Source organism: Ochotona princeps, chromosome 14, assembly GCF_030435755.1.
Source record: "Ochotona princeps isolate mOchPri1 chromosome 14, mOchPri1.hap1, whole genome shotgun sequence".
In the NCBI taxonomy this organism is placed as follows: domain Eukaryota; kingdom Metazoa; phylum Chordata; class Mammalia; order Lagomorpha; family Ochotonidae; genus Ochotona; species Ochotona princeps.
In genome coordinates, this window is record NC_080845.1 from 57,670,990 (window position 1) to 58,191,699 (window position 520,710).

Consider the following 520,710-nt stretch of genomic DNA (forward strand, 5'->3'; position numbering starts at 1 on the left):
CTTATTTGGGTCACTGTGGACTGAGACGGTTTACATTTGTGCAATACTGATAACACATGGACCTCTGTTGCAGATCAGTTTTAAACCCACACAGTGACATGGTTTCAAACGCTGGGAGTCTCGGAGGGACGGCAATTAACTTTCTGCTTGCTTGTATGCACGGTCTTCACTCTCCTTGGAGTCCTCTAGATCATGGGATGAAGCAATACCTTCACCTGACAGGGTGTAAAATGAACACTGGGTGGACGCTCCCCAGGTCCACTGCTACTCCCACATTCCGGGGACGCCATTCAGAGGGGCAGGGGGTACCAAACAGCGGGGGCCAACTGAGCAAAACTGGTGCACTAGCGGGCAGGAAGCTCCACCGCCTGCGGATCGCGCAGACATTCGCTCCACTTTTTACCCTCCTTTCGCTTTCCTCTAACTCCTGCACATGGAGCAGTCAAAACACGCACTTCAAGTGTTCCAAAACGATGAAAGCCAAGCATTACTAAAGCAGCAAACTACCTCACTGCTAACTCATCACCCGAGCTGCCCTCGCCGCCCTCTGCGAGCGCCCAGAAGAGGCGGCGATCCCCGCCCACAGCTCAGGCCGGACCATCAGGCAGCAGGGCAATGACGCAAAAGGGTGGGGAGACGCCCGGGATCACCAGCGCGCAGGCGCAGACGCGGTCCTGGCCCTCAGTGGTCGAGCCCCTTTCTAGTAATTTCGCTGGCCGTGACGGCATCGCAGCGCGCCGCCAAGGCGCCGCCTACACCCCACGTTTTCTTTTTTGGTGAATTGGGGCGTGGGGGGATGTAAAAGAAAGTGAAAGGCCTCATCCTACCCGAGTTGGTTATTTTGTTATCCCATCAATGCAGACACGCCGACACTCTGGACCAGGGGCCGGGAGCCGCGCAAGGAACGCCCTCGCAGCCCGGGCATGACTCGGCGCCGCGGCTGGCCGCGCTACCCGGCGTGCCCCGCGCGCGGCCGGCGCAGCGCGGGGGGAGGGGCGGCGAGGAGGAAGCGGCGGCGGCTGCGGATGTCGCTGCGAGCGAGCGGCGCCTGATCCCGCGTCGTCGACCTGCCAGGCGCCACCCCGAGCAGCGCGCCGTGCCCTCGCCGCCGCCCGGGCCGCTCTCCGGGCTCGCTCTTGGTGTGTCTGCGGCGTCCCGCTCGCCTGAGTCACCGCCGGCGCGGCCGCCATGGCCGAGAGTGGTGAGAGCGGCGGCCCTCCGGGCTCTCAGGACGGCGCGGCCGAAGGGGCTGCGGGCGCTTCCGCCGCCGCCGCCGGCTCCGCGGAGCCCAAGATCATGAAAGTCACCGTGAAGACCCCGAAGGAGAAGGAGGAGTTCGCTGTGCCCGAGAACAGCTCGGTGCAGCAGGTGAGGCCGCTCGGGGGGTGATGGCGGCAGGACCTCGCCGTCCACCCCGCCGGGCTCGTCCCGCGGCTCCCCGCCCTCCGCCGCCTCGCCCGCAGCCCCTCACAAAGCGCGGGGACCCCGCGCCCGGCTCCGGTTTTGTTCGGTGGGATCGAGTGTGTGCGCGCTTTGTTTGAGCGGCCCTCGGGTTCGGGTGGGATTTGGGGTGAGGAGAGCATACGTTGAATTCTTCAGACTTTTTTTTCGTTAATAGTAACTATGACGTCGAAATTGCTTTTAGCCGCATCTTAGGTAACAATATAAGGCTTAAGCAGAAAAGTGAGTGACTTTCATTCATTGATGACTTCCTATTTCTTCTTCTTTTTTTTTTTAAATCGTGTTTGTCATCTTCACATCCCCTTCGAGGAGGTTTTTGTTTGTCTTTTAGAGGGCCGGCCACGACATTACCAGATACAAGCTATTCTAACTGAATAAAGTGGACTTCGTGGAGAAGTGACCAACTAATACAGCACTTGACGTCTGCCCAGTAATACAGACTGTGCAGTTTAATTAAGAGTCTCGGTCACGTTAAGCACGTTGTCTCGCTTTGTTGTGGAGTACATCCTGAGTATGAGTACTTTGCGTCCTTTCCCGGTTGATCTTTGACAACCTCAGTGTGAACACTTCGTGTGAGGAAGCCATGAACAGTCGTGGAAGTGTGTTGGATGGTTTTGGGGGTGGGGATGGTGTGTTGTGGAAGGCTTTCCTTCCCGACCGAGGCACTTTGCTTTCCCAGAGCACTTTACACGAGTTTTTCTTAACCTTCTTCTGGTCCTCACAATGTAGAAAGGCTGGAAGCAGACAGCTGTGTGACCATCACCTACGTTAGTGTTTTCCTGTATTTGCTCAGTTATGTAATCTGTTTTAATGGGTTACTTTTGGATGTATTTCAAAATTGCTGAATTGCTGATGTCACTGTGTCACACTGAAAGGCAAGGCAGTTTTCTGTCGTTCACCGAGTCCAACTATGTTTTATAGGTAAATGGGAGGTGCCGGGAAATGCACCATGCTTGGCCATTCTGTTTTCACAGATGTGTTAGGTCTTTGTTAACATGCTGCAGGAGAGCCTCCTCTTGACTGGCCCCAGCTAGCTCCTCTCCTCTGGCCTTTTCCTGGTCTGTTCAGTCACCTCCCCCCACTCCCAACTGTTGTTTCTTTTCACCTTATTAGGATGGTTTTAGGATGTCACCTAAGTGGCATCATGTAGTATATAATGTGCTTTTATGGGTAAGGCTTCCCCTCCCCCCCCAGCATATTTTTGAGATTATTCCTTGAATGTGTCACTATTTCCTTCCTGTTCAAACAGTGTGATTTCCAGCGTGTTGAATACCATGGTTTATTCGGTTGGGTTCCGGTGTGCTACTCTGAACAGTCTTGGGCCCATCCTTTGGAGGGTTGGGGTACACCTTTCTCTCAGGTCAATCTTTAGAAGGGGAGTGAGTGGGTCAGAGGGCAGTTGATCCAGTGACGTCTGGGACTTCCTGTTTCTCCAGATCTGCTGACAGTGGACATCAGCACTTTCAGTTTTAGAAGTTTTAATACGTGGTGTAGCCATATTACATATATGAAGCCCATTGTGTGTGTGTGTGTGTATGTGTGTGTGGCCTTCATCATTATTTTACTGCAAAAGATTGAGAATAATAAAGTTTCTATAAGTAGAAAACTCTTATTTAAGATCAGCATCTGTAAAGGATGATTTTTGGTTTTGGCTGGTGAAATTTAAATTCTAAAGTCTGTGTGTGTTTTTTTTTTCCCCCTGAGTCTTTCTGTCTTTCAGATAAATAAGTATTTTACAATCAGATTGTTGGGAGGGCGGCAGTTGGCCTGGTAGGTAAGACACCAACAAAGATGCTTGCATCCTGTATTGGAGCTTCCAGATTGGATACCAGGTGGCACATCCTGTCACCAGCTTCTTGCTAACACAGATCCTGGCTCAAGTCACTAGGTTCTTTTTTTTTTTCTTTGTTTATTTTGTTTCACTTTTTTATTGCAAAGTCATATATATATAGAGAGAGAGAGAGAGAAAGAGAGAGCGAGCAAGGGAGAAGGAGAAGAGACAGAGAGGAAGATCTTCCATCCGATGATTCACTCCCCAAGTGACCGCAACGGCCGGTGCTGCGCCAATCCGAAGCCGGGAACCAGGAACCTCTTCCAGGTCTCCCACGTGGGTGCAGGGTCCCAAGGCCATCCTCGACTGCTTTCCAGGCCACAAGCAGGGAGCTGGATGGGAAGTGGAGCTACTGGGGTTAGAACCGGCGCCCATAAGGGATCTGGGTGCATTCAAGGCGAGGACTTAAGCTGCTAGGTCATGCTGCCAGGCTCTTGTGTACGTTTTTTAAAAAATAATGCTATAAGTTATATTGTTTGAAAAGTACATTTGAGAGAGAGAGAGAGCAAGCACACACTTGACTTCTTTGCAGATGCTTGGCAGTGACTGTGCCAGGGTTGGGCAGAGGTCTGAATACAGGAGTGCAATTCAGGTTTCCGCACTGGTGCAGGCATCCAGTGACTTGAGCAGTCACTACTGCCTTCCACGGTTTGCATTTGCAGGAAGATGGAAGCAGACATGGAGCAAGGCACCCCTATATAGGATGCAGGTTTTCTTAACTCCTAGACTGTGCCTAACCTCCCAAACTGATTTTTTTTTTCCAGATTAAAAGTTAATACTTTGCTAATGTAACCTTGAATGACAGTTCATTGTAAAACTTTTGATCACTGTTTTCTGTTGAAGCAGAAAACTTTAAAAATTGAAACTCATTACTGCATCAAGAATCTGAAGATGAATCAACTATCTGTGGCTTTTGTTAAAGGACACATATACAGGAAAATGCGCCCCAGCAACAAAAGGTTTTTAGGTCTTCTATTTGTAAAATTCTACTTGGAGCATAAAAACAGTGCTGCCTAAGTTTTTCTTAAAGGCATCTATGTTTTGAAACATATGCTAATGATTGGAGTTTGTCATCAAAAAAATTTTGTGATGTTAAGGTTTCAGTAAAGTGTTGAATGAGCAATTGGGAACAGCTTGGTCCTGAAAATTCTCATCTGATCCTGTAGGGTAAGAGGATGCGAGAAGACTCCCTGGAGAATGTTACTGAAGCCTTATGCTTTCTGTCAAGCAGATCTCATATTCTGGCCATTTAAAATCTCTTTCAGTAAATATTCCTGTCTAATTTAGATTCCTTCACACATCATATTGAGATTGCATTTACATAAATATGTCATAATTGGTTGAAATTATATGAATTTTTATGTGTAAATTTTAAGTTAACACTGTTTCCCATGGTTTCTGCTTGGGTGACCAAAGGGTAGGGATAGAATACCTTAATGGTACATAGTGCCGGTTCTGGTTGGTATTTGTTAAGTGTTGCATGTTAGAGGTTGGTACTAAAGGTTAAGTTTTTTTCATAATTAAAGTTTATTTTTTGTAGATTACCTGGAATCAACTGAGCAATTGAGTGTAAGTTTGTGCTTCAGGGTAGCTAGATTATAAACTGCACTATAATGTTTGTTCTGAGTTGGTATCATTAATAGAGGGTTTTATAGTAAAAGTAATAGCCTTAAAGAAACAGGTAAATACGTGGTGGTGCAAAGTCACTGCGTATGAAATTACTGTGTTATTGCCTATTATTGGAAACAACCTTCACATTTTTCGGATATCAGTGGGCAAAATAACATGCGGCAGGAAGGAGAGATGTGTGTAGTTCGTGCAGAGACTGAGAGGATCTTCTGTACAGCTTTTACTTAGCTTATTTTGGACCTTTGAAAAGATTACTTGTTTTTAAAGCATCAGGAGGGATTCCCAAACACAATTTTTTTTTTCAAAGATTTTGTTTTATTTTTATTGGAAAGTCAGATATACAGAGAGGAGTAGAGACAGAGAGAAAGATCTTCCATGCAATGATTCACTCCCCAAGCGGCTACAAAGGCCAGAGCTGAACCAATCAGAAGCCAGGAGCCTCCTCCAGGTCTCTCATGTGGGTGCAGGGTCCCAAGGCTTTGGGCCGTCCTTACTTCCTTCCCGTGCCACAAGCAGGAAGCTGGATATGGAGAGTGGGAAACGCGCCCAGCACATGCAAGATGAGCACTTCGGCCACTAGGCTACTAGGCAGGGCCCATACTTTGATTTATTTTCAATAGTTTCATCACTTGGAAACTGTGGAACACAGTGTATTTAGACATAAATATTGTTGAATCAAATCATGCTTTTGATAAGCAATATTGCAATGCGTTAGAGTCATTTCCCATGGCTTACATCACATTGTGTAACGTAGCTCTAGAAGGCTCCCATCACACGGGGTTGTGGAGCACTTACCATGTCATTGGACTGAATTGAGAGGTATAAAATTGAGATGTTCTGAAAATTTGATTCAAACAGAATAACAAATATCTTAACAGCTTTTGGACATATCACATGTTGAATTTGTAAAGAGTGAAATAAAATGTTTTTAAGATGATTTGACTGTTTATACTTTTGCAGTAGGGCTGCTTGAAGTTTCAAGATTATCCATGGTTAAGGTTAGCATTTTGTTCAGAAGTTGTGGTTGAATCAATTTTGTAAGATGTATTCTAAAGAAAAATTCTGTGATCAGTGTTTTCTTAACTTGTCTTATTCTGATATGGGACTTCTGAAAAACGTGTGATTTAATAATTCTAGCAGACTGCTTAGCTTTTTTTTTTTTTTAAAGATTTATTTTTTTTTATTACAAAGATATACAGAGAAGAGGAGAGACAGAGAGGAAGATCTTCCATCCGATGATTCACTCCCCAAGTGAGCCGCAGTGGTCCAGTGCGCGCCAATCCAATGCTGGGAACCAGGAACCTCTTCCGGGTCTCCCACGCGGGTGCAGGGTCCCAAAGCTTTGGGCCGTCCTCGACTGCTTTCCCAGGCCACAAGCAGGGAGCTGGATGGGAAGTGGAGCTGCTGGGATTAGAACTGGCGCCCATATGGGATCCCGGGGCTTTCAAGGCGAGGACTTTAGCTGCTAGGTCACGCCTCCGGGCCCTAGCTTTTTTATTTTTAAAGAATCTATTAACTATAAGTTACATACTTAACAGTAGTCGATACGTTTTTTAAATCATGTTGTACAAATGTTACCGCAATCAACTTTAGAACATTTTCATTGAGCCTGAAGAAACAATACTGGTTAGCAGTTGCCCCTAAGCCTATTTCTCCCTGTATGCCCAAACCCTAGACAAATACTAAGGGATTTTTTTTTTTTTTAAGATTTATTTATTTTTGTTGGAGAAGCAGATTTACAGTAAGAAGAAGAGACAGATCTCCCATCTGTTGATTCACTCCCTAAATGGCTGCAGCCACTGGAGCTGAGCCGAGCTGAGCTGAACTGAAGGCAGGAGTGTCTTCCTAGTCTCCCACATGGGTTCAGGGTCCCAAGGCTTTGGCCTGTCCTCTGCTTTCCTAGCCACAGAGGGAGCTGGGTGGAAGTGGAGCAGCTGGGATGTGACCAGCTACCAAATGGGATGCTAGCACTTGCAGGTAGAGGATTAATCTACCGAATTGCCTGATTTGAATGTTTATTATAAATGCAATTAAGTAGGCTTGTGACTGCTTTCAGCGTGTTTTCATAGTTCATCCACATTGTAATTTGTATCAATGCTTTTTATTGTCAAGCAGTTTTATTGTAAGGGTAAATGCACATTTAATTTCTCTGTGCCTCTTGATAGACACTTGGATGATTTCTACTTTCCAGCTATTGCTTAATGCAATGTATATGAACACTCACATGTAAGTTGTGTGGGTGTGTATTTTCATTTTCTCATAAGTGTAAGCCTAGGTGTGGAATTACTGGGTCACATTGTAGCTCTGTGCTTAACTTGCTGAAATGTTGCCAAAGTTATTTTCCAAAGTGGCTCAGTCATTGTAGTGCCTCAGGCGTGCCTGATTCCAGTTACTGCAGTCTCCAGTCTCCGTGACATTGGTCACTGCTCTGGTGTCTGAAGTGGCATCTTCCTGCATGTCTCCTTCCTACGTGAACAGTAGTTATCGCTGTGGTTTCGAACAGTCCCTGATACCTTTTTAGAGAGGCCATGGGATGAAACTTCATAATAATTGTGAGATGTTTGTGTTTCTCAGTCGAATTCTCAGATGAGCAGTGCACTCTTGTTGGAGGCTTGTAATGGACAGAAAATGAAAGGATTTTCTGTTACTAGCGTGATGTAATTTGCAGACATTTTAAACAGCATTATTTTTCTCACTAATAAAATACCTTTTTAATTGTTAGAGAATTTAAACATTGAAAAGGTGAAATGATGAGGGAGTGGGAAGAGAGAGAAAAGATGAGTTTCATTTGCTCATTTGCTCTCCAAATGGGCTCAAATAGCCAGGGGTGGGCCAGGCTAAAGCCAGGATGCAGGAACCCTATGTGGGTCTTCCATAACTTATTAGAGTCCCAGGCACTGGGACATCTTCCATTGCCTTCCCAGGGACATTAGCAGGCAGCTGGGTTGGTAGGTACAATAGGAAGTCACATGGGATGAATACTAGCAAGCTGAGTTGTGGTGCTATATTGCCAGTCCTATAGTTATTTTCTGAAGAATATTATTTATAGTTACATAATGGTTTTCTTTTTTTCTAAGATTTCTTTCTTTCTTTATTTGGAAAGTCAGAAAGGCAAGACAGAAAGATTTTCCATCTGCTGGTTCACTCCCCAAGTGGCTGCAACAGCCAGAGTTAAGTTGACTCAAAACCAGGAGCCAGGTGCTTCGAGCTTCTTCCAAATCTCCCATGTGGGTGCAGGGTCTCAATGCTTTGGGCCGTTCTCGACTGCTTTCCCAGGCCGCAGTGAGCTGGATGGGAAGTGGGACTGCTGAATTACCAACCGGCACCCATATGGGATCCTGGCACATGCAAGGCTAGGTTATTGTGCTGGGTCCCTGCTTCATTTTTTTCTTTTTTTAATTGAAAAAGAAACAACAGAGACAGAGAAATCTACTTGTTGGTTTACACCCCTGATAGTCTTCAGTAGCCAGGGCTGGGCCAGACCAAAGACAGCAGGTGGGAATTTCAGCTGGTCTACCTTTGATTGATAGGTGCTTAAGTACCTGACCCATCATCCGCTGCTTCTGAGGGTGTGCATTAGGTAGCCGAGGGCCCAGTAGCCTGGTGGCTAAAGTCTTCACCTAGCAAGTGCCAGGATCCTGGCTGCTCCACTTCCCATCCAGCTCCCTGCTTGTGGCCTGGGAAAGCAGTCGAGGATGGCTCAAAGCCTTAGGACCCTGCACCCACGCGGGAGAACCGGGAAGAAGCTCCTGGCTCCTGGCTTTGTATTGGCTCAGTCCCGACTGTTGTGGCAACATGGGGAGTGGACCAGTGGATGGAAGATCTTCCTCTCTGTCTCTCCTTCTCTGTAAATCTGCTTTTCCAAAGAAAATAAATAAATCTCTTAAAAAACAAAGGAGGAAGCTGGAATGGAGAGCTGAACTGGAACGTGAAACTACACTCCAACATGGGATATTGCCATCCCAAGAGGAGGTCTAACTACTGCACCAAATTCCCACCTCATTTTATTATTTTAAAATGAATTCGTATTTTAAAGGACTGTTCAGTAAGCAGGCTTCTCATGATTAGAGTGCCTGGGTTCATTCTCAGCTCCAACTCCTGACTGCTTCTTGCCAGTGTGGATCATTGAAGGTAGTCATGATGGTGTAAGTAATTGGGTTTCTGCCACCTGTGTAGGAGAGTCGGTCCAGCCTGGCTATTGCAAGGCATTTGAGGGAGTTAACCAACAGATGAGAACAGTCTGTGTTGTTGATTGTCAATTTTAACGTCCAATATAGTAAATATCAAAAGATTCATATGTAAAAAAAAGTCTTTTGAGGTTCTGAATTTGTACAATGATGTGCTAAAATGAAAAATGGCCATAGTGGATTGATTTGTAATGGATTAGATGCTTGAAAGGTCATAGACAATCTGGGCCTTCTCTTCCACATTCCTGGCCTGGGCTCTTGACTGCAGCTTGCTGCTGGTACAGACCCTGGCAGACAGCAGTGATGGCTGCTGCCCGTGGGAGAGACCTGGCTTGAGTCCCAGGCTCTTGGCCCCTGCCCTGCCCTGCCCTGCCCAGTTATTTGGGAAGCAAGTTAGTGGATGAGAGCGTGTGCATGCACATGCTTGCTTTTTCTATCTCAAATTTTAAAAGATTGAGGGTTGATTCATTAAATCATCACTGCCTCTCATCAGTCTCTCCACTTTTCTCTACCTCTCTCCATTCTTTGAGTATTTTCTGAAAAAGAAAATGTTAGGCCATGTTAGACTGCCTCAATCTGGCGGCACCCCATTCATCTCAGGATGTGACTTGGCAGCGGCTTGTGTTCCTTGCTTCTCTGATCCCTGCTCCTGCCCTTCCTGCCTGCTTCATTCACTTGAACTTTTCTTTCCCTGCCTCTGGACTTGTGTAGTTCTTGCTGCTGGGAATGTCTCCCACTGCTTGCCCGTCCCTGCGCAACCTTTAAGTCTTACCATAAAGCTTAGTCTCTAATTGCATAGACTAGAATGGGATCCCCTGTTTTTTCTCATAGCACTTTTTAAATTTTTTTTTTTTGTCATTCATTGCAACAAAAAAAAAGTCATGCGTTCGTGGTGACCTACGATTGGTCATTCATTGTTGCCAGAGCCTAACTTGTAGGCTCCCGAAACACTTGTTTACAAATGAATTTACAAGTGAATCCATGGTGCATAGCAACACTGGTATGTATTTAATAATACTTACCAATTGTTGAACCTTATTGAGTGCCTTGTGTATAAAATCGAGCTTCTAGTCTTCTGGAATTTCCAGCTTAAATTGCTCTGTTTCAACTTCCTCAGGATCGTCATTCTTGGATGTTCTTTGCTTGCCGGATTATTCCTCTAGGACAGCCTCTTAGCTATAATCCTCATCTTCACTACAAAACACAGAAAATAATTCGAATACTAATAATCCATTTTTCTCGAAGATGATTTCTGACTGATGTTAGATGCATAGGTCAGAAGTTACTTTTTCTTTTTTTTAAGATTTATTTATTTTTATTGGAAAGGCAGATATACAGAGAGGAGGAGAGACAGAGAGGAAGATCTTCCGTCCGATGATTCACTCCCCAAGTGAGCGCAACGGCCGGTGCTGTGCCGATCTGAAGCTGGGAACCAGGAACCTCTTCCAGGTCTCCCATGCGGGCGCAGGGTCCCAAAGCATTGGGCCGTCTTCGACTGCTTTCCCAGGCCACAAGCAGGGAGCTGGATGGGAAATGGAGCTGCGGAGGTGAGGACTTAGCCACTAGGCCACGCCGCCGGGCCCTCAGAAGTTACTTCTTTACAAAAAAGTGATATGCTGGTATTTGTTAACTAGTAGTGGTTCTCACTGTGGTAGATTCAAATGGCATTCAGTTGCTTACAGAATTCCTGAAAATGCAGGAGCCATTGCTTGGGGCAGCGGTCAACAGGCTGTGGTGGGACACACGTGCCACACCAGTGTGTTCATGTATTGTCTATGTCCTTTCAGAACAGCACTGCCAATAATATTTAGCATCTAGCCCTTGACCTCAGCATTGGGCTTTACTGTTAGAGATCTTGTCACACAGCTCACCGAAACTCTCCTCATTGAGAAGTTTCACCATTGCTTTTGTAACAGTATAGTTCAGTAGAAACATATTGTGAGCCACATATGTGGCTTTTCTATTAGCCACTTAAAATAAAAGAATTGAAGGTAGTTTTAAAGTAGTGGTAAATACTGAAACTGTAAGGAATATCATTTTTTGAAAGATTTATTTTCGTTAGAAATTCAGATATACAGAAAGCATGAGAGACAAAGAGGAAGAGTTTTTGTTAAGTGATTCACTCACCAAGCATCTGCAACAGCTGGTGCTGTACCGATCCGAAGCCAGGAGCCTTGAGCTTCTTCCTGGTTTCTGACGACGGTGCAGGGTCCTAATGCTTTGGGCCAGCCTTGACTGCTTTCCCAGGCCATAAACAGGGAACTGGAGGGGAAGTGGAGCCATCATTACTAGAACTGATCCCAGCACATCGAGACAAAGGACTTTAACTGCTAGGCTACTGCACTGCGCCCAAGGCATAGCGTTTTAACTGCTTTTAGACATACAGTTTAGTGGCCTTAAGTATATTCACATTGTTGAACAGCGATCACCATTGTCCCTCACCAGAGCTCATGTTGCAGAGCTAAAATCTATATCCATTAAACAATTTCCTGTCTCTCCTCCTTCCATTCTCTGCTAATTACCATTTTTATTTTGTATCTGCACTGAACTGCTGCAGGTACCTCGTGTAAGTGGAGCCATACAGTTTTTGTCGTTTTGTATACTGTCTTAAAGGTTGATTCATGTTGCATGTATCAGATTTTTTTTTCAGTAGCAGATAGAGAAGTTTTATTAGGGAAGTGAACAGATAAGGAAAGGAAAAGCCCGCCAGGAGGCTACCGGGCCAAATTAATTAATTAATTAATTTTTTATTGCAGTCAGATATGCAGAGAGGAGGAAAGAGAGGAATATCATTCGTCCGTTGATTCACTCCCCGAGTGGCCGGAGCTGAGCCAGTATGAAACCAGGAGTAGGAATACCTTCTGGGTACCCATATGTGATCCCAGTGCGTGCAAAGCGAGGACTTTAGCCACTAGGCCATTGTGCCAGGCCCAATATATTCTTATATCTTTCTTTGTTTTGTTTTATTTTTTTTAAAGGTGTTGTTAGCCCTAAGGCACATAGTAAAGTAATTTCTTTTTTTATTACTAATTTATTTTATTTTTGATGTTTATATAATGGAGAAGGATGTATGCCCGTGTGGACCACTGATTAGGTGGATGAAATAGTTGCTTTCAAAATTTTTTTTCTTGTTTATGGGAGACGGAGGGAGGGAAGAGAAGAGAAGGCTGCTCTCAGCTGCCTAACCACATCATTCCAGGGATTGGGGGAAGGCCGCTTGATGTCATGCTAGGATCCAAAGATGTGGAGCATGTTCCAAGGGTACTGCTGAAGTGGTTTTGATAGTTCGGAGATACTATTGATTTTGTTGCTCCGAGTTGAGGAACTCTTTCCAAGGTTCACCGGCTGACGTAGTCCACCTTACAGTATCTGCTTGCTGTGATACTTGCTGTCAGATTTGCTCTGCCCGTCATCCTCTGCCATGCTAATAGATGTCCTCTGCAGGCCTCAGTGGACTGACTGTCAGGTCCCCCACATGCATCAGGCATGCTGTCTGGCACACAGGCATTAGCAGCTGAGGAGGCCCAGTCCATATACATGCACTCCATGGTCAGACCAAAGATCCTGTAATCTTCTCCCTGGTCTTGCACTTTCCAGGTGGTTCTGCAGTCTAGCTTAACAGGATTTGACCCCAGTCCTGGCATTTGCCAGCTGATGCTGCAGCAAAGCCATACCAGCTTGCACTTACTCTGGCTCATGCATGCACCAGCTGATAGTGGTGGCCTAGCCCAGCCTGACTCTACCCCAAATCCAGCTCACTTCAGGCCGACAGACATTGTAAACCTCTGCACCCCGGGGTCTCACAAGCGCTGGAGTGTGCTGTGCCCAGTCTGGCATGGCTCGCTTCACTTTGGTGTTTGCTGGCGGATGCTGCAGCCTGGCTCAGCCTAGCCTGTCCCCTGTTTCAGCTGATGCTGGCAGTGCTGCAGCCCAGCCAGCCCCAGTCCTGGCACTAATGTGAAATGGCTGATGTTGCTTGCCAACCTGGCCTGTCCCGCATCCTGTCTTGGCTCTTCACACCTGCCGCTGGGTGCTGTGAAGTGGCCCAGCCTGGCCTGCCCTGAGACTTGACCCACATGTATGGCTTTGGGTACTGTAACCCAGCCTGGTCTGGGCTGCTCCCACCCTCAACTCTCGTGCTTACCAGTGAGGACTAAGTCCTGATAGAGGAGTTGCCTAAGCTCCCCTATCAGGCCATCTCCAAGTTGCAGATCTCACACACACCAGTGGGTGATTGGCCTAGTCTGAGTTGGCTCGTTTCCCATCCCAGCATTCACTGGCAGGTATAGTGGCTTTGCCCAAGCAGCCCACATGCATTTTGGCTCTTATGTGGTTCAGCGGGTGCCGAGGCCTAGCCCAGCCTGCCCTACATATAACTACTCTGGCTTTCGCAAGCGCCAGTGCATGCTGGAGCCTAGCGCAGTCTGTCACACCTGCAGACCCAGCCCACACACATACAGAGGGATGTTGTAGCCCTGTCCAACCCAGTTCATGGTGCTCATTTTGACTTTTGGGCTCACCAGTGGGAACTACAACCCTGCAAGGGTGTCTCCTCAGCTCCCTAAGGCCTTTCTCAGCCACAAATCTTGAGTGTGCTGGTGTTACTTGACCCAGCCTCACATGGCCTGTGTGGGCTTTTGCCATTGGATGCTGAAGCCTGGCTTGGCCTAGCCCATCCCAGTCCCAGCTCTCATTGGTGGGCATTGGCAGCCTGCTTAACGCCCAGTCTGCTCTCCTCCCCAGCTCTCATGTGAACAGGCAGATACAGAAGAATAGCCCTGCATGGCTGGCACCCTGTCCTGGTTCTCCTGCATACTGGCATGTGCTGCTTTGGCTTGAATTGGTTTTACCCTGTCATCTCCTTGAGCCAGCCCACACACCTGCTGACAAGTGGAGCAGCCCTGCCTGTTCTGGCCCACACCTAGCCTAGTAGTTTCCCACGTCCCTCACCACGTCCTCTTTCATTTCCTATCTCACTTGTCAGCGGGTGCTAGGACCCTGCTGAACATAGGCCACTCTTCCCCCACCTCCACTCTGCATTGTGACTACTGGTGGATGCTGTGTCTCTGACTGCTCCCACCTGCTCCCACACCCAGTTCTTGGGTGTGCCTGGGGCACTGGTGCTTGAATCAAACTGGCCTGCTTGGAACCTCAGTTCCTGTGAATGTTGGTGAGTTCTGTAGTCATGCCTAGTTTGACCTGTCACCAACCCAGCTTTAGACAGACCAGTGGGTATTGCAGTCCCACAGAGATGAGTCCACAAACTCCCACAGAATTTGCTCCTAGACCCAGTTCCCTCACATGCCAGTTACTGTCATGGCCCAACCTATCATGGCTAACCTCTTTCTGGCCCTGACACTGACGGGTACTGTGGCCTAGTTCTGCCATGCAGACCCCCAGCCGGCCCCCCATCCCTAGCTTCTGTGTGTACAATTGGGCTGTGAATGATGCCAACTAGCCCAGCCCAGGTCTCCCACATGGGCAGGTGTCCTGTTCTGACCCAGACATGTTCTCCAGCTTCTCCCACTTCAAACTACCTGGTCTCAGTCCCCTTGTTTACCTGCGATTGCAGTGGCCCAGTCTGTGAAGTCCTCCCACCCACACATCCCCAAACCCCCTTCCTGGTGCAATTCACCACCATTACATCCCTGATCAGGTGGGTGTGAACTCCAGGTACGGTCTTCCGGAGGTGTGGCCTGAATTGATTTTTAAAAAGTATATTTATTTATTTATCGCAAAGTCACATATACAGAGAGGAGAGACAGAGAGAAATATCGTCCATCCGTTGATTCACTCCCCAAGTGGCTGCAACGGCTGGTGCTGCACTGATTTGGAGCCAGGAGCCAGGAGCTTCTTCCAGGATGCCAAAGCTTTGGGCAGTCTTTGCCTGCCTGCCCAGGCTACAAGCAGGGAGCTGGATGGGATGCGGGGCTGCTTGGATTAGAACCAGCGCCCATGTGGGATCCCAGCACATGCAAAGCAAGGACTTTAGCTGCTAGGCCACTGCGCCAGGCCCCTGAAGTGATTCTTAAACCTTAATGTGCACCAGAATTTCCTTGCAGGCTTGTTAAACATTGCTGGATCCCATCCCCATAGTTTCTGGTTTGATTGATCTGGGGTGGACCTCAGTTTTTACATTTTTAGCAAGTTACCTAATTATAGCTTATGTTAACCATCTGGGGAGCACTAGGACCATTCTTAAACTTTGGCGCAATTGATGTTTTTACTTGGCTAATTCTTCGTTGTTGGGGCAGTCCGTGCATGGTGCTGTATTTAACAGCATTCCTGGTCTCTTCATCAGCTGCCAGTGGTATACTTTCCTGTAATAAAAACAAGAAATATCTCTAGGTATTGCCAGCAGTCCCCGGACAAAAGAAAAAAATCCTTCCCATCTCCATTTAAAACTCCAGTGCTCCAGATTGCAGGGGGACTAGGGAAAATTCTTAGCTTCACATCTTTAAGCTCTTTCCTTTTAGGCTAGTAATAACCTCCTTGGAAGCACTTTATGGAATCTTCCTGCTTGAGTAATAAAAGTCTGTCAGTAATCTGTTTACCTGGTAAAGTTGTTGAAGTGATGAGAATTGTTCAGTCGTGTGTGTGTGTGTGTTTTAGTCTTATTTTTAATATTGTATTTGTTTCAGTGTTGTAGCTGTCTCTTTTAGCCCTACATACCTTTTTTTTTCCTTTTCAAGAGGGAAAGGAAACTCTTCCAGTCTTTTTTCTTGAATTTAAGAAAGGGAAGTTGATTCCTTAGTGTTCAGTATCTGCTGTTAGATCTGCAGTAGTCCTCCTGTAGTCCTCACTCTTCCTGCTGAGCTGCAGCTGGTTCCAATGCTGAGTTTTCTGCAGAACAGCTTGAATTAGCTTTAGCTTTGTGTATGCTAGCTTAGGACTCAGTTCTAGGGTGCACTGCACTGATTGATCATACGTCCATCTGATTTCCAGCTTCAAAGTTTTGTTCCAAGTAACACCTTAATATTTAGTGGGAAGTTGAATGTAAGAATTAGATTTGTATGTTCAATCCGGCATCTTATTCAAAATCTAAAATAAGATTTAAGTGTCACATAATTATATGCTAAAAACTAGGTCATTTGTTTCAGAATTATTAGAAAATCAAACATGAAAAGAATGTGAGTTTAAGATTAAGCTGCATAAATGTAGATAAGGTCTGTTTTATATGTGAAATAGATTTCTGGATATATTTGTCCTTGTGATCAAATCTGTATTTGAATCCTAACTTAGTATTCTATTAACTATGACTTCAGGGCTGAAGGGACACAATCTTTAACCATTTTGTGCTTACAAAAAAGGATTAGAAACCTTTTTTTTCAAGGAGTTGTAGGTTAGGATAGCTGGAATAGAGTAGTAGCTACCACTTATTGATGTTTACTAGGATGTGTGATTTTTATTTGTGTTGGAGGTATATTTTCATTTAATCCTCACAGAAATGTATTCTAGCACTTATTACATACTTTCTGATAGCTACTTAAAGGAAGAGACTTGGCGGTCTAATAACAGGGCGGCAGAATTACATCTCTCTAGACTGCTGTGGGAATAGTGCTTCCCAAAGTCCTGATCAATTCATTGGAAATTGCTTTTTTAGGTAAGACAGTTATATGTCATGTGATCTCAAGTAGAACAAAGGAAACTCAGTTGGGCTAGTTCCTAAGTACATACTACAATGTAATTTTATGTTATGCATTTTTTAGTTTGCAAAATCTTTATGCATGCATATTGATAAAAATGACAGATTTTCTTTAAGATTTATTTATTTATTTTTGCAAAATCAGATATATACAGAGAGGAGAAGAGACAGAGAAATATCTTCCGTGCGATAATTCACTCCCCAAGGAACTGTAATGGTCGGTGCTGCACCAGTCCGAAGCCAGAAGCCCAGATCTCTTTCGGGTCTCCCACGTGGGTGCAGGGTGCCAAGACTGGGCCGTCCTTCACTGCTTTCCCAAGCACATACAGGGAGCTGGATGGGAAGCGGGGCTGCTGGAATTGGAACCGGTGCCCCTATGGGATCCCAACACATTCAAGGCGAGGACTTACAGCCGCTTAGCCATGACACCCGGCCCTAAATGACAGGTTTTTTTTTTTTTTTTTTAAATCAGTTTACGTTGACTTGTAACTTGAAAAGATTAAAAAAAAGTGTGTAAAGTGTTGCAAACCTTAAACAAACTCCCTCAGTTTTAACGAATGACTGATCCATGGTTTGCCTTGGGGCTGACCTTGTGGCCCTGGTGGGTAAGCTGCAGTCAGCATCTGTTCATGTACTGCTATCCACTTTCGTTCTGGCTCTCTGCTGATGGCCTGGGCAAAGCAGACGATAGCCGAGGACTTGGGCCCCTGCCCTTGCATGTGGAGGACCCAGACAATGCTCTTAGCTCTTGGCTTTGGCCTGGCTCAGCCTCGGCTGTTGTGACCACTTTGGAAGTGAACCAGTGGATAGAAGATCTCTCTGTTTCTGTGTCTCCCTCTCTGTTACTCTGTCAAGTAAATAAATTTTTTTGAAGATTTATGTATTTTTGTCACAAAGTCATATACAGAGAGGAGGAGAGACGGAGAGAAAGATCTTCTGTCCAATGATTCACTTCCCAAGTGAGCGCAACGGCCGGTGCTGCGCTGATCTGAAGCTGGGAACCAAGAACTTCTTCCAGGTCTCCCATGCGGGTGCAGGGTCCCAAAGCTTTGGGCCATCCTCGACTGCATTCCCAGGCCACAAGCAGAGGGCTGGTTGGGAAGTGGAGCTGCTAGGACTAGAACCAGCACCCATATGACATCCCAGCATGTGCAAGGCAAGGACTTTAGCCACTAGGCCACGCCGCCGGGCCCCAAGTAAATAAAACTTAAAAAAAAAAATGCCCATCAGTACCCCCTCTACACCTCTGTTCCCCCACCCCTTTTCCTTTTAGACATTTACTTCTGTACTTATTTATTTATTTATTTGAAAGGCAGGGTTAGAATTCTTGAAGTCACTGGTTCATTTTCTTGGTAGCCACAGTGGCCAGGACTGGGCCAGGCAGGTCCTCACACAGAGGTGCCAGTTTCCTAGGTGCGTCAGAGAGCTGGATGAGAGTTGGAAAAGCTAGGACTCAGTGGCGCCCAAGTGGGATGCCAGCTTGTTGGGTAGTGGTCTAACCTATAATGACCTTGCCTTCATAAGTTTTAAAATCCCAGACGTTACAGCTTGAGTATCACTGATTACTCTGAAAGTCCAAATGCTCTGGGATCTGAAATTTTTTGATATTAAGAAAGTTGGATTTTGTGTAATTTTGAATTTGGGATGTTGAGCTGATGAAGTCTATAAACACTCCTATGTCCAGAATTCTCCAAAATCTCAAGTACTTGCTGGTCTGTAACATTTCTGATACGGGAACCTCAACTTGTGTCTTTAGTGTCTCTCTGTTTAATTGTAATATAAAGTTCCTGTGTATTTCTGGAATACCCCCTTGTGGTAGCTCATCATTTCTTAAGAACCACTGCTGAAAGGTGTTGGGGGTTTAGTATTTTCAAGAAGATGTGGTTCTTTTCTGAGTTTGTACTGGGGATCCTGAGGCAGTCAGTTGATTGAGATGCCTGTACAACTCTGAGCTTTTCTACTTTGGACAGTTGAATGAACCTGAGCATACTGATGATTCTGATAAAAATTTGAGAAACGGAGATCTGATCTATTGTTAGTATGTTCTGTAGTATTCCCTTATTTTTTCTCATCTGATTTTGTAGGTTATTGTGGTCCCTGGAAAGCCTTTACAGAAATTTTCCTGGCTATTTCCAAATGTTTCTTTAGTCTTTGCTTCTGGAAATCTGTCTGTGACTGAATGTGCTGCTTCAGTGCTTGGGGGCTTAGTTTGTGACTCTTACATTTGCTTGCTCACCTTCAAAGACAGGTCTTTGCTTTTCATCTTTGCTTCTATTGTATTGCTTATTGATGACTGATGAGTGAAAGAGGGAAAAATAGGATGATAGGTGAGAGTATGAGGTTGGTTGTATATACAAATTAGCCAACTACAATGAAAATGGGCCTGAAGATGAAAATCTGAGGACTAGGTTTTTTGTGAACTTGGTAATTTATGACTTGACTGGATTTGGACCAGTTGACAGAATAAGAATAAGGATATTGCAAAACAGCAAATTGTTCTTAGCAAAGAATCAAATATAGAACTTGTACCTTAATAAGACTTTCTGTAAGAGGTGAAGTGGTAGTCATGTCTTTTTAACCAAGATAGCATATATAAATTATACACATTTATTCACTTAAATTGTTGTAAAATGTAATGGTGCATTTTTGAAGTGCTTGTAGAAATCAAACTGGATCACACTGTGGAAGCATTTGCAATAGATACTTATTTTTTTTTTTTCTTAGTTCAAGGAAGAAATCTCCAAACGTTTCAAGTCACATACTGACCAACTTGTATTGATATTTGCTGGAAAAATTTTAAAAGATCAAGATACTTTGAGTCAACATGGAATTCATGATGGACTTACTGTTCACCTTGTAATCAAAACGCAAAACAGGTAAGATTTTAGAAGAGGTTAGCTTTAAAGCACAGAGATGATAGTACTTCGTTTAAAAATAGCTGTTGCTTGTAATGCTGGCATCCCATGTGAATGCCAGGTCAGAACCTAGTTGCTTTGCTTCTGATCCAGCTAATGTTCCAGGGAAAGCAACAGGCAGTGGCCCAAGTGCTTGGGTCCCTGTGTCCATGTGGGAGACCTATAGCGGCCCCCACTTTGGGGAGGGGACTGACGGATGGGGAATCTGTCACTCCCTCGCTGTGTCTTTCAAATAAATAAATGACTTTTTTTTAATAACCAGTTTTGACTGTTATCAGTTTTCCCTATTTTGAGTATGTGTTATATTTATAGGTATATATTTAGTGTTTTTCAGGTGACCATTTAACGTTTTAGAATGTTCATCAATAGTCATTGTATTTCATTATTTCACTTAGAGCATGAACAGATTTGGCAAGCCATGCTTTGTGCCATAGGGTGTTTTTGTTGTTTCCTTAAGAGGTCTATGACCCTTGTCCAGTTTTTCCATATAGCATGAAATTCTGATCTGTCAAAGAGCATTGGTTGTTTATTTCTTAAAAGAATGCTGTCATTTCTCCACTTTTTTCTTCCAGCCATGAGAACTCACTCTGAATGTTTTTATGCTAATGTTCTCCTAGCAGCAAATTTCTCCTATTCTTGATTGTGTGGATTTTTTGAACAAATAACTTTTTCAGTTTGAATTAATGATGTGATTATTCTGAAGACGCTTTGTGTTTTAATTCAGCTCTGTTGAAGTCCTAAAGAGCAAATGTCCTAAGTTGTTGCATTGATGCTTGACTGTCAGCAACAGTAATGGTTTCAGAGATGTTAATGTGAAACACTGAGTTTCTTAGCAGCACTGAAAATAACAGTGCGGTTCAGAAATCGTTAGTATCACATAGAAGGGTTTCCTCATTTCTTTCTTCCATTTAAAGTTCAGTAGTGATCAATTATTGTACTGATTTTCTTAAGACTCCATTTGAAGAAGAGTGTTTTTAATTTGAAAGTCAAGAGGGAGGGAGAGGGAGAGACACAGTTCTTCCATCACTGGATTCACTCCCCAGGTGGCTGCAACAGTGAACACTGGGCTAGGCTGATGCCGGGAGCTTCCTCCTGGTCTTCCCACGGGTGGTAGGGGCCAAACATCTGGGCCTTTTTGTGTTTTTCCTAGGCCCTCAGCAAGGAGCTCGGCCACATTGGAGCATCTGCAATAAAGACAGGCACCAGTGTTCCAATGATACTAGTTCCTAACTCCAAGAACTGGAAAAGGAATATTTTTTTTTAATACTCAAGATAGTAGATGTGATTCATCGTTGGTTCTGTAATGTTTGGTGACCTGTCTTACATAATTAGCGAGAGTGAGAGCAATGAAATGTTTATATACATAATCAGAGGAGAGACAGTTGTATATTTTAGAGTTTGTAAGATGTTAACTGCGCTTGTTTCTGATGCTTAATTATCTCCTGGTATTTCAGATAATTTGAGTTAATCTGAGAGCTTAGTCATTATATCTGAGTATTGGGATTTCAGAAGTTCTTTTAAAGTAATTAGTTCTATTACACTGTGATGTAATTGTTTCCTCTAGGCCTCAAGATCATTCAGCTCAACAGACGAACACCACTGGAAACAATGTCACCACGTCCTCGGCCCCTAATACCAACTCCACCTCTGGTTCTGCTACTAGCAGCCCTTTTGGTTTAGGTGAGTGCCTTCACTTCATTTTTATAGGAACGATTAAAAACCATCATTTCCCTCCCAGGATAGTTTAGATAAAGTAACCTAATAAAACAATCAGCCATACTAACAATAGTACATAAAATCTTTTGTAGTTGACTGCTACCATTACCACTAATTAGGAAGTGCTTGAATATTGTTGTGCTTGGATTTAATAAGTGATCAGATATAACAGCTCTTTTTAAAATTTAATTTTTGCTATTTCAGATTAAATACATTTCTTTTTTTTTTTAAGATTTATTTATTTTTATTGGAAAGGCACATTTGCTGAGAGGAGAGCCAGAGAGAAAGAGATTTTGTCTGTTGATTCACTCCCCAAATGGGCACAGTGGCCAGAGCTGAGCTAATTCGAAACCAGGAGCCAGCAACTTCTTCTGGGTCTTCTATGTGGGTGCAGGGTCCCAAGGCCTTGGGCCATCCTCCACTGTTTTCCCAGGCCACAAGCAGGGAGCTGGATGGGAAGTGGAATAGCCAAGACATGAGCTGGCACGCATATGGGATCCTGGCACTCTTGCAGGTAGAGGATTTGCCTGTTGAACTGGCCCCACATGCATTTCTAAGACTACAGTGCCATTCTTCTCCTTTCCATGTTTCCTTCTTATCCCCCCACTTTGACTTACACCAAAGTAAAAAGCTTAATACTTCACCGAATAAGGAATTTAAGAAGTAAAAAGCAAAAGGATCTTAGTTTAGTGAGAAAATGTACCCCTTTCAGTTGAGGTAGGAAATTTCAGATGACAGTTAACGTAAAATCTGCAGAGAGCAGGATGAAATTGTTTAGAGTTCAAGCCGATGAAGGGTATTAGTGAGGTTAGTCTCTTCCCCTTTCCTCATTTCGTAGGTGACAGCACTGAAGGCTGAAGAAGTGTTTAGTTAATCTGAGGCCATACAGTCCCCTCTAGTCTCTGTGTCATCCCTGTTTCTGTCTTGCTGGTTTTTTCCATCAGCTAGTCCATTTGTCATTTATATTCAGGTTTCCTTTTTGACAGCTATTTTGATTAAGGTCTATCCCGTCTGTAAAAGCCAGAGAGTCTCCTTCTCACTTGTTCTTTTGCCTCCCTTCTTTAATAATACCTTTATAAAAGGCATTTTTTGTTTTGTGTTTCCCTTTCATTGAGTTCACCGCATTCTATTTTTTGTCCTCATTTCACTAGAAATTTCCTTGATAAGATTGCCATTGACTTTTAAAGATTTATTTAGAAAGATATAGATAGGGAGAGAGTTTGGAGAGGAAGAGAGAGAGAGAGATCTTCCAAGTGCTGATTCACTCACTAAATGGCCACCACTGCCAGAACTAGTGGTCTGAAGCCAAGGAGCCCAGAGCCTCTTCTGGGTCTCCCATGTAGGTACAAGGGCCTAAGGTCTTGGGCCGTCATCCACTGCTTTCACAGGGATCTGGATTGGAAGTGAAGTGACCGAGATTTGATCTGGCACTCATGGATGCTGGCACTGCAGGCAGAAGATTAGTATGCTACTCAGTGGCGTTGGCCCCTCCAGTGACTTCTTAGTTTGCAGAATTTAGTGGACACTATTATAATTTTTTTAAAGAATTATTCATTTATCTTAGAATCATATAGAGAGATGAAGAGATAGAAAGATCGTCTATCTGTTGGTATACTCTATAGATGGCTGCAATGGTCATTGCTGGGTCAGGTGAAATCAGCAGGTGCTAGGAGCTTTATCTGGGTCTCCCAGGTGGGTGGCAGAACCCTGAACACATGGGCCATCTTCTGTTGCTTTCCCCAGGCCGTTAGAAGGGAGCTGGGTTAGAAATGGAGTAGCTTCGGATTTGAACCCTGGTGCCTGCATGGGATGCTGATATCACTGCTAGTGACCTTATCCATCAAGCTACAACTCTGGGCCCTGTTTGTTTTTTAAACACTAAGTTTACTAGCAGTCATTATTCTTCATCCATTCCCTTAAGTAAACTAGTGAGTCACTAATTTTGCTTTCTGTCTATAGATTTGCCAATACAGCCTATTTTGTAATGATTTCTTTCATTATTAGCCACTTTCACTTAGCATAATAATTTGAAAGCTTGTTCTTGTTGTATCTTGAATCAGTATTTTGTTCTGTTTTATTATCATGATTTTATTACTTTCTATGACTATCAGTTGATAGACATTTGGGATGTTTCCGTTTGGCTACTTTGAACAATATTGTTGTGTACATTTTGTGTGAATTTGTTTTTTGCTCCTTTAGCTGTGTGCCTAAATGAAATTGCTGAGTTAAGTGTGAATGCTGTTTATCGTTCACGTTTATTTATACTCATAATTTAAAAATCTTAATATTTTAGCACCTAAAATTATATGTATTTATAGGTTATGATTGCAAGTATACATTGTACAGTGTTCATTTAAGTAAATTTTTCATCCGGAATTCTGTTTTGTAATTTTCTTGATAAATATGAAAGTACATTAGCATTATAGTTACCCTAATGTGCACTCTTTAGATTTTTGTCATGATGTTTATACATTTCTTCAAGTTCTCTTCATGTAACTCTGATACTCCTTTCTTGCCTTGCTTTTCTCACTAGTTTTTCCTGTCTCACATGGAAGTTTCCTATTGTTTCTTGTATTACTATTCCTCAAAGTTCTGCTTGACCAGTCTTTATTTTCCACTATTCTTGGGTGATGTTATCCTATTATTTTTGGTGACTTAAATCTGTGCTTCGGGCGTGGTACAGTGGTCTTAGTGGTTACAGTCCGAGCTCACCTTGAATGTGTCAGAATCCTGTATGGGTGCCAATTCTAGTCCCAGCAGCTCCACTTCCCATCCAGCTCCCTGCTTGTGGCCTGGGAAAGCAGTCGAGGATGGCCCAATGCGTTGGGACCCTGCACCCGCGTGGGAGACCTGGAGGAAGCTCCTGGCTCCTGGCTTCGGATCAGTGTTGCACTGGCCGTTGCAGTTACTTGGGTAGTGAATCATTGGATGGAAGATCTTCCTCTCCGTCTCTTTTCCTCTCTGTTTATCTGACTTTGTAATAAAAATAAATAAATCTTTTTAAAAAAAATCTATGCTTCAACCCATATCACTTGTGAAAATCATACCTTGTAGTCTTTGCTATTATCTCATGTCCTCTAATTACTTTAGCTTGTTAATCCTCAGAGACAAAACCAAAAAGCCAAAAAAAAAAAGTATAAGAACTTAACATCTCACTTCCCAGGTCACCACTTTCTGTCTCAAAGTCTCTCTTCCTTGTTCTATCCCATGTAGTTATTCTATGTTGTTACCTCTTTGATACAAATCTTCAGCAACTTTCATGTAAAGCATTTGCTCTGGTTCTTTCCCATTGTGCTATTGTTAAAATAAAAACATCTTCCGCGACTGTTTTATGATTTGGTTCTTGTCAACCTCTGTATCAATCTTTGTTTTAACGTATTTATTTGGAAGACTGGTATGCACTGGTTCACAGGAGTTGGGAACTCAACCTTAGTTTTCTGTGTGGGCTGGGACCACTTGAACTATCACCTTGGTTATGCATTTGGAGCAAACTGGAATGGGGATTGCAGCTGGAACTCACCTCCTCATCGCACCTCTCCTGGACACTAATTCAGAGTGTGAACATTACCATGAAGCTTTTTTTTTTTTAATTTGTTTATTTTGAAAGTCAGAGATAACAGAGCGGGAAAGAGAGACAAAATTGTAGTTGTCAGACCTGCAACACTTTGGTGAGAAGTGACACTCACTTACCTATCAATCAGTTCAGTGGAGAGAGCGCAACCCACTCAGCAGTTATCCACAACGAATAGGCAAGGGGCCAAATCCAGGAGCTGGGAACATAATCTTACAGATTGGCAAGAGCTCAGTTACTTAAGCTCTTACCTCTGTCTCCCTAAATCTGCAGTGGCAGGAAGCTGGAGTCAGGATCTGAATGAAGGCAGGGATTGAATCAAGGCATTTTGATATAGGGTGTGAACATCTTAACCACTGAACTAAATGTAAACTCCCTAAATTGACTAGCAGTGTTATTCTCCACCCATCCACCCAGGTAATGTAGTAAACCAGTGATTCACGTCCTTTCTATGAATTTGCCCATCCAGGTGATTTCTGTCCTTGGATGCTGTCCTTTTGAGAAGCAAGGCAGCAGAGACAGAGTTTGTATTTGCTTTTCAAGAACTAAGCTGGACCTGGGCTGCACTGAAGCTAGAAGCTAGCATCTTGATCTAGGTATCTCATGTGAGTGGCAGGAGCCCAATCACTCTGAGTCATTACTGCTGCCCACTGGGGTGTCAGTAACAAAGGAATCGGAAGCTATAGCCTGTTACTGAACCCAATGTCCAGACATGCAGCATGGGTATCTCTTAACTGGTATCTTAACCTTTAAACCAAATGTATGCCCGCACACATGGACATGGAAACAATCCAGATGTGCATCCAAAGAAGAGTGGTGAAAGAAACTGTGGTACATCTACTCCATGGAATGTTATTTAGCTATTAAGAAAAATGAAATTATGCTATTTACAACTAGGTGATCCCAACTAAGGACCATTATGCTCAGTGAAATGAGTCAATCACAAAGGAGTAAGTACCATCTGTTCTGTCTTATATAAGGAAACCAGCATGGAAAGTGTAACTTCAGTAATCCGATCCATACTGTTGTCTGTGTGTTGTTTTTTTTGTTTGTTTGTTTAAACTATCTTCTGCTCTGGCCCTCATGCATTGTTTCTTTTCTTCTTTTTTTTTTTTTAAGATTTATTTATTTTCATTACAAAGTCAGATATACAGAGAGGAGGAGAGACAGAAAGGAAGATCTTCCGTCCGATGATTCACTCCCCAAGCGAGCCACAACGGGCCGGTGCGCGCCGATCCAGTGCCAGGAACCAGGAACCTCCTCCGGGTCTCCCATGCGGGTGCAGGGTCCCAATGCACTGGGTCGTCCTCGACTGCTTTCCAAGGCCACAAGCAGGGAGCTGGATGGGAAGTGGAGCTGCCAGGATTAGAACCAGCATCCCAGCGCGTTCAAGGCGAGGACTTTAGCCACTAGGCCACGCCGCCGGGCCCATGCATTGTTTCTTGCAGTCGCTTGGCCATAATTGATTGCATAGACCTATCCATGTTCCAAAGTCTGCATGTAAAATATTTAAGAATGACTGTTCTCTGCTAGTTATACTGAACTTTGTGATTTCACCAATGTGCCACTATGTTTACTTTTGTGGTAGTGTTCATCATGTATAATTTTAAGCCTCTACGTTCCCCTGCTTTTTTCTTCATCAATTTGCTGATGTTGCTCTAAACTCATCTTTGGAAGTAGCCATTCTATCCCGGTCCTGTATTATAATGTCCTGTGAATGTCTCTGATGAATACTTAATCTGTGTAGGGTTTTTCCCCCTTGTTTGTCTTTTCCCCACTAGATTGAACATTGTTAAGTGTGTGAGTCGTATTTCTAACCTGTTGCACAAGTCCTGGATATAAATAGAAAGTGACCAGGCCCAGTGTGGTAGCCTTGGCCAAAGTCCTCACCTTGAACCCACCGGGATCCCATATGGGCGCTGGTTCTAATCCCGGCATCCCTGCTTCCCATTCAGCTCCCTGCTTGTGGCCTGGGAAAGCAGTCGAGGACGGCCCAAACCCTTGGGCTCCTGGCTTTGGATTGGCTCTTGGCTTCAGCCATTGTAGCCACTTGGATAGTAAATCAGTGGATGGAAGATCATTTCTGTCTCTCCTCTCTGTGTATCTCATTTTCCAACAAAAAATTTAAAAAGGACTGCTATTTAAAAAAAGAAGAAGAAGAAAGTAAGTGACCAGTATGTGAGGAAAGTTACCAGTATGTGAGGAGTGAAAATATTTGGCTAGCTTTATAAATTTTTTTCCTTTTAATTTTGTTTTAATGGATATCAAAATTCTGTGACAGATTTTTGGTCAAGTTTTTTGCTTTAAAAAGTCTTTATTTTAACAACTAAAACTTACAATTGCCCCTCCCTCTGTTTCCACAAAATGTTTTCCTTTCTGCTTCTGAACATTTTATGATGCGTTGATATATTTAACCATTGTTTTACTATTAGATTTACATGAAAATTGAGGAAGTTGTAGGAATAGTACTGATTTGGCCTTCTGAGCTTTCTTGGCAGACATGGTGAGCTTGCCAGCTCCAGCAGCCTTTTTGTCCAAACCTTTGGTCACCCACACCAGCTATCTGTCTAAATATTTGCAAAGTTACCTAGAGGAAGATCGTTCAGCTTTTATCACACATGGATTTTCTGAGAACTATGTTAATGATGGTAATTTTATCAGTTTTAGGGATACAGGGCCATCTCTAGCTTCTTACCAAAATGATCATTAATCTTTTCCTTCAACTCAGTAAGGTTACAGCAGTGTGAGCTGTGTGACAGTCCAATACAGGATGTAACCAGCAAATGATTTGATCTGGGTGGTTTAGGATAATTATCCGAACAGTGAAGCCAACTGCTTTTGTTGGTGTGTTCTCTGTTAATTGCAACATTACCACTGTGTTTTGCTAGACATTTTCTTGACATTGAAGCCAAATTGTCCCCAGGGAGAGCTTCGCTCAAAACTTCAAGGTCCATTTCAGCAGATTGAAGTTGTGACATGGAATGGAAAAGGGTTACCACCACACCAGATTTGAGGACAACTGTGTCCACTCCGCCAAGTGTGTAAGTCAGAAGGACATGCTCAGAGATCTCCCCATTCTTGGAGAAATAGCTTCAAATTCAGCACCAGCAGCAGGATTTAGGACAGCATAATCAGCCTCAGATGTGCCCAAATGATTGGGTTCCTGCAGCACATGAGGAAAATCTGGACTGAGTGCCAACTCCAGGCTTTGCCCTTCCCTCTTCCCTCTTTGGACATCTGAAGAATGAGCCAGTGGGTGGGAACTTTCTCAAATTTAATGAACAACTTTGTTATCATAGTAGTTTACAAAGCTCAGAACACATTTAAGTTTATCTGTTTATTGGAAAGGATGCAATTGAGAAACAGACAAATGCTTTGCAGGCATGAATAGAGCAAGATGTGTGGAAGCTAGTGAGTGGGTGCATAACTTCCAAGTTCTCCTAACCACAGGATGTGTTCCTCCTAGAAGCTCTCTGTATGGTATCTTTTCAGGAGTTTGCAGCCTCCTCCTTTGCCATTCCTGGAGTTCCCTGGGTGGAGCTGAAGATTCCAGCCGTTTTGTCTGTAGTGTTTCTATCCTGAGGCCTGTAACAAGACACTTCTCATTCAGGAAATTTCAGGGGCTTTAGGAACTCTCTCAGGAACCAAGGAAAAAGACTGTATTTTTTTTGTTGGACCACACAGGAACATCTGTTTAATTGGTTTCATTATCAAAGGATACATTTTTTACTAATTTTAATTACAGAAATTTATGTATTCGTAAGAATTCTGTTTGCAATTTAAAATGGTTTCTTGTATTATTAAGCAGACAATAGTTTTGCATCTTTTACTTTTCATAGCAGTTGAAAATTTTTGACTTTGATTTATGTGTTTTTTCCCCCTGCCTTTTCTTAGGTGGCCTCGGAGGACTTGCAGGTCTGAGTAGTTTAGGTTTGAATACTACCAACTTCTCTGAACTCCAGAGTCAGATGCAACGACAACTTTTGTCCAACCCAGAAATGATGGTCCAGATCATGGAGAATCCCTTCGTCCAGAGCATGCTTTCTAATCCTGACCTGATGAGGCAGTTAATTATGGCCAATCCACAGATGCAGCAATTGATACAGAGAAATCCAGAAATTAGTCATATGCTGAATAATCCAGATATCATGAGACAAGTATGTGAGAAGTTATTTTAGTTCATTTAGCTAAGAACTTGCTGATTTGCTTCGTAGTGTTGACCTGTATCGCGGTTAGGTTATATCTTTATCAGCGTTAAAGAAAATAGAACAAAACAGTGATGTGGACTATAGAACTTTAAATTTTCTGCTTCATTTTTGTGAGTAGTTTATTTTGACTGTTTAGAAAACAAAAAGTCCAGTTCTGGAAATGGATGATTCTCTTACAACAAGATGCTTTTGTTGCTGTGGGTTGTTTGCTACTGGACAGTCATATACCAGAGATGACAGCTGATGCAAGTTGACAAGTTTATTTCAAGAAGCTAGCATTCTTGGGAGAAGGCAGACTTTTTCAGTCCCAGATAGGTTCTTTCCAGATTGCAAAGTATCAGGAAGACTTTAGAGGAGCAAGGCTATTCGGGGGAGGATAATGGAAGGTAATGATACTAGTTAGTTGAGGTTTCTATGGCATGAAGCTTGGCTGTTTGTGGGTGGTAGCTGACATTTCTTTTTTTTTTTTTTAAAGATTTATTCATTTTTATTACAGCCAGATATACACAGAGGAGGAGAGACAGAGAGGAAGATCTTCCATCCGATGTTTCACTCCCCCAGTGAGCCGCAACGGGCCGCTGCGCGCCGATCCGAAGCCGGGAACCAGGAACCTCTTCCGGGTCTCCCACACGGGTGCAGGGTCCCAATGCATTGGGCCGTCCTCGACTGCTTTCCCAGGCCACAAGCAGGGAGCTGGATGGGAAGTGGAGCTGCCGGGATTAGAACCAGCGCCCATATGGGATCCCGGGGCTTTCAAGGCGAGGACTTTAGCCGCTAGGCCATGCCGCCGGGCCCGGTAGTTGACATTTCTGCCCTATCTGAGGTCTACCATTGTGATCATTTTCTTGTAGTTAGCTAGCTCCTGAAATTCTCAGGTAAGAATAATTCATTTGTTGAACAGATGTTCTGATTACGGGATTAGTAGTTAATTTTTGCCAGTCAAAATGTGAAAAGGAAAGCGGAATATGTGTTTTATGATTATACTGTCTACTTAAAAAAATTATTACTATTATTAAAGATTTGTTTACTTGAAAGAACATCATGGAGAGATCTTCCATCTGCTGATTCACTCTAAATGGCCACAACAGCCAGTGCTAGGCCAGTCTGAAACCAGGATCTGGGAGGTCCGTCAAGATGCTCTGCATGGTGGTGACAAGGGCCGAAGTGCAAGTTACGCTGCTTTTTGGTGCATTAGCAAAAAACTGTGGTAGAAGCATCAAGTTAGGACTGTAACCAACACTCTATAATTGGGATGTTGATATTGGAAGAGGCCAGTGTGTGATAGAGCCAGCTTCTCTGCCTCACCCCTTTTTTATTTGTTCTGTTTATTTTCAACTGCTTGAAAGGCAGAATGATGGAGAGAAATCTTGCATGCTTGTCTGCAATAAGTAGGACTGAGCCAGCTGAAGCCAGAAGCCTAGAACTCTTAGCCAGATCCCCCATACAGGTAGGAGGGCTTCATACAGTTAACCCAGCATCTTTTGCTTCCCAGGAAACATGATGAGGAAGTGGGTTTGGAAATGGAGAGGCTGGGGTTGGAACTGGCCATCTGATAATTGGTGACTTAATCCACTGAGTTACAAAGGCTAACCCTGCTACTTCATTTCTTTTTAATTAAAAAAATGTTTTTTAATATCTATTTGTAACAGAGTGAGAGAGAGAGAGAAAAAAAAAAAGGAGTGAGAGGGTGTGCTGGTTCGCTTTCCAAATAACTACAACGGTGGCTGGGACAAGGCCAAATCCAGGAGTGTTGTACTCCATCCGGCTTTTTCACTGGGGTGGCAGGGACCAGAATATATACTCGGCCCATCATCCCCTGCGTTTCATGGTGAATTAGGAGATTGCCGGATCAGAGGTGGAGTGGCCTGAACTCCAACATTGCTCTAATACAGGTGTAGAGATCGTAAGTGAAACTTACTGCTGTGCTAGAAAGTTCACCTCTTGGTGATATTACCTGAATGCTAATTTGCTTTTTGAGGTGAAATCCACCAGGAATTATTTTAAGTGATTTTCTGATTATGTTTTAAAGATAAGATTATAAGAAATTTGGCAGAAATAATTGGCTTTTCTTTGTGATTCGAAACTTAGATGAAACATTTCCTTATGAGCTAAGCAAAAGAGGTTAGCCTTACAGGTAGCAAAAGGCTGAAGAAACAAGTCGTTTTGTTACAGAAAACTGGATTGGTTATTCCTGTGTTAGCCTCTTAGTGGGATTGAAGTGGCTTTGTTATTGTGCTCAGGTTGGTTAGAACCTTGGATTTTCTGTTTCTGCTGAACCTTTTCCATACACCATTTTGATTATATGGTATTTAACAACGGGACGCCTTTCTGCTTTGATTAGGTTCGCTGGGACTGTGTATAAGAAACAAGAGCAGGGCCCGGCGGCATGGCCTAGCGGCTAAAGTCCTTGCCATGAATGCGCCGGGATCCCATATGGGCGCCGGTTCTAATCCCGGCAGCTCCACTTCCCATCCAGCTCCCTGCTTGTGGCCTGGGAATGCAGTAGAGGACGGCCCAAAGCTTTGGGACCCTGCACCCGCATGGGAGACCCGGAAGAAGTTCTTGGTTCCCAGCTTCAGATCAGCGCAGCACCGGCCGTTGCGCTCACTTGGGGAGTGAATCATTGGATGGAAGATCTTCCTCTCTGTCTCTCTTCCTCTCTGTATATCTGACTTTGTAATAAAAATAAAAAAAATCTTTAAAAGAAACTAGAGCAAAACAGTGGCCTCCCATAAACTTCATTTAACATTAATCAGCAGTTGAATAACTTAGAGGTGTATTTTAACATCCTCTTTCCCTTGTTTTTATGGAAATATTTTTCATAGACACTGGAACTTGCCAGGAATCCAGCAATGATGCAGGAAATGATGAGAAACCAAGATCGAGCCTTGAGCAACTTAGAAAGTATCCCAGGGGGCTACAATGCCTTACGTCGCATGTACACAGATATTCAGGAACCCATGCTGAGCGCTGCACAGGAACAGGTGAACCACTGGCTTCAAGCCTCAGGAGGAGCTCTTATTGCAACAGATATGTGTGTGACTGAGGAGTGTGTTTGTATATGGGATGGGATTTTCACTGAACAAAAAGGAATTGTGTATGTGTTTTTAAAACATTCTTTTAAAATAATTTTTGTATCTTTTACAGTTTGGTGGTAATCCCTTTGCCTCTTTAGTGAGCAATACATCTTCAAGTGAAGGTAGTCAGCCTTCTCGTACAGAAAATAGAGATCCATTACCGAATCCCTGGGCTCCACAGACTTCCCAGAATTCATCAACTTCGAGTGGCACCACCAGCACTGTGGGTGGCACTGCCAGTAGTGCTGCCAGTGGCACTGCTGGGCAGAATACTTCTGTACCTGGAGTAGGAGGTATGCTCACAGCAACTCATTATTGTCTTTGTTGTGCAAATACTTTGTTATGCGAATACTGTTTTTTTTATGTTTGGTGAATAGTCTTTGTAGACTTACCTTTTCATGTTAGAAGTTTTGTTTTTCACTTTTGGTTGTTTTGCCTTAATGAAAGGATTGTTAAAAATTGCATATATGTGTAGGGCAAAACATGCTTGGATGCATGTGTAAATCAGGAATGATTAAATTACTATTATTAACATCTCTGTTGCCTCATATACTTAGCCAATTTTTTTGTGATGAGAAACTTAAAATCTGCTTTCTGGTAGTTTTCAAGTATATAGCACTACATTCCCCAGAATGCATTCATGGAGGTTTTTCTGTTTGAAAGTCAGAGATAGAGCCTGCTGTCATCTGGTGGTTCACTCCCCAGATGCCTACAGTGGCTGGGTCTGGACTGGATTGGTATGAAGTTAGGAGTTGGAAATAAATCCAGGACTTCCATGTGGGTGACTGGGACCCAACTACTTTAGCAGTCATTTGCCTACTGCCTCCTAGGGTTCTGTGCTGTTGAGAAGATGGAATTGGGCCGAGCACGGTAGCCTAGCAGCTAAAGTCCTCACCTTGCACATGCTGGGATGTCATAAGGGCGCCAGTTCGTATCCCGGTGGCCCCGCATCCCATCCAGCTCCCTGCTTGTGGCTTGGGAGGGCAGTCAAGGACGGCCCAAAGCGTTGGGATCCTGCACTCACGTGGGAGACCTAGAAGAAGCTCCTGGCTCCTGGCTTTGGATCGGCGTAGCTCCAGCCGTTGTGGTCACTTGGATAGTGAATCATTGGACAGAAGATCTTGCTCTCTACTTCTCCTCCCTGTATATCTGAGTTTCCAATACAAATAAATCTTGAAAGAAAGAAAACGAAAGAAAGGGAGAAGAGAAGAGAAGAGCAGAGCAGAGAAGAGAGAAGGAATTGGGAGTCAGAGCTTGGAATTGAACCCACGTTACAGTGTGGGATGTGGGCGTCTTAATTGACCTTTTCCTGGCTAGACCAAGGGCCTGTTTTGTGGGAAGACGCACAAAGAAATGATGAAAATTTCTAAAGTAATACAGGGATTTTTCTGGTTACCACTTAAAGAAAATATTGGAAAAGATGAATAAAGAAACCTTAGGAGATCTTTCAAGCGACCTGAGGTGTCTAAAAGTTATAGTTGAGGATGTGGCCAAGAAATATGAAGTAGGAAAACAAGCCAGCCATCCATTTGACAAGGAAGTAGGAAAAAATGAGTGGTAATTGTCCTTACTAGACCACCCCCTATGTATCTACTTTATGTAAAGTAAGGTGCAGATTTTAGATGGACATTTCTGTGCTGGTGTTGTGGCATAACTGGGTAATTCTCCACCTGTGGCATTGGCATTCCATATGGGTCCCTGCTTGTTTGCCGGCTACTCCGCTTCTGATCCAGCTCAATGCTAATGGCCTGGGAAAACAGTGGCGTCCTTGTTTTCCTAGACCCGTGTGGAAGACCCAGCAGTTCCTGGCTCCCAGCTTGTACTGGCCTAGCTCTGAGTGTAATGGCCATTTGGGGAATTAACCAACGGATAGAAGATTTTTGTCTCTCTCTCTCCTCTGAAACTCTTTGAAGAAAATAAATCTTTTTTTTTTAATTTTGATGAATTTAAATCTGTTTGCCACTGTAATTAATACATGAAACATTTCCAACATTCAGCAAATTGTTCTGTGCTTCTTTCTAATTCTTTTGCCACATGGGCAACCATGAATCTTGACCAGTGTACGTTAGGTTTTCCTATTTGAAATTCATATAATTGGTTTATACAGTCTGTCTTTTTATATTTTACTCCGTGTTTTTGAAACTCATCTATGTTGTGTATGGCTGTAGTTTCTGTATTAGAACTGAAAAGTTATCATTTCTATGGGAATCATTACAAATCATCACAGTATGTGTGGCGTTTTGTGTCTAGCATTTCACTATTTGGTAGAGATAAAGAACCATCAGATTTGTTGCGGAACAAACTTGAGATTCCAAGATGGAATAGAGCTAGTATGTGGTAGAATTTTGACAGTTGTCAAAGTAAGTTATTTTGTGGCTTACACAATTGCCTTTCCAAACATAAATATATTGCGGCGTGTGGTTGAGTAAGAATGAGGGTGTCATGTAGTAAACAAGGCTATAGGATGGCCACCATTAAGGGTCTAGGTTGATGTCCATACTTATCTGGGAAGCACTGCTTTTCTTGACACCACTATCAGTTAATGGTGGTTGTTCTTGTTTTTAATAAATACGTTTGCATTGTGCTTTCTTGAGTTTTGCTCTCTGATTTTTGAATCGGTTTGATTGTCTGTCTCTCTCTTTTAAGATCTATTGATTTGAAGGAGTGAGAGAGGGAGTTGGAGAAAGAGCAGAAGTGTGTGCACTTTTATCTGCTGATTAACTCCCCAATGACCACGATGGCTGGAACTGGGCCAGGCCAAAGCCAGGAGGCAGGAGCTTTCTCTGGCTCTCCCGCATGAGTACAGAGCCTAGGCACTTGGGCCATCTTTCTTTGCTTTGCTCAGGCCATTAGCATGGGTCTGAATCAGAACTAAAGCACCCAGGGCTCTAATCAGCACCCGTATGGGATGGTGGTATCACAGGTGGCAGCTTTATTTGCTGTGCCACAAAACCAGCCCCAATTATGTCCATTTTTGAAGCCATTTGTTTCTCAGGGCTGAATTTGAGTCTGATTTTTAGTGAGAAATATGTTTATACCTCCATGTGTTTCTGAATAAACACAGTTCCCTTGTTGAATACTTCTGGGTTTGTCTTTTGGGAGGGCCTTTGGAGCCTGGGTTTTTCTAATGTAAGTTATTGCTGTGTTTAGGTCTAATGAGAAACTCATTTATATCCATTTTGTTAGTGGGACTTCATTCTACTAATTCATTCTTCTAACTCAGGTGACGCTGGGTCACACTGGGGACCAAACTCAGGAGAAGGGAGCTCAATCCAAGAGTCTTCTTGTTAAGTGGCAGAAACCCAATCATTGGAGCTGGGACGCATAGCTGGGTACCAAGCTCACGTCCTCCAGTATGGGCTGTAGGCATATTATTATATTTGTTTGATTGCTAAATTGAAAGATATACAGAAAAGAGGAGAGACAGGGAGAAAGATCTTCTGTCTGGTGATTCCCAGGTGGATGCAATGGCCAGTGCTGAGGTGATCTGAAGCCAGGAGCTTCTTCCAGGTCTCCCACGCACGTGCAGCGTCCCAAGCCTTTGGGCCGTTCTTGACTGCTTTCCCAGGCCACAAACGGAGCTGGATGGGAAGCAGGGCCTCCAGGATTAGAACTGGCAGCCATATAGCACCCCATTGCATGTAAAATGAGGACTTTAGCTATTAGGCTATTGCACTGGACCCTGAAATAAATTTTTTTTACTTGTATTATGTATGAATTAGTTGTAGTCACCCTATGGGTAATTTTCTCCATTTTGTAATTTGGAAACTTAAAGTATGAAGAAAGTGAATCACTTACCCATAGTTGGATTGTTCAATGGATGGACTCCAGTAACCTGGCTGCAGACACATAACTATACTTTGAGGTTTTACAGATGTTTCATTGTGACTCCATTGAACTCAGTGAGAGTCAGCAGTTAATGAAATTGGGACTGAGACTTTATTCTGTTGTTGTAAGGGAAGAAGGTTTTCTCTTTTGTGGTTAATGCTTTGTTTTGTTTTTCAAGATTTATTAATTTAAAACTTGGGTAAGGACAAACAGGGCTTCAGTCTGTCAGTTCACAGCCCAGATGGCTGCAGTGACTGACTTGCGGCTCTGCCTGTCTGAAGCAGGAGTCAAGAGCTTCTTCCAGGGCTCTGTGTAGGTGCTAAGGGCCCTAGCACTAGAGCTGTCTTCCGATGCATCTTCAGGTGCATTTGCAGGGTATTGGATTTGAAGTGGAACTGTTGAGCTCAGGCAAGTGCTTTACCCACTATGCAGGAATGCCAGTCCAAGTTTCTGAGGTTTTTGTTTGTTTGTTTGTTTTTAAGATTTTTTTTTTTTTGGAAAAGCAGATATACAGAGAGGAGGAGAGATAGAGAGGAAGATCTTGCGTCCGATGGTTCACTCTCCAAGTGGCCACAATGGCCAGAGCTGAGCCAATCCGAAGCCCGGAGCCAGGAGCTTCTTCCAGGTCTCACACGCGGGTGCAGGGTCCCAAGGCTTTGGGCCGTGCTTGACTGCTTTCCCAGGCCACAAGCAGGGAGCTGGATGGGAAGTGGAGTTGCCGGGATTAGAACTGGCACCCATATGGGATTCCGGTGCGTTCAAGGTGAAGACCTCAACCGCTACACTATTGCGCCGGGCCCCCATGTTTCTGGTTTTAATTGAACTGTCTTTTTTTTTTTTTTTTTTAAGATTTATTCATTTTATTACAGCCAGATATACACAGAGGAGGAGAGACAGAGAGGAAGATCTTCCGTCCAATGATTCACTCCCTAAATGAGCCGCAACGGGCCGCTGCGCGCCGATCCGAAGCCGGGAACCAGGAACCTCTTCCGGGTCTCCCACGCGGTTGCAGTGTCCCAATGCATTGGGCCGTCCTTAACTGCTTTCCCAGGCCACAAGCAGGGAGCTGGATGGGAAGTGGAGCTGCCGGGATTAGAACCAGCGCCCATATGGGATCCTGGGGCTTTCAAGGCAAGGACTTTAGCCGCTAGGCCATGCCGCCGGGCCCTGAACTGTCTTTTGTAAGCTGAGGGAAAAATTGGTTCAGTCCTTCTTCACTTACAGCTTTTTCAGCAGTTAATGAACCTAGCCTTTCCATTGGATTGTTAGATGTAGCTAGAATGTTTAAAATTATTACAGTGTGTATGATATATGATGGCTTTATTCTCTTTACATGCACATATTAATATCTTGACTTAGCAAACACTTACGCACTGTGGTTGTACCTTTTGCAGTTTGAGGGATGATGGTGAAATTGGCACTGAATTTTTTTTTCACAATTTCATAGCTACAGTATTCTTTCTTACTAAAGATCTTAGTAACTTCAACATAGACGCTTTTTTCTTTCCTCATTGAGACCTTTCATTTCTTCACTGAAAGGAACTGCTTTACAACTTTTCTTTTATATATTTCAATTGTCATCATCACCACTCCTGTACTTTGGGGCTCAGATTTTAGGTAAAGTTACTTAAACACCAGTATTGTTACACTGCAGTAATCAGTCTGATAACCAAAATGGGTACAATGTTATTATTTGTCAGGTAGTATGGGGATGCCGGGCAGGGCACAGAGGATGGCATGAGATTTTAGGGAAGGGTGGAAGGGTTTTTTTTTTTTTTTCCTGTGTTTTGGGGCAGCGGGTCTAAAGACAGGGAGAGAGAGGTAGCTTTCTGCTGTTAGTTGACATCTCGAATGAGCACAACAGCCAGGGCTGTACCAGGATGGTCTTCTACATGGGTGCAGAGATTCAGATACATGGGCCATATTCTACTGCCTTGCTGCATGTATTAGCAGAGAGTTGCATAGGAAGCAGAGTAGCAGGATTCTAATTGGTACCCCATTGTGGGATGCCAGGGTTGGAAGAGACGGCTTAACTCTGTGCACCATAGCACCAGGTTCTAGCATAAAATTTCGTCGAACTACTCAGGATGGTATGCAGTTTAAACTTGAGAAATGTTGATTTCCATGGAGTATTTTAAGGCTTTTGTTGACCATTAAAGCGAATCTGGTGGTAATGAGGGGCTGATGTATTCATCTGTAGTTTTAAGTCCAACATATATTTTAAAGTGTAACTATTTGTTTTGTATTTTTCAATAATATAGTCTTTTATTTTTTGTTTTTAAAACAAACTTTCAGCTAGTATGTTCAACACACCAGGAATGCAGAGCTTATTGCAACAAATAACTGAAAACCCACAACTTATGCAAAACATGCTGTCTGCTCCCTACATGAGAAGCATGATGCAGTCTCTAAGCCAGAATCCTGACCTTGCAGCCCAGGTGAGTTAGACTGGTATTGAAAAGGACTGTGCAGTGTGAACTGAAGTAACAGTCTAGTAATTGTGATTTTAGATATCCATTTATCTTTTGAGCATTGTTATTTAATTATTTGCGCAAATTAGTAATTCATATATAAGTAATATGTACATAATTAAAACCTTGATCCTTGTTAAAAGTCATTTACTATAGAAGCCTACCATTCATTGACAAAAAGGAGTGCAAGTTTGCTTTACATATGTGTGTATTGAATTAAACTATTTGCTCAAGATTTTGGATCACTTTCTTTTGAGGATGCACTCTTTACTCAAATGTAGGTCTTGAGAACACAGAAAACACAGTATTAATTCTTCAGGATACTTTTTTTTTTTTTTTTAAAGTCAGATATACAGAGAGGAGGAGAGACAGAGAGGAAGAACTTCCATCCAATGATTCACTCCCCAAGTGAGCGCAATGGCCGGTGCTGTGCTGATCCGAAGCCGGGACCCAGGAACCTCTTCCAGGTCTCCCACACGGGTGCAGGGTCCCAAAGCTCTGGGCCGTCCTCGACTGCTTTCCCAGGCCACAAGCAGGGAGCTGGATGGGAAGTGGAGCTGCCGGGATTAGAACCGGCGCTTTCAAGGCGAGGACTTTAGCCGCTAGGCCACGGCCGCCGGGCCCCGTTCAGGATACTTTTGTTTATAGGTTGCTCAGATTGAAGCATTTTCTTCAAAACGATAATTGTAAGATAGCATGAACATCTTTTTAATTTTAACATTGAAAGTCATCTACTTAGTCACTCCCAAACACCCTAGAATTGAGGGTGGACCTGGGTGGGTCTGAAAGCAGGAACTCAGTCTGAGTCTACAACCTGAAAGGCAGGGACCTAAGTACTTGAACCATCGCTGTCTTCCCACAGTGCTTTAGCAGGAACCTGGATTGGGAACTGGACTTGCATAAGGAACGTAGCTTTTCTGATACAAGATAGAGGTGTCTTTAGCCAGACTAAGCTCTTCCTTCCGGAGCGGGATTTGTGGGAACAATGCTGTTTTTGTCCATTGCAGACTCCCCTCTCTCCCATTCTCTGAAGTTCCTGTATGTCTTAAAGAGGACATAATTAAGAAAATGAGTGAATTTCAATACTGCTTCAACATTGAGTATCAACTGGGGAGCTTACAGTGCTAGTGTTTAAAGTCTAGCTCCATTTTTTAGAGATTTTTATATAATTTTGTTGGCTTCTTCCCCTTCTTTCTAGTTTAAATGATTTCTGATGTACTCCCCAAGTTCAACACTGTTGGGCTTAAAAATTATGGAAAATGTGAATTAAACCTTGAGTATCTGTAATTTACATTTGTTATCTATGAAAAATGGCCTCTCAAGTATTAAGAATTTGCAGTATTTTCATTTGTAGTTAATACTATTTCTTAAATCATTTTGTTTTCTTCAGTGCAGTGGTTTTTATTTTCTAAACTTTAGAGCCATATATCAGCTATATTTCAGATGTTTTTGAGGTATAATCTTCAGTTTACCTTTGTGAAATTAGAAGTAGTTAACAAGTTTTTTAGCATCATCTACATATTTGAAATTTTGTTCATAGTTTTATGTGAATTTGTTTTATTCATTGAAAATTATCATACTGAGTCACAATTATATTTGGTGCCTGAACTTACCTTAATCAGAGCCAGTTTGGACAACATATTGAGCCAGAATGTTCACATTTGTTTAAAATAAATGAGAAAATATGCATGTATAGTAATCCTGTTTTTCTTTATGGATATGATCAATAAAATCAGATGTATGTGTTTTGAAATTTGATTTGAAACCCATTTTATTCCATAATTCTGTATAAGGCACCTGTAAAAATTGAGCAAGAAGTACCTGACTTACAGTTTTGGAATTAATATGCCATTGAAATATTTACATAATTGAAAACTTGAAACTCAGTAAAGCACATTTCTAGCCATTTAAAATATTGGTTTGTTAATGTTTACAAAGTGCCTTGAATAATTTCACGTAGTGTTTTTGACTCTAATGCGAAGTATAGACAAAGAATGTTTAGAAACTTGCTGATTATCAGAAGGTTAAAGTTTGGTGTTTCTCTAGTTTGCTTTTAATATTTAAATTTCAAAGAAGCATAAATTCTGTGTTTTGACATAAACAGGTAAGTTAGGAGACAGCTTAATTAAATTAGATGATTCAGAAAGAATGAGTAAACTGAAAATTATATACTTTTTCCCAAATGGCTTAAATGACATAAATCTAGAGATAAATGTGATATTCTCATTAAAATGTTCATAATAAAGTATTTTACTGTAACTGTTTAAGAAGCAGGAATGTTGGCCTCATATATATTACTTAGTATGAAGTTACTGATTATTTTTGAAATAAATATTATATATTCATCTAATATTGTCTGGCTTTTCTTCCTTTCTAATTATTGTGTTGATTAAATTGGCCGGTGTGCTTGCCTGTAGGAGATGGTCAGAATTGGGAAGGGGGCGGTTTCTCTCTGATTCCAACATTCATATGTAATTGATCTTAGAAGTGTGACTGACTGCTTGAGGGCTAGAATCCGTGTCCTGTCCAGTCTTTGGACAGGTAAATAGGTTGTCAGTTAATCATTATTAATGTGGAATTTTCACTCTGCCTGGATAAAATTAGGTAAAATCTGTCTCTTTTGAAACTAGGATAATTTGTTTCTGGTTATGTTGATTGTGTGTTATAATTTTATTTTTGAGTATTCAAAATCATATTAATGTTGGCCCTGACTTTTAAATTGTAATGCCTGTTTCAGATTCAGGGAATATGCCACTTTTCTCATCTCTCATGGTAGTGAGGTGAAATCCAGATGCTAATCTTGGTGTTCTCAAGTGGATTTCCATCTTTGTGGTCTTCACACCTTTTAGCACTTTCCCCAGAGGACTGTTGGTGGTAGTTCTGGCTGATTCTCACCTAGCAGCTCCATTCCTCTGTTCAGTGGTGGTGCTTTTCTGGGCCTAAAACTAGTTGCTTTGTAGTAGGAGGATAGATATGGTGGTTCCAGATCTGGGTTTTTCTCTGTACTGGCCACTTCTGTGTTGAGGTTTCTAAAAGCAAGCCATGAATGTAGTTTCATTTATTGATGTTTATTCTGTCAGTGTAGCAGAAAATAAATTCTCATGAATGCCAATTACCTGTTTTTTTTAATGGCAAAAATTTACCTTTGCTCAAAGAAAAGTCTAAAAAAAGTGATTACTTTAATTTTTAACATTTATTGCATGTCATTATCATAATTGCCATTCTCATTGAGAGAAGATACCTTGTTATTTTATTTTATTTTATTTTATTTTTCCTGGAGATGTCTTGTGGACAGTATTTTCCCTTTTTAATTTATGTTCTAACTTCCTCCCTTTTAAGTGCCAACCTGAGCACTTGTTGGAAGATAGAATATTAAACAAGGCACATTACTTGTTTCAGATATTTCCAGTTAAAATTGTTTGAACACTTGCCCCATAGATGATGCTGAATAATCCCCTATTTGCTGGAAATCCTCAGCTTCAAGAACAAATGAGACAACAGCTCCCAACTTTCCTACAACAAGTGAGTAAGAAAAGATGCTAGCTCTCTTCAGTGATAATTTGCTTGAAAGAGTTTCATGATCATTTTCCTTGCTCTTTGGCTGATGGAATACAGAATAGTGTATGATAATGCTGTCAGTTCGCAGAGATTTCAGCTTGATTTTTCATTAAACCCCATTTCACTGCTGACATTTTACTCTTATTTCTTAAACATAAGTTGTGAGGGAAGGACCATTTATTTTTTCTTGAAGAACTTGGGATTTGAATGCTTTGCTAATATGATACCATTTTCTTTCACTTTATTACCATTGAAGTGCTTCCTTGAGGAATGTTATGCTTTATGATTTAACTAATTTCAAGTGTCAGGGAAAAGCTGCCCCTTCCTGCTTTTCAAGGTTTGACTTCTTTGTAATATTTGAAAAAATTGTTTTTCAAATTAGTATAATGCCTGTTTTTCAAGGGAGTAGACCTTTATTCCTCAAACTTGAATTAGTTAAAAAAGAAAATCAGTTTTGTCAAAAAATAAAGGTTTTATTTTTTTCATAAAGAATTTGAGATTGTCATGATATTTTTTTTAATTTTTAAACTTTTTTTCTTTATTCATTTATTACATTGTATTATGTGACACAGTTTCATAGGTACTGGGATTCTCCCCCCCTCCCCAAACCCTCCCACCATGGTGGATTCCTCCACCTTGTTGCATAACCACAGTTCAAGTTCCATTGAGAGATTGTCATGATATTATGTAAAAAATAAAAGAGGAATCGGTGTTGGTGTTTGGAAGCTGGTGGTTCTAGGGCTTATATAGTATGCAAACAATTCTCAGACTTCTGAACCGTTGTCCAAGGTTAGTTAGTGTCCTTGATCTAGTGAAATGATGTAAGCCTATCTTTTTTTGGTCAGTCAGGTGGTGACTATTTGGATACAGTGAGCTAAACTCATGACACATGTATTAACTTCACATTTGGAACTATTGTTGCAGGGTATATGTTAGTTGTACAGTTGTTACAGGTAACACTTGGTTAAGAGGAATATGTGTCTTTTACCATTGTTATGAATTGTGTCTTTCAAATAATACTTTTTACATCTTCTGCTGGAGAATGGGAGGAATTTTCACTTCCAGAATGTCCACTGTACTGAGTTGGCTTTGATGATGGGCTTGGGAGGTCAGGCAATGATTTGCACATAAAGTTTGTTGTCAAAAGAGTGTGTTTGTGGTTTTTTGGGAAAGAAATTACTGGATCACCTGTGTGCAGGAGTGAGGTTTTAGATTTTCTCTGGAAGCACAATAAAGATTAAACAACTTACATTCACTGGTTTGAACTCCCTTGTAAGTACAGGTTTTCTGTTTCTTTTAGATGCAGAATCCTGATACCCTGTCTGCGATGTCAAATCCTAGAGCCATGCAGGCCTTGCTGCAGATTCAGCAGGGCTTACAGACGCTGGCAACAGAAGCTCCTGGTCTCATTCCGGGGTAAGTTTGTTGGAGGAAGATTATGAAAATGCGGAATGGTTAACTTTCTCTGAAAATGTCAGATTTAATGTCATTCTCCTTGTTGCTTTTTAAAATCATGTTTTCTTTTTTGGGTGTGTTTGTGTGTGTGTGTGTTGGTTGGTTGGTTTTCTTTAGGATATATTAATTTTTGAAAGAATTAGAGGCATATTATCTGATTATCTGCTGATTGACTTCCCAAATGGACACACAAGCCAGGGCTGGGCCAGGCCAGAGGCGGGTCAGGCAAAAACTGGGCCAAAGCCATGAGCCAGGAGTTTTCTTGCAAGTCTGAAATCGTGGGTAGAGGGGACCCAAGCACCTGGGCCATCTTCTCTTCCTAGACATTAACAGAGAGCTGGATTGAAAATGGAACATCCAGGATTTGAACAACCTTTCAGAATTAGGTGCATTTTAAGAAGATATTCAATTAATATTAGGTTAAAAGTATGATTGGTCACCTGGCATATAATTTTTCAGGACTTAAGGTGTTTTACCTGTTCTTTGCTTTCTGTAGGTTTACTCCTGGCCTGGGAGCATTAGGAAACACAGGGGGCTCTTCAGGAACCAATGGATCTAACACTACCCCCAATGAGAACACAAGCCCCACAACAGGGACCACTGAACCTGGACACCAGCAGTTTATTCAACAAATGCTGCAGGCTCTTGCTGGAGTAAATCCTCAGGTAATAATTCTTTTCTGTTAAGATATGATAATTCTTAATTTTATGAATTTCCATATAGAAGAAAAAAGGGGTAGAAATGGCAGTCTTTCAGTGTTTAGAGACTAATGAAAAGCATAAACTTAGAAGATACTGAGAGTAGGGGGGGTCAGCATCGTGTGCAGCTGCCACCCAAGAAGCTGACATGTCATTTGGGTGCCTCTTGAAGTCCCAGCTGTTCCACTTCCAGTGAACTTTGTAGGAGACCCAGAGGAAATTCTAGGCCACTGGGCAGTAAGCCAGTGTGTCATAGTTGTCTTTTTCTGTCTCTCCTCCTGTTCTCTGTCTCTAACTTTTTTTTCTAAGATTTACTCAATTTTATTGGAAAGTCAGATATACAGAGAGGAGGAGAGACAGAGGAAGATCTTCCATCCTTTGATTCACTCCCCAAGTGATAGCAACGGCCAGAGCTGAGCCAGTCCAGAGCCAGGAGCTTCTTCCATGTCTCCCATGTGGGTGCAGAGTTCCAATGCTTTGAGCCATCATTGACAGCTTTCCCAGGCTACAGGCAGGGAGCTGGATGGGAAGTGGGGCTGCCAGGATTAGAACCGGCGCCCGTATTGGATCCCAGTGCATTCAAGGCAAGGACTTTAGCCGCTAGGTTACTGTTCCGGGCCTTGTCTCTAACTTTTTAAAGAGATTAAAAAAAATACCTGGGGGCTGTCATTGTGGCATAGCAAATTAAGCTGACATTTGTGATGCCAACATCCCATATGGCGTCAGTTGGGAGTCCTGGCTGGTTTATCTGCAATCCAGCTCCCTCTGGTGTATCTGGGAGGGCAGCAGAGGATAATTCTGCCACCACATGGGAGACCTGGATGAAAGTCCTGTAGCTTGGCCCAGCCCCAGCCGTTAACAGTCTTCTGGGAAGTGATCCAGTAGATAGATGATTGATATTCTCAGTACATAGACTGGCCTCTCTTTTCTCTTAAACTTTGCCTTTTAAATAAAAAATCTTAAATATGGAGGCTGAAAAATACATGTTGTATAACTTGAGTTTGGTGCTCTTATCAGACACTAACATATTTAAATATTTTTAAATTTTATGGTTTTCAGGTTGTACTTTGGATTCTAAGAGCATTACTGAAACATTTAATTTTTATGGATTAGCATAGTTTACATTTGAAAAATAATTATTGTTTTGAAACAGAGCCCTGGCATCCACTGGTTCTCCCCCCAGTTGCTCACAGTGAGCTAGCAGCTGGCTAGGAGCACAAGCCAGCAACTCCTAGGTAGCAGGGACACAGTGACGTATCAGTGCTGCTTGCCATGTATGCATTGACAGGAAGGAAGGGATCAGACCCAGTTCATGCAGTGTAGAAATGGACCTGTTAACTTTTAGGCTAAATGTCTGCCTAGCTTAAAGGTAATGGTCAGTGGGAATTGCAAATATAAATATAAATTCTAAATATAAGCTTAAGTTTTTCTGCATGTTCGTAAACCTATAAAATAATGGCTGATGTTTATTAAGTTTCTTATAATCAGTTGTGTGATCTATCTGATATTACTGTTTAGGTATAAAATAGAGAATTGAAAACAACAAAGTAAGTGTTGACACTGAGCTGTAAGGGAAAGTCGCTTACTACAGTGCTGGCATTCCGTATGGGCACCACCAGTTCAAATCCTGGCTGCTCCACTTCAGTTCAGTTCCCTGCTAGTGTGCCTAGAAGACGGGCCAAATGTTTGGGCCCCTGCACCCATGCTGGAGAGCTGAAGAAGCTCTTGGCTGCTGGCTTTGGACTGTCTCAGCTCTGGGTTTTGAAGACATTTGGGAAGTGACTCAGCAGATGAAAAATCTCTTTATCTCTCTCTTTCAGAATAAATAAATTTTAGAAAAATTGGTAAAATTACAAAATATGGGAGGCATTTGGCATAGTAAATAATGCGAAGCTTTGTATACCTGTATCATATCCAGAGTGCCTGGGTTCAGATCCTGGCTCCAGTCTCTGCTGACACACACCCTGGGAAGGCAGCAGTTGACAAGTTATGGGGACCCTGCCATCCATGTGAGAAATACTGAATCAGTTCCTGACTTTGGTCCATTTATGGGAATTTTAGGAGTGAATGAGTTAATGGAAGATATTTTCTCTGCCTGTTTTTCAAATAAACACATCTTTTTAAGCGACAAAATAAAGTGCGAATGGACTTTGGCATATGTTGTGTATTTTTACTAGAAAAGCCTGGCTTTTTTGTTAATTTTTAAATTTTACTTTGATGATGTTTGCATAGTTGATCAGCGTGGGAAGGGTAGAGGATCTGAGGAAAGTGGATGAAACCATTGTTTGCACCGTTTCTTACTCCTGTGTTTGGAGAGGAGGTGACACTAGGGGAGAAACCACGCCCAGTCTCCAGAAAAGCATAGCTTTGAAAGCTCAATAGACCGATGTACCTTAAGAAAGAGCAGGTGTGTTTTTAAGAAAATATTCCGATCTGGCAGGGACTGATTTTCCTTAGAATTTTCTTCTCTTTCTTTAACAGCTACAGAACCCGGAAGTCAGATTTCAACAACAACTGGAACAGCTGAGTGCAATGGGATTTTTGAACCGTGAAGCAAACTTGCAAGCGTTAATAGCAACAGGAGGTGATATCAATGCAGCTATCGAAAGGTTACTGGGCTCCCAGCCATCATAGCAGCATTTCTGTATCTTGGAAAAATGTAATTTATTTTTGATAACGGCTCTTAAATCTTTAAAAATACCTGCTTTATTTCATTTTGACTCTTGGAATTCTGTGCTGTTATAAACAAACCCAATATGATTGATTCTAAGGTGGAGTGCAGTAAGATGTGTGGATTTTCTGGGGTTTTTTTTGGAACAGTGGGAATCAATGCTTTTTCATTAAGGCTACTACATGCATGAAACACTTCCGCATTTATTGTAATTTTTTAAAAACATCACCTTTTATAGTTGGGTGAACTGATTTTGGTCCTGCATCTGTCCAATTTATTTGCTTTTTAAACATTAGCCTATGGTAGTAATTTATGTAGAATAAAAGTATTAAAAAGAAGCAAATTATTTGCGCTCTATAATTTGTGGTACAATATTGCTTCTTGTGACTTTGGCATGTATTTTTGCAAACAAAATGCTGTAAGGTTTATACTCAATGAATTTTGCTTTATTTGTATACAAAACAGTATGCACATTTGGGACAGCATTTCTAGAAACAAACTGTGGTAGTTTATTTGACCAAAGTATCTGTAATCAGAAAAATAAAAATAAGGAAATACTCTTAAAGCTGAGCATTTCCTCATTGTATTGAATCTTACAGCATCTTTGGTAAACATCTCTCAGCAAAAGTGCCGGTAATTCGGGTTTATGGAAAATATAATAGAAACGCTGATTTTGGCTCTCCAAGGATGTTCAGTTGTACAGACAACATCATGTAAAATTGTCTTGGCATTTACAGAGTGATTGTAAATTATCCTAATCTTTGTGCAGACTGAAGGAGCACTGTAGTATACCCAAAAATGCATTGCCTAGGACTTCTCATCTTCTCCCATAGGTAGTTTAGCAGGCATTACAGTTTGTAATTGAAATGTTGCTTTCACTGAAAGTGTCTTAATGTTTTAGTTATTGTAATTGCCATATGCAAATAGAACTCTTTTGGTTCATCGGTTTTTCTCATGCACAGGCAATACATGAATTTAAAATGATTTGTGAGCCACTTGTTTCTGAAGTGTTTGGGTAGTTCTATTAAGACATAGTTAAATATTGTGCTTTTCGGAGCCTCAGAGAAAGGGGTGGGGGTGGGGTGGCGGACTCTATCCTGGATTGGGCCAGCCTAAGTAATACTGGCAACCAAGATTCTGTTAGGATTTCTGTGCATATAGTGTAGTAATGAAGTATCATTCAGGGGTGAAAAACAAAGAGCCGTTTTAACAATGTTGAGTACCTTTTGGCTATTCTACAGCCTTGTTCTCCCTCCCCACAGAAGTTCTGTTTGCCTAACTCTGAAACTGTTGGGGTGGTACATTCCTTTAGGACCAATTAAAACATAACTTTAGGGTCAGTAATATATTTGGCTGACTCTGGTTCAGTATTCTCTTAGGTCATTATATTCTCTCATGTACAGTTACAGAAAATTAAAATGTTAAACGAGTCAGACCAATAAAATCAAGGAAAATGTAAGTTGAATTCCATCACTTCAGTAAATTGCTTGCTCTTCAAAAAGGTTAAGATGCGAAGTTGCCCACCAGTCCATGCGTTGTTCTGATGCTTTTCCTAGGAGGAAAACCCACAAAGATGAAGGCGAGGCATGATTACAGGAGGTTGTTAGGGAAGGTATTCATGTACTCTCTGCCTTATGCCTCAGTCTGGTTTAAAAACTTGTGTATGGTGAATGGTGGTACAGTGTGGGACAGTGTCATGACCAATTTGATGATTTATTAATCACCAAATAACAATAAATCTCTAGCTTTTACACTTGGTTTGTCTTGCTTCTTTTGTAGAAGGAAAAAGATACCTTCAGTTTATTGTGTCTAACCACATCTTTGAAGGCTGTTGGAATTGATTACCTTAGTTTTGATTATGCTTTAGATTGTCCTTTAGCAATTTCTTAGGCTTTCCTAAATAAAATGTCAGGTACACTATTATAAGGTGTGTTAAAATTTATCCTGCTGGAACGGAGCTTACTTTATTGGCATCTGACTAGCTATTTATTTGACTTTGACTAAGGCATCATGATTTCTTACTGTAAAAGGGATAGTAAGGCTTAAGGATGCATTGGACCGGGGGTTGCTTTGAGCTGCTGTAATGTCTTGTTATCTGAAATAATTTCATCTTTGATTATTTGTTAAGGGATTCTAAATACAGATGATTGCTGACTTTTGCCTTGGTTTATGATTTTCAAATTCCTGGTGTCTGTATGTATTCGGTAGCAGATCATACGTTCAATTTTGAACTTTGGTGTTTTCCTGGGCTAGTTGTGTATGGTATAATCATGTCTCAGTGCAGGTCTCACTCAGCAGTACAAGCAGAAAGGCAGTAATAGATGCTTGACAGTGTGCTGTGTTGATGAGCTGTTTCCAGCTTATAATAGGCTTAACAGTACCTAACTGCATTGTGTCTTGAGGAACATCTGTGCTTGAAAGTGCTGTAAAGGCGCTTCAAACCTGTAGACTTAAATTGTTCTTACATTAAGTTAGTACAAATCAAACGGAGTAGAAGGATGAAAATGACATTTCATTGTCTAGTTGGAATTTTGTAGTTGGAGTATTTGTGATAACCTAAATCAAGTGTAGCAAATACTGAGCAGATAAATGGCAGGTGTCTTCTGTGTTCACAATACCGAATTTAAGACTGCATTTAAACATAGTAATGAAATAAGGTCTTCTGATTAACAGGTGTTGTTATTCTCATTTAATAGGCAAATCACGAAAACATATAGAAAAATGAATAAGAATTTGTTAGTGACACGTATGAAGCCAGCCAGTATATACACACAGTTTCATGCACATGCATAATGAAGGTTTTGTGGTTAAGGCAGGAGAAGACTACATATAGTGCTTCTCTCAGAGGTTAGCATCTTATTCGGTATTGTCACTATATTGTCTCATGTATGGTTATAGAAAATTAAAATGTTAATGTAAACTATAATGAGTCAGACTAGTAAATTGAAAGGAAATAACAGTTAACTGAATTGTTAACTTCAGTAAGTTGCTTGTTTCTGAAAAATGCTTAATTCCAGGCTACTTGCCAGTCCATTCACTGGTCAGATGCTTTCCTCTGGTGAAAAACATGTACAAAGGTCAGGGTTGAATGCAGGAAGAACAGCATTGAAGAAAACCTGTTTAAAGTTTAACCTTTTTAGTTTTCTCGACCATTCCATGTACTTAGCTGTATCCAGTGAACAAGCTTTGAGAGAAGCCGTACTTAGAAAATCTTTCTTAACTCTGGGGTTGCACAGGGTCTTCCTTTTGTTTTTTGTTTGTTTGTTTTGTTTTTTAAAGATTTATTTATTTTTTTTACAAAGATATACAGAGAGGAGAGACAGAGAGGAAGATCTTCTGTCCGATGATTCACTCCCCAAGTGAGCGCAATGGCCGGTGCTGCACCAATCCGAAGCTGGGAACCAGGAACCTCTTCCGGGTCTCCCATGCGGGCGCAGGGTCCCAAAGCTTTGGGCCGTCTTCGACTGCTTTCCCAGGCCACAAGCAGGAAGCGGGATGGGAAGTGGAGCTGCCGGAACTAGAACTGGTGCCCATATGGGATTTGGGTGCATTCAAGGCGAGGACTTTAGCCACTAGGTCACGCCGCCAGGCCCAGGGTCTTCCCTTTGGCATATATGGAACTCATCATTCTTTTTTGGTTCAGTTCTGAATCTTTATAAACGTTGCTTACCCACATTGATGTACTCTGAATGATTCCACCTTTCTTATCAACTGCTGAATTATTTTTCTCCATTCATCTTAAAATATTTTACTTCAACTTTATTTTATTATTCTGTTCTGAAATTGCCTTAGCAGGTAAATCATACATGACTCTTCGGTTTCTGTATGTATGTTATGTATCAACAATAATTTTCTTATAAACATTACTGTTCAGGGCTAGTGCTGTGGCACAACAGGTTTAAATCACCACTGTCTGCAGAGTCAGCATCCCATATGTGGACACCAGTTCAAATCTGATTGCTTCACTTTCTGTCCGGTGGCCTGAGAATGCACCTGGGAAAGCAGGAAAAGATGGTGTAAGTGCTTAACCCCGTGTACCGTGTGGGAGACCTGGATAAAACTCCTGGCAGCCCAGGTCATTGCAGCCTTTTGGAGAGTGAACTACTGGTTGGAAGATCTCTTTCTTCCTCCCTTCCCATCTCTCCTTTGCTGCCATACTGTTTCCAGTAAGTACTAAATCTTTAAAAGTTACTGTGTATTGAACATCAGTTGAATACCAGAATCTTACCACATCACTCAAAGAATGGTAATAACGAAAACAGCGCTCTGGCCCCATTGCGCTAACAGTAGGATGTGGGGAGACAGGACAGTGCCTGGTGCCTGTCAGCAAGTAAAGTATTTAGGTGAAAACTTCAGCATAATAAAGAGATGAAGTAAGGAAGCAGAAAAATTTTTATAGTATATTTAAAGACTGTTTCATCGAGGTGATAATTTTTTAAAAGATTTTTATTGGAGAGGCAGATATACAGAGAAGAGGAGAGGAAGATCTTCCATCCGTTGATTCACTCCCCAAGCAGTTGCAACAGTTGGAGCTGAGCCGATCTGAAGCCAGGAGCCGCCTCTGGGTTTCCCATGTGGGTACAGGGTCCCAAGGCCTTGGGCTGTCCTCGATTGTTTTCCCAGGGCACAAGGAGGGAGCTGGATGGGAAGCAGGGCCACCGGGATTAGAACCAGCACCCATATGGAATCCCAGGAGATATAAGCTGAGGACTTTAGTCACTAGGCTACCACACTGGGCCCAATCAAGGTGATACTTGAAGGGACTTTAAAATTGTGGTGTGGAAAGCAGGGACGACTTCCAAGAAGAGGGCAGCTAATTAAAAGATGCTGGAAATGAGCATTCTGAGTATGAGTAGCCTGGTGTGGCTCAGTGCAAGGTGAGCAAGGGGGAAGAACAGTATGGCAAATGAGAGGAGACATGGGGAGAGGTGATGCCTGTGTGTGAGAACTACTGTACTGGGGGAGTAGGGTGTAAGCAAGGACACGGGAAGTAATAATCTAGTTGAGCTGCGAGAGGCTCTTGGACTGGTTGATGGCGATAGTCGTATTGAAATCCGTAGAGAGAAGGTAGAGCCAGTAGGGTTCACTGATGTTGGAGATAGAAGTGAAGAGCAAGAGAGGAATTAGGTGAGGCAGTAAGGTGCTTGATTGAACATGCAGAGGTGTTGAGAAGGCCGTAAGAGGAACCGCTACTGCGGAGACGAACAGGTAGGGAGCAAGAAATTAGGTCCTGGAAACTAATGAAGAAATTTTCAAGAACAGTGTTACAGACTGTTGAACGCTGTTGCTTCAGGTCCTTAGCCTGGATTGAGTATTCATCTTCAGATTGAGTTGCAAGCAGGATCCACGTGCGTGGCACCTGGAGGCAGGGGTGGGTAGAATTGTTGCTGGCATTCGGTCAGGAGATAGCAGTACTGATCAGCTAGTGCTCTGAGCCCCTTTTCTCTGGGACACACTTTTTGACAATCTTTACATAGTTTATTAGGTCACAAAGGGTCAAGGGCTACAGGAAAGTGGGTAAGACTATTGTTTCTACATTATTGCTTTTTTTGGTATCTGGGGTAAAGGTGGGGTGGGAGGGAGAAGCCCCACCCAGCCTCCCACCCATTCCAGGTCCCGAAATGTAGGGCATGCTCTGAGGGTCCTGCTCAAGTGGTTTTGATAGTTCAACAGCTCTGAATTGCTGCCAGTCTCGCCATTCCAGCATGATAAAATCGCTGCCGAATCCACTGGTTGACATAGTCCACCTTAGAGTCTCCGTTTGCCCAGATTTTTCACTGTCGACACATGATTGATTTGCTCTGTCCTCTGTCCTCCATTGTGCTGCAGGTTCCTATGGACTGCTGCATCCTCCGTGTGCACCTGGGTATGCTGTTCACTGTTCCATCTGAGCCTCTGAGGAGGCTGAGCTTTGACACATGCAATCCATGGTCAGACCATGGAATCTGCACTTCTCTTCATGGTTGGGGTTCTGAGATCAGCAGTTCAGTTGGAGGGATCCCCGAAGAAACTTCATCTGAGGTGATCGCAGACCCGATTCTTTGTGTGTGTTTGCGAAATACAGGGCCTGTCATAGTTTGTTGCCCCAATCAGCTGGTGGTTGCAATTGCTGGGTTAGTTCTGTTTCCAGCCCTGTCTTTCACACGAACAGTGGGTGGTGCAGTCCAGTCTGATTCTGCCCAGCACACACTTGACCATCACACAAACCAGTGGGAGTTGCAGCCTAGTCAGAGCGACCCGCAATAACCCTGCTTGCCAGTATGTACAGCAGACTTGTTCAGTTTATCCCACATCCTATTCAGCTCTTCTGCATGTCAATGGGCGTTGAAGCTTAGTTTAACCCAACCAGGCCCACTATCCAGCCCATGCACATGCTGGTGGGTGCCATTCTGTCCAGACAGGTCTGCCCCAGTCCTGGTTTTCATGCTTTCCAGTAGCAGTGATAACCCAAGAGGGAGGTGCCCACTATTTCTCTCCTGTGCCCACTCCCGGATCATGCGCTCTCCAGGTGGTTCTGCAGTTTAACTTAACATAATTAGCCCCTAATGCCAGCCTCTGCCATCTGATGCTGTGGCAAAGCCCAACCAACCCTCACCCACTCTGATTTATTCTTGCACCAGTAGGGACAGTGAGCCAAGCCTTGCTCTTCCCTGATCTAGCTCACATGAGGCCCACAGGTGTTGTAGCCCTGCCCGGTTTGGTCTGTCCCCATCCCAACTCACACTCTCCAATGGGAGTGGCTGTACAGCAAGAGGGCCTTCCACATTCTCTCTACCAGTTTTACCCCTCCCTCGCTGGTTCCTACATGTGCTGGTTGGGTGCTGCGGCCCAGTCTGGCATGGCCCTGCTTGCCTCGGCTTTTGGTAGTGGGTGCTATAGCCTGGCCCGGCCCAACCCACCCAAAATTCCAGCTGAAGCTGGTGAGGGTTACAGTCTAGTCCAGCCCAGCAGGTACCCAATTCCAGCTGTAATGTGTACTGATATGTGTTGTGACTGAACCTGTCTCGAGCCACTGTTCTGGTGCTCAGATTTGCCAGTGGGTAATAGGAACTGGTTCATCCTGATTCGCCCCCAACCTGCGCCAAATATATGTTGGTGGGTACCTTTCACTGGCCTGTTCTGGGTTGCTCCCTAGTATGGTTCTTTTTTTTTTTTTTTTTAAAGATTTATTCATTTTATTACAGCCAGATATACACAGAGGAGGAGAGACAGAGAGGAAGATCTTCCATCCGATGATTCACTCCCCAAGTGAGCCGCAACGGGCCGATGCGCGCCGATCCGATGCCAGGAACCTGGAACCTCTTCCGGGTCTCCCACGCGGGTGCAGTGTCCCAAAGCATTGGGCCGTCCTCAACTGCTTTCCCAGGCCACAAGCAGGGAGCTGGATGGGAAGTGGAGCTGCCGGGATTAGAACCGGCGCCCATATGGGATCCCGGGGCTTTCAAGGCGAGGACTTTAGCCGCTAGACCACGCCGCCGGGCCCCTAGTATGGTTCTTGACTCACCTGCAGGGACTGTGTCCTGCAAGAGGAGTTGCCCAAGCTCCTCCATCAGAACCTCTCCATGTGCCACATCTCGCGCATACCAGTGGGTCCATGAGCCAGCCCTACTCAGCTCACCTCCTGTCCTGGCAGGAACAGTGGCCTTTCCTGATTGACTTTCAACCCATTCTGTTTCAGCCCAGCCACGGCGCATCCATACCCAGACACAGCTCACACATGGCTCAGTAGGGAGAGACCTAGCCTAGTCCATCCTACATCTACCGTGGTCCTCCAGAGCACTAGATGGTGCTGGAGTTTAGCTCAGCTTGGTGCGTCCAGTCCCAGTCCACACTAGTGTCAAGGGAAACTGCAGCCATGTCCAGACCAGAACACAGCTCCCACTCTGGCCTGTGCACTCACCAGTGGGAGCCAAAACCCAGCCAGGGTGTCCTCTTAGCTCCCCAACTGGGCCTGTTCCCAACCATAGATCTTGTGCATGCCAGTAGTTGCTCTGACCCACTTAGTATAGCCCCTCACCTATCTTGGCCTTTGCCTTAGATGCTATGGCCTAGCATTCCTGGCTCATGCACACGAGTAGGTATAACAGCCTAGCTCGGCATGACCTGTAGTCCATCCTGATTTGTATTCTTACTTGTGAGCTAAGATCTGCTCTGCCCTGACAGGTCTGCCGCCTTCCATAACCAGCCCACACATTAGTCAGCCGTTGGAGCTACTTTGCCCAGCTTGTCCAACCCCTAAGCCCGGACCATGTGATCATCAGTGAGAGTTGTAATCCACCAGGGGAGTTTCCCACTCTCCAGTTGACCCACTCCCAAACACAGTTCTCATACATGCCAGTGGGTGTTAGACCAGTGCCCGGAATAGTTTTGGCCTTCCATTTTGGGCTTGTATGAGCTGGTGAACATTGCAGCCCGACCCATCCCACACCCTATTTAGGATGCACATTCGAGTGCCTTCTGCCTTGACCTGCCTAGACTGTTGTCGGTTCCTTTACCCATAAGTGATGGCAGGTTCCATGGTCACCCTTAACTCAGCCCACCACCCGAACTCTTAAGCTAACCAGTGGGACTAGTATTTCCACAGGGTTTGGCCCACACATCCCCCACAGAATCCACCTCCGGACCTGGTTCTCTCGCATGCTGGTTAGTGTCATGGCCCTGCCTAATGTGACCCCTTCCCTGATCCAACATTCTGTCAGGTAATAGAATCTGGCCCTGCTAGACAAGCCCCCAGCCTTAGCTTTTGCATGGACTGGTATGTGGTGGTCAGCATTGTTTGGTGATAACAAGTTCTACCCAGGACTCTCATAAGTAGGCTGATATATCAGTCTGACCTATACAGACATCTGGTCTCTCCCCTCCAAACCACCAGGTCTCAGTACCCTAGCTTACCTTCAAGGAAAAGTTACTGTGTCGTTGGGAGTACTTCAGGATTGATTTACAACCCACATGCACAGTGGTCTCAACATGGACATGCCTAGGCATCAATTCCGTACCCCCAAAATCCCAGAGCTCACTGCCTGGTGGGCAGCAGGCGGAGCCTGGTGCCAAATGGCACACTGGTCACTGGCCCAGTTCACTGTGTGGTCGCAGTGTCTGGAGCCTGGGCCCCAAGCATGGAGTCCGACCTGAACCAGGACCTCCTAGCAGCCTGTTCTCCTACCCAGACCCTAAGGTTGCACCTTCCTGGTCCCACCCACTGTACCATGTTTGTGGTGGGTGCAGCCTGGGCCCACCCTATTCCCCATAATTCCCTTCTAAGCATACTCACCAGGAAGGGAAAAGCCTCTGGAGCCCAGGCCCAGCTCAACACGTGGTCGCAGTGGCTGGAACCAGGGCCCAAGCTGGGACACGGTCTTTAAAAAGAATGGGGTGTATGAAATGGAACAACCTGTAGAAGTCAGTATGGCAATTTCTTTGAAGACTCGAATGCAGAGTTCACCTTTGACCCAGCAGTTCTGTTGGCTACATAATAGTCTTCATAGAAAAGGAGGATTAATATTTGGGAGATTTTGGTTATTTGATAAAAGAAGCTACTTCAAGTATATTCAGAACTTTTGGAGAAAGATTATTTTCTTTGAAAGGCAGAGGGATTGAGGAAGAAGTAGAGCTTCATCCTAGGGTTCACTCTCCAAATGGTAACTAGTATTGACTCAGGCTGAGCCAGGCCAAGCCACGGGCCAGGTGCTGCTTCCTGACATGGATGCAAGGACCCGAGCATTTGGGGCTTCTTATGTTGCTCTCTCACACACATTAACGGAGTTGGATGGAAAGTGGAGCAGTTTTAATCTGGTGTCCATTTCGAATTTTTTAAAAAAGATTTATTTTTATTGGAAAGTAGATATACTCTGAGGGGAAGAGACAAGGAGAAAGATCTTCCGTCCATTAATTCACTCCCCAAGCGATTGCAACAGCCAGAGCTGAGCTGACCTGAAACCAGGAACCAGGTGCCTCCTCTGAATCTCCCACTCTGGTGCAGGGTCCCAAGGCCTTGAGCCATCCTCAACTGGTTTTCCAGGCCACAAGCAGGGAGCTGGATGGGAAGCAGCGCTGCCAGGACACAAACCGGCACCCATATGGGATCCTGGCATGCTCAGGGCAAGGACTTTAGCCAGTAGGCTACCAGGCTGGGTCCTTGGGTTTTTTGTTTTGTTTTTTTAAGATTATGTTTAAATTCTATTTGAAAGTGAGAATAGTAGGAAAAACCAGATCTTCTCATCTGCTGGTTCCCTTTGCAAATGGCTGCTATGACCAGAACTGGTCTGGTCCAAAGCTGGGAACCAGCAGCAGCTTTTGGGTCCCCCATGTGGGCTTGGGGCTCAAGGCCATTAGCAGGGAGCTGGATCAGAAGTAGAGCAGCTGGGAATCAAATCTGCCTCGTTTTTGCAGTCTTGAAGGAAAAGTTGGCTTGGACTTACTGAGATTTTCTGAGTGATCATTATGATTCTGTCTTGTTTCAGCCTTCAGTTGACTTTAGAACCTAGCCCTTCTGTTTGATATGTACTTAGGTGAAAGCATGAATTCTCATCTCTTCAGGGATGCTTAGGTTAGACCTTTTGAACTCTTTGCTGGTTGTTCTAAAGATGGATGATGTATCCCCAAGTGTATCAACCTGAAGTCTAAGAGAGCTTAATGGCAAAGTCTTTGTAGTAAGAAGAAAATCAGTGCCTAACAGCCAAGAGCTATTCTGGTATGAAAAACCAAGCCACTCACATCCCTGGAAGAGTTACTTGTAACTGTTATGGCTCAAGAAAAAGGACCATTCTGTGGTCTTTTCTGAACAGCCACATCGTATGTGTAAGCATCTCCTCACCCTAGCCAAGATGCTGGGTTAGCAGTTACAGTTTTTGTGCCATAAGATTCCCTGTGATCCCTTGCCTTGTGGCTTTTTTTTACAGCCCCTGATGCGATGTGCAGTAGAGCTGGCCTTCAAGTCACGATGCATCGCTCTCCAGCCTTCTCCCACTAAGTTTAGTTACAACTCTACAGCATCTGAGAGGGTATCCTGGGGGTGGAGGTGAGGCTCTATGGGGGCAGTAGCAGGGGTGAGCCCTGCAGGAGGGAGATGTGTGGCAGTCTAGTCTTCACACTTGAGGTTCCGTGAAGCAGGACTCCAACAGCCCCCATACTGGTGCTCAACAGCCTAAGGCTGGAGGAGGTCTAACCGATTTCTCCTTCGCTGTGCATTGCTGGTTCTTCCTAATGCTCATAATACCGCTACTTGCTACCCTGATCTGTAGGTTTGGGTCAGCACACTTGCTGTTCAGTGGAGAGAGAACAGGCTCAGACACTGTGGGCTAAGAAGACGAAGTTGCTGGTGAGTGCTCTTGGGGTACAGTCACCCTGTGCTTTTGCTGCCATATGAAGTGTTCTCTGCAGAGACGCAGGGTGCCAGCAAGATCTCAGAGGTGCCTGGCGACACCGCATTTGAGTGTTGTGTTCATGGTCATGCTCAGGATTGTTTTTGTGGATCCTATTCCAGAACCAGGCTGCTCGGCAGGTTGCTGGGTTATCTCCCTGCCCTCAGAAACCTTTTCCAGCCCCACCTGATGTGGCCTTAGCCAAGGGTGGGGACAAGGTGGAAAAAGACCTACCTGGTAGAGGTAAAAGAGAAACAGCCAACAGAAAGCTAAGATTCATGCTGATGGCCTGGCACGGTAGCCTAGTGGCTCAAGTCTTCACCTTGCATGCACCGGTATCCCATATGGGCACTGGTTTTATGTCTTTCTCAACTTTCCAATAAAAATAAATACATCTTTAAAGAAGATGGGAAAGAGGCAATAGACAATTATGGCTGGGGGAGGGGAAGGCATTAATCACATTCTGGTAGTTGAGACCTCTGGGAGGCCGAGTGTGAGCCAGTACTGCCCTCTGGTAGCCCAACAAAACAGGTGGCAGAGGACAGCCCCGAGAACCTGTCCAGCAGCTGGCGGCCCAAGTCTGTCTGCGGTTTGGGGAGGTGGGATGTTGTTTCCTACCAAGGAGGTCCAATAGAGAATGGTTTGCAGGGACTCAAAATAGGGTACCAGGCAATCCTGTCACTCTAGCTAACTGGACTCTCCCCACCACTCCCTAGAGAACCCTTCCCACAAAGAATTGTGAGTTGAATGTTATCCTCTCCTTGCCCCAGAAAGCTGTGAGAGCTGAGTCAGTACAAAGTGCTGGGACCAAGACTTGAAATACCTTCACCTGGCTGTCCTTGTCATGCCCCAGAATGGAGGCAGATGGCCACTTACACTGCTTTTCACAGTGGAGGAGCACAGGAGCCAGCTCTCAGCCAGTTCTGAGATTTGTTTTTATTGGACAGTCAGATATCAGAGAGAGGAGGAGAGAGAGAGAGGAAGGTATTCTGTCTGCTGATTCACTCTGCAAGTGGCTGCAATGGCTGGAGCGGTGCTGATCCGAAGCCAAGAACCAGGAGCCTCTTTCGGGTCTCCTACACTGGTACAGAGTTGCAAGGCTTTGGCCCATCCTCAATAGCTTTCCCGGGCCACAAGCAGGGAGCTGGATGGGAAGCAGGCCCACTGGGATACGACCCGGCACCCATATGGGATCCCAACACATGCAGGATGAGGGCTTTAGCCACTAAGCTATCTCGCTGGGCCCCCTTTCACATTTTTAAATGAAATTACTTGGGAATAAAATCTAAACAGGTAATAAATATGATGCTCATCTCCTTGACATTGGGGAAGGAATTGCTAATGCATTTGAGTTTCAGTGCAGCACTGTTTGGACATGACCATGCCAAATGAGGAGTGGAGAAGTTAGGTGCCATACCCATCCGAGCCACCGTAAGAGGTGCAGGTGCACACAGGCTGAGCGCTGGTGGCATACAGCTACACGGTGCTCATGTGGAACGGTGAGTAGGTTGGTAAACTTCAAAGGGAGGGTAATTTTATTGATGAGGTTCTTGCATTCCTGGAAGTTGTGTTGTTTATTAATTAACACATGAAAATTTATAGAGTATACATTCTGCTCCTGTAAGGGTCAGCTGTTCTTTGGTCCTTCGGAAAGGTCCAGCAGGATATTTGAAGATCCGTTCTCTTGCGGAGAGACCTTGTCTTCTGGTTAGCCATATAAGAGTTCCCACCCCAAAGTGGTGGTTGAGCAAAGATGAAGTAGCTCATTGGCACTCCTCAGGTATTGTGGTGAGAAGAAAATTTTGCTATAAACTGGAATCTTGCTTGGGTGTGTGAAGGATGTGGAGCTGGCCTCTCAGCTTCATTCTGAGACATGCCCCAGATGGAATGACAGTGGGCACCTGCTATGGGTTGTGCCCTGTTCCACCTGCTCGAGTAATTCACACGCCACAAAACTGACCATTTTAACATACTCTATAGTGGTTTGTAAATACATTTCATCACGTGGTGTGTTGTGATTTGAGTATTTGTTCCCACCAACACCCATGTTGAATTTCGGCCCTATTGTGAAAAATTACGAGGGCAGAAACAATCTGTTGATTGTCACTTGAAGGTGAGACCTTTGGAAAGCCATCACTAGTTGCACCCAGCTGACCCAGAACCTTCCGAGCTTCAGGACTAGGAGTCGAGTACATCTGTGTTGATCAGTTACTCACCTGTGCTGTTTGGTTATAGTGCAGACATCACAATGCTATTAGCTAGCAGTCTCCGTTCTCCCTTCCCCACTGCCTGGCAGCTCCTTGGTCTGCTTCCTGACTCTCTGGATATTCCTGATCCTGGTGTTTCGTGTTGTTGAATTGTGTAACATGCTGCTTAGTGTCAGATCCCTGGGGCTCATCCATGTTGAGTCTTTCTTGGGCCCAGCACGGTAACCAGCTGAGTGGAATCCTCGCCTTTGCCACACCAGGCTCCCATATGGGTGCTGGTTCGTGTCCTGGTGGCTCCACTTCCCATCCAGCTCCCTGCCTGTGGCCTGGGAAAGCAGTCTAGGACGGCCCAAAGCCTTGGCATCCTGCACTCATGTGGGAGACCCAGAAGATGCTCCAGGTTCCTGGATTCTGATTGGTGCAGCCCTGGCCATTGTAGCCACTTGGGGAGTGAATCAGCAGACTAAAGATCTTTCTCTGTGTCTCTCCTCCCCCTCTCTGTATATTTGCCTTTCCAATAAAAATGTCATTCTTTTTTGTTGTTGTAAGTCTTTTCCCTTCTGGAAGGACTGGCTGGGCAGATCCAGCTTCCCCTTTGGTCTGTTGTGCTGGGCCATGTAAGCCAATGTTCTTATTCAGAAAAGGAACTCGCACACCTTCGTTGAATATTTTCCACCTATGAACTCTAAGTAAATCAGCCACTCTTACTTGGTGAGGGTCCCTTGCTGGTCACCTTGTTAGCCTGCAGGTGACTGCCTATCATCTGTGGCTTTTGGTGAGCTGTGCAGTGGGTCTTTGCCAGACTGGATCCAGCATAGCCCTGTACTCCAGTATTCTTAAAAGTCTAACTGCTCTGGAAGGGGCTCAGAGGGGCTTATCACAAATAGGCATCCAAACAGGATCCTGCTTTGCCCCACAGTCACGCACTGACCTGCCTGCTCAGCTGGGTTGGCTAGGGGCTTTATTTATGCCTCAATATTTATCTGTTTTCTTGGAAGAGCAAGGAATCAGAGATCTTTCACCCAGTGGTTTATTTCACTAATGCTCCCAATAGCCAGACCTGGGCCAAGCCCTGGCTAGGAGCCAGGAACCCAATGTGTCTCCCCTGTGGGTTTCAGGGACTAACACCATCGCTGCCTCCCAGGGCACATATGAGTAGAAAGTTAAGAATCTGGACTGGAACTCAGGTGCCCCTCATGTGGAAAGTGGGCATCCTAAGGGGCATCCTGACTGCAGTGCCAGATGCCCGCTTCGTTCCCTGAGACTTGACTCTCTCGCTGCCAGTGCCGGCTTAGCACACTGAGAAGACATCTGTCTGAAGTCCTCAGGTGATTGGAGAACCACTGCCTTCCTCCATTTGTTTTTCCTGACACTGTAACAGACAGGAGCCCCAAGGCCCTGGGCCCCCATGGCCACATCAGTGAATCCAGGGAAAGGCCAAGCAGCCAGGGCTAGGAGGAGTGAAGACACTTGCACAAGACACGGTCTTCCTGGCACAGCTGGGCCAAGCGGCAGGGCACCGTGAGGGGTGGGCAGGGCTCGTCCAGCACCTGCATCGCACTCCTACGCTGTGCCCTCAGTTCAGAGTCACCTGAAACCTGAAGTCACATGCTTGTGTATTCCCAGCAGCCCCCCACCCTGAGGCGTGGCTGCAGCCCTGCTGACTGCAGGGGCAGACATTCCGGAGTGGGCAGCTCCTCAACTGAACTGTCTGTACCTCTTGCCCACTTGAAAAGGCGTAGCAATTCCTTTAAAAGAATCGTTTCTTGTCTTTGTTCTTCCAAAACGACCTTTTTTATTATCCTGAAATATTAATGTCGAAGCCCTACCTTTTAAGTAGCAATTCACTTTTTAAAAAAGATTTAGACATTATTTATTTGAAAGGCACTAAGTGAGAGAAGAGGATCTTCCAGCTGCTGCTTCTCTCCCCAAATGGCCATAATAGCCAGCGCTGGGCTGGTCCAAAGCTAGGAGCCAGGAGCTTCTTTTGAGTCTCTCACGTGGGTGCAAGGGCCGAAGGAGCTGGGTCATCCTTTGTTATTTTCCCAGGCACATTGGAAGGGAGCTGGATTGGAAATGGAGCAGCCAGTCCTCCAACTGCCCATGTGGAGTGCTAGCGCTACACATAGTGGCTTGACATGCTATGCCACAGCAGTTCACTTCTTACATTTAAATTATACAAATAGGACACTTCACAACATTTTTGGGCAAATGGAATTAAAAGATGTTTACTTTGGTGCAAAAATATTGAAATCCATTGGAATTTGTTAATCATATGTGAATTTTCCAAAGAATGAAAGATTACCTTTTGCTACCAGTGGATGCAACTGGAAATGTTATGCTTAACCAAAGAAGCCAGTCCTAAGGATAAATATCGTGTTTTCTGTGATATGTAGAAGTTAATTTGGAATCTCAAGGACTGTACAGGAACGGAACGGACAGCTCGTGAGCTGGTTGCTTTTAGTCCATGTTTGAACTCCTATGGGACTGTGGTCTTGTGACTTGTCGAATCTTGTGGTTAGTGGTTCAGGAAGCCTGTAATTAAGGAGTGGATGGACTTGTTTTTACAAAAATTAAAAAGGAAAAGAGAAGGTTTGACAAAGAGAAGGAGAGAGGTATGATTAGCTTGGAATTGTGCCTTTGAAACATGTTCTCTTCATATTAACCAAAATTAAATAGGTTGAGAAATGAATTTTCCTTGACCTTTTTGAAGACCTCTCATATGCACAAGTTTTCATCTTTTGGTACCAGACATCTTTTAAATTAACTTACCATGGCCTTTGTTGAGTCCCACCTCTTCCTCATTTTAAAGATTTATTTACTTATTTGATAGATAGGCAGAGATTTCTCATTCACTGGATTACTCCCACAGTGACTGCAACAGCCAGGAGCCAGGGACTGCATCTGGGTCTCCTACGTGAGTGCCAGAAACCCATGAACTCGAGCCATCCCTGCTGGGTCAGAAGCAGAGTGGCTGGGACTCGAACCAGTTACTCCATTATGTGGTGTGGGTGTCCAAAAAGGTGAATCAGTAGCTGTGCCAAATGCCCATTCCTGAGCTGACATAATTTTAGCCAAAAGGCAAGAAAATTGTTGCTGCTGACAAACATATTTGTATTCATGGCCGAGTTCAAGTTTGTTCTCCTTTACTTGCCACTGGGATCTACTCTTACAAGCCGCTGCTGCGGACCACAGGTTAAGGACGGAGGATTGGAAGGCATGCCGTGAGAGGTCATGCTGATGAGTGGCTAGTTTTTCACTTTCCCGCTGTAGAGCCAGTGTCCAGGCTCCAGGGAGAGCCAAGTTGCCTTTATTCCTACAGATTAAGGCACCCGTGTTGGAACCCAGTGAGGATATTGATTACAAAGCTTCCTCTGATCACATGACTGAGTTTGTTGACTTTCAAGTTCAAGTTAAGCCTGATTCCTTTTTTCTACTCCTGTGTCATGTGGATCCCCAACCCCTGAAAACACCCCACCCTAGGGATTCCGGACACCATTTGGTATGTTCCTCCCGGGAAGAACCGAGACTGCAGCATGAACGGGGTGACGGCACGAGACTGGGCCAGACACGGGTGCCGGTTGTCATCTGGTCCAGAGCCTGGAGTGGTTTCACGGTCCTTTCAGAGTTTCCAGGACTGTCACTGTGATCTCGGGGGGACTCTTGTCCACGCTGATCTCGATGAAGTTTTCTGGAGGACATGGGGGCTCGAGGGTATCAAACTGGGACTGCAGTAACTCAGGGGGCATAAAGTGGCCCTTCCTTCTGAGCAGGCGTCCAGAGATGACCTCAAATGACCCACTCAGGTGCACCACCAGGAGCTGGACCCCCGCCTGCTTCTCTTCCTTCCCCAGCTCCTCACTCGTGCAAAGGAGGTCATCTTTTCCTCTTCTTAAGATGTCTCTGTACATTTTCTTCAGGGCTGAACAGGCTAGAACCACATGCTGTCCAGAGGCTACATCTCTATGGAAAAACAAAGAAGAGCCACTGAATGAAGCTATTCAGAATGGCCCGTGTTATTTTCATTTTAGTGTATGTGCTGTCAAAGCAAGCACTAAAATGACCCCTTTCAGTTCTAGGTGGAGGACTCCAGTCCTACCTCCTGACCAGCGGAAGGCGTTAGGAAATGGTGGGTAGGCATCAGGCAGTCAGGGCGCAGATGAAACCCCCTTCCCTAGTGAGCTGACCACATTGGGGCACAGGCATAGAACTCTGAGTCTCAGCACCTTGTCTGTCCCACTGAATTCCTGGGGCTAAAATCCTCGCCTTGCATGTACCGGCATCCCATATGGGTGCTGGTTTGTGTCCCAGCAACCCTGCTTCCCATTCAGCTCCCTGCTTGTGGCCTGGGAAAGCAGCCAAGGATGGCCCAAAGCCTTCGGACCCTGCACCCACATCGGAGACCTGGAAGAAGCTTCTGGCTCCTAGCTTTGGATCAGCTGAGCTCTGGCTGTTATGGTCACTTGGGGAGTGAATCATCGGACGGAATATCTTCCTCTGTCTCCTCCTCGATTCTGTATATCTGACTTTGCAATAAACAAATAATAATATCTTAAAAAAAAAACAAGTTACAGAAAGAGAGCTGGGAAGAGAGAGCTCTTCCATCTACTGAGTCACTCCCCACATGGCCCCAACAAGCAAGACTGGGCCTCACCAAGCCAGAAACCCCATCCTGGGGCTAAAGTGTGGAAGACAGGGACTCGGGAGCCATTAAAATAAATACATCTTTAAGGAAAAAAGGACTTCATTTTAGAAAGCAAGATTTATAACCCATTTTCTGACCTTTGTTTATTCTTCCCATGTCTTAACTGAGATTTCCAGTGAGGTCAGGCTCACCACATTGGGAGCAGTGTTTGCTCAGGGCAGGCAATAAAACTGGATAGTGCGGAACTGTAATTCTGGTGGCCAAGTGTTTGCTGACTTACAGAAGACACCAGGTCCTCCTGGGTGGCACAGCTTCAGGAGGGGGAAGGTGATGGCTGAGCCCGTCTGTAACAAGGATGGCATTTTAGCCCATTTTTGGCATTTATTGTATAGAAGACATGGTTCTAAGTGTTGGCTCTCACTCTGCCTACTGATCTGTGAGCAGGAGCTGTAGCCATTTCCGCTTTAGACAGCAAGAAGCAGGATGTGGAGTCCCAATGGCAGGTGGAGAGTTCCTGCCAGGATTCGTGGACAGAGCCTGAATGAGCTTCATGCTGTCCATGGCTGCCAGAGGTCATTCTGGCAGAAGCGCACTCTGTCTCTGAGGTCCCTGATTGCCTGTCGGTTGTGGTTTGAAGGATGTAGTTTCCTTCCTGCACTCTCTGATGGGTTTCCCTTATCCCCCGGCTTCAGTCGAGAGAACTCTTACCTTAGTAAAATGTCATGCAAAGTACACAGCCACGGGATTCTGTCCTGAAATTAAAGCAGAGACCAAGTGATTTTTTTCCAGGAGCAGTGTGTGCGTGGACGTTGCAATGTCATGTCCACAAATGTTAAGGGCCAGGGAGACGGTAGTGGTTTGAGCCATGTGGGCCGTGTTGTTGGGCAGTTAATCATAGATATGTGTTCATTTGGGTCTTAATGGCTCCTTTCGTAGCCATCTCGACTTATCTCACTCTCCCCAACGTTATGTTTTCCCTGGCTCTTGCTGGCTCCCGAAGCGTTTCTTGCATTGCCTGCCTTTCTTAAACACCTCTGATCTCCAGAGGGGTGTTCTCCTAGACCCTTAGAGCAGTTTCCTGACGCCCTCTCCAAACCCTGTTGTGTGGTACCATGACAGGTATTTTTGGTTTTTAATGGTTCCTGGCTCATAACCGCCTATACCAAGGCAGGCTATAGAAACAGGTCTGCAGACCCCTGTCACATGAGAGAGGTCCTGACCATATCTTCATGGGGGGGGGATGCTGACAAGATGGGCTTTGTTGGGGTTCCCACTCAACTTGTGATTGGGTCAAGTGTCCAGGGACCCAGTGGGTAGGGTGTGGCAGGGCCTCAGGTGGCTGGAATGGGGAAAGCAACCATGGTTATGCTAGCTTCATGAAATGAGTAGGATAATTCAGCCACTCTTGGTCTTTGCAAGAGCTTATATGTAACATGAGGCACTTCACAAAGTTCAGGGAAGTTGGAATCAAATGGTGGTGGGATGCTGGGGAGGGTCTGCTGCTCACACTTCCTCATCCGCATCCCTCCTGACATCCTCTGCATCCAACCAGCCAACGGAAACGAGGGTTCACCTGACCTCTGTAACTCAAGGTGGATCAATCAAATCCCATGCCAGAGCTGTGGGTGGCCTGGAACCTGAGGCTCTCTGCAGGTGCACAGGGTCAGAGGTGAGGTGAGCTGCAGCAGTCACCTGCATGGCCGCTGCAGAGGTGACAGCTGGCATGGCAGGTAGGGACCAGGTTTCAATACAAAACCCCAATTATGCTTCATACACACCTTGGATGCATAGCCTCATGATGGTGATATTTGTACATTTTTAAGATCTATCCACTTTTTGAAAAAGAGTTACAAAGAGGGAAGGAGAGAGAGAGAGAGAGAGAGAGAGCTTCCACCTGCTGGTCTACTCTCCAAATAGCTGCAATTGCTGGGCGTGGGCCAGACTGAAGCCAGGAGGCTCTTCAGGGTCTCCCACATGGGCGCAGATGCCCAAAGACTTGGGCCACCTCTGTTGCTTTCTTTGGTACATGAGCAGAGGGCTGGATCAGAAGTGGAGTAGCCAGAACTCAAACCGACATATGGGATGTTGGCACCAAAGGTGGAAGCCTCGCCTACCGTACCATAGGGTTACAGTCTGTGAAGAAATGCTTCAGCACTTTTCAGATTGGCAGTGCAGGGAGACTACATTTATAATCAAGGAAAACAGAGAGAGAGAGAGAGGCTAGCAGATAAAGCAAGAGTAGGGAAAAATAAGTTCTAATTTTAAAGTTACTACTTATAAAACTGTTATGAAATGATTATTTTTATAAAAGTGGATTTGGACATATTGCAGGTCAGATACTCTTTTCTGAAGCTAACAACAATGGACTTGAAAGCTCGACTTACTCCCCAACAGCAGCATGATAAAATAATTGTGTAGAAATACAGAACTCTAGGACTAACTAGCTGGCAACTTAGAAATCATTTAGTCTAATGTCCTCATTGTGTAAGTGAAAAGTGAACTCAAAGATGAAGTAGCTCACCCATGCTCACACATCTAATAGGAACAAACTAGAAGTCAAACTGAATTTTTCCTAAAACTAAAACTCCGTCAGTGACTTTACAACTGACTATCAACTACCTGTAGAAGGCTTCTCTCGAAAGTTCCATGGTGTTGAGATGGGGAAATCACAGCTGTGGAGCTCAGGCCTGGGAAGGGCCTGGCAGATCACAGAGCAGCCCTCTAACATGGGGATACCTGTGTGGGGACCCTCCAAGGCCAGAGAGCAGGCATACCTGCCTGGAAGTCCAAGCAGATACAAGCTGGCCCTCCTGTCCCCTGCCCCGCTTCCTGGTCCACCTCATCATGCACTCCTTTTAAATCACCAAATCCTCTGACACATGGAGAGAAAACCAAGCTTTGTGTCAGTATTTTTCCACGTTTTGAGGAGCTCATTCCCATCTTGAGTACACGAATGCCTCCGTCCCCCATCACCTGTTCAGATCTGTGAAGATCCCACATGTCCCCAAAGCCTTCCCCAGCCTAAGGCCCGCGCAAGGGGAGGATGCAGGCAGAAGCCAAGTCACACATGGACTGCTTTGTGTTCTGGGCTTTGGAGATCTCGGATGTCAGACAGCCTTCTTGCCCCTGGCAGATGGTTAACATCGAAGCAACAAGAACCAGCAAAAAAGCCTGGGAAGGCAGGATGTTCACTGCTAACAACTCCAAATGCTGGCCCTGATCTGCAGGTGGGGGTCCCCACGCATCTGCCCCCAGGAGAAAGCCTCCTGGGTCACTCGCCAAGGTCGCTGCGCCCCAGCCCACCCTGCCCCCATGTCGTCATCTGCTTCATAGCACCCCCTGATGCATTAAGTCCTTGCTTGTCCCCTGCTCTAGGAGAGCAGGCCCCTGGCTGTCCCCAGACCCCAGCACAGTGCCAGGCACCCAGGAGGGTGCAGAGAAAGCAAAGGGTGGTGGAGTAGTGACAGATCTCCATGCCCAAGAAGGGACTAGCATGTGAGCTTGGCAAGGGGGTACAGGGAGTTCCTGAGATCACAGACCCTGCCCTCACCCTACTTTGCTCTGCTTTGCTTCCTCTGTCCTAGCTACCTTCAGCTATTTGGAAACAATTCAAGTCACAACTCTTGCAGTGCAGCCACTGGGAAACAGCCTGAATGACACCAAGATGTGCAGTTTTAACTTGATTTTTCTCCCCAACACAGCTGAACTAGCAGAACACATAAAAACCAAAGCAAAGCTCCTAGCATGGCCAGCAATTTCCGGCAGGCCAAGGGCAAGGGTTAGTAGTCACCTGTTATCAAGACCTGTGACAATTATGGGGAACTTTGGCGCCTACTTCCTACCACCCTGTAGGACATGGGTCTTTCCACCCTCCCCACTTCCCAGGAGGAACAGGGCCTGCAGAGCGCCCCCGGAGCAGCACCCTCCTGCCCCCCCACCTGTATCTGCCTAAGACACACACCCTGGGAGGTGGCCCGGTGACCCTATGGACCAGACAATACTCTACATGCACCCACAGACCTGTCACAGGTATTTTCTGATGTATGTACTGGTGATGCAACAGTTAGCCAAAGTCCCTGCTCTTTTGAGGGGTAAAGTCTAACTGCTGAAACAGATTACTAATGAAATCTTTACACCATCAGCTGTCAGGCTGCAGCTGAAAAAGGAAGACAGGTGTACACAGTGTCATGAGAGGTCACAACATATACATGAAGCCAGTCAGGATGGGCTTCCCGGAGGAGGTGGCATGGAGCCTGGGTCAGCGGCTTGAGCAAGGCTATCTGGAGGGAGGGGGAAAGCAGCACATTGGAGGCAAAAGTGGAGAAAGGTGGCGACACAGGCCCAGTGGGGGCGGGGGGAGGAGCAGCAGGAGGCGCCCAGGGGCTCCCATGTTGGCTGCAATGGTCAGATTGGAGCTTGCAGAGGTTACTGTGGCTTCCGGCAGGAGGCCAACGGGACTGGGAGGAGAGGACCGGCTTCCATAAAACGCTCCCTCCTGGGGACTGCCTTCTGCCCTTTAGAACCCACAACATGGTGCCATGGCAGGCCCTACCTCTCTAGGGACAGGAGGCGCTGCCCCAGCAGGCAAGTAAGACTCACCTGGTCATTCAGTGGTATCCCCTGTCCCATCTTCTGACGACTTGCCTCTGGGTGGTAGTCATCTGCGTCATAGAATTTCCACCCCAGCTTTGAGAAGGAAAGGAAAGGAGAGTGGCGTGACATGACAGTCACTACAGGTCAAGGTCACTACCAAGCAGGTGGAGAAACAACAGCACCACTGGCCCTGGGGGGGCACTGCATGCGCCCCTCCCCCGCAGCTCCCTTTCTCATCACGATCATTTGTAATGGCCAAGGGAACAAGCGCTCTAGTGCATTTCAAGGCCATGCTGGGCTGGGGGTGGGGGTGCGGTGGTGCCAGGACAAACCAGCACAGGCCAGAGGGCAGGCAGGGAAGCAGTGTGGCCAGAGCACAGTGGGACATTCAACCCTGAGAGAGCGGTCATCAGTGGTTACCTCGGCTGCCAGCAGGGCGCCCACGGTCGACCTGTGGGAAAGACACCAAGGTTCCTGTTAGTACTGCCACGCTCACGGTGCACAAAGCTTCCTCTTTGCCGGGAGGTCCAGGAGACAGTGCTGTCTGTGGGCTCTAAAGCAGGCATGGCCTTGACCCTGGGGGCCAGAGCCGGGCTTTGTCTTCTGCAACACAGAGGAGACCTAACGAGCCACTGCCCATCATTTATTTTTCCAAGAGCCACAAATCCAATCTCATGAACTCCCTGAAGTATTTTTCCTCAGTAACCAGTTTATTCAGATGCTTACTTTGTATAATTTTAAACCTGTTGTTTGGCATTGCCTGGTTCTCACACTGTTCCAAATAATCTTTCTGTTTTGAGACTGGTGTTCCCTTAAGCCATTTAGGCCAGGGCAAGTATTTTCTCAAATGCTATGCAGTGCAATTAAAACTCTCTGGGTTCCTACAGGTACTTAACAAAAGCTACAAAGAACTCACTGTTGCTACACGTAAAGATCCCTCCCTCACAGTGTTAACTCGTTGGGCTTCCTCACCTGCTCCGAGGCACAGCCAGGGTGCTGGAACGGGACCCACCACCTAGGACTTCACTCTTGCTGCCTCACATCACGGCAGAAAGTGCACACTCTCCAATCCTACAACTGTTACACGGTGAGGTTTTCTGTCTCCTTTTCAGTTAGAAACTCCCTGTTTTTGACGTGTATGTGTGTGTGTGTGTGTGAGTGATTTCCTCAGCGAGGAGATAATGCAAGACTGAGCATTTAGCCTCGTGGGTAAGACGCACACGTCCCACGTTAAGAGCCGGAGAGTTCAGTTTCAGCTCAAGCTTGGTGTCTCTGCAAACCCAGGAAAGTAGCAGGTGGCGGCTCCACCAACTGAGTCCCGGCCTCCCACGTGACCCAGGCTCCACGGAGCCAGAGGAACCCCGGTAGCGCCGGAGTGCTTCCTTTTCTTCTTTCCCAGGCCTTCGGGAGACCCCACCCCGTCAACGTGGGCTTCTGCCACTTGATCAGGACCTCTGCCCGACTAAGGGCCGTGCGGGCTAGGGCGCGGTGGTGCCCCCCGCCCCGGCCTTCCAGTCGGGAGGCGCTCCAGGTGGAGACGCTGGCGCCACAATCGTCTTCTTGCTCCCACCTTCCGTCCCTCTTCCGGTGCCAAGGCTTTTCCGCATTAGGATCACCCGCTTATGGAGCAGAGCCCGGGTCGCGGATGAGGTCCTAGGCCAGGCGCTGCGGCGCACGGCCCGCAGGGCTGCCGGCCTCGATTTCCGCAGCGTTTGCGCCCGCCGTGCACGCCCCCTCCTCCCGGGCGCCCCCGTGCCCGCGCCGGGCTGGACCTACTTCCCTGAGCCGCTCACACCCATCACCAGCAGCGCGCCGGGGGTCGCCATGGTCCGGATCACGCTCCTGGCTGTCGCCTTCCGTCCCCGCCTTCTCAGCGCCCAGAGGGCGGTGCCACCCAGGCGGGCAAAGGGCCGCTGGCCGGGCTCTCCCGCGCCCACCTCGGCGCCCCGCCCCTCGCCTTCCCTTAAGAGGCTGCTTAACCACCTCCCCAAACCCTCAACGTCTTCCTATCATTCCGTGATAGGTGCAGGTGCGTGATCTGAAATGAAGCGGCCCCGCGGCTCATTGCTCGGCTCTGTTTCCTTGATCCTTCTCGGCCCTGCTTGTACATTCCTAGCTACCCTCACATGTGGGGAGAGGAGTTCAGGCTTAACCCAGCTTCCCCGCTGGCTGAGGGTCCCCCTCAGTGTCACACATGGGGACACTGCACACAGCTTATCCTCCGCGGCTCTCGCTGAAGATTCGCGAACATAACGGGATGTTGCAGTGCCCTGGGTGATTATAACCACGGGTATCGGGCCCCTGTTACTACCTCCCAGATGGCTTCAAACACAGCAGCTTGTGGTCAACCCTTGGTCATGTGACAGAGTGAAACATTCGCAGTACAATCAGTGACAATCCGTATGTAGCTATTCCCCTGTACTCACTGCTCTGGTCAAGATAGAGAACATTTCTAGAATTCCAGTGGATTCCTTGTGCTCCTTCTCCAAGTTGAACTTTTTCAAAGACAGCTGGTATTCTAACGTATGTCAGGTGATTTTTTTTTTTTTTTGCCTGTTTTGAGAAAAAACAATCATTGACTTGTTTTGATTGGCATTATGCTGTCCGTCTTGTGCATGGCAGTGAATTATTTTTCATTGCTGTGCTGTATTCCATTGTATGACTAGACCACAACTCAGCCACTTATTTCACTCCTTCTAAATTTTAATTTTTATATGTGTTTTTGAGAATGTTGACATGTTGATCAGGGTGGGAAGGAAGGAGGAGTAGGGAAACGTGGATGTGATCATTGTTTCCAAATTTCCCATTTCTTCTTCCTATATCTGGGGGAAGGGAGTAGATAAGATAGAAGCCTTCCTCAGCATCCCAGCCACCCCAGTACCCAGGGATGGGGAGCAGCCACCCAGTATCAACCCAGGGTCCCTGATATGGCGCATGCTCAGAGGGTTCTGCCCAAGTGATTTCAATAGTTCTGAAATGCTGTTGATCTTGCCAATCCAAGAATGAAGAAACCATTTCAATATCCATTGGCTGACAGAGTCGAACTTAGAGTCTCCATTCGCCCAGATATTTGCTGTCATCCTATGGCTGGAGTAGTTGCCCAATTTGTTCTGTCCTTCTTCCTCTGCTATGATACCAGATGTCCTCTGCAGGCTCCACTGGGCTGCCAGATCATTTAGGCCAGCTGCCCACTGCACCACCTTTTCCACTTAGAAGGCCCAGTTCTGACACATGAACTCCATGGTCAGACCACCAGTCGTGGACAAGAGACCCCAGGTCCCCGCATGCGCCCACCTGTGCCATCGCCAGACCCCTCCAAGCCCACACAACAAGTCTTCACAAGTGTGCCCCTGGGAGGCCAGTGAGCTTCTCCTGGTGCCACTGGCGGTTTGGGGTGCCTGCCCGTCCAGGGTCCTACAGGGTCCCCCACCCCTAAAATGTTTTTTAAAACATTTTTATGTATTCATTTGAGATGGAGAGGGGAACAGAAGACAGGGACAGGCAGAGAGAGTGTAAGTTTGAGATAAAGAGAGAGACAGATCCCTTCCACTGGGTCACTCCCCCAAGTGTGGATTAAGGTTGGGCAGGAGCCAATACTGGGAGCCAGGAGTAGGTCCATGTGGGTAGCAGGACCCACCTGCTTGAGTCACACCACTGCCTCCCGAGTTCTACATGAGCAGGAGGCATGACCCAGGGGCCACAGCCGAGTGTTGGGCCCAGTTACTGAGACAGGAGACATAGGCTTCCTCAGGGTTGTCTTAATTGTTATGCCCAATACCTCCTCCTCCTCCTCCTCTTTCTTCTTCTTTTATCCAAAGACATTTATTTTTATTGGAGAGGCAGGTTTACAGAGAGAAGGAGACACAGAATGATCTTCCATTTACTGGTCATTCCCCAAATGGCTACAACAGCTGGAGCTGAATTAATCTAAATCCAGGAGCCAAGGGCCTCTTCTGGGTGTTTCACGTGGGTGCAGGATCCCAAGGCTTCCTCAAGCCGTAAGCAGGAACCTGGATGGGAAGTGGAGCAGCCAGGCCATGAACCGGAGCCCATGTGGGATTCACCATGGTGGCAATCCCCAGTTTTGGATTTCAATGAAAAAAAAAATACCATATATATTCTTGTATGTGTTTTGTGCATATAATTGTAACAGTCCAACTTGTCATCTACCTTAGGGTTAGTGTTGTATGTCTTATACAATGGCCATGACAAAGGGTCTGATTTGTGGTCTTGCAAGTTCATAAAATTGGTTTCCGAAGAAGTGATTTGGAACCAAACTCATAATGGGGAACACAACGGGAGGTCTTTTGTTATCTATACATATTTACCAGAAAGCGTTCTTTTTCAAAACAATGTAATCCTGATAAAGTGTAAGACATAGAGTTACTTTCTGCATTGCAGCCCCACCTATTTCAGCTTCTACAAATCTGAGAAAACAAATCATGCACCCTCCGGTGGATTTGGCAGCCGTGGATTCAGAGGGAAAAGGACCCAGGGGCCTCATCAGGTGTTTCTCTGAGCCAGGCCAGGGTCCTGTGGGTCATTCTTGTCACCCTAGCACTCCCCAGTCTTCATCACCATGACCACTGAGATGTATGTGTGAGGCTGGGCCACTCCTGTCCTTGTCCTTCTCCATCTTTATGGTATTGTTGGTTTGGTTCCTTTTCCTGAGTTACAAAAACTTCTTTGCATATGTGTTTATAAACATCTTCCCTCCAGTTTGTCATTTATTATTTCACTTTTTCTCTTTGCTCAGAAGTTTAAGATTTTTAGTTACTATGTTCACTTAAATTCTTTTTACCAAAACCAGAAATCATAGCACCTTTTACAGAATGTAATATGAATGTATTGACATACTTTTCTGTTGTTGTCAACTAGGAATAATTTTGCTAGAGAAAAATGTTTTATATATAACTTAAAATAGATTATGTAAAAACTCCTTAAGTATTTTTTACTAGATTTTTAAAGATTTATTTATTTCAGACCTGATGCAGTAGCCTAGTGGCTTAAGTGCTCCCCTTGCATGTGCTGGAATCCCATGTGGGCACCGGTTCATATCCCAGCAGCCCTGTTTCCCATCCAGCTCCCTGCTTGCAGCCTGGGAAAGCAGTGGAGGATGGCCCAAAGCCTTGGGACCCTGCACCTGTGTAGGAAACCTGGAAGAGGCTCCAGGCTCCTGCTTTGGATCAGTTTAGCTCTGGCCATTGTGGAAACTTGGGGAGTGAACCAGCAGATGGAAGATCTTCCTCCATGTCTCTCTGTACATCTAATCTGCCATTCCAATTAAAAGAAAGAAATCTTAAAAACAACAAAAAAAAGTTGGCCATAAAAATGAGATTGGTTTCACATGGGGTAGGAGGGAGGACTCTGTTAGAAGTGTTTCATGGGATTGCTATGTGCAACTTGTATACACTTGATGGAAAGCTTGAGTGACAGGTGAAGTAATCCAGCAAACGCCTGTTCCCTGTCATTGGATGCTGCTTCCACTAATCTGCATCCAACGGCCCTGCTGGTCTGTTTGATTTGACCAGGAGCAGACGCAGAGTGGCAGGTCCCAGATGGACAGTAAGGGAACAGGGTGGATTTCAAAGCCCAGTCTGCCTCCTGGAGCCAAATTGGGCACCATTTTGTTTAGGGAGGCAAAGACTATGGGACAAGACTGCACTTGAGCTGAGCTGGGAAGTGAACTCATTTCTGGTTCAGTGAATTGCAACAATGTGGCATTCTATAGGTTTCACCCAAGGTAAGTTCAGGTAGCCCTCAAACCTGACAGCCAGCAGATCAAGAAGCCTAGCAGTGGCACATCAGGTTCTATTTTGTATGGTGTGGAAAAGTTTTAAAACTGCAGGGGCAACAGTAAGCTGTGCATGCACTGAGCTCAGTGCACTGTACTGGTCCCACAGGGAAAATAACACCGACTTTGGCCTTGTACAGGTCAAAATAGGTCCATGTGGCCCTCAGACCTAACAGCCAACAGGTTCCTGCAAGATCAGCACCAGCAACAATCTAGCTATTTAGGATACCTGGCGTCTCCCTAATCCTGGGTACTGCTCTAACAGGAAGTGGGAGAAAGGTTGTACAGACAATGGTGCAGCTTCAGCACAGGATCACAGGAAGTGGAGAGTGAATCAGGAACTGGGGCTACGGAGATCATAGTGGAAGTCTAATATAAGAACCAAGACCTGAAACTCGCTGGAGGGAGTGGCACAAGTGACTGCAAACAATGAGCTGTGTACCAACCACAATAAGTAAAATTGAATTGTAGATCTGTGGATGACAGAGCTTAGAAACCTGCCCCAAGGAGAAGAATCTGCTAACCAGAAGTACAATCATGAAGAACAGAAGAAGAGACAGAGGCGTAATAAATGTTACTGAAGACTCCCCTGCAAAGGAGCAAAAGTCTTTGCCAAGCTCAGAGTTCACTGAGGAATCCATCGAGAAAATGGGGGATACAGAATTCAAAACACTTGTTATATACCTTCTTATCAACAACAAGAAGCAGGTAAAGCAGGAGTTCAAGGGATTCAAGGAATGTAAGGAATATGTCACAGAAGAAATGAATCAAGTGAAAGCTGACATATCAGAAATAAAGAATATAGTGGAGCAAATGAAAAATGCAGTGGAGAATCTCCAAAAGAGAATGAAGGAGGCAGAAGAAAGAATCTCAAAATTGGAAGACATTTGCTGTCACCAAGGGGAAACAAACAAAAAATTGGAAGCAGAGCTAGGGCAAGCTAAAAAAAAGTGTTCAAGAACTGAAAGACACTGTTAAGAGGCCAAATATAAGAGTTATGGGATCCCAGAAGGTACAGAAAGAGAACCTGGGATTAAAGTGTTATTCAATGAAATAATAAGGGAAAATTTCCCTACTCTGGAGAAAGATTTGGGAAACAACATTCAGGAAGACACAGAACTCCCAACAGGGTTGACCAAAAGTGACCTTTACAAAGACACATGGTAATCAAGCTCTCATCAATAGAACATAAGGAAAAGATCCTTAAATGTGTACATGAAAAAAATCAATTGATATATAAAGGAATGCCAGTTCAGTTCACAGGAGACCTCTCACAGGAAATTCTATAAGTCAGAAGAGAACGGAGCGACATATTCCATATTCTAAAAGCAAAACATTGTCAACCCAGGTTAACATACCCAGCAAAGCTTTCCTTTGTCTTTGAAAATGAAGTAAAATTTCTTCCACAGTAAAGAAAAGTTAAAAGAATATGCCTCTTCCAAACTTGCCCTGCAATGGATACTTGAAGATATTCTCTTGACAGAGAAGAGAAGTATTACCCAACAAAACCAAAGGCAAATGTGAAGAACATCCCAGTAAAATAACAACAGAAGACTAAATCAATGAACAACCTATTGCTAAAAGGACAGGACCAAATTACATTCATATCAACCCTGAGTATAAATGGCTTAAACTCATCAAACATCATAGGTTATTAGACTGGATTAAAAAACAAAATCTATGTATTTGTTGCCTACGGGAGGCACATTTCACCAACAAAGATCAGTGGAAACTATATCTAATGGATTTTAATTTTTTTTTGTTTCATCTCTTCAGAACTCTTTGTCATTAAATTCTTCACTGACTCAGATCATACAGTAGCATCATTTTCTTCAAGAAGGTTCTTCATTTTCTTTTTCATTTCTTCAGTTACATATTAATCATTCAGTAGCATGTTATTTAACTACATGACATTGTGAATTTCTGTTTTGCTTCCTGTTGTTGATTTTGTATTGTGGCTTTTCATTTTTAAGGGGATGTACAGTAACTGTGTAATTGAGACTATTATATCCAGATATGAGGATATAATGCAGTGTGCATCTCTACTTCCAGATCAAAGATGGATTCCCAATAAAACTGTTCTCTGTATCTTGACACTAGGATGCTGGACTCTCTGTCATTGTCTGTGCCTGCAATGATGGACTTACGACTTTTTATGAAGAACTATGCTGTAGTGGTAATGTGGGGTAACTCCGTAGGGAAAGGAGAGGATAAGAAGGGATAAGGGAAGGGAAAGAGGAAAGCACAGGATCTATTGAATTGTATCATGGAATGATAATAATTTAAAAAGAAAAAAATGCTTATATAAAAATGTAATTAAAAGATGATCTTATTTTGGTGCAAAAAAAGGAAATCCACGCATTTCATAGTATGTTCTCTCTATTTTCTTGAACGCCTCTGATATATTGGATAGAACAATCCATATGGATTGAACAATCTCTCTCTGACTTTCAGAGAGAGAGAGAGAGAGAGAGAAATCTTTTGTCTGTTGATTTATTCTCCCAAAAGCCTGCAGGAACAAGGGCTGGGACAGACCAAAGCCAGGGGCTGAGCACACTCTCTGGGTTGCCAACATGGGCTGTAAGAAGTCAAGTGTTTGTGCCATGCCCTTACTGCCTCTGGGCGTGTGTGCCAGCAGGAATCTGGAATTGGGAACAGAGGCAGGACACAAATCCGGGTGCTGCAGTACAAACAGTGGGCCTCTCACACATTGTGTCCACCTCTGTGCCATGTGTCTGTGCTCACAGAGAGTTTGTCTTTAAAAAACAAGATTTATTTTAATTGAAAAGGCATAATTACGGAGACAAGAAGAGACAAAGATCTTCCATCCACTGGTTCACTACCAAAGTGGCCACAACAGCCAGAGCCAGCATCCAAGAGCCAGGAGTTTCTTCTGGATCTATCAGAACATGAACCAGCATCTATATGGGACCCCACCATTTGCAAGAGAGGGAGAATTTAGTCCATTGAGCTGTTGCACCAGGCCCTGAAAGCTTGCTTTACTTTATAATTTTTTACTTGATTTTGTTTCTTGATTTAACTCCATCTTTTATCACATGACATTAAAATCGGACATCTGAATTACAAGGTTCCATGGAATGCAGTTCTCCATGAGTGCAGGCTTCAGGCTGGGAGGGAAAGGAAGAGTGGCTGTGACTGAATGAAAATGAGTGAAGCATGAGTCATCTGCCTGGAGCGCTCAGCCTGCCACGGGCTGGGAGAGCCCTGACTCACTGACCCACATTCCTCTGGCCTCCATTACTAACTGGCTGCAGGGACACACTGTGATTAGGATCCTGGCCTCAACAGCAAACAGTGGATTTGAAGTGACGGCCTCTTGGCTGCCTGTGGGAGGTATGTTGTCATAAGCAGATATGAACAAGGGGAGAGATGCCGAAGGAGAAGTAAAAAAAAAAAAAGTGGGGGAAGTGGTGCGATGCTATGGCCGGCTAGTCCTTTACCTGTATACCAGCATCCATATGAGCACTCGTTCGAGTCCTGGCTGCTCTACTTCCAATGCAGCTCCCTGATAATGCACCTGGGAATGAAGCAGAGGATGGCCCAATATTTGGGCCCATGCCATCCATGAGGGAGACTAAAAGGAAGCTCCTGGCTCCTGTCTTCAGAATGGCCCAGCTGCAGTCATTGAGTCTATTTGAAGAGTGAACCAGCGAATGGAGGACCTCTGTCTCTTCTTGTTTCTATAACTCTGCCTTTCAAGCTCAGCTTTGACATATGCACTCCACAATCAGCCCATGGAACCTGCACTTCTCTTCATGGTTGGAGTTCGGAGTTCAGCAGTTCAGTTGGAGGGATCCCCAAAGAAACTTCATCTGAGGTGATCCCAGACCTGAATCTTGTGTGTGTTTGCCAAATACAGGGTCTGGCACAGTCCGTTGTCCCAATCAGCTTATGGACATGCTGGTGGTTGCAATTGCTGGGTCAGTTCTGTTTCCAGCTCCATCATCCACATGATCCCATGAGTGTTGCAGTCCAGCCTGATTCTGCCCAGCACACACTCGGCCCTCATGTAAACCAGTGGGAGCTGCAGCCTAGTTAGAGTGACCCGCAATAACCTGCAGCAGGCCCGCCCCCCGCCCTCGTTCCCATGCTTGCCAGTATGTACAGCGGGCTTGTCCAGTCCCGCCTCCCTTTCAGCTCTCCTACATGTCAATGGGCATGGAAGCCTAGTTCAACCCAACCAACCCAAACACGTGGGTGCCACTCTCTGTCTAGCCATGCCTGCCCCAGTCCTGGTTCTTATGCTCTGCAGAGGCAGGTGCACATTGCTTGCCTCCTAGGCCCACTCCTACTCCCAGATCATGCACTGTCCAGGTGGTTCTGCAGTTTAACTTGACAGAATTTGCCCCTAGTGCCAGCATCTGCCAGCTGATGCTGTCGCAAAGTCCAAGCATCCCACACCCACTCTGACTTATGCATGTATCAGTAGGAGCAATCAATCCAGCCTGGCTTTCCCCTGATCTGGCTCACATGAGCCCAATAGGTATTGTAGCCCTGCCTGGCCTGGTCTGCCCCTATCCCAACTCATGCTCTCCACTGGTAGTGGTGGTCCAGTAGCAGAGCCCCCTGAGTCCCCCCTACCAATTTTGCCCCCTCCCCTCTCTGGTTCTCATTTGTGCTGGGTGCTGTGGCCCAGTCTGGCATGGCCTGCCTCTTCTTGACATTTGCCAGTGTATGCTGTAGCCTAGCTGGGCCTGGCCCATCCCCAATTCCAGCTCCTGCTGGGGGGAGCTAGAGCCTAGCCCAGTCCAGCCAGCACCCAGCCCCAGCCCCAATGTGTACTGGCATGTGTTGTGACACAACCTGGCTCAACCCCACTCTTCTGGTGTTCAGATTCGCCAGCAGGTCGTATGAACTAGCTCAGCCGGGTCTGCCTCAGACCTGTGCCAAAGGTATACCATTGGGTACTGTTCCCTGGCCTGGTCTGGGTTGCTCCTTGTCTTGGTTCTCGTGCTCACCTGCAGAGACTGTGTCCTGCAAGAGGAGTTGCCCAAACTCCTTCATCAGAACCTCTCCCTGTGCCACATCTTGCACATACCAGTGGGTCCATAGGCTAGTCCTACTTAGTTCACCTCCTTTCCTAGCAGGAACAGTGGCCTTTCCTGATTGGCCTTCAACCCATTCTGGTTCTTATTGTTGGATGTTTCAGCCGAGTGAAGACTTGTCCATACTCAGACACAGCTCACACATGGCTCAGTAGGGGCAGAGACCTAGTCTAGTCCATCCCACATCTACCCTGGTCCTCCAGAGCACTAGATGGTGCTGGAGTTTAGCCTGACTTGATGCTCCCAGCTCCTGTCCACACTTGTACCAAGGGAGATTGCAGCCATATCCAGATCAGAACACAGCGCCCACTCCAGCCCCTGCACTCACTAGTGGGAAACACAACACAGCCAGAGTGTCCCCTTTGCTCCCCAACAGGGCCTGTTCCCAGTCATAGATTTTGTGGTTGCTCTGACCCATCTTGGCATAATTCCTCACCTGTTATGACCATTGCCTTTGGATGCTGTAGTCTGGCCTGACCCAGCCTGCCCCCAGTCCCAATTCTCACTGGTGATTGCTGGCATCTGGTCTTGCTCAGTCTGCTCCTATCCCTGGCTCATGCAAACCAGTTTTTGCAACAACCTAGCCTAGTACGACTTCAGCCTGGCTTCAGTCTGGCTTCTGCTCTTGCTGGTGAGCTAAGGTTTGCTCAGCCCTGCCTGGTCCTCCCCTTCCAAAATCAACCCACACATTAGCCAACAGTTGGAGCTACTTTGCCCAGCTTGTTCGACCCCTAAGCCTGGACCATGTGATCATCAGTGAGAGTTGTAATCCACCAGGAGAGTTTCCCACTTTCCAGTTGACCCACTCCCAAACACCATTCTCATACATGCCAGTGGGTGTTAGGTCCATGCCCTGCATAGTCTGCCCCTCCATCTTGGGCTTATATGAGCTGATGAACGTTGTGGTTTAGCCTGCCCCCACACCCTGTTTTAGGATGCACACATGGGTGCTGCAGCCTTGACCTGCCTGGACTGTTTTTGGTCCCTGTACCCATAAGTGATGGCAGGTTCCATGGTCACACCTAACTCAGCACATCACCACTCCAGTTCTTAAGCTAACCAGTGGGACTAGTATTTCCACAGGGTTTGGCCCACATATCCCCCACAGAAGCCACCCCCGGACTTGGTTCTCTCGCATGCTGGTTAGTGTCATGGCCCTGCCTAATGTGACCCGTTCCCTTGTCTGACATTCAGTCAGGTACTAGCATCTGGCCCTGCTAGACAGGCCCCCAGCTCTAGCTATAACATGAACTGGCATGTGGTGGTCAGCAATGCTCTATGATAACAAGTCCTACCCAGGACTCACATGTAGGCTTGTCTGACCCATACAGACATTTGGTCTCTCCCCTCCAAACCACCAGGTCTAAGTCCGCTCGCTAACCTTCAAGTACAGTGACCCTGTCGTTGGGATTCTCTCAGGATTTAGTCTTAACCAACAGGCATAGTTGCCTTATGTATGGATGTCCCTAGGCAGCAGTTCCACACCCACAAGGCCCTAAAGCTCTCCACTGGGTGGCTAGCAGGCAGAGCCCAGAGCCATTTGGCACCCTGCCCGTCCAAATCCAGGACTCTCTTACTATGTGGCAGCAGTGGTTGTGGCTAGGGCTCCAAGCATTGTGTCCAACCTGGCACAGGTAGTCCCAGCAGCCACCAGGCTGCTGGAGGCTCCCACCACCTGAGCCCTGAGGTCGAACCCAAAATAAATATTTTTAATCCCATCTCATATAAGTGCTTCTAATCATGCATTGAAAGAGAATAATTTCATTCTTTTTTCAATTTCGTTTAGGAAAAAAGGAGGCAAAGAAGAATTAACATCCAAGTGAAAAGATTTTTTATTCTGATCTTGACTATTTCTTGGCCTTTGTGCTACATGGTTGAATATCTTCTGTCCTCAATAGTTGAATGTAAAATATTTGCCACCCCTTCGGGATGGTCGGGTTGGAGGTGGTACAGATTCCAACGAAACAACCAGCTCCTTTCCACTTCAGATCTCAGGATGAGCATTGGGAAAAACTGTGGGAAGGTAAGCTTGTCTCCTTGCCTTTGATGTGTCTTCCTTGCTGAGATGTGGTAACATGCGAACAATGTGGAGTTTGTCATTTTGGGCGCTTCCAGCACTAACCCTAACACCCCCTCCTGAGGCGAGTTGTTGTGCACTCGGTGGTCAGCCCACTCAGGACTGCCTTCACCTGCTGCTCTGTAGTCCTGTACCCATTACCTCCTCACTTGGCGGTTCTCTTTCCCCACAGCCCCCGGTCACTGCGCTACTCTCTTGTTTCTGCGTCTTTGACTACTGCAGATATTTTCTCTAGTGATGTCACCATCACATGGCTCTGCCTTTTTGCATCTGGTCTGTTTCACTTTAGCATAACGGTCTGAAGTTTCACCTGTGCGGCAGCGTGTGCTGGCATTCCTGTCTTGTGATGGCTGGACAGTCTTTCATTGTGTGTGTGCTCATTCCTCGCTCGCAGAAGATGGTTTCAGAACCTGAAGCTCACAGGGGTTGTGGGAGATTGCTCTGGATCTCTGCCTGCTAGCAGGTGGCAGTGACCCACAGCCTGCCAGCCACACATGGTGAATGTGGCCTGTGATATGATTGGAGGCTCTAAAAGGATAGATGTGCCTTCTATCCAGTTACAGTGCCGCTGTTGGGTGGGAGGTCGTTGGGGATCACACTTCTGCCCTCCCCTTTCCTAGTCTATGTAAGCTCTCTGGGGCCTGCCAGTAGGAGAAAAATCCTGAGAAGAGGTGCTGAAAGCTGGCATGCTTCAGACCACGTATTCCTGGCTTAGAATCTGCACACACCCCATTCTCTACTCCACATCCCGTTTATATTGCTTGTGCTACCTAAGGCAATGCAAATGCTATGTAAATGCTATGCTGCCTTGTTTAGGGACAAATGACAGAACAAAGCCAGTCGGATGTGGATCCTTCCCAAGGGCCTGCTGTGTTTGCCACACTCTGTGCATCCACAAGGACATGCGCCTATCTCTTGAAGACACTGTTCTCGGTTATTTTGAGTTGATACCTGCATGTGGAATTGCTGGCTGATTTGGTAATTTTGGTTTTTTGAAGAGCAACCTTATTGTTTTCCATAGCATGTGCACCATTTTACATCCCCACCAGTGCGTCACAAAGGTTGCAGTTTCTCTGCACGCTGGCCAACATTTATTGTGCTGTGTTTTTGTGTTGTCATCTCAGTGGGCGTGGGTGACGGTTGTTTATGCTTTTGATGTGCACTCCCTACTGACTAACGCTGTCATACACTGAGTGGCCATTTGCATATCATCGTGGGATCACCTCTAGATGTCCGTGACTTCTTGGTGTTTTTTCTCCATCCCAGTGAAATTTATTCCACTCAGAATCTCAATACCCATCCCCCAGCTCTGGTGGTAACCTCATGTGGGTGGACATGTGGAAGGCAGAGAGAGACCACAGAGCAGGGAGCCGGGGGAATGCTGGCCAACGATGACTCCACCCTAGGCCCTACCCCTTCCAGTTCCCACGCTCTGAGGACCACAGTCCCCACAGGAACCTGTGGAAATGCACTTCAACCATACTAAAATGAAAGATTTTATTTATTTACATGCTGCTTAGATCCTGCATGAGGACCTGTGGCAACTTCCAAGGATGGGCACACGATGGGTTAGCTGAGAGAGGGGAGTAACAGCAAGCACCATGGAGGGATGTGGTGAAGCCAGGCATAAGGGGAGGGCACACATGCATTTCAGAGTCTCTCTTCTTAGGTTTATTCATTTGAAGGACAGATTTACAGAGAGAGGAGGAAGAACAGAGAGAAAGAGAGATCTTCCATTCACTGGTTCACTCCCTAGATGACTACAGTGGCCACGGCTGGTCCAAGCTTAAATCAGGAGCCAGGAGCTTCCTCCAGGTTTCTCATGTGAGTGGCACTAGCCCAAGGACTTGGGTCATTCACTGCTTTCCCCAGCACAGTAGCAGGAGCTAAATCAGAAGTGGAGCAGTCAAGACTTGAACTGGTAACCAAATAGGATGACATTGTTAGACTGTAAAAGAAAAATTATTCTGATGAAACAACTCCTTTATGATAATGGGAGTTTCCTCTTCTTCACTCATGGTTCATTTCTATGGACCAATGTCCAGCATCTAATTCCCCAGATCACATTCTATTCTCATGAACTTAGAAAATCTTATCAGGAGTTGGCACTATAGCTAACAGGTTAAGTGGCTTGCTGTAATCCTGGCATCCTGGTTCCTCAACTGTGCCTGTTATCACTGGCGCTCCCTCAGAAGATTCCTTGTGGGAAGGAAGAAAAGGTATGGAACAGTTTCACAGGCAGAGTGAAACATGCTTGAAGTTTCCCAAGACATTGGGTTCAAGAAGGACAACTTTCTGAGTGGGTCATTTAGCCTAGCTGACACATCAGTCAGATGCCTGTATCCGCTCTCAGTCCTAGCTCCAGCTCCTGACTGCAGCTTCCTGCTAATGCATACCCGGAGAAGTAGCAGGTGCAGGCTCAACCAGCTGGGTTCCTGTCACCTACATGGGAGACCTGGATTGCCTTTCTGACTTAGGCTCTGTTCTGGCCCTGCCCTGACTGTTGTGGGCATTTGGGGGAATGGGAACACTGTCTCTTTCTTTCTCTCTAACTATGTAATTTAAAAGACATGTCCTCCCGCCTCCTACCCCATGTCACTCTTTCATTTCCTTTGGGTTTAGAGCTAGGAAGGGCAACCCAGGGCTCCAGCTGCTGTCTCCTCACTTCGCTCAGTCCCTCCTGCCTCCTTGGAGGACCATGCCCTGGGTGACCCACTGCCCCGCAAGGGCATCTGGTAGTGACTGTCCAGGCATGGCCAAGGCCTGAGGTGACTGGGTAGACAGCCCCTTCTGAAGGCCTTACCAGGTCCAAGTTGATCTTTCTGCTTTAACTTCTCTTTTTCTCTGATTCTAAAAATGTCCTGAGGCCAGCACTGTGACATAGAGGCACAGCAATGAAGTAACTGTCTGTGGTGCTGATATCCCACCTGAGTTCGAGACCCGGCTATTCCACTACCAATCCAGGTATCTTCTTGCGGCCTAGAAAAACAGTGGAACATGGCTCAAGTCCTTGGGCTCCTGCACCCATGTGAGAGATCCAGAAAAAGCTCCTGGCTCCTGCTTTGTCCTCACCCAGCCCTGGCCATTCCTGCTATCTGGGGAGTGAACCAGCATATGGACGATCTCTCTGGCTCTCCTTCTAGCCCCCCCCACCCCGCCTTTTTAAAGGAAGCCACATAGAAGAAGCATCACTGGGCCTGGCGTGGTAGCCTAACAGCTAAAGTCCTGGTCTTGCACGGGCCGGGATTCCATATGGGCTCCAGTTTTTATCCCAGCTGCTCCACTTCCCATCCAGCTCCCTGCTTGTGGCCTGGGAAAGCAGTCGAGGATGGCCCAATGCATTGGGACCCTGCACCTGTGTATGGGAGACCCGGAAGAGATTCCTGGCTCCTGGCTTCGGATTGGCTCAGCTCTGGCTGTGGTAGCCACTTGGGGAGTGAATCATCTGACGGAAGATCTTCCTCTCTGTATTTCCTCCTCTCTGTATATCTGACTTTCCAATAAAGATAAATCATTAAAAAAAAACCCAAAGCAGCAAAACTTTAAAAAAGAAAAGAAGCATCACTGTGAACAGTGGCTGGGGGAGTGTAGGAAGGAGAAAATCCAAGGTCTGTGAGTTTAGGGAAGGTGGAGGAAGGAAACTTCCACAAGGCAACCATCAACTATCTACTGCTAGTGGGAGCAAGAGTACTTGCCTTTAGTAACATGATTTAAGCAATACTTTAACAAAATGTTAAAGGTGTGCATCCATTTTTGGAAAAAAATGCAAAAGAAATGTGCTTGGTATCGCGGGGAAACAGAATAAAGAACAAAAGCTTTTTCATTTAAGATTAATGTAATTGCTAGAAAATATCTCTTCTCTGCCATCTAGTGGTTAGCATAGGCCATGGCTGGTTCAAGTGTGAGTGGAAGGTTCTTCTCAATACTGAGCATTGAAGTTTTCTGGAGTGAAATTGAACAAGCATGTTGTTGTCTATGTTTTTGGAGAAGCATAATTTGAAGAAATTACCAAGATACATCTGTATGCATAAAAGGCAACAGAAATAGAAAAGATTGGGTTCAAGCAAATTTTACAAAAATCATGGAATTATTAAGATGAAAAACAATGACTCTAGACCTCAGAAAAAACTCCTAGGTGATTATGTGTGAGGACTTTAAGTAATGCCTCAGAAAGAATGTGGTGTTTTGTGATATCAGCTTAATTTAAAAAAATAATGGTCACTGGGTGGGGAGGGGGTCTGGCGTGATGGCTCAGGTGTCTGATTCTCCACCCACAAATGCTGGCATCCCATATGGATGCTAGTTCATGTCCTGGCTGCTTCACTTCCCTTCTATCTCCCTGCTTTTGGCCTGGGGAAGCAGTTGAAAACGGTCTAAAGCCTTGGGACCTTGCACCCGGAAGAAGCTCTTGGCTCCTGACTTTGGATCGGCACAGCTCCAGCCATTGTGGCCATTTTGAGGAATGAACCAGCAGATGGAAGGTCTTTTTATATCTCCTTCTTTCTGAAACCTGTCTTTCCAGTAAGAATAAATGAATCCTAAAAAAAACATTAATAGCATGCAGTTAGGTGATTGGCCCAGACACCTGAGTCTCCTGCCTGACACAGCACTGGGGTTTGACCCTTGCCTCTGCTCCTGACTGCAGCTTCTTGTGATTGCCGACCCTGGGAGGCAGCCATGACGACTCACATAATCGAGCTCTGTCTGGCCTTTCACTCAGGAGACTTTGACTGAATTCCCAGATTCGTGCTCTGGAGGGTGGCCATTGTGGAACCAGTGGATGGGAATTCTTTCTCTCTCAACAATTATTCTCAAAAAAAAATTTGCTTCATTATAAGTGAGATAAATTCATGTTCACTGTAAGGCAATAACAGGACTCTGTTGGGATGCTTTAACAGCAGGGCCTTAGCCAGTGTAACAAGCTGCCAATATTTTATTCTACTTCTTAATTCACAATAAGTTCCTTATCAAGGGCAAGCAACAATACCTCCAAACGTCTGCAGAAAAACGGAGTGAAAAGGTCAGTGCAGATGCCAGGACTTAGCTTGGCAGCCGAGATGCTTGTGTTCCACAACCCACGTGCTGCTGTTTGATTCCCACCTAGTTCCTGGTTCTGGCACCCTGCTCACCACAGTGAGGCCACAGGAGGCCACAGTGATGGCTCAAACAATGGAGTGTCTGTCACCTAGACAGGATTGTGCTTCTGGCTCCCAGTTTTGAGAGCTTGCACATTAAAAAAAATTTGTAATAGCACTTTTTCATGAACCTTAAAAAGATAGTAATTCATTTTACTTTTGATGATGTTTATATACTTGAGAGGGATGCATGCCCACGTGGACCATCAAATAGGGTAGGGAGTGTTGAGGAATGGGGAAAAGTGGATGAGAAAACTGCCTCCAATCTCCTTTTTTTCATTCTCTATCTGGGAAAAGAAAGAAGAGAAGGGGAAAGAGCCACTTCCAGCAGCCCAACCGCATCAGTACCAGGGAACTGGGGACAGCCACCCATTGTCTTCCCAGGGTCACCGATGTGGAGCATGTTCTGAGGGTACTGCCTTAGTGGTTTGGGTAGTTCTGAGATGCTGTTGATTTCATTGCTCCAAGGCTGAGGAAATCCTTCTAAAGTCTATTTGCTCCCATAGTCCACCTTAGAGTCTTGATTCGTCCAGATACTCGCTGTCAAAGCTTGGCTGAGAGAGCTATCCAATTGGTTCTGTCCTCCATGGTACTAGCTGTCTTCTGCAGGCTTCAATGGTCTGGTCATCACGTCCGCCTTGAGCAAATGCTTCAGCAAACAAAGAGACCCAGTTCTAACACATGTACTCCATGTGTGTGCCAGACAGTGCAGGGTCCAGCTCAGTCCATCACCCACATCAGCCTTCACACACAATGGTGGCTAGAGTCACCTGGCCATTTCTGTCCCCAGCCCCATCTATGCAAATCAGTGGATGCTGTGGCCCAGCCTGTCCACCACACACTTGACCCTCACATACATCAGAGAGAACTGCAGCCTAGTCGGATCGACCCTGAGTGATCCCTATCAGGGCCACCCCAGCTCTGGTTCTTGCACATACCAGAATGCGTAGTAGACTGGTCCTGTCTGTCCCACATCCCATTTACTCTTGTACACATCAATGGGCTTTGGAACCTAGCTCAACCCAACCGACAGCCCACACTCATACTGGTGCGTGCCACTGCCTGTCCAGCAAGGCCTGCCTCCAGCCCTGGTTCTCATGCTTACCACTGGGAGTTACAGCCCATTAGACAGGTGCCCACAATTTCCCTACTAGACCCACTCCCAGTCTGATCTTGCACTTTCCAGATGGTTCTGTAGTTTAGCTTGACAGGACTTGCCCTCAGTCCCAGCACTTGCCAGCTGATGTGGTGGCAAAGTACAATCAGTCTGCACTTATTCTGGCACATGCGTGCACCAGTGGATATGGTTGCTTAGCCCAGTCTGACTCTCCCTAAACCAGCTCACATTCAGGCCATGGGGTGTTGTAGTGCTGCCCATCCTCTTCTGTTCCCAGCCCCAAGCCTCAAGCTCAGCAGCAGGAACAGTGACCCAGCAGAACTCCCGTAGCTACCCTACTGCCTTGCCCCTCATCCTGGGTCTTACGTGCGTTGGTGGGAGCTGCAGCCCAGACTGGCATGACTTGCCTCACCTTGGTATTCACCAGTGGGTGCTGCAGCTTGGCTTGACATGGCCTGTCCCCAGTTCCAGATCATGCTGGCAAGTGCTGCAACCTAACCCAGCCCAGCTAGCCCCCTGTCCTGGCCCCAATATGAACTGGCCGGTGTTGTGGCCCAACCAGGCCTGTCCTGCACTCCTTCCTGATGTCACATCTGTTATGAACTGACCCAGCCTGGCCTACCCCCAGACCTGAACCACACATATGCCAGTGGGTACTGTAACCTGGCCTGGTCTGGGCTGCTCCCAGCCTTGATTCCTGCATTAACTTGCAAGGATTGCATCCTGACAGAGGAGTTTCCTAAGCAGTCTGGCTTGGTCCACCAGCCCACCAGCAGAACCAGCCCACACCCATTCCAGCTCTTACTGTTGTGTGTTACAACCCAGCCCCGCCCAGTCCCAGACCCAGCTCTTTAATGGTACAGTGGGTACCGGGGCCTATCCCAGCTTGTTCTATATCCACGCTGGCTCTTGAGAGCACCAGTGGGTCCTGGGGGCTTAGCCCAGTTTGGCACACCCCAGACCCAGTCCATACCGAGGGATGGTGAAGCCGTGTCCAATCCAGTTCACTGCCCCCATTTTGACTCTTGCTCTCACTGGTGGAAACTACAACCCAGCAGGGACATCCCCTTGGCTCCCCATCCAGGCTTACTCCCAGATGCACATTTTGCACATGCTGTGGTTGCTCTGACACAGCCTGGCATAACCTATCACCTGACTTACCCTTTGCCATCGGGTGCTGCAGCCTGACCTGGCCTGGCCGTCCCCAGTGCCAGCTCTAGCTGGTAGGCGCTGCAGCCTAGCCCTGCCCAGTCTGTCTCCATTTCTGGCCTTCATGCAGACCTATAAGTGTGATAGCCTCATCTAGCCTGGCTGGCCTGCACCCCATTCTGGTTCCTGTGCATGCCAGTGTGCTATGGCTTGGCCTGGCTCTGAACAATCTGTCCCCACAGAACCTGCTCACACACTGCTGATGAGTGAATTCGCTCTGTCCAGCCTGACCAACACCCAGCCTGACCCACGTGCTTACCAGCGTGAGTGACGGCCTACAAGGGGAGTCCCCCAAGTTCCCCCAGCAGGCCCACTTCCAGACCCAGATCTCACATATGCCAGTAGGTGCCAGGTCCTTGCCTGGCACAGTATTCTCCCCCTGCCAACCTTGTGTTGTCCTTTTTTTAAAAAAAGATTTTATTTATTTTTATTGCAAAGTAAGATATACAGAGAGGAAGATCTTCCATCTGATGATTCACTCTCCAAATGACTGCAACAGTTGGTACTGCGCTGATCTGAAGCCGGGAAGCAGGAACTTCCTCCAGGTCTCCCACAGGGGTACAGGGTCCCAATGCTTTGGGCCGTCCTTGACTGCTTTCCCAGGCCACAAGCAGGAAGCTGGATGGGAAGTGAAGTTGTCGGGATTAGAACCAGCGCCCATATGGGATCCCGGCGCGTTCAAGGCAAGGACTTTAGCCACTAGGCTACTGCACCGGGCCCTCGTGTTGTCCTTTGTGTGTGCTAATGGATTTTGTGGTCCTGTCCGCCCCATATCCAGTCCAGCATGTTCCCAACCCCAGTGCCCATGAATGTTGGTGAGTTCCACGGTCATGCCTAGCTCAGCCCATCACCGCGCCCAGCCCTCGGGCAAATCAACTGGTATGGTAGTCTCACGGGGGTAAGCTCACAATCCCCCACAGAATCTGCTTTTAGACCCAGTTCTCTCATGAGCTGGTCAGTGTCATAGCCCAGCCTAACATGGTCCACACTCTGCCCTGACACTCACTGGTGGATACAGTGGTTGAGCCCTGTCAGGCATCTCCCAGCCTGCCGGAGTCCAGCTCCAGCCTGGGTTTCGGAACTCGGGAAGGGTGCGTGGATGAGGCGCAGAAAGAAAGAGACGGATCACTAGGATTCCATGATGATAGTGGACCATGCAATAAAGCCGTCCGCTTTATTTATACAGAATCAGTCAAACTCTGGCTCAGACTTTTTACGTCATGATCAAATGGGTGTTGCTAAAGATAATTCTGCCATCTGTTTCACCTAAGGCAAGCTCAATCAGTAACACATACCTCTTGAATCAGCTAAGGGAGGAATGTGTCCGGAGGCAGGACCCAAAAGATCAAAGAGAGAGAGAGAAGAATAGATTCCCCCGGCACCTGGAGGGTTAGCACCCTTGATTAGCATATGGTGAATGGGGGCAGCTGTAGCAGCAGTAGGTAAAAACCTTTATGCTAAAAAGCGAATATCAGTAACATCAACTTCCAAGCTCGCACAGATACCATACGTCAACTGTTAACTCCGCAGGGGCAGACAATGCCTAAATAAATTACAGAAATCTCAGTGGGATAGTCCGGTGTCCATGCAAAGGGAGGCGGAGCTGCATTCAGGTGATCAAAGCAACATCCCCGCTGAAGCTTCGGCGGCCTTGCCTGCAGTGGAAGCAATGCTCCTCACACCTTCCTGTTTTCCACATCCATCACACGGACCCCGGCACCAGCCATGGCTTTTGTATGTGCCAGTAAGTAGTGGTTGATACCAACTAACCCGGCTCAGCTCTCCTATGTGGGTGGGTGTAATGATTTGGCCTCAAAAGTTCCTCCAGTTTCCTTCCTCTAAACCACCTGATATCAATGCCTTCATTTACCTGCAAGTGTAATAGCCTGGCTGTGGAAGTCCCCCAAAAGTCCCTCCTCACCTGTCACATTCTCCCTCAGCAGTTCTCCCTCCTACACACCCCCTGACCTGCTTCCCGAGCAATCCACAGCCTCCCATGCCCACAAGCGTGCAGATCCCCAAGCCCCAGCCCTCTAGTGGTGTGCGTGTCATCCCGGGCCCTGTTAACCTACATATGTGTGTGAGTCCCCAGATCCTGCTGGTGTGCTGGCGTCTGCCCCTGCATATATCTTTAAAGTTGTTTTTAAAAATTGAATAGGCAGCTATACTGGCATGCTGGTGTAGTTAACACAAATTTTGGATTAACCAGACCCAGGATGCCCGTTGACTATTAGCTGTTTTTCTCCCAGCAGCGTTACACTTGCCTAAGTACAATGCATCCCAGGCGGTTGCCTACAGGTAGGGTATGAACGTTTGGAAAACTCCTCAAATGCTTGTATTTTTTGGCACCAATAAGAAGTTTATCTTTCAAAATAGATTTATTTTTTATTGGGAAGGCAGATTTGCAGAGGAGAGGGACAGAGAGAAAGATCTTCCATCTGCTGGTTCACTCCCCAAACAGCTGCAATGACTGGAGTTGAGTTGATCTGGAGCCACGAGCCAGGAGACTTCTTAGGGTCTCCCACATGGATGCAGGGTCCCAAGGATATTTTCCGTTGCGTTCTCAGGCTACAGGCATGGTTTATTTAGCTTTTATTGTGGGTGTTCCTCCCCCTGCTCCTCACTGGTTGAGTGGCTGCAAGGTTACAGCGTCTCCTGCATTTCCTCTATCTGCTTTGACCACTAATGTTCCGTGCCTGTGAACTTCCAGGTGCATGTAACTTAGCTGTGACGCTAGCTAGTTGCCTACTCAGAATTAACCAGCTTTGAAAAGTGAACTGGGCCCAGCGCCATGGTGCAGTAGGCCAGCCTTCTGCCTGTGGCACCAGCATCCCATACGGGTACTGGTTGATACTCTGACTGCTCCACTTCCGGTCCATCTCTCTGCTGATGTGTCTGGGAAAGCAGTGGAGGATGGTGGGTCAAATCCTTGGGTTCTCCCACCCATGTGGGAAAGGCAGAAAAAGCTCCTGACTCCCAGCTTCAGCCCAGGCCTGCCCTGGTCATGTGGCCATTTGGGGAATGAACCAGCGGATGGAAGATTCTCTCTCTCAAATAAAAAAATTAAATCTCTGAAAAAAAAATAAAAAGAAAGTGTTGATACTGGAAGCATTCCAGGTTTAGCGAAAAGACAGCCAGGAGATTTACAAGACAGTCCTCAATGCTTCAATTCAGTGAATTACAGTGGTAGAAGTTGATTAAGGTGATAATACGATTGATTTGATTTGCTAGAAACCTAAATGCTTTTTTTTTGGGCAACATTATTTAGCAAAGAGCTGTGTTTTATTTTAAATGTTCAGGGTGGGAAGCGGCGATAACTCCTCCCCTTGTGGCATATCTCTGGAGTCTCAGACATCCCACATGAACCTGTGTGCTGTCACCTGAATAAGACCCAAAATTTTCTTGATTAAAATTTACGTCGTATGAGGTTAACGTTTAAAGTTTGTAGAAGTGAAATGCTAAGTTTATCTTGACAATAGAATGTTGGACTTTCTGCCGCTGCCTATCTGCACTGAAGGACTCTTCTACTGTAATAATGTAGGAGGAATCAGTGGGGAGGAGGGGGAATTGGGGATGGGGGTGGGGAGAGACCCTGAGCCTATGGAGCTGTATCATAAAGAAAAGCCTGTAGAAATGGAGTTATAAGATAATCTTATTGGGGACGGTGAGATGGTTTAACCTGCCAATCCTCTACCTTTAAGTACTAGCGTTCCATGTGGGCACCTGTTCACGTCCTGGCTCTTCCGCATCCCGACCAGTTCCCTCGGGCGGGAGGTTGCTGAAGACGTCTTGCTTTCACTGCACATCCTGCCCATCGTCGAGGGGACTGCGGAGGCTGTGTCTCACAATCTGGGGGCTCATTTGGGATGTCTGTGCCTGCGTGGAATGGGGAAGACATGTCCCACCTGATTTCGGTCCTGCTTTGACCCCATGTCACCAGAGAAGCCACAGAAAAGCCATACAGCAAAGGAAACAGCTACAGTGCACGGGCCAAGGTAGGGAACATTAGACTGCAGGACTGTCTTGACGGCCAGGTGTTTGTGGAGGTTGAGTATGCCTGACGGAGACAGGGCCTAGATATGAAGCTAGTGTGAAGTCACTATTTTTGGTTTTGTTCTCCCGCAAGGGAAATGCAGATGGACGATGTGCGAGAAACCTCCACTAGGGGGCGGGAGGATGCACGGTGAGCTCCTAGGAAAAGTCCAGGTGGTGGACAATGGATCTCCATTACAGGTGATTGAGCTCATGTGTGCAAGAGACTTCTGTGCCAGGAGACTGAAAACACAGGTGCAAGAAATCCCTACTTGAGAACCCAGCGCGATAGCTTAATGGTTAAGGTCCTCGCCTTGAACGCGCGGGAATCCCATATGGATGCCGGTTCTAATCCCAGCAGCTCCACTTCCCATCCCGCTCCCTGCTTGTGGCCTGGGAAGGCAGTCGAGAACAGTCCAAAGACTTGGGACCCTGCACCTGTGTGGGAGACCCAGAAGAGGTCCCTGGCTTCGGATTGGCTCAGCTCTGGCTGTTGTGATCACTTGGGCAGTGAGTCATTGGACAGAAGATCTTGCTCTCTGTCTCTCCTCCCTTTAGGACATAAATGGGTTATTGTGGTGGCTTTAAAGGATGCATTTGGAGTTTGTCCCTTAAGCCAGGGAAGTGGTACTCATTGTGCTCTTGAGTGTGAATAATCCTGAAAGTAGTAGGAAACGGGTCCCATGGACCACAGGCCTTCCCGGCTTCTGTTATGAAGTACTCGATTGTTTCTGCTTTTGCACATACGTTTAGTGAGACAGAAGGCTTCCATTTTATTCCTACTTGGCTATGCAATTCTTCTTAACATGAAAATGTGTTTGTCAATTATTTTTGTCAATGTGATTTTTCTGTATCCTCTGGGAGGGTTTTGTGATTTTGCTCCACTCTTTTGAAACCACAGATTATATTCACTTGACTTTTGGCTGGGAGGTTAATTTTGCATTGGTCGATGGATCCTACTGACTGTGGTTGCTAAGTCTTCGTATGTGTTAGTGGATTTGGTTTGGTCTTATTTTGATTAGGATCTCTATGTCTACCCATAAGAGATGTTGTCTATAGTTTTCTTCCTTTTTGTTGTCTTAGTTTAACTTTGATGTCAAGGTAGTGCCGGCCCTAGACAGTGAGAGGGAGAGGTCCTCCTCTTGTGGTTTGGAAGAGTTTGTAAAGAATTGGCATGTGTTCTTTCCTGAACACTTGGAAGGCTTCAGCAGGGAAGCCATCTGGGCCTGCACTTTGTAAGAAATTATAAAATTACAAATTCTACTTCTTGTTAGAGATTTTTCAGATGCTGTATTTCTTTTTGAGGGAACGTTGGCAGTTTGTGTCTTTCTATGAATTTGCTTCATCTGAGGCATCTGAATTGGCTGCCTTCCAGTTCCGTGTGTCAGACTTGACCAAGCATGTCCCTTTTCTAGCAGAGCTATACTGCGTCCATTCTCTGAGGTTATGCTGGTGCGGTTTCCTGCTAGCCTTTTTTTTTTTTTAATTTTTATTTTTGTTGGAAAGGCAGAACAGATTTATGGCGAGAAGAGGCAGAGAGAAAGATCTTCCATCTGCTGGTTCACTTCCCAAATGGCCACAACAGCTGGAGCTGAGTGGATCTGAAACCAGAAGCTGGAAACTTCTAGTTCTCGGACACAGGTGCACGGTCCCAAGACTTTGGACCATCCTTTATGGCTTGCTCAGGGCATCCCAGCACTTGCAAGGGGGAAGATTTAGCTAATTGAGCTGTCGTGCAGGAGGTCCCTGATCACCTTTAGAAGAGCTTCCTTGAGTGTGTCTTGATCAGTGAAGGACGGGGTTAGGAAAAAACTGCTTTTCCTCTGGGTGTGTGGACTGGAACACAGGGACTGTGAAGCCCCTGAAACTCTGTTGGCCATCATGCTGCTCACTAAATGGAAAACCCCTTCTGTAGCAACAGGGTTCCTGGGGCTCTCTGGGGACCCAGCAGGCACTCGGGCTCCTTGATGAACCTTGGTTGTCTTGGCTCCTCTAGAGGATGTCTTTCCACTGTGACCAAGGGGCTCCTGACCAGGAGACCGCTTGGCTCAGGGCAGTGGGCAGCGTGAGCGACAGAACTCGGGATGGTGTCTGTCAGAGGTGGCCAGCTGGCCTTGTGTTTGCTCTGGTGTTCTAGTTGGTGGTGAATTTTGGTCCCAGGTGTGGGTGAAGGCAGATTGGGATGACCGGACAGGCTATAAGGGGGCTGCCTCCTAGGATCTGCATTAGCAGGAAGCCAAATTCAAACCCAGACATACTGATCAGAACATGGGCTCCTTCACCTCTAGGTTAAGGACCCATTCTCCTAATGGTCTTATCTAGATTTAATCACTCACATCACTCACTGTAGTCTTCTTTCTTTCTTTTTTTTCTTTTTTTAAAGATTTATTTATTTTTTCTTATAAAGTCAGACATACAGAGAGGAGGAGAGGCAGAAAGATCTTCGCTCCGATGATTCACTCCCCAAGTGACCACAATGGCTGGAGTTGAGCCCATCTGAAGCCAGGAGCCAGGAACCTCCTCTGGTCTCCCACGCAGGTGCAGGGTCCCAAGGCGTTGGGCCATCCTCGACTGCTTTCCCAGGCCACAAGCAGGGAGCTGGATGGGAAGTGGAGTTGCCGGGATTAGAACCGGCACCCATATGGGATCCCGGGGCTTTCAAGGTGAGGACTTTAGCCACTAGGCCACGCCGCCGGGCCCCTGTAGTCTTATTTCTAAACAGCACAGTCAGATTAAGTTTTCACTTTTTTTTTTTGTATATTTATCTGAAGTCAGGGAGAGAAAGGAGATACTCTATTTGCTGATTCACTCCACAGGTGGCTGCCGCAGTCAAGGCTGAGCCAGGCAGAAGCCACGAGATTCATCCAGATATTTCACATGGTGCTGAGGCCAAGCACTTGGGCCACCTTCCACTGCTTTTCCTAGGCCATCAGCAGGGAGCTGCCTGGGAGTGGAGCAGTTGGGACATAAACCAGTGCTCTTATGGGATCCTGGCATTGCAGGCAGTAGTTTTATCTTCTGTGCCACAATGCCAGCTTCTGCTGCCACTCTCAATACCATTCACACATGACTTTGAGGGTTAAACTCCCTGATGTGTTCAAGTGGACAAATCATGTAAAATCATAGCAACTGCTGAGCTGAAAACGGAGTTTACCTTTGACTTTTTTCTCATTTTCTCTCACCTCACATCCAGTCCAGCTGCAAAACTTCTCAGCTCTGCCTGCAAAATGTACCCAGAATCCACTCATTCCCTACCACCTTCTGGATCCAAACCCTGTCACTTCTGACTTAGAGACCTGGATGCCTAATACACCCCGATGCCTTGCTTCTGCCCTTGAAGCCATCACGGTGCTTTCAACACACCAGTAAGGCATCCCGTTATGTGTAAGGCAGAGCATGTCAAAACCTGCTCAGGACCACCTACATGGTCTCCATTTCAAAGTCCTTCCAGTTGCCTATTGGCGCCTGCATGACCTATGCACCCTGCGGTGCCTTCTGACTTGGGATCTCGCTACTTTCTCTCCTCAGTCCAGCTACCAGACCTCATGGCTGCTCCTTAGACAACTCAAGCACATGACTCTCAGGATCTTTGTGTTCAGTGCCTTTTGTTTTGGGAATGCTAATTACGTAGAAGATTGCTAGGAAGCAATGGGATTGAATTATAGGAAGTTGCCAGCAACTCTAAAGTAATGGTTGCTCTCCAAAATAGCAATTTCTTCTCTTTTCCAATACATTGCAATACTCACCCTAACTACAGCACCTCCCTTGGTTGTTTTCTCCCCAAGAGTACGTCATCAACCAACCTACTCATTTTTGTTTAAATCTTTAAAAAAAATGTGAAGATTTTTAATTGGAAATGCAGAGCAGATTTACGGAGAGAAGGAGAGACAAAGAGAAGAGAGAAAGATTTTTCATCTGCTGATTCACTCTCCAAATGGCTGCAATAGCCAGAGCTCAGCTGATCTGAAGTCAGGGGCCAGGAGCCTCCTTTGGTTCGCCCATGTGGGTACAGGGTCCCAAGGCCTTGGGCCATCCTCCATTGTTTTGCTAGACCACAAGCAGGGAGCTGGATGGGAAGTGAGCAGCTGGGACATGAACCAGCACCCATATTGGATTCCAGCGCTTGCAAGGTGGGGATTTAACCATTGTGCCATTGTGCCAGGCCCCCAACCTACTCTTATAAATTATTTCTTTCCATTTAAAGATAAGCATATCCCTTTAGCTGCTTTGTCCATGTCACTTTGTATTCCCAGTACCAAGAGGAATTCCTGGGAAATAGATGTTTGGTTAATGTTTGTCAAATGGTAGAGAAATGAACAAAGGCAGTTGGAGGAGCTGAGAATTAGAGCAGTATAAAGCACTCTTTTGGATTAAAAACTCAAGCTAAAAATATCTGGTGGAAACATGAAAAAATCCAGAGCATGTCCTTAAACTTTGTAGTTTGTAGTTGCCTTGATTTCAACATGCTCTCCGAAGTTCATGTGCCAAAAACCTGGCCCCCAGTGAAATGGTAACATACCACAATGCTGTCCCTACCCCCCAACATGGCATCTTAACCATTGTACCAAATACCCATCCTTAGATACTGATTTTATTCCTCCTTCACTATTTCTATTTCTAGGCAATAGAACCCCTGTCATTGGTAAAATGGGCTTAAACTCCCAATGCGTGGATGGGGATTTTGTTTGAAGGAATGGTTGTTGATTTCATCATCGCCCATTACTTGCCCACCACTGATTGATGTATCAGGTTGGCTTGTTTATCCTTAGGTGGATGTTAAATGGATGGGCCTGGAACACTTGCAGTTTTGCCCTGGGTCTCTGGGCATTGCCACCACAAAGACAAACGTGTCTTACGCCAGGAGTTGAGGAGGTGGGGTCCATTCAAAAGCCCAGGATGCTTGGCTGGAAGTGAGGCTCTGAGAAGAAAAGAAAATTCCTGTTTTGAGAGGGGGTGGGCCCCCTATCTGGAGCCAGCTTCCTTACACATCAGCTGTTGGTGCATGACCTTTGCCAGGTGCCCATGGCTCATGGTCCTTTTGTGGGATGGCAGTATAGGCTTCCAGGGCATGACTTCAGCAGAAAACCTTTGACCTTGAGCACTGATGCACCTGTGTGGGATACCCTGCTGGGCACAGGGAATCCCTAGAGGGACAAGTCCAGGCTGCCTGAGTGACCCCATGGGCTCTGCCCTCCTGCTCTCCTGTCAAAAATAACCTTGGTGGTGCCTGGAAAAGTTCAGCAGGATAATGAAGAAAGGAAGGCAGCTAGAGTAATCATGTACCCAATAAAATCTCATTATTCTTCTTCCTAGGAAATGAGCTTTCTGGATTAACGCATCCAAACGGTGTTTACTTAGAAAAAGAATTAAATTAAATACCATTGGCGTTAAGAACCTGACTGCTGGCTGGCTCTAACTGGGTAGCCAAGCAGAATTTAATAGAATTTGTTTCCATCATCTGCTCTCTGTGTCTTTTGGGGATGATTTTGAACTTGAACTTGCACAGTGACCCCAGCTTGACCAGACTGCTCTATCTTAATGCTTCTTGGAATTAAAAAAACCAATGATTGGCTCCAGGTCTATCGCCTGCTGCCACTGCAAGCTAATCACAGACTCTTTCAGAGACACCTGTGTTTTGTGCCAGCACTCGGAGGTATTTGCTGTTGAAGTTATGGTGCTTGACCATGGCCAGTGGGCGCACTCACAAGCCACCCTCTGGCAGGTTAACATGGGTGCGTTGCATGAGGATTTGGGTAACTGAGGCAGACCAGAGCTGCGTGTTCCCTGAAACGTCAGGGAAATGGCCCCTATTTCTTCTTAGCTTTATTTAGAACCAGATTGGTTAAGCTTTCCATATTAAATCACCCACTCTGAGACAGTCTGGTGTAGTAAGAGAATTAATATTCAGATGGGTATGCAAGCAAGGAGCGATGTCACCTGCCAGCCCTGACATCAGTGATGTGTGTGGCAGAGTTCAGGGCTTGGGGAACACTGGGACTGAGAAACCACCCTCTCCTCTCTTTCCCTCTCTTTTCTGCTTATGTGGAGCGGAATCAGGAATATTTATTTATTTATTTTTATTTATTTATTTGATAATCTTGCTTAGTTGATTAGGATACAAAGGATCAAGGGCTACAGGAAAGTGGGTAAGACCATTGTTCCCACACTAATATCATCATTTCCCCCCGCCCCTGTATCTGGGGTCAGGGGAGAAACAAAGGGAGAAGCCCCACCCAGCCTCCCACCCATCCCAGGTCCCCGATGTGAGGCACGCTCCGAGGGTCCTGCTCAAGCAGTTTTGATAGTTCAACAGGTCTGAATTGCTGCCAATCTCGCCATTCCAAGCACAACGAAATCCCTTCAGAATCCACTGGCTGACATTGTCTCTTCATGATTGGGGTTCTGAGACCAGCAGTTCAGTTGGAGGGATCTCCAAAGAAACTTCGTCTGAGGTGATCCCAGACCTGGGAGTCAGGAATATTTAGTCAGTCACCGGGATATCTGGAGGTCTATGCAACAGAGGGAATTTTTTTTCCTGTTGAAGTGTGGCAGATATGTGGCCTAATGGTTGAGTTGATGATTAATACTGTATCCTATGGGGGAATGTCTGGGTTTGATTCAAATTTAGCTCTTGACTTTTGGCTTCTTAGGAGACAGCAGGTGAAGGCCCGAGTGGTTGGATTCCAGCCACCCACCATTTTTCAACTGTGTATTTGTTTCCTTGCTGTTGATTTTTTTGAGGTCTTGTGTATTTTGAATATTAAGCTTTTATCCATTGTATTGTGGTAAATCTTTTCTCCCACTCTGTAGGTGATCTCTGTTCATTTCTTCTTTTTAGTTTGGCACAATCCCATGTGTCTGTTTTTGCTTTTGTTGCCTGTGTTTTCAGGGTCATATGCAAAAAATCTTGTCAAACTCAAACCTGTGGAGTTTTTCCCTGTTTCCTTGTTCCTCTTTAAGAATTCTTTTTAAAGATTTATTTATTTATTTTGGGAAGCCAGATATACAGAAAGGAGAAGAGACAGAGAGGAAGATCTTCTGTTCACTGATTCACTCCCCAAGCAACTGCAATGGCTGGAGCTGAGCTGATCTGAAGTCACGAGCCAGGAGCTTCTTCTGGGTCTCTCACATGGGTGCAGGGTCCCAAGACTTTGGGCCATCCTCTACCACTTTTCCAGAACACAAGCAGGAATCTGGATGGGAAGCAGGGCTGCCAGGACTAGAACCAGCACCCGTATGGAATTCTGGCATGTGCAAGCTGAGTTCTTTAGGCACTAGGCTACTGCACTTGGCCCAAGAAGTTTTTCGAAAACAAAAATTGCTTGCTTTGATTGGAAAGGCAGATTTTCAGAAAGGAAAAACAGAAAGATCTTCTATCTGCTGGTTTACTCTCCAAATGACTGCAATGGCTAAAGGTGAACCAATCCGAAGCCAGGATCCAGGAACTTCTTCTGGGTCTCCCAAACAGGTGCAGAGTCCCAAGGCTTTGGGCCAGACAGTTAGCAGGAAGCTAGATTGGAAGTGGAGCAGCTGGGACATGAACTGGCACCCATATAGTAAGCTGGTGCTTGCAGGTGGAGAATAGCCAATCGGGCTATTGGGATAGCCTTTCTTTTGGAAATATTATTTAAAATATTTATTTCTCTGAAAGGGAGAGTTACAGAGAAGAGAGATATCAACTGATCTTTCATCCACTGGTTCTCTCTCCAAATGGCCAAAAGGCCCAGGGATATGAAGCCAGGAGCTTAATCCAGGTCTCACTGGAGCAGAGGCCTAAGTACTTGGTCCATTTTCTGCTGCTTTCTCAAGTGGATTAACAAGGAGCTGGTTTGGAAGCAGAGCAGCTGGAACTTGAATCATTGTCATATGGGGCTCTGGCATCTCAGGTGGTGGCTTAGCCTGGCATGTCACAATGTTAGCCCCTTATATTTTCTTTTGGTGGTTTTATGGTTTGGAGTCTCATGGGTAAGTCTTTCATCCATCTGGAGTTGACTTTTTTTTTTTTAAGATTTTTTTAAGATTTTTTAAAGATTTTTAAGATTCATTTTTATTACAGCCAGATATACACAGAGGAGGAGAGACAGAGAGGAAGATCCTCCGTCCGATGATTCACTCCCCAAGTGAACCGCAACGGGCCGGTGCACGCCAATCCGATGCCGGGAACCTGGAACCTCTTCCGGGTCTCCCACACGGGTGCAGGATCTCAAAGCTTTGGGCTGTCCTTAACTGCTTTCCCAGGCCACAAGCAGGGAGCTGGATGGGAAGTGGAGCTGCCGAGATTAGAACCGGCGCCCATATGGGATCCCAGGGCGTTCAAGTCGAGGACTTTAGCCGCTAGGCCACGCCGACGGGCCCTGGAGTTGAATTTTGTATGTTCTGAGAGATAAGGATCTAATTTCTTGCTCCTGTATGAGGATAATGCTTTTTTTCCAGAACCTCTTATTGACCAGATTGTCCTTTCTCCAGTGAGTTCTTGATCTTCACCTACATAAAATTTTTGTTTGTTGTTTTTAGAGGTAGAGAGAGAGCATGCTCCATCTGCTCCCCAAATACCTGCCATGGTTGGGTCAGGGAAGAGACCAGAGCCAGGGGAATTCAGTCCAGTTCTCCCAAATGGGATGCAGTGATCTGATGATCGGAGCCATCCCTGCTGCCTCCCAGAATCTGCACTGACAGGAATGGAACCCAGGTGTTCACACATGGGATGTGGAACTCTTAGCCACTAGGCCAGACACTGCTCCTTGGACGCTTATCTTTTTTTTTTTTTTTAAGATTTACTTATTTATTTTTTTTAATTGGAATGTCAGATATACAGAGAGGAGAGACAAAGAAGAAGATTTTTGTAGCCCGGTTCATTCCTAAGTAACCACAATGGCCAGAGTTGAGCCGATCTGAAGGCAGGAACCTCCTCTGGGTCTCTTGCATGGGTACAGGGTTTCAAGGCATTGGACCGTCCTTGGCTGCTTTCCCAGGCCACAAGCAGGGGACTGGATGCAAAGCGGGACTGCCGGGACACAAACCGGCGCCCATATGGGATCCCAGTGCGTGCAAGGTGAGGACCCTTTATTTTTTAGAATATATATATGTGTGTATATATATATATATATAAAAGAAGCAGAGAATCTTCCATCTGCTGTTTCCTAATGGCCGCAAAGACCTTGGCTAGGCTGGGCCAAAGCAGGAGCTGGGAACTTCTTCAGTTCTCCCACGTGGGTGCCGGGAGGAGCCCAATCACTTGGGCCATCTTTCGCTGATTCTCAGGCACATTAGCAGCACCCTGGGTGAGAAGTGGAGCAGCTGGGACACTAATCAGCACCTATATGCCAGCTTCATCTGCTATACCACAATGTTGACCTTGACTTTGATGAGGCTACTGTGCTTACCAGACACTCAGGGATAAATTCAAACAAACTCAGCCTCTAGCATTTCTGGAAGGGCAGGGGTGGTACTCGGACATTATTTTCCCATTGTCCAGAAATCTGGACAGTGAATTTTCTGCAAGTAAACCCTAAGAAAGAGCCCACAGTGGTGAGGTGGACACACAGAATTGGCACTTCAAGGTAGGAATCTCCTCTGGAGATGAATTGCAAATGAATGTGTCAGAAGTTAGACTCATGGGCCTGGTGGAGTAGCCTAGCAGCTGAAGTCTTCGCTTTGCATGCACCAGGATCCCATGTGGGCGCCGGTTCATGTCCTGGCGGCCCCACTTCCTATCCAGCTCCCTGCTTGCAGCCTGGGAAAGCAGTTAAGGACGGCCCAAAGTCTTGGGACCTTGCACCCATATGGGAGACCAGGATGAAGCTCCTGGCTCCTGGCTTCAGACTGGCGCAGCTCCAGCCATTGTTGCTGCTTGGGGAGTGAATCATCAGACAGGAGATCTTCCTCTGTGTCTCTCCTCCTCTCTATCTGCCTTTCAAATAAAACAAATCTTAAAAAAAAATGTTAGACCCACAAGCAAATCATCATCTGCAGGTTAATAGTTGCAAGGTTCAGTCATGTTGCAGCAAGATACTTCCAGGAGTACCATGAAATCCCCAAGCACCTTGGGACAGGGTAGTGTTGGGTGATATTTGCCAGCCCCTTCCCCTATATTCCATTCATTTTTTTCCTCTTTAACAGAAAAAAGACAAAAACCCAAGGCCCTGTGTGAGCTACAGGGAACTGCAGAAGTAGCTACAGCATTGGAGAGATAAGCCTGAATTCTTGCTCCCAGGCTAGCTACCTGAAGCGGGAGCAGGAGGGGAAGTCCAGAGAAAAGTAATGTGGGGGGTGGTGCTGAAAGCAGCTCTTGTTGGACCTTAAAAGTCCCTGGCCAAGCACTAAGCTTTTACGGAGTAGTTCTTAGGACATTTTGTTTATTTGAGAGACAGAAGGAAATCTCTCCCATCTGCTGGTTCATCTGGCACATGTATTAAAAATAGTTGGGGATAGGGAAGGACAAGAGATGGCAAAGCTAGGAGTCAGACTTCCATAGGAATGAAGATCCAACTATTTACCCCAGCAGCAGGCAGCTGCCTAGGTTACTTTGTACCCAGGCAAGTGTTACATTGCTGGGAGAAAATCGGTCAATAGCTGGTGGGCTCTCTGACCCAGTTAATACCAAATTTGTGTTAATTATACCACTGTGACAGCATAGTTGCCTAGTTTATTTTTTTTAAAGATATATGGGAAGGCTGGGAACAAGAAGACACCCCAGCCCCTAGGCTGAGGGACAGCAGGTTTCCCAGGGGAAAGGGTATGGGGACATATTGGAATGGGAACGGCTGAGGGCATGTTTGATAGGGGGAGGAATGACATTTGCAGGCTTCTACCAACCAGCCCACTGCAGGTAGGGGAAGAAGTTGAGATGGAGTGGTTTAGAGAGGAAAAATTGGAGGGCATCTCTGGATCAGGCTAAGGTGCCCTCCCATGTGCGAGACCTGGGTTGGGCTAAGTAGTATTGCCTGCCACCCACTGGAGCACACAAAGGCTGAGGCTGGGCTAGGACACAGTACTGGCCTGCGAGTGTGTCAGAACAGCAGTTGGGCCACATTAAGCTGGGCTGCAGCACCTTCCAGAATGTGAGAGAACTGGATCTAGGGGGGGATTCTGTAGGCACTGAAGCACCTGCTGGTTTGCAGTGAGAGCTGGGGGTGGTGAGGGCTGAGCCAAGCTGGGTCACAGTACTCACCTGACACATGCGGGAGCCAGGGCTGGGAGTGGGCTGGGCCAGCCTGAGGCACCTGCCAGCATGCAGGAGATTCAGCATGTTCCTGGGCCTGTGGATGCACTAAGGTGGACTTGGTCAGCCACTACACCTTGGAAAGATTTTCTCTACTCTGGTGAGATGAACGCAGTGATGTGTCAGGACTATTGAAACCACTCACCCAACACCTTTGGAACACTCTTCTCCACCTTTGGACCTCTAAGGCGTCATCAAACGAGCACTCCCTATCTCCTGGTGCTGATGTAGTTTGACAGCAAGGAGTGGCCTGCTCTTTTTCCCCCTTTGCAGAAACAAGAGGAAGAAAAATGGAAACATTTCAAAGACCCACATGGGCAAGCATCTCTCTTAACTATGTAAATAATATTAAAAATAAAAAAGCAGAAAAAAAAAGACTCAGTCACTTATGTCATGGCTGCTGCATCCCAGGAGTCAGGAACAGGTGTTGGGTAGCAGCCCAGGCAGTCTGATGCCGTGTGGGACATAGCCTCACCTGTCGATTCAAGAAAGTGGGTATGCTGGATCGACATGCAAGGCGATAGAGGTAGAGTGTAGGGCTAAAGACAAACTGTGAGAAAGAGCTGGACTATTGGACCAAGCAGGTGCAGTGAGAGCCAGACTTTGGGAGAGGTCTTAGAAACTCAGGTGCCTGATGAGAGACACCCCACTGGGAGCAGTTACAGCAATGATTTATATCCTAGCAGCAGATTCCTGCCTCATCCCTCATTGGCTGAGTGCTGTGGGGTGTACTAGTGTCCCTGACATCATCCAAATGACTAAATGACCTTTCTCCTCCCTTCGCTGTGTTTTAATTTCCGTTTGGGAGTTGGCTGTTCCCCAACATCCTGTTTGCCTAGAGTTTGCTCCAATTGCAAGTCAGCTAACAGTAATTTTCTGTTCTGTTCTACGTTGAAAATGGACCGCTGGATACTTCCCCACCTGTGCGATGCCAGCGTCACAGTTGGTAGCTTAACGTGGAATGTCTTTAACTTACAGCTCTGCTTCGAAGTCACCACATAATCTTGGGCATAATCCTGCATTTCTTTAGGTCACAGTCATTCATTTACTTTTCATGTAACATCCATCTACTTACTCTTCAGTTCTTATTTAAGCATTAATTGAGTTCTGTTTATGGGGGAAAAGGCCTCTTGGTTGCAGGACATAGAAACTCATAGCCCAGAATGGCATGGGGGAAGCAGTGGTTGGTCTCAAAGTTTTTGCTGATTCTGTCATTGTGTAGCTCTACTATTGTTCTAGGTTTAGCATTGATATCTTTTCCTCCATGATCAGAAGAGAAAAGCCTCTTTCACAGGGCCTGTGGTTCCAGGACAACGAATTTTTGTCTTGAGAGATTGGTTTCCATGTCTGGAAATGGCTAAAGATCATTTGAGCTCCCTGCTTGTGGCCTGGGAAGGCGGTTGAGGACGGCCCAAGGCTTTGGGACCCTGCACCCATGTGAGATACCCGGAAAGAAGTTCCTGGTTCCCGGCATCGGTTTGGCGCGCACCGGCCGTTGCGGCCCACTTGGGGGGGTGAGACATCGGATGGAAGATCTTCCTCTCTGTCTCTCCTCCTCTCTGTATATCCAGCTTTCCAATAATAATAAAATCTTAAAAAAAAAGAAGATCATTTGAGATGGGGTCAAGCAAAGAGGAAAGATTGAGCTGGAAGATTTCTCACTTTGTCTTTAGCCTACACTCTAACTCCATCACCTTGTATATCAATCCAGCATACCCACTTTCTTTTCTTTTTGAAAGTTTTTTGTTTTTATTGGAAAGGCAGATTTACAAAGAGAAGGAGATAGAGAAAGAAAGATCTTTTATCTGCTGGTTCACTCTGCAAGAAGCTGCAAAAGTTGGAGATGAGCTGATCAGAAGCCAGGAGCCAGGAGCTTCTCCTGGATCTCCCATGTGGGTGCAGGTTCTGGCTTCAGTCTGGTCTAGACCCAGCTTTGGAGTTATTTGAAGGGTGAACTACTAGTTAGAAGATCTCTGTCTCCTCTCTCTGGCATTCTAGATATCTAATAAAATTATTGCTTAAAGCTATTGAGTCTGGTGTGGTGGCCAGAGGCTAAAGTCCTCACTTGCACACCTGGTTCCTATATGAGTGCCAGTTTGTGTCTTGGCTGCTCCGTTTCCCATCCAGCTCCCTACTTGTGGCCTTGGAATGCAGGAGAGGATGGTCCAAGGCTTTGAGACCCTGTACCTGTGTGGGAGACCCAAAGGAAGTTCCTGGCTCCTGGGTTCAGATCGGCTCAGCTCCAGCCATTGTAGCCACTTGGGGAGTGAACCAGCAGATGGAAGATCTTTCTCTCTGTCTCTCCTTCTTTCTGTAAATCTGCCTTTCCAATAAAAATAAATAACTCTTTAAAAAAAAGCTATTTTGATTTTAGGGCCATTTGTAACTGTGGCATGATATGGAAAATTCTGGCCAAATAATTTTTATTTGTCCTTAAACACCAGTGTCTGGTGCAGCACAGCTGCTCTGTAAAGTCTGTTGAATGAAAGAATGAAGGGATTAAATAGATTAAAAAATTATTTTTATTGGAAAGGCAGATTTAGAGAGAGGAGAGACAGAGAGAAAGGATTTTCGTTTGCTGGTTTCACTCTCTAAGAGGTCTGATCGGAAGCTAGGAGGCAGGAGTTTCTTCTGGGTCTCCCACATGGTGCATGGCTCCAAGACCTTGGGCCATCCTCTTCTGCTTTCCCAGGCCACAGGCAGGGAGCTGGAAGGGAAGCGGGGCCACCGGGATTAGAACTGGCGTCCATATGGGATCCTGGTACATGCAAGGCAAGGATTTAGCCACTAGGTTATCATGCCAGCCCAGATTAAATAGATTTCAGTGAGAGCGAGTGAGAGACGCAGTGGAGCCTGGAAGACCTCCTGGAAAGATCAGCAAGAGTGTTTCTCATGAATGGGACAGGAAAGACTTACAGCATTTCTGGCTCTTCTGTGTCCTCTCTCTGCTTGCCATGTCACCAGCAAGCTTTTGGGAGCTAGTTGTAACGAAGAACAAGTGAAATCAAAAAGAGATTGAATAGCTCACAATATTATTGAGCAAAGGACACTCGTTGGTACAGAAGCTTGGGGCTGAGTTTCCAGGAAAGATGCCTCATGGGTGAAGTTCTCTTTCTTCCATCACTTCCAAAGGGAGCAGTCTAGGCCAGCAGACTTCTAGGGACCCCAAACTCTTCCCAAGTCATGTTCCCATCATTCCTGAGGGTATTTCTCATTGTGTGAACTATCAAGGCTGCGTGGCTTCCATGTCTAGGTCCTCACCACTGACAAGAGAGAAGAGGAAGCGTAATCACGGCCTTGCTCATATCTGAAAGTGGTGTATGGTGCTGTGTATATATCGCACTAACAGGATTTGCCATATGCCCGCACCTGTATTCACTGACAACTCTATTAGTACATGTGCCTTCACCTGTATTCACCGACAGCTCTATTAGTGCATATGTTAGCTCAGCAGAGCAATGTTCTGCAACAAACCCAGTAGCTATTTTCTTGTTGTGTTTAAAGGTTGGGGAAAAAGAGATCAACCTATCATTCTGCTGCTTCATTCCTCAAGTACATATAGTGGATGGAACCGGGCCAGTGCCACAGCCATGAGCCGGGGACTCAATGCGTGTCTCCATGAGGCTGGAAGGAACCCCACTGCTTGAACCAGCATCAGGTTTTAGCAGGAAGTCAGGAGCCAGACTTTGGATTTGCACCCAAAAGTTTTTTTAAAGATTTATTTATTTTTATTGCAAGTCAGATACACAGAGAGGAAGAGAGGCAGAGAGAAAGATCTTCCGTCCAATGATTCACTCCCCAAGTGAACACAACGGCCGGTGCTGCGCGAATCGGAAACCAGGAGCCAGGAACTTCCTTCAGGTCTCCCACTTTGGTGCAGGGTCGCAAGGCTTTGGGCCGTCCTCGGCTGCTTTCCCAGGCCACAAGTAGGAAGCTGGATGGGAAGTGGAGCTGCTGGGATTAGAACCAACGCCCATATGGGAACCTGGTGTGTTCGAGGTGAGGACCAGCTGCTAGGCCACCGTGCCGGGCCCATTGCACCCAAGAATTTTGATGTGGGATGTAGGTATCTCCACTAGTGTCTAATCTTGGTAGTTTCTCTCCATTTTGTAAGCTTAGATTATTTATATAAGGTGACAACTGTGTATTTCATATATACAGATTTAGGAGTATGGTGGTACTTCCCACCCATGCTCCCACACTCCAACAGGCACTTGTTCTCATTCTTACGAATGTGCACCATGGCTTAGTTCCGTGTGGATTGGAAAGCTGTGGTGAAGCCTGCAGGTTTTCTGAGCCTAGGGCCAGACGGTGCTCTGGGTTCAGGTCTGTTCCCTGTAAGTGTTCTCTGTGTCCAAGGCTGAAGGGAGTGAGTCTCTTTGGCACATGTTTCTCTTAAAATAGATGGGCCCAGGAGTGAGCAGAGTGACTTGATGTCCCTGGAGACTCAGGCCAGAAATTGTGTTTCAGCCACATTCCATTGACCAGAGCCAGTCACATGACTAAAGCCGACCTCAACAGAGCAGAGAACCCGCTCTAAGGAGATGCTGTCGCTCACCTGACAAAAGTATAATGTGTAATTCTAGCACAGGGAGAACATGAATAGTCAAGAATAATGGCTCAATTGACAGCCCATGAATGAAGGAGAGAAAGCAGATGAACAGCTGGAAATCTCTACCACATCTAACTGTTTTTGTTTCCTGGCATTCTTAGCACACTGAGGTGAACTGGAAGGAATTTGAAACCATCTGTGTGGAACTTGGTGAAAAGTTCAGTAGATATTTATGGTAAGAGTATAATAAAATATAAAATGTTAGGTAAGATAATAATAATTGAACAAGTAAAAGAAAATTACTGATCGTTTAATAAGGAGCTTAGTTTGCTTTTTGTGACTATTTTACTGGGGTATAGTTTACATACAAAATACCCTCATTTAAAGTGAACAATTTATTTTCTGGTAAATGTATAACTTTTAAATATTAAACCTTATACTTTAAAAAGTTACCTTCAAATTCTGGAAATTCCTTGTGCTAATAAAGATAGAGTCAAGGCTATCATCTTGCGGCAGGAAGAGTTTGGGCAGTGTTTGACTGTGGGGTTTGGCAAAAGCAGCTCCCTGCAGTGTGGTGACTGTGGGGGGTGCCCCAGCCAGGCTGGACCCAAAGCTGGGGACTCAGGCCAAAGTCCCTGCCGATAGCCGGTGACCAAGTCTTAGGCTTTGGGCCTATTTGGCACCAGGCTGTGCTTGCTGGCCGCCTGCTTGTGAGCTCTGGTGTTTTTAGGATATGTAATTGCTGCCTAGGGACATTCATGGATAAGGCCAGTGTGAGTGTAGGTGAGGGATGAATTCTGGATGATTCCCAGCAACGAGATCACAGAACTTTCTGGCAAGCATAGGGACTGAGTCCTTGTGGTTTGGAGGGGAGAGTCCATAAAGATCTATTTGAGCCAGACTGATTCACCAGTCCAAATGGGAATCCTGAGATGGGCTGTTAGTGTAGAGCATCACTGACTGCCACATACCAGTCCACACAAAAACTACGGCTGGGGGCCTGTCTGGCAGGGCTAGGTACCAGTACCTGACTGAGTGGTGGAACAGTGGACAGGTCACACTTGACAGGGTCAAGACACTAAGCAGCACATGAGAGAACCAGGTCCGGGGGTAGATTCTCTGGGGGAAGTGTGGGCCAGACCCTGTGGAAATGCAAGTCCTGCTGGTTAGCTCGCAAGCTGGGGTGGTGATGGGCTGAGCTAAATGTGACCATGGAACCTGCTATCACTTACAGGTAAAGGAACTGACAACAGTCTAGGCAGGTCAAGGCAGCAGCACCTGAATGTGCATCCTAAAATGGGATGTGGGCTGAGCTGCAACTGGAAGGGGGCAGACTGGGCAGGGCCAAGCAAACCTCAACTCACAAGGAAGAACAGAAATCAGGATGGAGCACAGGTCATGCCGAGCTAGGCTCTTACACTGACTGGTCTGCATGAGCCAGTGATACAAGGCCACATCAGCAAATGCAAAGGCTGAGACAGGTAAGGTTGATGGGCTAAGCCAACTGGGTCAGAGTAACCACTGGCATGCATGTAATCTAAGGCTGGGAATAGGCTTGGTTGGGGAGCTGTGAAAGTACACCCTTGCTGGGTTTGGGGTTTCCATGGGAGAGTGCGGGGGCTGGAGTGGGAGCTGTGTTTTGGTCTGGATATGGCTGTAATCTCCATTGGCACAAGTGTGAACTGGGGCTGGGTACACGTAGCCAGGCTAGATGCCAGCACCATCTGGCTCTCTGGAGAACCTGGGTAGATGTAGGACAGACTAGGTTAGGTCTTTGCCTCTTCTGAGCCATGTATGAGCAATGTCTGGGTATGGCTGGGCTGAAACATCCAACAGCAAGAACTGGAATGGATTGAAGTCCAGCAAGGAGAGGCCACTGTTCCTGCCAGGACAGGAGGTGGGCTAGGTAGGGCTGGCCCATGGACTCAAGCAAGATCTGGCATAAGAAAGAGGCTCTGATGGTGGAGCTTGGGAAACTCCTCTGTTGGGACATAGTCCCTGCAGCTGAGTGCAAGAACCATGATAGGGAGCAGCCCAGACTAGGCCAGAGAAAGATACCCACTGGCATATATTTGGCATAGGTTAGGGGCAGATCAGGCTGAACCAGTTCACATTACCCGCTGGCGAATCTGAGCACCAGAACAGAGTGTGGGAAGCTCGAGTACTCAAATGCTTGATTCCCTCACCCACATCAGAGACTCGGGTGGAGCTCCTAGCTTCAACTTGGCCTAGCCCAGACTGCTGTGGGCATCCAGCAGATGAAAGCAATCTCTACCTCTGTAAACATGTAAGTCTTTAAAAATAAAAACTACGTTGGCTGACTGCTGGACTAGGCTATATGAAGAGGAGAAGAATGAGCAGGCATTCGGTGAAATGGTGGAGATGTTTGAGATGGCCATACCCCATTCTGAGCAAGTGGATGGAGTCCTGGCTCTGCTTCTGATTTCAGCTTCAAGGTAATGCAGACCCTAGGAATTCTACAGGTGATGGCTCAAGTGCTTGGGTCCCTGTGACCAAGGAGTAGAACTAGGCTGCTGGCGTTGGCATGGGCCAGAATTAGCATTTGAGAGGCAAACCAGTTAGTGGAAGAACTTTCCTCTGCCCATTTCTGTCTGCTTTAAAACTAAAACAAAATAGAATAAACACATTATGAAAAAAAAGAAGAAATTTCCTGTCATATATCCAACAAAGAATCTGAAAAGAATCAAGGTGGAGGAAAGGTCATGAATTTTCAACAGAGCCAACTTACCTCTCTTCTAACTCTTTCCCTGAGGGAGAGTCACAGATGAAGGAAGCACCAATGTCTTGGTCAGGGAATCTGTGGAAAGTACATTTGAAAGGAGCTCCCTGATTTAAATAGAAATGATGGGAGGCTGGGTTGGCAAAGTCATGACAACCAAGTTTTAGTGCCAAGGAGGGCATAGATGGTCAGAGTGGCACCAGCTCTCTAGGCTGCAGCCCCCACATGGTCCACGGGGAGTTTGCTGGTGACTGAGAATCCAGCAGAGGCCCCATTTGGTCTGTGGGACACACAACACTTCTGGGTCTGGTGAGCAAAAACCTCCCACACCTCCCCCCAAACTCTCAGCTCTGAGCCCGTTCCCATGGGTGATCTGAGATATTTAACTAACAGCAGGTAAGTCCACTTGAGGCATAAGATCATCAGCCACATGGTGGCTGCAGGTCCAGGAACTGGCCACAGAAGAGATTTTAGTGCCTCATGCTGTTTCTCATCAAAAACTTTCCAAACAATGGGTCACAGTCCTTTTTTTTATGATGAAAGAGTTTCTAACTCTATGCACATTTTTTATTGGACACTTATATGATGAGTAGAACTCCGATATGCATGGATTTCAAAAATATTTTGCATGAAAATACACTGCAAATTTTATTTTCTATTGACTTTTTCTGCACATGCATTTTATTTTATTTTTGTAGCTAAGTTGTTTATATATATATATATACATATATATATATATATATATAGTCTTACATAGTTGATTAGGATACAAAGGGTCAAGGGTCAGGGCTACAGGAAAGTGGGTAAGACCATTGTTCCCACACTAATATCATCATTTCCCCCTGCCACCCAGCCTCCCACCCATCACAGGTCCCCGATATGGGGCACTCTCCGAGGGTCCTGCTCAAGCAGTTTTGATAGTTCAACAGGTCTGAATTGCTGCCAATCTCGCCTTCCAAGCACGATGAAATCCCTTCAGAATCCACTGGCTGACATAGTCTCTTCCTGGTTGGGGTTCTGAGATCAGCAGTTCAGTTGGAGGGATCTCCAAAGAAACTTTGAGGTGATCCCAGACCTGATTCTTGTGTGTGCTTGCCAGTACAGGGTCCGGCACCACGTGTTGCCCCAAGCAGCTTATGCACATGCTGGTTGTTGCAATTGCTGGGCCAGTTCTATTTCCAGCCCTATCTTCCACACGAACCAATCAATGTGTGTTGCAATCCAGCCCGATCCTGCCCACTTCATACTCAGCCCTCATGCAAACCAGTGGGAGTTGCAGCCTAGTTGGGGCGACTCCCCATAACCTCCACCAGGCCTGCCCCCTACCCTGGTTCCATGCATTGCCAGTATGTACCGCACACTTCTTCAGTCTGTATCATCCCATTTAACTCTCCTACATGTCAATGCGCATCGAAGCCTAGTTCAACCCAACCAATCCTACTATCCAGCCCACACACATACTGGCAGGTGCCTTTCTGTCTAGCCACCCCTGCCCCTGTCCTGGTTTTCATGCTCTCCAGTGGGAGTAGTAACTCAAGAAGGAGGTGCTCACTATTTCCCTACTAGGCCACTCCCACTCCTGGATTATGCACTCTCCAGGTGGTTCTGCAGTTTAACTTGACGGATTTAGTCCCCAGTGCCAGCCTCTGCCAGCTGGTGCTGCGGCAAAGCCCAACCAACCCTCACCCACTCTAATTTTTGCTTGCATCAGTCAGAACAGTCAGCCCAACCTGGCTTTTCCCTGATCTAGCTCACATGAGCCACACAGGTATTGTAGCCCTGCCTGGTCTGGTCTGCCCCCATCCCAACTCACGCTTTCCAGTGGGAGTGGTTGTTCAGCAGGGAAGCCCACGTTTCCCCTGCCTGCTTTGCCCCATCCTTCCTTGGTTCTCACGTGTGTTGTTTGGGCGCAGCATCCACATCTGGTACGACTCATCTCACCTTTGGCATTCCATAATGTGCACCGGTTTGTGTTAGTGGGGAGCTGAACTGGAAGTGTAGAGGCCAGGACTCACACAAGCACTGTTATAGGGGATGTGGGCACCCCAAGTAGTGCGTTAATCCACTGCAGCACAGCACTCACCTCAGAGTCACAACAAAGCATACTCAAGAAACTTAGCATTATGCATTATGCCCTTCAACTTAAATTAGCAACAACTGGGTATTCTTTCTCTTGCCTATGTAATAGACCTTTCAGCATGTGCTTAGATCTGATTCAAGTATTGAAACTGGGAATGGGGGTTAGCATGATGGCTCAAGTGGCTAATCCTCCACTTGCAAGAGCTGGCATCCCATATGAGCACCAGTTCATGTTCTGGATGCTCCACTTCCCCTCCAGCTCCCTTCTAATGGCCCGGGAAAGCAGCAGAGCACAGCCCTTACACCCACATGGGAGACCCAGAAGAAGCTCCTGGCTTTACATCGACTGAGCTCCTGTTGTTGTAGTCATTTGATGAGTGAACCAGTAGATGGAAGATCTTTGTCTCTCTCTCGGTAAAACTGCCTTTCCAATAAAAACAAATACATGATAGGAAAAGTGGGAATTGTTGGAGGAGGGTACAGATGGGAGATTGGCTTCCCTTTCCAAGAAGTTACCTTAGGTAAGGTTGGAATGGGCCTTCAGACATGGTAGGGAGAGACTGCCAAGGGGCGGGACAGGGGGTTGAGCTACCAAGAATCACCCAATCACCCTGTATAGTCCCCTTTCTATTCCCAGATTCTCATTTTTCCTGATAAGTATCTTTCACACACACAATCTGGTGAGGCTGATCATTCAGCTCGAGTCTGTAATTTGAGGACATGGAGCTGAGATGTTGAGTTTGGTTTTCAGTGATTTAAGCCATGTAGTTCTATTAATAGATTCTTTTTAATCCTACCATAGAAAGAATAGTTAAAAAAAATTCTTGAGCTGAGCATTTAGGACTGTGTGTCATTGTTTTTCTTTAAATGGTCCAGTTTAAATGAATGCTTTTAGGAAAGACTCATTCATTTTAAAGACACAGCAGTAATGACTGACTCACACAGAGCGAGAGCTCCCATCTGCTGGCTCACTGCTCAAATGTCTGCAGTAGCTGGGCTGGGCAAGAGGAAGAGGCCAGCTGGAACTCCACCCAGGTCTCCCAGATCGGGGCCAGGGGCCTAAGCACTTGAAGTTTGACCTGTTGTTCTCCTAACAGTCTTCACAGGAAGCAGAATGAGCAGTGGAGGCAGAACTTGATCCAAGCACTCCAACATAGGATGTGGGCATCCTCATCAATAGCTTAACCTGCCCTACCTCAATACTTGGCTCTAACATTGTTGGCTTTGGGTAAGAGTCTGCATGGAGGCCTGTGTACTATTGTCTGAAAGTAAGCGAGAACCCACCTATGGAAAGTGATAGACTGTTCCATCCCCACAACCTAACCAGTGATTGTAGGTGGGAGCTTGCGGAAACAGCAGGTAGAAGTTCAACGGGCAGCGGAGGTCCACCTCCTCTAGGCCTATCCCAGCCCACCAGGTGGCCTGCAGGCTGTCCCAAGGTTGGGGAGAATTTCCTGCAACCTTAAAAGAGCTGATAGCTGGGCATAAAGCCTCCGCTCTAATTTCCTCCTCCATCACGACTTGTTTTGGTTAGGAAAGGCAGCCCCGGGGAGAGCGCTCAGCCCCTCCCATGGCTGGGCATGGCAGCTCTCAGCACCTGCTTCTCCACGGCCGCCCCAGAGCGCATCACACAGGCGCTGGGGCCTCCCTGCGGGATGGCAGGGAGGTCGGGGATGCCTCCTCTCTACAGCCCGGAGGCGAGCAGGGAATTCTAGCCTACCCGGAAACTGGGTTAACCAGCTCCATTTCTAGACAACTGCGAGGAGGTTGTCTAAACGGGGAGGAGCAACACAGGGTCCGGATCAGCCGGCCCCACCCCTGCCCCTCGCTCGGAGCTAAGAAGCTGCCATCAATGATCGTGCTGGGATGGATGTCGGGAAATACAAATGAGAATGAAGCTACTGCATTTCTTAGAGAAGATGACCGACTCACACTTAATATTAACGACCTCAAAAATACCCACAAACACAAAATTGTTACTACAGGCGTGTCCCCGGCGTAGGAAGCCGTGCCAAAGGGCCTCCATGCACTCTTGCGGGGTTCTCCTGGGCTCAGCAGTCCTCTCCCGTGGCGGATTCCCCCTTGCAGCTGTGGCTCAGGCTCGCTCTCCGTCCCTGCCCCGGGCAGGTCCCGGCAGCCGCACTGAGCTGTACAGGCAGGGCGCTGTCGGGCGCGCGGGGGAGCCGGGGCAGGGGCGAGCTCCGGTAGGAGGCAGCGCGACCAAGGCCGCGCAGGGGAGGCGGCTGCGGGGCCGAGGGAGGCGAGCGGGGCCCAGCCTGACGCAGCGGCAGCGGCGGGGCAGGCCACCGGCGGCGCAGCCCGCCACGGCCCTCCTCTGCCTCCTCTCCAAGCAGCTCCGTGAACCTGGCCGCGAGTGCGTCTCGCTCCCGCCGGGGGTCGCCAGCTCCAGGCTGCCACAGCCGGCCAGGGCAGAGGGAGGCGCCCGAGCACGCCACCCCTGAAGAAGGCGGAGAAAGGAGCCCGCGAGGCGGAGGCGAGGCAGGGCCCCGCCCGCCGCGCCCGGGCTGCCAGGCATGTGTGGCCGCAGGCACCGGTGGACTAGGGGCTGAGCCGCGCCCGGTGTCCAGGGACAGCCGAGTGTGTGTGTCCTCGCAGGCGAGCGCCGCCGGCCCTCGGCCTCCCGCTCGCTGTTTCCTCGGGCCGCGGTGCATGTTCGCTTCCTGCCACTGTGTGCCGGGAGGTAGGAGGACCATGAAAATGATCCACTTTCGGAGCTCCAGCGTCAAATCGCTCAGCCAGGAGATGAAATGCACCATCCGGCTGCTGGACGATTCCGAAATCTCCTGCCACATCCAGGTGCGGCCGGCGCCGAGCAAGGATGTGTGGGGCGCTGGGTGCGCGGAGCGGGAGGCTGGGTGGGTTTTGCAAGTGGGCTTGTGCGGGTGGGGAACCCAGGGAGGAGCCGGCTATTAAGGCTGGATTGGGTTTCTTCCGCCCTCTGAGGACTGAGGGTCCTAGCCAGGTGGGTGGGTGGGGGGTGTCCCTCACAGGTGCCAGGCATGCGTTATCCCCGTCCGGCCCTTTCCCCTGGCACGACCCTGTGTACACGTCTCGTGGTGCCCGGGCTGGTGACTCCGGGCAGGTGCTTCCAGTTATTCCCTGGCTCCTACTCTGCCAGGAAGTGGGAATCCTGAGAGCTAAGAGGGGCCACTTGCTTGTCGCCCGCTGCCTTCCTTTCCGCCCTTCCTACACGTGGAGAAGGCAGCACCAGCCAGGCTCACTCATTTCTTTCGCCCAGGGTACCGTGAGTGCAGGACCCTGCTTCTGGCCCTGCCACTAACCTGCCGCTGGCCTTCACCTCTTAAAGTTTGCCCCAGAGTGAGCAAGGCCCGAAGCTCTGGGCTCCAGGCTTTTAAGGAACAGGCACGCTCTGCTTGAATTGTAGCTCTCTCCAAAGGAAGGGTGAAGTGTGTTTCACGGAAGCCAAAAGGCTTGTTAGTGCAGCAAGTGGCAAGCTTGTGGGAAATAGGGGCCTGGGAAAAGGCGCTCCTTAGACTCTTGGTGAACATTCAGATGTTGCCCCGGTTGGAGGAGAAGGCAGATTGCAGGCAGCTCCTTTGGGTCGTACACACCTTTGTGTATGCAGGAATCCTCTGTGTGTGTGTGTGTGTGCGCACACACAAACACCTGAACTGTGTGTATGTGCATGTAGACAGGTGTGCCCATCTGTCCCATGACCCCAGGGGTGCCCCACTCAGAGTGCCATGCCTGAAGAGGTGGTGTCAGGGCAAAGCACCAGTAACTTGTGACATTCACATCTGTTTAATTGATCTTGGGGACTTCCACTTCACACCTATCCCAGTCTTGAGGCTCCGGGACTAACCTGCTTTTCAAATGCAGGGCATCACAGCCTCCAGGTCGAAGATGAAAGGGACAGCATCTCCCAGTGGCAGCAAACTGCCTCTAGACTTGGTTAACCAGGAATAAACTGAAGGGCTTTCCTTGGTTGTTTTTCTTCTGTCTTTTTGGTGTGTGTTGTTTGTAATCTATGTTTTTTGCTAGTGGGAGTTTGTGGCACAGGGATAGTGGCAATTAATGAGTAGGTGGACAGCTGGGCAAGTTTCAAGGTGGACTTGTCCAGCCCTGTGGTCTCCCAGCAGAGCAGGCTTCTGCTGAATTTTCTGGATCATCTTGAATTTCATTCTGAGCTAAGTGTCCCTGATAGACTTAATTGGAGAATTAGCAGAAGAGGCAGGGTCTGTGGTGCCAGGAGGGTTGCCTAGAAGGGCTGGGCACGGAGTGCCTAGCAGGTCCAAAGAGGGTGGTGTGTGTAGTTTACTGTTAGTCCTGGTGGGTGTCTGGGTTCTTAGATCCCTGATGAACATGTCAATAATGGAGAGACCCAGAGCTGGCATTGAGGACACCGAGGTGGGTCTGGCAGCCTCTGCCCGCCTGGTCCTCCTTGGAATTGACAGTTTGTTCTTTCCTCTCCTGGGGCTAAGTCTTCCTTAGAATAGATATGTAGTCCCTTTCAAAGAACATGGATTGGTTGTCTGGTGTTCTGGGAAACAATAAATTATAGCCAGCCTAATAACACACAGTTTGGAAAGTTTGAACTTTTATGGCTCAGTGGATGCCAGAGGTTGAAATGTTATGTTCAAAATGTTGATTTTGGCATCGATTAAAACAAGCCAATAAAATAAAACCCCAAATGTTTCATTTTGTGGCACACCCTTCTCTGTCCTTGCTAAATCCAAATGGTGATTATCATCTAATGACTTAAAATGAATGGAAAGATTGTATTTGGATAATTTTGTGCCTCATTTCTTCTTAGAGTTTTATAAATCAGGAATTGAATTGGCATGTCCAGGTGTTCGGCTACACACACACACACACACACACACACACAATTTCTCATTTGTATGGAGAACAAAAGGATTTAAAGAACGAAAAAGAACGGTTGGGAGTCACCCACATGCTTTCTGGGAGAATTCACTCCCGATTTCTTCCCCTCCCAGGGAATCCTACACTTAAGGGATTGTGTGGATTGTTGCAGGGAGCCGCACATGCTTCTGCTTCTGCAGCCCATGTCTACTGGCCTGAGTTGGGAGTCCTCAGCTGGGTGCCTGCCCCACTCTGGAACCTCTAGGGAGGCCCAGGGGCTCTTGAAGATGTGTGCTCCTAGGTTGGATGAGTGCTCTCTGCAGAGTCCAGAGGAAGTGGGGAGGCCCAGGCCAACTTGCCCTCAGGATGCTTACTGGTGTACAAGCCCTGCAGGTGAACATCGCAGGTTGAAAGAGCCCTGAGGTGCTTGTGTGGCTTCCGTTGGCAGCACGCTGGAGGGTGGCTGCAAGTGGTCACTGCCAGGGATGAGAGAAAACTTTACAAGTGTTATGGGGGACCATGTGAACATCTCCAGGTGCCATTTTGCTAGCATTTCTCACATGCCAGCCCTTGACACCTATTGCATATAATCTTTGCCATACTCTTTTAAGGTAGAAGATATTGTCATTTTATAAATAAATAACCTTGAGACCCATAGAGTTTAGGTGATTTGGCCAAGGTCACATACAGAAAAGAGTTTGAGCAGCTGGAATTAAAACGCAGAGCTGTGGGCCCGGCGGCGTGGCCTAGCAGCTAAGGTCCTTGCCTGGAACAGGCCGGGACACCATATGGGCACCGGTTCTAATCCCGGCAGCTCCACTTCCCATCCAGCTCCCTGCTTGTGGCCTGGGAAAGCAGTTGAGGACAGTCCAGGGCCTTGGGACCCTGCACCCATGTGGGAGACCCGGAAGAGACTCCTGGCTCCTGGCTTCGGTTCGGCGCAGCACCGGCTGTTGCGCTCACTTGTGGAGTGAATCATCAGATGGAAGATCTTCCTGTCTCTCCTCCTCTCTGTATATCTATCTGACTTTGTAATAATAATAAATAAATCTTTAAAAAAAATAAGACGCACAGCTGTTAAGATGCATAGCTCACGCCTGTCTGTCTTGACATGCTACTCCGTTGTTAAAGTAGCTTTCATGGGATTTCCAGACACCAAAGGAGAAAAAAATCTAAGGTGTGGAGTCTGAACCATGGCTGGGGGCCAGCTGGGATTCCCTGCCTCGGCCAGAGTCTGGCAGGAAAACTGGTGTCACAAAGCTGATTAAAATGCCACACTTCGAAGGCCGCTGGAGACCATTTCCACCCTCAGGACACCCTGTGTTGCTTTAAGGGAGATGATACTGTAAATGCTCAGCTAGATTTTGCACATCATACTCTTGCATTTGAAATGGTACATCCCAGATTATCCCTGAGTATTAGGAGATGAGGTCTGAACCAGGCTAGAGGTGGATGAGGATTGCCTGCTGCGATTCTGGGGTGTCATGATGAGGGTTGTACGAGGAGGTTGCGTTTATCTTCAGTGTACCTTGACAAGGCAGGGAAGGCAGGTTATTGTTGCTTTTTTTTTGGTTGTTTTTTGACTGGGATCTTGGCATCTACCATAGCACTGGTTATAGGAAGCCGCTTTTGTAAACTAAAAGCTTTCGCATCTGTTTCTTTTCTAATTTATATACATGGTGTCTTGTTTTTTGCAAATAAAACTTTCAAACACAGAATTCAAGGGCCTTCCTTTAGGCAGCTACACGGCCAGTTACAGTAGGCAACGGGGAAGTTGCTGGCTGCCTCTTTTCACACGGTTTAGCATGCTGTCTGTCATAGCATTTATGTGTGGGTGTTTAGGCTGGGTGGAAGAGGAACTCCAAATGGATGAGGGGAATAAAAAGGAGTCTAGGTTACCAGACAGAGGCCTGAGGAAGCAATGCAGTTGCTCGGCGCTCCACCTTGGCCTGTTGCAGTTGAATCATTCTCAAAGTGTGGTATTGTAGGTGACTGTGGCTGAGGGAATCAATCACTCTTATTTTTTTTTAAAGATTTATTTTATTTTATTACAAAGTCAGATATACAGAGAGGAGGAGAGACAGAGAGGAAGATCTTCTGTCCGATGTTTCACTCCCAAGTGACCGCAACGGCCGGTGCTGCGCCGAACCGAAGCCAGGAGCCAGGAGTCTCTTCCGGGTCTCCCACATGGGTGCAGGGTCCCAAAGCTTTGGGCTGTCCTCGACTGCTTTCCCAGGCCGCAAGCAGGGAGCTGGATGGGAAGTGGAGCTGCCGGGATTAGAACCGGTGCCCATATGGGATCCCGGGACATTCAAGACGAGGATTTTAGCGGCTAGGCCACGCCGCCGGACCCATCAATCACTCTTGATTGAGACTTACTGCTTCAGTTACAGTGGAGACCAGCCATCTTTCCTTCCAGTGTTCAGAGTTAGCCTGAGTATTTGCAAGTCTTTCTAATGAACTTGCCATGTCTAACACTAACTTTTATTGAGTAGAATAGAACAGACTTTTTTTTTTTTAAGATTTATTTGTTTTTGTTGAAAGGCAGATATACAGAGAGGAGGAGAGACAGAGAGGAAGATCATCCATCCATTGATTCACTACCCAAGCAGCCACAATGGCTGGTGCTGAGCTGATCTGAAGCCAGGAGCCTGGAGCTTCATTCGGGTCTCCCATGTGTGTGCAGGAACCCAAGACTTTGATCTGTCCTGGATTGCCTTCTCAGGCTGCAAGCAAGGACCTGGATGGAAAGTAGGGCTGCCGGGATCAGAACCAGCGGCCACATGGGTTCCCGGCGCATGCAAGGCAAGGACTTTAGCCACTAGGCTACTGCACAGGGCATACCTTATTCATTTTTAAAAAATTTTTGTTTTATATTTTATTTTTTTTATTCATTGATTACATTGTATTATGTGATACAGTTTCGTTGGAACTGGGAATCACCCCACCCCTCCCCCCGCCCTCCCCCCATGTGGAATATTCCACCTTGTTGCATATCCACTGATCAAGTACAGACCTTATTCATTTTTTAGCAAAGCCTAGTAAACATTTAGAATAGGCTGAAAGTTTGTATTTGTACTTGAATAGACATATTATAGCATATCGTAGGCACTCAGTAAATATAAGAATGCTTTGTAGGAAATGGAATTATGGTGAGTCCATTTTGGTGCAATGCATTCTTTGAAATCCTTGCATGGTTTTTCATAATGTGAATTTTCCATGTACTTCTTCAAGGTTCCACAGGCTAGGATTTTATGTATTTTTTAATACTCATATGAACATATCTCTTGATTTTATTTTTCCATAAACTTTTGGAAATTCATTTGGTAGATATAGGTTAGATGATTTAGTTTCTAAACTATTAAACGCATGAGCTTAGGAGCATTTTGTCATTACTGATGTTGCAAATTGGTGAATCCCTAATACTTATAATAGTATCTGGCATCTAGTACGTGTTGATGAAACACTGAATGAATGAGTGCTGATCTGCCCTGTATTTAATTTCGTTTGTTAACTATCAGCATCAGGGTGGCGTGACAGCATTGGATTGGGAATCAGATATGTGGTTTAATTATGTTGCCAAAGGATTGTCTGACATTGAATGAGTCATTTGATATTTGTAGTTAATTTTCTTTATTTGTAAAGTAAAGGCTTTGGCTTAGAATGATGGCCACCCTTTCAAAAGTCTATGGTTTAATGATTGCCTAGGCACATTGCATTTAGGCAGAACATTACTATTGACAGAGTAGTTGTATACACATGTGATTTTCATAATGATCCCACATTATCTGCATTTCATTGCTGTTGCTGTGTTATCAAGGGTTATCTCAGCCCTGCACACATGGAAAACAAGACTCAAAAGGATTAAATGATTTGGGTTACTTGACAAATAAATGGATTAGAACCCAACTGGTTTGTCTCAAAATGCAGATGTCTTTCTAGTCCGTAGAGAATTTAGGTTTAGAATGTCTGGGCTGTAAGTAGGGACCACATTAAAATGGCTCAAATGATAACACTTAAATCTCACCTAGCGAGAAGCCTAAAGATGGGGCAAGTTTGGTGTTGCTTCTCAACTTGCCATGGATCCAGGGCTTTCTGTGTACCCACTCTGCCAAGCTTCATGCATCAGCTCTGACGCTGTAACCATCCTTTACACAGCAGCAGCAGTGTTGGATATTGGACACCCCCTTCCCCTCCAAACAAAGCAAAAAAGCCCACCAGGACATTTCCAGAGGCTGCATCTCTCTTCCCATCAAGTTGTGCCGGCTAGAATTGGATCATGTGCTCCCACTCTGGCTGAGAAAGCATCCAGGTGTGTGTGCCTCTGGTGTCTTCCCTCTCTACCATGGGTGGTGGGCTTTGCCATAGGGAATTAACAGGTGTGTATTTATGTGTCTGTGTGTAGGGGAGGGACATCTGTTGGCTAATTAAACAGTATTATTTTTTAGGGTATGTCAGAGTGGGTTGTGATTAATGTTAGAATAAACTTTTCAGGTGGGTTTTATAAAACATTATGTAAGTGTAGTCTATTTTAAGTGAGCTATAGGACAGGGAAGATTAGGAGATCATCTCCGTAGTTTGTGTTGTTAAATATCAGTCCAGTCCTAATGGATCCGGGGGGGAGGTGTGGGCAGCAAAAATTCATCCTGCTTGGAGCAAGAGTGAGCTGGGGGTCTGGGCAGTGACAGGGTGGCAGAGGGGCCTAGGTGTGTTCAGGAGCACTACTAGCTGGCATTGGAGCCCTGATGAATGAGGTACCTGAGTGTATTCACCAGTGTAGTGGAGACAATATTGACACAGACTTCCTGGAGTTGTTGAGAGGACTGGATAAAGAATGTGTGTTCAATGCTTAGCTTAATGCATCACCCATGGTTGAAGTTGAGACAGTAGTGACTGCTCTAATATTAGGTGAGGATATGTTAGGAGTAGCCCTAAACAAGTTCAAAAGTTTGATTTAAGATCTAATGACTTCTCAATCATTTTCTGTTCATGCAAGACCTTAAGCAACTCACTAGGCCTCTTGTATTTCAACTGGAAAGTGGACATGTTCTTCAGTGGTCAACCTCCACTGAGTTGCTAAGATGAACGTTGAGAAAGCATTTGTGAATACTAGAACGCAATCCAAATGCTTTGTGTGGGTTTAATCAATTTAGTAAAAGAAAAAAAAGGGGGAGTTGATGTTGGTTGTATGGAAACATATATAAGCCATTTACCAAGATTCAAGGCTGTCCTGCTGATGAAATTCACTCTTGGCCCAGCTGACAGCCATGTCTTCACTGCTCGTAAGGGTAATCCAACAACTTTCTCAAAAGTCATCTAGAATGTCATTCAAGGGGTGGGGAGAATCCAAGTACCTATGAAACTGTGTCACATAATACAATGTAATTAATGTAATACAATGTAATTAATGAATTAAAAATAATAAATAAAAAAAATAAGAAAAAAAAAGAATGTCATTCAGACCTCACTGAAAACCCAGATACAAAAGCATAGAGGGAGAGAGATAGCTCTGACGTTTGAAGGCCTGGGTCATGTGGACAAGCTCTTTATAGTCAGTGTATTCTGAAAACAAAGGCATTGTGATTCCAACAGTCTGCAAAGATTGTATCTGTGGATGTCTTCAATGCTCAGGCAAAGGGTATAGACTGTGGGGAGAACGCGATATTATTATTACCCTGTCTTTTGGATGCTGTATCAGCTGGGATGCTTAGGAAGCCATGCAACATGTTCTAATTCAGACTGGCCTGCAGGACATTTGCTGGTTTATGCACTCAGAAGCCCTGAGTTAAGGACTCGGCTTCAGCACTGTGGTATAGTCTCTCCGGGGGCTCCCTTCCTTTTGCTTTGAAAGACTTTGCGAATGGCTTCATCTCCTGGTAGGTAGTGAAATGGCAGTACATGTTTTCATAGGAACTTCCTTCTTTAAAAAAAAAAGATTTATTTATTTTTATTGCAAAGTCAGATATACAGAGAGGAGGACAGAGAGGAAGATCTTCCATCCAATGACTCACTCCCCAAGTGGCCGCAATGGTCAGAGCTGTGCTGATCCGAAGCCAGGAGCCAGGATCTCTTCCAGGTCTCTCACATAGGTGCAGGGTCCCAAGGCTTTGGGCTGTTCTTGGCTGCTTTCCCAGACCACAAGCAGGGAGCTGGATGGGAAGTGGGACTGCCAAGATTAGAACCGGTGCCAATATGGGATCCCGGAGCATTCAAGGTGAGGACTTTAGCCGCTAGGCTACTGCGCCGGGTCCAGGAACTCCCTTTTGAGGAAGGGAGAAGTTGCTTCCAAACTCGGTGTCCCACACAGAAACCCGGAAGTCATTCTGATCAGACCCCTACATCATCTGTGTAGCCAGTGACTGTGAACATGGCAAGGAAATGACTGGGTTACCTAAGATCGCCACAACCTGACCCTGGAACTCAGAGTGGAATATTGGTTTCCATCGCAGTGATGGGCTCTACAGAAGTCCATGTGTCAAAACTGGGGGGCTGTGTTTTATAAGAAGGAGGGAAAAAGGGCTCTTGGGCAGAGAACTCACAATATAATGGTAGGTGCTTTATCTGGGTGAGTGGAATTGTTCTCAAAGTGTGGTCCAAGGACCCCTTGAGGTTCCTGAGATCCTGTCATGTGGTCTGAGGTTCAACCTCTTTTCCGAATAGTACTAAGGTAGTGTTTGTTGCTGCTGTTTCTTTGGGGTGGAGCAGGGAAGGGGTGGGGGATAGCGATCTTGCTGAGCTATAATTCACATTCACTTGAGGCTTTCACTTGGTGTACTTAGTTTCCTCACAGTCGCCACAATCAGTTTTAGAATACTTTCATCATCTCCCCAAAGTTGTGTGCCTTTGAGAAGTCCTCCTTCATATCCCTGTAAACCTCCTGGCCCTAGGCTGTCACTGATCTACTTCCTGTCTTTATAGATTTTTCTGTTCTGGACAGTTGACAAAAGTGGACTTATTCAATGTGTAGCTTTCTGTTATTTTTCTAAATAAAAGATATATTTTATTTGAAAAACATAAGTGACACAGAAGGACAGAGAAGGAAAGTTCTTCTCTCTGCTGGTTCACTCCCCAAATGGTTGCAATGTCAGAAGCAGGAGCCTGGAACTCCACCTGGATCTCTCTAGTGGGGACAGGGAGACAAGCACTTGAGCCATCATCCCTTGCTTTCTCAGGTGCATCAGCAGAGAGCTGGATTAGAAGTGGGGTAGCCAGGGCTCAAACTGGTGCTCCATTATGGGATACTTGCATCATAGGTGCTAACCTAACCTGCTCCACCAGGATGCTGGCCTGTATAGGGAATTTTGTGTCTGACTTCTAAGTACAGTGTTTTCAAATGCATTATCTTATAAGATGGATCAGTGCTTTTTTCCTTTTTCTTGTTTAGTAATAACTCATTGTGTACGTATGTTAATTTTTGTTTATTTACTTGTCATTTTGTGAGCAACCGGGCTTTTGCTCCCTTTTGATTGTTCTGAGTAACGTAGCTGTGGACTTGCCTATATGTTGTTGTGTGGCACGTTTCGCTTTTTCGGGTATATACCTCCAGTGGAATTACGGGGTTACATATGTTTGGGGTCACATACTGGGTAGCTATGTTTGATTTTGTTGAGTGACTGTCAGCCTGTTTTTCTAAGAGGCTTATATTCTTATTGGAAGTATATATATAAGAGCTTCAATTTCTCTGTGTCCTCTCCTACACTTGATATTTGCTTGATTATAACCATCCAAGTGGCTGGGAGTAGTTTTTCATTGTAGTTTTATTTTTTTGCATTTATTTTATGATTAATTGTGTTAGCACCTTTTCATATTTCTGGGGGCCAATTGTATATTTTCTCTGGATAATTATTCAAATACATTGCCTATTTTTATATAGGGTTGTCTTTTATTACTCAGTTGTAGAAGTTCCTTTGATAATCTGGTTACTAACCCATTGAATAGTAAATGTTTTGGAAAATATTTCCTGTGCTGTTGGTTTCAAAACAGTTTTGCATTTTGATTAAGTCCTATTTGATTAAGTCCTATGTGTGTGTGTGTGTGTGTATGTTTGTATACTGGGAGGGTTGTCCAAGAGCCTCATGGGTTTTGACATCTGTGGATCTTTCGCTTGCTCCTGTTCAAGGGTAGGTGCTGATTCCGAGGTTCTGGAAAGGTCCCTGAAATTGAGCTGCTCAAACACCCTTCCAGGTGACTGACTGTGGACCACATCTGCACTGGATACACACATGCACACACTATAAACATACACTCATATGTAAACACTTGTGTATTTGGTGTCAGAGCTAAGAAATGATTGCTTAGTAAACTCACGGAGATTTATGCCTATATTTACACCTAACAGTTGTCTAGTTTTACCCCCTTTTAAAAAATTTTATTTATTTGAAAGGAAGAGTAACAGATAAACACAGAAATGGAAAGACAGAAAAAAGAGATCTTCTATCTGCTGGTTCACTCCCTAAAAGGCCCCAGTGGCCAGGTTTGGGCCAGGCCAAAGCTGGGAGCTTCATCCAATTCTTCCATACGAGTGGCAGGAGCCCAAGCACTTGGAACATCTTCCACTGTTTTCGCTGGCCACTAGCAGGGTATTGGACTGGAAGTGAAGCAGCCGTGATCGGAACCAGCATTCAGAAGGTGGCTTAACTGGCTCTGCCACCATGCTGGCCTCTTACACTTAGTACTTTGATTCTTTTCTCACGGATATGCAGGTTACATACCATGCAATTCACCATTTCGATGTGTACAATTCATGCAGTGTAGAATATTCTCAAGGATGCACAGTTGTCACCTCTCCCAAAATTCAGAATATCTTCATCATCCCGTGCCTATTAACAGCTGCATTCTACCTTTGATCTATTTTGAGTTAATTTTTGTTTATGGTATGAGGTAGGGATCCAAATTTATTCTGCTTGTGGCTATCTAGTTATCCTGTGGCCATTTGTTGATGAAATGATGCTTTCCCCAAGAATTTTGTATGTTATCACCCTTTGTTAAAACGTTTGCTTTTCTCCAATCTCAAAACTCCACGACATACAGTGGCGTTTTCTTGAGGCTATTATATGTGATGCCACAGCATATTCAATAACAAAGTTGCATTAAAAACTCACCTTTCTATTCAGTCAGGCACTAAGGGTATTTGCAAAAGCATAAAACAGTGATACTTTTTTCACTATTATTATCATGTTCAAAGATTTGTTTATTTATTTGAAAGGTAGAGTTATGGAGAGAAAGGGAGAATCCTCCATCTGCTGGCTCGCTCTCTAAATGTCCAGGACTGGTCCAGGCTGGAGCCAGGAGACTTCTAACTGGGTATAGGAGCCCAAGCACTTGGGGCATCCTTGATTGCTTTCCCAGGCACATTAGCAGGGAGCTGAATTGAAAGTGGAGAAGCTGGGAGTCAAATCAGTACCCCATGGGAAATTGATGTCAGCTTAACATGTTGTACCACAGCACTGGCTCTACTAATGTGTTTGTTAGGTTGTTAAGTGTAGTTATTTTTCATAGAAATTTATTGTTTATGTTAACATGCAGCGGGTTTATTGTTATTTTTAAATGAATCAATAATGGGATATTTTAAAAAATTCTCAGTAAATATTGATCTATACAACCCACAAAATCCACAGTCCCAGAAGTGCTACAGATCCACACTGGTGCAAAGGGGCTTTGGCCATAAGAGTTGTTGGCTTAGGTGACTCAACTTTTTGAACTCCCTGAAAAATTTCTAAAAAAAAAAAAAAAAAAAACTAGGTAAAATATAATTCCCACACATCTTGAAATTTCTACATTACAAATGACAAGTGCTAGAATTATATCAATTAAACAGAAAACCCCATATGTACATGGAAGATATATTTATATGTTACTGTAATTCTTAGTCATATCAGTGTATGCATGTGTTGTGTGTATGTTTATATGTGTATGTTCACAATGTTCAGAGTGGGGCAAGGCCAGGCTCTTCGGAAGTAAGAATTTTCCAGTTGTAAAATCATGACTTATTTTGAGGTCCCTCTTTAGATGATGGAACATTATGGCAACTAAATGCTTAAACTATAAAACTGTTGGAATCAGTTCTGTTACTCTTTTGAATCATTATCTTGTTATTTCCTGTTCTGAGCACACATTTTTTGGGAAAACCGAAATATCACAGGAACGGAAATACCAAAATTAATCTCATGGAACATTTCCTGTGAGATTCACATGGTGTAAGTGAGAGACATTGGGTATAGGAGTAACATGGCCCTTTCCTAGCTCCCACCTTGTGTGATGGACATGTTCAAGTTGCTGCTTGCCAGAGATGAGAAATGGCTGGGTTATGTTTGGGAGCTGTGAGGGTCAGTTTCCACTGAGGAATGAATGTGAGCCAGTCCACACTGAGCTCTGAGAGGGTTGTCCAAGAGCCTCATGGGTTTTGACATCTGTGGATCTTTCGCTTGCTCCTGTTCAAGGGTAGGTGCTGATTCCGAGGTTCTGGAAATGTCCCTGAAATTGAGCTGCTCAAACACCCTTCCAGTTGGCTGACTGTGGACCGCATCTGCACTGGTGGGCATTAGTGACAATTGTATCTCTCATAATCATTTCTTTTACATTTTTAAAAAGTTATTTGTTTTCAATGTATTTGAAAGGAAGGAAGAGAGAGAGAGAGAGAGAGTGAGCAAGTAGCACTCTCTCCACTGGTCCACCCCCTAATCTCCCACAGCACCTGGGTCTGGGTCTGTATGAATAAAGAGCCAGGAGTTCAGTCCGAGTTTTCCCTGAGAGAGGCAGGAATCCAAACCCTTGTGTGATCATCACCTGCCAACTCCCGGGGTACACATCAGCAGGAAGCTGGAATCAGGAGTGGATCTGAGAGCCAAACCCAGAACTCTGAAATGAGATGTAGGCCCCCCATGTGGTGGCTGAACTTCTCAGCCTGTCTGTTGTCTCATAATAGTTTTAACTTCCCTCATTGTGTGGTCTGCTACTGTTGGACCTCCCCCTGACCCTCAGTGTTTCATTTGACACACTGCATTTAGTAGATCTGCAGTGGATGTTTGGATGAGGGAGTAAATGAATGAATGAAGAACTCTATTCTAGTGTGGCTATCACGGATAGACCAAGTGCTGCTCCTGAGGACAGAATGATTGGTTTTGACTCCCTGGCCTAGTCCAATCAAGGGATAGGTTTTCAAACAGGATTTCCAATGATGGCACATCTGACGCAGGGCTGAAAGCCCATGGAAGTTCCAGGGGGGTCTGGATTCGGTGGTGGCCTTTCACCCCTTTAGGACTCTTGCCTTTCGTGTCCAGGATCTTGGTGGCACTGATGAGGAGCTCTGGAAGCACCTCTGCACAAACAAGTCTTTGTGCAGCAGCCAGCAGTGCTTGGAATCCCCTAGAGAAATAGGGGCCTCAGCTGTTCTTACAGAAGTGAACCCAAGGGACACGGACCCCAGAGGACAGTGCAAAGTGCACTGTAGCTGAGACATATGCTTTGGAGCTGTTGGCTTTGGTAACTTTGCTGGAAGGCTCGGGACAAAAGCAGAGGCTCACAGTAAGGGTAAAGGAAGAATGACAAGGAAGAATGTATACATCATGTAATTTCTGTTTTTCAAAAGTGAATTAAAGTTTGTGAAATCACATCAGTTTTATTCAGTGGACATGTGTGAAATAGCATTTATATGCCAAGCAGAGAGTGGGGAACTGGAGCTGGAAAGAAAATCCTAGCTCTCAGTCAGTTGCGCTGAGGCAGACCAGACAGATGCAGTTGTGAGCAGGTGGCAGGCCGGAGCATCAGTAAGGATCTGTGGTGCAGATGAATCTTGATGAATAATGAAAGCATGAGAAGAAGTCAACTCCAGTGAGAGAAAAGTGCATTCCCAAGCAGAGTGATCCCCTGTTTGATATACAACTTTAGGCATGAAAAAGCATGACTGGCATTAGGAATGAAGGGATGAGTCCCAGGTGGTTGACTGCAGTGACAGGGGTAACGACAGTGCTACTCTTGGAGAGACATGACTGATCTCGATTTCTGTGGCTCAGTGCACAAGAAAAATGTAAGGCTCCTTGGTTCAGGATGACCCAGTGATAGAGGCCATTGAAGCAGTTACAGAATCCCCCTAAGCACGGGGCCGTGAGCCGACGTGAAGGTCTCAACCCATGAAATCGGTTCTGCAAAAACGGACTGAAGGAGAAGCAGGGAATGAAGAAGTGGATGTGTTTCGTTTAGGTATGTTGATGTGGAGGTGCCTGAACAGCGTCCGAGTGGAGACAGGTAGGTAAATGGAATGACAGTTACCAGAGACAGACCTGTCAGGGAGGCACGGGTCCTCCAAAATGTCCCTCCAAAATGTGGACAAAACCCCATGGACTGGTCTTCATTTTTCGTTTGTTTGTTTTTGTTTAGAGTATGAGCTCTGAAATTCTTCAAGAACAAGTGATCGTTTTCCTGAACAGAGTGACTCCCCATTTTCTCCTCCAGATATGCAGCCAAACCAGGGCTACTAGGGGAAACACGTTTTCCTGCTCCTCATCTTCATGTCCTAGCTTGGACTAGCCAAGGGAACAGCCTGAGAGTTCTGAGTTTCAAAGCACAGAGGATTCCCTCTGAGATGGTTTCATGAACAATACACAGATAATACGTTTATAAAGTCTTTTCAAAATGATACAGAATTGTATGTGCCATGTGAGGAACAGCTCTGTGAACTGAAACACAATAATTTATCCTTTATTTGTTATATTTCAGATACCTCCTATGGAAAATGTTGCTCTCTACTGTTTTTCAAAGGGTTCTTATAAATGTTAATTAAAATAGTTTAAGATGTAAAAAAATCAAAGAAATAATGTTACTGATGATTAAATCTTTAGTGTATAATTGATCTTTTTGTCTGAATAAATTTATGTATTACGCTAAGGTTGAACTATGATTATGCTGTAGCAGGGAAAAACAATGAGTATGTTAATAGATCAGGGTTCGGTTTATTGTCTCTCCTCTCAGAGGTATGATTTGTTGCTTTAAGCCTTGATGGTAAATGTTTGATCGGAAGAGAGAAAGACTGTGTCTTTCTCTCACAACCTGGAAATTCAAACCTATCATTTACTAGTGGATGCCAAGATGTAATTAAACTGCCTTGAAAGAGATCAGTAACTCATTAGCCTTATTAATAAAAGGGAGGATGGAAACCCAATTAATGTGTTGACTAATAATTCTTCCTGGATGTCTCCTGGATGTTTCTAGCCGACATTAGGTTTTGCAGGGTCTTTACGTGTATTGTTGCTTGTTTTTAAAAAGATTTATCTTATTTTTATTTAAAAGTCAAGAGACAGACAGAGGTCTTCCATTCACTTGTTTGCTCTGCAAATGTCCACAATAATCAGCGCTGAGCTGATCTGAAGCCAGGAGCCAGGAGCTACCACGGGTCTCCCACGTGGGTTCAGGAGCCCAAACCATGCCATTAGCATGAAGTTAGATCAGAAGTGGAGCAGCTGGGACATGAACCAGTGCCTATATTGGATGCTAGTGCCACAGGCAGAGTCTAAGCTAATTACAGCATTGTGCTATTGTTTTGGTAACCATGCTAGCCCTCATGAACTGGGGTTACAGAGGTCATGGCTACTATGTTTTGGTGGTGTTGAGTATTAATGATCAACAAGGGATCATTAGCAGCTGTCCTCTTTCTTTGTGTTTCTTCTGATGTCCTTTTGTGGAGTGGCAGGAATGTGTATTAGGTAAGTTGGGATTCTGAGAAATGATATGATTTGTCTGAGCTCTCATAGTTAGCAAGACTGGGTAGAGTATTGCCTTGGGTTCTAGGTTCATTCTTACTATATGAGATACCACGACTGGCTTTTGAATCCTGTTTGGTGGTTTTAAATGGTGTGTTTCTTTGCTGCAGTTGGCCTTTCGAATAGTGCCTGAGAAAAACCTTACATAGATCATATTTCTGGGTAGAAAAAACATGCTGATATCTTAGGACCGTCGCCCAACCTCACAGCTGAAACTTGTCTCCTGTCTACCTTCTTTAGTAGCCCATGCTACTTTGATTCTTAGGAATATCTTCCCATTTAATCTAACCAGGTAATCGAAAGGTATCTAGCCCCTTTGTCTATTCTGTTAACTGTTTAGAATGGTACAGATGCAACTTTCGGTTTGCAATTTCAGCTTAATTCCCCAGAAATTGCTAAGAGAGAAGAAAAGTAAGGATGCTGTTGATAGAATTTTCCATCATGTTATATATGTTACATTATTGTTTTGAGATTGACTCTGGGATTTGAAATCTTAACAGATGATGCAGAGCATGCTTTTTAGAGACTTTCTAGAAAAAAAGTGGAAAGGTAAGTGTGTTTCGGTTAGGCATGAGCTGTAGCCTTGTCAGCCTTTCTTTGTTTTGAAGGCACATGCAGGAGAGTAATGAAGTCCCTGGGGTCAGATGCGGGAAGCACATTCCCAGTTTTTTCCCAGCACCTGGACTCGTCAAGGACAGCACCTCTCCTGTGTCCCCCAACCACCTGGGGGATGCGTTTCTGCTGAGGGGGGCATCCCGGAGCCAAAGGGCACCTTGAATGACACCCGCTGCCACTGCATCTCCACCAGGTGTCAATGGCATCTTTGTGGTTTAGTGCTGATGAGAAGAAAAAGGAGGAGACAAGTTGCACATCGGTCCAAGGGCGGCCGAGGAGCCTGAGTTTGCAGCGCCAGCAGCCGGGTGGTAATTTGAGGATGGAGTTAGAAGAACAAAGCAGATTTTAATCATCTGCCACAGTCAGGAAGGTGGTTTGGGTTTACCTCCAAATTGCCCCTCCATTAGAGAAGGGGAGGGCCATTATCTAATATATATTGTGAAAGAGTTCTTCCTTTCTTCCCCCAGGCCTTCTTCAGTGTACTTAACTGGCTAGCAAGTGCCAGCTTTTTTTTTTTTCTCCCTCAGTGTACAGAGCAATTATTACACTTTAAATGTTTTTTTCTTGGAGTTGGTGCAAATGGAGGAAGAAGGAAAGATTGATTTTTTTTTAAAAGAATCAAGGTCTTACCCTTTATTAGATTTCAGTTTGAAGATGTAAGATAGTGTCTCTTCTCATCCATCCTCCCAGCCAGCCAGTATTTATTGAGCGTTGCTATTAAGGACTGTTCTGGACAACAGAGACACACAGCAGTGGCTAAGAATATGGTCCTTGCCAGCCTCCTGTAGCAGCTGATGAAGGGACTTCAGGTGGGCCTGTCACTGGGCCACCAGGATGTTCTTGGAGCCCCTAAGGGCCAGGAGTGTGGCCAGAGGGATGGCTTGGGGAAGATGTTGCGTTCCTTTGGTCCCAAGTTGCTCTCCCCCACAAGGGACTTCTTCTTAAAAGGACATCTTTGCAATGGATCACAGACATTTAAAAGTATGAATTAGAATATCTTTGAAAACTTTGCTGTTTTTTTTTTTTTTGCAAAAATTTCAGCAAAATTACCGCTTGCTGCAAAAATGTGATTTCAAGACAAATCACTCAGCACCTTCCCTGCTTCCTGCCCGATTGTCACTCTTGTAGGTATCTCTGATCTGAGGCATTCTGGGACAGCCATTGCGGGTGCTCCTTATCCAGCCTGGGAAGACCCCAGAAACTTTCTGGAGGAGCTAATGTGTGAGAAATGCTGCTTTTTTTTTTTTTTTTTTAAGATTTGTTTATTTGTTTGAAAGGCAGAATTACAGAAAGGGAGGGAGAGATGAGAGACAGATCTTCCATGCAGTGGTTCACTCTCCAGATCCTGAATGGTTGCAGTATATACAGGAGCTGGCCACTTCTGGGTCTTCCATGCAAGGGCAGCACCCTAGGTACTTGTGTCTTCAGCTGTTGCTTTCCAGGTTCATTAGCAGGGAGCTGGATTGGAAGCCGAGCGTTAACTGTTGTCTGTGATGATTTTACTAGCTAGATCAAAATGCTAGCCACATAAAATGAGTTTTAAATAAAAAGATGTTGTTTGGCCCATAAGTTGAGAGAACACCGGGAAGGTGTTTAATTAGGGACAGAATTAGTATAAGGAAAGGCTTGGTAATTGTGGGTAACCAAACAGGACTTTCTTATATGTTAATAGGGAGGTCTGGGAAATGCAGTGAAAAGTTGGCAGTTACCTTCACAGACTGCCTGGTGGGGTGGACAGCTGTAGTGTAGGAAACAGGATTTGGGAAGGGGAGGGTGGTGTTTGGCCCAGCAGTTTTGCGTGGGTTTGCTTCTTGGCTGCAGTTCCTGACTGTAGCTTCCTGCTAATGTAGACCCTGGGAAACAGCAGTGTTGATTCAAGTACCTGGGATAGCTGGATTGAGTTCCTGGCTCCCGACCCTGGCTTGCCTCAACCTACATCTTTGGCCATTGATGACACTTGGGGAGTGACCCAGTGATAAGTAAATGAGAACTTTCACTGTGTATCTGCCTTTATAGGCCTCTGTCTCTTTGCCTGTCAATGAACTAAGAAGGTAACTAAGCCCACCCCTCTGAGGCATGTTGTGTAGAAGTCAAAAGTACTTGCTGAATTGATTTGCCACAGTTGCTTAGCTTGCACTTTGAGAACCGAAGTGAGACATGCTAGTGTTTTGTCTCAAGCTTGCTTAAATGCCTTAATACTTTGACAAAGCACCATCTCAAGGGATGCTGGAATTTGAGAATTCTGTAAGTCTTGAAGTTCTGTGCGCTGTTGGGAGTGGTGATGCGTCTGTGACCTGTGACCTCCCTCCCGCAGAAAGCCCTGGGATGCAGCAAGTCTTCATCAGTTACGGATGAGGAAACTTGGAGACTTTTGCATGGCACCATAGCCCTGCAGGGGAGACCTGAACCGAGTCAGAGAGGAAATGTAAAGTTCCAGGAAGTAAGTGTAGGCAGAGATAAGAGCAGTTGGAAAAGGGTCATGCCAGTGCTGTCGGGCAGAACTTTCACAGTGGTGGAACAATTCTCTCTCTAGGCTGTGGGGCTGGGGAGCTGGATTTTCACTGGTTTTATTTTTAACTCATTAGAATTTAAATTCAAAGTTTGCACTGCATTGGACTGTACTGTGCTCACCTCCTACTGGTATTGAGCTCTGGAGTGACAGATTGAGATGGAGCGAGCAGTGGAGGGCTGGGAGCGAAGTGCTGCAGGAGAGTTTGGCAGTACGCATGCCTTGGGGTAGTATGTGTTGCTTTTATAATTTTAAAACCATAACAAATATTGAGGAAAACATATATACCTTGATCGTGGGTGATGACTTTAGGTGTTGGAAGATATTATCTGAATGTATTTAAAGGTTGGTTTATTTATTCGAAAGGCAAAAATAGGAGAGGGGGAAAAAAGAGAAGGATCTCCCATCTGCTGGTTTCTTTTCCCAGGTGCATTAGCAGGGAGCTGGTTTGGAAGAGGAGCAGCTGCTACTTGAGCTGGTGCTCATACGAGATGCTGACACTGCAGGGGGCAGTTTAACGTACTGCATCTCCATGCTGGCCTCAAGATTTTAGATTAAAAAATATATTTATTTATTTTTATTGGAAAGACAGATATATGGAGAGGAGGAGAGACAGAGAGGAAGATCTTCTGTCCAGTGGTTCACTCCCCAAGTGGCTGCAATGGCTGGTGCTATGGCCGATCCGAAGCCGGGAGCCAGGAACCTCTTTTGGATCTCCCACGTGGGTGCAGGGTCTCAAGGCTTTGGGCTGTCCTCTACTGCTTCCCCAGGCCACAAGCAGGGAGCTGGATGGGAAGCAGGGTCCCTGGGATTAGAACTGGCACTCATATGGGATCCTGGGGTCTGCAAGGTGAGGGCTTTAACTGCTAGGCTACCACGCCAGGCCCACGATTTTAGAGTTTTAAATCTGAAATGTGAATTTTTCTCAGAGAGCACCCAACGTCCAGAGGGGGAAGGGCATCAGCTAACTTGGGAAGTGATGGAGAGGGTTGGATACAATCTCAGGTGTGTATTTCTGTTCACTTCCTGATTAGTGCTGCTTGCTTGAAGTGTTTCTGTGTTTTGTCGTTGTTTTTCAGTAGAATTGACTTACAATGATTCAGAAAAAGGCTTTTAGAAATCTCAACATTTCTAAATAAACAAAACTTCTCAAAACAGCTGTCCCCACCCCCATCATTTATTTTGGAGATAATAAACTCTAATAAAAATTTCAAGTGCACATAGTAAAAATTGAAATGATATGAAAAAAATCTAAATGTATTCCTCAGAGGCGACTACTTCCACACGAGTGTTGAGAATAAATTCCCAGAATTTTCTTTTGCCTTCCAGAAAACAATGTGGACCTCGTTGCTTTGTGCAGGTGGTGTGTGATTGGGCCACAATGACCTAGTGTGGCTGACACATATGGGTTTGTTTCTCCGTCTCTGAAATCTCGCAGGAGAGTTGAAGCTCCTATAGTATCTTTGTTTTGCACACTCCTTCGCCATCTGTGGTGGGCTTGCGTTTGTGCTGGATGCTCGAGTCACATTCTGGGTGGGTGTTTTTACTTTCCTCCCCTGTGTGCTTTATTTCCCACCCTGATGAGTTGCTGGATTGCATCCATGCTCTGCCTCGTCTCTCCTTGCCTCTGAGTCATACAAACTCTGAACGTCTTCAGGGAGGAGGAGTCTGTCCTGCCAGGGATTCTGTTGAAAGTTCCACTCTTTCAGTGATGTGTCAAGCACAGTCAGAGATGTTGAGAGCTGATGCTAATGTGTAAGATTCCTCCCAAGGCACTTTCTTAGACATGAGAGGACTCTAGAGAGCGAGGGCTGTGAGAGATGAGGGGAGGAGGCTTGGCCTGGGCAGGAGGAGACCAGCGAGGGAGGTGGTTTGCTCAGGTGGATGTGAGCCTGATGTGCGATGAGGGTGTTGTGTACATACAACTGCAGAAACACCTGTGCCCATTTCTGCAGGAAGGCTCGTAGGACAGGTGTTAGATGTAATGGTCTAGTCCCTGCTTGGATTGCCTGCATCTTTTCCTGGAGTGCCTGGTTCAAGTCCTGGCTCTTCTGCTTTCAAATCCAGATTCCTGCTAACATGCATCCTGAGACACAGCAGGTAATGGTTGAAGCGTGGGTCCCTACAGCCCTTATGGGAGTCCTGGATTAGGTTCCCACTTCCTGCCTTTGGCATGGCCCAGCCTTGGCTGTTTTGGGCATTTGGGGAATGAACCAGCAGATAAAAGCTTCCTTTTCCTCTCTGTCTTTCAAATAAAATGAGAAGAAATGATGAACACAAGAAATATCTGGCAGTCTGTGAGTTTGCTTCCTGGAGGACAGGTGCAAGGTAAGTTTATCACTTTATGGCCTGTTTATCACTTTATGATTGTTCATTAACTTGTTCATCTTTTTGTGTGCTTGCTTTTATGTTTTTTAAGGATTTATTTATTTCTATTGGAAAGGCAGATATACAGAGGGAGGAGAGACAGATGAAGATCTTCTACTTAGGATGCAGGAAGAAAGACCGGTAGCCCCAAAAGTTTCATTTCCCTGCAACATGAGTTTATAGTCTAAGAGAATGAAGGTTCTCCACATTCCACACATCATGACTAGGGAAGAACTAGCGGGAGCTACACAGGCCTCTCCACCCAGCGGCTCCCATCTGGAATAAACAAATATTGGTCAGGGGAAGATGGAGTCCCCAACAATGACACAAGAAACTGCACCAACTTGTGCTAAATGTTCCTACACAGCTAGGCCTATGGGTAACAGTGATCTTGAGCTAAAGCAGAGAGACTCATTAAAGCCCATGCCCAAGCCCATGAGCGGTACAGACCCATCTTGTTCTCAGGCATTTACAACTTTTTTCAAATATTCCACAGTTTTTTTTTCAAGATTTATTTTATTTTTATTGGAAAGACAGATATACAGAGAGGAGGAGAGACAGAGAGGAAGATCTTCCATCTGATGATTCACTCCCCAAGTGGCCTCAATGGCTGGAGCTGAGCCAATCCGAAGCAAGGAGCCAGGAACCTCTTCCAGGTCTCCCACAAGAGTGCAGGGTCCCAAAGCTTTGGGCTGTCCTCCTCTGCTTTCCCAGGCCACAAGCAGGGAGCTGGATGGGAAGTGGGGCTGCCGGGACTAGAACTGGCACCCATATGGGATCCTGGGGTGTGCATTTAAAGAGAGGACTTTAGCCATTATGCTATTGCACTGGACCCTGTGCTTGCTTTTGAGCTGTCTGCCCTATGGACTGGCAGTTCCATGAACATGCAGTGCTTTGCAGGTCCCCAGTACCTGGGGATCCCTAAACATTTTGCTTAGCCAGAAGAATACTTGAAGGAACATGCTTTACCCAGAAGTAGAGTTAGTGACAGTGACCAGTTGTTGAGCACTGAGTGTGCCAGCCTCAGTGCTGAACCCTGTTCATTCCCACTGAGTCTGCAAAAGCATCCCTAAGCAGTGGGCATTCCTATCCCTATTGCACAGGTAAGGTAAAGGAGCAAGAGAAATGCCAGGTGTCCTTTCCTACAACCCATGACCTGTGAGTGTGAGATCTGAACCTGGCTCTAAAACCAGGCAGTTGAATACATTAAGTTGTCATGCCTATTGATGCCAGCCTGGCGTGGAGACTTCAGAAAGGGGCAGATTTCTGTCCTCCAGGTGCATGGTCAGTTGACCTTAGTCATGCAGCTAGAGACCCCACATGGGCTTTTCCACATGGCAGTTTGGAGTGAATTTATCCCAGACCTGGGTTCCTGGTAGACAATTTGAGCAGTTGTGAATGTATTTATTTATGAATGGGGGAGGTAAACCAACTCTGAGGCTGTCAGCCCTTGCTGGGCTCTTCCCTGGCTCTCCCAATGGACCCTCGGTGCTTGTGAGTGTTTTTGTTTTCATGATATTGTATTTTGCAAAATACCTGAGAGCCACTTTCACTCTCCAGGGTTCCCAGGGAGCAATCAGTTTGATCCATTTTCCTATCATGAGGCTGGAAGTTGGGAGAAATAAGAGGCCTAATGGGGCAGCCTGCTCTCAGCAAGCCCTCTCCTTTCCTGGGCCCATAGCATGCCTTACTGCCTTCCCTCCTCCTGGGCTCTGTGTACACAGTAATGCTTTGTAGAGTGCCATCGCTTCTATGTATTGTTCCTTTCCTAATATATCACTACGTAGGGAGGGAGGAGAACCCGGTAAAATCTGGGTCCAGTATCTGGATCTGGGTTAGCTAGTTGGCCCTGGCTGGGGCTCACACTTCCATGTTAGATCAAGTGAAGGTTACTGCCTTTGTAGTGAAGGTCACTGCTATTCAAAGGACTACCTATAGCCTTGTTTTATTTTCAAAGTTTTGTGTTTGTTTATTTAGTGTTTTCAGGTACTTTCAGATTGTAGCATGCCAGAGATTTTTTTTAGTTGCCATATAATGTTCTGTGTGGGTCTACCATCATTTGTTGGTCCTTTCATTGCTTGATGAATGCTTCACTTGTCTCCACTCTGTCTGTTATGAAGAATACCTTTGCAAGTGTTTGTGTGCAGGCTTTGTGTGGATGTGTGTTACCTAAGAGCAGGGTCATTGGGTCAGGTGGTAACTCTGCTTATCTTCTTGAAGCACTACGAGGCCATTTTCCAAAGCAGCTGCACCATGTTACATTCCCAGTGGTGACATCTGAGGATTCAGATGGTTCTACATCCCTGTCAATAACATTTGCTTTTCTCTGTATGAGTGAGCTTTTGGTTGCTCCCACTAAAACACTTAAGAGGAGCTACTTGGGAGGGAAAAAGGTTATTTCAACTGTATTTGAGCCCAAACTCAATTCAGGGACCTCAGAAAGCCTGTACATGGTAGAGGAATGATCAGATGGTAAGGCAGAAGGCAGAGAATCAGGGAAACAGGGGTTAGGGGAGAGGAGAGAGAGAGAGAGAGAGAGAGAGAAAGCATGCTCTGTCTAGGCCCACCTCCTCTCAGCTGCTACTGTTAGATCAAGTTTCTACCCTTAATTCGTCAACCATTATCCTTAATACATTGACCATTAGCAAAGACTTTTGGGTTTGAATGTCTGCAGCAATTTGGGGAGCCAAATCCTGTTCAAGCCACAGCACTTGCTATCCTAGTGGTTTTAAAGTGGTGGAGTGAATTGGCATTGCCATTTGGATTTCTATTTCCCTGGTGGCTTCTACCTGCATCTTGACTATATATTTTAAAAATACTTATTTGAGAGAGAGAGATAGAGAGAGGCAGACAGACAGGGCTCCCATCTGCTGATTTGTTCACCAAATGCTTGCTATGGCCAGGACTGGGCTGGGGCTGAAGCTGAGACCCAGAAACTACATTCAGGACTCTCATGTGGTTGGCAGGGGCCTTGCTGTTTGAACTTTCATCCCTGCCTCCCAAGGGGAACATTAGCAGAAAGTGGGAGTCAATTGCAGGGGCCAGGACTTGAACCAAGATACTGTGTTATGAGACGCAGGTGTCTCATCCAGCATCTTGCTTGCTGTGCCAAATGGTTGCTCCTTGGTTCTGTTTTCCCTTTGCTATGGCTTGCTTTTCTGCTGGTGGCTAAAATCTGGCAGATGATCAGAGCAAGGCTGTCTCTGGAACCCTCCTGTCTTCAGGTAACCTTATGTCTCTGGTGCATCAATCCTTCAAGCCCGAGCCCTTTGTGTTTGTAGGATCACAAGATGGTGGCTGGTTGGGAGTGGGAGGGACCCTGCTCAGTCACCTGCCCAGTCACCTGCCCAAACTCCACGCTGCTGGTCACCTTCAGAGCTGGTCTTCTGCTTTAGTCAGGGTGGTTATTTCTTTTAAATATTTATTTATTTGACTTGAAAACTGAGTTGAAGTTACGGAGAGAGAGTGGCAGAAGGAGAGAGAGAGAGAGAAAGAGAGAGAGAGAGAGAGAGAGAGAGAGAGAGAGAGAGAGAGATTCCATTGACTGGTTCACTCGTTCGCTCCCCAAATGTGCACAATGGCTAGAGCTGAGCTAATCTGAAACTGGGAACCAGGAGCTTCTTCCAGGTCTTCAGGTGGTACAAGGGTCCAAGGACTTGAGCCATCTTCTACTGCCTTCCCAGGCCACAAGCAGGGAGCTGGATAGGAAATAGAGCAGCTAGAACACAAACTGATACCCTTATGGGATGCTGGCATCATAGGTGGAGGATTGGCCTTCTTTACCATCATGCCAGCCCCTAGACAGAGTGATAATTTTTTACTTGTCACAGATTTCCCAAGAAAAATGAAGATTTGAAACAGCTTGCTTTGATAAGTCAGTTACAGATGCCGTCCTGTTACATCCACGACTCATGCCATGAATGTGACTAAAAATCACAGTGCTTTTGTGATGACACTTGGGTGTTAGTTCCACAGCACAGAGAATGTATTTGTGCCTTCTGGCATTTAGTAGGTCTCCAAAGGATGAGTCCTATCCTTGGAGAGTGAGACAGATTAATTAAATCCTTTATTTTGAGATCATTGTAGATTCACATGAGGTTGTAAAAAGCTGTACTGAGCGATCCCGTACTTGGAACTGTTTTGCTGTCGGAGAAAATGAAGATTTACTGAGGGACTGGAAAATAACTCTGGAAATATGCCAAGAATCCAAACTATTTCTGCTGCTATCAGCTCCCAGCTTTTCCCAGGATGAGGCCTGCCTGACCTGGCCATCCAAGGAGCTGCCCCTGGGGAACGGTTACTGAGCGACAGCGGCTCTTCAGCTCAGTGGCTCCTTGCAGCTTCAAGTAGACAAGTAGAAAGTCCAAGCCCTTTCCTTTCTTCCCATCCTTGTTCATAATGGTTCAGTTGCTAATGTTGAATGCTTTTGACCATGGTTGCTGCTGCTGCCCCTAATCTGGTTGATTTGCACAAGATGTTGCACCTGACAAAGATCCTATTTCAATGTAAACCGCCCCATACTGGAGGGGAAAAAATCCTCAAGGTGAAGAGTGTGACTGGGATAAAGATTATAAATTTGATCTGCAATGTAACAAGCACATCCTTTGAGTGTCTGCTCTGGGCTGGTTGCTGCTTGAGGTTCAGGAGAATGGAACCCACAGAACCTATTCTCTCAGAAAGGTTAGGTCCTCTTTGGGGGAGACAACAGAGAAAAACTTAAAAATGTAAGCTATGGAATGTGTCTACTGTTGGTAAATGCTTTACATGAATAGTGAGAGAGGGAACAAGATGGGGAATAAGAGAGAAAATGGAAGGGGACTGATTTCAGTTTAGAATGATGGATCAGGGAAGGCATGCTTGGGAAGAGGGTGGGAGAGCAGAATTTGGCTCACTCTTCCCATAAAGGGTACAGATTGGTGAGTTTGCCACCAGCTATGCAACAACTCCTCTAGTGCAACAGTGGTCCCAGACAGTACCTGAAGGTGTAAGCATGGCTGTGTTACCATAGGTTTTCTTTGCAGAAATAGGCAGTAGGCCAGGTTTGAACATCATCTGAAGTTTGCCAAGTCCTGTATTAGAACTGAATTATGAGGGGATTTGAGAAGCCAGTCCTGGCTGTATCTGAAGGGAGCAGCAACAACAGCCTTTGCAGAGACCCTGAGGTTTGTTTGTGGTTCGTGTGAGAAGAAACAAGAAAGAAGCAAGTGGAAGGACAAGAGAGATGAGGGCCGGGAAATGGCGGGAGTCAATCATGCAAACGTCTGCAAGAGAATGCAAACGCAACACATGCAAGAGGCAAAAAAACCAAGCCAAGTAGTGCTCTTTTTAACAACTGAGTGTGAAATATGCAAAGTTATGAGTGTGCAAGCATGACACAGTTCTGTGAAGTGGACGCTGTTGGGTGACAGTACACAGACTCAGTGACACACCCATGGGGTGCCTCAGCGCCAACAGCACTGCCTCCTGGCTGCTGATGCCACAGGTAGGGTTTTCTCTGTTGTGGGCAATGGAGAGCAGCATCCTCTTTTGTCATTTGGTGATCAACATTGTCTTTATGAGACTCATCCTTGTGGTGGCCTGTGACAGTAATTCTTGAGTTCTCACTGGTGCATGGGCACCTGTGCTGTCGATATTCATTCATTGTTTAATTTTTTGAAACTGCTGATAGCTATGTAGGTTATTTCCAAGGCTGGGCCATTATAAACAGCTTTGTTCACTTTAACTTAAAAAAATTAATACTCTGGGGCCCAGCACAGTAGCCTAGCAGCTAAAGTCCTTGCTTTGCACACCCCAGGATCCCATATGGGTGCCAGTTCTAGTCCCGGCAGCCCCACTTCCCATCCAGCTCCCTGCTTGTGGCCTGGGAAAGCAGAGGAGGACAGCCCAAAGCTTTGGGACCCTGCACTCTTGTGGAGACCCAAAAGAGGCTCCTGGCTCTTAGCTTCAGATTGGCTCAGCTCCAGCCATTGAGGCCACTTAGGGAGTGAATCATCAGATGGAAGATCTTCCTCTCTGTCTCTCCTTCTCTCTGTATATCTGTCTTTCCAATAAAAATGAAACAAATCTTGAAAAAAGTTGTGGAATATTTGAAAAAAGTTGTAAATGCCTGAGAACAAGATGGGTCTGTACCACTCATGGGCTTGGGCATGGGCTTTAATGAGTCTCTCTGCTTTAGCTCAAGATCACTGTTACCCATAGGCCTAGCTGTGTAGGAACATTTAGCACAAGTTGGTGCAGTTTCTTGTGTCATTGTTGGGGACTCCATCTTCCCCTGACCAATATTTGTTTATTCCAGATGGGAGCCGCTGGGTGGAGAGGCCTGTGTATCTCCCGCTAGTTCTTCCCTAGTCATGATGTGTGGAATGTGGAGAACCTTCATTCTCTTAGACTATAAACTCATGTTGCAGGGAAATGAAACTTTTGGGGCTACCGGTCTTTCTTCCTGCATCCTAAGTAGAAGTATAAGCATTTTTTAGGTAGCTCAAGATAGGATCTTCCTATGAAAGTGTGCACTGGGTTGGAGACCGTTCTTTATGCAGTGCTTAGGAGGTGTAGTGAGCAGATCACCTTCGATGGTTCTGGATCTGACCTTGTTTGAAAACATGGTTCTTGTGCTGATAAAGCAGAGCAGGTGCACCTGGCAGATGCAGTCATGAGGTAGAAATATGATCACTTTGTCAGGAGGACCTTGGTGGCTCTCCTTTTTCTGCTGGGTCTCTCAAGCCACTAGACCTAAGATCCCTGTCCCCATACTGCTATCTGTAAGCCTCTGAGTCAACAACAGGGCGCCAGCTGCCAGTTTGGTGGTCTCAGCAGTTGGAAGGTCAGCCTTCAATGTATGTGTGCCGTACTTTTTGATTTGACTTGAAGGGGAAGTTCCTTCTTGTGGACTTATTCCAGATGGAGGTGCCCTAAGAAGACAAGCCAATAAATTGAGAAAATTAGCAGGAAAAAGCAAGAGAAAAATTGCCTTTCAAGTTAGCTTTTCTGAGTTTTCCCACCTGTTTACAAGTCTATGCTGAATTTCATAGAATTTCCCAATAACATGGTATTTCTCTTGCTTCTGTATGCCTTTTTCATAAAACATCTCTTCCATGGTATGTTACTGTAAGTGTGGAGCTTTCCTTTTCATATGTGGAGGAAATTCTTGTGATAGGTATAGACCCATGACACAGAATAGATGTATGGAATTTATTTGCTGAAAGAATGAATGGAGTATGAGGTCACCTAAATTTCATTTTTGTGAAAGAACAGAATTAGAAGGTAGGGATTTTTTTGGGGGGGAAGTGTGCAAAAATGATTTTTAAAATACATGCATATTTTTAATACCCATTTTAATGAACTTTTGAAGACATCTTATATGCATGTATTATGGTTTGAATAGGATTTGGCTCCTTGGCTCATGCAAATGCTTGAATCTCAATGATTACTGCAATAATGTTGGTGGTGGATGGGTTAAAGATAGAGAATTGATCCAGTCATGATGGTTGGGAGATGGGCCTAGCTGGAAGATACTTGGGTGATTGGAGACACTTCCCCGGAAGGTAGTTTTCATTGAGAGGGTTGGGTTTGTAAGCTGTTTGGCCTTGCTGCTCTCTCTAGCTGCAAACTTCTTAGTTTGCAATGTGATCACTCTCCTGTCTCCATCAGATGCCCAAACCAATGGGACCACTGAGCTATAGACCTTCAAAACTGTGAGTTGGAAGAAACCTTCTTCCTTCATAAGTAACACCTTTGAGACATCTTATTTAAAATAATGAAAATTAGGTTAATACAATGTCAATTTCCAAGATTTTTGAAACTATAGTAAACTTACCCCTTGGTATGTCCATGAACTTGGCAACTGTGATGTCCTGTTATTAGGGCTCCTTGAATGTGATAGTTCTTGTTTTTTGACCATGGTTGATAGAATATGACTGCCCAACATCTCTCAGAAGATTGCCTGTCATTCATTGACTCATCAAATATATACTGGGCTAGATGCTTTGAGAGGGTCTTGGGGTATAGCCATGAGCAAAGCAAACTCATAGAATGTTAAGTATTCTGGCAGGAAAAGGGCTGACCTAAGTAAACACCCATACCAATAAAAATCATGACAGGCAGTGATGGATTCTATATGGAAATGCGAAGTTTGGTAGAGGGGGTTACAGAGCAATTAGATAGGCAGAGGCAGTCTCTCTGATAGTATGGCATTTGAACAGAGGAAGGAGGTGAGGGAGAGAACTGAAAGAGTATCTGGGAGATGAGCATCTTAGAACAGAGAACGAGTAGAAGGTGTTGAGGGTAGAGGGGAGCTTGGTGTGTTTGGAGAACCTGAAGGAGGAGGAGAGGCTGGGAGTGCGTGCTTGTTTTGGTGATTTCCACAGAGTGTTTCTATTTCCAGAACCCAGTGCCTCCCTTCTCCCAACCAGAGGCAGTTGGTATTTTGAAGCCACTTATTGCCCCAGAACCCAGCACAGTGATCACAAATCAGTGTCTGACTGACTCTGGATGGCAGGAGACCAAGGCAATGATGGTCTATTATATCGTTATGTGATCATTAGTACTTCCTGTTAGAGCTTCAGTTAGGAGGGCTGTGATGTTCAAGGTGTTTTTGTGGTTTGATTTGAAGCCTCCTTGAACATAAAATTGGCAGCCTCTACTTTCCCTGTGTGTCTGTCAAGCCCACATGGCCAACCTCCTGGTGATGCATGGAGTGTGTCCCCACCTCTTCTGGGACTCCTCCCATGGTCTTTGGCATTCTTAGACCTGTTCATTAAAAAAAGTTCTTCCTTCTGTTCTGGTCCCCTGTCAGTTTCCTTCTGACTTTCCCCAATGTACCCATTTATAGCCAACAGCCACACCAAATGTCTCCTTTTCTGTTCTTAAAGGTTTGTTTATTTGAACGGCAAAGCTAGAGAGACAAAATACCAGAGATCTGTTTGCTGGTTCATTCCCCAGATGGCTACAGTGGCCTTGTTGAAGCCAGGAGGTTTATTCCACTTCCCATGTGGGTGCAGAGAGCCAAATACTTGGCCCATTTTGTGCTGCTTTTCCCAGGCTATTAGCAGGGAGCTGGACGGGAAGTGGATGGAGCTGGATGGAGCATGAACCAGCACCCATATGGTATGTCAGCACTGTAGACAGCAGCTTTACCTCCTATGCTCCAGTGTTGACACCATCTTTTTTATATAAAATATGGTTATTCTAATATCTAGAGCAGATATTACATCCTAGAACTTCTCTTCTTGAACTATAGTCCAGCTTGGCCAGGCAATCGGTATGTGACTTTCAACTGCTGGTCCTGGGACTCTGCCCTTTCACCATCCATGTTGGGGACCCTCTGTCTTGGATTCAGTGCTGCATCCTCAGTGCCTAGCATGTCATCAAGTACTTAGCAGCAGCAAGAAATATTAAGCAACTGGAGTGCAGACTCACTTTGGGATGAAAGTCTATACAACCCATTTTAGGCTTGAAAACGTTTTGCCTGTTATTCCCAATGATCATTACTCCATCTTGTGATCTCTCCCAGGACTCTACCTACAAATAGTTAAGGTTTTTCTGACTTAAATCCTTTCCAGAATAAGGCCTATACACAGAAAAGCAAAACAAGCCAATGATTCAGGCACTTGAGAGAAGTTGAAATGGTAAGCAACAGATTTAGTTTCTTGGTTTAAATGCAGCCCTCTTTGCAGTTGTCCTGGGAAGGAGGAGGTAGGTCCAGCACAGAGGAAGGGAAGGATTTTACATTTTTCCTGCCTACTTTGGGTGCACTGAGTCCTCTCATCAGGCATCTCGTGGCCTCTGGCTGCAGGAGTGGTAGTGAAACCCCACTGATGGTATGAGCAGATAGGAGATTTGGTTGTTCTGTTGCTTGTTATGAAGCAATCAAATCCCCTTGCTTCCCAGAGGTAGCACAGAGGGGCTTTTCTGGTGGGTTTCAGAGGTGAAATTACAACATTACTGCTTGGTTTAAAACACAAACTTTTGCATAATGTAATCATTGATGTTTGTATCACTTTTTCTAAAGGAAAAAAAAAGTAGATAACTTGGACTGGTAAGAAATAACCAACCCTATCCACTGACTTGGTGGCTCACTTCTGCAACCTGCATGTATTGAATACTCCTGTGAAAGAACATTCTGTGCAAATAAAAGTTTCAGGATGCAGCTCTGCTATGTAAAAATTTCATGAGGTACCTTATATGTATAAGGGATCTTACCTTATCTTCAAGGCATTGATCTTCCTTCCCTCTAACAGAACTTCACTGATTCCTGTGACATATAAGGAACTGCAGTTGTGAGCAGAATTCCCAAAGAAAAATTGCTAATGGTATCCTATAAGATCCATGAGAAAGCAATCAAGGAAGATAATTCAGTTTTTAATTAATTGCTTATACTTTGATGATTTTTACATATTTATTAGGGTGATAAAGGTCAAGGGCTACAGGAAAGTGAGTGAGATCACCATTTCCACATTCTCTTTTTTTCCTTCCTGTATCTGGGGAAAGAGGGGAGACAAGGAGAGAAGCAACACCCAGCCTCCCAAACACCTTTGTGGCCTGAGATGGGAGACAGCCACCTGACACCACTCCACGGTCCCTGATGTGGGGCATGCTCTGAGGGTCCTGCTCAAGTGGTTTGGATAGTTCAACAGTTCTGAAATACTGCTGATCTCACCACTTCAAGCATGATGAAATCTCTCCAGAATCCACTGGTTGACATAGTCTACCTTATTGTCTCTGTTTGCCCAGTTATTTACTACCAATACTTGGCTGGGGTAGTTGATAAATTTATTCTGTCCTCCATCCTTTGTTGTGGTACCAGGTGTCCTCTGTAGACTCCAATGTACTGCCATGTCCTTCATGTGCACCTGGATATGCTGTCCACTGCTCCATCTAAGCCACTGAAGAGGCCCAGCTCTGACACATGCACTCCATGATCAGACCATGGAACCTGCAATTCTCTTCACGGTTGGGGTTCTGAGTCCAGAAATTCAGTTGAGCTCCCCCCCCCCCAAGAAACTTCATCTGAGGTGATCCCAGACCTGATTCTTGTGTGTGTGATTGCCAGTACAGCATCTAGCACAGCCCTTCATCCCAATCAGCTTATGCACATGCTAGTGGTTGCAATCGCTGGGTCAGTTCTGCCTCCAGCCTTGTCTTGTACACAATGGATGTTGGAGTCCACCAAACACTTGGCCTTTACATACACCAGTGGGAGCTGCAGCCTAGTTAGAGCAACCCGCAATAACCTGCAGCAGGCCCACCCCCTGACCTGGTTTCCGTGGCTGCCGCTGTGTACAGACTGGTCCAGTCTGTCCCATATCCCATTCAGCTTGCATGCATGTCGCTGGGCCTTGAAGCCTAGTTCAACCCAATCAGTCCTAGTATCCAGTCCACACACATGCTGGAGGGTGCCACTCTCTGTCTAGCCACGCCTGTCCCAGTCCTGGTTTTCATGCTCACCAATGACAACCCAGGAGGGAGGTACCCGTTGTTTTCCTACTGGGCCCACTCCCACTCTCCAGGTGGTTCTGCAGTTTAGCTTGACAGAATTTGTCCCCCAAGCCAGCCTCTGCCAGCTGATGCTGCAGCAAAGCCTGACCAACCCACACCCGCTCTGACTTATGCATGCACCAGTAAGAACAATCATCCGGCCTGGCTCTCCCCAGTCCAGCTCACATGAGGCCAACAGGTGTTGTAACCCTGCCCGGCCTGGTCTGCCCCCATTTCAACTCATGCTCTCCAGTGGGAGTGGTGGTCCAGTAGGACAGCCCCCTGCAGCCCCGCTGCCAGCTTCGCCTCCTACTCCCAGGGTCTCACATGTGCTGGATGGATGCTGCAGCCCAGTCTGGCATGGCCTGCCTCTCCTTGACATTTGCCGGTGGATGCTGTGCCTAGCCTGGCCCGGCCCATCCCCAATTCCAGCTCACGTTGGTTGGGTCTACAGCCTAACCCAGCCCAGCCAGCACCCAGTCCTGGCCCTCGTGTGAACTGGCATGTGTTGCGACCCAACCTGGCTCCATTCTGGTGCCTGGATTTGCCAGGAGTGAAGGAACTAGCTCAGCCTGGTTTAACCATGAGCTGTGCCAAATGTATGCTGGTGGGTACCATTGCCTGGCCTGGTCTGGGCTGCTCCCAATCTTGGTTTTTGTGCTCACCTGCAGGTACTGTGTCCAGACAGAGGAGTTGTCCAAGCTCCTCCATCAGGACCTTTCCCAACGCCAGATCTTGCCCATCAGTGGGTCCAAGGGGCAGCCCAACTTGGTCTACTTCCTGTCCCACAGGAACAGTGGCCTTTCCTGACTGGCCTTCATCCATTCCAGTTTTTACTGTTGTGTGTTACAGCCCAGTCAAGCCTAGTCCACATGCCGACACAGCTCACACATGGCTCAGCAGGGGCAGAGACCTAGTTAGACTGTCCTATACCCACACTGAGTCTCACAAGCACCAGTGGATGCTGTAGTCTAGTCTAGTCTGGTGTACCCCAGATTCAGTTCACACCCATGCTGAGGGAGATGGCATCCATGCCAAGCCCAGACCACAACCCCAACTCTGGCCTTCATATTGACCGGTGTGATCCACATCCCAGCCAGGGCATTCCCTCTGCTCCTCAACCAGGCCTGTTCCCAGCCATAGATCTTGAGTATGCCAGTGGCTGCTCTGACCCAGCTTGGCATAGTCCCTCTTCTGTCTTGGCCTTTGCCTTTGGATGCTGTAGCCTGGCCTGATCCAGGCTTCCCCCAGTCTTAACTGGGGGGTGCTGGAACCTGGCCCTGCTCAGTCTGTTCCCATCCCTGGCTCATGCAAACCGGTAGATGTGACAGCCTAGCCTGGCATGACCTTTGCTCCAGCCTGTTTTTTGCACTTGTTGGTGAACTAAGGTTTGCTCAGCTGTGCCTGGTCCACCCCCTTCCAGTGCCAACCCACACATTTGCCAACAGTTGGAGCTATTTTGCCCAGCTTGTCTGACTCTCAGGCCTGGACCATGTGCTCACCAGCAGGAGCTATGACCTACTAGGGGAATTTCCCATGTTCCTCTTCTTGGCCCACTCCTAGCCCCAGATCTCATGCATGCCAGCAGTGCTAGGTCTTTGCCCGGCAGAGCCTGCCCCTCCATGTTGGCCTTGTATGAGCTGGTGAATGCTGCAGCCTGGCACGCTCCACACCCTGTTTTAGGATGCACATGCAGGTGCTGTAGCCTGGACCTGCCCAGACTGTTATTGGTCCCTGTACTTGTGAATGTTGGCAGATTCCATGGTCATACCTAGCTCAGCCCATCATAGCCCCAACTCTTGAGCTAACCAGCAGAAGTTGTATTTCCAAAGATTTGGCCCACATATCCCCCACAGAATATGCCCCTGGACCTGGTTTCTGATGTGCTGGTTAGTGACATAGCTCTGCCTAATGTGACCCATCCCTGTTCTGGTATTCAATCAGGTAGTGAAATCTGGCCCTGCAAGACAGGCCCCCATCCCTGGCTTTCGCGTGGACTAGTGTGTGGTGGTCAGCATGTTCCATGCTAATAAGCCTTACTCAGGACTCCAGTGTGGTCTTGTGTTTTAGTCTGACCCATACAGATCTTCCAATCTATCTCCTCCAAACTACCAGGTCTCAGTCCCCTTGCTTACCTGCAAGTACAGTGGCCCTGTCATTGAGAGTCCCTCAGGATTCATTCCTCACCTACACATACAGTGGCCTTATCCATGGATGTCCCTAGGTAGTAATTCCACATCCCCAAGACCCCAAAGCTTGCCACTGGGTGGCCTCTGATTGCCAGTGGCTCACTGGCTTCCTGAAAGCTCAGGATTTGCCCACTGCTTGGCAGCAGTGGCTGGGGTTTGGACTGCAAGGTTTGAGTCCGACCTGGCTCAGATCCTCACAGCAGCTGCCATGCTGTTGGGATGTCTATCCACCAAAGCCCTGATTATTCATTGTTTTATAATGTTATAAACATCAGAATAATTATTTATGACAGAATACATTTCACATACGTTATGGAAAATTTTTAAATTTTTACTTCTTATTATCATTTTATGAGACAGTTCTAATTATGGAAATTTTTAAGGTAGGACCAACCCTTCTATGTGGGGGATTTCCTTCTTTATATAATGTGCCTAATAATTAACCAACACATGATACTTAATTGACAGATGATTAAAAAGTGTTGAATGGGGAGTTAGAAAGTGCTAGAGAGAAGGTAGCCTTCATTTTTAAATCTTCTCCTCTCCTCCAGATTAATATTTTGCTGCCTGTGGAGGTTTGCTTGCTGTCTACAGAATTCATTAATTCTGTAACCTTTTTAGCCAACTCCATAGGCTGATTAATTGACTGTCATTCAATGGACATGAATTAGGCCTCCCCTGTGTTTAGATCACTATACTAGAGATGGAGAGAGGAGAACTGCAGGTGGGTAGAGGAGAATCCTAACTTGAATGACTTTGTACACTGAATATCACTCAAGTGTGGCTGCACCCTTACGCCAACTTTGGGGTGTGTGTGTGTGTGTGTGTGTGTGTGTGTGTGTATACTCATGTGCTGTAGGCAGGCTGGCTGGACCAGGCTGAACCTGGATCTTCATCTGGGTCTTTCCAGTGGGTGGTACAGGCTCAAATACTGGGGCCATCGTGTGCTGCCTTTCCAGGTACATTTGCAGGGTTCTAGGTAGGAAATGGAGCAGCTGGGAATGAAACAGGTATTTCTGTGGGATGCTGGCATTGCAGTAGCTTAACCCACTGCACCAAAATGCTGGTCCCAGGCTTCTTTTATTTATTTTTGAGCAGTTTTTAAGTATGTGGAAAAATTGTGCAAATGGATTGTTGTCTATTCAGTGTTTCATCAATCCCACTCTCCCCTGTGACTAATGCCTCCATGAGTTGGTACATTTGTTGGGATGGATGTTACAATGTAATGTGGGTACATTATTATTAACTAAAGCTTATAGCTTACATTAAGGTTCAGTCTTGGTGTGTGTGCTTTTGTGGACTTTGACAAATGTGTCTTGGGTCAAAGATTCATCATCACAGTGTCTATAAAATAGTTTCTCTGCCTGAAAAATCCCCTGTGCTATGTCTGCCCCTCCCTCTGGGAACCATTTGTCTTTTTACTGCCTCCATACTGTTGCCTTTTCCAGAATATCATGTGGCATGTAGCCCTTTCAAATTGGCTGCTTTTGTGTAGCAATATGCATTTCAAGTTCCTCCAAGTCTTCATCTTTTTAAAAAGATCTTATTTATTTAATTGGAAAGTCAGACATACAAAGAGAAGGAGACAGAGAGAAAGATCTTCTGTCTACTGATTCATTCTCCAAGTGGCCACAATGGCTGGAGCTGAGCTGAGCTGATGCCAGGAGCCAAGAGTTTCTTCTGAGTCTCCCATGGGTGCAGGGTCCAAACGCTTTGAGGCTATCCTCTACTGCTTTTCCAGGTCACTCGCAGGGAGCTAGATTGGAAGTGGAGCAGCCAGGATACGAACTGGTGCCCATATGGGGTCCCAGTGTAGCTCTCCGTCCTGCCGCCACTGCTCCAACTCCTCCTCCTTTTCCTCCTCCACCTCCTCTTCTAACAAATAAAGATTTATTTATTTGAAAGTTACACACACACACACAGCTCTTCCACCTATGCTTCATTCTCAGATGGCTGCGAAGACCAGGGCTGGACCAGTGCCAAACCTAGAGCTAAGAGCTTCATCCCGCTCTCCCATGTGGGTGACAGGGGCCAGATACTTAACCCTCTTCCTCTTCCCTTCCCAGGCCATCAGAAGAGAGCTGGATTGGAAATGGGGCAACTGGGACACAGAGCAGTGTCCAAATGGGATGCTGGCATTACAGGAGGCAGTTCTACCCACTATGCCACAATGCTAGTTTCCCCTCCATGTCTTTTCATGGCTTGAAACCTCATAACTTTTCATTACTGACTAATATTCTGTTACTTAGGTTTACTGCAGTTTGTGTTTCCATCCCGCCTCTGGAAGGACATCTTTGTCACTTTTGGGTTGGACAATTATGATCAAAGTTTTGTATAAACATTCATGTGCAAGTCTTCAATGCTTTATTGTGGACATAAGTTTTCCATTTCTTCTGTGATGTCTGGATCCTATGTTTAATTTTGTAGGAAACTGCCAAGTCGTTTTATATTCCCAGCAGCAATGTATTTATGGCTCCATTTGCTCACATTCTCATCAACATTTTGGATTTTAGCCAAAATGGAATGTAGTGGCATCTCATTGTAGGACAATTTTCTAAGACGACCTAGACGCTTTTGCAACATAAATCCACTGCACAGAGAGGCAGGAGCTACGACATTGTCATGCATTCTCTACATGTTTCAGAAAATATTTTTTTCATCAGCATCATCACCATCACCACTACCGTTGTCACTGCTACAATCACCACCATCACCACCATCATCATCACGATCGTTACCATCAGTTGAGTTGGAAACGACGACAGTTCTTCGGGGATTGTGCTCAGCTCTTCTGTTGAGACTGAGTTCTTCTCTCCAGCATCCCTTTCTTACGTAACTTGGTTTTAACGAGCTCACCCTGTAGGAATTTTCTTCTTATTGTCAGTGCCATGAGTTTGCAGTTGATGTGTCCCCAGGGGAATACCAGCTTGCTGTCAGGTGTACTCTGGGGTTCTTTTTGACAGATTCTCATGCAGAAATTCTGTTTGCATAGACAGTCCCCTGGCATTTTCCAAGTTGAGTTTGCTTTGCTGCCTCGCGAGGTCAATGTCAGTGATGGCCCCGATCATTGGCTTCACTGACTTGCTCTGTGGCAGGAAGATTTTTGCATCCTGTTGATAGAAGTAGTTTGAACAGGACCTGGCCCCTGAACTTGCACGCATGTTTAACCACCACCCAAAGTCATAAACTGATGGTATTAAGAAGGAGGAAGCTAAATCCAACTGTGCTATTTAGCTGGGGAGGGGACAGGTGAGAGGGTCTGTGGTTACTGAGGGAGGTGTCCTTGGAGGAGGGCGCTCGTGAGAGGATGAGTCTAGCCCATCCGCTCTCACCAGGTGAGTCTTCCTCCTCACATGTTGTTACCTTCATGGGGACTTGCCGAAAGACTACTCTGGATTTTGACAACTGTATCATGGCCAGGTCAAATAGAATTGTTTCATTGTTCTCAACATCTCTCTATCTACTCATCCCTCACTCCTGATTTTTTTCTTTATTGTCTCAGTAGGGTCGCCTTTTCCAATTGTTATAGAAGTTAGAACCATGCAGTATGCATGGCGTCCACACTAGTTTCTCCCACTTAGCAATGCACTCATGAGGCTCCTTCACTTCTTTTTTCTTTTTTTATCTATTTTATTGTATTGTTGTTGACAATCTTTACATAGTTAATTACAGTTAAAGAAAGAAAAAGAAAAAAAACGGTTCAGGGGGATAGGGAAGTGGGTAATACTATTATGTCCATATTGTTTCCATCATGTATCTGAGGTAAAGGGGGATATTGAGGGAGAAGCCCCACCCGGTTTCCCGCCCACCCTGAGTCCTGGATGTGGGGCATGCTCTGAGATATGTGCTCGAGTGGTGTTAATAGTTCTCCGGTTATGAATCGCTGCCAGGTTCGCTCGATGAGGTCGTCCACTGATTGATATGGTCCAATATAAAGTCTCCGTTTGCCCCATATTTCGCTGCCAACATATAGCTGAGATGAATGATTGATCTGCTCTGTCTTCTGTCTTTTCTTGATTAGAGTTCTGAGTCCAGCAGTTCGATTGGGGAGATCTCCAAAGAAACTTTGAGGTATTCCCAGACTAGTTTCTTGTATGTTCTAGCAAGCACAGGGCCCGGCACAGTCCATCACCCCAATCAGCTGGTGGTTTCAGTTGCTGGGTTGGTTCTGTTTTCAGTCCCGAGTTGCACTGGAACCAATGGGTGTTGCAGTCCAGTCTGGTTCGGCCCTTGCATCAACCAGTGGGAGCTGCAGCCTAGTTGGGGCAACCCACAATAACCCCCACCAGGCCCGCCCCCTACCCTGGTTTGCCAGAAGACCAGTCTGTCCCCCATCCCATTTGGCTCTTGTACTTGTCAATGGGTATTAAAGCTTTGTTCCACCTAACCAACTCAACCATCCAGCCCTCACGGATGTTGTTGAGTGTCTCTCTGTCTAGCCATCCCAGCTCCCATCCTAGTTTTCATGCCCTCCCATGGGAATAGTGATCCAAGAAGGGGGAACCCACTTTTTCCCTCCCAGGTCTCTCTGTCCTGGTTTATGCACTCTTTATGTGGTTCTGTGATTTGACTTGACAGAATTAGCCCCCAGTGCCAGCTTCTGCGGCTATGCCCATACATCCCTCACCCACTCTAATTTATGCTTGCACCAGTAGGAATAATCAGCCCAGCCTGGCTTTTCCCTGGTCTAATCCACATGCAGCGCACAGGTGATGTAGCCTTGCTTAGTCTGGTCTGTCTCCATCCCATCCCACGCTCTCCAGTGGGAGTAGCTGTCCAGCGAGGGAGGGGACCAGCCCCTTAATCTCCCTGCCGGTTCTGCCCCTCCCTTCCTTCCTGGATCTCACGTGTGCTGGTTGGGTGCTGCAGTCAAATCCAGTACAGGCAACCACGCCCTGGCATTCCATAATGTGTACTGGTTTTGTCGCAACCAAACCCGGCTCATCCCACACTCTGTTCTGGTGATCGGATTTGCCAGTAGGTGACATGAACTGATTCAGCCTGGTCTGCTCCTGACCCATGCTGAATGTGTGCCAGTGGGAAACTTTCCATGGCCTATTCTGGGCTGTTTCCTATCATGCTTCTTGCACTAACCTGCAGGGACTGTGTCCTGCCAGAGGAGTTGCCCAGGCTCCTCCATCAGAACCCCTCCCAATGGCAGATTTTGCGCATGCCAGGGGGTCCTTGGAGGCTCCTTCACTTCTTCATGATTTCATGGCTTATTACTTTTTGCTATATAAAATTTCACTGATTGGATTTATCAGTCTTTGCAGCTTTTTAGCTACGGAAAACCATTTGAATTTCAAACATCTACACCATGGGCCCAGCGTGGTAGCCTAGTGGCTAAAGTCCTTGCCTTGCATGTGGCAGGATCTCCAATGGGTGCCGGTTTATGTCCCAGTTGCTCCACTTCCCATCCAGCTCCATGCTTGTGGCTGGGAAAGCAATGATGACCCAAAACCTTGGACTCTGTACCCACATGGGAGACCCAGAAGAAGCTCCTGGCTCCTGGCTTCAGATCGGCTGAACTCTGGCTGTTGAGGCCATTTGGGGAGTGAATCAGCAGATGGAAAATCTTTCTCTTTGTCCCTCCTTCTCTGTGCAAATCTGACTTTCCAATATAAATAAAACTTTCAAAAAAACAACAAACAACCCCTCTACATCTTTGAAGTAAGTCTCTTCATAAAGCATATTTCCTCAGGTTTTTGTGAAAACCTGACCCAGTTTTCTCTCATTGATGTGAATGGTAATTTCAGTTGGGAGAGGGCATTGGGCACCTTGTCTAGGAGCTGTTTCGCACAGCAAGCCACTGTTGTGGTTTTGAGCATGTTATGTGGGACAGGATGGCTTTGAGGACAGATGCTGTCTGATAGAATGTCTTGTGATGATAGCAATGTTCCACATCATGTGTCATGGTATCCACTAGCCACATGCGTCTACAGGACTGTGAAATATGGCTAGTTCAATCAAGGAACTACGACCTTCATTGTATTCAGTTTTGCTCTCGACATGCATGGAAAAATAGCCACAGGGGCTCATGGCTGAGAAAGGTAGGGAAGTGACTACTGTTTACTTTGGCAGACTGATGGAGGTTTCATGAGAGATAGAAATAAGTTGAATCTATAAAACATTTTGGCCTACTGGCTGCTGTTATGGAATTTGAGATGATGACTTCGAAATGTCCCTCAGCTGGATTCTCTGTGTCAGGCTTGGCCCTATTGTTGTCTCCAGATTACAGAGCATAGGACTTGAGTCTTAGCATCGGTGTGCAGTGTCACCCAGGACGTAGAGCACAGCAGTTGTGAACTTGTTATCCAAGTACAGTAAGGACCAGGGAGAATGCCCTGTCATAATATCTAAGGTTTCTGGGTCTTATGCTTGGCCAGGTAACTAATAACGATGGCTCTTGGGATAGCCATACCCCATGCTGGAGTTCTGGCTCTGACTCCCAATTCCAGCTTCCTGCTAATGTGCACCTTGAGAGCTTCGCTGAACTGAACTCATGCCAGCCATAATGGGAATCCTGGATTGAGGTCTTGGCTCCAGGCTTAGGCTGTCCCAGTCCCAGCTGTTAGGGGATTGAACTAGTTGAAGGGAAATCTCTCTCTCTGCATCCAATGAACAAAAACTAAAAAGCTTCTGTTTCCCCAGTATAGGTGATGTAGCAATAAAAAAATCCATGATGTCCACTTTTAGGGGAGGATATGATCTGGACGAAGCCACTGTATGATTCCTCTCTGTGCTGGAGAATTTTGACTTGGACACCAGAGAAGTATATTACTCAGGACTAAGTTCCATTGTGACAAGGTATTCATCCTGACAGCTCAGTCTGAACACCCAGGAGGCTTGCTCCTGTTCCTTCAGAATCCGACACAGGGACCAGCCCTAGAGGACAGTTGTCCTCCATGCAGCCACTCAATCATCCTGGCTGCTTCTTCAGCTGTCATTGTTGAAGCCACCAGAATGCCTACAGAAGAGAAACAAGGAAGCAGTAGCCAGAACAAGGGAGAGCTAGAGTGAGAGCAAGCAAGCTGAGGGTTGCACACTAGCTTTTAGATGTGTAGATCCAGAAATGACACATATGCTTCTGCACGTACCCCTGTGGCTGTGCTTGCCACATGGCCTTGTCAGCTGTGAGGGAACTGGGGAAGGTGGAGGAGCCCATGAGTGTTTAAGTTCTCAGTGTCATGCATTGGTCCTTAAATTTGTAATTATTTCCCTTAAATCTCTTAGATAATAACTTTGGAGGTTGCATAAAATCTTTTCTTTCTATGTTTTAGTTTCTCTTTGGAATCTAATTTAATGATGCCCTATTGCTCAGTGAATTTAACGCCTTTTCCATTTTTAACATTTGTTTTTCCAGTGCTAACTTTCCTTAAGGACCTTTGGGCACAGGTGCACATCAATAAAATGCAGCAGTAACAATTTTTTTTTCACCCAAATGAACAACTTGAAGCTCAGGTCTTTTAGGATGTGAACTAAAACACAAATGGAAAAGGATACTACTGTACGTGACTCCCTCAAGCTTGCAAGGAACTTGGGCATTTATGAGGCATTTGATTGGCACACTGAGATTCGTGTTACTTATTTTTAACTTTGTAAAATCCTGTGCATATTGATGCCAGTGGAAACTTGGTCCTCATTCACAATGGAGTATGGAGAAGCCATGTAATTTTCCCTGAATCTCCCCTGTCTTCAATGATCCTTTTCTTCTGCTCTAAAGGGAGAATGTAAATGTGCTTTTGTCATTGCAGCTCCAATGTTTCCACTTATACATACCAGCAGGGCACTTGACAAAAATTCAGATTTCCTGTTTTTAGTGGTTCTGAGATGAACTCTAGAAACAGAAGTTTTATTTGCTTTAAAATCTTCATTTCTAAGGGGGGCAAGTAGGGGGAAGAGAGAAGAGGAGAGAGAAGAGGGCAGGGAGATTTCCCATCTACTGATTTACTCCCCAAAGAGCTGGGCCAGACCGAAGCCAGGATCTCAGAACATAACCCAGGTCTCCCATGGGAGTAGCAGCACCCAAGTGCTTGAGACACCACTGCCGCCTCACAGGGTATGCATGAGCAGGAAGCTGGTGTTGGGAGTGGAGCTGGGACTTGGACCTAGTATGTTGATACAGGATGTCAGTGTCCCAAATGACTTTTGAAGTACTGTACCAAATGCCACACATTCTTCTTTTACATTTTTCTGTTAAGAATATGTGTTTTAATAAATGATCCTTGATGTTCGTGAACGTTGGGTTGGTTTGAGAACTTGATCTTATTTTCCGGGTAACTAAGTCAGTTTAGCAGGTGCGGAGTAGGATTCTTATCATCACCTGAAAAAGGTAATGCCAGCCAATAGGCTGCTTCCTTACTCAGCGAAAGTTGGTGAGCTGAGATTGTATTTCATCATGAATCTTGATCTTACTATTAAAAATGCTGTGTGTTGGAGCTGGGGTTGTGGCACAGTCAGTTGAGCAGCTGCCTCTGATGTCAGCATGTTACAGAAACACTGGTTCAAGTCCTACCTTTCTACTTCCAGTCCAGCTCCCTGCTAATGTGCCTGGGAAAGCATCAGAAGATGGTCCGAGTGATGGGTCCCGGCTGTTCATGTAGGAGTCCCTGGCTCCTGGCTTTGGTCAGACCCAGTCCTGGATGTTGCCAGCATTTGGGGAGTGCTTTGCCGTAAGTGGTTTCCTCAGGGTTGAGGCACATGCTCTTAATTTTCTGCTCTTCCAGGTAGTGCTTCTCCATCAGCTGGGCATAGGTTTTGTGCTTAACATTCCCAGTTCTGTCAGTTTTAGGTTCTAGGGGGAGGAGACTTCCTTCAAATCCTCCTCTAATTCAGGCTGAGTTATCCAGTAGTGGTCTGCAAGGATGATGAGTCCTGGTTTGCCCTGTGGACCCATGGGCTTTGTTCCTTTTGGGTGCAGGGTGTGGTGTGTTTGTGTGTGTATGTTTTTAAAGATTTATTTTATTTTTATTGGAAAGGCAGATATACAGAGAGGAGGAGACACAGAGAGGAAGATCTTCCGTCCACTGATTCACTCCCCAAGCAGCCGCAATGGCCAGAGCTGAGTCAATATGAAGCCAGGAGCCAGGAGCTTCTTCTGGGTCTTGCACGCGGATGCAGCGTCCCAAGGCTTTGGGCCGTGCTTGACTGCTTTCCCAGGCCACAAGCAGGGAGCTGGATGAAAAGCAGGGCTGCCAGGATTAAAACCAGCGCACATATGGGATCCTGGTGCATGCAAGTGGAGGACTTTAGCCTCTAGGCTACTGCGTCGGGTCCTGCATGTTTGTGTTTTTAAAGATCAGATCTTAGAGGAAATGGGTTGTGGCACAGCAGATTGAGCTGGTGCTTGGGACACCTGGAGTCCATTTTGCAGTGCCTGATTTGAGTCCCAGTTGCTCTGTTTCAGATCTAAGTTTCTGATAGTATGATCCTGGGAAATAGCTGGTGCTGGGCTCTGGTGGCTGCGTCCTTGCCACCCACATGGGGGACCTGAGTGAAGTTCCAGGTTCCTGGCTTCAGCCAGCCCAGCAACAGGTGCATTCAGTATTTGGGGAATGAACCAGTAAATCTAACATTCTTTTCTCTTTTTCTTCTCCTCTCCTCTCCTCTCCTCTCATCTCTCCCTTCCCTTCCCTTCCATTCCCTTCCCTTCCCTTCCCTTCCCTTCCCTTCCCCCTCCCCTCCCCTCCCTCCTCCCCTCCCCCTCCCCTCCCCTCCCCTCCCCTCCCTCCTCCCCTCCCCCCCTCCTCCCCTCCTCCCTCCCCTCCCCTCCCTTCCCTTTGCTTCCCTTCCCTTCTCTTGATGACTTTTATTTTTTTTTTTTCCCATGAACCTCAAGATATGTTACTTGTAAGATAGAAAGAAAGAGAGAGAGACCTATCTTTAAAATGCTGGTTCACTTTCTAAATACCCATAGCAGCCAGGGCTAGGCTAAACTAAGGCCAGGAGCCTGGAACTCCACTCAGGTCTCCCACATGGGTGGCAAGCACTGAAGCACTTGAACCATCACTGGTTGCCTCCCAGGATGCACATGAATAGAATGCTGGGATCAGAAGCAGAGGCAGTACTTGAACCAGGCACTCCAGTATGAGATGAGGGCATCCCAAGCAATGCTGGCCACTGGACCAAACACCTGCATCCTGTCTCTGTGTACTTTTTGAGGTCCCCTCTTTCATACAATAGAAGATAACAAATGCTTGTGAACATAGCTGGGAAGGGAGCTTCACAAGCACTGTCGGCTGACAGCTACCTCAGGTCCTCTCGAATGCTGGACTGCTTCCATCCCTCTCACTCTCCGGAGAATTACCTGCCATCTCAGAGCTGGTGCTGCAGAGGCATATATGGCAGTTTAGCTGTGAGTAGGCTGATTTTTCTAGTCTCTGTTTTCAGCTTAACAGACCAGTGCTCTGCAAACCTGCCTGACTGGGTGTTGGGGTTGGGGGCATCCCAACTCTGCCAGAGGCTTGTGTGGTGGTTTTCCCAGCTGGCCTCCCCTTTCCCGTCATGTCCATCCTACATGGATCTCTGTAGAAGGACCAGAACTGAGTGATGTGTGTGGACTTGCGACAGAATCTTTTAGACGAGTGATTTCTGACGGCTTGTCACTAATTGAAGGATCCCCAGCTAGCCCCTGGGCTGTATGTGGCATCTCCCAGACTGGGGACAGGAGGCTTGCGAGCTGCTGTCCCCATGTTGCCCCCTGAAAATCAGTTACTCAGATGGGGTAAAAGGATTTGCTGGGGTGGCTGTGCCAGGTGCTTGTCCCCTGAGGCTTCTGAGAGTGCAGGAAGTGTCCTGTCTAGGGAGTGAGAACACCCAGCAGGTATCATGTCTATGTCATGTTGAGTCACAGGGTGTTCTTTCTTTCTTTCTTTCATTCTTTCTTAGATATATTTATTTTTATTGGGAAGGCATAGTTAAAGAGAAAAGGAGAGAGAAAGATTTTTCATCTGCTTGTTCATTCCTCATGGCCACATAGCCAGAGATGAGTCAATCCAAACCAGGAGCCAGGAGCTTCTTCCAGGTCCCCCCCATGGGTACAGGGTCCCAAACACTGAGTTATCCTGCTCTGCTTTTCAAGGCCATAGGCAGAGAGCTGAATTGCAAGTGAAACACCTGGGACAGGAAACGGTGCCCCTATTGAATGCCTGTGTTTCAGGCAGAGGATTAGCCCGTTGAACCCCAGGATTTTTTTTGATCAGGGTTCCTTTTGTCATGCAACCTTTCTGTCTTACCCATAGTGGGAAAAGGGATAATGAAAAAAATGACAGCATTTCTCTTTCATCTCAGGATCCTATTTTGTCATTGAGGCAGCTAAGGGCATGGGACTGTACTTCTTAAAGAGCCACACATATTGCATGAAAATAGGAACAATGGGAGACTCAGGGTGAAGTAAAGTTACTTAAAAAAAAAAAAAGCAGCTAAACCTAGGCAGGAATTGTTTGGCTATGTCCGAATGCCTGGGTGCATGTCCTGGCCCTTCCCCCTTTATTCCAGCTTCCTGTTAATGTTGCAGGGAATCTGATGCAAAAGAGACTCATTGGTGGGGCCCGGCGTGATAGCATAGTGTTAAAGTCCTCGCCTTGCACATGCTGGGATCCCATATGGGTGCCGGTTCTAATCCCGGCGGCCCTGCTTCCCATCCAGCTCCCTGCCTGTGGCCTGGGAAAGCAGTTGAAGACGGCCCAAAGCCTTGGGACCCTGCACCCACGTGGGAGACCCGGAAGAGCTGCTGGCTGCTTGCTTCGGATTGGCTCAGCTCCAGCCATTGCGGCCACTTGGGGAGTGAACATTGGACAGAAGATCTTCCTCTGTGTATCTCCTCCTCTCTGTGTATCTGCCTTTCCACTAAAAATAAATCTTAAAAAAAAAAGAGTCTCATTGGTGTGAATCCAAATCACACTGACGTTATCTCAGTCATGTTGGTGTTAATCTGAGTTTCATTGGTAATTTGAGAGTCACATTGGCAATATCCGAGTCATGGCACTAAAACTGTTGCAGGCATTTTGAAGCAAAAGACAGCAACCTTGTTTCTTGTCTCTTCTCATGACGAATTTTCATGCGGACAATTCTGGTTTGCAAGGCGAGACTTATTCAGGAAAGAGGGCTCCTCTTGTAGTGATGGGAGGGGGTTCCAAGGGAGAAAAGACACGAAGAAATGAAGAAGCTATGGAAATGGTATCAGGGAGGAGGTCCAAATAAGTCACTCAAAAGGCAGAAAGAAGAAAAAAAATTCATTCACAATGGGCAGCAAGGTCTATCACCTTGTCCAGAGCTAAAGGAGACTGATGGCTTCCTCCTGCAATCTGATGATGAGCTGAAAAGTCAGGCAGCTCTTAAGAGCTGGGAATTGACATGTTGATTCTGGTCCTGTGTTCTCCCTCGAGGGGGAGAATGTGCTCTTAGAAAGGTAAGAAATGGGGAGAAACAAGATTTAAATTTTACAGAAGTGACTTCACCAGAGACCAGAGAACGTACCTGCCTCTTAGCCCGTCCAGCTCCTCACTCTAATGCACAGAATAAGAGGAAGTAGGTGGCAAGTCAGGTACTTCAGTTCCTGCTACTCACATGGGGTTCCTGGACAGTGAAGTAGTGGGTGAATGATCTCCCTCTTTAACCCTTTCAAATAAATACACTTTCCAAAACTGTGCAGGACTTCACAGAACCTTTGTGAACTAATAACTGATTGCCATTCTCTGAGAGTGAAATATACATGTGATGGTTTTGAAAGTCATTTGGACTGTGAAATTTCTCTAAAAAAAATGGAGCATTTCATGAAACCGTAAGTTCAGGAATAAACGTTTCCACTGGAATAAAATATTTGACTTTTCCCTTAATTTTTCTTTGTTTTTCTTGCTTTATAACTGGTTGTTCTTGGCAACAGCAAGGAAAAGTGTGTTGTCAGGGGTGGGGAGGAAATGAGCAACCTGGGTTTTCATAAACTGTTTTATTAAAATCTGTCAGTCTGCAAGTTGTAGACATTTGTTTCATTTAAGACAGTTTTTTCCCTGAAAGGATTTGCTTTTGTAGTGCCCAAGTTGTACCCAAGTTTTCCAACTCTTTTTTTTTTTCCTTTTGGTGCCACATAGATTAGAAGTTAGCTCTACTTGAACACATGGGGCCACAGCAGCGTTACAAAGATGCTTGTTCGTTTTTCTGTTGCAACTCTTTCCAGTGTTGTTTGGATGGTCCCTGTCTGGTCTCTTCTGATGTGTGGGGGGTATATTTGCTGTTCTCTTGTGCTTCTGGGATGACCCTATCAGCAGACAAAAGCCAAATGACAGAATGCAGAAAAGGGGTGGGTGTCAGTGTATTTTAGAGTTTTGGGGATCCATGTTGTCTGTGCCAGGATATAGCTGGCTGAGCATGTCTGACCCAGTGAGGCAGCCCTTGCTTCTCTGGGAGAATCTTGCTTGGTGCTGTGTTGATTGAGATTCTGGTGCGAGAATGATCTACCCTGGAGAGCAATGCAGGTGACAACAGCTGTTGAAAATCTCTTCTGTGGCTCTTTGAAGTTGAATCAACAGTAACTCTGAAAGGGATAAGTTCAGTCTGCCAGGGAAAGACCAGAGAAGCCATGGGAAAAGGGTCTTTAACTGTTGAGGGCAGCCACACCAGCCTCCTGCCCCCTCTCTGCCCTACTCTCTACCAGTTTTTTTTTTTTTTTAATTTACCACATTTCATGATGAGCTTGAATTGGCTTATTATTTTCAATGTCCATCTCTCAGGTAGTCCCCAGATCTGGTGCCCAAGTGCCATACTGTAGCAATTAAAGTACTTCTTCCCTTCGATCCCTGCTTACCTAATACAGAGTCTTGTGGGCTTCTGCCATTGGGGGCACTTGAGAAATTGTTGAGCTGGCTGGATACGTGAGCAGAATTCTCTCATTTTCTTTCTGTCATTCTGTATTTATTTTTATTGGAAAGGCAGATTTTACAGTGACAAATGGCTGCAGTGGCCCGAGCTGAGCTGATCCAAAGCCAGGAATTAGGATCCCCTTCCAGATCTTCCACAAGGGTGCAGTGGCCCACAGACTTGGGCCATCTGCCGCTTTCCCAGGTGATAAGCAGAGAGGTGGATCAAAGTAGAGCAGCCAGGACATGGACTAGTGTCCATGTGGGGGGTCAGCACTGCAGATGGAGGATTGGGTCGCATCGTTTCCGTCACTGTAAACACACACATACGCACATACAAACAGAACTAGAGTAACATATACAGGCACACTAATAGACACTGAGACACAATCAGAGACACACGCCACCAGACATACACCCCATCTGTGTGGTTCCACTGCGGCTTGAGGCACTGGAACATCTAATGATGATGGACCATCCACTTAACCTTAACTTCTTTTTCTTGTACTGTTTTTCCCTTAGGCAAAGTGAACAGTATCTAAAGTAACTTTCTGTTCTTGAACAGTTTAGTTGGATGTTCAATGGCAATGTTGCTGATGGCTGTCTGGGGGCTGCCAGTGACTGAGTGCCTGCCCTGAGAACCTCGCCATGCTGGCCTTGTGACCAGCGGGGGAGTGCTGTGTGTGAAAGGAGGTGGGCAGATCTTTCAAATGTCAGCAAAGTTAAACCATTGCATATTGCTTTTTTTTTTTTTTTAGGGCAGGAGGTCATGCTCTTCAAATTGTAGACATTCTGATTATATAACTATGGATGCTTTGATTTTTTTTTTCTTGTACTTTTGCATGTTTCACTGTCCTAATCCGTAGTTTTAAGCAGTTGAGGGTTTCGTTTATTGTTGCTCAATTTCCACTTGGTGTTAGTGGCATCTGAGTCAGAGCTGACTTTAAAGAAGGCAAAGTTGGGGCTATGGGAAACAAAGTTAGCTCAGTACATAATGTAGTTAGGTGTTGCGAACACCTGCATCCAAAATACTATTTCTGTTGTGTTTTATGCATGTTTTCCCTTTGCAGGTGATGGAAAGGGAGTGTTTCCCGAAATGTGTGTCTATCATTCATGTCATTGTTTCATTGCATGTAAATTGCATAGCTGTAATAGAATTATAGGAAGGGCTTGCTGGTTAATTATATACCCTTTAAATGGAGGCCAAGGGCTGTATTTTTTCTTCATATTTATTTATTCATTTGAAAGGCAGAGTTACAGAGAAGGAGAGATTTTCCATTCTGTGGTCTACTTCCCAAATAAACTTAGCCCTGGCTGAAGCCAGGAGCCAGAAACTTCTTCTGGGTCTTCCATGTTGGTGCAGTGGCCAAACACTTGGGTCATATTCTGTAACTTTTTCCAGATCATTAACAGGGAGCTGGGGTAGAAGTGGAGAAGCTGGGACTTAAATTGGAGTCTGTGGGATGCCAGTGGGTGACTTTACCCATCCAACTATGGTGTTGGCCCCAGGATTGCATGTCTTGATGTATGTAGATGGAATACCTCCTAGTGATGCAAATAGGACAGGTTATAAGACTTAATACCTTAAGGTCCATTTCTCTTCTGGTTGAAACCACAAGTATGTGACATTTCAGCTTATTGTTTTTTTTTAAAATTAGGAATTGAATAAAAACAAATTTATTTTTATTTGAGAGGAGCGAGACAAAGATATTTTTTTGCCCGCTGGTTCCTTACCCAAATCCCCACAATGGCTGGAGCTACACTGGAGTGAAACCCAAGAGCTAGGAACTCAATCTGGGTCTCCCCTGTGAGTGGCAGGGAGACAGCTCCTTGAACCATCACTTGCTCCTCCCGGGACGTGGATTAGCAGCAAGTTGGAATTGAGAGCAGTGCTGAGATTTGAACCCAGGCACTCTGATATGGATGTAGGCTTTTCAACTTGCCTCTTCACCACTAAAATCAGGTACCCACCTCTGAAAACTTATTTTGGGTAAATGTTACCTGCCTGCGATGGGCAGTTCAAATCTATGAAGGTTCTGAGTAAAGACATTTGGGTGACATTTGGCATTCTTATGGTGCTGGCTCCTCGAGTCGATCCTGAATTTTCCAAACTTCAGTGCTGTTCATCTCCAAAGCCTCTTGCTGGTTGAGCATCCCCAGGATGTCTCAGGTTCTCTTGAGGCACTCAGCTGCTCCCTCCTGTGCTAGATCTCATTTTCCTTGTTGCCTAAGAGTGTTTGGTTGCATCTCTGTCTCCGCCACTGGGCTGGTGCACGACTCTCCCAGGGTGGCTGCACTCCCAGGGACTGTCTATGGTTGGGAAGTAGCTGGTGCTTAGTGTTTGCTGCATCCAACCTAGCCATGGAGGCCCGCTGCAAGCCTGCTGGGTCCAGTAGCATTGTGGAAACCTGGGACTGCCTCTCACCTGCACTTTCAGATTGGTGGATTTTTGAGAGCAGAGAAGAGCGCTGGGATGAAAATGTAATGTCTGACATGCAGAGAGAAATAACACTGAGAGTCTTCAACTCTCTCCTGGGCTTTTTAGGGGGGCTGGAAGGAAGAGGTGAGGAAATCCTTGCTTTTCAGAATGAGAGGGAAATGAAAAGTCCCTTGAACAAGCCTGCTTAATCAGGCAGCTTTGGAAGTAGCTTTTCAGTGGTCTCTGGAAACCCATTGTGAATGGGCTCCCCCTCACGGCCTTCTGCACTTTACTTCCTGATGTTGCTAACTTGGGTGACATCATAGATACTTTTTTCCTTGCTCTACTGAGAGCAAGCTGCATGTTAAAGGAGATGGGTTGGGTGGGAAATGAGACTGTGTACTACGCAGGCAATGTTAGATGGGGCCCTGCCAACCAGGTGCTGAGACAATCATGTTGCCGTGACTCTTGGGAGGATACTTGGAGTTGGTGGATGACTTCGCATGAACTCCAGGTTTCCCTGTTGATGCAGGATTTACTTCCATTCCTTGTGTTTTTACACTCAGACACAGAACTGTATCGTCACTTACTGTATGTAGCCAGGTATTGGTATAGCCAGTTACGTCATCAGGAATGCACACTGCGTGTGTGAAGCAGGTACTTGTGTGTGTGCATCTGTGTATGTGTGCATGTATATGGGCTGAAATACATCCCTTTTTACACAGGCACAGAATAGGCGCCAGGTTATTTTGAAGTAAAAGTCATGAGCCGGTGCAACTCAGTAGACTTAGCTGGAAGAACACAGAAACCGAAGAGATGGGATGAGCAGAATGTGGCCCCCGGTGCGCAGGGCGGTGCATCAGCTTCCTAGGGGCTCTGGAGGTGCTGCTTGGTGAAGGCCAAGTGTACAGCTGGAGAGATGCTTGCCTAAGGGCGGGGCTGGAGTACTCTCAATATCAGGAGCAGACAGAGTAGGTTTTCTTGGTGTCGTTGGATTCAAATTTCAAAATGTGAATGGGTTTGAGTTAGTGAGCACTTGCTTTTCATCAGGTATTAGTCATTGTTGAATAGGTGTGTGCTCAGGCAAAAGGTGTTGATTTCTTACCGTAGGATTATACACTAATTATGTATATTATGTATGATTCTGCGAGTACATTGTCTGCATTATATTTACTATGCAGGGATCTTCAAAAAGTTCATATCAGATGTATATTATGCAGCAACTGTGGATGGACTTTGGTTTTTTGCATCAAAATAAACTTTTCATTCCAATTTCCTATGAACTTTTATCAGAGTATGCTCAATAATACGTATGTTAATATATTTGAATCTGCTAAAAGAGCTCCCACATTTTTGAAGGCATTTAAGGATCACTGGACTAGAAAAAAATTCTGACTTGGGTGAATTCACCTTATTCTGATAGCTGGACCAGTTTTTTTTAAAAAGATGCATTTAATGTTGAAAGAATTTCAGAGACGGGAGAGAGATCTTCCATCGATTCACTTCCCAGATGGTTGCAAGTCTGGGTGTGTCATGCGAGTGACAAGGCCCCAAGGATTTAGGACATCTTCTACTGCTTTTCCTGTGAGCGTTAGCAGGGAGCCGGGTTGGCTGAGACGCAAACTAGTGCCCACCTGGAATGCTGGATCACAGGCAGCAGTTTTACCTGTTGAGGTGCAATGCCCCTATGGCTCAAAGCTAAACTATCTTTATGTATGTACACGCAGGTGAGACATGGCACGTGGATTCCTGAATGGAAGCTGGAAATGCAGTCTTCATTTTAAGGAACAAGAAGTGAATAAGAAGTGGTTTTTTTTTTTTTTTAGATTTATTTATTTTTATATAAAAAAGTCAGATATACAGAGAGGAGGAGAAACAGAGAGGAAGATCTTCCGTCCGATGATTCACTCTCCAAGTGAGCGCAATGGCCAGTGCTGTGCCGATCCGAAGCCGGGAACCAGGAACCTCTTCCGGGTCTCCCACGCGGGTGCAGGGTCCCAAAGCTTTGGGCCGTCCTCGACTGCTTTCCCAGGCCACAAGCAGGGAACTGGATGGGAAGTGGAGCTGCCGGGATTAGAACCGGCGCCCATATGGGATCCCGACTCTTTCAAGGTGGGGACTTTAGCCACTAGGCTATGCCGCTGGGCCCCAAGAAGTGTTTTTTAACACCCTGCCTGGCTCACTTTGGAGGGCAGCTTTCCTGGAGCCTCTTGGAGCCCGCTGCTTTATGGCACTTTCCACACACTGCACTGTGACGGCTGGCATCAGTTTTCTTTCCTGGCGATGCCGATGCCTCGTGCAACGTTCTTGGTACTACTTCTTGCTAACTTGTTCTGTCTTTGTTCTTCTCTGCTTCACATTTTGGCCCCTGGAATCCCCAAAATGATTGTTTTGTGATTAGAGATGGCATTTCCCGTCTGTTCCAAGAGGAGGGTAGGGCGTCGGCATGGGTAGTTTGGAAAGCCTGCATTACAAGTGTCACAATGCATCTCTTGTGCAGAGTTTAATAATAACCCAGAGAACGTAAATGCTTCCAAGTTACTTTCCTTGATTCAAGTGAAATTGCTTAATGTAATTAGATACCGTGTAGCAGCAGAAGGTGATGCACTATTTACTGATCTCCCATCTCCTAATGATCAAACAGGAACTGGAAAATCAGTCATGTGCTTGCTAAATTATTTATAAATCACCCTGAGGTCTAACTAGATGGATGTCAGAGCTGAAGGCAGACCAGCTGATTTTCCATGGCCAATTATGGAAGGGGGTTTTGGCTTTAGAATTACATACGGTGGTGTGCTCTGGGGGCGAGCAACAGAAGCGTAACTCTGGTTTGTTTTCTGTGCAAAGTCTTTCCCAGCCTGCGATTTGGGCTTCTCTGTGAGTTTATCAGAGAAAGACGCGAACAGAAAAAGACCCAGTCATTGATATTTGTTCCTCTGACTGAGGCCCTAGGCATAGGATGACAGCCGCTTTCCTGGCTAAACCATTGATCTATACACTGTCCGTAACAGCAGACTTCAGTCATATAAATGTTCAGACTGTGTGGCTGAAACATGGGAAGGATAAAGTGTTTCTCTGTATGTTTTTTCCTGTTGCAACTGCTATGCTATCACTAGGATGCAGACAGCTATTTGCCAAGCCAACATCATGATCCTTTCTGCATATTGGAAACAGTAGCTTGTCTAATCACTGATATTTCATACCTTTCTCAATCTTTGTAAAGCGTCATGTCAACAAAGATCATAGTCTGGTTTTTTTCCTGTACTGTGCCTCATTTCTCCATAATTGATTGGGAGATCTTTTTTTAAAATTGATTAATCAATTTTTATTTGTTTAAATATGTATTTATTTATTTATTTGGAAGGCAGAGACCCTCCAGGCCTGCTGAGGTCTTGGCCACACCTTCAGGTGGGCGGCACCAGCATTGCCCACCCATTTCCTAACTGATTAAGAGACCACTGATGCGGAACATCTTACTTGTAGTTCCTGCCCAACAAGGAGGCATTAGGGAATGCTTAAAATCCCAAGACCCTTGCTCAAACCTTTGGTGTCTCTCTCTCCTTCCCCTTTCGAGAGGCACCTCACCTCCCGGCTTTCTCTCTGGAGGTGATTTCCCCTTCCCTCTTCCTTCCCTGGTCACCTGGTCGCTTCGCAAATAAACTTTTTTGTGTGCAACAGATTCCTGGCTTTTTATTTCCATACTAAGCTGAGGAAAGAACCCACTGGACATTTCTGGTAACACAGAGTGACAGAGAAAAATGCATGGGCAGATGTGCATAGATCTTCTGTGTGCTGGTTTAGTCCCCAAATGCTACAATGGCTAGGCCCGAGTCAGTATTCAGGGCACCCACCATGTGGGTAGCAGAGGCCTTAGTACTTAGGCCATCTTCTGCTGCTTTCCCAGGCACTGGATCAGGGAGCTGGATTTAAAGCAGAGCAGATAGAACTTGAACTGGCATTATGATACAGAATCTTGGCATTGTGGGCAGTGACTTAGCCAGCTGTACCATGACACTGATCCTTAATTTTATTCATTTAAAAGACACAAGAGAGAAAGGAGAGAGGGGGAGATTGATTTCCCATCTGCTAGCTGACTTGTGAAATGCCTACAACAGCAAGGAATGGGCAGGACCAAAATTGGGTGCCTAGAACTCATTTTGGTCTTCCACATGGTTGACAGGCAGGAACTCTGTGGCTTGAATTGTCACCATTGTCCCCCAGGGCATGTATTGGCAGGAAGCTGGACTCAGAAGCAGAGTCAGGACTTGAACCTAGGTGTCCCTAGGGGCACTTCAACAGCCTTGTGCATCCCTGGAGGGATCCTATGACTGGAAAATTCAGTCCATGTGTATTTTACAAAGTATTTTAACATTATTGTGGAAAATCCACACTTCATAAAACATGTTCTCATGAAATTTTTGAAGATTTCATCTTGGTCTTCAAAAATTTTTGTTTCCAAATAAAATTATTCTACCTTCCATAAGTGTTTTGAAGCTATAGATGGCAATGAGTATTATTTCAAAACACAGTCATGACTTCCATTTAGATCTCTTCCTGTAGCTAGTGTGGAAACATGATGGGTACTCACTTGATGCAAGAAAGACTTCAAAGAGATTGTTCGAGGCTTTAGGGTAATGATTAAGTTGGTTTTTCAAAGTATTCTCTTAAGGAATGAACACTTATTTTTAGCTCTGAAATTTTCATCAGAGATGTTTACTTCCAGTAAGAGAACTCATCACTTTTTGCTTTACAGGCTACATTTGTATGGAACAAGATTTTAGTTACAGACAGTAGAATCCACAGCCACTCAAACACACAAAGATTTGTTAAGTGGTGTAGATGGCCCGCAGAGTTACTGCCTGGTGCAAAAGACAGGTTCTGGGCTAAGTTCCCAGGAATTGACTTCAAAACCACGTAGCAGAACCAGACCACCGTGGTGCTGCAGCCTGTGTTACAGCCTGATGCCTCTGCCACAGCTTCTGGCCTAGAGCCTTGTCTTTGCTTCCGTCTTCTGCACCTTCGAAAGCCTTGCTCATGGGTGTTTAACTTAGCAGTTAGGACACCCAGGCCCCACACTGGAGTGCCTAGGTTCAATTCCCTTCACTGCCTTCTGACTTCATCTTATCCCAGGTGGGAGATTGCATTTCCAGCTGCTGGCTTTGGCCCCTGGTCAACTCCAGTTGTTAGAATACTTAGGAAATGAACCCAGTCAGTGAGAGGTCACGGTCTGCCCTTGTGTTTGGCTCTTGAATACATTTTCAGAATCTTTTTTTTTTTTTAAAGATTTATTCTTTTTTTTATTACAAAATCAGATATACAGAGAGGAGGAGAGACAGAGAGGAAGATCTTCCGTCCGATGATTCACTCCCCAAGTGAGCGCAACGGGCCGCTGCGCGCCGATCCAAAGCCGGGAACCAAGAACCTCTTCCGGGTCTCCCACGCGGGTGCAGGGTCCCAATGCATTGGGCCGTCCTCAACTGCTTTCCCAGGCCACAAGCAAGGAACTGGATGGGAAGTGGAGCTGCCGGGATTAGAACCGGCGCCCATATGGGATCGCGGGGCTTTCAAGGCGAGGACTTTAGCCGCTAGGCCACGCTGCCGGGCCCCATTTTCAGAATCTTTAGTCCTGTCTCTCATGACTCAGGAGAGTGTGTGGGCTCAGTCCTGATTCCTAAATTCTGATCCAGTTAGGCCTCAGGCTCCACCTGTGTAGCTTGCTGTCCCTGTGCTTGCAGGTGCCCTTGACCTAACTAGAGGATCCCTATTTCTTCCCCTTTGGTTGAATCAACACATCCTTCCATTGGCACACAATCCAGGAAATCTTCCTTCTTTTAGGAGTCCATCCTCAGCAGCTTCTTTTTCTTCTTCTTCTTTTTTTTTTTGAAATTTTATTTTTGTCGATGTTTACATAGTTGAGAAGCATGCATGCCCATGTGGACCACTGATTAGGGTGGGAAGGGTTGAGGAAAAGAAGAGAGTGGGTGAGACCATTGCTTCCCATTTTTTTCTTCTTCCTATATCTGTAGGAAGTGGGGAGGGAAGGGGAGAAGCCATGCTTAGCATCCTAACCGCATCAATACCAGGGGATGGGGAATGGCCACCTGATGTCATTCCAGGGTCCCCAGTGTGGAGCATGCTCCAAGGGTTCTGCTCAAGTGGCTTTTCATAGTTCTGAAATGCTGTTGATCTTGATGATCCAAGGATGAGGAAATCTTTACAAGGTCCATTGGCTGACATTCTTAGAGTTTCCATTCACCCAGATACCTGCTGTCAGCGGTTGAGTGGGAGAGTTGTTCAATTTGTTCCTCCCTCCAACCTTTACTATGATACTAGATGTCCTCTGTAGGCCCCAGTGAACTGACATATCCCATGTCATCTGGGCATGCTGGATGTACTACACCACCTTCAGCAACTGAGGAGGCCAACTTTTGACACATGCACACCATGGTAAGACCACAGATCTGCGATTCTCCCCATGACTAGAATTCTCGGTCCAGAGGTTCAGTTGGGGGGTTGTCCCCAAAGAAATATCATCTGAGGTGAACCCAGACCTGACTCCTGTGTGTGTTAGCCAGTATGGTGTCTGGTTTAGTCTGTTTCCCACACCAACCTAAGCATACAGGGGTGGTTGCAGTTGCTGCATCAGTTTTGTCTGCAGCCCCACCTCTTATGCAAACCAATGGGTGACCTCAGCAGCTTCTGATTTTAGGAACTTTCTCATCTATGACTTTTTAAAAACTTACCAGTAGATAGCCTACCTTTTATACTGGTCTCCTAAACTACTGCCAGCGTCAGTTTGTTTGGATTGAATACCCAAACCCATGGATGCACAAGTCTTTGATATGAAGTTGGGGGAGTGCTATTTGCCTTGAATGTATGTACATCCTTCTGTGTACTAGGATATATCTCTAAGTTCTCCAATAATGTCAACGTCGTATAAATCGGTGCCATTTTGAATTGGAATAATGACAAGGAGAATAGTCTGTACTTGTTTAGTACAGGTGCAATTCATTTTGGAATATTTTCAGTTTGAGGTTGACTGAATGAATCAGTGTATGCAGAACCTACAGTGTACAAGGCTGCTGTCAGTATTTGTTGCCATGAAAGTGTGGAGGGGTCTGACTCTTCTGGGGCTGTCCTCCCAGGCCTTTCTCAGCCATCCTGAATCCCGAGTGCTCAAGAGGTGTTGTAGGCCACCCCTCAGATTATAAAACTAATCGGTGTCTTTTTTTTTTTTTAAAGGAATTCTCTGTGTATTATTATTTGATGAGTCACACACATTTGTAGAATGCTTCCCAGTTTTTGGTGAAATCATCTGGAAGGGAATCCAGCAAATAAATATTCTTCGAAGTTTTCAAACAGATGGGGTGCTATTTCCAAAAATGTAGCCAGCAGGAGCTCCCTGGAAATGAATGCCTGTCTAGTGCACAAGCCTAGTTGGAGATGGCTGAGGCCCAGCAGACACCGTGCAGGCAGCGAAGAGCGTGGAGGAAGATTGCCTGGCAAGGTACAAAGGACTGGCTGCCTCCACTTCTGCTTTCTTGGCTTACTACCTGATCTGTTAGGCTATTCCTCATTGTTTTGGTAAACCCACTTGCTTCTTTTCAGTGAAATGTCATCCCTGTATGAGAGGTCATCAACAAATTCATTAAAATGCATCTTAGGAGAAAATGAAACTGGGTTTCAAATTTGGTTTGCATCATAGTCAACTTCTTGTGGGGTGCCACAGAGCTCATGCCAGACAAGTCTAGGCTGTATCAAGGAGTTTTTATTAACCAGGTTTGATGATAACAGAGCCCACTAGAAATTAGAAATGAAAAATCAATCCAGTCTGAATAGAAACCTGAGAGAAACAAATTACCACAAAATCTGTCAAACTGAAGACCTATGCTCCAGCTTCCCCAGCAATATAAATTATCCTAAGAGACATGGCAGCAAACAACCTGGACACACTTACAAAGCTGCAAGCATTCATCTTTTCTAGGCTTCTCTGTCCACATTCCAGTACTACTAGGACTCACCTTTCCTGGAACTTTTGAAAGTACACAAATTAAAAATGCAAAGCATCTTAGCATTTTCATCTTCACTGACTCGCCCAAGCAGTGAGCAGAGGGTGGGGAAACAGACATACAAGGGCCGTGTTCAGGGGCTACCTGTCCTCAGAGTCTGTCTGCAGGAAGCAGAGAGCAAGCAGGTACTGTGAACTCAGGAGTGTGAGAGCGATGGAAGCACGTGACCAAGAAAGTGAGCTCCTCCCTGCTATGGGCCATAACTGGGGGTTTGAGAGAATAGTGGTTACACAACAATGCAATACCGTCTCCAATCAGGTGATGATGTGTGAGCACCACAGGTGGGCAGAAAGGACCACATGGGTCGGGGGAAGTGTGGCTTCCAAGCTTAAACCGACAGCAGACTTATCTTGTAATTCTAGTTTTCCACAAAGTCATTGCAATCCCCATGTGCATTCTGTAGACAGGATGTTGATTCTTAGATGCTCATTGATAAGAGGGTTCTGTCATCCAGTTCCTTTGGGAAACATTGCACTTCCTCTTCTGGTGGTCACAGTGCATGTTAACCAGCAGAGAGCTCCGAAGGGGTTCTGCTGGGATGAAGCACCTGAGGGGTTCGGCCTGCAGAGTTTTCCTTTCTTACTAGACTGGAATCCCTCGTTTCCTGGTTATTTTTGAATGTGCTATGCAGTTATTCTTAACTTGAATACTCTGGAAAACTCAGGTATCGTTTTAAACATGGAGTATTGGAAGCCTTTCTAATGTATTTAGTCCCTTTTCCCATATATTTTAATAGGAATACCTCAGTTCACAGAAAATAGAATTAAAAGGTATATTTATTTTGGTGCAAAATTAAAAAAATAGTTTTTCTGTAATATGGACTTCCATGGGACTTCTGAAGACCCTTTTTATGATCTCATGTTGAGAGAGAGAGAGAGGAAAAGAGACAGAGAAAGGGAGAGTGAGAGAGGTTCCATCTGCTGGCCAACTCCCTGGGTTTCTGCAGTAATTAGGATTGGGCCAGGCTGAAGCCAGGAGGCGGGAACTCTGTTCAGGAGTCTAAGTGCTTTGGCATCCCAATGCGTGGCTCAGTAGGAAGCTAGATTTAAAAAATATATATATATATATATATATATATGTATTATTTTATTATTCCATGATACAGTTCCATAGGCTCCGGGATTTCCCTTCCCCTCCCCCCAGATCCTAATCCCCCCACCGATTTCCCTTGTGTCATATAGTAGTATAGTCCTTCACAATCAATCATAAATCTATCATTCTGCTATTGAAGTGTTTCCTGACATTGTAGGCATGGACAATGACAGACAGCCCAGGATCCTATTGTCAAAATATGTTCAACAGTTTCACTGGGAGTCCATCTTTGATTTGTAAGGAGAGATGCATATTGCGTTTAATCTCTACTACACAGTTACTATACATCCCCTTAAATGAAAAGTCATAAAACAAACTTAACAACAGAGAGAAAAATAGAAATTTTAACATGCTATTGAATTACCAATATGGCACTGAAGAAATGATAAAGAAAATCAAAGACCTTCCTGAGGCAAACCATACTACTATGTGACTTATGAGAAAATGAATAAGAAAAACAAAAACTTTTCTATTGAATGGATGAAAATAAAAACAAAACTATCAACCCCCCTGAGATGTAGAAAAACAGTATGAAATCCTACCATTTGCAGCCAAATGGCTCCAACTAGAGACCATTATGCTCAGTGAAATAAGTCAATCCCCGAAGGACAAATATCATGTGTTCTCTCTGATATAAGCCAGCCTTCCTGCCAAATACAGGAAGCTGGATTAGAAGTAGAGCTGGGACTTAACTCAAGGGGCTCTGATATAGGATACTTGCTTGCCGAGCCGTGTTCCCAGTGCTGTGCCACATGCCTGCTCTGTGTAGGCACCCCGTTTTCATCATTTAGTAATCACTTTCAATATCAGGAAGCAGAATTTTCCTTAAGAAAGGAATTGTCCTTTTTAAATCAATATACGTAGAAAAGTCATTTTCTTTTTGGCCTTTGGTATTGTTTTTCCTTAAAATGGCTTTAGTGCATAGAATTGGATTAGGTAGAATTCAGAGCTCATGGTGTGCTTATTATCAGAACATGTAAGGCCTCCCTCTTATTTGTTGGTTTGCTTACCACAGTGTAGTCAGCATTTGTGTACTTGCACCTAACACATAGCTGGGGACTTAAAAGTGACATCTGACTGTCTGCATCCCGCTCCAGTTCCATCTGACTGTATCTGCACCCCTCAGTTCCATCTGACTATCTGCAACACCTATTATCCTCCTAAATTCTGAACTTCCCAGGTGAGTTGCTCCAACTTAGAGGCAGGCAGTTACTTAACTACATTTATTAACTGTCTTTGGGAAAAAAGCCTAGTTCTTCAATGACTTTTATTGAAACCAGGATTCTGGGTCAAAGCCATCTTTTTCCATCTCCTCCTACTCATACGGGGAAAAGTTTCTTGGCTCTGCTGTCACAACTGTTGCTTTCAAACTTTCATGTGCATACAAGTCAGCTGTGAGGAGCAGGTCTGTGCCTGAGAATTAGCGTACATTAAAGCATTCAGAGGATGCAGATGCTTCTGGGCAATGAAACGGAGCAGGATTTTACGCTGATGACCACTGATCTGATTTTTACTCTTCTATCCGTCATGTTATGGAAGAGCACTTACTACCTGTAAGATCCCTGACGAGTCACGTACTGGGAGTATGGTTTTGAACACAAGACACAGCCTTTACCCTCCAGGATCCTAAAATGTAGAAGTAAAGACAGTGGACTTCTCATTTTACTGGAGGAGTTGTGTAAATACAGTTATGATAGAGGCTGAAAGGAAAAGTACTGGCTTGATGAAACTGTGTGATGGGGAGCCTAGACCTAGTTAGCAGAACAGGATTATGACTCACTTGTAAAGTGAGCCCCAGAGACCCATGTTGTGGACTGATGCTTTCTCTGGCTATGGAAACCCGCTGATGTCTTCCTCTGGCTTGCAAAGGCTATATTTGGTGTATTGACCCTCTTTGCCCGCTGTGCCTTTTTCTTCTATGGTGGCCTCAGCCATTCCTTTTGCTTTTCTTAGCAATCCAATCTCAACTTCATCTCTCTTCTGAGCTCCAGGTTCAGCTTTCTAACTACTGATGTTCAACCAGGAGGCATGTTAGGTGGTAGAGAGAGAGAGTGTTGGGTGGTTTTGTAATTTTTTTGGAAATTTGGCTTTTGCAGTTTTGGTTGTTTTTATAACTCTGAGATGCCTCCCAAGATATTAAAAAATGGTACAGATTTTTTGGTATGTTTGTATAACATTGCTGGAAAGGGGTATGTATTTGACACTTCAGTACAAGGGGCTTGGTTTTGGTTTGTCAGATTGCCCCACGAACAGATAGCATCCAGGTGTTCAACAGAGAGATCAGTGTTGGAGCTGCAGATGATGCTGCTACCTGCTGCTCCCACAAGAACTTTTGGCTTTGTCCTTGCCTTAACCTTCTGCTTTCCATTCTGAGATACCAACTTGGAAATGAGTTAATTGACTATTTCGTGCTTAGTCAGATGTGGGATGGTAACTGAGCCAGGAGCAGGTTTCAATCAATGCCAGCCAGAGACAAAGTAATTCAAGAGGCTCAGATGCACAGCACGGTCTTCTAGCAGGGAACTATGATAATTCTTCTGGGAAGGAAGTGATGACCCTGATAGTTTCTGGTGGTCTTGTCATACTGATGTTTTTGCTGTACTTTGTGTTTTGGAAGTTTGTAATTTTGAAGGGAGTGATAGGGATGTTTTGCAACATTTTTGATGCTTTATTTCCCCCATGTTCATAATGTCTATAGGCCAAGTATGTGCATGTAAACACACACACACATGGTCCACAGCCCATTTTTAAAAATCCTCCTTTCTCTGGGACTGGTATAATGGCTCAGTTGGCTAATCCTCCATCTTCAAGTGCTAGCATTCCATATGGGTGCCGGTTCGTGTCCTGACTGTTCCTTGCTTATGATCTGGGAAAGCAGCAGAGGCCTTGGAACCCTGCACCCATGTGGGAGACCTGGAAGAAGCTCCTGGCTCCTTGCTTTGCATCAGCTCAGCTCTGGCCATTGCAGCTATTTGGGGAGTGAAACAGTGGATGAAAGATTTTTCTCTGTTTCTGCTTCCTTCAGTAAAACCTGCCTTTCCAGGCATCTCTTCTGTCACAATGCTGTTTGAACAAATGCCAGTCAGGAAATGCCATATCCTGGGGGAGACCTGGGTAAGCCCCCTTTTCCCATGTGTGAGTGACTTCCAGTTTTGATGAGCCCGGGAATACTGTTCGGGGCCTGTTCATGTGTATCTTCAGCAGGAGTTCCTTGCAGAGCTGGCACTGAGCAGTGCAAACTATTTCCCTGCCCTGTCCTTCTCTAAAGATCGTAGAAGAAACAAGTTTCTCATTTTTCCTGGACTTGGATGACCACAATTATTTACATATTATAGTTTCTAACGTTTGGGTGCTGAGTTCTGCAGAAAGCCAGGCTGGGCAGTACAGCTCTTCCTGTTGAGTCTTGGATAGCAGCAGGGTCCTTTAACAGGATGGGTGGTGCATGTCACACGTTCCCTGCTTGGAGCTGCCACCGCACCAGGCGACTCACGTGTGTTCTCACATCCAAACCGTGAATCAGCCCTCGAGGGGGATCTGAGGAGATGGAGGTTTGGGTGAGCGATCCTTGAACTAAGTAAGTCAGGAAGGACAGGCCCAGAACTGGAGTCTGAGTCAACTTGTAACAGTGTTGGCTTCATTCAGTCAAACAGCAGCTGGGTCATCACACAGATTTCCTACTTCACCATTTCCCTACATACGATGGCCTCTGTGTGTGAAGTCAACATTCCAGGCCTCTTTAGAGGCCATCGAATTCACTGTGGTCAGAAAAGTAGCTTTGGGCAAAGGGAGTCTGTAATGACTGCTCTTGAGTCCTCTTGAAGGGAGGAGCTCCGGCATTCTCTGATGCCTCCTGGTCCATTCAGTCAGCCCTTGCCTTCCTTCCTTCCATTTTCCTGGAAATGTCCGACATCTCCTGTCGCCACAACCTGCCAGTCACATCTTCACTCCCTCCCCCTGTGAATGATGGTGCAAGGTGATGCACGAAGATCCCTTGAGCACCCTTACGTGAAGCTGAATGCTGCCATGACTAAGATGGGGCAGATGGTGCCAGTTGGTACCTGCCTTTCCAGCTGTGGGATGGCTTGCCTGAGACCTTCTGATAGGACTAGGAATTTCCAAGGTGCCCGGAAGGTTTTGGTTTCTTTCTCAGTGCAGTGTCTTTCTAAGTACGCGTGCCGTCCTGGCTTGCAGACAAAGGCCATAGCAACTCTTTTCAGTTAAGTCTGTTCTGTGCGTCCCATACTGAGGGGGTGCTTGTGTGCTCATCTTTCCTCCTCGATTTCCTCTCATGTGTCTCTTGACAGAGGACAGGAAGATTGAGTTGGGTGTGTGCCGTTCCCTCCTGCTATTCCCGTGCTGTCTGCTTTGGTGCTGTTGGTGATGTTTCTTGAGTTTTAAACATTTAGAAGCTGAATAGATGTGAGGAAATGCTTCAGCTTATTGAAGATGATGTCTCTGTCACTTTTATTGATTAGGAAGAGGAAAGAGAGTGACCTATAATGAGATTCATAGGTTATAGGCAAGCCTACTGTGAGTAATTTGGCCCTCACACATTCACTTATTTATCTGCAGTGGGCAAGGCACTATGAGAAAGATCGTGAGTGCCAATAACGGTCATACTGCATCCTACCAGATTAGCCTGTGCATATTTATTTAATTTTATTTGAAAGGCAGTTACAGAAAGGGACACACACACACACACACACACAGAGCATGCTCTTCCATCTGCTGCTTCACTTCCCAATAGTCTCAGTGGTTGGGGCTGAGCCAGGCTGAAGCCAGGAGCCTAGAACTCAGTCCAGGTCTTTCATGGGAGTGGCAAGAGTGCAAGTTCTTGGGCCATCTCCCAGTGTTTTCTTGGGCCCATCAAGAAGAAATTGGATTGGTAGTGGAGTAGCTGGGACTCGAACCAGCACTCATTTGGGATATCTGCCTTGCTGCTGGCAGCTTATCCCACTGTGCCTACATGCCAGCTACAGGTTGTTTGTTTTTATTCTCAAATCCATACTTCTGATTGGCAGTTTCCTGGGGCACCCAAAGGTCAGCACTGAGTCACCCTAAGTGTTAGGTACCCACTTTGGGTCTGGAAGCTTCTCTGGGCTTTTCTGCTTGTGCTGGAAGAAGATCTGTGAGTGGAACTGGAATCTGGGATGTATTGCTTCTGCGTGCTCCATGGTAGAAGTGCCCTTCCTCCACCTCTTAAGCCTTAAGTTCGCTGCATCCATTTTCCCCTGGAAGATTGGAGATGGTTATGAGCTCAGAGCTCTGCTCAGCCAGATTTAGTGGTTTCAACATCCTGGACCAGCTGGATGTTAAAAATCCCAGATATCCCCTGAGATTCCAGGCCTGAGAATTTGTGCTTGTACAAAGATGCAGAGCATCCCAGGGAGGATTTGAGTTTGAGAACTAACGCACCAGCAGTGGAGAGCTTCCCAAGTTTCCAGTTCCCATCTCAGCTTGGCTCAGTTGTGTCTCCCCAAAATCATGTTTTGTTTTTCTTTGCATGAGTTTAAAATTTTTTTGTAATGAATGACGCACTACTCTCATTTGATTCCATGTTTTCCGCGAGGCGCTTTATGCATGCTTGTCTTTGTCAGTGACTTGGCGAAGTTATTTGGTTTTCACCTTGTCCTGGCAGCACAGTGATAATTTTATGAAAAGATACGACTCCACTTTCTCATTGGAAATGCTCTCGTGGCCCTTCACATTTGCCTGTGACGCTTTGGCTTGTGCAAGCTCAAGTTCTTTTTGTCCAATGGGACATGCGTCAGTTCTTGGATCTGCAGATGCAGCATCTAGTGACTGTCCAAGTAGCAGGCTACCTGTCTCAGGAAGTGGCTTGTGGTGGGGTGGTTTTGAGTGAATCACCACTGGATTGGAGATAGCATCACTGAGCTTTTGAGAGAACCACTCCAGCAGTGGTGACTCAATAGCAGTGAACCCCTGCTTGCCACATAGGAAGAGCGAATTTTTGCCTGTCTCCGCTTGTGGTGGCTTGCCCTGATCGTCTCCAGTGGGTGTAATTCCTTGTCCCTGCTGGCACCCAAACCTTGTCATGTTTTAATTTAGCTACCATTGAGTGCTTTGCTGTGCAGTTAGATGTTTGTAGAACATATGGGGGTGGCATGCCTGAATTAGCATCAGTGATCGTGGCTGCCTCTCAGCTCTGGGCTGATGTGTTAGATCGGCCTGGGATGTTTATGTGCCAACCTGCTGCCAGGGATTTATGGTGGAGCTAGAAGTCATAAGCCATGATCCTTATCTGGATGCCTAGCTATTGCTGTGGCCTTGATCCCGGAGGACAAACATTGCTGTCTCTTTTCACTCTCCTATCCTAGGCCCCACATTGCCAGGGATGTCTGGTTTCCCCACCTTAGCTGGAGCAAAGGGCCTTTGGTGGTGCATTGCTGTATTGTTCCTTTGTGTTCATTGCTCAGAAGTTTGTCAGACCAGGTCCTGCTGGTGGAGTAGGTGAGAACAGCTGATTGAGCCTTTTCTGAGGAATCTGGGAGTTTGGGAATGTGTGGAGCTGGGGACTAAATCCAGCAGGATTTGACTTGTCTGGAGCCTAAATTTCTCCTGGTGGGAAGGGAAGAAAAGAAACCTCCAAACTTCAAGTTTGGTCCCATTCTGTTGGCCTCATTGTGCTCCTCTGTGTGGTCAGGTGCTTTTAGAATTGTTTCCTCTGAAACCTGCTCACCCAACGTCTGGTGACTGTGCTTCACACCCAGGGCTTCAGGCACTGTGACCTGAGAGTGCAGTTTCAGATGCTTGGTATGATTTTGGGAGGTGGCTTTCCTGGAAAAGATGCACACATAGAAATGACTTTGGTCAAATATACTTCTTAACAGAAATCAGGTTTAGATGGAGGACTGGATTCTGACCTTGGGTTTGTCTTCCAATATCTTATGGAAGTGATTTGATTGGGTTACAAAACCTGTATGTCAGCTTCTCATGGAAATGATGACAAAACTTGATCTGATGAACTAGTCTTGGTTCTGTGCAATGCCTGCAGGTGTGAAATGCAGGAAGGTCTCTCTGAGAGTGTCTTACAGGAATCTTTTAGTTTCACTTAATGGTCGTTTGGGAAACCCAGCCAGAGCTCTCTGTTTCTTGATCTTTTGCTCAGAGTAAAACATCTCCATATCTCAGTGGTAATACTGCCTCGGTGGAATTGTCTCTTTCTTGACCAAGCACAGACAATTTAGAGTCACAACCTCTGGGCTTCCTGCTGAGCTCAGAGTTGAAATATAGCAGCCAGTACTGTGGTGCAGTGAGTTGAGCCACCTCTTGCAAAAGTCGGAGAAGCAGTTTGAGTCCTGGCTGCTCCATTTCCAATCTGGTTCCCTGGTAATGCACGGTAGTGGAAGATGGTCTTGTATTTGGGCCCCTGCCCACCCACACGGGAGATCTGGAGATAGTTCCAGATTCCTGGTTCCTGGCTTCACCCTGGCCCAGCACTTCCTGTTGTGGAAATTTGGGGAGCAAACCAGTAGAGGGAATATCTGTCTTGTTGTCTCCTGTCTGATGTCACTCTGCCTTTCCAACAAATAAATTAAGAAAAAAAAATGGAGGCATAATTCCTTAAAATTGAAAAATTGGCCAAGCTGTCTGTCTGTCTGTCTATCTATCTATCTATCTATCTATCTATCTATCTATCTATCATCTATCATCTATCTCTTCTGCTAAAACACTTGCTGTCCTTCTATCAGACCTGCCTGGCTGTTTGTTACTGAGGGAAGAGGTAGGCAGGACTTTGCGTGTCTACAACTGGAATGTGATTTTGTCAGTCCCTCTTGTTTATTTTAGCCATACCACATTTCTCAGGGTGTCCCAGATTTCTCACAACTCATTTACGTTTTTCAAATTTTATTCATTTATTTTTAGATATTTTTGTTTATTTGTTTGAGAGGCAGAGAGATGGAATGAGTGACTTCCCATCTGCTGGTCCATTCCCCAGATGCCTGCAACAGCTGGAGCTGAGGCTAGGAGCCAGGAAGTCGAGCCAGGGCTTCTAAGGGGGAACCAAGTCACCTGGGTCCCACCACTGCTGCCCAGAGGCTGGAACCTGGAGCAGAGCTGGGTATTGAACCCTGATACTCTGATACAGGTTGTGTACATAATCTTAACACATGCCTACTCTTTGACCTTGTTTTTAATCAGCACATAATTAGTATATACAGGTGTATACCATGGTGTTTGGTGTTTTTAGTATATACATATATTGTGTCATAATTGAATTAGAATACTTAGTATATCATTTTCACTTCCTTGTGAAGATAACCTTACAAATCCTTTTTTTTTAAGGGCTTAGGGCTTTGGTGCAGTGGATTAAGCCGCCACTTACAGCACTGGCTTCTCACATGGCGTATCTCAGATGTCTCACTTCCTATACAACTCCCCTGCTAATGTGCCTGGGGAAACCTCAGAGGAGAGCCCAAGTGCTTGGGCCTATGCCTTTGGAGGAGACCAAGCTCAATCTCCTGGTTCTAGCCATGGATGTTGGGGATGTTTGAGGAGTGAATCGGCAGATGAAAACTTACTGGCTCGTTCTCTCTACCTCCACCTGGTCCCCACCTGATTTTCTGTGTCCCTGCTTTTCAAACAAATATCTAAATCTCTAAACAAAATTCTTTTAAAAATATGTGGTAGGTTATTGTAAGCAGTGGTCACCGGTTTGCATTAGCAAAGCTGGCCCTGCTGTCTGACTGCAGCACTGCACCTACTGACTAAGCTCTCCCCAACTCTCCCAGCCCTCCCTTCCTCTTCTTCTAGTGACCAAAGGTTCTTCTACTTCCCGCAGTCTCCTCAGTGCTCACCATCTCTATCTTTACTGGTTAGATGGACCTTTTGTCTATGACTTGTACATACACAACTTGTTCACAGGGATTCACAGGTCAAGATCAACAAGGCAGGGGGTCCTTTTGAAATGCACATCACCATGAGGCCAATGTGATGCCTCAATTTGCTACACCTTGGGCTCCAAGCACTGACATCCTGTATGGTGCTCCCATGTGTCCCAGCTGCTCCACTTCCCACCTAGCTCCATGCTTATGACTTGGGGCAACAATATAGGATGACACAAATCCTTGGGACCCTGCACCAATGTAGGAGACCTCGAAGAAGCTCTTGGCACCTGGCTTCGGTTTGACTCAGCTCTGGCCATTGCGGTCATCTGGGGAATGAATCAGATTCTTCTGTCTCTTTCTTTCTCTCTCTTCTTTTTTTAAGATTTATTTATTTTATTACAAAGTCAGATATACAGAGAGGAGGAGAGACAGAGAGGAAGATCTTCCGTCCGATGATTCACTCCCCAAGTGAGCCGCAACGGGCAGGTGCGCGCCGATCTGAAGCCGGGAACCAGGAACCTCTTCCAGGTCTCCCACGCGGGTGCAGGGTCCCAAAGCTTTAGGCAGTCCTTGACTGCTCTCCCAGGCCACAAGCAGGGAGCTGGATGGGAAGTGGAGCTGCCGGGACTAGAACCGGCGCCCATATGGGATCCCGGCGCGTTCAAGGCGAGGACTTTAGCCGCTAGGCCATGCCGCCGGGCCCCTCTTTCTTTCTCTAACTCCAACTTTCAAGTCAAATAAATAAATCTTTTAAAGAAATTTATTTTGATGCAAAAATGTTTGAAACATATGCATAATGTGTTCATACTACACATTTGTCATGAATTGGTGACCCCATATATGTATGAATTTCAAACATTTCAGCTGTGCCTCCTGATCCTGTTTTCCTGGCAGTGCAGACTGCAAGTTCCTGTCCCTCATGTGGGAAATATAGGCTGAGTTCCCAGCTCCTGGCTTTGGCTCTGGATCAACCCTGGCCACTAGCCACTACGGGGCATTTGGAGAAGGAATCAGTGGATGGGCGATCTCTCCTTGTCACTCGCATAAGTGAAGTATCTATGTATGATTTAAAGCGATTAGAAATGCACCACTTTCACACGCACACATACACCTGCTTCTGTATGCAGAGTTTTAAAGAATTGTAGAGCAATCAAACACACTTCCACTGCTCATGGTCATCCCCTAGGAGTTCAACTTCCCTTGGGGATTACTCAGTGATTACTGGACGTCACCTTCAGTCATAGGGTCTCCATAGCAATTCTTGTTCTATTTTGTTCTTTTTCCTTTGTTCCTGGACTGCAACCTTCTTGTCCTCAGGCTCCACAGTGTTGAAGAGCCAGCTGTAGCAAGTACTGCAGACCTTGGTGGATGTGAAATCTTATGATTGTATTACAGGTGGAAACTTTCTTGTGGAAAGTTCTAGAACACAGAGGGAGATGAGTCTCCTAAAGAGCGTGATGGGGATTTTAGTTATTGATCAGTACAAAGTTCATGATTAAGCCTTTTCCAAATTAAAAAAAATTAAAACAATTTTTAAAAAAATTTAAAAGATTTTGAAAAATCAGGTGAAGCTTCACCCCCTCCACAACTGTCGTGAATAAGTTCTTGTCCAACCTCACACAGCTGGCTGGCCAAAGGGCAGGGCCCATCGCAGAGACCCAGAGAACCCAACTGCAGCCCCTACTGGTCATGCAGACATAGAAGGGGAGCAGCCCTGAGTGAGCCCTGCCAGGTGAAGAAGTTGCGGAAAGGGTAGGGATGGTTGCAGATGAAGCGCCATCTCCAGTGGGTGGAAAAAGCAAATGACAACCACGTGCTCAGGAAAGGAGACAAGCGGAGATGAAGTGAACTACTTTCTCTCAGTCGAAAAGAACTCCCAGAAGCAGACGGAAAATAGCAGCCTCCTTTGTGTTGACCATGAAGATGAAAGCAAATAGGCATAAATATCTTGTACTCAATCTCCTTTGAGAGGTTAGGGGGGTTGTTTTTTCAGCATAACATTCTCCTTATTGAAATAAGAGTTTTCCCGTTATAAATTTCCTACAAATTCATGATAGAAAATACAGGGAAAAATAATAAGATGGAAACATGTCAACCCATCAATGCCTCTGATTTGCAATCCCGACTCTGTAGAGGTTTACTCCTGTTCATGTCTTGTTCTGGGACAATGGAATTAAAAGATTCTTTGGTATAAAGAATTTTGAAATTCAGACATAGGCTTTTCATAGTAGATATTTTCTTGTGAGCATTTTTGTTGTTAAAATCCGTGCTGTTTGTTTATTCAACAGACAGCTGAGTACCTTCTAGTTGTCCAGGCCATGTCCTTGGCACTTGGAACAGAGATAAATCTTGGTTCTCTGGAAGTTTCATGCTAGTGTGTGTGCCGGGGGAATGCCCACATACATGAATAAATAACGTAAGAAAACGCAAAAGGAATCACTCTAGCAGACAGTAAAGGAGACACATCTTAAGGTCAATGTCTAAAGGGAAGAATGACATTTTTAATGGACATTTTTTGTGAATCAGTGTGATGATAGTTCTCAGAGTTCAACTGGATAATGACCTTCATTGCAATTATTAGCAACACTTATTAAAATGTGGAGTCATGTGATCTTGTTCAAACATTCTGATGTAGCAGGTTCTGGGCCAAAGGGGCTGAGGATCTAGAGTTACCTTTTAAGGTGCTCTAGGTGAGTCTACTCTTAACAAAATTGTGGACTGAGTGGGATAAGGTCTGTTCTTTAAGCTGGGATTAAGTTGCAGAGCTGAAATGGTGATCAGCTTTAGTCTGTGAAGTGGCAAGGGGAGTGAGAAAAGGAAGCGAGCAGGATTGTTAAATTCTCTTGGGGTCTCTGTATGACCTGATTCTCATGACAGTCCTATGAGATAGATATCTTGACCCCCATTTCCTAGATGAACAACTCCATAGTTTTTTCATGGTACATATTCTCTGTGAGCAATCGAAAGACTTTCTCATATGTAAATTACATTAAAAATAATTTAAAAATTATGGGGCCTGGCGCAGTAGCCTAGTGCCTAAAATCCTCACTTTGCATGCACCAGGATTCCACCTGGGCACTGGTTCATGTCCTGGCAGCTCTATGCTTGTGGCCTGGGAAAGCAGTTGAGGACGACCCAACACCTTAGGACCCTGCACCCACGTGGGAGACCCGGAAGAAGCTCCTGGCTCCTGGCTTCGGATTGGCTCAGCTCTGGCCGTTGCAGCCATTTGGGGAGTGAACCAGTGGATGGAAGATCTTTTTCTCTTTCTGTCTCTCTTTCTTTCTGTAAATCTGACTGTCCAATAAAAAATAAATAAAAATCCTTCAAACAAAAAGATTGTATTGTATATGTTCTCTGCCTTGATTCCCATTAGCTGTTATTATTCTGAGCATTTTCAAAATGTAAATTCATAATGAGATTTTGTCATTTATTTACTGACTTGTCATAAAGAAACCCGAAAACTAAGCTCTTCAGAATTTAATAACTAGTTGGGTTCCTTGTGCTAGCTTGCTCACTGGCAGAACCCCACATGGGTTGGTGAGATGGCCTCATGCCTAGACAAAATCCTCGCTGGGCGGGCCTTTGGCCTAGCAGTTAAGGTGCCAGTTAAGATTCCTGGGTCAGGGTCAGAGTGTGGCACAGCGAGCTCAGCTGCTGTCTGTAGTAGCAGCATTCTGTATCGGAGTGCTGGTTCTGAGCTTCGGCTGCTGTGCTTCCCATCCAGCTCTCTGGAAAGGCAGCGCAAGACGAGTTGAGCATTTGGGCCTCAGGAACCACGCAGGAGATGAGGATCGAATTCCTGGCTCTTGGCTTCAGTCTGGCCTAACTCTGGCTGTTGAGGCTTTTTGGACAGTGAACCAGTAAATGGAAAATTTCTCTGTGTTCATCATTTTGCCTTTCACGTAAACAAACAAATGAATCTTTTGGGGGGGGGGGGGGGGGGGAAGATTCCTGTGTCCTATGGCAGAGTGTCTGGGTTTTATTCCAGGCACTTGGCTCCAAGTTTTAGCTTCCTGCTGATGGAGACCCCAGGAGGTAGCAGTGATTGTTCAAGAGACTGAGTCCCTGCCACTTAAGAGAGTCCTGGATCCAGTGCCTGCTCCAGGTTTTGACCTGGGCCTGCTCTGGCTGCTATGGGCATTCGGAGAGTGAATTGACAGATGGGGACTCTCTGTATGCCTCTCAAATTTTGGAAGGTTTTAAAAATCTACTTCCCCAGTTGCAGCAAAGGGTGGCTGCATGACTCAGCTGAGCCAGCTAAGGGTATAAGTGAAAGTCTGCCAATTAAGCTGTTGGGCTTTTGTTGTTGTTGCTGTGAAATGACTGACCTGGCATGCTTGAGCCTTTGCCCTTATCTCTTCCTCCAGCTGAGAGCGCAGACCTGAAACCTGAGAGTGCTGGAGCCCTGGCACGACCTAAAAAAGGCAGCCCCAGGCTTTGGGTGGAAAGACTGAGGGAGCCTGAGTCCTGGAGACGCCCCTGGGAGCTGCACACTAACCAGCCTGGGACAGCTACCTTCCGCCCTTCGTGGCAATGGAAGTCGCTGTAGGATTCTGTTACATGCAGCCAAAGGCAGTCATAGCGATACAGAAACTAGACACCTGAATGTTTTCTGGTGATTTCCTTTCAATGAATTCTTGGAAACAGAACTATTGGATCAAAGTATTTGATTTCCTTCCTCTTCTTCTTTATTCTTAATTTTAGAAACGTGAGGAGAGTATGAGAGAACAAGATCATCCTCTTGTTCCCTGGTTCACTTCCCCAGATGCCAGCCATGGCCAGCAGTGGGCCAGGCCAAATCTGGGAGCCTGGAACTCACCCAGGTCTCTCCTGTGGGTTTCAGGATACAGTAGCGGGAAGCTGGAGCCAAAGCAGAGCAGCAAAGACTCAAAGCAGTGTCTTGTATGTGAGATGTGGGTGACCCAGTAGGGGTCTTAACCTCTGTACCAGACACCTGACTCTATTTATTTTTGGACAAACATCTTATTTTCAGTTTGTGCAGTTATATTTTCTAATTTATAAATTATATAACATATAAATTTCTCATCTGAATCAGCATCTGTTTCAAATAAGGAATTACCTATACTTATAAAGAACAGGAAGAGTTGAATAGAGCTCCAACTGATTTGACAAAAACAGACAATGGCTTCTAGTACTTTCTTCCCTATTCATCTGCTGACTTTAAAGCAAAAAGACACAATGTCAGCCCATGTACAGGTCCTGTAGTAGGTCCCCTGTGATCTTTGTCGCGCCTTTATTTCTATGACTCAGATACAAGTTTCCCCTCCCCAAGGTTTTGTTTTCACAGAGAATATAAACTGTACAAAACCAGGAAAAATGAAAAATAGATAATCAAAAACAATGATCAACATCTTTTACCCTTTGAAGAAGGATGCATGTGGTGTCTGCATGGAGGTAAAGGGGGACAGAAGAAGGAAGAAATAGGAGAATGGGCCTGGAGCAAGGTACCAGGACAGGGTAAAGGTGCAGCTCACCTGAACTGATGTGCTTTTGGCCAGCTGTGGGGGAGGTAGGATGCATAAGAAATTCAAAACCAAGACTGAAGTGCCAATTTAGCTTCAGAGAAACCCCAGAAGCCACCGCTTCTATGTTTAAGGAATCTTAGTAATTAAAAAAAATTCTTTTTTTAAAAATTAATTACATTTCATTTTGTGACACAGTTTCATAGGCTCTGGGATTTCCCCAGACCCTCCCTGTACCCTCCTCCCATGGTGGATTCCTCCACCTTGCTGCAGTATTACAGTTCAAATCCAGTCAAGATTCTTTCATTGCAACCATATACCAAGCATAGAGTCCAGCATCTTATTGTCCAGATAAATTCAACGGTTTCTTGGGGAGACCATCTCTGGTCTGAAAGCAGAGCTGGTAGAATATCATCCCGACCAATTAAAAGCCCCAACATACCATCAACAACAATTTATAACATTATGGAGTTAATTGACATGGTATTGAGTAACCAGTATGTTAAAAAATACAAGTTCTTAACCACATCCTGTGACTACTTCATTGACATTTTGATTTTAGTTTATATACAACCGGCTTCTATACACCTTAAAATGGATATAGGGTACTATTCAGCTGTCTTGCGTCTGTTTTCATTTTAGTGTTTAGCAGTTTATAGTGTTGAAGCATAAGTTTTACTGAACTTGGCAGATTTTAGCATAGTCTAAACTGGCTTATAACTCTAACAAGGTATATATCAACAGTTGAGGCGCAGAACAGTTTTAGGAGGGGTGTGCAGAGAAATCTTCAATACCTTACTGAGGCGTAACTGATCTTTGTGTCCTACCTGGTAGGGTATATGTGAGTCCACACTGTTTCCTGTCTGGTTCTAAGCTTTCCTTGTTGTTCTCTGTCTAATTTTGTGGTTGTTTTTTGGGGGGGGAGGGGGGCTCTGGAGCAACCCTGATGGTCAATGCAAGAGAGGGTGGGGATCCAAAGTTGGAACTAAGTAAGGACCAGAGAAAGCTCCTCTCCCTAGTCCCGAAGGAAGTTTACTGTTCTTCTGTTTCTGCGGACTGCTCAGGGCTCCTGGCTGTTGTTCCGATGACCTTAGATCCTGCGAGGAAGGATTTGGGCTTCTTCCATCCCATGTGGTAGATCCAAATGGGAGTAGGTGACCTCAGAGTTCTCGGCCTCCGAAGGTGTTCCAAATCCCCGTGGTCTCCTTGGCAGTTGGGATATAGTCCTTGGTGCCCGTACGGATAGTCATTGGTGAGGATCCGGGAGTCTCCAGGGTTGGGATACAAGCCTCCTCCTGTCCGCCTGCTCCACTCTGGGGTCCCCCCTTCTGCTCTGTGCATATGACCTCCTGTTAAGAGGTAGTCAGGATCGCTCTTGATTCCCTGTGTATGTTTTTGTAGTTTTACTATTGTCTAATGCTGATTCGAGTCTGTTGTCTATAAGTTACCTGTTATGTTCTTGATAGTTTTTACTTCATGTCTTCCTCACACATTCTAAGGAGATGGAAGATTTATCTGCTCTCCCGCCCCATTACTGAGTAGTAATTACTTATTTGAAAGAGAGAGATTGAAACCAGAAGCTGAGGACTTCATCCTGGTCTCCTACTTTGGAGGGCAGGGAGCCAAGTACTTGGGGTGTTACCTGCTGCCTTTCAGAAATGTTAGCAGGAAGCTGGATCAGAAGCAAAATAGCAAGACAGAAAATGGGACTCTTACATTAGTTTAAATGTCCAAGTGGGAGAGGTTCTCTCAAAGACGGTGAACAGCCATGAGCCAGGAATAGAGCATGCATCAGCTAGATCTTCAGGTCATGAAATGGCCCCTCTAGCACAGGTGCCTGTGAATTTGGGTCAAGCCCTGATGTGTTTGGGTAGCTGGCGTCTAGTTTCTGAGGATCTTCTATTCCTAGAAAAGACTTATCCCGGACCTCATGGGAGAGTAAGGGGATTTGATTTTAGAATGAGGAAGGTAGGGAAGTCACACTGTCTGCTGTAGCAACAAGCAAGAGCTGACCCCAGCAGCTCCTCCTGGGAGGGAAGGCTGTTCCCCAATCAGTCACCACAACTGGGGCTTGGGGGTTGCATGAGAATGCGGAGAGCGATGGGCAGGTGAGACCTGGCTGATGAGGACACTCCAGCCTCTGACCGGAGCACACTGATTGGCAGCCATGAGGAAGCTTTGAATAATTTATGAGGACGGCCATGTGCAAAGACAAGGGGATGGCCCTATCAGAAATTTGAACAGAGGTGGTGGATCCCTGCAGGAATGCTTAAGGGAGAAAGTTGGTGACTGTTGTTACCAGTGAGTAACAGTCAGGTGTTCACTGTGTGTGTGTGTGTATGTGTGTGGTTAGGATTGGCTTTGGCACAGATACACTGAGAATTGAAGAAGTTGCTCAGGCATCCCGGAACATGGAGGGATAGTGGCAGGCCTGGGAGGAGTGGGAGGAAGGGGCTGGGTACATGGTCAGGAGTCATGGTGGTTGGTCATGGGTTTCCTTGCATCAGCCCAGATGGCCTCCCCTTGTCCGCCTGGCAGAGGGCAGAGAGGCCCAGGTGCTGTCTTGCTCATCAGCATACTGGAGTGCAGTTCCCTGTGACATGAGTAGCAGATAAGAGTCTCATCAGCTGCGCACTGTTTTGTTTGTAGTGTGGCTCTGATTCTGAACGATTTTTCCACAAGCTCCGGCTGAACAGTTTCTTTTGAGGGGGGGAATAAATTTCTTTAGCAAGATTAACAAGGCAAATGATTAATACTCTTATTTTTTTGAGACATGAAAATCTCCTTATTGTTTCTTACCATCCTCCTGTTAGTGTGTTGAAGGTAGATGGCTTCCTGAGCAGGCTAAATGATCATCTGAGCTGGAAGCTGACCAACCAGCTTCCAAGTCTCATTCTGGCCTTTCTTTTGTTCGTCTCCTTTGCTGTCTGGGAGGTCCCAGAGCATTGTGGTGCCATCTTCACACTTTTCTCACACAAGTAACCTGTCTAGAATATTTCTGTGGCTCTGCCAGCTACCTAGCAGAGCTGATCATGAACTGCATGGGGGTACTAAGAGACTGCTTCTACATTGAGGAGGATATTGGTGATTGTCTGTTTTGTACTCATACATTCTTTTATTTTCCTTGCGAGTCATGCAGAGACAAAACATGCTCTCCGTTTTTGAAGCAGTGGTGTGCCAGGATAGTTCATGGAGATACTACTCCTTTGATAAGCATGCCAACTCCTTCTATTACTAACTATAGCCTGATCAGATTAAGGAGGCAGCCAAAATCCCTGGGAGATGGCAGCTCTGCCTTTCTCTGTACCTGGTGAAGCACCAGGAAGAGAAGTCCCTTGTATTCCCGATCAAGCAGGGAGAGAAAGAAGGGAGATTCCTGGACTCAGCATGGTAGCCTGGTGGCTAAAGTTCACCCCTTGCATGCACCAGGATCCCCTGTGGGTCCCGGTTTTTGTCCTGGCTGCCCCAGTTCCCATCCAGCTCCCTGCTAGTGGCTTGGGAAAGCAGTAGAGGACGGCCCAAAGCCTTGGGACCTTGTAGCTGCTTGGGACACCCAGAAGAAGCTCCAGGCGCCTGGCCTCAGATTGGCTCAACTCCGGTCGTTGTGGCCGCTTGGAGAGTGAATTAATGGACAGATCTTCCTCTATCTTTCTCTCTGTGTATCTGATTTTCTAATAAGAATAAATAAACCTTTAAAAAAATGAAAATGGTGCCACTCAGAACTATGTGACTGTTAGTCCCTCAGGCTCTCTAGGCTTTTTACTCCTGATCTTTAAAGTTAAGGGAATTGGCTACTAGAATTCTGAAGAGAATTGTCGGAGTTACTACTGAAAAAAATTGTAGATCTTGCTAGCACAATCTATAATCCCACCATCTTTAAAGGGTACTTTCTGTACTTGGAACTGCCAGTTCTCAGATTGTGTCCATCCAAGACTCAGGCAAATGTGAGCCTTGACAATCCTTGTCCCCTAAGATCAGCATCCTGGGTTTACCCCATGTGTTGGTCCTGGTGTTGCTGTAACAATCGCCATAAACAAAGTGGCTTGAAACACATTTATTTTGTAGTTTTGGGACTCAGAACTCTAAAATAGGGCTCAGAGAGCCAATAATTATGGTTTCTGTGGGGCTGGGTTCTTCTTGGTGGCTCCATTTGCTTGTTGTTTTCAGCTTCTAGAGGCTGCTGGCACTGCTTGGTTTGTGGCCCCCTCCTCTGTCTTCAAATATCTGTGACTCTGAAATCTTCTGTCATTGTCTTCCACGTTTAGGGATGGTGTGATGTCATTGGACCCACTGGGATAATCGTGGCTAAATGTCTTATCTCAAGGTCAGCTGATTAGCAAGTTTAATTGCACCTGTCATTTCCTTAAGGTCCAGCGATGAGGAAGTAGTTGTATTTGGATGGGGATGAGGATTCTTCCCATCACAGTTCAGCAGTGCTGTTGTCGGGCTCTGTGTGACTGCCTGTCATGTTGGCTGTCTTTTTCTCCAGACTTTTGGAGCTCAGGGTCTGTGTCTGCTTCCTGCAGCCTCGAAACATTTGTACATCTCAGATTAGGAAATCCAAGAGAACATGGGATATGGACAGTTTACGAGTGGATTTAAATTAGGTATTCCCTAAGGTGAAGAAGCTGCTTAAGTCACCTGTGCCTCAGTTGGAGTGCTGGGATTTAAGTCTCAACTCTTCCACTCTGGCTTCCTGATAATGCAGGGAGACAGCGGGTGATGGTCCAAGTAGCTGGGTCCCTGCCACCTACATGGGAACTCCAGATTGAGTTTTGTGGTCCTGGCTTTAGCCTGGTGCAGCCTTAGTGTGGGTATTTGGGGAGTGAACCACAGATGGGAATCTTCTCAATTTCTCTGTGTTTCTTCCTCTCAAAAAGAAGTAAATAAAATTTGAGAGACTTTGCATTCTTTGCTTATATTTATTTTTAAGTGGAAGTTTAAACAAAAAGAAATCTGCTTATGGGAGGAAGGAGAAAATGGGTGGAAGGGATGGGAGTTGGTCTCTCCTGAATGTACCTTGTTGTATATATTTAACGTTTAAATCATGTAAATATTTTATATCATAAAATGTTGTTAAAATGAGAAAAGTCTCCCTTTATGAGAATACTTTCATTTTCAAAGGAAAAAAATGAAACTTGGCAGCACTGGACATGCAACGTAAGGGTAGGAACTGGAACCAGTGAATCTATTTTTTCGGTACCTCCATGGCTGACTTCCAGCCTGGCTGATGGAATGGTTCAGTTGAGCAGGGGCTGAGATTGGAAGAAGAGCGTGGAAAGGAGGATCACCACCAAGTCTGGCTTAGAACCTCTGGCTAGGCAGGACTCAGGTGTGGTATCAAGTGACAGGTCATCTTGGTTGAGGTCTCGAAAGCCAAGCACAGCTAAAAAACTCAGGTGCGGGTGACTCATTTTGGAAGGTGATGCTGGGAAGCCAGAATGACAGAAAGGAGAGACTGAGACAGAGAAGGGAGTCAAACTGAGATAAGCGGGCTGTTTGGTCTGAATGTTTGTGTCCCTCTCAAATCTATCTGCCGAGTTCCTAAACATGCAAAGTGCCTGTGTTTGGAGATGGAGGCATAGGCCAGATGTAAGCAGTAGCATTGCAGGGGTCTTTGTAGGCAAGGCTGTAGCCAGGAAGCCAGAGGGGATCCCTGGAAAATCAGGCAGAGAATCTGAGATGGTTGATCTGCTGCAGAGGATGTCCCAGGAGGGCAGCCTTGTGCTTGGTGGAGGCCAGACCACCGTAAAAAGCTACAAGAAGTCTCTCAGGGGCCCGGCGGCGTGGCCTAGCGGCTAAAGTCCTCGCCTTGAACGCCCTGGAATCCCATATGGGTGCCGGTTCTAATGCCGGCAGCTCCACTTCCCATCCAGCTCCCTGCTTGTGACCTGGGAAAGCAGTCGAGGATGGCCCAAAGCCTTGGGACCCTGCACCCGCGTGGGAGACCCAGTAGGAGGTTCCTGGTTCCCGGCATCGGATTGACGCGCACCGGCCCTTTGCGGCTCACTTGGGGAGTGAGTCATTGGATGGAAGATCTTCCTCTCTGTCTCTCCTCCTCTCTGTATATCTGACTTTGTAATAAAAATAAATCTTAAAAAAAAAAAAAAGAAGTCTCTCAGAGTCAGGACTCTGAACATTAGCTCTCATATCTCAACACCCATGATAATGTGTACTGCAAGCAGGAAAGTCCCTGCTGCTTTCTCTCTGCTACATCCTGGGCCAAAAAGATTCTTGGGGAGGCAGTTTCTTTGGGGGAAAACATACCTTCCCACTTTCCCTCTTATTGTCACAAGGATGTGAAGCTTTTGTCCCAAGAACTCTCTCTTGAGGCTGAGTTTTATTTTTATTGGAAAGTCAGATATACAGAAAGGAGGAGAGCAGAAAGATCTTCTGTCTGATGGTTCACTCCCCAGGTGAGCGCAATGGCTGGTGCTCTGCCAATCCAGAGCCAGGAGCCAGGAACTTCTTCCAGGTTTCCAACACGGGTGCAGGGTCCCAAAGCTTTGGGCCGTCCTCGACTGCTTTCCCAGGCCACAAGCAGGGAGCTGGATGGAAGTGGAGTTGCCGGGATTAGAACCGGCGGCCATATGGGATCCTGATGCATTCAAGGTTAGGACTTTAGCCGCTAGGCTATGCCGCTGGACCCTCCAAATTTCACAATGTATTTTCTTATCCCCCTAGGTATGTGATAGAGCAGATATTCCTGTTAGCTCACTACTTGGGTAGATCATGGGATACCAGGAGTCTCCCTTACTGTGCATAGAAATCTTTATTCTTTGGCTTCTGTGGTTGCTGATCACTGCCTAGCTACAGCTGTGCATCCTACAGATGCAAGTCGAAGAGGTGAGGGAAGGCCTCTGGATGTATTCCTGCTTGGAAAAGCCACTGGTCAGTGGCATCAATAGTATTTTTCATGTGGGAGAGACTTGGAAGGAAAATCTACTTCGCTATTTCCATTAGGATATGAAGAGCTAGAGGTCATAGGGAACAAGTGACGTGGGTTCATTCACACAAGCTGTAAGTCAAGCTCCACATTCACAGCCCAAGAAACTTAGCACCATGGCCATTGTTGATGTGAACTGGGGAAGGGTGTACTTGGCACTGGAAAGAGCTGCGTATTATCTCAGATTCCCCTTTACCACCTGTTTGGTCCAGAGAAACCAGATAGCATCAAGCAGATTCTTGCAGAGTTGTGATGTGTTTGAGTAGTTGAACTTCGGACAGCAGCTGGGAGGTTCCCGGTAGAGGAGAGAACTCAACCTGAGTTTTTATATGAAATTTGTACTTGTGTCAACATCCTGAGCTAGTTTATTGTAAGAGGTTGAGCAACATTGTAGAGTTTGTCTTTATTGCTCATATGAACTTAATAAGCCTATATGAGATAATGTTGCACCTTGAATTTTGTATAGCCTTCCTTTTAAAAAATTCAAGGTGCTTTTATACTTTAGGCTTCTTATATTCTTGTATTCCTTAGCTTTGGTTGGTTGTTTTAAGTTCTTATTTTGTTTTTATTTGCCTCTAAGAATTCACCAAGGATCCTTGATGGTTATGAATAATTGATTTGAAATTGAGGATTTGTGCAGTCATTAAAATATATATAAAATTAAATAATATTCAGGTCCTCAGTTTTGCTAGCTGTTTATTGTACTTCATCTTGACATAAGAACTGATATCCAATTCAGTTATTGGAAAAATCTTCCATCTATATGGAATGTGGATATGTGATCTCATTTTGCAATTGTCAATTTCATAAATTATTTACTTATTTTCAGAGCGAGAAAGAGCACAGATTTTCCATTCATTGGTTCACTTTCTAAATGAGAGTAGGATTTTGAGGATAGATTTATTACAGGGTCTTGGCAGCTCCCTTATCTCCTAGGAGGATATCCATGGTGTGTATCCATGGAGAATCCATATCCATGGAGAATCCGAGGCATCCAAGGTTGAGTTAGCGCCAAGAGAACCACTGGAAGGCCCAGTTACTTGTTTCCGTATCAGCATGGCTTCTGGAGCATTCTGAGAGCTTAGAGGAAAGGGGCGAGGGTTTATAGTGATTCAGTTCATTTCCCTCCCAGCTCACCTGTGTCCCCTTGTTAAGAGAAATCAAGTTCTAGGACTTGGGATTTTCCTAGAAAATAGAAATAATTCCCTTATTTGCCTCTAAGAATTCACCAAGGATCCTTGATAGTTATGAATAATTGATTGAGTGCCCACTATTAATCATTATTACATTATTAGGATACTTACTAGTCATTCACTTAGAAAGGAAAAAGTTTATTTAAATAAAACAAATCCCTTTATGAAAAATCCCATTAACTTTGCTTAAAAAGAATATCCCAACAGTAAGATGATGAACTTCCTGACAATGTCCATGCCTACATTGTTGGGAAACACTTCCATAACAACATGATGGACTTGTGACTGCTCATGTGGGACATCCATTGTAAAACTAGAGCGGAAATCAATGCTGGGGGAGCGACGGGAAGAACTTGGGGAAGGGCACGGGCAGCCTCAGAGCCAGTGGAACTGTATCATAAAACAAAATAAAATATATTTAAAAAAGAAATGAAAAAAAGAATACGTTGTTGACAGAATAAGCCAATTGCTCCTTGTTTAGGTGCTGGTGGTCTCAGTTTGGAGAGATTTTGTCACAGAGCAGAAGAGCTGTATTCTGGCATACTTCCCATTTAGGTGCTTGTTAAATGTATATTCATCTTCCCCAATTGGGACAGCCTCTCCCTCCTCCAGTGGGAAATTTGGTATTTTTAAAGTCACTGTGACTTCAGATGACTGCACTAGGGCTGGTCTTCAAGGTTCCTTGTGGCTGTTCTGCCACTTGACTTGCAGCTTTGTGCTTTTTTTTTGTAAAAAACCCAGTTTCTTGACAGTTTCATTTCTCCTGCTCTGGGACAGGCAGACCTGCAGGAAACGAATCAATATCAGGTGGCAGGAATCACTGAAGGGCCTCCCTGCCACTCTCCTGGAGCCTAGTTCTCCTCCCTCCACCCCGTTCTGGGAAGTTGCGGGTCTTTGTTCCAGTCTCCCATGTGGGGACTCTGCTATTTCCAGGAGGAGGTGGAAGAAGCTGTTCATATACATTTGCCCTTAACCGTCTTTTGGGCAAAGCACTTGGAATGAAAACACAAAACACAAATGTAAAAACTGAGGGTGACAGTTGAGATCTCATTAGCTTAGTGGCTGTCACAATAAATCTAGGAAAAAGGCTGCGAGCATGTGGTGGAGAAGCTGTGTGTGTGTGCCAGCACATGGCACCGTGTCTGCCGTGGAACAGGCGAGTCGGGCTTTGCTGTACTAATTTACTTTCTCAGGCTTTGAAAAAACAATTGTCAGTTGGATTGCAACAGGCTTGGCTGTTTTTCTTTATGGGTGCTTCTGTAAATCTCTTTTCGTTTCAGTTGAGACTTCTAAACCAGGCTTTCAGCAGGAAGAATAAGCATATTAGGACTTTGTTTTCCTAAGGCATTTACTGGTGACGGGGATAGTAGACCATGATGTGGTCCAGGTGCACTCTGTGAACCAAACATCCTAGGTCAGGATCAGCGTATTTCCGTATTCCAGAGGGTACCTGATCTGGAGTTGGTCCTTTCGGGAATACACTGGGTCTCCAGTCTGAACGCAGCAGCCATGTCAGCCTAGTTTCTAGCCTCTGTATCATCTTAGCTCCTGGGATCAAGTCTACCACTTAGTTACAAATTCCAGTCAGCAAATGGGGGTCCAGAACGGAGATATCTGTACATCTGTTTTCACTCAGATGCAGCAGCTTTTGGCCAATGGTGATTCATGCCACAGGGGTCAGAAGGGACTGAGCAGGCTGGATTTACAACCTGATGATTGGTTCCCAGTGGGGGATGGACGGATGTGGAACCAGCTGTTGCTAGCCCACGGGGAGTGTCACTGATTGCTTGAGTCCTGTCCTGCTTTTTGACAGCGTGATGACTCCAGTGGAAATGTGGCAGGTTGTGTACATTACAATAAACTGTCACCTCAGAGTCCAACCAAGAAACTCTGGAAATCCGGAAACCAGATCAGATGTACCTTTTCAAAAAGATGTTTTACAGCTTTCCATTGGCCTCATTCTGTCCTTGCCGGGGCAGTGGCTGGGCCTTCAAGCAGGCTGCAAGGAAATGTAAAGAGGTATCCTCCAGTTCTGCACTAGGTTTTCCAAGCTGTAAAATGCAGGCTGTAATAGTACATTTGGATGGGGCTGTTGGTGTGGCCTGCAGATTCCTGGCGTGTGGGGCAAATGCACGATTTGGCCTAGCCCCTTTGCTTTCCCATGTTATTAAACTTTTTTTTTTTTTAATTGTCAGCCCACTTAGTCCCTGAAAACATCCAATGAGACTCATAGTAGGAGGCTCCTTGAGAGCTCATGGGTAAATGGGATTAAATGATGAAAGGTTTTTTTTGGTGCAGATTTTGTTTGCAATCCAGGCAATGTTCAAAATGTTTGTCGTCTTTGAGATAACATTTTTAATTTACATTATAGCCAAAGGCTTATAATACACATTTTCCACAAACATTTTGAATGCCATTTCCTGCCTTTTGAATGCTCTCTGCTGCCTGCCAAGGCTCAGCAAACCTTCAGATAAGACCCCAAGCCCCACTGATTCTGTCCCGGAGAACACAGTGAGAGCATCCAGCTGCAGGAGGCTGGGCCTCCGTCTGGGACTGCTCTGCTTGTACTTCCAGCCACACCAACAAAGCCGAGTGGAATTCAAAGTGAAAACTGCTGACCAACTGCTTCTTCCCCTCTTGTGTGGCAGAGTGGGAATCTGTGAACCCTGGGTACGGAGCTTTGGGTGGTTTAGGATGTTTTGGCTAAAGCAAAAGGGGAAGCTTGATCTGATTGCCAAGTGCAGCTCTGAGTTCAAGTCCTGCCCTACCCTCACCCCAGCGTCGGGAGAGGCTTGAATTTCATGGGGGGTGATCCTGTCTGAGCTGCTGCTGACTGTGTCTATGTCAACCTGCATAGGTGGCTGGTGTGCCCTTGTCAATGCTGCCATTTGGTGCCCTCGAGCTGCTCTGTTGGCCATAGCTCTGTTGCCGAGGGAGTGCAGGGTGGCTGGCTGCTGTGGAAGCTGACTTGAGGGTGGCTTGTATGCTCACTTGTTCCTCACCAGTTATGCTGGGACCTCTGCCTGCAGCTCAGACTAATTCTTGGTTTGAGAGTGGTTCTGTAAACCCAGAGGCCCTGAGGGGCATAAGTAGCCAAAGTGTAAGTACGGCTGCGGAAAGGCAGTAGGGAGTAGTGAGGACTGTGGCAGAGGTTGGCATGCCCTTTATCAACACCTTAGGTATGAGGTATAATGTCTGTTAAAGACATAAAAGAGTAAAGAGATTAGTAGAAGACTAGGAGTAAAAGACTAGAATGGAGTGAAGGATGCGTGGGAAGTAACCTTGAAGTTGTTATCCATACTCAAAACTAACCATTAGGCATTCAAAAGAAAGAGAGAGAAGATAAACAAACACTGGTTAGCTTGAAGCATGCAGAACTTGCAACCTGTGATAGACTCTTAAAGGAAAGGACATACTTGTTGAGCAACTATCCCACGTTAGGCAATGCACTGACAAGCTTGTCAATCTTATCTGGCTTATGCTCTCAGCAACCTGGATTCTCTTTGTGTTTCCTGGATGAAGATATTTGAGTACGAAAAGGACAAATGGTTTCTTTGGGGTTACTCAGCCTGCATTTAACAGCATCAGGATTTTAATAATTTATTTTACTTGAGAAGGGATAGGGAGAAGAAAAGGAAGAGAGAGAGAGAGAGAGAGAGAGAGAGAGAGAGAGAGAGAGAGAAAGGGAGAGTGCTCACATTAGCTTCTTCCCTCCTCAAATGCCCATGATGGTTGCGACTGGGTCAGATCACAGTCAGGAGCCAGAAGCACAGTGTGAATCTCCTACATGGGGGGCAGAATCCAAGTACTTGGGCTGTTACTTGTTGCATCCCAGGGCGGGCAAAAGCAGAAAGCTGGAATTCAGCTTGAAACCAGGAATCAGGCCCAGGCACTCTGATAGGGATGTGGGCATTGCGAGTGACACGTTAGTCACTTGCCAAACCACCTGTCTGCAGCCCTAGGATCTGCCGTCTGAACTTGAGTGTTTTACATCAGAAGCACCTCTCTGGCATCAAGTGTCATTGGGGCTTGTGGCTTGGCCCACTCCTGGGTCTCCTCTCCTGCCAGTGTTAACCTGTGCCCTTTTTGGAGTTGCCTGTATGCTCTGGACTGCCCCTCTGGTTCCCCGAAGTCCAGGTCCGAGCAAAAAAACCTGCTAACAGCTTCCCTGACTCCTCATGTGGGTGTCAGCTTGGGTCATCACAGTGTCGGGGACCTGTGGCTGGCATCATGCAGCCTGGCTCTGTGTGTAATGTGTGATTGCTGGTCAATCTTTTCTGAACTCAGATCCTTCTCTGCATGGGTTAGGTGCTTGGCCTGGACATGAACCTCAGTCCAGGACCCATGCCATATGGGGCAAGGTGGGTGTGGGGGTAGGGGCGTGCAGCTGCCATGCCCTCATTTCTAGAGCTCTTGAAGTGTAGTGAATTAGAGCCATCCCTCTGCTGTCTGTGAGGTTTTGGAAGTTGACAGTATGTGTTTCTGGAGGAAGGTGTAATTTTCTGCTCAGAGATGTATTTTCCTCCCTTTTCAAATATATCTGATTAAAAATAAATTAGAACACTTGGCATCCGGTAAATTTAGCACCTCATACTCAAGTGCCCCAGAAATGCTTTCCTATATTCAAGAGAAAGGAAAAACACATGATGCGCAAAAAGGACTTTCCTCCCTGGCAGCTGTTTGCTGGGGTGTGGCTGTCGCTGCAGCAGGCGGAGATTTTTGCTTCTACATGTGCTTGTGAGGCATTTGGAGTGGTGTGAAAACCACTGGGTACTTTTGGAAGTCTAAGTATGATCACATCTTGCAGGCTCAGTTGCTTGGGGAGCCTGGGGCCTGGAGCTGCTGTGTGACACACTTGAGGCGTGTGTGACCCTGGTTGGCTTAGGAACCTGTGCTTTTATCTTCCCTCTGTCACTGAAGAACTATGCATTCTTGAACAAGTTATTAACCTCTCAGGGATCTCTTTATGTCATGTCCTTATTTGTTGCAAAAATAATGTGCACCATTGTCTTGAAGACAGAGGTATGGCTTATTATCTGTGAAGAGCTGGGTAATGACGCCAGCAACCCTTGGTTCATTTTAGAAGCAATAAATACCAGTGTTGCAAAAAACCTGAAAAACCTCAATATTCTCTTCCCATGCAAACTTTTCCTGTTTGTCAAAGAAATACACTCTCATTAGACATAATTCAGAGAATCCTAAACATAATGATAGTCATTGTGACTCCACCATCCAGCCAGTCACCATTTGCATTTTCTTCCATTTTTTACCTTTATTTGTATCTGTATATTCACATCGAAGGCCATGCATATTTTTTATACTGACATCTGTAACTCTCTTCATAGATTAGTGGAAAATTACCATGAGAATCAAGACATTTCCCCACAAGTTCTTATTTTTTAAAGATTTATTTTAATTTGAGATTTACTGAGAGAGAGAGGAGGTCTTGTATCTACTGGTTCACTCCCCAAATGGTCAATATGACCAGAGCTGAGCTGGTCTTAAGCTGGGAGCCGGGAGTTTCTTCCAGGTCTCCCATGTGGGAACAGAACCCCAAGGACTTTGGTCAGCCTCTGCTGCTTTCCCAGACCATAATCAGAGAGCTGGATTGCAAGTGGAGCACTCAGGACATAAACTGGCACTCATATGATGGATTAGCTTGTTGAGCCACAGCACTGGCTCTGCCCCGGGCACCTTTTTGACTCCTGAAGCTTTTGGAGTTGGGGGATACATGTTTGGAGGCAAGGTGGAAAAGTAAAAAGAAATGAAGAGATAAAATGAGAGGAACAGAGAGGGGGAAATGAAAGAATCCCAGGGTCTAGAAGCTGGGCCTGGGGGAGTGTCAGGTGTGGGTGAGGCCTGGGCATGTGGTGTTGCCCTACACACTGATGTCCACCCCTCTGGGGGTAGGCTGATGGAGTCAGTGTGTTCAGGAAGGAGCACTCAGACTTGGGAGTCAGACAAACCTGAATTGGCTTCTAAAGCTGCATTTTACTAGGTTAGAGCCTTGGGTTTGTCCTCTGTAAGGATTCATATAAACCTGTGTTCCAGGGCCTGGTATGGTAGCCTAGTGGCTAAAATCCATGCCTTGCATGCGCCAGGATTCCATATGGGTGGTAGTTTATTCTCAGCAGCCCCACTTCCCATCCAGCTCCCTGCTTGTGGCCTGGGAAAGCAGCTGAGCATGGCCCAAAGCCTTGGGACCCTGCATCTGTGTGGGAGATCCGGAAGAAGCTCTTGGCTCCTGGCTTTGGACCTGCTTAGCTCTGGCCACTGTGGCCACTTGGGGAGTGAACCAGTGGACAGAAGATCTTTCTCTGTATCTTTCCTTCTCTCTGTAAATCTGACTTTCCAATACAAATAAATTTAAAAAATCCTTTTTAAAAATAGATCATTATATGGTTCCTGTAAGGATGCTGAGGACTGATGGGTGCCATGCTTTTTGGATATGTCTGGTAGCTAGATGGTAGACCGTCCCAGATGGGAACTGTTTTTTCCTTTCTTCTCAGCATGCATAAGCTGAGGCTCAGAGAGGGTGTGGCACCTCTGATCACACCACTCACTTGTGATGAACATAGAGTTTGAACTCAGATGTGTTGGGCTTAGAGCTTTTCCATTCTATTGTGTTGGTCAATGGCTCAGAAAGCAGATTATTCAATAGTCGAATACATTTCATTCTTTTCTACACCAGATGCTTGCCAATAGCTGAATCCCATGCTTTGGCCAACTTTCGGGGGGCCAACTTCCAGGAAAGGAAGCTTTCTGCTCTCTCTACATAAAAGGGGACAGGCACACTTCTGTTCGGCGGTATCATCTGCACTAACTGTGGAAGGGTTAATGTGGTTATTGCCCCCAGCCTCAGAGAATGGCAGTGAATTTCATGCTTAGGGGTGACTACATAGCCATGAAGCTTTTCCCCCTCTAAATTAGGAAACAGATGTTTTCTGGTCCATTGAGAAGTTGTAGAGGCTGGCAGGACTTAGCAGTTATTTTTCCAGGACTGTTGACCTCGATTTTTGGATTATGATCATTCTGGCTGGGGTCCAGAGCCCGTGAGCTTTTAATCTGACAGATTCTTTTGTGTATTTATCCTCCTCAGCTCAGTGTGACCTTTTAAATCCTTAATTCATGGCTGCATGCTGAGACTCAGGCACTGGGATTATTTACTGTTTTTCCTCTTGCATCTCAGTAACTACTCCATCGGGGCCTTTTCCTAGTGAAGCACTTTGGGGCCAGTCTTGGAATCTTTGATTTCTTGGATGTCCTTTTCAGCGGTAGCATTTTCAAAATATTAGGAACAGAATCAACATTAACTAGAACTCACTGGGTGCTGGTTCTCTCAGAGTAGAAGCAGTCAGCCTGGAGTACCAAACCTCCATGGCTTCACTAACATTACTTCTCTTATTCACACTGAGATACCCTGTGAGGCTCTGGAGTGGCACTCTGCACATCGTGGTCACCTGGTGACCCAGGATAATAGGGGTTTTCTCTTCTGTGCTTCCATAAGCCCCATCATAATAGGAGTGTGGGCAGTCCATCCCTGGCTGGACAATAAGAAGAAGTATGGACAATCCATCCCTAAACCAGTCATCTGGGCAAGACCTGTTTCAGTGGGAACCAAAAGGTAAAGCTCTGTTATCTTCTGGAAGAAGGGAAGAATCAGAATGCATGGAGCAGCCTTAATGGGTCTTCCTTGCACCTGCTGGGGACCAGATTCTGGGATATCGGCCTTGCATACATTATCTTTTTCACTTTGATTCCACAAGGCACAGGTTCCTATTTCCATCTTCTTGATGCGAACCAAAAAGCAGAGAGATCAACTAAGTTGCCCATGGGCTTGAAATCTGGTCTGTTTCACTGCCTTTGACAATTTAGGCTTCTGTCATCTTTCCCAACTGGGCCTTTTGTATGGATAGCAATGTGGCCAGTTACTCCTCCTCCCATGGTCAATTTTTGTATGCTCTGAGTTTGTTGAAAAATTCCCTTGAAGGCTGTAAGTGACAACAGCAGCTTTCATGAGACTCATGAGATTGATTCAGCTGGGAGCGGAACCACTGAGTCATATCTCTAGGGATGTGGAAAGTTTGGAGATAACAGAAAAAAAGCAGTGCATTTTGGGGGTGTTCAGAATCACCTTCCTTGATTGGATGCTAGCGACTATTTAATGACAGCTCTCCCCTGCACTGGTATACCAATTGCATTCCATTTACAAGGGAGCTTTGTGTTTTATTGGCCTAAGTGGCACTTTGGTCCAATTACTGCCTTGGGCATGGCTTGCATTGCAGAGTACAGGTGGCTGTTACTTTTCACTTAGAAGTGACACAGGTCTATAAAGAATTTAAGTGTCTCTTCTCCTGGCAGAGACAAGAGTATTGTTTTGGGCAGCCCATCTGTGCTAACAAACTTACTGATGCCCCAAGGCCACCTTTTGAGTTTCTCTTATTGGCTATTGTCAGGGAAATAGTGCTACTAAGGTAGAAATGTGCCTTCCAGGACCTTGGCATACATTTTGAAAAGCAATTCCTTGCTCAAAGTTTTTTTTTCTGAATTATAATCAAATAATATGAAATAGTACATGAGCATCTCCTATCTGGTCTTCCTACATTTCCTCACATTTTAGATGCATGTCTGCTAGTGCTTGCCTACAGTTAATGCAATGCCACTGCTGGCTGTACACCTTCTGATGGCTTCTCATTGCCTATAGGGAATGCTGAGCCTGCTTAGCAAGGCTCACACAACTTTCTGTGACCTTGTCAGTCCCTACTAATAGGATCATCCTGCGATCTGTATGTAATGGTGTGTTTGGGAAGCTTGTATGCAACAGGGGGACCCATGTTTGACTGCCTGCCAAGCAGGGAAAATTTCTGCTCGAAGTGGTTGCATCTTCCACCACCATGCAGCAAAGAGCTGATTCTGCAGGGAAAAAAAGGCTTTGCACTAGCAGCGCGGTGACCCTGGAGTGATCCCAGGAGACAGGCAGGCATTTTGCACCCACGTGGTTGTCTGTAAGCAGCAAAGCCTGAATGCTGTCTTGGGCCCATCATCGGGCAGAAGTGGGTTCCTCAGAGCAAATCATTTATGGGGGGAAAATGTTGTAATGAGAAAAGAGAGAAGAGGATCTGTAAGAACCTGTGAGTTGCCGTCATGTCCCAAAGGAAAAGGAGTGGAGACTAATACAACCCTCTCTTGATCCTGTATGGACACCATACATGTGTGAACATGAAATGTTTTATGGCTTTCATGGCCTGAAACATTTTAACATGTTCCTCAAGGTGTGTGTGGGCACGTGTGTGTGTTCTAAAGATTTTGCTTATTTGAGAGAGAGAGAGAGAAAGAGCAATAATATGTGTTCATTTACTCCCCAAATGGTTACAATGGCTGGACCTGTACTTTGCTGAACCCAGGAGCCTGAAACTCCATACAGGTCTCCCACATGGGTGGCAGGAGCCCCAAGTGTTCAAGTCATGTTCTTTTGCTTTTCCAGGTGAATTAGCAGGGAGCAGGATGGGAAACAGAGCAGCCAGCGATCTGATATAGGATCACAGCTTAACCTACCATGCCAGAACACCAGGCTGCATTAATCAAGTGTTCAGTTATACAAGTATAGCCACCTGATGTGGCTGTCATTTGGTAATGAGCATCAAGACTTGAGTGCTCACCAAAGACATGGCCAGCAGTCCCCTCACAGGTACACTTTGGACCTAAGTCATGTGTCTGGAGGTGTGGCTCTCACACAGAGATGGATTAGAGCTTGTAGGCATCTCCTACCTTGCTCCGAAGGAGTGTCCTTCTCTGTAGAAGGATTTCTGACAGCCACTGGTGTGGGAGCAAGGCTACCCCAAGGCACAGCGCAGAGCTAGATCAACTTTTGATGGCTCCACTGTGGGACACATAGAAAGCACAGATGGAGAAAGGTTGCTTCTGCCACTTGGCCGCCCCCCACCCCACCCACAGAAGGGTGTGTGGCTTGAATCAGGGGCTGTGCACTGGGTGACACCTCATCACGCCAGCTCACAGTGGTGTGGAGGGAGCCCTTTCCTTCTGGGTACATGATGAGTGGGCAGGAGAAAGCGACCGTTTGTTCTGCCTGCAGCCCCTGCTGGTGATCCATTCAGGACATTATCTGAGTAACAGTCATCACAATTCCTCTTCCCCCTTCCCCTGAGGTCGCTGTTTATTTCAGCCATTAAAAAAAAAATGGAATTCATGGGTTGATTTCCTTTGAGCACAGTGACATGCACTCAGCTACCCCATACTTTATGGCTTGCTTTCAAAATACTTTTCTTCCCCAAATTCCACAAGGTATTTCCTTGAGTCAGACCTTTTCTTAGTATGCTTAATAGTAATGCAGCAGCCGTTTTTAGCCTTTTCCTGGCACTTGCAGCCGCACTGGGAGTCTGCCTGCAGCCCGGAACGCTAGCGTGTGGGAGGTGGAGCTCCGGGAAGAGGCTCATTTGCACAGCGAAGCGTGTTTCCCGCCCGCACCCTCACATGCCTGCCTCCTCTCTATCCTACGCTGCCTTTTATGCTCCTGAGCGCACCCCTCCTTCATTCACTCAACTTTGCTCTGTCACTGCCAGTGACACGCTTATTCTTTTCGGATGACACATCTGATACAGACTTCATGATGGAAAAAAAAAAAGAAAGAAAGAAGGAGAATTGTGGGCTTAAAAAGACTCACACAGTCTGGCCTGGCTTTCTCTCTCTGTTTTGCATTTTGCCTTGTTTTCATGGAAGATTCACGTCTGTGTGTCTTGGTTTCTCACTGGGGCTTAGCCTAGTTGGAGTCCATTGGGAAAGCTGCTTGGTGTTAGAGGAAGGATCCCTGAGACTGTGGCCAGTGTACACAAGACAATATGTGGTATTCTGGAAATAATTGTCAAGCTCAGACTTAAAAGAGCAAAGCAGACATCTGCTTCCGAGACTGGGGTGAGCCAAATGGCAAAGAAAGTTTCAATGAATAATTTTCAGTAAGTTAGCAGGGTGACTCTCATGCGGATATCTAGAGAACACACACCAAACATCTATTCACATGCAAGGGGACTCTCTGGCTGGCTTGTCCAAAGGAGAATGGCATAAGATGGTCCTAGAAGACCCGCTGAGACACAGCTGGGATATGCAACAGTGATGTGTCGATAAAGCCACTAACTTTGGGTTACTTCTTCTGAGACAATGATAGTCTATAGCTCATCATCCTCCACAAGTTAACATCTAACTTTTGCAGTCTGGACCTGAAGAGACATAAATATTAAGTTACCATTTTTTAAAAAAAGTTTACTTGATTTAGAAGTCTGACCATAGATATACATGAGACTTGTTCAGGGATGGAGTATTTGAGGAGGGGTAAGGTGGGAGAGAGGGAAATGTTTCTGCCTCCCATTCTGTGCCCATGAGAAAAGAGACATGGCCCTTCTGCAACTGCCAGTTGTCATGTGATCTCGGGAAGGGAAATGGAGGCCCCAGGTCTCCAGTGAGGGGAAGTGCGTCTTGGGAAGGGGTCATTTGGTAGGTGGGTGGGATTTACGAAATCGGGGAGGGGGGCGGTGTAGCGTCCAGTTTGTGGCCTTAAGCTACTTACCTGTCGCTTTTCATTCCCCTCTCAGAGATTTCCAACTCTTATTCTAAGCGTTGCTAAAGTGTTCAGTTTTATCACTCCTTATGTAGTAACTTCCTGCTGATTTGGGGCATCAGATTTGCCTACCCTGGATTCAGAATTCTTTTTCTATCTCATCTAATGGATCCTTCTCATGAGCTAGGGAACTCCCACTCAGTGCCAATGACTGTGTGTCCCTCATCTTCATCATTACTTTGAGATGTTGTTGGCTTCTTTGCATAGGAATCAGCAGTGTAGGTAGTCTAATCATGGAATGTGTGTATGCCTAGGCCAGACCACAAACTGAATTTTCTGACCCCTGAGATGAGAGATTTATTGTGTCTGAGGCCAACATGAAATGAAAGGATGCGGTATTTGCCAATGCCAGAAGACATTGGTGGGCCTCCCCTAACAGCAGGTTCTATAGCCTGGCCTAGGGAGACCCCAGAGTGCTAGCTCTTTAAACCCCTTGCTGGACCTGCGTCCAGTCCTGGCTTTTGTATACACCAGCAGGTGCAGCAACCTGGGCTGGGGGAGGCCCTCTAGGCCTGCTGCATTGCTTGTCCCCATCTTGGCTCTTGCAGGTGCTGGTGGATTCAGCAGCCTGGCCCAGGGAGGACCCCTGCCAGCTCTTCCCCCATCCCCTCCTCTCAGATGCACAGGTGGGTACAGCAGCTTAGTCAAGTGATCTTTTTGAACATATCTGCTGCCTTGTTAGTCAAATGCTCTGGGTGACCTTGAGTGGATATGTGATCACATTTTAAAATTATTTCCAAATTTTGGATCATTTTGGAAGATACTTGCTTGTTTGAAAGTCAGATATACAAGGAGAGATAGATAGTTGACAGAGAGATGATAGGTGGAGATCTTCCACATATGGTTCATTCCCTGAATGGATGTAACAACCATGTCTGGTTAAGCCAAAACTAGTAGCCAGGAGCTCCACCCAGGTTTCCCATGGGTGTGGTAGAAATCTCACTACTTTGGTTATTTTCTACCGCCTTCCCAGGAGCATTAGCAGGGAGCTGGGTCAGGATCAGAGCAGCAGGACTCCAACTGAGTTCTGACATGGGATGCTGAGCTTGTAAGCGACAGCTCATTCTATGCTGTGATGTTGTCCTGGACAATTTTTTTTTTTTACATTATGCAAGGGGCTCCTGCAGAAAAGGACTCTCTGATTGATGTCTGATCCTGACTTCCTGGTCAATGTTTACTCTGAATGGACAGCTGTCGGGGTACCAGTGGCTTGGGTGTCTTCTCTGTTTGCCCCACCCTTCTTCCCTTCCCTGTGTGGGAGGGGAGGCTCCTGGGCAAACCATCTGGATCCATATTCTTTCCCTGTCTGGCTCACTTGTTTCTTCCTGTGGTCTAGGTCTGACAATTTCAGACAGAGAATACAAATGCCTGTCTATAAATGGCATGGCTATTTTGAGGAGGGCGTCATTTAAAAACAAAACCGTGTTTCTGTCTAGGTCCGGAACACAGCTTTAAATGCATCTTGTGAAATCACTGGCTTCAATGTATAGGAAATGACTGTTTTCTTGTGAGCTTTATAGGCACTGGCATTTTAAATCTTGGAATTGAAAAATTCACATTATTATTTTCATTGCCTCCTGAAGTTAGGTTTTCTTTGCTAATGGGTTGCTCTCTTGAGTATGTATGGGCACCCCACTCCCCAACACACAGACTTACATATACAAACCTGTTAATTTAGACTTCACAAAGGAAAAGTGTGATTCGCTTGGACACGCTGGCTTTCTATTCAGTCAAAAACTAAGTACAGTGAAACCCTTTGAGTTCTTTGCAGTGCCTGCCAGGCAGACAGTCCTATGTGTCAATTACTTAATTTAATTATGTGTCAGCGGCCATGATTTGACTGCCAGTGTGACAGAACAACAGACAGTTCCTGTGGATGTCTACCAGCCTTTTCCTCCTTTTAAGCCTGCTGAATCTCAAGGAAGATGGATCGAAGTCCACATCCAAGGTCTCAGTCTCTGGAGAGCTGGGGGCATCTGGCCTCAGAGGGAGGCCAGGACAAAAAGGAGAAAAAACTGGTGTCTGCAGGGCTTCAGGGAGGCAGCGTGCTGCACTGAGAATTCCTTGCCACCAGTGCTTGAACACTGCACACACCAGGCTCCCCGATACCAGAAAAACCCAGAGTAGTCCTTCCTTAGCTTAGTACAGAAATGAAAAGCCAGGAATAGGTTGCTAGCAGAGAAGTTTTATTTGAGAATCAGGCAGGTGGATGTGGAAAGAAGAGGGAAAGAATACCTCTCAGGAGAGGACCGGGAGATAGGGTGCTTCTTGAAAGGAGAGTGAGACAACGAGGTTTTGGGAAAGGATCTTGGGGTTTTAAGCATTGCCTGACCCTTCCTTGTCGGCGGGAATCTGTTCCCTATTGGTGGTCTCTCAATCAGTTAGGAAAAGGCTGGGCAATTCTTGTGCTACCCACTTGAAAGTATGGCCAAGATTTTAGTAGGTTTGGAAGGTCTCATTCTCTCCCTGCTGACTCGCTTGTGAGGCTTTAACTTGGTCACAAGTTGAGTTCTAAGACTCCAGGCGGCACAGCCTGGTCCGTTTTATCCATGTTGTGGACTGAAGACAAGAGTGTCATTTCTTTTCTTTTTAAAAAAAGATTTGTTTATTTTTATTGGAAAGGAAGCGGATATACAGAGAGGAGGAGAGACAGACAGGAAGATCTTCCATTCGATGATTCACTCCCCAAGCGGCCGCAACGGCTGGAGCTGAGTCAACCCGAATCCAGGAGCCAAGAGCTTCTTCCACGTCTCCCGCATAGGTGCAAGGTCCCAAAGCTTTGGACTGTCCTCGACTGCATTCCCAGGCCACAGATAGGGAGCTGGGTGGGAAGCGGGGCCACTGGGATTAGAACCGGCGCCCATACAGGATCCTAGTGCGTTTAAGGCAAGGACTTTAACCACTATGCTATTGCGCCGGGCCCAACAGTGTCCTTTCTTTTAGAAAGTAGATTCTTGATTTCCACTTCAGATTTACTGAATCAGATTCTGGAGGTGAACCCACAAGCCTGAAGGTCATTCCAAAAATTGCGTACTCCTGAAACGGATATGTGTTAATTCCCTTCTACTCCATGTGCCAAATAAAAGCAAAATGAGTAATGTCATTGTGGTCCTCAGTGGCCCATGTTCAGATACCCAGATGAGAAGAGTTCATGGCAGGGGTTACATGGCTCAAGGAAAGCCTTCCAGGGGTTTTTGTGATTTCAGAAAGAGTTGACTTCACCCAGGGGAGGCTCCAAGAGGCCAGCATCCAGGCGGACTTTCCGATGGCCTTCCAGGAGTCCTGGTTCGCTGCAGCCTTGGACTTCATTTTGAACAGATATCCAGACTTGATTTAAGCAGGAGATTTGAGTTGGTGAGATCCTCCATTTTCCAGATGAGGATGGATAAGAGGCTTTCCTGGTTGGGCCTGAGAATTGAATCCAGAAGCTTCTGCAAACGGTATGGCTTGACTGGCAGGAAGGAAAAGGAAGTCCCAGGGAAGACATTTGGTCTAGTGGTTAAGACACCTGCCTCCCACATCGGAATGCTTGATTTCAATTCCCAGCTCCGTCTCCTGAGTCTAGCTTCTTGCTTATGTGGACCCTGGAATGCGGAATCCCAGCTTCCAGCTTCGACCTGGCTCAGTCCCTGTCTTTGCTATTCCTTGAGGAGTGAGCCGGTGGATGGTAGTTATAGTCTTTTTTTTTTTTTTTTTTAATGGGGGAAGTCTCTACATGCAGCAATAATGCTACGATGTTTGTAAGGGGACCACAAAGCAGGGAGGCTGTGTGCAATGAGCACCGAATGAGGCATTCAGGTGTTAGCATCTGAATTATGGTTTCCCCTTTAAAGGGAAGGTCACAAATCCCTGATTATGTCATACTTTTTCTGCTCTCCACCGAAATCCCAAGAATCCCTAGGCTTCAAGCCTAAGATACTGGGAAAGACCCCGTGGTGAGCATGACCTGTGTCTTTGTAGGAGCTGGCTTGTTTTTCAGAGCTTGTTAACATGACCTCGTGATCCCAAACCTGCTCCCGTTGGGCAAGCAGAGAGGAAGGGTTGAGTTGATGTTTGTTGAATGGATGTGCCACTGAGGATGCTAAGTGTTTTGCGAACATCCTCTCATTTCATGTTGAATCCTGCTCTGAGTGGAGGGAATTAAGACTCAGACAGCCAAGCAGCTCGCTGTAGGTGGCTGAGCCAGGGTGGCTGAGCCAGGAAGGAACGGGGCCAGGATGTGAACAGAAATTCTGCTGTGTTTAACACCATTGCCTGGAAGAACAGGCCAAATTCCCAAGCCCCCAAATCCTGGAGGCCCTATAGTACGTCCCAAAGGAGTCCTCAGACTCCCCCACATCCTCACCACCCCCCCATCCCCAAGACTCAGTGCCCCGAGAGTGCAGCTGTTTCAACAAAGGATGGACAACCAAGCCAGGAGTAATGTTCATTTTTCATATAGAGAGAGTTTGGTATTTGCTAGAACAAGTTGCTCAACTGAAGTTTAGGAAGCATTCTGCCTCTCAGTGGATGTGTGCAGCCCAGGAGCCCCAGTCTGGGAGCCCATGCTGTTCTAAAGAGCAGAAAAAACAGGTGCTGGAGGTAGATTTGCATGACACGACAAGATCTTGGCTTTTGAACCTTATTTTTGTCCGCGAAGAAGGCAGGACAGGAACAAGGTCTGGTTCTAGAGGACTGTCTCTTCTGTTTTTTGAAGATTTATTTGTTGTAATTGAGTTACAAGAAGAAAGGGAAAGCAAGTTGCACTCTTCACATGGATGCAGCTGCCAGGGCTGGGCCAGGCTGAAGCCAGGAGTCTGGAACTCCGTTTGGGTACACTATATGAGTCTTAGGGGCCCAAGCACTCGGGCTGTCTTCCACTGCTTTCCCAGGTGGAATAGAAGGAACCCCTTGGCAAGTGGAGCTTTCAATACTTGGTGCTGGTGTCACAGGCAGTGAGTTAATGTGCCACGCACAGTGCTAGCCTCCCCTTGCCTTTGACTAACCGCTTGCTTCCACTATCATTGCTGAAGATGCAGATTTTGTGATATGCTTACAGGTCGTGCCACCCGTGTCTTTGGTAAGTATATTGTATGAAACAATCCCTAATTGGTCTTTTTCGCCTTCTTGGAGATTTTTTTTTAAATGACGAGGATTCCTTTCATGTTGAATGTACACTCTGATAAATTTACAAGTGGATTTTTTCTCAGCCTTTGGATGGGTGATCCATGACTTTGGTGTTAAAGATTCGACCTGAGGTGCTCAAGTGGACATTCTGGAAGGCTTGGGGCAAGGGTGGTGTTTTCCATGGTGTGGTTGTGGCATAGCTGTGGCTTACACACAGCTTTGGAATGCGAGTGGGCTGTTGGGGAACATGGAGTGGCCAGGCTGTGGCGGGGTGGGGTGGGGGAAGCTACACAAAGGGCACACGGTCACATTCCTCCCAGGCCACCAGGCTCTGTGCCATCTGGCCATGCTCTTTGGTGTTCTCCTGGGAGTGATTTCCTGGATTCCTTGGTGCAGGAAAAGCTCAGGGGCCTGGGAGGACAGACTCCTGGCTGTGTGGCAAGGCCAGAGCCGCAGGAACAGTTTATGGAGGAGCTTGTATTAAAAATAAAACTTCAGGTTCAGGCATTTAAGCCAGCACTTAAGATGCTGCCTAGGGTACCTGTGGCTCACATCAGAGATCTGTGGGCGAAGAAGAATCTTAAAATCCCTATTCCAGGCTCTTGCCTTCTACCTAGAGAAGTGTTCTAAGTACAAGCACAAGTAGGATGCTTAAAGTCATCACATTTATTTAAAAAGCGTGGAAAACACAGTATGCATATGGGTATTGTTCAGGAATAGAGTGGGCCAGGGAGGGAAAAGAATGAGGGAGGGTACTGCAGAGATGGTGCCTCAGTACTGTGCCTCTGCCGTCTGCAGGAAGTGAGTGAGAGAGTGAGCGAGCCCTTCCCAGTTACAGCCTCTTATGAGGCTGGAAAGGGTTATGTGATAGTGCCTTCAGATCCAAGGGAGGGCAGGTAAAACCTGAGAAAGGATTCATTTCACCGGCAGGTAGGTGGATAGGATTCCAGAGGCAGCGGGAGCTGTGACTTCCATGGCCCTAATCTAGCTTCCTGCTTTATCCCACCTCAAGAATGCCTGGATGGAATGCCTGGATCCAGCTTCCAACTCTAAACTTCCTGCTAATGAAGACCCTGGGAGGCAGTAGTCATGGATCCAGTAACTGGTGTCCTGCCTCCCATGTGGGATACCTGTTTGCATTCCTAGCTCCCAACGTGGGCCTCTGCCCAGCCAGCCGCAGCCATTGTGGACATTTGGGAAATGAACCACTCTCTCTCCCTCAGGCATTTTATAATATTACCAGTAGTGTAAGAAGAGGTGAGATGTTCAGAGGACAGGAGCCCTGGGGAGGAAGCTGGAAGTGTAGTGTTTTAATTCTAGTGCAATCTGGGGTGTGACACCTTGTTGAGGCTAGCCCATCCCCAGAGCTGCTGTGGGTTCCATCTGAAGTGTCTCTGAAACAGCCAGTGCCACATTATTGAGCTGAGTCCCTTCTTCTTGCAGAACATGGTGTGAGCAGCTGGCAGGCAAGCATGTCTATGAGTTGGTGAGCTGTTCATGGGGTCCCATTCCTGAAAGGCAAATGGAAACTGCCCACCACGTCACAGGCCAGGTCAGGAGGTGAGAGAATAGGGGAAAAGTACTGGATTCAGGCACAAAGCTTGGCAACCCCAAATATCAGAGGACTACTAGATTGGGGATATCTAAAGTAGATTAAAGTCAACAAGTTGGAGAAAAGGGAAGGTCCAAGTAAGGGACGCTTCACGCCACCTTCCTGTGTTCGGCAGAAGCTGATACTCCCACCAACTAAAATAGTGCAGATGTCAATGTGTCCTCTCAGTGTTGACAAAGAAAGAAAACGGAGCCACAAAGCTGTTGAAGGCCGCAACTTGTGATGTGCAGTGCCAAGTGTTTAGATAGACAAAAATATCAGAATAGGGAAGGGAAGGATGGAAAATGAAAAAATAATTGAGATCAATTCAAATTTTGGATTTATTTTTAAAAAAGATCTATTTAATTTTTATTGGAAAGTCAGATATACAGAGGAGGAGAGACAGAGAGGATCTTCTGTGTGTCGATTCACCCCCTGCCACGCGGCCGCAACCTGGCTGGAGCTGAGCCAATCCGAATCCAGGAGCCAGGGCCTCTCCCGGATCTCCCACGTGGGTGCAGGGTCCCAAGGCTTTGGACCGTCCTGTACTGCCTTCCCAGGCCACAGGCAGGGAGCTGGATGGGAAGCGGGGCCACCAGGATTAGAACCAGCACCCATATGGGATCTCGATGCTTGCAAGGTGAGGACTTTAGCTGCTAGGCTACTGAGCTAGGCTCCACATTTTGGAATTTAATTTGGTCCTGGAGTTTTTCAGACAGCAAGAGTGGTCTTGGAGGGCGAAGGAAATCATCTTGACTCATATTCCTGTAACTGTGGGAGAATAAATGATTCCCAAGGGAATAACAAACATCTGGAAGCACTTGTGCTAGTTCCATTTTCCAAGACAGTATATTATGCCTGTGTCATATGTATTTACAGAGAGGATCTGGTTGGGTGAGAAGACAGTATGTGTGAAACAGCTGATGGTCTCAAACATTCACGCTGTGGGACATTTCCAAGAGGTTACAAATACACAGACTGAAGCCAAGCTACTTCCTTATGGCGCTGGCAGACTCCCCCTCAGATGAAGCCTTGCTCAGCAGGGGTTTAGGGAACCCTCTGAGTGAGAAGCTCCCCCGCGTTTGACATGATTACAACAAAATCTCAGTGAGACCCCTGTGGACCAAAGCACAGCACTCCTAGCAGAGTCAAAAGGGTGAGCTACATACAAGACATAGCGCAGATGTGAACATGACTGGAGAGCTGAGTGTGTGTCGGGCTAGAGGGGCAGGCAGTTGTTACTCTGTTCCAGTCAGCTCCTGCTATGGCTGGGCTTATCCTGTGTCACCTGACCATGGACCTTATGAGGAGAGCCCAGCTTCTCAGTTCAGCAGGGGGGAATCTAATTTAGTTATCTGGTGGGATAGGGAGAAATAACTTGTTCCCATCCACCAGTTCACTCCCCAGATGCTCACAGTGGTCCAGGCTGGACTAGGAGTCAGAAACTCAGTCCAGTCCTCCTGCTTGGGGTGGCAGTAACCACCATGGCTGCTTTCCAGGGTCTTCCAAAGCAGGAAACTGAGAGCTATAGTTTGATTTGGGTCTCTCAGCATTCTGAAGTAGGATGGATGTGAATGTCTTATACTTGCTTATAATTTTCAGAAAGAAATTATTTATCGGAAGGTCAGTTACAGACAGGAAGACAGGGAGGGAAATTCCATCTTCTGGTACACTCTCTAAATGGCCTAAGTGGCTACAGCTGAGCTGAAGCATGGAGATCCATTCAGGTCTCCATGTGTGTGGCAGGGCCCAAGCGCCTGGGCCATTTTATGCTCCCTTTCTTGGCCATTATCAGTTAGACGGGAAGTGGAACAGCTGGGACACAGACTGGCACTCATATGAGATTCCAGCTTTTCAAGTGGTGGCTTTCCCTGCTATGCCATAAAGCAATTCCCTGATTATAATTTTTAAATGTTAGGCTTTAAACATCAAAGATATGAATGTGTGACCACCAGTGTACCGACTCTGGTTTTCAACTTTAGAGTAGGAGAGGTAGCAGGTGAATATTTGCTGACTCCTTGGTGTGAAGAAAAGGAGATTTTAAAGAAAAAAAATCACTTTTTGTGGACAGTTTTACTTTATCATGGTCATAATTTAACAAGTTGAAGAAAAGCTAAATGAAGAGATTTATGGTCAGTTTACTATAGATTAAACATCTCTGATGTGAAAATTCAAACTCCCAGATGGTCTAACATCTGAAACTTTTTGGGCACTGATATGATGCCACAAGTGGAAAATTCTACACTGGACCTCATGTAATTGGTCATAGTCAAATTGCAGCCTTGCTAAAAATATTGCACACATTGTGTACAAGGTGTACATGAAACATAAAGGTTCCATCCTTAAGATATCTCATGAATATGTAGATATTCACAAATCGAAATAAATCAGAAGTGAAACACTGTTGATCCCAACCCTGTTAGGGATATTCAGCATGTGATTACTGTATTCTACTCTGTAGATAGGCAGAATTAGATCTTTGTGATCTGTCTTTCCGTAAACGCATGTGATGTGTGCACATGTTTATCTGGACTTACACACATACTCAGCATTCAGTGTAGTTTCTGGTGCTGATTCCTTAATTTCCAGCAAAAGGAGATGATTCTGGGATTTCACTTGGGAGACTGGGGGTGGTGGCACTGCAGAATGAGAGGGCGATGGCAAGAAAAAGGCTGTGCTGTAGGAAGATGTGTCTGGGGAAAGATGACGTAGAGGAAAGAGCTGGCAGCAATATCTTGAAATTATCTCAGCCAGAAGTGGTAAGGTCAAGACCAGGGATAGAGTAACTTCAGCATGATAATGAAGGGCTCTATTCCTGTATTAGGGATTGTGTAGCAAAGGGCAGGGATTTGCAACGGGGAAAAAGTGAATTCATGATGGGTGCAAAGTCTCAAGTCCTAGAAAGTGGCCAACGGGGGTAGGGAGAGACAGTGATAACAGGTGCTTTGAGATCAGGGATGCTGGACTTGGCTTGGGACCTGTCAGTTTACAGGTGTGTTTGACTTCAGTGCAGAGTCAGTGTACATACTAAGGGCAACATTGAGAAGGATTGATTTATTGTTGTGCTTATATCAGGGGCAAGATTGTGTGTTAAACACACTGTTATGATGAACATTTTTTTCTGGAAAGGGCTCCTTGTGAAATGGTGCAAAGAGCTTAGACTTTGTAGTTAAAGGGTGCCAGTGTGAGCTGCAGTATTTCCAAGTGGTGTGCTCTTAGGCTAAAGGCATCCCATGGCTTTGTTTTCTCCAATTCTGAGGTGGTAATTATACCTGATGAAGTTTCATGATAATTATACATCTGTATAAATCCCCTAGCCTATACCTTAAATGGTGGAAATAATCATAAATTCTTGTTAATCATTGAAGTGAAGAGAAAATATTTTATGAAATATTCATATATTACTAACATGCATATAATGTGTGTTGTTTGTGGGAAAGGTTGTTAGTGTATGTATGTATATGCCTTTATGAATTTTCATTCTCTTGTCAATGGATGTTTTAGTTTTGTTTGTAGTTGTGACCATTGCAAGCCATGCGTGCATGGCTTACACGCATCTCCTGTGACATGCATGGTGGACTTCCTCTGCGCCTCCTGACTGAGAGTGGAGACACACATTACAGTCATCTTGAGCTCTGCTGGGTCATGCTCAAGGGTTTCCTAAAGTGATTGTGTTTACTTAACACTACCCCAGGAGTATATGAGAGCTTCCAATTTATCTGGATCTGGAGAGAATGAGAGACGGGGGGGGGGTGGATCTTTCATCTACTGGTTTACTCCCCTAATGCCCATTACAGCCAGTGCAGGGCTGGGGCCAAAGGCAGGATCCAGTAACACAAACCAAGTTTCTCATATAGGTGACAGGAATCCAGCTTCTTGAGCCATCAGTGCTTCCTGCCAGTGTCTGCATTGTCAGGAAGCTAAAGTCAGGGAGTGAAGGTAGGTGCCCATCACCTTGTTTTTAAGTGAATATTTTCCTGATCACTATTCAGCTGGACATCTTTTCATATGTTTGCTGGTCATCTGAGTTTTCTTCTCTGAAATGCCTGTGCATGCTATTTGCCCATTTTTTTTTCTTGAACTCATCTTTTAAGAAGATAAAGGCATATCTGTCTCTATCTTCCATTTACTATCTATGCCAAAGTTAAGGAGTTAATTCACACTGACCTTAATTGATAGCTTTATCTGGCTGAGAATTCAAGCTTCTTGCCTACGTTTAATAGATACCTGTACATCACAGGTGTTGGATAATAAGTATTAAATGTATCAGATATGGAGAGAAAAATGAGTCTTCCATTGAAGATATACAATTGGTACACTGAATATAACACCTTTCTAGATCTGGTACTAAGCAAGCCAGTTTTTCATGTTCTACCACTTAAGAGATGTGTGGCAGGGACAGCTTCTGTAAAAAACTCATTCAGTGAAGTCAGCACTTTCAGACCTTTTGTGCTATTGATGAAAATGAAGGAAGCTAAGATGGGTGCATCCCCTAGAGTGATGGGGCAGGAATGTTATCTCCCCATTCCCAGGTTTCCCCTTATCTGGAGTTACCTTGGCTGCTTTCACAGTATAGGCTCCTCAGGCCATTTCATGGCCTTCTGATTCTGCAGGTTGCACTAGGGCCTGGGAATATGGATTTTATGAGGAAGCCATTCAACAGTTATTAACTGAGAAAGCATAAGTGGAACAATCCAGATGGTATTTGGATGCATTTTGCTGTCCACGACCGTTTCCCTAGTGAGGCTGGTAACTCCTTGCATCTCCACCTGGCTTCCTCTGGCTTGAAGAATTGGCCCATGTGACAGAGCTTGCCAGGAAGGAGCATGTGAGTGGGCAATTTGCCTTGGCCTCGGAAGGCTTCAACCTTCTTGTACATAATTTAGGTCAAGATTAGTGAGTTTAAAATGAGCCCTGCATTCCGGGTTTTCTTTGGATAGTTGGCTCATCCTCAGGAGCACATGTGCACACATCTTGTAGGGATGGAACTGCTGATTTTTTTTTAATGGCTTTTCCTAACCTCAGTCTCTACATAGTTGCCATTATAGATTTTTAAATCACAAACTTGGAATATGTCACTCATTTTTTTCCCTTCTTTTCTGGAAAAAATCCAACTTCTTACAAGGCTGATGGTACTTACTGGTTGCTTTGCCTGGGCATGCCTACACTTATTCCCACTGTCTGTGAGTGTCTCCTTTTCACCTCAGACAGGACATTGAATGGTGTGATGACTGAATTCCTGAGGCCCTTCCCATGATGGACCCACACATTGTTTTTCAGTCAAGTGCCTTGGTTGTGAAAACCATGGTAGTGGTCAACTCTGACCATTAATTCCCATGAAGGGGACCTTGTTACCAGCTTAGATTTGCTCTGGAAGATAAATCTATGACTTGGAATGTTTGTCAGTTTTGACCTGTAAGTTCTATAAGTTCTGTAAGACAGCAAGATTAAGCAGAAGCATTGTTTTCTGTTTTCCCTTGGCTCTTTTAGCAGAAATCCCTTTAATGATTAGATTCTTTAAATGGTTGGGCAGGTGAACCTTCCACTTGTAGCTGAATAAACAGGAGCTAGAAGAGGAAAAACTATGTTTTTTTCTGCTTTAAGAGTAACTCTCGCTCCTCTTGGCCATTTCTGAACTTCATCTTCTGTGCACTGGTTAGAGCAATAGTCCAGGACAATAGAGTCTCAGTGGCAAAGCCACATGGACCTGGATGAACTCCTGGCAGGTTCTTTGTCCTCTGAGAGCTAGGATCTCCACCAGTAAAAATGAAATGATTAAGAGCTGCCTTGTGTGCAGAGTTGCGATGATGAATTGAGATAATGTAGAAATAGAGTTATGTGAACCACAGTGAAGACTGTGTCCTTGGTTTTTGAAGACTAAACCAACTATGTTATTTCTGTTGGGAGCTTTGGTGGAAGCAGTGGCAGTGCTGCAAATGTATTACTTGGTATTTACTCGTGGCTTTTTTTTTTTTTTACTGTGAAGCAAGCTTCTGTGTTTCAACTGGGAGACTTTCTTTCTTCCCTTTTATTACTCTAAATCTAGAGCACAAATGCAACCCATTGCACTCCTGCACATTCCTGAAGTTTCTCTTTGAGCTACTGCTGTGTGCAGGATGTAAATAACTGCTGTTATTGTCTGAAAATCCAGCTGCCTAAATTACACTGGGCCAGGCTTTCTGGGAAGGAGACCTCCCTTGCAGATCAGGGAAATGTAGTAAGGGTAGAGTTCAGTCTACACACTTGTGCTGTGTGTCCTGGAGTTTTTGAAAACCATTTCATGGAGAGGTATGGGGAAGAGGCCGTAACAACTTCTCTACTGTCTGATACTTAAAGTAAAAAATTTTTTTATAAAACTGTATTTTGAATGTGAAAGGCATCTTTGTGTTGGGGCAAGACAAACACTTGATGTTCAGCTTAAGGGTGACTAGGAATCCTTTCGAACCTCTCAATGTGGTCCACGGACCACAGCATCGCCAGGAGATTGTTAGAAATGCAGTCTCAGGCCTTCCAGACTATTCTGTTAGAGCTTGTATTTTCACAAGATCACAAGTGATTCCAATGCACATTGAGGTTCAAGAAACTGCTGTTGAGCAGAACTGACTGAAAGAACTTGCTGTGAGGATGGAGATGTTTTGTATTTCCACTAATGAGATAGACATGGGCTGTAAGTGGCTGATGACTTAAAACAGGACTAGTGCAACGTATTAATCTGTCATTCATATGATCATAAAATAACAGAGACAGGCTAACTTTGTACAGAGAAGAGGTTTTGTTGGCTAGTCAATCTGGAGGCTGAGTCCAAGATTAGGTAGCTTCCTTGTTTTGGCTTGGTGAGGACCAAGCAGCAACATAGCCAGAGCATACCTAAAAGAGAAGGTCACATTGAGGAATAGGAAGCCAGAGATTGGGGCCTCTGGTCCCTTGTAAGGAAACTGAAGGTGCCTCTGGCTAACCCAAGGGCGCACCAGGGCCCATCTCTTGAAGATCCCATCACTTCTCGTAATGCCCCATGTGGAACCAAGCCTCCAATACGTGATGCTTTCAGGAAAGCACTCATATCACACCCTAATTGCAGCAGGGAATAAAAATTAAAATGTAGGTAGCCACAAGACTCTACTACCAGGTTTTGGATGCAGGATTTCTCCCGCTGCCAGTGTTGGCTCCTGGAGGTATTCAGTCCCTGCATAGCCCAGGGACATCACCTCACAGTCCACAGTCTTGTCTCATGCTCTTACTTTCTACTCTGTAACCTCTTGGATACTCAATTGTTAACTTCAAAATGATGAAGAAATACCTTGACAACCGTGAACCTGCATTAAATGAATGCAGGACATTCTTCTAATTGTGAGATGGCTGATATTTCACAAATCCCCGAGATCAGAAGACAGCTCTCTGTACTTCATCTCAATGTGATACAGGTTATAAAATGCAGATTGAAGCTATTTTTATTGGTTTTCTTTTTCATATTAGTTTTTTGACGTAGGAAACTGGTTCAAATTGTTTGGTTAGGGTGTCCTGAAGAGACCATAAGCAACCTTTGTTCTTACAAAAGATTTCTTTCTTTCTTTCTTTCTTTCTTTCTTTCTTTCTTTCTTTCTTTCTTTCTTTCTTTCCTTCCTTCCTTCCTTCCTTCCTTCCTTCCTTCCTTCCTTCCTTTCTCTCTCTCTTTCTTTTCTTTCTTTTCCAAAGGCAGAATTACAGAGAATTACAGAGAGACATTTTCCATACTCTGGTTCATTCTGCATGTGGCCACAATGTCTGGAGTTGGGCTGGTCTGAAGTTGAAACCCAGGAGATTCTTCTGGGTCTCCTAAGTAGGTTCAGAGACCCAAGGATTTGACTCATAATACTCCACTGGTTTCCCAGGCCATAAGCAGGGAGCTGGATCAGAAGCAGAGAAGCTGGGACTAGGAGCTAACACCTGTATGAAGGCCACTTGATGAAGACAAATGGGATTTGATCCCATAGAAAGAACATTTATTCAAAAATCAAAATGTTTATTGATTGATACTTGATATGATTTCGCATCAGGAAGAAATGCTTTGTCTTCGGGGTAGGGAAGCTTGTCATCTCCTTGAATATTGCTTATCTCTGTCTTGGACACATAGAACAGCAAGGGTCTTATTGTGGGGAGGAATGAAGAAGTTTCTGTAGGGCTTGCTGGGAGTTAGCAGAAGAGGAAGGCTTAAAACTTGAATCTAAATGAGGGCATCCATGGATCCCTAAGATTGTGGCCAAGCTTTGTGTGTATGTGCAGGATTGGGGCAGAGAATCCATAGAACACCTGCTTGCATCATGTCAACTGCTGCTTTAAATTCCCTTGGCTTTAGTCATTACTGTGACCTCAAACTCCTTGGATTTCAGAAAAGGCCTGAAGAATATCTGTTGAGTGATTTTGCTACTTTGAAGTTAGCTTTCCCAATAGAAAGCTTTGGCTTAGTCTGTTTTCTGTTACTATACCTAAATATCTGTGCCTGGGTATTTTGTAGAGAAGTTCATGTTGTCTGTAGTCCTGGAGAATCAAGAGTGTGGCATGAGCATCTGCTTGGCCCTGGTTGAGGGCCTTCTGGCTACATCACAACAGGCTGATTAGCTTATTAGCAGGAGGATGTGCAGGAAGGAGAGATGGCTTGCTTAGATGGGAAGCCAGAAAGATCCAGAAGCTAGCTTGCTTTTTTTACTTGAACCTGCTCTTGCAGGAGCTAATCAGTGTCTCAGGAGAACTACCTTAATCTCTTCTGAGAGCTATGTTCTTAATAATCTCATTGTCTTCCACCAGACCCCGCTATTTAAGGGTTCCTCCATCATGGCCACACTCAGAACTAAGCTTCCTGCACATGTACTTTTGGGGAACAAATCACTTGCAGACTATTGCAACATTGCTAAAAACTGGTCTGCTACTGGCTACTTTTGGCTCCATGGTGAGAAGTCAAGAGTATCAAGCTCACAGTGATGACAGAATCACTCTTAGAGAATCAAGATGGCGGACTAGGGTAAGGACACGTTTAAACAGATGGAGAAACGTTTAATCAGGATGAAGCAGAGAGGACACATTCCAGGAAATAGGAAAGGACAGAACAATAGTAGAGGGGTACCTAGAGCAGCAGAAACAATGGTGTGGTGTTGCAGTGACTGATAATCCAGCGAATTAGGCTAATGGTGATCTGAACTCCACCAGCAACCAGGTGGAACTCCACCAGCAACCAGGTGGGAAGGGACTTTGACCGGGAGCTTGGGAGGTGAACCCAGACAAAGAACTGTCCATCCTACTGGTCCATTTGATTTGACCAGGAGTAGAGACAGAGCAGCAGATCCCAGATGGGCAGTGCAAGAACAGGGTGGATTTCACAGCCCAGTCAGCCCCCTAGAGCCGAATTGGGCGCCATTTTGTGTAAGGAGGCAAAGGCAAGGGCAAGGACTGAGCATGTGCTGAGCTGGGTGTGAACTCATTTCTGACTCAGTGAACTGCAGCGAGGTGGCATTCTACAGGTTCCACCCGGGGCAGGTCTAGGTAGCCCTGAGACCAGACAGCAGATGAAGAACTCTAGTAGGGGTACATCAGGTGCCATTTTGTACACTGTGGCAAAAGCTTTAGGACTGCAGGGGACAACAGTGAACTGTACATGTGCTGAGCTCGTGAGAACTCACTGAGTTCTGTGGACTGCACTGGTTCCACAGGAAAATAATACCAACTGTGGCATCACACGGGTCAAAATAGGTCCATGTGGCATCCAGACCTAACATCCAACAGGTTCCGACAAGATCAGCACCACCAACAACATAGCTATATAGGACACCTGGTGTCTCCCTAATCCTGGGACCTGCTCCAACCAGAAGTGGGAAAAAGGTTGTACGGACAACAGTGCAATCTCAGCACGGTATCACAGGAGGTAGAGAGTGGTAAGACCACGGTGGAAATCTAACATAAGAACCCAGACCTGGAATTTGCTGGAGGTTGTGGCACAAGTAGCTGCAAGCAAAAAGTTGTATACCAAAATTGAACTGTAGACCTGTGGGTTACACAACTTAGAAACCTGCCCCAAGGAGAGGAATCTGATAACTCGAAGTACAATGATCAAGAGCAAAAGAAGACACAAAGGCAAAATGAATATTACTGAAGACTCCTCTGCAAAACCCTATGCCACCCTCAGAGTTAACTGAGGAAGACATAAAAAATGGGGGACACAGCATTCAGAAAACTCATTATAAAGCTTCTTATCTAAAATGAGAAGCACATACAAGAGTTCAAAGAACTTAAGGGGCATTTTATACAAGCAATAGCAACAATAAAGCAAATCAAGGCTGATATATCAGAAATTAAGAACACAATAGAGCAAATTAAAAGTACAGTGGAGAGTCTCCAAAATAGAATGAAGCAAGCAGAAGAAAGAATCTCAGAATTGGAAAATATTTCCTGTCACCAGAGGGAAGCAAACAAAAAGCTGGAAGCAGAGCTGGATCAGGCCAAAAAAAGTATTCAAGAATTGAAAAACACTATTAAGAGGCCAAATCTAAGCGTTATGGCAGTCCCAGAAGGTGCAGAAAGAGAAGCTGAGTTTGCAAATGTATTTAATGAAATCATAAAGGAAAATTTCCCTAATCTGGAGAAAGAATTGGGAAACAACATCCAGGAGGGGCACAGAACCCCCAACAGGCTTGATCAAAAGCGATCTTCACCATGACATATGATCATCAAGCTCTCATCAATAGAACATAAGGAAAAAAATCCTTCAATGTGCACGTGAAAAAACTCAAGTGACATATAAAGGAATGCCAAGTAAGCTCACAGGAGACCTCTCACAGGAAACTCCGCAGGCAAGAAGAGAATGGAGTGACATATTCCAGATTCTAAAAGAAAAAAAATGATCAGCCTAGGATAACATATCCAGCAAAGCTTTCTTTCGTCTTTGAAAATGAAATAAAATTCTTCCACAGTAAAGAAAAGTTAAAAGAATTTGCCTCTTCCAAACCTGCCCTACAAATGATACTTCAAGATGTTCTCTTGACAGAGAAGAGGAATATCACCCAACAAAACCAAAGGCAAATGGGAAGAACATCCCAGTAAAATGACAACAGAAGACGAAACCAATGAACAACCCATTCCTAAAATGACAGGACCAAATTAACACCCATGTATATTAAACTCTGAATTGAAATGGCTTAAGCTCAATCAAACGTCATAGATTAGTAGACTGGATTAAAAAACAAAACCCATCTGTTTATTGTCTGGAGGAGACACACTTCACCAACAAAGATCAGCGGAAACTCTATCACATGGGTTTTGTTGTTTTCTGTTGGTTTCATCTCTTTAAAACACTTCCTTCTGATTAAATTATTCAATGACTCATAGGTCACAAAGTAGTATCATTTTCTTCAAGGAGGTTCTTGATTTTCATTTCCTCAGCAACACATTAATCAGTCAGTAGCATGTTATTTAACTTCATGGTGTGGCTAATTTCTTTTTTCTTCCTGTTGCTGATATTGTTTTGTGGCTTTTCACTTTAGGGGATGTATAATAGCTGTGTAATGGAGACTGTCATATCTAGTCATGTTATTCAACTTCATGGCATTGTAAATTTCTATTTTTATTCCTATGGTTGATTTTGCATTGTGGCTTTTCATTTAAGGGAAAGTACAGTAACTGTGAAATGGAGACTAACATATCCAGATGTGAAGTTACAATGTAGTATGCATCTCTACTTCCAGACAAAGATGGAGTTACAATGAAACTGTTTACTGTATCATGACAACAGGATACTGGACTCTCTGCCGTTGTCCATGGCTGCAATGATGGACATATGATTTTGTATGAACAACTATACTTGAGTACTGATAGAGGGGAACTCGGGGGGGGGGTATTGGGGAGAGAATAAGGGAAATCTCAGGAGCCTATGAAACTGTATCATAAAATAATAATAATAATAATAATAATAATAATAAAATTTAAAAAGGGAATCACTCTTAGCCACCACTGGATTCATTTGGGTAGGGGGAAGGGTACCTTCTCACTAGCAGTACAGTAAGGGCTTTTGCCTCACCACATGTTCCAGGAAGTCTGGCCTCCTACCTCCGATTGTGTGATTTTCAGCAAATGATTAGCTATTTTTCTACACCTCAGTCTCCTTATCTGAAAAAAGCAGGGATCACAATCAATGCCTGCAGTGTGATGAGAATCACATGCTAGAAGCTGTATGAAGAACCGGCACATGCCAGATCTCTCACCAATGGTTAACTGTTCTCATTTTTTTCTCTGAGGATCATATCACAGCTCTGAGGACCCATGTCTTTCTAGATCGAGAGGCACCACTTAACTTTACTCTTCCCATGAGCAGTGGGATGGGCTGCTGAGGAGTCACAGCTCGTGGAAAAGCCTACCATTAAGCTCATCATGAAGTAGGGATATTTGATGGTCACATATTGGAGGCTTGTCCACCTTTGTGTACAGTGTGATTCCTTGAAGTGTGACTGCTCCAATACCAGTGCCTGTGGAGCCATCTGGTCTGTTTTCTGCTCTTCAGCCCTTTGTGGAGGCCCTGGGATGCTGTGGTGGAGTCATTGTTCCTTCCCTAGCTTTGCCTCTGTCCTCTGTCCTCATCCAGGAGGCCTTTCTGTCTGTTAGAATTCTGTTTCTTCCAGTGAGGGTGTAGGATAGCAAATCATGTGGTCTCAGGACACTAAGTGTCAGCTGGACATGTAATTTAAGGGCATGAAGAAAATTGTGTGTGTGCAAATAGGGACTAGAGGCACAATTTGTAGTGCAGATCACAGCTGAGTCTTTGCTGGGAGGCATCAGGCAAGACATCTTGCGTGTAGTCCGCTTTAGTGTGCTGCATGGCACAGCTTAGCTCACTTGACCTTTATTTTTGAAATAGAAATGTTGCCACGAACTGGTGTGAAAGATGAACATTTGTGTTAAAGGAATAATGGTAAGACAAATCAAAGAAACTCAGACAGAGAACTAATATGGCTGAGGAAGTGCATGTGAAGCTAGGACATGAACACAGAACATGAAGGACACCAGAATATTGTTCCTGTCCTGCACCCATCATCCTCATAGAGCAGACATGTATCACTCTCAACACACATGTGCATCTACCAGCCCCTCATCATCCTGAAGCCATCATCGTGAAGGTGGCTTCTCTGCCATATGATTTCTTTGCAAGATGGGAGCCCTATTAAATTGGCATGATCCTGGGCCCGGCGGCATGGCCTAGCAGCTAAAGTCCTCACCTGGAACGCGCTGGGATCCCATATAGGCACTGGTTCTAATCCCGGCAGCTCCACTTCCCATCCAGCTCCCTGCTTATGGCCTGGGAAAGCAGTCAAGGACGGCCCAAAGCTTTGGGACCCTGCACCCGCGTAGGAGACCTGGAAGAAGTTCCTGGCTCCTGGCGTCTGATCGGCACAGCACCGGCCATTGCACTCACTTGGGGACTGAATCATCAGACGGAAGATCTTCCTCTCTGTCTCTCCTCCTCTCTGTATATCTGACTTTGTAATAAAATAAATAGATCTTTAATAAAAATCATTGCATGATTCACTTCTCCTGAGATACGTTTTCTTTGCAGGCTTTTTCCTTTCAAAATAAAAAAGTGGCAAGAGCAAAATATAGCTCAACTTTATATTTTATTTCAAAGCAACTTATATTTCAAAATTCAAGAAAAGGAAAACTCAGAATTCCAAATTCAAAGTTAGCCCTGGCTAAAATGACTCAGCTACCACCAAAAGCCTTAATTGTATTACCGCCTGTGGCCACTGCCATATATTTATGCTATCAGAATTATGTTTATATTTTTACACGTGGAAGTTTTGGTCCATTCTCTGAGGTCTTGTGACGAAGCAGCACTGACAAAAGGAATGATTTTGAGGGGCGGTGTTGCAGTCTCACCATAATAATAGCCTCTGTGCTCGTGCCTCTTCCTGTCTTGTGTGAGCTCTGAGAGACTCACTCTCCACAGCGTTGGAATTTGATGGTTTTTCTGGAGCTTTTGTCCCATTTCTCTCGTCTTTTCCTTCAGCTCACCCTTCTCTATTGCTTGGCTTTATAGTCTCTTCCTCCCCCATCCTTCCTGGAGCTCCTAATCTTGAACTTCCATTATTTTAAAAAAAGATTTATTTATTTTTATTGGAAAAATATACAGATAGAAGAGACAGAGAAAACTCTTCCTTCTGCCGATTCATTCCCCAAGTGGCCACCACGGCTGGAGCTGAGCTGATCCAAAACCAGGAACCCAGATCCTCTTCCAGGCCTCTCACGCGGGTGCAGGGTCCCAAGGCTTTGGGCTGTGCTCGACTGCTTTCCCAGGCCACAAGTAGGGAGCTGGATGGGAAATGGGACCCTCATTATCCATCATCACCCTGAGCCTCTGGTTCCTAACATGGAGTCCCACACTAGAAGCCTCAGTTTCTCTTGCTGGGGCCTCTTAGAGAGACCCACCTTCTCAAACCTGGAACGTGTGTGCCTATGAGACGGTAGTGGAAGAAGCACAGTCATTACGGTTGTTTCTCAGGGCGGGCATTGTAGCACAGCAGGATTAGCTGCCACCTGTCACCCAGGCATGTGGGTGCTGGTTCATGTCCCAGATGCCTCTCTTCCTATTCGGCTCCCTGCTAATATGCCTGGGCAAGAAATGGAAGATGAATGCATGGACCCCTGCACCCTCTTGGGAGACACAGATAATGCTCCTGGCTGTGATTTGGCCCACAACAAATCTGGAAATAACTTAGAGGGTGTGACTAGCATTAAAATAAGTAAGAAAGCAAACCAACAAAGGATAATTATAGATAGATAGATGCCATACACATGTACACTCCTCCCCCATCCCCCATGATTTTATGTTAAAATGTGAAGTTCCATGACAGCAGGTCTTGTTTTCTGTGCATGTACAGGCTCAGTGTGTATTTGTTGAAAGAATGTGCACTCTGTTGTGAGGTAAAACATTTATTGTACTATGAGTTGTAGTAAAAAAAAAATTGGAAAGTTTTGGGCCCAGTGACCTCTACTGACCCTTTCCACTAGAAATAATATATTATCTGATTTTATTATTTTTCTTTGAATGCTCCCTTGTTCAGTTTCACCATTGGCTAAGAACTATGACAGAGCTCTTGGTATTTTTACCTGGGTGGTGAACATTAAAGCAGTCAGTCAGAGAGAGAAGGGGGAGGTATTTGGTGAATGTGATGCAGGGGGTGGAGTGGTGGGCTAGAGGAATTGGTCTGTGATCTGTTCAATGATCTGTGGTCATTGTTGAGCTGGCTTTGACACAACTATGAGTTTGGGATGTGAAGCAAGATGGTAGACCCTAGTGTAGTTGGCCAGTTTTTCAGAGAGAAAAAACAAGATAGGGAGAGGGAGTGAGAAGAGAAGAAAGGGAGGAAAGAGAGAGAGAGAGAGAGAGAGAGAGAGAGAGCAAGTGCACGAGAGAAAGTGGGTAGGTTTTTGGACAGCCTTTAATCTCTACTTAGCTTATCAGAAGTGGATTTTGTAACCAAGATAGCTGAGTTAGGGAGGATGGCAGATTTCAGGCACGGTACTACCAAATGAATCATCAAAGAATGGATGTCATATCTAGTTACTCTTGCAGCTATTTGTCATCCATTGAGCCTACTAGGTAGTGCCCTCTTGAGAGGTTGTGAGAATATATGTTGAATAAGACAGACAAGAACCTGCTCACAGCAGTCTTTGTGCTGATGAGGGAGACAGGAGATCTATCCGTTGATGAACAAGATTATTTCAGGTTCAGAGGTGCTGCCTGCCTAGAGCAGCTGGGCTGTGTTGTGGGCCATCAGAGACAGGTTCAGCAAAGGAAGCAGTTGAACAGTGTCCTAGATCACCTTGCAAAGCGAGCTTTGTGTAATGCAAGAATGCATTGGTGTGTTTCTTGATGGGCACTTTTGAAAACCTTTTAAGGAAATCAATGACCGCATCTTGGATTCTGCACTAATGGAAACTGTGGTTGAGACCAGAGGAAGGGTGAGTGAGGGAGAGCAGGCAGGATGGGGCAGGTGGTGGAGGGGATACCGCAGGAGAGAAATGAGACGCTGTTCAAAAGAAGAGGTACCTGTTGAAGAAGAGATTGACTTTGTGCTCCTGTGAGATGATAACCTTCCCCAAGTGCTCAGACATTCGTTCCATAAGGAGACAGAGGAGGAACATTCCTCTCTGAGAATCCGCATCATTTACTGCAGAGGATGTCTGATTTGCTTTTGGGTAGGAGTCCAGTTCCCTATCCAATCAATAGAAAACAAATTATGCAGGGCATGATCTTGGCTGGGTCTGTAATCGTGACTAACTGCCTTTCCCCCCTCTTCCTTCTCCATTACACATTGCATATGAAAAGCTAATGCAGTGTGCCCTGAGGGTTCCCTTTCTCTGGTCCAGGACTGTGTTTTTACTGGTGGTTGCCTTTATTCATCCTTTAATGTCTGAGTATCTTTTTTTTTTTAAAAGATTTATTTTTTTATTACAGTCAGATATACAGAGAGGAGGAGAGACAGAGAGGAAGATCTTCCGTCCGATGAATCACTCCCCAAGTGAGCTGCAATGGCCGGTGCGTGCCGATCCGAAGCCGGGAACCTGGAACCTCTTCCAGGTCTCCCACACAGGTGCAGGGTCCCAATGCATTGGGCCATCCTCGACTGCTTTCCCAGGTCACAAGCAGGGAGCTGGATGGGAAGTGGAGCTGCCGGGATTAGAACCGTCATTCATATGTTCAAGGCGAGGACTTTAGCCGCTAGGCCACGCCGCCGGGTCCGTCTGAGTATCTTAATTGGAATTCCAGGTGGCTTACACTGGCACCCCAGCACTCCTGCATTGGCACCTCCAGAGCCACTCCCTGCCTCTTCTGCCCCAGGTGGCTGGCCTGATGGGTGGCATAGATAGAAAGGCTCTCCTGAACTTTGGCTTCCGGTTACATTCAACTAGTCGAGGCCCCCAGGCAGGAAGTCACGGGAAAGAGAATGAGGGTTAGATATTTTTCCCATGGCTTGTACAGGCTTGTTTTGTTTGAGGACCAAACTTGCCCAAGTCAGTTTCTGCACATAATCCCCTTCAATGGGTACAAGGCCTTCCCTTGTCTTTCTGCTCTTTGTTAGAGAGTGAAGTGATATTTTTGCTGCTGCATATCTGATTCCTATACTCTCTGGGGGTTTTTCTTTACCTTGTAAACAACTCCTCTGGAAAGAAGCTCCTCTTGACTTATTAGACATTAAATCTGCCAGTCTGTCCCCCAATGGGACTCTGGTAAACTCAGCTATCAAAACATTTAAGAAGGAGGTTAAGAAGTTTTACCTAGTGTTTAAGCCACCAGTTGGGACCTCTTGCATGTTACTTCAGAGTATCCAGATTTGAGTTCCTGCTCCTCCCTGATTCCAGATTCCTGCCAGTGTACATCCTGGGAGGCAGCAGGTGATGGCTAACGTAATGTGTTCCTGCCATCCGACATGGGAGACCTGATTGAGTTTCCAGCTCCCATTGCCAGCTTAGCCCAGCCCTAGCACTGTGGGCATTTGGAGAGTGAACCAATGAATTCAAGCTCTTTTTCTCTCTCTCAAACAAATAATTCCAAAAAATTACTTTCTAACAAAAATGACCAGTCAAAAGGGATAGATGAAATGCTGGTAATAGAGACATGATCATGACATTGAGTAGGTTTCATATATTTCCTGGTCACAAGAGATAACTGTTCAAGTTTCATTGGGTTGTTTTTGTTTGTGTTTGTTTGTTGCAGAACTATTTAAAAATACATTGTGGCTATGAGTCTTTGATCTGGTGCAAGGTTTGCAGAGATCTCTGCCAGGCCTGGGGCATGGCTCCTCAGTGTCAGTGTCTTACCAAGTATCTTTGTCCAACAGGCATCGTTAATTCCCAGGAGGTCTCTGTGATCACTGCTTTTCTGATATGGTTAGTGCTGTTTGTGTTCTGTTTATGAGATCCTTGCCTTTCCCAAGATCGTGATTCTTTTTTTTTTTTAATTCTTTTTTTTTTTTTTAAGATTTATTATTATTGGAAAGCCGGATATACAGAGAGGAGGAGAGACAGAGAGGAAGATCTTCCGTCCGATGTTTCACTCCCCAAGTGAGCCGCAACGGGCCAGTATGTGCCGATTCGATGCCGGGAACCAGGAACCTCTTCCAGGTCTCCCACACGGGTGCAGGGTCCCAAAGCTTTGGGCCGTCCTCAACTGCTTTCCCAGGCCACAAGCAGGGAGCTGGATGGGAAGTGGAGCTGCCGGGATTAGAACCGGCGGCCCATATGGGATCCCGGGGCATTCAAGGCGAGGACTTTAGCCGCTAGGCCACGCCGCCGGCCCGATTGTGATTCTTTTATATCACTCCCCAGAAGTTTTCTTGTTTTATCTTTCACACTTATGTGTATATGATCCACTTTGGGACGATTTTGAAAAGAGCTTTATGGCAGTATCATTTATGTGCCATTACATGTTCTCATTTTAAGCGTACAGTTGAATGATTGTCTAAGAAATCTACAGAGGCATGCAATCATCTTATAATCTAATTTTAGAAAATTTCCATCCCCCAGAAAAGAAACCTCAGGCCCACTGCCACTGCACCCCCTTCTTATGCAATTACTGATTTACTTCCTGGCTTTATCGATTTGCCTTTGGGTATTTTTTTCCCTCTGTGTTTGGATGATATATAGTTATTTTATTTGAGTACAGTCCTTTTCTCCAAGCAGAAAGTGAACCCCAGAGCCTTACCTTGTTCTACAGGTTGGTTCCCGTTAGGGCTATGATGCTGTCATTGCTGGGAAAAATTATTTGTGTCAAATGTTAGAACAGGCAACGTAATGGATATTGTTCAGGTACATTCTGGCAGGAGATATTGAAATATCTCCAGTAGTGGCTCCTCTTCCTCCTCTTCTTTCTCTCTTTACTAGTTAAAGGATTAGTAAAGGTACTTCTGAAAGAGAAACTGTGTAAGATTTATACACATAGATTTCTGGCTATCTAAATTAATGCACTGGAAGAACCTGAGGAAGCTAAGGAAAGGGCAGGGTGCATGGCTCTGTTAAACGACACGAGTCTCCATCATGCTTTTGGCAAAATCAGTTCACAGTCATTCTCACAGCTATTCTTTGATGGATGAGTACCCAAAGTGCTGAAAGATGGATCATTCATGAAAGTGGATCCATGTACTGTGTCTAACCATCATACCTACAGGTGGTAGAGCTGGCATCCTGTTTTGAACATATAGGGTATGTTCCTCTATGTCACTGTATTTATGCCCATCATAGACTGGCACATTTCTTCCCTATGTGTGTGGGTGCCAGGGACAATGAGAGTACAGCCCACATACTGAGGCACTGGACAGAGAGATGATAGGTTCCCTAGATTTCCACACTCTGAAGTGTTACAGAAGGATCTGTGGCTCCTGCATAAATCTGATCATCGATTGATTGATTGATTGATTGATATGTATTAAAAGGTAGGAGAGAGAGAGATACCTTGCACTGGCTGGTTCACTTCTCAGATGTCCACAATGGCCAGGGCTGGGCCAGGCTGAAGATGGAAGGCAGCCACTCCATCTCAGTCCCCCACATGGATGGTTGGAACCCAGTTACTTGAGCCATTGCCTGCAGCCTCCCAGAGGGTACTCATTAGAGAATGAACCAGTGATGGGAGGATCTGTATGCTTCTGTCTCTGTCTCTCTTCCTTCCAAATAAAATGAAAATAAATAAGTTGCAACTGCTTTACCTACCCCCTCACTTCCTATTGAGAAATTCCTAGATGCATTTGATAGGACTGAACTTTGCAACTAAGTGAAACCAGAGTTTGAAATTCATCTGTGGCACTTAGGAGCAGTTCTTTAGTATTTCCTTGTGAAGTCACTTTGTAGTGTTGGGGCAGGGCTAGGTAGCATCCTCTGGATGAACCCCAAGCTGTGGCTTGTATACAGTAAGGCTTGTTGAACCTCCATCTTTTTCTCTCTAGCACTGGCAAGGATTGACTCATTCATTACAATATTTTGCGAAGTAAGTTTAAAATGAAGATGAAGATGTTTCTATTCGATTTGTATTATCTGTAATTGCAGGGTTAGTCCCATCTTATCTACTGCAAAATCACTGTATTAAAAGCCTGGTACAGGAAATGACCCACAGTGTAAGGCACAGGTTGGCACTGGCTGTTGACTAAGCCAGATCTCAAAGGGGCAGGTGAGGTTCTAGTCTGGAGGAAGGTGAGCAGCTGAGGTTGTTTGCTCTTGCCCCAGACACTTGGAGACATGGCAGAGGGGCACCTGTCATTGAGAATCATCTTCCAAAGCTTTCTGAGGGGAGCAGAGGAACCGCAGGACTTCAGGGTGTGAGGGTGGATGAATCTAATTACTAAGCAGCTCATGCTTTGGACAGGGCAGATAGTTCTGGCCTGTAATTGGATTAGGAAAAAGCAAATATGTTTCTTTAGAAAGAAACTTGACAATTTCTTGAGCTTTTTGTGAGTGAAAGGAAGGATCCTTCTCAAGAACAGGTAAGATATCAATACACGGTCATTTCCCCCCTTTATCTGGTGAGAGAAAAATTAGGAGGACTCCTAACTTGCAAGGAAGGCTGACCATGGGTAATGGCATTGAAGGCTGGGTTTGTGTGTCTGTTCATCAGCTCTGTGCTATGTCCAGAGGGCACTCAGGGAAATTGTGGGGAAAGCTGGCTGGTTGTGGGGAGATGGGGGCTCATTAAGAAGGTGCAACAACAATGTCTACATAATCCATGTTAGAGGACCAGTAGCTTGGTGGAAAAGCGCAGGGGCTTTAGGTAGGCAGAGAAGAGACTTCAGGTCTTGGGTCCCAGATCATATTAATAAGTTTATAGGAGAGATCAAGAGTCAGGGACATAGAGAACCCCCATCTGTTGATTCACTCTTCAAATGCCTGTAGTGGAAGGAAGCACGATCCAGGTCTGCTCTGTAGACCCAGTTGTTTGAGCCATCACTGCTGCTTCCCAGGGTCTTCATTGGGAAAAAGCTGGAATTGGGAGCTGGGTCTTGAGAATCGAATCCAGGCACTCTGACGTGGGGTGAGGGTTCATAACCAGCACCTTCAGTGTATGCCAAATGTTTACACCTATGTTTCTTACTTGAATCTCCATTTCCCCATCTATAAAGTGGTAATAATGATCGTTACTATCTCCTAAAGAGACTGCTAATGAGTTGATAACTATAAATGGCTGGGCATAGTGCCTGGCACATAATATGTGTAAAAATATTGGCCCTTATCTATCAGGAAATGGAGCTGGGTCATAACTATGTACAAGAGTGTGTTGGGGCCAATTTACTCTGTAGAATCTCCTATCTTCTTATAGAAGTCTTATCATTGTGGAAACCAACATAAAAACTAGTTGGGGTTTTTCTGTGTTGACAGAATGCTGTGGTGGGGCTTCCTCAAGGGAGGGCAGAGGTTGGGTGACGAGGCAGCAAGCTGCAGGTAGAGCGGTTAGACCCTTAATATATACATGTTCAGTTTAATGAATGCTGGATGGGAGGTTGCAAGGTAAGTGCAACAAGGACAGGCAAGTTAACCCCTTTCTTGGACCAGTAACTCAGGATAGGAAGTGAACCTTTGATTCCATGAGCTTGGCTTCCTTCTTACCCTAGGTTTGCTATCACAAACATTTAGTGTCTTTGTGGTTTTTCTGCTCAGCATCCCACCTGAGTTGGGGCCGCTCTCTGGAAGCCTGGTAGAGAGGAAGTTCACCTCCATGTCTGCAGAGCAGCTGCGTTTCACAACTGCTGAGGATGTCGCTGACCTGCATAGAGATGATGATTTGGGAGGGGGGCAATGGCATGGCTTGCATAATTCATCACAGCTTTTACTCTGAGCTGCCCAAGGCAGGACGGTGGGTTGGGTGTTAGGTTTGTCTGCTAGAGCTGCTGCCCTCTGCCTTCTCTCCCCTTCCCCAGCATGGGATGGGAACTCTAATCTCTGTGGGCAGCTCTGCATGAGCCTCCCTCCCGACTGGCAGGTCTTTCAAGCCTTGTGCTGCTGTGTGGCTTGTACCTGAGGGTGCCTGTGCAACAGCTTGACTTTGTACTGGAGATGAGTGGGGAAAGGAGATAAAGCAGAGAGGGCTCATCTTCGACCTGCAGAGTGACTCTTCAATAAAGGATTAGGAATTAGGTTAGAAAGAAGAAGACAGAGGCTCTGAGGGCAAGATCCCCATTTCAGCTGGAAGTGAGATTGCAGCTCTATTTTCCACAAACTGCTGGTTCCCCTTCCAGCTGGGGCACCTGGGAAAGGTCCGTCTCTCCTGAACTTGCTCTCCACTGAGGGTTGTGCTGAGGTTATGAGGTCTCAGTGGATGTGAACCTCTGGGAGGGAGACATGTCCATACTGAATCTATGTCTAGAGCAGCCTGTCATTGATGATTTTTGGGATGTGGAAACCTGGTGAGGCCAGAAAGCCTAATAGTTGAAGTCTCATTTCTCTGGGTATACCATATCCTTCTTTATTACTGTCTTTTCTGCCAAGATGGGTCGTATCCAGGGAGTAAGCACAGGATCATTAGCCTTACCCCACCGCTGTTTGTTAAGATTGATAGATTTATTTGAAAGTCAGATTTAGAGAGAGAGAGAGAGAGAGAGAGAGAGAGAGAGAGCGAGAGAGAGAGAGCGAGAGTGCGCTTCCATCCTCTGGCTCACTCCCAAGATAGCTGCAGTGGCTGGGGCTGGTCAGGTCAAAGCCAGGGAGTGTTATCTGGGTCTCTCACGTGGGTGGCAGTGGTCCATCTTGGGCCAGCTTGCACTGCTTTCCCAGGTGCATTAACAGGGAGCTGGGTTGGAAGTGGAGTTACTAGGACTCCCACTGGTGACCATATGGGATGTTGGCACTGGAGGTGGTGGTTTTATCTGCTATGTCATGCTGGCCCCAATCCTTCCTTTTTTTTAATCTGTAAGAAGTCTTCTTCTTTTGAGGTGCACTAAAGATTGTCCCACATCCTTTTCTCTTCCTCCCGTTGAGAGGGAAAGTTTAACTCCCCTTCCCTGGAATGTGGGCTGGGCTTACTGACTCAAATGTAGCAGTTAGGATGTAGTGGGAGTGATATGACAGCAAAGGCAGCTTCTGCCTGGGCCCGTGGAGACTGCTTATGCTGGGGAAAACAAGCTGTAAAAAGTTTGGTCTCCTTGAGCCTGCCATGGTGTGAAGAAGCCCAGACTAACCACGTATGGCATCGTTGCATGGAGGAAGAGAGAAAGAGAGGGAGAGAGGAAGACAAGAGGAACAGATAGGGGAGGAAGAAAGGGGAGACAGGGTGGTGGAGGAGAAGCTAGGAGCAGAGAGGTTCTTAAGCAGCTCTCAGCTGTTTCAGCCATCCTAGTTGAGGGGCCATGAGTAAATAAATCTTCAGATGTTTGCAGTCTCGGCTCCCATATTCGCTTCTTCTTCAGGAGTTTAGACAGTTGAAAGTAAATTGCAGGAGGTCTAGCTATCCTCTGCTTTTCATGCTGCCAATTACAGCCTCTAGATGAAGGATGGCTGAGGCTGATGACTCTTAAAACGGGGCATGGCAATAGCTGTGGGAAGAGAAACACGAGACTAAAACTCCTCCACGGTATCTCTAAAAAATGTTCACCCATATCCAATTTAATTTTGGGTGTTCTTAGTATTTGATTCCATCATTGTATTTTGGTTGGGGTTGGCATTTTGGTTTTTTTTTCACTTCAAAGTATTTTTTTTAAAATTATTTTTTAATAATCTTACTGAGTTGATTAGGGAACAAAGTGTAAAGGGCTACAGGGTGGAAGTGGGTAATACCATTGTTTCCACATCAATATCATTTTACCCTGTATCTGGGGTCAGGGAAAAAAACAAAGGGAAAAGCCCCACCCAACCTCCCACCCATCCCAGATCCCCAACGGGAGGCGTGCTCTGAGGGTCCTGCTCATACAGTTTTGATAGTTCATCAGTTCTGGATTTCTGCCAGTCTCTCAGTTCCAATCGCAATGAGCCCTATTCAGAATCCACTGGCTGACAGTCTCTTCATGGTTGGGGTTCTAAGATCAGCAGTTCAGTTGGAGGGATCTCCAAAGAACTTCATCTGAGATGATCCCAGGCCTGATTCTTGCGCGAGTTTGCTAGTACACAGTCCAACACCGTCCGTCGCACCAATCAGCTTATGCTCATGCTGGTCGTTGGGATTGCTGGGTTCGTTCTGTTTCCAGGCCTGTCTTCCTTGTGAACCAACGGGTGTTATAGTCCAGTTCGATCCTGCCCACTTCATACTCGGTCCTCACGCAAACCGGTTGGAGCTGCAGCCTAGTTGGGGCGGCTCCCCATAACCCCCACCAGTTCTGCCCCCTACCCTGGTTCCCATGCTTGCCAGTACGCACCGCAGGCTTGTCAAGTCTGTTGGGGTTGGCGTTTTTTTTTAAGTTTTTGTTTTTTGCTTTGTGCTCTTGACAAGTAAAAGGGTATTTCACTATGGTCTAAGGAATATTTTTAATCACTAACATGTATAATAATTATTCAGTGAAATTCAGTGGATAATGTGATGAAAGATAAGTTCACTTGCGAGAAGAATGCTTGAAAGTAGTGATAAAGTAAGAGAGATACCCAATCCTATATGACAACCAGGTGGGGATGCCCAGGTTGTATTTGATCCGTTTCTGGATGAGGGCAGAGAAGAGCTGTGTCATGGAAAGGCATTGGTGCTCTGTGAGGCGGCCATGTAGGTGCAGTCCTGCAGCAGATCTGCCCTGTGAAGTGGTGAATTTTGAGAGGGGAGGTTTTATGCTTACACAAGGGAATCCCTGAGGGTAGGGCCGATTCGATGCTGCATTCTAAGTGGTAAAAGGGACTGGAGGGCAATGTGGAAAAGAAAGCAAAACCAAAGCCAACCAGCAAAACAATCATTACCAACAAAACCAGCAACTCAAACAACAGATGCATGCAGTTGGATTTTCTGGAACTATCAACCCTCTGCAGCGGAGGACTGTGCTGTGGGCAGTGGTCACATTTCTGGCAGTCAAATGAAGACCTGTTGGCATCCCATCTGTTGTCCAGCATCCAAGGAACTCATCTTCTCAGAGGCATCATGGGGCAGTGGTGGGAGAGCATCTCCAACAGTTTGTGAAAAAGAAAAGGCAAATAGTTTGGTGCAAATAATTTTGAAATCATCATAGATGGGTTCATCCAAATGTTCATTAGAAAATATGTATTATGAAATAAATGATGTTTGCTTTCACTCTTTCTTGCATTTAGATAAACTTGCACTTCGATTCCATTTTCCATGAATTAAAAAAGAAACAAATTATTCTGTCTGTATTTGAAAGACAGAGTTACAGAAAGAGGAGATACAGATGCCCCATCTGCTGGTTCACTCCCCAAATGGCCGGAATGGCTAGAGCTGAACTGTTCTGAAGCCAGGAGCCAGGAACTTGCTGGAGGTCTCTCACATAGATGCAGGGGCCAAGCACCTGGGCCATCCTCTGCTGCTTTCCCAGGCCACAGACAGGGATCTGGATCAAAAGTAAACAGCCAGACCATGAATTGTCCTCCACATGAAATGCTGGCACATTAAGTGAAGGTTTAGGCCACAATGCCGCAGCACGAGCCCCTTTCCATAAGTTTTTTTTTAAAATATTTATTTACTTTTATTGCAAAATCAGATATACAGAGAGGAGGAGAGACAGAGAGGAAGATCTTCTGTTTGATAATTCACTCCCCAAGTGACCACAATGATCAGTGCTGCGCCGATCCAAAGCCAGGAGCCAGGAACTTCCTCCAGGTCTCCCATGCAGGTGCAGGATCCTAAGGCCTTGGGCCATCCTTGACTGCTTTTCTAGGCCACAAGCAAGTTGCTGGATGGGAAGTGGGGCTCCTGGGATTAGAACCGGTGTCCATATGGGATCCAGGCACGTTTAAACAAGGACTTTAGCTGCTAGGCCACCTTGCTGGGCCCCTATAAACTTTTTCTTTTTAAAAGGTTTATTTATTTTTATTGCAAAGTCAGATACACAGAGAGGAGGAGAAACAGAGAGGAAGATCTTCCATCTGATGATTCACTCCCCAAGTGACTGCAACAGCTGGTACTGCGCCGATCAGAAGCTGGGAGTCAGGAGCTCTTCCGGGTCTCCCACACGGGTGCAGGTACCAAAGCTTTGGGCCATCCTCGACTGCTTTCCCAGGCCACAAGCAGGGAGCTGGATGGGAAGCGGGGCTTCTGGGATTAGAACCAGCGACCCTATGGGATCCCTGCACGTTCAAGGAGAGGACTTTAGCCGCTAAGCCATGTGCTGGGCCCCTACCCCTATAAACTTTTTAAAGTCTCCTCACTTATGGGATGACAGTAAACCTGAGTTGAAAGTTGTGTTTGATTTGGGATCTCCAGGCTCTTTGCTTGACTTGCTGGAGCAAGGAACAACACCCTTGATTTCTCAAGATCTTTGGGAACAACTGGTATTTGTTATCTCTCAGGGCTTTTCTCCCTCCCAAGAGGAGGAGCCTGAGAACTGCTGCTTCTCCTCATTTTCAGGGAGCATGTGTGGGCAGTGGGGATGTGAGTGATGCTGCCAGTCAGGTCCTCCAAGACACTGTAGTTGAGCACGATGACTTGTTTTTTTACTCCAGTGGCCTCTGACTTCTCTCCTTCTTGTCTTCCTACTCTGTCTATATGGATGGTGAGGAGTGATCAAGAGGTGCTTTACAGATTTGAAGGAGGAGGTGTGGGGTGCAGGGAAGGACAGGGAAGCAGGCCAAGTCGGTGTTTGGTGACTGGAGGCAGAAGAAGCAAAGGGCTGCTCTCTTTGTGTTGGGATTGGGAAGCCCAGCCAGGCATGCAGCTCCTTAGCTTGAACTCCTAACCCCAACTGCTTTACAGTCCTATCACAACCAATGTCTTGCAGTGTCAGTGTGTGCGCATGCATGTAAGAAATAGAATGCGATCAGATTGTGAGAAATGAAAATGAGTTGCTGATTGGTTTATAATGTGCTGGGGGGTAAAACTGGCAGAAATTTCATTAGGACAGAATTTAGCAACACTCAGCTATGCAGCCCTGCCTCATTTCTAGTAAACTTGGCCAGCTTGGGGGTCCCATGCTCATCACAGGTATCAGCAAAGAGGCATGGGGGACCTTTCAACCCCATTCATCTTTACTACCACTGACCAGTCCCATTGCACAGCTTACAGGGGAGCCAGTTATTGGGGCTCAGATGCAAACAGGTCTGTCTGAGTCCTAGGACAGGGCGGCACTCTGCAGTGAAGGCATTGTGGAAGTTCAAGATGGGCCTGAGCTTGGGGTTGGGAAGGGACGAGCCTCCACTGGTGCCCAGCCCAGCCTATAGCTGTACACCTGGGCACTTGGAAGCCCAGACAGGTTGGTGACAGAAGCAGGAAGGTCTGAGCCCGTGATGTTAATTTATTGTTACTTCGACTCAGCCTTTCTCTTTGGCTTCTCTTCCATCCTGGTTGAGAAGGAGGCAGTACTTCTGGATATTTTCTGATAGCTGGATTACAGTTGGAGAGTCTTAAGGATACTTCTTGTCCATTGTCATGTGGGACGATAGTCTGCATGCTTTTTTGGAAGTCAACTGGTGATTAAAGAGAAGTATATTGTTTTACTTTTAGAAAAGCCAGAAATATAAATAAACACAAAGAAAATTTTAAAAAAAGATAACCCTGCTCACCATCTTGAGCACTTTCTTTATTTTGTGTTTGTGTGTGTGTGTGTTTATGGATTTGATACAATGGTTTGTTCTTCTCATTCTACGTTTGCTTTGACTATCTTCACACGCTTCTTTATGAATTAACCCTTGGGCCCGGCGGCGTGGCCTAGCGGCTAAAGTCCTCACCTTGAACGCGCCGAGATCCCACATGGGCGCCGGTTCTAATCCCGGCAGCTCCACTTCCCATCCAGCTCCCTGCTTGTCGCCTGGGAAAGCAGTCGAGGACGGCCCAATGCATTGGGACCCTGCACCCGTGTGGGAGACCTGGAAGAGGTTGCTGGTTCCCGGCATCGGATCGGCGCAGCACCGGCCGTTGCGGCTCACTTGGGGAGTAAAACATCGGACGGAAGATCTTCCTCTCTGTCTCTCCTCCTCTCTGTATATCTGGCTTTCCAATAATAATAAAATCTTTAAAAAAAAAAAAAAAAGAAATCAACCCTTAAAAAAAGAGTCAACCCCTAATTGGGCGGGGGCTCACTTTAGTATTTGCTTTTAGCACACATTTCTGCATGTCCTTCCGTGTTTATGTGATGCCATTAGGCTCTGTGTTGATGCTTTGCTAAATAATGGATGAGAATGTTGGTCTGTACTAGGGAGCTAGTTGGTAGAGTGGATGTGATGGTTTTCTTCCTTCAGGAAGCTGCAGTCTGTCACATGCAGTAAAAAGAAAAAAGGCAGAGGAGGCTTCACAAAGAGAGCTGGTTTACGATAGCTGATAATGGTGATTAATAGTCACATCCATCATCGTATGTATTTTTAGTTTCAGAAAAATGAAGCACCCTTGGCTTGGGTTGCTGTGTAGTCAGAAGCGGTATAAATATAGCCACAATGTTTTTCCTCCTTCGTGACTAATAGCTGGAAGAAAGGGGGAGGTATGCTAGTCGGGAAGCCCGGCCTACATCTTTCTAGTTTTAAATATTTGTGACAAATGGTTTGTGTGTTATGTGTGTGTGTCTGTGTGGGAGGGTGGGGGTGTGTGTGTGAATGTGTGTGTACAGGAATTCCCTGCCCCCTTCCAGGGGCACAGAGTGGTTTTTTCCATAACTCACAAGGGCTGTGTGCTGATGGACTGGTAACAGCCTGTTCACTAAAATGAGAACAATAATGAAGTGAGACACGAAGCCTCCACAGGGTGGAACTGTGAACCCTGGTGGGTTGGCTTTGTTTGTTTTGGTGGGAGGGGGACAGGGTAAGCAGTACAGTTTAAAAGATTAAAAAAAAGTGATAAATAGCTTGAAAGAGTTAGGATGGAGGTGGGTGGAAATCATACATTTCTAGAAGGTCAACCACTCAAATACAGTTAGTGCTGGGGTTGTAAGAAGGAGAAGTTATCACCTCTGGGCTGCACTTGGCATGGGCCCCTCATGGATGATCAGCACTCAGCAAAGCACAGCACCTTTTCCTGTGGTGGTTTTCACCTCTGCCCATGGTGTACTGGAATTGCCCTGGAGGAGTGGCCACACCCTCCCCTTGTGTGTTAAGATGGTGGAGGAGTTCGGGCTAGCCCCGTTGTCTGATGGGATCTCTTTTCTGCTTGGTTCATTGTTCCCTCAGCCTTCACAACTCTCTGAGGATGTTGCCTCAGCTAAGCATGATAGTGGTGTGTGCCAGGTCATCGCAGAGGCCCACTGGCCAGGTTATGCCAATATTTGAAGCACACGTGAGTGTCCAAGCAACCCTCTGCCGTGACCTTGCTGTTTTTCCTCCTTCTTTCTGCAGCAGAGGATAGAAGACTTCTTGCTATGAAAGAAGCTACTTTCAGGATGTTAGGGACCACCGAAGATGAAGCCTTGTGCCTTGTGGTTTGGCCCAGTGGGGAGGAGATTTGGAGGTTTTAGCAGGAGAAAGGCTGTGTGGTGCCTAAAGACCTCAAACGGGTTTGGCTTGCCCACAGGGCTTCTGGGAGTTGTTGTGCTGGCTCATACCTTAGGTTCTCTGTCGCTTGATAACTGATAATGAAGTATTGAGTTTTTTTGAAAAAAGATTTATTTATTTTTATTGGAAAGGCAGATTTTACAGAGAGAGAAGGAGAGAGAGAGAGATCTGGTTCACTCCCTAAATGCTCACAATGGCTGCAGCTGAGCTGATCTGAAGCCAGAAGCCAGGAGCTTCTGGGTCTGTAACATGGGTACAGAGGCCAAAAGCTTTGGGCCATCCTCTGCTGCCCTCCCAAGCTGTAAGTGGGGAGCTGGATCAGAAGTACAATCAATGTCCATTTGGGATGTCAACACTACAGGGCAGAAGAATAGCATACTATGCCACCACACTGGTCCCTGGTCCTCTCCTCTCCTCTCCTCTCCTCTCCTCTCCTCTCCTCTCCTCTCCTCTCCTCTCCTCTCCTCTCCTCTCCTCTCCTCTCCTCTCCTCCCCTCCCCTCCCCTCCCCTCCCCTTCCTTTCCCTCCCCTCCCCTTCCCTCCCTTCCCCTCCTCCTCTAGAAGGTCAACCACCCCCCTCTGTTTCTGAGGTCAGAAGTTTAACCTGACACTAAGGATTGAATTTATTTTTCTTCAAGTGTTTCTGTGATGACCTGCTCTTCTTTGCTCCTGAGTGCTGTAGAGCCAGAGCCAGGGGAACTCCCATAACCTGTGGCCTGTTTAGCATCCCCTCCCCTTAGATCCATCTCACCTGTCCTCACTTAGCTTTCATCTCTTATTGGCCTAGCTTGAGGGGACCACTGTCCACCCTTGTCTTAGCAATGTGTTCACTGTGTGAATTATGATACATTTTTTAGTTTCTCCAAGTATCAAAAACTCTTGCTCTGAGTTGCCTTATATTCTTTTTAAAAGTATTTATTTTAATTTTTTGAAAGGCAGAGCTGTGGAGAAAGGAGGGAGAGACAGAGAGGAAGAAACATAGAGAAAGGTTCACTCCCCAAATGGCCACAATGGCAATGGTTTGGTCAAGCTGTAGCCAGGAGCCAGGAGCTGTGTCCAGATCTCCCACATGTGGGTGCAGGTGCCTAGGAACTTGAGTTATCTTCCTTTGCCTTTTCCCAGATGCAATTACAGAGAGTTGGGTCAGGAGAGGAGCAGCCAGGACTAGAACCAGAGCCCATATGGTATGTTGGCATCACAGTCAGGAGCATTACTTGCTATGCCACAAAGCTGATCCCTGCCTTAACTTTTGAGGACTTAGAAGCTAGGGTGTCCCTTTGCTTGGTGTTGACAGGTACACAGGAGGAAAGCAACTAGTTTGTCATTACCCGGTATGAAACTATCAAGGAGATTTGGGTTTAAGTATCAACTCTGTCAGTTTCTAGCTTTATTGACCTTGGGTGAGTTAATTTGTTTAGTTGAGCCTTAGCCTTTTTTTTTTTTTCCTTCAGCATGAGATAGAGATGCTGTTATAGAAATTGTAAAAAGGATTAGAGTTGCAGAACTTGTAAATTATTCAGAGGCCAGTGCTCCCCAACATTGAGCCTTGTACTGAGCTCTGAAAAAGCGGGGAGGAAAATAAGCAGGAATCTTTTGAGCGCTTAGCTTGGTAGACATCTCTGTGGAGAGCTGACAGATCACAGATGCTTCCTAAACATCAGGTGGCTTTTGGCGTTAATTGGAACAGAGTGATCTGGGTATGTGAGACATCTCTCCAAATGAAAGCCCCGGCACACGGGAGAGGCAGTAGAGGCGGAAAACACCCAGAAGACACTAAATGTCTCCAGCTCCGGGCCACGCTGCTTGTCTGTTTGATCCCTCCAGAAGATACTCAGGATCTAGGTCATGGGGCAACCAGTCCGTCTTCTCATGCATGTGCTGTTTCTTCATTGTCTCCTCTAAGGCTCTTCATTTTCCCAGCCTCTTGCTGGGATGATGGCAGTGTGTTCCTCTCTTCTTGGCATGTGAATGGACTGCTGTACGCTGCATTGGACTTTGGGATTTGACTCTACCACACACAGTATGGCTGGATGAGGTGGTCACTGGTGTCTTGTCTGATTTGCTTATTTTCAGACATCTGTTGATTTTGCCCCCCTTCTGAGTGACTTGCTTTAGTAAATTCTTTTTCTTGATTTTTAATCACTACTATCATTATAACCTCCTCTCTCCTTCCCCCTACTCATTTCTTGTGAACATAAATTCACTAATAAATTCAACTTAAATTTTAAATTATCTTAGCCATAGTCAACTGATTGTTCTTAGGAGACAGAGGGGTATTCATAGTTAGGTGTTCCGGTTTCCCCAGACCTTCTGTATAATCTGTAAATATTTCAGTAATACAAATCAAAGCAACGTTTCATTTCTATGTGAAAATTATAAATTCGGCCATGTGAAGTCCTTCTGCTTTTTTTTCCCCTTAAAGTTGTTATTTAAATAGCCTTCATGTGAGTTCTTTCCTCATTGCCTTGGGATGATGCAATTTTCTAAGCATATGTCAAAGCCACATATCCAATGCCAGTTACTATCTGCAGTGGGAGGAAGCAATAAACAGTGTCTCACTTGCTGTTTAAAATCTAATTATAAAAGCAGATTTCTTCCTACAGGGATGCTGCATTTCAGTTAAAGCTGTGGCCCTTACCCAAACAAAATGTGTGAAGTTACACAGATAGGCTGGACATTTGCAGCAGAAAATAAGCAGACCCATTCCATGTGATTCAATCAAGCCACAGTCTTTGTTAAACTAGCGAATGCTTGTCCTTCACCATGGAAGCAGAACCATCGAGTTGATCAGTTTCTCGTTACTGTTCTTTGTTCAACTGCCTATGAGGGTAAGTGGATGGGGAGCCCTTCATTCACTGAGGAAACACAGCTTTTCAGTCCTGAGCAAACACATCCTAGCAGCAGACTGAGTCCTCAGCTGCTGTTAGGGCCGTGGAGTGGGCTGGAAGCTCTCAACGGGGCTTCTAAGCATCCGTTCAGGGCCTGGTTCTTTGCTTGCAGGTAGGAGATTCAGCAGATTCTCTTTTCCCCCAAGTAGGCATTGCTTGGGGCAGTCTCCTTTCCCCAGAGCAATTTCTACAGGCACAGGGTACCAAGAAGCCAAACCCTCTGAACAACCTCTGTTGCCAAGAAATGAGGTCTCCTACTAGTGTTTGCCACAGAAGGTTCCTGGGAGGCACAATGCCAACCATAACCTAGGATGGACCATTGCCTGCCTCCCGGTTTTCTACTCCCCTCTACTCTGGCCTCTGCCTCCTTTGTTTTCTGCTGTCCACTGTCCAGCCTCTCTGTTGTGTTGGGAGACTCTTCCTCCCATGGGTACTGGGGCTTTAGTGCCTGATCAGCCTTGGAGGACAGTGTCAAGCTGTGCCTAATCAGGGCTTCTCCTGGGCTCTGGGACTGTCTCAGACACTCCTAAGGAAAACTCAAGGAATCCTTTCTGGGCCTCCTGTTGTCTCTGGCTGCTTGGCTATGAATGCTCATGCCCTCAGGATCTGGGAAAGCAGGGGAAAGAAGAAGTGGTGGTCCAGAAAGGGCAGGGACATGACAAACTGCAGAGTTGGGCCCCCAAGGAGGGGACTCCAGCAGCCTGTACCCTCCAACTTCTCAGTGGCAGTTAGCATCTACATCTTACGTGCAGTCACTCACTATAAAGGATATCAACACGCCATGCTGGCTCAACGGAGCACACTGGCAAGCAAACTCAGCTCTCTGGCTCATTGGCCAGCAGCCTCTGTCACTGTTGCTCGCCCACTCTGTTGTCTTTTCTGAATTCTTCTTCTGGGCCTAAGGCATCCATTCAGTTGCTTTTTTGATGGAGAATTTTGAGTGCAATAAACAGAGAAGTCAGTTAATGCTAGCTGGAATAACAAGGGGTTGTGTGAACATGCCTCGAAGTTCGCATGAACAAATTGGCAGAGTGGAGACACAGGCTCCACTTCCCTGGGACTGTTTTGGCTTCATCTTCAGGTTTTTATTTTAGTTTGTTTTGTTTATTTCCTTTAGCAGTTCTAGGCTTCATCATGCCTTTGCCTAATTTCCAGAGGGAAAAGAAAATCTCTTTTGGAAGTTCTTTCAGAAGAGTAAGCAAGAATCATCCCAGAAAACCCGATAAATTGTCCCTTATGTCTCATTGGTCTAGGCTGGATTACATATCCTTTCTTGAACCAATTAGATAAGAGAGTTGGAATTACCTTGCAAAAGCAAGCTTGAGCCCTAGAGATGAGCAATGCATAGTTCCTTGAGGCTCCTTGGGGCACCTGTGTGTGTGCTTGTATGTACGTGCTTATATGCATGTACTTGAGCAAAATCTTGGTTTCATTTTTAAAGATTTATTCATTTTTATTGGAAAAGCAGGTTTACATAGAGAAGGGGAGAAGACAGGAAGGTATTCCATCCACTGATTCACTCCCCAGTGGCTGCAGTGGCCAGAGCTGAGCCAATCCGAAGCCAGGAGCTTCTGCTGGGTCGCCCACACAGGTGCAGGGTCCCAAGGCTTTGGGCCGTCCTCTACTGCTTTCTCAGGCCACAAGCAGGGAGCTGGATGAGAGCTGGAGCAGCTGGGACACGAATTGGCACATATAAGGGATGCTGGTTCAGGTGGAGGATTAGCTATTGGAGCCACTGTGCTGGCCTCCTAAATCTTGGTTTCATGATACAAGATGAAGAGCTATGTGGGTGTTGGAGGTTGACTGGTGATGTCTGTTGTGAAACTGCCTCTCCCCAGCTCTGGTGTTGTGATAGACAGTGCTGTGCTCCTTCTTGCCCATGTAACAGGAGAGCCCGACATTGCTCTCCAGTCCTTCTATTGCTACCTCTGTCTCCATGGAAAATGAAGGCATAGAGACTAACCAAGTGTTTACAACAGCTTTGACGTAGGTGTTGGACCTGGCTTGACCTCCCTATAAATAAGTGCACTTCTGAGCCCATTTTCCTCATCTGTAACACTGTGAGAATATTAATTACTGTAGTGGGTTTTCAGAAGAGTAAACACAAAGTATTAGCATGGTTCTGGGGAACAGTGTTAGATAAACAGTAGTTATTATTACATCCGTGCCTTCGTTCCTGAAGGTAGATATTAGAACTCTAAACTTTGACACCTAGCACTACATTAGGTATTTTTAAACTGGCACACTGTTTTCCACATAACAGATATCTGAAAGGTAGCAAGATGCTTGGCTCAGAGTACCAGAAATTAGACACTTAAATCTGCTACCTTTTCACTGAAGACAAACTCCCTCTGACTTAAGGGATTGACTTCATTGCCCTTTAGAAAAAGCACAGATTTGTTGCTTTAACTTTGCCCCGATCCAGGGAGTTGAAGGAAATGCATCATCAGCAACTAGCTGCAAGGGGAGTCAAGCAAAGAGCCAAGTTCCTTGACTGTTCATTTTTCTCCCCACAGAGGCCAGTTCTGGCAAGTGAGTACCACTCGGCTCAACCTCCTTATGTCTCAAAGGGCCTGTGAAATCAGAGGCAAAGATTTAAGATTGAGGGTATTCTTAATGTTACTGATAACGCTATCTTCCCATGGCCTAGTGCTTTGCAGCTTACAGAGCTCTTTCTTGTTTTGCGAAATTCCGGGTTTTATGTCTGTGAGATTATGAATTGCTGTATTTCACCCACTGTTCATCTCTAATCCCAGTCTCTGTGCCTGGTGCATGACTTAGGGGGAACAAATACCCAAGTGAGGGTTCAGAGAAGCCCCAGAGTGTAGGTCGGGACATTGTAGTGGTCATTTCCCCTTTACATCAGAAGAAATCAGGTCTCAGATTGCATGACACCAGCTGGTCAGTGTGGAAATCAGGCTGGGGAGGAGTCAGGAGCTTGCTCTGTTTTCAGAACAGACTTTGGGATAGAGAGGAGAGGGAGGGTGTGATAAGAGGGTTGGTTGTGCTGATAACAAGTGGCATCTGTGGGGTGTGAGGAGGTATCTAATCCATTCTGCAAGAGCAATGAGAAGTTCTGCAATGACGCACATTTGGTGGGACTTTTTACTGACTCCAGTCCTCTCAGCAGCTTTGAAAAGGGGCCATGGACATCAGAGGGGCGACGCCAACAGATTACCAACAGCATGTAGGATAGCTCTCATTTATTGGGCAGTCACTATGTATCAAATAAGCTGTTTACAAACACCTTCTTTCATACTTGCTCGTTCAGTTCAACTCCTGAAGCAGGAGGTAGGGATTTTCAGGAACTAAATGGAAGAGTTTTTAAGCTCCAGATAATTCCCAAAGGCACTATCCCGCCTTCAGAATAATTCAGGAAAGCTGCTCGGTTAACAGACAGCAGTTGTAAGGTAAGCACAGACAACCTTGTCTTGTATGCCTCATCATGGAGATGCCTTTCTCTGAACAGTTGTCCTTGGAGCACTGGACTCAACCTCAGGACTGGCTGAAGGGCTCTTGTGTTGTAAAGAGGAAAGTTGAATCTTGAAGAAACTAAAGGTAACTCCAGTTATCCCACTTCCGGGAATGTATTCAAAGGAAATGAAATCATACCATAGAGATACCTACCATGCTCACTGCAGCACTATCCACAGTAACCCATGATACAGAGGCAGCTTGGCTGTCCATCCGTGAATGAATGGCATTGGATAATGTGGCATAAATACATGATACCATGTCGTTCGGCTGTATAAAAGAATAAAATCCTGATATTGACAACAAGAAAAGTGGAACTGGAGGTCATTATGTTTAGTGAAATAACCGAGAAACAGATTCTCTGTCATCTATGAAAGTGAAAATGCTTTAATCTGAACTGAGGGGGGTGATTACCAGAAGCTGGGAAAGGTTAAGGAAGGGCTGGATACAGAGAGGCATTAACACCCAGGGGTAACAAGGTCTGCTTTTCCATAGCACGATGAGTTGATCACAGTGCACAGTCACATATAAGGAAAAGAGGAGGCCTTGTGGGCCTCAGCCATGAATAAAGGAGGCCCAGTTTAGATCAGAGAGACCCAGACCCTCAGTAGTGAGAGCCCGGGACTAAATGGTCTTCTTCCATTTTGTTTTGGACCAATCCTTGTAGAAATCAGTGTAAAAGTGAGAGGCTTTTGGTTTTTACACTTACCTCATGGAGGACCAATAGCAAACAGTTCATGTTCCATTGTCATCCATGGATCTTTCCTCAATCAGCATGGGCTTATAGCTTTTTTTTTTTTTTTTTTTAATATTTCAACAGTCTTACAGCTGTGTTCAGAACTAGGGTCCAAGTTTAAATGTGTGGGTACACAGATTCTTCTCTCAGCTTGGTTAGTACATCTCTGAGACTGTGTGGCCTCCTGCGGAGATGGCATCAAAATGACCACTTAAGGCACCTTCTAGAAAAAATCACCACTTAAGGCACCTTCTAGAAAAAATCACCACTTAAGGCACCTTCTAGAAAAACAGGTAATCAATTCCTGTTGACTCTGTACAGGCCTGCACAAACATTTCTATCTTATGATTTCTCATATGTGTGAAATGTTGTTGTGATTCAATACAATTTAGGTAGCAGATCTAAAGAATTTTTATGACCTCTTTCATTTATTTTCCCCAGGAATTCAAATGTTGGCATTTAGAAGAAGGTCTTTGGCTTGAAATCTCTGTTAACCACTTTGCCACACATCCCTGGAAGGAGATACATGGGAACTGGCCTAGCTACATGGGCTAGCCAGGGCTGTTAGAGATTGATAGGCAAAGTGGATGGGGAATTGAAGGGGGTAGCTGGTTGGGGGATTGGCTTGCACAATGATGGCAGGTGGGAAGTCCCCAAGCAGACTTGAGCCCTGGGATGCCTGTTGACTTGGCCCAGCTCAAGTTTGAGGGGCTCAGGACCAGGATAACTCAATTTGAGGCTGAGAGCCTGAGTGCCCACCAGAGGTTCATGAGGACTTAAACTCCTAGAATGCAGAGGCTGACATGGTGGCTCAACAGGCTAATCTTCTGCCTGCAGCACCAGAATCCCGTATGGGCACCAGTTCATGTCTGGCTGCTCCACTTCCAATTCAACTCCCTGAATATGACTGGGAAAGTAATGGAGGATGGTCTAAGTCCTTGGGTTCCTGTACCTACATGGGAGACCTGGAAGAAGCTCCTGGCTTCATATGGGCTCAGCTCTGGCCATGATGGCCATCTGGGGAGAGAACCAGTGGATGGAAGATCGCGCTCTCTGTCTGCCTCTCCTTCTGGTCTGTAAAGCTGCGTTTTAAAGAGACAAAAAAAAAAAAAAAAAGAAAAAAAAAAGAAAAAATCCTGGCATGCAAAGGCCTGTGAGCCTGGAGTTGTGACAGCCAAGGCGGGGTCCAGCAAGGCTCAGCTCTTGGAGTTCCAGTCGCCTTCTGTCTTCAGTCCCTCCAGACACCCAGCCAATGGGTAGTGCTGCCTGCGTGAAAACAGGGTCATCCTGCCTCATCCTCACACTCTCACAGGAGAATCTCATCTGGAAATTTCCTTACAGGCATACTCACAACAATGCTTTCCAGTTTTCTAGGCACGCCTTAATCCAGTAAAGTAGACCCCATAAAACTAACCATCACACTCAACTCTACGGGAGGTCAGTTCCAGGTGGCACTGTCATCTAGGTGAAGTTAGTATTGGTTGGGATGTGAAGGAGGTTGGGAAGCATCCAGGCAGCAGGTGGGAGGGGCCTCTTTTTGTTCCCCAGTCAGTTTTTCTAGGAGATCAAGGCAATTGCTCATATTTGGGAGCCTCTAGTGTGCCGGACAGTGCCCTGGGCAGCAAGGGGAGTTGCTTCTGCCCTGGCAGGGTGGGGTGGGGAATGGTCAGGAGGAAGCATGTGGAGAGGTCAGGTTAGAGTCCCTGTTCAACCCCTAGCCCTGGCCCTGATGTCAGAGGTATGCACGGATGGCCAGGCATGTACCTCCACATACCTCATTCCTGCACGTGCGCTGCTGACCCTGGGTACTAGGCCTTGTGTTTAGTGCAGGAACTGAACTTAGGGCCTGCAAGTGCTAGCACAAGGATCTAAACAGCTTGAAACAATGATCAAGATTCCAGGCATGAGCACAGCTGAGCAGAAGGTGGGTCTGGACACAACTTCCTCTGCTCAAAGGAAGTGAGCTGGCTGGATGTCTGTAGCCCCAGGCAGAGGCAGACTTGTGGACCCAAGATAGCAAGGCCTTTCAGTTGAAATATAGCCCACTCTCCAGAGAAAATGACCTTCCCTAATGACCCCTGAAGATTAGAGAAATTGGGTACTTTTCTTTTTGAAAGAAATCCCCCTAGAAGAATGCTTCTGCAGTTGGCATGGCCTGGGGATGTAGCCAAGGTCAGTGGGACAGTGCCCGAGATGCTGTGTTCATCATGCTTACTCCTAGCAGATGTTGAGGTCTCTGCCCTGTTGTATTGCTGCTCTGCAGACCACACTTTGAGCAAAGGCCTAGAATCTACCTGGTGGCCTGGAAGCTTAGCCACTCTCACCTGCATTTGTAGAAGGCATTCAGTTCCATTCACCATCTATAGTGCTTTCTCTTCTCTCCAGGGTCTTGAGTAGTGTAAGAATATAGCCCCAGTGGATTTGTGCTGGTCTCAACATTTAATTATCTAAAAGCAGTTGGGGCTTGTGCTGTGGCATTGCAAGCCGATCTTCTATATGTGGTGTCAGCATCTCATATGAGTACTTGTTCAAGTCCCAGCGGCTCTGCTTGTCATCCCAGTAGCTTCCTGCTAATGTGCCTGGGAGAGAAGCAGAGGATGGCCCAAGTGCTTGGGTGCTGTACCCATGTGAGAGACCTGGAAGAAAACTTCTGGCTTAAGATCATTTCAACTCTGGCCTTTGAAGTCATTTGGGCAGTGAACCAGCACATGGATGATCTCTGCCTCTTCTTCCGTTTTGTAGCTCTGCCTTTCAAGTAAAAACAAATACAAATCTTTTTAAAAAAGCATCTTGTCATGCTTTGAGAACAGCTTTAGGGCAAAGTGACAGGAGTCATGTCCCATCAAGGTCTGCTAAACTCGATGTTGTTACGGCACACTGCCTTGAACCACACGTCTTGGTGTATGTTGTATAGTACATCTTAGCACAGACTCTTTGTAATCTAATCATAGCAGACAAGCTTATGCGTTACCTTCACTGAGTTGATAATGCTCAGCCTCTTTCTGATGAATTCCAGAGCAGAAGTATGAAAGGAACTATATCCAGGCTTTGGATTTAGCTATCACCTGGTAAAGCATGTCATTTGAGTACTTAAAGTTCAAAGACAATCATAGAAATTATTTATTTTTATAAATCATTATCTTTTGCTAGTTTAAAAAAGAGACTTATTTATTTGAAAGGCAGAGTTAAAAAGAGATGTCTTTCAACCTCTGGTTCACTCCTCAAATGGCCTCAATGGCTGCAGCTGGGCTGGGGAGAGCCAGGAGTTTCTTCTGGCTCTCCCGTGTTGGTGCAGGGACTGGAGCAGATGGGTCATCCTCTGCTGCATTCCCAGGCACATTAGCAGGTAACTGCATCAGAAGTAGAGCAGCTGAGACTTGAACAAGAGTCAATATGGTCTGCCTGTACTTCAGGCCTTGCTTTAACTCGCTGCACCACAGGGATAGCCGCTATTTTACTATATGAGAGGCAGAGAAACACACACACACACACACCCTATCTGGGCTGGACCATGCAGGAGCCAGAGAGCACTTCACTGGAGTCCCTCATGTGGTTGCAGGGACACAATTACTTGAGCTATAACTGCTACATCTCAGGCTGTGCCTCAGCAGGAAAGGTGAACCAGGAACTGGAGATAGGACCCACACTCTGGTACCTTGAGATAAGAGTGTATTAAAAACCAGAGCAAATGCCTGCCTGAGTTTCAGAAACTTAAAAATAAATTTCACAGGGTCGGTGTTGTGATGCCGTAGGTTAATCTGTGGCTTGAGACCCCCACACCCTTTATCAGAGTGCCAGTTTGTCTTGAGCACTCTGCTTCTGTTCCAGCTCTCTGCTAGTATGCCTGGGAAGCAGCAGCTGATGGTGCAAGTACTTGAGACCCTGCCACATATATGGAGGAACCAGACGCCATTCTTGGCTTCTGGCTTCAGCCTGGCCTAGCCCTGGTTATTGCAGCCATTTGAGGAATGAACCAGCAGAGGAAGATCTTTCTATGTCTGTCCCTTGCTGTAATTCTGCCTTTAGAACAAACAAATCATTCAATAAAAGATTTTGTTTTGATGTTTGTCTGTTTTAGGCTACATCAAACGATTTCTTTTAGAAAGGAAGTAAAGCCTCAAAGCTCATTTGAAATTAAACTTGAAAGCAGTTTCTGGAAGATTGAGGATTTGTATCATAATGTGTGCTGATATTCCCTGATCCTTTGTTCTGAGAAGTGCATTTTGGGCCAGGAAGAGGCTCTCTCTCATTCTGTTTCCTGAGCTGCTGGTGTCTGCATCTCATGAAGAGGTTGTTGTATGACATAGACCAGACTGATCTTCCAAGATTATGTTCAGTAGACGTCTTTAATTTCCTCCTGTGTTTTTATAGGTCACATTCCATTCCTAGAACATTCCAAGGATCTGTCAGCAACTTTGATTGGAGCAGAAATTAACGCTATCAGATAGACTGAGAAGAGCTTGAGGCTTTGTTGAAATGGCATGTCTCTCAATCAGATTTGGCTGATGACATCTTATACTATAATCTAACTCATGGAGAAATTACCTAGTCCAACTTCTCTTTTTGTTGAAATGAAAATGCTTTGGAATGTGGGTGATGGGTTGTTTCAAGGTTTCACGTGTCTGTGGTTGCAGTCCTGGGCTCCCATGTATCTCTTATATGGCTTCCTGATAAAGTAGCTTTGGAGCCCAAGGAAGCAGGTTTTCCGCTGTTCCTTGGCAGAGCCAGGGCGTTCTGATACCATTCTGTAGTACCCATTTATTCCCATAGTGAAATCCCAGAGATAAATAACTTGATGAAGAGCAAAGGTTGATGAAGCTCCACAGCTTTGGAAGCCCAAGTTCACAATCAGGTGGCCCTGTTACTTTTGCCTCTGATGGGGACTACAGATGGCAGGTGTAGAGCACATATCAGGGAAGGATAATGTGATGAGCCAGGAAGTAGAGAGAGTGGGCTCAAGTCAGGCTTTTACAACCACTTCTTAGGAGAACTACCTTCCAAGGGCACACCTCCATGGCCATCCTCAGGTTCCATCACTTTCCAATAGCACGACTGTTGGGGCCAGGCCTTTGGTGTGTGGGACTTCAGGGGACATTTAACACCCACACTAGTATACAGACCATAGCCCCTTCAGTGCACTGCCATGTCTGCCAGTGCTTGGTGGCTAGAGAGTGGCAGTGGACTCACAAGTACTGCAAGGACAAAGGTGACTTGGTGGGAGCCCACATTCTACTGCTAGTTGGCCTGTGTCAAGTCTTGCTTTGTTCTGCGTGTACTGAATGACTTTGGGAAGTACCATATCTCTTTGTGCTTCTTCTGCTATAAGCATGAGGCCCTTGCACAACATCTCTGTAGGAGTGAATGAGTGCATAGAAAGTGACCAGGAGGAGTGCTGGGTGTATTAGGTGGGAGTATACAGATATCTGAGTCATGAAAAGCATTAGAAAAATTCAGCGACATGGATTTGAATGAGAAGACGAGAGCACACCAGGATACACTGTACTGATGCCTGGCATTGCCAAGTGTCTTTTTGACTTCTTTTGGTTCCAAATGCATGTGTGTGTGTGTGTGTGTGTGTGTGCGCACATATGTGTAATGGCTCATCTCCCTGAGAGTTGTAGTTAAAAGAGTTTGGGAGCCCCAGCTACTGGGGCTGGGGTGGGTCAATTCACTTCTTTAAGCACTAGAATGCATGAGTCCTGCCATAGGTGGGAATGTATGAGTTGAGCTATGGCTGAAAATGGAATGTGCTTCCTTTGCAGAGGGAGACCAAAGGGCAGTTTCTTATTGACCACATCTGCAACTACTACAGCTTGCTGGAGAAGGACTACTTTGGCATCCGCTATGTGGACCCAGAGAAGCAGAGGGTAAGAGCTGTCCTCTGTCTGGACCCATAGTTGGGGAGCAAGCCAGACTGGGCCCTGAGGGTATTCCTTGCCTTGGCTTGTATGGAGTATTGGCACCTGCAACTGAATGGCTGGTGGATGGGTGAGTGGACCAGGCTAGTGATGCCCATATTGAACTGGATGCATCAGGAGAAGGGAAGTCACTTTAGGCTTTTCTGAAAAGGCTCGCTGAGAAGAGAGAACATTCCTGTGTCCTTTGAATGCAGGGTTTGCAAAGCTCTTCAGTAGTGGCTCCACTGAGTTCCCTCAATGAGAAAATCCGTCATCCCTTACATGATAGTAGAAAGCGCAGTGGGAACAAGTCCTTAGTGATTACAGAATTTTTGCTTCGGAATGGATTACGGGTTTTGAAAATGTCTAGGATTTAATATTACGTGATGGTTGCACAAAAATATACACTTTAAAATAGTTAATTTTATGTTATGTGAATTTCACCTCATTTTTAAGCCTTTGTTCGAGGAAGGATAAACTTGCCTTGGGAGCTTCTCCTTGGGCACAACAGCCCCCACTGAATTTTCCCTCCAGAACACAACTGCCCTTTCCGTTATCTGTTGATGTGCAAGAGTGGGCAGGGGATTGTGGTCTTCTGAGCTGGAGTACCTGCTAAGTGTGTTCAGGCCTGCTGTGTGCCAGACTGTTGGTGATATGTGACCCTGGCATCCAGAAAGGTCTTTGGCCTCCTTCCCAGGCCCTGGGATTTCCTTTGCCTGTGAACCTGCTGTGGAGTCCCAGCTATGAGGCTGGGAAGCTTTGATGAGGTCAGCTGGGAGGAGCATTTGGGAAGAATTGCATAGAATATGAGTAAAACTCCTTAGATTTGGAAACAGAAAAATTAATATGAGTTCATGTTGTTTTTGCAAAATAAATACAATGCACAAACAGTTAAGCATGTGTAGATGTGTGTTTATGGATGTATAGAACATGCACATGCATTTTCATACTCTTTCCACTAAGAGAGCCTAGAAGAAATGGCACTGCAGTAGCAATGAGCACACCCAGCTCTTGATTTCTGAATAGCATTTTCCCACAAAATTCAGAACAGCGCCTTATAGATCCTAGAGCTGGGAAACCACAATATGAGCCTGGAGTCCCCTGGAGCACCAGGAACTGAAGAAGTGCTCAAAAGCAAAAAACTGAGTGCCTTAGGAGAGGCACCAGGGTAACTAGTGGCCAAACTGGGCACAGCTGGAGAGATGAAAGGAAACAACAATAGTTTTGGATTATAATTTGTAAAATAAAATGGAGATGGTCATGAATTAGTTGAATAAGTAAGTGAAAGAGGGAGAAGAGGCACCTCTTCCTTACTAAAAATTTAATGAATAATTGTATAAGGAATGAGGGAAATAGAAAACGGCCATTAAGCCAACACAGGACTAATTACTGCAGGTAAAAGCTATTGATGAACACTAAAATCACTAGGTTAAGGTTTGATGAATAACAGGATATTTGCATAAAGCATTCTCTCTCCTCCATGATAATATGGTACAGAAAGTCAAAGGCACCACTCTAAGCAAAAGTTCAAGGTTTACATTACCAATAGAAGCACTGAGAACAACATATACCATTTTTGGTGTTCTTAATATGGTACATCCTCATGCAGATTTTGAGAAAGCATCAGATAAACTCAAAGTGAGGGACACTCTAAAATAATTTACGAATGCTTTTCCAAAGTGTTGAGGTTGTAAAGGGTAAGACACCGGGACTGTTGCAGGTTTCCGAGACACATTAACCAAGGGCATTGTGGGATCCTGTATTGTATTATAGAACAGAAAAATGTGTAAGAATGGAGAAAACTGGGTGAATTCAAGATTAAGGTTATCGATTAGCTAGTACTCCTGTCCTAATACTGTATTTAAACAAGGTGCTAATGTTAGGGAAAGACAAGTGAGGTTAACTATTTTTGCATCTTTTATGCATATGACATTATGATTTACAAGTTAAAAAGAGAAGTCTTTAGGTTGATGTGCTTCATTAGTCTTTATATTTTTTATTTGGTTTGGTTTGATTTTCAGTGTCCAGACTTGAATAGATTAAAGGGAAAAATAGGGGCCCCTGTCAAGACAAATTTTATCTGAAGACTGCTAACTTACTTAGCTAAATGCCTGAATACTTTCTGTTTGTTTCATCAATAATGGTTACAACCATTTGATTTTTTTTTACTTAACTTTTAAAATGTGTATTTATTTTACTTGAAAGAGTTAGAAGAGAGGGAGAGACACAGAGAAAGGGAGAGAGAGCTTTCATTTGCTGGTTCATCCCCCAAATGGTCACAATGGTCAGAGCTGGGCAGTTCCAAAGCTTTGAGCCAGGGGCTTCCTCTGTTTCTCCAATGCGGGCGCAGGATCCCAAAGCTTTGGGCCATTCTCTGCTGCCTTCCCTGGCCATCAGCAGGAAGTTGGATCAGAAGTGGAACATCCAGGACATGAACCAGTGCCAATATGAGATGCCATCACTATACGCCGAGGATTAGCCTGATATGCCACCATGCTAGCCCCAACAATATTTTGATTTTGAAGACGCAATGTGAGGGTAATTCTGTATGAGTTGCAGCATAGTTGCTGCACAAATTTGCATCTATTTTAAAGATTTATTTAAGAGAGATCTATTTATTTGAGAGGATGAGTGAGAGAATGAGAATATCAGCATTCCCTTCCATTGGTTCATTCCTCGCATGTCTGTATGGGTTGAGGCCAAAGCCAGGAACTAGAAATCCAATCCAGTTTTCCCATGCCAGTGGCAGAAACTCAACTACTAGAGCCATCACCTGGTGCTTCCCAAGTTTGCATTTGCAGGAAGCTGGAGTCAAGAGCAAGAGTTGAATTTTGGACCTGGATACTTCAATGTGGGGGATGAGGATCCCAATCGCTAGGTTAATTGCCTGTTCCTGCATAGACTTCAGATTCTCCAAGATATGGATTAGAGATCCATTCTTTACTGGATAGTAAGCTATATGACCTGGATCTCTCTGTGTCTCTGTCCAGATGGAAAAGACAGATAAACCTGTTGGAGCAGTAATGTGAGAATTAGAGATAAGGTTATAAATGCTTAATGGTATATAATCAATATATTGTGTGTGTTACTTTCACTGTTTATTGTTATTTTATTACAGTTATTACGCACTAACAGGGTGTAAGTTAGGCAGTTGCATGAAGAAATATAGCCACAATTGACACCTCTAAAACCTAAATAAAGTTCAAAGCAATTAAAGAATTATTTATCTTTATCACTTATTATTATAGTTATTTTTATTATTTATAGTTATAATAATTATTATTTATTCTTTATTTGAAAGGCAGATTTAACAGAGAGAAGGAGAGAACTTCCATCTGCTAGTTCACTCCCCAAATGGCCGCAGTGGCCCAACGACTTGGCCATATTCCACTGCCTTCCCAGATCATAAACAGGGAACTGGATCAGAAGTAGATCACCTGGGACTTGAAGTGACACCCATATGGGATGCTGGTGTTGCAGGTGGAGGATTAGCCATTGTGCCAGACTCACAACAATTTCTTTTAAATGAAGTGGTGGAACCTCTGATCTTCAGAGAGAGAGAAGACAGAGAACAAATCTTGAATAATCAGAAAAATGAACTCAAATGGTTGAAAACTTACTGGTATGGGATTTTTCAGCATAGATAAATTGAGCAACAGACATTTGTTTTGACCAGCTCCGTAGTTTTTATCAATGACAAGCAAAAGCAATAAATTATTTAAGAAGGCAAATCCACAAAGGAAACCAGGTAGTTAGAGAAACTGAAGGAGTATTTAGCTTAGTGTAGGACTGATGGTTTGCCTACAACTGTTCAAAACTCCACTTACGGTAAACAATTGTGGAATATTAAATATTTAGCAGTATTCCATTTGTAAAGCCATATGTCTGGCAGGATGTCTTCTGACTCAAATGCTCTGAAAGTGATGAGGACTGAGTCAGTTAATGATCATTGTATTTTGCTATTTTATTAATACAGGCCAAGACTTTCCACGTTTATTGTCTGCAAAGGATAGATTGGATACCTGTCAATAAAAGCCCGCCTCCCCCGTGTTTCCATTTCATTCACATTCTGAGAATGGACATATAGTCTTAGTTGCCTAAGATTAGGGAAAAGGTGGATGATGTTCTCACCGTTTTACTGATAGAGAAATTGGGGCCAAAGTTTTGAAGTTGTTGATGAAATAACTTCAGGAAGAAAAGGTAGCTTTGATTCAACCTAAAATTTCTTCTGTTTTTTTTTTAAATCTAACATATTCTTTCCTCTACTTGATCAGATGTTTGGCAACTTCTCTTGGGAAAAGATGAGTTTTTTTTTTTTTTTAAGATTTATTTATTTTATTACAAAGTCAGATATACAGAGAGGAGGAGAGATAGAGAGGAAGATCTTCCGTCTGATGATTCACTCCCCAAGTGAGCCGCAACGGGCCGGTGCGCGCCAATCCGATGCCGGGAATCAAGAACCTCTTCCGGGTCTCCCACACGGGTGCAGGGTCCCAAAGCTTTGGGCCGTCCTCGACTGCTTTCCCAAGCCACAAGCAGGGAGCTGGATGGGAAGTGGGGCTGCCAGGATTAGAACCGGCGCCCATATGGGATCCCGGGGCGTTCAAGGCGAGGACTTTAGCCGCTAGGCCACGCCGCCGGGCCCAAAAGATGAGTTTTTGAAGTAGTTAGCGATTCTACAGCTTCAGTTTCTATGGTTGTGGTTTAAAATGTTTAAATTGTTTTGTGGTTCCCTTTTATTTTTTTTTTTTCAAGATTTATTTTATTTTTATTTGGAGGGCAGAGTTAGAGAGAGAGGGAGAGGGAGATACAGAGGGAAAGATATCCTCCATCTGCTCGTTCGTTTCTCAAATGGCTACAAATGCTGGAGCTGAGCCAATCTGAAGCTAGAAGCCAGGAGTTTCTTGGTTCTCCTACATGTGAGCAGAAGACCAAGGACCTGGGCCATCCTTTGCTGCTTTCCCAGGCCATAAGCAGATTGCTGGAGGGGAAGTAGAGAGACCAGAACATGAACCAGGACCCATGTGGGCTGCTTGCACTGCAGGTGGAAGATTAGCTTTTATGCCACCACACTGGCCCCATGGGTGTGGTGTCCCATCTTATTCCTTCATCTCATCCCTTTGCCCAAACCCAGCTGGAGTGGTCACCTCTCCCCGCAGTTCCTTAGCACTGGAGAAATCCACTCTCCAGCAGTAGGCCCAGGAGAGGAAGTTCTCCAGTTCATGGTTGTCAGGGGTCAGTATACAGTCTGGAGGGAGGTTGTGCTCCTGGCTTTAGCTTCCGCATTTCTAAGTATCTGTTGAATCTCTTCACATAGTGTGGTTGACTTACCTAATGTAAGAATGGCTCTCGGGCCCGGCAGCGTGGCCTAGCGGCTAAAGTCCTCACCTTCAACGCCCCGGGATCCCATATGGGCTCCGGTTCTAATCCTGGCAGCTCCACTTCCCATCCAGCTCCCTGCTTGTGGCCTGGGAAAGCAGTTGAGGATGGCCCAAAGCTTTGGGACCCCGCACCCGTGTGGGAGACCCGGAAGAGGTTCCTGGTCCCGGCATCGGATTGGCGCAGTACCGGCCCATTGCGGCTCACTTGGGGAGTGAGTCATTGGATGGAAGATCTTCCTCTCTGTCTCTCCTCCTCTCTGTATATCCGGCTTTCCAATAATAATAAAAATCTTTTTAAAAAAAAAAAAAAAGAGTGGCTCTCACTCAACCCAGAAAGTGGAAGTTTGGGTGTACTTTTCAAGTGTCTAGTGATCGGTCACTGGTTATATGGCCACTGGGCAGGAGGCTGAGCTGGAAAATCATGGATGGAGGGCACGGTGAATGGTGGTCCTCCCTGAGACTGACATACACACTTACAACCCTGAGGTTTTTGAAATGTGTGTTTATTTTTAAAAGGAAGAGAGAAGGAGAGGGGTTGGGAAGGGAGAGAAGCCTTGGAAGGGAGGGAAAAGAAACTCCCATCCACTGACTTACTTTTCAAATTCCTTCAATGCCTGAGATTGGGTCAAACTGAAGCTAGGAGCTAGGAACTGAATCCAGTGTCCTACATGGTAGTAGAAACCTGGTTGCTTGAGCCATCACTGCTTCTTCCTAAATTGCACGCTAATAGGAAGCTGGAGTCAGCTGCAGGAGCCAGGTTTCAAACCCAGCCACCCCGATACAGGATGTAGGGTTCCCACTGGCATCTTAACTGCTGGGCCTGATGCCCACTGCCAATGGGAGATTTTAATGTAGACAGTCAGAAAGAACTAGTGAGTGAATTACATTATTAGTGGGGAAAGACCTTGACTATGTTAGAGCGCTTTGTTATTTTAAAGAGGCACCTTGGGGAAGACCTGGAATTGAACAACAACAAAAAACTGCACCAAGGATTTGAGGTTTCATTCTGGGGATGGTGCCAGGAAGCCAGATAACATTATGCCCCACCAGCTGCTCCCATCTCTGAAACACTGCTTCCAGCCTCTCTGGATAATTGCTTCACAGATGCTCATCATGAGAACCTGAAGTGGCTCCAGTGATGTAGGGCAGCTCAGAAGGAACATACTGCTGCCCTACATCACTGGTCAGGATTAGGTCTCTACAGGCTCCCTGGGTGCTTGTGTATGAAGGTAATAGTAACTTGGGTTTTGGGAGAAGAGCATGAGCACTCAAGTTTCCAGGAGGCAGTACTGTCATAGCAGCTTTGAGTGTAGGGGGGTAGTATAGTGGCAATGTAGGTTAAATACAGCATGTGCTGTGGATATTTCCCTGGGAGCCCCTGTTTGAGTCCCAGCTGCTCCACTTCTGATCTAACTCCCTGTTGATGTGTCTGTGAAAGCAGCAGAAGATGACCCAGGTACACGGGTCCCTGCATGAACTGGTATGTTGCTGGGCCACAGAGCAGTAGTCATAATAAATACGGTTGTGAAAAATATTGTCCTTGTTTGAAAAAAAAAATCTCCCTTTTGGGAAATAACGCTTAGAGCAATTCTTAGAGGGAGAAAAGCTTACTGAAGCATCCAAGAATTCTGGTTAGAGACCAGCAGCTTTCAAAATTTCAAAATGGTTTGAAAGCCAACTGTTCAGTCCAACTGTAATGGATTGTAACTACAGATTGGGAATCCCTATTTTTTTAAAATGAAATTTGGAATGTTTTAAAATCTAACACTTTTGAGCACTGATTAACTATCACAAATGCAAAATTCCATACCATTAAGCTTGATTTCATGCACAAAAATTATTAAAACTTGCATAAGGTTCTCTTCTTCATTGTATAAACCTATCTTTCACACAATCCTATATAAGATATGTATGAAACATAGGTGAATTTCATGCTCAGATTTGGGTCCCATCCCCAAGATACTTCATTATATGACTTTTGCAAAATATATCTGAAACACTCCTAATCCCAAGCATTTCAGGCAAGGAATATGCAACTTGTGTTAACATATGACTTGAAGATTTCAGCAGACTTCTCTCAAAGTTCAGTTATAATTATGTGTTAAATGTACAAAGGCTAATGATGAGGAGCTAGTGTTCTAGTTATTGACTGTATGCATTGAGCCTCATCCTAATTTGGGGGCTTAAAAACAACACTTAACGTTGGGGGATTCTGTAGGTCAAGAGTTGGGGCAAAGCCCAACTGAGTGATTCTTCTTCTCTACAAGGCATTGACTGGAGTCATTCTGTGGTGCTCAGCTGAAGGCTGGGCCAGTCCAGAGGGTCCAGGACATCTTTACTTGTACACTTGGTGTCTGGGTGAGGATGACTGGCAGATGAGGTTCGGGAACACAGTTACTTCATTTCCATATTATCTGTGGCTACTTTTGTAGCAGAGACGAGTAGTTGGGATAACATGGATTACCAAGTCTAAAATATTGACTGTCTTGTCCTGTATGTGTAAATTGCTAACTCTTGGAAGACAGCATTGAAGTTAGTGCTGGGGAGGGAGGTTGCTGAGTGGATGGGTAAATGCCTATGCCTCCTGCCCTCCTTTGTTTTGCCCAGTGTTTCTTCTCTGTCACTTGCATCTTGTCCATCCCTGAGATCACAGCTACAAAGTAGTCACGGTTAAAGGAGTAAAAACACTGCAGCATAGCAATGGAGATTTTCTTGCTTTCACATGGACATTAGCCTCTGAGTGCTCCTGATTCATAGGTGTGTTGGTGTGATTGCCGCTGTTGCTGCTTTGTCATAGATTTTGCTGAAATCAGAGTTTCCCTGGGAGCCAAGGACCAAGCGCCTTGCCGTCCAGGACACTGGTAAGGCTGCGTGGATTTAGGTGGCATCTTCGTTCCTCTAGCAGAGACCTAAAGGCCTGGAAGTGGTATCAGTCAGCCACATAATGCAGTGTAGAGCTGAGTTACTCTTTGACTTTTGTTAGTTGGATATGAAAATCAGGCCATCTTTCTAGGACCCTAATGGGAACTGGTCAGGTTTTGACACTGGTCACCTCTGGGGGAAAAGCAACCTCCTGTTTGGCGAGGTGTGTTCATTATTGTTTAAAGCTCCCCTGGTTATTCAATACATTTTTTTTCTGGGTTACAGATTACCCTGCTTTAGAGAAACATAACAGAGGGTTGTGTAATTGATTCTGTAATCATAGGCTGAATCAATTCCAACAGAAGCCAAACATTTGAAGATAACTAAGTACTGTATTGTTTACTTTGAGAATCATCATTTTTTTTTGTCTCGGTAGCTACCAAATTAAAAATTCATCTTCTTAGTCACAAATCACCACCTCATGCCCACCTCCCATTTCCTCAAACAAGCAAAAATTAGAATTATGGGAGGTAATGCACCATTACTATGATGGGATAGAGAAAATTTTCTTAGGGCTAAATGCAGCTTGGTTTAGCAAAAATTAAGGAATCAGTTTTTGCAATGTCCTCATTGTTCAGCTTGATACTACTTGGACTGTTGGGACTGAAGGAATCTAAGGGGTCCCCAGATCTGTCCCTGCTCCCTCTTTTAAGATTTCAGATAAGGAAATCAGAGTGCAGAAGGTTAGGAGTCTCCCTCTGCTTTTGACCCTTAAGTGTAGCTTCTTCCTACTCATCTTGTTACTCAAGCTGCTCTTCGTCAAAATAAATTGGTTCTGGGAGAGGATTTGAAATGTGGTCAGGCTGGATTGTCAACAACCAAAGCCCTCTCATATTGAGATCTCTCACAGGGTCTTTGCAGGTCACCAAAGCAGAAGCTTAAGGCAAAAGGAGGTAAACCCCTAAGAGGAGGACTTTAAACACTATGGAGGGCAGTTTTGGGTGAAGAGTTAGGAGAGGCTGTATAAATAACTCAATAGGAAGTATGACCAGCAAAAAAAAAAAAAAAAAAAGGAAAAAAATTGTAGGAAGGGAAGGAGGCCAAGGGAAGGAGGCCAGGCAAGTGTGTGGTGTTGGGCAAAATTGTGCTGGTGGATACCTGAGCTTTATCCCGCAGAGTGGCTCTGAAACCAGCAGGTCATGCCTTAAAGTTATCCTGTTCAACGGTGAAGGGAACAGAGGTATTTATACTCTTATCCTTGTCAGTCTTCGGTGAAGAGCTTTCTCCTGGTTTGTGGGCAAGGTGTGGCAGGGGTGGGGTTCCTTCATTCTCTACTCTCCATTGGATTTCAGTAATCTGAAAGCCTTAAAAAAAAAAAAAAGAGCCAGAGTATGGAGCCCTGACGAGATCTACTTCAGATAACTTTCTGATATCTTCAAATCATGTTAAGAGGAGAAAGTGTTTGACCTAGTGGTTAGAACATTGGTTAAGACGTCATGACCCACATTGAGGTGCTGGGTTCAACACGTGCCTCTACTCTCCATCCCAGCTTCTTGATAATGCAGACCCTGAAAGGGTGTGGCGATGGCTCAAGTAGGTGGGTTCCTGCTATTCACAGGGGAGACCTGAACTGAGTTCTTGGTTCTTGGCTTTGGCCTGGCCCAACCGCAATCAAACGGGCTTTTGGGAAGTGACCTAGTGAATTATTTTTCTTTTTATCTATATGTCACTCTGCTTCTCACATAAGTAAGAAGAAAACATATAAAGAGATGCATCATCTTACTCTCCAACTTAGTTCATTTTCTGTTGCTGTAATAGCATGCTACAGGCTGTGTAACTTATGAAAGAAAGAGATTTATTTTGGCTCATGATTGGAGGTTACAAAGTTTACCACTGAGGGACCATGGCTGATGAGAGCCATGTGCTGCCTCCACTCATGGACATGAGCAGAGGAGATAAGATGGGTGGGCTTGCTTTATAACAACTCACTCTTAAGGTGATTTCTGTGGTCCCACGAGAGCAAGGCAGTCCAGGTTTCACAAGACAGGCATTCATCTCTCTTGATGACCCCACCTCCCAACACCACTACAATGGTCATCAGATGTCAGCTTGAACTTCAGAGGTGAAAAACAAACAAGAAACGACACAGCACTACCTTGGTGCGTTTTATAGAATGAAGAGTTGGATCTTTGCTTCAATGGCTTTTAGAATTTTTTATTCCAAACGAATTGAAGAAAAGCAGTTGGCAACAAATTCAAATGTTTAGTTGATAGCTCTCCTTCTTTCCTCCATGAGGGAATATCCACAGGGAATACGTACTTCCAGTAAGGAAACAGGCTTTTTAAAAAAAAATGCAACTCTGCATTGAAATGAAAATAGCAGTACCCCAAGGGTACTAAAGCTTGTGTCTGATTATCAAACCTCCTACATCATGGTTGTTGTTTGTTCACACAAGCAAAATCCGGCTGCACCTCTGCTGAGAGCAGGAGTTGTGGGCATAGCCCAGACTCAACTTTGTTGGCTAAGTCATCACTGTAATTGGAAAAATGAGGGGAGAAAGAAGAGGGTGAGGAGAGGCAAAGGATTAACAGCTATGTTGCAGTTGTCAGCTGAAAGACCTGCAGAGAGAAGGGAGAGTGAGGTGGGAAGGGAGGAGAGAATGACAAAGGTGGATGTGTTGCAACAGAGTCCTGTCCCAAGGGGGACTCTCCTCCTTTCGTGTGTAGATGTGGGCAGCCACTGCTTACCCAGTGAGCCTCCCTGAGCGCTATGCTCTGTTCCGAGGGCTTCCTGATGAATTAACCCATGTAGCCCTCATGAAGGTGCTGTAAATGATAAAGCCAAGGACTGGGCTTGAGGACTGTGTCAGGGAAGGGAGCTGGATCAACTCATAGCTGCTAGCTCCTGGAACTGACCCAGGATCAGCCCTGGGGACTTAGCATCTGCCTTGTGACATATGAAATTCTTCTTGAGTATAAATTACTGGCAATCTCTCTTCTTCCTCTGAAGTAGAGCTTAGCTCTCTTTTTGTTTTTAGATTCATTTTTAATTATTCATGTTATATATCAATACTTGGGAAAAGGCTAAAATTAAAACAGCACAGATAAAACATTATACCATTTCCACTAGTATCATTTGAGATTTAAAAAAACACATTTATATATTTATTTAAATATATTCTTTGAATATATATTGGTGTCTTACAGCTTTTAAAAATGATTCATTTATTTTATTTGAAAGACAAAGTGACAGAGATGAAGGTTTAGCCCCTGAATTCCTGGAGCAGCCAGAGCTGAGTCAAGCAGAATCCTAGAACCATGTTCATCCCGGTCTCCCACATGATTGGTGGAACCTAAGTGCTTGGACTACCAGCTACTACCTCTTGGGAACATTATCAGGAAGCTGTATTAGAAGCTTGAAGTATACAGCGCTTATACTGGCACTCCAATATGGTGGTATACAGGCATTCAAGTGGTGGCTTAACCCCCTGTGCCACAGTACCTACAATACTGATTTCATGATACCATAGTTTAATGTTTTCCAAGTTCTCTGGACTTTGACTACCTTAGTATCTTAGTAATTATTTCATGGTGTTCCTAGGCAGAAAGGATATTTAACAGTTCAATGTCTAGTAAGAGTTAGCTCTAACCAGCCTCATCAGCATTTACATCCTCACAGCTTACCATGTGAAGCATATACACAGGGTGGACATTGCCCTGCAGCAATGGACTTGGTGGACTCTGACTGATGGTCAAAAGCCAAAGTTTATTAGTGGCATCAGACTTTATACAACGAGGGTCATACAGGATAAGGGTTAAAATGCTTCTTGTGATACCTACCTGGGTTCATGTCCCAGATATGTTCACCAACTCAGCTTTCTGCTACTGAGTACTCTGGGAGGCAATGTTATGAACAAAGAATTTGGGTATCTGCCACTCACGTGGGGTATCTGGATTGAGTTTCCAAATCTTGGATATTGGACCAGTAGATGGGCGATTTCTCTCTTTCTGCCTATCAAATAAACAAAGCAGATTAAAAAAAATTTTAAATACGCATAAACTGCAAGAAAGTATTTCTAGTTCATCCTTAAATAATAGTTACTCAATGACAGGATTGGGCATCTATTGTTGCACTCCTAGGATCCTAATAGATATTGCCATTTTCATTGCTTTTTCCATGCCCATTTTTGCAAGGTGCTTGTTTGGGATCACATTGACTATATAAACTTAACTTTGTGAAGGAAAAAAAGCCACCAAAAGGAATCTGGCACTTTCTAATGTGAACTCTCTGGAGTTCTGAGTTCCCACCGTGCTGATAGATGCCTGTCTGGTAAGGCTACACCTCCATGGGGGTAGTTTGGTGCTTAATTTGGGAATTATCTGCAACCATAGTTATGGATTTTGCATTAGCCTTTCTCATCTCACAGTGTGCCAAGTGTTTCGCATTAAGATCCACCTCATATAGGACTCCACTGCAGAATCACCCAGAATGTACACAGACCACATTCATTAGTGTTATTTCCCATGTTTTGAACTGTATATAACTCAGCAGTGAAATCCTTATTGCATCCCTCTTTGTTCATAGGGACACATTTGAGAATACAGGAATTGCTGGGCCATTGGCTGGTCTGGTGTTTTTAATAAATGATAACTTGAGTTTGGCCATCATTGAAGAACAGATTTCTTATAATCCTTTGAGATGTGGTTGTTGGTGGCTTGTTTTTTGTTAGATGTCTGTTGTCACTTGCCCTGCAGCAATGGACTTGGTGGACTCTGACTGACGGTCAAAAGCCGAAGTTTATTAGTGGCATCAGACTTTATACAAGGAGGGTCATATAGGATAAGGGAGGAGGTATTGAACTTATCAACTTATCATCAACTTTTTCTGTACTTTTGTTTGGATCTGTTTTGTTTTGTATATTCCACCAAGTGTTCTCATTCACATGCTGCCCACTCAGCTGTTCTCATATAAATGATATCTAATCAGTCACACAAATGGCACCCACTCAGTTGTTTGCATACAAATATTATCCTATCAATTATAATCCTGTGCTCGCTGACCTTCTAGGGTCACAATGTCCTTCTACAGTCTGTGCCCCCTGAGTGCTGGGGAAGAGTAGAGTTGTCCTGGAAAAATAGGTAGTGGTGATGAGGTAAAGTGGGCAGTAAGATTGGCAGGGCCTGGAATGCAAGAGGAGAGTATAAAGAGGCTGAAAGGACAAGGACAGGAGAAACTAATGAGAAATTGCAAGGTGCGCTTTAGGACAACTGGAGTAAGTGATTTATGTAGGGCACAGATGGTAAGTACCTATGGGCATGTCTTAAATGTCCCCTGTGTGTCCTGACAGGCATCGCTAGTCCACCCTGACTCGCATCCGTTTTTAGCCTTCGCCCTTCAGGGCAGCTCTTCTCATGGCCGTGGCGGGAGTACACAAAGCAGAATGGACTTGATTCCTGGAGTAGGAAATGGGAGAGGCAAGGTGAAGTTCAGCAAGGAAGGGCTAGGGAATTCGAAGGATGCTAAGTAAGAATTTGGTAAGCTTCATATTTCAGTTTATTGGCAAAATGGTGATTCTCCTATCTGAAACAATAGCAGTAGGTATTGATCTATGGTGCTGGTTTGTTTTTCCCACCGAGTACTGAATTATCTATCGATTTATTTTTAGTAAAATATCACCAGGAGATTTGTTATTTTCCTCCATGAAGCAATAAATTGAAAACTGTGATCAACCTGTTAATCTGAGCTTACTAAGTAACAAAAACAGCATCAACAAATAAGAAATTGGTGGGTTTTTCTCATGAATATGTCTTACATTTAATAAATATAAGACTTTTCAATTCTCATGACAGCCCTACAGATGGCTACCATAATGGTTAGACTTTTATAGTTGTTGAAACTTAGATATAGAGCATTTAAATGTGTTGTGCAAGGTTAAATAGCCAGTGTGTGATGTAATCCATTAGTTTTCCACTGCTCAAGTATGCAATTTCTAATGCGAATATAACAAAGGGTCCCAAAATGAGTTGATATAATTTTGGCCAGAAGCAATGATATTTCTCTTTCATCTTGTCTGTATGAAGTGGTCATGGAGAAGTATATATGGTTTTATTGTTGCTGTTGTTGTGGTTGGAAGTTCCATAATGCTGAAATAGGTTTAAAACAATTCCTGCTTTAAAAAACATGAGATACAAACACACACAGAGAAAGAGAGAGAGAGAGAGGGAGAGAGAGAGAGAAAATCTCAGTTTCCCACCTGCTAGTTTATTCTCCTAATGCCTGCAGTGACTGAAGGCAAGACTAGGGAAACCTGGGAGCCAGAAACCTAGTGCTGTTCTTCCATACTGGGGCAGGGACCCAACTCCTTGAGCCATCACCCTACTGCCTTCCCTGGTGAACAATGACAGGAAGCTGGAGTGGGGAGTGGAGCCAAGAATCTAGCCTAGATGTTCTGCCAAGGAATGCGGGTGTCCAAATAGGTGTCCAAATAGGTGTCCTAATGGCTATCCCGAAGCCAACTGCTCCCCATGTTGTTTTTCAAGCCTGTGGAGATCTGATCTCTGATTTGTCCACCCAAGTTTTCAGTCCCGAGAAAATAGGGAGCCCTCATGGAGAAGATTGGGAAGTTGGGATGCTACACAGCTGAGAGGAGAAGGGGTCCTTCTCTGGAATCCTGCTGCAGACTAGCTTCACCTGCGATTAGTGGAGTGACCTTAGGAAAGTTGTTCAACATCATGAGCCTCACATTGCTACTTGGTAAATGGAGTGGCGGTGAGGACTAAGTCAGTCAGTTCATGACAACTCTAAAGTAAGCACTCCACAAACACTAGGTCTTACTACATTCCTTTATGGCCATGCATTTAGCTCCAAGAATGAAGGTAATACACAGCCTTGAAGCTCACTGGATGGAGTGAGCCTGGAGTGAGCCTGGAGTGAGCCTGGAGTGAGCCTGGAGTGAGCCTGGAGTGTGGTGGAGTGAGCCTGCAGTGAGATGGAGTGAGCCTGGAGTGTGGTGGAGTGAGCCTGCAGTGAGATGGAGTGAGCCTGGAGTGAGATGGAGTGAGCCTGCAGTGAGCCTGGAGTGAGCCTGCAGTGAGATGGAGTGTGGTGGAGTGAGCCTGCAGTGAGATGGAGTGAGCCTGCAGTGAGATGGAGTGAGCCTGGAGTGTGGTGGAGTGAGCCTGCAGTGAGATGGAGTGAGCCTGGAGTGTGGTGGAGTGAGCCTGCAGTGAGATGGAGTGAGCCTGCAGTGAGATGGAGTGAGCCTGCAGTGAGCCTGCAGTGAGCCTGGAGTGAGCCTGGAGTGAGATGGAGTGAGCCTGGAGTGAGATGGAGTGAGATGGAGTGAGATGGAGTGAGCCTGGAGTGAGCCTGCAGTGAGATGGAGTGAGCCTGGAGTGAGATGGAGTGAGCCTGGAGTGAGCCTGGAGTGAGCCTGCAGTGAGATGGAGTGAGCCTGGAGTGAGATGGAGTGAGCCTGGAGTGAGCCTGCAGTGAGATGGAGTGAGCCTGGAGTGAGCCTGGAGTGAGATGGAGTGAGCCTGCAGTGAGATGGAGTGAGATGGAGTGAGCCTGGAGTGAGCCTGCAGTGAGATGGAGTGAGCCTGGAGTGAGCCTGGAGTGAGCCTGGAGTGAGATGGAGTGAGCCTGCAGTGAGATGGAGTGAGATGGAGTGAGCCTGGAGTGAGCCTGCAGTGAGATGGAGTGAGCCTGCAGTGAGCCTGGAGTGAGCCTGGAGTGAGCCTGGAGTGAGCCTGGAGTGAGCCTGCAGTGAGCCTGGAGTGAGCCTGGAGTGAGCCTGCAGTGAGATGGAGTGAGCCTGGAGTGAGCCTGGAGTGAGCCTGCAGTGAGATGCAGTGAGCCTGCAGTGAGATGGAGTGAGCCTGCAGTGAGATGGAGTGAGCCTGGAGTGAGATGGAGTGAGCCTGCAGTGAGATGGAGTGAGCCTGCAGTGAGATGGAGTGAGCCTGGAGTGAGCCTGGAGTGAGCCTGCAGTGAGATGGAGTGAGCCTGCAGTGAGATGGAGTGAGCCTGCAGTGAGATGGAGTGAGCCTGCAGTGAGATGGAGTGAGCCTGGAGTGAGCCTGCAGTGAGATGCAGTGAGATGGAGTGAGCCTGGAGTGAGCCTGCAGTGAGATGGAGTGAGCCTGCAGTGAGATGCAGTGAGATGGAGTGAGCCTGGAGTGAGCCTGGAGTGAGATGCAGTGAGATGGAGTGAGCCTGGAGTGAGCCTGCAGTGAGATGGAGTGAGCCTGGAGTGAGATGGAGTGAGCCTGCAGTGAGATGGAGTGAGCCTGCAGTGAGATGGAGTGAGCCTGCAGTGAGATGGAGTGAGCCTGCAGTGAGATGGAGTGAGCCTGCAGTGAGATGGAGTGAGCCTGGAGTGAGCCTGCAGTGAGCCTGGAGTGAGATGGAGTGAGCCTGGAGTGAGCCTGCAGTGAGATGCAGTGAGATGCAGTGAGATGGAGTGAGCCTGGAGTGAGGTGCAGGAGATTCTCTTCTTTCCTCTCCTGCCTGAAGTAGGTGGGATTCACCATGAGGGAAGGCAATGGCAGACTCTTAGAACCTTTATGAATGGCAGATGTAAGATGGACTCTTCCTCCTGCTTCCTGAGTTGCCTCCAGGACATTATGATCAGTGTTGTCAGAACCTACTTGGCTCTCAGCACGTGACAGGTACCTGCATAGGAAAGAGCTGGCTACGGGGATGAGTGTGCTGTCCATTTCTCCTAAATGCCTCAGTTACGTGATTCTGAGATACACAGGCCTGTGGTTTCTTTATTTTGTGGCAGAGCCAGTATTTCCTTTTGATGACCTCAGGCCTCCAAAAGTAAACATTTAAGATGGTTTGTTTCAGCCTCCATTCTGAGCCTTCATGGGAGGGTGGTGGGCCCATGGGTCTGGAGGTGCGGGCTTGTGGATGGCCTGGGGGATGGAGCAGACAAGGATGTGTGGGGTCTTGGGGACTGGCACCCAGGCAGGCAGAGAAAGCTTGGAGATTTCCCCACATCTTTGGTCCCAGGTTAAGTGGTGGTGGGGGGTGGGGTTAGGGAGAAGAGACTTAGGATAGCATTCTGGCCTGGTGTGTTAGTGGGCAAGGCTTGGGAAACTTTGATTGGGCCTGGGTTTTGGGTGTGTGGAGGAATAGGATCCTGGGTCAGCACACGTGGCAGGAGCTTGGGACCCTTGTGGGTAGGCAGAGCTCTGGGCCAGCTCACCACTCCACTAGAAGATTGGAGTTTAAGAAGTTTAAGATAAGAGTTTAAGAAGGCTGGGCTAGGGAACCAAAGTGCTCCCAGGCACAGTGACTGTGGATTGATTAGGGTAAGGGGTGAGAGAATGTGTGGAAAGGAGGACCATTGAGGGGATGAGGGAGTGTGTTACAGATTAGGAGTGACTTCTGAGGGACTTTCATCGAAAAGGCCACTACACTTGCAAGTAAGTGAGGAGACTGAGACTGAGCGGTTTGAAGAGGGGAATGTGAAGACCTTTAAGGGTCAAACCGATGCACCAACCGTGTGGGAGACTTGAGCTGGGCTTGATAGCATACATCATTGCTGACCACCACTCACTAGCACACCCTAAAGCTATGGCTGAAGGGTCTGCCTGGTAGGACTAGATCATAGTACCTTCCACAGAGAGAGAGAGAGTCAGAACAGGGGATGGGTAATGGCAGGCTCAGCCATGACAGTGACTACCACATGAGAGAACCAGGTCTGGGGCAGATTCTGTGGGAGATATGTGGGTCTACCCCTATGGAACTGCAGTTTCTGCTGGTTTGCTTGAGAGCTGGGGATAGTGACAGGCTGAGCTAGGCATGACCGTGGAACCCTCTTTCACTCATGGGTACTGGGGTTGGGAAATAGCCAAGCTAGTCCAGGCTGCAGTACCCACAGGCACACCCAAGTATGGAATGTGGGGTGGACTAGGCTGCAACATCCACCAGTTCATGCAGGGGCCAGAATGGAGGGGGCAGATTACACCGGGTGGGTGGGAACCTAGTGCCTTTTGGTACATGTGAGATCAGGGTTCAGGGGTGAGACTGGTGGGGGGACTTGGAAAGCTCCCTTGGTGGGCCACATCCTCCACTGGTGAGTCTGTGATTCAGGCTTGGGTGTTGGTCAAGCTGGGCAATTAGATCCACTCATTTGCAAGTGTGTGGGTTGGTCCTGAAGTGGGAAGGACTGGGCAGGGCTAGGCCAATCTTAGCCCATTGACTTGTGCAAGAGCCAGGCTAGAGTGCAGGTCATGTTGGGCTAGGCTGTCACATCTACTAGTTTGCATGAGCCATGGATGGAAGCAGGCAGGTCTGGGCTGCAGCACCTGCCACCGAGATTTGGGATTGGGGCAGGCTGGGTCAGGCCAGGCTGCAGCATCGACGGCAAAGGCCAAGAAGAGTGATGGGCTATGTTGAGCTGGGTCAGAGCAGCCACTGCTGTGTGCAAGATCGGTGGCTGGGAACAGGCCTGGCTGGGGAGCTGAGGGGATGCTCTGGCTGGGTTATGGTACCCACTGATTAGTGCAAGAGCTGGAATGGGGGCAGCAATCTGGGCTGGACATGACTGCAGTGTCCCTTATCATTGATGTCGACAGGGTCTGGGGTGTGCTAGACTGGGCTAGACTCCAGCACCCACTGGTGCTTGTGAGAGTCAGGAAGGTGTAGGACAGGCTGGACTAGGTCTTGGCTCCTGCTGAGCTACACTGTGGACCAGGTTTGGATGGGTTGTAACACCCAACAGTAAGAATCAGAATGGGCGTGGACTGGTTGTACAGGGCAGCTGCTCCTACAAGGACAGGAGGTAGATTAAGTCAATCTGGGCCAATGACATGCTGTGTGCATGAGATCTACCACGAGGAGGTACCTGATAGAGGAGCGTGGCGAACTCCTTTGTCAGGACACAGTCCCTACAGGTGAGTGCAAGAACTAAGGTTAAGAGCAGCCCAGACCAGGCCAGGTTATGGTACCCACTGGCAGGTCTGGGGGCAGGTCAGGTTGGGCCAGTTCATAACACCCACTGGCAGATAAAAGAACCAGAAAAGATGCAGGATGGCCCACGCCAGTAAGTTCACTGGGGACTGGCTGGAGTGGGCCAGGCTGCAGCACCCACCAACATGAACTGGAACCAGGTGTGGGGGCGGCAGACCAGGCTGGACCAGGCCACAGCACCTGCTGGTGAATGCTGAGGTGAGGAGGAGCATGCCAGACTGGACTGCAGCACCCACCAGCACATAAGAGACCTGGGGTGTGGGAGAAAATGTGAGCCTGATAGGGACCCTAATCAACCATGTAAGCATCATCAAAAATAAAAGTTGTATTAAAAAAGCACTTAAAAAGAAAAGATAATTTATTTCTGCATCCCAGAAGAGAATTGCCTTAGTGTGTGATGGACCTTGGACTGGCTTGTTCCAATATTCCTATAGGAGACTAGCTGGAAGGGGAGCTGGGTGCTGACACTGTGCTGGGCTGGGAGTCTTTGAGGTCTTGGACGTCAAATGCTCCTTAGCCACCTGTGGCGTTCCCAGAGCAGCAGCTCAAAGAATCACCTAGGAGTTCCCCTGGAGCTGGCCAGGCATCCACTCCAGTGCACGTTGACTCCTAGGTCCGTCTCCCCTAGAAACTGACTTGCTGTTCTTCAGTAATTTTAATTGCCACTGCCTTGTACCCTTCTTGGTGGTATTATCATTGCAATAGTTGTTGATGGTGGCCTTCAGTGATAGAACACTGAAGAGTATCTATGGGAACTGGGGCTGTACTTTGGAATTCCTTGCTAAGTAAGCAGTTTGACTCCTGATCTTTCTCTCTCTCTCTCTCTCTCTTTTTTTTTTATCTCCCCAGCACTGGCTTGAACCTAACAAGTCCATCTCCAAGCAAATGAAATGTAAGTGTCAATCTGTGGCTTTTCGTCTTTCTGAACTGTCTAAAGATAGATTCTATTTCCTGAGAAAGATTCTCTTGCTAGGGGAAGGAGGAAAAGAGTTGGAGATAATGGGTGTTTATTTAAGAGCGGCGCTTCTCTTCTTTCTCTCTGACCGTGGTCCCCCTGCAATGACTATTCCCACTGCTTCCCATGCCTCTCTCCCTCCCCACCGACTTTCCCTCATACTGCATGTCTGCACGGGAACACTGGAATAGGGTGGTTTAAATAGACATTGCACATAATCACTGTGTACTGGTTCCTTTTGATTGTGAGGGTTGCTGGCTAAGGGCTGGAGGTGTGGGAGTGCTGTCTTGAGGCAGATGATATAAATCTTGCTGATCACATGACTAGAGGTTGTGTTATTCTCCATGAGCCTAAAAACTAGGTAAAAAAGATCGGGGAAGGGGAGAGGGATTGTTTTCTAGGCTCTGCTGCTCTGAGCTCCTTGTTGCTGGCTTGAGTCATCCACTTGGGGCACTGTGCTATCTGGTAGCCCTGGGTGACACGATGCTTTGTCCTGGTCACTCAGTCTATAGCCAGCTGCTTTTAGTTATGGTTTAGAGGAGACCCTCTGAAATGCTCCCCAGAAAATTGTTGCCAGCTCCCAAACTCATTTGTACTTTCTGTGACCTTCCCAGGGCTCGAGAATATGTATGATAAATCACTGGGTTTTCATATCAGAGATCAGATTAGTGTATATTAGGCCTCTAAGAATCCTTGAGGGGATTCTCATTTTTTCTTCAATATGAACAAATCATTCTGGGTAGGGTTTTCAGGTGACAGAGGAAGCAATTGAACATGGATTGCAAACTAGCAACCCAGAGATCTGTTCCTTTCTCTTCCCTTCCTTCCTTCCTCTGCCCCTTTCATTTCTTCCCCTTTTTCTTTTCCGAACATCCACAAGTGCAAACTCGATCTGGCCACGGTAGGGAAGACATGTTGAGGTGAAAGCAGCTGCAGCAGCAAGTGTGTCAGGTCCAGGGGCCCAGCTGCAGGGGTGGGGCTGGTGTAAGCTTGGAGTGTGCATCCCGATAGCAGGAGCAAGTCAGAGATCCTGGGAGGCTCCATATGGTGTGATATGCGGGACAGAGGGAATAAACTGACACACCGAAGACAAAAAGAGTTTATGCCTCGCTTTTGTCCCTTAACTACCAAATGTTGGCAGTTTTCTTTATATACAAGCATCCTTCAAAAAGTTCCTAGCTAGATGCATATTGTGAAAAAACTATGCACAAACTTCAATATTTTTAATTCTATGTCCTTAAAATTTCTAAAGTATAGTCATACTTAAAACTATTTAGACAATTTTCAGTAGTCAGATTTATATGAAATGACTTTCTGATTTTGATTCTTAAGTAAAAGATTTTCCTTACATCATACACATTCTTGGGATAAGTATGTCTCTTTAATAGTTATTTTCACACTCAACAGAAGACAACATTTAAAATTTATGGGAAACATGAGACTTGTGAGGAATTTGCTGCCTAAAAAGCCTTGTGTCTTGCAATCAGGCAAATCTGAACAGTAAGTTGTAAATACGGTTAGGACAAGTGCATTTTAGCTATGAGTGCCTGGAATTGATACCCAGCTCTAGCACCTGACTCCTGTGAACGCAGGCTCTGTAGGACAATGGTGATGGCTCATACACTCGGGTTTCTGGCTTATATGTGGGAGACTTGGACTGAGTTCCCAGATTCTGCCTTATCCTTAGCTCAGCCTTAGTTGTTCTGGGTGTTTGGAGAGTGAATCAGCAGAGGGGAGTTTGCTCTTTTACTCTTTCTATCTTCCAAATAAATAAAAACTCTAAAAAAGAAAAGGGGAAAATGGTTAATGTTCCAGAAAAGTAGCTTAAAGGTTGGCGTTTGATTACAGGCCAGTTTCAGCCTAATGATAAATGGAATCTGAATCTGGAAACAGAGTAGCAAAAAATTCATTTTCTAAGCCAGACAGGGTGATGCACCGATGCTAGAAATTGGCAAGGTCTTCCTCATTACCCAGGCCCTGTTGTGCTGTTGAGGACACTAGTGAATCAAAGAACCCTGCCATTTTTATCACAATCAGAAACCTCTTTTGGCTGTTGCTGCTGATGTCTTCATGCATCAAGAGTTTCTGTGTTCATCTAGACAGCCTCAAAATACTTTACAGTAAATCATAAAAAAAATTAGTTGAGGCTTGTGTATTGTTAACCCAGAAATCCATTCCAACTCCTGGGACTCATCTAGGAATGTATCAAGATATGGTGACGGAGCCATCACAGCCTTCCTCCCTGGTGTGGGCATGCCTTTTACAGCAGGATCCTAACAAAGTTCCTGGAACATGGAATTAAGGAGAGAAGTTTATTTTAGTGCACAAAGGCAAAGCCTTCCTGGTCTGAGATGAGGATGTAGTTTCCTACCTTGAGAATCTTTGAGCACCTGTTGTTGGGGTCGTGTAAGTAGACACCCTTTGTGTTTTGTGGATATTGTCATTCACATCTTCTAGGAACGTTTTTGAATTATCCTCATCCTCCTATTGCCTTTTAGCAGGCAATGATTGCATAGTGACTTGAAGGAGCTGGGTCTTACGGAGCATGACGGACACCTCTTCCTTGACCTTATAAAGATCCTTTTCACTAAGGGTGTTCCCAGAAAGGTGCTACCCAGGGTTGGCTGAAGATTTACTGTCCTGATTAACAAACCCTGTGCAAAGGTGCGTGAGCCAGAATTCTCTCCAGACAGACAGATATTTAGTGTGTGAGGAGATGCAGGGGGCTTTTTTTGCTGGGGGGGGAGGTCTGGCTCACACAGTAACAGAAGCTGAGAATTCCCGGGATGGGTTGTCTGCAGGGTGGAGGCCCTGGAATGCCGACAGTGTGGCTCTGTTTGTCCAGTGAGTCCCATGGCAAGGGGAAGTCAAAGATGTGACTCACAGCTGGAGGTTGAGAGCCTGAGGGGCTTGGAGTCCCAAGGCCAGGTCCGGTGGAGCCCTGATGTCCCAGGCAGGAGAGGGGCATGTCCCAGTTCTCAGAGAGCACCTCACTTGTGTCAGTCTCTCCTGGCCTCGCGCAGTCTCTCCACTGGTGGTGCAGTCCAGTCCAGCACAGTCCAGCCCTCCCCAGCCCTGCCCTGCCCTGCCCTCCCTAGCCCTCCCCAGCCCTGTCCTGCCCTCCCAAGGCCCAGCCCAGCCAAGCCCTGCCCTGCCCTGCCCAGCCCTGCCCAGCCCTGCCCTGCCCTGCCCTGCCCTGCCCAGCCCTGCCCAGCCCAGCCTAGTCCTGCCCTGCACAGCCCAATCTAGTCCTGCCCTGCACAGCCCAGCCCAGCCCTGCCCAGTTCAGCCCAACCTAGTCCTGCCCTGCATAGCCCTGCCCTCCCCAGCCCAGCCTAGCCCTGCCCTCCCCAGCCCTGCCCAGTCCAGCCCAACCTAGTCCTGCCCTGCCCTGCCCTGCCCAGCCCTGCCCAGCCCTGCCCTGCCCAGCCCAGCCCTGCGCTGCCCAGTCCAGCCCAATCTAGTCCTGCCCTGCACAGCCCAGCCCAGCCTAGCCCAGCCCAGCCCAGCCCTGCCCTGCCCTCCCTAGCCCAGCCCAGTGTAGCCCTGCCCAGCCCAGCCTAGCCCTGCCCTGCCCTGCCCAGCCCAGCCCAGCTTTTCCCACTATGGCCATGGACCTGCAGAATCCCTCATACACACTCCCCAGGATTTGCTTCATTAAGTCTGTTTTCTTCCTCCATTCAACTTCACACCTAAAATTCACCATCACAAAAGGTGTCATTATTTCTTATTGGTCAAAAAATATATATTTATAAAAAGTTTGTGGTTTTCACAGTTAGAAAAGGTTTTTAACGTAGATCAAAAACTATTTCTTTTCTTCTCCTCCTTACAATCCAAACCCAACTAAATAGATTAGCACTGTTAACAGTGTTCTGTGTATCCTTTCAGAAAATTTTATGTACATATACATTACTCCAACATAAACATAGCCTGCAATAACAGAAACATGATCGTTCTTTGTGTATTTTTCTTCTATTTTTACATATTTGCCTTTACTTCTTTTCTTTAAAAGTGTATTATTTTATTCATTTCAAAGAGTTACAGAGAAAGGGAGAAAGAGAGGGATCTTCCATCTTCTGGCTCACTCCCCAAATGGCTACAATGGTTGGGGTGGGCCAGATGGAATCCAGAAGCCGCAGCTCTACCTAGGTTTCCCAATTGCATGCAAAGGCCCAAATAGTTGGGCCATTTTCTGCGGCTTTCCAAGGTGTGTTAGCAGGCTTTCCAAGGGATCAGAAGTGGAGCAGCTGGGACTTGAACTGATGGCTCACAGGGGGTACTAGCACCACAGATATTCCACTATACCACAACACCGGCCTCTCTTTTTCTTAATCATTAATTTGAGAAATGTTTAGATATTGTTTGTTGATCATGGCCTCATTTTAAAAATTTTTTTAATTTATTTTTTTAAAGATTTATTTAATTTATTGGAAAGGCAGATATACAGAGAGGAGGAGAGACAGAGATGAAGATCTTCCATCCGATGATTCACTCCCCAAGTGGCCGCAACGGCTGGTGCTGCGCTGAGCTGAAGCCAGGAGCCAGGAACTTCTTTCCGGGTCTCCCATGCGGGTGCAGTGTCCCAAGGACTTGGGCCATCCTCGACTGCTTTCCCAGGTCACAAGCAGGGAGCTGGATGGGAAGAGGAGCTGCTGGGATTAGAACCAGTGCCCATATGGGATCCCTGCGCGTTCAAGGCGAGGACCTTAACCACTGTGCTATTGCGCCAGGTCCTGTGGCCTCATTTTAAAAAGAATTTGCTGATAGTTAATATTATGCATCTATATAATTTACTTATTAATGAAACTCAAGGTTGCTTTTAGTATTTTGCTATCTTTTTTTTAACATTTATATATTTTCATATTGGAAAGTCAGATCTCCACAGAGAAAGAGAGACGAAGATCCTTGATCCGCTGGTCCACTACCCAAGTAGATGCAATGGCCAGAGCTGAGCCAATCATATCCAATCTGAAGTCACGAGTCAGGAGCCTCCTCTGGGTCTCCCATGGAGGTGCAGGGTCCCACGGCCTTGGGCTGTTCTTGACTGCTTTCCCAGGCCACAAGCAGGGAGCTGGATGGGAAGCATCTGGGCCATCAATTGGTACCCATATGGGATCCTGATGCATGCAAGGAAAGGACTTTAGCCACTAGGCTAAGGTGCTGGGCCCAGTATTTTGCTATCTTAAAGTGCATGCACTGTGATGAACATTTTAGACTCATTCTTGTATCTTTTGAAAGAACCTGTATTAAAATTTCTTACAAAAGGAACCATTGCTTTAAACAGTGTACATATTCTGTATTTCCTTAGCCATGAACATGCACTTAGGGAACTCATACCAATTTATTTCCATCAGTATTTACACAAAAATGTTTCTCCCAAATCTTGTTGAAAACAAGCGTAATTAAATGTACTTAATGGCAACTTCAAGTTTATGAAGACAGATTAGTATGACTGAAAAACTAATGAATGAAAGTTACTGATTATGATTTAGATTTTTAAAATTGTGCTTCTGAAAGTCTTATTCTCCTTTCAACTTTGGAGAAATGCTGAGTTTTAAAAAATTAATATGTGTTAAAATAGACTTAATTGTGATGCTCAAGTTTGTGGATTTTGACTCACATATAGGTCTTCATACCCATACAATAGTCAGGACATATACTTACACTCTCTGCTCCCTACCCTATAATCTTTCCTGTGCTGATCCTTCATAATTCCATCTGCCCCAGTCACTCAGTCACCTGTTTGTGCTGTGTCAACACAGTTTTGTCATGGAATGAAATCAGATGGCATGTGAACTCAGACTGGATTTTGAAACTCAACTGACAGTTCTGAGGTGCATATGAATTGCTGTGTTTATCAGTGCACAGTTCAGAAAAACAGTGAAGACTGATCTTGGAAAAAATTAAGAGGATTGATGCATTTCTGTCCAGACTGCTGAGCAAAAGAGGAGACGCCAATCATCAATATGAGGCGTGAGAGGGGATGTCACGACAGACCCCACCAAGCAGTTCTAGCCTCGTCCATCTGAAAGCTTGGAAGTTCTGCAAAACCCTTGGATTATCAGGGAGGGCATTTTGCCCAGCAATGAGGTGGTTCCCAGAGGTCCCTGGGTTCCTGGTTTCAGTGAGGCCCAGCCCTGGCTGTTGTGGGCATTTGGACATAGATCTGTCTGTGTCTCTCTCTCCCTTCATCTCTCTACATCCAAGTAAAATGAAATAAACAAAAAAATTTAAACTTACCAAAAATTGATCTAATATAAAATACATGCTTAGAGGAGTTTTGTAACTATTAAAGATTATTATGTTAGAAACCTTCCAGAAGATCAGTCTCTGCTTCCTCACTGTAAACCACAGGTCTGATGACAGGACCCCTTTTCCTATCCTGCAAACCTTAAGTGGTAGCTTCTGGAATTTTCTTTGTCTTTAGCTTTTCCAGGTATTTCCTGAGTCCTGGTCACAGGATACCAGAGGAAAAAAAGGTTGACTCTGGCTCGGTGGTCGTTTCAATTCTCGTCCTCCTCTAAGTTTTAAACATCATGCTATTTGTCAGGGGTCTTGGTAGATGCTGTGAGTATTTTGTCCAGCTTTTGTAGCTGTGTTTAGTGGGAGAGACAAGACAGACAGCCATGAATCCATCCAAACTATAACTGGAACCTGAAAACCAAGCTTCCTCTCCTTCTTCATCTAATAGATAAAGGTGCAGGGCCTCCATAATTGCTTGTTCCTCTCGAGTCTGGTCTTTCCCATTTCCCTACACAATTGTGTGCCTGTAGATACCTGTGCAGTGTAAGCTGTGGATCCTCTTTGTTTTCAATAGTTCTCACCTGCACACAAAATGTTAACAGGCATGGCATATTTTAAATGTTGGCCCACAGAGTCCTTGATTTTCAGGAGGAAATGTTACCATATGACATAATAGTGCCTATTCTCCTTTGTAACCTGTAGTTTTAGGCCTTGATCTTGTAACTGAGCTGTGTTGTACTCATATAGTGTATACTTCAAGTTGTGTGTTCTACAGTGTGTAAATAACTGCACACATTGTATTGGCATGACAGCTGTTACACAGTGTGACTCGGTGGATTGTGACTGATTCCCCTGTCATTTCTGAAGGTAAAAATTTAACCCTGTGGTAGGCGTTTGGCTTGGAGCATCCTACACTGCAGTGTCTGGATTTGATGCCCCAAGATCCTAAGGCCCGCTGTTGCAGGGAGGCCCCCACTGAGTTCCACCCTCCCAGCTGCAGTTTGCCCCATAGCTATGAACCACAGTGGATGTGACCTCTCTCTGCCAAGAAATAAATAGCATTTTAACAATAAATTTAACTCTATACTTTCAGAACTCAGAATATGCAAGTGCAAAATTTGACCTTAGAAAAGATAACTCAATTCATGATTTAAACATCATGACTTGAAAGTACATAGTGAAGTTTTTTTTTTTTTTTTAAACCATATCAAGAACTTTTCTTGGATTGGTATTGTGATACAGTGGGTTAAGCTGCTTCCTGTGATGCCAACCTCCCATGTGAGCTCCAATTCAAGTTCAGGCTACTCCTCTTATGATCCAGTCTCCTGCTAATGTGCCTGGAGAGGCAGTTTTGAAAACAATCCAAGAGCCGGAGCACCTCCTACCCACAGGGAGACCCAGATAGAGTTCCAGGCTCCTGGCTTTAGCCTAGGCCAGATCTGGTCATTGTGGCCATTTGAGAGTGAATCAGCAAATGGGAAACTCTCCTCTCCTTCCCCCACTGCCCAATAATAGCGCTCTCTCTCTCTCTCTCTCCACACACACACACACACACACACACACACACACACACACACTTTGTGCAACCTCAGAATGACATCAGGAGGCAGGAACAACTTAGGTTCTGTTGTGTAAGCAAGAACGGTCTTTCTCAGGTGTGGCTTTCAGTCCTCCCCATGGAACAACTCCTGTGATGGGCCTGTCTTTTGACCTGTCTCCTGCTGCATCTGCTCTCGTGTACCGGCCCACCTGGTTTGCAGTGTGTGTGCTGTCATGGCCTTGGAATGCAAGTCGATTCTCTGAACTCTGCCCTCCATGGCCCCCATACCATGTTTTGTGCACTTGCTGATTCTTTTATTTAATTATTTTTAAACAAAAATCTATTTTTTGTTTAAAAAAGAGAGAGAGAAAGAGGGAGAAACAGAGGGGACAGGCAGAGATAGCTCACCCCAGGGAGACTTAGGCAGTGAAGGAGCCCTCCCTTTGCTCTGGCGCACCATGCTGCCCTCTTTGCTGTGTTCTCCAGGGTTCCACAGAGTGTTTCCCTTGAGGTATGCTGAGACCTTTTTGTTTTGTCCCCGCTCTGCTCACCCAGCAGCATAGAGTGCTAATGGTGCTGGATTCATGCTCAGAGAACTTGATGGCCTCTGGGACCTGGCGATGTCTTCTGCTGTCCTCTCCAAGCTCCCTAGCACCTGCCTTTCCCACCCGCTACCTGCAACAAATGATGGCTTTCTCCTTAGAGACAAGCTCAATATCCTAAAACAATAGCTGTCTTACCTACAAGATATAACTGTTTCTCAAACGTAAGAGGAGAGAAGTGCTATTAGTTACAGCAACAATGATGAGTAAAAACATTATAGTTTCTTACAAATTTAATGAGAAACATGCATGAATAAAACCATCCGATGCTTCTGTGCAGCCACTGTATAGTAGATAAGAAGCACTCCGTAATGAAGAATTCCCATGTTGCTGGTTAGCATTGTTAATAAAGTCAGTCTTTACCAACACAAATATTCAGAGATGTGTAAGCTAACATTTCAGTGAGATGATGGCATTTAGATGTGATTCTTTTGCAAGAGAAGATGCTTATGAAATAAAGAACACTGATGTGACTCTTGTGCTGTGAAACAGGGAAAGCATTGCAGAGGAGCTATTGACATTGACGGAGGCTAAGGAATAGAACCTCAAAGTAATGAAGATGGATTACCAGGAGTAAGAAAATGACTAGCGGGACAGGGAAAACAGTCATTATTTATGGGAATATGGTTTAAGGTAAATTTTGCATTCTATATGGAGACAGACATATTTTTTTAAAAGTATTTATTTATTTTACTTAAAAGTCAAAAATGCAGGGAGAGTGAGAGAAGGCGAGAGAGAAAAAAGCCAGGAGCCAGGAGCTTCTTCTAAGTCTCCCACACGGATGCATGGGCCCAAGGACCTGGGCTATCTTCTGCTGCCTTCCCACATTATCTGGGAACTGGATTGGAAGTGGAGCAGTCAGGACATGAACTGGTGTCCAAATGGGATGTTGACACTTCCAAGTCCACTACTATACTCTTACAGTGGTGTGGCTCTGAGACACACATTTTAAGGTAGAGTTTTAAAATAAGTACCTTGCCTCTTTGGGATGGGAGGTGTGATAAATGGCTAAATATATACCTCATATCATACAGGAGATAAATTCCCAGTATATTAAGATTTCAGTATATTTAATAATCCATGAAATTTTGGAGTAACACTTTTAGATTATTTTATGATCATGAGGGGCATAGAGCCTACTAAGGGAAAAATACAATTGAGAAACAATAAAGCATAATGCTGACAAATCTGTACAGAAATGAAACCCAGAACTTTTAGTTTGTTGACCCAGAGTATTTGGTTTGTTCAGTGTGCAGAATAGGTTCTCAGTAAATGTTTGGGATGAATGACAATAAAATAAGTGGCTAACAGGTTAGACGCAGGCAGAGTATTGGGAAGAACACTTGCCGAGTGTGAAATGAGTGTTAATATGCAGAGTGCATGAAGTGTGAGGCCAACTCAGCAAATGGACGCCTCAGACTCAGAGAAGGAATAAAGGCAGCGGCCAGTAAACTCACAAACAGACGCTTAACATAATTCACAGTGAAGAAAATACAGGTCAGAAGGGGGTATTTCTGCTTATGTTAGTGAGGAAATTGTAGATATTGATAATATCCAGTTGGCGGGAGTGAAGGAAACTGTTCTAGTGAGAGTCTACAAACTGGTGAAGCTATTTTGCAGGTAGATTTTGTGGCATCTTTGGCAATTAGAGATGCCAAATCTCTTGATCTAGCAAGTTCTTTCTATGACTCTCCCTAAAAATATATATATTTTGCACAGGTGTATGTTCATCGTATCATTGCCTATAACACTGAAAATTAGAAGCAATGAAGAGCTCAGTAATTTTGGCAAAGCTAAATTACTTGATATACATGCAATCATGAACAAGAATGCGGTGGAGGGCAGAATGCCTGCAATGCCAGCATCCCATATGAGCACTGGCTTAGGTCTCTGCTGCTCTACTTCTGATCCAGCTCCCTGCCAGGCACACTGGGAAGGTAGCAGAAGAAGGCTCAAGTACTTGGGCCTCTGCCACCCTCAAGGGAGACTTGGATGAAACTCCTGGCTCCTGGCTTCAGTCTGGCTCAGCTCTGGCCATTGCAGCCATGAGGGGAGTAAATCAGCAGATTAAAGATTCTCTCCCTCTCTCTCTCTTTTCCTCTTTTCCTTTCTGTTTGTAATTCTTAGCTTCAAATAAATAAATGAACAAACCTTTTAAGTAATAAAATGAGGCAGACGTGTATTATCTATTGAATGGAAAGACTTATTCGATACATTGGTAAGTTTTAAATAAGTAGAGAAACTGACATACATGGGATGGACATTTGGTCCAGTGGTTAATCCTGGATCGGATTCCCACATTCTAAATGGAGTGCATGGGTTTGATTCCTGGCTTCAGCTCCTGATTCCAATTTGCTGCTAGTGCTAGACCCTTGGTGGCAGCAGTGGTGGCTGTGGTAGCTGGGTTTCCACCATCCCTGTGGGAGATCTGGATTGGATGCCCAGCTCCTGGATTTGGCCTAGCCCAATTGCATCTGTTTTGGGCATTTTTGGAAGTAAACCAACACATGGAAGCTCTGTCTCTCAAATAAATAAAAAATAATATATGAGATCACAAATAGAATAATTCATTTGCATGAAAACAAAGGACTATTGTTATATGAGTATATAAATGCATATAAGAGGGACTGGGAAGAAATATACTCAGCTGTGGTGACCTCTGGGAAGAGAATGGTTGAGAGGCTTTCCTGATTTATTACTGATGATTATGTTTTACTGAGATGTTTTATAATGAGAATATATCCATATAGCATCTGGTGATAAGAAAGAGAAGATAAAGGAGAGAAAATTTTGGGCAGAAAATAAGAAATAAAGAAAAAGGGGCAGGGAAAGAAGGAAGGGAGGAAGAAAAGAAAGAAAGAGGAAGAAAGGAAGAGAAGGAAGGAAGAAAAAAAGAAGGAATGAAAAATAAAGAAAAGGAAGAAAAAGAAACAAAGAGCAAGAGAAAGAAGGAAGGAAGGAAAGAAAGAAAGAAAGAAAGGAGGAAGAATGAATCTTGGCTCAACTGCTAAATCCTCAGCTTGCAAGTGCCGGGATCCCATATGGGTGCTGGTTCGTGTCCCAGCCACTCCACTTCCCTCCCAGCTCCCTGCTTGTGGCCTGGGAAAACAATAGAGGACCGCCCAAAGCCTTGGGGCCCTGTGCCCCGTGTGGGAGATCCAGAAGAATTTTCTGGCTTCTTCCTGGCTTTGGATAAGCTTAGCTCTGGCTGCTGTGGCCATTTAGAGAGTGAACCAGTGGATGGAAGATATTTCTTTTATTCTTTTTCTGTGCATTTAATCTGCCTTTCCAATAAAAATAAACAAATCTTAAAAAAAAATAAGTTGATCAAAGTGAATCCTGTATTAAGTATTGGATATAAAAACGGAATGCAAACAAGCCTCCTCCGTGGGCTCTCTGCTTCATCCTGGCTTGCGCCTGTTTGAGGCCTGATGAGCCCAGCAGGGTGGTTCAGATCTCACTCTTGCCCTATTTACCAGACACTGTGTTACTGCCAAGCACCCCACAGGGGCAGGGTGCATGGAGATGGCTTCTGCCCGCACATCAGCGTCTGTGCCATAGCGGGTCTGACTCAGCCACTTCAGCAGGAGGCTGGCTGAGGGCCACAGGGCTTCCCCAGAAGTCACGACGACCTTCTCCGGACACCCGAGATGGCGTGTCACTCCTGACTCTGGGTGTGTATTCTTGGACTTTAGATTTCTATCACATTGCTTGCTGTTCTGGCATTCCCCCTGAGGATGGTTGCTGCTAACTGGTCTTCAGAGAGAGAGAGAGAGAGAGAGAGAGAGAGAGAGAGAGCGAGATCTGCAACCCCATACTCACTCACGGGGCCACTGTAGAGACCAGACCCCCTATTCTGTTCCTGCAGGTGCTCCCATTGCTGAGTGTGTGGAATTTCTAGGGCCATCCTGACAACAGGGTGAAATCTCCTGCAGTTCTGGGGGCTGAAAGTGGGAAGCCAAGGCACGGCAGAGCCCTGCTTCCCCTGGAGGCTTGGGGAAGGCCCCTGCCTTGATTTTTCTAGCAGCTGCCACTTGGCTACAACCCTGGCTACTCCCTGGCTGACAGCTACCTCACCCATCTCTGTGTCTGTGCTCAGCAAGCCTCTCCTGGCATTTCTCTGTGTCTTTGGGTCCACGTCTTCTTCTCCTTTCGCTTTCAAAGGGGCCAGTCATTGGCTTTAGAGCCCTCCCTAACCTAGCATGAGCTCTTCTTAATTATATCTGTAAAGTTACAGTTCTTAAGTAGGGACACAATCTGAAGTTGCAGCAGATGTGAGGGCTTTTTGGGTGGTAGGGGAGGATGTTGTGCAGGCCACTACCTGAACAGCATCCTCTTAGACTTCCCTTTGGGTGACATTTCATTTCTTTACTTAGTGGCCCCGTCTTCCTGCCCCTTTGGTTCGTATGTTCCTTTTATTGCCCCCATAAGCCTGGTCATATGCTTCTGATGGTAAGTCAAGCTTTGCATATGCTACCTTTCCAAATACTTATAGTGGCAGTAATTCTTGTTTCTAGATCTATCGGGCAACCTTACCCGTTGTCCTCATGCTTAGACCCACACTTATATAAACCTGTGCCCAGCCATGAATCAGGAGTTTGTAAGGTATCTTCATTTGATTTATGGTCTTAATATGAAGCCATGCATCTATTTGATTTAGTTTAGTTAGCTGGTCCATGAGGGATGTTGGAAATCCCTAGAGGGCCCTGGGAGGAAGGCAGTTGCCTTGCTGCTATTTCAGTAGGACTCAGTCACTGCCTGCATGTGGGGACAAAGTCCCAGAGAGAGCTGTGGCAAGGAGGTGGGGAGGGTTTGGATTAAACACGAAGCGAAAGCCAACTGTGCTTTGGAAGAAAACTGATTTCAGGAGGAGTGTGACAGAGAGGGTCTTGCTATTGGTGATGAGCTGATGGTAACAATTGTTGGAAAAGAGGCATCTCTCCAAGTAAGAGGGGGCAGCTGTTAATGCAGCCTCCACTCTAGGTGGGAGCTGTCTCACACCTGGCTCAAGTGTCAGTGTTTATGGTGGGGGGTGAGAGGGGAGGGAGCAATCTCCATCCTTTGGCTGCCTTGGCATCCTTCAGCAGGGGTGCAGATGGAGATTGTGCTGCTGGGCTGTTTCAGCACCATTGATGAGCCTCCTGGTGCTTGTGTTGCATATGCAGCAGGGACGTGGGATCCTTCTGAGCTCGCCACGTCCTCCTTCTCAATCCCCCTCCCATGAGACTGGCATTGTGATGCAGCAGGGTAAGTCAGCATCTCCTATTGGGCACTGATCTGAGTTCTAACTGTTCTGCTTTTGATGCAGCTCCCTGCTAAGGTGTCTGGGAGGGCGGCAGATGTTGGTTCCAATGCTTGAGCCCCTGCCACCCAAGTAAGAGCCTCAGATGAAGTTCTTAGTTCCTGGCTCCTGGCTTCGGCCTGGCCAGTTTTCAGCCATTGCAGCTATTTGTGGGAATGATGGGAGATCTCTCACTCTCTTTCTCTTGCTTGTCAAATAAGTATAAACCTCACCCAAACGGGTGAGAGACTATCCATTTGCATAGGAACAAAAAAGGCAATGTGGTATAGAAAAGGCTTGGAGTTCCTGATGCCTTTTTATGATTATAATATTGGATACAGCAGCTCTCACACTGTTCCTGTGTTGAGGATCTATCTGCAAAACCAACCCTTTGCTATATCATCATGCATGTTATTTCCCAAGAAAGGCGAGGTTCAAGAGATACTCCGGGGATAGAACTGGATCTACTACCCACTGGAACCACGGAATGAATTTTTGAAATGATGTTGAGGAGGTCTTAGGGAGATGTTTCCTAATTGTAGGAAGCCAAAATTCTATGAGGAAAATCACAATTTTATGTGTATGAGGAGACTTCAACAAGTTGGTAGAAACTGAAATTAAAAGGTAAGTTTATTTTAGTGCAGAAAATTGAAATCCATGCATTTCAATGGTTCAGAAGGTTTATGAGAAATTTATGAATTTCAAGGTTCTTTTGCACCAGAATTAAACTTATTTTTATTTCAATGACCCACACACTTTTGCCATGCCTTCTTTTCTGCTATAAATTGAGCATTTAAATGTTTCAAAGATTCTTTACTGCGACCAGAGGAAGACGTCTGCTTTCTAAGAAAAGCTACTAAGATTTTTCTGTCTAGAAATACAGAATTTTTAAAAATGTATTTGAGAGCCAGAGAAGGAGAGAGTACATTCCCTTCCGCTGGTACACTGCCCAAATGCATGCCACAGCTGAGGCTGGGCCAGGCTCAACTTCATCCACATCTCCCATGGGAGTGGCAGGGGCTCATAGCTTGAGCCATCCCCGCCATTTCCCAGGGTCTGCATCAGCAGGAAGCTGGATTGAAGAGCCAGAGGCAGGTGCTGAACCCAGCCACTGCCATGTGGGACATGGACCACTTGCTGCTAAACACTTGCCTCCTTGTACTTGGTTTCAAAAAGACTTGAGAAAGGTGGTTACTTACAAACAGAAAATCCTTCTTCTTGTTTCCCATTGTTTCCTTCTGGAATTCTGCTGAACTCATTGTGTCTTAGCGCCAGTGCAGTTTCTGGGCAAGGACTGCATATGGAGCTGAGCAAGCCTGTCCCTGCTTTATAAGCTGCGGAACCTCTCACTGTGAACACACCACCTAAGGGATGCTGCCACTGTGAAGGGGCCACTGAGTTGCTCCGAGGATCCTCTTGGCCTCCCCGCTGGCAGGGGGAGAGAACAGCCATGCTGTCCTCAATACAATTACATGCTACTGGCTTTTAACAAGAGGAGTTATTGTTATTATTATTACCATTTCCTCTTCTCTGCTGCTTGAGAGGCATTCTCTGTTTTAAACTCTTCCGAGGCTGGGTTTTTCAGTTTGACTTTGATTTAGTCTTTCTCATCTTCTCCCTCCCATTTCCACCTCTACTTTTCTTTGTCTTTTTTTTTTTTTTTTTTTTTTTTTTTTGTGGTGTGGATGTTTATCCCATCAATACACAATCTCATGTTTAAGAGAATGCCCCATGTGCACCTGCCAAGGGCCCCTTGGAGCGGTCCAGGTGCCTTTCGGAGGTAAAGTGGCAGTTGACTGTCCGCATCCTTCAGGGAAGGAGCAGAGGAGGCAGGCAGCTTGCTCAGGATCTCTGTGGAAAGTCTCCTTCAAAACTCAGTTTCTCAAGGCTGGCGTCATGGCATAGTGGGCTAAACAGCTACTTATGTTGCCAGCATTCCATGTAAGAGCTACAGTTCAAGTCCTGGCTATTCCACTTCTGATCCAGCTCCCTGCTAATAATGTGCCTGGAAGGCAGTGGAAGATGACCCAAGTGCTTGGGTCCCTGTCACCCATGTGGGAGACCCAAGTGGAGTTTCTGGTTCCTGGCTTCAGCTTGGCTCATCTTTGGCCATTTTGGCCACCTGAATAATTACACAACACATAGAAGAAAGCTTTCTCCGTCTCATGCTACTTTGCAAATAAACAGATCTATGTTTTTTAACTCAGACACTTAAGGGAGGGGTTGCTGTTCCTCCCAACCTGTGTGTTCCGTCATGATGCTGAAGGCTGAGCTTCATAACAGAGGTGGACTGCAGTGGGATCACCATGCTGAGCACAGTTGGGGGTGGATTATATTGGCTCACAGACAGCTCCTCCTTTAGATGTTTCTATCTACTATTCTGTACCAAACATTTGGCACAGATGGGAGTCATTTCCAGCCCCTTTGTCTGGAACTTAAGGATGAGAGGGCTTTGGGGCTAGCAGGTTGAGCCACCACCTGCTGCACCAGCATCCTCTAAGGGTTTAGTTCCTGACCTGGCTGTTCTACTTCCAGTTCTCCCTGCTAATGCACCCAAGAAAGCAGCGGCAGTTGGCCCAGCTCCTTGGTTCACTCTACTCACGTGGGTGACATGGATAGAGTTCCAAGCTCCTGGGTTTGACTTGGCCCAGCCCTGGCAAGTGAGGCCATTCTGGGAGTGAACCAGTGGATGGAAATCCTACTGTTTTCTCTCTCTAGTTTTTGTTGGATTTTCTAGGAGATAGTAAGGAGAGTTTCACCTGACTCTGAATTCGTTTGAACCATGGAGGGAAGGAATGGAGACGGGGTTTTCTCTCACCCCTTAAATTGTGCATTATTCTACATAGCACATATGATCTTCAAATGTCTTGTATGTTTCACTTATTTTGATTTTAGATGGGTTTTTCCACTTAGAATGTGTCCTCCAAGAGGATAGAAGCTGCTGTTATTGTACAAACCTACAATTAAGCATGGTACAGATTGGGTGCTCAACACATGTTTTTTTTGATTGAGTGAACAGTGCTGTTTCCATAAGGAGCTTTTGTAACCAACCGACTCCAGAGTCCACGAGTTTGTTTCAGATGTTGAGAGTGAGTTGAAATACGCAACTGGAACTTCCTTGTCTTTTTTAAAAAGACATGTTTATTTATGTGAATGGCAGAGTGACTGTATGTGTGTGATATATATATATATATATATATATATACATACACAAATATGTGTATCTATATCTTTATCTTTATATCTATATCTATATCTATATCTATATCTATATCTATATCTATATCTATATCTATATCTATATCTATATCTATATCTAATCTATATAGAGAGAGCTGTCTCCTGTTTGCCGGATAACTTTCCAAATAACTATAGCTACTGGGGCTGGGCCAGAATCCTGGGACTCTAATTGGATTTCCCACATTGGTGGCAGGTGCCCAAGTACTTGAGATGTATTCTACTGCGTTCCCAGGTGCATTAGCAGGAAGCTGGATTGGAAGTGAATCAGCTGGGACTTAAGCAAGTGTTCTGATATGGGATGTCAGTACCACAAGCAGCAGGTTAACCCGCGCACCAGGACACTGGACCCTAGCAGTTCTCAAAATGTCCAGCTTCACAACCACTCTGATGAGCAGATCTCATATTAGCAATCCATGGTACTGGGTGGTCGTGGAAGACACAGTAGAAGGTAAATGATGGCAGAGGAAGCCAGAAAGCTGGCGCTTTGGAAAGTGCCTTCTCCTGTTTTTCCTGTTGCCAGCAATCTCCCTGCCTCTGAAGAGGATCTGGTGTCATTGGCACCATGTGTAGATTTCTTCTGTGGTCACATCCCAGAAGGTGAAGGGGGATGTCAGAACTTCGTGACATCTTCTGTGTAACTTAGCCACAAGGTGCATGAAAGGAAATGAGTGTGGATCTATGAACATCTCAGAATGCGCTGATGCTCAAAGGGGGCACCAGATAGACTCTGAGCAAAGCCTGCTGGACCTTGTACCTACTGACGCACCCAGCAGGTGGGGATACATGCTGGGAAGGGGCCAGCAGGGGGTGCTCAGATCTGTTCTGGATGAGAAGACATTCGGAGAACTGGGATGATTCTGTTCGAGAACAATGTGGACACTGGCTTTACATAAGGGGTGGACTCTCTGTGTGGGAGAGGCATTAGAAGTTTCTGGGGCCCGGCGCTATAGCACAGTGGTTAAAGTCCTCGCCTTGCACACACGGGATCCCATATGGGCGCCGGTTCTAATCCTGGCAGCTCCACTTCCCATCCAGCTCCCTGCTTGTGGCCTGGGAAAGCAGTGGAGGACGGCCCAAAGCCTTGGGACCCTGCACCCACATGGGATACCCGGAAGAGTTCCTGGCTCCTGGCTTTGGCTTAGCGCAGCTCCAGCCGTTGCGGTCACTTGGGGAGTGAACCATGGGATGGAAGATCTTCCTCTCTGTCTCTCCTCCTCTCTGTATACCCACCTTTCCAATAAAAAATAAATAAATCTTAGAAAAAAAAAGTTTCTGGAGCCTCAGGGTTTGAGTAAGAACTGAAGGGTAGAAACATTTTCTACACTCAAATTATTGCAAAATGGCTAATGGGGGAGCTGCTTCTGGGTCTCAGGACCTGTGCAACTCCTGGTTTGGTGTGATGAGCTCAGATGCTCACTGGAGCCAAGCAAGGGCCTGGAGTGAAGATAGACTCTGGTTCCAGGTTGCCTTCCACAATCTTCCATTTCTTGGCTTCTCTCCAGTTAGCTATTTTTCTATTCCCTTTAGGACATTTCCTCTGGAGCCCAGGATTTTACATCTTAAGAATCTGTATCACAGAAATAGACAAGTACTCAGGGATCTAGGCATGAGAGTGTTGGTGTCTGAATTACAGAACTGCTTGAAAGGCAAAAAAAGTGGAAGCAACCTGAATGGCAATTGAAAAGGAAAAGTTGAGGAGGTTCTAATGTAGACATCCCATGAACTAGCAGGCCAGTACTGTAGGGAGGGAGTTGTTTCTATATTGACTGTCCTAGGGAGCTAGATGGGATTTATGGGTCTGCAGGGAAGGTAAGAGAAGCATGTGCTGAGAGAGTAAATTTTCCGGTATAAATGGCATTGTTAACAGTGGCTGGGGAGCTTGGGTTGCACGAGGTGGTGAGGGGACCTGAGAGACAGGGAAGAGTAGACAAGTGTGGAAAAAAAAGAGGGGCTGGCATGGCTGTCTGTATATTTTCTATCTATCCGTCTACCTACGTACTTATCTTCTGTCGACCATCTATCGTATCCATTGTCTGTCGGTGTATCTACGTCTATCATTTACCTGCCTATTACCTATCAATCATCTATGAATTTATCATCTGTCTTGTCTATGCAACCTATCCTATCACTTGTCTGTCTAGCTAGCTAACTATCATCTATCTCTATTCCGTGAGTGGGAGTGGTTATGTTTAGACATGTATTAATTTAGCAGACTTTAATAAAAGAAACATCTCTTTTCCCTTAACATTAGTCCCATCTCTGCTTCTGTTGTTTCTCTCTTATAAAAACTGTCTTGATCTTTTTTAAGAAGATGACAGGTTTATAATAAAAAAATCTATACATTTTCATCATTAAAGGTGATAGCTTTAACAAATCTGAAGGAGATTCAGGGAATGGTTAAAGAGAAAATGTTATGAATTGAGATTGGATTTCTGGATCATTATGAATGATAAATGGCTTGAGGGTCATTTGCATTTTTCTAAGTTGCTTCTTTGCTGTAGGCAAGATGTCCATATTCCTCCCAGTGCTTTGGAAAAATGTTTCCTTTCTTAACCCTAGGGAACATAGGTTTAAATAGGAGCACTCAGTTAAAATAGGAAATTTGCTAGTTCATGGGGGAGGTACAGCACTAGCACTAATGTGTGTGTGTGTGTGTGTGTGTGTGTGTGTGTGAGATCACCTTCTTGGCTGAGACAGCCAGCAAGATGCTACTGTGTTTTCTGGTGAAGTGGATGCTGTCAAACTACTTAATTGCCTTCTTGATTGAATTATTCTCATTACACATTTATATTTGTTGCAGATGGTTCTTTCTACATTAACATTTTTGTTTACATCCAGACTAGCTCAGATACTATAGAAATGGCTTGTGATTCTACCCCTGCCTTTTTCAAAGGAGGAGTCTGGAAGGTTTGGTTTTATCTTCATGTTTGGATGTAGACTCAGAGCTCCTCCTGATAGCGCTGCTGGGACAAATAGGAGTGAACAGCATGTCGGCCACCCATGAAAACAGAAATATTAATCACCTTATTTGTTTGATTTTAAGATTGTTCATTGTATATGTGACTTCACTTGGATTCATTTATTAAGTTAATATTATAAGTATTTGTTTTAGAAAGAAGATATTGGAAGTTCAGTGGAATATTATTAACTGGTTGTTGAGTTGTGGATATTTGACGCAATAAGAATATCCCAGAATCATAAACCTCAACTAGAATTGCAGTTACTATCTCTGTAGAATTGAATAGTACTGTCTTGGTTCAGACAAACCAGAGAATGACAAAAGTGTTGATTTTCATATAGATGATTGCCTCCTAGGCAGACAATTCTAAAAATCTACAGCGTAAGATCTATGCGTGGCTGACTCTCCTTTTTTCAAAAAGAAATTTAAAAATCACTTCTATTTTTAATTCAAAGGCATCATCATTTGAGGGGAAGTATCAGGTGCAGTAACATCTCTGCCTCATGAACCCGCAAAGCCTGCATGATGCTTATGGACCATTTATCTGTCACAAGGGGCTGGGGAGAAGCCGATGAGAAAATGTTTCCTGGAGAGTAGTTGGGAGTGCAGGTGAACTGGGGTGTGGAAAAATGTCCTGCCCAACCAGGCTGCTGTGTTGGCTGGGGGCATCCTCCTGGCAAGTGTTTCCTTGGAGTTTCATTGTTACTGTCACTCTGTTTTCTTGGGCCCCTGCCCACAGGCCTGTCTGTGAGGTCCCCTGGCTGACGTTCTGTGGGTATCTGAGTCTCTGGTCTTCTTGCCGCATTTCTCATGCTTTTTCTTTGTGATGTTTCAGCTCATCCACCATATACCATGTGCTTTAGAGTGAAATTCTACCCTCATGAACCCTTGAAGATTAAAGAAGAGCTCACAAGGTATTTTCCATTTATTTGTATGTCTGCTGTGTGCCTTTACCCAGCCAGGGCCTGGAGTCCAGCCGGCCAGACAGGATTCCCGGTCCCAGACTGAGGACTCAACCTCAGCAGGCGCTGAACTCCGCATTTAGCTCCCAGTTTTTTGCTTCCATTTAATTGTCTTGAGATTGGTTTCAAATAGTTGTCACTGGAAGTGTAATTAACTGTGAAAAAAAAAAAACAAGGGTTATGAGTGGGATGTATGCTCTGGAAACATCTGAGAGTGGGGTTCTAAAAATAAACAGAAGGCGGCTGGATGTTTTGGTGGCTCCCCCCCCGCCCCCCTCCCCCCCCCCCCCCCACTGGTGTAGCCCTGGCCTGTCTCTTGTGCCCATGATGTGCTGGGAGGGACCAAGGTGACTTGGCAGAAGAGTCGGCGGGTTATGCTGCTCTTTGCTGACAGAATGGCAGCTGTGGGGAAGGTATCCCTCCACCTGTAGCCCAGCTCTCTGGACGGATTCCCTTGCTGCTTTCCTAAATTCCTCTTCCTGAGTTACCTTTGGTTGGCCTGTGGAGCTCCGCTTCCATAAACAATGTGCTGCTGAGCAGGACCCCAGGGGCTGGGGTGGCAGTGGTGGTTGGAGGTAACTGCTGTCATGTGCTTGGTTCTTGATCAGGCTGTGATTTAGTGATGCCCCAAGTCACCGAGTATAATCAGCTCTCAGGATAATCAGCCATTCTCCTTGCTCACTGGCCGTGGGAGGGTTTGGGATTCTCGGGAATTCTGCTTTGTACCCCCGTCTCTGGTAGCGTTCCATGGTAGCAGCTCTGAGAGACTGTGTGGGCCCATTCTGTTACTCATATGTCCACAATTGCCTGGAGAAGTCTGTGCTGGGGAGGTGTGTGTGTGTGTGTGTCTAAACAGAAGGATGACAGATGGTGGACATTTGACATGCTATTGGGCATTTTGCCCTCTGGCCTGCCTTTTTCTTTCTGTTAAGGTACATTTCATGTAACATGGATTGATTCCTCCACTTCGAAGTGTGCACCTTAGTGACACTGAGTATGTGCACAGTGTTGGGCAGCCATCATGACTGTGTGGTTCCAGAATATTCTCTTCTCCCCTCAAGCAGAAGCCCTGTGCCCCCAAACTGCCCCTGCCCATTCTGCTTCTCCCAGCCACTGGCAACTACCCACTTGCATGGACAGGCTACACATGGCATGTCATTAGAAACAGAATCACACAGTGATGTGGCCTTGGCTTGCTTCAGGTGTGAAAACTGTTTTTGATAAATTCATCTTCATTTCCTTGTCTAGATGAATGAGACATGGGTGGCTGTAGAAGTGGTTCACTTGGAAGGTGCTAACAGTGTGATTTCGAAGAGCAGATAAAATACTAATCTCTCTTTCGTCATCATAATCTGCTTTCTAATCTGGTCTAGAGAGTAAGCTTTGAATATATACCACCTGATAACTTAAAGAAAGATCTTTTGTTGTTGAGCAAAGTCCCTTTTGAGAGTAAGAAAACATATAGCTCTAGTTAAGGACTCCAGTGAACCCCCTCAGTTGAGTTCACTAGAGGCTTTCTGCCTTGGACGGAATAGCTGTGGACAGTTTAATCTTTCCAAAGGAAACTAAAATAGTCCTCTGCCTGCCTATGGGGAGAAATGGGCTTTTCTTAACACAGTCCTTGGAGTTCCAAACCAATTTAGAAACCACAGAAATCTTTGAGTCCATACTGCCTAAATGCTCGTCTTGATGACATTTGATTTTCTTCTTGTAAAGATAATATACAATTTGAGAAGAAGTTGAGCTTACATTCATTGCCATGCTTTTGATAAAGCATGTTTTGGAGTCAAGACATGGGCATAAGCAAGGAAGTTAACAAGAGTGAGAACAATTACATACCCAGAGAGGAGCTGGAAGTGCCTTTTTGTCCTTCAGTTCTCTGTTTAAACACTCACCTAAAATCCTTGATTCCTGGGTCGTCGTCTATAAATACTACATGGAATTGAATCTTACCAGAAACATGCTAATTTTAATTTGTAAAGTAAGAACAATCTCTAAATTCGCGTTCAGTAGAGAAGTAATATAATGAAAATGATACAGTAAATTGTGTTTCAGACCCACTAGTGTTTTGTTGTGTAATACAGGAATGAAACTGGGGGAAAAAGACGCATTGTTGTTTTGGGAGCTCTCACATTAGAAAATACGCATCCTAAATTCGAAGCCATTTGGAAGGACTGGTGGATTATGCTGACTCCACGGTAACCCTGCTTACGTCCAGAGCTCACTGACAGGAGTAGTGGCTGTGAAAGCTGGCATCTGGATTCCAGGCCCCTGGTAGCTTTCATTTTAGCCCTGATCTCTTGAGTTGTGGGTCAGAACTCAGGCTCTCACATCTGTAAACAGTTTCTGGGTCTCATCCAGCATCACCTGGGAATTCATCACAAACACAGATTTATGGCCCTTGCCCCAGACCCACTGAATCTAAAACCCTGGGGAGGCGCACCAGAAAAGTGTATCTTCATCATCCTCTTCAGGTGGTTCTGCAGCATTCCAGCATTTGAGAACTTGAAGGAAGGTTGTGTGTTCAGAAGTATTCATTTCCCGGGACAGGTATGAAAATTTTCAGCTTAGTGGTTTTTAGTCTGTTCTCAAGGATATGCCAACACAACCATGGTGATCTAACTGCAGAACATTCTTGTCACCCTTGTAGGTATAGATTTCCTATAAACATCCTGTTTCTCTGCACTCCCCTTAGTTCCTGTGTATTCTGAACATTTCCTGCAAGGCCGCGATGGGGACTGACTGAGAGGCGCCCTTTTCTCCATCTCCAGTTCGGGCACTGATCCAGGGAGTGCCCTAGGCTCCTTCCCTAACAAGCGCAGTAGTGTTCTTTTGACAAAATGAACCCTAAACCGAGCTGGAACTGTGTGAGCAGCTGCCTTTCCCCTGCTGCTCCTCCTACCCTGACTTAGCTCCTCACAATGCTCTCCACCAAGAGCGTCCTGTGGGCCACCTGGGTTGCCCGTGCCTGGTGCAGTACACAGCATAGCACAGGTGAGAAATGAAGACTCGTTGAATGAAAGCATTGGGAAGGCACTGAATCTGCCCCAACATCCTGGGTTGCGGCACACCAGGCCTGGCCGTCGCTCTGTGGCCCTCAGGTGTTAGTCATCCTCACTGGTCCTCCATTTTTCAGCCTCTCCTGTGGAGTTGTGCCAGCTGCTCCTTGGAAGGCTGAGCAATCACATGACTTGACTCCTGGAGGAGGGCATTAGAGTCCTCCAGGGAAGCAGAACTGACAGGATATGGACACACACACACACACAGAGTTAAAACATTTGAAAAGTTCTGGGGCATATCAGATTAAGCTTTCACCTACAGTGCTGGCATCTCATATGGGTATCAGTTCAGAGGCCCAACTGCTCTAATTCCAATCCAGCTCCTGTTCATGTGTTTGAGAAAGCAGCAGAAGATGCCTGAGCGCTTGGGTCCGTGCACCCACGTGGGAGACCCAGAAGAAGCTCTTGGCTTCTGGTTTCAGACTGGCCCGGCTCCAGTTTATTGTGACCATTTGGGGAGCTAATCAATAGTTGGAAGATCTTTTTCTCTCTGTCCTCTCTGTAACTCTGCCTTTCAAATAAAAGTAAGCCTTAGAAAGTGATACTGTGCTTAGAATGGTACTAAATTTTTTTTGAAAGTTCATGGGAAGGCCTGTGAGTTCTCCTTTCCACTCTCCATGTCCTTTCCGAAGGCCCCTCATGGGTGTATGCAGAAATGATGAGATTGGCTGTGAGAAATTGGCTCGCATGGTTGTAGAGGCAGAGCAATCCTGGGATCTGCTGGCTGCGAGCCAGAGGCTGGAACGCTGGGTTAGAGGTCCGAGAGCTGCTGAGCCAGGGTGTGAATTCCAGTGCATGGGTGAAGGTCCACAGACCAGGAATGCTGACGGCAGGAGACTAATGTCCATGTAGAGCACCAGGTGCAAGTGTACCTAACCTCCCTGTGCCTCAATAGATTAGATGGTGTCCACCTGCTTGGCTCATCCGGTCAGAGGCTGACTTCCACAGACACAGTCTCATATTCACCCTGATGTCCTGTTGAACCACATACTGCTCATCCTGCGGCCTAATCACGCTTCCCCCTATCGCAAGGTAGTAACTGAGCTGGATGGTGGAGAGCTATTCTTTCACTCTGCCCCAACCCTCTAAAGCAAGAGCAGAGGCAAGTGTTTGCTGGAGTGGTAGACACCTGTGTCATACAGGAGTGCCTGGGTTCAGTGTTTGGTTCTGACATCTGACTTCCACTTCGTGCAAAGTGCAGACCCTGGGAGGGTACAGACGATGGCTCGAGTACGTGGGTCCCACCACCCATGGGGAAAATGGAAAAAGCATTCCTGGCTCCTGGCTTTGGTCAGCCCAGGCCTGCCCATCATGGGTATTTGGAAGAGTTAACCAGGGGTGGGGACTCTGTGTCTCCCTGACTCTCAAATAAATAATAATATTTTAAAACACAAGTGTAGAAAAGAATCTGCATACTCTCCTGAGGTTAGATGGGCAGAAGCAATGTCCTGAACCTTGGATAGAAATCCGGAGAGCTCAATTAGCATGGCCAACAGAAAGATTCTGGCAAAAACGATCTTGTTAGGACTGGCAGACTGGCGCCCCCTGGTGATCGCTTCTGGGAACTACAGCGTTTTAAAAAATTTAGTTCTAACATTGCAGTATGCACCTCTATTCCCGAATAAAAGATGGGCTCCCAAATGAAACTTTTAAATATATTTTGACAACAGGACACTGGATTTTCTACCATTCTCTATAACAGCAATGTCACGATAAACTTAAATAGAAGATTGATGGACTTGTGACTATTGCTGAAGGACTAGATGATTGTAATAATATAGGGGAAAACAGTTGGGAGGGGATGGAGGGAGATGGTGAGTGTGGCAGGGAAAACCCCTGAGCCTATAGAGTTGTATCTTGAAAATAAAATAAAGTAAAATAAAATTCATTGCAAGCCAATCTCCTTGATTTGCTGCAAGAACTGGGCATACCTGGTCTGCCTTTCTGTGAGGTAACACTAGGCTGGATCCTTGCGGGGGCCAAACACTTCCTTGGGAGCCCCTGCCTTCCCCTTTGCTGCCAGGGGAGCCCCTTCACCAGCCATTTCATGCCCCAGGTAGACATATGACCTCACTGTTACTGCAGGTGTGGGTACTTGGCAGAGGGCAGCGCCAGCTGTTCACCAATTGGATTCCTGGCTGGCCTCAGAACTGAGTCTCTTTGCCACCAGTTGCTATGAGTCTGTCTGCTCCCAAGAGGCAAATGGGTTGGTCTTAGCTGTCTCTGTTTTAAATACAGGTGCAGGTGGTGATGACAGTGGCCCTGGTCATTACCGTGAGGGAGTCCCTGCCCACAGCTGCAGCCGTAGAGCCCTGTGGCTTGGCTTGGCTCCTTCTATGCCTCTTGGCAAATGCTAAGAAGACTCAGCCCAGTTGGCTTTAGAAGCTGAAAAGTTCTGCTCAGCCCAGACACTCGAGGTTTTCTGAATCCACAGCCCCTCTCTGGTGTGTGGAGTCCCAGCTGCTTGTTTGAACTGGGCAGGCTTCTGGTGAGCCCAGCAAATAAAGCGTGAACAGCCCTCCTCCTCCCCTAGGTTGTGCTAACCAAGACTCAGCACATCTTCTCCTTTTGTATTGCAGGTACCTTTTGTATTTGCAAATTAAAAGAGATATTTTTCATGGCCGACTGCTGTGCTCCTTCTCTGATGCTGCCTACCTGGGTGCCTGTGTCGTTCAAGGTAAGTCTGGCCCAAGCTCACCCACAACTGACTTTGTCCTGGGCTGTTCGGAGATTCCCCTCCCCTCCATCTATACCAGTGTCTGTGATTAGAGGCCAGTAGCGACCTGGGCATTTAACAACAGAGCCCCTCTTCACCATCTCTCGCAAGCCACTGGGGCCCAGGAGGAAGGCCGAGCTGAGCTATCCACAGATAATTTGCAAACATGAAAGCACATGGCTCAAGGTCAAGTCCTGAGTCTCTTGCAAATGAGCTATGTTGTACGGTGTCACAAGAGGCTCTGGCCAAGGGCAGGGAGGTGTTCTGTGTCCTGAGTTTTGACTGACAAGTATGGGGGCTAAGAGGTATATTTGGGTATAGGAGAGGGGTTGAAGCTGAGTCTAGCAAGTCAGGTGTCAATCCAAGGAATTATTCTGTGAATCTATCTTCCTTCATTCCTTCTTTTCTCTCACTCTTTTGTCTTTCTATTTGTAGAAAATATAACTAAAACATAAGTCTATTTTTGGTGCTCAAAACATTAAAATCTATGAATACATGGGCTCTGCAAAAGACTCACAAAAATTACATATTATGACAAAACTATGTATGGATTTAAAAAAATACTTGCACCAAAACAGTCGTCTTTTTATTATTTTTTCTTCCCACTAGTCTTCTGGAATCTCTCTCTCTCACTGTCTCTGTACATATCTGTGTCTCTCACATCCTTTCGCCAGCTGTGAGGTACATGACAAGGTGAGCCAGGCACTGCTCTCATGGTCTGGCCTACCACTTCTCAACATGAATCCTCCTTCCTGTTCCCTTCCTGGCATGTGCACAATAGAGAAACCCCTCCGTTTGTCCCTCTATGAAATGGGTCCACTGTACGTCCTTCTCTGGTCCTCTGATCTAAAATCACTGCAGCACGTCAGCCTTGGCTGCTGCTCTTTGTAGAGTGGACAAGCCTTTGGAGGTTGGCAGAGAGGGAGGCCAGTTGCTGTGTGGACTTGGGGTGGCCTTTGACTGTCCCTTCCTGATGAAGAGGGCATTTGAGGAAAAGCATGTCTTTCAGGGCCTGAAGCAGCCATATGTGGCTGGGGGTGGGCTCAGCAACTAGGAGTGGAGTGAGTGACTCAGGTGTGCTGGCCCTCTGGGGCTATCAGAGCTACTACAGGGTTACGCATTTACATGTTTGCTAGAGTAACATTGAGGAGAGAGAAAGGGAAAGAGGGAGCCTGAGAAAGTTGGGAGGGAGGGAGGGAGGGGTCCTGGGTGAGCCAGGCCAGAGCATAGAGGAGTGACTGTTCTTCAAGAACCATCCCCGGAGGGACCTGCCAGGGAAGCGCGCCATCCTGTTCTGCTTTTAGAGTAAAGCCCCCAATGACTGCATCCAGAGAACCCTCCCTGTTACCAGGGAGCACACAGGCAGCACCCTGGGGAAGCAGACTGGGAAGTGGACTGGCAGATGGGGAAGGAATTTCCATTTATAAACTCAGTCATGGCTGTGGATCACTTTCCACACATTTGGCTGAAGCTGGATTCTGAGGTTCTCTGACGCTTGAACTTAAGGCCACAGTGACCCTGAAGGTCACAGAGAAATGCAGATAAAGCTGGGCTCAGACCACGTTTTCTTAGAGTGATGAGGGAAACAGGGTAAATGATTAGTGAACATGAGGCCAGGGGGCTCCCATGGTCTTCTTGCCTGCTTCAAGGAGTGTGTTTGAAGCCACAGTGTACCTGGAGCGGGCAGGAGACAACCAGGTAGCCGTTGGCTTGCCACCTGTGACAACTGGATTCAGTGGGTGTGTCCAGTGGGCAGTGTGTGCTCTTTCATAACACAAAGTGCAAAATAAAAAAAGATCCTTGCCATCTATTTCTAACCTTTCTTGCTTAAAAAAAGTCCTTCTACAAAACAACATCATGGAGAGAACAGGCTTGTCTTCTTGGCTTGGCGTGTTCAGGCGCTGGGGTGTTTCCTCAGCCCCTGCTAGTCATCCAGAAATCAGTTCAGATGTCACTTCCTCCACATTTAAGCAGGCCTCTCTCCTTCACATTGTTTCTCTCCTTAGGCTTAGTTGCTCTGGGTCCTATTGTGTACTTGGCTTTCACATAGAATCTGGTTTCACAGGAGTAGAGTTTAGGTGCTTTCTTATTGCACACAACAGGCTCACCACTCAACACAGTCAACGTGCCAGGGCATTTGTCTTCATTGTACCCATGTATACCTTCCTGGACTTGGGAAAGGTTAGTAGGTCACGTATGGTAGGGTCTTGCTCATGTGTTTGGTTGTTCATGGGTTCTCCTAATGGATGACTTAGGTGGGCAGCATTGCACTCCTAAGACCCGATGGGCAGGCAACTGTAATGGTGTTGGTCATGGTCCTTCTGTGAGCATCCTTGAAGGCACCTTGACCCAGCTGGGTAGGGATCTTGGAGTTAACTCTGGAGTTCCTGTGTGCTGTACTCAGTGCTCTGTTGGAGTGAGTGCTCCCTCAGACATCACCAGAACCCATTCACCACTTTGCTTCCAACTCTTTGGAATTTCCTGGCAGTTGAATTCTGCTAGAAAAGTGTGAGGATCTCTTTGAAACTTCAGACCATTCAAGATGCTGTGTGCCATGTGTCAATATGTTTAAATAGGGGAGGACCACACTTGGTAAAGATCTTTACTCAGTTCTAAGTTGCCTTCTGCTTTAGGGAAAGTCAGAGTCAACAACAAGCCTTACGGGAAGAGAGAATAGGGCTTGCGATGAGGGAGCAACCCTATGAGGGTTTCAAGGCATTTCTGGCCCTTTCCAGGCCACTATTTGTCATGTTAAGTAGGACAAGGCTGTTGTACATCAAGGTTTCTTGGAAGGAGAAATGCCTGCCACCTCACAACCACTTTGTAGACTGACCTATGTGCCAAAGAAGACTCGATTTTGCATCAGTGACCCATTACCTCATTGTCTATGGAAGTGAAGGTATTGGGTTATGCTGTGGCATGAATATTTAGGCCTAGGGTCAGCCCACTAGGGCTAGTGTGTGCATGCATGTGTAGACTTGTATTAGCTCATTCAAAACTAGGTTGAGTGCATGGCCTGTGTTCATCATTGATCCTGGTTGGGTCCCTCTATTGTTGATTGATTTCTCTTTCTTTTATTCTCCATTCCCATCTTAAACGCAATGGCTGGATTCATAATATGTTTTTGTCTTTGCAAACATCTTTACAAAGTGATTAATTCTGTTTTGTATGTATGCATTTAAATTTTGTAAACTGCACAGGGCTCCAGAACTTTGTTTATTTCTGCCTTTTCATACTTAGAATACTCTTTGGAGTACCTTCCCTTGTTGCTGGGAATGTCTCTCTTCTTGTTTTATTGGCTCCAGTGTCCTTTTCAGTGTGTTTCCTATGTTAGACCTTTTGGTCCCGCCAACAAAGAACATCCAAGTTGTCGCCACCTTTGACTATCACAACTGAGGCTGTGATGAAAAACCGTAAACACACTCTTTTTTTTTTTTTTTGGCACTTAAGAGTTTTTCTGGGATGCGTGAAGGATCTTCCAAAAGGTCATGGGAAACGCATGCTGTTAATACCATTTCCCCATGAACTTCCCAAGAGCTCACGGGAATGAACACTGTCTGTAATTCCATTTCCCTGTGAACGTTCCGATGTCCCCTCACATACCCAAAAGTAAAATTACTGGATCGTAGCAGCTTTCGGAACATTCCCAGTGTCTCTCTAGAAAAACAACATGTACCTAGAACCTCCCCTCCTCCCCCATGCCTGAATGTACAGCTGTTTCCATTTCTTCATGTCTCCACTGGCCTGCTGTTTGTCACCGATACAGATGTGAATTGTGATGCACAGCTTTGCTCTCTTACAAGTCGCAGCATCTCTTTCTGTGCTGACTCTTGGATCTTCTCTTCTGAGAGTTGTCTGCTCATTTCCTTTGCCTTTTTCTCTATTCATTTTTTCTGTCAATGATCTTATTGGTTTGTAGGGGTTTTTTTTCCCCCCTGATGCATATTGGCCCTTGTCAGCCCTTGATTTTGCAAATCTGTTCTTTCAAATCTCTGTTAGTTTGCTACAATGTTCTTCAATAAGAAGTATTTGCATTGTTATGTGATCAGATAAATCAGTTGCTCTCCTAAACTGATGTATTTGGGGTCTTGTTTTAAAAGTCCTTCCTCATATAGTGTATATCTAGGTTGCTAGGGGAACTCTGCAGTTCGAACTCTGTTAAAGACCTTTGAGAGCTTTGCAGTCCTCCAAGTTTTGTCCCTTTGCAATCAGTAGGGTGATTGGGCGGTGGAAAGCAGTAGATACAAGGGACAGCACTGGGTGTGGTTTTTCAGATGTGTTCAGAACAGTGATTTCTCACTTACTTCAGATGTTGATAATCACATTCTGCTAACACAGTTTCTCCTGAATCCTGCATATTGCATTGTCTCCCTGGCTTCTGCCTGAGAACCTTACTATTGGGCTCATTTTATGCAGTACATTTGTGGTTTCCATAGAGCATGCCCACTGCCAGGTGTCATCGTTACTCCTTCAGGCTGTGGACTGGGCACCTGCTTCTAGTAACTCCCTCTGGCTGCTCAGAGACAGATAGCCTGAAGATCCTCCTGTGCAGTCTTGAGCTACTGAACAACAGGGGCCATTGCGAGGAATGCAGGGCTGGGCAATTCCATCACTGACACCCTGGGCTGGTGTGGTCTTCTGGGATGACTGTCATGTATGAGGTCTGTCCTTTACCAAGTTGTCAATCAGCATTTAGCTGAGTTAGAATTTTAGCCTTGTAGGTTCTGATATACATGGTTGTGTATCATTGGCTTTGCAGAACGACAGGCTTATTTTTAAGTGCAAACATTTTGAGTTCCTTTATGTTGGAATTTTTGAATGAGTGAGCTGTGCCTGCCCAAATCTGAGTGCAGGCAGCTCCGTCCAGGGAATCGCTAGACTCAGAATATGAGATGCGAAAGAACCTTGAGAAAATCTCATTGTTTCCAACCAGGGGTAGCACTATCTACTATCCTGGAAAAGTTTGGAAATAGTGGGAGGAACATTCACTTTTTTAAAAAAAATTATTTATTCTTATTTGAAAAGCAGATTTACAGAAAGAAGGAGATATAAAGAGATCTTCCATCTGCTGGTTCACTTCACAAATGGCCACAGTGGCCAGAGCTGAGCTGATCTGAAGCCAGGAACCAGGAGCTTCTTCTGAGTTTCTCATATGTGTGCAGGGGCTGAAGGACTAAGCCCATTCTCCATTGCTTTCCCAAGCTGTAATCAGAGAGCTGGATTGTAAGTGGAGCAGTCAGGTCATGAACTGGCCCCCATATGGGATGCTGGTGCTGTAGGGTGGAGGATTATCCTGTTGAGCTACTGCACTGGTCCAGGAACATTAACTTTCTCTACTTTTTAAAAGATTTAACAAATAAACATTTCATACAGTGATGGCGCGTGGCACGTTGTTTTGACATACACATATGTTGTGGAGTGATTTAATTGAGCTCACTGACAGGTGTATTAGTTCACATACTTGCTATTTTTTATGTTATGTTAAAATCTGTTCTCAGTGATTTGTCAAATATGTAATACATGGTTATTATCTTGCACAGTAGATCTGCTAAACATATTCTTTCTGTCTAATTGAGATTTGGAAATTTAGGGCTAACTTCTTGGGGAGGTGGATATGATGTAGCGGGCATCATGAATCCTAGTATTTAGTGCCTGAAGGCTAGAGATACTAATTATCCTATAATTCCTTGGAAAGTCTCAGTAAGATTGTCTAGACCCCAACATGCCAACAGTGCTGTGTTGCACAGATAATGATTGAGGGTTTTTTGTTGTATAGGTACCAAAAACTTGATTGCGAGAGGTTTGACAAGCCCAAGTGCATTTTGAGTTTCCAATCCAGATACTCTGCCCATGAACTTCCATGGGACAAACACACTGGTCTTCTGGGTGGCAGGGAACACCCCACATACACCCTACTCTTGATTTGCTTTTACTCCTTCTCTTTGTTTTTCTGCTGGTTGCAGCTGAGCTGGGGGATTACGATCCTGATGAGCATCCTGAGAATTACGTCAGTGAGTTTGAAATTTTCCCAAAGCAATCCCAGAAGCTGGAACGAAAAATCATGGACATTCATAAAAATGAGCTCAGGTAAGAGGGGTAGACGTTGGTGGACAACGTGAGAGGCGAGGATGTCTTCTGCCTGCAGGAATGTGGGAGTGTGGTGGCAAACAAGAGTGTCCCTGATGCGTAGGTGGACTCTCCCGGAGGTGGGGCAGTATTTCTGGGGCTGTCAAGGACACCACAGTTCCCACCATCAACATGTGCCTCAGTGGCAAGGGCTCCCTGGGAGCCTGCGTATGAACCACCATGGTTGTTAGAGCCGTACATCTCCCTGCATATGTGGGTTTCTGAAAGCAACATCCAAGGTAGATAAGCTCATTTGGAGTTTGCATGGCCAAACCTCGCTGTGACCATGGCTGGAAGCATTGGCTCCAAGTACAATAAAATCCATCTCAAGGTTCGCTTGGTGGAGCTGCTTTCAAGATGGCAGATTTAGTGGCCACCCCCCCCCTTTTCTTGGTTCTAGGGCTTGGGGACTGTCACCTCTCAGATGTGGTGGCAGGAGTTGCAAAATTGCAGGCAATGTTCATGCTGTGCCAGACACTGTTCTAAGCACGTTGCACTGATTAGCTTCTTTAGTAAGCCATGGCTATAGGTGCTCTAGTTACTGCTGTGTTGTAGAAGAGGGCACTCAAGCTCAGAGAGGCTAAGCAGCTGCCCAGAGTCACACAGCAAATAAGTGTGGGAGCCTGCGTGGGAATTTAGGGAGCTGGAGATTAAGCACTGTGGGACACTTTCACACCACACAGGCTCCTGGGAACAAAATGAAGCATGCAGAGAAATCATCACTGACCTAGAATTCAAGTAACTCTGCTGTTCTAGTCTGTAACAACTCCTTTCTGTAACTACGGAAAAATACATTTTGAGAACAGTATCAGTCATGAAGAGGGTTGTGACACATGTTGATGAAGAACTGCAAGAGTGGAGAGACATTTGTCTTCTGGGCCTTTGGCGGTTATAAAGAAACAGTGTTAGTGAGGCAGGAATTACAGGACAATTAAATCTCAGGGGGTGGGGTGGTGATAGTAGGATAAGAATGCCCAAACTCCCTGCCTCAGGCAAGCACTCCCCCTCCTGGTGAGTCTGAGAAAAGCATGCGTGCACACTGCAGGTAGAGACTCAGCTTGAGACAAAGGCGATCAGCTCTCGAAATATTGTACTGATTTAAGAAAGCCACGTATTTCTCCACCCCCCTTTTTGGGAAAAAATTATATATTTTTATTAGAGAGGCAGATTTACAGAGAGGAGGAGAGACAGACAGGATGATCTTCCATCCTATGGTTCACTCCTTAATATGGCTTTAATGGCTAGGGCTGAGCCAGGTGGAAGCCAGGAGCTAGGAGCTTCTTTCGGGTCTCCCATGAGGATGCAGGGTCCTGAGGATTTGAGCTGTCCTCCACTGATTTCCCAGACCACAAGCAGGGAACTGGAAAGGAAGTGGAGCAGCTGAGATGTGAACCCATGTGGGATGCTGGTACTTGCTAGGATTAGCCAGTTGAGCCATCACCCTAGCCCTCACGGGCCCTTTCTATGTATGCAAAACATTTGCTGTTCCTTTTGCATTGTAGAGACAAGTGCATTGGAGGTGGTAGTGAATTTCCAGAATTCTAATGGAGGTGTCTGTGGTGTGGCATTGCCCTAGGGGCCATACAGTGAGCACTGTTGGGCCAGAGTTGACTGCAGAGTGATAAGAGGAGCATAGGAAAGTGCTCCTTAAGCACATATGCAGGGCCCCAGGTGTCCAAGATACAGGATAAAAATGAACATGTATTGAGCACCTACTGGATGTCAGACACTGTGCTGAGAGTTTTGCATGAGTCGTCCTGGTTAGTGTCTCCAAAAGGCAAGGGCAGTTCAAACCAGAACAGCCCTGCTGGTGCCACAATATGGACGTAACTTGACATTCATACACATGCATGTATATAGCTCTGTGCTGGAGTCAGTGGTTGTTGGAGTGTTTTGTGGTGATCACTGTGGCAATGATGGCCGAGGGCAGAGATGAGGAGGAGGACCAGTTGGTGATTTCTACTTTCCACACAAGAGACACCGAAGACCTAAGAAATGATGGAAGTAGGGCAATTTGGAAGAAAGGGAATTCTGGGAGACATTGCAACATGACTTGGAGACCCAGTGGATTGCATGGGGAAAGGAATGAGTCAAAGAAGATTCCAGATTTTTTTTTTCAGTAGCAGGGAAGCTGTACCTTGGATCCTGCACCAACATCTGGGTTTCTTGGCATTCTGAAAAGTGGTCATTCTGCCCTCAAGGAATGCAGGGAATACAGTTGACCAGCTGTAGTCTATGAATCTTGGAAGTGAGCTTTGTGGTTTGAGCAAAGCTGTGGTACATGTGACACCACAGGAGTATCCGAAGAGCCTTTGTGTCCAAGTCCACGTTGGACGTCTGAATAAAGGAACTGCTGGCATCAAGTGGTGTTGTAAGGACAGTCGGGGTGGGGATGAGGAATCCCTCTGTGTTTTTGTTCACCCGTTGTTGTTTATTCTCTCTCAGTGTAGTAGAAACAGTTGTTAGGTTTGGAAAAGCACAACAAGCAGCTGCTAGTACAGACGGAGAGAGACAGATGAGGAATGTGCAGTAGGGGATGAGGCCTTGGCAGATCCAGAGCAGCCTCAGCCCCACACAGGTGGAGAACACGTTGCTCTTCTTGCATGGGGAACCCAGTGTTTGGTAGGTTACTGTGCATGGTACCAGGAAGGAGTCATGGATGGAGAAGACTCACGTAAGCTGTGCCTGTGTGGCCAGCCCCTCCTCCTGTCCCAGCTGCCCAAGCACCTCTGGGCTGGACACAGCGTAGGATTCATAGCCAGGTGCTGACTTGTTACAGAGCCTTTATAAGAGGATTCCTCTTTGTTGGGATTTCTGAACCAGCTGAGCAAAAGAAATAAAGGAAATTAGATGACAATAGGGGATGCTGACACATTAGCAAAAGTGATGATGATGATGATGATGATGATGAAGCTTTGTTGTTGGATAAACATTCTTTTTAACCTGTGGAGGGCATGATGTCAGGAGTGTTTCTAACCACCTTATTGGCTAGAATCATTCTACACCTGTGCTCACTGAGGAAGGGATTCAAGAAAACTAATCAGAGATGAAGGACTTGGCTCGCTGAAAGACTGCACATGCCGCTTGATGGTGGGACCAAGAAGTCTTAGCAGACCCTCATGTGTAAGAAATCTCAGGAGGAAGAGAGAGGAGGGAACGAGGATGACTGTCTTTGCAAACATAGAAGATGAAGGCCAGTGTTTAGCCTTGCTATTACAACACATGTTCACACCCCACAGCAGAGCAGCAGGGTCTGATTGCGGCTTACAGCTTCTGACTCCACCTTCCTGCAGCTGCAGACCCTGGGAGGCAGCAGTGGCAGCTCCAGTGGTTGGGCCTCTCTCTCTGAGGAAGATACAAGTTGTATTCCCAGCTCTTGGCTTTGGCTGGGCCTAGTCCTGGCTGTTGCAGGCATTTAAGAACATGAAACAGAGGGGGAGAGCCAACTCACTTGGAGTTTATGTTTCATCTTCCTATATTAATTGATTAAAATTAGTAATTATTTTTATTTTTGATGATTTTTACATAGTTGTTTAGGGTGATAAGGGTCAAGGACTACAGAAAAGTGGTTGAGATCACCATTTCCATCTCTCTTTTTTTTTCCTTCGTGTATCTGGGGGAAAAGGGGAGACAAGGAGAGAAGCCACACTGCCTCTCAAATGCTTCTGTACGCTAGGATGGAAGACAGCCACTTGATACCACCCCAGGGTCCCTGATGTGGGGCGTGCTCTGAGGGTCCTGCTGATGAGGTTTTGATAGTTCAACAGTTCCAAATTATTGCCAGTACTGCCACTCCAAGCATGATTAAATCTCCCCAGAATCCACTGGTTGACATAGTCCACTTTAGAGTTTCCACTTGCCCAGGTATTTGCTACCAACACTTGGCTGGGGTAGTTGATCAGTTTGTTCTGTCCTCCATCCTCTGTTGTGGTACCAGGTGTCCTTTGTAGACTCCAATGTACTGCTATATTCTCTGTGTGCACCTGGATATGCTGTCCACTGTTAAGCCACTGAGGAGGCCCAGCTCTGACACATGTACTCCACGATCAGGCTATGCAACCTGCAATTCTCTCCATGGTTGGGATTCTGAGTCCAGCAATTCAGTTGGGGTGATCCCCATAGAAAATTCATCTGAGGTGACTCCAGACCTGATTCTTGTGTGTGTGTTTGCCAATACAGGGTCTGGCACAGTCTGTCGCCCCAATCAGCTTATGCACATGCTGCTGATTGCAATTGCTGGGTCAGCTCTCTCTCCAGCCATGTCTTCTACACAAACCAATGTGTGTTGTAGTCCAAACTGATCCTGCCCAACACACTCGGTCTTCACATATGTCAGGGGGTACTGCAGCCTAGTCAGAGTGACCTGCAATAACCCCCATCATATATGCCCCCTGTCCTGGTTCCTATGCTTGCCAGTATGCACAGCAGACTAGTCCTGTCTGTCCCATATCCCATTCAGCTCTCATGCATGTCAATGAGCCTTGAAGTCTAGTTCAACCCAACCAGTCCCATTAGCCAGCCCATACAAATGCTGGCAGGTGCTACTCTCTGTCTAGCCATGCCTGTCCAGTCCTGGTTCTCATGCTCACCAGTGGGAGTGACAACCCAGGAGGGAGGTGCCCATTGTTTCCCTCTTGGGTTGCCATTCCCACTGCTGGATCATGCACTCTCCAGGTGGCTCTATAGTTTAACTTGACAGAATTTGCTCCCTCTCCCATGCCAGCCTCTGCCTGTTGATGCTGTGGCAAAGCCCGACCAACCCACACCCATTCTGACTTATGCATGTACCAGTAAGAACAACCACCCAGCCTGACTTTCCCCTGATTTTGCTCACATTAGGGCAACAGGTATTGTAGTTCTGCCTAGCCTGATCTTTACCAATCCCAACTCATGTTCTCCAATGGGAGTGGTGATCCAGCAGGGGAGCCCTCCATAGACCCCCCTGCCAGCTTTGTCCCTTTCCCCACGGGTCTCATGTGTGCTGGTTGGGTGCTGTGGCCCAGGCTGGCATGGCCCGCCTCACCTCGATATTTGCTAGTGGATGCTGTAGCCTAGGTGGGTCCGTCCCACCCCCAATTCCAGCTCATGCTGGTAGGGGCTACAGCCTAGCCCAGCCCATCCGGACCCCAGTCCTGGCCTTCATGTGAAGTGGCTTGTGTTGCGACCCAACCCACCCCGAACTACACTCCATTCTGGTGCTTGATTCACCAGCAGTTGATATGAACTGGTCCAGACTGATTGGCCCCCATCCTGTGCCAAATGTGTGCCAGTGGGTACCATTCGCTGGCCTGGTCCAGGCTGCTCCCTGTCATGGGTCTTGCACTCACCTGCAGGGAGTGTCCTGATAGAGGAGTTGTCCAAGTTCCTCCATCAGGACCTTTCCCATTGCCAGATCTCGTGCACACGCATGGGTCCGTGGGCCAGCCCTACTTAGTCCACCTCCTATCCTAGCAGGAACAGTGGCCTTTCCCAACTGTCCTTCACCCATTACAGTATTTACTGTTGTGTGTTACAGCCCAGTCAAGCCTAGTCCACATGCCGACACAGCTCACACATGGCTCAGCAGGGGCAGAGACCTACCTTAGACTGTCCTATACCCATGCTGAGTCTCACGAGCACCAGTGGATGCTGTAGTCTAGCCTAATCTGGTGTACTCCAGATCCAGTCCACACTCATGCTGAGGGAGATAGCATCCATGCCCAGACCAGACCGCAACCCCCACTCTGGCCTTTGTACTCACCAGTGGGAACCACAACCCAACCAGAACATCCCCTTAGCTCCCCAACCAGGTCTGTTCCTAGCCATGGATCTTGCACGTGCCAGTGTTTGCTCTAACCCAGCTTGGCATAGGCCCTCACATGTCTCGGCCTTTGGATGCTGTAGCCTGGCATGACCCAGCCTTCTCCCAATCCCAGTTCTCGCTGGTGAGTGCTGGCACCTGGCCCTGTTCATTTTGTTTTCATCCCTGGCTCATGCACACTGGTAGGCGCGACAGCCTAGCCCAGTATGACCTGTGTTCCAGCCTGGTTTCTGCACTTGTTGGTGAACTAAGGTTTGCTAGGCCCTGTCTGGTCCGTCCTCTTCTAAAACCAACCCACACATTTGCCGATAGTTAAAGCTACCTTGTCCAGTTTGCCTGACCACCAGACCTGAACCATGTGCTCACCACAAGAGCTATGACCCAATAAGGGTGTTTCTCACATTCTTGTACTCTGCCCACTCTCAGATCAAGACCTCACACATGGCAGAGGGTGCTAGGCCCTTTCCCGGCATAGTCTGCCCTTCCCTCTTGGCCTTGTATGAGCTGGTGAATGTTGCAGCCTGGCCCACCCCACATTCTGTTTTAGGATGCACATGTGAGTGCTGCAGCCTGGATCTTCCCAGACTATTTTCTGTCCCTGTCCCTGTGAGTGTTGGCAGGTGGCATGGTAAAGCTCATGAATTATTGCAACGTCAGAATGAGGGTCGCCATCACTCAGGTCAAATAGAGAACCAACGATACCTCAGATATCTCTGTTATTCTCCGCCCAACATCTGTCAATATGCAAGAGTCAGCATATCTCTGAATTTTAATACTTTAGTTTTGTTTTGCTTATTTTGAAAGTCATGGAAATGGGAATAGTCAGTGTGTATTCATTTATGTCTATAGTCTTGTTGAAGTTTATTTTTGTGACAGTGTTTTGCTTTGTTGGGCATATCTTAGAATCCACATTTTTTTTATTAATTATTTTGCATTATGTGACAGTTTCATAGGCTCTGGGAATCCCCCCACCCCTCCCCACGCCCCTCCCCCCTGGTGGATTCCTCCACCTTGATGCAGTATTACAGTTCAAATTCAATCAAGATTCTTTCCTTGCAAACGTATACCAAGCACAGAGTGCAGCTACTTATTGTCCAGATGGGTAATCCACATATTTTTGATTGCATAGTATCCCATTGTCTACCCACTCTTCTGTTGTTAGACATTTAATCTTTTTCTATTATAATTAGCACTACCAGGAAAATTCTCAATATTTTTTGATATAGCCTGCACTAAAATAGCAGTGGGTGAAATTGCTGTGTCTGGACTGAGCTAGTGTATTCAGAAGCAACTAACCAGCATCTCTGAAACAGGGAAGGAAGAAAACGTGGTTGGGGTGAAGGAGATGGAAAGAGAAAGAGAATGGAAGGAGTGATCCAGAAAAGATAAGAGTTGTTGGATTATAAGGGTCCATATTGTGATCGTGATGGATAGAGGCGATATCCTTAAACGTGGGTCAGATGTAGTGTGCTGAGGGCAAGGAGAAGATGTTGGAAGATTTCTGGGTATGCCAGTGCTTTAGGGATGTTAAAGGAGTGGAGGAGTGGAAGTAGATTAAACATTGCAGCATAGTCACACACTTGGAAAAAGAAAGAAACTCCTGTTGTTTCTCAGAGCAAACCCTTTAACTGCTAGTATCATGTGATCATCCTTTGGGGCTGGCTCAGATTCTCCCACGTATATGTGGTAGTGATGTTAGCCAATGTGGGGTCTGAAATCTTGAACTGTCCTAGTTTAGACAGTAACCTGGAAAGGACTTCACAATCATCCATACTGGTGGGCTTTATCACCTCTTGAGGCCATGACCTTGTTTTTTGTCCTGGAGGCCTCTCATGGAAAAGTTGATAATTCCTCTGTCTGGACTTGTTGGTCAGGTAAAAGGATTGCCCAGTTTTACCCTGAGCAGGGAGTGGTAACCTCATTTACCTTGGATCATCTTTTAAATGCGTGGAAAGGAATGGATAATGGGGGCGGGTTAGCTTACATTAAGTTTGAGTTTGCAGGGGCCTGCTTCTCAGTAACTTCATCACTTTGCTAACTGTTAGGGTCCTTGGAATACTAAGAATATGTGTGGGCTGATCATGGAACAACTAACCAAGGACCGGGACCTCAGAGTCCTTGGCTTGGGGATCCTCGTGCTGAAAACAAAGTGTCGTATTTCTGCTGTTCTCCGTTTTGACTCTTCTGTAATTTTAGAGGCCAGAGCCCACCGGTTGCTGAATTTAACTTACTCCTGAAAGCTCACACGTTGGAAACCTATGGGGTGGATCCTCATCCGTGTAAGGTAACTGTCCCTTATGAAACTACCACACAGTGATTGCTTGGCCCCTGGAGAGAAATACAGTGTGTGCAAAGAGCAAATCCCTCTGGGGAGATTTCCACAGTATGACCCCCACCTTCCTTTGGAAGTGGGCTTTGCCTCAGTGTTGGCAGTTGTTTTTCTCCACTGGCCATTTGCCAGTCGCTGGCTAATTGCAGAGTGGTGGCCATAGTCTCCAGAATTAATAATACATGGGTTCATTCTTCAAGTTCCTGGCTCCTCCCCACAAGACTAACATTTTTACTTTCAAGGTTATTTTCAGAAAAAAGACAATCCTTAAAAATAGGAAAGGAATCTCCAACTCTTTCTATTTTGTTGCAGATGTCAAGATTGCATTAGTTTTTATGGCTAAATAATATTCCATCACGTATATGTGTCATATTTTTCTTACTCAATGTCAATTGATGAACATCTGTGCTGAGACAAGGCAGAATCAGTAAAAAAAATAGAAGGGCAATTTTTCTCTTATTTGTGGAAGTTAATATATATATATATATATATACAGAGTATAAAAATGTGGGACTATCATATCATTTGGTATGTGGTTACAAATACTACTTCACTGAATCTTACCATGTAAATGATAATGTACTCTACTATCCCTGTTACAAAAATTATCATGAATTCTCACCTTGTGATATTAATGTCACTGTTGTCAAAATAGTATATGTGAGTATTTATATAATGTCTACATCTGACATAAATGTGACAACAGGTTAAAAATTGTTAAATTTTGAAGCAAAGCTATTTAAAGCAGGAAAGCAGAAGAAAGATTTCAAATTGCGTTTTGGCGTTGGGAGCGTTTTATGGTTTTTTTTCTTTTTCCCTGTACTCACACTATTTGACAGTACTTCTCTCCAGGATGAAATGCAAACCACCTGTGTCAGCATGCCCTCGGCTCCAACCCAAGTGACTGAATCAGACTTCAGGGCCATAGCTGGATGTGTTCACATTGTTCATGCTGATGGACACATTGCGCAGAAATGATCTCTGTATATCTTCACCTATACGTCAAATAGACACTATCCCTTATCCAAAACTATGCATCACTTCAGCCCAGTGCAAGAGACATGTTTGAATTGTCTTAAATCATTTCTTTAGCTGCATCAGAGCAGCGAGCAGCAGTTGGCCAAGGACTCGTCCCGTGGCACTCAGCTCAGGCTGCCTGGGGTGGCTTCCTAAGTACCCCAGAGTGTGCCCCAGCTTCTGTACATCAGGACCTGACAGGCTGGCAGCCAGACTCCCAGGGGGTGGCAGTGAGCAGCTGTGGCTGAGGGCCTGGGGACTTGTCTACACTGACATTTGTCCACACAATTGTTTCAGATTTGCCAGCTGCTCCTTGCTCATAATGGTATAAATCATTAGATTCCGTTCAGCATTCAATTTTATCCAGAAATTTGAGCCCCCCAGTTTATTTATTACTTCACTTGCAGATTGACTTGATTTTTTTTCTCTTCATTGGATTTACTCATGACGTGCTGAATCTTCCCAGTTCTGTCTGGAGGTAAAGGAGCATTTTCTAGATGTGTTTCCATCCTGAAATTGCCAGATCTTGTGTGTTGGCTGGAATCAAGTTCAAGTCAGTGCTTAGAATTTATTTCCATTGCTTCAGGAAGCTGAAGGTAATCAAGCACAGCTCACTCCCCGTGTACAACAGACCTGGTAAACTCGCAGCCTAGGGAGACTTGCAAGGAGACCGAGTGATTGGGAGTGACCTGTGTTGAGCCAGGAGGCTCTAGAATGTTCATCCTGAAGAGAAATCACACTCTCCTGGCATCACCCAGACTCTGGAAATCCCACTCTCACAAGTTTCTTCTTAGAAACTCAATCTATTGCTGCAGTCTTTGGATTAACCTCAAATTAACCCATTTGCCAATGATTTGCATTCTTTCAATCCCAACAGATTTTTCCTTCTATTTTGTCAGGATTCAACAGGCACCACAACATTTTTAGGATTCACTGCGGCAGGCTTTGTGGTGTTCCAGGGAAATAAGAGGATCCACTTGATAAAATGGTGAGTCCTTTGTTGGAAAACTGGCTAATTTTTGTTGTTGTTGTTGCTGGTTCAGGCTTTGGGGAGGGATGTCAAGTGCACTGTCTTTCTCTGTCTTCATCATGGGAAACTTCAACATAGAGGAGTTTCCCATCAGCCAACAAAACCCAACCCAGGTTCCCTTTGGTGGGGAATTGGGTTTGTTAATTGAGGAGTCGACTTGGGAGACCTGGGCTCAGGCACTTGTTGTCAGACAGAAGGTATCTGTGTTTCCTCACCAATAGCTTCTGCTGCTCTGCTCAGAGAGGCAACACGATGTTAACTGGAGTAAATGTACATGTTCTTGTATGTGCTTGTTTTCTGTTGCTGTAACAGAAGATCCGAGGCTCGGAAATGTATAGAGGACCCACACTTATTTGGCTCACGATTCTGGTAGCTGGTGAGGGCCTCCTGGTTGTGACATATCTTGGCTGGAGAGTAGAAAGGGATGTGCTGAAGCGAGAAGGCAAGAGAGGGACTGGGGAGAAACTTTATATTATAACTTACTTTTGAGGGAACTAACCTCTGTGAGACCTAACCCATTTTGAGAGACCAACAGTAATCCCTTCACAAGGGCACTCATGACACAGTCACCTCCCACCTGGTTCCACTTAAAAGATTCTACTACCATTTAAAACCGTTAACCTGGAGACCCATCTTCCAGCACATGAGAGAAACCACAGCCAAATCAGAGCTGTTCCCTGCAGCAACCCACACCCTCTCTTTTGTTGAGTCTGTGGTGCAGTTACTCTGCATGTGGATCAGAGTGTGTGTGTGTGTGTGTGTGTATTGTGTATAATTGCCAGTACTCTAATTGTACATGGCAGAACAGATTAGTTCATGAAAGTATTTTCATGGTTTGTACACTGCCTGATAACCCCAAGAACTCAAATCTTCATTTTCTTCTTTGCTGTCCCAGAATGGTGGCTTTGGTCTCCACAGATCATGCATGTGACACTAGCCTCTTCTCTGGCTGATTGAATCAAGATCTGTCCTTTATGGGCCAGGGATAGCATAATCTATCTGACCTTGTGATCTTGAGGAATGGTGAAGTCTAGAGTGTGTCAGTGAAGAAGTAGAAGGTGAGAGATGGAATACTGGAAGCAGCAACTGCTCATATCCAGTTAAAGGGCAAAATAGTTTTGACAGAGGATAAGAAAGGCTGAAGTCCATTTTTATTGCAATATTGTTCTCACTCACAACCTGACTCAGTTCCCAACTCCGTGGCTTGTTGCTGTATACCCTATTAGATTGTGAGCTTACCCTGAAGTTCAAGACCCGGGGCTTTGAGTCTGGACTGTCTGATGGCCTGGGCATGCTCTGTGGCACTTATCTCAGCCTTAGTTTCAAGATTCTGTTTGTTTTTGGACTTCTTCTAACTCCTTTGTTAGTACTCCGTTCTTAGTACCAGCTTTCTGTCCTAGCCTGCTGCACCAGATTAGCATTGGTCAGCCAATGTGCCCACTGCTGTCTATACCTTTTGCTCTTTTTAATGATCAACACCCCCTGGGGACCCCCCTTTTTATCTAAGCAGCTCCTCTATCTTCTCTACCATTATCTTTTGCTCCAATTCTACTTTCAACCCTCTCAGTGCCCGGTTGTTTCCCCTCCCCCACAGATAACCTGCTCAGAGCTTTTATTTGCGTTTAATACATCTCTTAACTTCTCTGAGTCTCAGTATACTCATCCAAAACATGGGAATCAGCTGTATCTGCCTGCTTTATTGGGAGAGATAAATGACGCAGAGCATGTGAATGCTTTGTAAAATCTAGTGTGGCGGGCCCAGCAGCGTGGCCTAGTGGCTAAATTCCTCGCCTTGAACACGCTGGGATTCCCATATGGGCACCGGTTCTAATCCTGGCAGCTCCACTTCCCATCCAGCTCCCTGCTTGTGGCCTGGGAAAGCAGTCGAGGACAGCCTAAGGCTTTGGGACCCTGCACCCGCGTGGGAGACCCAGTAAGAGGTTCCTGGTTCCCGGCTTTGGATTGGCGCGCAACGGCCGTTGCGCTCACTTGGGGAGTGAATCATCGGATGGAAGATCTTCCTCTGTGTCTCTCCTCTCTGTATATCTGACTTTGTAATAAAAATAAATAAATCTTTAAAAGAAAATCTAGTGTGGCTACATGTGACATAGTGGTTTTGCTTAGTTTCTACCTTTCTCTGTGTTTTCAGCATCTTGCAAAGATGCTCCAAATTTAATAACCTTCAGTGCACGCCCACACAATTTTCCTAGGGATTTAACCTAGGAAAGCACCCACAGTCTTTGGGGAACAGGAGCAATCTGTGCCACTTATCTTAGATTGCAAAAGACTTGGGCTCCTGAAGGTGGCAGGTCCTCAGGTTTATGAATTGTTTGAGACCCAGAGAAGTTAGGTTAGAAACACGTGTGTCTCAAGTGTTGATGAATTGCTGGTCTCTCCATTCTTTGGATTTAATTTCTTTCCTGGGGTGTTGAGGAGTGGTGATGGGCCACTCCCTGGCCCAGTTCTTTACGGACTCTAGTCTTGTTGACGCCTGCGATGCAGTGATGATGTGAACCCCATCCCCACCAGGCTGCTTCTTAGGCATGTGGATTTGTAACAGTCATGTGTGTATTACTAAGATGGATTTTCTTCCCATACTAATCTCTGTGTGGGTGTGTTTTAATCCAGTCTCACAAATCCCTCTGCATAAATTAAAACAGATTAATGTGACTTCACTATTCTTTGTGCCTCCACTCCCAACAAAAAGGATAGGGCCACCTTTCTATACGGGGAATCAGATAAAAGGAATCCAGAGAGTTCTCTTTTCACATATCCTTGACAGCAAGGAGTTGGAGTCTCCAGGTTCTAGTAAAGCAACTCCTGAAGATGAAATCTGAATACACTCGTTGACCAAAACTTGTCATTCTTCAAGCTGTTTTCACAAGTCTGAGCTGAGCACCCAAATATGCACTAACACGTTCGCTGCATAAACAGGGAGAGTAGGAGTGAACTTTTGTTTTTTTTGCAGAATGGTGCCTAAGCTGCTTGAAGAATGGATGGGAAGGATGAGAAAGCCCAGGGCGACTCGGTCCTCTTGCTAACAATCACACACCCCCCATTCTTCCTGACTTCTAACGTGGACTGGCACAGTTAGTGTTATTTGCTCCTTAATGTTCATAAACATTCTAGAGCTCCTTGGAAGGAAGATGTAGCCTGATTGTACAAGCTAGAGTAAGTTGTTTTGGGCTGCCTCTGGTCTTCGCTGGAGAAGAAGGTTGCCACGTAATTCATTTGGGACTTTTCATTGCTAGTTAGACCTTCACTGATGAGAAGATAATATCATGCTTCATTGCAGTCTGCCTGGCAGTTATGAGTCAGAGAGATACCTGTGGGAAAGCCAGTACCTCGGGTAACTGCTATGTTATCCCTTCTCACCCACAAATTTTCTTTTCTTAGGCCAGATGTCTGCAAATTGAAGTTTGAAGGGAAGACGTTTTACGTGATTGGCACCCAGAAGGAGGTCAGAGCCTGCTTTTCTATGCATCTGTTGTTGTTGTTTGTGTGTTTAATTACTGAGCATAGGAGATATTTAGGAATGAAATATGCCTTTAGTGTTATGACTTCTCAGTATGGGATTATAAGGAAAGCTGTATGGTAAAAATATGGTTGAGGAAAACGAATCAACACTAGGGGGTTTCCATGTTTAAGAATAGAATCAATGAGCAATACTGACTGTATGCTTTTGTGCAAAATAGAATGGGATAGACTTGAGAAGAAAAGAATGGAAACTCTCTCAATCTCTTTAAAATTTCTTCTTGTTGTTTTCCATGATTCAGTTTTGTAGTTATAAGGATTCCTCCACTCCCACCCCTTACTCTCTCCCCATTTTCAACTCTCACCATTTCCCCCATATTATGATTACAGCAGAATAGTAAACAGGTTTAGTAACAGCTGCTAGCATTCTGCTATTTAAGTGCATCATGGTTTTGTTGGTATAGGCAAACTTTTGTTTTAATCTCTTCTTACCAAGACACCAATGTATGGTGACAAATGAAGACTCTTGCCTGTGATGGTTAGAGTGTTAGAAACGGAGTTCTTGAGTCCTAGGATGCTTGAAATAAATGCACAGACAAAAGTTTTGGCTTCTTCAGGAAATGCATGAGAGAGAGAGGCTGCTTTGTTAAGCCTGTGAGTGGGCTCTGCAAGTTTTTGAATTTCTTTGTCCCTTGTTTCCAGCTCACGTACTTATTATCCAAGGCCGATAGCAATTAGGAATCACCCTAATAGGTTTTCAGGCTGAACAAAAGCTGATAGAGAGATGGATGTTGTCTGGGCTGTGGAAGCTGCTTTCTCTCTCTCTCTCTCTGTCAATTGTTCTTCCCTTTGTCCACTAAGAAGGGGGGCCTGGCTGGGTGGGACATGTATGCATCAGATGAGGCAGGAGGAGAGAGCGTAGGCAATACTGCGGTGTTATTTACTGCTGTTGCTTCAAGCTGTCTGGTGGGGAACATGATCCAAACAGCTAAACACCTGAGGGGAGAACAGAAAGAGTGTAAACTGTGTCTAACATGCTCTTTCTTGTTCTGTTGTTTTTATTAGAAAAAAGCCATGCTGGCATTCCACACTTCAACACCAGCTGCCTGCAAACATCTTTGGAAGTGTGGGGTGGAGAACCAGGCCTTTTATAAGTAAGTAGCTGCTACTGAGTTAATCACAGGTTTTCAAAGCACCCATAGAGCCATTTATGTTTTTGCAAGCAGCTGCATTTTCTTTCTTTCACTGTTCCTTTCTGTGAGATTTAAGCAAACCACAAATTCAAGCATCGTTTAGGGTGTTTCCTAACTGTTGTTGGTCTGTCCTCATTCTGAGTTATACGCTGTGTATTTCTGTGAAATTGGTGGGGTTCTTTGGAAATGATTATTTCCATTAATGACATCATAGTAGTTTTTCTGATTGGTGTTTCCCAAAAGCAAACCTTGAGATCCAGGTTAGTGCAAGCAAAGCTTCTTTGGGCTGTAGTCAGGGGACATTGCAGAAAGACAGTGGGAAGCAAGTCCTAAAGGGCATGTTGTTGAGCCTGTCCCTCCCATGAGTGGCTCTGGCCTCAGCTGTGCCAGGGTCCCTGGGAGGGATGCCTTGTATGACTCAGAGTTCTTCCACTGGAGGGCAAAATAGTCGGGACTATTTATCTGCCAGTTGTCCATTCATGTTGGTTGAGGGCTACAGTGGAGCTTAATGTTCAAGTCCCATCTTTGATTCTAAAGGATCCACTGTGGGCGCCTCTGAAATTAATGTCTCTTGTTTCTTTGCTCCAAGCTTCCCTAGGCAGAGGTCTGGCTGGCACTTTGGTGTTGGCTGGCAGAGAAAGGCCCTGGTTTTATTTCTTGGCTATGGGTGGTTGTGCTTTTTCATTTCTGCATCAGGTGCATGGGAACAGGGAAACCTGGTGGCCATGCCCACACACTCCTCAATGTGCTCTGAAGATGTGAGCATGCTGGGGTTTGTCTGGGGTCATCCATCTGGGTTGAAAGCGCTGGTGCTGAGGTCTGCTGCCTGGGCACAGAGCCCAGAAACAGAAACTCTCATTTTTCTGTTTCCTTCAGGCCCCAGGGGATCCCAATTGCAGACTTAGTCACCAAGTAAAAGCTTTCTTGATGGTATTTGTTGTCTGGATCCTCCAAGGCCCAGCACACTGAAGGACATCATTTCTGTGTCACTGAACATTTGATGGGTGCAGTGAAGGATTCAGTGGCAACCTGGTGCTTTCATTCACTGAATCGTTATCTCACACCTGTGTGCTGTGCATGCTAGATACTGGCGACATGGGCAAGCTCCAGGGAACCTCTCTGTCTGCATTTAGCACAGAATTGGATGCTAAGGAGAGAGGCAGTTCCAGATAAATTTCTCACTTGGCACTTGGTATACTAGAGAAACAAACACAGACTAGCTCTCCATATTGGTGCCTCTCTGCCACCTCCACTTCTACTCCAGGAAAGTGTGTCTGGATTTCTCTGAGGGACCACATTTCTGATGCTTCTGAGGAGGAAGTGGGAAGTGATAAAAGGGAGGGAAGGAGAGGACACTGGAAATGTGCTGCTCAGCAGACTGTGAATTCATGGCTTTTGGTGGGAGGAAGACTCTTCCCTTGGAGTTGTTGTTTTATTTATTTGAAAGAATGAAAGAGAGAGAGAGAGGAATAACTCTTGTGACTGCTGGTTCACTCAAATACCCACAACAACTGGATCTGGACCAGCCCAAAGCTGGGAGCCAGTAATTCAATCTGGGTTTTCCACATGAGTGGCAGGGACCCAAGTACCTGGTCTATCACCTGCTGCTTTGCAGGGGCACATTAGCAGAGAGAGGGAATCAGGAACAGAGCAGGACCCAAGCCCTCTGCATTACACTCTAGGGGCAACAACCCTGCCAAAGAGATGGAGAGGCGCATCGGGATTGCTTTTCTTGGGTTCCCATAGATAGGGTGTCAGGACCACAGCTCTCCAGCATGAGGGAAAAATGGGTCCATGATAGGTCAGGCCTTGTAGAAAGAGAAGGGGGGTGCTCTGAGACCACCTTGTTGGGGATATCTGGGACTTTCCATTCTCTTGATGAGATGTGGTCTGGGAGAAAGCTCTGTCCTGCAGGCTGCATTGCCTATTCCAGGTGTTAGGAGCCTCCCAGATGTGAATCCTCTTGTCTTGCCACTTTCTCTTGGTTCTACTTTGACAAGAACCTGCAGTCTCCCCCCTGCCACCTCACCCGATGCTGCTCATGTCCATCTCAGAGTAGACAAGGTGCGGTGGGGTGGAAGGGGCTTTTTTGCCGAAAGAGTGGCACTGTTAGTTCTCATTGTTCTCTGATCAGTGGCAGGAAGCCTTACCAAGGACAGCTTGAGGTCAGGCCCTGCGAAGCTGGACTCTGGCCATCTCTCCGGGTGTGTCTCATTCTACTTCTGTATGTGCAATTTTCTCTCTTCATTATGAAAATCTGTGTGACAGCGTTGATGACCACAGAAGTGTGAGGAAGTGCCCTTCCAGCTTCTTCATTCCTCCAGTACTCAGACTGAGAGTGTCTGTGCCTGCTGCTTCTTTGGCCGACACGCCTGTCCCCAGCTGCTGTCCCCTGTGAACACTCATTCACTCCTGGATCTCAGCTCTGAAGTCCTTTCCTCAGGGCCCTTTGCTGAACTCCCACATGAGATCACTTTGCCTCATCCCTTGCCATCACTCCAGCTCTTCTTTAACTTCCTATTTGCACGAGTTACGTCTTTTATGTGGTCACAGGATGAGTATTGGTCGTGCCTCTAGACCTACCACTCAAATGACAGATGCCATGTGTCTTCCCAGGCTTAGGGTGTGCAGAGCAGCTATAGCATCTGCTTAACGATGGTTGGGTGTAGCCTCAGAAGGAAGGGGGTGGGTCTCAACCTGCCCCGAAGCTTCCATGAAAGCCTGGCTTGAGTGTGACTGTGCTCAGAATTCTCTAGAACAGATTGGTTGTATGTGTTTTAAATTATTGTTCATGTCAGTGTTTTAAGTAATCATAAACTCTAGGAAACGCATTCTTTTAAGTCTGTTGGATTTAAAATGACTGACTGCAAAGAGGCATCCTAAGCTGTCATAGTAGTAGGGGCCCTGTATGTGGCCTGTGGGCAGCCTGGTTCTAGATTGCTTTTCAGAGTATTGTTGTTTCATTCTTATTTATGAGTAGAGCTGGTGGATGCTAAATCCATCGTTGACTGGGCTTCTTGTCCCTTGTGTATCTTAGTCATCCACACTGTGGATTCTTTAAAGAACACTTAGTTATGGTAAGACAGAAGCCAGTGGCCATTCCTGTGCTGACACAGACCTCAAGGTCCTTGGACTGGGTGGTGCACCATTAGTTCTTTGTCATGCACTGGGAGACATGTGCAGCTGGGAAACTTTATCCATTGCAGTGTTGACATAGGCCAAACAGGGTTCCAAGTGCCACCATCATGAAACTCCATTCTTTCCAGCACTTGTAGATATACCCTGGGGATCTCTTCAGATCCATCAAGGTTGCTCAGTACTCTTGCCATAATCAGTAAAGAATATGAAACCAAAGGTATGGGTTGTGATCAGTAGCTACAGAGAACAAAAGAAAATTTGGATTTCCCCCAAAGTGAAAGTACTTGTTCTTTTGTTAAACTTTCTCTCAGCTCCTGGTTGTGGTCCAAGCTAAGTGACAATAGACAATGTATTTCTTTCTTGCAGTCAGACTGTCTGATAGCCAGAGTTCTAGCAGCACATTTTTCTTGCGACTTGCAATGTCATTGCCACCTCTGTTTTGCTTTCTCTTTTAAGGTATGCAAAATCCAGTCAGATCAAGACTGTATCCAGCAGCAAGATATTTTTTAAAGGAAGTAGATTTCGATATAGGTGGGTACCAATGCTTCTATTGTGGTGATAGAGTTGTTTGGGGCAATAATTTGCTTGTAAGTAAGTGGGCTTATTATTATTCTGGGGCTGATGTTTTGGCACAATGGGTTAAGTCACCACTTGTAACACTGACATCTCATTTTTACTGCCATTTTCTGTCCTGGCTACTCTGCTTCTGACTAAGCTACTGAAGCTGGCAAGGCAGCAGATGACAACTCTAGTCCTTGAGTTCTAACTAGGCACTTGGGAAACCTGGATGGAGCTCCAGGCTCCTGGCTTTAGCCTGGCCCACCTGGCCCAGACCTGGTTGTTGGAGGAGCCATACGAACAATTGAATGGAAGATCTCTATTATTCTGCCTTTGAAATAAAGAAGCCCATGATATAAATATTTTGCTCTTATATTAGTCTTTTTTTTTTTTTTTAATACTCGTAGGGCTCCCTCAACCCTCTAGTAACTTCCCATCATGAAAGAAGAACAGGTAGATTCTTAGGGCTGGGTCAGATCAATCAAAGTTAAGAAAAAAAAATATGTATGCATATGCCTGCTCTGAGCATGTACATTATGCTTCTCTCTCTCTCTCTTCTTTTCAGTGGTAAAGTTGCCAAAGAAGTGGTTGAGGCAAGTTCCAAAATCCAGAGGGAGCCTCCTGAGGTGCACAGGTGAGTGTGGTGGCCACCTTGAACTTGGTGACTTCTGCAGCATCACAGAGAGTAAACGTGGCTTTTCCAGATCTGCTGGGCTGTTCCTGTATACAGGACACCTAGTATTAAATAAAGGCACTGTCCTCCCCGGAGAGCTCCCTCAGACAGATTTGGCTGGGCTAAGGCATGAACACAGCCTGGCTCCAACTTTATTTATTCGCTCTGTGGAAAGTCTTGGGGTAGGTCTGCAGGATCCCACGTAGGGTATGTGCTGTTTCCTGGCCAGGTGCCACTGGCCCATCCTCTTAGAACTGCTCTTGGTTCTTGCCATTGTTTGTCAGATGTAGCTAGATTCTGTTGGTCTAACAAGCGTAGGTTGTTTTACAGGTGAGAAGAGGCTTGCCTGTGCCAGGACCCTTCATTCACAGGACTACTCAAAATAATGATGGGCTGGGTCATTATGGGCTCAAGGGGATGCTCTTCACGAAGGTGGCCACCTAGGGTGATGCTGAGGAATGGGGTATTCTCTTAGCCATACTGGAATTCATGCCACAGCTACTTTCACAGTTGGTTGTAGATCCTCAAGCTATAGGCACCATCTAGCACTGGGTGTTTTCATCGTGATAGTTTCCCTTTTCAAAGGTGAGCTCATCACAAGCCAAATTCTTCAGGGAGCTCCCACATACTGGTTGGGCCGCGTGTCCTTCCTTCCACATCTTTGGAGCCACAGGCATCTTCATGCTCAGCTTTGTGTACCCTTCCATTGTGAGCAGACTGAGCTGGGTGGTCTGCTACCTTGTCCCTCAGACTGTTGTGGCCTCGCATGGTCAAGGCACATGGATGCTACTTCCTTGCCTCGTGGTAGTGGTAGTGGTGGGGGCAGGATCAGGGTTGGTGGAGATCTCATGCAGATGCATACAGTCGGTCATCTGATGGGCAGCTACAGGTACAGGGCTGCAAGACCATTCTCACTCTCTTTGTGCCACAGAACTAAGCTGTAGCACCTTGGTTGTGTGTGTAGAAGTGGGGTGGTGAGACTCTTGGTGGAATAATTGAAGAGGTTGCCACCTGCCCATCGATGAGAAGAGTCTTTTCCTATTGTAGTCATTTGATGCCATGGCAATGTCAAAGAAGAAATGATGAAGTCTTGTTGGAACTGTTGCAGAATCCTTGGACTGGAAACGACCTCAGGGATGACCCAAACTGATGCTTTCATTGTATAGACAAGTTCAGTGAAAGCATCTGAGGTCCTGCATTTTTGGAGTGGCAAGCCTGAACTTGAAATGCACACGTCCTGTATCTGTGTCCTGAACACTTTTTTTCTCTGCAGCATTTGGCATTCTGATGGTCTCTGCCGGAGAGAATATTTGGCATTCTCCTGGAAGCTGGTGGCAGAGGCAGGGCTATCTCAAGTGGCCCAATTTGGGTTTTATTTTCCTGGCTTGAATGTTTTGTTTCTTCTTATTTTATTTTAAAAAATAAGATTTATTTGTTTTTTTGTTGTTGTTGTTATTGGAAGTTCAGATCCACAGAGGGGAAAGACAGAGGGAAAGATCTTCTGTCTGCTGGTTCATGCCCCAAGTGGCTGCAATGACTGAGCTGATCTAAAGCCAGGAGGAGCCAGGAGCCAGGAGCTTCTTCCTGACCTTTCATGTGGGTGCAGGTCCCAAGGCTTTAGGCCATCCTCGACTACTTTCCCAGGCCACAAGCAGGATGCAGGATGGGAAGTGGAGCAGCAGGGAGACAAACTGGCACCAACAAGGGGTCCTGGCATGTGCAAGGCTAAGATTTAGCCACTGACAGTGCACCAGGCCCGAATGTTCTATTTTAAAAGAAAAAAAGACAAGATAAACATTCTAGGAGAATTCCTTGATGCTATAAACACAAAGCAGGGAAATGGTTTGTTGTTTTTTTTTAACAATATACTTTCAGAGATACTTATTCCAAAAGCATGAAACTTTCTAAGCATCTCAAAGTTACCACCAGAGATGGTTAATGAAATCAGAGAGTCTTTTCTTTTTTAGGATACTTCTCTTGTAAATCTTGGTTTAGGTAATTTGTGGAAATCAAGGCTCCCTGTCTTAGGACTTCCTAGACTGAACTTGCCCAGGGATCCTGTTAAAACCAAACCCTGAGATAAAAAAATTGGTGATGTTCCAGGGTCTGGGGAGCTCCAAGCCATAGCCATGTAGCTGGTCTGGGGACTGTGCTTTAACCTGCTGGGCTATCAGTGTCCAAGAAGGGAGGGATGGAAGGAAAGTTTCCCAAAGTGGAAAACTCCTGGAGGGAGATGAGTCAACCGAAGAGAGGGAGATGAACCTAAATGGAGCTGTCAGTCGATTTATCATTTTATCTTTGGAATCTTCTCAATTCTTCCCAGGTATTACTGCAAGCAAAGACGTGCAGCTTACTGCAACCTGATTTGTGTGGCCTTCCCTTGTCTTCCACTACACTATTTTATGTGCGTGTGAGAGACTGTTGGGTTTACATCCCCTCAGGCCCTGCTGTGTTCTTTGGTTCACTGGCAGCCTTTCTCAAATTTCCAAAAACACCAGGGAGGAGTTGGTTAATGATAGAATGATGAAAGTATCTTGGATGAGAGCATTCTGTCCCACTTGGTCACTTCTGTGTCCCTCAGCACCTAAGACGGTGCTTGGTACATAAGGCAAGTCAGCACCTGTTTGTTGAGTGAGTGCGTGGACTTGGAATGTGTGGCAACAGCAGCGCTGCTATGCAGGTGTTAGGTCTGGGATCTGTCTGTGGTGCTGCTCTGAGGACTTCTGCCTCCCCAGAGGCAGCCTGACTGGCTAAAGTGATTCCCACGTGCTGCCAGCTTCTCCTTCTTCCTATGAAGTTGCCATGCTAGTAAAGTGTTTGTCTTAGGCAATTGTTTTTGAATTATTTTACGCATCTTTGATGTAGCTGTTGAAAGTAAGAATATAGTAACAGGCTCTCCTTCTCTGATAGTGGGTGTCTTAGAGAAGGCTGTTAGTCTAAAATGGCAGCAGAAAGCAATAATTAGCTGTTTATCCTCACACCTGAAATTGTACTCTTCGAAGACTGGCACAATGACAGACTCTACATCTGCTGAGTTTTGTGTTTACTGAGAGACAGACACAGGCAGACCGAGAGTGCTGTAGTAGGATTTTTATTTTTCTTTAAAGAGAGGATCAGAAACTAACTGTGATATTAGTGCTCTGAGTCTTTTTATTTAAAGATTTATTTCTTTGAAAGTTAGAATTAAAGAGAGATTTTTCCATCTAGTGGCTCACTTCCCATGTGGCTGCAATGCTCAAGGCAGGGCCAGGCTGAAGCCAGCAGCTTCTTTTGGGTATTCCCAAGCACTTGGGTTATCTTCAAATGTTTTTTCTCAGGCCATTTGCAGAGAGCTGGGTTAGAAGTGAAGCAGCTGGGACATGAGTTGACACCGAAATTAGATGCCAATTGCAGGTGATAGCTTTACTTGCTATGCCAAAATATCAACCCCCAACTCACTGGTTGTTAATGGTGACAGGATACCCAAGCAAAGCTTTCATGGCCTGGCCCCTGGGTGAGAGTCACCCTGTGATCCTAGATGATCCAGGGGGAGGAGAAAGGCAGGTTGCTGAGCCCTGCATAGGCTGAGTGAGCTCCTTGTACATGGCAATCTCTGCTGGGAGGCACCCAGAAATAGCCTTTGTACCTGAAGCAGGGACCTGTCCAAGGACAATGAAGGGGTTCTTGGCTGTGTGGCTCTGAATAAAGCAATTTAATTTCCCATAGTTTGATTTTACTCGTCTCTATATATGAGTCATGTGATAGAACTTGGCTTGCCTTCTAGGTTTTGAAACAACAACAACAACAAAAATAGAATGTGCTCTCAGGATTATTAAGTGTCCTACAAGCACGAAATGTGACATTATTGGGTCCTGGGACAATGACTCGATTAGCTAATCGTCCCCTTGCAAAGTGCTGGGTTCCCATATGGGTGCTGGTTTGTGTCCCAACTACTCCTTATCCAATCCAGCTCCCTGTTTGTGGCCTGGGGTAACAGCAAAGGATTGCTGAAAGCTTTGGGACTCTGTACTCATGTAGGAAACTCAGAGGAAGCTTCTGGCTCCTGGCTTCAGATTGGCTCAGCTCTGGCTATTTGCAGCCATTTGGGGAGTGAACCAGTGGATGGAAGACACTTCTGTCTCTCATTCTCTCTGTGAATCCAACTTTCCAACAAAACAAATAAATATTAAAAAGGGAAGTGTGACATTATTACTGGCATCTCATCTAAATGTGACAGGCTAGGTGGAGTTTTTAGAGGCTTGACAATATGCCAGCACCACCTCAGTTGGTTCCCAGGAATGTTGCAGGGACTTCATGAACTTTTAGTCACTCTATTTTAACTCAACATTTTTGAGTCCTGTGTCTGCCAATATAAGCATCTATAACCAAGTTATATAACATAATCTCTTTAATTTCTTCTCTTCAAATATGGCATTTTCTTACATAAGAACACCTAGAGAAAACAATTGTGTCCAGGACGATATCAGACAGACTTGCCAGTGTTAGAAGCTGCTTTCAGAGCCTGGAGGCAGCCTTTCCACTGTGTTATAAAGGATGGCTTTTTATAAAGGATAGTTACAAAGGATGGCTTTGCGTGGAGGCAGTACTATGACAGGACACATGCATGAGCAGGCAGACATGTGGGCCAGGCAGTGTTGTAGCCTGGAAATGGAGAAGCGTGACATGGGTGGAGATACCTGAATTCAAAGATTTAGGTGGAAGCCAGTTGGGATGCAGTGTGGATTTTTGGCAAGAGCCTGACTCTGTGAGACTTGAAGCAATTACGTGAGCTCAGGGCTAGTGGGCAGAGTCCTTTTGAGGCTGTCTGAAGACCAGTGGTGCGGAAGGGGAGTGTGCTGCATGGCTGAAGGACTGGGCAGCAAACATGCAGCTTGGCTATGAATCCTGAGTCTGTGCAAAACAAGTGTCCTGAATCTAGTATGTGACCGCCTAGTGTGTAACCTCACCATCTCATTGGCACATACAAATGTGAATAAAAGGTGACATAAAGTGTACTCAAGGGCACTTCCATGTCGTTATGGAAAACTGGAATGAAAAGAGAAGGTGCTTTTTCCATGAGCTTTTTGAAGGCCTCTCCTGTAAGACACTTTGCCAACTAAATGAAGGGCAGTTCGGCTTCCGGTTTTACATGAGCCTTAGAGCACCTGTGCAGGTGGGTTCTTGCTTTAACTGAAGTCTGGGTCATTTGGAACCTTTAAAAAGACTGCAATGAGGCTAAAGGAGGGGCTCCTCAATCTAAAGGATGTATTTGGTGTCCTAGTCCACTCAGGCTGGGTTCCGTGGCAGGTTGATGAGTAGGGAGTGAATGGGAACATTGGGCACTGGGTATCTGCAAAATGAAGTTAGGCTGTTGCTAAGAACTTCTGTGCTATCTGTCCAGGGGCTTGTTGGTGGCATTGCAGTTACCCTGTGCTATGTGCTTGGCTGATCTTCTTATATATCTGGTTTCATGGTAGTGATCTCCAGTGTCATCTTATTTCCTGTCCCTTTTTAAGGTATTCTTTTCACCCAGCATGCCCAACTGTGATGACATCTGAAGAACTGCATTTTCTTTCCCTGGGTTGTGCTGGGACATGTGAATTGCCATTGCCTACAACAACATGAATAGGTTTGGAGAGTGGGTGATGTGCAATTGAGATAATAAGAAATGATATAGCACAAACATTCATAGCTAAATTCCATGTTGATGTACACCAGTGAATGCCTGATGATGAGAAGAAACGATGCAACCCACGGAAAGAAGTCAGTATGTGATTGTATCAAGGATATCCTAAAGCACCCAGTCCTGTGGTCTTGTACCATTGCCCAACTGTGGATCCTCACCTACAGGCCTTTATCTTGGAGTTTAGCCCACTTGCAGACCATAGCCTACAGAGTTGGACCTCTGGCACCAGCATTCTGTGAACTCAGGATTCCAGACATTACCTGTCCTGCCCTTCCATATCAAGTTGTGCTGTTATTTTTTTTTTACAAATTGCCTGCATTAGGAACCTTTTGTTAGGAGTGGAAGGGTCAAAAGGGTTTTGCACCTTGGTTTTGCTACTAACTCTGTGCCACTACAGGCTTGGATGACCTCTAGGGGTGAAAGAGCCAGTGTGCTGAATGGACACTCACCCCCTCTGGCTTGTGTCTGTTTTCAGAGCTAACATCACACAAAGCCGCAGTTCCCACTCCCTGAACAAACAGCTCATCATTAACATGGAGCCTCTGCAGCCATTGCTTCCTTGTCCAAGTGAGCGGGAGGAGGAACAACCTCTGGGTGAGGGTAAGTCAGCCACTTGGTCCCAGAGACCGGCATGGAAGATTCACACTGGAGGGATGAGGGAGGCACCAATTCTCTGTGTGTTAGGATATAGGTTGGGACAGGGGCTGGGAGTGAGTCATTGACTATGTTTGTTTCTAGCAAAGAAGCATTTTGCACCTAGAGGACTATGTTATCATGGCAATCCCATCAGTTTCTACTGAAGAGAGCTCACTGGTACAAAGAATTTCTAAAACTACATGCATAAGTGGTAATGGTCTCAGATCCACACCATCCAGTGTGGTAACCACTAGCCATGGGCGGGTATTTACAACTGTCTTGAAATGTGTTAAAATTGAAATTCCTCACCTACTCTAGGCAGATTTGTGATGATTAATAGTGACAGATGGCTGGTGGCAACCATGTTGGACCCTAAGATGGAGAACAGTCCATCATCATAGCGACATCTATTGGAGGGCAATGTTTTTCACTCAAATCACAATTAAATTGTAATTGTAAAGAATTGTTTACAAGTATCTCTACTCTGGTTATCTCCTTTTTTAGCCTCAGGAGTCCCCTAGCCTCTTATTTCTTTTTCCATGGGTACTTTTTCTGATGGATTTGATACAAGATAAAATATATGGAGTTCAGTTCAACCCAGAAGTTGTTATTTTTTTAAATGATGTGGTATGTAATTTCCAGAGTTCTTTGCTTGCTTGTGATGACTTTACTTACTTCAGGGAAAAAAATCTACTCTAGTGCATGCTCAGTGCTGTGAGGTAAAACCACATTCATTAATTTAAAAGTAAACACAGAAACACACAACATAAAGTGATTGGAACTCTGAATACATATGTGATGTGCTCTGCCTTAACCTGATTTCTTCTTTGGAAATCCGGATACTGACAGTTTCAAGGGAGTCAGGTCCTCCAATGATCACCTTCACCTCCAGGCTCCATTCAAGAATGGTGGCCATGAAAGAAAATGTATCAGTATGTCTTGGGGTGCAGATGCCCTTGAGGGGAACAATAATCACCCATACCCATCAAAGTGTAAAAGTTTCAGAAAATCTGATGTAGATGCTTTGCAGGAACTGGGAACTGGAGGCACAGAATTCAGTGGGTAGAGGGAGAGGGTGTGAAATGTGGAAGATGAAGTCTCACTGTCTTCTGAGACTCCACCTAGGCTAGGAGAGATGATGGTGATAACAGAAGTCTTGTTACAGTGGACTAAAGAACTACTGCTGCAAGTTCCATGCTAAATTAATCTTGCTAGCCCAAGGGCTCTCTGAATCCAGATTGCTTGGCCATGGTTTTCATCAGATTCTTTGTGGTCTGCGTGTGAGTGTGTGTGTGCGTGTGCACATATGTGTATTTTGCAAGTGAAAGAAAAACAGCTTTTTCTTTAACTTTTTCTGATTCATTTCTGGGCTTTCTCATATGTGCCCGGAATATTGCATTGTGTGAAAATCCCTGTCTGGAGCTTGGCCCCGGGCCGCCATGCGGCCCGGGTACGAGGGTCCCTGCCACGATTCCAGCCTAACACAGCCAAGCTTTCCACCACCTGCGCAGGTACATGGGGTGCGAGGCTCTCGGGCAGCTTTCCGATTTGCCGGGGTCCTGGTCTGATGGCCTCCGTTTGGGGCGGGAAGGTTGTCCTAGGACCCTGAGAAGCGGATTGGGAACGCCTCTGAGCCGCCATGCCAGGGGCTGGAGTGGGGGAGGAGCTAGCAAGATCCAGGCGGGGGCCCAAGCAGCTTGGCCCCGGGCCGCCATGCAGCCGGGTGCGAGGGTCCCTGCCACGATTCCAGCCTAACACAGCCAAGCTTTCCACCACCTGCGCAGGTACATGGGGTGCGAGGCTCTCAGGCAGCCAGTGCGCCATTTGGCGCCAGGCTTCGCCTGCTGGCCTCCCGGCCAGGAAGTTCTGGAATTTGGTTTCTCTGATATGCTGCATGAGACGCTCCGTGCTGAACCCACAGTACTCTGAGAATATGTATTAGTCCTTAAGCTTTTCAAAGGCATTTAATCTTCCTCTGAAGAACCTGTAGTCACTTTATAGTGCCGATCGCCAACATCAGCTCACTTAAAAGGCAAAATTCCGGGCTTGTCCAGCAGGATGCCCCATTACCTGATAGGATGAGGGATCAGCAGAGGGGTCACAGAAGGCATTACTATGACACTGACTGGCATTCAAGAACCATACTCGGGGCTAGAATGTGTGAGGCATGCGTGGACCAATCCCCTGACACTCTGACCCCATTGGACGGTTTAGAAGGGCCAGTGGAGTCTATGCAGGAGGCATGACAGTCTATAGGGCACTCTGGGCTGACCAGAGCAACCTCTGGCATAGTTAACGCTGGCTGGCATCAGGCCTGGTTGGAGAGCGTGGTGGAGGCCTTGGCTGCGTGGAGCCTACCACTAAGGGGCACAGGAACTGGAGGGAGGCTGAGTTCTGTTCGGGTCACAGTTGTAATCCCTTGGCACAAATATCAATTCGGCTTTGACGCACCATGCCGGATTAGACCACAGCACAGTTTGGTGCTCCGGAGGACCAGGATAGACGTTGGACGGGCTTGGCTAGGCCTCAACCCCATCTGAGCCATATATGAGATATGCGTGGGTATGGACGAGCCGTGGCTGGGCTGAAACTCTCAACAGCAGGAACCAGAATGGATTGAAGAGCGGAGCTGGCCGAAGGACCTGCTGGAATGTGTGAAGCCCGACACCATGAAGGAGTCGGAGGGAGGAACCTGAACAGATCCTCTGACAGGACACTGACTCTACAAATAAACGCAAGAAGCATGGAGGTAAATAACCCAGAAGAGGCTTTGGAATGTGACCCACTGGAATACACTTGGCTCGGGTTGGGGCAGACCAGGCTGAGTCGGTTCACGTCATCCATTGGCAAGCCCAAGTGCTGAAACTGTGTGGGGGCCTGGCCGGGTTTGGTTGCGATAAAAAAAAAAAAAAAAAACCAGTACAAAACACAAAATGCCAAGGTGAAATGGCCTGTGCTAGTAGGGAATGCAACACCCGACCAGCACTCCTCCCACTGGTTTAGGTGAGGGACGAGAGTGTGATGGGCAGAGCCGGGGAGAGATGCGATACTCATTGGTTCCAATAGAGGTCGGGGCTCAGAAGAGAACCAACCCAGGGGTTAAAACCATCAGCTGATCGGAGTGATGGACGGTGGCAGACACTGTGCTTACTAGTAGTACATGTAGGAGCCTGGACTGGGAATGCCTCAAAGTTTTTTTTAGGGGGATTCCCCTGAACAAAATGGAGGAATCAAAGCATTAATCAAGAAAAGATGGAAAATGGAGTAGATGAATCAACCACCTCAGCTTTATGCTTGCAGCGGAAAACTGGACAAGGGGAAACCCTAAGACGGACTATGTCAATCAGTAGACTCTGCACCAGCCTCATCATACCTGGACTGTTGCTGATGATATGTTGGAGCTTCTGATTGATCGAGGTGACGCTCTGCTGGCTCTGCCTACAAACCTGAGAGGGCCTCCCTAAGAGGCCGTTGAACTTGAACTGGACAAGTGGGATGCTGGACTTTGTATGGTGTAAACTTTTAATTAGGGAATCTCAACGGAACTTGAGCTGTGGTTATGCATCAAGGTGAAGGAATTCATGATGGGGGAAGAGTTTGGGGTGAAGGGGGGGGGAATCCCAGTACCTATGTGTCATGTAATGCAATGTAATTAATGAATAAATGAATATTAAAGAAAAAAAAAAAAAAGAAAATCCCTGTCTGAAGGTCATGGTTACTCAAGATTCAGTGAAGGGGAACTGGATGTGATAAGGGGACCCCACACGTGGAATCGTGACTATATCTAAAATGATGGATGCTTCAATGGAGACATAATCTGGAAGCCAGATTGGTTGGATGGTAATCATGGGGAATATGAAAGCTTAGGCTGTGTCTTCCCCAGCAGACCCCACGATGTGAAGGGAATCCTGCTTCTTTCTGAGTCTATCAGCCCTTCAATTAAGTGTTTTCATTTTGTTCCACCTTAACACGAGCTTCCACTTCAAGATAATAGCTATATGCATAATAAATAAAGTATTGTAATTGCAGTAACATTTTAAAACCTGATTATATAAGCTAGGAGTCCTTAAGCTACTTTTTAATTTTTCCCAACCGCCTTAAAGCAGCACAGTGGGGCTCATGTTGTGGTTTCATGGGTCAAGCCACTGCCTGTAGCGTCTGCATCCCAATGAGCACCCATGTAGCCTTGCCAAACCCTGGCTATTGCAGCAGTTTGAGGAGTGAATCAGCACATGAGAGACTTTCTCTGTCTTGATTATGTGTGTGTGCGCATGTGAACCTCTTTACTTTTGTATGAATACTGCCTTTAAAAAATAAATCAATCTTTTTTTCTTTTTTTAAATTTATTATTATTTTTTATTTATTATTATGCATTATGTGACAGTTTCATAGGCTCTGGGAATCCCCCCACCCCTCCCCCTCCTCCTCCCCTCCCCCCTGGTGGATTCCTCCACCTTGATGCAGTATTACAGTTCAAATTCCATCAAGATTCTTTCCTTGCAAACATATACCAAGCATAGAGTCCAGCTACTTATTGTCCAGATGGGTTGAACATTTTCTTGGGGAGACCATTTCTGGTCCAAAGTTAGAGCTGGTAGAATATCATCCCAGTCAATTAAGAGTCCCAATATAACATCAACAGCAATTTGGAACATGGAATTGACATGGTTTTGCGTAACCAGTATGTTAAAAAAAAAAAAACCAAAAAACAAGTTCTTAACCACAAAAATAAATCAATCTTTAAAAAAAGGACCATCATAAATTGTCCCATCAATTGTAAAGCCAAACTAATAGATCTTTTTCTTCAAAGAACTATAGTAGCTCTCTGTCTAATAAAATTGCTTTTTCTAGGAGATTTGTCCTGTTACAGGACAATTTTGGGAGGGAGGTGTCTGAAGATCACATAAATCATAACCACCTCTATTATGCAGAATTAATTTGAAGTTGAGACAGAAGGATAGCATTATTTATTATTCAGTAAATAAAATGCTCCTCTGAAGCTAGAGTAAGGGCCAAATCATCTCAGGGGCCAGAAAAATTGAAAGAATGATTTTTGACAGTGGGCAAAATCTTGTTTTATTTTCTTTTTTATATGTATGTATGTATTTATTTATTTATTTGGCACAGTGAGAAAGAGAGGGACTGAGAGAGAGAGAGAGAGAGAGAGATATTTATTGATCTTCTGCTATCTTCTGGTTTACTCCTTAAGTGGCCACATGCCCAGGGTTGCCCCAGGTTGAAGACAGGAGCCTGGGTCTCCATTTGGCTCAGTCATGTGGGTGACGGGGGTCCAAGCAAGTGAACCACACTTCCCTAATTTTCCCAGATATGTTAGCAAAGACCTGGGTTGGAGTTGTAGCAACTGGAACCTGTGCTCCTATGGGATGCCCACGTTGAAGTGTGGCTTAATCTGCAACACAATGCCTGTCCCTTTTCTTTGATATCATCATATGAGTATCGATTGCTAGTTAGCTTCTGCTCCATGTCTCCTGTGTTTGTGTTAGGCAGTGGAATTCAGACATTTCATGAGACTTATTTTTTGGAATTTTATTTCTGTAATATGTTATGCAGCTCCAGAGAAAGATTTGTTTCCATGTGCTTCTAAACTCTGAGTATCTCCAGTCTAAGGATTTTTGCTTCATTCTTATTTCTTGATATTTCAATGGTTCTTTTATGCCTGAACAAGGAAGCTATCAGCTGTAACTTAATACAACTGGTAGGGCATACTTGCAGTGAATTTGCTGAAGATATAAGGATGCCCACACTCTGTTGTCTCCAGGCTTACAGCTTGGTAGAGAGATGGCAGTGGGATCAAAAGGCATGAGTGGTCCTTCCTCTGAAGACTGATTTGTGTGCTCACTTATCTGTGTGTCCTGCTGGTGGTGGGTATCTATAGGTGTCTGGGCAGAGTCTTGTTGCTTTCTTAGAATTGTGGAGAACTTTACATAAAATTGTGGGTAAAAGAATAAATGACCCAGATGAGTTGGAAGAAGGTGATGGGAGTGGCTTCGTCCATATGCACCAGTTGCCTGTGTGATCTCAGGGGTCAGGGCCATGGTGAAAGCGAGGAAGAAAGTTAACAAAGGGCCAGATCATATGGGTGTCATGTCCAAAGCTTGAGAGTTTAGTAAAGCTCAACTTGAGAACAGTTGGAAGAGGTTGAAAGTTTCCAAGCATGATCATGATCTCATCGTACTTCTGGTGGTATTAGGGGATAGATTTGAGGCAAGTATGAATGGCGCCAAGTTTCCCCATTTTAGCATTATCGATCCCCTGGGACCCTATGTTGGGAGGCTGTTTTGTGCATTATAGGCTGTCCCTGGCATCTACTGAGTGGTTGAATAACAGCACCCCAGCAGTCCTGACAGCCAAAAACATGCCCAGATGTTGCCAGTCATCTCCCGGGGAGCAAAATATTCTTTCTGGTTAAGGACCTCTATGTTGGAGACACAAACTCCACACAAAAATTATTAGAATAGTTCAGAAGAGAAATAAAAAGGGCATTCTTAGGACAGAAAATGAAATTCGAGAGGAGGCAATGGAACCAAGACATGGTAAGAGGTGAAGTTGTGGGGATAGAGCCACTGATGTCACAGAAGGTATGCAGACTGCCGACTCTACTATCCAAGTTCTCAGAGATACTTGGTGGGGGTAAAGAAACTTCGATCTCTTTGTTTAACTGATAAGACTACTGAGACGCTGAAAGGTTAAATGATGTCTCGCCACGGCTCAGGGAATGGTTGATTGAATACAGTTGGTGCCTTTGAGAGAGTTCTGTGCAGCCACTGATGCCCTGTGCTTCAGACACTGAGTCAAGGAGCCTCAGAGGTCACCACTCACTTAGATTTTACATGTTATTTATTTATTTGAAAGGCACAGTTTTAGAAAGAGAGGGAGAGACAGAGAGAGAAAACTTAGATCCAATGTTTTGCTTTCCAAATGGCCATAGCAGCAAAGGCTGGGCCAGGTGAAGCCAGGGACCTGGAACTCCCTCGGGTCTCCTACAGGGGTGGTAGGGACCCGGGTATTTAGGTTATCCTTTGCTGCTTTACCCAGGTGTTGGTAAAAGAGCGTGGAACACAGAAGGAGACAGGGCAGGAACTCACAGCCAGAATGAATTCACTGAAGAAAGTAAGTGTGCAGGAAGTGGCCAGTTGCTGGCATGTAGATGAAATGCACGAACATGTTGCAATGGGCCTTGGATAGCTTAGGAGACTTGGGTGGGGGTGGGGGAGGGTGTTTAGAGCTGAGACAGTTTTTCAAGGAATTTTCAGCCTCAGTCAGCCTTACATTTTGGAGGCTAGGTGGTTGGAAAGGGGCATGGGGGTTGAGTGGGGAACAACGCAAGACACAGGCTAGTCTGATCTTTTAAAGTGCAGGCCGTGAGTCTCTGGAGGGATTGGCTTTGATAACAGCCTGGGAGCTTTAATGGGTGAGGAACTAGAATGGCTGGGGCCTGTGTCCTTATTCAGTCACCTGACACATTAGCAGTGAGCTGAATCGGAAGCAAAGCAGCCAGGACTCAAGCTGGTGCCCATGTGAGGTGCTGGCACGGCAGGCAGCGGCTTAGCTCACTTGCCACAACAGTGGTCCCATCGCTCACTTTGATGTTGCTGTGATCTGTTTCTACATAGTGACTGGGACTTTTGCTCCGGGAGAGTCAAATCATTCATAAACAAATAAAGATTTTTCAGCCATTGAGGTGACTTGGGGAGTGAATCAGTGGACGAAAGATCTTCCTCCCTGTCTCTCCTCCTCTCTGTATATAAAAATGAAATAAATGTTAAAAAATTATCTGAAAGAGTACACACACACACACACACACACACACACACATGTTCCATCCTCTGGATCATTCCCCAATTGGTTACAACAGTCAGAGATGGACTGGCCCAAATCTGGGAGCTTCTTCCGGATCTCCCATGTAGTTGCAGGGGCCCAAAGACCTGAGCCATCCTCTGCTGCTTTGCTGGCTATAAGCAAAACTGGAGAGCTGAGACTTGAACCTGCACCCATATGGGATGCCAGCACTGCAGATGGAAGATTAGCCTGCTATGGCACTGCATTGTCGTCAGAAACATGATCTTAAACCTTGATGTTCATGGGGAGGATCCTGGTATCTTGTCTCATATGGTCTCTTTGGTCATGGCTCTTTGGGGTCTCAAGCACTCATCTCCCTGACAGGCTCTTTCCATTCTTCCCAGGACTTCAAGTTTCTCAGAGACAGTTGGGCAGAGTATTATTGCCCAGATAAGCCCGGAGGTGTCCGGGGAGAGCGTGTGACCCCTTTTACCCACAGGACAGCTGGAGGATTAGCTCTGAAACTGGCTATGTCTTTGTGGAGACAAAACAAAATGAATTCCTGGGCACCACTTGGCAACAAGCATGTTTTCAGTGCTCACCCCAAAGTTGCTCGGTTACGGGATCCCAGAGCATTAGTGCTATGGAAAATATTAGATGTGAAACAGCAAGCCACTGGTAAATTTTCATTTAGCGCTCATGAGAATTTCAGGAGATGAAACATTTGAGTGTGCAAGCTTATCACGGGTGAAAATGACATTTTAGAGAGTCATTCAATCAAATAAACTTGCATGCAAAATAGAACAGATTTTCCATACTGACTGTAGAAGGCAAAATGCTGCTTTTGTATTTGCTAAGATATTTTTCTCACTAATAGAAGGTGTTGGATCACGATAGAGAAAGGGAATGACATTAATGATGTGAGACTTGGTAACTGGCTATTCCTACCACGAAATGAGAATTATTCTTGTCTGCTGTGATGGTGGTACAGGCTGGCTAAAGCTGTGCCTTTCTCCCCTAGGTGGATAAAATTAAGTAAGAGTTGAAAAGTTTGATTTCTCTCTGCTAACAAAATGCAAGCAATGTGGAGACATCAGGACTTCTACCAATGAGAATTTTAGAAAATGCAATGCGGTTCGATCAAGGGGTGATTTGGAGTTGAATTTACATGTGACAGAGATGTGTATGTTGAAGAATAGGTGGGAATTAAATGTGTGTGTCTGTGCACACATGTATGTGAATGCCCATGTGTGTCCTAGCTGGGATAGTGTTGTATGGGAAGAGGACACAGGTGGGTTTTTGCAAAAAGCTGTTTACAATAACTAACCCCAACCACAGAGGGGTTAAGGTGGATTCGTGACCTTTTAGAAAGTCTCTATATGAACATGGAAGGCATTGTGAGCAATAAGTATCTTTATCCACCAAGCATGCTGTGCTCTTAAATAAGGAAAAAATCATTTATTGAAAAGGCAGTTACAGATAGAGAGACATAATTGTCTATCTGCTGATTCGCTTCCCAGATGGCAGCAACAGCCAGAGCTAGGCTGGTCTGAAACCAGGAACCAGGAGCTTCTGGGACTCTCATGTGAGTGCATGGTCCCAAGCACTTGGGTTCATTCTCTGCTGCTTTCCTAGGTACATCGTAAGAGAGTTGGATTGAAAGTGGAGCAGCCAGGGCTCAAATTGGATCCAATATAGAATGTTGGCTCCACAGACAGTGGCTTTACTCGTTATGCCTACAGTGCTGGTTTTGCATGTTGTGCTCTTGACCCACCTGCCACCCCAACACGGAAAAGGTGGCAGGAGGTGCCTACTGTGCTATCCACGTGTAGGCCTTTCAATAGCATTCCAGGCTGAACCTCTGCACTGCACAGTTGCTCCGTTCTCACCCTGCTGACATCTTGGAGAGCTCAAGGCTTTGATGGTTGGGTGTTTGTTCTCTCAGCCCCCTGAGCCTGCTCGCCTCCCTGTTCATCTGATCGAACAGTTTACTCTTTCTTTCCTTTCTCTGTGGAGTTCACAACCATGTCTCAAACAAACTGACCATCTCTGCGTGGTTTCCCTCTCTTCCCCACCATTTAAGCACATGCAAGGGCGTATCATTTCTTTGCCCAGGTTTATTGGAATACATGCATTAGCAGTAAGGCACTGGTAATTTTTTAGACTATTTTTAGGTCTTGTTATATGGAACAGTAGGAGCTGTTTATAAATCTCATAAAACCATCTCTCACCTTGTAGTTATTGCTGCTTGGTGATGGCAGATCAGTCGACACCAGCTCTGACCACACTGGTCCCTGCCATTGGGTTTTCTGATTACTGTTTGTTTTACCATCATAAAATAGGTACATTGTCTTCTAGCAAACTTATAAAGCACAAAGAATCATAAATGAGCAGAAAGGAAAGTCTCTTCCCTGACTGTGTGCGTCTTTGTGGCAATCAATGCTCATGTGTTAGTAGTTTCCTTCTCTGTGCATTTTAATATAATTGCCATTGTCCTGACCACACAATTTTAAAATTCTTGCCTTGTTTGCTGAATGTTAAAAATAAAAGTCCACAAAAATATGCCATAAACTTACCATTGATCAGATAGCAAGTGGTGAGATTTACCCAAAAATAAACAAGTGGTCTCATATCCTAAATTAGAAGGAACTCTAACACAAGTCTGTTGTAAGCATTGCTTAACTATTGCATGTGCTTGAGCTGCACTGAACTCCTTGACAATCACAGTCTTCCACTGTGGACAGGCACAGGCAGCTGAACTCACCTCTGCAGAAGCTGGGGAAGCCACCAAATAGCAGAAGACATACACTTATTTGTCATTGTAGTAGTGGATGAACACAATCAGAATTCATAACTCACTGTTAAGCACCTATGGAATACCAGATGAAGGCACTGCAGTTTGCATCAGTAGCTCCTGCAGAGTAGGAGATGCCAGGGGCAGCTTGGGACAAGGGCAAGGCCGGAGACTTGCCATCGCTTCAGGCTTTTCTCTGTTCCCTTTTTGTGCTTTTCTTTAGAGCTGTTCTCATCTTGCCAATTCTGGCTTTAAGAATTGCTATCAAGTTCATTACTTAGGATAAGTTTGGATCACTGAAAGAAGTCTTTGAAATGTTGATGTTTATTGCACTGTAGGAGCTAAAGGCCTTGTCCATGATGCAAATTATAAACATATTGTCTTACAGAAATTTTGTATTACATCGTAAGACTCCAACAGTCAGCATGATCATTTCAATTCTGTAGGTGACTGCAAATATTTCATTTAATGAAATGTGATGGTTCAGGCAGCTGTCCCTTGGAGCAATAAGGCCTTGGTCAAGTGAAGAAGCAAAACCATTTCTGTTGGTTTCTCCACCAAGAAGCTGGCTGGTTACAAACAAGACCCTCCACCTTTCACATCTTTGTTTTTTTCTATAAAACAAAAATATTGTCCTTGGGAATCTGGCTCTGAACACTATTTGGCTGAATGTTAAGGTAAAAAAAAAATTTACAAGTAAGGTTTGGAGTCCTACAGTAAAAATGGACTTAGGGCAGGTCTATTTTGCATAGCTTTAGAGGGTCAGAGGCTGTGTTGAGGTTTTTTAAAACATATTTTGTTTTGCTTTATGATATAGTTCCATAGGTTCTGGAGTTTAATCTTGCACAGCATTCAGCAAAGAACAGCTTCTGGGCATCCCAATGCCTGTTTCTTGCTGGCCTTGTAGCTAACAGTGATAGTTTGAAGACTATACAGGTACTTACATAATAGCCTTGACTTTGGTCTTTCAGCCTACAAAGCTTAAAATTTAAAATTTAGACCTTTATCAAAAACCCTGCCAGTCTCTGGACTAGCACATCCATTCAGATTCTTCTACAAACAGGAATGGCCAGGGGGTCGGGATGTGAGACCTTTTATCCAAAGTTGCACAGCAGTTGTATGTTAGGGTTGGGATTGTGTTCTTTATCTCAGACTCCTGGACCATGTATTTTATTTCTTTTATTTTTTTTTTTTTGCTTTTTTTTTATGGACCATGCATTTTAGATGACTTTGTATATGTCTAAAATGACTCAGCTCCTTCCTGACAGAACCATTCACCAGGAGACTATATTTAGTTTTCAGTTACATCAAATGATTGCAAGAGGCAACTTATTAGACATAAATGTGGGGGATCTCTGTGATTTACAAGAGCTTCTGTGTACTGGGGTGTTCAAGCCTTGGTATCAGCAAGCCAGTCCCTAATGACTCCTTAAATGTTCATCACCTTGAATGAGTTGGGGAGGTTGGACACCAGGGCTGAGTATGCTACCGCAGATCGAATGCTAAGCAGAATAAGGCTGCAGGGAAAAAAAAAATCTTCCCTTTGGAAGCTTGCTACACCTCCCTCCTGGGAATCATGGCCTAATTTTGAAGTTGAATTCATTAAATAAAGGATGGCTTACAGCAGGATTGGTTGTAATTACTCGTTTTCTCACAGCCTATGGTAAGAATCATTATCCTATTTATGCAGGTGGTAGGCTTCTGTTCAGGTTGGTGTGTGGCTGCTGTGTTTAACTCATAGTAATTGCTTTAAAGGACACAGCCAAGACATAAACGTATCAGTCAAATGTCCTGTGAAGGAATCCTTGACTGTCCTGTGATCGTGATCAACTGAGGGCTTGGACTTAAGCCAGATGAGCATTGTAGATACAACCAGCTGTGAACACCAGAGAGAGATTGTGGTCTGTGAAGGGGAAGAGGTTTTGCTTGGCTTGGCTGATGATGAATCAGAGTTCCTACAACTGTGGCTTCCAGAGGGAACTGAATTAAGTGCCGTAGGCTCATGTAACAATCTATTGCAGTGGAGGAAGAAACTATTGAGATTTCTATGGTATTTTCTTTTTATGACTTCCTTACAGCATTTGCATGTATAGCTTTCATAATGTCTATAATGTAGGAAGATAGCTATTCACATATCTAACTTATAAATATATGTTCATTTATTCATAACTGTGCACACACCTATTTTTCTGCCCCCCAAAGAGTGTAGTACTGTCCCTGTCAATCTTACAGCTGAATCTACATGGAAGATGGGATATAATTTTGAAAATCTGAAATCCCTGTTCATACTGAGTCTTCCAGATTTCTGAAAGAGACAGGGCATCTGTCTGCTCCAGTTCCTTTTTGGTGCTTGTGGTCTGTTACTCCAGTAAACCAGTGTGAGGCACTCGGTCTCAGGTGTGTCCCTCACCATTCCTGTTGGTTGGTTCTGTGCCACTCATGTAAGTATCCTGTGCTGACCTGGGAGTCCCTATTTCCCATGTGTGCTGGACTCCACTTGAGTGGAAATAGGACACATAGCATAAAATGAGAGCAGGTATGTATGTATGTATTCATTCATTCATTCATTTGACAAGCATTTAGATCTTACCTGGCACTCACTGTACTCATTTTCCGTAACACATGATGAAGTAACTGATATGCATCCTCCCCTCCCTCACCCATCTTCAATAATTCTTCCTCCAAACTGCACCTGTCATTAAATCCATACTTTTGAAATAATTCATCATTGTCTTTGACAGCAAAAGGCACAGCCATCTTCTTTTTAAATGAGATAGGATGTGCACTGCACTGTGATCTCTTAAATCAGGGTTCATAGCTTTTCTGTTTCTTGATTCAAGTTGCAAGTTTCCAGTATAAAATTGAAAATGAATAACAGCAGGCTTAAAAGGGAATGCAAAATGAACCTTTTTTTTTCACTTGAAAGGGCCTTCACTTCTTTTAACATCTCATCTGCTCTCAGAAGAGAAAGGAAGTTGGGAAATGTCTTTAACCCTTGGATATCCATTTCCACATTGGAAAGGTGAAGCTGGCAGGTGCTTTTGTTGAAAGAGAAGCAGATAGTGCTTTTACAATGATCCTCTAGATACTCTGAATGTAGAATGCAAATTTCCCTGTTAAAGAAAGGACTGTCTGCATGCCTGGTGGTCTTGCCAATCCCTGCTTGCCACCCGCATCAGAACTATTTGGCCTCTATACACCTACACACAGATCCATCTCCACTCCTGTTTCTAATCTAGGACCAGTTATATCCTTGCCTGCAATAAAGCAAGCAGCCAAGGCCCAGTCCTTACTCTGAGCCCTGGGAGCTCTGGCTCTTATGTGTCCTGACTTCCAGCCCCCTTGCCAGCCTGGCTCTCTTTCCTAAGTCTCTGCCTTTGTGGCTCCAGTTCTCACCTAGTCCTGGACCTTGGGCCCTTCTCTTTGGGCAGGTCCATATTCTTAACCCTGTTCTGATGGTTGGGGCCTTATTCTGACCAGTGGTTGGTGACCTGCAAGACTCTCCTTCACGTCCAGTGTCCTTTGAACCATGTTCTGCATAATCCCCTTCTGCTCTCTCATTCCTCTGCTCCATGACCAAGTCAGTCGGCTCTTTTCTCAGCACTTGCTCTGTCCTGAATACCAGAATCAGATTGTGCTTTCAAATTTTATTTTAAAGTTTTACTTACTTATTTGGAAGACAGAGTTGCAGAGACAGAGGGAATGAAGGACAGAGATCTTCCATCTGCTGGTTTGCTCGCCAAATGGCTGCAGTGACTAAGGCTGGGCCAGACCTAAGCCAGGAGGTAGATGCTTTATTCAGGTCTCCCACATGAGAGCAGGACCTCAAACATTTGGGCCATCTGCTGCTGCTTTCCCAGGCACATTAGCAGGGAACTGGATCAGAAATGGAGCAATCAGGTGTAGAACTGGAGCTCACATGAGATGCTGGTACTTCAGGTGGTAGCTTTACTTGCGATGCCACAGCACTGGCCCCAGAGATTTTCTTTTAAATTTTGTAGAATTGCTTAATTAATTGAAAGGAGGAGGTAAAGTAAAGGAGGAAGAGCGAGCGAGAGGGAGAGCTTCTGTTTGCTGGCTCACTCCCTAAATGCCTCCAACAGCCAGGGCTGGATCAGGTGAAGCCAGGATCATGGAGCTCATTCCCGTCTTTCATGTTGGTAGAGAACCCAGACTCCAGAGCCATCGTCTGCTGCTTCCCAGGATGTACATTACTAGGGAGCTGTGTTGGAACAGGCTGGACTCCTGCATGAAAAGAGGCTGTTCAATGCAGTGTCTTAACCGCCACACCAAATACCTGTCCTGAGTCAGATTTTTTTTTTTTAAGATTTTCTTATTTTTGTTGGAAAGGCAGACTTACAGAGGGAAGGAGAGACAGAGAGAAAGATCTTCCATCTGCTGGTTCATTCCTTAAGTGACTGCAATGGCTGGAGCTGAGCAGATCTGAACAGAAGTTTCTTCCAGGTCTCCCACAGAGGTACAGGGTCCCAAAGCTTTGGGTTATCCTCTACTGTTTTACCAGGGCACAAACCAGGAACTAGATGGGAAGTGGAGCAACCGGGACATGAAATGGCACCCATATGCAATCCTGATGTGTGCAGGGCAAAGATTTCAGCCACTGAGCCATTGCACCAGGCCCCCAAGTCAGATTTTTAATATCAACTTTCTCCTATCAAACTTCTGCCATGGCCCAGGAATCATAAAATACTGAATAATCAACTCCACGTGCAAATTTCTGTTCCCTTTAAACTTTCAAATGTCCCCCAGTGTCATTTCAACAACTCTGCCCTTGCTGTGTCCACTCGCTGCTGCACACTCAGCCTGACGATGTCGAGGTATCTGCTTCCACTGCTACCCACCACCACGCAGCAGCCATGGCGATTTCCTCTAAGTGTGGCTCAGATCTAACTATTGTGACATCAAGCTTCCTCTTCTGACGTAAGAGCCCTGAACAGTTCACCCTCTTCCCAGCCTCTCGGGCTATTACCCACTTCTCCCCACCAATTTTCTTATTATTCTTATTATTTGTGTTGTTTTCTTATTATTTTATGACACAGTTTCATAGGTTCTAGAATTTCCCATCCCTCTTCCCAAGTCCTCTTATCAGTATTAATTTTCCCTCTAATATTACAATGGGTACTCCTTTATGAATAGTCATAAGTCCATCATTGTGCTATTGAAGTGTTTCCCAACATTGTGGGCATGGAAATGTTGGAGAGTTCAGCATCCTACTGTCAGGTTATATTCAACTGTTTCACTGGAGTCCATCTTTGGTCTGGAGGGAGAGAGACATGCTGCACATTGTGTCTCTGTATTTGAACTTGTCAGTCTCTGCTACACTTCTATTATAAAGACCCTTAAATACAGAGCCAGAAAATACAATCCACAACAGGGAGAAAACCAGAAAATTTACATCAACATGAAGTTAAGCAACATGCTACAGAATGACCAATGCATTACCAAAGTAATGTAGAAAAATAAAAAGCTTACTTGTGGAAATTGATGCTATTGCATGACTCATGTAGCATTGAAGAAATGACAATAAAAGCAAGAATGTCAACACCCTTGAGATGTAGCAAAAACAGTGTTGAAAGGGATGTTTACAAAAATCAGCTGCTAACAAATAATCAAAACATCTCATGAGTGATCTATTAATGAATCACAAAGACTTGTTGAAAAAGACACAAATGAATAGGAAGCGTGAAAAGGTATGAAAATCATAGCAAAAATAATTTGATTTGCTACTGCAGAACTATAAATTGGTTCAAGAAAGAACCATTCCCTAAGAAGATGAGCAAAACACTCCTCAGTCATATTAACAATGAGCACCACAAGAGAACAACCGCCTAAAATTAGAACATCAGGGCATTTTTAAGCCTTGCGTTTAACCAGGATAGAGGACAAACACTTTGGATGGAAGAAGCAATTTGAATGACAGGCAGCCTTGGTCAGTGAGATGGCTTAAATTTCACTCCAAGGGAATTCTTCAAGCGTGTTTCTGAACACAGCATTATAGTTGTGAAATTCCTTGTCCCTGAGCCACCTCTGTGGGGGATTTTCGACTGGTTTCATCTGTGGATAGCTAGGGAGGTTTCCTCTCATGTTCCTAGCATGTCTAGAGTAGTGTAACAGTAAGAATTTGGGCTCTGTTGTTGGGTGTGGATTTTTAGGATACCTTGGGACATTGAGCCAAATTTTTTTTTGTAGTAGATATATCAGAGAGGAGACAGACAATTATTTTGCCACACAATCTATAATGCAAAAGAATATATGTGTGTGAGTGTATATAAATATATATCTCCTCAGACCAGGGCTGCCATATGGGTGTCAAGGAACCCAGACACTTGAACCATTACTGCTGGAGTCAGAAGCCAGAAGGATGTATCAAATCTGAACACTCCAATACAGGATACAGACATCTTAACCACCAAGACAAATGTGAATCCCTGTGATAAATATTTGGTATCTTTCTACTTGGACTTGATAGTTAACCAAAAATTCACTGAATCTATATGGTCATTTTAAGTAAGATTAAATCTATTCCATCTTTAAAATGTTACTTTCAACAACAGCTAATCCATGATATTAAGAGTGATATAGTACCTAGTATTAAGTGCCTAGTACTACATATCAGGTACCCAGGTATGTAAGTGCCAAGATCATCGCAGACTGGAGCATTCCAGCAAGCTGGTGTAACTTCTCCCAGATAACGGAATGGTCAAGTAAACCATCAAGCACCAGCAATAGTGCCTCCTGCAATTTGAAAAATAACTAGTAATAATATGTCCAAGAGACAGTTGAGTGACAGAAGGAAGAGAATCCAGGCTGTGTAAGTGCCAACTCACTGTGTTCCTCTTTGGCAGTGAAGAGAGACAAAGAAATGCCTGAGTGTGGAAAATAATGTTGTTGAGCAATTGTAGTATAGGCACTGGTCTGAGCCTGCCACATGTGCTTCTGTGACCAATCCTTGGAAGATCTGTTTGTTCCAAGTGAGCTATCAGATCACCTGATATTTTAACATGGTAAACATAAAAATTTGTTAGGAGAGGAAACCACTAGGAATTTACATTTACAAATTGTAAGTGGTTTCTTTACAGGTCTAGACTCTGATAGCAGTCTGGACCAAGCATGGTTCGAAATGTTTTGTTCTACCACGTGGGTAAGCTATATTTATGGCCAGATAAAGGAAATTGACATACGGAAAAAAGAAAGGAGATACAGAGACCCCCTAATGGGGTATAGCTCCTGTCTTATTTGAAGTTATTATAATAGTAGGTTATAGTCTGTTATACACCAATTTAGGTTGTGGTTCACTGCACATGGAGAAATATTTAGGCGAAACTAAATCTGAATGCTTATGCTCTCTTCACATAGGCCAAAGGGAGATTTCATCAGTATAGCACCCTAAGACATTGTCATATAAAGCAACCCTTTCAATTTTGAATTTCTTCACTTGTGTTATTAGAAATCAGCAGTTCATCTGGAGCAATGATTTTTAGATTTGTTCTGTGACATCCTAAGGATTTCTTAGGTAGTTTTTTGAAAATGAAGTCTTTACTTTTCATGATGCAGTTTTTTAAGCTCAGGGATTTTCCCTTCCACTCTCCCCAGCCCCCTTTCCCTCACTATTTCCCCTATATTGTAACAAAAGTTTAGTCCCTCAACAGTCACATGTCCATCATTCTGCTATTTAAGTGTATCCTGACATTGTAGCTCATTGTCAAGATATAGTTAACAGTTTCATTAAGAATCTATCTTTCAGAACTCACCTCTACTGAGGAGGTCTTGCGGGGGTTCTGCTCAGAAGTATAGTCTAAGGGGCATGACAAAGGAATGAAGATTTGCTGAATTTCTAGGTTGATAGTATCAGGTACTGTGTTTGAAATTTTGAAGTTCAAGTTTCCAATTTGAAAATGGATATGGGCCCAGAGCAATGGTGCAATGGCTAAATCCTTAACTTGCAAGCTCCAGGATCCTACATGGGTACCTAATCATGTCCTAGCTGCTCCACTCCCGTCTCATTCCTTGCTTATCGCCTGGGAAAGCAGTAGATGATGGCCCAAAGCCTTAGAATTTTACAACCATGTGGGAGAGCTGGAAGAAGCTCTTGATTCCTGGCTTTGGACCAGCTCAGCCCTAGCCATTGTGCTACTTGGGGAGTGAACTAGAAGATGGAGGATCTTTCTCTCTGTCACTTCCTCTCTTTGTAAATCTAATCTGCCCTTCCAATAAAAAACAAAACCTTGGAAAAACCAAAATGGACTCACTCCTGTGACAGTATGAACTGCTGAGCCATACCTGGGTGGACAGTGTGTGAAGGGGAGGTTACAGTGAGGTTTTCCAAAGTGAGCCTCCCACCCAGGGCCTGAGCACAGTGGGGCATGATCTTCCCCTCTCCAGGATTTAGGGCCCAGTCTCATCTGTTTTCCAATATGCATTTTTATATAGTTGAAGTCACACTGCTTATAAAAACATGCTTTTTAAATTTACCATATTGCAAATGTTGTCTCACCTCATTAGGTTCTAAAGATATGATTTTTAATGTCTCCATATAATAGCTCATCACATGTATCGATCCAGTTACATTGGCATTTTAGATTGACTTTTTAAAACCATAATCAATGATACTCTAATAAAGATCTTTATAGCCTTTTAATTTTTATTTATTGAACTCTATTTAGTAGAGCTTTTAATCCTTTGTAACATAAAGAAATACATGTTATCTCAAAAAACAGACTATTAAGAAAAGAAAGAACTTTCACAAAGATGTCTGAGTATTTGCTTAGAGCAAATCACGGAAAGTGCTACTTTGGGCTCAAAGAATGCCATCCATGCAGAAAAAAAACCCCACATATTTTGCTAAAATTTTTTTGCAGAAATGTTGCATCATTTTATATTCTTAAAGTGAGGTATAATAATGCAGAATTTCATTTTATTGCTCTGAAATGTAGCCTTCTGTTTCATTAGGCAAGAAAAAAGGATATTTTAATATAAAATTACCTTTTTGAATTATAGTTACTGGAGAAATGCATAGCTGCATGCTGAAGTTGCACAAGGTGCATGCTTTTCTTCTGAATAACAAGTGGAAGAAAATGCACCAGCAGAGAAGCATTAACGAAAGCTAGCATGTGGAGCAGAGTGATTCAACAGTTGAAACTGGTTTTCAATTTTTAGCATATCTTTAAAAAAAGAGCACAGTTTGCTCCCTGAATGCTTGTACTGGGATGCAAAGCTCATCCTAGGCCTTGGGCAGCAAGCGCAAGACTTCCAACATACTAGGAGTGAGAACACATTGCCTGCCTCCTGCATTTAAGACACATTTGCTTACGGTATGGGCAGCATTTGCAGCTGTCCTTCTGGGAACTGTGTCTTTTGCTTGTTGCCTTGTGTTTGCGTGTGTTTTTTCTTAGTAAGTTGGATGAGATGGCGTCAATTGGTTGCCCTGTTTAAATCATAACTTTGCTGCTTCCCAACTTTGTAAGAGCAGGTTATTCTAAGTTGTGTGTGCAGAGTGAAGAAAATGTTAGTGTCTTTTGAGGATGCAGGTCCTGTGTTTAAGGATGTCAGCATGTGGTTGAGAGCCTGGACTGCTCTGCCCATGGAATGCTGCTGGCTAACTTGAGATATGCTGTATGTGCACAGCACGCGCCTGTCTCAGACATCTGTCTCCACAAAAGAATGTAAATGATTTAGGAATCATCTTTGTGTAGTTGCATATTAAAAAAAAACACTCCTTTGGAGACCTTTACCCAGAACACATTATCATTATTGTGGAATGACTGTGCCATCTACATTTTAAGTGCTTTTTCCCTGTCTTAAAATGTGGCATACATTGTATATTTATTGGACAGCACTTTTCTAGAGCATAATGAAGACTTGATAAATACAATATTTAAAATAATCAAGATGAGCTGTGTCTGCACTGTGGAGTTACCAGTTGTCCTCTTATCACGGGGGTGGGGAAGCTTAGGTGCTTCAAACATGTAAGGATGGTGCGTAATATTTCATTGTTTGTTGGAGGAGTGAGTGGAGAGTTTAAAAATAGCAGCCCCCTCCCTGCACCCTGGCCCATCGCCATCCTCATGAGTTATTTCTGTTGGCTGCATTAGGCATCTGACATTTGATTCACTTAGTGTGCCTAGCTTCGGTCCTTTAAAACAGAAATGGACAGTTAGCAAAAGGTCAAAGCCGCTATGGCTGGTGGTGGCCATCCCGGGCCGTGACGGGCAGAGGAAACCCAGGGGAGACCAGAATAACCAGTATGGCAAAATGCTTGGTCAAGATCCAGACGCGGCGAAGCCTGCACTTGCACCTGGTGAACCACTGCAGCAGTAATGTGTTTGTCCGTCTGCTGAGACACGGCTCCAAGATCACAGCTCGCAATGCAGGTATGTGCCGCGCCCTGGGATGTCATCCTGCACCTGCCAAAGTGTGTGGGCTTCCTGGTTCCAGCTCACTGCTGGAGACACACAGAGAAGACACCAATGGACTTGGTGTCAGAGATATGTGGTCAGGATAGGCAGAGAGGGGGGGAAGGCTGAGGATCAGAGACAATGAGAGAGAGGGAAGAAGCACTGGAAAGGGGCAAGGAGGGAGTGTATACCTTTATTTAGTGAAGAAGTGCTGTTAAGTTTCGTATGGAGAGATGACGCCCCAGTCAGCAGTGAGTCAGGAGGGAGGTGGTGGCCGGTGTGTTCTTTCAGATGGCTGCCTGGACAGACTGAAGGAGCCAGACTGGGTGGATGATCAAACAGCACCCCGCCTATTGTAGAAGGGTCAGCTCTCAGATCTGCTTGCCAGGGTGCAGCAAAGCATCCCTGTATCTTCAAAACAGTTTAGTCATGCAAAATATCAACTAAAGAACTGGGATTAAAATGGGCATTTCCTTTTCCTTACAAATATCATGTTGTTGTATTTTGACTGTTGGAGTAAATATGAATTGGAATAGGAATTCAAAGGGTCAGAAGTCACAGCAGGAAAGAAACTGCAGTTAACACAGAAGGGCACTTCATGAAGTTTTTTAGGAAAGGGAATGAAAAGGTAAGTTTATTTTGGTGTGGCAAATTTTGAAATGCTTTTATTTTTCTGTAATATGCATTTCCCACGTGCCTTTTGAAGACCCCTCATATGCTTAAATTCCAGCTTTTTTTTGCATCAAAATAAGCTTATCATTTAATTCCATTTCTCACAAAGTTTTTGAAGTCCTCTCATATATTGTAGTTTTCACGATTTAATTAAAATTTTTTTCTGGAATTGGGCAAATCTCATGTGTGTATATAGAACTGACATCTTAGTGAATTCAGATGAAATTAATTCTGCTTGTATAGTGGCATAGGTAATGTATGTTGCATTCTTGTTGCAGAAGAGTTTTTCAGAGCACCAATACATAGGATATTTTGCTTTATCCTGATACTCCCTGTAGCCACTCTATAAAGATTGGCACAGAGGATGTGGAAACTTTTTTATTTCATAAATAAGATTGTGCTGGGAATGTTATTTGTAATTAATTGTTCACTTGATCATCTGATTTGAAAGACTTTTCCCATCAATGCATTTTAATATGCATTCTTTAGAAACCAGGCCAGATACTTTTACATGATGAAGATTTACAACTCATTTATTTGATCACCAACTTGTTGGAACTTACTTGATACCTTTTGGCTCTAACAGATGGGTACAGTGAGTCCACCTATGATAGGCTTGCACGACTGTAATTATTGGTGAAAAGATATGTAACTTTTAAGTTTTGATGGAAACTAGTGAATTACTGTTTGAAAAGGCAAATACTATCCAAGTGAGAATGAGAATGTTTAAACTTACATAATCACTAACCCTGGTTTGACCAATTTCTTCAAATTTTGTAAAATGATTGTAGGAACAATGGGATTTTGCTATTCTGCGTGTGTATTTCTTTTTACCATCTGAAAGCCTTTTCAAATGATGATGACCTATCTATGTTTCTTCTGAAACTTGCCCATTTGTTTACTTTGCTTTTGTCCGTTCTTTACTGTGCCTTTGTGCTTTCCTATGGCAGTTGTTTTTATAAACTGCATATTAATCACTTGCTTTTGATAAACATTACCTTTTTTCCCCTTCTGATTGCTGATCTTGTGACACAGCAACATTTTATATGTGCAGACTTTCTAATTTTTATAGATTCTAAATTTTGTTTCTGTTCATGTGTAAGTTTTCCTCATGGCAAGATTGTAGAGTGCTTCCTTTGTTTTATTCTTCATAATTAAGCACTGACTTGAATTATATGAGATTGCTAACAATCAATTTCTTTTGACCTTTAAAATAAACTACTTCCTATAGTGTCTAATATTTGCCTTAGTTTAATTTTTTTACTTCCTTAGAATTTTTAAGTGTATATGATGTGATCTAAGGGACATATTTTCCAGCCTCAATTTTTCCCACAGTTTACTAAATTATTTATAAATGAATATACTTGGGCCCGGCACAATAGCGTAGCGATTAAAGTCCTCACCTTGCATGTGCCGGGATCCCATATGGGCGCCGGTTCTACTCCTGGCAGCCCCGCTTCCCATCCAGCTCCCTGCCTGTGGCTTGGAATGCAGTCCAGCATGGCCCAAAGTTTGAGACCCTGTACCTGCGTGGGAGACCTGGAAGAGGCTCCTGGCTTTGGATCGGCTCAGCTCTGGCAATTGTAGTTACTTGGAGAGTGAATCATCAGACGGAAGATCTTCCTCTCTGTCTCTCCTCCTCTCTGTATATCCGCCTTTCCAATAAAAATTTAAAAAAAATCTTAAAAAATATACTTTATATTCAGGGGCATGATTCCGTGGTTTAGTATCCTGCTCTGTCACTAACTTTATCATAGTTTTGATATCAGGTAGCTCAAGTTCCCCCATTGTTGCTTTTTAACTTATGAATTTGCATTTTTAGGTTTACAGTAAAAGTCAAAGATTGCCTCCATGCTAATTACTCCCACACATGCATCTGACACCAGGGTGGAACTTCAGTTATAATGGCTGAATCTTCATTGACCCATCAGTATCATTCAGAATCCATGGCGAGCCTTAGGGGTGGCAGTGGGTGAATACAGATGCTCAGGGACATGTATCCATTGTAGTTTCAGAGAAATGAACATCTGCAATCTCCATCTCCCCCTTCTGTGCCCTCGGTCGCTGGCAGTCTGCATCTCCCCGCTCTGTGAACCCAGTCCCTGGCAATCTCTCATCTTTTTTACTGTTTTCATATGTGTACTACATCCAGATATCATAGAGTTACAATGCAATATAGCCATTTCACATAAATTTCTTGTACTTCGTAATATGCATTTGAGATTACTTTCTATAACATTTCTCTTTAGCACCGAATAATACACAATTGTCTCACTGATTTTTTTAAATTAAAAATTCTTGACTACTCATGTAGGCTTTTCTCCATTTGTCTTTTTTTGTCAGTGTGTGAAAAATACATAACGTTTCCGATTAATGAGAGCTGAATCTTTCAAAATATTAAGGCCTCTTATGCAGAAACATTATTATATTTCTTCAGTTATGGAGTTTCTTTTATGTTCCTCAGTTATGCGTTAACGTTTTCCTTGTGTAAGTTTTGCAGATTTCTTGTTATGACTATTCCTAGCTGTGAGATGGATTTTTAAAGGTGTTCGCTCAGCGATTTTGAAATGAACCTTCCATTATCATATTTTTGGTCTTGAATGTCATAAGTGATGTGTTTTGATATGTTCGTTTTTCAAGTGAACACCTTACTGCAGTTTTATTAATTGCATTGGTTTTATCTCAACCTCTGCATCATCTGGAAATCACGCGGGTGTTGTGTCATTCTCTACAATATTCACATTTCTTTTTTTTTTTTTTTTACTTTGTCATTCTTGATTTTGGCAGGAATTCTAACCTCTTGTTATTATTTTGTTTGTCCTCACACATGGTGATTTTTGTGGTTCTCTAGTGAACATTTCAAATCCCTGCTGTGCAGGAGATAAAGGATTAACTGCAAAACCCATACTAAATTCTCAGCACGGTGCATTGGCTGGTTGTGATGACAAACAGATTTGCAAGGAGAGATGACAGCTGCATCTGTTGGGATGCCATCACAGCAAGCAGCAGCTGGGAGAGTCCTGGTTAACGCTGGGCTGATTAATCAGGTGATCTGTTACCCAAGCACAAAGAAGTCCAGAGTGAGAGAGCAATGAGAGCCAGTTTTGCGTCTCCTCTCTCCACTGCTGTTTACTTCCTGCCCCTCAGAACAGTGGCCTTTGGCCGTATAGGATGGCTGCTGAATTTCTGCTGTCTCCTTCAGCTACAACATCGAGAGAGAAGGAGTCTGAACCTTTCTGAAATGTCTTTAGGAGCAAATATTTTTCTCAGACATCCTTCTCCTCCACTGCTAGAACTCGTATCCTTTCCGTCTTCATTTTCAGGGTTGGCTCTTGTACCTGGTTCTACAGCAGATGGGACCAAGAGCCAAAGATTAGCTTAGACGGATTTTTTGGGGGAAGAAATGGATAACGGAGTGTCAACTGAGGCGAACATCTGATAAAAAGCATCTGTGCAAGACTGGGTTAGGGGAAGAGGTAGCCTCCCCAGGGATGACTCTTTGAAGGTCTTAGAGAATGAGTATGAGGCACCAGGTGCAGAAGGACATTCTGAGACACAGAGTTTGTGCAAAGGCCCAGGGATATGCTGCTGTGTGACACATTTTGGGGACCTGCAAATAGATGGGTGTGGTGAAATGTCTGAGGTGGAAAAGAGATTTCATTCTAAGCTAAAGAGTTTGATATATAACCTGAAGACCTAGGAAGCCCTTTGAGAAGAATATTAGTATCACTAATGAGGGATTTTAAAACGATTATTCTGGAAGTAATTTGTAAGGAGCCAGACTGAAGTCAAGGAAGCCAGTTGAAATGTCATTGATACCATCCAGTTCAAAAGTGATAAGAATGGGAGATGAGAGCAGGATCAGCCTGGAAAGTGGACAGGTGACAGAATGTGTGCCATTGGAGACAGATGTGAGCATGGAGTGGATGTCTTGGACAACTCTCAGAATGCTGACTGGGAGACTGATTCAAAGAGCAGGTCGCGTCACTCACTGTGTAGATGTGGCTGAGAGATGATGTTTAGGTTGGGCTATGCTGAAGCTGATATTCTTATGCATGGTCAATCTAGAGCTTATTGGAGGATTTTGAGTAAAGATAGACTAGAAGTTCAGTAACATGTGTTTTCCAAACTAGGTAGTGTCCCAGGCCCTCTGGACGATACTGAGAAATGTTGAGTTAAAGGAAGTAAAACTAATTTCTTCCCTTCAAGACCTTTTAGACACTTTAATATGCCTTTTTAAACTTTATTTTTGAAAAATTTTATGTAATGACATAATTCCATGGGTTCTGGGGTTTCCATTACCCATCCTCAAACCCCTCTCTCCCCCACTGATTTCCCCTATATAATTACAATAGTATAGTCCTTCATAAGCAGCCATAAGCTCATTGTTCTGCTATTTAAATGTATCCTGACATTGTGGGTATAGATAATGGCACCGTCCAGCATCCTCTTGTCAAGATATGTTTGACAGTTTCATTGGGAATCCTTCTTTGGTTTGAAAGTAGAGATGCGTATTGCATTGCATCTTCATATCTGCATATGATAGTCTCTATTACAGTTACTATACATTTCATAATACGCTTTTAGTAATACTATTGAGTGCTTGCCATTCATTTGTATTTCTTGCCACACAGTATCCCATGCATTATGTCCTGAATTACCTTTCCTGTTCTGTACAGGACATTAGAATACAAGAGTGACAGTTAAGTAATTTTTTCATGACAATTAACATGAGATTATGATTCAAACACAGAACAGTGATATCAGTACTTAATCTTAATATCCAAATTAGTGATAGGAGTGGATATTTCATGCAGGGCTGATTCACTGCTTCAGATACCTGGATCCTAAATCAGAGTTTGAATCCAAGTGCTTCTGATCCAGCTTCCTGCTAATGTGCATCCTGGGTAGCAGTGGATGATGACGTCAGCACTGGGATCCCTGCCGTCCGTGTGGGGGACTCAGAGAAAGTGCCAAGTTCCTTGTTTCTTTCTAACCAAACCCTGGATAGTGCAGGCATTTGAGGCGTGAATCAATGGATGGAAAATTCCACTTCCTGTGTCTCTGTGCCTTTTAAATAAAAAGTTAATTAATTTTTAAAATCAACAAAAGGGTGATAGACCATGAAACTGTCTAAACTTGTGTGACCACAGAACACTTTTTTCATTTTTAAGAAAAATATTTATTTATTTTTATTGGAAAGGCAGATTTACAGACAGAAGGACAGAGACAGAAATATCTTCCATCTGCTGGTTCGCTCCCCAACTGGCTGCAGTGGCTGGAGCTGAGTTGATCTGAAGCCAGGAACTACTTCTTCCTAGTTTCCCTCATGGATGCAGTGTTCCAAGGCTTTGGGGCACCCTCTGTTGCTTTCCAAGTCTGTAAGCAGGGAGCTGAATCAGAATTGGAGCAGCTGGGACATGAACTGGCATGCCTTTATGGGATGCTGGTGCTTGAAGGTTGAGAATTAGCCTTTTGAACCATGGCACTGGCCCCATAAAACACTCCTAGAGAAACAAGTGGCAGTTCTGTAATGGGCACTGGAGTCATCTGCATGAGTTCGACTCCAAGGAAGAGGATGCAAAGGAAGAAAAAAGAATTGAGAGGATAGACCACCACTGAGAGATGTCAGGAGACCGTGAAGACAGGACTCTAAGAATCATTGGATGAAAACCAAGGTCGGGCCCGGCGGCGTGGCCTAGCGGCTAAAGTCCTCGCCTTGAAAGCCCCGGGATCCCATATGGGCGCCGGTTCTAATCCCGGCAGCTCCACTTCCCATCCAGCTCCCTGCTTGTGGCCTGGGAAAGCAGTTGAGGATGGCCCAATGCGTTGGGACCCTGCACCCGCGTGGGAGACCCAGGAAGAGGTTCCTGGTTCCCGGCATCGGATCTGCGCGCATCGGCCCGTTGCGGCTCACTTGGGGAGTGAATCATTGGACGGAAGATCTTCCTCTCTGTCTCTCCTCCTCTGTGTGTATCTGGCTGTAATAAAATGAATAAAAATTAAAAAAAAAAGTTGCAAAAAAAAAAAAAAAAGAAAACCAAGGTCATGTGGACTCTCAAAGATAGAGTCATCAGGAAGAGTACAGAAAAAAAGAATGTATTAGTTTTAGAAATATGGTGGTCATTGCCCACTTGTGAGAGAGCCTTGTCTGTGGTCGGACAGTGCAATGAACCATGAAATTGCAAGGTCAAGGATTGCACTGCTCCTTGTCATGAAATTGAGAGACTGAACTCAGCTAAAATGGTAGTAAGACAGTGGGCACCAAGGCAGAGCAGAGACCTACCCAGCAATGGGCAGGTGATGGCCACAAGAAGAGAGTTGAGTCTGGAAGGTGGAAGCCTCCAATGGGGAGGAAGGAAGCAGCTAAGTCTGCTGTGGCCCTGGGTGGCAGAGGACGGCAGAGTTCCCTGCTTCAACCGGGACACAGAGATAGGGAGAAGGTTTGATGCTGTTCTTTGCCTGGGTCTTTGGTGTCTGTGTCTCCATCCATGTATACTTTCCTGAGTCACTGAGATGACTCTTCACGGGTTTTAAATAGAGTGAATGGGCAGCTTGCCAAGGATATTTAGAGACCTCAGGAACATTTCTTCTACTGGGTTATGCTTGTGCATGCCTGAAAGTGAAAGCCCTCATCTGGAAAAGTAAATATCATTCTGAGGATTTTTCTTCAAATCTGTGGGATGTGAATTTCACTCCCAGGATTAAGCTTTATCTGAGCACAGGGGAGATTAAGGAGTCACATGTGAGATTAATAGCATACAGTCTTACTACATTTTGGAACTTTGTGTTCTGCTTAATGTGGGTGGAGGACATTTTAGGGATGATACCACACACAAACTATATAGTACATTTTCAAGTTTATTTGTTGCTTCAGTGTGAATCCCCACAACAACAGCAAGTGATTTGATTTTTTGCCTCCTATGTTGGCTATGATACAAACATAGGAGAGCTGATATATAACTAAGTGACCATAAAACTTACTAAACAAATCTTTTGCAAATGAAGAGGTGTTTTGATAATGCTGTCAAGAAGGCAGCCATGGAGTGGGGGCTGTCCCAGGCTAGTGAGAGTGAATAGTCACTGTATTATATACAATGACCCAAAACAAATCAGGCCAATGTCAGAGAAAGTGTTTCCTCTTAAGTAAGAAGTAAGTGTCTCTCTGGGCCTCCCTGTCCCTTTTGCTCAGATGATTTGGTGTCCCTGAAGAGCATGGGCTTTGGAGGCAGGCAGATGTGGGGATGAAGTCTTCCTCTGTTGCTTCCTAGCCTTCTAACCTGTACACTGGAAGCCTCAGCTTTCATATTTCCTGTTAGGTATAGCTCAGTCCTGGGTACTTCCAAGTACTCAGTCCAGTAGAAATTCCTTGCAATCCTTGGTGCCCTTTGCCTCACCACCTACCTCGCCCTCCATCTCCCTCCCAAGAGATAACTTTCAATGGGGTAGGTTATTGACAGACATTGACTGAGGTTAGGGCCCAGAATGAAGACCTGGAAGGGTCACCATTTTCACCATTTTGCAGGTGAAAGGTCTTAGTTCCTCTAACTGCTGCTCAGCACCAATGCCTCAGCTGGGGTACGGAGTCCAGGGCTCCTGATTCCCAGGCACCCACCTTCCCATGCCAGCATATTAGGAGCAGTGCAGTGACATTCTGAGCTACTTTCTTCTCATTCTGTCTCCCCCTTTCCCTTCCCTACCTTTGACTCAAAGCATTCTGCCCACCTCCCGGCACCACTGCCGCCACATTGAACAACATAAGCAAAGAGTTTAGTTTGCTTTAGTTTGTTCACCTCAGGAAGCATGGCTTAGCAAGCAACAAATACAAGACAATTCAGAAAGCTTGTGGGAAAACAGTTAAAAGATAAGTTTGGACAGATGTTTGATGTAATAAGTAAGACGCTGTATCCCATGTCAGAGGACAAGTTCTAAACTCCTAATTCCAGATTCCTACTAGTGCACACCCTGGGTGGAAACAGTGATGATTCAAGTAGTTGGATTCCTGCTACACACTGAGGAGACCTGGATGGAATTCCTGGATCCTGGCTCTAGCCTGGCCAGCTTGGCAACTGTTGCTCTCTTCTCTGCTCTCTCTCTTTCTCTCTCCCTCTCTCAAATATTTTTCTTAAATTAAGAAACTATTTTAGTATAAAAATTGGAAATGAATGCATGAGTCATTTTCAAAAAGTTAACGGAAATGCATGTTATAAAGAACTATGTTTTCAAAGTATGAACCTATCCTTTATTTCCATTTTCCAGAAACATTCTGAAGTACGCTTGTACGTGCAGAGTTAACAATAAGCTGGATTCAGAATGTCAGTGTAAACAATGCTCATTCTGTTTTTACCTGCCCCTAATTTAGGTGTGCACTAATGAAGCTGTATATGTTTTATCCTCAGCAATACGATGAAGAAGGGATCTAGCAGCCGGTGTTAGCAAGGTGTTGAATAGGCTGTGTTGTGCTGCCTGGTATATCTTTAGGCATGCTGTTGTGTTGGCATATGTGTGGATAGTACTGATGGGAATTGGTGGTATACAACATGAACAGCTGGGATGGCAGGCCCTCTCCCTTCCTATTGGTCACAGATAGTCAGGTTTTTCCTCAGTCTTTGATTCATGTCATAAGACATTTCTTCAAACTAAATCACAAAGTCAGTAATACCATTGTAATATGATATTAAGTGTGATTATAGTCGACACCGATTGAGTGTTTCATTTGTGCTAGAAGCTTTGTAACTGTTATCTATCTGGGCTGTATTACTGTATAAATGTGGAAGTCTTTTTTCCTTTTCTTCAATCAGTGCCATTTTACTTTTAAAACAGAAATAAAGGTTCTTAGTCTTAACTAGTTGTGCTTTGTGATTACATTCAGGATACTTTTCTTGGATATAAATGAAATAAAATAAATTTAAGCAATGTAGATAACATTATGAACTTAGTATTTCTGATCTCTTTGGACATTATTGCTAGAATTCACCAGAAAAGGGGCATGTAGGAAACTTTAAGCATTTATATTTAAGGAAAACTAAGCAAATGTGATTCAGCAACTGTAATAAAATCCACCTTGTAGTCTGTGTCTCAGACTTGGTAGAAAACTGATGTATGTATTGATTAAACGCTATTGCCTGATAATAGATTAAATGTAGCCTAAGGTAATTGTTGACATAGTAGCATGTAATTTTTATAGTTTATTGTTTTCCTTTTTTGCTATAAGCAATACTTATACATTTCTGATTTTAGCATCTACCCCAGACGGAGGAGGTTGAGTTGTATCTAATTTGTAGCTAAGCAAACTGAGATCCAAAAATAGTAAATAACTTGTAGTTCCTCAACATTAAAGTCTCAGAAGGAAAGAACAGAGATTGAAATCTTGGGTTGTCAACCTTTGTATGGCCTCCTTCTGTTCTACCCCGGTTGTCTTAACAATTGAGGCAACTGAGGCAAGGAAAGGGGAAAAGCAACACATGTGACTTGCTAGCACACCTGACGTGCATGCTTAGTGAGCCCGTGTAAGGGAAGATAGTAGTCATTTCCTGCTTCCTGTCTCCTTCCCAGAAAAGTAAGTGAATACTTGGATGACTACAAATATCGGAAATGTAGGTGATTATAATCACATTGTTGTAGGTGATTGTAACTGCAATTTACATTGCTGCAGTTACAGACAGGTAGCTTGTGTGCCTAAACAGATGTAAAGATACATGTAGTATGGATTTTTTAAAAGATTCATTTATTTGAAAGGGCGAGAAAGAGAAGAGACATCTTCCAACTGCTGGTTCACTCTCCCCAGAGTGTTGGCTGGGGACCATCAGCAGGTTCAAACCCAGCATAAGGGATGTGGACCTGTTAGTCCAGGCCAAACACCCTCCTGGATTTCAAGTGTTCCATTGATCAGTCTCTGCTGCTGCCTGTTTCCTGTGCCTGGCCTGCTCCCATTCCCGTTAGGCACCTGGCTGGTCTGTGGAGGCTCTGACCTCTGTGATCCTTGGCTTGGCGGTTGTGATCACATCCTGCACGGAAGCCACTGGGTTCTTTTCTAATGCTCCATTTTTCTTCTTCACATTCTCAATGTCTCAGGAGGAAATGAATGAGGATAGACTAGAGAGTGCTGCAGAGAAGGAGGGAGATTTTGCAGTTTGGGGAATGTTTCACTAGGAAAGTAATGTTAGTGTGAGTGGGAGGGAGGAGGTGCTCAGGAGCTGTAGGGGGGCAGCCCTCCCATGGGCGAGAACTGAGACGGGGATTGGACAAGGGGCAGTTGGATTCTCCGGATGAGAATGGCTGGTGGAGGCTGTGAGATCTGTCTGGTTCTGGACACGTTTGGACGGTGGAGATGCAGACGTTGTTAACAGGTTCAACGTGGTGTGAACAGAGCAGAGTCCAGGGTTTTGGCCTCAGCAGTTGGAAGCACGGAGTTGCTAAGAACATAGCACTGCCATCTGGAAACCTGAGCTCTCCTTCACTCCTCGCTACAGGGAGGGGACATGGATGGAAAGCACACAGAGGCATAAGGGATTGCATTTTGGGACACTGTAAGAGAAAAAGATAACACATGATATGAATTTTATGTGTTTGATTTCTTTCACTTAACATCATATACTTTTAAAAAATAGTTGTTTGAAAGAGTAACAGAGATGGGGGAGACACATTTCTTTCCTCTGCTGACTCACTCTCCAGGTGGCCACAATAGCCAGCACTAGACCAGGGTCCCAAACACTTGGGTCATCTTCTGTTCCTTTCCCAGGCCGTTAGCAGAGAGCTGGATCAGAAGCGGAGTGGCCAGGACATATCTGGTGCCCAAATGGAGTGCTGACATTAAAGGCAGCATTTTGACCCACTATGCCACAGTATGTGTGTCTGAGTTCCTCCATTTTGTGACATATTTTGATACTTCATTGTTTTCTATGGCTAACATTCCAGTGTGTGGACAGACCACTTCAGAGTATGTCCCTAAGTATGGAATTACTGGCTTATATGGTAATTCAATATTCAACTTTTCAAGGAATACCAGTTTTCTTCCACGACACCTAAACTGTTTTACCTTACTCTGGGAATGTGCAGGCTCACCAACATCCTCATTAACACTAGTTAATTCCAGTTTTTAAGTTATTGCCATTTTTTTTAAGATTTACTTATTTTTATTACAAAGTCAGGTATACAGAGAGGAGGGGAAACAGAGAGGAAGATCTTCCATCTGATGATTCACTCCCCAAGTGACTGCAATGGCCAGAGCTGAGCCGATCCAAAGCCAGGAGCCAGGAGCTTCTTCCAGGTTTCCCACGTGGGTGCAGGGTCCCAAGGTTTTGGGCCATGCTCGACTGCTTTCCCAGGCCACAAGCAGGAAGCTGGATGGGAAGTGGGGCTGCTGGGATTAGAACTAGCACCCATATGGGAACCCAGCATATTCAAAGTGAGTACTTCAGCTGCTAGGCCACCATGCTGGGCCCAAATCATTGCCATCTTAATAGGTAGGAAGTAGCGTGCTATTGCAATTTTGGTTTATAATTCTCTAGGAATTGGATTTGTTGAGCGTCTTTGCATGCCATTAGTGTATGGCTTGTCTTTTCTATATTTTTCATTGGACTGCTCAGTACTGTCAGAGCAGAGCCACAGAGAGCATCTATGGATTGTTGGAAAGAAAAGCTAGGGATTAATTTCTGCCCTCCAAGAAGGAAAGTCCAGAATCCAAAGCTGGTGTATGATTACTCTAATGTACCTGGTTCCTGTCCGGGGTTATACTGTAGATCCATCCTGAGAGCCGCTTCTTTGACACTGTCTTTATTTTCCACTAAGAACTCAGGAAACTTGGAGAGATGGCCATGAGGTTGACAGTAGGTGGCTGGGCTTCTAACCTGTAAAATGAGACATTGAGAAACACTTCTTGCCATGCAAAGTTAAAAAAAGGTCATGTCTTTTGAGCCATTTCCTTGTAAACAAGATTGGGGAGGAGAAAGCTTTCTATACAAAGATGTGTTTTAGAACACTATTTGTAATGGCAAATGAACTTAAATGCTTGTCAATACACAACTGATTTGTTGCATTAAATAGAAAATTTGACAAACTACATAAATAAAACCAGTGAGAGTTTAAATCCACACAGAAGAGATTTGAATTAATATGTCAGACAGGGCCTGGCGCTATAGCGTTATGGTTAAAGTCCTCGCCTTGCACATCCGGGATCCCATATGGGCACCGATTCTAACCCCGGCAGCCCCACTTCCCATCCAGCTCCCTGCTTGTGGCCTGGGAAAGCAGTCAAGGATGATCCAAAGCCTTGGGACCCTGCACCCACGTGGGAGACCCAGAAGCTCCTGGCTTTGGATCAGCTCAGCTTCAGCTATTGTGGTCGCTTGGGGAGTGAACCATCAGATGCTAGATCCTCCTCTCTGTCTCTCCTCCTTTCTGTATATCTGACTTTCCAATAAAAATAAATAAATCTTTCAAAAAAATTAATGTGGGGCCCAGTGTGATAGCGTAGTGGTTTAAGTCCTCTCCTTGCACATGCCAGGATCGCATATGGATGCCGGTTGTAATCCTGGAGGCCCCGCTTCCCATCCAGCTCCCTGCTGGGAAAACAGTCGAGGATGGCCCAAAACCTTGGGACCCTGCACCCACGTGGGAAACCTGGAAGAGATATTGGCTCCTGGCTTCGGATTGGCTCAGCTCTGGCCATTGTGGTCGCTTGGGGAGTGAATCATCAGACGGAAGATCTTCCTCTCTGTCTCTCCTCTCTGTATATCCGCCTTTCCAATAAAAATAAATAAATCTTTAAAAGAATTAATATGGCAGATAAAAGAAGCAAAGTGTAAAACTGTGCATGCAAAAGGGTTGTGATTGCAGGTGGAGTCTCCCTTATCTGAAATGCCTCAGAAGAGGAATATTCCAGATTACAGGGCATTTCAGATTTGGACTTTGAGATTAGAAAAGACCCATTTATTAAATTAGAAACCATGAAATGTGCTTTGAATGAAGAGTAGGAAATAATACAGCAAAATAATAGTAACTGTTGTTGGGTAGCAGGTTCTGCAGTTTAAGAGTCCGCTAAGTGCTACTGTTGGCTTCTGAAGGACTAATGTTGTAAAGTGTGTGTTTGACCTGGCGAACAAGATTCCTGCATCCCATGTTAGAGTGCATGGAATCAATGCCTGGTGCCAGCTGCAGACTCCAGGCCTTCACGCAGACCTTGGGGGGCATGAGATGATGGCTCCAATATGGGGTTCCTCCTAGCCATATGGGGAGTCTGCAATGAGTTCCAGGTTCCCAGCTTTGGCCCTGGTCCAGTCCTGCCCACTATGGGCATTTTGAGGGATTGAATCAGAGTAAGGAAGCTCTCTGTTTTTCTCTGTTATATTTCTTTGACTCTGCTTCTCCAATAACCTAAAGAATTTAAAAGATACCACTCATATTTGTAATATAGAAAATGGATTTACTGTGATTTTTATTTTTGTAACCCAAGATAGAGTTTTGTTGACTGGAATTGTAACCTAAATGTTGAAAATATTTACCAGCCTTTGGGAAATTAGTGACTATTTTGTATTTAACATTGAAGATATTAGCATTATTGGCAACACAGAACAACCTCATGGATCTCTTGAATTCCATTATTATTATTATTATTATTATTATTATTATTATTATTTGCTTCCTTCTGCCTATAGCTTTGATTAGAAAAAAAGTAAATCTGGACTTTAAAATTAAGGCAAAAATGTCTCTTTTCAGGTGTCCCGTTGCCCAAAGAGGATGATCTCCCTGCACCCCTGACTGCCAGTTCTCCAGTGAAGGAAACCCGGGAATATGAAGATCCCCCAAGTGAAGAGGAAGATAAAATTAAAGAAGAGCCCTTAACCATCTCCGAACTCGCATACGACCCCAGTGCCAGCCTGCTCCCCACCCCGGTGGATGACGACGAGATCGACATGCTGTTTGACTGTTCGTCCAGGCTGGAGCTGGAAAGAGAAGACACAGACTCCTTTGAGGACCTGGAAGCAGATGAAAACGCCTTTCTGCTCGCAGAGGAAGAGGAGCTGAAGGAGGCTCGCCGAGCGTTGACCTGGAGCTATGACATTCTCACCGGCCACATTCGGGTGAACCCGCTGGTCAAGAGTTTTTCCAGGCTCCTTGTGGTGGGCCTGGGACTGCTGCTCTTTGTATTCCCCCTGCTCCTCCTCCTTTTGGAGTCAGGTATTGATCTCTCCTTCTTATGTGAAATCCGCCAGACACCAGAGTTTGAGCAGTTTCACTATGAGTACTACTGTCCTCTCAAGGAGTGGGTGGCGGGGAAGGTCAACCTCATGCTCTACATGCTGGGCTGTTCCTGAATCTTGGTCTCGCCAGACTAAGGGCTATATTCAATATGAGTGATGCTTTTGTCGGTCCATGCCTGGTTCTGAATGGTCACAGGGCTGTCAACAGGTGTTCCTTACTCATAACCATAGATCTGAACCCTTAGGTTAACTTTCCATTAATCATGGCACTTAAATAAGTTCAAATCAAGGATAGTTATTTTAGTTCAGGTCAGGCATATGACCTCTAAATAACCAAAAATATGCTTATTTTATTGTAGTATAGACAAACTCTTTACATATTATATCACCATACATAATTCATTGGCCTGAATTAATTTTTTCTCTTCTTACTAGTTGGCATTAGTATAAGCTCTGAGGTTCAGAATCAGAATTTTAGTAAAAATACAAGGAACGGCTTTTGAATATAATCCTTAGTGGAAAAAAAAAGGTCTTCTAACCGATGCCTATACAACTCAATTTATGCTGGGTTTTACTTTATGTTTTTTTAAAACTATTTTTATGTGTTCAAACTATTTTGGTAAATTTTTAGCAAAAAAAAAGGCCTCTTGAAGTTATTTAAGTATACAGATTGTAAGACTAATGCACACAGGTATATTGGGAATTTTTTAACGTTTTGGCACTGGTTTGTTTTTTAAACTATTTTTGGCTGAACAATCCTATAATTTGTTATTACGTTTGCATATGAAAAAAGAAAATGGGTGGACAGTGTAGCAAGTGAGCTCCCAGAAGAGATAATGGAGGTAGTGATAGAGCATTGAGTGGACACAGGGGTCCATTTTGCAAAGTGCTTGGAAGTGATGAGTTGGTGTCTTCTTTTACATTCTGTTCGTGTAATTTAGCCGGGGGAAGTATGATATTCTAAAAAGAGAGTAAAACTTTAAAGGATAAAATGGTGAAAGATATGTCAGTTAATTACATATTATTGTACATTAACCTGAGAGGAAGCAGATAGGAATTGGGCAGGTGGAAAGTAGCAGAAGAATCCTGTGAGGATGGCAGGCAAGTCTTGGTAGGCAAAGGAGGGTGATGCCTGGTGTTCAGTGATGAGAAGAACAGTGCAATTGTCATCAGTTGACATGGCTGTGTTTCAGTGGATCTAAATAAAAGTGGAGAAACTTTAAGGTACTTTATTTGGTTCCTCATGCAATTCATTGTTTTATGGAAGAAATTTCAAAAGAGAGAGAGAGAGAGTGTGTGTGTGTGTGTGTGTGTATGGGGGATGGAAGGAAAGAGAGAGAGAGAGAGAGAAAGCAAGAATGGCTTTTTTATAAATGCCAACAATTCAGTAATTGTCCTTTGTTGTAGTCTTTATATTCATATCCTTTCCTCATTTCTCGAAAAAAACTTTCACTCACTCACAACTGGTTCTTCCCCTGAGAAAAAGGAGGGGGGTGAGCAGGTGATATGCCAACTCAGCTTCAGTGAAGTTGAAGACAAAGAGGAAGAATGTTCTAGTTTCTTCCTACAGAGCAGTAAGTCCATGACAGAATGGTCTGATGTCATTCCATGTAGGGTACCAACACTGTGGCATACGCACAAAAGAAGAGAGCGTGGAATTTACCACCTGGAGACTAGTTTTTCTCCATGGATTGGAAATGCATACATGGCCTATTGCCTTCATTTATAAAGAGATAAGCTCTCCCACCCCTGCCATCAACTCTCCCTAACATCGGTGATTCTCCAATCCTGCCATTAACTTTATTTCCAACTGGACTTTTCAGTCCTCATTCATTGGAGCTCTGAGCACTTTATTAGGTGTTTAATTTTGAAAGTAAATTTCAAAGTCGATTCATGAAGTCTTCAATTGGGCCATCTATACTATATGTTTGCTATTATTAGATTTGCAAGATTTTGCTTCTCCTGGGGTTTCAGTGTTATATACCAATATAAAACTATGTTTTCTATGGTTGAAGCCCCCAACGATTTATTTTGGAAGTTTGCAAATGGCCAGCTTTGAAATTGAAGTTTTTATTTTTCCCTTCTTTGCTCAGATGACTTTTAAATCATGCTTTCTGATGTCACGGTGCTTTAATGTAGTCTGAAAAACAGACATTCCCCTTCTAACTTTATTTCATAGGATTTTCTTTGATGTTCTAACCATGACAAATTATCTAGCCCTCACCCTTTAATGCCATATTAAAACCTATTTTTTAACATATATGGAAGTAATCTATTTTACATGGTGAGATATTTCAAGTATGCAACAGGATAAACATCATACATAATCCAACTATGTAGATTTATATTAAGGAATAGTAGATGTATTATTTTAACATTTCCTGCTAGCATCTTATTTTTTGTAGGCAGCAACTTCTTTATTGAATAGCAGTGTTCTGAAGTGGTGGTGCTGACAGAACAGGGTTTGTTGAATTTAAACAATTGCCACCAGAAGTAAGATGAGGATCCTCAACTGTCAGTTAGCTGACATAGGATCAGGATCAGAACCTTGTGGAACCATCTGTTGTCTTAGCAGAAGAGAGCCACCATGTAGAGGAAAAGACTGCTTCCAAAGACGGGCAGCATGTAATGTGCTCAGATACGCAGTTCAAAGCAAGTGTGTGAGTATATGTATATTCCATATGATTGCTACATGCATGAACATAGATGAACCTGTACATATGTGTGTATTGTATAGACACGGCTGATAGCCTTTACATGCAGCTGGATGTTTACCCCCACTGAGCAACTGAGGAATTGTAATGCATTGCTTTTCCCTCTCACTCAGAAGACCTGGTATCCAAGGGGTACAATCCACAGCATAAAAACTAGTGTGTCCACACGCACAGAGAAACATATATGGCAAATGCATATACACACACACACACCCTTGGTTTTAGTACTTATGCAAGTTGGGTCATGAAAAAATATAGGTAAAGTCCATGTATTTATGTGCTTGGAATATATTGTAAAATGTTATGAATTGGAGTGAGTTTTGTGGTTTGTCTTCTATTTACAAACACAACTCTGGGGAGAATTCACTAAGAGTTGATTTCATGGATAAACTAGAAGTATGGGGGCCATGTGACTGTGATTAGAGCCTTATCTTTGTACAGTGAATTTTACATTTCTATGTCAACAATCCAGGTTGTTTTATATATGTCAATATATGGTGGCAGGAATCCCTAATAAAAATACTCTGGGGTAAAATATTTTTGCAATCATTCAGTTTTATTTAAAGTTGCACGGTAAGCGTATTGAAACCCACAGAAGGATCTGTAAGTGAGGCCACCCTTTAATGGGGCTGGGATGAAAAGCATCCAGGATGAGATGAACACTCCGCAGAAGTCACCCAGACCCAGAGCAGGAATATTAAAACTGGAAATGTGCTCAAACATAAAAGAAAGTGGTGGCATTGAGGTACCTAGAGAAGCAGGAACTATAGACAAGGGCTTTTCTCATTTGCATAGTGCTAGAAATTTGTATGTCATCACCAGTGAGCACAGAGACTTGGAGCAAATTCTTTGCTGTTAAACATCTCTTTCTATCTGTTCATGGGCCCTTCAGGAGTCCTACTAATTCCATTTCTAGCCTTCCCTCTGTACAATGAGTCCTTTATTGTTTTTCTCGTTAGGTTTGGCACAAAGTGAACAGCTCCCTGACTGATAGCTAAAACAGGGGTATTCTTGTGAGTGAAACCAAAGGGAGGCCTCTCCCTTTAAGAGAGGAATACCATTAGTGGATGTCAAGTGACTCGGCCCCCAGCTGTGCTGGCCTCTAGATGGGTCAGGTTCTTTGTTAGTCCTTTTTTCCTCCTGCTCAGCCAGAAGAAGCATCTCCTAGCAGAACTTCTGGGTGACTATTGGGATGGATGTGGCAGGTGGGGCTTGAGTCTTTTTGTGCCATCTTTCTCTACTGGGTGCAGATCACGTGCTAAAGGTCTCTGCTTACTTGTCCTCCCACTTCTTCTCTCTGTCTCTCTCTCTCTCGGAACTGCTTTGGGATGCCAGTCTCCATGCAGTAAACAGACCCAGCAGGACCTGCCCTTGGTGGGCCCCGCCAGGACTCAGCTCTCCATGTGCCAGCCTCGGTCTGTGACTGGGTGGGTAAGTTCTACGAGCTCTGCCCTGGGAGCTCAGCTGTCGTCACTTCTGAGAGGACAAAAGAAAACTCACGTAGGCCTCAGAGCCCTGATGTGTTCTCCAACCTGTTAATAAAGCTGATTGTAGTCCTCTCTGGCCACCGTGTCTGCTTTCTACTTGGGATTTGGGTGGTGGAGTTGGTTTGGGGTGTTACGGGGATTCTGAGGATGTGGGCTCTCTGTGGCCTATAGTGTCACAAGCCATGAAGGAGTGGAGAAGGCTGCCATTGGTCCTCACAAGCCTCACCAGTAGGGGTGGAAATTTGTGAGTAGTAGTAGAAAAATCAGAGGACTGGCGGAAACTATATATCTCTATTCTTTGTTATTTTTTTATTGGAAAGTTGGATTTACAGAGGGAAGGAGAGACAGAGAGAAAGATTTTCCGTTCGCTGATTCACACCCCAAGTGGCCTCAACAGCTGGAACTGAGCTGATCTGAAGCCAAAAGCCAGGATCCTCCTCTAGGTCTCCCATGCAGGTGCAGGGTCCCAAGACGTTGGGCTATCCTTGACAGGGAGCTGGATGGGAAGTGGAGCATCCGGGACACAAACCGGTGCCCATATGGGATCCTGCCAGATGCAAATTTAGCCACTATGCTATTGCGATGGACCCTTATCCCCATTCTTTACTGAAGGTTACCACAAATATCTCCTTGAAAAGGGATTCAAAGCTGTTTTGCTAGCTGGAGTGAAAAAATCTTAATAGGACAGGCTATTCTTTCTGTGGATACAAAGTATTGAAACATGTCTTAAAGTTCCAGCAGCTTCATCTGTTGACATCCATTGCCCACAAAATTATGATGACAGACATTGGCTTTGCAAGGTAAATGCCTGTCGGGGGAATCAGCACTGGCAGAACTGCTACTCTGCCTGGCAGCTACGTTTTTCATGAAGGTAAAACTTTGTTTCAGCATCTGTCTCCTGCCACTGCCTTGGTGAAAATCAGCTTTCCACGCTCTTCAGCCAGCCTGAATTACCTGATTATGTCACAGTAACAACTATTAACCCTGCCTGAAAGGATTTACCCGATTAGTTAGATGCCTTCTTTACATCATGTATCCCTGTGATCTGCTTGCTATGCAGAATAGGTTAAAATTCACTAACATTTTGGAAAAGATTTATTTGTTTGCTCGAAATACAGTGTTTTGGGAGAGAGAAAGAGAAAGAAAAAGAGAAAGAGAAAGAGAGAGAGAATTTCCCATTCTGTGGTTTGGCCCCAAATGACTGCAATGACTAGGGCTGAGCCAGCCAGAAACCATGACCCTGAAACTCCAGCTGGGTCTCCCTTATGAGTGGCAGGGGTCCAAGCATTTGCGCCATCATCCACTGATTTCCCAGGCAGGGAATATAGCATTATGAGGGAGCTGGATTGGAAGTGGAGCTGCTGGACTTGAACTAGCACTTATCTGGATGTTGACATTTCAGGTATTGGCTGATCTGCTGTGCCATAACGTTAGTCCCCAGGCTCACCAGAATTAATTACAGCATGAGTTTAGCATGAGATTATGCATTACAAGGGAATTTATTTTAAATGAAACTTCTGTATTATGTTGCACACTCAATTTGTTTACCATTAATAATGGTTAATTTCTTGCTTCGTATGAGCCAGGTAGAAAGTCTGGTGGGTTTCAATGCTGCTTTTTCCTCCATGCCCCCGAATCTGCACACACCAAACCTAAGCCATCGGCTTCATTGTAATTGAGCAACATGAAGGACACCCAGGTATGAGATTCCCAGAAAGCCAAGTTGATTGTTCAGTATGAGAAGTATCAGCTTTCTGTACTTTGAAACTAGATGCTCTGTAAAAGCTTTTCCCAGAACATCAGCTGTAACGTGAAGCAAGCACCGCCAGAAATGGCAAAGTTCATAGTTGGAAAGATGCCTCAACAGGGGAGTTTATGCGAAAGAATACATGTTCTCACATCCCAGCCCTTCCCAGGCTAGAAACACATTGTACAAGCTTTCCTCCAGACCTCCTGTCTTTGACAATTTCTCATAGCATAGGCTGACAGCTGTTCACTAAAACATTCCCTCTGCATCCTGGCCCAGAATTTGGTAGCATCTGCCATCGTCCATGGAGTCAGGTATGGCAAGAGTCAGAATTCATATCCTTGAGTTCGGGCCAGTGGGATGTGAATGAGAAGGGATATGTATTGCTTCCAATTCCTGGGCTAGGTGTGAAGTCACAGACTCTGTCTCTGGATGTCAACACCTATAGTGACCTTTAAGCCACTGGTTAAAGATGCTAGCACTGTCAGACAATGATTTAATGGAGCACAGCACATCCCTCAATTGCTGGTGTCTTGGACTGTTTGTGAGGAGCAACAAAGTGTTACTTGAGCTATTTCCATGTCAGATGCTGCCAGTGTTCTTCATTTCAGTATCGGAGCTAACTGTGGATCCTAAGTAAGGAGGATCCAACCACAAGCAGGTGTAGGAGCTGTCCTGTCCTGGTGTTTTCCAGGAGAGTATGCTGGAAAATTAACACATGGAGGCTAGAAGATACCTTGCTGTGTCTGAAAGTTACAGATGTGGGACAGGGTCTACTGTTGATGCTAACAAAGCCTGTGAATCCTCCTTTTGGGAGCTCGATTAAAATCTCATACAAGAGAACTCCAAGTATCTGACCCTGATTGGGCAGTATCAAGAACCACTGGTTTGGGGAGTGGTTTCAAGGCCATGCTACTGTGCACCCTGCTCTTAGGTCACCGAGATGGTACTTTGTTGCCATCTTGAGATTCTTGCTTTTTTTTAACTATTATTTATTTGTTTGGAAGGCAGGGTGATACACAGAGGGAGAGAGAGATTCACTGGTTCACTTCTACCTAATGGTTCATTCTCCCAAAGGTCTGCTTGTGAATAGTGAAAACTGGCACAAGCCAGAGTCAGGACAGGAATCCCATCCAGGTGCTCCATGTGAGTGGAAGGGGCCCAAGCAGTTGGGCCATTTTCCGTTGCTTTGCGGGGAGTGCGATTGGAAGGAAGCAGCTGTGACACAAACTAATCCCTCGCATAGGAGCACAGGGAGTGGTTTAACCCAAGGTACCACAGTGCCCCACTCCCAGACACACACACACACAAAGATTTTTTAAAAAAGATTTATTCACTTTTTATTACAAAGTCAGATATACAGAGAGGAGAGACAGAGAGGAAGATCTTCCGTCCAATGATTCACTCCCCAAGTGACCGTAATGGCTGGTGCTGCGCCAATCTGAAACCGGGAACCTGGAACCTCTTCCTGGGTCTCCCACGCTGATGCAGGGTCCCAAGGTTTTGGGCTGTCCTCGACTGCTTTCCCAGGCCACAAGCAGGGAGCTGGATGGGAAGTGGAGCTGCTGGGATTAGAACCGGCACCCATATGGGATCCCGGCGCATTCAAGGTGAGGACTTTAGCCACTAGGCCATGCTGCCGGGCCTACACACAATGATTTATAAGAACAAAATTTTTAGAGAAATTGTTCTGCAAAAATCTTCAGCTTTAGATTTTAAAATACTTTTCTTCAAATTATATCATTGTTGAAACCTGTAAAGAAGGTTTGAAAGATTTTTTTTTTTTTTTTTTAACTTGGAAGGCAGAGTTACAGAAAAAAGGAGAGGCAGAAAGAGATGTGGTTCACTTCTCCAATGGGTGCAATGGCCAGAATTGAGCTGATCCAAAGCCAGAAGCCAGGAGCTTCTTCCAGGCCTCACACATTAGTACAACAGCCCAACAATTTGGTCATCATCATTTCTTTCCCAGGTCATAAACAGGGAGCTGGATTGAAAGTGGAGCAGCCAGGACTGGAACTCGAACCTCTAGGGATGCCAGTGCTAAAGGTGGAGGCTTAGCGTGCTGGGCCACAGTGACAGCACCATCCTGTAAAGCACTTACACAGCTTCTGTAACAGTCACATTATCAGAATGATCCTTCTCAAAATTCAAAATTACAGAAATGGGAGCCAGAACAGGTCCTCCAAAGGTATTGCTGTTGCAGGTTTCATTCGTTCTGCAATCACTCACCAAGTGAGCACTGGCTTTGTGCCTAGGAGGATGTGAAACATTTAGCAATAAGCAAGGAGACAAAAACCCTGGTTTCTGTGGAGTCTACCTTCTAGGTGCAGCAGACAACACAGGGATAAGAAATACTGAAGGAAACCAGAGTGCTTCATAAAGTTCATGGAGAATGGAGTTGAAAGGAAGTTAACTTTGCCCCTCCCTCACTGCCCTGCCCCAGTTTGGGAATCTACAACACTAGACAGAAAATTAGGCAGGAGAGAATGTATGTGTCTATCTGTGTGTTTGTTTGACAGCCCTTGGGCATCCCATGTTTCAGAGCCATTCTCTGGGCCGCTGCACATTTTAACATGTCCTCCTGACCCTAAAGCTGAGTAGTAGGGACAGTGGAGTGAGGATAGCAAAACCATCTGAATGATGGAAGGAAGGCTCAAGTGAGGGCAAGAAAGGAGGCCAGGGCGCACTCTCATAGCTCCTGTTTCCTGTGCTGTCACTCAAGGGTAAGGGTTGTTCCTAAAAAGTGGATGCTAGGCTCCAGGGATACAGGCAATTGTAGGGCCTAGGATGAACACTGCAACCCTGTCTCCCTGCCTTTCTCTTTTCAGGAAGAGAAAGTGGTTTTGGGACACTCTGCAAGACTTTGGACAAGAAGGACTCTGTGGGGGGGAGCACAAAGGGAAATTTATCTTGTGAATCTGGGTTGTATAACTTAGTTCCCATGAGTTGGAGAAGACCAGAGAAAATGTGGTCAGTACCTTTCTGAAGTATGTTGCCCATTGGTTTGCACAGGAGGGGCCCACTGTCCTAACGGTCCTTTTTCTTCCTTGCAATCCTTACTCTGAACTCTGTTAAATCTTCCTAAAGCTGAATATTCTCTACATCCCTATTTTGTCTTAATTTTTTTTAAAAGTCAGACATTTCTATCATTCATTCATAAAATTCAATTCCAGTTGGGTCTTTCTGAAACTGAATGAGTAAACTAGGTAAAGAATCTAAATACATAGACTGGGAGACTTGGCAAACAAAGTTACAAAGAGCAAAATGAACATCTCAGGGGCAGGCCCTATGGGACGCTGTGATCTATAACAAAGTGCTTGGGTTCTAGTCCAGGCTTTGTTTCAGATTCCAGTTTCCCACTCCAGTCAACTGGGACGTAACAGATGTTGTCACTGATGTGGGAGACCTGCATTGAGTGCCCAGCCATTTGACTTTTCGCCCAGTCCAGCATACCTTGTGCAGGCATCTGAGGTATATGATAGTGGTTGCGAGTTCTCTGAGTCTCTTTGCCTCTCAAATATATAGAGTTAAAAATTAAAATCACCCATAATCCTACCAACTCAGGAATAGCTGAAACTAACTTTGGGTTTCCACATTTTTTTGAATTGGAGTATTATGAAAGCTTTCAGTATGGGGCAAAAAGACTGAGTAGAGGGTCTCTCAGAATGTTCTGCCAGACAACATCACAATAAATATAAACCCATCTGTCTGTCCTAGCCTCCATAGAAGTGCAGGATGCTGATTTCAGGAAGACCTGATTTTGTGTCGCTATGAGAGTTCTCTCTCTTCAATGTGTTTATGTATCCAAGTTGATTACAAGCATCCAGTTCTTCTGATACACAGCCTTGGAGTCACATCCCCAACCAGCTGCTCGCACAGTCCACTGTTTGGACTCAACCATATCCAAGGCCATTTCTTCTGGACTTTCCCTCCCTCTATTCCTTCCACGCTTCCTTCCTTCCTTCCTTCTCCTTATCTTTCTTTATTCTTTCTTTCACCTTGCTATGAGACTTCTGCCCTCCAGCCCACAGCTCTTGCTAGAGAATTCCTTTCCAAAAGTATGGCCACTAAATCCAGACCAAATTTCAACTGGGGGCAAAATGCTCCCTTCATTGGAGTCTATGTGTGATGTCCTTGCTACTTGCCACAATTCAGCCAGGCTGCCCTTGTTCAGATCCTTTTTGCAGACAAGCTAATCCTACCTTAAAGGAGTCTACATTGTTCTGGGGATAATTGCAGAAGTGGTTTCATGATCCACCCCAAGGACAAGAGGAGGGCACACACTCTATCCTGTTCTTAGAAATTCCTTTTTTACTGTATAAGCAAGACTGGTTTAATTTGATGTTGGCATCTTTCCTTGACTAAGCTTTTGTCTCATGCGTAACTGAGCTTCTAGAAACGCTGGTCTCCAATTTCCCCTAACCATTTATACTCTGAAGAAGGATCACCTGCTGTCACTTCCACTCTGCTGTTATTGATGGGATGGGGAGAGGGAGACAAAGACAAAATCAATGCTTTCCCCACACCACTGCTGGCTGCGTGGTGTTGCGCTAGGGACCTCAGTGTGCTAGAGGAGACAGGGCTCTCAACATCAGCCCCACCACCACATGTCCTGGTCAGGGACTATGGGCTGCTAATGAAACACTTCCTGTCAGTTTGCCTCTGACGTGGGGGTAACAGGCACCTACCTCAGAGGGCGGCTGTGAAGAATCAAGGATGACACCCACACACCTGACACATGCATGTCTCAGTGTCCTTTGTGTCACGTTCTTTATCCCGTTTCTAAACTCTACTCCCACTCGTCTCTGGAAGAAAGCCCTTGGAATCTGTCACACTGCAAAACATGAAGTGTCTGACAGCTCTCTTCCACCCTACCTTCTGGAAACATCTCCAGGAGGTGGTGGTTAGGCCAGTTCAGTGTTGGCCAAGCTCGTTCTGCTGAGCAGTTACTCTGCATGTCCCTGTTAGAAGGAAGGTACCATAGGAAAGCTAAGAAATGCTTCACATTGTCGCTTTAGCTTGCAGAGTCACTGTTTTTTTTTTTTTTTTTTTTAAAGATTTTTATTATTATTGGAAAGTCAGATATACAGAGAGGAGGAGAGACAGAGAGGAAGATCTTCCATCGGATGTTTCACTCCCCAAGTGAGCCGCAATGGGCTGGTGCGCGCCAATCCGATGCCGGGAACCAGGAACCTCTTCCAGGTCTCCCACGCGGGTGCAGGGTCCCAATGCATTGGGCCGTCCTCGACTGCTTTCCCAGGCCACAAGCAGGGAGCTGGATGGGAAGTGGAGCTGCCGGGATTAGAACCGGCGCCCATATGGGATCCCGGGCGTTCAAGGCGAGGACTTTAGCCGCTAGGCCACGCCGCCGGGCCCGCAGAGTCACTGTTGATACCATCTTGCTAGAGTTTGTGTAAAAAAGTTCCTCGATGACGAAATATATTTTAGCTAGTATTTTACATATTTGTTTGATTGTGGACCTTGTTTTATGTAACGCTGTTTATGCAAAGGAGCATACTATGGTGTGTTCACTTGGGTTTATCTAAGTCCATTTCCTCCCCTTATCAATAATTCATAATTCACAAGCTGGGGGAAGGACATTCTGTATGCAGTAACCCAGATATGAGACATAAGAGAAGTTTATAAAAATAAGGCCTAGGAAATGCACCAGGTCCCGAAGGCAATAGAGATCTATTTCTCTATTCAATCCCCGAGAGCTGGGTAAACACTACTGGTCCTTATTTTGTGGTCAGGAACCCCAGGAATGCAGATGGGCATCCTATGTCACCTCAATTCTGTATCCTGAGGGTTCCCCAGGGCTCAGATCATCCTACTGCCCATTCTACTCAAATCCCCTCCCCCTCCTCCTTCCTTATGTCTTGTGCTTGCCTTTTTTTTTTTTTTTTTGCAATGGCTTATTTCTACTGCATTTTGCAATCACAGGTTTAACACTCCATTAGGTAAAGATATCAACACACTTGTCTCAATCTTGAAGCCCTAGAGGGAATAGAGCTCAGGTGGCTGAAAATTCAGACTTCAGGCCACACGGTAGCCTCAAAAACAGTATTATTGCTTGACAAGCATGGATTCTTTGTTTTGAACCCTAAATGTGAACAGGACTGGGAGTCAGGAGCGTCCTCAATATGAAGCCCAAGGCTGTATTGCTGTCCCATTCTGCCTAAGGAGCCTTCTCTCTATATATCCCAGAATGCTCTTCAGGATGCCCTTAGATTAACCAGGCTACAGGAGGAAGGAACCGGAAACCTTAAGGTTGTGCTCCTGCTTTGAGGAAACCAGCTTTGAGCAAAGGCTGCTGCTGCTCCCCAGTGGAACCTCTCAGCAATGCCTCCAACCAGCCTATCAGGCTTGAGTTCAAGGAACTGATGGGGTCCACGTTCCCAGCTCCGAGGACCACCCTCGACCCCACCCCTGCGCCCACTGCAGTTCCCTCACCACCAGGCTCTCCCAGAGAACCGCTGCAGAAGCAAACGGGGTGCGGACCCTTTTCTTTTGTGAGGTGTGGTGGAGGCATTGAAGGAAAAGTATATCCAAACCCACGGCCCCTGGGGAAAGCCAAATGGCGGGTGGTCACCCGGGAGACTTTGACTTAGCAGGGCAGGGGCAGGACGCTGGGACTGATCACCAAGGCTCCAACTAGTGTGATTGGACCATGAGGCAGAAGTGGGTATTCTACCCGTGTCGCTGCAGCCACTGGGGTTTCCTTGCTGACCGAGCAATGCCTCCTTCCTTTCCATCCCAAGGGGCCTCCAGGAATCCTGTGTCTCTTCCAGGACACTAGGATAAGAGGTGACTTTATTATGATGATTGTTTTACTTCTTTTGTTTGAGTTTGTCCTGTGCCCACTATTAAAAATAAACCTTAAGGGTTTTGTGGTTTCATTTGAGAGATTTGCAGAATATACCTGACTTGTCTTTGTAGCACTAGTGCTTAGCAGCTTACCTTCAGATTCAAATAGTCTGGACAGACGGATGCCCAGTTGTGAGAATCCAAGCGGTCACTCTGCGTGGCAATGTAACCTTTGCAGGTCCTCCTGTTGGCAAGGCTCTCTGAGACCGATCCTCACCTTGAACTTGCCTTCCCCGACTAATCTCTCTGGCTGGCACAGCTGCAGGGCTGAGACACAGGGAGGAGGTCAGATCCCTTTCCAGTTTCTCCGAGTGTTTGGGGGTGGGACTTAACACCAGTTTCCTCATTCATAAAAGGCAAGATAAAGTTGGCATCCACACTATTTTTTTCTTGTCCCCTGCATCAGGAATGAATGAGGACGAACTATCTCAGGTGCCTGGCACAAAAAGGTCTTTATGTCACTTAATGTCCTCTACCTAATGTGTGCAGTAAACAAGAAACTTCTGCTGTGCCCCCCTGCCTTTGTACTTTTATTGTTATTATTATTTTGAATTTTATGGTATAATTCTATAGGGTCTACCTACCCCCTCCCCAAATTCCCACCTCCAGATTGCTTCTGCCTTTGTATGTTTCCAAGAAACCTTCTTAGGGGTCTACTGCATGCTAGATATAGAACTCCATCAAATGCCGTGGCTGCCTCCTTCCCTGTGGGACCAGCAGTCAAGCGGGGAGGCTGGGCAGAAAATGACAGTGAAGGTTTGGCTAAAACTGGCAGGGAGCAGGGGGGATATGGAGAGCATGAACAAATGGGTCAAGGAAACTTAAATTCATAGTAGTTAGATAGTAAATTAGTAGGGAGGTCTCAAGTCCCAACAGCCTCAGGCTAGCTCAGGCAGCTGAACAGATGCATGAAAGCAGCCTGAATTGGGGTCCTGAAGTCCAACCCCCCATTCCAAATACAAACCCCAGGAGACCTCTGGGGTAGGACCTGACCTGCAGAAAAACACTGACAAAGCTACCCAAAGCAAACCTGTAGGGTATGCCCAGGTGTATGGGTGGACAAGCAGGTATGGGGTGGACAAAGTTTGTCTCCTAAAGGGAGTTGATTGGAATAGTGTTGGCATTTGCATCCTCACCCACTCCCCTCAAGAACCTGACCTCCAACAAGTGGATGAAGTTGAGGCAGCAGCCCTAGAGAGAATGATTCCATTGAGAGAATCAAGAGGGAGTGGCAAGTCCACTGTGTGGCAACATACCTCGCAGGTCCCAGGCCGACACTGCCAAGGCAGACTGCAGGGGTCCTCACAGCTGGGGTCATTCTGTCCAATGGAAGAGCAAGTTGTTAACATAAGATACCAAGTTGATTCCCTTGCCCTCTGAGGTAAAATATCCCGAAGCTTGTTTTTAGTAGGTTACACTAGACATGCCCATGGCAATACACAATAACATCCACAGAGATATTACCTCTGTTTTGAACGGACGTCCCTCCTCCCAGGCTGGAAGTGTGGGTGCCAGTTAGCCACGGGGCCCCTCATCCTTCCCTATAAGGGTGCAGAACATGGTGGGACTTGCTCACCCTAGAAACAGCAGCACTGCGGCCCAGTGGCTAGAAGGCCCGGTCTGGCTTTAGTCGCCCAGGAAACACCAGAAGCCGCTTCGGGGGCTGTGAGAACTCCAGATAGAAGGAACGCGTGGCTTCTGGGTCCTCCGCAATCTAGAAGGAAAAGCAGGGAGCCCTGTAGGACCCAGCGTGCTTAGATCAGCCACGCGGTCAGAATCCCCCCAGTCATCCCAGCGTGCTACTCCTGTCCTGCTAAATCAAAACCTCCAGGCTGGGTCCTGCCATCCGGGACTCAGGAGGCTGGTAAACACGGGGTTGGGGTGTTCCTTGGCCCCACCTTGTCCCGCTGCCAGCACTCCACCTAGGGAAAAACATCCGCACCCTGCACTTCCTCCGTCTTCCTTCCTTCCTTCCTCCTTCTTTCTTTCTTTCTTTTTCTTTCTTTCTCTCTCTCTCCCTCCCTCCCTCCCTCCTTCCTTCCTTCCTTCCTTCGTTGTCTGCTTCCACTAGGGGGCACCCTCGGTCTTTGCACAAAGCCTGTTTCCACAAAGCGGGAACCTACGCTGTGGATTGGTGTGGTTAGTGTAAGCACGCCCTGAAGAGCGGTTCTGGGATATATAGAGAGAAGGCTGCTTATGCAGAATGGGACAGTAGCACAGCCTTGGGCTTCATATGGAGGACGCTCTTGACTCCCAATTCCTGTTCACATTTAGGGTTCAAAACAAAGAATCCATGCTTGTTAAGCAATCATACTGTTTTTGAGACTACTGTGTGGACTGGAAGTCTGAATTTTCAGCCACCTGAACTATATTCCTTATAGGACAATCAGGTAGGGTTTCAAGACTGGCACACACTCTCCCTGGCAACATGTCCTTTGTGCTAATAAACTTGGCTTTGTATAGGAAAGGGGCGCATGGTCAAACAGTGTTTAAATATTTAATGAAACGTTCTCCTCTGTTGGGGACTTTATTTTGCAAATGTCAGCATTAAGCTGTATTGTGTGACCCTTTCAAGCTACACTCTGCACCATTCTTTTCTTTATTTTTGACAATCTTTACACAGTTAACTAGTGCACAAATGTTCAAGGGCTACAGGAAGGTGGGTAAGACTATTATTTCCACATTTCTTTTCCTGTATCTGGGGTAAAGCGGAGGTAAAGGGAGAAGCCCCACCCAGTCTCCCACCCACCCCAGGTCCCCGATGTGGGGCATGTTCTGGGGGTCTTGCTCAAATGTTTTTGATATTTCAACAGTTATGAATTGCTGCCAATCTCACCATTCCAAGCACAATGAGGTCGCTGAGGAATCCTCTGATTGACACAGTCCATGTTAGAATCTCCGTTTGCCCAGTTTTTCCCTGCCAACATATGTCTGAGGTGGTTGATTGACTTGTTCTGTCCTCTATCTTTTCATGGTTAGGGTTCTGAGTCTGGCAGTTCGATTTGGGAGATCCCCAAAGAAACTTTGTCTGAGGTATTCCCAGACCAGGTTCTTGTGTATACTTGCAAGTACAGGGCCTGGTACAGTCCATCGCCCCAATCAGCTGGTGGTTGCAATTGCTGGGTCGGTTCTGTTTTCATCCCTGTCTTCCACTGGAACCAATGGCTGTTGCAGTCCAGCCTGATTCTGCCCAGCACACACTCGGCCCTCACATAAACCAGTGGGAGCTGCAGCCCAGTCAGAGTGACCCACAATAACCTCCACCAAGCCCGCCCCCTACCCTGGTTCCTATGCTTGCAGACTAGTCCAGTCTGTCCCACATCCCATTCGGCAATTGTACATGTCAATGGGCATTGAAGCCTTGTTCCATCTAACCAGCTCCACTATCCAGCCACACACACGCTGTTGGGTGCCTTTCTGTCTAGCCACCCCAGCCCCTGTCCTGGTTTTTGTGCTCTCCGGTGGGAGTGGTAACCCAAGAGGGAACAGCCCTGTATTTCCCTTCTAGGTCACTCCCACTCCCAGATTATGCACTCTCCAGGTAACATTTGTAACGTTTCTCATGGAACCCTCCTCCTAAGAGCCATGTACAGAACATGTTTGGCAAACACTCCCCGGGAGTGGTGGTGACCTACCTCCCCATGGTGTTTTTCTAAGGCAGAGTCTTCAGTGAAGCCAATAGAACTACGATTCTTAACAGAAGCATGGAAGTGTTCTTTCGAAAGTGGATGAAGGACACGAGAAGAACATACGTGTGTCAGTCATGTGGCATTTTTATGCCTCACAGCCACTCTGTGAGGTAGGTATCCAGTACCCTCACAAAAAGATGGCCAGGAGTTACTCAGCACTGTACCCATGATCCTATGGGCAGGAAACGGAGTGATGGGGCTGATGTCGAGACCCAGATGGTCTCTAGAAGGCCAGGTAGCCCCAGCAAGGGGGGAGAAGAACTGATTTGGGCTGCCTGTTCACACAATTATGTATTAATGATAAAGAATTGAAATAGGAGGCAATGAGTTAGCAAACAGTGAGCACAACTAGAGAGCCCCATCATCAGCTTTTGAGGTGGGCAGGAAGTCATTTGACCTCATAAACTATGGTTAGGAAATGATTGCGAACTCTTTTGCTGGGGGTCCAGCCTTGCTCAGGGAAGCGGTTTGAGGGGGAGGAGACCCTTCCTGTCCCTGCAGACCCAGCTGGCTGCTGGTGTAGGGCACTCCAAGCCCAAGAGGCTGTTGGTCAGGGAGCCTGCGGTCTAAGTCCCAGTGCTGGGCAAGCCCAGGCTGATGGCCCGGCTCACACAGTCAGGGGAAAGAGCTGGTTCTGCCTCCTTATCCCCTTGTTCTGCTCAGAACCTCAAGGGATTTGCAGAGATGCCCTTGGACACTCGCAGGACCACGTGGTTTACTGAGTCTACCAGCTCAAATGGCAATCTCCTTAGGAAGCATCTTCTGGGACTCAGAAATAAACATTATTTGATTATTAAATGCTTATAGCAATTGTAGCTTCTGTAAAAGTTATCTAACTTAATTTTTAATAAAAATTTTAATAAATTTTAAAACATTTTATCAACTTTAAATAACATTTTTAAATAACTTTAGTGATTGTAGTTTCTACAAAATTTATATCTTTTATAAGTTTTATAATATTTTTTAAGGATTATCATTTCTGCAAAACTCACCTAAAATTTTAATAAAATTTTGCTTATGACTTTAATAAACATTTGATAAAATTTTAAGAAAAATGTACAATATTTTATATAGTCCTGTAAAGTGTGTATAACTTAAAATTTTAATAACATACAATTGTTATAATTTTCTAAGAAAGATTTTACAGTCATCGTTTCTGAGAAATTTACATCACTTTAAGATTTTTATACATTTTTAATATCTTTTCAGAAAGCCATGCTAAGCAGGAGTCCGTCACTGGAAAGTGCGTTACAGGACTGCATTGATGCCAATGACTGGCAGTGACGCATCGGTCGTGACTGAACGCACGTGTCTGTAACACAGGGTTGGGGAATGCAGCTGATGGAGGGCAGTGGAAGGGGCTCTTTTAAAGTTGGTGAACATGTTCTAGGATTGTGCTCACAAATGCACAGCATGTGAATATGAAAAAAAAATCCGTAGTAACACTTCAATAGGTGGATGATATAGGAAGGGAATTTGTTTCAGCATATTTTTTTAAAATTTATTTTTGTTGGAAAGTCAGATATACAGAAAGAAGGAGATACGGAGAGGACAATCTTCCATCTGCTGGTTCACTCCCCAAGTGGCCACAATGGCCAGAGCTGAGCTGATCCAAAGCCAGGAGCCAGGGACTTCTTCCAGGTCTCCCACATGGGTGCAGAGTTCCAAGGCTTTGGTCCATCCTCGACTGCTTTCCCAGACCACAAGCAGGGAGATGGATGGGACTTTAGCCACTAGGCTACTGCACTGGGCCCAAGAGTATTTTTTTTTTAAACAGAAATTCATGGCAGTTTTATTTATAATTGCCAAAAGAAGCAACCAACCAACCAATACATCCTTCAGTAGTTGGTTGGATAAATTAACTTGACACCTGCAGACAAAGGGATATTCTTCCTTGCTAACAGGAAATGAGCTATCAATCATAAAGCACTATAGAATAATTTTGTAAGTATAATGCTAAATGAAATAAGAGGATGTGATCCCCAGCTGTAGGTAGCTACCTTGTGGCTAGGCAAGTGTTACATTGCTGGGAGAAAAGCAGCCAGCAGCTGGAGGGCATTCTGCTAAACTTATGTTAACTATACCAGCAGTACCAGTTGGCAAACATAGAACATAGTTGCTTGGGTTTTTCTTTTTGCTTTGTTTATTTTGTTTTACTAGTGGGAGCTGCAGTTTGTTTGTTAGATAAATGGGGAGGCTGGGACATGCCACTCTGGATCCCAAGCCCAGGGGCTGCAGATTCCCTGGGGAAAGGGGTCTAGTGGCAGCCACTGTGGGCATGCTTACCATGAGAGGAATGACTTCCGGGGTCATTTCATGGATCACGGCACTGCCCTTGCAGGTAGGTGAGGGAGCTGAGGCAGAGTGGTTTGGAAGGCATTTCCGGGTCAGGCCAAGGCACCTGCCCATGTGTGAGCAATAGCGTTGCCTGTTGCCTCTTGGCACAAGCAAAAGCCAGGGCTGGGGGCATGGCTGGCTGGACCAGGCCATAGTACCCACCCACGATTGTGGGAACAGGTGATGGACCACATCAGGCTGGGATGTAGCATCCACCAAGATGCAGAACTGGATCTGGGGGCAGATTCTATAGGAGCCTTGTGGGTTTACCTCTGTGGGACTGTAGTACCTGCTGGTTTGTGGAGAGTTGGCAGTGGTGACAGGTCAGGCTGGACCATGGAACTCACCAGATAGGAATCTACCTGACACTCTCAGAAGGGGTCTGGCCACACCATCCACTATCACATGCAAAACCCAGGACTGAGGGCAGACCAGGCCAAATAGGGCCACTACACCTGCTAGCCTACGGCATGAGGTCCATGGCTGGGAGTAAGCGTGGTAGGGGAATTTGGGGAACTCCTTTCTTAGGCTGCAGTTCCTGCTGTGGATACAAGAGTCAGGCTGTGGGTGGGTCAGGCCAGGTAAGGTGGCAGATGTCAGCATTTGTGTGGGCCAAGTCTAGGGACAAACTGAGTTGGGTTAGGCCGTAGCACCCAGTGGCATGCATGAGGACAGGGTGTGGGCCTTGCCTGGCTGGACCCAGCTGCAATATCTGCAGGCAGGCCATACTAGGCTGAGTCAAAGCACCCACCAGCACACCCAGGACCTGGAGCTGGGAACAGGCCTGGTAGGGAAACACTGGGGACTCTTTTGCTGGACTGCAGCTCCCACTGGTAAGTGCAACAGCTGGGACTATGGGTGGAGGCTGCAGTACCCATTGGCATACCTGTGGGCTGGATCTTGGGCAGGTTGAACTGGGCGGGCTAGGCTCCAGCATTCACTGGTGCTTACAAGAGCCAGGATGGGTATGGGACAGACTGGGCAAAGCTCCAACACCTGCTGGTTTACATGAGAGCTGGGTCTGTGAGTGGCTCAGGAAGGGGTAGGCTGCAGCACCCATCAGTGAGAACTAGAGTGGGTGTGGGTCATTGGGCTAAGCCTTCATACTTGTTGGTGAGTGCCAGACCTGGGGGTTGGGTCAAGTCAGTCTGAGCAGCAGCACCCGATGGCACACGTGGGATCCAGGGATGGAAGTGGGCCTGATGGGGGAACTTGGAGAATTTCCTTGCTAGACTGTAGCTCTTGCTGGTGGGTAAAGGAGCCAGGGCTGGTAACAGACCAGACCAGGCTGAGCTGCACCACCTGTTAGCATATGTTTGAGCCAGGTTTGGGGGTGGACTGGGCAGGGTAGTCCACAGCACACACTGGCATGAATCTCTATCTCTTGGTAAAATTTTACTTCCATATTATGTATAAATTTATTGATCTCATTACATTTTTTTTTTTTAAATTTCAGGTCAATCTCTTTGTCTTCACATTCTAATACTGAGTTGTTGTGTCTCTTTTGGAGAGTCATAAAGCCGTCTTTGTTTTTCATTTCTTGTATCTCCTCATTTGTTTCTAGGTATTTGTGGAAATACTTGTTGATTTTCTCCTCTGAGGGTTGTTACTATTGAACTCTGCCTCTGGCATGGAGGAATTACTGCTCCTTCAGCAGTTACCCAGAGATGTCTGCTGGGTGAGGCCAGGGCACTTTGGTTAGTGTTTGAGTATGAGTCAAAGTCTAAGGTGATAGCCAGGTTGGGCATGGTAGACATCCTCCATTGTCAGTAGTGGGTGGGGGGATGATCACCTTTGCTGGTGTATTCGCAGCCTCACTTGTCTGTTGGAAGGTGATCAGTGCTCAGGGCTGGTCCACAGTAGCTATAGTCCCCACCCATGCCGGCACGTGAACCATGCAAAGGTTCTGCATTGCTGCCCCCTCAGCTTTGTTAATTACTGGACATCTCTGGTCTAGATCAGACACTGTGGGGTCATAAGGGCTCCAACACAGCCTGCTGCTGAACCAGGAATCCCTGTTGATCTACCCTTACAGATTTTCTGATACTGATGAAGAATTATTTGAGAATATGATTAAAGAACATTGTTCTCTGTTAAAATGACAATCTTGGACTAGACATTCTTACGTATTTAACATAAAAGACATTCCAATAAAATAAACAATTGGGACCTCATCAAACTAAGAAGCTTCTGTACAGCTAGAGAAACAATCAACAAAGTAAAAAAGCAACCCACAGAATGGAAGAAGATCTTCGCACACGACATAGGTGATAGAGGGCTGATCTCCAGAATATACAAAGAGCTACAAAACAACCAAAATGTCAAAACAAACAAGCCACTCAAGAAATGGGCATGGGAAATGGGCAAACACTTCACAAAGGAACAAACCCAAATGGCAAATAAACATATGAAAAAATGCTCAAGTTCCCTGGCAATAAGGGAAATCCAAATTAAAACATCAATGAGGTACCACCTAACGCCAGTAAGACTGGCCCACATGAATAAAAGCACCAACAACACTTGTTGGCGAGGTTGCGGGGAAAAGGGATCCCTACTCCACTGCTGGTGGGGCTGCAGGCTGGTACAGCCTCTATGGAAATCAGTATGGAGAATATTCAAACAACTCATATTCAACATACCGTATGATCCAGCAATAGCACTCCTAGGAATATATCCAGAACAACTGTTTTATGAGAAACCAACATGCACTCCTATGCTCATAGCAGCACAATCAGTAATTGCAAAAACATGGAAGCAACCAAAATGCCCATCAACAGAGGATTGGATAAGAAAGCTATGGTACATCTACTCCATGGAATACTACTCAGCTATTAAAAAAAACAAAATGCAGTTCTTTGTGGCCAAATGGGCCAAACTGGAAACCATAATGCTAAGGGAAATGAGCCAATCCCAAAAGGTTAAATACCACATGTTTGCCTTAATTTAAGATGATATGATGTTATGTATAACATGTTATATTTTGAATGTTATATGTTGTGTATAAACTAAATTGAAGTATAGATGAGGTGGTCACAGAAGGTGGCTGGGAACTCGCATTTACTTTTAACATATTGGTTACTCATTACTATGTCAATTAATTCCATAATGATGTAAATTTTTGCTGATGGTACGTTGGAGCTTTCAATTGACTGGGATGATACTCTGCTGGCTCTGTCTTCAGACCAGAGAGGGTATACCTAAGAAGCCGTTGGACTTGACTGGACAATAAGATGCTGGACTCTATGTTTGGTATACGCTTGCAATGGGGGAAACTCAACTGAACTTGAGCTGTGGTTATGCAACAAGGTGGAGGAATCCACCATGGTGGGAGGGTTTGGGGAGGGGTGGGAGAACCCAAGTATCTATGAAACTGTGTCACATAATACAATGTAATTAATGAAGTTAAATAATAAATAATTAAAAAAAAAGTAAAAAAGAATAAACCTGAAAGCCAAAAAAAAAAAAAAAAAGGCCTTTTCCCAAACACTAGCAAGATTCCTTTTCAAGAAATGAAACTCTACAAATCTGCCTTCCCAATAAAAATAAGTAAATCTTTAAAAATTTTCCCATGTTGCGTTAACTAGGATGGCATTCACTCAGCCTAGAGTCTGTGCTTATTGTGCCCTTGGTTATTTGTAACCCTTTACAAGCTATTACAGTAAATTCAACACTCTGATAGTGTTGACTGGAGAATACAGATTACGCTGCAACTTTAGCTGGCTTTCCTGAGGCTGTTTTCTGGAATTCACAACAACCATTATTTATGTGGCTGAACACTCTAATTAGTCTTAAATGCAGTAAGCTTTTGATTCTCAGGAAATGGAAAAGAAAAAAAGATGCATTTGGTATAGTTATAATATTGCTTATGGAGTTGGGGATGATCTGTAGTTGAGGCTACATTAGAAGAAGTGAGGTGATAATTGGAGAGAAAAACTGAAATAAAACAAGGAAAACACTGATATTTACATTTGAAGATACTGCTTTATCAAAAGATGTGTGTGTGTGTGTGTATACAAGTGTAGTCTGCTATGTATTTAGCAGGCTCCAAAAGCGCTTGTGCAGTCACTTTGTTAATGTCAGAAAAATAAGTTGCTCTAAGCTTCTTTTCTGATATCCCTTGAAGTTTTATTTATGGACATGTATCTTATTCATTTTGTGAATTTTGAGTAAATAATCATTAGTTTCAAAGCTTTGAATCAGCACCTCTGACTGAAGACAGCAAATGATGATTGCAAGGAAACTGTTCGGTATTTGCTATGTGTTAAAGAATGCTAGGTTTGCATCTGGGTTAGTGTAAGGCAAACACACCATATAGGTCAAATGGACTTGAAGATATGCGTGATTCTCTGAAGCAAGGTGTCTGGTAGCAGCACACCCCACAGCAATGTTTCAGAGTTTGAAGGCCATGCCATTGAAGGGTCCCAAGTCAAGTGCTCCAGGCTTGGAACGGGTCATGGTTAGCATGTGGGTTACAAAGAGAGAAGACGGATGAATTCTCTAAGGTAGACATATAGCATAAAGAAAGGGTGAAATGAGACAATGGAACAGCAGGGTTGGGCAGAGGGAATCAGGGACTATGAGTGGGGCGGGGCAGTGGACACAGCCCCTACTGTTGTTCAGTCCTCAGTTTCACAAGCCCTTTGTGACTCTGCCATGCTCTGTGATGCAGGCCTGGGTCTGCAGTGGAGCTGTGCACAGAACTCAGTTGCCTCAGGCAGCCATGTGATTCTGACCATGGACGATGTTCTCTCACTTCTGAAGAGCTGCACTGAGCCCTGGCTGAGCTTTGGCTCAGAGTACTTAGGTGCTGTCCCCAGCTTCATCCTGCTCAATGTGGTGGGGCTGCTGCTGCTCTACCTTTGTTACCTGCTGTTACCAACCAAGGTAGGGAAGCACAGGGAAGCCCCCGGGGAGATGCTGTGTTGCTGGTGTTTCCTGTTTCTAGTCTTATGTGTGCACAGGTCTGTGGTTGGGTCAGAGATGGCTCAGATGGGAAGTGAGGAGAGGACAGAACCTGTCTCTAGGGGAGTGGGTGGACAGGGTCAAGGGTGTATGAAAGACTATGACTTCCACCTGAAACTCCCAGGCTATGTATCTGGTGATGTGGAGGCTGCTAGGACAACATCCCAAATGCAGTGATGCTGTGGTTCTGGATTGAATTCATTTGGGAGTTAGGTTCCCTAAGAGGAAAAGGTTCTCTTTTTATCCTATGCCATAGTCCCATCAGGAGACCCTGAACAGGTTTTCCTTTCTGACGAGCAGGATGGCAGTGCTGAGTCTGTTGGAGCCTCTGAGCAGAGGCAGGACCATAATCTCTGTCCTCAGGACACAGAGTCCTCTGAGTAGCATGGAATGGGTTGATGACCATGGATCCTCTGCCAAGCAAGGGAGAGGACACATAACCGAGAAGGCCGGGGGTGTTTTACAAAGAAGGATAGATTTCCTGAAAAATCAATGTCATACCCTCCCGGAGAAGAGAGAAGCAAGCCTCAGGCCTGCATTGTTTTCTTTCTGTTCTCAGCATCGGAGCAGAGCCAAGAGGAGGAGGAAAGGCGGAACACACAGAGGTTTGGATCTCCCCACTCAACCCCAGCTTTCTGAAGGACACTCTTCGTTTGTTCTATGGCGACTCAGGTTCTTGATCTCAGAGGCTGTCAGCCCCCAGCAGGGGCAGTGCCTCTGGGAACAGAGATGTGAGGGAAGGCAATGGGAATTCTGAGTCTTCCCCTTCATGGACAGGAAGCATGTTCAGATGTGCAGTGGGGAATGTTGTAAGATGTTGAGAAGGGCTACTGGTTGGTTGGTTTAGGATCCAAACTTCTGTACACAGGTCTGTACATGCCCTTTGACATCTGGAATGGTTCCCTTTTTCTTTGAGGTCACCATTGACATTTGTGTTTTGTGTGATTTCCATCATCACAAGAGAAGTTGGATGTGGAAATACGTTGTTAATGAAGGCACACACACACACACGGGAATCTTGTTGATAGTATTGTTGAACACTGGTAAACACTGGCTACCATTTGGGAATTTCTGGGTTTCATGACCCATGGGGTCTCAGAAAAGATCGTCTGTGTGTGATTTTTTTTTTTTTTTTACATATAACTTATCTCCTGGTTTCCCAGGTTGTAGATCTCACAGAAGAGAGGCAGAGAAGAAGAAGCTACTTAACATTCTAAAAAGGTGATGTCTTTCCCTTTCCCGTTCACTTTGATAGCCTGACCTGACAGGGCAAGCATTAGTAGGCCTGCCTCAATCTTAGGGAAGGGTGTGTGATTAAGGATTTGGGAGGAGCTTGGAGTGATCTGTAAGTTGATGGTTGTGGGGCAACATGAAGAGTAACAGCTTTGGGATCTCCTAACCCCATTAGGTCAGTAGGACCTCCTTTCCTCTTTGTGGTCTTGGCTATAGCTTTATATTTCCTGTCTCCTGCAGACCCCTGGGCCACCACCATGACAGCACACACTTTCGTCACATGTTGTGTCCAGACCCCTCCTGTGAGGTGTGTAATAGAACAACAGCAGAGATCCAGCAGCTGCTGTCCCAGGAATCCCTGCAAGATGCTGCTCTCTCTGAGTATTTTTCATCCTCCACTGATTCTATGATTGAGACCTCAGTATGTCTCACCTCTGACCTCTCCACAATTCCTCCAGGAGATGCAACAGCATTCCCTCTGGCTGAGCGCTCTCCACCACCCTGCTCAACTGTCTCAACTAACCTGGATACCTCCTGTGAGGACTTCATCTCCCCCTCCAATCTGGGTGATTCTCTGCCCCCAGAGCTTCCTCCTTGCCTGGATTTCTCATTCCCAGGGGACCATTTGCCATCACAACCACTGGCCCTCCCCATTCCTCCACCTCCTTCCAGCCAGGAGACAGATCCTGTGTTCCAAGCAGATATCACTGTGACTCTGGGAGACAGCCTTGGTCTAGTGTCCACGCATGAACCAAAAACCAAAGACGCTTCCTCTACTAACCTGGCAGCATTGGAAATCTGGAATCAGACACGTGCCAAGAGCTTGTCCACCTCAAACCTGGCGCAAGGTGATGCCAAGAAGAATATTCTTGGTCTCTGCCCATCCAAGATATCCAGTGGAGTTGCCTCTGCCCCCAACCTTGTAGGCGCTCATAACTTATTATATGTCAGTCCAGATGCTCTTGTACTGCTAGAGAGACAAGTCAGAAAGAGGGGTGATTTCCTGACACACAAGGAAAGGGTAAAGGAAACAGAGTATTTTCTAAACCCACCGAGGCCAGATCTCCCACTTCAATCTCCAGGGAAAATGTTAGAGTCCATTCATGATAATAAGTATGATTCAGCAGTCTCCCTTCCTTTCTGGCGTAGCAAAGACAAACCATTTAGGCTGCACAAGCATCAGCAACCCACATGTCCTGCAACATCTGCGGGCCATTTACGAAAGAAATATTTCCAGCTTCCTTGGGGTGGCCCAGTTCGGCACCATGATTTCTTGTACCCTGCTGGGGTCTATTCATCAACGCTTGTTGTCTTCAGTAGTATGTATGATACCTCCACATCCCAGGAATCTGCAACAGTTTCCCATCCACAGACTGAAGAATTCCCAGCACACTCTGATGTCCAGGCCCATGAATCCCCAGAACTCTTTGATGATCAGACTCAAGAGTACCTAGAACTTCCTGCTCCTCAAACTCAGGTGTCCCCAGCACTTTCTGCTCCCCAAACTCAGGAATCTCCAGCACTCGCTGATGTCCAGGCCCAGGAAACTCCAGCACTCGCTGATGTCCAGGCCCAGGAATCTCCAGCACTCGCTGATGTCCAGACCCAGGAATCTCCAGCACTTGTTTCCCAAGCTCAAGAATCTCAAACATTTCTTGTTACCCAAACTCAGGGGTCCCTAGCATTTTCTGATTCCAAACCTCTGTTGGAATCTGAGATTCAGAGTCAATCCTTGCCTCAAGACATGCCCCAATTGCAGTCCCAACTTTTCACACAGAACCAACCTCAGTACTCTGTCTCAATCTTGCCACCTTATCTTTTCCCCCAAATCAACACCACCAATGAATTTTTGAATGAGGCAGAGTCTCTCATACCATCTGAGATGGAACACTTGGAACATCATATGTTGAAGAAAAAGCAGGAAAATTTGTGGGGTATACCCACTGTGGTCCATAAGTCTCAGAAAGACTTTTGCCCTCCAGCTCCCAACTTTCCCTTGGAAAGCCAATCATGCAAGGCCCACATTCCTGTCTCCATCCTGCCTGGAGATTTTGCCCTGAGCAGTGAGCTTCGGGAGAAACTAGAGCACCACCTGCTAAAGAGGCTCATCCAACACCAATGGGACCTACCCTGTAAGGTCCTTGAGTCTCTGTTTCTGATTAACCCTCAGACAGACAGTCTTGACAGCCCTCGGTCAAGGAGCAATCAGGGACCCTCAGAGAATTCTCTGTTTAAAGGTCAGAAAAACAAGGATTCAGTGGATTTGAGACTGAACCCACCTGGAAGCTTCTATAAGAAGAACTTTGGAATGTTTCCTCTAGAAAAATATATGGGCAAGTCCCAGGGGCCTATGCTGGAGTGTGGTTCACGTGATTATCAGAAAAGTGACTCAGAGAAGTCCTCAGATATGGGTATACAGTCTGACTCTGAGGAAGATCTAGAATGCCAAGGGTTGCATTTATCAGGAAATAATTCAAGGGCCTCATGGATGAGTCTAAGTGAGAAACAACTTGCAAATGGCCCAACACCTGCCCGTATGGGCAAGAAAGTAAAGGAAATCAAAGAGTGTCCGATCCATAAGACTGTGCATGGTTTTCATCATTCTGCCAGGAAGACATCGCCTCTTCATGAAAAATCCCATAGCAGAGTGAAACAAAAAGAATTGGCTCCATTGGTGAGTGGAGCTAGAAATGTCAACACCTCCAATGAAATTTCTTTCCTTAGTTCCAGCAACAAAATGACCTTGGAATATCATATAGAAATTTTTCGTCTGAGGATGATATGGGGCCTTCCCCAAAGAGTTCTTGATTCCATTGAAGTCTTTAAAATGAAAGAAGACTTAGCTCAGTGCATTGACCAATCTAACTGTCCCTCTTTAGAAAACCCTGTTTCAGAGGTGAATTCCCAAGATAGTGTCTCCCAGTCCCTTACAGGAGGTTCTATATCTTTGCCAAGAGACAAGGCTGTAACAAGAATCTGTGTTTCTGATTTGGATCCTAATTTCCCTGTCACCTCACGTATGTACAAGCCCTATGAAAGAAGCTCCATATGTTTGCATGGACACAAGGTGGGTACAAGAATTTCTGATTCCAGTCTGGATCATACTTCTCATGCCACCTCACCCGAATGTAACTCCCATAGAGCCAGATCTAGAGCTTTGCACGGAGACAATGTGGAAAGCAGAGTCTCTACCTGCAGCCTGGATCATCCTTCCCCTACCACCTCACCTAAGTGCAAGACCAATAGAGGAAGCACCACATCCTTGTATGGGGACAAGGCAGGAGCAAGGCAATCTGCTTCCAGTGTTGATCCCCCTTCCCCTACCACCTCACCTAAGTGCAAGACCACTAGAAGAAGCTCCACATCCTTGTATGGGGACAAGGCAGGAGCAAGGCAATCTGCTTCCAGTGTTGATCCCCCTTCCCCTATCAACTTATCTAAGTGCAAGTCCACATCCTTGTATGGGGACAAGGCAGGAGCAAGGCAATCTGCTTCTAGTGTTGATCCCTCTTCCCCCACCCCCTCACCTAAGTGCAAGACCACTAGAGGAAGCACCACATCCTTCTATGGGAACAAGGCAGGAGCAAGACAGCCTGTTTCCAGTGTTGATCCTCCTTCCCCCACCCCCTCACCTAAGTGCAAGACCATTAGAAAAAGCCCTATGGCTTTTTGTGAAGATAAAGTAGGGACAAGAGTCTCTGATCTGAGTCAATCATCTTCTGCCATCCCACCGGTGTGCAAGCCCTACAGAGGAAGTGTCACAGCTTTGCATGAAGACAAGGTGGGGAAAAGAATTTCTGTCTCCAATCTGGATCATCATTTCACTGACACCTCACCCATGCGCAAGAACTATAGAGAAAGTCCCATATTTTTGCATGGAGAAAAGGTGGGAGTACGAATCTCATTTTCTGACCTGGATTGTCTTTCCTCTGCCACCTCGCCTGTATGCAAGCCCCCTAGAGAAAGATTCAGAGCTTTACGTGGAAACAATGTGGGAAGAGTCTCTGTCTGCAGCCTGGATCACCATTCCCCTGACATATCACTCAAGTGCAAGCCCAGAGGAAGTGCCACATCTTTGCAGCAAGACATGGTGGGAGCAAGACTCTCTGATTTTGATCTGAATTGTCCTTTCTCTGCCACCTCACCTGTATTCAAGCCCTGCAGAGGAAGCTCCACATCTTTGCATGGAAACAACATAGGAGCAAGAATCTCTGTCACAAGTCTGGATGGTTCTCCCCCTGCCACCTCCCTTGAGAGCAAACCCTATAAAGGAAGCTCCACAGCTTTGCATGGAGACGAGACAGGAGCAAGATTCTCTAGGCATGGCCAGGACCATGAGTTCCCTGTCACCTCAGCAGTGTGTAAACCTTATCAAGGAAGCTCTATGCCTTTTCTTAGAAACAAGGTGGGGCAAAGGATGTCTATTTGCAACCTGGAGCATCATTTCCCTGCCACATCGACTGTGTGTAAATGTTCTAGAGGAAGCTCTACATCTTTGCAAGCAGACCAAATAGGAACAAAAATATCTATTTCCAGGCTGGATCGTCACTTTCCAGCTGCCTCACCTGTGTGCAAGCCCTATAGAGGAAGCTGTACATCTCTGTATGGAGACAAGGCAAAAGCAAGAATCTCCATCCCTGGTCTAGATCCTCCTTTCCCTGCCACCCCACCTATGCACAAGCCCAGCAGAGTAAGCTGCACATCTCTGTATGGAGACAAGGCAAAAGCAAGAATCTCCATCCCTGGTCTAGATCGTCCTTTCCCTGCCACCCCACCTATGCACAAGCCCAGCAGAGTAAGCTGCACATCTCTGTATGGAGACAAGGCAAAAGCAAGAATCTCCATCCCTGGTCTAGATCGTCCTTTCCCTGCCACCCCACCTATGCACAAGCCCAGCAGAGTAAGCTGCACATCTCTGTATGGAGACAAGGCAAAAGCAAGAATCTCCATCCCTGGTCTAGATCGTCCTTTCCCTGCCACCCCACTTATGCACAAGCCCAGCAGAGTAAGCTGCACATCTCTGTATGGAGACAAGGCAAAAGCAAGAATCTCCATCCCTGGTCTAGATCGTCCTTTCCCTGCCACCCCACCTATGCACAAGCCCAGCAGAGGAAGCTGTACGTCTCTTTATAGAGACAAGGCAAGAGCAGGAATCTCCATCCCTGGTCTAGATCCTCCTTTCCCTGCCACCCCACCTATGCACAAGCCCAGCAGAGGAAGCTGTACATCTCTTTATAGAGACAAGGCAAGAGCAGGAATCTCCATCCCTGGTCTAGATCGTCCTTTCCCTGCCACCCCACCTATGCACAAGCACAGCAGAGTAAGCTGCACATCTCTGTATGGAGACAAGGCAAGAACAAGAACCTCTATATCTGATCTAGATTGTCCTTTTCCTGTTCCTTCCCCCATGTGCAAACCTTGCAAAGAAAGCTCTATAGGTTTTCATGAAGAAAAGGCAGGAATAAGAATCTCCATCCATGACCTGGACTGTCATTCTTTACCTGCCACTTCACCTGGGTGCAAGCTCTATAGAGGAAGTTGTATGGCTTTGCATGGAGACAAGGTAGGAACAAAAATCTCTTTTAGAAGTCTGGATTGTCCTTTCCTTGGCTCCTCAGCTGTGTGCAAGGAAAGCCAGGGGATCCTGAGGAAAACATCCTGTGATATCACCTATGAGCGAATAGAAAACATTCCAAGATCTGATGATTGCAGAGAGCATTTTCTGCCTTGCACAGATGCCATGCTAGACAGGACAAGTCAGAAACCACCTACACCCACCAACAGATGTAGCCCAATGCTGAATAGACGGCAGAATGTGGCAGGGCTTGACACAAGTGGCAATACAGGGAGAAATAGAATAGAAAGGCTGCAGGGAGAAAACATGAAAAATATAGAACATTTTCCCACATGTAATAAGTCCCTGGTGATATCAAAGGCAAGGGAGCACTGTGCTTTTCCATCTTCAGGTAGTAAAACTTTGATGACCAATGAATCAAATGGCTTCCCAATGATAGATATGACTTTGGGTGAAAAACGCACTAAATATCCTCCACCAATAGTATCAGAACCCAGAGATCCTAGATTGTCAGGCAACAACACTAAGCTACTCTGTGAGTTAAAGTTGAACTTGGAGAACACAGAGGGTAGCCAGAGTGATCCCCATCTCACTGACTGTTCCCTTGTCTCAAGGAACCTGAAATCTAAGCCTACCTTGAGTTACAACCACGGCATCTGCACTTGGCAGATGGCAGCTTCCCAGGTGCTGCACGTCCGCTCCGACAACACAGGGATCAGTAGGCAGCAGATGCAGCAGCCTTGTGTCCCTATGTGTGGCTTATGGAAAGACCAGGATGAAAGTTTCCTCCCAGCTGTGAAGAGAACACACCCTCCAGAACACAAACCAGAAGAGCTTGGTGGAGGAGATGCAAGACTGGGTCCCTCCCTGCCCAGAAGGAGGAGCCATGCTGCTCGAGACGAGATGCCAAAGGACATGTGTGGGAAAAAATCTTCCCCAGTGCAGTCACAGAGGGAGCAGCTTCCTGCTGAAAGCCACTTCAGAAAGAGGGTAAAGCACTTTTTGCAGTGGATTTGGCCCAGCAGAAAATGTGATGGGAAAAATAGTTTCCTGGAACAAGCAAGTTCCTCACCATCTATACAGAGCATGGGCCTCAGTAGCAACCAGGTTGCCTTCACTGGGAATGCCGAAGCCCAAGTCAAGACACCTGGTGGGAAGATCCCAGGGTGTAAACAAGGGCATGATCATGGAATATGTAAAACCTGCCATCAAAAGCTCCTTTCCACCCATGCAAACTTTAGCAAAACTCAGCACAATGCAGAATTGCAGACTGGGGCAGTGCCTGTCCAGGGTTGTCCATTCAACCACAGGGCAACATCCTGTAAGGCAACAAGTACCACATCCTGCTGCCAAGGAGCCGCCTTTGTGGGTCAGAATTACCCCACAAAGAATGCACATGTGAGACCCAGAGACAGAGGGCCCCCCAAAACTGTGTCATTTAAGGACCAGCTGTGCTGCCAGAAGCATCCTTCAGGTGTTTGCCACAGACAGCAGGTGCCACATCCAGGACCCCCAGGTTTCTGATTGGCCAAGTGCTTTGAGTTGCCCTTGCCACTGCTGAAGGACCATAAATCTCCAAGAAGGAAAACTTTCCTCCTAAAAAATCATTAATTCCTAATTAAAATGTCGATTCTTCCCAATAAATATGCTCAAATGAGAATGCTGTTTTACTGTGTACCGTGTTGAGGTCATTCCACTGCTTCTGTTTAGGGAAAGGAAGGGGTTGGGTGAACTCTCAGTTCTTTTAGTGTCAGAATGGGAACCAATGTCCTAGGAACTCTGTCTGGGATGTGTGTCTAAGAGCCCTTCCATCCCAGTGAAACTGAACCATGTGAGCTCTGTTCCCTATCTCTTGGCTTAGCTCTAAAAACATATCATGGCAGCCTGCACCTCCCCCAATCACTGGCTGTTTCCCACCCTTTTGTACAGAAAATAAGATTTCCCATATCCAGAGAGTCAAAGATTGATGTATCTTCTAGAACATTATGGCTTAGTCATTTCAGAGAATGTTGCCAGTGACCACAGAGTCACACTGGTGGATGTGCCTTGAGTGGGGAGTATCTGTGGAGTTGCTGCTGGACATTGGGCTAGGACTAGGGTAGATGAACCTCAATTCTGTAATGCAGGGCAGGGTGATGTGCTGGGGAAGCGTACTTTGACCTTACCATTGAGGTTTGAAAAAGCAGCTTTTCAAAGTGATCCCCCACTTTGGGCCTTGTTTCCATGGTGCTTGGATTAATTAGATTTTGTCAGTACCAAAGTACCCACTCAGTTGCCAGTGGTAGGAATATGGATCAGGAAGACATTCACCTCACAGGGCAAGTAAAATTAAGAGGAAGAAAGTGATGCATTAAGGTGTGGGGGTCTAAGGCAATATTGGACAAAGTGAAGGACAATCTTTCTGGAGGAAGGTTGATGTCTCATGATCCACTCACATTATGGCATTTCCTGCACATACCTCCTTCCCCATCCCCCACACCCGCCACCACCAATTTTCTCAACTCAGGAACCATTTCTGCCAAACTGAGCAGGGACTAAGAGCTTACTGAAACCACATTAAAGAAGTGTGCATGGGGCTGTTCTTTTGTCTTTAGGACTTGGGTCAAGCATGGCACTCTAAGAAATGTGATCTGGGTTTCTTCCAGAACTTATGAGGTCTCACTATTAGTGTGTCCAATTCTCCTGCCAAGGTGGAACTTCCTGCTTGATCTTCCTGGGTTTGCTGGAGACCTGGGTATTCTCTCCAAGAATACCTACAATTTATGGTTCAGAAGCAAATTCTAGACTATACATCAAAGTTAAGAACTTTGAGATTGCCATGGACCTCAACCAAATGTTATTCTTGCCCAAATTGCATACACCGTTTCACATAGAACCCAAAATTAGGAGTTGGAAGGAATATAACACATACAATTAGAACTCAAAATTTCCAGATAAATATGTGAATACTTGCTGCCAAAATAAAAATAAGACACATTTTTCCAGTCATTTCCCTTACTTTAGCACACTTCTAGTATCTTTTCCAGACTCATATTACTGTTACTGTAGTGCCTAAAGTTAGGGTTGAAAAAAAAAGAAATGCTGTATGGTTATCAAATGGTGGAATGATCTCTCAACCTGTCATATTTTTTATGACATGATCATTTTGAAAAAAAATCCAGTGGATCATTTTATAACTTCTTCTGGATATTCTTTTTGACAGAACTGATGTTGCTCTGAGTTTTAAGGATTTTTTTTTAATATTTCTGAATCCTAAAGTCCTTGGGGGCTGCCAAGAAGGTACTTGCTTTAAACAACTGAAAATAAAAGCTCTATGCAAAGATTTTTATGAGCAGAGAGAACTCTACCATGACTAGTAGATCCTCGTCACATCAGGTGGCTGAATAAGGTGGATTCATCAAATTCAGGAAGGAATACAGACGAGCACTGCAAGAAAATAACCTGGAGATTAATTTCAGCAATTTGTCATCTTAAAAAGTTGTAAGGGTTATGACTGAGCAAATTTTCTAATTTGGAGTAAAATAAATACAAATACACCATCAACAAAAATGACATCGTGGTTAAAGCCACTAACAATTCTAAATAGAGGAGAGAGTAGAATTTTGATAAAAAGTTAGAGTAGGTGGGAAGAATTAATAAAACTTGTCATGGAGCAAATGATCATCAGGTGGACTTACAGCAAAAGGACTTGCTAAGTGGAAGTTCCTCATCAGGGGTCATGGTGTGAATGACAAGTTACACCTTAAAGGAGGATGGGTTTGACCATGCGACTTATGGTCCAGTATCATCAGTGTATCAAAGTGGAGCAGAACTTTAAAATGTGGTGAAGGAGAGAGGGTTTAGAAGAGTGAGGAATAAGGAAGCAGCATCGCATTGCAATGCATGGATGCAGGGGACTATATCTGAGACCTCTTAAGAGTAGAAGAAATGGGTTCTGAGTGAAAGAATTACTAACGGGTTATTAACCCTGTACAATGGGCAGACTACTCTTGTATCCCTTTTCACCATGCTTTCTGGCTTCGATGCACGCTGCTGTGTTCTCTGAAAGCTGCTGGCAAACAGGGGTCTTCTGAAGAAGTAACAAGGTGGCTCAGTTGATGCTCAGGGGTCTGCTTTGGTCTGCTTTTATACAGACTCCTCTGTATGTGGAGAAACTTTCCTCAAGGACACAGTAAAACCTGAGGGGGCACATCCTGGAGCCTGTCAGACTTTCCAAGATGATGCGACACTCAAAGGGACGTCACCGAGCTGGAAAAAAAAAATCTCAGGCAGTGTCTAGATAACAGGTGGATTAAACAGAAACTGTCATAGGGTGTATATACATATGAAAGAGCAGAGGTGGGAGTCAGGGCACAGAGGAGGTTGGAAAAGGCTCATAGAGGATGGGTAGTTCTGTGATCCAGAAGCAGGCTGTAAAGGCTGTGGGTTCACGTCCTAGTGGTTTCCCCTCCCCCACCCTCAAGAACTTCTGAGGCCTGTGCTAAAGCTCTGTGATGTGGGCCTGGAACTCTGGTCTGGAATGTACAATCTCAGGACCGAGCTTCTAGTGTGGATCACCCCCTTCATCGGAGGGGCCTTAATGTACCATGGCTGAGCTCCAGTTTGACTTTCTGACTATTCCTATCCCCGACTTCGTGTGTGGGGTTGGGGTCTTCTCTGTGGCTCTGTGCTACCTGATGGGGAGTCTATGTTTTCCGGTATTTTGGGATCAAAGAGACATCAATGAGGTAAGTAAACCAGAGCTGCTCAAGGATTCTTGGCTTTCTCCTTTTTTTTTTTTTCAGTATATGACTTCCATGTTATCACCTCTGCTCTGAGCATGGCTTTGGCTGCATCTCATGCATTTGGATAAACTGCTCTTACATTTTAATATAAAATATTTTTGAAAATTATCCTGATAGTTCATTGACCACTGAGGTGATACATTACAAAGAGATATGTTTTAGTTATTTGAAAGGCAGAGAGGGTGGGAGGAAAAGAGACAGATGGAGAGAGGGAGAGAGGGAGGAAAAGAGTGAGGGAGGGAAGGAAAGAGAAAGAGAGACAGGTACAGGGAGGGAGATCTTTTGTCACTGGATTATTAAGCAAATGAACCCAATGGTGGCTACTGGGCCAGGCTGAGGCAAGGAACCTGGAAACCATCTGGGTCTTGTGCATGGCTGCAGGGGCCCAAGGACTTGGGCCTTCTTTCACTATTTCATCCTTGCTGGACCTGTGTGTGCTATAGAGACATACAAAATATCTTCACCATGTGTCTCTTTATACTCAAATAGCTATCAGTCTTGTAGGCAACATACAGATTAGTCTAGCTTTTTCAATCACTCAGTTTGCCTTTTAATCTGTGAATTTAGATAATTATATTTTAATATATTTGAGTTAATATCTGCTATTTTTCTGTTTATGATTCACCAAATCTCTTCTTTTTATCTTCCCCCTTCTCTTCTGCTTATGGCTTCAAGAAGAAGTGGGTTTTTGTTTACTTGTTATGCTTTTAATTGGATGATATTTTATATTATTTTAATTATATAGATTTATGATATAGAACATGGTATATATTCAAATAATTCAGGTTTCCATGGTTTCTATGTTTTCAAATTTAAAAAATATATTTATTTTTATTTGAAAGGCAGAGTTACAGAGAGAGGAGAAAGAGAGAGAGAGAGAATGAGAGAGAGGGAGAGAACCTAGTTTACTCCCCAAATAGCCACATGGTTGAAGCTGAGCTGATCCAAAGCCAGGAGCCAAGAGCTTCTTTCGGGTCTCCCAAACTGTTACAAGGGCCCAGGAATTTAAACCATTCTCCACTGCTTTCCCAGGTCACAAGCAGAGCTGTGTTGGAAGTGGAGTAGCTAAAACATAAACTAGCACCCATTTGTTTTCATTTATTTTAAAGCAAGGCTTCCACGTGTAATGCATTATTGGATTATTTAAGTTAGCATATTCTGTTCCTCCTCGTCCTTGCTACTGCGGATGGCAGGATCTCGCTTTTTCTGTATCTCAGGTTTACCAATTCTTCATTCACCCATCCATGGACACTTTATTTTTATCTCTTGGTTTTTGTGAATCATGTTTTAGTGAACATAGGATTATTGACATTTCCACGAGATGCTGATTTCATTGCCTTTAGATATAGATGAAGTCTATTTTGCCTGATGTAAGTTTAGCTACTCCTGCCTTTGGGTTACCATTTATGCAGAATATCTTTTTCATCCCTATGTGCATCCTTAAACATCGTGTGTGTGTGTGTGTTTATCAAAAGAGCCATTTATTTGAAAAGAATAGTGGCAGAGAAAGTCAGGAAGGGTTAGGTGATAGATAGATAGATAGATAGATAGATAGATAGATAGATAGATAGATAGATTTTTCATGTATTGATTACCTGAATGGCTGTAATAAGCAGGGCTGGCTAGACCAAACCTGGGAGCCAGGAGCTCCATCCTATTCTCCCACATGGGTGCAGCAGCCCAAGTACTTGAGTCATGATTTGCTACCTCCCTGGAACTAGCACAAAGTCAAATCATAAGCAGAGTAGAGCTGTCAAGCTCACAAATCAGGACCCCGAGTGTGTCTCTAAGAGACAGCATAAAGTTAGATCTTGCTTTATTTTAAAAATCATTCAACTGCTCTGTCTTTTGACATAGGATTTTCACTCCTTAATGTTTAAATTTTCCATAGGTTAGTACTTACTATTTGCCTACTGTCATTTCCTGGTTTGTAGTTTTATTGTTCCTCTGTCTTATGAGATTTTAAAACAAGCATTTTATTATATTTAATTTTGTCCTCTCTTAGCATAACAATTACATTTGTTCATAAAATTCTGTGATTGTCTTAGAGTTTGCAGTGCAAAGTCAAAGCCCACTCCCACTCTCAGACAACCCTAGACTTTTTCCAAAACGGTTCAAGTTTCTGAAAACAAAAATTTCCAGATTCCTGTCTCCTGTCCCTGATACCTTCACTGTCATTTGTTTTCACTTATAGATAAGCTGTGATCTCCCAACATGGTGGTGCTGATGTTGCTAATGAAAGTCTTCGTTCTCCTCCTTTATTCTGGCAACATGACTTTCACGGATTTGCGTGATCATATTCCTTCTCCCTGTAAAGCTTCTTTTAACATTTCTATCAGGGCACCTCTTCTAGTGATGACTTTGCTATTTTTATTTGTAAGAGAAAGTTACTCATTCGTTACTTTTGAAAAATACTCTTCCTTGATTCAGAAGTCCAGTTTTTGGTGCATGTTTTTCTTCTCTTTCAACACTGTAAACTTTTTATTTCGCTCTTCTGATTGTGTGATATGATGAGATGTCTGTAGTTCTTTATTCCTCTCTGGGGAGGTGTTTTTCCTCAGCCTCTGTGTTTTTTCAAGACTCTTTTTTTTTTAAATCCCTTCCAATTTGTGTATGATATGCTCCAGTATAGACTGCTTTGGATTTGCTGTGTTGAGTGTTGCCTGAGATTCCATGATCTAGGTTGATTTTTATGAATTAAAAATAATATGGCACTACTACTTTGAATATTTCTGCTTTTTTTCTGCTTTATTTTCTATCTCTTCTACTTGTAGTATATGCAGTTATACATTTTGAACTGGTAGTTCTCAAAGTTCAAAGAATCTTGATTAGAAAAGATTTTCAGTTGTTTGCTGTTTGCCTCTCAGCTTGGGAAGATTGTATTTGTATACATTGAAACTCACTGGGTCCTTCTTTGGCCACAGGTGGTGAGTGGATGAGCCCGTCAGAAGCATTTTTTTTGACTTCTGCCATGGTGTTTTTCTTTTGAGTGTTTCCTTTTGGTTGCTTCATAGAGTTTCCAACTCTATAGTAACAGTTTTCACCCACTCTTGCATGTAGCCTGGTTTTTCCATTGGAGCCCTTAACAAAATCATCACAGATACTTCGATTTCATGAATGATACTCCGCAGGTTGGTGTCATATCTGAGTAGGATCTGATGCTCCCTTGTCTGTTAGTGTACTGTGTGGCTCTTTGCTGAAAGACGGGAATGATGAATTGAGTTACAGAATTTGAGGCAAACAGGTGTTCAGTGCTTGCATTCATGTCAATCAGGCTGGGAGTTTTTCTGCAGTTAACGTTTGCTGCAGCTATGACAGAGGCACCGCTTTCCTCTGATGTTCTTGTTTGGGTTTCCTTCACCTGTTAGCTTCCCCTAAGAGCATTTCCCTAGGTAGAGTCTACACTTTGCAGCTCTTTCACACCCCCGTATCCTGATGCCATAGAGAAGCATGGTGTTGTTAAATCTGTCTTTTTGTGCTTTTTGTGGTCCTGTGCTCCCGGGCTGTGGTGTGCCTAAGTGTTACTAAGGTTTTTTTTTTTTTTTTTTTTTTTTTTTTTTTTCACTTCTAAGGTGAAGCTATCTAAGGAAGGCTGGGGATGGAGATGGCCTTTCTTTGTGCTTGGTTATCTTCTTTGAAGCAGAACATTCAGGATATATTTCAGAATGTTTACCTCTCTCTTAACCTGTCATCAATACGATGGTTTTTCTATGAGAACCTGAATGTGTGTTCGGGGAGAGGGTGTTGTGGGGGCTCTCTAAGAATGATCTCAGGAACCTTTTTTCTTCTAGTAAAAGGTGAAAGATTTATTCGATCTGAAGACAAACCGGAGTTTTCAGGAACTTGTTTTTAGATTTTTAATTTTTTTTTGCCATTGGATTGGCAGATTTACAAAGGGGGGAGACAGAGAGATTTTTGATCTACTTGTTCAATCCAGAAATGGCCACAAAAGCCGGAGCGGAGCTAATAGAGCCCCAAGCCTCTTCTGGGTCTCCCACACAGGTGCAGAGTCTCAGTCTCAGTGCATTGTACCGTCCTCCTCTGCTTCCCCAGACTACAAGCAGGGAGCAGGATTGGGAGAGGAGCAGCTGGGACATGAAATGGTGCACAGAAGGGATGCTGACACTTGCAGATGGGGGATTAGCCAGTGGAGCCATTGTGCCGGGCCCAGTCTCAGGAACTTTTCTGTTCTAAGTGGGCTGACATCAACCATGGTTCTCTTCACTGAGGTGTGATTCACTTTGTGACCTCAGTCATCTGATGGCTTCCAGAAAAGTCATTTTCATATTCTTCGGTGTCTTGTTACTTCTTCCAGAGATGGAGTTCTTAACTTTCAGAGTTGGAAGCAGAAGCCTCTCACCAGAGAATGACTATTTTCCTGTTTCACACCTCAAGATTATAAACAATTTTGGTTTGCTTAGAGAGAAGCCTGAATTGGAAGAGGTGAGAAGACAGAAACTCACTTTTCTAGGAGAACTGAGGAGGGACAAGGACTAAGGTCTCACCTGGAAGCTCTTAGGCTACCCACGTGATGAGGTGGAGGATGCTGCACACCTCACTCAGTGATGCCCTGCATGGATCAGCTTTGTTGGGGAAGACCGGGTTCTTTGAAGGAGAACCGTTCCTCCTCCATGACCATGAGTCATGTGTGCCTTGACCAAGCCTCCTTCCATATAGGGCTGAGCGAGACCACAGCACAGAGCCCTTAGAGTCTTAGCAGAAGCTGGAGCCTGAGTTCAGAGCCTAGCACACCAATTCCTCTGAAAAGCACAGGCATGCCTGCTGGCTTTATAATCTATGCCCTCTTAGAACAGGGGACACCGGAGTGAGACGAGCAGAGGTATGTTCAGCAGACACCATTCTTCTGTGAGATTTTGAAAGTAGGGGCAATGGAAATTATTTGATGAATAACAAAACTGAACAGGAGGAAGGGAAAATATTCTATTATCTGTGGTGGAGGGGCAAAAGATTCTTGGATAATGAAAGGAGAAATGATCCCTAACTTCTCATTGCTTTCTATATGTTGTCAGTGTCGGCACAGAGTTAAGAGGAGGAGGAAATTTGGAACACACACAGGTAAGATTTTCCCCAATTTGATCTGCACTCTCCAAGGACAACCCCTTTCTGTCTCTCCCATGAATGCAGTAGCTACACAGATCTCAGAGGCTAAAGAGGGGCAGGCAGAAGGGAGACCCTTTTCAGAATCTCTGCTCTATCCATTCATGCACAAGAATCTGAGATGGACCTGTGCAACTGATAGTGTCTAACATGTAGTGAGATGGACCTGTGCAACTGATACTGTCTAACATGTAGTGCTGTAAGATGTGGGAAAAGGCAGTTGCTTGGATCAGAATCAGAACTTCCATTACCAACTTTGTACAAGTCCTTTGACATACATTTTGAGATCAAATTGATTTTCTTTTTCAGATCACCACTGATATATTTGCTTTGTAATGAGATGGTGCTTTTGAGCTCCATGATTGTTGATGTATGTGGGAATACTTTATCAATATTTTACACAAGTGAATCTTGCTCATGTTATTGTTAACTGTTTGATCTTGCCAGCCGATTCTGGAAGCTTCAGGGTTTCATAAACCAGGAGGCTGCTATAAAGAGCCATCGGTATGATCCCTGTGCGTTTGCAGTTATCCCATTCAGTAACCCCTTCTCTTCTTCCAGGTCAGAGAACATGCCAGAGAGAAGCACAAGAGAGAAGGAAGTTACTTTCTATTCTGAAAAGGTGACGAGCATTTCCACTTCTTTATAGGTTCCTTTTTTAAAAAAAAGATTTATTAATTTTTATTACAAAGTCAGATATACAGAGAGAGGAGGAGAGACAGAGAGGAAGATCTTCCGTCCGATGATTCACTCCCCAAGTGAGCCGCAATGGGCCAGTGCACGCCGATCCAGTGCTGGGAACCAGGAACCTCTTCCGGGTCTCCCACGCAGGTGCAGTGTCCCAATGCATTGGGCCGTCCTCGACTGCTCTCCCAGGCCACAAGCAGGGAGCTGGATGGGAAGTGGAGCTGCCGGGATTAGAACCGGCACCCATATGGGATCCTAGGGCGTTCAAGGAGAGGACTTTAGCCGCTAGGCCACGCCGCCGGGCCCTATAGGTTCCTTTTTATAGCAAGTTCTATGCGTTCAAGGGAATCTTTTCATACTGCTTTAGTTGTGGGTGGAACAAGTATGTGATGAAGGCGTTAGAGAGTGTATAGAGTTTGTTGTGAAGTCATGGGTGAGAGAGAATGTACAGGGCAGAACAACATTCAGAAAAGGCCACCGAGCTGTCCTTTCCCTGTTCTGGTACCAGTTAGAGTTGTGTACTTCCTGTCTCCTGCAGCCGACAGAGCCAGCATCACGACATCATCCACTTTCGTCACCTGCTATGTCCAGACCCCCTCTGTGAGGTGTGTAATAGAGCAAGTACCATGGTCCATCATCTGCTGCTTCAGGAGTCCCTTGATGATGCTTCTTCTGCTGATTCTTCATCTTCCACAGCTTCTGTGACTGAATCATCGTTCACGGAGACTTCCACGATTTCTGACATCCATCCAGGCGACTCAATACCATACCCTTCATCTGATTCCTGCCCACTTCCCACCTCAGTTATCTCACCTAAGCCAGTAACCCCCTTATCTGATTTTCTTTCAGTCTCATCACGCAGTGACTCTCTTTCACCACAACCTATTTATCCCTCAAGTCTCAAATTCCCAGAGGACCATTCCCCACCCCGACCACTTGCCCTATTTGACTCTTCAACACATGCAAGTCAGGGAACAGATTCCGTTGTCCATCCAGAGGCTACTTTGCCTGTGACGGGTAACCCTGACGAGTCATGCACTCATATCCCTTCAAACAGCAGCACTGAACCTTCAAGTGTGGCAATGTCAAGGCTGTGTCAGTGGCAGGCTCCTTCCAGGAATGTACTCCTCCCCAGGTTACAACACTGTGACTCTGAGCAAGAGAATGCTTCCTCCCATTCACCCAGGTCCTGTTTCTGTAGAGACTTTGATGCTACAAACATCGATGCCAGTAGCCTTCTTCTTCTCGGCCTTAATGTAAAAACACTTTCAGAGAGACAACTACGGAAGGAAATGACTTTCCAGATTTCAGAAATGAAAGAGAATGCAACAGGAACATTTTCAAACCAAATGGGGTTGGAACACTGCTTGACTTCTTCAGGAAACTCATTGCTATCACTTGCACATGAGCAGGCTGCCACAGCCACCAAGCCTGGCTGGGATACTGAGGGAAAACTAGAACCACTGTGCCTTTGTCAGCAGCTTCTATATGTCAAGAACCTGGGGGAAAGCTTGAAGCAGCAGTACAGGCAGCTCTTCTGGGGTCTTCCTTCCCTGCACAGTGAGTCCCTAGTGGCCACTGTCCTCCTCTCTAATGGCAGTTCTTCACTGGAGCCTCACTTTGTTTTATTCAATGGAATCTGTAGTGGTTTGATAGTCCAAACACAGGACCCAAAGCCGCCTCCTCTGCCTCGTGTTCACACTCTTCCCCTCACTCACCTGCATTCCCAATACTTTCCTCAAAATCATCTTCAACCTCAGTTTCTACCTCCAGCGCATGCCCATTCCCGTATCCACTTTCATTACCCTCTCACTATACTGCCATCCTCCTCAGCCCAGATACAAAGCCACAAAGCAGCTTTTCATAGATTCCAGAGTGGGGCTGACTCTCACCTCCCAAATCAGCACCTGGAATGTTTTCAGAAGCCAGAAAGTTTATGGAAGTTAGTTCCTAGACACCAAACACATCAAGAACTTCCTTGTTCTCCAGATTCCAACTTTCCATCCCTCAGGCAGTCCTCGCAGACACCAGTCTCTGTCTTCCCTGGACATTTTCATGTCAACAATGGACACCGGGGGCAACTGGAGCTCCAGGTTTCAATGAGGCAAGCTCCATACTGCTGTGTCCGTGTTAACAAGAATGCAGAGTTTGCGGCACTGATGGAACCTCAGTTTGATTCAATGGACACAGCTCGTCTGGATTGCAGACATGCTCACTCCCCACACTCTGAGTTTCAGGGCCACAGAAGTGAAGACTCAGGGAACACAGAATTGATGACTTCAAGAAATTTCCATGAGAGGGTTCATACACAGTGTCAGCTGAGAAAGGACATGACAAAGAATCTTGCAAATACTCTGGGGACATATTCCTTAGACAACCCACCAACCATGTCCGAATGCTACCAAGGCAAGAGTCAGAGAGCTGCAGCTGAGACAAAATATGCCTGGATGTGGTACTCAAGAAATGACTCAATGAATGAATTACAAAGGGTCTCAAGGAACAACTTAAATGAAAATCAAATAAAAAGCATCCTCAGATTGCATCTGACAAGGAAGTTTTGGCAGATCATTGAGAATAGGATCCCTTTATTAGTGTGTCATTCATGGCTGGCTACTAATGATAGATTATCTGCTTCTCAGAATTGCCATAGCAATACGGAAAATGAACATTCGGCACTGATGTTGCGTGGTTGCCAGATTAACCCTTTTGTGCTTTCCTTTCTTCATCCTAAAACCCAACAGATGCTAGAGGCTCATATTATAAGGTTTCAGCTAAATCAGAAGTGGGGGCTACCCCTGAAGGTTCTTGAATCCATAAAGATATTTACAATGAGAGAAGCAAAAACATGGGTGCTTCCACAATTAGACAATCCCTTGTCTACCGTCCACATTTCTGGGAAAGATTCCAAAGCTGAGAAAATCTCCCAACCCTTTCATGGAGACAAAGTTGAAACAATAAGTCCAGTTCTCAGTCCGAATTCTTCTCTTCTTGCCACCTCCCCTAAGGGACAGGAAGAACAGGAATCCCCAAGACAATCATCTTTTGAAACCAACAGTGTACAATCAGAAAATGATCAAAAATCATCTGTTGAAAGTGGCACAGAGATCTCTATGTCATCCTCACACAGCATCATAAGTGAAAAAAGTCAGAAACAGACTGTTGGAGTGAGACAAGACAGTCCAGAGCAGCCCACAGTGCAAGATGAAGCTGAACATAATGAATCAAGAAATGGGAGAGTGAGATTCAGTGATCAAAGTGATACAGTAGCCATGTTTCAGGAAAGCAAGATGGAGGATACAGATTCAGAACATTTGTCCATACCCAACATATACGAGGAAGTATTTAAGGCACAGGAATTGCCCGTGTCTCCATTACAAGATACTAATGGCCAAACAGCCACCAACTCCCAAATGAAAACAATGAATCCAAATCAAGCCACTGCCAGTGACTGCTGCCCACTATCAATCCTTAAAGAGCCCATACTATCTCCCCCTAAAGAACAGCTGTTGAGGGAGTTGAAGTTTAAATTGCAGAGTAGGGATCACGGCCAAAGTCCAGGCTGTTCCAGTGATCCATCCTTTACTGCAGACAGCTGGACAACTGATTCTTCACGGTCTGAGTCCCACAGTGCCTTCAGTGAGGATATCACAGATTCCCAGGTGGTACATTTCCACTGGGATAGCAAAGAGTTGGGCCTGATCCCACCAGAGGGACTCCAAGATCATAAACATATCCTGCGGTCGTGCCTGCACAAGAGCTTCCCACCACCTGAGAGAAGGGCACATTTTCTAGAATCTACAGCAGCAGCGTGTAGATGTGAGGACACAGGACTGGGGACATCTAGAGCCACAAGAAGCAGCCACCTTGCTCAAGACAGGAAGTTAGAGGGACCACATCCTCCTGAAAGTTATTTCAGAAAAAAGATGAGGCAGTTCTTTCAGTGGTTCAATCCCAAGAGAAATAGCACAGGGCAAGAAATTCCCAATAAAGACAGAGCTCTCTTCATGAGCTGTGGGCCTCCTGAAGCCCATGAGCTCATGGCAGCCCTTGGGAAAATTTTAGAGGAGACTCTGCCCTGTAAGCAAGAATTTGAAACCTTGCAGTTAAATCGGCAAAAGGGGGGACTGAGGGCCCATCCAGACTCCTGCAGGAGACACTGGGGGTCTCCTCACTGCAGGGCTCCCTCTCATCTGCTGCGAGGGGAAAGGTCATGTCCTCACTGCTATAATCGGGGAGCTGTTCATTACTGCTCAAGGTACCCTAAAAGAGTGACACTGCCGTCAGACAGGATGAGACGGCCCAAGAAAGTTGTGTCTTTCAAGGACGAGCAGTCATTCCAGAGTCAACTCTCTCCCCAGTCTGCAGAGAACTGGTGACTTCTCAAGCCCCACTTGCATGTATGCTCCAGGTGCCTCCGGCTGCTCTCATGCCTGCTGAGAGTATCTGCTTAAGAGAGTTCACTCTTCTATGCAAACAGCAAGGCTTCCACAACATATATGGCAAGGAGAAATTCCCCCAAATTAATAATGCACTTCTTATGGGAGAAACTTGAGACATTTCATGATAGTACATCCGCAGAGGAGAAGATATCTCTCTCTAGCACAACGAATAATGGCGATGTCCCCATTAAACATTTATTTTAATAGACTGTGTGCTCTCTGTGTCCTGTCCTGGGAGCATGGGATTTGTGCCTCTGAACTTGCCTAGGGAAAGGGAGGTGCATTTAGGAAAAGAAAGGTTAGTTCCATTCTTTTGCTTTCTTTTTTTGTTTCTAAAAGATTGTAAGTCCTGTGTAGATGGCTCTTTCAGTCTTAACCTGCAGTCCCTCATTTGATCACTTTGTAATGTTTTACATTTGAAACATTTTATTTATATATTTTATATTTGTATACATGTATTTATATGATATTTATATTATTTTATTTATATTTATAAATAAGTTTAACTGAATGCCAGAAAAAACAAAGGCCCCTTGTATGAAACTCATATTTTATCTTGTTCTGTCCTATCCTAAATGATACAGAGTTGTAGGGTGGCAATCATTCCGGTGAATGAAACTACTAATTTCCCTTGCTGCAGCAGGAAGTCTGGAACCTGGAACTGAGGGGATAGGGTATAGGAACTGAGGCCAGCAGTAGGGACAAGTCCCCACCTCTTGTTTCTCTTTGAGAGGGACAAATGTCTTCTGCTCCATGGATCCAGTCCTTCCCTCCAGTATGAAATTACATCAGTGAGTCATGATCACTACCTTATTTTACCTTTGTGAGAACAGAAAATTTAGTGGTTCACCAATTGTTTTTATATTCTTCTTCTTCTTCTTTTTGCAAGCTGTATGGAGAGCAAGCTTCATGTGGCAATGAATAAGAATGTTTTCCTGTAAGGATAAACGAAATGAATGGCTTATTGCCATGAAAAATGACTGATTCAAGGAAATCTCTATGGCAGTGCTCCTTGAATGGGGCATGTGTAGGTGGATTTTTCTCTTGACTGGATTCAACAATTTATCTTGAAAATGCTAGGTTTATTTATTAATAGAAATAAAATTCTTTCAGGCTTTTTCTGTCGTTTTGTTCTACTTTAATCCATAAGGATAGTGAAGAACTCCTATCAAACGGAAGTGTAAAACCTGTATTCTATTGCATTAAAAACCTTTTTTTTTAAATGTGCATGAAGACATTTGGTTTGATAAGACATGGAAGACCTGCCCAGGTGACACTCCATGATCCTAAAGTTTCTGATAAAAAAAATCATATAAAAATATTTATGGGTATCTTTTAAGAGATAGTTGCTTAATTTTATGCATATTTTACCTGTCAGCTAGACAGTACACAGTTCATAAACGGACACATTTTAGACTCAAGTAAAATAATTCACAAGATCAATTTCCCCAAGTAATTAATATGATTACAAGTGGAAACAGTACTACCTAAAAAGGCGTACATTTTCTCTGTTGTCTTGTATGATTTAAAAACATTTTAGAAGTTACTGAGAAAAAAAGTCTCTTGATAGAAAATTTCAATTCTGGAAATGAGAGGCTTCCTTTTTAGAAAACACTCAAAATAAAAAAAACACTCTGTAGAAAGAAAAATGTAAAAATTTCTGGAAGATCATTTTATATCACACTATATAATTGAGAAATCCCACCAATTAGTGGGGTTTTTTTTTTGTCTTACACATTCATTGACATGAATCTTTAGCTAATTGTATAGGTAGTTCAGCAGTGTGCATGACACAAGATTTCATTTGTGAAATGCTCCAATTTTCCCTTATGTGTGACAGTACTCTTGTTTCTTAATGTGTACCTATTAAAAATTGGTTCATTTATTTGAACATCAGAGTTACAAAAATAGCAGGAGGGAGGGAGGGAAAAAGAGCGAGTTTCCATGCACTGGGCCAGGTCAGAGCCAGGAGCCAGGAGCTTCACCTGTGTCTTTCATGTGGGTGCAGGGACCTAAGCACTTGGGTCACTTTCCCAATGGCTTTTCCAGGGCATTAGCAGGGAACCTTATTGGAAGTGCAGCAGCCCGAACACAAACATGTACACATAATATGAGCATCACAAGTGGTGGCTTTAGCTACTATGTTATCTATGTTACTATGTTATATGGAGATTATCTTCCATCCACTAGTTCATTCCCCAAGTATCACAAAGGGCCTAAAGGCAACTTGAAAAATCTGCCACTCTTCCTCACCACATTTAACTCAAAGGTTCCCCCAGCCCTCATTTATGACCTGAATCAGGGTATGTACATCTCAGACAAGGTGCCTCTGGTTTCAAGGGAGTAAAAGGACAACCATGGAAACATCCTGAGTGCCTCAAAATGTGACCCAGAGTCCCTGCTGGTAACCCAGTAGACATGAGACCTTCTGTGGGGTTCTTACAGTCTGACACCTGTAACTGCTGCAAGGGATCCACCTGAACTCCACCTGGAAGCAGTTCTCGCCACCTGGCGTGGAGGGGCGACACCAACCCTGCAGCTATTGCAAACACACATCTAACTTAAAATTACAGTGCTGAAAATTCCCTCTGAGCTCTCTGGCTCTCAGGTACTCATTGTAGAGATTAGATTAAAGAGAGCTGGCAAGGGAGCTTGCACTCGAGTCTGTGGAGCTGGTTTTCATGGTAAGATGAAGTCACTATGTCCATTTCCCTAATGATCGTTCCCTAAAATCTGCCAACGGTGGTGACTTTGTGTGCAACTCCTGCTGAGTTACCAAGGAAGCAGCCACCTGTGCCAGGTAGTGATTTTTTCCATATTGTGAACACTACAAGAAACAGGTTGAGATAATCCAGAAAACAGCAGCTTAAATTAAAACTGTTGTTCCATGAAGCAAGTTTTGGAGACAGATGGGTTTCTGTAATTTTAAGAATATTATTAATTCACTCCCACCACAGTAAGCATGGCTGAATATGGTTATGGGGTCATATGGCTATGAATGAGAAAAAAAAGGAGGGAGAAAATATACAATTTGGTTTGATGAAATAAACCAAGCTGATGACAAACAAACCTGAAAGTGCTGTTAACAGAAAAAAGTAAACTAAAATAACTGAAGAGGGTTGGGCTGATACTATTAAGATATACACAGTTTTCACATGATTGGCATTTTAAAATTGTTTTTTTCAACTTATGTGTTTATTTGAAAGGCAGCATAATGTAGGGGGTGATAGTGAGCAAATATTGGAAAATTATGAACATAGACTGAAAACCTTACACAGCACATCCTCACGCTCTGCCAGTGTCATTCAGATGTTTGATAAGTAAAAATTCTCCCTGTGTGACTGCAGCTAGAAAGTAGCCCGATTCTCTCGTGGTCAGCAGTTATCAGAAGGGGAAGGGCCTGGTAGTTCCCATCGATCAGGAAACAGATTTCTGCCCAGGAGAACCTGAAGGGCTGAAGAAGGGGCTGCCATTGTTTCTCCCAGCTGCGCCCTGAGTCTGGGCAGGCGATGCAGTAGCTGACCCGAGGTCTCAAGCAGAAACCTGCCTTCCAGGCGCTGCACGGTGGGGCTGCCCAAGGGCTGGCGTCCTGCCTCGGGTCTCAGCGTCGCAGCTTCCCTGGCGGCGGCTGCAGGGAGCGCTGAGGTGGGTGCAGAGGCGGCGTTTCCACCCCAGTGCCCGGGCTTCTGGCAGCAGCGCTCGCGGGTCTGTTCTGAGAGTTCAGCCGGCTACAAGGCGGAGCAGCTTATGGATTGTCCCAGCATCGCCTCCTCCTACTGCTCAAGAATCCTGTGCGCTGGGCTCACCTTGGTCTCCACTTCCAGAGGGAGCAGCAGCTGCAGTGACAACCGCTTCTAGGACCAGGTTGGAGTTTCACCAGACAAGGACCCTTGACCGCTGGGACTCCAACGAGGGTGACTGCCCGAGCTTCCTCAGCCAGCAGGTGCTGCTGGCGGGCCGGGGTGGGGTGGCAAGAAGCAGACCATGGGCTGTCCAGTAGAAAGAGGAGCACGGCTGTGCATCTGGGGGACACTTGAGCAAGTCAAAGGAATCCGAGGAAAACGAGGCCACCTGCTGGGCCAGAAGTGTGGGACACACTCATCCTTTCTGTCCCTCTGGCCTTGGAAGTAGTGGGGGACTGGAAAGAGTGTGCTTACAAGAAGAGAAGAGGTTCAAGTGCAGATCCAACCCCCAGGTCTCCATGGCCATAAAGCTGTGCAAGCAGAATTGCTGGAAAACAATGAGACCTGCCGACTCTTTCCCTTTATGGTAGCTGTTGCTTACAACCTATGTTGCCACATGCTGGGAGACACAACTGGGACCACCTCTCTACGTGTGCATTTTCAAGGGAACTAGTATTTTTGTTTTACTTATCAAATATTTGAATGATGCTTGCAAGCTGCATGAACTTAACGTATAGGGCTTTCAATGTATTTGCACATTTTTCTAACGCTTGCAAATCTTCCAATATTTCATTGATCAATACTGAGTTGATTTTTAAAGAAAAGATGTCTTAAGTGGATGCCTTCCTTTTCGCGTGCTTTTTCTTTTGCTTCTTGTGCTTTGTATTATATTAAACTATCATTTATCAAGTCAAATTGTTTCTAGGTTCATTTTCTCGTAAATGATTCATTCATAGCATTAATGTACTCAACAAATCCTTTTGTGGGGGAGTGTGAATTGAATACACTCTTAATGTTGAAGAAATACATCCACCCTTAATTTTAAAAAATCACGTATTAGGACTGTTTCTGTGTTGTCTGACAGAGGTACAAAGAATAATTTCCACAAGATTCATGGCAAGGTATGTGAATGGACTTTTACCCTGTAATGACGATGGGATGTGTCATGCTCCCAATGATAACTATGAGCACAGGTGAGAGTATGCTGCACTGTGTTATTATAAAGGCTTTTTATTTAAACTTTCTGGGTACTGAATGCTTTAAGAATATCTTCACTTGCTGATATGCTAGCAAAAAATGGTCCCAACTGGAGACAGCCATGCTCCGTGAAATAAGCCATTCCCCAAAGGACAAACATCATATGTTCTCTCTGGTATAAGGCAACATGCAAAATAAAAAACAGGTAAACAGGTGAACAAGTCTACACATATATTCTCATAGAAGAACTTTATCAAGGAGGTTAGTGCACTTCTTTTAAAAAATTCATATTTAAATATTTTGTTAATGTAAAGAAAACTGTTTCATGTAGCTCAAATAAACATTTTCCCTTCTTCCTTCCTTTCTTTCCTTCCTGTTTTTCTGTCCTCTCTTTCCTTTCTTCCATCTTTTAAAATTCATAATAATGCATTTTTGATTTACTCTAATTTGCTCTACTATTCACAGGCGTAATGCTTCACTTAATGAAGAATTCAACTAGTGAAATGTATCTAAATCCCAAGAAGTCAATTTCACTCATACACATAAATTTACACTCATAGCACAAGTCAGAGCAAATGTGGCATTGTAACTACAATGCCATGGTACACATGGATAGCAGAACATTGAATTCTGAGTATTGAATTGTTGCTGGAAGACTATATTGCTGTAATAATATAGGAGCGACAGAAGGAGGTAAAGTTAAGGAGGGAGGAGGAGAGGGAAAGTGAGAAACCATATATCTACAAAATGTATCATATAAAATAATAAAAACAGCTTTAAAAAACACATTGCAATTATAAAAGATTCTGGTTCAGGGGATCTGAGTATACTCAAGAAAGCAGTAGCTTTTACAACTTCCTGTGAATGTTACACTGTTTTAAACTTAAGATATATAAAAATAAAGAAAATCTGGAAAAAAATGTTTAAACAAAAAACAAAAGAGCTTGTGTGCTTTAGAGGGAGAGAAGGGACAATAGGGATACCTGGCAAGGATGAACAAATGATCTCATTTTAAATGCATATTACTTCCAGTGATCTAAAGATTGCTCAATCAAAAGTTCATCAAATAAGAGGGACAACAACCACGCCCAGCAGGAAAATACACAAACGTTCTGAAGAATTAGCTAGAAAGGTGATGTACTTCATGTGAATTTTTTCCTTCGATTATTATTTGTTTATTTACTTTTAATACTTTATTTTTCATGATACCATTCTCAGGGCTCAAGGAACTGAGCTCCCACCACCCCACACACCCTGTACACCCCAATTTTGTCCTATATTATAACGATATAGTCTTTCAACAACAGTTGCAAGTCCATCATCTACTCAGGTGAATCATGACATAGTAGGTATAGACAATGAAATAAATTCTGTTGATGAAAAAATGTATTTGGCAGTTCCATTGGAAGTCCATTTTTCACTCAGAAGTAAACATGCATACTGCAGTGTGTTTCCACTTCATGGTATACTTGCCCATTATTCAGAGCCTCTAGAAAACTATATGTGTATAGATGTTTACTTGTGTATCTGCTGATTATCATTCACGTAGATTTTAAAGTCACAAGATCCTGAACAAAATAATATCAATCTTGTCAGCTTCTCAAAGAAATAATTGTTAGACAAAACAGTGTATATGGGACAGACCTGGGCAACTCTTTTAGTTCCCACATGAAAGGGAGGACATAAAGTTTTTATCTTCCTGTGTCTGGCTTATTTCACCCAACATGATGTCCTCCAGTTCCAACTATCTCACTGGTTTCTTTGTATCTAAATAATAGGCTACTGTATGTAGATCACCTTCCTACCTGTGAACCACAGTGCCAAGGGCAAGGCCAAGGTTGTCATAGAGATAGTCTCCTGCTGGAGTGGCAGTGTTATACTAGGCTGTATCTTTGCTCCCAAATTCTATATGATTCCTGTTAAACCAGATAAGAGCACCATGCAAGCATTAAAGAAAAAACATTCAGGCATCTATAAATATTTATGCCACAGGCTTAGGGTTAATGCTAGAATCTGAAAAACAACCACACTATTTTCATATGCGTAATACACATGCATGTTTCAACAACATTAGGTTCTGATTTACCATCTTGTGAAGATGTGAAATTTCCAAGATGTCACATTTCCAAATGTGAAATGCAAAACATCTTGAATCATCCTGTTTTAGAAATGTGTCAACTACATTATTCCCATGTTATATTTGTGGTGAAGTTCTGTAAATCGCTCTCCGTTATCTGTTCAGTAGTTCCCCTTTCCTAGGCACGTGAGTTGTTCTAACTAGGACAGTCCTGAACATGCATCTTTGTAACTAGGAGAGTATTGTTGTGCATTTACGGACAAACACATGTAATTTTGAAATTAATTTTAAGTCTCTAATCTTTGGTAAATGGTGTTCTAAAATCAGTTTTTCCAGAGAGATAAATACTTCTATCCAAATTTTCACATACTGATTTGTATTTGTTCTTGTCTTTGTGACTATATTTACAGTACACTTGTATATTGTCAACTCAGAGGTCAGTGGAGAACAAAATGCAAGGTCTCCCCAGTGGTCCATCTGGACACTGTGTGAGGGAAAGACGTGTGGTCCTCCGCCATGGTGACCCACCAGGAGCCTTCCCTCACTCTGGCTGTTGTCTGAAGCCAGAGTCAGTATGATCCATGAGACCGTATGTCTCTGGATTGACCCTGGCCAATGCTGTCTGCTCCCATCTCTCTACAGATGGGATCTCTCTACTGTCTTCCAAGTTCCTGTGGTGTCTCTTGTTGCTGTTAAGGTGACATGATGGTGGCTCATTGTCAGCTGCTCTTTGCTACGTATGTCTGATCGCAAGTGACATTTCTGAGGTCTCTCCTCTTGTTCCACAGATCCTCCACTGTTTTCTTTTGTTCTACACTGAAGATATCCGTGAGTCAGACTTCTGGAAATGCAGTTCTTCATTCACTTGTGTGTGTGTGTGTGTGTATGTGTGTGTGTGTGTGTGTCCGAGAACAACCTCCCAGAGTGTGGCTATTGCCTATTCAGCCATCTTTTAGACTCCAGCATTTTTCTTACTCTGATTCTTATGTTCTTCAACAATCCTTTGGATAGAGGTAAGGAAAACAGATATCTTTGTGTTCCTACAGATCATAGGAAATCTTATTTTGTTCTTACTGTCTATTATTATAAGTTATAAACTGAAATAATCTGATATTTTTCCCATACTTTAATTTACAGGCATAAGTTCCACCAGATATACTACACCTCTTAAATGTTTCCATGGTATGTGTTGTCACTTGTTACACACAGTATTATTCTTTGTCTTAGTGCGTGATTGAGGGTTTTGTTTTCTTTATATGTATGAAATTTCTAGGCTTGATCTTCTTATTGTGATCTTTAACAGAGAGAGAGAAAGACAAAGGGATGGGAGAGAGAGAACACACACAGAAAGAGTGAACAGAGAGAGAGAGGAGAGAGAAAAGGAGGAGAGAGAGAAACAGAGCAGAGAGAGGAGGGAGAGAGAGAAAGAAGAGAACACAAAGCAGGTGTCTTCCATCCTCTCTTATAGTCACCAAGTCCTGGAAACAGAATCAACCAGGCCATGCTCTAGACATTCTGCTGTTCCTTGCAAGGGCTCTTGAATGAGCTAATGACACTGCCCATGCAGCTTCAGTGCCTGGTGTGTTTGGATGTGTGGGAGAACCAACTGGAACTCGGCACTTGTATGAGAGTTCTGCTATCCTAATTATTTGCTGAAGGTTTCTGCCTGGCAGGATTGGCCAGAAAAAACACCTATCTCTTCATCAAGCCAGCCATATCCAGCTCTGTGCAGTACGTGAGGACAGCAGGTACTTTAAACATGGAGTGGGTTGATCTTGTAGGAGAACTTCATGATAAAGTAACCCTGCCTACATCTCTCAGGAGGGTGACCAAGCTCAACCTTGTCCAGAATCACCTGGAGGGGCTACTCCTTGGTGTCTGTCTAGCGCTGCAGGTCATTAGGGACTTTGGGGCCCACACACTTGGACACCTGCTTGGTCCACATGTCCAGGTTGCAGGTGCTAGATGTGGCTGAGGACTGGATGTAAAATCTGGCATTTGAAAATTAACCTGAATCTCAATGCACTGTGGCTGCCTAAGAACCAAGTATTGGCAGTGATGCATTTCCAGAACAAAGATATGCCCCAAATCACTGAGCTTCTAATCTGTTGTCTGCTGCAGCATGCCATGCCCACAGCGTACTACAGGGGAGGAAAAGGAGCATTTGTTGCACTTCATGAGAACCTCTTGAGACCAGACCTGGTGAAATCCTTGACATCTCACCTACAGGAGACAAGACTGAAACACAAGCCCCAGTGAACAGAGAGTGTGACTCAGACACCACACCAGCCTCCAAGACTGAGTGCCAAGATGTGCTGACTACACTGCATGGACTGAGCACCCAGACAAGGAAGAGAATGAGGAAGAGCACAGTACAATAGTATAAGGACATGATGCTGCACTGAAGAAGACAATACTAGAAATGGGGGCAGGGGACTCCATATGACTCCTTTTTCTTTGTTGGACACAGAGTGCTAACTGATACAAAGGGATACACCATAACAAATAGAACCTCAACATCTCCAACTTTTCCCATATTGATGTCACAGAGTTTGAGACAACTAATATGTACCCTTACGGAGAAGACCCCTCATTCCTGGGGCTCCTGAGATTCAGGAACTGGGAAGGTAGGCAAATATTTCACAGGTTGTGATTTAACCAGTCCAGTAGGCAGCCTACTAAGTGGAAGAATTAATGGGTCATGTTCGTTAGCATTTCATGGGAAAGTTTGTTTACAAGGAAAGTAAAGAGGGCACTATCGTTGGTGGCTGAGTGTAGCCCAACAGCTCAGCCAGGGTGTGAGTGAGAAATGAACTTGAGATGAGCTGTGTGATGGGAGGTGTTCTCAGGCATAAGCAAAACAATGAAGACATTATTCAGAGAGATGCATGGTAGATCCTAAGAATACAGTCACCATCATGCCTCGCCAACCTTTGGATGATGAAAGCCCACGTGGTAACTCAGGCCTGCCTCATCACCATGTGAGCTCTCCAGACCCTGTCACCTCACACTGCAACCTGCCTTGTATGCAGTGAGTGCAGTCTGGCCTTCAGCAGTCTTGAGGAAAATCTCCACACCCATCTGGACAGGCTACACAGTTGTCTTTCTCATGGAGACACTGCCTCGTAGTGGGTACTATGTAGTTCGGCTACTGCATCTTCTCCATCAAATAAGTGGTCATTTCAGAGGCCAGCACAGCCATGCTGTCCCACTAATGAACAAAAACAGTCACCCTCTTACTAAATCAGGAGGCTGGGCAACCCTGCCAACCAGCATCCTGCACTCATCACTACACTGTATTTCAGACAGTTCTCTCATACCTGTGCTTTCCTATGTAGTTCAAGGCACAGCTGAGGCCCAGGACTGACCAGACACAGTGGGAACTATGTGCTAAAATGCTGGGTCTACTGTGTCCCCATCTATAGGGAACTATGACCATGCCAGTCCTGTGTTTGGTGTTAGGAGCATGTAGTTTTGGGACACATTCCTGGCATTAAGCCAGCAGAATGCTCAGGAGTCCCATGCAATAGAGGCCATTCTAAACTCTGCCCCTTGCTAGTGTGCAGGGAACAATCACTCACAAGCATCTAGAAGATCCTGGGAAAGAAGCTGGGGATCAGCATCCCCGGGTCTGTCATGGATCATGTACAAAAATGTCATATCCCTGAGAAGGAGGGGATCTTCATCTCACAGGTGAGCCCACAGGAATGACTGTGTGTGAGGGCGGGGAAGGATGCCAGTGATATCGGAAGTGGACCTGCACAGATCCCTGGGGACAACATCGGCCAAGCCTGTACCGTGTGGGTGACACTCTTGCTGTGCTAGTGTGTCAGCTTCTACATCAACACTAATACAGCTGTGCAGGGTCCACATATTCAGGACCAAGCCTTGTATGGCTTGCATAGATCAGTGAACAACCTGGAAAACATCTTTTGGGGAGCTGAGCCCAGAGTGTGATGAGAATCATCTGCCAAGAAGGCCCTGACACGGTGATCATAGAGGCTAGAAAGAGCAGATGGGAGAGGGCCCTTGCTCTCCCAGCACCTATCAGACCACTACTATTTTTTTTTATTCTTGTTAATGATAAATTTCTTTTTATAAAAGGCAGATGAAGAGAGAGGAGATACAGAGCAACAGATGTTACATTTGCTGGTTCACTCCCCAAGGGGCCACACCAGCCAGACCTGAGCCAATCCAAATCCAAGAACCAGGAGCTTCTTTGGGGTGTCTTATGCGGGCACTGGATCCCAAGGCTTTGGGCCATCCTCCACTGCATTCCCAGGCCACAAGTTGGCAGCAGGATGGCAAGTGGAGCAGCCAGGATTTGAACCTGCAGCCATATGGGATCCTGTTGTGCGCGTGCAAAGTGAGGACTTTAGGCATTAGGCTTGCACACTGTACCCTAGCCCCCTATTGCTACAAGCAGTTGGTCAGCATGAACAAGTCCTCTAATTCTTCCCTGGTGTGCTAGTGGTTTCCTGGCCTGATGACTGCCCTGTCCATGTGCTCGCATGTGGGCTCCTGGCTTCCCTGGAGCAACCGTCCTTTCCTGAAAGGCAGGACTCATTCCTCTTGGAAGTGGGAGTGCTCCAAGCTGAGGCTCCCCTTACTGCACAAGCACACATTCCTAGTGAGTACTGCGTACGACTCAGAAGATATCAGAGAAGGGCCCACAAGCTGCAGTGGATTTGAGCCCAGGTGCTGGGTGAGGGGGCCTCAGTCCCCGAGGAATCCTGTCGTCACATGGAATCCAATCTCTAGTACACTAGGGAGGTCATTCACAGCCCCAGGTCTCCATTTCACTTGGAACAATGAGATTAAAAGCTTTCTTGAAATCATATGTGGAAAATTGAGTGTTTTTTTTAATGATGTTGAAATCAATGTGGTGGAGAAAGTTGGGCTTCACTGAAAATGCTGCTAGAAAAAAATAATGAAAAGTGAGCTTTGGTGTATTCACTGTGCCACTTATAAAGAGGAATTCAAAATCATTTGTACACATCAATGTAAAAGCTGAATCTTTCTGGAATGAATCCTGAGATGTTTTTGTGGCCGTTGGTTTAGCAAACTATTCCTGGACAAGGCACCATAGTACAACTGTAACAGAAACAAAGTCATAAATTGGAATCATATGTCAGTGAAAGAATTAGGAAAAGACACACAAGTAATTTTTCAGATCTCAGAGATGGCTGTAAATTGACACAAATTCTTAATGGAAAATTTGGCGTTCTTGTTTTATTTGCATCATTTGAGTTGGTATCTAACCTGTTAAATATGGCTTCTTTATCTTGCTCAAAATGTTTAATAAAATTTTAGATTTCCAATAAATATAATTCAAAATCTACATGGAGGGAGGGAGTGAATTACAAAGCTCCTAAAATAGTATCGGGAAATTTATTGATTTTATATGAATAAAAAGATTTTCAAAAGAAAAAATACACTGACTTTACACTTGCCTCTATGATTCCTGGGAGAGTAATAATAGCTTTTAATGTGTGTTGGGATTGGAATACTATTGTTCAGTATTCGCTATTTTTGCTTTTCCTTACTGCTATGAAGTATGTATTACACCAGCTGGAGAATGTTGGGATGTCTCAATAGTGTCAACAAGTCATGTCCCTCTGGGATGCTGATAAAAGGAAACAACTTTACTGCCGCACAGGGATGTCACAGAGTGAGGAGCGAAACTGGCTGACAAGATGTGTGGCATGTCCTAAGTAGCCACGGCAGACTTCGTGAATCTTGGGGCAGGGACATGGTGGCCTTGTGTGGATGGAGTTTTGAAGGTCCCTGGGAAAAGATACTCCTGATGCCCAGCAAAGCCTGCAGCCTCCTTAGGCCTGTTGCCTAAGACAGCACATCTCTGCAGATGCTGGGAAGAGACCTGTTGTGAGTCGATGTCAGCACTGACTGCATTTGGCTGGGCACAGTCTTCACTCTGTGCACCTTGGCAGGTGACAGCCTCAGGAATGGTGTCCAATAAGAGTGCTTGCTGAGTGGCGGTTGCCCCCACAGCCCAATCCTCACTCAAGAGGGAAAGGGGCTTCTCCACCACCTGAAGGAGGAAACAGGAACTTAGTGGCTGAATTCTAATTGTGAGGAAGGCTAGAGTTGCAGAGCAAGGGATTCAGGAGGAGGCAGGAAAGGCAGAGTCACTGGGCTGGTCGCACAGAGGGAAATCTTCACTCTGCTGAGCTGCTCACTTGAAGCTCTCTTACCCTCACCTTTCCACACTACCCTGTGTCCAACCCATGTGTGTGTGTCTGCAACCCACCTGAAGCAACACCCTCAAAGACACATGTCCCAGGCAGCGTAAGGACAGACATAGTCTCTGCTCATACTGTAACACACACCCTCCAGCCCTGACTCTACCCAGGTGTGCGTCCCTGAATCACACGGTTACCTGCTAGCCCTCTCTGTCCTTACAAATCACACTTGCTTTTCCTGCTCTACACCTGCCCTGACGACCTGCTGTCTCTGTGCTCCTGCTCTGCCTCCTCTCCCTGCTCCCCTCCTTCACCTGCTCAGCAATCAGCACTTCCTCCTTCTCCAACTCCTCCACCAGGGCCATGAGATCCAGCTGTGCATCAGGGGAAAGCAGTTCTGCTAGGAATCGAGGGTGAATGATGGCCTCCACCTGAAAGGGAAGAAACCAGTCACTGACCCTCCTTGCAGGAAGCTATCCAAGTCCAGAGGATTCCAAGTAGAATCAGACCATAAAGTCTGCCCTGAATCCATGAACGTCTATGGATTGTAAATCAGTAGGGCACACACATAACATTCACACACACACACACACACACACACACACACACACACACACACAGAGGCTGCCACACAGACACCAGAGTCACAAGTAGTTAATGAGGTGAAAGTGCTCCAAGGGCCTGAATTGCTCATGGCTTAGATCTTGTAGCACTCAGAAGTGCACAGCCCACCTTATCAGTGAAGTCCTCCTGGGCACACAGCTCATCAATGTAGTTGAGTAGTTCTGGGTCTGGATAGGTCTCCATGTCTTGGGGAGTCCAGATCCCATCTGTGTCTTGTTTTGCATTGGATTTCTTCTTGGTGGAGGGCATCGGCCCCTGTAGCACATCTGTGATGTTTGTGTACTTGCTCAGAGCCTCTGGGGTCTCGTCCTGAGGCTGCCAGTTTCTTGGTGGCTGGGGATAGACTGGTAAGGCCTTGGAGCTGTCCATGCTGGGTGTGGACACTGTGGTTCATTTAATATTTTTTTTACTGAGGTTCAAGAGATCAGTGTTTGTATTCACCACTTCAGAGTTGTACTCCTTTTCAGATTCTTCCTATCCTCTGGTTAGTAGACTTTAAGGGCTTCAGATTTTCAAGTCTTCGTAAGAGCTACTAAATGCTTTCAGGCGATACACTTAAATCATCATTATTGGAAACCTTTGTTTTCAAGAAACAAAGTTGATGCTCTAATATATCCTGCAGAAACAGTCAGAAGCCAGGGTTCTTGAGGTCAAAAGTCTGTCCTGAAATGTTTTGTAACAGAACCTCTGAGTTTTCAAAGAGAAATGACACTGTAAGATTTGTTTTGCTTTTCTTCATTTTTAATTTTCAAAATATTTCATTTTTCATGATATAGTTCATGAGGCTCAAGGATTTCCCCTTCCATCCTCCCCCTCCCAACTTCCCTCCACCATTTTCCCCTGTATGATTGCAATAGTGTATTACTTCAGCGATAGGTACAAGTCCATCATTCTGCTATTGCAGTTTGAAAGATATGATAAGAATCCAAGCTCCAGGGGTCTTCTCTTTTAGCTTTTCTCCTGCCACTATGGCAGGGGACTAGCATCTTCTCTTTTAGCTTTTCTCTTGCCACTATGGCAGGGGACTAGGGTCTCTCTTTTGCTTTTTCTCCTGCCACTATGGCAGGGGACTAGGGTCTTTTTACTTTTCCTCCTGCCACTATGGCAGGGGACTAGGGTCTTTTCTATCTCAGAACCCCATCCCGTCACTAGGACGGGAGTCTCCTTTCTCAGCTTTTCTAATAAATCTTACTTTAAAAAAAAAAAAAAGAATCCAAGCTCCAGAAGCCCAACAGGGCACAAGCTGTTACCCCAATTCCTGCAGTCATTTTTGTGGTGTATCACTGCAATTCTCTTTGAACAAAGGTGCCGGTGTGTGCACAGAAATCCTGTACTTAGAAACCTAAATTATGCTGGGTGCTAAGTTAAAGGAAATATGGCCTCGAAGTTCCAGGAGGAAGCGCAACTTCAGCTGACTTTGGAATAACCTCCTGCTATGCTCTTGTTGGCTTCTTCTACACGGTGCATTGCGCACAATGGGCTTGCCATCTTGTTATGGGTGCAGGGTGAGGTCGGCTACCTTGTGAGGCATGTGATGCATTTCAACGTCTCCCAGCAACCACTGTGGCATTTGGTCCCAGGATAGGCACAGACGCGATATTGACTGCAGATTCCCAATGACGGTGGCTCCCAGGGCAGAGTCACAGCCTGTTATCTATCAGAAGGGCATGGGAGCCCAAACCCACCAGAGACCAATCGAGCCAGTGTGTTATGGCACTATGTTGTTGTTTTTCATATCCTGATGAGTGCCTAACCCTTGGACTGTGTGGTAACTATCCCCGTGTGAGGCTCAGCGAACTCCGTGGCCTGCTCATAGTGGCAGGAGCCTTTATGCCAGGGAAATATGCCTTGCCTCGGCCATGGCTCCCCTCCTTGCTCAGTGGATGCCTAATGTGGCATGGGGGAAAGGGGGCCATAATACCACAAAGTGGTAGGTGGGTACTGGGTGAGGGAAAGCTTGCTCCCACCAAGTTTGAAAACCCCAATAAGATTTGCGAGGAGAAAGCTCCTGTACTTGAAAATGAGTCCCATTGTCTCAAAATCCTATTGGATTAGCAATCTCACAAATGTTAGAATGCATAGCACTTGTGTTTCTATTACAGACATGTGTTGGCACTGTGAGTGGTTGGCTCACATTAATTCTAAGCTATTGTTCCTAGACTGGTATGTCAGAGTATGGTTGTCTTTTAAACACAGGCTGGCAATGAATGCAAGAAGTAGGCAAACACCAGTAAAAGCACTATCTAAATAAGCTGTTTGTATGAAACTTACACACTTTCTAACACATGCTGATGAATGTTTTGCATATTACTCAACAATCATGTCTGTGCCACCTGCTGCATGTTGGCATGTACAGTGTACTTCTTGAAACACTGATAGGATTTGGGGAAGGTGTATTTATTTGATGAAGTAAAGAAGTCATGATGATGATGGGGTACATGTAGAATTGTTAGGTAGTTGTGGGTATCTGAAGGTTATAATAGTGTACTTGTGTCCTGGTGTTTCAGTAGTTGAGGGCATGTGTGTGCTTTGCTATTTGTCTTTATTGAAGGTTTTGCTAGGATTGACCTTTTTTTTTTTTTTTTAACTAGAGAGGCAGATTCACAGAGAGAAGGAGAGACAGAGAGAAAGATCTTCCATTTACTGATTCACTCCCCTGTTGCCTCAGTGGTTGGAGCTGAACCAGTCTGAAGCCAAGATCCAGGAGATTCTTGCGGGTTTCCAGTGTGGGTGCAGGGTTCCAAGGCTTTTCCCATCATCTGGTGATTTCCCAGGCCACAAGCAGCCTGGACACTAATCAGCATCCATATGGGATCCCAGCTCTTGCTGGTTGATGATTGGCCAATGGAGACATCACACCAGGCCCAGGACTCTATTTCTTTTAAGATCTATTACTTGAAAGGCAGAGTGATAGACACAGAACTTGCTTGTTAATTCTCCAAGCAGCCACATGAGTCACAAAAGCACAGGCTAAATTGAAAGTTGAAACCTCCATCCTGTGCTCCTGTCTGGGCAATAGCCATCTTCCACTGCCTTTTCAAGTGTTTTAACTGGAAACTGGTTCTTAGTATATGTGCTGCCAAAGTGTGCACTGGAAACTGGTTTTGAAGCAAAGTAGTTGGGTCACAAAGTAACACTCAGGCTGTGATGGAGGGTAACAAGCAGCCACTGGACCACACTGCTGAGCCAACAATGTTTTTATTCCTATTTGGATTCTTTGTGTATTTAAGTGGTTACTGAAACTCGTGTGTGTGTGTGTGTGTGTGTGTGTGTGTGTGTGTGTGTGTGCGTGCGCACGCGTGCACATGGGTGGTGGTTTTTCTGTGCTGATTTGGTTTCAATAGTAAATTGTGGTTTCTTTGTGAGTGTATATCTTTTGTTTATTTGAGGGTGAAAGAAGGATGAACAGACACACAGAAAATGAGAATTTCCAACCCCTGACTCACACCCCAAATAGTTACAATTGTCAGTGACGGGCCAGGCAGAAGGTAGGAGCCTAGAATTCCTGGGTCTTTGACACAGGTGGCAGGGGTCCAAATACTCATGCTACCAACTTTTAATGCTTTGCCAGACACAGTAGGCACCGACATTTTTGGGCATTGAAGCAGCTGGAAGTTGAAGGGTCAGTTTGACATTTGATGCAGTCCTTCCGGACTGTTGCTTAGCACACTATGCTACAACACTGGCCCAGTGAGTCTGTGTTTTTTTAGTTGGTCGACTGTGAAATGCAATGCATATAAACTCAAGGGTTTGGGGAGTTAAGTGTTAGTAAGTTGAGATTTGGAAGAACATTTGCTTTTTCTCCATGAATGTCATAGTTTCTGTGGGTGTTTGAGTATAGGTGTGATGTGAACATTCAGAGGTTATCTGCTTGTATATATGTGCTTTGTAATGAGTTTATTTGGCTGTGCACTGTGTTTTGTGTATGTGAGAAACAACGCTTTTAGTTTTGGGTGAAGCATATTTTGATTGTGTGTTTTTAGTGACTTTTAATGCTTGTTTAATTTTTTTTCCCAGAGTGTCCAGGATGTTTTTCAACGTAAAGATAATTGAGTATTACTCTTATTATATTTTTTTCTCGCTCCTTTCACACATGCAGTAAATATATACACATAGACACAGAAATACAAACAAGGTATAAATTTGTTAATTACATAGATGTTTCTTTTTGACTATTTATTTATTCACTTGAAAGCCATCCAGAAAGAGAGAGACAGATCTTTCTTCCACTGGTTCACTCCCCAAATGCTGTAACAGCGAGGGCTGGACCAGGTCAAAGCCCAGAGCCAAAAGCCAGGATCTACTTCTGGGTCTCCAACGTGGGAGCAGGGACCCAAGCACTTGGAATGTCTTGTGCTGCTTTCCCAGGTGCATCTGTAAGGAGCCGGATCAGAAGTAAACCTGGGGGCCCAGCGCGATAGCGTAATAGTTAATGTCCTCGCCTTGAGTGCGCCAGTATCCCATATGCACAACGGTTCTAATCCAGGCAGCTCCACTTCCCATCCAGCTCCCTTCTTGTGGCCTGAGAAAGCAGTCGAGGATGACCCAAAGCCTTGGGACCCTGCACCTGTGTGGGAGACCCGGGAAGCAGTTCCTGGCTCCTGGCTTTGGATCGGCACAGTAGCACCAGCCATTGCGGCCACTTGGGGAGTGAATCATCGGACAGAAGATCTTCCTCTCTGTCTCTCCTCCTCTCTGTACATCTGCCTTTCCAACAAAATAAATACATCTTAAAAAAAAAAAAAGAGGTAAACCTGGACATCTATGGGTTGTATCACAGGCAGCAGTTTAACATGCTACGCCGTAATGTTGGCCTCTGAGATATAAACTTCAGTTTTGCTTGAATGCTGTTGACTCATCTCATTACCGTTAATTTCTATGTTACTAAGAGAGGTATTTTTAGTTATGAAATCAGAAACTTAGAAATGCTAATGTTAAATGAACATTCCTTAGTGAGTGCCATTAGAACATTTTCATATTGTAATAAGTAGATATAGTATATTCATGTATTCTTTGTTTTTATTTCTCAATTTATTTAAAGTGAACCAATTTCACGCATTTCATGTTACAGATTTAGGAACATAGAAACACCTATGCCAGCCGCACTCCTGTCTGCATTCCACAACCACTCTCCACTTTCCTTATCTCCTACATTTTACCCATTATTTTTACAATGATATTTTTAATTTTTCTTCACATTCACAGGCTGATATTTCATTTGGTAAAGATATCAAAAGATATAAAGTGAAAAAATGAAAACCCTGCTATATTTTAGAAATATAGACAAAGGCTATGAACAGCAGCCAAATCTCTCAATGTCAGTGTTGCAGAGATTACGTTTTATGCACTCTGTGCTAGCTATCACAGATCAGGGAAAACATGATATTTGTTCTTTGAAACCTGGCTTGTTTCAGTAAGCGTAATGGTTTCCATTTGGATCCACTTAGTTGCACAAGACAAGATTTCATTTGTTTTAATGGCTGAGTAGTATTCCATATCGTATATGTGCCACATTTTGCTCATCCAGTCATAAATTGATGGCCATCTCAGTTTAATTTCATATCTTCGCTATTGTGAATTGAGCTACCATAAACCTGTGGGTACTCTCTCATATACTGATTTCCTTCAGTTTATTGTAAGTGTGTCAGGTCAAATTTTTGAATATTTTTGGTAACTGAGTCTCTGCTTTTGAAGTATGAAGTTTGAATAAATCTATACTCCAATGAAAGTTATAGGTATGTGAAAATTCTGCCTTATGTGCTTATGAACATGCAGGCCATTTGAGTTGGTGTTTTTAGGGAACATCAAGATTCTCGGCAAGTGAGATTAAATGTTGGTTTTTTGCAAAAGCTTTTATTGACTTTCATTTAAAAAGTTTGGGGCTTCTCTGGTCCTTGCCTGGTTCTGACTTTGGGTCCCCACCCTCTCTCGCAATGGCCATCAGGATCGCTCCAGAAACCCCTCAAAACAAACAAATAAACAAACAATCTAGAATAGATAGAGAACAACAAGGAAAGTTTAGAATCAGACATGAAACGGTCAGCGTGGATGCACTTACATCTCACTAGGTGGGACACATAGTTACTCCTCACTAGAGTATTGAAGATTTCTCTGCACACCCCTCCTAAAACTGTTCACCTAAACTGTTGACACATGTCTTGTTAGAGTTATAGAGTTAGACTACCTGAAAAACAGCCAGGTTCAGCAAAATCCTGCTTCAACGCTATAAACTGCTAAATACTAAAATTAAAATAGACACGAGACAGCTGAATAGTAATCTATAACCATTTTAAGGTGTATAGAATCCAGTTGTATATAAACTAATAATTGAAATGTCAATGTAGAAGTCACAGGATGTGGTTCAGAACTTGCATTCTTTTTATTTTAACATATTGGTTACTCAATACCATGTCAATTAATCCCATAACGTTATAAATAACTGATGTTATGTCGGGGCTTTTAATTGAATGGGATGATACTCTGTCGGCTCTACCTTCAGACCAGAGATGGTCTCCCCAAGAAACCGTTGAACTTATCTGGACCATTCAAGTTAATTCAATGTATGGAACCTGCTCCAAAGGCTGTGCATGCAACCTGCTCCTCCTGCCTCTGGTGCCATTCAAATTAATTGATAGCATGGAAATGTCTCAGGAGGTTCCACTCACCTAGCCTCTCCTGCCGCCTATTGTGCTACTTCAGGCTAATTAACTGCAGGAGAACTTTGGACACTAGCAGCTCCCTTTCCTGCATCCTGCCACTTAGGTAACTGAATGTTTGTACTTTACTGGAAACTTTGTACTGCACAGATCTCAGTATGATTGGAGGATGAGAGCTTAAAATCCCCTGACTTTGGTGATCGGTAATATAAATATCAACTCCATTCGTTCCATGTTAAATTTGTTACTAGATTCTGCATATCATCCTTCATTATATATGCAGGAACCACACTCACTGCAGAGTGTGAGAGAGATCACACCAGAACCAAGAGTAAGATATCAGGGGTTGTCTTTAATGCCTAAACGTGGCGAAGGCAGCTCCTGCTACACTCCAGGAGCCACTGCACCTTACTGCAGAAGTTGGGGGTTTTTAAGCTCTCATCCTCCAGTCAGACTGAGAGCTATACAGAATAAAGTTTCCATGAGCAGGAGGCAGGAATGGAGCTGCTGAAGTACAAAGTTTACCTGTAATTAATTAACCTAACCTACCAAAATAGGAGGCAGAAGGAGCCAGGTGTGGTGCCTTCAAAGCCATCTCCACACTATTAATTAACTTGAATAGTGTGGCAGGCAGGAGGGGTAGGGTGCATGCAAAAAGCCTCTGGAGCTGGTTTCATGTCTTAAACGAACTGGAATGGTGCAAGGGAAGCAAAGAGTGCATAAAATTTCTGCTGCGTACTGTCAATCAACCTGAGAAGCAGATGCTAACCATCAACTGGATGCACCCCATCACGCACTTTTCCTGGGTACTACAGTTCTCAGCACTCATTAAGAGAAGTGCTGAAGTGGTCTTCCACACAACACATCACTTCAATGTTTTTACTATTAGGAGACAGCCTGCACATGCATCTTTGTTATTAGAAATATATTATTGTAATTGTGCATTCACTGACAAATGTGTATAGTATTATAAAATTCACATGAAATTTGAATCTCTGATATATGGTAAATAGTGTTATAATGTCAATTTTTCCGAGAGATAGACAATTCTCTACAAATTCTCTTATTGGACTGTGTTTGTTCTTGATTTTGTGACTATATTTACTGTACATATTTAGATGATCAACAGTTGCTGAAAGTATTGTTACCAACAAGTAAATTTAGTCTAAGATGTATGTGGCAATAATGAATTGATTGCCTTAGAGACAGACATTGCCTTTATCCTAGTCAGAAAGGAGAGTTAGTCTGAAAGCAGTGAGTTTGCTTTCTTTCCATGTGAGTGAGCTTATGGGTAGGTAGAGCTGCTGTGTATGTCAGTGGGAAAGTCTTGAAATCAAACTTTGTGTTGCTTCCCTATGGTCTGAAAAGCCTTGAGAGTTCAGTTGGGATGAACTGTGTCCAGGTGCCCTCTGCCTATGTCTTCTGTTGCCACTGGCACTTGGTTAGACAAGTCTGTCTAAATTTCCTTCAGAAAAGATCCCATATCCTCTCTTGGTGATTAAAATCCCACTTGCAGGTCAGCAGATTTTTTTCCCATGACACATTCACGCCTTCGTGAAGTGTATTATGGGTTCACTATCAACTCACAATGATATCTGTAATGTAAGCCAGAAGGATATGTATCCTGAGAAGATTAAAACATCAAAATGTTTAATAATCACAACATACTGATAAAGATCAAGAGGAGCAGATGCACTGAGTGATGACGATTCTGAGGTTCTGTGTGGAATCATCGTCGCTCCCCAGTAAACTATGACACAGGCTCAATTCTTGAATCTTTCCTGGGTGGCCTGGCAGTCTGACCCCTCCTCTGAGCATAGTGCAAAGAAAGGCTTTCCAAAACATTCTCTGAAAACTGAGCTTAAGTGAGTGAGCTTTTCAGCGTCTCCATGACTCCCCCTGTGGTTCTCTTTTATCCAGACCCTACACTTGTGTTGACACCTTGTAGGACCCAGTGCCAATCATGGTTCAGGTCAAGGCTAGTTTCTAAAGCTCAATTTGCCAACCACCTATATTTAAAAAATACTCTTACAGCAATAGCTGCAGAATGCTTTTCACCTGAGATGCTGCTATAGCATTCTGAGACATTTACTGCGATGCATTTATGGAAACTTAAGGATCTGACTTTGAAGGTTTAATCCTTACAGTTTCACAACTTTGATCCCATTTCTGCTATTTGCCACCACCCTGTAGTTCTGCTATATCAAACGCTGCACCTGTCTTCAGGGGCTCTCCTTGTCTCCTGTGTTTCCACATTTGTACTTGTGTTCACATTCTCCCTGAGTCCGGGAATACCCAACACGTGTCTCCATTCTGGCAACATCCTTATGCCGTCTGCAGGGCATTTCTCAAGCCCACACAGGACTGACTGGAATGCAGTGCTGATATATCCCGTGAAGTCTTGGATTTCTGAGGCCTGGGCCTCATATTTGAGTACTAATTGGGGTGGTTCTTTGTGTATTTACATAGGATAGGTTTTATACCATTCTAAATTTTTTAAAAATATTTTATATTAATTAGGATGGTTCTAAATAAAATGAAAAGTAAAACTTCAGTGACTTCCAGGGCTTTAGGGAAGGATAGGGGGAGTAGAATAATTTAAGCTGTAGGTATTACTAAAGATTATGAAAGTCTTATATGTAAGCTTTTAATGTATGTAATGCTCTTAAAATTTATTGAAACTTAAAGTACAACCAGTAGATGATACACACATTAATTTATGAAAAGCTCTTGTGAATTGAAGTGTTACTACTGAATGTACAAAAGTAAATGGATCCAACTAGAAATATACGAAAGAATTTAACTGAAAAGTGTGGTGGGAAAGGTGCTAATCTTGGAAATGAGGAAAATCTGTCAAACTGAAAGGACAATAATGTATCTGATGCATATATTTATATGTACATACCAAATGAAGTTGTTAGTGTGCTTTGAATGCACACCGGACTTGAATAATAAATGGGTGGCAGATGATGGGAGAGAGTTTCTCACTGTCGGAACAGGAATGTACAGATAAGAGAAGGAAAACAGGATGACCTGTTTTGGTGCTTAACATAGGTTAGATATGAATTGGTACATATATAACATAAATACAGATTTTTTAATACTGGGATTTATAAATGCACATATAACGCCTTGTTCTGTCTGCTAAGAGAACCTGGAGATGATGCCTCCAGTTGCAAAAAGCATAGCTAGAATTTAGATCTTGGTTTCTAATACCATTCCTAATAAAAGGTTGCAGGTCCTTGGACTAATGGCTACTTTTAGGTATAGGCAAGAAATATGTAAGATAGGCTGGAAATCTTGCAGTTCCAGAGGATAAGGAAGTTCTCAAAAATGATCTAGTACAAAAAATTTCAAATAAATGAACTAACATAACAACACAAAGATAGACTTCTACCAGATAACCATTAAGGTATAAAGATCAATAGCTTTCCCATATGCAGAGAAGTACTTTTAGTTAATATTTGAAGCAGTATCGTGTATGGTGATGACCAAAACCCTGCCACAAAGCACCTGTAGAAACAAGCAGAAAGGGACCAGAATACATTGTAGAGGCTTAATTAAAATCAGTACTTCATATGATTACATAAACTAATGATACACCGGCAAGTCACATTTGTATCATTCTGGTGCTTTCATGGCAAAATAGCAGAAGCACGATCATATGTTGCAGTAATTGATTCAGATATATGACATGTCAATCTTATTACTGTTTGTATTAATCTCACAATTTGCATCTTGTTCTCTAGCAGACATAGTTGAAAAGGACAACTGTTTTACCACTAGTAAGGATTACCTTGTTTTTGACGGGTGAAACCCTCTTATTCAGTTCTTTCTCTATTCTTTTTCTAGCTTCCCATAGTATTTTCTTTTATAATGGTAAACCACAGAACTTCATGGTATATAAGGGAAATATATTCAAATAACTTTGGAAAGTAGGCACAGAATTTTCATTAGAGACCTTTAAAGCACATGCGCGTTAGCATGTTTACCAACTGGTCCACAGGATTCTGCTTAAGTCATTTAACAGGTGACCTACCTAGTGCCCAGACAGTCCCTAAAACACACTCTGGAAAAGACTTTACAAGACTTTACATTTTTTTTCTAATGAACATGGGGATAGAGGAAAGCTAAGGATAACAAAGAATATGAACACTATAAGAACAGTAACGGTGATAACTTGATAACTTGGATGATGGCAAATATCTTTAGGAACTATGAATGGAGAATTCCTTGAACTTGAAGATGGAGGAACATTTAGGTAATGAAAATGAAGACATGCCAGGGAAGTATTCTTCTAAATAATACAAATCATATATTCCTTTCTTCCTCAGTCTTGGTCCAGTTTTAAAATACATCCCTGCATGAAATGAATCCTCTGCACTCCTGGCTTCAGATCAGCTCAGCTCCGGCCATTGCAGTCACTAGGGAATGAATCATCAGATGGAGGATCTTCCTCTCTGTCTCTCCTTCTCTCTGTATATCTGATTTTCCAACAAAAATAAATAAATCTTTAAAAAATAAATGCTCACATATCAGCTAGAAATTTAAAAGAGGAACTTTTTTATTCTCATTTGGAAATGATGCTTCTGTGGGTAAATTTTGTTTCTTGTTAAGCAATTGAATTTGAGGGTGTGGCTTTCATTTTAATCAACACTGCTTTTGCTGTATAATGACAGTTGAACTGTTATGTTCACCCTTTTTTTAAAGTCAAAAAGAAATAGCAGTTTTTTAAAAAAAGAAATTAGTGTTTTAAAAAATTAAGTCAATATTCATCATAGCACCCTGCCATAGATGAAGTATGGTGAAGGTGGCTAGGACTGCTGAAGCAAGTGCTGGATATATCATAACCCTGTAGTACTCAGGCAGTGAGGAATTGAGGGGAAGAACCTGCATGCTTGTGGTAAGCTTCCCATCAGGCACTTGTTTTTTCACAATCATTAATTTTCACTTTCACTTCACTTTCTAAATCTGAGTTTAGTCTATCTTTTGAGTGGAAGGGTGAAGGTGTTTAACACAAAGGAACAGACGGAAGAACTCTCTGAGGGTGCAGATGGACAATGGAATAGCAGGGTTGGGCAGAGGGAATCAGGGACTATGAGTGGGGCGGGGCAGTGGACACAGCCCCTACTGTTGTTCAGTCCTCAGTTTCACAAGCCCTTTGTGACTCTGCCATGCTCTGTGATGCAGGCCTGGGTCTGCAGTGGAGCTGTGCGCCCTCAGAACTCAGTTGCCTCAGGCAGCCATGTGATTCTGACCATGGACGATGTTCTCTCACTTCTGAAGAGCTGCACTGAGCCCTGGCTGAGCTTTGGCTCAGAGTACTTAGGTGCTGTCCCCAGCTTCATCCTGCTCAATGTGGTGGGGCTGTTGCTGCTTTACCTTTGTTACCTGCTGTTACCAACCAAGGTAGGGAACCACAGGGAAGCCCCCGGGGAGATGCTGTGTTGCTGCTGTTTCCTGTTTCTAGTCTTACGTGTGCACAGGACTGTGGTTGGGTCAGAGATGGCTCAGATGGGAAGTGAGGAGAGGACAGAACCTGTCTCTAGGGGAGTGGGTGGACAGGGTCAAGGGTGTAGGCAAGACTATGACTTCCACCTGAAGCTCTCAGGCTATGTATCTGGTGATGTGGAGGCTGCTAGGACAACATCCCAAACACAGTGATGCTGTGGTCCTGGATTGTCATTGTCAAGGAGTCTTGATTCTCTGAAAGAAGAGTGTCTCTTCATTCTATCTAAGTGCTTTCGCCACATCCTGCATCCCTCAAGTCCTCCTCCCTGTTAAGTTGAGCAGGATGGCAGTGCTGAGCCTGTCAGAGCCTCCACACAGCAGCTGGATCCCAAAGCTCTGTTCCCAGCACACAGGGACTTCTGAAGAGTGCTGTTGGGGCTGCTGGCTACAGATCCTGTGCTTTCCTGGAGCAGGGAACATCAAAGAGTGAGACCAGCCATGGAAGATGCCAGAGATGCCCTCCTGCTGTTAGTTTGCAAAGGAATTGTAAATATTTGATCACCTTGAAAAATACTGATAGGGAGGAATAAGCCTTTGTTAATTAAAATAGAGAAATGTAGGAACCTGAGAAATAAGTGTCACACCATTCAGAGGAAAGTGAGTCCCAACCCCCATCTGCCCCATTACTTTCTTTGTTTTCAGCATCTGGACAAAGCCAAGAGGAGGAAGAAAGGTGCAACATTTGGAAGTAAGGTTACCCCCACATGATCTGAGCCCTCCCACGATGACCCGTCCCATCCTTTGCGTGAAGGCCCAGTCCCTGGTCACCGAGGATGTCAGTCACTAAAAGTTGTACCTCAGCAAACGGAAACCTGAGAGGTACAAGGAAAGGCATTGAGAATGGATACTCAGAGTCCTGTCCCATGCGTTCATGAACAGGGCAGAATTACACACAGAAATGGGATTTGTGCAAGATGTGGCCAGCTGATACACTGAGGAAAGACTATTGGATGTTTAATTTCAGAACTCCTACCTGTAATTTTTTCTAATTCCTTTAATACCAAGTGGTCACATTTCTCTTTGAGGTAACCAGAAATATGTAGAGCGACTTACATATTTATTTATTTGAAAGTGATAGAAGCAGCAATGAAACAGATAGAGATCACACAAATAGTAGAAACAGTCAGGGTTAGGCTAGTCAAGCTGGGAATTTATAAAGCTATCTAGTCCTGTCTGTGGGTGAGAAGAATTCAATTGCTGCCTCACAGGCACTTGAGCATGAAGCTGGATTGGAAGTGGAGCAGCTGAATTAAAGTGCAACTCCAACGTGAGATTCAGGCATCCTGAATGGTGACTTGAGACACTGCACCACAAAGCCCACACCTACATGGTGTTTTTTTTTTATCATTACAAAGGATAAAGCAGGTGGATATACTTTGTTAGTGGCTGCATATACACATGTGACCCTTGTTAGTAATTATTTCCAGTCATTTGAATTGGTCTGATCTCTTTTTCTTTGGGGTCTTCAGGGTATTATGACCAAATGGGTCCCTAAAGGGACAACCTTGTGCTTCTAATTTTTTTTTAACATTTAGTCAACTCTCCTGGTTTTGCAGGTTGGAGATCTCACAGGAGAGAAGCAGAGGAGAAAAGGAAGCTGTTTTCTGTTCTGAAAAGGTGATGGGTTTTCCCCTTCCCTGATTCCTTTGATAGCCTAATTCTCTGCATTCATTTGTATAAGTGCAGCCTACTGTACTAGTCAGGAGGGGTGTGTGAGGCATGCTTAAGAAGAAAATAAGAAGTGCAGTGTGAAGTCATGGATGTGGGCAATATGCAATAAAGTAGTAGATTCTAGGTCTCTCCTACCCCATTAGGCCAGTAGGACCTCCTTTCCTCTTTGTGGCCTTGGTTATAGCTTTGTATTTCCTGTCTCCTGCAGATCCCTGGGCCACCACCATGACAGCACACACTTTCGTCACATGTTGTGTCCAGACCCCTCCTGTGAGGTGTGTAATAGAACAACAGCAGAGATCCAGCAGCTGCTGTCCCAGGAATCCCTGCAAGATGCTGCTCTCTCTGAGTGTTTTTCAACCTCTGCTGATTCTATAATTGAGACCTCAGTATGTCTCTCCTCTGACCTCTCCACAATTCCTCCAGGAGATGCAACAGCATTCCCTCTGGCTGAGCCCTCTCCACCACCCTGCTCAACTGTCTCAACTAACCTGGATACCTCCTGTGAGGACTTCATCTCCCCCTCCAATCTGGGTGATTCTCTGCCCCCAGAGCTTCCTCCTTGCCCGGATTTCTCATTCCCAGGGGACCATTTCTCATCACAACCACTGGCCCTCCCCCCTCCTCCACCTCCTTTCAGCCAGGAGACAGATTCTGTGTTCCAAGCAGACATCACTGTGACTCTGGGAGACAGCCTTGGTTTAGTGTCCACTCATAGGACAAAAACCAAAAGCATTCACTCTCCTAACACAACAACATCAGAAGTTTGGCATCAGGCTCATACTAAGGACTTGTCCACCTCCAACTTGGCACAAGGGGATGCCAAGCAAGATGTTTCTTCTCTTCCTTCATCAAAGGCATCTACTGTGGATTATCCTGAAGTCAACCTCCTAAGTAGCCTATTATTTCTCAGTCCAGATGCCCTGGCACTCCTAGAAAGACAAGTGAAAAAGAGGAGTGAGCTCCTGATACACAGGGAAAAAGAAACAAAAACAGAATCTTTTCCAAAACAATGTAGGCCAGACAAGCCACCTCATTCTTCTGGGAAATTGCTAAAGTACATTCCTGGTAAGCATGACTTAGTAGTCTCCCTTCCTTTCTGGAGTAGCAAAGACAAATCACATGATCTAATCATGATTCAGCAGCCCTTACCTCCTAAGCCATTTGAGGTCTGTCTTCAGAAAAAATGTATCCAGCTCACCTGGGGTCACTCAGCTTTGCACCATGACTTGCTATATCCTTCTGGCCTTGTCTCAAGTAATTGTTCATCATCAAACTTTGTTGTCTTCAGTAGCATACACAGCACCTGCACAGCACAGGAAGTACCAATACTTGCTGATTCTCCATCTCTGTCTGAAACTCAGATCCAAATTCAATCCTTACCTCAAAACATGCCCCAACCTCAGCCCCAAATTCCTTTAGATGACCAGTCTCAATCCTCTCTCCCAAACCTGCAACCTTCTCCTCTACCTCAGGATAACACCTGTGGAGTGCATTTCCTTGGATTCCCAAATGAGGAAGAGTCTCTAAGGCCATCTGAAATTCAAGGTCTGGAACACCACTTGTTGAGGAAAAAGCAGAAAAGTTTTTGGGATATACCCTCAGTGGTCCTTATGTCTCAGAAAGACTTCTGTCCTCCAGCTCCAAAAATTTCCTTAGGCAGCCAGTTCCCCAAAGCCCACATGCCAATCTCCATCCTTCCTGGAGATTTTGCCCTTCACAGTGAAATCCGGCAGAAACTAGAGCACCACCTTCGAAAGAGGCTCATCCAATATCGATGGGGCCTGCCCCGCAGGGTCCATGAATCTCTGTCATTGCTTAACCCTCAGACAGATGCCACTGAGTTGTGTGAGTCAGAAGGAAACCAGAGGCACTCAGGGTTTTGTTTATTTAAACATCAGAGCAGCAAAAGAGTACTGGATGTTGGACTGGGTGACCCTGGAGACTTCTGTGAGACAGCCTCAAAAGTGCTTCCTCTCGAAAAGGATGAGGAGACTGGTTCACGTGACCATCTAGCGTGTGGTTCAGAGAGGATCTCAGATATGGGCGGATGGTCTGACTCTGAGGAACACCCAGAATTTCACATGGTGAGTCTGTCGGAGAACCATTTTGGGACCTCAGGGATAAGTGTAAATCAGAAACAACTTGAAAATGCCTTGAAAGCCCATCTGAACAGGAAAGTTATGCAGATAAATGACAGCCAGATCCCTGTAAGGGTATGCAATTCATGGTGTTCTATGAAGCAACCATTGCCTCTTCCTGAGAAATTGTATGGCAAAGGGGAACACAGTGATTTGACTCCACTGGTGAGAATAGATGGTGGCATCAATACCACCTGTGAGATTTCCTTCCTTTGTTCTAGCAAGAAGAAGGCATTGGAAGACCACATCAAAAGCTTTCACAAGAGGATTATGTGGGGCCTACCCAAAAAGATTCTTGAATCTATAGAAATCTTCAACTCAAAAGAAAACCCCTTCGAGTGCAGTTGCCATTCCAGCTTTCTGTCCTCAATCAACTTTGCCTCTAAGGTGGATTCCCAAGGCAGTGTTTCCAAGCCCTTTAGAGGAAGCTCCACTACTTTGCAGCAAGACAACTTGGGAAAAATAATCTCTGGCCCCAGTCTTGATTGCAGTGTTCCTGTTGTGTCACTTGTGTGCAAGGAAAGGTTGGAGACACAGATGCAAACCCCTTGTGAGATCAGCCAGGAAAGAGTAGGTAACATTCAGGAATTTAATAGCAGCAGACAACATTTTCTGCCTTGCACAGGGGACACCATAGACAAAGCAAAGCAGAAACAGCCCAAATCAACACACAAAAGTGGACAAACATTGCCCCCAAGGCAAAATGGGGCTAGACCTGAAACACAAGATAAAACAAGAAGCTCAATGAACAGAACTGAAAGGCTTCAGGGCACAAAAAGGCAGAGTTCAGAACATGTTCCCACATATATCACATACAGGGAAATCTTCAAGGCAAAGGAACTCTGCACTCCTCAGTCCCCATGTTGTCCTGCCTTGACAGTCAATGAACCAGAAAGCTCTCCAGTGAGAGGTGTTATTTCCGGTAAAAAAAGAACTACCCTGACCCCTATACGTCCATTGCCAAAAATACCTGAAACCATGGATCCTAAACTCTTAGACCTTAAAAATCTTCTTCTCTGTGAGTTGAAGTTGAAGTTGGCTGGCAGGGAGTGTGTTCAAGCTTATAGCCAATCCTATGACTTGGCCCTTGCCATAGAAAACCTGAAAGACAAGCATGTCTTGACAAGCCCTGAAGGCATCTGCCCTGGGCACACAACACCATCCCAAGTGCTGTGTGTCCATACCGACAACACAGGGATCAGTAGGCAGCAGATGCCTTGTGCCCCTATGTGTGGCTTATGGAAAGACCAGGATGAAAGATTCCTCCCAGCTGCGAAGAGAACGAACCCTCCAGAACACAAAGCAGAAGAGCTTGGTGGAGGAGATGCAGGACTAGATCCCTCCCTGCCCAGAAGGAGGAGCCATGCTGCTCGAGACGAGATGTCAAAGGACACGTGTGGGAAAAAATCTTCCCCAGTGCAGTCACAGAGGGAGCAGGTTCCTGCTGAAAGCCATTTCAGAAAGAGGGTAAAGCACTTTTTGCAGTGGATTTGGCCCAGCAGAAAATGTGATGGGAAAAATAGTTTCCTGGAACAAGCAAGTTCCTCACCATCTATACAGAACATGGGCCTCAGTAGCAACCAGGTTGCCTTCACTGGGAATGCTGAGGACCAAGTCAAGACACCTGGTGGGAAGATCCCAGGACATAAACTGGGACATGATCATGAAATAGATGAGACCTGCCATCAAGAGCTCCTTTCCACCCATGCAAACTTTAGCAAAACTCAGCACAATGCAGAATTACAGATTGGGGCAGTGCCTGTCCAGGGTTGTCCATTCAACCACAGGGCAATATCCTGTAAGGCAACAAGTACCACATTCTGCCGCCAATGAGTGGCCTTTGTGGGCCAGAATTACCTCGCTAGGAATGCACACATGAGAGCCAGAGGCAGAGGGTTGCAGAAAACCATACTATTTAAGGACCAGCTGTGCTATCAGAGGTATCCCTTGGTTGTGTCCCACAGAAAGAAACATTGCTTAGCTGTTTCCCTCAGACAGCCAGTGTCACATCCAAGCCCTACCCGCAGGTGTCTGATTGGCCATGTGCTTTAAGTTGCCCTTGCCACTGTTGCAGCCTCTTGTAAACAGAATTTCCAAGGAGGAAGTTTGTCCTAATAAACTCATTAATAACTTATTGCAAATATTGATTCTTCCCAATAAATACTCTCAAATTAGAGTGTTGTTTTGCTGTGTACTGTGTTAACGTCATCCCATGGCCTCTGCTTAGGGGAAGGAAGGAGTCAGGTAAGTGCCTACCCTTCGCCTCTCTTAGTGTTGGAATGGGTGTAAGGTTGGAGTTCATGTTCAGAATCAGAAATCCATACAGAATAGAATTCAGCTTAAAACAAGCTTTATTGGGAACGCTCCTGGGTGAGGTTCACTGGTCCAGTAGACAGCGGGCCACAGAAGTAGCACCTAGGGAACATTAGGGGTTTTTTTTTATTAGGGGGGCTATAGAGGCAGGGTTTGGGGGACAAAGGAATGTACCTTCTAGAGTGCTATAGGCTCCCTTCGACCTTGGTGGATCTGGACTGCTGGACTGCTGGCCGAGGAGGAAGCTGCCTTCTTGGTGCAGACTTATCCGTCATCCTTCTCAACTTCCTCCTTGGCTGCCCCTCACTTACCTGGCAAGGCCTTACATCTTGGGAAATTTATCATACACATTTTTGTAGTAAATAAATTCTAATAACCCTGATCTATGAATACCTATGTGTAAGAGATCAACTCTGGATTTCTGCCTGCACAGCCCATATGGGAGGCCATAGGCACAAGGAACATCATGTCCCCGTGGAACCCTTGACAAGAGTCTCCAGCTAACCAAGACTCTAACTTGGCCTGTTCACTGGTCACGCACCAAGAGCAGTGGGCTGCACATCAGTCTTCCTTCTCTGCCTCTTTAGGAACTGTGCTAGGACTTTCTTGTTAAACGTGTAATGAGTTTGCCATGAGACACAGCTTCATGTGCTGCCATGTCCTATAACTTCATTGGAGAGTTCAGAGAGATAGACACATCTACTGGCCAGTTGCAGTGTTGTTGTTGGGTGGGACTACTGTCAGGAGAGTCCTTCTGCCTGCCCCCTTTTCCTACCCTAATATAAGATTGTAAATTCTTTTAAATAAATGAACATCCCTCAACACAAGTTTGTCTCTCATGTTGCTGCTGCATAGCAGCACTGTCACCACTCAGGCCCGCTGGACAGAAGACACCAGAGACCTATGTACATTCATCCATAAAACACATGATATTGTATCACTGATTCAGATATATGCACAAAAGATATACAAAACTAGAAACATACTCAAAACCCATTGCAAACATGTACATACACACACACATTCACCTATTTCCAACCCAGAATACATTTATTCTTAATGTGATGTATTTTATTATAATATCTCATGTCTGTAGGACACAAGGTGCCGGTTACATAACTCCCCAACTTTTGGAAACACCTTTGCATTCTCCAAAGTTTACATGTTTTCTTTTCTTCTTTCTTTCTTACCTTTTTTTTTTTTTTACAATATATACGTGTGAAAGAATTTCCTGAAGATTGCTCGCTCTCTCTCTCTCTCTCTCTCTCTGAATCTCTCTAAGATCTATTTAATTTGAGGCACAGTATGATGTCTCAGTGGCTGAATCCTTGCCTTCTAGGCACAGGTATCCCACTTCTCCTCTGGCTCCCTGCTTATGGCATGGAAAAGCAGCACAGGATGGACCAATGCCTTGGGACATTACTCTCACATGGGAGATCCAGAAGAAGTTCCTGGTTCCTGGCTAGGAAAGACTCAGCTGTGGCTGTTGTGGCCACTTGGGAAATGAAGCAATTGATGGATCATTGTTCTCTCTGTCTCTCCTTTCTGTAATTGTGTGTGTTCAACAAAAATAATCATTTAAAACACAATTTAAATACTGATTTCTTTAATCTTCATGGAAAGATAGATGTACAGAGGATAGACAAAGAGAAATATATTCCATCTGCTAGTACACTCACCAAATGGACCTGAGCCGATATGGAGATAGGAAACCTGTAGCTTCTTCTGGGTATTACATGATGGTGCAGGCTCCCAGAGACATGGTGCACTCTCTGCTGCTTTCCCAGGCAACAAGCAAGGAGCTGGATGAAAAGGGGAACAGCTGGGACACAATGAGGTACTAACAGATTCTGGAGCTTTAAGGCAAAGCATTAGTCAACTGAGACATTGTGCAGGCTCCACACCATCTTAAATGGAAGCCAACAGAAAGTTTAAACAAAACATACAAAATTCCATCTCAATGCCCAGATGTTGATACTCCCTAGTAAACACATACCCAATTGTCCTGCATATACATAAGTACATTATGCATGGTACATACATAGATGACAAGTTCTCCATCAGAATAGATTCATTCAAACTCCGTACTCAAAAGTATAGACACAGTTCCCAAATACATCCATAAGTTTGCTCTGACAGAATTAAAACAAACTGAAGAAAAGTAGCACATGAGAGTTGTCTACACCCACAGTTTATGGTTGCTGAACTCACACAGCTAACATATGAAATTAAACCCAAATGGCCATCACCTGATGACTGGATAAGGAAAATGAGGCACATATACAACATGGAATACTACTCAGCAATTAAAATGAATATGATCTTGTGATGCACAACACAATGGACGAAAGGAATCCCTGATACTGAAACCAACATGGCCTAAACAAACAAATATCATATGTTCTTCCTGATTTGTGACAGCAAATACACAAAGCACAGGAAACGTCATCTTTGTGAGACTGGCATCCAGGAATTAGACTGTAGTTTATGACCTTTGGCTACACTCCTAAGCAGGGAGGATTCTGAATTTTTCTATTTGATATCTGCTGATAACTGCCTAAGGGAATATAAGCCTGTGATTGAGAAGTAAAGAAGTAAAGACCTACTAAAAATTACTAAAACATATATCCAGAATATGCTGCCCCAACTAAGTTTCCCTGACTTCTAACTTGTACAAAATGCAGATCACAACAAAAACTAAAAAGCTCATCATCAGCACATATACATATATATGCACATAGCCTTGGGAAGCTCATATTACACACATATACAAACACACGCAGATACTATAGACGGTATACATGCAGACTTACAATACCTCCACTGTCCACTCTAAAAACCCAATCGACACAGAGAAACCAACACCCACCCATGTGTGCAAACACATAAGATCCCCACTAACCACTTCAATGCACAAAGAACCCAAGTAGGAATAAAATCAAATACATAGTTGGGCTCAGCTGTGTGGTCCAGAGGCTGCTTGAGAACCTCCATCACAGCCTGAGTGTCACTTTGTGCCCTGGCTGCTTTGCTTCAGAAGCATTGCCAGCTGAAGGCCCTGAAAAGGCAGTGGAGGACGCTTATGGCCCTGACAGGTGACCGGGATGGGATGGAGGTTCCCACTTGCAATGTAGCCTATCCCAGACATAAGGGTTGTGGTTGCTTGGGGCCTGAACAGCACATAGGGGATCGATTTCTATCACTCTGCCTTACGGTAATAAATCGAACAGAAACAATCTCGTGTTCCCGGCGCAATGTCTCCATTGGCTCATTTTCAACCTGCGATCACTGGGATCCCATAGAGCCACTGATAAAGTGTCCCATCTATTCCACTTCCCATCCAGCATCCTGCTAGTGTCCTGGGACAGCCAGTGGCAAATGGCCCACTGACTACTCTCAGGAATAGGAGCTTTCTCCTTGCACATCTGAATTGGGTTTTCACATCTGGTGGGAGAAAGTTTTCGCCATGGATTTCAGCGTTCTCTTGTCGAATTAGAGCACCAGCAGAGCAAGGGGAGGAGCCACGAGCGGCCTGCCACCGTGGCAGTGGCAGATTGGCTTTGGCCTAAAGGCTCTTGCCCCAGTGAGCACACCACCAAGTGCACTGAGCACCACAGGGCAGGATCTGCTGCACAAACCAAGGGTGAGACGCTCACTGGAGCAGGAACCACCACCAAGTGCAGCAACACACTGGCTCGGTTGGCCTATGGCGGGTCTAAGCTCCCATCCCCTGCTGATAGATAACAAGCCCTGAACAATCTCCATTTATGTGAACAATGACCACTCAGAATCGGCTCTCAATATGGCGCCTGTGCCTATCCACCACGACCAACCGCCATAATGGATGCTGGGAGACGTTGAAGTGCATCACGTGCCTGATGCTACTGCCCCCTGCAGGAGAGCAAGCCCACCAGCACGTGACGCCCCACCAAGAGTCCAGGGACACCAACGAGACCATAGGACTGGGGCTTCCAAAAGCCCTGCAGGCTCATGGCCTCAGCATATACATCCTCCTGGAACTTGCAGTCCTAAAGAAAGCACCAACAAGTGCAGCATTTGTGATTGACAGAGAGGTGGTGCAGTGAATATTCTCATGGTGGAATCAGCTTCCTAAAACCCTCTTCCCTTTCCATACACTCTCTCATCAGTAGGTACAGAAGTGCTGCTAGAGCAGGGATATGGTGTTCTGGAAATTGGTTGCAATCCTGTGGAATGTGCAAGGTTCGTGTTTTTTTAAAATCCATTCCCAAACATCCTCTCCTAGCTTGAAGCATGAGTGCAATTTGATAGCATTGTGGCCCTGAAAAACGGACACTTGTTCACAATACCACATGATGAAGGATTGAAGTTGTAGTGAAGGGGGTGTGACAATGATACTCCCAATGAGGAATGCACTTCCGTGATAAGCCTGGATTCAAATGACCTGGGTCCTAAGAGGAAGCCGAGCATCCCCTCATTGGCCAGCATATGATCCCATGGGAGAGATGGTTTGAGATCGAGAATTGGATGCTTGGCTTGTGGTAGACTACACTGCCATCCTCGGGGCAGTAGATTTCTAACTACTGCAAATTCAAGGCTCGAGCAATGTGCACTCTCAGATTTTTGTTAGGAACCAAAGAGTAAAATGTGTCTCCAAATTACTGATGTATTTTGTTGTTGTGATTTCACTACCATTGAAGTTCCACATGCTGGGGTGACTGCGGCAAATCAAGTAGCATCAAAAATAGTCTACCTTTTTGCAACTGCCATACATGAATGTAGAGTGAGGATGGACTCTTCTCCTGCCCCTACTTCATGTTTGCTTTCCAAGAGGTAATCAATGATGACCGGTTAGTACCTTACATATGCTAGGAAGATAGTTGAGATATAATGGAGGAGGCAACACAGGGTACACTGAAGAGAAATACTAAGAACTCTGAAAGCATGGAAATTGGTTCTAGACCAAAAGGTTTCTATCATTCTCTTTTTGATAAAACTGTTCAGCCAGCTCCTTTGAGTGCCTGCAATTTTTGTGAACAAGCAGAACAAGTGAGCTGCTCACCACTGATTCACTCCCCAGTGCCCTCCAATTCCACAACTGGCCATGGCCAAAGTGGGATGAGGAGACTCACTGTAGGTGTGTCACAAGTTGACACAAATGCATGACTTGTACAATCAACTTGCTTGCCACGGTGAATGAGTGCTCTCAGGAAGAGAGAAGAAGGCGGTGAGCTGGGTAACAGACCTAGATAGACTGTTACAACAGCTCAAGATAGCTTAACGGCTAGGTTAAATGCTCTTTCTACCTCCACGAGAGCAGTCTGTACTCTTTCTACAAAGACACTGACATTTGAATCCACTATACACCATTTGTTAGGCTATCTCCTGAGTAGACAAAAGTGAGTATTCCCCTCAGAAACACACAGTTCTATTCTACAGATCAGAAATACATTTCAAATAAGAGCTCATTTGAGCAAAAGAAAATGCCGTCGACTGGCATTAAGGGAGCGATGTACACCTCCCACGAATGACTCGAGAAAATGGAAGTGGGTTTCCAGATCTGTGGAAGGTTTTGCATATTTCATTCAAGTTTTGGAATAGCTCAAGGACTGGCTTGCTACAAATAGGAAATGAAGAGCATTCGGGGAGAAAACATTACTCACTGAACAACCCATGAGGTTGTTGTGTACGCTTGACCATGATTTGGTACTGAGCTGAGTGTTTCCATCCAAGGGTTTGGAAGTCAGACTGTCCCTTGGCAAATGCACCAAAGACTTTGGCATTAGACAATACTTGGGAGAGTCAAAGCGGGAACCTTCAGCATCATGTGCATGTCTCAGCCCAACACTAGGATCTGAGATGAACTTCTTTTCACACGCTTCATCTGCTAGTGCCTAAGCAGGATGGGCCTTCCCTGAGTAACCTATTTGAGACTTGATGCCAAAGTGCAAGCACCATGGGATGTAGTTAAGAGCCAAAGTGCACAGGTGTGCAGTAGGATGGATGAAGACTGCAAAGGAAGCTTTCTTGATCTGGAAGAAAATGAAAAGGGACACCTAGTACAATCCCTCTGTTGGGAATCTGAGGCACAATTACATTTCGTACTCACACACACACATGCGCTGTGGTTCAAGGTACAACTTGTGGCTCTGGTGCTGCCTCTCTGGTTCTGCCTGATGTGGCAGAACCCTCATGGCACTTCTCCCCACCCATACTCAGGCACCCTCCCGCAGCCCCTCCCCCACCCTAGACCCTTGAGCTCAACATTCCATCCAGTTACCTTTAAATTTGAGCTGGCTGCAGTTGGAGCCTGAACAGCCAGTTCACTCTCTGGATCACCAGCTTGAGTATTTTCTTGTTCTGGAGGCTGCCACTGAGGTGTGCTGAGTGTCCAAGCATAGGAGACAGCTTCAGAAGAAGGTCAGTGTTTCGGGCCGGGACTGTTGAAGCAGATTCCCTGCCATACCTCTGATCTTGGAGAAATCACATGGGATATTTGCCGCAAGCACAGAGAGGGAGGCTGGTCATTTGAGCATGAATTTGTAGAAAGAGAACAGCCTGTGCTCTCGTGGAGGCAGAAAGAGTATGTGGGGAAAGTGAGTCCTGTCCTGATGAGCCACATGGGGCTTGCCCATGAATGCCTTCTGGGCATTTTTTCCTGGCATGTCTCAGGTTTCTAAACTCACTATGGGAGGGACATAGCCATGACATAACTCGCTGGGTTGGATATGCCTGGCTCACTTTAGAGAACTGTCTATTCACCTGAGTGGGGCTGGAGGTTACCAGCCTCCCAACAGCCAACAGACGACAAGCTCCTTCACATGTCGGGATGCTTTCATTCGTTTCTGTTAGATGGTATCTTTGATTCAGATGGTTTTACTATTACTTTCCGCCACCACAGTGTTAGGACTCTAGATAGGCTTCAAAAGATTCTCCCCGTAACAGACACACGTGTCTGACCCCACTGCGCATCTAACGCACTACCAACAAAGATGGCCTGTGTCTGCATATATGCCTGGGCCAGGTTGTCAGAGGCAGGAAACCTGAGGCCTCCATCCTGAAACCAGGCAAAACTGTTGTGCCTTGGTATTCAGGGCTTGGAGAGTAAGTGGAGACTTGTCAGCTGTGAAACAGAGTTTGACCTTCACTCAGTGATAGTTTCCTACTGCACCATTCCTCCTTGACTCATGTGCCTCTCAAATGTGGGGAGAGCTCCTCTGTTATCTCAGTGACAAGTTGGGAAAGGGATAACTCTCTCTTGGCTATTGATTCCCCTACTCCATTCACACCTTTCCCTTTTCTCCACAGCATCTCCGAAGCTGGGACAGGCATGATCCTGGACTCTGGCACCTCCATGTCCCCATTGATGCTGTTGCCCTGTCCCCAAACCAGTCATGGCCCAGCACCCCAGCCTCCAATGGGGCAGCCAGCTGGACCTCTTCTGAATGTAGCATTCCCTCCGGGCAGCTGTCTTGTGCTACCTACACTTTTGCCAGCAACACCTGTGGTGGCAGGAGATGGTGGCTGTGGACCAAGTGTGGCTGGCCATGTCAGTACCATCCTCCACGAGACACCAGAAGCAAGGCCAATAGCGCCACCACACTCTCAGACCTTGGTCTTCAGCCAGGCCCCTCTCCACTTGAGTGCCACGTGGGAGGCAACATGTGTGCCAGCATCATCTGGGCAGACCCTTGTGCCTCTGACAACCACTGTGGTCACCCAGGACAGGCAGTTGGGCTGCACACCAGCTCTTGCTCCTGTGGTTCCACCACCAACTACTCAGGTGGCCCCCACTGTCTTTCCAAACCATGTGGCACCAGCGTCTCATGGAGGTGACAAGGAAGGGGCAACGGCTCCTTGCCAGGCCAAGGCTACATCTGATGGCCCCCAACACTCCACAAGTGTCTACAAGAACTTCCGGCGCTGGCAGCACTTCAAGGCTCTGGCCCGCAGGCACCTCCCCCAGAGCCCTGATGCTGAAGCTCTGGCCTGCTTCCTCATGTGAGTGCCCCCCACTGGGCTCCGGAGACCTGGATAGGGATGAGCTGCTGGGAGACAGAGTCAGCCTGTGTAGGGTTCGGGAAATAAGAGTGGAGGGACAGAGGAAAAACAGGAGACATTTCATTCTCCACAGTGATACACTTGTGCCATCCTAAAGCTTTCAGCTCACTATGCTCACTGGATGGTCAACCTGCTGTGAGTGACTATATTTACATCACTTCTAGCAGAACACTTACACGCATCCATCTCTAACATGCCCATGATATTGAGGCCTTCAGTGTGTCCAGAAAAACCGACACTGCCCTTGGTATTCACTGTTGCATGTGCAAAGCATGCCGGAGCCTGGAGATTCTGTACCATGGGAAGGAGGACAGAGAGAGAGGGGAGCACAGAGCTGAGCAGGGCAGAGATGGCAGAGCCTCAGCTGGGGAGGCACGCTTGTGTGGTGCACTGACTCTGATCCTGATGATTGATTTGTAGCCCCGTGCTGCGGACTCTGGCTCAGAGGAAGCCCAGCATGCCGCTGGAGGAGGGGATGCAGATTGCCATGCAAGAATGGCAGCAAACGAGCAAGTCGGAAAGGATGGACTTCTACAATATGGCAGCCAAGTGAGTTGGCTTCCTGAGTGTGGGTTTTGCTTGTGAGAACGGTGCAGAGAGAGGAGGGCCTGAGGAGCTGGACTTGTCAGCACACACACTGAGCAAAGGACTGCTGTGGCCCAGCTCCTGCCTGAGGCCATCATCTCCCAGGATAGCCACATTCAAGCATGCATGCTAGGTTTGATGAGAACCATCGCCCAAGTTGCTCCCTAACCCATGTCTGCTGCTACCACTACGTCAGTGAGGAGGGCTGAGGTGGAGCAGGAAACACAGACCACCGTGTGTCCTCCTACCTGCGGAACTGTGCCCATGGGACACACTCTCCCAGCCACTTGCCCTCTGCCTCATGACCTGCAACTGGCAGTCTTTGACATGCAGCTTCCTAATGCTGTTCCAGAACATTCTGTAAAACAGTGCTTGGGCACAAGAGGTTACACTTTTGCGCTAGCACCACCACTCTGCCATTCCAGCAGCTCACGAAAAGTGACATGTTACAATACACAGCAGAGGAAATGCCCGGCTCTCTGCTAGGCTTCCTATTCCTATCCCCACCACATCAACTACATCTCTTACTTTGCCTAGAAGACCTCAGTGGCCATGTCTCAGGCACCTGAACCTGCTAGGAACCCAGCAGCTTCTGGCACAATTCCTGTGGGGACCAGCTTCTGGCACCCTACATGATGCTTCTGTATAGGGAATTTCATGGCCCACAGCGTGTCACATTTGTCTCCCAGACCTACTGGGGCACTCTGAGGACCCATGTTCCATGCCATTGGAGTGCAGATAGGAATAGCTCTTTCCAGAACAAACACCACAACCCTTTTACACATCTCTGCCATCATCAGCTGCTGCGTGGTGCAGGGACCAAGCTTTGGGTAATAGAGTTGGGTGTTTCCCCCTCCCTCTTTTAGGTTTATGGAGTTTGAGGCCGAGGAGATGGAGAGGCTGACGCTGGAGTGCATGAAGGGGAAAACGTACCAGCCTCCTCCAGCCCCAGTGCACCTGCTTCCTCAAGGGCCCCCAGCTACTGGGCTTGTCCAGCAGACAGGTACAACTTCCCACTTCAACACACCAACCATGCAGAGGCACGGAGGGCCCCAGGACCCCCAAGAGACATAGTGGAATTCTGTCCCTTCCAGGAAATATGCATTCCTTTATGCAAATATTTACAAAGAAGCATCCAGGTCTTTAATGTTCTTCATAACCTGGATACTGGTTAATCATGTTCCTAGTCTATCACATGGCACTTGTCTCTGAAGACTCCTCACATTCTTCTTCAGTGTGGTGGAGCTGGGGGAGAGAACACAGAATCTCGGTGACACTCTTAGATATTCCACCTTTTCCCCATCTTCTCCTTTGACTGCTGGGGACTTACTGCCATGGTCTCGCCTATGAATCATTTATCTCCAAGTCCTGGCCCCTATATTGTGGGTGATTTGGAGCGGGAGACCCTGTCCTCATACTCTATTCCTCACCACAGTGTCTGAACCCGGCATGGACAGCTCCAAGGCCTTACCAGTCTATCCCCAGCCACCAAGAAACTGGCAGCCTCAGGACGAGACCCCAGAGGCTCTGAGCAAGTACACAAACATCACAGAAGTGCTACAAGGGCCGATGCCCTCCACCAAGAAGAAACCCAGTGCAAAACAAGACACAGATGGGATCTGGACTCCCCAAGACATGGAGACCTATCCAGACCCAGAACTACTCAACTACATTGATGAGCTGTGTGCCCAGGAGGACTTCACTGATAAGGTGGGCTGTGCACTTCTGAGTGCTACAAGATCTAAGCCATGAGCAATTCAGGCCCTTGGAGCACTTTCTCCTCACTAGCTAATTGTGACTCTGGTGTCTGTGTGGCAGCCTCTGTGTGTGTGTGTGTGTGTGTGTGTGTGTGTGTGTGTGTGTGTGAATGTTATGTGTGTGCCCTACTGATTTACTATCCATAGACATTCATGGATTCAGGGTAGTCTTTATGGTCTGATTCTACTTGAAATCCTCTGGACTTGGGAAGCATCGTGTCAAGAGGCTCAGCGACTGGTTTCTTCCCTTTCAGGTGGAGGCCATCATTCACCCTCGATTCCTAGCAGAACTGCTTTCCCCTGATGCACAGCTGGATCTCATGGCCCTGGTGGAGGAGTTGGAGAAGGAGGAAGTGCTGACTGCTGAGCAGGTGAAGGAGGGGAGCAGGGAGAGGAGGCAGAGCAGGAGCACAGAGACAGCAGGTCGTCAGGGCAGGTGTAGAGCAGGAAAAGCAAGTGTGTGGGGAGTAGCAGGTGATTTGTAAGGACAGAGAGGGCTAGCAGGTAACCGTGTGATTCAGGGACGCACACCTGGGTAGAGTCAGGGCTGGAGGGTGTGTGTTAGAGTATGAGCAGAGACTATGTCTGTCCTTACGCTGCCTGGGACATGTGTCTTTGAGGGTGTTGCTTCAGGTGGGTTGCAGACACACACACATGGGTTGGACACAGGGTAGTGTGGAAAGGTGAGGGTAAGAGAGCTTCAAGTGAGCAGCTCAGCAGAGTGAAGATTTCCCTCTGTGCGACCAGCCCAGTGACTCTGCCTTTCCTGCCTCCTCCTGAATCCCTTGCTCTGCAACTCTAGCGTTCCTCACAACTAGAATTCAGCCACTAAGTTCCTGTTTCCTCCTGCAGGTGGTGGAGAAGCCCCTTTCCCTCTTGAGTGAGGATGGGGCTGTGGGGGCAACCGCCACTCAGCAAGCACTCTTATTGGACACCATTCCTGAGGCTGTCACCTGCCAAGGTGCACAGAGTGAAGACTGTGCCCAGCCAAATGCAGTCAGTGCTGACATCGACTCACAACAGGTCTCTTCCCAGCATCTGCAGAGATGTGCTGTCTTAGGCAACAGGCCTAAGGAGGCTGCAGGCTTTGCTGGGCATCAGGAGTATCTTTTCCCAGGGACTTTCAAAACTCCATCCACACAAGGCCACCATGTCCCTGCCCCAAGATGCCCCAAGCCTGCAGGAAGCTTCAGAGCACAATCATCTGTTGAGAACCCACAACCACCAGTGGGCCTCTCCACGAACAACGAGGATGAGCTCCCCAGCCTGGCCTTCTTCCTGAACTCCCAGCTTCACCTGCTGCCTTTGGATCTTGACCAGAGCCCCGTCTGCCCAGCGCACGAGCCTCTCTCTAGCCAGGGAAGGGGCCTCAGTTGTGTTGTCCCTAAAACTCGCAAATCCAAAAAGCGAGTTCATCAGGGAGGCCCGGTTCCTGCGACCAAGAAGACTCGCTCGGGCTCTGGGCTTGGAGCCCTTGGCAGGCAGGCCCTGGCTCTCGGTCGTATTGGAAAGAGCCAGGCTCAAAAGAGGAGCCATGATCCCATGGTCAGCAGGAGGAAGAAGAGGCAGCGTTAAGGCAAGAGGGGTACATGGACATTACCATGCAGCCTCTCTAGGTGCAGTCTGCAGAATATGGACTTTCCCGTGTCCTGCACTCCAAGGGACCTAGGATGATTGATTGATCACCCAGGGCTGCACCTCCTCATAGGAGGCAGGGAGGGGTGGAGGGAGTGGGAAAGGGAAGGGAGGGTGAGGATGGGAGTGGGGTGGGGTGGGAAGATATCGCTTTGGGTAGTATGTATTTGAATAAAGATAATTCCATTGGAAATATCCTCCTGGCCACAGTCCTCTATTCCATCATCATTGGCGTGATGAAGAGGAGGAAGAATGCACAGATGGGAAGCACTACAGCTCAGCGCTCAGGGGACTGGCAGAAAACCTCCTCAAGTTGCTGCATGTCTGTTTGTAGAACTTGCAGTTGTCAAAGTGAAAACTGCCTAGGGATGCTCCTCATTTCCTTCCATGTCAGGGACCTTCTAGTGCAGCTTTTGTCCTCTCTGCCCTTTAAACCTGGCGGGTTAGTTTTGAATGCTCTGACCTGAGCATCATGGACCAATGGGAGGAATTGAGCCTGCGGGTGGCATTTTGTGAGCGAGCTGCATTGTGCTTTCTGAAAGAGTGGAGACAATGGAGCTGGACCTATCCGTGTTAGGACTGGCCCTTGCTGAGTGTGGGATTGGAGTCCTGGGAAAGCCCTGGCTTGGGATCAGATTCTTAGTGCCTCTGGATTTTGCCACTCTCCAGCTGCCTGAATTGGATACTCGATCAGAAGTCAGAGCTTCCCGTAGCTTCCAGGAAGTGATGCTGCTTCTCAGGTCAGCTTAGGAAGAGATAGCTACTTTGGTGGAGGATGGATCCAATACTGTGGTTGCACACAGTTAATAGGATGTCCATGAACAGGGGCTTCTAGATTTGCTGCCAGCACTGCAGTACAGGTGCCAGGACCGTCCTTCCACACAACTGATACCCTCAATGCCTAATCCCAATTCTCAACACATGGGTCAACACAAGATGACAGAGATCAATGAGCCTTCAAGAATCTCAGATTCCCTCCTGAAACCTCGGCTGTCCGACGTGTCACACAAACTCAAACGGAAGGTCTTCCCTCAGGCTTTGATTCTCAGAAACAAACACTCTGAATTGTGGTAGGGATGAGCGCAGTCATCTTAGAGCAGGCCACACCTCTTGCCAACCAGCCTCTCTCCTCACAATCTAGACCCACGTTTCTCATTTCGCACAAAGGCTAAACACTTGCTGATGCTTATAATGCATATCAACTTGCTCCAGGATTCCAATACATATCTAGTAGTGAAAGGGAAAAGCCCAATGCTTATGATGCATGGCAACTTCCTTTAGTTTTGTCATACATATGTCTTAATGTGAGCGAAAGGCCTCCTCCTCACAACATAGAGCAAGGCTAAACTATGGTATTCTTTTCTTCATTTGACTTCTGTTTTATGATTAATATCATGTTACGATAGTGTCCCACTGACCCTAGGATTTCCCTTAACCACTCACCAAGTCGCCTCTTCCCATTCCCACTGAGTTCCCCTTTATTATACTATAGTACAGTTCTACATAGACACTCATATGTCCAGCCTTGCAGTCATAATCATGGCAGAGAGTCCAGCATTCTCTTCTCAAGACACAATTCACAGGTTCACTGGGAGTCCATCTTTGATCTCCAAGCAGAGATGCATACTGCATGGCATTCTCACATCTGGAGGCCTATCTTAGTCTCCAATACACACTTACTATGCATCCCCTTCAATGAAAACCCACAAAGCAAATCAACAACAGGAACTAGTGGAGAAATTTACAACACCATGAACCGAAATCACACGCTACTGGATATGACAGTCTCCAATACACAGTTACTTTACATCCACTTCAATGAAAAGCCACAAAACAAAGTCAACAACGGGAAGAAAGCAAGGGATTAAAAATGCCATGAAATTAAAGAACAGGCTACCAAAGGACTAATGTGTCACGGAAGAAATGAAAAAGAAAATCAAGAACCTTTCTCAAGAAAACGATGCTACTCTGTGATCTGTGAGTCAGTGACAAGTTAGTAGGAGATTAAACAAACAACCAAAAACACATGCATAAGACATAGTTTCCTCTGATCTTTGTTGATGAGATAACTTGCTGATGAGGCAGCAAATAGATGGGTTTTGGTTTTCTAATCAATCAAACATCATAGATTAGTAGAGTGGATTCAATAAACTATATTTTCAGCTCAGGACACATAGCTATTATTACTCCCCAGGAAACACACAGAGGCAGGTTTAAGGTCTGTGAATGTTGTTTTTCTCTTTTAAATGACTTTTTATTGAGATACAGTGAATACATTTCAAAATACTGTTTTGGGAGCATAGTAAAACACCCACAAATAAAGTTTCAATGATCTTGAATGGAAATCTACCATTTAAGAACACAATCTATAATAAGAAAAACAAGACATATAGAACAAATTATTACACTAACATTTGAATCGCAACATGAGTTTGTTCCTGTCCTAGAATGTACTATGGTGTCTTGTATCGAATTGTTTGCTAAACCAAAGCCCACAGAAACATCTCAGGATTCATTCCAGAAAGATTCAGCTTTTACATTGAGGTGTACAAATGATTTTGAATTCCTCTTTGTAATTGGTACAACGACTCAATGAATACACCAAAGCTCACGTTTGCATTATATTTTTTAAACCCATTTTTTTCTAAACCCAATTGCACTGAAGTGAAGCCCAACTTTCTCGGCCATATTGCTGTAAACATCTATTAAAAACAACTCTCATTTACACATATGTCTTCAAGAAACACTTTAATCTCACTTTCTCAAAGGTAACGGAGACCTGGGGCTGTGAATGACCTCCCTAGTGTACTAGAGATTGGATTCCATGTGACGACAGGATTCCTCGGGGACTGAGGCCCCCTCACCCAGCACCTGGGCTCAAATCCACTGCAGCTTGTGGGCCCTTCTCTGATATCTTCTGAGTCATCCGCAGTACTCACTAGGAATGTGTGCTTGTGCAGTAAGGGGAGCCTCAGCTTGGAGCACTCCCACTTCCAAGAGGAATGAGTCCTGCCTTTCAGGAAAGGACGGTTGCTCCAGGGAAGCCAGGAGCCCACATGCGAGCACATGGACAGGGCAGTCATCAGGCCAGGAAACCACTAGCACACCAGGGAAGAATTAGAGGACTTGTTCATGCTGACCAACTGCTTGTAGCAGTAGGGGGCTAGGGTACAGTGTGCAAGCCTAATGCCTAAAGTCCTCACTTTGCACGTGCACAACAGGATCCCATATGGCTGCAGGTTCAAATCCTGGCTGCTCCACTTGCCATCCTGCTGCCGGCTTGTGGCCTGGGAATGCAGTGGAGGATGGCCTGAAGCCTTGGGACCCAGTGCCTGCATAAGACACCCCGAAGAAGCTCCTGGCTCTTGGATTTGGATTGGCTCAGGTCTGGCTGGTGTGGCCCCTTGGGGAGTGAACCAGCAGAGGTAACACCTGTTGCTCTGTATCTCCTCTCTCTTCATCTGCCCTTTGAATAAAAGAAATCTATCATTAACAAGAATAAAAAAAGGAGTAGTGGTCTGATAGGTGCTGGGAGAGCAAGGACCCTCTCCCATCTTGCTATTTCCAGCCTCTGTGACCACATGGCAGGACTTTTCTTGGCAGATCCTTCTCCTTGCACTCTGACCTCAGCTCCCAATAGAGATGCCTTACAGGACTGTACACTGAGCTATGCCAGTCATACAAATGTTGGTCCTGACTCCTGGGGACACCTCCAGGCTGTGTTAGTGTTGTTGCAGAAGTTGTCACACTAGCACAGCAAGTGTTTCAAGCACCCCAAACAACCTTGGCCGATGTTGGCCCCATTGTATCTGGTCAGTCTTGGGCCTCAGCTATGGCTTCAGCTGCATGGCAAACCACTGGTAGGAGACAGCAGTCTGAAAAGCAATGTAGGGATCAAATGCCAGATCCCAAGACACCAAGACTTTTCGTCATCCTCGACTGCTTTCCCAGGCCCCAAGCAGACACCTGGATGGAAAGAGGAGCAGCTGGGACACAAATTGCATGCTGGTACTTGCAGGTCAAAGACCAGACAAGTGAGCCATTCTGCCAGCCTCACAACTTCTTCGGTGAAAATCAACAGTTCAGTGTTTGTAACCATTCCCACATTTCATCTCAATTGCCAAGAACTTTTATGTTCCTTAGTAAACACATACGCAATTGTCCCGTATATACAGAAGTACATGATGCAGGGTTCGCACAAGGATCACGACTGCTCCATCAGAAGAGACTTACTCAAACACCAGCACGCAATAGAAGAGACTCGGTTACCAAAAACAATACAGATATACCCTGACATGCTAAAATATACGGAAGGAAAGCAGCATATGGAAGAGTTATCTATAACCACATGCTTGTTGTACTTCAACTCACACTGGCTAACACAGCAAATTAAACCCAATGGCCATCACCTGATGACTGGATAAGGAAACTGTGGTACATATACAACATGGAATACTGCTCAGCCATTAAAATCCATAGAATGTTGTCTTGCAAAACTCAATGGACCTGCCGGCTCTACCTTCAGACTAGAGATGGTCCCACCAAGAAACCATTGAACTTACCAGGACAATAAGATGCTGGACTTTATGCTTGGTAAATACCTCCAATGAAAGAATGTCAACTGAATTTGAACTTTGGAAATGCAACAAGGTGGAGCAATCCACCGTGGGGGGAGGGTTTTGGGAGGGGAGGAGGGAATCCCAATGCATAAAAAATGTATCACATAATGCAATGTAATTAAATTAAAAAATGAAATGCAATAAAAAAAAAACTCAATGGACCAACTGGAAACCCTGATACTTCCTGAAACACACCCGGCCGAAACAAACAAATATCATATGTTCTCCCTGATATGTGACAGCTAATACACAGAGTGCAGGAAATGTCTTCTTTGTGACATTGACATCCAAGAATTCAACTGTTGTTTATAACCTTTGGTTCAATACCTAAGCACAGTGGATTTTGGTTTTTTTCTATTTGATATCTGCTGATATCTACCTAAGGGAATATGTGAAGCAAAATGAAAAAGTCATTGCAAAAAAAATTGGGGAAAATGGGTGAGATAAGGAGAGAGGAGCATGGGTGCAGAATGCAGAAAGGGGTGCAGTGCGGTAGGAGGTGTTTCTCTGCTCCTCAATGTGTCCCATATAATCTGTGAAATTGGTTCACTTGACATAAAGTGATAGGTGTCCAAAGAACACATAAGTATCGTCTATCTGCTTAGGACAATGGAAAAGTATCCTAATGGTACTCACTAAGGAAAGTTTAAACTCAGCATTTTTCAGACAATAATAATGCCTCTCTTAGGAACATGGCAATTCAGGGCCACGAGATGTTGTTCACAATAGTCATGCCACAGCTAACTTAAATGTGTGGCTCAGACACCAACACTTGTTCAGAACGAGTTAAACTGCTGCCTGTGATATAGCATAGACAGGCCCCAGGTTCAAGTCCTGTTTGCTTCACTTCTGGTCCAGCTCCCTGTGGGTGCACCTGGGAAAGCAGCAGAAGATGGCCCGAGTGCTTGGCGACCTGCACCCACGTGGGAGACAAAAACATAGATCCCGGTTTCTTGCTCATGACTTTGACCTGGACAAGCTTTCAGTGTGACCGCCATTTGGGGAGTGAACCAGTCAATGAAAGAGCTCTCTCACATTCTGGATGTCTTTCATAACTAAAAGGAAAAAATTGTATAAAGATAGACACATTCATCAATATAAACAACACTGATACAATTTGTATCTATGTGTGTATACTAATCTACATTTCTCAAAGAAAGGGGAGAAAATAAAAATAGAGATATACTCAAATATGTTGCCATTTAAAACATCTACAACATTCTGTGAAAAAAATAAGACTTAAAAACCTGCCAAAAATTACGAGAACACACATATATCCAGAATATGCTGCCCCAACTAAGTTCCCCTGACTTCTAACTTGTACAAAATGCAGATCACAACAAAAACTAAAAAGCTCATCATCAGCACATATACATATATATGCACATAGCCTTGGGAAGCTCATATTACACACATATACAAACACACGCAGATACTATAGACAGCATACATGCAGACTTACAATACCTCCACTGTCCACTCTAAAAACCCAATCGACACAGAGAAACCAACACCCACCCATGTGTGCAAACACATAAGATCCCCACTAACCACTTCAATGCACAAAGAACCCAAGTAGGAATAAAATCAAATACATAGTTGGGCTCAGCTGTGTGGTCCAGAGGCTGCTTGAGAACCTCCATCACAGCCTGAGTGTCACTTTGTGCCCTGGCTGCTTTGCTTCAGAAGCATTGCCAGCTGAAGGCCCTGAAAAGGCAGTGGAGGACGCTTATGGCCCTGACAGGTGACCGGGATGGGATGGAGGTTCCCACTTGCAATGTAGCCTATCCCAGACATAAGGGTTGTGGTTGCTTGGGGCCTGAACAGCACATAGGGGATCGATTTCTATCACTCTGCCTTACGGTAATAAATCGAACAGAAACAATCTCGTGTTCCCGGCGCAATGTCTCCATTGGCTCATTTTCAACCTGCGATCACTGGGATCCCATAGAGCCACTGATAAAGTGTCCCATCTATTCCACTTCCCATCCAGCATCCTGCTTGTGTCCTGGGACAGCCAGTGGCAAATGGCCCACTGACTACTCTCAGGAATAGGAGCTTTCTCCTTGCACATCTGAATTGGGTTTTCACATCTGGTGGGAGAAAGTTTTCGCCATGGATTTCAGCGTTCTCTTGTCGAATTAGAGCACCAGCAGAGCAAGGGGAGGAGCCACGAGCGGCCTGCCACCGTGGCAGTGGCAGATTGGCTTTGGCCTAAAGGCTCTTGCCCCAGTGAGCACACCACCAAGTGCACTGAGCACCACAGGGCAGGATCTGCTGCACAAACCAAGGGTGAGACGCTCACTGGAGCAGGAACCACCACCAAGTGCAGCAACACACTGGCTCGGTTGGCCTATGGCGGGTCTAAGCTCCCATCCCCTGCTGATAGATAACAAGCCCTGAACAATCTCCATTTATGTGAACAATGACCACTCAGAATCGGCTCTCATATGGCGCCTGTGCCTATCCACCACGACCAACCGCCATAATGGATGCTGGGAGACGTTGAAGTGCATCACGTGCCTGATGCTACTGCCCCCTGCAGGAGAGCAAGCCCACCAGCACGTGACGCCCCACCAAGAGTCCAGGGACACCAACGAGACCATAGGACTGGGGCTTCCAAAAGCCCTGCAGGCTCATGGCCTCAGCATATACATCCTCCTGGAACTTGCAGTCCTAAAGAAAGCACCAACAAGTGCAGCATTTGTGATTGACAGAGAGGTGGTGCAGTGAATATTCTCATGGTGGAATCAGCTTCCTAAAACCCTCTTCCCTTTCCATACACTCTCTCATCAGTAGGTACAGAAGTGCTGCTAGAGCAGGGATATGGTGTTCTGGAAATTGGTTGCAATCCTGTGGAATGTGCAAGGTTCGTGTTTTTTTAAAATCCATTCCCAAACATCCTCTCCTAGCTTGAAGCATGAGTGCAATTTGATAGCATTGTGGCCCTGAAAAACGGACACTTGTTCACAATACCACATGATGAAGGATTGAAGTTGTAGTGAAGGGGGTGTGACAATGATACTCCCAATGAGGAATGCACTTCCGTGATAAGCCTGGATTCAAATGACCTGGGTCCTAAGAGGAAGCCGAGCATCCCCTCATTGGCCAGCATATGATCCCATGGGAGAGATGGTTTGAGATCGAGAATTGGATGCTTGGCTTGTGGTAGACTACACTGCCATCCTCGGGGCAGTAGATTTCTAACTACTGCAAATTCAAGGCTCGAGCAATGTGCACTCTCAGATTTTTGTTAGGAACCAAAGAGTAAAATGTGTCTCCAAATTACTGATGTATTTTGTTGTTGTGATTTCACTACCATTGAAGTTCCACATGCTGGGGTGACTGCGGCAAATCAAGTAGCATCAAAAATAGTCTACCTTTTTGCAACTGCCATACATGAATGTAGAGTGAGGATGGACTCTTCTCCTGCCCCTACTTCATGTTTGCTTTCCAAGAGGTAATCAATGATGACCGGTTAGTACCTTACATATGCTAGGAAGATAGTTGAGATATAATGGAGGAGGCAACACAGGGTACACTGAAGAGAAATACTAAGAACTCTGAAAGCATGGAAATTGGTTCTAGACCAAAAGGTTTCTATCATTCTCTTTTTGATAAAACTGTTCAGCCAGCTCCTTTGAGTGCCTGCAATTTTTGTGAACAAGCAGAACAAGTGAGCTGCTCACCACTGATTCACTCCCCAGTGCCCTCCAATTCCACAACTGGCCATGGCCAAAGTGGGATGAGGAGACTCACTGTAGGTGTGTCACAAGTTGACACAAATGCATGACTTGTACAATCAACTTGCTTGCCACGGTGAATGAGTGCTCTCAGGAAGAGAGAAGAAGGCGGTGAGCTGGGTAACAGACCTAGATAGACTGTTACAACAGCTCAAGATAGCTTAACGGCTAGGTTAAATGCTCTTTCTACCTCCACGAGAGCAGTCTGTACTCTTTCTACAAAGACACTGACATTTGAATCCACTATACACCATTTGTTAGGCTATCTCCTGAGTAGACAAAAGTGAGTATTCCCCTCAGAAACACACAGTTCTATTCTACAGATCAGAAATACATTTCAAATAAGAGCTCATTTGAGCAAAAGAAAATGCCGTCGACTGGCATTAAGGGAGCGATGTACACCTCCCACGAATGACTCGAGAAAATGGAAGTGGGTTTCCAGATCTGTGGAAGGTTTTGCATATTTCATTCAAGTTTTGGAATAGCTCAAGGACTGGCTTGCTACAAATAGGAAATGAAGAGCATTCGGGGAGAAAACATTACTCACTGAACAACCCATGAGGTTGTTGTGTACGCTTGACCATGATTTGGTACTGAGCTGAGTGTTTCCATCCAAGGGTTTGGAAGTCAGACTGTCCCTTGGCAAATGCACCAAAGACTTTGGCATTAGACAATACTTGGGAGAGTCAAAGCGGGAACCTTCAGCATCATGTGCATGTCTCAGCCCAACACTAGGATCTGAGATGAACTTCTTTTCACACGCTTCATCTGCTAGTGCCTAAGCAGGATGGGCCTTCCCTGAGTAACCTATTTGAGACTTGATGCCAAAGTGCAAGCACCATGGGATGTAGTTAAGAGCCAAAGTGCACAGGTGTGCAGTAGGATGGATGAAGACTGCAAAGGAAGCTTTCTTGATCTGGAAGAAAATGAAAAGGGACACCTAGTACAATCCCTCTGTTGGGAATCTGAGGCACAATTACATTTCGTACTCACACACACACATGCGCTGTGGTTCAAGGTACAACTTGTGGCTCTGGTGCTGCCTCTCTGGTTCTGCCTGATGTGGCAGAACCCTCATGGCACTTCTCCCCACCCATACTCAGGCACCCTCCCGCAGCCCCTCCCCCACCCTAGACCCTTGAGCTCAACATTCCATCCAGTTACCTTTAAATTTGAGCTGGCTGCAGTTGGAGCCTGAACAGCCAGTTCACTCTCTGGATCACCAGCTTGAGTATTTTCTTGTTCTGGAGGCTGCCACTGAGGTGTGCTGAGTGTCCAAGCATAGGAGACAGCTTCAGAAGAAGGTCAGTGTTTCGGGCCGGGACTGTTGAAGCAGATTCCCTGCCATACCTCTGATCTTGGAGAAATCACATGGGATATTTGCCGCAAGCACAGAGAGGGAGGCTGGTCATTTGAGCATGAATTTGTAGAAAGAGAACAGCCTGTGCTCTCGTGGAGGCAGAAAGAGTATGTGGGGAAAGTGAGTCCTGTCCTGATGAGCCACATGGGGCTTGCCCATGAATGCCTTCTGGGCATTTTTTCCTGGCATGTCTCAGGTTTCTAAACTCACTATGGGAGGGACATAGCCATGACATAACTCGCTGGGTTGGATATGCCTGGCTCACTTTAGAGAACTGTCTATTCACCTGAGTGGGGCTGGAGGTTACCAGCCTCCCAACAGCCAACAGACGACAAGCTCCTTCACATGTCGGGATGCTTTCATTCGTTTCTGTTAGATGGTATCTTTGATTCAGATGGTTTTACTATTACTTTCCGCCACCACAGTGTTAGGACTCTAGATAGGCTTCAAAAGATTCTCCCCGTAACAGACACACGTATCTGACCCCACTGCGCATCTAACGCACTACCAACAAAGATGGCCTGTGTCTGCATATATGCCTGGGCCAGGTTGTCAGAGGCAGGAAACCTGAGGCCTCCATCCTGAAACCAGGCAAAACTGTTGTGCCTTGGTATTCAGGGCTTGGAGAGTAAGTGGAGACTTGTCAGCTGTGAAACAGAGTTTGACCTTCACTCAGTGATAGTTTCCTACTGCACCATTCCTCCTTGACTCATGTGCCTCTCAAATGTGGGGAGAGCTCCTCTGTTATCTCAGTGACAAGTTGGGAAAGGGATAACTCTCTCTTGGCTATTGATTCCCCTACTCCATTCACACCTTTCCCTTTTCTCCACAGCATCTCCGAAGCTGGGACAGGCATGATCCTGGACTCTGGCACCTCCATGTCCCCATTGATGCTGTTGCCCTGTCCCCAAACCAGTCATGGCCCAGCACCCCAGCCTCCAATGGGGCAGCCAGCTGGACCCCTTCTGAATGTAGCATTCCCTCCGGGCAGCTATCTTGTGCTACCTACACTTTTGCCAGCAACACCTGTGGTGGCAGGAGATGGTGGCTGTGGACCAAGTGTGGCTGGCCGTGTCAATACCATCCTCCACGAGACACCAGAAGCAAGGCCAATAGCGCCACCACACTCTCAGACCTTGGTCTTCAGCCAGGCCCCTCTCCACTTGAGTGCCACATGGGAGCCAACAGGTGTGCCAGCATCATCTGGGCAGACCCTTGTGCCTCTGACAACCACTGTGGTCACCCAGGACAGCCAGTTGGGCTGCACACCAGCTCTTGCTCCTGTGGTTCCACCACCAACTACTCAGGTGGCCCCCACTGTCTTTCCAAACCATGTGGCACCAGCGTCTCATGGAGGTGACAAGGAAGGGGCAACAGCTCCTTGCCAGGCCAAGGCTACATCTGATGGCCCCCAACACTCCACAAGCGTCTACAAGAACTTCCGGCGCTGGCAGCACTTCAAGGCTCTGGCCCGCAGGCACCTCCCCCAGAGCCCTGATGCTGAAGCTCTGGCCTGCTTCCTCATGTGAGTGCCCCCCACTGGGCTCCGGAGACCCGGATAGGGATGAGCTGCTGGGAGACAGAGTCAGCCTGTGTAGGGTTCGGGAAATAAGAGTGGAGGGACAGAGGAAAAACATGAGACATTTCATTCTCCACAGTGATACACTTGTGCCATCCTAAAGCTTTCAGCTCACTATGCTCACTGGATGGTCAACCTGCTGTGAGTGACTATATTTACATCACTTCTAGGACAACACTTACACGCATCCATCTCTAACATGCCCATGATATTGAGGCCTTCAGTGTGTCCAGAAAAACCAACACTGCACTTGGTATTCACTGTTGCATGTGCAAAGCATGCCGGAGCCTGGAGATTCTGTACCATGGGAAGGAGGACAGAGAGAGAGGGGAGCACAGAGCTGAGCAGGGCAGAGATGGCAGAGCCTCAGCTGGGGAGGCAAGCTTGTGTGGTGCACTGACTCTGATCCTGATGATTGATTTGTAGCCCCGTGCTGCGGACTCTGGCTCAGAGGAAGCCCAGCATGCCGCTGGAGGAGGGGATGCAGATTGCCATGCAAGAATGGCAGCAAACGAGCAAGTCGGAAAGGATGGACTTCTACAATATGGCAGCCAAGTGAGTTGGCTTCCTGAGTGTGGGTTTTGCTTGTGAGAACGGTGCAGAGAGAGGAGGGCCTGAGGAGCTGGACTTGTCAGCACACACACTGAGCAAAGGACTGCTGTGGCCCAGCTCCTGCCTGAGGCCATCATCTCCCAGGATAGCCACATTCAAGCATGCATGCTAGGTTTGATGAGAACCATCGCCCAAGTTGCTCCCTAACCCATGTCTGCTGCTACCACTACGTCAGTGAGGAGGGCTGAGGTGGAGCAGGAAACACAGACCACCGTGTGTCCTCCTACCTGCGGAACTGTGCCCATGGGACACACTCTCCCAGCCACTTGCCCTCTGCCTCATGACCTGCAACTGGCAGTCTTTGACATGCAGCTTCCTAATGCTGTTCCAGAACATTCTGTAAAACAGTGCTTGGGCACAAGAGGTTACACTTTTGCGCTAGCACCACCACTCTGCCATTCCAGCAGCTCACGAAAAGTGACATGTTACAATACACAGCAGAGGAAATGCCCGGCTCTCTGCTAGGCTTCCTATTCCTATCCCCACCACATCAACTACATCTCTTACTTTGCCTAGAAGACCTCAGTGGCCATGTCTCAGGCACCTGAACCTGCTAGGAACCCAGCAGCTTCTGGCACAATTCCTGTGGGGACCAGCTTCTGGCACCCTACATGATGCTTCTGTATAGGGAATTTCATGGCCCACAGCATGTCACATTTGTCTCCCAGACCTACTGGGGCACTCTGAGGACCCATGTTCCATGCCATTGGAGTGCAGATAGGAATAGCTCTTTCCAGAACAAACACCACAACCCTTTTACACATCTCTGCCATCATCAGCTGCTGCGTGGTGCAGGGACCAAGCTTTGGGTAATAGAGTTGGGTGTTTCCCCCTCCCTCTTTTAGGTTTATGGAGTTTGAGGCCGAGGAGATGGAGAGGCTGACGCTGGAGTGCATGAAGGGGAAAACGTACCAGCCTCCTCCAGCCCCAGTGCACCTGCTTCCTCAAGGGCCCCCAGCTACTGGGCTTGTCCAGCAGACAGGTACAACTTCCCACTTCAACACACCAACCATGCAGAGGCACGGAGGGCCCCAGGACCCCCAAGAGACATAGTGGAATTCTGTCCCTTCCAGGAAATATGCATTCCTTTATGCAAATATTTACAAAGAAGCATCCAGGTCTTTAATGTTCTTCATAACCTGGATACTGGTTAATCATGTTCCTAGTCTATCACATGGCACTTGTCTCTGAAGACTCCTCACATTCTTCTTCAGTGTGGTGGAGCTGGGGGAGAGAACACAGAATCTCGGTGACACTCTTAGATATTCCACCTTTTCCCCATCTTCTCCTTTGACTGCTGGGGACTTACTGCCATGGTCTCGCCTATGAGTCATTTATCTCCAAGTCCTGGCCCCTATATTGTGGGTGATTTGGAGCGGGAGACCCTGTCCTCATACTCTATTCCTCACCACAGTGTCTGAACCCGGCATGGACAGCTCCAAGGCCTTACCGGTCTATCCCCAGCCACCAAGAAATTGGCAGCCTCAGGACGAGACCCCAGAGGCTCTGAGCAAGTACACAAACATCACAGAAGTGCTACAGGGGCCGATGCCCTCCACCAAGAAGAAACCTAGTGCAAAACAAGACACAGATGGGATCTGGACTCCCCAAGACATGGAGACCTATCCAGACCCAGAACTACTCAACTACATTGATGAGCTGTGTGCCCAGGAGGACTTCACTGATAAGGTGGGCTGTGCACTTCTGAGTGCTACAAGATCTAAGCCATGAGCAATTCAGGCCCTTGGAGCACTTTCTCCTCACTAGCTAATTGTGACTCTGGTGTCTGTGTGGCAGCCTCTGTGTGTGTGTGTGTGTGTGTGTGTGTGTGTGTGTGTGTGTGTGTGTGAATGTTATGTGTGTGCCCTACTGATTTACTATCCATAGACATTCATGGATTCAGGGTAGTCTTTATGGTCTGATTCTACTTGAAATCCTCTGGACTTGGGAAGCATCGTGTCAAGAGGCTCAGCGACTGGTTTCTTCCCTTTCAGGTGGAGGCCATCATTCACCCTCGATTCCTAGCAGAACTGCTTTCCCCTGATGCACAGCTGGATCTCATGGCCCTGGTGGAGGAGTTGGAGAAGGAGGAAGTGCTGACTGCTGAGCAGGTGAAGGAGGGGAGCAGGGAGAGGAGGCAGAGCAGGAGCACAGAGACAGCAGGTCGTCAGGGCAGGTGTAGAGCAGGAAAAGCAAGTGTGTGGGGAGTAGCAGGTGATTTGTAAGGACAGAGAGGGCTAGCAGGTAACCGTGTGATTCAGGGACGCACACCTGGGTAGAGTCAGGGCTGGAGGGTGTGTGTTAGAGTATGAGCAGAGACTATGTCTGTCCTTACGCTGCCTGGGACATGTGTCTTTGAGGGTGTTGCTTCAGGTGGGTTGCAGACACACACACATGGGTTGGACACAGGGTAGTGTGGAAAGGTGAGGGTAAGAGAGCTTCAAGTGAGCAGCTCAGCAGAGTGAAGATTTCCCTCTGTGCGACCAGCCCAGTGACTCTGCCTTTCCTGCCTCCTCCTGAATCCCTTGCTCTGCAACTCTAGCGTTCCTCACAACTAGAATTCAGCCACTAAGTTCCTGTTTCCTCCTGCAGGTGGTGGAGAAGCCCCTTTCCCTCTTGAGTGAGGATGGGGCTGTGGGGGCAACCGCCACTCAGCAAGCACTCTTATTGGACACCATTCCTGAGGCTGTCACCTGCCAAGGTGCACAGAGTGAAGACTGTGCCCAGCCAAATGCAGTCAGTGCTGACATCGACTCACAACAGGTCTCTTCCCAGCATCTGCAGAGATGTGCTGTCTTAGGCAACAGGCCTAAGGAGGCTGCAGGCTTTGCTGGGCATCAGGAGTATCTTTTCCCAGGGACTTTCAAAACTCCATCCACACAAGGCCACCATGTCCCTGCCCCAAGATGCCCCAAGCCTGCAGGAAGCTTCAGAGCACAATCATCTGTTGAGAACCCACAACCACCAGTGGGCCTCTCCACGAACAACGAGGATGAGCTCCCCAGCCTGGCCTTCTTCCTGAACTCCCAGCTTCACCTGCTGCCTTTGGATCTTGACCAGAGCCCCGTCTGCCCAGCGCACGAGCCTCTCTCTAGCCAGGGAAGGGGCCTCAGTTGTGTTGTCCCTAAAACTCGCAAATCCAAAAAGCGAGTTCATCAGGGAGGCCCGGTTCCTGCGACCAAGAAGACTCGCTCGGGCTCTGGGCTTGGAGCCCTTGGCAGGCAGGCCCTGGCTCTCGGTCGTATTGGAAAGAGCCAGGCTCAAAAGAGGAGCCATGATCCCATGGTCAGCAGGAGGAAGAAGAGGCAGCGTTAAGGCAAGAGGGGTACATGGACATTACCATGCAGCCTCTCTAGGTGCAGTCTGCAGAATATGGACTTTCCCGTGTCCTGCACTCCAAGGGACCTAGGATGATTGATTGATCACCCAGGGCTGCACCTCCTCATAGGAGGCAGGGAGGGGTGGAGGGAGTGGGAAAGGGAAGGGAGGGTGAGGATGGAGTGGGGTGGGGTGGGAAGATATCGCTTTGGGTAGTATGTATTTGAATAAAGATAATTCCATTGGAAATATCCTCCTGGCCACAGTCCTCTATTCCATCATCATTGGCGTGATGAAGAGGAGGAAGAATGCACAGATGGGAAGCACTACAGCTCAGCGCTCAGGGGACTGGCAGAAAACCTCCTCAAGTTGCTGCATGTCTGTTTGTAGAACTTGCAGTTGTCAAAGTGAAAACTGCCTAGGGATGCTCCTCATTTCCTTCCATGTCAGGGACCTTCTAGTGCAGCTTTTGTCCTCTCTGCCCTTTAAACCTGGCGGGTTAGTTTTGAATGCTCTGACCTGAGCATCATGGACCAATGGGAGGAATTGAGCCTGCGGGTGGCATTTTGTGAGCGAGCTGCATTGTGCTTTCTGAAAGAGTGGAGACAATGGAGCTGGACCTATCCGTGTTAGGACTGGCCCTTGCTGAGTGTGGGATTGGAGTCCTGGGAAAGCCCTGGCTTGGGATCAGATTCTTAGTGCCTCTGGATTTTGCCACTCTCCAGCTGCCTGAATTGGATACTCGATCAGAAGTCAGAGCTTCCCGTAGCTTCCAGGAAGTGATGCTGCTTCTCAGGTCAGCTTAGGAAGAGATAGCTACTTTGGTGGAGGATGGATCCAATACTGTGGTTGCACACAGTTAATAGGATGTCCATGAACAGGGGCTTCTAGATTTGCTGCCAGCACTGCAGTACAGGTGCCAGGACCGTCCTTCCACACAACTGATACCCTCAATGCCTAATCCCAATTCTCAACACATGGGTCAACACAAGATGACAGAGATCAATGAGCCTTCAAGAATCTCAGATTCCCTCCTGAAACCTCGGCTGTCCGACGTGTCACACAAACTCAAACGGAAGGTCTTCCCTCAGGCTTTGATTCTCAGAAACAAACACTCTGAATTGTGGTAGGGATGAGCGCAGTCATCTTAGAGCAGGCCACACCTCTTGCCAACCAGCCTCTCTCCTCACAATCTAGACCCACGTTTCTCATTTCGCACAAAGGCTAAACACTTGCTGATGCTTATAATGCATATCAACTTGCTCCAGGATTCCAATACATATCTAGTAGTGAAAGAGAAAAGCCCAATGCTTATGATGCATGGCAACTTCCTTTAGTTTTGTCATACATATGTCTTAATGTGAGCGAAAGGCCTCCTCCTCACAACATAGAGCAAGGCTAAACTATGGTATTCTTTTCTTCATTTGACTTCTGTTTTATGATTAATATCATGTTACGATAGTGTCCCACTGACCCTAGGATTTCCCTTAACCACTCACCAAGTCGCCTCTTCCCATTCCCACTGAGTTCCCCTTTATTATACTATAGTACAGTTCTACATAAACACTCATATGTCCAGCCTTGCAGCCATAATCATGGCAGAGAGTCCAGCATTCTCTTCTCAAGACACAATTCACAGGTTCACTGGGAGTCCATCTTTGATCTCCAAGCAGAGATGCATACTGCATGGCATTCTCACATCTGGAGGCCTATCTTAGTCTCCAATACACACTTACTATGCATCCCCTTCAATGAAAACCCACAAAGCAAATCAACAACAGGAACTAGTGGAGAAATTTACAACACCATGAACCGAAATCACACGCTACTGGATATGACAGTCTCCAATACACAGTTACTTTACATCCACTTCAATGAAAAGCCACAAAACAAAGTCAACAACGGGAAGAAAGCAAGGGATTAAAAATGCCATGAAATTAAAGAACAGGCTACCAAAGGACTAATGTGTCACGGAAGAAATGAAAAAGAAAATCAAGAACCTTTCTCAAGAAAACGATGCTACTCTGTGATCTGTGAGTCAGTGACAAGTTAGTAGGAGATTAAACAAACAACCAAAAACACATGCATAAGACATAGTTTCCTCTGATCTTTGTTGATGAGATAACTTGCTGACGAGGCAGCAAATAGATGGGTTTTGGTTTTCTAATCAATCAAACATCATAGATTAGTAGAGTGGATTCAATAAACTATATTTTCAGCTCAGGACACATAGCTATTATTACTCCCCAGGAAACACACAGAGGCAGGTTTAAGGTCTGTGAATGTTGTTTTTCTCTTTTAAATGACTTTTTATTGAGATACAGTGAATACATTTCAAAATACTGTTTTGGGAGCATAGTAAAACACCCACAAATAAAGTTTCAATGATCTTGAATGGAAATCTACCATTTAAGAACACAATCTATAATAAGAAAAACAAGACATATAGAACAAATTATTACACTAACATTTGAATCGCAACATGAGTTTGTTCCTGTCCTAGAATGTACTATGGTGTCTTGTATCGAATTGTTTGCTAAACCAAAGCCCACAGAAACATCTCAGGATTCATTCCAGAAAGATTCAGCTTTTACATTGAGGTGTACAAATGATTTTGAATTCCTCTTTGTAATTGGTACAACGACTCAATGAATACACCAAAGCTCACGTTTGCATTATATTTTTTAAACCCATTTTTTTCTAAACCCAATTGCACTGAAGTGAAGCCCAACTTTCTCGGCCATATTGCTGTAAACATCTATTAAAAACAACTCTCATTTACACATATGTCTTCAAGAAACACTTTAATCTCACTTTCTCAAAGGTAACGGAGACCTGGGGCTGTGAATGACCTCCCTAGTGTACTAGAGATTGGATTCCATGTGACGACAGGATTCCTCGGGGACTGAGGCCCCCTCACCCAGCACCTGGGCTCAAATCCACTGCAGCTTGTGGGCCCTTCTCTGATATCTTCTGAGTCGTACGCAGTACTCACTAGGAATGTGTGCTTGTGCAGTAAGGGGAGCCTCAGCTTGGAGCACTCCCACTTCCAAGAGGAATGAGTCCTGCCTTTCAGGAAAGGACGGTTGCTCCAGGGAAGCCAGGAGCCCACATGCGAGCACATGGACAGGGCAGTCATCAGGCCAGGAAACCACTAGCACACCAGGGAAGAATTAGAGGACTTGTTCATGCTGACCAACTGCTTGTAGCAGTAGGGGGCTAGGGTACAGTGTGCAAGCCTAATGCCTAAAGTCCTCACTTTGCACGCGCACAACAGGATCCCATATGGCTGCAGGTTCAAATCCTGGCTGCTCCACTTGCCATCCTGCTGCCAACTTGTGGCCTGGGAATGCAGTGGAGGATGGCCTGAAGCCTTGGGACCCAGTGCCTGCATAAGACACCCCGAAGAAGCTCCTGGCTCTTGGATTTGGATTGGCTCAGGTCTGGCTGGTGTGGCCCCTTGGGGAGTGAACCAGCAGAGGTAACACCTGTTGCTCTGTATCTCCTCTCTCTTCATCTGCCCTTTGAATAAAAGAAATCTATCATTAACAAGAATAAAAAAAAGAGTAGTGGTCTGATAGGTGCTGGGAGAGCAAGGACCCTCTCCCATCTTGCTATTTCCAGCCTCTGTGACCACATGGCAGGACTTTTCTTGGCAGATCCTTCTCCTTGCACTCTGACCTCAGCTCCCAATAGAGATGCCTTACAGGACTGTACACTGAGCTATGCCAGTCATACAAATGTTGGTCCTGACTCCTGGGGACACCTCCAGGCTGTGTTAGTGTTGTTGCAGAAGTTGTCACACTAGCACAGCAAGTGTTTCAAGCACCCCAAACAACCTTGGCCGATGTTGGCCCCATTGTATCTGGTCAGTCTTGGGCCTCAGCTATGGCTTCAGCTGCATGGCAAACCACTGGTAGGAGACAGCAGTCTGAAAAGCAATGTAGGGATCAAATGCCAGATCCCAAGACACCAAGACTTTTCGTCATCCTCGACTGCTTTCCCAGGCCCCAAGCAGACACCTGGATGGAAAGAGGAGCAGCTGGGACACAAATTGCATGCTGGTACTTGCAGGTCAAAGACCAGACAAGTGAGCCATTCTGCCAGCCTCACAACTTCTTCGGTGAAAATCAACAGTTCAGTGTTTGTAACCATTCCCACATTTCATCTCAATTGCCAAGAACTTTTATGTTCCTTAGTAAACACATACGCAATTGTCCCGTATATACAGAAGTACATGATGCAGGGTTCGCACAAGGATCACGACTGCTCCATCAGAAGAGACTTACTCAAACACCAGCACGCAATAGAAGAGACTCGGTTACCAAAAACAATACAGATATACCCTGACATGCTAAAATATACGGAAGGAAAGCAGCATATGGAAGAGTTATCTATAACCACATGCTTGTTGTACTTCAACTCACACTGGCTAACACAGCAAATTAAACCCAATGGCCATCACCTGATGACTGGATAAAGAAACTGTGGTACATATACAACATGGAATACTGCTCAGCCATTAAAATCCATAGAATGTTGTCTTGCAAAACTCAATGGACCTGCCGGCTCTACCTTCAGACTAGAGATGGTCCCACCAAGAAACCATTGAACTTACCAGGACAATAAGATGCTGGACTTTATGCTTGGTAAATACCTCCAATGAAAGAATGTCAACTGAATTTGAACTTTGGAAATGCAACAAGGTGGAGCAATCCACCGTGGGGGGAGGGTTTTGGGAGGGGAGGAGGGAATCCCAGTGCATAAAAAATGAATCACATAATGCAATGTAATTCATTTAAAAAATGAAATGCAATAAAAAAAACCTCAATGGACCAACTGGAAACCCTGATACTTCCTGAAACACACCCGGCCGAAACAAACAAATATCATATGTTCTCCCTGATATGTGACAGCTAATACACAGAGTGCAGGAAATGTCTTCTTTGTGACATTGACATCCAAGAATTCAACTGTTGTTTATAACCTTTGGTTCAATACCTAAGCACAGTGGATTTTGGTTTTTTTCTATTTGATATCTGCTGATATCTACCTAAGGGAATATGTGAAGCAAAATGAAAAAGTCATTGCAAAAAAAATTGGGGAAAATGGGTGAGATAAGGAGAGAGGAGCATGGGTGCAGAATGCAGAAAGGGGTGCAGTGCGGTAGGAGGTGTTTCTCTGCTCCTCAATGTGTCCCATATAATCTGTGAAATTGGTTCACTTGACATAAAGTGATAGGTGTCCAAAGAACACATAAGTATCGTCTATCTGCTTAGGACAATGGAAAAGTATCCTAATGGTACTCACTAAGGAAAGTTTAAACTCAGCATTTTTCAGACAATAATAATGCCTCTCTTAGGAACATGGCAATTCAGGGCCACGAGATGTTGTTCACAATAGTCATGCCACAGCTAACTTAAATGTGTGGCTCAGACACCAACACTTGTTCAGAACGAGTTAAACTGCTGCCTGTGATATAGCATAGACAGGCCCCAGGTTCAAGTCCTGTTTGCTTCACTTCTGGTCCAGCTCCCTGTGGGTGCACCTGGGAAAGCAGCAGAAGATGGCCCGAGTGCTTGGCGACCTGCACCCACGTGGGAGACAAAAACATAGATCCCGGTTTCTTGCTCATGACTTTGACCTGGACAAGCTTTCAGTGTGACCGCCATTTGGGGAGTGAACCAGTCAATGAAAGAGCTCTCTCACATTCTGGATGTCTTTCATAACTAAAAGGAAAAAATTGTATAAAGATAGACACATTCATCAATATAAACAACACTGATACAATTTGTATCTATGTGTGTATACTAATCTACATTTCTCAAAGAAAGGGGAGAAAATAAAAATAGAGATATACTCAAATATGTTGCCATTTAAAACATCTACAACATTCTGTGAAAAAAATAAGACTTAAAAACCTGCCAAAAATTACGAGAACACACATATATCCAGAATATGCTGCCCCAACTAAGTTCCCCTGACTTCTAACTTGTACAAAATGCAGATCACAACAAAAACTAAAAAGCTCATCATCAGCACATATACATATATATGCACATAGCCTTGGGAAGCTCATATTACACACATATACAAACACACGCAGATACTATAGACAGCATACATGCAGACTTACAATACCTCCACTGTCCACTCTAAAAACCCAATCGACACAGAGAAACCAACACCCACCCATGTGTGCAAACACATAAGATCCCCACTAACCACTTCAATGCACAAAGAACCCAAGTAGGAATAAAATCAAATACATAGTTGGGCTCAGCTGTGTGGTCCAGAGGCTGCTTGAGAACCTCCATCACAGCCTGAGTGTCACTTTGTGCCCTGGCTGCTTTGCTTCAGAAGCATTGCCAGCTAAAGGCCCTGAAAAGGCAGTGGAGGACGCTTATGGCCCTGACAGGTGACCGGGATGGGATGGAGGTTCCCACTTGCAATGTAGCCTATCCCAGACATAAGGGTTGTGGTTGCTTGGGGCCTGAACAGCACATAGGGGATCGATTTCTATCACTCTGCCTTACGGTAATAAATCGAACAGAAACAATCTCGTGTTCCCGGCGCAATGTCTCCATTGGCTCATTTTCAACCTGCGATCACTGGGATCCCATAGAGCCACTGATAAAGTGTCCCATCTATTCCACTTCCCATCCAGCATCCTGCTTGTGTCCTGGGACAGCCAGTGGCAAATGGCCCACTGACTACTCTCAGGAATAGGAGCTTTCTCCTTGCACATCTGAATTGGGTTTTCACATCTGGTGGGAGAAAGTTTTCGCCATGGATTTCAGCGTTCTCTTGTCGAATTAGAGCACCAGCAGAGCAAGGGGAGGAGCCACGAGCGGCCTGCCACCGTGGCAGTGGCAGATTGGCTTTGGCCTAAAGGCTCTTGCCCCAGTGAGCACACCACCAAGTGCACTGAGCACCACAGGGCAGGATCTGCTGCACAAACCAAGGGTGAGACGCTCACTGGAGCAGGAACCACCACCAAGTGCAGCAACACACTGGCTCGGTTGGCCTATGGCGGGTCTAAGCTCCCATCCCCTGCTGATAGATAACAAGCCCTGAACAATCTCCATTTATGTGAACAATGACCACTCAGAATCGGCTCTCATATGGCGCCTGTGCCTATCCACCACGACCAACCGCCATAATGGATGCTGGGAGACGTTGAAGTGCATCACGTGCCTGATGCTACTGCCCCCTGCAGGAGAGCAAGCCCACCAGCACGTGACGCCCCACCAAGAGTCCAGGGACACCAACGAGACCATAGGACTGGGGCTTCCAAAAGCCCTGCAGGCTCATGGCCTCAGCATATACATCCTCCTGGAACTTGCAGTCCTAAAGAAAGCACCAACAAGTGCAGCATTTGTGATTGACAGAGAGGTGGTGCAGTGAATATTCTCATGGTGGAATCAGCTTCCTAAAACCCTCTTCCCTTTCCATACACTCTCTCATCAGTAGGTACAGAAGTGCTGCTAGAGCAGGGATATGGTGTTCTGGAAATTGGTTGCAATCCTGTGGAATGTGCAAGGTTCGTGTTTTTTTAAAATCCATTCCCAAACATCCTCTCCTAGCTTGAAGCATGAGTGCAATTTGATAGCATTGTGGCCCTGAAAAACGGACACTTGTTCACAATACCACATGATGAAGGATTGAAGTTGTAGTGAAGGGGGTGTGACAATGATACTCCCAATGAGGAATGCACTTCCGTGATAAGCCTGGATTCAAATGACCTGGGTCCTAAGAGGAAGCCGAGCATCCCCTCATTGGCCAGCATATGATCCCATGGGAGAGATGGTTTGAGATCGAGAATTGGATGCTTGGCTTGTGGTAGACTACACTGCCATCCTCGGGGCAGTAGATTTCTAACTACTGCAAATTCAAGGCTCGAGCAATGTGCACTCTCAGATTTTTGTTAGGAACCAAAGAGTAAAATGTGTCTCCAAATTACTGATGTATTTTGTTGTTGTGATTTCACTACCATTGAAGTTCCACATGCTGGGGTGACTGCGGCAAATCAAGTAGCATCAAAAATAGTCTACCTTTTTGCAACTGCCATACATGAATGTAGAGTGAGGATGGACTCTTCTCCTGCCCCTACTTCATGTTTGCTTTCCAAGAGGTAATCAATGATGACCGGTTAGTACCTTACATATGCTAGGAAGATAGTTGAGATATAATGGAGGAGGCAACACAGGGTACACTGAAGAGAAATACTAAGAACTCTGAAAGCATGGAAATTGGTTCTAGACCAAAAGGTTTCTATCATTCTCTTTTTGATAAAACTGTTCAGCCAGCTCCTTTGAGTGCCTGCAATTTTTGTGAACAAGCAGAACAAGTGAGCTGCTCACCACTGATTCACTCCCCAGTGCCCTCCAATTCCACAACTGGCCATGGCCAAAGTGGGATGAGGAGACTCACTGTAGGTGTGTCACAAGTTGACACAAATGCATGACTTGTACAATCAACTTGCTTGCCACGGTGAATGAGTGCTCTCAGGAAGAGAGAAGAAGGCGGTGAGCTGGGTAACAGACCTAGATAGACTGTTACAACAGCTCAAGATAGCTTAACGGCTAGGTTAAATGCTCTTTCTACCTCCACGAGAGCAGTCTGTACTCTTTCTACAAAGACACTGACATTTGAATCCACTATACACCATTTGTTAGGCTATCTCCTGAGTAGACAAAAGTGAGTATTCCCCTCAGAAACACACAGTTCTATTCTACAGATCAGAAATACATTTCAAATAAGAGCTCATTTGAGCAAAAGAAAATGCCGTCGACTGGCATTAAGGGAGCGATGTACACCTCCCACGAATGACTCGAGAAAATGGAAGTGGGTTTCCAGATCTGTGGAAGGTTTTGCATATTTCATTCAAGTTTTGGAATAGCTCAAGGACTGGCTTGCTACAAATAGGAAATGAAGAGCATTCGGGGAGAAAACATTACTCACTGAACAACCCATGAGGTTGTTGTGTACGCTTGACCATGATTTGGTACTGAGCTGAGTGTTTCCATCCAAGGGTTTGGAAGTCAGACTGTCCCTTGGCAAATGCACCAAAGACTTTGGCATTAGACAATACTTGGGAGAGTCAAAGCGGGAACCTTCAGCATCATGTGCATGTCTCAGCCCAACACTAGGATCTGAGATGAACTTCTTTTCACACGCTTCATCTGCTAGTGCCTAAGCAGGATGGGCCTTCCCTGAGTAACCTATTTGAGACTTGATGCCAAAGTGCAAGCACCATGGGATGTAGTTAAGAGCCAAAGTGCACAGGTGTGCAGTAGGATGGATGAAGACTGCAAAGGAAGCTTTCTTGATCTGGAAGAAAATGAAAAGGGACACCTAGTACAATCCCTCTGTTGGGAATCTGAGGCACAATTACATTTCGTACTCACACACACACATGCGCTGTGGTTCAAGGTACAACTTGTGGCTCTGGTGCTGCCTCTCTGGTTCTGCCTGATGTGGCAGAACCCTCATGGCACTTCTCCCCACCCATACTCAGGCACCCTCCCGCAGCCCCTCCCCCACCCTAGACCCTTGAGCTCAACATTCCATCCAGTTACCTTTAAATTTGAGCTGGCTGCAGTTGGAGCCTGAACAGCCAGTTCACTCTCTGGATCACCAGCTTGAGTATTTTCTTGTTCTGGAGGCTGCCACTGAGGTGTGCTGAGTGTCCAAGCATAGGAGACAGCTTCAGAAGAAGGTCAGTGTTTCGGGCCGGGACTGTTGAAGCAGATTCCCTGCCATACCTCTGATCTTGGAGAAATCACATGGGATATTTGCCGCAAGCACAGAGAGGGAGGCTGGTCATTTGAGCATGAATTTGTAGAAAGAGAACAGCCTGTGCTCTCGTGGAGGCAGAAAGAGTATGTGGGGAAAGTGAGTCCTGTCCTGATGAGCCACATGGGGCTTGCCCATGAATGCCTTCTGGGCATTTTTTCCTGGCATGTCTCAGGTTTCTAAACTCACTATGGGAGGGACATAGCCATGACATAACTCGCTGGGTTGGATATGCCTGGCTCACTTTAGAGAACTGTCTATTCACCTGAGTGGGGCTGGAGGTTACCAGCCTCCCAACAGCCAACAGACGACAAGCTCCTTCACATGTCGGGATGCTTTCATTCGTTTCTGTTAGATGGTATCTTTGATTCAGATGGTTTTACTATTACTTTCCGCCACCACAGTGTTAGGACTCTAGATAGGCTTCAAAAGATTCTCCCCGTAACAGACACACGTATCTGACCCCACTGCGCATCTAACGCACTACCAACAAAGATGGCCTGTGTCTGCATATATGCCTGGGCCAGGTTGTGAGAGGCAGGAAACCTGAGGCCTCCATCCTGAAACCAGGCAAAACTGTTGTGCCTTGGTATTCAGGGCTTGGAGAGTAAGTGGAGACTTGTCAGCTGTGAAACAGAGCTTGACCTTCACTCAGTGATAGTTTCCTACTGCACCATTCCTCCTTGACTCATGTGCCTCTCAAATGTGGGGAGAGCTCCTCTGTTATCTCAGTGACAAGTTGGGAAAGGGATAACTCTCTCTTGGCTATTGATTCCCCTACTCCATTCACACCTTTCCCTTTTCTCCACAGCATCTCCGAAGCTGGGACAGGCATGATCCTGGACTCTGGCACCTCCATGTCCCCATTGATGCTGTTGCCCTGTCCCCAAACCAGTCATGGCCCAGCACCCCAGCCTCCAATGGGGCAGCCAGCTGGACCCCTTCTGAATGTAGCATTCCCTCCGGGCAGCTATCTTGTGCTACCTACACTTTTGCCAGCAACACCTATGGTGGCAGGAGATGGTGGCTGTGGACCAAGTGTGGCTGGCCGTGTCAATACCATCCTCCACGAGACACCAGAAGCAAGGCCAATAGCGCCACCACACTCTCAGACCTTGGTCTTCAGCCAGGCCCCTCTCCACTTGAGTGCCACATGGGAGCCAACAGGTGTGCCAGCATCATCTGGGCAGACCCTTGTGCCTCTGACAACCACTGTGGTCACCCAGGACAGCCAGTTGGGCTGCACACCAGCTCTTGCTCCTGTGGTTCCACCACCAACTACTCAGGTGGCCCCCACTGTCTTTCCAAACCATGTGGCACCAGCGTCTCATGGAGGTGACAAGGAAGGGGCAACAGCTCCTTGCCAGGCCAAGGCTACATCTGATGGCCCCCAACACTCCACAAGCGTCTACAAGAACTTCCGGCGCTGGCAGCACTTCAAGGCTCTGGCCCGCAGGCACCTCCCCCAGAGCCCTGATGCTGAAGCTCTGGCCTGCTTCCTCATGTGAGTGCCCCCCACTGGGCTCCGGAGACCCGGATAGGGATGAGCTGCTGGGAGACAGAGTCAGCCTGTGTAGGGTTCGGGAAATAAGAGTGGAGGGACAGAGGAAAAACATGAGACATTTCATTCTCCACAGTGATACACTTGTGCCATCCTAAAGCTTTCAGCTCACTATGCTCACTGGATGGTCAACCTGCTGTGAGTGACTATATTTACATCACTTCTAGGACAACACTTACACGCATCCATCTCTAACATGCCCATGATATTGAGGCCTTCAGTGTGTCCAGAAAAACCAACACTGCACTTGGTATTCACTGTTGCATGTGCAAAGCATGCCGGAGCCTGGAGATTCTGTACCATGGGAAGGAGGACAGAGAGAGAGGGGAGCACAGAGCTGAGCAGGGCAGAGATGGCAGAGCCTCAGCTGGGGAGGCAAGCTTGTGTGGTGCACTGACTCTGATCCTGATGATTGATTTGTAGCCCCGTGCTGCGGACTCTGGCTCAGAGGAAGCCCAGCATGCCGCTGGAGGAGGGGATGCAGATTGCCATGCAAGAATGGCAGCAAACGAGCAAGTCGGAAAGGATGGACTTCTACAATATGGCAGCCAAGTGAGTTGGCTTCCTGAGTGTGGGTTTTGCTTGTGAGAACGGTGCAGAGAGAGGAGGGCCTGAGGAGCTGGACTTGTCAGCACACACACTGAGCAAAGGACTGCTGTGGCCCAGCTCCTGCCTGAGGCCATCATCTCCCAGGATAGCCACATTCAAGCATGCATGCTAGGTTTGATGAGAACCATCGCCCAAGTTGCTCCCTAACCCATGTCTGCTGCTACCACTACGTCAGTGAGGAGGGCTGAGGTGGAGCAGGAAACACAGACCACCGTGTGTCCTCCTACCTGCGGAACTGTGCCCATGGGACACACTCTCCCAGCCATTCGCCTTCTGCCTCATGACCTGCAACTGGCAGTCTTTGACATGCAGCTTCCTAATGCTGTTCCAGAACATTCTGTAAAACAGTGCTTGGGCACAAGAGGTTACACTTTTGCGCTAGCACCACCACTCTGCCATTCCAGCAGCTCACGAAAAGTGACATGTTACAGTACACAGCAGAGGAAATGCCCGGCTCTCTGCTAGGCTTCCTATTCCTATCCCCACCACATCAACTACATCTCTTACTTTGCCTAGAAGACCTCAGTGGCCATGTCTCAGGCACCTGAACCTGCTAGGAACCCAGCAGCTTCTGGCACAAGTCCTGTGGGGACCAGCTTCTGGCACCCTACATGATGCTTCTGTATAGGGAATTTCATGGCCCACAGCGTGTCACATTTGTCTCCCAGGCCTACTGGGGCACTCTGAGGACCCATGTTCCATGCCATTGGAGTGCAGATAGGAATAGCTCTTTCCAGAACAAACACCACAACGCTTTTACACATCTCTGCCATCATCAGCTGCTGCGTGGTGCAGGGACCAAGCTTTGGGTAATAGAGTTGGGTGTTTCCCCCTCCCTCTTTTAGGTTTATGGAGTTTGAGGCCGAGGAGATGGAGAGGCTGACGCTGGAGTGCATGAAGGGGAAAACGTACCAGCCTCCTCCAGCCCCAGTGCACCTGCTTCCTCAAGGGCCCCCAGCTACTGGGCTTGTCCAGCAGACAGGTACAACTTCCCACTTCAACACACCAACCATGCAGAGGCACGGAGGGCCCCAGGACCCCCAAGAGACATAGTGGAATTCTGTCCCTTCCAGGAAATATGCATTCCTTTATGCAAATATTTACAAAGAAGCATCCAGGTCTTTAATGTTCTTCATAACCTGGATACTGGTTAATCATGTTCCTAGTCTATCACATGGCACTTGTCTCTGAAGACTCCTCACATTCTTCTTCAGTGTGGTGGAGCTGGGGGAGAGAACACAGAATCTCGGTGACACTCTTAGATATTCCACCTTTTCCCCATCTTCTCCTTTGACTGCTGGGGACTTACTGCCATGGTCTCGCCTATGAGTCATTTATCTCCAAGTCCTGGCCCCTATATTGTGGGTGATTTGGAGCGGGAGACCCTGTCCTCATACTCTATTCCTCACCACAGTGTCTGAACCCGGCATGGACAGCTCCAAGGCCTTACCAGTCCATCCCCAGCCACCAAGAAACTGGCAGCCTCAGGACGAGACCCCAGAGGCTCTGAGCAAGTACACAAACATCACAGATGTGCTACAGGGGCCGATGCCCTCCACCAAGAAGATACCTAGTGCAAAACAAGACACAGATGGGATCTGGACTCCCCAAGACATGGAGACCTATCCAGACCCAGAACTACTCAACTACATTGATGAGCTGTGTGCCCAGGAGGACTTCACTGATAAGGTGGGCTGTGCACTTCTGAGTGCTACAAGATCTAAGCCATGAGCAATTCAGGCCCTTGGAGCACTTTCTCCTCACTAGCTACTTGTGACTCTGGTGTCTGTGTGGCAGCCTCTGTGTGTGTGTGTGTGTGTGTGTGAATGTTATGTGTGTGCCCTACTGATTTACAATCCATAGACATTCATGGATTCAGGGTAGTCTTTATGGTCTGATTCTACTTGAAATCCTCTGGACTTGGGAAGCATCGTGTCAAGAGGCTCAGCGACTGGTTTCTTCCCTTTCAGGTGGAGGCCATCATTCACCCTCGATTCCTAGCAGAACTGCTTTCCCCTGATGCACAGCTGGATCTCATGGCCCTGGTGGAGGAGTTGGAGAAGGAGGAAGTGCTGACTGCTGAGCAGGTGAAGGAGGGGAGAAGGGAGAGGAGGCAGAGCAGGAGCACAGAGACAGCAGGTCGTCAGGGCAGGTGTAGAGCAGGAAAAGCAAGTGTGTGGGGAGTAGCAGGTGATTTGTAAGGACAGAGAGGGCTAGCAGGTAACCGTGTGATTCAGGGACGCACACCTGGGTAGAGTCAGGACTGGAGGGTGTGTGTTACAGTATGAGCAGAGACTATGTCTGTCCTTACGCTGCCTGGGACATGTGTCTTTGAGGGTGTTGCTTCAGGTGGGTTGCAGACACACACACATGGGTTGGACACAGGGTAGTGTGGAAAGGTGAGGGTAAGAGAGCTTCAAGAGAGCAGCTCAGCAGAGTGAAGATTTCCCTCTGTGCGACCAGCCCAGTGACTCTGCCTTTCCTGCCTCCTCCTGAATCCCTTGCTCTGCAACTCTAGCGTTCCTCACAACTAGAATTCAGCCACTAAGTTCCTGTTTCCTCCTGCAGGTGGTGGAGAAGCCCCTTTCCCTCTTGAGTGAGGATTGGGCTGTGGGGGCAACCGCCACTCAGCAAGCACTCTTACTGGACACCATTCCTGAGGCTGTCACCTGCCAAGGTGCACAGAGTGAAGACTGTGCCCAGCCAAATGCAGTCAGTGCTGACATCGACTCACAACAGGTCTCTTCCCAGCATCTGCAGAGATGTGCTGTCTTAGGCAACAGGCCTAAGGAGGCTGCAGGCTTTGCTGGGCATCAGGAGTATCTTTTCCCAGGGACTTTCAAAACTCCATCCACACAAGGCCACCATGTCCCTGCCCCAAGATGCCCCAAGCCTGCAGGAAGCTTCAGAGCACAATCATCTGTTGAGAACCCACAACCACCAGTGGGCCTCTCCACGAACAACGAGGATGAGCTCCCCAGCCTGGCCTTCTTCCTGAACTCCCAGCTTCACCTGCTGCCTTTGGATCTTGACCAGAGCCCCGTCTGCCCAGCGCACGAGCCTCTCTCTAGCCAGGGAAGGGGCCTCAGTTGTGTTGTCCCTAAAACTCGCAAATCCAAAAAGCGAGTTCATCAGGGAGGCCCGGTTCCTGCGACCAAGAAGACTCGCTCAGGCTCTGGGCTTGGAGCCCTTGGCGGGCAGGCCCTGGCTCTCGGTCGTATTGGAAAGAGCCAGGCTCAAAAGAGGAGCCATGATCCCATGGTCAGCAGGAGGAAGAAGAGGCAGCGTTAAGGCAAGAGGGGTACATGGACATTACCATGCAGCCTCTCTAGGTGCAGTCTGCAGAATATGGACTTTCCCGTGTCCTGCACTCCAAGGGACCTAGGATGATTGATTGATCACCCAGGGCTGCACCTCCTCATAGGAGGCAGGGAGGGGTGGAGGGAGTGGGAAAGGGAAGGGAGGGTGAGGATGGGAGTGGGGTGGGGTGGGAAGGAATCACTTTGGGTAGTATGTATTTGAATAAAGATAATTCCATTGGAAATATCCTCCTGGCCACAGTCCTCTATTCCATCATCATTGGCGTGATGAAGAGGAGGAAGAATGCACAGATGGGAAGCACTACAGCTCAGCGCTCAGGGGACTGGCAGACAACCTCCTCGAGTTGCTGCATGTCTGTTCCTAGAACTTACAGTTGTCAAAGTGAAAACTGCCTAGGGATGCTCCTCATTTCCTTCCATGTCAGGGACCTTCTAGTGCAGCTTTTGTCCTCTCTGCCCTTTAAACCTGGCGGGTTAGTATTAAATGCTCTGACCTGAGCATCATGGACCAATGGGAGGAACTGAGCCTGCGGGTGGCATTTTGTGAGCGAGGTGCATTGTGCTTTCTGAAAGAGTGGAGACAATGGAGCTGGACCTATCCGTGTTAGGACTGGCCCTTGCTGAGTGTGGGATTGGAGTCCTGGGAAAGCCCTGGCTTGGGATCAGATTCTTAGTGCCTCTGGATTTTGCCACTCTCCAGCTGCCTGAATTGGATACTCGATCAGAAGTCAGAGCTTCCCGTAGCTTTCAGGAAGTGATGCTGCTTCTCAGGTCAGCTTAGGAAGAGATAGCTACTTTGGTGGAGGATGGATCCAATACTGTGGTTGCACACAGTTAATAGGATGTCCATGAACAGGGGCTTCTAGATTTGCTGCCAGCACTGCAGTGCAGGTGCCGGGACCGTCCTTCCACACAACTGATACCCTCAATGCCTAATCCCAATTGATTCTCAACACATGGGTCAACACAAGATGACAGAGATCAATGAGCCTTCAAGAATCTCAGATTCCCTCCTGAAACCTCGGCTGTCCGACGTGTCACACAAACTCAAACGGAAGGTCTTCCCTCAGGCTTTGATTCTCAGAAACAAACACTCTGAATTGTGGTAGGGATGAGTGCAGTCATCTTAGAGCAGGCCACACCTCTTGCCAACCAGCCTCCATGCTCATACTGTGACATCTCCACACCACTGCCAATGATTTCCACTAACAGCCTCTCAGTAGGGACAAAACCTTGTGGGTGCTTTGTGAATCATGTCCACATTCTCCTTCAAGTGTATAGGTATTTAATATGAGTATACAATATATATACTCATATATTGTATATATATATACTCAATATATATACTCATATATTGTATACTCATATTAAATATGCAATACCCAGTAAGGAAACCTCTGTTACAAGTTCAGGGCACATAATCTATTATGCCTCTTGGAATGATCAAAATGAAACTTACTGTTAATTTTTAATTATGTTATTCATATAAAGTTAATCAACTTTCCAATACTATTTTAGGATCATATTAATAATCCCCCGCACACATGGATGTTGAAATATATTGAGGTGAAGTTTAAAGGTTTGCACAAGTTTTAAGAATTAAAGTGTTATTTAATATGTTACATATCAACCACAATTGATGAGATAAAAATAAGAAAGTTATCTTTTCCCTAATGAAAAGAAAAATTGTGCAAATTGCTACCATTGAGATGACAGCAGGAACAGAGTGCATTGTAACTGGAGTGGTGTGATGAATGAAAATATGTTGTGCATTGTGAACCAGCCACTCTTCTACAGTCTTTCAATTAAGTTATCTTACTACAGCCTGTTAAATTTGTAAGATACTATCTCTTCCGTTGTTCATTTATTTGAGAGATGTGGATCCGAGTCAAAAAATATTAATTTGTTCACTTCCCCAGGCTTCCAATACCCAGCACAGTCCCTGGCTAAATTGAATATCCTGAAAGTTAGTCCTCATCGGTGGTAATTTATCCATAAACTAGTGCCATTTCAAAATAAAAATGAAAACATACTTGGAGTTGCATGAAGATTAACAGCACAACCTATCGAAACTTGTGGGATATGGCAACAACAATGTTTACAAATCATCAGGAAATACTACAAGCAGCTATATGCTAGCACATGGGGAAAGAGAGAAGAAATGGATAGATTTATGAACACACACAATCCAAAAAATTGAACTATAATGATGTAGAATACCTAAATATACCAGTTACTAATATGGAGATTGATTCAGTAATGAAGATCCTCCCAACAAAAACAACAACAAAAGCCCAGGAGTGGATGGCTGCCCTGCTGAATTCTACCGAACGTTTCATGAGGAACAACTCCCATTTTCTTAGTTCATTCAAAACAACTGAAGTGGAGGTGATCTTCAGAAACACTCTCTGTGAAGCCAGAGTTATCTTGATTCCAAATTCAGAAAACCATGCAAAAAGATATAGTCCTATAGGTTAATATTCCAGATGAACATAGATGCAAACATAGATGGTCAAATGTAGCAGCACATTAGAACTTATTTACCCAGACCAATTGAGATTTATCCCAATGATGCAGGGATGATTCAACACATGCAAATCAAAAAGTGTGATATATTACATTAACAAATTGAAGGAAAAAAATCATACGATCATATCAACAGATGTAGACAAAGCATTCTAACATACAACACCCTTTCATGGTAAATACAAACAAAAAAGCTTAAGTTAATTGATTATAGAAGGAAATTCCTCAATGCAAAAGATACAAATAGGCAACGTAGGTAAAACAAGCAGCCAGCATAATACCAAATGGGTAAGAGCTGGAGGCACTTTAACTAATATCCCTGGACCAGACATGGGTGCCATCTCATCCCCGCTATTCGATAGCATCCTGGAAGTTTCAGGCAAAGCTTTTACACAGGAAAAAAAAGCAGCAGGATAAAAACGTCATATGAGAGAGTGATGCTCTCCCTGTTTACAGACAACATGCATCTCTTTATAAAGAAACATAGAAGACAACTAAACACGGAGAAATCTATCATGTTCTGGATGTAGTAGAATTAATATAATCCAAATGTTCATATTACCAAAAATAATTTAAGAATTCGAGGTTATTCCAACAAGGTACCTAGGACATAATTCTCAGAATAAGAAAAATAATGTTGAAATTCATGTGGAAGCACAAGACACCCTGGATAGCTAAAGCAAGCTTAAACAGAAAACCAAATCTGGAAAAATCACAATTCTAGAGGCAGTTGTAATCAAACAGCGTGTTACTGACACACAGACACGAACATCTCTAGAACAAAACAGAAATCCCGGAAATAAACCCCAAAATCTACAGCCAACTAAGTTTTGACAACTGCACTGAAACAATGTGGAGACAAAGGAAGTCTCTTCAACAAATGATGGCAAGAAAATTGCATTGACATGGGTAGAAGTAAAAAAAAAAAAAAGAAATAGGATCCCTATCTTATTCTAAAAATCAACTCGCAATGAATCAGTTCCCCAAATTTATAATCCAATGCCATCAAACTACCAGAAGAGGGCTTTGGACACACTCTGCAAGGTATCTATGTAAAGAAGACCTCTTGGAAAAGACCACAGAATCACAAGCACAGGTAATTAAAGCAAAAAGAAACAAATGGAATTGCATGAAGCAAAGCATCTTCTGCATGGCAAAGAAACGCATCAACAAAATGAAGAGAATGCCAACAAAATGGGAGAAAGCATTTGCAAATTATTCAACTGATTGAGGATTAATATCAAGGATATATCAAGAACTTGATAAACTCAACAGTAACATAGCAAACAACCCAGTTAATAAATGGGATGGACATGAACTGACATTTCTCAAAGACTGAGATCCAGGTGGCCAAAACACATGGAAAAAATTCTCAGGACTGCCAGCCCTTAGGGACATGCAAATAAAAACCAAAATGAGGCTTCCATCACCACAATGGGAATGGCTATCATCTAGAAATCAGAAAACAATACGTTTTGTTGAGGATGTGGGGAAACAGTTTTCTCCATCCACTGCTGGTTGAAATGTAACCTAGTGCAACCATTTTGAGTACAGAAACTCCTCAGAGTCTGAGAAAAAATACACCACGTGACTCAACCCCTTAATCCAGGGAACTTATCCCAATGGAATTTAATCAACACATCAAAGAGTTACTTGTATCCCATCTTCATTGTAGCTCAATTCATAATAACTAAGATATGAATAAACCCAGATGTTAGTCAACGAATGACTGGATCAAGAACACATGGTATATAAACACAATAGAATTTTACTCAACACAGTGTTGGAGTATAGGTAAAAGCTATGATAGTGTATTAGTATGCTAGAACAGTCTGTTTTTGTTGCGCAGCGTGAGATTCCCTTGTGCCGAAGAAAACTGCTACTTTGCTAGGCCAGGAGGCAGCCGGACTTTGGGAGGATTCCGCTTTAGCCATAAATCTGTTCTTTGCCGCCTTGCAACTTTGTAATCCAGGTGCAGGGGGGTCGGGGGGAAGCAAGGACACAATTCTTCTCCGGTCCCAGGAACAAGAGGAAGATAAGGGTGTGAGAATGGGATGAGCCATGAAGATAGTGGGTATGGGAACGGAAGAGGCTGCCTGTGCCTGAAGGCCATAAAATAGTGAACATGTCTAAGGTTGTTACTTTTGATGTATTTCCCAGCCCCAAAGGGCCTATATAAGCTACTGTCTTGGGCTTGTTCAGGGTCCAATCGCCCGGCTTGGCTGGCCTGCGTGCACCAAATTTGGTCTGGCCCCAGCATGCTGGCACAATCAACTCTGTTTGCTGTTTGCATTACCAGTGAGACTCTTTGTCTTTCTCTGGGGGTTGACTAGCTCACACCCTGACATCCGGAGGCTTTGGCTCGGACTCTAACAACATAAAAGAATGAAATCTTATCTTTTGCAACTAAAATGCATGCAACTGGGAATTATTGAGCTCATTAAAAAAAAAAAGTTCTAAGAAAATAAATATCTGTATTTTCCTTATCTTGATAATATACAGAGTACAAAAATTGTAATATTTGAGCCATATTGACACTCTGAGAACTGATTACAGTTCACATCCTCTGTCACTGCTTCAGAGGAATATAGGCCTTTACATCATAGTGTTGAGCCCATATTTGTGAAGCATTATTTATACGTATTTATCTCAATTTCATTTTAGTTTTGTAAGTGTTGAATATGATAGTTTCTATGTTTTGTGTCAGCTTGTCTGAAACAGTAACATCTTACTGTTAAGAAATCCACTATTGATTTCACATGGGGGAGGGCGGGGGGAGGGGTGGGGTGATTCCCAGTTCCAACGAAACTGTATCACATAATACAATGTAATCAATGAATAAATTAAAAAAAAGTTAATAAAAAATTTAAAAAAAAAAGAAATCCACTGTTGGATATCTTTAAATATATATATATATGCATAAAAGAATGTTAGGTTTATATCTGGGTTAGTGTAAGGCAAGCACACTGCATAGCTCAGATGGATTTGAGTATATCTATGATCCTCTGAGTGTAGATTAGATATCTAAGTACCAGTAAAATCCACAGACAGTGTTTCATACTTTCAACACTATTCAACTAAAGGGTCCTCAGTCAAGGGCTGTAAGCAAGGATGGGACCTCAGTTAACATACGGGTTACAGAAGAAACAGGTGGAAAAATTCTCTAAGGTGGGCATTTAATAGAAAGAAAGGGTTTATTGAACAGTGGGAAGCAGGGCTGGGCAGAAAGATGTGGGACCTAAGCTGGGGGAGGGGCAATGGCACAGCATTCATAGATTGTTCCTTCCTCACCCACACAAGCCCTTTGTGACTCTGCCATGCTCTGTGATGCAGGCCTGGGTCTGCAGTGGAGCTGTGCGCCCTCAGAACTCAGTTGCCTCAGGCAGCCATGTGATTCTGACCATGGACGATGTTCTCTCACTTCTGAAGAGCTGCATTGAGCCCTGGCTGAGCTTTGGCTCAGAGTACTTAGGTGCTGTCCCCAGCTTCATCCTGCTCAATGTGGTGGGGCTGTTGCTGCTCTACCTTTGTTACCTGCTGTTACCAACCAAGGTAGGGAACCACAGGGAAGCCCCCGGGGAGATGCTGTGTTGCTGCTGTTTCCTGTTTCTAGTCTTATGTGTCCACAGGACTGTGGTTGGGTCAGAGATGGCTCAGATGGGAAGTGTGAGAGGACAGAACCTGTCTCTAGGGGAAGTGGGTGGACAGGTCAAGGGTGTAGGAAAGACTATGACTTCCACCTGAAATTCCCAGGCTACCTACCTGACAAGGTGGAGTTTGCCAGGATAAAATCCAAAATACAGAGATGCTGTGGTCCTGAACTGGCTTCATTTGGGACTTTGGGTTCTCTAGTGCAGAAGGTCTCTCCTTTTTCTATTCCATGAATCAAATTCCCAGATCAAGTCTTTCTTTTGGTCTGAGCAAGACAACAGTTCTGAGTCCCCCAGCACCTCAAAGCACACAGGGTCCTTGAGGTGTACAGAGGGTCTCAGAGGAGCACACGGAGTCCTCCAAAAAGCACAGAGGGTCCTCTGAGGAGCACATAAGGTCCTCTGAGGAGCACACAGGGTCCTTGAGGAGTATGCAGGGTGCTCAAGGAGCACAGAGGATCCTCCAAAAAGCACTGAGGGTCTTCTGAGGAGCACATAAAGCCCTCCAAGGAACACAGAGGGTCCTCAAGGAGCCCTCAGGGTCCTCCAAGGAGCACAAATGGGGCTGCTGTCCACCATTTTTTGTGGCCTCCAAGAGCATAAATCATCAGATTCTAAAACATCTGAATCTCAGAGATACCATCCTTATTTGAGCTTCACAAGGAAGGAATAGTTGAAAATATTTACTCACATTGGAAAATGAAAAATAAGAGGAAATATGTATTTATTACTATAGTAGATTCTTAAATGATGAGTATCAGAATATTCTAGAGAGAAACATCAAAGAAGTTTCCAGACCTCTACTGTTGTTTTTGTGTTCTCAGCACCCAGGAAGAGCCACAACGAAGAGGAAAGGTGGAACATTTAGAGGTATGGTTTTCCCCATTCAACCTGAACTCTCTGAGGACAGCCCTTCCAGGTCTTTCCATGAAGACCCGGGTCTATGATCTCTGAGGATGTCAGTCACTAAATGCAGTCCCTCAGCAAAAAGAAATCTAGATGGCATAGGGAAAGTATTGAAAACTGAAACCATTCTGCCCACGCACACATGGGCAGGAGGCAAAAATTAACTAGGCAGTGAGAAGTTGAGGAAGGATTACTGGTTATTTTGGAGTCAGAATTTATACTTATAGCTTAGTCCTTTCATATCCTGAGTAGTCACATTCCTTTCTAAATTCAGCATTGACACCTGCACCAGGTACAATAATATTTATTTATTTACTTACTTGAAAGAGAGTGATGGGTACAGAAAGCTGGAAAAAGGAAGCGATCTTAAGTCTTAGATCCTACATCTTAGATCATTCCCCTAATGGCTGCAAGAGGTGAGGTTGTCCAAGGCTGAAACCTGGATCCAGAAACTTCATCCAGGTCTCCCATATGAGTGGATGGGAATCAAGAACTTAGGACATTATCAGCTTACTTCCAGGACCAGTAGTTGAAACGCAGATTGTAAGAATGGCAGTATATAAGACCTGGCCATCCTAAGCAATATTGTAAGACACTACAAAGCACACACCCTGTGATGAAGTAGTTCACATACATATGTAATTCTTATTAATATTATTATTTAGTTCACATAATACGTGATTCTTATTAATATTATTATTAACCAATTATATTGCTACCTACATTGTGAATTGTAGAGATTTGTGACTCACGGGGCTCCCATGAAGGATCATTGTTGGAATCCTATGCATGTGCATATTACATATAACCCACTCCCTTGGTTTCTCAGGTTGGAGATCTCACAAGAGAGAAGCAGAGGAGAGAAAGAAGCTACTTAACATTCTGAAAAGGTGATGAGTCTTTCCCTTTGCTGGTTCCTTTTGTAACTTGTCCTATGCATTACACGGTATAAGGGCAAAGTTTGTCCTAGTTGTAGTGAGGTGAATACTGTTTGGTGGAAGGCCATTAAATGCATTATGAACTGATGGATGTGGGCCAACCACGGGTAAAAGTTTCCAGACATCCCCAGCTACAATAGGCCAGTGGGACCTCCTTTCCTCTTTGTGGTCTTGGCTATAGCTTTATATTTCCTGTCTCCTGCAGACCCCTGGGCCACCACCATGACAGCACACACTTTCGTCACATGTTGTGTCCAGACCCCTCCTGTGAGGTGTGTAATAGAACAACAGCAGAGATCCAGCAGCTGCTGTCCCAGGAATCCCTGCAAGATGCTGCTCTCTCTGAGTATTTTTCATCCTCCACTGATTCTATGATTGAGACCTCAGTATGTCTCACCTCTGACCTCTCCACAATTCCTCCAGGAGATGCAACAGCATTCCCTCTGGCTGAGCCCTCTCCACCACCCTGCTCAACTGTCTCAACTAACCTGGATACCTCCTGTGAGGACTTCATCTCCCCCTCCAATCTGGGTGATTCTCTACCCCCAGAGCTTACTCCTTGCCTGGATTTCTCATTCCCAGGGAGACATGTCTTATTGCAACCACCTGGTATTCCCACTCCTCCCCCCAAAACAAAAGACATTCACTCTACTAACCTGGCAGCATTGGAAATCTGGAATCAGGCACATACCAAGGATTTGCCAACATCAAACCTGGCACAAGGTGATGCCAAGAAAAACATTCTTGCCCTCCATTCATCCAAAGCATCCAGTGGAGTTGCACCTACATCCGTACTTTCAGGTATTGGTAACCTATTCTTTCTCAGTTCAGATGCCCTTGCACTGCTAGAGAGACAAGTCAGAAAGAAGGGTGATTTCTTGATACACAGGGAAAATGAAAAGAAAAAAGTATATTTTCCAAAGCAACTGACGCCAGACCTCCCACTTCCTTCTCCAGGGAAAGCACTAGGGTCTATCCATGATAAGTATGACTCAGCAGTTTCCCTTCCTTTGTGGAATGGCAAAGATAAACCACGGAAGCTGCGCATGCATCAGAAGTCCCCATATCCCAAGATATTTGAGCAGCAATTATCTGAAAGATGTATTCAGATCTCCGGAGGTCACCTAGCTTTGTACCACAACTTGCTGTATCCTGCTGGCCCTGTCTCAGGGAGTTGTTCACCAACCCTCCTTGTCTTAAGTAGTACATATGATACCTCTACAGCCCAAGAATCCCCAGCAACTTCCAATGCACAGTCCCAGCAATCCACAGCAGGTTCCACTCTACAATCCCAGCAATCCACAGCAGGTTCCACTCTACAATCCCAGCAATCCACAGCAGGTTCCACTCTACAATCCCAGCAATCCACAGCAGGTTCCACTTTACAATCCCAGGAATCCACAGCAGTATCCAATCTACAATCCCAGGAATCCACAGCAATTTCCAACCCACAATCCCAGGAATCCCCAGTGCTTCCCATCACCCAAGCCCAGGAATCCCCAGTGCTTCCCGTCACCATAGCTCAGGAAACCCCAGCACTTCCCATCACCCAGACCCAGGAGTCACCAGCGCTTCCCGCCACCATAGCTCAGGAAACCCCAGCACTTCCTGCCACCCAGGCCCAGGAGTCACCAGCGCTTCCCGCCACCATAGCTCAGGAAACCCCAGCACTTCCCGCCACCCAGGCCCAGGAATCCCCAGCACTTCCCATCACCCAGGCCAAGGAGTCACTAGAGCTTCCTGCCACCCAGGCCCAGGAATCCCCAGCACTTCCTGTCACCCAGGCCCAGGAATTCCCAGCACTTCCTGTCATCCAGGCCCAGGAATCCCCAGCACTTCCTGTAACCCAAGCTCAGGAAATCCCAGCGCTTCCTGTAACCCAAGCTCAGGAAACCTCAGCGCTTCCTGCCACCCAAGTTCAGGAATCCCCTGCGCTTCCCATCACCCAGACCCAGGAATCCCCAGTACTTCCTGTCACCATAGCTCAGGAAACCTCAGCGTTTCCTGCCACCCAAGTTCAGGAATCCCCTGCGCTTCCCATCACCCAGACCCAGGAATCCCCAGTACTTCCTGCCACCATAGCTCAGGAAACCCCAGCACTTCCTGCCACCCAAGCTCAGGAAATCTCAGCACTTCCTGCCTCCCAGGTCCAGGAATCCCCAGCACTTCCCATCACCCAGGCCAAGGAGTCACCAGAGCTTCCTGTCACCATAGCTCAGGAATCCCCAGCACTTCCTGTTATCCAAGCTCAGGAATCCCCAGGACTTCCTGTTATCCAAACTCAGGAATCCCCAGCACTTCCTGTTATCCAAGCTCAGGAATCCCCAGCACTTCCTGCCACCCAAGCTCAGGAAACCCCAGCACTTCCCACCACCCAGGCCCAGGAATCCCCAGCACTTCCCATCACCCAGGGCAAGGAGTCACCAGCACTTACTACCGCCCAGGCCCAGGAATTCCCAGCACTTCCTGTCACCATAGCTCAGGAATCCCCAGCACTTCCTGTTATCCAAGCTCAGGAAACCCTAAAACTTCCTGTCACCCAGGCCCAGGAATCCCCAGCACTTCCTGTTACCCAAGCTCAGGAAACCCAAGCAGTTCCTGATCCCCTATCCCAGAAATCCTCAGTACTTCCTAATATACCTGTCCAACAATCCGGAGCACTTTCCAATCTCCAACTTATGTCAGAGTTTGGGATCCAATCTCAACCCCAATTTCTCACTAAGGACCAACCTCAATCCTTTCTTCCAATGGTGCCATTTTCTGCTGCATCCCAGAACACCACCTGTGGAGTACATTTTCCTCGACTCCAGAAAGAGGTTGAGTCTCTCAGCCTATCTGAAACTCAACACTTAGAGCATCATTTGGTGAAGAAGAAGCAGGAAAATTTGTGGGGTATACCCTCTGTGGTGCTTGAGTCTCAGAAAGTTTTTTGTCCTCCAGCTCCTAACCTTTCCTTGTTGAGCCAGTCCTGCAAGGCCCACATTCCTGTCTCCATCCTTCCTGGAGAATTTTCCCTGAACAGTGAGATTCGGGAGAAACTAGAGCACCACCTCCAAAAAAGGCTCGTCCAATACCAGTGTGGCCTGCCTCGCAGAGTCTGTGAGTCTCTGTCCCTGGTTAGTATTCAGAGTGACATTTCTGGAACATCTGAATCGAAGAGCAATCAGGGACTCTCGGGGATTTGCTTGTTTAAGGATCAGAGCATCAGAGATACCGTGGTTCTGAAATTGAGTCCACCTGGAAGCTTCTGTGAGAGGATCTTGGGAATGCTTCTACCAGAAAAGGGTGAGAGGATGGTGAGTCTGTCAGGAAACAATTCAAGGACCTCATGGATGAGCCTAAATCAGCAAAAATGTAAAAATGCCCTGGAAACCCATTTGAAAAGGAAAGTTATGGAAATAAAGGAGAATCACATCCCTCGTATTGTGTATAAATCATTGCATTCCCTTAAGCATTCATGGGCTTCTGAGAAACCTTGTAGTCAAGAACATCAAGATCTGGCCAAAGTGATCAGTGTAGCCAGCAATATCGATACCTCCTGCCAGCTTGCTTTCCTTGGTCCTAGCAAGCAAAAGATGTTGGAAGACCATATTCAAAATTACCATGATAGGATAACATGGGGCCTTCCCGAGAAGGTCCTTGAAATCACAGAACTCTTTAAAATGAAAGAGAACTCCCAAGCTGGTGTCTCCAGACCCTGTACACAAAGCTCCATGTTTTTGCATGGAGACAAGGTGAGAAGAATCTCTGTTACCAGTTCAGATCACCAATTCTCTGCCACCTCACCCATATACAAACCCTTTAGAGAAGGGTCTGTGGCTTTGCATGAAGACAAGGCAAGGACAAGAACATCTGTGCCAAGTCTGAATCGTCATGTCTCTGCCACCTCAGCTGTCTGTAAGCACTCTAAAGGAGACTGTACAGCTTTGCATGGAGATAAGGCAAGAACAAGAATCTCTGTCTCCAGTCCAAATCGGCATGTCTCTGCCACCTTACCCATGTGCAAGCCCTACAGAGAAAGTTCTATGGCTTTGCATGAACACAACATGAAACCGAAAACATCTGTGCCAAGTCTGAATTGCCATGTCTCTGCCACCTCGCCCATATGCAAGCCCTACAGAGAAAGTTCTGTGGCCTTGCATGAAGACAAGGCAAGGACAAGAACATCTGTGCCAAGTCTGAATCGCCATGTCTCTGCCACCTCCGCTGTCTGTAAGCCCTCTAAAGGAGACCGTACAGCTTTGCATGAAGACAAGAAGAGAACAAGAATGCCTGTCCCGAGTGTTGATCGTCCTTTCTGTGTCACCTCAGCTGCACATAAGATCTCTAATAAAGGAGGACCTATAGCTTTGCATGGAGACAAGGAGAGAGCAATAATCTCTGTCCCTGGTGTGGATTATCATCTCCCTTCCACCTCTCTTGTGATCAAGGTAAGGCAAGGGGCACCGAGACAAACCCCCTGTGACTCCCTCCCTGAGCAAGAAGGTAACATTAAGAGATTCAACAATCCCAAGCAGCATTCTCTGCCTTGTACAGATAGCATTACAGAAAAGGCATGGCATAAGCAGAGCGAACTAGCCAATAGGTGCAGCCCAATGGTGTTCACAAAACAATTTATGGCTGGATCTAAACCATGCTATAATAAATGGAGCTCCAGAAACAGAATAAAAAGGCTTCAGGGCAAAAAGCTAAACAATTCAGAGCATTTTCCCATGCTTAACAAATCCAGGAAAATATTCATATCAAGGGAGGTCTGTGCTCTTCCATCTCCACATAGGTCCATTTTAACAACAAACAAATCAGAAATCTCCCCAATGACAGATGTGAGTTTGAGCAAAGTAGGAAATACCATAAGTATCAAATACCTCCCACCAATAATATCAGAATCCAAAGATACTAAACTATCAGGTCTCAGTGAGTTAAACGTGATCTTGAAGAACAGGGAATGTAACCAGGATTACAATCATCTCACTGATCACACTCTTGCCTCAAGGAACCTGAAATCTAAGCCTGTCCTGACTCATGCCCAGGGCATATGCACTTGGAACATGGCACCTTCCCAGGTGCTGCACGTCCGTATGGACAACACAGGGAGCGGCAGGCCGCAGATGCAGGAGCCTTGTGTCCCTCTGTGTGGCTTAGGGAAGGGCCAAGAGCAAAGATTCCTCCCAGCTGTGAAGAGAACGAACCCTCCAGAACACAAAGCAGAAGAGCTTGGTGGAGGAGATGCAGGACTAGATCCCTCCCTGCCCAGAAGGAGGAGCCATGCTGCTCCAGACGAGATGCCAAAGGACACATGTGGGAAAAAATCTTCCCCAGTGCAGTCACAGAGGGAGCAGCTTCCTGCTGAAAGCCACTTCAGAAAGCAGGTAAAGCACTTTTTGCAGTGGATTTGGCCCAGCAGAAAATGTGATGGGCCAGAAAGTTTTTTGAAAAATGCAAGTTCCCTATTATCTATGCATGGGATAAACCTGGGTAAAAATCAAGCCACCTTTACTTGGGATACCAAGCTTCAGCAAGTCAGGACAGTTGGTGGCAATGTCCCAGGAGAGAAGCGGGGGCATGATCATGGAATAGGTAAGAAATGCCATCAAGAGTACCTTTCCTCCCAGATGAAATCTGGCAAAACTCAGCACAAGGCAGAACTACAGATTGGAGCAGTGCCTGTCCAGGGTTGTTCATTCAACCAGAGGGCAACATCCTGTAAGGTGACAAATACCACATTCTGCCACCAAGGAGCTGCCTTTGCTGGCCAGAGTTACCCAAGAAATGTACATATGAGATCCAGAGGCAGAGGATCCCAGAAAACTGTGCTATTTAGGGACCAGCATGGTACCAGAAGTATCTCTTAGCTGTGTCCCAGAGGAAGCCTGCACCACAACCAAGTCCCAACTGTAGGTATCAAGTTGTCCAGGGACCTAGGGTTCCCCTCCCGCTGCAAAATGAAATGCTGAAGGATTTATCTCTGGCTTCTAAACAGAAAATGCCTCTCCAGGGTTTTCAAGGAGGAAAATTGTCTCCCTGAAATTAACTCCTTGTTGAAATATTGATTCTTCCCAATAAATATTCTCAAAAGAAATTGATATCCTTTCTGTGTACTGTGTTGAGGGTGTGGACTTTGGGTAGCACAGGGTCTCCTCCTAGGGAAAGGAAGGAGTCGGATAAATTCTTACTATTCACTTTGCAAAGATGACTGTCGGAATACATCCAATAGGATAGCTGAGACAACAGAGGCCTGTGGGATCCTGTTGAGAAGAGACTCCAAGAAAGAGGCTGCGGAAGAACTCTCATTCAGAGTGCACTCTTGTTCCCAGTGAGTCCTTGGATATGCTTTCATGCTCTCCTTAACGATAGGCAAACATCTGTGCTTTGTCTGGTCAGTTAGCCAAGGGCAGACAGTATTCCTTATCCATTCCTAACTTTGATAATGCTTTGACCAGGTCATCTTGTAAGCCTCCTTGAACATTCTACTCCCAGACATGATCTAATTCTGAATTGTGTCTGAACTATTGTTATACTAAGTTTTACTAAGTGTATAACCCTGGAAATAAACTTTGTCCGTTGCCTAAGAGAGCACACTGTCCCCCTGGTTTTTCGGTCGCATCTCCTCCCCAGGGACCCACAAGATAAAAACTTGCAGTTACCACACCTTGGAGCTCCAGGGAGAATTTGTGTTTTAAATGGCTGGAAAAAAGTCCTCTCCCTCCTTGAAAAGTTGGAAAAGATGAACTTTTTGTCTCAACCTCTTAAGCTTAGCTCTTTGGCTGACTATACCTCTGTCTTCACTGGCTGTTTCACATCCTTTAGCACAACAAATAACATAGACCTTCCACATCCAGAGAGAGTCAACGGCACATGTGGTTTAGTAATATTTTAGATACTTGTCAGCCACCAGATGTCACACCAGTGTGTACACACTGATTTGGGAATAGTAGGAGAGCTGTACTGGGCATTGGGTTGCTTGTGGTGGGGGCTAGCATCAAGGCTTATAGCTTTCTTAATCTCTGCAATGAAGGAGATGATAATGTGTTAGAGAAGAATAGTTTAGCCTTACCATTGAGGTTAAGATAATTCTCTTTGGAAAAGCACCCTGGGATGCTTTCTTCATGATGCTTGGATTAGTGAGGCTTTTGTTTGTTTTCCCATTACAAAGGATGATCAGTTATCAGTGTTATAAATGTGGGTCAGAAAGACAACTACCTCCCAGTACAAAGTAACTCTACAAATCACGGGGTTACCAGGAAGAGATCACTCAAAAGAGTGAGAAAAGAAGTCAAAAGCAAGAGGAGAAAAGGATGATCTCGCTAAAGCACCAAAGGTTTATGCTACTCCATCCCCATATCCCAGTCACCTTTCCCAGACCGCTCTCAGTTTTCATTTGACTCACACACCATTTCCTCGAGGCTGAGCTGGGCACTGCAGAGCTCACCAAGGCCTCTGAAAGAATTATACATGAGGCTGTTATTGGATCACCAAGATAATCTGTAGGGCTGTTGTCAGGCATGACATTTTTTTTAAAGATTTATTTATTTTTATTGGAAAGTCAGATATACAGAGAGGAGGAGAGACAGTGAGAAAGATCTTCCGTCTGATGATTCACTCCCCAAGTGAGCCGCAACGGCCGATGCTATGCCGATCCGAAGCCAGGAGTCAGGAACTTCTTCCAGGTCTCCCACACGGGTACAGAGTCCCAAGGCTTTGGGCCGTCCTCCACTGCTTTCCTAGGCCACAAGCAGGGAGCTGGATGGGAAGTGGAGCTGCTGGGATTAGAACCGGCGCCCATATGGGATCCCGGCTAGGCTACACTGCTGGGCCCCAGGCATGACATTTTTAAGGAAGGTGATTTGGGTTCATTCCCTCCATCAATGCTAGATTTTAAGATTTCACTATTGGTGTGTCCCAGTTCACCTATTTGGGTAGAGCTGACACCTTTGATCTCCATGAACTTAAGGGACCTAAGGTAGACCTCTTACATCGTAGCTTAGAATACAAAGGTGAATTTTAAAATACACACCAGCATTATAGGTGTTGGCATTTCATAGTAGCTCTTCACAAAACTTATTTTTTGGCCAAAAATGTGTGTGTGTGTGTATATATATATATGTGTGTGTGTGTGTGTGTGTGTGTATATATATATATATAACAGAGTATTAGATTATGTTATTGATGGCTGCCAAGGGCACTGGAGACGAGGGGCTGGTCTGCTCCAGACCTGGCATATCTCCCAGGCTTCAGCCTGGAACAGGAGGCCCCACAGGAGCCAGTTACATCACCAACCTGGCGGGATTCCAGTTGACCAATGACATACCTGAATGGACATTCCTTACATAGTTGGGACAACAACAGCCCCTTTGCCTGCCCACGTGTCTAGAGGGGTATAAAACTCCTCCACACATATCTCAGTTGCCCTTTTCTCCTCCCTCTTCCTTCCCCTCTGTGCAAAGGGGGCCTAGGAGCAGATTTTCCAATAAAGCTTCCATTACAACTCTGAATAACTTGCCGATATTATTCCATTAGCAGGCGGGCGGTCGGTGGTCATCATCTAACAGTTCTATTCTATTCTATTCTATTCTATTCTATTCTATTCTATTCTATTCTATTCTCACTGTGAAAATAGAGGCTGCATGTGTCAACAACTGTACTTGTACTATCAGAACTAAAAAAAATGGCAAGAGTGTCCTATAGAGCACGTGACACTCTGGAATAATTTTTCCCAGAAAAACACACACATTGCCAAATTAAACACAAAAATGTGCACCCCAAACCCCTTGCTTTATCATAGTTCTGCCATCCTGTCCAGAGTTTTGTTTTTGATCTTGCAATGCAGAAATAGTGCAGATCTTATGGGGGCTGTGGGCTGATCAAACAGGGAATGAGTGAAGGACCCCTGCAGCCAAGTGGATGTGACCGCTTCCCAGGTACTACACATCACTGGGATGGTAGAGGACTCACTTGAAAACAGCACAAGAGGTTCTGTTACCATGATCATACCCTAGGAAGTGCCCACTTAAGAACTTTATGCCAATTGAGAGGAGAGTGACCCCTCTGGGACCCACAGCAAGAGAGTATGGAAGCAAGGACTTAGAATCAGGGACCCCCAGAGCCATAAAGAGAAGCTACCCTGCCCACAATAGGCTATCCCTGTCTAGGACAGGAAATGAGAGGGGGCTTCTGAAACTCCTGCTACAGAGGGAGCATTCCACAGGACAGGAATTCCTGTGAAGGCTGAAGCTTGGTTTATGAGCTGTGGGCCTCCTGAAGCCCATGCCGCTATGAAAGCTCTTGGTAAAAGCTTAGAGGTGGCTCTGGCATATAGAAAAGAACCTATGGTCCTGCATGTAAGCAGCAGTAGGAGGCGCTGCAGGCCCAGACAGAATCCAGTAAGACAATTCTCCCACAGTAGGGTGCCCTCTGACTCAAGGTGAATGAGAAGGTTATGGCCCCACTTCTGCAACCAGAAAGATGTTTATCCTACAAAGTTTTGATGCAGGATAGGATATTACACACCCAGAAGTTTAGGGATTTTGAGGACTAGCAACCACCTTCTCAGCCTGAGAAAAGCTGGTTGACCTCTTCAACGCTCACTTGCATGGAAGCATTCCAGGCACCTCCCACTGCCCTCCTGTCTACTGAGGGCACTTAGTGTAGAGATTTCACTCTTCTATGCAATTAGAAAAGGTTTCCACAGCATTTCTGGGAAAGTAAAAACATCCCCAAATTAACAACTCAGTTCCTATTGTTAGAGCTTCAGAGACTCCATCATAGCGCATCTAAGATGAGAAAAATGTTCCCTCTTACTATTGATAGCCTTCATTTTTGGCTTCTAAAAAAGCCTTATTCTGAGGTGTTTAAGCTGGTCACTTTCAAGATGTTTTAAATGCAAACCACATTTCTCCATAAAATGTGCATAAAGATTATTATGAAACCTTCAAATCTTTTTGAAATTAGAAAAATTAAAGGTGGCTGGCTGGCACTGGTAATCCACATAGGCTCCAATCTGAGCCCCAGCTGCTACACTTAAAATCCAGTTCCCTGCCAATGTTCCTAGCAAAGCAGTGGAGGAAGGCCTAAGCACTTGGGCTCCGGGTATTGAAATAATTTGGGGAGTGGACCAGCAGATGGAAGGTATTTCTCTCTCTTTCTCTTTCTCTTTCTCTCCCTCTCCCTGTTTTTCTTGTATTCTTTCTCTGGCAGTGGCTGTGTGACTCCTGGAATGTTATTCTAGGAGAATAACATCTCTAAAATGGGAATCATAATAGTTGCTGCATCAGGCGCTATGAGTTAATACGTGAAAAACTCTCAAAAGAAGTTCCTGTCTTTGCTGCTGTCACATGTTAAATATCTTCCCTGACATCTGTAATGCAGCACTTAAATATTAACCTCTGTTTGCATCTCAGTTAATCCCATTCAACAATACTTATAATTGAAATTAAACGAGCAACTCTTTGACAGTGGGAGTTCTTAGATAAAATGGTGATTAGCTATCTATCTTCCTTAAAGTAAGATTTCAAATAGGAAAGAACCATGTCCTTGTTCCATAAAATATCTCCAGTCTTGATTATACACCTGCCGTTTTAAAAGTAAATTAATAATAGGAGGTATTTTTGGCTCATTATTTGTTGAAATCTTTACCCAATGGAATGTTAAGCCTATGACTGCAGAAAGAGTGAAATGAAAGCATGCCATTGTAAATACTTTAAAAATGAAATAGGGAAGGAGCAGGATGCATGGGGAACATGGAAAGGAATGAGCATAGAGTAGCAAGTATCAGAATGCTCAAAAATCTGTATTGTGAAACGTGAAATTGGTTCACTTTATATAAACAAAGTGAGATTCACAATAAAGTGAATTAACAATAACCATCTCTCAAGTTCTTTCCTTGGTCAGACTTCCGGAGATGTCTTTGTTGGACACAAGATGGTATGGCTTGGTCATCTTGGTCTCCTCACACTACATCACTAAGCCTGCCTTGAGGTGGAGCTGCTGAAGAGTTGGCCTTGTGCTGACAATGCGGCACAATGTGTTGAGCTGTAGTCTATGATACCAAGATCTCATAGAGCACTTGTAACTCAACTTCCTGATAATGTGCCTGGGAAGGTGGAGGAGTCTGGTTCAAATACATAAGACTCCTGCCACCCAGGTGGGACAGCAAATGCAGTTACAGGCTCCTGCCTTCTGCCTGGTCCTATTCAAGGTGTTGTGGCTATTTGGGGAGTGAACCAAACATAGGAGATCTCTCTCTCTCTCTCTCTGTCTCCCTCTCTCTCTCTCTTTTCAAATAAATCTTTTTAAAAGGATTTGGCCTCTATTTATTGCTGACTATATGAACTAATTTGGAAAGATGAACACAGGGTATGTTTCAGAGAGTGGACAGTGGCATATTCCACCCTGTTTCGACCATGCAGTGCATTTAAAAATCAAGTTAAGAGGAGAAGTTTCAAACAATTCCTCAGACCTTGTGAGTTTCAATGAGCTAAAGATTTCACCCAAACCCCTATGAAGCATCATGTGGGTTGTTTCTCCATCTAGCACTGTATCAGTCCAAGCTTTGGGATTAAACCTCAGAGGACAATGACGTTTAGAGGCAGGTTGAGGAGATTTCTAGAGATGGAGGGCAGCATCATAGAAGAATTTCTCAAACATTACCTCAATCTGGCTCAGCCACCAACTTACTGTGTGACCTTGGGTAAGTCACTCTCCCTCTCTAATTCTCTAAGCTTTCTCTCTCTATATTTTGGTATGCATTTCAACATACTGGAAAGCTGTTGAGGCTTTTAAGTTGAAATATGACAAAATCAAGTTCATATTCTCTGGGTATATTGTGGGGAACAAGCAGAAAGATTCAAACAAGGAGGAAAGCAGGAGGGAGGAACTGTGTAAGTACAGCTAAGTGAACCTGCTGATGGACAAAGGAGTTACTTCTTCATTGTCATTTCTAAGGAACATCAGCAGTGACTAGGGGAAAAATACACCTATTCACATGGAGCCACACCAGTATACCACAGACCTGCAGCAAGCCCCAGCTATAAGCTATCAGCACCATATTTTTAGCTCCCAGAAACCCTCCAAAGTTGCTGTCTGCCATTATCCTTGTGATTGTAACACATGAATCTTTCTTCTAGGCAGTAAGTTTCAGGAACTCAGGGCTACAAATGTTTCTTTTTTTCTTATCCCTAACTTCTTGGTACCTTAAGACAATGCCTGGCACACAACTGGTGCTCAATAAAGATTGATTAAATATATAAATGAATGAAAACACATTTAACTTCTCTGGCACAGATCCTAGTGGGTGATACTGCCTATACAGTGTAATAAAGGAAATGAATGACTTAGGCTAATTTCTCTAAAGGGCCTTAAAATAAGGGATAAAGAATACCCTTGATTAGGATGTTGGCATTCTGCTCCCAGTTAATATCCATTCCTGGTGGGGTAAACCATGAATCCTGGATATATCACCGGCTTCTCCTAGTTACTTCCTTGACAGCTGCTTCATAGTTCCCTCATTCATCACGCAATGTATGTTAGTTGAACCAGTAGAGGATAGTGTCAGACAAGTCAAGTAATGTCTTTAGACATCATTCTCCTTCCCCCTCAGGGTCAGCCCTATCTTCATCGTTGATAAGGATCAAACTGAGAGGACTGTGGAAAATGGCAGATTAGCCAGAGGTAAGCTATGACTATCAGGCCCAGAAAGAGTATTAGTGATATCTCTAAGAGTATGGGAAAAGGAAAGAGGATGAAGCTTGATGAAAATAAGGAAATATCGAAAGGAGGCAAAATAGTTAAGTCGGAGGCAAGACAGCTCAGGTGCATGCTTTGAGATCTCATTTTTGAAAAGGGATTATCGGGGATGGCCTCGCTGGTCTGAGTACAGACACCAAGGTACTTACACTGATGGGAGCTCCTGTCTTCATTAGTTCAGTTCTGTTTTGCAGTGTCTCTCCCAAAAGATGGCAACCCCAGGCATACTTCTATGTGAGCACATCAATCAAGCTGGCTTCCTCTTTTGCCAACTTTCAAACAGGTCATGATGAGAGACGGAAGATAAACAAATATGGGATTGTGAGGGACAGACATCAATCAATCCTCCCTTCTATCACCAGAGCAAGCAATCTGAAGATTGTTTCAGAAACTTGTACACATAGCAGCACATTGTGACCATACCCATGACTTGTCAGCTTTGTCAGCTGAACAATTTCATCCTGCTGAACACTGTCATGCAGAACCAGAACTCCACTTCACTTCTGTTCACTGAACTCATCTCTTCATCACTCTCTACCCTATTCCTTGTATGAATTCTCCAAAAGAACAAAAGGGTAGCTATTATTCTCCTAGCAATATATCTTTTTAAAAAAATGGCTAAGATGAGTTGACATCCTTTGGTTAAACAAAGAGCGCCACTTTGTGCAGAGAATGTTTTTGTCTGACAAGAATCCTTTCCCTTCTCACAACAGCATCTCAATCTTTCTTCTTCTTTTTTTTTTAAAGATTTATTCATTTTATTACAGCCAGATATACACAGAGGAGGAGAGACAGAGAGGAAGATCTTCCGTCCGATGATTCACTCCCCAAGTGAGCCGCAACGGGTCGATGCTGCGCCGATCCGAAGCCGGGAACCTGGAACCTCTTCCAAGTCTCCCACGCGGGTGCAGGGTCCCAATGCATTAGGCCGTCCTCGACTGCTTTCCCAGGCCACAAGCAGGGAGCTGGATGGGAAGTGGAGCTGCCAGGATTAGAACCGGCGCCCATATGGGATCCCGGGGCTTTCAAGGCGAGGACTTTAGCCGCTAGGCCACGTCACCAGGCCCTCAATCTTTCTTCTAAGAACTCTTTTCCCCATAGTTATAGAGGAATTTTCTTCTTTTAAAGAATTATTCATTCATTTGAAAGAGTCACAGAGAAAGAGGGAGACACACACACAGATAGAGAGAGAGATCTCTTCTACTCCCTGGCTCATTTCCTGGACTGCCACAGTACCTGGTATTGTACCAGGTGAAGCGGGGAGCAACGAACTTGTTCTAGATCTCACACATGGAAGACAGGTACCTAAAACCATAGGCTACCTTCTGCTGCTTTTTTCAAGTGATTGTCAGGTAGCTGGATTACAAGTAGAGCAACTGAGATTCTAACAAGTGACCATACAGGATGACGCAATGCAGGTGTGGCTTTGCTACCTCTGATACAATACTGGCCCTCAAGCCATTTTTTTTAAAGACTTATTTTATTCTTATTACAAAGTCAGAGATACAGAGAGGAGGAGAGACAGAGAGAAAGATCTTGCGTCCGATGATTCACTCCCCAAGTGACCACAACAGCCACAGCTGCGCCGATCCATAGCTGGGAACCAGTTACATCTTTCCAGGTCTCCCACGCGGGTGCAGGGTCCCAAAGCTTTGAGCCGTCCTCGACTGCTCTCCCAGGTCACAAGCAGGGAGCTGGATGGGAAGTGGAGCTGCCAGGATTAGAACCAGCACCCATATGGGATTCCGGGGCGTTCAAGGTGAGGATTTTCGCCACTAGACCACGCCCCCGGGCCCTCAAGTCATTTTCAAATGGAAGAGTGGAACGTTGACATATCAAATGTAGGGTGGTAAGAGGTTGGAGTAGGTTCAGACCAAGGATGGGACTTGTATTATATTGTCTGTTTTATGACTGCAGGGAGTGAAGCTGCCTTAATTTCTGTCATTTCTGAAGCCTAGCTATTTCTTCAATAACAGCAAAAGCAATCATAAGTCTTTCTGTTGGTCATGGTGCTATTGTTATTAGCATTTAATTTAACAACAGCCAATTTCTGTTGCTAGCAACTAAACAAATAGAGGAGGAGACCTAAAAAAGCATTCAAAGCTACTTTAACAAAAATTAATCTAGCCAGAGGAAACCACCTTAAAAAAATAATCAACCCCAAAGTACTTTCTCTAACGGAAGCCGAGACATCAGGAAAATGCTCAGAACAAGTTTCACACGTCTGCTGCCACGTTCCATGCTTCTGCTCCCCACAAGATCCCCACATGTCTCCCACCAAGAAGCGTCTGAGTTTTGTAAAACATTTTTCCATGCACACCTTTCCTCTGATGACAACAGCAGTGTGAAAATGGACTAAAATTAAGTTGAGAGAAAGTTCGACTAATGACAAAGGTTGGACGGGATGTTTAGCATTCCATTATATTTACTGGTCTTTAAATCAAAGCCCAATGCCATTACTTTACATCTAACACTGTGTGAAACAAAAATCATGCAACATGAATCTTGCAAAATATGGATTAAATATCATGCTCCAGGAGGCACCTTATTTCCACTTCTGAAGAGTATGTACATGCATGCCTGTGTGGTAGAGGGAGCCAGCTACCAGAGAAAGCCTAATGCTGCATTTTACCTCTCTCTTTGGTTATCAACATAAGCTACAAGTACCTTCTGGAAGCACAAAAAACACTTATTTCTTTTTTATTTTTGAAATATTTTATTTGAAGGAAGTTTCAAATTTACAAAAAAAAAATTGCAAGGTAGTAATTCAAAGGACTCCCATATATCCATCACCCTATTTTCCCTTTTAACAACTCATTGAAACATAACTTTGAAAAACAACTAGTTCTAATTTTACTCAGGGCAACAAGCAACATTGAACACAGTGTTCTTTTGATTCTTTATAAGTTTTTCCTACCCACACACGGGCAGCAATACATTTATCCAAACAAGTAAGCAATTTTCTGTGTATTTCATCAATTTACTTCAACTTAATCAGTTTGTCTATAGGCTCGTAAGTATTTTAAGATTTATTTACTATTTGAAAGGCAAGGTTACAGAGACAAAGAGGGAAACAGAGTGAGAGAAATAGAAATAGGTCTTCCATCTGATGGTTCATTCCTCTGAATGGCTGCAATGGATAGGGCTGCAATGGGCTAGGCTGAAATCCAATATCCCAAAATTCTCTCCTCCATCTCAAAATCAAATTCTGTACTGGGTTGAGTAAATCCCCCAAAGCTGGGGACTGAACATGTGGTCGAAATGCTGAAACACAGAAAGGTCACCTCCTAATACCCCAAACGTTTCTCTCGTTTCTCTTCTCCATCTCAAAATCAAGTTTCATGCATTACATCACTGGGTTGTTTAACTGTCAAAGACTAGACTGGAATATTACCTGATGATCAAGGATCACACAATTAGGGCTTTTTGAAAAAAATATGACTCATTGTTTCATTCACTGAATACATTTCCATTATTAGAATGTAAGTTCCATATCAGTATTTCCTTATTTATCTAGTTAGTTATTAATTTGAAAGGCAAAGTAAGAGAAAGACACATACATATACATGAATGCACACATATAGACAGGAGAGGCAGAATCTTCCATCTACTGATTCACTTCTCAAATGATCACAACAGCCAGGACTGGGCCAGGTCACAATGAGGAGCCAGGAAATGCATCTCAGTCTCCCAGATGGGTGGCAAGGGACTAACAAGTTATCCATCATCTTCCTAGGCACATCAGAAGGAAGCTGTATCAGAAGTAAGGCAGTTGGGATTTGAACTAGCAACCTAACATGGGATGCTAACATTATGAAAGGAGGTTTAATCTATAGCACCATAATATTGACCAATGACAAAAGGATCTCTAAACCCCCAGAAGCTGACACAACATTGATTAATAGAGATGTTTAATATAAAATTAAATGAAAGCAGTATGTGACTGCCAATAAAAACAAAATTGCACACAATAAATTAATAGTTTCTTCTAGGCACTCTTAATTTACTGTCTTCAAGAAACTTGCTTAATGAGGCCTTCTTTATAAAATCTTGGTTTTATCTAGAATGGCTGGTAATTCTTAAGAAGACTCAAGATGATTCAGAAAAGTATTCATTT

General features: G+C 45.4%; 12 protein-coding genes across 19 annotated transcripts; 10 read left to right on the forward strand and 2 right to left on the reverse strand.

Moving 5' to 3' along the window:
- The first annotated feature begins 972 nt into the window (after positions 1-972).
- Positions 973-48,672, forward strand: UBQLN1 (ubiquilin 1). 2 transcript variants are annotated; one of them, XM_004581130.3, is made up of 11 exons: positions 973-1,368; positions 19,478-19,629; positions 21,233-21,348; positions 28,850-29,112; positions 31,989-32,147; positions 32,311-32,533; positions 38,364-38,506; positions 41,978-42,061; positions 43,398-43,513; positions 44,049-44,217; positions 46,732-48,672. In XM_004581130.3, exons 1-11 carry the CDS (start codon positions 1,189-1,191, stop codon positions 46,882-46,884), a joined length of 1,758 nt encoding a protein of 585 aa, XP_004581187.2. In that variant the 5' UTR covers positions 973-1,188; the 3' UTR covers positions 46,885-48,672. The 2 variants fall into 2 exon arrangements, with proteins under 2 accessions (XP_004581187.2, XP_004581188.2); XM_004581131.3 differs by lacking the exon at positions 41,978-42,061 and having other exon boundaries at positions 974-1,368.
- Positions 48,673-63,185: 14,513 nt separating this feature from the next.
- IDNK (IDNK gluconokinase) lies at positions 63,186-71,628 on the reverse strand. 3 transcript variants are annotated; one of them, XM_058672741.1, is made up of 5 exons: positions 71,503-71,628; positions 70,147-70,177; positions 69,733-69,819; positions 65,842-65,885; positions 63,186-64,451 (listed from the first exon to the last, which is right to left on the reverse strand). In XM_058672741.1, exons 1-5 carry the CDS (start codon positions 71,550-71,552, stop codon positions 64,100-64,102), a joined length of 564 nt encoding a protein of 187 aa, XP_058528724.1. In that variant the 5' UTR covers positions 71,553-71,628; the 3' UTR covers positions 63,186-64,099. The 3 variants fall into 3 exon arrangements, with proteins under 3 accessions (XP_058528724.1, XP_058528725.1, XP_004581189.2); XM_058672742.1 differs by having other exon boundaries at positions 70,147-70,176; positions 71,506-71,608; XM_004581132.2 differs by lacking the exon at positions 65,842-65,885 and having other exon boundaries at positions 64,221-64,451.
- A 45,586-nt stretch (positions 71,629-117,214) lies between these two features.
- FRMD3 (FERM domain containing 3) lies at positions 117,215-379,854 on the forward strand. Of its 4 annotated transcripts, XM_004581134.3 has the most exons (15): positions 117,215-117,565; positions 261,146-261,250; positions 281,356-281,398; positions 302,162-302,240; positions 307,927-308,024; positions 314,027-314,150; positions 322,186-322,273; positions 324,235-324,323; positions 327,762-327,825; positions 328,905-328,993; positions 332,627-332,701; positions 333,294-333,362; positions 339,542-339,666; positions 375,097-375,558; positions 379,631-379,854. In XM_004581134.3, the coding sequence occupies exons 1-15, from the start codon at positions 117,419-117,421 to the stop codon at positions 379,642-379,644; spliced, it is 1,671 nt and encodes a 556-aa protein (XP_004581191.2). In that variant the 5' UTR covers positions 117,215-117,418; the 3' UTR covers positions 379,645-379,854. The 4 variants fall into 4 exon arrangements, with proteins under 4 accessions (XP_004581191.2, XP_004581190.2, XP_058528563.1 ...); XM_004581133.3 differs by lacking the exon at positions 379,631-379,854 and having other exon boundaries at positions 375,097-376,884; XM_058672580.1 differs by lacking the exons at positions 281,356-281,398; positions 379,631-379,854 and having other exon boundaries at positions 117,548-117,565; positions 375,097-376,884.
- A 19,249-nt stretch (positions 379,855-399,103) lies between these two features.
- Positions 399,104-403,517, forward strand: LOC131481838 (spermatogenesis-associated protein 31D4-like). Its single transcript, XM_058672259.1, has 5 exons — positions 399,104-399,306; positions 399,944-399,989; positions 400,548-400,605; positions 400,858-403,291; positions 403,497-403,517. The coding sequence occupies exons 1-5, from the start codon at positions 399,157-399,159 to the stop codon at positions 403,515-403,517; spliced, it is 2,709 nt and encodes a 902-aa protein (XP_058528242.1). The 5' UTR covers positions 399,104-399,156.
- A 1,343-nt stretch (positions 403,518-404,860) lies between these two features.
- LOC131481924 (spermatogenesis-associated protein 31D1-like) lies at positions 404,861-407,838 on the forward strand. Of its 2 annotated transcripts, none has more exons than XM_058672798.1 (2): positions 404,861-405,134; positions 405,240-407,838. In XM_058672798.1, the coding sequence occupies exons 1-2, from the start codon at positions 405,002-405,004 to the stop codon at positions 407,714-407,716; spliced, it is 2,610 nt and encodes an 869-aa protein (XP_058528781.1). In that variant the 5' UTR covers positions 404,861-405,001; the 3' UTR covers positions 407,717-407,838. The 2 variants fall into 2 exon arrangements, with proteins under 2 accessions (XP_058528781.1, XP_058528782.1); XM_058672799.1 differs by having other exon boundaries at positions 405,345-407,838.
- Positions 407,839-410,700: 2,862 nt separating this feature from the next.
- Positions 410,701-430,436, forward strand: LOC131481839 (spermatogenesis-associated protein 31D3-like). Its single transcript, XM_058672260.1, has 5 exons — positions 410,701-410,919; positions 416,007-416,052; positions 416,656-416,716; positions 417,320-420,443; positions 430,299-430,436. The coding sequence occupies exons 1-5, from the start codon at positions 410,779-410,781 to the stop codon at positions 430,434-430,436; spliced, it is 3,510 nt and encodes a 1,169-aa protein (XP_058528243.1). The 5' UTR covers positions 410,701-410,778.
- A 2,699-nt stretch (positions 430,437-433,135) lies between these two features.
- Positions 433,136-435,373, reverse strand: LOC131481926 (NUT family member 2G-like). Its single transcript, XM_058672802.1, has 4 exons — positions 435,113-435,373; positions 434,695-434,811; positions 434,059-434,229; positions 433,136-433,271 (listed from the first exon to the last, which is right to left on the reverse strand). Exons 1-4 carry the CDS (start codon positions 435,371-435,373, stop codon positions 433,176-433,178), a joined length of 645 nt encoding a protein of 214 aa, XP_058528785.1. The 3' UTR covers positions 433,136-433,175.
- An 11,458-nt stretch (positions 435,374-446,831) lies between these two features.
- On the forward strand, positions 446,832-453,159 carry LOC131481927 (spermatogenesis-associated protein 31D1-like). The gene is made up of 4 exons (XM_058672803.1): positions 446,832-447,069; positions 447,814-447,859; positions 448,728-448,788; positions 449,051-453,159. The coding sequence occupies exons 1-4, from the start codon at positions 446,920-446,922 to the stop codon at positions 452,814-452,816; spliced, it is 4,023 nt and encodes a 1,340-aa protein (XP_058528786.1). The 5' UTR covers positions 446,832-446,919; the 3' UTR covers positions 452,817-453,159.
- A 6,400-nt stretch (positions 453,160-459,559) lies between these two features.
- Positions 459,560-465,253, forward strand: LOC131481840 (NUT family member 2G-like). The gene is made up of 7 exons (XM_058672261.1): positions 459,560-459,695; positions 460,584-461,276; positions 461,757-461,885; positions 462,788-462,924; positions 463,357-463,631; positions 463,933-464,049; positions 464,531-465,253. Exons 2-7 carry the CDS (start codon positions 460,606-460,608, stop codon positions 465,251-465,253), a joined length of 2,052 nt encoding a protein of 683 aa, XP_058528244.1. The 5' UTR covers positions 459,560-459,695; positions 460,584-460,605.
- An 11,215-nt stretch (positions 465,254-476,468) lies between these two features.
- On the forward strand, positions 476,469-480,541 carry LOC131481841 (NUT family member 2G-like). Its single transcript, XM_058672263.1, has 6 exons — positions 476,469-476,560; positions 477,041-477,169; positions 478,072-478,208; positions 478,641-478,915; positions 479,221-479,337; positions 479,819-480,541. The coding sequence occupies exons 2-6, from the start codon at positions 477,078-477,080 to the stop codon at positions 480,539-480,541; spliced, it is 1,344 nt and encodes a 447-aa protein (XP_058528246.1). The 5' UTR covers positions 476,469-476,560; positions 477,041-477,077.
- A 13,559-nt stretch (positions 480,542-494,100) lies between these two features.
- On the forward strand, positions 494,101-495,888 carry LOC131481925 (NUT family member 2D-like). Its single transcript, XM_058672801.1, has 3 exons — positions 494,101-494,201; positions 494,483-494,599; positions 495,081-495,888. Exons 1-3 carry the CDS (start codon positions 494,127-494,129, stop codon positions 495,801-495,803), a joined length of 915 nt encoding a protein of 304 aa, XP_058528784.1. The 5' UTR covers positions 494,101-494,126; the 3' UTR covers positions 495,804-495,888.
- A 5,798-nt stretch (positions 495,889-501,686) lies between these two features.
- Positions 501,687-510,314, forward strand: LOC131481842 (spermatogenesis-associated protein 31D1-like). Its single transcript, XM_058672264.1, has 6 exons — positions 501,687-501,910; positions 502,833-502,878; positions 503,744-503,804; positions 504,058-504,653; positions 506,793-508,282; positions 510,207-510,314. The coding sequence occupies exons 1-6, from the start codon at positions 501,761-501,763 to the stop codon at positions 510,312-510,314; spliced, it is 2,451 nt and encodes an 816-aa protein (XP_058528247.1). The 5' UTR covers positions 501,687-501,760.
- The last annotated feature ends 10,396 nt before the right edge of the window (positions 510,315-520,710 follow it).

Coding starts and splice junctions, on each gene's coding strand:
- LOC131481838 (XM_058672259.1), top strand. CDS start 399,157: ATGGACGATGTTCTCTCACTTCTGAAGAGCTGCACTGAGCCCTGGCTG. Junction 399,990..400,547: donor GAAAGGCGGAACACACAGAG/GTTTGGATCTCC, acceptor CTGGTTTCCCAG/GTTGTAGATCTCACAGAAGA. Junction 400,606..400,857: donor CTACTTAACATTCTAAAAAG/GTGATGTCTTTC, acceptor TGTCTCCTGCAG/ACCCCTGGGCCACCACCATG.
- LOC131481924 (XM_058672798.1), top strand. CDS start 405,002: ATGCCTTTTCTTAGAAACAAGGTGGGGCAAAGGATGTCTATTTGCAAC. Junction 405,135..405,239: donor GCAAGCAGACCAAATAGGAA/CAAAAATATCTA, acceptor ACAAGGCAAAAG/CAAGAATCTCCATCCCTGGT.
- LOC131481840 (XM_058672261.1), top strand. CDS start 460,606: ATGATCCTGGACTCTGGCACCTCCATGTCCCCATTGATGCTGTTGCCC. Junction 461,277..461,756: donor GCTCTGGCCTGCTTCCTCAT/GTGAGTGCCCCC, acceptor ATTGATTTGTAG/CCCCGTGCTGCGGACTCTGG. Junction 464,050..464,530: donor AAGTGCTGACTGCTGAGCAG/GTGAAGGAGGGG, acceptor TTCCTCCTGCAG/GTGGTGGAGAAGCCCCTTTC.
- LOC131481842 (XM_058672264.1), top strand. CDS start 501,761: ATGGACGATGTTCTCTCACTTCTGAAGAGCTGCATTGAGCCCTGGCTG. Junction 502,879..503,743: donor GAAAGGTGGAACATTTAGAG/GTATGGTTTTCC, acceptor TTGGTTTCTCAG/GTTGGAGATCTCACAAGAGA. Junction 504,654..506,792: donor ACCTACATCCGTACTTTCAG/GTATTGGTAACC, acceptor TTTGTCCTCCAG/CTCCTAACCTTTCCTTGTTG.
- LOC131481925 (XM_058672801.1), top strand. CDS start 494,127: ATGGAGACCTATCCAGACCCAGAACTACTCAACTACATTGATGAGCTG. Junction 494,202..494,482: donor AGGAGGACTTCACTGATAAG/GTGGGCTGTGCA, acceptor CTTCCCTTTCAG/GTGGAGGCCATCATTCACCC. Junction 494,600..495,080: donor AAGTGCTGACTGCTGAGCAG/GTGAAGGAGGGG, acceptor TTCCTCCTGCAG/GTGGTGGAGAAGCCCCTTTC.
- LOC131481841 (XM_058672263.1), top strand. CDS start 477,078: ATGCCGCTGGAGGAGGGGATGCAGATTGCCATGCAAGAATGGCAGCAA. Junction 478,209..478,640: donor TGGGCTTGTCCAGCAGACAG/GTACAACTTCCC, acceptor TCCTCACCACAG/TGTCTGAACCCGGCATGGAC. Junction 478,916..479,220: donor AGGAGGACTTCACTGATAAG/GTGGGCTGTGCA, acceptor CTTCCCTTTCAG/GTGGAGGCCATCATTCACCC.
- FRMD3 (XM_004581133.3), top strand. CDS start 117,419: ATGTTCGCTTCCTGCCACTGTGTGCCGGGAGGTAGGAGGACCATGAAA. Junction 308,025..314,026: donor GGGTGCCTGTGTCGTTCAAG/GTAAGTCTGGCC, acceptor TGCTGGTTGCAG/CTGAGCTGGGGGATTACGAT. Junction 333,363..339,541: donor GAGCCTCCTGAGGTGCACAG/GTGAGTGTGGTG, acceptor GTCTGTTTTCAG/AGCTAACATCACACAAAGCC.
- LOC131481839 (XM_058672260.1), top strand. CDS start 410,779: ATGGCTGAGCTCCAGTTTGACTTTCTGACTATTCCTATCCCCGACTTC. Junction 410,920..416,006: donor ATCAAAGAGACATCAATGAG/GTAAGTAAACCA, acceptor ATATGTTGTCAG/TGTCGGCACAGAGTTAAGAG. Junction 416,053..416,655: donor GAAATTTGGAACACACACAG/GTAAGATTTTCC, acceptor CTCTTCTTCCAG/GTCAGAGAACATGCCAGAGA.
- LOC131481927 (XM_058672803.1), top strand. CDS start 446,920: ATGGACGATGTTCTCTCACTTCTGAAGAGCTGCACTGAGCCCTGGCTG. Junction 447,070..447,813: donor ACCTGCTGTTACCAACCAAG/GTAGGGAACCAC, acceptor CTTTGTTTTCAG/CATCTGGACAAAGCCAAGAG. Junction 447,860..448,727: donor GAAAGGTGCAACATTTGGAA/GTAAGGTTACCC, acceptor CTGGTTTTGCAG/GTTGGAGATCTCACAGGAGA.
- LOC131481926 (XM_058672802.1), bottom strand. CDS start 435,373: ATGGACAGCTCCAAGGCCTTACCAGTCTATCCCCAGCCACCAAGAAAC. Junction 434,812..435,112: donor AGGAGGACTTCACTGATAAG/GTGGGCTGTGCA, acceptor CTTCCCTTTCAG/GTGGAGGCCATCATTCACCC. Junction 434,230..434,694: donor AAGTGCTGATTGCTGAGCAG/GTGAAGGAGGGG, acceptor TTCCTCCTTCAG/GTGGTGGAGAAGCCCCTTTC.
- IDNK (XM_058672741.1), bottom strand. CDS start 71,552: ATGGCGACCCCCGGCGCGCTGCTGGTGATGGGTGTGAGCGGCTCAGGG. Junction 69,820..70,146: donor GCGCCCTGCTGGCAGCCGAG/GTAACCACTGAT, acceptor TCCTTCTCAAAG/CTGGGGTGGAAATTCTATGA. Junction 64,452..65,841: donor TTGCATGACATTTTACTAAG/GTAAGAGTTCTC, acceptor GTTTTTCCATAG/AGATGTAGCCTCTGGACAGC.
- UBQLN1 (XM_004581130.3), top strand. CDS start 1,189: ATGGCCGAGAGTGGTGAGAGCGGCGGCCCTCCGGGCTCTCAGGACGGC. Junction 32,534..38,363: donor TTCTGTACCTGGAGTAGGAG/GTATGCTCACAG, acceptor ACAAACTTTCAG/CTAGTATGTTCAACACACCA. Junction 42,062..43,397: donor TCCCAACTTTCCTACAACAA/GTGAGTAAGAAA, acceptor TGTTTCTTTTAG/ATGCAGAATCCTGATACCCT.